The 563,671-nt window shown below is 40.7% G+C and overlaps 61 protein-coding genes, 11 long non-coding RNA genes and 1 other non-coding gene across 105 annotated transcripts; 34 read left to right on the top strand and 39 right to left on the bottom strand.

The window, feature by feature from the left end:
• The first annotated feature begins 1,569 nt into the window (after window positions 1-1,569).
• LOC135428860 (uncharacterized) lies at window positions 1,570-2,203 on the top strand. The gene is made up of 2 exons (XR_010436333.1): window positions 1,570-1,803; window positions 1,855-2,203. It is a non-coding gene; the product is annotated as an uncharacterized LOC135428860 (long non-coding RNA).
• An 830-nt stretch (window positions 2,204-3,033) lies between these two features.
• On the top strand, window positions 3,034-3,705 carry LOC135428889 (uncharacterized). Its single transcript, XR_010436338.1, has 2 exons — window positions 3,034-3,277; window positions 3,333-3,705. It is a non-coding gene; the product is annotated as an uncharacterized LOC135428889 (long non-coding RNA).
• Window positions 3,706-6,236: 2,531 nt separating this feature from the next.
• On the bottom strand, window positions 6,237-41,522 carry brat (brain tumor). 5 transcript variants are annotated; one of them, XM_064683001.1, is made up of 4 exons: window positions 40,980-41,522; window positions 18,834-19,086; window positions 13,817-17,056; window positions 6,237-6,597 (listed from the first exon to the last, which is right to left on the bottom strand). In XM_064683001.1, exons 3-4 carry the CDS (start codon window positions 16,962-16,964, stop codon window positions 6,515-6,517), a joined length of 3,231 nt encoding a protein of 1,076 aa, XP_064539071.1. In that variant the 5' UTR covers window positions 16,965-17,056; window positions 18,834-19,086; window positions 40,980-41,522; the 3' UTR covers window positions 6,237-6,514. The 5 variants fall into 5 exon arrangements, with proteins under 5 accessions (XP_064539071.1, XP_064539073.1, XP_064539074.1 ...); XM_064683003.1 differs by lacking the exon at window positions 40,980-41,522 and adding an exon at window positions 25,464-25,598; XM_064683004.1 differs by lacking the exon at window positions 40,980-41,522 and adding an exon at window positions 25,427-25,594.
• Window positions 41,523-41,541: 19 nt separating this feature from the next.
• l(2)37Cg (RNA polymerases I and III subunit AC2 l(2)37Cg) lies at window positions 41,542-42,092 on the top strand. Its single transcript, XM_064683014.1, has 2 exons — window positions 41,542-41,697; window positions 41,753-42,092. Exons 1-2 carry the CDS (start codon window positions 41,680-41,682, stop codon window positions 42,053-42,055), a joined length of 321 nt encoding a protein of 106 aa, XP_064539084.1. The 5' UTR covers window positions 41,542-41,679; the 3' UTR covers window positions 42,056-42,092.
• DCTN6-p27 (dynactin subunit 6) lies at window positions 42,005-42,856 on the bottom strand. Its single transcript, XM_064683013.1, has 2 exons — window positions 42,689-42,856; window positions 42,005-42,625 (listed from the first exon to the last, which is right to left on the bottom strand). Exons 1-2 carry the CDS (start codon window positions 42,703-42,705, stop codon window positions 42,085-42,087), a joined length of 558 nt encoding a protein of 185 aa, XP_064539083.1. The 5' UTR covers window positions 42,706-42,856; the 3' UTR covers window positions 42,005-42,084.
• Window positions 42,857-43,030: 174 nt separating this feature from the next.
• Window positions 43,031-45,129, top strand: AsnRS (asparagine--tRNA ligase). Of its 2 annotated transcripts, none has more exons than XM_064683009.1 (2): window positions 43,031-43,187; window positions 43,342-45,129. In XM_064683009.1, exons 1-2 carry the CDS (start codon window positions 43,154-43,156, stop codon window positions 44,982-44,984), a joined length of 1,677 nt encoding a protein of 558 aa, XP_064539079.1. In that variant the 5' UTR covers window positions 43,031-43,153; the 3' UTR covers window positions 44,985-45,129. The 2 variants fall into 2 exon arrangements, with proteins under 2 accessions (XP_064539079.1, XP_064539078.1); XM_064683008.1 differs by lacking the exon at window positions 43,031-43,187 and adding an exon at window positions 43,215-43,290.
• Window positions 45,130-45,672: 543 nt separating this feature from the next.
• Window positions 45,673-46,423, bottom strand: LOC135428881 (uncharacterized). The gene is made up of 2 exons (XM_064683012.1): window positions 45,909-46,423; window positions 45,673-45,836 (listed from the first exon to the last, which is right to left on the bottom strand). The coding sequence occupies exons 1-2, from the start codon at window positions 46,401-46,403 to the stop codon at window positions 45,774-45,776; spliced, it is 558 nt and encodes a 185-aa protein (XP_064539082.1). The 5' UTR covers window positions 46,404-46,423; the 3' UTR covers window positions 45,673-45,773.
• A 550-nt stretch (window positions 46,424-46,973) lies between these two features.
• l(2)37Cd (general transcription factor IIIC subunit l(2)37Cd) lies at window positions 46,974-48,664 on the bottom strand. Its single transcript, XM_064683010.1, has 4 exons — window positions 48,503-48,664; window positions 48,244-48,445; window positions 48,056-48,185; window positions 46,974-48,002 (listed from the first exon to the last, which is right to left on the bottom strand). Exons 1-4 carry the CDS (start codon window positions 48,620-48,622, stop codon window positions 47,015-47,017), a joined length of 1,440 nt encoding a protein of 479 aa, XP_064539080.1. The 5' UTR covers window positions 48,623-48,664; the 3' UTR covers window positions 46,974-47,014.
• A 320-nt stretch (window positions 48,665-48,984) lies between these two features.
• On the top strand, window positions 48,985-51,956 carry l(2)37Cb (lethal (2) 37Cb). Its single transcript, XM_064683007.1, has 4 exons — window positions 48,985-49,425; window positions 49,481-49,617; window positions 49,678-51,244; window positions 51,307-51,956. Exons 1-4 carry the CDS (start codon window positions 49,073-49,075, stop codon window positions 51,932-51,934), a joined length of 2,685 nt encoding a protein of 894 aa, XP_064539077.1. The 5' UTR covers window positions 48,985-49,072; the 3' UTR covers window positions 51,935-51,956.
• A 380-nt stretch (window positions 51,957-52,336) lies between these two features.
• l(2)37Cc (prohibitin l(2)37Cc) lies at window positions 52,337-53,660 on the top strand. The gene is made up of 2 exons (XM_064683011.1): window positions 52,337-52,856; window positions 52,925-53,660. Exons 1-2 carry the CDS (start codon window positions 52,425-52,427, stop codon window positions 53,321-53,323), a joined length of 831 nt encoding a protein of 276 aa, XP_064539081.1. The 5' UTR covers window positions 52,337-52,424; the 3' UTR covers window positions 53,324-53,660.
• Window positions 53,661-55,812: 2,152 nt separating this feature from the next.
• Ddc (aromatic-L-amino-acid decarboxylase) lies at window positions 55,813-60,245 on the top strand. Of its 3 annotated transcripts, none has more exons than XM_064683086.1 (3): window positions 55,813-55,963; window positions 57,066-57,151; window positions 58,627-60,245. In XM_064683086.1, the coding sequence occupies exons 2-3, from the start codon at window positions 57,072-57,074 to the stop codon at window positions 59,990-59,992; spliced, it is 1,446 nt and encodes a 481-aa protein (XP_064539156.1). In that variant the 5' UTR covers window positions 55,813-55,963; window positions 57,066-57,071; the 3' UTR covers window positions 59,993-60,245. The 3 variants fall into 3 exon arrangements, with proteins under 3 accessions (XP_064539156.1, XP_064539153.1, XP_064539154.1); XM_064683083.1 differs by lacking the exon at window positions 55,813-55,963 and adding an exon at window positions 56,905-56,982; XM_064683084.1 differs by lacking the exon at window positions 55,813-55,963 and adding an exon at window positions 56,946-56,972 and having other exon boundaries at window positions 57,065-57,151.
• On the bottom strand, window positions 60,185-62,224 carry LOC135428943 (protein anon-37Cs). Its single transcript, XM_064683078.1, has 2 exons — window positions 61,959-62,224; window positions 60,185-61,879 (listed from the first exon to the last, which is right to left on the bottom strand). The coding sequence occupies exons 1-2, from the start codon at window positions 62,074-62,076 to the stop codon at window positions 60,315-60,317; spliced, it is 1,683 nt and encodes a 560-aa protein (XP_064539148.1). The 5' UTR covers window positions 62,077-62,224; the 3' UTR covers window positions 60,185-60,314.
• A 482-nt stretch (window positions 62,225-62,706) lies between these two features.
• Window positions 62,707-67,205, bottom strand: amd (alpha methyl dopa-resistant). 3 transcript variants are annotated; one of them, XM_064683056.1, is made up of 3 exons: window positions 66,980-67,205; window positions 66,669-66,903; window positions 62,707-64,016 (listed from the first exon to the last, which is right to left on the bottom strand). In XM_064683056.1, the coding sequence occupies exons 1-3, from the start codon at window positions 67,057-67,059 to the stop codon at window positions 62,808-62,810; spliced, it is 1,524 nt and encodes a 507-aa protein (XP_064539126.1). In that variant the 5' UTR covers window positions 67,060-67,205; the 3' UTR covers window positions 62,707-62,807. The 3 variants fall into 3 exon arrangements, with proteins under 3 accessions (XP_064539126.1, XP_064539127.1, XP_064539128.1); XM_064683057.1 differs by lacking the exons at window positions 66,669-66,903; window positions 66,980-67,205 and adding exons at window positions 64,280-64,991; window positions 65,063-65,217; XM_064683058.1 differs by lacking the exons at window positions 66,669-66,903; window positions 66,980-67,205 and adding exons at window positions 64,280-64,983; window positions 65,063-65,210.
• Window positions 67,206-71,237: 4,032 nt separating this feature from the next.
• Lim3 lies at window positions 71,238-101,842 on the top strand. Of its 4 annotated transcripts, XM_064683080.1 has the most exons (8): window positions 71,238-71,648; window positions 71,708-72,125; window positions 99,863-100,037; window positions 100,158-100,360; window positions 100,425-100,617; window positions 100,684-100,835; window positions 100,907-101,101; window positions 101,171-101,842. In XM_064683080.1, the coding sequence occupies exons 2-8, from the start codon at window positions 71,741-71,743 to the stop codon at window positions 101,494-101,496; spliced, it is 1,629 nt and encodes a 542-aa protein (XP_064539150.1). In that variant the 5' UTR covers window positions 71,238-71,648; window positions 71,708-71,740; the 3' UTR covers window positions 101,497-101,842. The 4 variants fall into 4 exon arrangements, with proteins under 4 accessions (XP_064539150.1, XP_064539149.1, XP_064539151.1 ...); XM_064683079.1 differs by having other exon boundaries at window positions 71,238-72,125; XM_064683081.1 differs by lacking the exons at window positions 71,238-71,648; window positions 71,708-72,125 and adding an exon at window positions 98,359-98,756 and having other exon boundaries at window positions 101,171-101,839.
• LOC135428858 (uncharacterized) lies at window positions 74,400-75,084 on the bottom strand. The gene has a single exon (XM_064682979.1). The coding sequence runs from the start codon at window positions 75,082-75,084 to the stop codon at window positions 74,452-74,454; it is 633 nt and encodes a 210-aa protein (XP_064539049.1). The 3' UTR covers window positions 74,400-74,451.
• On the bottom strand, window positions 75,068-75,587 carry LOC135428859 (uncharacterized). Its single transcript, XM_064682980.1, has 2 exons — window positions 75,454-75,587; window positions 75,068-75,274 (listed from the first exon to the last, which is right to left on the bottom strand). Exon 2 carries the CDS (start codon window positions 75,272-75,274, stop codon window positions 75,068-75,070), a length of 207 nt encoding a protein of 68 aa, XP_064539050.1. The 5' UTR covers window positions 75,454-75,587.
• Window positions 101,843-102,985: 1,143 nt separating the features above from the next.
• LOC135428841 (uncharacterized) lies at window positions 102,986-103,562 on the bottom strand. Its single transcript, XR_010436332.1, has 3 exons — window positions 103,272-103,562; window positions 103,087-103,195; window positions 102,986-103,002 (listed from the first exon to the last, which is right to left on the bottom strand). It is a non-coding gene; the product is annotated as an uncharacterized LOC135428841 (long non-coding RNA).
• On the top strand, window positions 103,560-105,441 carry grk (gurken). Its single transcript, XM_064682953.1, has 4 exons — window positions 103,560-103,708; window positions 103,881-104,213; window positions 104,348-104,995; window positions 105,077-105,441. Exons 2-4 carry the CDS (start codon window positions 104,147-104,149, stop codon window positions 105,277-105,279), a joined length of 918 nt encoding a protein of 305 aa, XP_064539023.1. The 5' UTR covers window positions 103,560-103,708; window positions 103,881-104,146; the 3' UTR covers window positions 105,280-105,441.
• A 1,103-nt stretch (window positions 105,442-106,544) lies between these two features.
• Window positions 106,545-120,482, bottom strand: Akap200 (A kinase anchor protein 200). Its single transcript, XM_064682954.1, has 5 exons — window positions 120,322-120,482; window positions 109,981-110,230; window positions 109,489-109,914; window positions 107,663-109,423; window positions 106,545-106,702 (listed from the first exon to the last, which is right to left on the bottom strand). The coding sequence occupies exons 2-5, from the start codon at window positions 110,185-110,187 to the stop codon at window positions 106,625-106,627; spliced, it is 2,472 nt and encodes an 823-aa protein (XP_064539024.1). The 5' UTR covers window positions 110,188-110,230; window positions 120,322-120,482; the 3' UTR covers window positions 106,545-106,624.
• A 449-nt stretch (window positions 120,483-120,931) lies between these two features.
• On the top strand, window positions 120,932-121,861 carry ms(3)K81 (male sterile (3) K81). The gene is made up of 2 exons (XM_064682976.1): window positions 120,932-121,016; window positions 121,072-121,861. The coding sequence occupies exon 2, from the start codon at window positions 121,072-121,074 to the stop codon at window positions 121,663-121,665; it is 594 nt and encodes a 197-aa protein (XP_064539046.1). The 5' UTR covers window positions 120,932-121,016; the 3' UTR covers window positions 121,666-121,861.
• Window positions 121,862-122,406: 545 nt separating this feature from the next.
• LOC135428942 (uncharacterized) lies at window positions 122,407-124,894 on the top strand. The gene is made up of 2 exons (XM_064683077.1): window positions 122,407-122,678; window positions 122,736-124,894. The coding sequence occupies exon 2, from the start codon at window positions 122,742-122,744 to the stop codon at window positions 124,161-124,163; it is 1,422 nt and encodes a 473-aa protein (XP_064539147.1). The 5' UTR covers window positions 122,407-122,678; window positions 122,736-122,741; the 3' UTR covers window positions 124,164-124,894.
• Window positions 124,895-125,906: 1,012 nt separating this feature from the next.
• Naglu (N-acetyl-alpha-glucosaminidase) lies at window positions 125,907-128,765 on the top strand. The gene is made up of 2 exons (XM_064683070.1): window positions 125,907-126,222; window positions 126,433-128,765. The coding sequence occupies exons 1-2, from the start codon at window positions 125,992-125,994 to the stop codon at window positions 128,530-128,532; spliced, it is 2,331 nt and encodes a 776-aa protein (XP_064539140.1). The 5' UTR covers window positions 125,907-125,991; the 3' UTR covers window positions 128,533-128,765.
• emb (exportin-1 emb) lies at window positions 128,654-135,636 on the bottom strand. Of its 4 annotated transcripts, XM_064683068.1 has the most exons (8): window positions 135,369-135,636; window positions 134,936-134,992; window positions 133,067-134,739; window positions 132,074-132,444; window positions 131,529-132,008; window positions 130,534-130,866; window positions 130,106-130,471; window positions 128,654-130,028 (listed from the first exon to the last, which is right to left on the bottom strand). In XM_064683068.1, the coding sequence occupies exons 3-8, from the start codon at window positions 134,553-134,555 to the stop codon at window positions 129,879-129,881; spliced, it is 3,189 nt and encodes a 1,062-aa protein (XP_064539138.1). In that variant the 5' UTR covers window positions 134,556-134,739; window positions 134,936-134,992; window positions 135,369-135,636; the 3' UTR covers window positions 128,654-129,878. The 4 variants fall into 4 exon arrangements, with proteins under 4 accessions (XP_064539138.1, XP_064539139.1, XP_064539137.1 ...); XM_064683069.1 differs by lacking the exon at window positions 134,936-134,992 and having other exon boundaries at window positions 133,067-134,661; XM_064683067.1 differs by lacking the exon at window positions 134,936-134,992.
• Window positions 135,637-136,149: 513 nt separating this feature from the next.
• Window positions 136,150-137,859, top strand: fy (fuzzy planar cell polarity protein-like protein). Its single transcript, XM_064683071.1, has 3 exons — window positions 136,150-136,308; window positions 136,390-137,477; window positions 137,537-137,859. Exons 1-3 carry the CDS (start codon window positions 136,231-136,233, stop codon window positions 137,592-137,594), a joined length of 1,224 nt encoding a protein of 407 aa, XP_064539141.1. The 5' UTR covers window positions 136,150-136,230; the 3' UTR covers window positions 137,595-137,859.
• Window positions 137,860-138,376: 517 nt separating this feature from the next.
• On the top strand, window positions 138,377-139,994 carry LOC135428940 (alpha-tocopherol transfer protein). Its single transcript, XM_064683075.1, has 4 exons — window positions 138,377-138,974; window positions 139,045-139,420; window positions 139,479-139,653; window positions 139,707-139,994. Exons 1-4 carry the CDS (start codon window positions 138,896-138,898, stop codon window positions 139,881-139,883), a joined length of 807 nt encoding a protein of 268 aa, XP_064539145.1. The 5' UTR covers window positions 138,377-138,895; the 3' UTR covers window positions 139,884-139,994.
• Window positions 139,995-140,344: 350 nt separating this feature from the next.
• On the top strand, window positions 140,345-142,847 carry Ku80. Its single transcript, XM_064683072.1, has 5 exons — window positions 140,345-140,495; window positions 140,555-140,650; window positions 140,709-140,950; window positions 141,006-141,128; window positions 141,202-142,847. The coding sequence occupies exons 1-5, from the start codon at window positions 140,481-140,483 to the stop codon at window positions 142,826-142,828; spliced, it is 2,103 nt and encodes a 700-aa protein (XP_064539142.1). The 5' UTR covers window positions 140,345-140,480; the 3' UTR covers window positions 142,829-142,847.
• A 192-nt stretch (window positions 142,848-143,039) lies between these two features.
• Window positions 143,040-145,411, bottom strand: LOC135428939 (leucine carboxyl methyltransferase 1). Its single transcript, XM_064683074.1, has 4 exons — window positions 144,973-145,411; window positions 143,884-144,309; window positions 143,520-143,824; window positions 143,040-143,437 (listed from the first exon to the last, which is right to left on the bottom strand). Exons 1-4 carry the CDS (start codon window positions 145,225-145,227, stop codon window positions 143,401-143,403), a joined length of 1,023 nt encoding a protein of 340 aa, XP_064539144.1. The 5' UTR covers window positions 145,228-145,411; the 3' UTR covers window positions 143,040-143,400.
• Window positions 145,412-146,993: 1,582 nt separating this feature from the next.
• Gli (carboxyl ester lipase-like protein Gli) lies at window positions 146,994-167,197 on the top strand. The gene is made up of 8 exons (XM_064682945.1): window positions 146,994-147,283; window positions 150,586-150,746; window positions 150,824-150,956; window positions 151,260-151,688; window positions 163,472-164,691; window positions 165,555-165,866; window positions 165,920-166,616; window positions 166,673-167,197. Exons 2-7 carry the CDS (start codon window positions 150,592-150,594, stop codon window positions 166,521-166,523), a joined length of 2,853 nt encoding a protein of 950 aa, XP_064539015.1. The 5' UTR covers window positions 146,994-147,283; window positions 150,586-150,591; the 3' UTR covers window positions 166,524-166,616; window positions 166,673-167,197.
• A 490-nt stretch (window positions 167,198-167,687) lies between these two features.
• Mtr4 (exosome RNA helicase Mtr4) lies at window positions 167,688-171,173 on the bottom strand. The gene is made up of 2 exons (XM_064682944.1): window positions 169,890-171,173; window positions 167,688-169,829 (listed from the first exon to the last, which is right to left on the bottom strand). The coding sequence occupies exons 1-2, from the start codon at window positions 171,034-171,036 to the stop codon at window positions 167,758-167,760; spliced, it is 3,219 nt and encodes a 1,072-aa protein (XP_064539014.1). The 5' UTR covers window positions 171,037-171,173; the 3' UTR covers window positions 167,688-167,757.
• A 396-nt stretch (window positions 171,174-171,569) lies between these two features.
• On the bottom strand, window positions 171,570-172,037 carry LOC135428891 (uncharacterized). Its single transcript, XR_010436339.1, has 2 exons — window positions 171,873-172,037; window positions 171,570-171,821 (listed from the first exon to the last, which is right to left on the bottom strand). It is a non-coding gene; the product is annotated as an uncharacterized LOC135428891 (long non-coding RNA).
• Window positions 171,608-173,174, top strand: Hakai (hakai). Of its 2 annotated transcripts, XM_064683018.1 has the most exons (3): window positions 171,608-171,974; window positions 172,031-172,518; window positions 172,575-173,174. In XM_064683018.1, exons 1-3 carry the CDS (start codon window positions 171,608-171,610, stop codon window positions 173,088-173,090), a joined length of 1,371 nt encoding a protein of 456 aa, XP_064539088.1. In that variant the 3' UTR covers window positions 173,091-173,174. The 2 variants fall into 2 exon arrangements, with proteins under 2 accessions (XP_064539088.1, XP_064539089.1); XM_064683019.1 differs by lacking the exon at window positions 172,575-173,174 and having other exon boundaries at window positions 172,031-172,542.
• A 239-nt stretch (window positions 173,175-173,413) lies between these two features.
• On the top strand, window positions 173,414-174,352 carry Pmvk (Phosphomevalonate kinase). Its single transcript, XM_064683028.1, has 2 exons — window positions 173,414-173,730; window positions 173,785-174,352. The coding sequence occupies exons 1-2, from the start codon at window positions 173,657-173,659 to the stop codon at window positions 174,269-174,271; spliced, it is 561 nt and encodes a 186-aa protein (XP_064539098.1). The 5' UTR covers window positions 173,414-173,656; the 3' UTR covers window positions 174,272-174,352.
• Window positions 174,308-175,715, bottom strand: msb1l. The gene is made up of 2 exons (XM_064683021.1): window positions 175,457-175,715; window positions 174,308-175,395 (listed from the first exon to the last, which is right to left on the bottom strand). Exons 1-2 carry the CDS (start codon window positions 175,637-175,639, stop codon window positions 174,433-174,435), a joined length of 1,146 nt encoding a protein of 381 aa, XP_064539091.1. The 5' UTR covers window positions 175,640-175,715; the 3' UTR covers window positions 174,308-174,432.
• A 103-nt stretch (window positions 175,716-175,818) lies between these two features.
• LOC135428897 (protein ref(2)P-like) lies at window positions 175,819-204,547 on the top strand. Of its 3 annotated transcripts, none has more exons than XR_010436340.1 (2): window positions 175,819-176,045; window positions 182,474-182,644. XR_010436340.1 is itself a non-coding variant. In XM_064683025.1 (2 exons), the coding sequence occupies exons 1-2, from the start codon at window positions 176,024-176,026 to the stop codon at window positions 204,462-204,464; spliced, it is 465 nt and encodes a 154-aa protein (XP_064539095.1). In that variant the 5' UTR covers window positions 175,853-176,023; the 3' UTR covers window positions 204,465-204,547. The 3 variants fall into 3 exon arrangements, 2 of the variants coding, with proteins under 2 accessions (XP_064539095.1, XP_064539094.1); XM_064683025.1 differs by lacking the exon at window positions 182,474-182,644 and adding an exon at window positions 204,022-204,547 and having other exon boundaries at window positions 175,853-176,045; XM_064683024.1 differs by lacking the exons at window positions 175,819-176,045; window positions 182,474-182,644 and adding exons at window positions 203,124-203,358; window positions 204,022-204,547.
• spi (spitz) lies at window positions 182,666-183,725 on the top strand. The gene has a single exon (XM_064683023.1). It carries the CDS (start codon window positions 182,746-182,748, stop codon window positions 183,496-183,498), a length of 753 nt encoding a protein of 250 aa, XP_064539093.1. The 5' UTR covers window positions 182,666-182,745; the 3' UTR covers window positions 183,499-183,725.
• Window positions 185,473-187,705, bottom strand: LOC135428863 (transmembrane reductase CYB561D2). 2 transcript variants are annotated; one of them, XM_064682983.1, is made up of 4 exons: window positions 187,438-187,705; window positions 186,543-186,925; window positions 186,281-186,473; window positions 185,473-186,221 (listed from the first exon to the last, which is right to left on the bottom strand). In XM_064682983.1, exons 2-4 carry the CDS (start codon window positions 186,885-186,887, stop codon window positions 185,911-185,913), a joined length of 849 nt encoding a protein of 282 aa, XP_064539053.1. In that variant the 5' UTR covers window positions 186,888-186,925; window positions 187,438-187,705; the 3' UTR covers window positions 185,473-185,910. The 2 variants fall into 2 exon arrangements, with proteins under 2 accessions (XP_064539053.1, XP_064539052.1); XM_064682982.1 differs by having other exon boundaries at window positions 185,474-186,221; window positions 186,543-186,936.
• On the bottom strand, window positions 189,920-190,928 carry LOC135428901 (uncharacterized). The gene has a single exon (XM_064683031.1). It carries the CDS (start codon window positions 190,796-190,798, stop codon window positions 190,124-190,126), a length of 675 nt encoding a protein of 224 aa, XP_064539101.1. The 5' UTR covers window positions 190,799-190,928; the 3' UTR covers window positions 189,920-190,123.
• Window positions 194,666-200,598, bottom strand: Tep4 (Thioester-containing protein 4). Its single transcript, XM_064683029.1, has 7 exons — window positions 200,388-200,598; window positions 198,714-199,379; window positions 198,223-198,649; window positions 197,844-198,163; window positions 197,232-197,785; window positions 195,045-197,170; window positions 194,666-194,977 (listed from the first exon to the last, which is right to left on the bottom strand). Exons 1-7 carry the CDS (start codon window positions 200,474-200,476, stop codon window positions 194,738-194,740), a joined length of 4,422 nt encoding a protein of 1,473 aa, XP_064539099.1. The 5' UTR covers window positions 200,477-200,598; the 3' UTR covers window positions 194,666-194,737.
• Window positions 204,548-205,000: 453 nt separating the features above from the next.
• On the top strand, window positions 205,001-210,007 carry LOC135428894 (uncharacterized). The gene is made up of 4 exons (XM_064683022.1): window positions 205,001-205,323; window positions 206,863-208,652; window positions 208,710-208,932; window positions 209,011-210,007. Exons 2-4 carry the CDS (start codon window positions 208,356-208,358, stop codon window positions 209,307-209,309), a joined length of 819 nt encoding a protein of 272 aa, XP_064539092.1. The 5' UTR covers window positions 205,001-205,323; window positions 206,863-208,355; the 3' UTR covers window positions 209,310-210,007.
• Window positions 209,380-212,729, bottom strand: ref(2)P (refractory to sigma P). The gene is made up of 3 exons (XM_064683020.1): window positions 212,228-212,729; window positions 209,841-211,463; window positions 209,380-209,776 (listed from the first exon to the last, which is right to left on the bottom strand). The coding sequence occupies exons 1-3, from the start codon at window positions 212,403-212,405 to the stop codon at window positions 209,628-209,630; spliced, it is 1,950 nt and encodes a 649-aa protein (XP_064539090.1). The 5' UTR covers window positions 212,406-212,729; the 3' UTR covers window positions 209,380-209,627.
• A 943-nt stretch (window positions 212,730-213,672) lies between these two features.
• LOC135428961 (uncharacterized) lies at window positions 213,673-215,256 on the bottom strand. Its single transcript, XM_064683103.1, has 3 exons — window positions 214,231-215,256; window positions 214,000-214,171; window positions 213,673-213,934 (listed from the first exon to the last, which is right to left on the bottom strand). Exons 1-3 carry the CDS (start codon window positions 214,505-214,507, stop codon window positions 213,880-213,882), a joined length of 504 nt encoding a protein of 167 aa, XP_064539173.1. The 5' UTR covers window positions 214,508-215,256; the 3' UTR covers window positions 213,673-213,879.
• A 97-nt stretch (window positions 215,257-215,353) lies between these two features.
• LOC135428959 (uncharacterized) lies at window positions 215,354-216,924 on the bottom strand. Its single transcript, XM_064683102.1, has one exon. The coding sequence runs from the start codon at window positions 216,673-216,675 to the stop codon at window positions 215,497-215,499; it is 1,179 nt and encodes a 392-aa protein (XP_064539172.1). The 5' UTR covers window positions 216,676-216,924; the 3' UTR covers window positions 215,354-215,496.
• A 638-nt stretch (window positions 216,925-217,562) lies between these two features.
• Window positions 217,563-223,721, bottom strand: LOC135428964 (ethanolaminephosphotransferase 1). Its single transcript, XM_064683110.1, has 5 exons — window positions 223,294-223,721; window positions 223,132-223,200; window positions 222,431-223,053; window positions 222,193-222,373; window positions 217,563-218,725 (listed from the first exon to the last, which is right to left on the bottom strand). The coding sequence occupies exons 1-5, from the start codon at window positions 223,372-223,374 to the stop codon at window positions 218,414-218,416; spliced, it is 1,266 nt and encodes a 421-aa protein (XP_064539180.1). The 5' UTR covers window positions 223,375-223,721; the 3' UTR covers window positions 217,563-218,413.
• Window positions 218,918-219,614, bottom strand: LOC135428967 (uncharacterized). Its single transcript, XM_064683113.1, has one exon. The coding sequence runs from the start codon at window positions 219,512-219,514 to the stop codon at window positions 219,092-219,094; it is 423 nt and encodes a 140-aa protein (XP_064539183.1). The 5' UTR covers window positions 219,515-219,614; the 3' UTR covers window positions 218,918-219,091.
• A 374-nt stretch (window positions 223,722-224,095) lies between the features above and the next one.
• On the bottom strand, window positions 224,096-229,763 carry LOC135428963 (centrosomal protein of 104 kDa). 4 transcript variants are annotated; one of them, XM_064683106.1, is made up of 9 exons: window positions 229,544-229,763; window positions 227,492-227,659; window positions 226,395-227,433; window positions 226,024-226,162; window positions 224,964-225,961; window positions 224,762-224,907; window positions 224,592-224,693; window positions 224,377-224,535; window positions 224,096-224,335 (listed from the first exon to the last, which is right to left on the bottom strand). In XM_064683106.1, exons 1-8 carry the CDS (start codon window positions 229,581-229,583, stop codon window positions 224,393-224,395), a joined length of 2,775 nt encoding a protein of 924 aa, XP_064539176.1. In that variant the 5' UTR covers window positions 229,584-229,763; the 3' UTR covers window positions 224,096-224,335; window positions 224,377-224,392. The 4 variants fall into 4 exon arrangements, with proteins under 4 accessions (XP_064539176.1, XP_064539179.1, XP_064539178.1 ...); XM_064683109.1 differs by adding an exon at window positions 229,293-229,433 and having other exon boundaries at window positions 224,096-224,535; XM_064683108.1 differs by having other exon boundaries at window positions 224,096-224,535; window positions 226,024-226,138.
• On the top strand, window positions 227,815-229,138 carry LOC135428966 (transmembrane reductase CYB561D2). The gene is made up of 3 exons (XM_064683112.1): window positions 227,815-228,175; window positions 228,321-228,513; window positions 228,573-229,138. Exons 1-3 carry the CDS (start codon window positions 228,002-228,004, stop codon window positions 228,908-228,910), a joined length of 705 nt encoding a protein of 234 aa, XP_064539182.1. The 5' UTR covers window positions 227,815-228,001; the 3' UTR covers window positions 228,911-229,138.
• A 145-nt stretch (window positions 229,764-229,908) lies between the features above and the next one.
• Dpm1 (Dolichyl-phosphate mannosyltransferase subunit 1) lies at window positions 229,909-230,881 on the top strand. Its single transcript, XM_064683111.1, has 3 exons — window positions 229,909-230,072; window positions 230,127-230,337; window positions 230,410-230,881. The coding sequence occupies exons 1-3, from the start codon at window positions 229,969-229,971 to the stop codon at window positions 230,818-230,820; spliced, it is 726 nt and encodes a 241-aa protein (XP_064539181.1). The 5' UTR covers window positions 229,909-229,968; the 3' UTR covers window positions 230,821-230,881.
• Window positions 230,864-237,656, bottom strand: LOC135428962 (uncharacterized). Its single transcript, XM_064683104.1, has 10 exons — window positions 237,399-237,656; window positions 235,982-236,115; window positions 235,709-235,911; window positions 234,347-235,640; window positions 233,848-233,953; window positions 232,988-233,787; window positions 232,190-232,928; window positions 231,932-232,122; window positions 231,397-231,872; window positions 230,864-231,336 (listed from the first exon to the last, which is right to left on the bottom strand). The coding sequence occupies exons 2-10, from the start codon at window positions 236,050-236,052 to the stop codon at window positions 231,113-231,115; spliced, it is 4,104 nt and encodes a 1,367-aa protein (XP_064539174.1). The 5' UTR covers window positions 236,053-236,115; window positions 237,399-237,656; the 3' UTR covers window positions 230,864-231,112.
• A 575-nt stretch (window positions 237,657-238,231) lies between these two features.
• Window positions 238,232-245,722, top strand: Hasp (Hig-anchoring scaffold protein). Of its 2 annotated transcripts, XM_064683041.1 has the most exons (16): window positions 238,232-238,433; window positions 238,815-239,117; window positions 239,183-239,362; window positions 239,445-239,636; window positions 240,335-240,511; window positions 240,949-241,131; window positions 241,186-241,976; window positions 242,036-242,243; window positions 242,297-243,222; window positions 243,276-243,383; window positions 243,443-243,759; window positions 243,822-243,967; window positions 244,026-244,140; window positions 244,196-244,314; window positions 244,371-244,530; window positions 244,604-245,722. In XM_064683041.1, exons 1-16 carry the CDS (start codon window positions 238,382-238,384, stop codon window positions 245,532-245,534), a joined length of 4,908 nt encoding a protein of 1,635 aa, XP_064539111.1. In that variant the 5' UTR covers window positions 238,232-238,381; the 3' UTR covers window positions 245,535-245,722. The 2 variants fall into 2 exon arrangements, with proteins under 2 accessions (XP_064539111.1, XP_064539110.1); XM_064683040.1 differs by lacking the exons at window positions 240,949-241,131; window positions 241,186-241,976; window positions 242,036-242,243; ... (6 more) ...; window positions 244,371-244,530; window positions 244,604-245,722 and adding an exon at window positions 240,581-240,824.
• Window positions 245,723-246,320: 598 nt separating this feature from the next.
• On the top strand, window positions 246,321-255,347 carry hrm (hermes). The gene is made up of 5 exons (XM_064683042.1): window positions 246,321-246,686; window positions 251,101-251,209; window positions 252,990-253,217; window positions 253,285-253,411; window positions 253,481-255,347. Exons 2-5 carry the CDS (start codon window positions 251,104-251,106, stop codon window positions 255,003-255,005), a joined length of 1,986 nt encoding a protein of 661 aa, XP_064539112.1. The 5' UTR covers window positions 246,321-246,686; window positions 251,101-251,103; the 3' UTR covers window positions 255,006-255,347.
• A 620-nt stretch (window positions 255,348-255,967) lies between these two features.
• LOC135428919 (uncharacterized) lies at window positions 255,968-257,744 on the bottom strand. 2 transcript variants are annotated; one of them, XM_064683047.1, is made up of 4 exons: window positions 257,584-257,744; window positions 256,839-257,318; window positions 256,467-256,698; window positions 255,968-256,339 (listed from the first exon to the last, which is right to left on the bottom strand). In XM_064683047.1, the coding sequence occupies exons 1-4, from the start codon at window positions 257,663-257,665 to the stop codon at window positions 256,126-256,128; spliced, it is 1,008 nt and encodes a 335-aa protein (XP_064539117.1). In that variant the 5' UTR covers window positions 257,666-257,744; the 3' UTR covers window positions 255,968-256,125. The 2 variants fall into 2 exon arrangements, with proteins under 2 accessions (XP_064539117.1, XP_064539118.1); XM_064683048.1 differs by lacking the exon at window positions 256,467-256,698 and having other exon boundaries at window positions 256,196-256,339.
• Window positions 257,745-257,875: 131 nt separating this feature from the next.
• On the top strand, window positions 257,876-261,264 carry cta (Guanine nucleotide-binding protein subunit alpha cta). The gene is made up of 6 exons (XM_064683045.1): window positions 257,876-258,747; window positions 259,178-259,316; window positions 259,380-259,585; window positions 260,199-260,330; window positions 260,399-260,538; window positions 260,605-261,264. The coding sequence occupies exons 1-6, from the start codon at window positions 258,373-258,375 to the stop codon at window positions 260,963-260,965; spliced, it is 1,353 nt and encodes a 450-aa protein (XP_064539115.1). The 5' UTR covers window positions 257,876-258,372; the 3' UTR covers window positions 260,966-261,264.
• Window positions 261,265-261,797: 533 nt separating this feature from the next.
• Window positions 261,798-263,478, bottom strand: Rab30. Its single transcript, XM_064683049.1, has 2 exons — window positions 263,159-263,478; window positions 261,798-262,985 (listed from the first exon to the last, which is right to left on the bottom strand). Exon 2 carries the CDS (start codon window positions 262,967-262,969, stop codon window positions 262,292-262,294), a length of 678 nt encoding a protein of 225 aa, XP_064539119.1. The 5' UTR covers window positions 262,970-262,985; window positions 263,159-263,478; the 3' UTR covers window positions 261,798-262,291.
• Window positions 263,479-263,675: 197 nt separating this feature from the next.
• On the top strand, window positions 263,676-268,749 carry Caper (RNA-binding protein 39-like protein Caper). Of its 2 annotated transcripts, XM_064683044.1 has the most exons (6): window positions 263,676-263,818; window positions 263,884-263,979; window positions 266,332-266,480; window positions 266,546-266,941; window positions 267,044-267,611; window positions 267,682-268,749. In XM_064683044.1, exons 2-6 carry the CDS (start codon window positions 263,926-263,928, stop codon window positions 268,318-268,320), a joined length of 1,806 nt encoding a protein of 601 aa, XP_064539114.1. In that variant the 5' UTR covers window positions 263,676-263,818; window positions 263,884-263,925; the 3' UTR covers window positions 268,321-268,749. The 2 variants fall into 2 exon arrangements, with proteins under 2 accessions (XP_064539114.1, XP_064539113.1); XM_064683043.1 differs by having other exon boundaries at window positions 263,712-263,979.
• Window positions 268,750-269,288: 539 nt separating this feature from the next.
• milt (trafficking kinesin-binding protein milt) lies at window positions 269,289-285,218 on the top strand. 3 transcript variants are annotated; one of them, XM_064683089.1, is made up of 6 exons: window positions 269,289-269,530; window positions 271,581-271,830; window positions 271,907-272,116; window positions 282,027-282,305; window positions 282,374-283,958; window positions 284,023-285,218. In XM_064683089.1, exons 2-6 carry the CDS (start codon window positions 271,671-271,673, stop codon window positions 285,125-285,127), a joined length of 3,339 nt encoding a protein of 1,112 aa, XP_064539159.1. In that variant the 5' UTR covers window positions 269,289-269,530; window positions 271,581-271,670; the 3' UTR covers window positions 285,128-285,218. The 3 variants fall into 3 exon arrangements, with proteins under 3 accessions (XP_064539159.1, XP_064539158.1, XP_064539160.1); XM_064683088.1 differs by lacking the exons at window positions 269,289-269,530; window positions 271,581-271,830; window positions 271,907-272,116 and adding an exon at window positions 276,952-277,978; XM_064683090.1 differs by lacking the exons at window positions 269,289-269,530; window positions 271,581-271,830; window positions 271,907-272,116 and adding an exon at window positions 280,021-280,540.
• Window positions 272,836-274,137, bottom strand: LOC135428953 (uncharacterized). Of its 2 annotated transcripts, XR_010436353.1 has the most exons (3): window positions 273,927-274,126; window positions 273,645-273,816; window positions 272,836-273,148 (listed from the first exon to the last, which is right to left on the bottom strand). It is a non-coding gene; the product is annotated as an uncharacterized LOC135428953 (long non-coding RNA). The 2 variants fall into 2 exon arrangements; XR_010436352.1 differs by having other exon boundaries at window positions 273,645-274,137.
• A 2,560-nt stretch (window positions 285,219-287,778) lies between the features above and the next one.
• On the bottom strand, window positions 287,779-290,684 carry PRL-1 (PRL-1 phosphatase). The gene is made up of 4 exons (XM_064683093.1): window positions 290,419-290,684; window positions 290,182-290,348; window positions 288,432-288,563; window positions 287,779-288,366 (listed from the first exon to the last, which is right to left on the bottom strand). The coding sequence occupies exons 1-4, from the start codon at window positions 290,524-290,526 to the stop codon at window positions 288,255-288,257; spliced, it is 519 nt and encodes a 172-aa protein (XP_064539163.1). The 5' UTR covers window positions 290,527-290,684; the 3' UTR covers window positions 287,779-288,254.
• Window positions 290,685-290,930: 246 nt separating this feature from the next.
• Window positions 290,931-293,164, bottom strand: LOC135428952 (uncharacterized). Its single transcript, XM_064683094.1, has 3 exons — window positions 292,966-293,164; window positions 291,924-292,001; window positions 290,931-291,246 (listed from the first exon to the last, which is right to left on the bottom strand). Exon 1 carries the CDS (start codon window positions 293,156-293,158, stop codon window positions 293,036-293,038), a length of 123 nt encoding a protein of 40 aa, XP_064539164.1. The 5' UTR covers window positions 293,159-293,164; the 3' UTR covers window positions 290,931-291,246; window positions 291,924-292,001; window positions 292,966-293,035.
• A 2,010-nt stretch (window positions 293,165-295,174) lies between these two features.
• LOC135428903 (uncharacterized) lies at window positions 295,175-295,943 on the top strand. Its single transcript, XR_010436342.1, has 2 exons — window positions 295,175-295,701; window positions 295,758-295,943. It is a non-coding gene; the product is annotated as an uncharacterized LOC135428903 (long non-coding RNA).
• Window positions 295,944-300,783: 4,840 nt separating this feature from the next.
• On the top strand, window positions 300,784-302,176 carry EndoGI (Endonuclease G inhibitor). Of its 2 annotated transcripts, none has more exons than XM_064683091.1 (2): window positions 300,784-300,946; window positions 301,000-302,176. In XM_064683091.1, the coding sequence occupies exons 1-2, from the start codon at window positions 300,860-300,862 to the stop codon at window positions 301,999-302,001; spliced, it is 1,089 nt and encodes a 362-aa protein (XP_064539161.1). In that variant the 5' UTR covers window positions 300,784-300,859; the 3' UTR covers window positions 302,002-302,176. The 2 variants fall into 2 exon arrangements, with proteins under 2 accessions (XP_064539161.1, XP_064539162.1); XM_064683092.1 differs by having other exon boundaries at window positions 300,805-300,946; window positions 301,006-302,176.
• Window positions 302,177-303,493: 1,317 nt separating this feature from the next.
• twe (twine) lies at window positions 303,494-305,492 on the bottom strand. Its single transcript, XM_064683039.1, has one exon. The coding sequence runs from the start codon at window positions 305,021-305,023 to the stop codon at window positions 303,707-303,709; it is 1,317 nt and encodes a 438-aa protein (XP_064539109.1). The 5' UTR covers window positions 305,024-305,492; the 3' UTR covers window positions 303,494-303,706.
• A 38,596-nt stretch (window positions 305,493-344,088) lies between these two features.
• Window positions 344,089-363,952, bottom strand: elB (elbow B). Its single transcript, XM_064683059.1, has 3 exons — window positions 362,737-363,952; window positions 345,940-346,696; window positions 344,089-344,904 (listed from the first exon to the last, which is right to left on the bottom strand). Exons 1-3 carry the CDS (start codon window positions 362,803-362,805, stop codon window positions 344,159-344,161), a joined length of 1,572 nt encoding a protein of 523 aa, XP_064539129.1. The 5' UTR covers window positions 362,806-363,952; the 3' UTR covers window positions 344,089-344,158.
• Window positions 363,953-375,879: 11,927 nt separating this feature from the next.
• Window positions 375,880-376,452, bottom strand: Pburs (Partner of Bursicon). Its single transcript, XM_064683030.1, has 2 exons — window positions 376,107-376,452; window positions 375,880-376,050 (listed from the first exon to the last, which is right to left on the bottom strand). The coding sequence occupies exons 1-2, from the start codon at window positions 376,359-376,361 to the stop codon at window positions 375,880-375,882; spliced, it is 426 nt and encodes a 141-aa protein (XP_064539100.1). The 5' UTR covers window positions 376,362-376,452.
• Window positions 376,453-386,709: 10,257 nt separating this feature from the next.
• On the bottom strand, window positions 386,710-387,339 carry Cpr35B (Cuticular protein 35B; the record flags this gene model as incomplete). The annotated part of the gene is made up of 1 exon (XM_064683087.1): window positions 386,710-387,339. A coding segment is annotated over one exon (630 nt), but the record flags the coding sequence as incomplete, so codon positions are not given.
• A 24,113-nt stretch (window positions 387,340-411,452) lies between these two features.
• On the top strand, window positions 411,453-439,120 carry LOC135428912 (uncharacterized). Of its 2 annotated transcripts, none has more exons than XR_010436346.1 (3): window positions 411,453-411,507; window positions 438,681-438,927; window positions 439,002-439,120. It is a non-coding gene; the product is annotated as an uncharacterized LOC135428912 (long non-coding RNA). The 2 variants fall into 2 exon arrangements; XR_010436345.1 differs by lacking the exon at window positions 411,453-411,507 and adding an exon at window positions 425,157-425,289.
• Window positions 412,398-412,973, top strand: LOC135428887 (uncharacterized). Its single transcript, XR_010436337.1, has 2 exons — window positions 412,398-412,440; window positions 412,536-412,973. It is a non-coding gene; the product is annotated as an uncharacterized LOC135428887 (long non-coding RNA).
• LOC135428910 (succinate dehydrogenase assembly factor 4, mitochondrial) lies at window positions 417,291-418,027 on the bottom strand. Of its 2 annotated transcripts, none has more exons than XM_064683038.1 (2): window positions 417,589-418,027; window positions 417,291-417,507 (listed from the first exon to the last, which is right to left on the bottom strand). In XM_064683038.1, exon 1 carries the CDS (start codon window positions 417,953-417,955, stop codon window positions 417,593-417,595), a length of 363 nt encoding a protein of 120 aa, XP_064539108.1. In that variant the 5' UTR covers window positions 417,956-418,027; the 3' UTR covers window positions 417,291-417,507; window positions 417,589-417,592. The 2 variants fall into 2 exon arrangements, with proteins under 2 accessions (XP_064539108.1, XP_064539107.1); XM_064683037.1 differs by having other exon boundaries at window positions 417,291-417,480; window positions 417,589-418,024.
• Window positions 423,873-425,137, bottom strand: LOC135428911 (uncharacterized). Its single transcript, XR_010436344.1, has 2 exons — window positions 424,904-425,137; window positions 423,873-424,114 (listed from the first exon to the last, which is right to left on the bottom strand). It is a non-coding gene; the product is annotated as an uncharacterized LOC135428911 (long non-coding RNA).
• LOC135428908 (uncharacterized) lies at window positions 436,289-437,490 on the bottom strand. The gene is made up of 2 exons (XR_010436343.1): window positions 436,694-437,490; window positions 436,289-436,497 (listed from the first exon to the last, which is right to left on the bottom strand). It is a non-coding gene; the product is annotated as an uncharacterized LOC135428908 (long non-coding RNA).
• Window positions 439,121-470,085: 30,965 nt separating the features above from the next.
• noc (no ocelli) lies at window positions 470,086-473,538 on the top strand. Its single transcript, XM_064683015.1, has 2 exons — window positions 470,086-470,606; window positions 471,078-473,538. Exons 1-2 carry the CDS (start codon window positions 470,517-470,519, stop codon window positions 472,560-472,562), a joined length of 1,575 nt encoding a protein of 524 aa, XP_064539085.1. The 5' UTR covers window positions 470,086-470,516; the 3' UTR covers window positions 472,563-473,538.
• A 1,181-nt stretch (window positions 473,539-474,719) lies between these two features.
• LOC135428865 (uncharacterized) lies at window positions 474,720-477,194 on the bottom strand. The gene is made up of 2 exons (XR_010436334.1): window positions 477,072-477,194; window positions 474,720-475,172 (listed from the first exon to the last, which is right to left on the bottom strand). It is a non-coding gene; the product is annotated as an uncharacterized LOC135428865 (long non-coding RNA).
• Window positions 476,333-476,404, top strand: TRNAP-AGG (transfer RNA proline (anticodon AGG)). The gene has a single exon. It is a non-coding gene; the product is annotated as a tRNA-Pro (tRNA).
• Window positions 477,195-536,222: 59,028 nt separating the features above from the next.
• LOC135428933 (uncharacterized) lies at window positions 536,223-537,428 on the bottom strand. Of its 2 annotated transcripts, none has more exons than XM_064683064.1 (2): window positions 536,691-537,425; window positions 536,223-536,602 (listed from the first exon to the last, which is right to left on the bottom strand). In XM_064683064.1, the coding sequence occupies exons 1-2, from the start codon at window positions 537,304-537,306 to the stop codon at window positions 536,418-536,420; spliced, it is 801 nt and encodes a 266-aa protein (XP_064539134.1). In that variant the 5' UTR covers window positions 537,307-537,425; the 3' UTR covers window positions 536,223-536,417. The 2 variants fall into 2 exon arrangements, with proteins under 2 accessions (XP_064539134.1, XP_064539135.1); XM_064683065.1 differs by lacking the exon at window positions 536,223-536,602 and having other exon boundaries at window positions 536,691-536,831; window positions 536,901-537,428.
• Between the last annotated feature and the right edge of the window lie 26,243 nt (window positions 537,429-563,671).

Consider the following 563,671-nt stretch of genomic DNA (forward strand, 5'->3'; position numbering starts at 1 on the left):
TACAAACGAATCGGTTTTTGGTCAACCACTTTTTTTAACCAATCGATTGTTAAAATGTTTGAATGCCAATTGATAGTAGGGATCCCTACGAATTCAAAAAGGTATAACATTTCAAAATCTGACAGTATTTACCCAAGATATTCAATAAAAATCATCAAAAAAGTTTAGATTTTCGAACCGACCCCGAATTTGAGAAAAAACGTGATGTAACCCCTTGCCATTTTGTTGATTTTGGTCAAAATTTAGATTTTCATTTTTTTGATGTCAATCGATAGTACTGATACTTATGAGTACAAAATGGTATAAAATTCCCAAATCGGACATTATTTGGCCGAGATATTCAAAAAATCATCAAAAAAGGTTGACTTTACAAACAATCGGTTTTTGGTCAACCACTTTTTTAACCCATCGATTTTTAAAATGTTTGAATGCCAATTGATAGTAGGGATCCCTACGAATTCAAAAAGGTATAACATTTCAAAATCTGACAGTATTTACCCAAGATATTCAATAAAAATCATCAAAAAAGTTTAGATTTTCCAACCGACCCCGAATTTGAGAAAAAACGTGATGTAACCCCTTGCCATTTTGTTGATTTTGGTCAAAATTTAGATTTTCATTTTTGTGATGTCAATGATAGTACTGATACTATGAGTACAAAATGGTATAAAATTCCCAAATCGGACATTATTTGGCCGAGATATTCCAAAAAATCATCAAAAAAGGTTGACTTTACAAACGAATCGGTTTTTGGTCAACCACTTTTTTTAATCCATCGATTTTTAAAATGTTTGAATGCCAATTGATAGTAGGGATCCCTACGAATTCAAAAAGGTATAACATTTCAAAATCTGACAGTATTTACCCAAGATATTCAATAAAAATCATCAAAAAAGTTTTGATTTTCCAACCGACCCCGAATTTGAGATTTTGTTGATTTTGGTCAAAATTTAGATTTTCATTTTTTTGATGCCAATCGATAGTACTGATCCTTACGAGTCTAAAATAGTATAAAATTCCCAAATCGGACATTATTTGGCCGAGATATTCCAAAAAATCATCAAAAAAGGTTGACTTTACAAACGAATCGGTTTTAGGTCAACCACTTTTTTTAACCCATCGATTTTTAATTTGTTTGAATGCCAATAGATAGTAGGGATCCGTACGAATTCAAACAGGAACAACATTTCAAATCAGACGTTATTTAGCTGAGATATTCAAAAATATGATCAAAAAAGTTTTGCATTATGACGGAACCTTTTTTTTGAAAATTTTTATACAGCCTCCCAATTTTTGAATTAAATGATTTGCCATTCAGTAGTGGGGTTCCATACGAATAAAAAAGGTATAATTTCTATAAATCTGATGATAATGAGCACCGTCATCACATTAGGTAACTAGAGTGAAAATTTCAGCTTCCTAGCTCTTACGATTTGGGCAGTGCGTTGATCACCAATCAATCAATCAATCAATCAGTCAGTCAGTCAGTCGATCAGTTCGTCAAATACACAAATATTTATTTTAAACCCAGGCCAATGTCCTACTTTAACAGGGACGGAAACCGAAATAGTAGGCCTGGAAGAACAAACAAAAACCTTTTTGACTGAGCTAAAACTGATTATATTAGGGTTTTCATTATTAGTTCAAAATTCGTGTAGTTAACACATAAAAATTGTGTAAAATTTTACATTTTTATTTTGTTAGGTGTCCTCCAAAGCTCGTTCGGCAAATTACAAGCTTTTCAAACTCGACGAAATATATTTACGGCTTTCGCCCAAAAACTCCTAGCTACCTATATAAATCGTATGTATGGAAATTAAGCATGGAAAGCTGAGATAAACAATTTCCTCTTAGAATATGTGCTGTGGTCCGGCAGGTTGGTGTTCATTCTGTGGACCTCCATGTGGCGGACCCTGCCGTCAAGCTTGTTGTGTTGAGATGTGTTTTTCGCCCTGCACCCCGGCGTATTTGCAATGTTCTTTCTGCTGTGGATGTTAAGCGATGGCAGACCCGACGGGCCTTGGCGAGGACTACTGGCGGCTGAGGAGCCCATGGACCATAGCGCCCCAGTCTGTGATGGCCCCGAAGGATAAGATCTAAGTCGTAGCAAAATAACAATGTAAAGAAAAAAAAAAATTGGAAATAACATACCATTTCGTGTACAGTGTTACCGTTAACAATAAACACAACCGAATGAATTAAATGGCAAAATATTATTCGGGCTTTATGAAGACTCACCCGATTGGCTGTTCGGAATTGTTATCCATTCGAAAGCCTGGGATTAGTCGGTTTTAGTTGTCTGGTATGCATTCCTTAGGCAATCCCATGATTTCCTTGGTGGAATGTAGACTTCGCAGCAATGCGAATGTTCAGAACAGAAGCGCAAGACCGTGACACGATCAGATGTAATATGATCGGAGACTTAGCGGACCATGCATCCCAGAGGCGAATGCCCAAAAGTACATAGCTGCACGCGCACTAATACTTTCATGTTAACATACATGCATGATTACGCTCTCCCTCTCAGAACATGTTAGCTGTTAACATAATTATGTTATGTTAGAATTGGTGCGTTTAAATTGTACTTGGCACCCGGCAATAATTGTGGTGCGTCCTACAGCGCACGAAAATGTTTTATATAAAATATATATGTTGTGGTAGATCCTTTTAATTATTTTTTTTTTAGGTTTACGATTAAGAGTTTTACAGAAGCCACTGTTATTCAATATTGCTGTCTTAACTCTATATATAAAACTTTCCCGATTGACTTACTGAATGACTGAATGACTGACTGACTGACTGGTGATCAATGCACAACCCAAACCGAAAGAGCTACGAAGCTGAAATTTTTACTGTAGTTACCTTATGTGCTGAAGGTGCACGCTATGACGACATTTTGGGAAATTCTACCCGCAAGTATGGAAAAATCTCAAAAGTTTGTATGAAAGCCATTTGCTTACCATCCGGTCGGCCTCAAACTCCTTTTCAAAGATCTTTGTTTGAATTTCTTTGAGGCGTGCTTCACACCTTTTGGTAAATCCATTCCTCCTCATTTTGAAATCTCTTTATGAAAATTCAGTTGAGACGTGTAAATACGAATGAGAAAATGACTGCAAAACGAAACTTTCAATACGTAAAATGTGTTTCAATAGGCGTTGCTTTATATTTACCCTCCCAACTTTTGTAGAATGCTTCAGTTTCCGGACAAAACTCAAGCTGAGAGTAGGCTCTAGGAGAACAGAATTCTCCAGAAATAAAAAAAGCTTAAATTCTTCGGGTAAGTAGATAGAAAAAACATTTTCAGAATGAATGCACGAATTACAAGTTCCTAGATCACCATGTGCTGCGGAAGTCGCTACTACCGGGAGACACCCTGTGTCCAGTGCTGCCTAGTCGACTGCAGCTATAGCTGCTACCGCACCAGCTGCGCCGGACCCTGCGGCCCGTGTGCTACCGCGGCACCGTGCTGCTGCGGAGCTGTCGGCGATTTGAACTACAAATATTCGTTCTTCGGACTGCATTTGCTGTGATGAATAATGATAAATGATGATGAATGATAATGAATGGTCTAATGTCTGCAGCGATAAAGGAATAATCTAGCAGCACCTGGTGCATTGTCCTTAACACCTGAATGAAGGTCAATAGAGCCTACAGACCAGACCAAATTAAATTTATTTGTTAATTAAATAAATTTGTTAATTTAAAGAGTTATTTTTTTAATTTTCCCAAACAAGCGCTGTTGATAAGAGAAGACTTTGCGGGATATTGATAAAATTAGCAGTACATATTAACAATTTAGATATACATACTTTTTAAAAAAAGTGTTCGACGTTTAGACTCTATTAAATAGCTATTAACAGAACTTTATTCAAGCGCATACTAAATAATGAAACCTGATATAAGTAGGTTTACCGTTAAAAATGTATTATCTGTACTATATTGTTAATAGCGTTAGTTCGCATTAGCTTCTTAGCTGGCTGATGGAATTGCAAAATCGACTGCAAAAAGAAAAACATAAAAATATATGGCTTATTTCCAGAGAAGAAATAGACCCTTCTTGACTTTGCGATATCCAAAAAAGATGTTAATGTACTCACTTTCTTTTAAATTAAACGAAATATAGATTTATTAAAAACAAAATTATTTATTTTTAATTTTTTTTTTTTTTTTTTGGTGATTGAAATAGAAATTCTTACAGTACAATTGTTGTTGCTGTTTGTCTTTTATTATTACTGTTACACAACATTTTTTAAATGTTAATTAATACAATATATAATAATAATAATAATAATAATAATTTCATTTTTAATTATGTACTTCGAAAATTGTGGCCCCTAAGCATTAAAAAGACTTTTACTTTGCTTCAAGTTTTGGTTGGTTGTAGTTGGTTTTTCATATTTTTTTCGTTTTTCTTTTAGTTTTTTATTTTTTTTTTTTTTTTTTTGTTTTTGTTTTTGTTTTTCTTGCTGGTATTCGAGTACAATATTAATCAAATTCATACAAATAAGTTTTTTTTTGCTTACTTTCCATTCGCGCGAATTGCTAATGTTTCATTTTTTTTTCATATTGGTGTATAAAAATATTTGTATATATTTTACCATTTTAGCGTGTTACCGTTATTCCGTTATTCTCCTCATCTTCCCACTTACACATTAGAATAATGAGTGTCGTTCATCGTTTCTTCATTGTTTTGCATAGTACTATTTACGCATACAATTATAATCGTAATAATAATAGTTTAATGAGTTAATAACATTCACATTTATTACATTGGTATTCGAATACGCTTACGTTATCTTTACGTTATGCATATATATGTATATGTATATATATTTATATTTATATATATATAGGTAGGTATTAAATTTGGTTTTTTCTTGTTGTTGCTTTCAAGTACATAATAATAAAAATATGAATACATAAAAATATACTCCATTAAATGCCTTTCATATGCGTTTAGTTCTTGAGAATTGCCGTTTTGCTGTGCTTTATTGTGGGCTTTTGGTAAGTACTTAATGGTGTAAGTATTTATGGTATATGGGTATAAGTTACATATGCAGGGTGTTCACTGTACTACTGAGAGCGAATAGAGAAGTTGGCAGTTAAGTAGTTAGTCAGTTAAACCGTTGAAATATCAAATAAAACGTAATACTGAGTGAAATAAATGATTTCTATTTTTGTATCTGTGTTCATTCAAGATGTAAAAAGATTCTTTGTCGTTATCTTCAATATGCATTATATAAGAAACAGTGTGCATATAGTATGCATTGGTGGGTGTGTGTGTGTTTTTCTTCTCTTTTCATATCGCTTTCTTCTTCGTGTTTTGTTTTGTTTTTGTTTTTTCATTTCTTAACTCATTAACATAAATTTAACAATTTCCCGAAACAGCCAAGAATGCGGGCTATACTCAAAGTTTTTTGTTTTTTGTTTTTCTTTCGTTTTTTTTTTTGCAATGTTAACCCATCATCTCTACCATTGATATACTATTTACCTTTCAGTCCATTAGTCCATATATATTTTTTTGTGTTTTTTTTTCTTTCCTTTGCTTTAACAAACATTCATTCACGTTAATAAATAAATTTGAGCGAAATATGCATTAACTAAGAGATGTGTGTGAAACAATTTGTTTAGAAATATAACCATATAGAAAACAAGTATGCTTAGTAAAAATGATGTACATATATAGTGTATATATATAGTGTGTGTGTGTGTGTGTGTGTGTGTGTGTGTGTGTGTGTGTAAAGCCATTAGCAACACCCTGTATACTATGTTTGTTTAAAATTCAACGTGGTATCATCTTTTATTTTGCATCTATTTAGCAGAGAGTTCAATGGTCAAATCAATGTGTAAAATGTTAAATATGTTTTATAGTAAAATGCTTAAAACGTTTGCTAAAACTTATCAACTTAATTGTAACGACATTTAACATTAAATTGGTGTTTCTTTTTTTTTTTTTTGTTTTTTTAATTGTTATAAAAATACTTATGTATGTTGACATATAATTAATTGTAAAATGACTAGATGATGATTCCATGATCTGCACTATGTTTTGGATGTAAGTATGTAAGTAATGTATTTTAATATATATACTAGATGCAAATGCGTGAATATCAATGTATTTTATAAACTAACAAATTCGCATATTTCAATTAGAATTCTTAGCAAAATTTCTCATGAATGTGTGGCTGTGTGTGTGTGCGGTTCGACCGTAGAGACTCATTACACTAGATATAGTAATTTTTATTACTTCCATTCATATTTCATTCAATAGTTCTTCTTTTGAGTCCCGAAATTGATTTAAATTATGTATGTATGTAATTATGTAATTGCGAAATGCAAACGTCCAATAAGCATTAGGTAATCATGATGAAAACAATTTTAACGCAAATGTAAAAATAGTGTTGAATAATGGAATGAATAAAAAAAGTACTAATAACTGCATCAGACCTAACCTAAATGTTTAATAAATATATCCATAGATATATGCATATATATATTTTATAAATATGTTCTCTTAATTCACTTGTAAATTCAAAAAGAAATTCATGTTTTCTGGCTGGATTCGGTCTGCCAAGCTGTTGTGCATTTTACGTGAAACTGTAAATGAAAAAGTGCAAATGAAATCAAATAAATGAATGAAACAACGTACATCTTTGTTTTTTTTTTTTTTGGTTTTTTTTTTAGAAAACAACTCAAGTAACTTTAATTTTAATTGAAATAAACAACGAACAAAAAGTATAATAGCAAAGACATACAAGTGTATAAATTTAATACCATATGTAAATAAATTCTAGAATTTGATGGAAACTCAAACAATAAATGAAATAAAATAAGATCTTAATTAATATAGAGAATTTCAACTTATTGCAAATTTAATAACAATCCATTAAATATTTACTATATTTAATTATTATTATTTATGTTTTTGTTTTTGTTTTTGTTTTTTGATTTGTCATGCTGTGTCTGACTTGAGTTACATACATAAATGTAGGATCTATGTATAAGCAAAGTACATGGTATAAATATTTCTTACTTTTAAATGCTCGAAGATGTGTATAAATACTTTTAAATACAAATACAAACTACAAATGCTTGGATATGAATGTGTTGGTAGTCTTCAATAGGAAGTATAAGCAGCTAACAACAAACAGTTATCTATACGCACTCTATAATATCTATTACAAGCTACCATATATATATATGTATATACTATAAATCATTTTTATTCCTTCCTCTTTACAAATAGAAAATATACTTAATTTCGTTCCTCTTGCGCGCAAAGTAAAAGTTAGGTTTAGTTTAAAGATGGAGTGAAAGTGAAGCATATAAATTTCCCATTTAAAACAAGTGCTTTGGTACTATGAGAATTGGAAATGAGTCAACGAAAGAGCTCGAGAAAATTCCCTAAACGAGTCGCAATCCTTTTATCAATTTCACAAAGTATTTATTATAATTTTGGGTTATTTTTTGTTGTTTTTCCTTCTTTTTGTTTTGTTTTTGTTTCACGTTTACGTTTTCGAAGCAGTCTAAGATTTTGTTGTTCTTTGTTAAATGTCATAAAAAATGTGTTTTAGGTTAGGTTCACTACTAATTCCGTAAAGACACAAACACACATGTAATTAGCTAAGTACATGTGTATGTGTATGTAGTTGTAAGTATGTATGCATATATGTATTTATGTAGATATATATTTATGTATATATATAAATATCGTATAGTAGCAACAGTATATATATGTATATGTAAAGATGTATGTATATAGTAGTATAATATGTATATTTATGTGTAAATGTTCTCGTGTAAAAATCAGTCATAGTTAATTGTTTATCAATTACATATGTTCGCATGCAAATGCATACTAACACGTGTGTATGTGTGTAAGTGTGTTTGTGTGTTTCGTCCGCGTCATACTCATTGGCGGAAACAACGGCAGAGAAAGCATTGCGTCTAAGAGAGAAAAGCTCTTTGTGCACCAAAAGCTCTGCAGCATAACGTTTAAATCTTAAAGAGCAACGCGTTAAGAATATTTGCACAAACAAACGCACACACATGCACATGCACATGCACATGCTCACGCACATGGACATGCACATGTGCATGCACGCATGCATTTTGCATTACTATGTACTTATTTATGTAAGTATGCATGGTTCGCACAGTGTGACCATATGCATTGAAGAGTAATGCATATGCGAGCTATTATGCGTGTTGAATTGAACTTGTGTTTTGAATTATTTTCAATTATTCTTATGCATGTAGAATCGTAATCTTAGATTAAGAAAACTATTGACAACAACAGCAATGAAAAAATAGTACATACATATGTGTGTACGATTGCATGTACTGTACTTATCAGACAAACAGACAGACACTACGCAAGCAAGCTTTTCAAATTGATGTACTCTAGTTTACAAAGAAAAATAAACATACATTTATTGGCATGTATGGATGTTAATTTATATGTAGTTATACATATAAACGTTATATACTTATTGGGTTCTCTAACATTGAATTAACATTTTCGTTTCGTGTCTTGGGACTTATCTATAATGAATATGCATTTATGTTATTATTACAAATAGTCTACGAGTATTTCCATTTTCTATGCTGACGGATAATAGAACTTTAGCTGTCTACTTAAAAAAAAAAGAGAATCAAAGAAAAGATAAAAAAAAATTCAAATTCTTGTACATTACTTATATATATGTATGTATTCAATTCTTTTTGAATTTCATTAGATGTCGCTTTAGTTTTCACTATTTTTTCATTATATAGTCTAATAATACTTAAAAACACTTCTACGAAGCCAGTTTGAATTTTGTTTATTAGTTCGCTGCTGCCACTTGACAAAGTCGATTTTATTATCGATATTGTTATCGATTTCTTTTTTAATTATGCATGTACAAATTCTAAATTGCGTACAAAATGCTCAACAATGCGTCGGATACGCGTTTTTAGGGTTTTTTTGCTTTTTGTTTGCGTATGCTTTTGCTTATCATTTTGCTTTGATTTTGGGTTCGTTTTGCTTAATAACATTTATCAAAAATATAAACTACATTAAAAATTATTTCTGCATATCCATTCGTCCACGGGCCCATCTAGATCAATTTAACTCGTGCCGACAGTCTCAACCTCAACCTCAACCTCAAACTCAACTCAACTCCAACCAACCCAACTGCACCAAACTAAACCATTGCCCTATTTTTGTTTTTTTTCTTTTATGTGTATGTAACCAGACTTGGACTGCTGAAGTTAAGATAGTTTTTGGATTTAATATTAGTGTAACATTCATAGCCTAACAATGAAAACGTGTTGCTACATCAGCACTTTATACTTATTGCTACATATGCCAGTGATCGCTTGTTTTTGATTTCCTTTCTGCTTTTTATTTAATTTAAATTTTGGTGGTAGTGGTGAAAACGATTGATTTCTAAACGAGGCGGCGCCCAAAACTAATCACAATTGCCGGCACACGCATACCAACTACATATAGTTTATGATTTTAACATACATATACATTTATATCAATAAATAGATGGGGGGGGTATGTCTTAAAATTCACTTAGCCTCAGCCCGAGCTTCATAGTTATCGTTTATCGTTAATCGTTTATCGATAATTGGCTCAGGCCGAGGCGTTGTTTATATTTTTTTGATGCTTATATATAATATATGCATGTATGTATATATTAAGAGAGCACAGTTAATTGGCGGTATAAAAAGTTTACATATTAGTTGAATTTTCCGTTTCTTTTCTTTGTTTGAAAAAAATACATATGCTTAAAATGTTCAATATATGTATGTGTGTATGTATGCAGTTTTTTTGTTTTGCTTTGTTTTGTTTTGTTTATTTTTTATAGATAGCGCACAGTGTGTTATAGTTGCACGATTTAGCTTACATAAATATGTTTTGGGCATTAGTTCTTTAAATATATATACCAATACAAATATATATATTTAAAAAATTGTTACATATTCATTTTGCACAGTCTATTAGATTCTCAATTCATCAAAATTGTTATCAACATACATTTATATCATATATATATATATAGATATATTTATATAGATATCTATTAGTTTAATTAAATTTCATATTCTTCCATATGCACATAATGCAACCGAAATGCATCTCTTGAATGTTATGTATGGGCAAAAGAGCGGGAAAGAGGAAGCGCAAGCAAGCAAGGGAATGTCCCATGCAACTGCACCGTTCTGCATGGCTCTTTAATGTTAGTTAACAGCGGCTTGCGTTAACATATGTTAGGGCGCCAACAAAATGTAAACCAAAAGTGAACGGTAAATAAAAACACAAAGCAATACACTTGTTTTCTTCTTTCTTTTGTCGGAATTAATAAAAAAAATCATTTAATTATGTACTTTTGTTACTTTTCTTTTTTGTGTGGCGGTTTTGCGTGTTTGTGTATTAAATGTTTTAATTTTACAACAATTCGTATTATGCATGTAAAAAGGTGTTGCTTGCATTCTATGTTAATGTTAATATTAAAGATATTTGTGTCCCTTTTTGTGTAACATTTAAAAAAGTAATAATAAAATTTAATAGTAAACATAAAAAACAAATAAGCACAAGTCAATTAGTCGGCTTTCCGGTTTCCTTCTTTCCTATTTTTTTTTTATCATTTTTGATTTTTTCATTGCGTATTTTTTTTTTAATTATTAGTTGTTGTTGTTGTCGTTTCTGTTGTTGTGCAAATGTTAATACGCTAATGTAATTAATAATAATAATAATAAATACAATTAAATAGTATTATGTATATATATATATATATGTTTTTAGGCCATTATAAATACCATCAATTAGCAGTTTCGCTTCGTGTATGATTAACAATTTTTAAGTATATAAAAAATTTTCAACAGTTTCAGTTTTGGTGTCAAGTAAAAAGTTCTCACAAGAAATATACAATACTTTGTTTTACCGTTCCTTTAGAGCTACACACACAATTACAATTACAATTACATATTACATATTACAGTACTTTAAATTACATTACACGAATTTAATTAGTTCATAGTTTACAACAAGCATTAAGTTTAAGAATCGCCTTGGCAATGCGAAGCGCATACATACATACATAGCTATATAAATATACACACACATACATGCTTATGTAGTACGCATGTATGTCTGTGTGTATGTCTGCTTTGTTTATCGTCTACAATTTAATAATCTCACTTAAGTGAAAACGAACGAACGTCAAATTCAAAAATGCAAGTTACAAAATATTATTATTTCAAGCGTTTTTCAAAAACAAATCATAGGAATTCAAAATAATAATGATGATAAAAATGAAACAACACAAAAGCAAATATCGTATAACTCAAAATTATAATAATTCTAATACTTATGCGCGAAATTTTGGGCCCAAGCACACAAAAAAAAAAAATAAACAACAAATATATTATTTAATATATATGTATACTGAAGTAATTCAGCTTTTGTAAATTATAAATAAACATTTTTTAAATGCTGTTCCTGTTACTGTTGCGTTTGTAGTCTCAAAAGTTCATACAGTTGCTTTCTAATTTAAATGTTATTCATGTTATTATTATTATCATTATTTTTGTTTCAACTTTTTACAACCCGATTCTGAACCGTGCTGTTAATTATTTTGCATATAAGCGAAAACGAGAAGTCTTTAATAATAATTGGAACACATAAAAAGCGCTTAAACTAATTGCAAAATTAACTCAACAACGGCACAAATATTGAATACAAGTTTTCAAGAACTTCAATCAAGATCTGATTCTGATTCCGATTCTGATTTCGAGTTGACGGTTGCGAAAAGATGAATTTCGATTAATTGAGATTTTGATTTATATACTTAAGTTTCATGTTTATATTATGAATATATATATATATATATAAAACATACGTATATATATATCTATATATACATGTATTTGTTAATTGTAATTGTTTATAATAATAAATTGTTTAAGTCTTCTGCGCTGATTGCCAACCATTTTTACTGTTATTCCTCATTTAATTATATATTTAAATTGTAGTTTCATGTTTTCTCGTTTGCCACCAGCAGGAAAAACATCTACTAATTGTATTCATATTTTATTTTCTGTTTTTTTCTTCCTCTGTTTTCTTGTTATTAAATTGAAAAAGTTCAATTCAATTTGATGCGTACTACACTACCAACAAATAATTTAATTTTAATTGTAAGTTTTTTTTTTCTTTAATTTCAATTTTTCAAAGTTTAACAACAATTAGACAATTTTCTTGACAAAACCTAAAAACAAAAAAAATATACAAAAAAAATAATAATATGAAATTAAATAAATAAACACATTTGATGCCTGACACACTCCCATACATATATATATATATATATATAGTAATATATATGGATATAGATAAATGCATATGTATGCGTGTGTGTGTGTGTGTGTGTGTGTGTGTGTTGAACAACAATTAAGAACAATAATTTCAGCTATTTTCAGTGCGTTTAGTTTGTGTTTACAAATTAAGAAGCGGCAATGTCTGTTTTTTAAGTATTAATTATTATTTCATGTACTAATCATATTAATAATAATCATAATAATAATAATAATAATAATCATAATAAAACAATGAAACATAAAAACTAAGCGAGTATAAAAAAGTTGTGTGTTGTTGGTTTTGTTTTGTTTTGTTTTGTTTTGTGTTTTGTTGGTAAAAAAGTAGCAAAAATTTCATAATAGTAATAATAATAATAATAATAATAAGCATATATCGTAATAATATTAATAATAAAAATACATGTATGAATATAAATAATCATTAATCAGTAATCAATAAGTTTACAATCAAAAAATAATTTATAAACATAAAAAACAGTTCAATATATATATATATCAAAATTTCTCATTCTTTTCTTTTCTTTTCTTTTCTTTTCGTTTTGTTTTCTTTTTTCATTTCTTTTCTTTTTGTTGTTGTTTCTAGGCAATCAAAAATAATAACAAACAATTGCGCATTACTTAAAATTACAATCAATAAAGTATTTGTTTATGCTCGATCTACTTGTGTGTAAATTCAATTGTTGAAGCAATTATTTTAAATTATCTTTTGTTTTGTTTTTCTTTTTTTATATATTTTTATGTTATTTTGTTTTTTTAAAAATGTTTAATTTATAATTATTTGTTTTTATGTAAGTTTTTTGTTTGACGAGCGAACATAAAAAGTGGAGGGATTTGCTTTCTGGTATATATTTTGTGTATTATTTTTTTTTTTTTTAAAAAGAAAATGTCACTGAAGAGACTTGCAACTGCCAAGGGGGCGTGGCGTGGCGGGGGGCGCCATTCGAGTTTTTGTGAACGAATTAAACAAAAATGGTAATACACAAAAATAAAATATAATAAAATATAAAATAAAAAAAAAAAACACGTTTAGTCTTAACACAGTGTAAAAAACAAAATTCAACAATAATTTAAAAAGGTAATAATAAAAATATAGTAAGTATATAATATATATAAGAGAGAGTTCTTGCTATGCTATGCTATGCTATGAGAGACAGACAGAGACAGAGACAGAGTCAAAGACAGAGACAGAGACAGAGACAGAAATAGAGAGATAGAGCGACAGAGCGACAGAGAGAGAGAGAGCGATAGACTTGAGAGAACCGCGCGCGCAAGTCAGAACTGCCAACTTGTTTTAATTTGTTTTTTTTTTTTAAATTTAAATTTAAATTTAGAATTCAAAATTCAGAATTCCGAATTTCTGGCGTCTGTTTTTTGTATATTTCTGCAATGTTTTTTTTTCTTTTCGTTTTTTTTTTTCTATATGTTTTGTCAAGGCTCTCTGCTTACATACCCACGGGCGCCAGTTGCACATAGCGATAGATATATAGTCGGTAGTCCTTGCTGGCGAGCACCACGCTGCCATCATCCATGAGCGCCACATCGAAGCACTGGGCATGCTTCACTTTGGACTCCAGCGCCGAGATCAGCTGTCCGTCCTGGGTGAAAATGGTGAGATTGAAGTTATTGTGATTGTCCGCAATGAGAATCTCTCCGTTCGAATTGATTCCAACGCCGATGGGATAATTGGTGATGCCCTCGCCGCCAATTTGGCGCAGATATTGTCCCTCATAGTTAAAGACCTTGACGCAGTGCGCCCGATTGTCGCTAATGAAGATCTCCTGCTTGTCGTTGACCACAACGCCATTGGGAAACTCCAGATGCTTCGAGCAGCCGAACTTGTGCAGCACATTGCCATTCTGATCGAAGATGATGACGCGCATCACTTTGCACTCCACGACAATAATGCGTCCCTTGTTGTCGACGGTAACGCCGCGCGGATGCTGCAATATGGTCGCACCGAACTTTCGCACAAACTGACCATATTGATTGTAGATCTGGATCTGGTGTGTGGGCGAACGCTCGGTGACAATAATATCGCCGGAGTTGCGAACGACGGCGACACGATTCGGATAGAGCAGCTGGGAGTCGCGTTTGCCGCACTCGCCAAACTGGAACTTGAAGCGTCCCTCCTTGTCAAAGATCTGGATGCGATGATTGTTCGTATCGGCGACAATGATGTCATTCTGGGCATTCACTGCCACGCCGCTGGGCTCCGTGAACTGGCCCTCCATGACGCCGAATTCGCCGAATTTGCAATGGTAAATCATCTTTTGGCGCTTGATTTGCGACTTGGGTGGATATATTGAGGCCGAGAGCAGCTTGTTGGTCAGATCGAGCAGAGATTCGTTGCTAACGGCGCTATTGTTGCTGCTCCCATTCAGATTTACCGACGACAGGCTGGCGAAGGCATCAACCACAGCCGAGCTGCTGTTGCCGTTGCCGCCAATTGTTGCCGCCGCTGTCGTTGTGTTAAACAAATTGTCGCTGCCGCCGTTGCTCCACTTCTCGTAGGGATTGTAGTGCGACATGCTTGTGGCACGCTTTGGCAACAGTTCGCCAAAGTGCTGCAGATCGTTCAGGTTCGTGCGCTCACGTCCGCCCAGCAAGAGGCAGCCGGCGCCATTTGTGTAGACGCTGCCGTTGCTGTTGCTGCCATTGCTGCTGTTGTCCAGCAGACTGCCCAGACCGAGGCCCGGCAGCAACTGTTGCTGCTGCAGCTGGAGATGTTGCTGCTGCTGCTGTTGCTGCTGCTGCTGCTGCTGATGATGGTGATGGCTGCCCGCGCTGCTCGCGCTGCTGTTGCTTGCACTCTGCGTGGGCCGCGCAATGGGCGGCTGTTTGCCGTGACCGTGGCTCTGCGTGTGGCTGATGTGACTGTGGGCGAGACTGAGGCTCGATTCGGAGCAGGTGCCACTGCCAGAGCTGTTGCCGCCGACACCGTTGCTGGCGCGTATATAGCCAAAGGTGTTGCGGACGCCGGCCTGTATCGACTGATAGTTGGACATGAACTCGAGTTCAAAGGGTATCTGCATGTCCTGGACGCCCGTCTGCAGCTGCTGCTCCAGACTCTTGCGCAGCAGCATCGCCTCGGGCAACAGCGGCGATTGGACGCCAGTTGTTAGCGAGCGCTCGACGGCATCACAGGCCGCCAGGCCCTTGTCGGTGATATCCTTGGATCGCTGCAGCCACATCACATTGCTGTTGACCTTGGCCGTGTAGACCGTCTCGAGCTCCTTGAGCAGCTCCGTCTTGCGCTCGTCCAGCATCGAGCTAAAGAACTGATGCGTCTCGTTCAGCTCGTTGTGCGCCTTCTGGTACTGCAGCTTGACCTTGGTCACGCTCTGCTCGGCGCTGTTGGCAACCGCCACAATCTCCCCAATCTTGCCGCGCATATCTGCGAGCAGCGTTTGCAGCGCCGCCTCGTTCTGGCTGTTGCCGGCGGCGTTCGCCACGGCTGCCGGCGACTGCACACTCTCCAGCTCGTGCAGACCCGTCGAGTGCTCCAGAACGATGCACTCCTTGCACACGAGCGTGCAGCAAGTGCGGCAGCTAAACTTCAACAGCTCATGCTTGTGGCGTGCACAGAAAAGCTGTCGCTGTTGTTGTTGTTGCTGTTGCTGTTGCAAGTGCGGTGTGTACAGTGTCTCGTGTTGCTGCTGCTGCTGCTGCTCCTGCGAGTTGTTGGCTGCTGCTGCTGCTGCCAGCACAATCTTCGACAGCTGTGACATGGGCTGCTGCGGCTGTGTGTCTGTCATTTGTGCCTGTTGCTGCTGCTGCTGTTGTTGCTGTTGCTGCTGTTGCTGGAGCATCATTGTGAGCGAGCTGGCGTACTTGAAGTCGCTGGAGGCCGGATTGTTGCAGCTGTTGGGCGTGTTGCTGCTGCTGCTGCTGCCGTTGCTGGTCGCCTCGAAGCCCTTGATCAGGCAGACATTGTGACCGTTGAAGCAGTGCATAAACTCGTGCGCTGTCACACAGTTGGCGCACAAATAGCTCTGGCAATCGAAGCATTTGGCCACCGCGTCGCTGCACTTGCTCTTGCAGGCGGTGCACCGTGCGGCTGCGAGGCTGTTGCTGTTGTTATTGGCGCTGCTGCCGTTGTTGCTGTTGCCGTTGCTGTTGCTGCTGCTGTTGTTGCTGTTGCCTTTGCCGGCGCCGACAACCAGGCTGCTGATGCTGTTGCTGCTGTTGCTGGGCAAATTGCTGCCTATGACGCCCGGGCCATTGCTGGGGACATTTGAGCTGCTGATGACGCTGCTGCTGGTGCTGCCGCAGCCGCTGAGACCGCTGGTCGATGAGCTGGACGATGACGAGGACGACGATGACGAGGAGGAGCAGGAAGATGAGCTGGCCGACGAGCTGGACGACACCGAGGCCGAAATCGGATGATGCCCATTGATGACAGTCACATCCTGGCGCACCTTGACACTGACCTGGCTGCCAGCAATGTACTCATCGCTGCAGATCGCCGAATCGCTGACCGGTGGCGAGGAGCCGCTCAGCGTCAGCGGCGAGTCGGACAGATAGCCGGCATGCTCGTAAGATTCAATCGAGTTGGCGCCACGCATGGAGTCCAGCGATGGAGTCGGCGAAGACGCCATCGTTCTGTGTGTATGTGTGGGTGTCTTTAATTTTTTCTTCTTCTTTCTCCAATTATGCACTCTGCCCTGATCTCTAGCTGTCGTTCAAACACCTGAAAACAGAGTAAATTAGAGAGAAGCTGCATGAGTAAAAAACAAATCACACGAATTACCAATAATCAATTAAGTTAAACGCATTGAGAGCTTAACTAAAACACAATATTAGAAGAAGAAGAAAATGCCAACATATCAATAAATCGGGTATTTTGTTATAGCATTTTTTTTATCAGCCAAATTTGAAGTAAATGCTTGGGAATTAATTTGTCACGTATCCTATTATGATTATGGTTAAAAAACCATATCATTATTAAAGATTATGTACAAAATATTACATTTTTATTACAGAACATATAACTATTTGTAAGTTATCTCTTTGAAGCACACTTCCGACGGATACCTCCTCTTAAAATAGAGCAAATAAAATGAACTAACGTGCTGCCAAAAAGACAACTAGTCGATAACTAAATTTTAATCTGCTTCCGTTCTAAGTTAACCACAAACGATAATGTTAATAGATTAAGCTCTTCGAAAAATGATTGATAAATATATTTAAAAAATCAAAAAGTCCGACGGGAGAAATATGGAATTTTGTAATTTGTATATTTGATATACAATTGGGAATAAACACAGGAAATTATATGCTCAATTTCATATACGGATCCAAGTTTTTTTACATAAACAACTAGCTGAACCAAGGAACAAGGAAATGAAAAGTGTATTAAATTGCTTGCTACTCTGATATCTGCTCTAATATCATACGATAATAAGGATATGAATAATTAAGAGTCCCAACAGATAGTAACACAATTTAAATAAGGCTTCATATTAAAATCCCACATACCAAAATTCAGCATCTTAGCTTTAATAGAAATAAGTTAAATAAATTAAGCACTCATCATAGAGATTGACATAAGTTACCAAATATTTATTTTACTGGCATTTTTATAGCCAAAGCAATTCATTTGATTAACTTTCCATATTCGGCAAGTACATAAAAGTAGACAAGAAATGTTATTGTTATTTGTTATTCAGTGCCTTGACCCAACTACAAATCGGTGAGAAGTTCACCCTCAGCCATCTTTCTTTGTTTCAAAGCACCCCTTTTGTGACTCAGCAAAGTTTTTTCTGGTTTTTGACTCTTTTCCAAATTGTGATTCACCTTTTCGTAACATAATTTGTACTTAATTGTCCCCCTATAATCCCCTACACCGGCTGCCACGCACACAGGTGACCCCTTTCTTTTTGGCCAAATAGAAACAAAGTGCTTTTTAACGCACTTCGAGGCTGTACCCTCTTGTCATTTGTAGTCCTGGCAACTGCCCCAACTCCGAGGCCCAACTTACACTTCAACCGTCAACAGGAAATGCAATAAGCACACGCATAAGGGGGCCCCGTCAAGCAAGATGCTTGAACTATTTGCCGCCGGCGAGGAGGAGGGCGTGCAACCCCTCGCGGCAAAAATAAAAGTAAACAAGCGGCGGCAAACGGACAAGGAACTTTTCTAGATTTCCATTTTCAGCAACACACACACACACACAAACACAAAACATCCGTCAACAAAAGACTCACTCGAAGAAGTCGGGAAGTGAAAGCCAAACCGAAACGAAATGGAACGAAAATCAACCCTCGAATAAAGCGCCCAGTGAAGCGGCAAGGCAACAAAGCGCGCTCCCCAAATGGGGGTTGAGTGTGCGGGGGTTAGAGGTTAGGTGGGTGCAACTGTCTAGACTGAATGTATGTGCACACACAAACACTCACACACACAGAGAGAGAGAGAGAGAGAGAGAGAGAGAGAGAGAGAGAGAGAGCCTGTACGAGGCAATGACTTACCTCTTTAGTTGTATTTTTCGTCTGCTTTTTATAAATTATATTTTATTTTCTGGTTTCGGGGTTTGTTTTTGTTTTTGTTGTTGTTTTTTTGCATTCGCTTTCAATGCAGTCAAAAAATGCTGCCAATTTGGCGTAATGTGGTCCGTTTACCGTTGTTGTGCTGCCATTTAGTTCTACCTCTCAATGTTGTTGTTGTTTTTGTTTCATACTTTTTGGGTGCTGCCAATTTCAATTGCGTTGCGCGCACAAAATGCTGCAATAGAAATACGAACAGAAACGCGATTAATATTTTAATATTATTTAATTATTATTTAATAAAACAAACAATATTCAATTCAATTTAAATTTTTTTTGCACCATGCACTTTTCACTCTGACTCCGTAGGACACCAACACAGAGCCGTGGTAAATGATAACGCGACGCGCTTGCGACGCAGCTCCCTGCAAAACTAACTTTGCGCATTATTCAGCGACCCGGGTAAAGCTGCCAACAGCAGCAGCAGCAGCACCGACGAGGGTGACGTCGACAGCGACAGCGCTGCTCATGCTCCTGCAGAGAGTGTGTCTGCGTGTCCTTTGGACGGGCAGAGCAGCAGCATCAGCAAATGCAACGCTGCACGTTGCAGTGGTGCGGACGAAGATACAAAGGCAGCATAAAACAAAATTATTGCCAATTACCAGCCGCACAGCAGAGGCGGCAGCCGAAACAACACACACACACGCACACAATTTGGGAAAAATCAATATTAATATTTACAGTACACACGGAAAAGACAGTCAAACAGGCAACAAGGCACACGGCAACAGCGCAAAAAGAGAGTTAATGTGTGAGGGAGAGAGGGAGACGGAGTATAAATGCCGAACTGTTGAATGCCGGCCCAACCGGTACAAACTGAATTGTACAGCCCCCTTATAGCGAACGGCCCACGGACAAACAGTGCAACCCTTAAAACAATATGGCGTCGGCCAGTCACCCACTCAAACCAACTAAAAGCAACAATTTTCCATGGCCGACGACGTCGCCGCAGCGCTACAGGTTGCGCGCTCAGAGAACGAAATGTAACAGGAAGCAACAGCGAACGATAAACCGATAACACGGCATCTCTTTGCTCTCGCTCTCGCTACCTCTCTCGCTTTGTAGGCTGCGCATGATTTCCAATTTTGGGCAATCACAACAACAAGAGCAATAACAAGCTGCGCTGCTCTCAGTTACAGCTCTTGGTTCTTCTTCTTCTAATGTTGAGTGGGTGAGCATACTTTTTCGCCTATGTTGCCGGCAGCGTCACCAGAACTTTCGCGTCGAATTCGAGCTGCTGCTCGCTTTGCCGCACCGGTGCAGTCTAGCTGCAAACAGAGAAGTTCTTCTGCCCTTTTGCATGTTGTTTGTTCTTTCTGTTGTCACACAACATGGAAAATGCTAGCAATGACGCGCAGACAGCAGATACCAGAGGCAATGCACACAGCATACAAGCAAACATATGTATGTATGTATATGCGTGTGTATGTATTTAAATGCATATATATGCATATGTAAGTATGTGTATGCTCAAGCAAATGCAAAGCAAAATTTCTCTACATGTAGACGAAATAGCCAGACGTGCATACATACATACATACATGTGTATAGAATAATTACATTTGCACGCATACTTACACAAGTGCATACATGAATTTATGTACACGTCGAATCTTCTTGACAGTGTTGATAACTGTTGCAAAAAAAGTCGAGCTCAGTTTAATTGAACGAATAATTTAATAAGAAACTAATAATTTGAGGCTTTTGTCGATTTATAAATAATCAGTTTATCATTTTCATTATCATAAAAATACCAAGATTATGTTTAAATGGAAACAAATGTTTTAAATAATCAAAACGGAACAAAACAAATACAAAAAATAAACTCATCAGTTTACTTAAACTTGTTCTAAATAAATAAATTGATAAAAAAAAATTGTTTATTTATCAGACTCTAAAAAAGTGGAAATACTAGCTAATGCCATCGATCGCGCATACATATAAATACTGTTCTGACTCAATATAGATTCTTAATTTGCCAACAATTTCAACAGGTTGCTTAATAATATACTTATTGCGTGACACTCTTCACTACCAAAACCATAACAAGCTAACAGTAGTTGCTATTTAGACGCCTATGACAGCAACATATCCAAAAATAAAAAATAAATACAACTGAATAAAAGCGCACATACTAAATTACCAATTGATAGTGCCAGCCGGGCAACCGACCTGACGGATGGGTGATTAGATTAGCAAATAGGGTATGTACGGGTTGGACGATAAGGTCGTGTCATATCTGTCTGTACATATGTATGTCAATATGGACTAGCACAAACAGTTGGATTGTATATTATCATGACAAGATAAATATCAGAAGAAGAGAGAGAGAGAGGGAGATAGAGAGAGAGGAGCTTTATGGCCATGCCATATGTTGCCTCTTTGAGCGGTTGATGGAAAACATGTACAACAAATTCCAGAGGGCCTGTAAAAGTATTTAAAAATAGGAGCTAATAATAATAATAATCAGGCTGTAATGCTGATGGGCTGGCACTGGAGGGGGGTTGGACTGCACTGAGGGCGTGCGTCCGGGTCATTAAGTTCAAATATGCGCAGCGGAGTAAAATTGTGGGGGCGATGGTCTGCGCAGTGTAAGACGAAACAAATGGAAACAAACTGCGCAGCCATTACTAATGCAAAACAATTTGTAAAAGATTATTAATTTCATGGCTGAAAACTGTTCACAGAAACAGACGGAAGCAAAGTACAAATAGAAGAGCTGGACGAAGAAAAAGAACAAGAGGAGAAAAAGAACAGCAGCCAACCAACCACATCATCAGCAACAAAAATAATATCAAGTTCAGGGCGGGTAGGCGTCAGCCAATAACAACAAATCTGCAGGGGGGAGGAAGGGGGGTCAGGCGGGGGCAGGGAGCCAATTGCAAACTACGGTGGAATGCGAGACACCAGAAACTGCATACAGTGTAAAGCATAACAGACAAAGCGAACCCAAAAAAAAAAAACAAAAAAAAAATGCAAAATACTAAAATGCATTTAGAGTTCGTTTGTTTCATTTTCGCATGCACACAGAAACAAATGGGCTGGTGAACAAACAAACGTTTCAATTCATGGCATTCCCTTCTGTCCATTTGGGGTTGCAGCAGCAGCAGCAGCAGAGTTCAATGGTACCCAGCGGCAACAACCACAACAAAGCCAAAAGAGCATGACACAGACGCGCAAAAAATAGAAGCCCAGCACAAAACGCAACTTGTAAAACAGAACAAAGCATGCGAAATTTGCGACGACGACGAAACCGTTTACCTGCGCCATCGTTTCTAAACGGGCTGCAGCTGCAGATACATACACACTTACACACACACACACACACACACACACACATACCAAAGAACTTTATATATGTATCTATGTATGTATGGCTGTATGTTCCTAGAGTCATGGACGCGACCATCGACAAAAGGTACCGCCTGCCAGCAGCGTGCCTGGATGGACGGTAAGGCAGGCGTGCACGACCCGCGTCTGATGCAAATTATTATTTGCCATTTTCTGTCGAAGCAAAACCAATTCGCTGAATTCGAAGACGTTGTCTGAGCCTCTGTTCCACCCCTTCTCCAACGCAACAGATGTCGCGGGCTATGCGTCAGCAGCATGTGACCCCCAAAGCAGCAGCTGCCGTTGCCGCCAATGCTGCTGTGGCTGCTGAATGAAATTCATTCGACGACGGCGCATTTTATTGAACAAGAAGACAATGGCAAACGACCCCCACCCCCTCCCCTCTACACACACACACACACACACATAAGGGAGTTGTTTTTTTTTTCGTGTTGTCGTAGGAGCCGACGGCGACGAAGGCAGACAGAAAGAACGAAACAACAACAACTGCATCCAATTTAGCAGACAACAACACAACCTCACAGTCGCAGACACTTCATGAACTGCTTCTTCTTCTTTCATCGCCTGTTCTCACTATCTTCTCTCGCTATCTCACTATCTCCCTCCTTGCTGCTCCGTTTCTCTCTCTCTCTCTCCCTCTCTGGCTGGTCCAGCAGGTCAACGCCGTGTCATCAGTGCTTTTCTTATACCCTGTACTTTGCGTCCTGTACAATAGTGGGGGGCATAAGCACGTTATTTAATACACACAAGTATATTTATATTTAAAACTCGTATATGTATACACACATACCCATTTTTAGAAGGCATCTCACGGGTCGAGCAATCTTTCATAGGTTGCAATTCTTATTTGTTTTGCGTTAAGTTTTCTTTCTTACTGTCCGTGGGCTGTCGTGAGCTTCGCTGTTGGCTGTAACTTTCCTGTTAATGTTAATGGAGTTAAATGACTGTTGTCCTACCATTTACAGTGGCATGCCTAAACATTGTGCCTGCTCAATAGAGTTGCACACGCACACAGTGCAGCACATAACAGTGCACACAGCTTATTGATGTAACCGAAAAATCATGTTTCGTATCTGTATCTCAGTTGAATTGAACCCAGCTATGGCTGCTAGTTTTGTTGCAGCCAATGCACCCAATCAAATGGTACGTGTCTGTTGGGTCTTTTGCGTGTAAACTTTTGATAAATATTTACTATCTACTTTAACATTTTCAATTAGAGTTGTACCAATTTTCGTTTTGTGTACACTGAATACAGTACAGTGTGTATATACATAAACTATGTATCTTTCTTTATCTGTTACGTGGAACTCGACACAAGCTCCCTACCCAGTCATGCAGCCGAGCAACTAAACAAGCGCAACTTTTTGATAATGAAAATATAAAAAATTGGTACACTAAGATTGGAACTGGCGGCAACAAGAACGGAAAGTGTTGCAAAGTTCTAGAAAATATCCAGCTTTAGCATATGACGAAAGAATATGTACGTATGTACGCATGCATAATTAGAAGATTCTTCCCAATATTCATGATTATATCGAGAATATTAAATTAAGCATTATTTACTGCAATGAACACAACTGTATGGATGCGAGTGAGATGCTAGTGTTACAGTCTTAGGGCGATACTTTTTTTGACAAATTACGATATGGAGCGTAAAACAATCCACATGGAAAACAATACCTAAATAAACAAGTGTGTAAACATTTTAAACACGTTTTTCGATTTTTTGCTTTACGTGAAAAAAGAACACACACACACTCACGCAATCGCAATCTTTTTCTGAAAGTCCGTTGTATTTTAATGACTTGAAAACCAGCGTGGCTCACACGTCGTCAGTCTGTCCGGTCGACGGACGGTCCGTCGCGGGGTGTGAGTAAAATTAAAGAGCATTGCCGTAATAATTTGATTTTAAAATATGTGCACAAAGAAAAGGAAAAAGATACGAAGAGAGAACAAAAACAACACATTTTATTCTTCCGCATGAGCACAACAACAGTAGCGGCAATAACCAATAGCAGTTAAAATCTTAATCATTGTTTATACAGTTGCTGCCAAACAAATAGGCACAGCGCAAGGTCGCGCCCCCGAAAAGGTTGTCGCACCTTTCGCTATCCGACATCTGATTATTCGATTTTTAAGTGGTGCAAGGTGAAAATTATTTAAGTATACTTTTCCCACTTAATCGCAATTATTGTAGAAATTATTCTTGAACCTTGATATGGTACACCGGTAGCGATAAACTGAACCAAACAAGGAAAAAATGATTAATTTAAATCCATAATCAACTTCACATGAAACAATAATATTGTTGACGTTTCGTTTTTGATTTAATCTTTGAATATAACCTAATTTAGTTGCGGTGTATAATATGAAAGCGATTGAGTGATCGTAGATACACAGTGCTATGCATAATTTTTGTTTTGTTTGTCGTTCAACTTTTAACCTTTAATGCCTCTATCATCGTACAATATATAAGTATTAAAACATTGTCACTGCCAAAACTTGTTTATCACTGGGCCTTAATTTACAGATGCGACTGTAGACAGGCCGCCAAGCAGGGGTATTAAAGATACAAGACAACAATAAGAAATGAGATAATAATAACAAAAAATGTGTAAACGGTAATACAAACAACACAAAACGCGCGGAAAAAGAACAAACACGAAGCAAAGCAAAACCTAAAAGCAAGACGTTTAAATATTGTTGCTGCCGTTGTTGTTGTTCTTCTTGTTGTTGTTGTTGACTGCATTGCGCCGTATCCGTATTCCAACAAACAAATACATGCATAGCGCGAGCAAGTGAAGCGGCACTCGTAGACAAATGAAACGTAAAAGGCGAGCAGGAAAAAGGCAACAGCACACAAAACATATACATATCCATATACACATACATATACATGCACACAAGCAAACGAGACAGCCACGCACTCACGTACCACGTACTCAGCGCGCCGATTCTAAACAAGTTGATGAACTCTGCGACGCAGACGTTGCTGCTGCTGCTGCTGTTGCTGCTGCTGCTGCTGCTGCTATGCTGTTAATGCTTGTGTTGGCGTCGGTCGGCGTGTGTAGAGGAACAGGAAAAACTGTTTTTATACGTTTGTATGTATGTATTTACAGACAAGCGTGCGCTGCACTTTTATTTATTTATTACACTATTATTAATACTTTTTATTGCTGTTTTGCTTTGCAAACTCACACATACATTGAAATGTGCAACAACCGTTGGTAGAAACGTACGAAACAGCGCGACGGTTGATGATGGACGAGACGACAACGGACCCAACGAGGACGACGACGTTAGCGTGTACACGTTGTTTATGCGGCGAGCGCAAAGAACTGAATGAGAATGAGTAAACATAGAAGAATTTTACAAGATACGAGCGGCAGCATGAAACAGTCGTCGACATGAAATGAAATGAAATGAAACGAAACGGAACGAACCAACGCCAAGTCAAAAACTCACACAACCAGTTCGGCGCGCATAAAACAGAGACAAAGAACGCAGCGCCGTTGCGCGGCATGGTAGCAAAATCTAGTTTGGGGGTCCCACAACACAACAAAAAATGCTCAATGCGCAACGAAATGGCATATGGAACGTATGTACATGTGGAATGTATTGTACATAGGCCAGCAAAGACGACTGCGCTGCTAGCGATGAGACTGACCTCTGACAACCTCCTACACACATACACACACACACACAGTACAATGACAGAAGTACAAGAGTGAGAAGCAGCCAGAACAAGGAGAGCAGTGCACTCCATTGCGGCAGGAAGTCTGTGTGTGAATGTAATGGAGTAAGAGTGTGGATGGAGCGAGTAAACGAGTTGCAACGGCATTAAAAAGAAAACAAAAATTCGGAAAAAGACTTGGACTTTATTAATTTAAAGCATATGTGTGATTGATTGTATTGGCAGTGCTACCACCCTAGCTCATCAGCAGCATGAAGAGAGAGACCCAGCAGATATTTCATATGCGAATTAAAAACAAAAGAAAGAGAAGACAGGTAAAAGATGATTTGCGGCCTGCTGTTCAGTTAAATGTGCTATTTTTGTACATACACACAACTTTTTATGGTTAAGGCTACAACAGAAACAACAACAAGAAATAAAACGATCAGGTATGTACATACATACATATGTATGTATGTCTGTATGTGTGCGTGATAGACGCTACGCGCTGATGCAATAGGAAAAATGTAAAAGTCTGCGCAGCAGCGGACGACGCTTGCGTCATGTGCGTTAAGCAAGCTTAAGAATAGCGCGCAGCCGCAGCGGCAGCGACAGCGCCAGTAGCAGCAGCGCACAATAAACCAGTCTAGAAACGAGCGCGCTTGGCTTCAATACACACACACACACATGTACACACAAATTGTATATAATTATGCTGCGTATGTGTGTGTATTTGTTGGCAACTAAAAGGGCCTTAAACTTTGTTAAAAGTCAAGGTCAGTGATTTCTTGTGCGCTTTGGCCAACGTTGCCAACTTTGATTGAGTCCGCCTGCTTACATACATATCCAGATACATACATATATGCAACTGTGTGTTGCATGCGTGCGTGTGTGTGTGTGTCTCTGCTGGCCGATGTGTGACTCACGCAGGAGGTGGCAACACCGTCGTTGTTGTCAGACAGGGGCGAAGAGCTGTAGCATAAGAAGGCGGCGTGCTGCGCGTCTGCTTTATTTGCTCTGCTCTCCGTCTGTCTCCCTGTTCGGATTCTGAGAATTATGGGTTCAAGTGTTATATATGTATGTGTGTATGTATGTGTGCGGCACAGGAAACAAGTGGAAAATGGCACACGGCATCTCAACGTCTTATTTCATTTTCGAGCTTAAGCTTCTGTGATCGATCTGCCTGCGCTTGCCTGCTCCGGCTGTCCTTGCAAGCGGTTCATGAACCCCCAATGACGAACGAGACGTCGAACGTGCCAAAGAAGCAAACAACAACGGAAAAAAAGAGGCGGGACGAGCCAATGACGGCCGCAGCATTAAAGTAGGCAGCATCATGGAAAAAACAACGTTTAAATATTTTTACTATTGACAAATACACAATTACAAAAGAAAAAACTAAAGTCTGGCTATATAATAACGGCATGATAAGCCAAACTGATGCTGCGTTCTTTGAATTAGTCAGCCCTAACCTCAAAACAGTTTTATTGCCATATTGACAGACAATTCAATCGAGCGCGCGCTCATTAAACACAGCCAGCCAGCCAATTAAATGCCGGCTCGGCTGGGTTCGGTTCGTTTCAAGCAAAGAGCGAGAGAGCATGATGGATGCAGTCCCTAGGCTCAGGCCCTGTTAGCAGCTGTCATTGTCACAAGCAGCCAGATGTCTGCTGGCAGCGGCGTCGTTCAACGTAACCCAACCCAAAAACCATAAAAACAACAAGAATGCAGGCCATTTACACATACACACATAAAGGTACATGCATATGTGTTTGTTATGGCTTTTTCAATCATATTGGAGGAAAAAGTGACACTTGAAACCGGAAATTAGGCAGCTTGTACCCGAAAAATTAATGCAGCTGTCGAGCGTTGGTTCTGCCGCTCTCGCTCGCACTCTCTCTCTCTCTCTCTCTGTTCCTTTTGCTCTCATGAGGGAGAGAAGTGAATCCGAGTGCAAGGCTTGCCTGCCAGGCCATTTGCAGAGAGCAAACGCGCTCTTGAATGCCGGAAGTTTAAAAAAAAAAAAGAGCTCAAGGGAGCCACACCACGACGCGTAGCCAGGGGGAGCTTGAAATCAATTGTTTAATTTTTTTAACAGTATTGTGCGATTATGAGAGCGTGAGGCTTGTTGTTAATCGTTTTTCGCCTGATTGCGTAATAATACAGTAATAAATTTGAGTTTTTATGCATGTTCTTAGCTACAGCTGCTAACCGCGACAGAGGAATCACAACCCCTTTGAATTTGACAGTTGGAGTTGTATGTGTGTGTGTATGTAGTTCCTAGTTGACTTACTCTCTAAAATCTTACTAGATCAGGTCGCTCGTTTGCGCTCTCTTCGAAACATTGGAGTGTTGCATTGCAAAATGTGTTTACCTGTAATAAAAGACAAAAAAGAAAGATTATGAAATTGATATTTCGGTTGATTGTTTGGAAATTTTAAGAAATGAATTCGTTATTTTATACCCTTGTATTGTACACATGCCAAAAATGAAGACCGAAATCGATATCATCTTGGTTCTCAACACCCACGATATCCCCTTACATTATCGCTAATTGGGGCAATTGTTTTTTTTTTTTTTTTGAGATCCCTAGCCCGCACAAAGTTGCTACCCTTCGCTTTTTCTTGTCTCTCCGGCCTCGCACTGACCTCATATTTCGCGTTAAACTCATGTCTGAGACTGGGCAGGAAATTTCGATCAGCCTCCCCACACATGTTGAAACCTAAACTGCTGCGGGTCTCTTAATCTGAGTCGCCGACTAGTGCTCAGTTTGAACTTAGTTTTGGCGTTCCCAGAAACAGTTGCGAAAATTGTTTAAGGCCTCGGAAAGCACAAAGACAACAGATCGAGCCGTAGGTATAGAACAACAATAATAGAGCACAAAGCAGAACAGAAACCAGTGTTCAAATGACATTAGTTGGGGACAGGCACACAAACACTTGTACATAAAATACAAATAAATACGTTAACAAAACAAAAGTCAACGAACGGCTAAAAATTCACGAACTTGAAAAAAAAGTGGCAACAGCGACGCAGACGCCGACGTCCACGTCGACGCCGGCAGCGATGTCAATAAACCAACTAACCGTCGACCCGCGTCGTTTTTGTCGCTGTTGTTGTTGTTGTTTTAAGTGCGTGTGGAGCGCTTAGAGCGGGTCGCCCATGAATAGCCAAACGACAACAACAACAACAAGAACGCAGCAACTATGAAAAGCCCAAAAGCAGTTAAATTTATAAACTTGTTGGTCTCGCACAATAATACAATAAGAACAAGATAAAAATATTATACCAAAAAAAAATTAAATTGGGCATAAACGATTGCGTTTTAAAATCATATTTTGTACCAGATGTGTTAGAATACATTTAAATTATCTTCCCAACAGCAAATATATGAATACACATATGAATACCCTTTTCTATAATTTGATATCAGTTTTAGTACATTTTTACCACATGCGGCAGCTTAGCGAACGGTATTGTCGTCTTGTGGTGATTATCGTCCCGTGGTGAAATACGCTCTGCTCAAGTCGGAAGTCGCGCTTTCTCGTTCACGTTCTCGTCTCCTTCTTCTACTTGCTTGTTCTCAGAGACGGGCACCCGCATAGCATACAAATTTACGTTTGTACGTGAGATATGATGGATGCGTCTGCTTCTTCTTCTATCCGCTACACTCACCGTCGAGTGATTTGGCAGATATTGAATTTCTAGGTTGAAGGACAGAGGACGGTCTGAAGATTTATGGCTGTTGCCGGCAAAAGATACATACATACATATATGCATACATGTATGCAAGTATGCGTGTACTGTAGCCTGCAAAGCTCTTAAGTACACGCATTAATTTTAACAAGTCACAAAATGAAAACAGGCACCAAAATGCAGTCCCCAAAACACCCACCACGACCTGATGTTAATTACATGTCTCTTTTAAGACAAAAAAACAAAACACAATAGTAATCACCTTCGGGTAGCCGAATATTGAATACCCTGGTTGACATTAAAGTAAATTATAAAAACATTTTCAAGCGATTATTCCTATTACAGCTGTATATAATAGTAGTCAGATGTTGATAAATCTAACAAGAGGTTCTAGTCGGGAGCTCCCGACTAGGGGATACCCTGAACCCTCCTCTTCTAACAGGCGATAGGTATAAAATAAAAGATACTGGTTATATATATACTATATATATATTCTTTACAATATGTCATATCCTTCAGTGCGTTACATATTGATTTGAAAAATTAAAATGCCTTCACAACGCCATATAAAGCAGAAAGTGTACTGTGGAGGCTTAGTAGAATGACGTCTAAAGCTTCGTCTACGCTGCGTTATGTGGATGAGGGTGGTGTTGGGTGGTGGAAGTGTGGGCGGTGGTCGTGCAAGGTGTGTAATTGATGAATACCGTTAATTAAAGGCGGCTCTAACTGTCACTTTAGGTTAATTTAGCAGCTAAGCAAAGCCAATTTAAAGAATGAGAGTCCCCTGCAAACGTTTATGATAGATGGTGAAATTATTAAAAATAGTTGGATTTTTAAATGATCAGCATACTATAAGTATTAACATATACTATGGTCCTGAACTCTCGACTAGAGCCTCTTACTTGATACCGATTAACAATTAAAAAGGCATTTGAAGACAAGTCTGACCACATGAAGTTTATATATTCTTGACAACGAGCTGAATCGATTTAGCTTTATTTAAGTAATTGTATTTGCAGAAGCTTTCAAACCTAACTTGATTATCAGTCAAGCCCAAGAATTTCAGGCAAAATAATTAAGATCGTGCCTTATAATTTTTCCATATTAGTCAATTTTCCGCCCATCCTTAGCATTGAGACTTCTACACAGATCTCTCAGTTCAATGCCACAATTATTGCCCCCTCCTTCCACGACGCACAAGTTTCAGTTCCAGTTCCAGTTACCATTTCGTTCCTCTGGCAGAACACCATCGCGTATTGTTTTGCTCTTGCTTCTGTTGTTCTCGTGATCTACACGCGGTCGAAACAGCGAGGGCGGGTGGCGTTGCTTGGAGTGGAAAGGTGGTGAGGGGGGAGGGGGTGCTCTCTGTTAAGCGTCTGTTCTTTTGTTTCAAACCCGTTTATTGGCTCTAGCGCTGCGCTGCGCTGCTCTGCTGTGCTGTGCTGCTGCTGTTGCCGATGCCCTGAGATTCTGCCTAGGCAGCATTTCAACTTTCAAAAAGACAAAGTCAGCGCCAGGTTATACACAATACATACACACACAAATGTCTGTATGCATGTATGGATCTTTGTGTGCGTGTGCCTTGTCACCCCCCTTTGTCTCCTGTTAGAGCCGTGTTAGCTGCTGTTGTCTCTGGGTGAGCTTTGCTCTTGGCCAAAATGTGTGTGTTTGCCTTTTGGTTATTTATTTGCTTTTGAAAACTTTTTGTTATTCTTCTTCTTCTTCGTAGACTATTTGGCGCAATCTTCTCTTGCTTTTCGGCTCAGCGCATTTATTTACCTTACACTGTCCGCCCCCTACCGACCGCTGCGGCCCGCACAGTTGTCATTAGGTTCTCTTCTGTTCTGTTCTGTTACTCTTTCACCTTTACATCCGTGGCGCAGTGGAAAATTTGGCAAAAAGGTCAACGTTCATAATTGTTGGAGCACTTTTCAGCTGCCAACGTGAAAGAACCCAGCGAACCGCGGCCATACTCCATATCTATAACACACACATACACATACACAAATACAAATTGATATATATGCATATTTGTTTCGACAGATTATTTTCATCGGAAATGGCGCTTTTGGGTGCCGCTCGGTTGATATGCTATAAATTTCTATGGAGTCGTCCACACCTCCGAAGCTTGCTTCGATGGTTTTGGGTTTTCCCGTGAAGTAGCTGCTTCTGAAAAACTTTGCTTTGTGTATTTTGCTTATGCATCTGTTCTCGTCGGACCGCCAAGTAGTTCTTTGAACCTAGTTCTCCCCCCATGGGAGCCAAGCAGCAGCCCTTATACATTTTTGGGATTGGGGACAATCAGCTCTTAAAATTAAGCTCTACTATTCAAAGAAATACTCTTTCAGTAATTTTCAAACATAACTATTTTTAAATAACGTTTAAGTCATTGCAAGATATTAATTAAATTAATTTTTATGGGAAAAGTTTTTCAAAGACCTATTTACTTTTATAAGTCTTTAAGTTGGTCGCCTGAAATTTAGAATAGCTCGAAATCAAAGAATGCGAAGAATTCCAAAATCCCAAAGATATGATTTTTATAAACCGATTTCGTTAGCTGTTTTTCTCGTACATCTGTTAACCAATCTAAAAAATTCTTCAATTCAATGGTTTGTAAAAAGCAGCTTTTAAAAATCTTGTCTTAAATATGGCGATGCCTTTTTCTTGAAGTTCTGTGTTCAAGATATTTCTATTGTTATAAGGGGAAAATGATTTAATGTTCCCTATATACTTTGCGTTAAATTTAAAAAGTTTACCAGAATACATCGACATGTTCTTAATCAAGTAAACTGAATAATGTATCCATTATAAAACGATTTTTTTTGGCGGGTGTAAATGGTTCTTGTCTTTCTCCCAATTTTGCTCTAGAAAATTGGAGGTCAAAGGTTTTGGTTCAACAACGTTGGATGCTCACTGATTACCCCCGAAAACGGAAACCTCCAGCTCAAGCAGAATATCTCGAGTGCCAGACCAAATTGAAACAATTAAATTATGTTATACATAATTATATTCGAGTCTGACCGCGAGAGAGAGAGAGAGAGGCACGCCTGCAGCACAATAAGCATGAAAAACCATTAGCAAAGCTCTGTTTTGGGCTCGGCTCTGGGCTTTGACTCTTGCTTGTACGCTGATGAACCCGCGACTTGCGACTTACGAGTTACAAGTTGTGCGCCGATCCGCCAACAGTTCACTATCACAGCAACAAGCACAGCAAAAGCAACAACCACAGCAATAGTAACAACAATAACAAGACCAAAAGCGTCAAGCGCCCAGGCCCGAGCTAAACGAAGCGAAGCAGCGGAAAAGAACGTCGGCGGCGGCGTCCAACGCACGAACATTGACCTTCATTAAAGAAGAAGCACAGTTTTAAAGCTCTCTCATTCTCACACTAATTGCTCACTGTATGTACTCAGTGCGTAAACTCTCAGATGGGGTATGATAAAAAAATGACTGCACAGGCTTGAGCACAGTTGCCCAATAAACAATCCAACCAATAATAATTAGGGAATTGAATTATTTCATTCAAATTTTGAAAATATTTCACAAACCAAACTTTGTACCAAAACCGAACGAGTTACACGAGAGTTGCTCCTGTATGTGGCACAAAAATGGCTAAGGTGACACTGTTAACGGTATCTATTTTTTATTAAATGCCAAAAGCCTAATTAGAATACACAATTCTCTAATATTTTGGTCTTCCGGCCAGCTATGCCCCCTTTTGACAGCTAATTTGTCAGTGTAGAGCCTACAGCTAAGAAGGAAGGTGTTAGAGGTGTAGAGAAAATAGTGTTCTTAAGTAAAAATTAAAAATAACCTTAATTTACTATATTATTTAAGAAAATACAATAAATAGGAAAAAAGTAAGAATATAGTTATTAATAAAGTAAAGAAATGTATACTAGATATATAGAGTGTTAAGACTAGGATAAAGAGATAGTGATGGGAAATCACCGACACAGTGGGGGAAATTAATAGCCTGTCCGGCAAGCTCTGCTATATAATATATAATATATATAATATATTCCAAACGGAAGTCTATTAATTATGCCTTTTAAGTTCGTAAACCTTGGTTTTATTTAATTTTCTTGCTGCTGCCTTTATCAGCCAACAACATCTTGCATTACAGGGCATCTCACGTTCGCTCATCTCGATCAAAGTATGTTCCTACATGTATTCGTCTGTTCATCAATCACAGGCACACGCACGCACACACATACACACACACACACACACACTACGCAACGATAGATCAGCAGACAGACAAACAGACGCTGTGCTTTGAGGGGCCGCGACTTCCTTTTATTGCTATCCTCTTTAAACTGTCTTCTGACTGTCTTCTGTCTGTCTGTCTGTCTCCTTCGCACCTATTGCAAATTAGTTTAGTGATTTGCATAGAACAATAAAATGAACGTAATACTATTATTGCCGGTGAACAGCGTGACATTTTACAGCTTAGCTGGCCGAAAATGCTTTGGCTCAGTTTGGGGTACATTCACTTTGTTGGCCGCTGAATCACCCAGCCACAAGTTGTTGTTGTTCTTGTGGTTAATATGTTCTGTGGCAGCAGCAAAAGAATAAATAATAAGCAAGCATCGGGCCAGGCAACAAGAATATCTAATATAAAATCAGCAAAGGCTGTAAAAAAAAAAAACGTGTTTCTTTCTGTGCTGCGGATTCATTTATTGTTTTTCGAGCCGAACACCGAGAACTGAGCCTGAGAGAGAACGTTGGCTCGGTCGGGGGCCCGGTCGGGGCGAGGGGAGTTAGACACGTTGTGTCGAGCTGTGTGTGATGCCAGCCAAAGCGAATTGTGAAATCATTTCTATTTCTAAACAACAACAAGCGGAAGCAAAAACAGCACAACACAAGCCAAAAAGCTCTTTCGAAAGAAAACTATACCCACACATATACGAATATAATTTAATATAATATTATATTATATTATATTATATGCATGGGGCGCTCTGGGCCTTTGCTTCGTTTTATCACCGCAACAAATTTCAAGCAAACTAAACACAAGCTCTGATAACATTTCTATATATGTATTTGCTTTCGCGTTCGGATTGTTTCAATATGGCAATCGCATTTATTTTATTTTATTTATTTTTTGTTCTGCTGCAGCAAACAAACCCCCCGCCCAACAATGTTATTGTTTGATTTGCATTAACAGCTGTCTAGTCTGGCCAAGACCACAACAACCAGAACAACGACAACAACAACAAGGAGAACAACAACAACAACAACATCCACATGACAGACAACAGCAGCGTGTGAACTTTTTGTGAGCTTGGAGCAAAGAAACAGAGCTCCAATCGCAAGCAACAAGAAAAGAATAAACATCAGAGCAAGACTGACAGATGGATGTACATAGACATATATGTTTGTGTATCTGTATCTGTATCTGTATCTGTATCTGTATCTGTATCTTTATCTGTATCTGCATCTGCATCGCAGACTGAAGATGAGAAGCCTCGAAACACATGATGCGGCTCTTTCGAGAAAAACAACTAAGAATATTGCAATCGTCTTCAAGCGACTGCGTAATTCTCGTTCACAGCTTAAACCAGGCTATCCGACAACATTTATTTAGATACTTATATACATAGATAGATATAGATATATATGTACATGAACGCATTTTCCATTTATAATTATTATTTTACTTGATCACTCCAGCTCTAAAACTGTTCAAGCTATAGTTTTGCTCGCATAATCGTAGCACTTAATCGGAGTATATATTCTTTATTTAAAGTCTGAACAGCAAGTTGGAACATAGCAAAAAGCTAACAAGTCTAACACCAATATACAAGAACACTAAAAAAATACTCTGAAGTGAAGCCCAATCCAAATATTCTTGCAAAATAGGTTTGTTTAAAAATTGCGGGAAAGAAACTCAGTCTTAAGGCATAAATATCTTGGGCCATATTTGACGGAAATATTCTTAATCTGTAAAAACTATACGATAACCTACACACCAAATTTTGGTGCATCAAGATCTTTTATTTTAATGAAAATGGAAAGAGATTCCAAAGAAATGATATGAAGGAACAAAAATCTTGATATATTAAATCCAAAGTCTGTAAACTTGGCAAATGCAGTTCTATAATTTGTATAGAACTTAAAGAAAGGCGAACTGAGAACACAAAACAGTAATCAATTCTCAAACTAGTTAGATAAATCGACAGATATATATCAATAAAAACCTACCAGGCACGAGCCCCTTTGCTTGAGCTGTGATTCAAGTCTGGCTGCTTCCGGTTAGAACGTAGCTCAGCACTTGGAAAGACTACGGATCCGGTTACGGGAAATAGCGCGGAGATTTTTTTTATGACTTGAAAACCTGTATTGTTTTGATCCAAACGCGTTGTCAATTCATTATTATTATTATTAAAGAATATTTAGACATTGGCAAAGAATATATTTTGCAAACGCAAATGATTCAATAGGCCATCATCCATCAAATTCCTCACACCTGCTGAAGATCACCTTTTTGAGACAAGTCTGATTTGAGCCGATAAAAATAGATCTTCTATTTGTTATTTTTGGAGTTGATTGGTTAAAGTGACACAGATCGCCGTCCTAATTCATATTTTAATATAACTTAATTTTGATAAATGAAAGAAAGTGAAGTTCACTTAACTTTTTTTATGATTATCATAATAATCAGTTTTTATAACTTCACGCTGAACTAAAACTAGTTATAATCTGTAACAACCATACGCAAAATTGTCTCTCAGATCCGATCACAATATCATACCCCAGCCATAGATATACATATATAGATACAAATTAGGTTCTCTGAAGAACCTTTTTATGTAACAAAATATTTTTAGAGAATTCCGTTCCCTTTGTATGGAAAGTATTGTTACATGTATACCAGGTTATTAATTTTCGGAGTGCCGTTCCCTCCTTGTTTTCCTTCTTTTATTTGAAAGCTTGCTAAAACTTTGTTATGATTTTCTTTTCGCTATACACCACACTAGAATTCGTCTCAAATAGCCGGCTCGAGCAACAGCAACCTGTTCGAACCCCTTCCGTGTTGTTCTTCTTCTCCCTACCCCTACGGCAATTTTCAACACATTTGAATTTCCCACGAACCCTTACATACACACACACTCACACACACTGTGAAGCCTGAAGATCTATTTACAAGTCAGCCGCCCTGTAATGCTCTGTCTGGCACTTTCTCGGACATTCCCATTAACATATTGGACAAAAACGTGGAAAGAAAAGCGTGAAATTTAGCATACATGTATTCATGAGCTGTCGCCTCCTGCAGTTTCCCAAGGAATTCAAAACTGTAAACTACCCTTAAATTCTCCCTACCAAATGACCCTTAATGATGATGTTCTGATTGCCGGCATTGTCTTCCTTGTCGCAAAGTTAGGCAAATTACATGGCAAATCGTTCCAAGTGAAGTTGAATACCATTTGCTGCCAAGACAAAACAGGAAGTGTCCGATCGTCCGTCCGTCTAGTCGCGACTTTACAAAATCTAACCACACCCGTGACGGGCCATTAAGCCAAGTAGCCATAAAACTGTTTTATGCATAAATATACACATATGTTTGGCTCACTCTGCCGCGTACGTACACAGTAAATGTGTCCCACTGTGCAATTAAAGCCGTCTTCAGTTTATGACATCATAAAGGTGTAATCGAAGGTGCATACATATCTTATTTTATAGCCGTATTTTGGGGACGCATGTCCGCATATATGAAAACATAAAAGCCGAAACAAGCGAAATTCATAAGGATTAGGACACTGCTCCTGCCGCCTGCCTCTGCCTCCTGCTCTACGTCCACACCTCACCTGCTCGGACCCCCCACTCAGACATATGAAAATCAAATCAACAAGGGTTGCCATTGTGTGTGCGTGTGGACAGGGGAGGTGGGGGCGGTGCGGTGCCTGGGGTCAATGCACAAAAATGCGTAGAACGTGCGCCACGCGAAACGACCCACCGATGACGAGTCGCATCGCATCGTCGAGGGTGACTAGAGAAAGGAAACCGTTGCCTGGTCCCTGATCCCTGGTTCCCAGTTCTCAGTTCCCAGTTTTCAGTTCCCGGGTTTTTTGGTTCGTTTCGGCTTGGAATGGTCCATCGCATTTTCATTGCTCTCTGCCACATGCCGTACAAGTTGGTGGCGCGAAAGTTTATTGACCCCACGCAGACACGCACAGACTTGCGATATATTTTGGGGGAGGCTGCAATTGGTTCTTCTTCTGCTTGTGTTTCTTCTTCTTGTCGTTGTCGTTGCCGGGCAAACAGCAAACAGCGCCCCAGAGGGTTGATTAGCAACGCTGCCGCCCCCAAAACGTAAACTTTGCACCACCTTCCTTCCATTTGGGCTGGCATTAATATTATGGCTGACATGACTATTTATTTATTTGCAAGACACTTCCCCCCTCACGTTCAATTCGGGGAGGTGGTCGTGGTCGTGGTGGTGGTGGTGGCCAGACAGACGTCTGAACCAACGGCAAAAATAATAAAAGCAAGCCCAAAAGGATCAAAGCCAGACGTACGAATGTTATAAATTTTTGTTTTGTGCGACGGCTGCGACGAAGCGTTGAGCTGTATTCCACCCTTGCTACAAACACAAAAGCAGCAGCAACAACAACAACAACAGCAACAACAACAAAGCAGCACCAGGAAGAACGAACGAGAGGGCAAAAATGCAAGTTGAAAAAGAGGCAGCTGTAAAAGTAAAACAATAAAAGAAGCAAGCAGAAACAGAATCAGGCGATGGGCAAAAAGTGAAACGAAAACGAAATGAAACTGCACAAACACACGCACACACAGGACATTGCAGCCGGGGTAGCACACGTTACATATACATACATACATGCAGCATATACACAGCAAGCTAAGTAGTTAAACGTCACATATATATACACATTTACGTTTTGCAGCATTTACTTAACAGCAGTTCGATAGAAAATTTCCCTGCACGCTGTTTTCGATAACATTGCGATCAAATGTGACCAGCCTAAGGTGATTCCTTCTAGAGCTTCAATCTGGCAACATCATTTGCGCAAATTTCGTTTACTTTTTCTGCAGACGGTTCACGCGGATCACTTGCACAGCAAAAACAAGTCGAGACATGACAGTGTTGCCAGACCTTTCCTAGCTCTGTCCCTGTGCGGAATGTCGTAGTTGTTGTTTTTATTCATGCTGTCTGTTCTCGACAGTTGCTTTTTATACCCTTGCAGTGGGTATTATAACTTAGTCATGAATTGTGTAACGCATAGGAGATATCTCCGACCCTATAATGTATTTATATAATTTAAATCAGCATCAACAGCCGATTTGATATAGCCATGTTCCAAGCTCGGCACTTATAAGCACTATGCACCCTTTTTATTTGCAATCTAATCAACATCGGATAACTATATCATATAGGTGCCATAAGAACGATCCGTCGAAAAGTTTGTTCTGATATGGCAACCTTTTTTAATGTAAAGACAACTTGACCGAACTCCGGATTTACTCGTTCCAATATGAACCTCATGTATGTGCAAAATCTTATTAACATCGGACCAATATATCACATTATAGGAAAGATCGGTGAAATAGTAGGATATTATAAGGCAAAATATTCAGATTATAAATATTTCAACAAACTCAGCATTTTCGAGCAGCACTGTTCTTACATGTCAGCAAAAGGGAAATGAGTACAAGGGTATTAAATCTTCGGCGTGCCGAAGATATCCTTACTTTCTCGTTTATTATTTTTTTTTTTGGGAATTCTAAAAATGCTGCCTCCTGTCTGCAGCTCTTGGATTAACGATGGATGAACGGCGTTCAATGTCCTCTTGCTGGCTTTTCGCTATAGGTATCTACATACACATACACACACACACACGCACAAGTACACCAATACTTATATATGTATTTATATCTATGTCGAAGCCGTGTCGGATGCAGGCTGCTGGGCAGTCTGGCAAATCGTAACTTGCAAGCGGGAAGGGAACGCCAGGAGCAGATGACAGGTTTTTTCTTCTCTTTTGCTTTATGTGTATTTTTTGTTCGTGGCTGCTGTACAGGATGTTGCCGTGGTCTGAGCCTTGTCTGTGTTGACGTCCAACAGGGTTTTTAGTTTTCATGGTCTGCCGCGGTCGGCGTTGTTCCCTTGACGGCCAGCCGCCGACGCTGCCAGAAAGCCTGATAGCCGGCCAGACACAAATATGTTAATGTTAAATTAATACCCTTCGCTTAGTTGCGAAATCAAATATTTGAATTATTATTATAATTATGTTTTATAAATCCTTCGCCTAGCCTTAAAATTGTTTGGCACCTGGAAATGCTGAGATCCTTTCACTATCAATTAAGTTGGATAAATTTTCCTATGATCTAAACATGTGCCTTTGTACAGGAATATGTCAGCTGTAGTATTAGACATACACAGGCAATCTTACGTCAATATGCACATGTATGTATGTATGTAATATATGAATGCAAATGCACTTCGAAAAATGCAAAAGGGTGAACAACATAATGGGGGGAACGAATAGAAAACGAAACGTAGACTAGACCAAATTGCAAATATGTAAGGGGAACGCATAGCATTGAGTGAAACATGAAACGGCGCCAAACGCCATAAAAGCAGCCAATGACACATACAAGCACACATACTCTCATTAAAAACTCTGCTATTACAACACACGCTTAAAATGTGTGGGTGTGGATCTGGATTGGACACCGGGACGTGAGAAACGTTTTGAGATAACGGAACACGGTTTTGCGTTAGTCACCACCACCAAAGAGACTGGCGGCGGGCGGGCAGCCAGAGACAGGCTGCTTTAACAAACAACAGATGTGAGCGACGATGACGACGCCGCTTCCACCACCAAACAAATGAGCCGCAAGGCAACGTTTTCTGGCAGAACATGTAAAAATAAAAAATTTACGCAAAGGCAGGGTAGGGTGAAGAACAAGCGGCCTAGCAACTACTAACGTAATAATGTATATGTATATATATATATATATACACATATGCATTTACATATGTACATTGATACGTACATATGTATTGAAATAACAGCAAATAAAAAGAATAACAGAGCTGAGCGCTGGCAGCGAACTGGTCTTCTAGCATACGCTTCCGCCTTTGCGCACGCCTGGCGTCGGCAGCGCAACTGCTGCATGAATTTGCATAATTTGATATAGTGTGTGTATGTACACATATATACAAAGCGTTACTTACACATAAGCGGGGAGGCGTGGTAGTCACAACAAAAAGAAATTCATAAAAAATGACACCTTTATGGTTTATAAATTACCAATAAAATATATTAAAGTACATACTATGTACAATAAGCTGATTTGGTTTTTTTTTTTGCTGCTTTTGCACAAACCTGTATTTCATTTGCCGTTTCTGTTTCTGTGTTGTTTTTGTTGGATCGTTGCAGATTATTTTCGCCGTTTCTTTCTTTATTCCTGTCTGCATTGACGCACAAAACGAAATGCTGCAAAAAGTTTTGTGCTCATTCGTAATGTCAGTGATTTTTTTTGAGCAACAAGACGATGCCGACGTTCACGTTAAATGCATTGCACAAATAATTATGTTTGTAGTTGCAATTTTTTTTGCCGCCTTGCTTTGCATATCATGTGCAGTGTTATTTTTGTTGTTTCTTTTGCCGCCTTTTCTGCTGTATAAGACTTTTTTCGGTTCCAAACACACGCACACAACACATACACAATCGCGGCACTTTACTTATTGCAATATGCTTATGCTGTTGCTGTTTGATTTGGTAACTTTTGTGAAAAGCGTTGAATTACACTAGAAATTGACTATCGTATTGTTGTTGCGCTCTAAATAACGATTGCACTAATTATAAATTAACAACAATACTACGTTTATAAATTCGCACTAATTCAGTTTCAAGCGTGTTCTCGCTGGGTGTGCAAGAACACGAGTGTTGCAAGACATCGCAAATAACAAATTATCGAAAATTCGATAACATAGGGTTGCAAAGCAACCGATAAGCGCTCTGCACGTTTTTGATAAAAACAATAGTTACATTTGTTTTGGGTAATTATTCAATTTTCAGCACAATGGGCGCATTGGCAGAGGTAAAAAATGATTACACCAAAAACTTTTGGACAATAAATAAAGTGTGTGCCTTAGCTTGCAGGCGATGAAAAAAATGGAGACGGTTCGCGCACATTCGTTTTCATAAACGAGGGACACACGCTTGGAAATGCGTTAAAAACAATTATAGCTCGCTACCCGGAGGTCGACTTTTGCGGTTATACGATACCACATCCTACGGAGCAAAAGCTGCATTTCCGCATACAGTCACATCGCGAGCGCGCTATTGACTTGCTAAAGCGGGGACTTGAGGACCTGGAGGCGCTGTGCGATCATACAATAGAAACGTTTGAGAAAGAGATGAATGGCTTTAATGCCTCAGCTTTAGAAATTAACTAATACACTAGCCTATACAATACATTTTAAATCTATACAACGCTGCGTGCCTTCTTTGGATCGTAGTTGGGCTTGCGCAGGTGATGATAATTGGGCAAAACCTTCCGTAAAAAGTCGATCTGTAGGGTTTGCGAGCCCTGCTTCTCAATGGCCTCGCGCTGCAGGGCTTGCTGCCCATACACAATGGTATTTTCTGGAAGTACTTGGGCAGTGTACATTCGAATGCCAGCTCCAATTACACAGCCGCTGGACACGGTCACTCCTTTGCCAACAAAACATTTACTCTCGAACACATTTTTGTCGCCAATTCGTGAAGCCTCCACGGTGCAGCCAACTTCAAAGACGTTGTGGCTTCCAATGCTAAGAATATTGTTGGCATCCCAGCTGGCGCCGTCTGGTAGTCGATGTGCTATGGTTGCATACTCCTCTACTATGCAATTTTCGCCAATTATAATGGGTCCAGCCTCGGCAATGACTGTTGCACTGGGATGCACGACGCAGCCAGCGGAAAAGGTGATGTCACCACGTAGAGTGCTCTCCTCGCACACCACCGACTTGGGAAAAATCTTGATGCTTGTTGGAAAATGTTCCGTAAATGATACTACTCTGCGAAGACTTCAAATTATTAAGCCTTACTTGTTTTCCGTGGGCATTGCAAATATTGTAATTACTCTGATGTGTTTACCTCTTCTCAGTAAAAAATTTATTCATCGATAGATCTTAATATATCGATATATTCAAATGAGCGATACAGGGCTGTCCAGGAGTGATTTGCCGCTGTTAATACGATTTTACATTGCTGCATTTGGTGGTTATTTTAATTAAGTAAATTAAATTATCCATCAATTTATTATTTATTTGATATTTTCTGCTTGGCTTGCTGTTTTTCTTGAAACGTGATTTATGCGCGCGGTGAATAACAGCCCATGCGAACATTAGGGAAAATTTTATGCCTCGCTGTTAAAAATAAATTCCCAGTAATCGAATATTTCCCTTTCTTCTTTTCCGTCTTAAGCTGATGCAATTTGTTTGCATTTGTTAATCAGGCAGGCCGAGAAGTTAAAAGCAGTTGCATTAAAATATATTAGTTAATTTGAGAAAATGCCTACAAAGCAGCTTTCCGAGCTAACAATGAGTAAGTTATCATTCATACATACTTTACGATTAATATTCAGCAATGCGGCATCTGTGGCTGTCCACGTTGCCATTATATGTGTATGTGGAAGTTACTTGTCGAAGTGAGTGTTAATTTTTGTGTAAATGGATAATTTGACGCTCAATTTTCGCAGGTGCGCTTTTCACATCGGAAAAGCGTGGAAGCGACGATTCGGGCGATGGCAGCGAAACCAAGCCATATAAAACCATTTTGCAGGCGATGCGTCATGCCGGCAAAGAGCCTTTCCCCACCATCTATGTGGACAGCAAGGACCCGAACGCCAGCGAAGTCTTCGAGCCGGCAGCCAAATCGCAGCTAAAGAAAATCCAAAAGCTCTTCGTACGCGAGGGCCACAAGAATGCGGATAAGGAGCAGCGCGAGGCCGGGGATGCGGAGAAGCGGCAACAGAATCTGGAAGATGCTCGCAAAGTGAAGATCAGCGAGGATCCCAGCTTGCCAGTTGCGAAGAGAATTCGCATCGTCGAGGGCACCGAGCAGCGCAACAATCGTGTCAAAATCTACGGCTGGGTTCATCGTTTGCGCCGACAGGGCAAATCCTTGATGTTTATCACCTTGCGCGACGGCACCGGATTTTTACAATGCGTCCTCAACGATCTGCTGTGCCAGACGTACGAGGCGCTGATGCTCAGCACGGAGAGCACTGTGCTGCTCTATGGCACTCTGCGGCTGGTGCCTGAGGGCAAAACAGCGCCGGGCGGACACGAGCTGAATGTAGATTATTGGGAGCTAATTGGCTTGGCGCCACCGGGCGGCGCGGATGCAATACTCAACGAGGAGGCGCATCCCGACGTGCAGTTGGACAACAGGCACATCATGATACGCGGCGAGAACACGTCCAAGGTGCTCAAGATGCGCTCCGTTGTGATGCAGGCATTCCGTGCCCATTACTTTGAGCGCGGCTACAACGAGGTGACGCCGCCAACGCTAGTGCAGACTCAGGTTGAGGGCGGCTCCACGCTGTTCAAGATGCAGTACTTTGGCGAAGAGGCCTACCTCACGCAGAGCTCTCAGCTCTATCTGGAGACATGCCTGCCGGCTCTGGGCGATGTGTTTGCCATTGCACAAAGCTACCGGGCTGAGCAGAGCCGCACACGTCGCCATTTGGCGGAGTACACTCACATTGAGGCCGAGTCTCCGTTCATCACATTTGAGGATTTGTTGGACCGCCTCGAGGACTTGGTCTGTGATGTGGTTGATCGCGTTTTGAAGTCGCCTTGGGGTTACCTCGTCAAGGAGCTCAATCCTGATTTTAAGCCACCGAAGAAGCCATTTAGGCGCATGCCATACGCAGACGCCATCAAATGGCTCAAGGAGAACAACGTACCCAAGGAAGACGGCACATTCTATGAATTCGGCGAGGATATACCGGAGGCGCCCGAGCGCAAAATGACTGACACGATCAATGAGCCGATTATGTTGATTAAATTTCCGGCCGAAATCAAATCGTTTTACATGTCGCGCTGCAAGGACGATCAGCGCCTTACCGAGAGCGTTGATGTGCTGCTGCCGACTGTGGGTGAAATCGTTGGCGGTTCCATGAGGATCTACGACAGCGCCGAGCTGATGAAGGGCTACGAGCGCGAGGGCATCGACCCCAAGCCCTACTACTGGTACACAGATCAGCGCGTCTACGGCACAATGCCCCACGGCGGCTACGGCCTGGGTCTGGAACGCTTCCTCTGCTGGTTGCTCAACCGCTATCACATCCGCGACGTCTGTCTTTATCCACGCTTCCTCGACAGATGCAAGCCCTAAGTCGCTGCACTGCGTCTGCAAACACAGCATTTACAAATCTAAACAGTTTCCGCTTCAAGCTTATATATAATCCGCACTTGTCTTACGTTTAGCTCACGTACAAAAATAAAATATCTTCTGAGATGCGCGGCATCTGCAACAATAATAGATGCATAATTATTGCCAGCTCTCGCTTGAGCGGAGCTTTATTTACCAATTCTCAATGCCAATAAAAGAGCAACAACAAAATACACCAACTGTTGCCTTTGAATCTTAAAATGGAATAGATTGCAATTAAATTGAAGTTCAGTATGTGAGAGACAAAAACAGGCATCTACAATTATATAAAGTATATATTTAAAGCCACATCTTAGGCATATATCCTAAAAGACGCATCACACTACAAGCCGAGTCTTGCTATGGAGGTATTCTGATCTAACCACACGAGCAGGATTCATGCGAATATTTAAAATGTAAGAATGATTGTATTTAAATTGATAAGCTACAGACGGGGTAAATGCAGCTTTTAGGAGAAACTCCAATTAAAATTATTGTTGAAATCAATTTGTCTCAAACAATCAACCTCTTAATTCTGGAATGTCGGATGTAATCTTTGCTATTTCCGCAACTTACTCGAATTAAAGAAACTGTGATTTATGCTGAAGGGCATTTCCAGGTCGAATGCATTATAAAAGATATATTAAATGGATACTGGGTGCATTGCATTATTGTATTTATGATTCTAAACGAGAAGCAAATGAAATGAGAACTCGAAAATGCAGCTCACAGATTGGTTCCTTCCAGAGATAGTTATCCATTCGTATTGCGGGCACATAGCCTTTGGTGGCGCTGACTGGCACTGACCTGGCAGGCCTATTGAAAGAGAGAGAGAGAGAGATTCGGTTATTAGCAAGGTGCGAAGGCATGATAGGCATGGAGCCCTACCTGGCGACGATAGCGCAGTTTCTTGTTATCGCTCAGACACCTCCATTCATAGGCAGCCAGAATAACCAGCTGCTTGGGCATCAGGCCGCAGTATCTGCGTCGAACGGTGCGAAGGAAATTCAAATATGCGTTGTTCGTGATCGGACCCGGTTTCACCCACTTTTTGCGCTTGACACTGAAGCACCTCTTTCGTTTGCGAGGCTGGCAGATGTTGTGCTTGGTCCTGCGTGTCGTGCACCTTGACTTCAGACTACTCGAGCAGGAAGGCTTTTCCGGACAACATGGGCCAAAAATTGTATCGTCGGCATCATCTTCTTCGGAAACCTGCATAGAACCGACTGATTTATTGCAACTGTTCATATTGCGATACTTTTCCTTTTCCTCAAAATTCATTCGGTTCCAAACTGTCGCACAATGTATTAAGTCCCTTAAAGCGACATTCTTTGCCTTGGAGCCAACTTTTACCGCACTCTTAGTCCCTTCAACTACTTCCATTTTGTCTCTTGATTACCAAGGGAGTGGGGAAAAGAAATCAAATGTTAACGCCGATTTTCGGTAAGATTCTTGAAATATATACTAACAGAAATTTCTGAAAATTATTAATTGAAAAACCTTCTTTTTTTTGCAATAGTTACATTTACGAATAAATTTATTAAAAGCTGACGCTGACAATACAAAAATATTAATATGCTGGAAAATTTCAATCAATTAAATAGAAAAATCAAATCGGCTCGCCTACTATGTTTTCATATATTGCAAAAAGGACGTAGCCTGCCCATGGACTCAATCTTCTCAATAATATATACACATTTACCCAAAGGAAGATCCGAGTCTAAGCTGCATTATAACCTTGTGCGTATTATTTGAAGATTGATAGGAACACCCACTGGCAAAGAAATTGTCTTTGATGATTGACAAGAGTTTTAATCAGTTCCCTAGTTTGTGAAGATAGTCCACTTTAAAATATGTTCTATAGATCAGCTTGTGGCACAGTTAACTTGTTAACTTTTGCAATTCCAAAACTATTCAAAAATCTTATAAAAGAGTGATCACAGCTAAAACGAATTTAGTTTCGCTTATTATAAGAGATCGTGCATTTAATCGGATTAGCTTGTGATATTGTTGAGCAACTGTTCAATGTTTTTATCGACGAGGTTTTCGCTGGCCGGCGTTTCATCCAGGTCCATGTCCTCCTCTTGAGTCTCCTCGTCTTCGATGTAATATTCCTCCTCCTCTGCGTCTGCGTCACCTTCGGTCTGGGGCACAGCCTCCACCTCTGCGGTCAGATGTTCTTTGCGATAATGGTTACGCAGCAGATCGCTAATGGTGGCGCAGACGATTTGACGCACCTGTGCGTCAAAGCTGGGTGGCAACCAGCCGGTGCGTTCATTGCAAACAGCGCCAGTCAGTGGTGTGGGAATCTTTTCCAGCATTTCCTGTATCTTTGGCAGGCGCACATCGCAATAGCGCAGCATGCATTGCCTGGAACGTGGCAGCTTGTGTTCATCAAAATAGGGATAATCGATGTTTTGCACCAATTCACTTTTCATCTCCTCGCTGGCCGCCGAGGATGATCTCTTCTGTTTAGCAGACTTCCGCGAGTAGACAAACTCGGACACGCCCGAGCCGAACCGTAGGCGAAAGTCAAATGTTTGATAGTGTCGACTTTTAAAGTCCTTGCGGGGATCGTAGCCATAGCGCACGTACAATGTTCGCCAGGGTCCATTGCTAAAGTAAAAGGCCAGCGATGGTATGATGCATTTAAGCTTCTCATTGGTTACGCCCGATTCGTACAGCAACGCAATGCGTGTCCAGATGGGAATATCATCGAACAGCTTCTTGACCCGGGCGAATTGGTCGTCCGAGACGTATTTCACCCTGAGGCGCTTGAGTATTTGCGCATCTGGCTGGGTGGGAAATGTGTCCTGCATATTGAATGAGACGACATCGTGATTGTCATAGGTGGACTTGGCCGATACGCCCAGCACCTCATGCTGACCATCTCCAGTTCCATCGATTCGATAGTGTCCCCCGTGCACAATGTCAACACGTGCGAACAGCTCCGGCAGGCAAAGCAACTGCGCCTGTGGGCGTCTGCAGAGCAAAGGCATTGCAACATTTTCTAAATGATATAGCAAATTACTCACTTGAAATAGTCCAAGTCGGTCACATCGCGTGGCTGCACTTGATCCAAGGCATATATTAGCTCTGCTGCGGCGGTGGCATCATCACTTTTGGGCATATGCCAAAGGGGCAGATACTGAAAGTCACAAAGCGCTGTAAGCAGCAGATTCTGGTTATCGCTCCAATCAAGAACCCTTTATCCACATCTTACATTCAAATGAGAAGCTGCGGCTGCAATGGCCCAGTACCCGGACAAAATGCTGCGGCGGGCGCGACTTGTCGCGTTTATGTCGTCGCACGGTCACCGACAGCAGAATCCCCGATTTGTCCGTGCAGTCACCAAAGGTGGGCTTGTTGTATGGATTATCCGGATGAAAACGCAGCTCCAATCGTTTCTTCTCATCCCCCAGAACCTGCATTGTGGATAGTCAGCGTTGTTTCTTTTTTGTATAATTTCTTAAGTTTGTTACCTTTGATATGTTGACAATGCCGCCCAGAGTAGACAACATGCGGTCCGTGTTGACCACTCGGCCAGGGTATTCAATGAGTTCATATTCTTGCTGAGGACAAAAGCTTAATTGGCGCGACATGCTCTAAATATGATTTGTGTACCAAAAAGCAAACGTTTAATTATAAGTTGCGATTTTGAGAACTAGGGCTGCTAGCGGCGGGCAAAATGTAATCGATTTGTAAGTTATAGTGAAAATATCGATGTATATCGATAGCAAATGTCGGATAACGATTAATAATCTCTACTAATTACTAACAGCGCTATAAAAATGATTAACATTTTGTTAAAATTTAATAAAGTTTAAATTGGCTTTAGATTATTTTGCTGTATACCATTCTGGATAGATAAGAATTGATATAACAGATAAAATGCTTCATTATTTAAATGGCTGTGAGCTCCGTATAGCTAGCAAAACAAGCAGCGATAACAGACTTGTTTACATATTGAAGCATTGTGAGCAGCGTACTAGCTTCAGGCAACCGGCGAGCTCTATTGTTGTTCTGCCTTGTAATTTAATAATTTCGGAAACATGTCGAGTAAAAGTCGTAAACGGACGGCCAGCAGCAGCAGTAGCAGCGCGGAGGAGCCAGACAGCGAAGAGGAGTCGCGTATTAAGGATCTACGAGAGCGAGATGAGTTTGCCACTCGCCTAAAGCAGCGTGATGAGGAACGAACCCGCAAGGTGGTTGAGGCAAGTGGCGGACGCAAAGCGATTGAAGAGGCCACCAAACGCCTAAAGCTGGAACATGAGGATCGGGACAAGATTGTGCCTCATCTGCGCGTCCAATCACGCCGACAGTACTTGGAAAAGCGCAAGGAGGACAAAGTGGCCGAGCTGGAGGCAGACATACTGGACGACGAATATCTCTTCGAAGAGAGCGTGTAAGTGTTTGCTTTCTTGCTGCTATAATAGCTAACTTGCTCCTTCTCCCATAAGTTTAACCAAGCGCGAGCGGGAGGAGCGCCAGTACAAGAAACAGCTGTTGAACATAGCCAAGGAGCATGAGAAGGCGCGTGAGCTGGAGCGTATACAGCGATATCACATGCCGCAGGATCTTAAGAAGGGCGAGCGATGTAAATATTTAGATTACATTTGATATATTTAAAACTGACTGGTAAAATTATGCGTTGCAGCGGAGTACGTGGAGGTGGATGAATTTGAGAAGCAGCCCAACTCGGAGCAAAAGAAATGGGAGGCTGAGCAACTGGCCTCAGCACGCTTCCAGTTTGGTGCCAAGGACGCTAAGGCTGAGGAGGAATATGAGTTGCTGCTGGATGATCAAATTGATTTCATACAGGCCCTCACGCTTGACGGGACCCGAGAGAAGACCGCCAAACAAGCTGAACTTACTGAAAAGGAACGGAAGCGTCTAACGCTGGATGAGACGCGCAAATCGTTGCCTGTTTACCCCTTTAAGGAGGATCTTATTGCAGCCGTAAAGGAGCATCAGGTGCTGATCATTGAAGGAGAGACTGGTTCTGGCAAGACCACACAGGTGCCGCAGTACTTGGTTGACGCTGGTTTTACGAAGGATAAAAAAATGATTGGCTGCACACAGCCGCGCCGCGTGGCTGCCATGTCCGTGGCAGCTCGAGTGGCCGAAGAAATGGGTGTTAAGCTGGGCAATGAGGTGGGTTACAGCATTCGCTTCGAGGACTGCACATCGGATCGCACCATACTCAAGTACATGACAGATGGCACGCTGCACCGTGAGTTCCTCTCTGAACCGGATTTGGGCTCATACAGCGTCATGATCATTGATGAGGCACACGAGCGTACGCTGCATACGGATATTCTGTTTGGCCTTGTGAAGGATATAGCACGATTTCGGCCCGAGCTGAAGCTGCTCATTTCCAGCGCTACGCTTGACGCAGAGAAATTCTCCGCCTTCTTTGACGATGCTCCCATTTTTCGCATACCCGGCAGGCGGTATCCGGTAGATATATTCTATACGAAAGCGCCCGAGGCGGACTATATTGACGCGTGCTGCGTGTCGGTGCTGCAGATACACGCTACGCAGCCGCTGGGCGATATTTTAGTCTTTCTCACGGGCCAGGACGAGATCGAGACGTGTCAGGAGGTGCTGCAGGATCGCGTCAAGCGTTTGGGCTCCAAAATACGCGAGCTCATTGTCGTTCCAGTCTATGCCAATTTACCCAGCGACATGCAGGCCAAAATTTTTGAGCAGACGCCGCCTAATGCACGCAAGGTGATCCTTGCCACGAACATTGCGGAAACGTCGCTGACTATAGACAACATCATTTATGTCATCGATCCGGGCTTTGCCAAGCAAAACAACTTTAACTCTCGCACCGGCATGGAATCCCTCATGGTGGTGCCAATTTCAAAGGCATCGGCAAATCAACGAGCTGGACGTGCTGGCCGTACAGCTCCAGGCAAATGCTTCCGGCTGTACACCGCCTGGGCATACAAGCACGAGCTGGAGGAGAACACAGTGCCCGAAATCTGCCGCATTAACCTCGGCAATGCGGTACTCATGCTCAAGGCTTTGGGCATTAACGATCTAATACACTTTGACTTTCTCGATCCGCCACCGCACGAGACGCTAGTGTTGGCACTGGAGCAGCTTTACGCGTTGGGTGCGCTCAATCATCACGGCGAATTGACCAAGCTGGGCCGTCGCATGGCGGAGTTTCCCGTGGACCCAATGATGGGAAAGATGCTGCTGGCCAGCGAAAAGTTTGTGGCATATAGTTTCTGTTTTTCATCACAAATGGTTAATAGGCTTACTTTAATTGCAGATACAAGTGCTCCGAGGAAATGGTCACCATAGCGGCCATGCTATCAGTCAATAGCGCCATATTCTATCGGCCCAAGGACAAGATTATACACGCTGATACCGCTCGCAAGAACTTCAATCACATGCACGGTGACCATCTCAGTCTGCTTCAGGTCTACAACCAGTGGGCCGAGACGGATTACAGCACCCAGTGGTGCTATGAGAACTTTATACAGTATAGATCCATGAAGCGGGCCCGCGATGTGCGCGAGCAGCTGGTCGGTCTGATGCAGCGCGTCGAAATAGACATGGTCAGCTGTCTGCCAGAAACGATCAACGTGCGCAAGGCGGCCACGGCTGGCTACTTCTATCATGTGGCACGTCTGTCTAAGGGCGGCCACTACAAGACAATTAAGCACAATCAAACTGTAATGATACATCCCAACTCGTCGTTGTTTGAGGAGTTGCCGCGGTGGGTGCTATATCATGAGCTGGTGTTCACCTCCAAAGAGTACATGCGTCAGGTTATTGAAATTGAAAGCAAATGGCTGCTGGAGGTGGCACCTCATTACTACAAATCAAAGGAACTGGAGGATTCTACTAATAAAAAGATGCCCAAAACGGCAGGACGCGCAGAGATGACCCAATAAATGTTTTTTAAAACATTTTTAACTCCATTGTTTGAATTTTATGTTAATATTTAAAATTCCGGGCTCTGATTGGAATAGTTTACTATCGGTATATCGATAACATTAACATTACTCACCACTATAAATCTCACATTGCCGCTAATGGTGGCTTACAACACTGTCAGCTGTCGTTTCACTGCGTGCGGTTTTAATAAAGCAAAGCGATTTTGTACAATTTTAACGTAATTCAACATTTAAGTAAGCGCACAAATAAATAAAAAGTTAGTAAAAGGAGTTCGCCGTAGACATGGCTACGAAAAAAGTACATTGTGCACTTTAATAAGAGTACATGCTGTGCACTTTGCGACTTTACATGACGTCCTAACCTAAAAATCTGACGAAATACACAACTCAGTCGGCATTCGGTTCATTTACATAAACACACAATATACACATTGAATTTATAACTTCTCTAAAACTAAATAATTTTTTATTGTTATTCTTAAGAAAAATGGCTGCTCAGTTCTTTAATCGTATTGGCCAAATGGGCCTCGGCGTTGCACTGCTGGGCGGTGTCGTGAACTCCGCATTATATAATGTTGAAGGTGGCCATCGAGCGGTGATTTTTGATCGCTTTACCGGCATCAAGGAGCACGTTGTCGGCGAGGGTACACACTTCTTCATTCCCTGGGTGCAGCGTCCTATTATCTTTGACATTCGTTCTCAGCCCCGGAACGTGCCCGTGATTACCGGCAGCAAAGATTTACAGAATGTCAATATCACATTGCGTATCTTGTACCGTCCCATACCGGATGAGCTGCCAAAGATCTACACGATTCTTGGTCAGGATTATGATGAGCGTGTGTTGCCTTCTATCGCGCCTGAGGTGCTAAAGGCTGTTGTCGCCCAATTCGATGCCGGAGAGCTGATTACACAGCGTGAGGTCAGCAACAAATTAGAGTTGTGCCTAAATGTATGTCAAAAGCTTAACCTCTCTTTTATTATCTGCAGATGGTCTCTCAGCGCGTGTCTCAGGAGCTCACTCTACGCGCAAAGCAATTCGGTTTCATTTTGGATGATATCTCGCTGACACACTTGACCTTTGGCCGAGAATTCACACTGGCTGTCGAAATGAAACAGGTTGCCCAGCAGGAGGCAGAGAAGGCGCGCTTCGTTGTGGAGAAGGCCGAGCAACAAAAGTTGGCTTCCATTATTTCAGCTGAGGGTGATGCCGAAGCTGCCGGTCTACTGGCCAAGTCGTTTGGTGAGGCAGGCGATGGTCTGGTGGAGCTGCGTCGTATTGAAGCTGCCGAGGACATTGCCTACCAGCTATCGAGGTCACGTGGAGTTGCCTATTTGCCCAGTGGACAGAGCACGCTGCTCAGTCTGCCCTCGAACATGGGGCAGTAACACGTGCCTAGTCGAATAAGTTGTAACTACCTGTAGCATTTATTAAGTACTTTCGATTTTGTTTCTAAACCAAACTGTGCACCTTGTAACGGGTCGCCTTCTGCAGACTTCTGCTTAATTGTCCAATATTTTTATCACTTTTGGGTTTAATTATGTGCGCGTGCTAGAGGTTCAACTTTGTTGTTGCCAAATGGACTCTCGTGCGCGCATCTGAGATAATCGTTGAAATTTTTAACTCAGACGGAAGAGCGGAAAGTTACATGTTTCAGGACTCTGAAAAATTTGTTACGTGAACAAAAGAATCAATACAATAAATACATATTAAATATGAATCCTACTCTTGACTGTTTCTATTCTATTTATAGTTGGGTTAATTTGTTTTGCGTGATCTGGGACATACTTATCTCGCTATACAAACTATTTTACGCGGAGTTTTATGTTTACATTATACATATCCTAAAAGATTGATGCTGTATTAATAGCCATAGAAGTTTTGGTTCATTTAACAGAAACCATTAATCCAAAAATAAAGCAATAGTACCTTGGCTAATAATGCCTATTATAATACTATATATTTTATACATACACATAGTAGACTATGTTACTATTGCTTTAAATAAAAATATTTGTAGATAAAAGCTGCGGATCTAAAATTATCGTGTTCAATTCACGGAATCAATGCCCAGATTTAAGCTTCCATATCCATCAGCCCAGATATCGGCTCAAATCTTCGTTCATATAAATAAAAAATGGTTTCTGCTTTGAATCAGCCTTTAAATTAATATCTTAGTCCGAGGTCCAAGTTTTTTGCTGCCTCTCCAATGAATTTGAAAAGTTATCATTGAAAGCAAGAGCAGTCGTTTTTATGGAAAGCAAAAGTATTTAATATAACTGTTTTCCCCGATTTTTCCCCTCATCATCTACAAAGATAACTTCAACAAAAAATTTCAGCTTTCCAGCTGAGTTTTTGATCACAAGTCTGTCAGTCTGTAAAACATGGCCAAGAGTTTTATTTAAACACAGACTATTGACAATATATATATACGTAGGTTTTATTCAAAATAAGACTACGATTTGAAAGAGGAGAATTAATAAAATAAATCAGGTTTGCTAACAAGATTTTACCTATAGTTTGTTCGGTTTCAGAATAAGAGCTTTAATTTACTTGCAATGGGATTTTACTCTAAAAACCAACGTGAATTGAATTTGATTAAGGTTAAAGTTAGGCGTTCTAAGAGTTGTGAACGCCAAATTGTCAAATTTATCGCCTCACACAGCAGAATACATTTGATGGTCGTCCGCTCGATTATGCAATCCCCACTTCTAGGCGCCATCATATGCTACCCTCACCTCAAATGTCCAGGCTCTTCAACTCAAGTCAGCCATAAATCAAATAGAAGTACTTCAACATTAAGTAGAAAAGCAGAAGCAGGCAGCACAGCATCCTCCCCCTCCCCCAACCTCAATCCCCCTCTCCAAACCCCCAACCCCATTCATTAAAGCAGAGCGCAGATATACGGACGCACGTTGGGGTTGGTTGGAAATGGAAATGGGCTGAGGATGGATGCTGGTGGCAGCACAATGAAAGGGAAGTTGACGTTGCCGTTGCCGTTGGCATGGCAAAAATCTGTTGATTCAGTCAAGTGATTTTCCAAAGTGGCTTCGTTGAAATGCCAGGCACACGCACGCACGCACAGCCTCAGCAACAGTTGGGTGACTTCTTCCTCTTTTCCACTCTATTACATCGCCTCTTAACTGTTATGCCACCCAATAGAGTAGCTTTTGACGTCATCAAACGTTGATGGAGTCTCGTGCTCGTGCCCGAGTATCTACTAGATACAGATACACACACGTCCACACGTACCCCTGGTGCATATGGCATATAGAGCTCGACGAATTGGCTAAATCTATCGCTCAGATATATGAATTAAAGCTGTTTTGTTTTATTTTAAATTATTGTGTTTATATGTTTTTTTCATTATGAATTCATTTTTGTATCTCTGTTAACTTGTATCTCTGGTCTTGCATCTCATTATTGTATCTCTTTTAACTTGTATCTCTTGTCGTTTGAGGAAACCCCACGCAGCGCGTGAGTCATGAGCTCCGGGGGAATTCTTGTCGATCCAACTTAATAGTTAGGAGATTTGATTTGATTGTTGATTCTTCATATTAGCGCAGGTTGATTGCACTTTGTGTGAAATGGAAACGACGCGTGCAAAATATCAAACAACATTGGGTTTGTCAACAAATACAAATTAAAATATATAAATTCACATACACCTGCAAGTGTTTATTTATTACAAATTAATTTCTACAGTTTCAGTCCGGAGATGGCGATGTCATGAGCACGAGCCGAGGGAAGCAAGTGAACCGGTCCTGCGGCTGCTCTCGCAGTTCGCAGCTCGCAGCTCCAACGAGGCGATGCTTTAAAAGCCCTGCCCGAACGGCGACCAGCACTCAGTTGGCTAACGGATGCCGGAGCGGGCACAGCTTGACTAAATCAACTACACTAAGAACTAATAAAGCAGCAGCCGCAAACAAAACGAAACAAAGCGGAACGAAACAAAACGGAACGTAACTAAGCGACATTCACGGCGAAAAGTGCAAATAATTAAAAGTAGTCAGCTTAAGTGCACAACGGTGAGTGTGTGTGTGTGTGTCTGTGTGTGTGTGTGTGTGTGTGTGTCGAGATGCGTGTGCCTCTTGGGCATATTTAAACAATTAATGTGCTTTGAAACGCTGGGCGTATACGTAATATTGCCAAGTGACCTTTACTAATTTTCGGAGTTTCAACATTCCATTAAAATCTTATCAATTTATCTGGTTCTGGTCTCGTTTCTACAACTTGTCTTTTTTTTTATTTATTTATTTTTTTTTGAGTATAAGTTGCAGCCTCAATGCCAAACAACTTTGTCGACTTGTTTTCATCACAGACGTTTTTTTTAAAGTGCCTTTGATATACTTTAAGCTCGATTTGTTGTTGCCCAGAAATTAGCCAAATTAAACGAACTTTTCATTTTACACACAGTTTAAACTCAACTTTATGCGCTAAGCAAACAAATTTGCAAAAAACAACCAATTACTTAAAAAAGAGCTTTTTAGTACACTCAAAAAAAAAAAACAAGTACAGTAAATTGTTGCTAAATTTAGAAAGTTCTAAATCTAAATCGAAATGCTATTAAAAATAGCTCAATTAGAAAACAGAAGTTACTAAAAAAAAATGGATAATCACCTGAAAGAAATCAATTTTCTTTGATTTATAATTTCGATATTTTAGTGCATATTCTTAGTTAGATTTAGATTTAATTTGTTTAGTGCATTTAATTTATTAGTGCTTAATCGTAGTGTGTGGGTCTCATTAAGCACCTCACACGCTGATTAGCATTATCTGCCCTTGTTGTGTACAGTGAACACACGTAAAAGTGTCTCGACACAACCTAACGGCGCTTGTGTAAATAACATTAGCTATTCATATTAACATTTTTAAACTTGTACTATTTTAAATTCGACTCAATAATAACTAACACAGCATTCCACGCAATACTCATTATTCATTGATCATGAGCAAAGCTAACACTAACACTAACATGCCCCATTCGAGTGAGGGTAAATCAAAAGCTAACCCTGTGGTGACAGATAAACTGGATTCCGGGGCTTCGGTGAGTTGCGGTTTCTTATTTTAGAATGTGTAGATTTAATTAGTTTATGGCCCTAATTAATGTGAATGCCTTAACACTTACAGATCGATATGGAGGCGCCCGAGTTCAAAGATTTTGCCAAATCGATGGTCGATTATATAGCCGATTACCTGGAAAACATACGAGACAGGTGCGTGTGTGTCATATATTAATAAAAATTTAATTCAATTTGAGACCTGAATTGCCCAAGTACATACTACAGACATATACGGACAGTTGGAGTATCTGTATCTGTATCTGATATTTATTAACATGGACTGACCTCAGAGTAACACGAATTCAATTTGTTGAAAGTTCGTTCTGATTGACCCACAGTTAGGCACGCGCTCTCTTCCGAGTTCCGCCTGAGTATAACTTTTCGATATTGTATCTGAATATTGAGGCATGGGAAAGTCTCGGCCAGATTCATTTGCCAATTCGGCCTTCCAGCTGTTGAGGCCTTTCACAAGTTATTTTTTTTTTTCGCCAGTGCAGCTTATTAATTACAACATTATAAGGTTTTTAACTGTTAGCTGGCGTGTCAAGGTCGACATTATTATTATTATTTACCTTCGGCTACAGAGCTGAGCTGCACATTGTTCTTGAAACAATTCAAATTGTATTGCCTTGGAACTATAAGAGCTCCAGTCGTAAAAATACAATTTTGTTGTTAAAAAATCTTTAGAAATCAAGCTAATAATAATACTAATACTAATACTAATCTAATCTAATACACTACACTTGTTTTAATTGCTGCGAGTTATTTGTGCTCTAAACGCGTCCAAATCAAAAATCATAATTCATAGGAAATTATTGCAATATTTAGGTTAAAATTAGTCTTAAGTTTCTTAGTATATCTTTAAAAAGTTAATTATTTTCTTATATACATTTTAACGAAAAGAGATATATTTTGTATTGAGATACAAATAAATTTAATTTTATTTTATTATGAATTGAACAAATAAAATTGTTAGTTAAATTTATATACTCCCAGTTCGATGGCTTTATAGTATATATATAAAGCTGTTTTCTGAAAAATGTATATCAAAGGTTAATTAATTTCTTTTGTTAACCAAATAATATCCAGCCGAATATGAGTTATAAGGGTAAGCACTTTCATAAGTAATCAAGAGTGCTCTACTGTCGATTGAACGACTGGGAGATATCCTGTACACAGCGAAGCTGCAAACGCATTAACTTATTTTTATATATAGACAAACCTGATGCAATTCCATAAACCAGATTAAGATCTGGATATACCTTCTGAAAATTTAATTTTTTAGTTTTGTTTTTAATGAGAACAGTAGTTAATCATCCAATTCGGCAGTCAGCGCAAGCATATTAGGTAATAATAATGCAGGTATAACATATATAGATTGATATTTGGATGTGTCGTGAATGTATTCCTTTAGCATGGCAGGTTACGCGTATACGGCTGCGTCGTATTTCCCCCCCGCAAATATTGATTTTCAATTCACGGGCAACAAGTTGCGCCTGTGGAGCAGTGGGCGATGTTTGCTGGGGTTGGGCCAAGACTGGAATCTAATTTGCAGCGCGCTTTGTGAAGTTTTTAAATGGTTACTAATAAGATTTCTAATGCAATTACTGTTGATTTTGTGCTTGCAGGCGAGTTTTGCCGGAGGTGAAGCCTGGCTATTTGCAGCCATTGATACCGGATGCGGCGCCAGAGAAGCCAGAGGATTGGCAGGATGTTATGAAGGACATTGAGCGGGTCATTATGCCTGGCGTGACACACTGGCACAGCCCCAAGTTTCATGCCTATTTTCCGACGGCCAACTCCTATCCGGCGATTGTGGCAGATATGCTGAGCGGAGCGATTGCATGCATTGGATTTACCTGGATAGCTAGTCCAGCCTGCACTGAACTGGAGGTGGTCATGCTGGATTGGCTGGGCAAGATGATCGACTTGCCCTCGGAGTTTTTGGCCTGTTCGGGCGGCAAAGGCGGCGGCGTCATACAAGGAACGGCCAGCGAGTCGACCTTGGTGGCGCTGCTTGGGGCAAAGGCCAAGAAGCTGCAGGAGGTGAAGGCTAAGCATCCCGAGTGGGATGATCACACGATAATAGGCAAGCTGGTGGGCTATGCCTCTATCCAGTCACATTCCTCCGTGGAGCGGGCTGGTCTCTTGGGTGGCATCAAGTTGCGTTCAGTTCCGGCGGATGAGCACAATCGTCTACGCGGCGATGCTTTGGAGAAGGCTATTGAACAAGATTTGGCCGACGGCCTGATTCCCTTCTACGCGGTCGTCACATTGGGCACGACAAACTCGTGCGCCTTCGATCGCTTGGACGAGTGCGGTCCTGTGGCCAATAAGCACAATGTGTGGCTGCATGTCGATGCGGCTTATGCCGGCTCCGCTTTCATATGTCCGGAGTATCGTCATCACATGAAGGGCATGGATAAGGCGGACTCGTTTAACTTCAATCCACACAAATGGATGCTGGTCAACTTTGACTGCTCCGCCATGTGGCTAAAAGATCCCAGCTGGGTGGTCAACGCATTTAACGTGGATCCGCTCTACCTGAAGCACGACATGCAGGGCTCAGCGCCTGACTATCGTCACTGGCAAATTCCACTGGGTCGCCGATTCCGCGCCCTTAAGCTCTGGTTTGTGTTGCGTCTGTACGGCGTCGAGAACCTCCAGGCGCACATCAGACGCCACTGCGGCTTTGCCAAGCAGTTCGGGGATCTGTGCGTGCAGGACGAGCGCTTTGAGCTGGCCGCCGAGGTGAACATGGGCCTAGTCTGCTTCCGTCTGAAGGGCAGCAATGAGCGCAACGAAGCGCTGCTGAAGCGCATCAATGGACGTGGCAATATACACATGGTGCCTGCCAAGATACGCGACGTCTACTTCTTGCGCATGGCTGTCTGCTCGCGTTTCACACAGTCCGAGGACATGGAGTACTCCTGGAAGGAAGTTAGCGCTGCAGCCGATGAGATGAAGCTCAGCGAGGCGGCTGACAAGAAGTGAACAGCTGCATGTTGATCAGAAGTGACATGTTTAGGGAATTTTAACATTGAATACTCACCTCCTTCTCCCAATTCCAATTCCAATCATAAAGACCCGTACTCGATTACACTTTCGACCTGTTATCTTAATATATCGAATGGACCAAATGCAAGCGAAAGTGAAATGCCGAACGGGCTTAATAATCAAAAATCGTTATTGTTGTTTTTACATGCTACTCGTATTTAATAAATGTGCTTAATTAATTACTATTTAACCAATACTTTTGTAACTATGAATTTTGACTAGGTTCTTTTCTAAAGAGCATTCAACTACGAGTGTGAGATTATACGCCATGCTTCTTATGATAAAAGTCTATTATGCGCTGCGCCTCGCGTATTCCACTGGAGCGCGCTCCATCTATGGTGCCGAAGCCATGCAGTGTGGTCGCATCTCCAGCAAAGAGCAGTGTTGGCTCAGCATCGCCTAGAGGCGCCGCTAAGCATTGCACGTCCCGAGCGCTGCTGTTGACGGAGAAGTAGGGCCGGCCGCCCAGAAAGCACGCGGAGCTGTTCCAGTCGGAGCGTAACATGGCCTGCGGATAGGGAACTCGCTCGTTGCTGAGGCACCGGCGCAACAGCATTGTTATTTGCTCAAGCAGCGTCGCATCGGGCAGTTTCTCAATCTCATCGTAGTAGCCGCCACCAACTCGAATTTCTAGAACGTGTTGGCTACTGGGCAGTTGAGATATTTCCACAACCTGTCGAGTCCAGCTGCGCTTCGGATTCAAGTCAATCACTTCACAGATTGCGGCTGGATTTGGTTGCGGCAGTGGAGTCAAGGGCCGAAGATTGGACTTGAGCCAGCGACTAATGGGACGCTTGTAGGAGAGATAGATTTTGACTGGGTTGCCAAAGCCCAGATTATGTATGGCCTGTAGTTTATCTAGTGGGAGCATCGGCTTAAACAGAATTCCGGAAAAGTTCTTGAGCACGCCCAAGGGCAGCGTACTAATAATGTGATCTGCGTGATACAGACTGCCATCCAAGCAGCCCACAAATTGAGCATCTGTTGGCGTCTTCCATTGAATCGTGCCGACAGGTTTACCCATCTGCAGCTGATGCTTTTCCAAGTCGTGAGTGAGTGCATTTACGACGTTGTCCAGGCCCGTGGGCACGTATATGGGATTTGTTTCCTGCTCCAGCGGGCAGGTAGTAATGTGCTGGATATTAACATACTCTAGACAGCAGCCCAAAATGCTACTGAAATCCTTGAAGAGCGATTGAAAAATCTCCCGTGCCATTGCCTGCTCGTCGGGATGCTTAAACGATGTGTCTATCAGCTTTTCGCTCTCCGACTGAAAGTAGCTCATAACGTTGTCCAACGAGTGCAGATCGCCGCCACTTTTAACCTTGTCGCGTACCTTGAAACCGCGACACAAGTCTCGAAAAAGCTGGTCTATCAATTCAACCATGCCAGAGGGCACCTTACTCTGTTCTCCTTGACCCGCTGCGTGTACATATCGAACGGGCGTCGGCTGCTTTAGCTGTTTGGTCAGGCCTTCAGCATTGCGTAACAGCTCGTACATGGAGTCGTGAGAGCCGTTGATGTTGACCCATTTTGCGCCCAGCTCGCAGAATGTGTCCCCGAAGCGCTTTGAGTTAATGCGACCGCCATAACGCTCCGTAGCCTCCAGCACGAGAGTGCTATGGAATCCATTTGAAAGTAGATGCTTTGCCGCTGACAAGCCCGCTAGTCCACCGCCAATGATCACAATCTGTGCATTCCGCTTGGCCGACTCTAAGTTGTGGTTGAAATCAAAGTGCCCTCCATGATGCTGCAACCCGGTGAGCTCTGCTTTAAGTGCCGCTGCGTTGTATAAGCTGCGCCTGATGGCTAGTTTATACATAACTAATCGGGCGCCATAGCAAGGAGATGGAGGCAATTCTTAAGGATTTATTTCTACGATAGCAACAACATTTCCACTTACCATTGCATGTCAAAGTCTCAACAGGCTTGATCAGTTTTTGTTTGTTTTGCAGAAACTGTGTAATTTCGTTTTGTATGCGTAAGTTCAATGTTTTGTGTTGACAGCAAAAATGTCCCATTTAGGCATGTTTTCTAATACCCTTGTCGATATTATTATAAATATGTGTCAACGAGTTTTTTTATCACCAAAATTATTATGCACAACTAGCTTATAAATTTATATGCACACAAATTATATCGGCGAATGTCTTCAAAATGCATACGTTTACAGGAAATATATTTATTTTCAATAAGCAGTGTATTTTGTGTTCACTATTTAATTTTCATGACTTGGGGTAAACTGAAGCAGCTGTTTATGACCGCACGTCTGGCAGCATTGGTTGCGATTGTTACCTAGTATCGCATCCACATACCGATAACATATATCGATATTAGCTGGACTTTCGCACACTGTTTAAATGGCGGTAAAATTGAAATAGTGCTGGTTAGAATTTTGTAAACGTCAATTTTTGCAAATTGGTCAATTTTTATAAGTTCTTCTTTCCTGTGGATGATTAGTATTTTTTATCTACTTGTTATGAATTTATTAATTGCAATATTACTGAATATTCGACTAGCGCTGCAGCGTTTAATTTGTTAGATCAATATCAATATTAGCTGGACTTTTGAGCACTGTTTGATTGGCGGTAAAATTCAAAAAGGGCTGGCTAGAAATTTGTAAACGTAAATTGGTAACTTTTTATAAGCACTTCTTTCATTTGTATGATGTATTTATTATTTCTTATCTACTTGTTACATGCCATTAATATCGATTATGCATTTTTTAATTGCAATATTACTGAATATTCGACTAGCGCTGCAGCGTTTCATTTGTTAGCTGTAGCCCACTTAAATGATGCGTTAGCTCTGACAGTTCTCCAGCTTTGCGCGCATTTACCTGTTGCTCAGCACATAGTGATGTCAGCTGTGTCTCAATCTCCGACCAGGCAAATTGAATGTCCGATGGCTTAGGATCCATGCCGCATATAACAAATCGCAAAAACAGCTGCCCACGATGCTCTGCCTTGACCATGTAAATCTTTTTACGCTCCATCAAACGTTGTAGCAACTGTGACGTTACTTCATTGTCACCCTTTGCCCGGAAGCAAACCAGTCCCAGGGCGCGTGGAGCAACCAACTCAAAACGTTCATCGGCCTTCACCAGATTTTCGAATTGGATGGCCAAATCAATGTGTTTGCGCATGTGTGCGCGGAGACCCTGAGCGCCCAGAGTGCGGAATGTTATCCACACCTTAAGCGCACGGAAGCGGCGACCCAGCGGAATCTGCCAATGGCGAAAATCCGGAATCTGCGTCTGACCCTCATGCTTGTGCTTCAGGTAGATGCGATCCACATTGAAGCTGTCGATTACCTTGTTGGCGTCGCGCAGCCACATCGCCGAGCAGTCAAAGTTGACAAGCATAAATTTATGTAAATTAAAGTTTAGAGAGTCCACGCGATCCAGTCCGCGACGCAGTTCAGCGCACTCGTCCAGGGCGAATGCGCCACCAGCGTATGCCGCATCCACATGCAGCCACACCTGATGCTGCTCGCAGATGCTGGCCAGCGATTCGATATCATCGTAGGCGCACGTGCCCGTCGTTCCCAGCGTGGCTACGCAGATGACGGGTATGAGACCGGCGGCCACATCTCGTTCAATGGCCTCCTTCAGTGCGGCGCCGCGCAGCACCAGATCTTCGCCGGCCGGCAGCAATTTGATCGGCATGGCCGCCAGCACGCCCGCCTTCTCAATGCAACTGTTGCTCTGATCTGACGAATAGGCAATTAGCTTGCCGCGTATCTCGCTCTCGCTCTGCTCCGGATGGCACTCGCGCTCCCTGCGCACGGCCTGTTCGCGCGCCGCCAGAACGGCCACCAGCACAGCCTCGCTGGCGGAACCCTGAATGACGCCGCCGCCGGGACCCTCGGACTCGTGCAGAAAATGGCTGGGCAGCTTTAGGAACTTGGCCAGCCAGTCCATGACGACCACTTCGAGCTCCGTGCAGGCCGGGCTGCATATCTGTCAAAAAAGAAATATGTTCGTTTTTTATTGGAAATCGTATAAACAATAAATTTGATGAGCAAAGACAATTCCATAAGGCTTGACCCAGTCCCTGCGATAATACAAGTGTCTCTCTTTGATTCGCCTCGTTGGCACGTTAACAACCTGTTTGTCAAGTTCTTTGAGAGGCGTCGCTTTCACTTGCCCAGACCGAAGACAAAGGGCTTACATTCAGCTCGATTGGACAATGGACCCGTGTCTGAGATTTCACCTGCACGTACCCAACTGAAGCCAATGATGCCAAAACCGTTGGCCATGATGTCGCCCACAATCGATGGATAGGACACGCTGGTGGGATAGTAGGCGTGCATGTTTGGCGACTGCCAATGGGTGATGCCGGGCCTGATCACGCGATCGACGTCTGATAGAATTTCTCGCCATGCCTCGGGTGCTTCGGGCATCTGCTTGGGCAGCAGCTGCAGCAGGTAGCCCGGATCGACCGCGGGCAGTACATCATGCTCCCGTATATTCTCCAGATAGTCGGCCACATAGTCAACGGCAGCTTTGCCAAACTCACGAAACTCTTTGGCATCCATTTTGCGAATGCGTTCTCGTTTTCGATACGGGTTCAATCTCCGATTTAGTCGCTGTTTTTAAAGCGTTTCTATTTGTACTTTTCACGTATTGTTTGTCTTCTGTTTGTTTACAAAGCTCCAAACAGCTGAACCCCGTTGTTGTCCACCTGTTGTTGTCGGTCTGTTCGATGTGTTGTTGCTCTCGCGCCGTTGGCTTTGACTCTGATTTCGCGCGACGCGATCGCGCCGCCTTTTATACCCCCCGATCACAGCTGGAGGTGAGCCCAGGCAAGAGCCAGAAGCAGAGCCAGAAGCAGAGCCCAATCTCCGGTCAGTCTCCGTTGTTGCGACTCTTAAACGCCGCTTACCTAATGCCATAAACTGCATCTGGGTTGGGTCCAGTATTACGTCTAATTGTCTTATAAAATAATTGTTAATAGTAATTAGGGAGTAATCTCCATTCTAATTATACAGAATTAAAATGTATACCTATCACAAATTTGCTACCCGTAATTTAAATGTAGGTAAATTCATAACATCAATATCCATTTGAATAAACTATAATTCAGAAAACAATTCGATATAAAATATGTTTTTATATTTAAAACCGAACTGTTCCCAACTGTTTTGAACTTTTGTTAAATCCAACAATTTCTACTCGCTTCGGCTTTCGTATTTAAAAGTAAGCAAACACATAAATTAATCAACGCCTTCTTTATTCTATATAATATTGTGTGTGATGTATCTAAATAATAGATCAAAATTATGCATAAAACCAATTTAAAACAACTTTTTTAATAACAACTGTTCGCTAATGTTTTCAAAAGGTTTCTCTTGTAAATAAATATATAATATCATTAAAGGTTTCCATATAATACTCGTCAGGCTTTCTATTTGTATTGCTCGAAATTTGCAGGAATCAACCTAAAGAATTCGGGTTTCTACTAAAAACTGCTAGTTTATTTCCGTTTAAATTTGAGAACAGTATTTCACAGCTTTTTAAAGCTGTTCCCAACAGTACCCAACAGATTTCTCTTGCATTTGCTCTTAAAGCGTTGCTCTCATCACATTCTCTTCTCTTCATTGCCGCGTTTGAAAAATAGATAATATATCGCATTAAATTACAAATATGAATCTAAAGTTTCATGCAAACTTTTATCGTCAATTAACAGTTGATACCTTATTTGTTTCGCACTTTAATACTCTTCTTCCTTAAGGTAAGGCAAAAAGAGTGTAGATATAGAATATCATCAACTATTGGAGCTATACATATATCTCTATATGTAAACTTATTTGCCCTGACTGACAAACTGTAAGATCTAAGAAGCTGAAGCTACTGAAGCGTCCTTTTGTGATGAAAGATCGCCTAAAGGCGGCTTCTGGGAAATTCCATCCGAAAATATGTATGAAAAAAATATGGTGAAAGGTCATATGCAACTTTTCTGTTGTTAAACCCAGGCAAGACGGGTAATACCTGATACTCTTTATCTAAAATATAGGTATATCCCATATAATTTAAATTTCGGTCTTAAGTTATAGTTAAAAGAAAAAAAACATACCTATTTCATTTTATATTACTTAAAGGCACATTATAAAATTATATAGCTACCTTATTGGCAATAATACAAAAGGAGTGCAAGATTGTTAGGCCAAAGGCAATCTTACATTGAGAACAAGGGGTATAAGAGCTAGACACAGAGTTTGGGTATACACGTTATCCTATGCCCTTTAAAATAAACAAAAATACAATATTTTTCACTAAAGAAGTTGATTAAATGATTTAATTATTAATTCAATCTCAGATTATTTAATTAATTTTTGAAAATTTAAATAAGTTTGCGTAGCTAGTGTATCTATTATTTTGACCATGGGTGTATATATACGAAAACAGGCAAATGAAGATTTGAGAACTTTTTATAATACTAAGCCCCGCACTCCTGAAAAAACAATTCTTTCCTATAAAAGATATTTTCATAATTCAGATTTATCCCATTTTATTTCGTCGTAAATAGTTCCCAATTTATCTTGCATTGAGCTGAAAATCTGCAGAAAATCTGCCGCTGGAGCTCATCTGAATTTATAGATTAATGCTTACCCAACTGAATCCCAAGACTCCGATTCCCGCAATGAGAAGCTCGCCTATTATGGAACCAGCCGATGTCGACGACGGATAAAAGGCATTGAAGTACGGTGATTGCCAATGGGTCAATCCAGGCAAAATAATGTGCTCCAAGTCGTCGAGAACTTGCCGCCAGTGCTCCGGTTGCTCTGGTATCTGCCTGGGCAGTTGGTTGATGACCTCGTGGGGCACCACACTGGATAGCACATTTCTGTGGAGGCAGCGAGTGATATTGGTTTGAAAATTACTAACAACACACACACACACACACACAAATATACACACACCTTTCACGTATGTTGCTCAAGTAGTTGATAATAAACTCTATTGAGGCGTGTCCAAAGTCGCGAAACTCGTCAAAGTCCATTTTAATCAAGAGAACACTGTGAACGATATATATATATACTTATATATATCCTGATTTGGAGATCTGTCGTGGTCCGTTGCGTCGTCTGACTTTTGCACTTGTTCACCGCTGACATTCGGATCTACAAATGAACTGGCTGCGACATGTCAAAGCCTCGATAAGCGCTTTAAGTCGAACGATTCGTGAGCTGTTTTAGGCAGTAAAAACTTTCAAACAATACTTGAAGGGCCGAAACAGACTTAACCCCACAGACCTACATGCGGAATGTGTAAAAATATGTGCACAGCCAGCAAGTTTTGGATACCATTGCCGAGATTTATGTAACTCTGACGACGCTCAGAAACGACATTAAGCGTAAACATGAGCGCAATATAAAAAAAAAAATCAAAAATAAGATAAAAAATAAAAGCATGAAAATCGTCGAAGAAATTTTAATGAAATGCGTTTAATTGTCTAATAAAGCGACTACACTGAACGAAATCTGTGGGTCTCTATGCAAATCAGACGGGGAAAATTATTGAATAATATTGAGTTTTAGGCCTCGAATTAATTATATGACTTTAATTTTAATAAAACAAAAAAGTGATATAAATAATAAATAAATGTGGCAATTGCTTATTTAAAAAAGCTCAGATATTTGTAGTTCCTTCGCATGGTTCAGATATGCGTGATGTTAATTTTCTTAATCTGGCATTTCTCTCAATGCAGCTAATGGATGATCCATTGTTGTCACAATCCGGTTTATAATAACTATTACCTTGGCTTGCCCGTTGTCACTTGGCAAAAATCCCTCCAAATGGCTTGAGATGCATAACATTTTCCAGCTTTATTAGTTACCTGCTGTCCGCCTGTTCCGCCCAGTCATGCGACCGTGCACGAAATTTGAAAGTCACAGTCATGTCTATCGACTGGATTTATCTATTTTGTAAGCGCAGCTCGAGCTGGGAGTGCATCATCAACATCAGCAACATCATCATCATCATCAACATCATCATCATCATCGGACTGGCCGTGTGCCCGTGCAGCGGACCGGTCACTGCATTTCACAATTCTGCGTTGATGCTGTCTGCCTTACAAATTTCAGGGTCACGCTCCAATTTGGTTCCGTCGTTAACGAAACTTTTGTGTTCAATCATTTTATAGGAAGCTCTGACTATGAGCTGCGAGTTCATTAAATAGCTGACCTTGCACTTATGAACAAGAAACGCGAAATTCTGATGATTTCTTTTATTTTAATAACTTTGCTTGGGGGTATTATAATTTCGTCACATTTGAGTATTTGAGTAAATTCTTGATTAGCATCAATAGCCGAGTCGATATAGATGTGTCCCTCTACCCTAGTTCTTCAGTTCTTCATTCAAGAATGAAGTTCTTGTATGACAAACTTGTTTATTTTTAGGCTCATCTTGACCTATCTTGTCCGTCTACGAGGGTATTTAATGTTCGGCATATCAAATATAGGCGTTTAGTCACGTTTTTTAAATTTTGGATTTAATATTCTTGAATTATATACCATGCACGGGAATCTTTGGTCAACAATCAATAGGTAATTTCAATACAGTTATATGCCTTATATTAAAGTGTGCCAAATAAGCTAAAGCTTCGTGTAATAATTGTAAGTATTGAGTAGCCCTCGTTTTAATAGCTTCATAATATCCATATATTGAACGGCGTTCTCTTGCTTGGATACTCGGCCATGATATGGCCACCAGCTGTTGTCCTCCACTAAAAGTCCATAATTGTGGTTTGGGGAGTTAGTCCTGTAAGGTTCAAAGCGCTTGCCGTTCTCTAAGCGGCTCATAAATAAATGCGAAAACAAAATGCCAAGCAGACATATCCACAAGGAAGCTCCCAGTTTTGTAAAACTACACAGACGCATGCGAAAACAAAATAAGATAGCCCAACTGCCAGATACCCTATACTAAATTAGTTTGCCATAATTAAAAAGAGTATCTGATAAAGCTAAATGAATTGTTTACTAATTTTAAACAAGAAAAGATAGTTAGCTCGGCGGCTTATTTTTCCATAACTTTTAGTTTGCAATTTCACACAAAAATACACTATTCAAAGCTGTGAGCACGAACAGGGTATTTACACCAATGCCGCACAGGGTGACTCTAGCTAGCGAAAATGATTGACTGCCTTGCCTCTCTGCGCGCATGCTGCACTGCGCAGCCGCTGGAATGGCTTTAACCCTTGAACAGACACCCTGCTCACCCCGCCCATTCAGCCGTTCCAGTTTAATGGCGTCGCAGGCGATAAGATAACGGATTCTCGCGCATGTCTAAAATGCGAACTCCGGCGGGGCATTTACTGTTCGTTGTTGTTGTTTTTATTGTTATCAACGATTTCCAATGTTTTCAATATAAAGGGGCGGCGCTTGCTTCGCCCTGGAAGCCAAGCAAACTTCTCTCGCAGTTGTTGTTGTTCTTCGCTTTCGTTTTGGTATTTTTTTTTTTGTTCTGTTGACCGCGCGTATTGACTTGGACTTTTGAGTTAAGTTTCTCATATTTGTGCTATGCCATTGCCGTCGCTGACTTTTAAGTGCTGTTGACTGTTGTTTTGGGGCCACAGCGAAGGTGTCGCCAGGCGTTGGCTCATTTCTGCTCTTGTTGTTGCTGTTGTTGTTGGTGTTTGTGTTGTTGTTATTGCTATTGCTGCTGCTGCTGCTCCTGCTGCCACTGCGCTGCCGACATCGCAGTGCTTTTTGCAGTTATTACTCGAAATTCTTGAGAGAAAAACTTTTGCTAAACTTTTAGGTTTCACAAAATATTGTAATGCCGCCGCCTAGCGAACAAGCACATGAACGGAAACGGAACGGGATAGGTATAGAATTGGGTATGGGAAAGGAAATGCTAACTGTCAGGGCAGGGGCGGCAGAGTTAAGCATAACATTGCGCATACTAAAAACAGTATAAAAATGTCGACGACGTCGCTGTCGCTGTTACCGTCGCCGTCGCCGTCGCCATTGTTGTGTTGCTTTCTAGCCTGGCAGCCTGCATTTTACCATATCATTTGTGTCACATTAAGATCAATTGGTAAACACACACACACAAGCACACACACACACACACGCTAGCTAGAGTGTGGACACAAAAAGGCAAACGGCATAAAAAGTATCGTAAAAGTCAAATAAAAAAGCTCACACAACAACAAGAGCTGCAACAATAACGCGCGTCGCAGATGCAGGAGCAGCGACAACGGCAACAAAAGCGTCAAAAAGTGCGCAAAAAATGCAGCCCGAGTGCCACAAATAGCAGCAGCAAAAAAAAAACCTGACAAACAACGCAGCAGGCGGCCGTCAGCTTTCGCCAGTGTTGCCAAGCCATGCCATGCACTGTCATGCCGTCTCGTGTCGTGCCTGCCGTGTCCGTTTAGCCGCCGTCGCTGCCGCCGCCGCCATTTTGTCGGAGCTTGCCGTCGCATTGCCAATTGCCGTCGCAAAATGGCGTTCGAGTGAATATTGAAATGTATTGAAGTGAAATGCAAACAGCCTACAAAGAAATTATAAATTTGAATATAACAAAATTCGCATAACCAAAAGCGTATAAAAAATAAAAAATATTGTGAAATTCTTATAAAAATTCAAAAGTGTTGAATAGGGTATTTTTTTCAGTTTTTAAGAATAAGTTAATATTTATTAAACATGACTGAGAAATTCGTTTGTATTAAACGTAGTATGGCTAAAAATGCTTGTTGTATCTTTTAATTTTTGGAAATTTCAAGATCTTGTTACTTTGTTACAATTTCGGTAGCTAGATTCTTGCGTATTGATGCATATAATTATGTAACAAACAGATAGGCATTGCTCGTATTGTGTACTCAGCTCTTAAAAACATGCACCCTACATTATAGAGCAACAAGCCATAGATACTCGGTATGCACGTTTTTTATATATATATATTAAAATTGTTATTGTATATTGCAGAGTAGACACTTGAAGGTAGAACCTTGCTTGAGTCGAAATTGATATAGAAGGGCAACGAGTATAGTCTAATGCACAACGTCGCGAAGAACACAGGCACACACTCGTACACTCGCGCAATCGAACCGAAGTACCGAAACCAAAGAAACCGCCGCGGGTCTCGCTTGCCTGATAAGAAACCGAGTCGAGGCGAGGCGAGGCGAGCGACGGCGGCGGCGCTTTACACGGTGCCAGTTCTGAAACAGTCAACCTACCAACCACCCAATAACCAGCCAAGCGACCAAACAGCCAACCAGCGATCCAATCTTGCTCTATCTATAGGCAGTGCCGTCTGCCTTACAAGTAGAAAATAGAAGTCTGCGCCGCGTGATTAAACATTTCCGCCTTTTTGGCAGGCCGGGGCACCAAAAGGTTGGATCGCTAGGGAAAACCTCGCGCGTGTGACTACAAAAAATATGTTTAATAGTTAGTATTGATATATTATATGTTATTGTGAAATATATTTCTCAAATGCAGGCATGCTGATCCAGCTGATCTGCCGTTTATAAATTTGATAAAAATTGTGCGCCAATTTGACGGGAAAGTGCTTGCTAGCAAGTGCCATATTAACTGCAATTAATGCGCATACGACACGTGTGACGATCCGCCCATTCAACATACCCGAGTAACAAAAAAAAAAAATAATAAGAAAGAAAGAAAGATATAAAATCCGACAATTATTAGCTGCCGTTGTTGTTGTTGTTGTTGTGAGCGTGCATGCAACTGGCCTTAGAGATGATGCAAACGCTGAAACCGCCACCGCCACTGCATCAACATCAGCATCCGCATCATCACCAGCACCAGCACCAGCACCAGGCGCAGGCACAGGCACAGCCTCAGTCACAACAACTGCAGCAGCATCTGTCAGTCATGGATAATCACCAGCAGCAGCACATTCATCAGCAGCAGCCGCAACAATTGCCACCCACGCCGCAGGCATCGCACCTGCTCGCTGGTCAGCACAATCATCATCAGCATCCTCCACTTGGAGTCAGTGCTGGAGTCGGTGTCGGTGCTGGAGTCGGCGTGTTGCCTGTCGACCATGATGACCCAAATCCAGAGTTTGTGCTTGCTTTAATTTCAAGGAATCGAGCGCTCGAGGGTGAGTACAAAGGGTCTCGGTTCACAGGTCCCAGGACCAACGGCCAGGCCAAGTCGCAATCCTCTTCGCCTGTGGCACTGCGGCTGTCCTCCTTGATTTCCGTTTCATCCCGTGTGCTCGTCTAATATTTTTTAGCTGCTCTCTGCAACTAGCTGTCGGTTATTTATTTATGCCTTTAATTATGCAAAGTTTTTCGCTGTTGTTTTCTGATTTCACTCGCCGTGGATGGGTGTCTGTCTGTGTCTGAGTGGGCCTATCTGCCCATATTTGGGTGTGGTTAAGGTGTTGTTTTGATTGAGCGCCGTTGAAAGCAGATCATGTGCATGAATGTGTGCAGGCCAGCACCTGTGGCAGGTGCGAAATGCGGTTGGCCCGACTTAAGGCTCAACCTTTCCATTTGAAACGTAAGTGTTTTTCAATTAGCGACAACTTCTTACCCTTGCCACATTATCTCACGAGTGTGGCAACTAAAATTAATCATATAATGGCAGAAATTAAAACAAGGGCTTAGTCTTTAATTAATATATGCTGTACCCACTGAAAAGCGAAGGTACAAAGAAAAGTGTACTAGCAAATCACGATTATTTAAGTTAGTCGAAAGTTCAGCCCATTCTGGTCCTTAAGCACATCCATATTAGTTGGAGACGATCAACTCATAAGCAAATCAAGCATATTAAATATTAAATTAAATACGGAATGCATTTAAGATTGATTTTTTTTAGACCAGGCCTGGTAATACCTGGTAGCTAGTCGGGCGACCTTGTCAAGCAAATTGATAATTCAGTTTTTACTCGCTAAACCTATGCATGAAGTTTCATACTATTTCATGGCTGTTTTTTTGGGCTAGGCAAATCCCAGTTGGAAGACTTACGTGCTTTTTTTCTGCCAATCCCGTCACAATTTTGATTTCGACATGTTTCGCGCGATCCCACGCAAATCAATTGACATGCTAAGGCCGCAGCTAAAAGCCAGCCCAAAATGTTGACAACTGACACAATGGCAGACGGGACGAAGGACACGCGCCGTCGTCGTCGTCGTCATCGTCGGGGATATGTGCAGACAAGACAATGCCGAAGTCGAAGCCCAAATTGTTCAAATTGTTGACAATGTCCAAATGGCTTCGACTTGGCTCAGCGCTATTGTCGCTAATGCGCAAGGAATAACCAAAGCTCCTCTCGCCCAGTCGAGTCCCAATCCCAGCCCATTTCGTGCACGTGGCGCAGCATTGAAAAGAGCATAGCCAGGCTGCAGCAAGAACAACAACAACAACAATTGTTGATGGAACTGGGCGCGTTTTCAAGTACGCCGGGATTTTGTTTAGTACACGCGTAATTACAAACAAATAAATAACAGGGCAGTGCTAAAACCGCATATGCCCCGTCGCAGAGGCCACGTGTCCTTAATATGCAGCTCCGGTGCCGGCATCGGGAAACTGCTTGGTAAAACCAGACCAAAACCAGCTAGATACGACACATCCCAGCGGAGTTGAGCGGCGTTCGACGAGCGTCGTGCAAAACGAGCAGAAAAATTGAATTATGCGCCTGCGGTGCTTCCCCCCTCCCCCCTTTGCCACACACGCATGCCCCGCATACCCTGCCTGCCCCGCCGCTGAGCAATTCAGGAACCGGCAATCGACAAATATTTTGTTATTTGCACATAAACATATTTATCGAGTTTGGGTTGCTGTTTGTTGTGCGTAAGGGGCCGGGGAGGGTGGGTAGGTAGGTAGGCAGGTCTGAGGGAAGCTCGCTGCACCCACGGGTGTTCGGTTTCACCCGTTCGCAACTTCTTGGCGCTGCCAGCGGAAAGTGAAGTACTTGGTTTGGGCCTGTCAAAAATTGTGTAAATATGTTTGTCATTTCCACTTGCCTATGGCCGTGCACTTAGCACTGGGCAAACAAACCCACTCCTCGGAGACCAGCGCAAGTCTCTCAACCCCCGGCCCCGGGACAACCCTCAACTGTGGGCTGGCTCGCGCACTTGTCGCTCACTCGACCGACCGACCGAGCGACCCGCCGCCTGCCGCGTGCCGTTCGTTAGCCGTTCTTGTGTGGCTTTCCTATTAACGTTGAGGGTACCCGGCACCCTCCGTGTTAGCCGGCACCCTACGATGCTTAATGCTTAAGCGTATCGCTTTGGCTTGTTCTTTCCTTCCGACATCCTTCCGGGGGTGGCTTTTGTTGCCTTTTGCGCACGTAATTTGTCATAATGTCAACAAGCGAATGATGCGCAGCCCAGCCCATCAGGATCGGGAGTGAGCAAGTACAGCAAGTGTTTAAGCGAGACTAGAAATTTAGGAATTGTATTTGAAAAACAATCGCACTCCCTACATGTACTGATAGGCAATTAGATATATGGCTTGCCTCATCCCGCCGGATGCCTCGTGGATGAGCGCAACCTCGTTGCAGAGCAGGTTGCGCAGGTCATTCCGTATAGCCTCGACGTGTACATCCGTTGCGTTGGCTTCCACGGCCACATGGATTTCGTGCAGATAGTTGCCCGGATAGGGCCGCTGCTGGCTTACGTAGGAGGTGCTGCTCAGGCTGTAGTTGCTGCCCGCCGTGGCCGTCTGGTAGCTGCTCTCCGTGGTATAGCCCGAGGACTGCGAGTCGGTTACCATCAGCTCGGCGCTTCCAATCGTGCAGGCACTGCTATTGCATCTTGCCGCCATCACGCAACCTACTGCCGTCGGGGTACTCGAACACGTTGCTGGCAGCGTAAGATCGGGGTCTGGAGGACTTCTCGCTAATTGCTTCGCTGGATTCAACAGGGAGGTGTGACTGTGCTCGAAGCTGCTGTCGGACTGGGTTTTGCGCGGCAGCTCGTGTTTTTCGCGTGCGTCCAGTAGAATGGTGATCGACTTCTTGGACTCGATGGGCAAAGCCTGCTGGTGAGCCGACGAAGAGCTTTGTGGCAATGGATCTGTGGCTCCAATCTCTTGATTATTCACCTTTTCCATGGTTAGCCGGAGCGGGGGCCAAGTTCTTGCAGGGCACGGGTCCGCCCAGGAATTTGCAGCCCAGCGAAAGCTCAGTTATCGTGCCAACCTCCTCGGTGAACTCCGTTTGAGTGCAGGAGCTGAAAGTCCTATGCACTTTTGCCAGATCGCAGCGAAAAGCGTTGTAGGCAGCCCAATTGACATCGGACATCTGCGTATTATTGTGTGTATGATCATTATTTGTTGTACGAACTTACGTTCCTATCGATTGATATAGCTAATTACTAACGTCTAGTGTTGAGCTCCCTTTCTGTAGCTTCTCATTTGAGGCCGAGGCCGAATTTCTATCCTTACCCGAATTCATAACTAATTGTTGTTTAGTCAACTCACCCCTAACGAGCTTCTAAATTTTGGGCCGAAACTCTACTCGAGCACATAACTACTTCCATATGCCTAGCACATCAGTTCAAAGACAGCACAAGCAAGGCATTTTGATAATAGATCCATTTGATAAGTTTGGGCACAGAGTATACATTCGTCCCATTGGTATACGGGATAAGGCTTGAATAGATCAAAGATTTAATGACCGAAGGTTTACTTTGGGCTTCAAGACTGTCCCACAAGACTGACTTTGACGGAAAGTATATATTCCAACGTTTGGTTATTTATTCGATGTACCTTAAACATATTTTCAAAGAAATTGCAAGAAAGTACATTTTTTAGAGGGTGAAAAAGTAACACTTAAAATTTCAAGCATTAAACTTACCACGGGCAAAGCGGGGAATACCAAAAGTATTTCGTCGTTTCTTTAAATCTTCCATTTTTATTGAAATCCACTCATTTTTTAATAGAAATGTTGTATTATGTTTGGTTCAAGGTAAACAATATTAATGAGAATTCCGGGCTTGCATCGGCACCGTTCAATCTCGGTTTGCAGTCTTGCAGCTTTGATCCATACGAGTTTCTTTATTGGTACACCTTAAAAAATATAAAATAGAGTGATTTATTTCTGATCTGTGTATTAGTCAACGAAAATAAATATTTTTATTTCAACCTAAAAGATTTGAACAGGTTTGCAAATAACGACCTAGCTTAATACATTGAGATATTTATATTATTTTAGCGAGTGCGTACTGTGATCAGAACTTTCTATCTGCATTACTTGGTGTAGGATTGGTTGATTTTGGGAAGGACGTTATTTGTAGTGTTTTTTTAGTGCATTTTTTAAATAAATAGATATCTGGTACGTTAATTCTTGCTGAATTTGGTGTGAGTTATTTTTAAAATTCCAAGGATATGCTAAAAAGCTGTTAAAATGTATCACTGAATAAATCTTTAGATTTCGATTTCGCCAGATTATCTCAGCTGTTTATCCCAATCAAGAGTATATAAACTTTTTGGGACTACAGATAACTCCCTCCTTCGACTCATCACAGTGCTTATTGATTTGATGCGAGGAACTCCCCTTCGAAATAAGCTTGATTTAGGTATGATAGACAAGGTCGCACAGATTTATTAGTCACTCCAACAGTTTCTTGGAGCTTAACGCCATTATGATCATACTTATATAATCATACTAGTCATATTAGTATGGCTAAATCTGCACGATTGGAGGTGCATATGAGGTGATCGATATGACGGGGCTGACTGATCAGATAAGGCAGGGAATTCTTAGTTTTGATAATAATAGTAAACCAGATCTCAGATCCCGAATCATTGCCGCCCTCCTCTGGCCAGATGCCTTTTTGGAGCGAATCGCGCATTTTTCATTGCTAGGCCAAACAACAAATGAAAATATTTATAAAAAAAAAAAAGAGAGAGGTAAGGGAGCTTACGGGCTTGGAGCCAAGTTGAGAAATCAGTTGATGTTGTTATTGTTATTTTTGCTGTTGGTTGTTCGTTTCGTCGTTTCGTCGTTTTTTGTTTTTCCTTGTTTTTCATGGCGTCCACATAAATCATTTTTTGTTCGCCATTGCCCGGACTGCCTGCTGCATATTTCATGGCGGTTTGTTTACTCTACTCATGAAGTGGGGGCGGCGGGGTGGCGGGGAGGTAGACAATGGGGGCTGCAGCGATGAGACGGGGAGGCAACTTGCGCTTAGCATCGACGACAGCTCTTTGACTAGGCTGCTTTGCTGGCAGGTAAGGTTAGCCAAGCAGCCGCCTTCCGCCCTCCGCCTTCCCCTCACTTTTGCTCCACTTTGCAAGCATTTCTGTTTGTTTCTTTTTGGTTTTATTATTTCATTTTTTTTTTGCCAACATGTACTCCGACTTACCCCAGCCCAGACAGTCACGGCCCCAAAAGAAGCAATTCGTGCGAAGGGGAGGAAGCAGGCGAATGTTTAACTTACGTTAAGTAAATAATGGGGCGTTCATATGACATCGCAAGGGGGAGTGTGAGGGGCGTAGGCCTACCTAACTAGAGAGAGGGAGTATATTTATATGTGTATGTGAGTGTGTGTGTATATAAGTGTGTTTGCAGTCCCTGTTTACTTCCACATTTCCTTTTTGCTTAATAAAATAAAATATGAAAGTTGCTTGCTAAAAAATCACAAACACAAAGTCTTGTGCAGCCAAGGGTCGCCAGAGCCATCTGTGTAGCTGGGTGCAGGCATAACCTCCTATAGCAGTTCAGAGCTTTAAAACTTATTTTGTTGAACCTGGTTGTCCTTGGCCAATCAATTAATTCTACGCCAGACAGGACAAATAACATTCAGATAAAGGTTGCGAACCGATTTTGATCGGAACTGGTTTGAAATGCAACTGAAACTATCTTATTTCTTTAGTTGTCTGCAAATAATATAAGTTTTAGTATCATAAATTAAATATAAACAAGTAAGAGGGCTCTAGTAGCAGAGATCCGAATGGGATCCGGAACCCAGCCTCGAGCTGCCTGCTAACTGTTCGGTGTGCATCGGTGCTTACAGTCCGATCCTTTTGTAATGTTTATAGCCTAAATATAAAACCCCACAAATCGCCTAACTCTACCTTCGAAAATCGGTTTTTTTTTTTGTCAATTTTTGGTGGCATGAGAGAAGGTATCCCAAAAAGTGAAATATTCTTAATCTGTGTATACTTCGCGAGAACTTCTAAGCCAAGTTGGGTGTATCTACGCCATATTATCTTCTAGTTATGCCTAACAAACCATATCTCAAAATTAATATTTTCCGATATTTTTAAATTGGGGATAGATAAAGAAAATATTAAAAGCCCGTTCTGCGTCGGTCAAATTTTAGTCCTCTAGCTGATTTAGTTTTCGAGACAGACGCGTTCACATAGACGAAGAGATAAACTGACTTAGCCCGACATCCAGATCAAGAATATGTATACTTTTATATACATTTTCCAATTTATATTCTGGAATAAAAGTAAGGAAAACAGAAAACACTCTAGTCTTGTAGACAAGGGGATCAGGTTTTCTACAAAAGCTTATTTTCGACCAGTTCTTCCTATAGAAGCTAAAATAATAAAGCAATTCTTGTGATTTGCCCTCTGTGGATTAAACTCATAGTGTTCGTTAGTTTCCCCTATTTATATAATCGTATAATTAGTTAGCGTTAACTGTTTAGTTGATAGTCTTGGTTTATATTGGGTTGCATGGTCGGAAAGTGGAATAGTGTGCTCTGCATCATGATTCAGACGAAATAGTTTTTAGTTTTGATGTCTTAGGTTTTCTGAAAAGGGAGGAAATCGATTGCTTCTGGAAAATTGATTTATTTTGTAAAGAAAACGTGAAGGAGCGGTCATAGCATAAACTAAATCACAAAACTGTATTTTATTTCATTATTTGAAGTCTGTGCTATACATGGGTTTTAATTAAAAACCTTTAAAGTGAGATTAAATAATTTGATAGAAGTAAATTTTGTCAATAAATTAATTTAAATTGTAAGAGTTTAGAGAGTGTAGAAGATAGCTTTAGAGTTTGGCATGAATCATCTTCCAGTTTGATACACGCTCATCAGGGCCATTTAGATTTGTTCGAATGCATATACGAATGCGCCCACTGTGCGACAATAAAAATAAAAATTAAAAATTACAAAAAAAAAAACAAGACAAAACAATACAAACACAAGCCAAAAACAAACACAGAGGCAAATTCTATGATGTTGGCTTCCACTCCTGCCTCTGCAGCGTGCTTTATGGCGAGGGCAAGGGCAAGGCGGGCGGGCAGGGGAACACGTAGCAGCTGGCTGGCTTAGCACGCTGTAAAGTGCCAAAAGGAGAAGAAATGGGGTACGCAAAACAAGCTGGATTCGTACGAGTACTAGATATGTAGATACTTCTGCGCGAACAATATCCCGCTGCGAACTTTATTAAATTACACGATTTTGACAGTTAAGCAGTTACCCTGCACCACCCCGCCCCCTCATCATGCCCATTCTCGTTGTTGTTGTATGCTTGAGTGTTGCCAAGTGAAAATCATAATTTTTTCTTATACTTTATGTTATGCTCCTCAAGCAGACCCCGCTATCCAACTCCCTCCCATCCTCGTCGCTAAGCCGCCATTTCGCCATTTCCCTCCTCGAATCTTTCTCCCCCGCCCACACGCATTTGCGTTGTCTGGCAACGCTGAGGACTTTTCGAGTATTCCTTGGGGGCCGGTTTAGGCAAATAGGAACGTAGGCACATAGGAACGGGAATTGCCTAAGTCGAAATCTTGGCAATTGCGCGATTCACTTGTGGCCGGGAGCGGTTACCAACTTTTATCATTCCGCAATTAGCTGGGCCATGTCTGCAGCGCTTATCGTTTGTAGTCGGTAGTCGGGTGCGGGTCAAAAACTTGCCAGATACTCCTCTAACAAGCCGCTGCTGCCGCTGCCAACGGTAAATATTTGTACAGCGTTTCAGTCGATACCTTGAAAAACGGGACAACAACAGCAGCAGCGATAACGTCTACACTGTGCACCATACAACAGTGTGTACGTCTGTGTGCGTATGGAGGTATATGTTCCTATAAATACGCAACGTGTGCATTCTTTACTAGCAAAAGTAGGGGTACTCGGGTACTGGGGAGTGCCCGACGAGGAGATACGCTGTACCCAAATATTCGAAGTTATCTTGATATAACTGTACAAAACACAGCCACAAGGGTGGCCTTCGTCGGGAGTGCCCGACGAGGAGATACGCTGTACCCAAATAATCGAAGTTATCTTGATATAACTGTACAAAACGTCCCTTAGGCCTTATGGGTAGTGCATTCTTGAACATCTTGGGTTTTTATTGTTAATCTTTATAAAAGTTTTCTTAATATGGCGCCAAATTTTACCAGATCAAAGAATTTATGCAGCTGCGACCCAACTCGTCAACGATGTCTTCTCCTGCGTACATTTTCACATAACCAATATACTCTTTTTCCAATCATTTTCACTAGGAAGATAGTTAAAAATAGAGAACTGTTTAAGAACTCCGAACCAGGTATCTATCTGTACCAGTCTCGTCTCTGTCTGGGGGCATGTTCGACGGTTATCTATGGTACTTAAACGGCGTGGTACAAGATTTGCCCATTGAGACGAGACATAGGTATATGCTTACATTTTCACCGGCTACATGACCTCATACATAAATGTTCCGATAAGAAAACATGCCTAGCTGCACGCCGATTCTTAACTGTTTTCCCGAAAACTACAAGACGATTTTCCGTTTGGAAGATATTGGAAAAAAAGTACACGCAAAAAAAAAAGAAAGAAAGAAACTCCTCCAGCCTGAATTTACCAGTTCGTAGTGTTAAATGAGGCCTATTAACATGCATGTTGTCGGTAATGCGAATTCTTTTCATGTGCAACCCTCTGACTGGTCCGTCTCTCTCTCTCCCTCTCTCTCTCTCTCTGTCTTTGTGTCTCGCCCTCTCTCTGAGTTTGACTCTGATTATGCCATGGCAACCTTATGCACAGAGAGTGCGCCTTTTATTCCTTTATGTTATCTGTGATTATTTTCCACATCGCTATGCCCATTGTCTGCCAGTCAGCGAGCTTTTGTCCGAGCGTATCTAAACAGGTGGTCCCAGCATGTGGCCAGGGCGGGCTACTGAGCCATTTCTTATTGTCTGATCCTGAGCCAGTGCACCCTCACCCTCGCCCTTTTGTTTTGCTGGTGCTACCCATTTGTATATTTACCTTTCAATCAAGAATGATATTATATATATGTATTTAAACAAATATGCATACACAGAAGCCAGACAGTCTGCGTTTTGATTTCTGGGCCTCAAGTCAACCGCAAATTATATTCGGGTAATATTTTTTAAACAGGTGCGCTAATTGTAGATTGCATTTTTGAATATTAGGCCCATTTAAGGGTTATAGGACAGGGCTGCTCTTTTAAACAATAGTCACAAACGCGGCTATATTTAGAGCTTTGTCATTATAAAACAATCGAATTTTCGTTATGTCAATAGCTGACAATAATCGCCGTGATTACTTAACTTATCTACCACCCGAAGGTGGAGTGATTCGAGCTCATGCCTAACGCTCATGAGAGGCACATGAAGTGGGCTTTTCAGCAGTAAAATACTACAAAGACCTATTTGTTATTTTGGATCACATAGTCCGAGTGGTCGAAAAGCAAACGTCGTTGGCAATGAGTGTAGAAATCCGAATGATTACGGGGCACAAAGTAAAAAGTCAGATCATTTAAGTGGCATACCCAACTATCATATACCCGCACTTTAGGCTTTAGAATGAACAGTCGTTTTCATATATATATATATATATTTATATCTCTATATATTAAACTGTTTGTCCTGACTGACTAATGGGTGATCAACGCACAGCCCAAACCGTATGAGCTAGGAAGCTGTAGTTACCTTATGTGATCTTGGAGAGAATTGATTTTAAAGGTGCCACGGGCATGGCCTGGCAACATTATTCTTGGTGAAAATTCATGTGAAAATATATATATACACACATACACACATACATACATACATACATACAAACATACATACATACATACATACATACATACATACATACATAAATACATACATACATACATACATGCATGCATGCATACATACATACATACATACATACATACATACATACATACATACATACATACATAAATACATACATACATACATACATACATACATACATACATACATACATACATACATACACACATACACACATACACACATACACACATACACACATACACACCTACACACCTACACACCTACACACCTACACACCTACATATGTACCTACATACCTACATACCTACATGCCTCCTACTCCGCCCCCTTGGTGCTCCGCCGGCTCCTCAGCTTCCAGCGTTGAAGCCGCCTGGGTCTAATTTATAGGGGAAGCCTGCAAGCCTTACTTACATTTTTGAGAATCGAGGAGGAGGGCATCTTTAAAAAATACATTTTCTTATTTAAAGTTGCCGCGCAGCAAGACAAGTTGATCTGCTACTGGTATAGAAGACAATTTATATGCATACATACATACATATGTTCGCACATACATACATACACACACGCAGACACATACACACACACAATAATACACACATACATACATACACACATTTCAATTCAATCAATTTGGCATCTAAATCTGGCAACATTATTCTTCGTCAAAGTTCATGTACGATTTTTACCCTCAATGACAAGCCTTACTTACATTTTTGAGAATCGAGGAGGAGGGCAGCTTTAATAAATACGTTTTCTTATTTAAAGTTGCCGCGCAGCAAGACAATTTATATGCATACATTCATACATATATTCGCACATACATATGTACATAAACACACGCAGACACATGCACACACACAATATACACACATACATACACACATTTCAATTCATACATACATACATACATACATACATAGATACATACATACATACATACATACATACATACATACATACATACATACATACATACATACATACATACATACATACACACATACACACATACATACCTACATACCTACATACATATGTATGTATGTATGTATGTATGTATCTATGTATGTATGTATGTATGTATGTATGTATGTATGTATGTATGTATGTATATATGTATGTATGAATGTATGTATGTATGTATGTATGTATGTATGTATGTATATATGTATGTAGGTATGTATGTATGTATGTATGTATGTATGTATGTATGTATGTATCTATCTATCTATTTTTTTCCACACTTGCGGGACCCCGTCTTACGGTAATTACAGTGAAAATGTCAGCTTCCTAGCTCTTACGATTTGGGCTGCGCGTTGATTACCAATCAGTCAGTTAGTCAGTTAGTCAGTCAGTTAGTCAGTCAGGACAAACAGTTTTATATATAGAGATTAAATAATGTTAGCTGGGTATTCCAGTTATATGATCTTTTTTTTTTAAATTTTGCAAATCAAATATATATTTAATGCATATCTTTGATTCTTCACAATCCATTCCACGGATTATACTATAAAACTAAACTTTTTTTTTCAAATCGTGAGAAAAATGTCATTGAATCAAGTTATGGAAAATTATAGACGACCTTAGGGTGAGTAATGGAATGTGATAATAATAATAATAGTAGTTTATAGTGAACTACTTGGATTGATTGTCAGTAAAAAAATCACGTTTTTCCCACCTTGAATTGAATGATGAATAGAAATAAGTACTTGACACTTATGCGTAAAATCTTGGCTCACGATATGGTCACGACTTGCAGATCAGCTCATTGTATTGATTTGATGAAGCAGTTGAGCACTTCTGTCCGCTTATCAGGATTGGGGGCGATAAGTTAACGCTAACGTTAAAGTGCTTGCATTTCACACTCAACGTTAGCCAAATAGATAAGTGTCACTCTTGGCACACGAATTCAAAAACAACACCAGATCTGGGGGCACTCGTAACTCCAGCTAGACAGTTTCGATTGTTGTGCAACGAACCCGCAACCCGTCCGACTTCTAAGCGGTGCCGCCGGGTCTGTTTGCCGGCGATTTATGTTGCGCTTCTAGCGCTATTTACTCTATATGTTGAACTACTTTCCTTCTATTGCTGGCAACCCTACTTCGAGCGACCACTCGAAAGTGTCAAACAAGGTTTTATAACTGGAAGCCGTATCTATCCGTGAAGTGCCAGGTCTCCAGTGGGGGCTTACCTACTACTCCAGGTGGGTTAGTCCACTGAAGTGCCATAAATGTGGCAGTGATTGCGTCTGGAGTAGCTGTATTGCCTGCTACTTGGATTAAAGTCAACTATAATCGTTTATTAAATCTAAAGTAAAGTTATTTAAGCACTTTGATGTTACCGCTCGCCGACAACCGCGACAACCCTCTCTTGATAGCGCAACATTTTCCAGTGGCACCCGCAGTTGACCTAGTAAGGGAAGTAGGGGAAGGGCACGGTTAGATAAAGAGGATCAACACGATAAGGCAGCATATATTTTGCACCACAAAATCACACAAGCCCACAAATCAAAAGACTCCAAATGTTTTCTTAAACAAGCTTGAAAAAAATATGCTGTACATTTTACAAGGTTGGAGTTTCGCGGTGTCATCTATTAAACATTTTGGGATCTGTCTATGTTAAGAATATGCAGTAGATTTTGGATTTTTTTATTTTTAAGAACGTTGACATCTCCCGAGCATTTCGCATTTCACTGAAATAAGGGGTTCTTAAATAAGGTGTTCTTGAAAGAAGGTTGACGGGTTTAATTTGGGATAAGTCTTCGCACCATAACTTATATAAGAAAACCATAGTTTATATTCCATAGTATATATACTCTTCGATCGGTTTAAAACTCATTTTCCTATATTTTTAAGAGAATTTATTTTAAACGTGCCACGGGCAAGGCCGGAGTATGCCCGCTATTATCCTATATAAGACATAGGTCTAAATTTCCCACCTCCATAAGTCGGTCAAATCTCAACCGATTTTCAGGAGGTTTGGCTTTTTGTTCATGGTTTGGTCTCTAGGTTAATTTGGCATCTTAATCTGGCAACATTATTCTTTTTTTTAATCGATGGGATTCACATTCATTTTCAAAGATCTTTGAGAGAATTTGTTTTATACGTACCACGGGCAAGGCCGGGATATACCCGCTCGTATAATAAAAATGAATATGACAAGGTGAGGTGATCCAATAGTCATCAGTAGTCCACCCATCGGACTAGACTTGAGCGCTCGGACACATAACGTACCCTTTATTATTTTAAGACTAGAGTGGAAACCGTCCAGTGTGTTGTCCTTATCAAACTATCAATCGAGCTCCATAAATCCTGGGTAAAATCAAGAGCTGTTAAACAGATAAATGGTTTTATTTACAAAATGCATGACACCATGTCCAGCCAGGCGAAACCGAGTCTGAGTCCGGAGTCGGAGCAGGACTTCGCTCTGGCGACCTGGTCCTGGCCGGGACTGACTTGAGCGTATGTCGCAAATTATGCGACGCTCAGTGAAAGCGTTCAATGAACAAAATGATTTTATTGCATGCGGACTGCTAAGCCCGAAAACCACTCGAGCCATTTGGCCATATGTTGCCATTTGTGCTAAAACTGCACCAGACACAACACGCAGGATGAACAGGTCGGGTGGGTTGGGTAGACAGACAGACAGACAGACGGACAGACAGTCGGACAGACGGGGAGAGGGAAGAAGATGCTGTTGTCGTTTGTTGTCGTTAATGCCCAATGGGTGGCAAATTGTTTTTTATTATCGGTCGGGCTGAGGAAGATGCGACCCCTCGATGGGCTGGGCTTGGGTTCGCTTAGTTGGTGTGACAACGGGCCAAAGGAGTTAACGTAAGCTCGCCCAGGCTGTTGCCCCAGGCCATTGTCGATTGCGTGAATAAAACTTTAATGGAACGACACAAATCCCATCGCCGATGTTGTTGTTGTTGTTGTTGTTCCTAATGCCAACTAATTGAGTGCGAAAATGCCGTCAGTTTGTCAGAAGTTTTCTTCTGCTTGGTTTTTGTATCACATTTTATGCGAACATATTCCAAGAGCAAAAAATGACGCACAAAGTGCACTCAAAATGCACCCAACTGGGGGGCGGCCGGGAGAGCCCGGAGAGAGTGGGCGTGACTGTTGCCCACATTTGGGAATTGCGCTTAAAAAACGGCTGCAAATGGCTGTCAAGAGTACGTGGGCGACAGCAGATCAAAAGTGTTTATACATATATATATATGTATGCACATGTGCACATATTTATGTGGAAGAAGGAATGGATGCTGGTCACGCTTTGGACTAGACCGAGGAGAATGGCAACTGTCACAGGGAACTCGCCTAAATAGTTGATGGCGGGGGCCATTGCACGTCTCGATTTCAGTTGAATCTCGACTGTAAACTTGCAGCTAAGTAAAATTTATGGCCTGCTTCGAGGCGCTGTGCACGTGACCATGCAGCAAAGATTATGAAACCGGGCTTCAATTGGGCTGAGATTGAGCTGCATCGGGATAGACAGCACGTGAAAGTCAGCACCATTTCAGCTCATGGTAAAGAATAGAGTTTATCTATGGTTTTTTTTCCTTTTAATTAAATATGACACATATATATCATATATCAGTGCCTTCTGATCTCTACCAAGCGAAATAAGTGAAGAATGTATAGTTACAATTATGTATTTTATATGATATTTACAATAATGGATTAGGGGAAGGAGATATTTGAAGAATTCGCCTCTTAGGTAGGTCGTCGCCTTTAGAGGCGCCTCTCTCTGATGGGATTAGCCAGGACCCTTATGTGAGCCCCGACCGTCTGTCCGTCTGTCTGGCTATCTGTCTGTCTGTTTCTATGCGAACTAGTCTCCCAGTTTTAAAGCTATCTTTATGAAACTTTGCAGAAGTCCCTCTTTCTGTTGCACGCAGTACATATGTCGAAACCAGATGGATCGGACCACTATATCATAGAGCTGCCATAGAAACGATCGATCGCAAATTAATTAGTATGAAATTTTTTTTGTTTTTCAAGATGTCTTAACGATACTCGGCATTAACTATTTTCCCTGTGCTTCTTAGATACGGACAAAGCACTATGAGCATTATGAAAAGGTTGTGCCTGCAAGGGTATTAAATCTTTGGCTTGCTTATCTTATTTGATATTTACAATAATGGGTTAAGAGAAGGAGATATTTGAATAATACGCCTCTTAGGTAGGTCGTCGGGGTGTAGCCTTTGGAGGCGTCTCTCTCTGATGGGGTCAGCCAGGACCCTTATGTGAGCTCCAACCTTTGTTGGGCGGAGATTGCGTTGTCTCTGCTTCACGAATAAATAATTTGAAGTACAACTTGTTTTTTATTTAAAGTTGCTTTTGGTCTAATCAAAACAAGTTTAATTTTAAATCGGGTTTCGTATAATTTATAGCAATTATTGCCGGAAATTTGTATAAAGTATTGCCCCAACTATGGGTACTCGTCTCCGGCCGCGGCAGCTGCCCCCCATTCAAAGGCCAGGCAACCCCAACTGCAACCCTTAGGCAAGTGTCTTCTGTCCCTTTCACGCACACTCTATCAATCTTTCACCCTCTATAAATACGCCGACGTCCATTTTTGTGGCTGATATTTTAACAACAGCAGCAGGAGCAGCAGCAGGAGCAGCAGCAGCAGCAGCAGCAGCAGCAGCAACAGTAAACGGGGCTAAGGCAAGGCCCTGGTTGGGGCCCCATTTACCCGACTCGGCGCCATCTTGGCTTCATCAAACGCACACAAAAGCCCATAAGGGCAAAGCCAAGATAATGGTAGCCTGGCAGCCAAGAACTGAGAGCAGCTCAGCCTGGTTCAGCGCATCAGCTCGGGGGGGCAGGGGGCCGGGGGCAGGCGGCAGGCAAATAAAATGGGCACCAAGCAAAGTCGTTAGACCAACCGCCTGCCCTAACCACCCCCACTTACTTAGCCACCCCACTCGCCGCCCGCCCCCGCATCGACCCCGCCCACCTGCACCTAGGAGGTTTTTGTGTGCGCGCTTCAAAAGAAAATCACCCCAAGTGTGTATTTTTATAGAGACCGCAATAAACCTTTTTCTTTTCTGCCTCGTTGCCGAGTCGTGCCGTGCCGTGCCTTGCCGCGCTGCGCTTCGATGAATGTGAAAAGGTTGCTCCCCGAATCCGTAGCCCGGTCTTTGCCGGCTTGATGAAGTTCCATTTCAGACACAATACAGTTGGCAAGTAACAAAAAAAGAAGAAAATAAAATGATGCAGGCATTGCCCATTTTTCTTGGCCAGGCATAACCATAAAGGCGGCCCGGCGATGTGGCCCGATTGATGGTCGCAGCATTCAAAATTGGAAACGGGTAACGACCATGTGCTCCATACATGAACCAGCCATGTCATCCTCGTCGTCGTCCTCCTCGTCGCATGTTCTTTGGGGCTTTTGCTTGTTGTTCTCTCTGCTTTATAGCCCGGTCAAGGGTGCTGCTGGTCAGCTCGCGCTGCTCGTCGTCGCCGGCTTGACGCTTGAGTGGCTGCCAACGAGAGCGCGCCTTTTGTTTGGCCAACAGCGCAAAAAAGCGAGCAAAAAATAAATAGAAAGCGAACTACACACAAAAAAAAAAAAGAAAATGCGAACAAAATGCTTTTTGCAAAGTAACCAAAAGCGAGCGTAAAAATAGGAAAATTGAAAATAGAGAATGTGTGGCGCTTCCATTGTTTAATGGACGTCAGCTGGAATGTGCGCCACAAATTGAAAAGTTATTGTGCTGCACGTCCACTAACCAGCCACAGCCACAGCCGCCGCCACAGCCGCCGCCACAGCCGCGGGAAATGGCAATGGTGGATGCGGGCAGGGGCAGGGGCAGGGTACAGAGATGGGGATTGGGTGCGGGAATGCGGCGGATGTGGCCATCGCATTGTCGTGACAAGCTGCTACTTGGACGCCACTCGTACGTTTTTTGTGTCCAACTAAAATATTTGACAGTTCATTTTTGGTGTGGCCGCGGCCTTTTTATTTACCGAACAACTTTTGTCAAGTTGTGGAAATTTACATTATAGTTTTTCTTTGGATGCCGTAGCATTAAGCTAATGCGAGCAAAAACGCAGTCTTGCAAAAGCTGTTGCACCTGTTCACACCTCGTTCGACCGCAATTAAGAAATTAGAATGCCGCTAGAAAAAGCGCAGTTAAGTACGCACAAAAGCGAACAGAAGGGCAACAACAAGTGGGAGCCCAGGAATCACATGCATAAAGTAAATTATAATGGGCATAATAAAAACCAGGCGACATTCACTTTACATGTCTGTGTGTGTGTGTGTGTGCGGTAAGGCCGTGAGTGCTTTGTACGGAATTAAAAGCAAACGCATTAAAAGGTGTCCAAAAAGAAATTCACCTTGGCAAAGGCGCAAACGACAAGGCAGAGCAACAAAATGGCGCAGCTGCAGATGGCGACAGATTCTCGTTCGCCGGAAGGGAACACATAAACACAGACACGCGCACACCTGTAACTGTATATGTGTGTGGGTGTGTGTGTGTGTGTGTGCGGAGAGAAGCGGCAACATTTTTAATTATGAAACACTAAAAGTGGCAAAGCCAAAGTGCAACGTGTACAAGAAGAGGGCGATGGGCGTCGAGTGTTGTGCTTGGGGTCGCTTTGGCCAAGCTATTAACTTAAACGCCTTTTGCCGGTTAATGGAAATGAACCTCGTCGTGGCAATGGGCAGTTATCTGGTTAAGACAACGATGGGGAGCTGCCGGCTGCCGTTGTCGACACGCGCAGGTGTTTAGTCCGACCCTCTTAACCGTTAACGGTTAACGGTTAACGGTTATGAGCAGCAGCGTGCACAGTTCGTGTTAACATGGCCTAATTGTGGCCCACACGCTGTACTCCTGTTCGTTCTCCTTCAGCTACAAATACAAAACTTAAGGGCGTGCTGGCGGCGCATATTGAATTACTGCATTTGCTTTAATTGCAGGCACGTGTGTGCGCGCGGCACAGGTGAAACCGGTTTTCAAGCGAAGGTGCGATGCTCGCGCCTCTTCTAGGGCCTCCGCGCAGAGTTTCAGCCTGCTAATTGTATGGAAACTTAAGAAGCGCCTAAGCCGATCGTCGTGACGTCGTCCAACCCGCCGCCTCCCCCCTGTCGCTTTCCCAAGCCAAACGCAGCAAAAATTTCCACGCAGCTACAATTTCTACGCCAATAATTGATATCCGTCCATACACAGGGGGGCAGGCAGCACAGTGCGTGCCGCTCGTCCCGGCGCGTGCTGCCAGGAGGAGAGCTCACATCCCTGTTTGAAGGATACGCGGCCCTGGGCTTGGCTCGTCTCTAGTTTCATGGCGCTGGATGCGTTAGTTTTTATTGCGGCGTTTACTTTACTCGGCCATCAGCCGCAGAAACAATTTGAGTACCAATCGAAGTGGATATCCATATCCTCACACACACACACACACACACACACACACACATGCACACATGCACACAGCCCAGCCATTAATATAAACAAAGTTAAGTGCCGTCCATGGGCTGTGCAACAGTTTGGCTAAGCCGAACCGTTGAAAACAGTTCTCAAAGTCGCGCAGCTTTCCCTGCCATGGAATGGTGGAGGAGGGGGGGAGGGGGGCAGGGTCTGCGTTCAGGGGTTGTTGCTCAAAATTGATTAAGGTCATTATGCAGCCGGGTTGAGCGTCGAGCTGTTAACTGTGAGCTGTGTGCAACGAGCTCGGAACTCGGAGCACCGACTCACTGACACTTAATCCCAGCGGCATAATCAGCAACATATTGTAGCAAAAACCTTCTTCACACTGCCATAAAAAGTAGCAGTTTTGTATATTCGAAATTTTACACCCCGTACGCAGACTTGAAAATTGGGGTTGTAGGAGAAAGGAGAGGGAAAACGAGACACGGGGCCAGAGGTTAAATGCCAGGGCTCGACTCTCAGAGCGAGCCTCAGCCTGAAGTTTATGGCTTACCCATTTCTGTTTAACTATAAACCTTGCCCGGCTGTCTGCACTCGTAGAGGAGTGCCACATCTTCGCTCTATGTGCTGGCTTTTTGGGTGCGGCTCGCATTATTCATGAGGTCAGTGGTTGAGCTTAAGCCCTTGCCAATGCCTTGCTTTGCCTTGCCTTGCCTTGCCTTGCCTGGAAGTTAAATTGGCACAGCTGCCGCCGCCAGGTAATCAGCGAAGGCTTCTGTCTAAGATCCTACTTCAAAGGAAGCGAGAACAAAGTGATATGCACGACATGAGCCACAAGCCCACTCAAAGCAACAAGTGAATTAACCCGAAACCTGTGCTCTAAAAAGCACCACTTAACCAACCCCCACCCCCAACCCCAGCCCAACATCCACTATCCACTTCCCATACCCTTACCCATATCCACTGGCCACAATGAAGGTGTCTCCTGCTTGGTAAACGCCCCTAAACGTTTCAAATGTTTTTATTACATTAAAAGCATTAACGGCATGTAGAGCAAAATACCAGCGAGTCGACAGGCAGCACAATAAAAATATTGAGTACAGACCCTGTCGCAAGGATGCAGGCAGCCAGGCAGGCAGCCAGGCAGGCACAAGCCGCAGGACAGCTCGCCAATATGTCATCAATGCCAGCGAGTAAACTCTAAAGCTAACCCTCCTTGAGGGTTGTGTCCTCGAAAAACCGAAAACAGAACGCAATGGGGGTTTTTTTTCTAAACAAACAGCGGGATTTCGTCATAACTGATACGCTCGTCTGTCGGATATGCTTACGTGTTTATATGTCCGGACTCCGGAGTGCACAATTGGCAGTATTTATGTGCATAAAGCCGAAAATCAGATTGTGAATTGGCATGGTTGAACAGAAAACGAACACAAACTTAACCTAAACAAATCTACAAATTTTCAAATAATCGAAAGAACTATTGGGATGCGTAATCTATTAAAAATATTTCAGGATTAATTGTCAGCAAGGCCTAGTTATTCAAATAAAATAACTTATATTTTACGCTTTATAGTTAATTAAATTTATAATACTGCTGCTCTTCTCTGTGATTCTCATTTTGAAATGTTCACATATTTACTTTGGTTGGCCCACTGTGCATATTGGTTGATGTAAATAATATAACTTAAATTGTACGCTTTAAAGTTAATTAAATTTATAATATTGCAGCTCTTCTCTGTGATTCTCATATTGAAATTGTGCACATATTTACGTTGGTTGGCCCACTGTGCATATGTTGGGCTGGTGTAACCAGGCCGGAACTTGACTTTATCAGAGCGTCGGATATTATCCTGCCGAGTGTATTGGCAGTACCACCCCAGTGCCTTTTGTTTGACTTTGTTGAATTGATTTCGTTAGGGAAATAACAACAACGGCGACTGAATACACTCGGCAGCACCCTTGAACGCGCACTCTCCATTCAATTGTTCGTCCCCTCTCCCTTCCTTCGCTTTCTATCCAGCTTTTGGCGAGGTTATCGTTGCCCGCGCCAGGCTCTGATGTTTCCATTTGCACAAAATAGAGCACTTAACGGGGAAACTGCAAACAAATTATTGCACTTGCTGTCACCAGAGCGAGTCATGTCCCGCCTCTCTGTCGCAGTCGCCGTCGCTGCCACTGCCACTGCATACACTTAAAGGATTACAAGCGGATCTGTCGCTTGTTTGCCGCTAAATGGACGCATTTACTCGCCCGGCATACACAGGGAGCGCGAGGCGGAGCGGGGACTTGGTTGGTAACTGGTAACTGGTTGATGGGTGGGTTGGCCCACAATGGCCGGGCGGCTGCCTTGCGCGCTTTTTATGGCCAATGAATAGATGAATGAATGCATGACAAACTGACTAACTGACTGACGGACGGACTGACTGCTTGAGTGGGCGGGCGGTTGGTCGGTCGGTCGGTGGGTCGGATGAGTGCCCATGGAGTTACTTAATGGATTTGGTTAAGTGCTGCATTGACATTTTGATAAATGCTTTGGAACAGATGCGTTGACTGGCGCTGCGTTAAATGGGCGTTGCCATTCGTATTTTGCTCCCTGCCCTGCCCTGCCCTGCCCTACATCCTATATAGATCTCCATATTCTGGCCGCACTCTCTTATGATAAATAGTTTATGCGCGGCTCGGCGCAAAAGACCCAAAAAGCAGTCAAACATTTGTCACAAGCCGCGAAAGTGTTTCCAAATTAATTATCCAGCAAATTGCCCGAAGCCGAAACACATATCCTGACGGGTCGTCGGCTGTTTCCATCCATCTCCCATCCATGATGACCTTATTAATGCATCGATGTTGAATCCCTTCGAAACCTGGAGACCAATAAAACAGTCACCAAATACTAGCCAGGCATATAAGCTACAAAAATAAATTGCACAGCCATTTCCTTGCCTTCGCCTATCTCCTCCCATCAGTTTTTAATGTGGGCAATATTTCAATATATCAACCTATCATATTTCTTATATCTTATTTTTTATTAGATAGCTGCCTATTTTAAATCGGTCAAAACATCGGATCAGAATATTAAATAGGATCCTGTATTAAAAATGCGACATCCAAAGATTTTTAGTTACTATAGTCTAGCAACTTTTGGCTTAGTTTAGATATTTATTTATGGTATGTTTTTATTTTGTTTGGACTAGATTATTTGTTTAGCCTGCACACCATGCTACACTAGAGGCGTCGATGAACTAGCTCTAAGGGGTAGGTCCATTTAAGCCTCCTTCCTATGCGCCTCCTCTATAGGTTGCTTGCCATGCAGTTCGGCATCCCAAGATAATATTAATAATTCTTAATTCCTTATTTTTTTGTTGTTGTTTTGGCCAGATAATTATTCAGTTATCTGAACACATTGCTCTTAACTTTATACATTCTTAAACCGCCAAATGGTGCACAGCCCAATAAAGGAAGTAAACACATTAAGCAGATTCTCCACTCAGCCCTCCAAGAGATGACGATGGACTAGGTCCTGACCATAACCCAGTGTCAGTTGTTGTTCCTTTGTTTTTTATTGGAACAAAAGACACTTATTTAGCTGCCCTCAAATGGCAAAACTTTTTGTAATGTTTTGAAGTGCCTCTAATTAGATAATAAGCGTGGCTCGGGTCGGAGCGAGTCGTGCAGATGACGCCGCGTTTTCCTATGCAAAGTGACTGCGCGTGCAATAGGGCCAACCCCTCGCCGGCACGGCACATCCTCGCTGGCCTGAAATGAAAAGCCACAGCCAAAGCCAAAGCCAAAAAGCCAAGCGCATAAAAAGACGGCCGCAATTTGAATCCTAATGGATGCGTGTGGCGCGACCAAACGACTGGCGGACACGCGATGAGGCAACCATCGACCTGGAGCACAGCTGGCCAAGGTGTAAAGTTCACGTGTGTCCACTTACCAACCCTGCAGCCCACCCAACGACCCACCGACCCGCCCACTCCGGCCCCCTTGCTCCCCCTCTCCTGCCCAGCCTGGTGACGTTTTATTAATGCTTTTGGAGTGCTTTCAATGTTTTATCGCGCATTCGGCTCTATGCCGCGGACTCCGGCAAGATGTCTATCGGCCCGGCTTACCCCTTTCGGAGTGCATCGGTTGTTGCGTAATAACTTTTAGTTGGTCACTCTGCCCGAATACATCCTGCATACTGGAATATGCTCTATAAATAGCCGACCACTTCTATTATGATTATGAATTTGAGCTGCGACCACTTCTGACTTTTATCTAAATGGGTCTTTTGTTTGGTTTCCGACTAATGGAATAGGCGTAGCCATACCCGCTCGCCACTATTTAATATCTATTCTCCCGTCGATTACAGACATTCGTAGCTGGACTCTGCCGTAGTCAAATTAGTGGGGCGACTCGAAGGGTTGCTGTCTAATCAAGTTGTCACTCTAATAACTACAAACGTCGAACATATGCCATATACATACATACATAATTATTCATTCCACTTATACATAACGTAACTTGTAACAAGCATGTATCTTAAATATCGAGAATTTTAACTACAATTATAACAAACCCAAATAACCTCCAGCCCAAAAATTGGAACCTCTTCCATGTAAAACATAATTGGAACTCCCTTCAAACCTAACATTGGGCTATTGATAATACTAATCAGTTTTATTTATGGGTCTGGTTATTGGTCATTGGTAACATATACAAAAATATTATTGGCAATGCCAATTAGTTATATCATTATCAAGCTAAGTCCTTAATTTAAAGCAGCGAAAGCAATATGATCAATTGCGAGATAGAGAGAGACACAGATAGATATTTAGATATTATTAGATAGTTAATAAAATTCTTGAAAATCAACGCTAGAATTCGTGAGAATCGCATTTTAGGGCGATATTATTTTGTTCTTTTTCATTTGCAGCGCAACAGGAGAAGTTTTCAAAGAGGTGAAATAAAATTTTACTTTTCGCCCATTCGGAAAAATTTTAAAAATCGAAATGTCCTGTTGACGGGTTAGCTTTTATTTTAGTCAGCAAACTCTACGCCTTCAGACATAATCTCTTCAAGACGACACACAGATATATATATTTGAAAGATCGCATTGATCCTCTTTGTGAACCTAAAGCAACGAGTTCTAGGAAAATTAGCAGGGATTGTTTAAGGAAAATTTACGTTTTCGCAGCCGCCCCTACAACAACCCCCTCCCCACAACAAGGGGCCCTTCCCCCAAAAAAAACTACAGATCCTATTGTTCCATTGCAGCTATCGACCCTGGAAGTATGCAGTAGATAATGTCCAAACTAGTTTAAAGATATAGTGGTTCATTTACTTACCTAGCTTTATTCATCTTAAATCCTTTAAAATAACTTATTAACTTGTTTCAAATCCAAAGGATAGATAGCTTGAACTTTTTATGGTCGTGAAAGTGAGGGGAGGTACAACATATTTTTCCTTTACCTAACTTATCGTAACAGGATACATTTAAAAACCAAAATAGGAGGCATCAGCTATAAAGTGGAGAAAATATAGGCATTGGTAAAACCGAGGTTGGAAAGTCGGAAACTCTGGGTAAAACGAATCACATCCTTAATTGCATATAAATGACATATCTATATTCCAGCCTTTCAGCCTACAACATTGTTGTTTAGAGCTGGTTTTTCAGGGAGTACAATTTATTTAAAATATGCATACATACATGAACATATGAATAAATACATGATTTGAACTCTGCTCAATTACCTAAGCTGACATCTGCTGTGGATGGCAAATCCTTGTTAATATCTTTGATAAATGATTTTAAATGCATATGTAAAAACATAAATTAGCAACAAACTCGTGAAGATTCATATATATATGTATTTACGAAACGAGTCCCTTTAAAGCATTTGACCAGCTGCCGGCGACGGCGGCAAAGCCAAGCAAATAAGCAGGAGCTTAAAAGCAGCAACAGAACGTGGCGCATTCAAGTTTTAACGCCAGCTACAAGACAGGCTAAAGCCCAAGTGAATTTGGCAGGACGCAGAACATGAACATGAGGCAATACACACAGCAATGGCTACGGCTCAAATGCCAGCCATTTTGTTGGCCCGCCTGCTCTTTCCTGCCCGCCTGCTACACGCTCATCCCCAGTATTATCACAGTTGTTATTTGTGTTGTGCAAAGTGTGTGGGTGTTGTTGTGCGGCTGCTGACTGGAACCGTACCGCCCCGTACCGCCCCGCTCCGCCCCGTCCGCTCTTGCTGTGCTCTTGTCTTTGGCATGCTGCGATTATGCAACAAGCTGGCAGCGTGTCCAGTTCTAAATGCCATTTTTTGGGCAATATGCATTTTTGAACAGCAGTCGCAACAATCCCAAGTGGACAGCGAGAGAGAGAGAGAGAGAAAGGGCAAAAGCTCCTAAGCCATGCGTACGCTCAGATACACGCACATACATATGTGCAGATGCAAAAAAAAAAAACCCGAAGAAGAGACAGCTCCGGCCCTGGGGCTCCAGAAAAAGTAATCCCTGCTTTGGCGCACATTTCACGACTTTCTACCTTTTAGGTTTCTACCATATTTAAGCCCCCATTTATCCAGCAGCCAGGCCCGAACCAAATGCTGGTCCTCTTAGTTTCCCTGAACCTAAGCTTTCGTACAAATGTGCGTGTGTAGTGTGTGTGTGTGTGTGTGTAAGCTTTCTCTGTCCGTCTGCAGCTCACACAATTCCAACATAATTTTAGACGCCTTCGATTGCGGCCTTTTTGCTGCTGAGCCAACTTTAAATTTCTTGTATTGCTCCTTAAAGTATGCCTCAATATCGAAAATATGAATGCAGACACAAATGTAGTTTAGTATCAAGAATGCAAAACGTAATGTGATTGATTGATTAGTTGCAAAATACAATAAGCAAATAAACAGTGAGGTTAGGTCGCGTATATTTTTGGTATTTGTGACAATGCGAATGTCAATAAAACTCCGATACCGTTAGCCGGAGTGCGGCCTGTGGCGGGAGACATTGAAATCAATTTGGACGCGCAGCCGTTTACCGTTAGTATACATCAGTCGATCCACATGGCGGCCAGACGAAAATTTAACAGCTTTAAGGTCACTTTACAGTTAAACAATGACACAACAGTACATATCATAACAACAACAATAACGCACTGGCAGCCAAGTGGTGTGCTTGTATGTGTGTGTGTTTGTGTGTCTGTGTGCACGAACAAATTTATGTATATTTTTAATATACGTACAAATTCGCAACACTGGACGCAGACAATATAGACGAGAGAGAGAGAGAGAGAGAGAGAGAGACACACAGAGAGAAAGAACGAAAGAGAGGGATATTATTAGATAGCAAGCGAGTGAGCAGAAAAAGCTGAAAAAGCTTTGAGACCACTCCCCGAAAAGTTCAGGCGACGGCGCAACGTCGACGAACACAAAACAACCAATCCCAGGCATAAATATACAAAAAAACAAAACACACACACAAACACATGGACAAAACGAAAAACTGAATCGCACACACACACACACACACACTTACAGCGACAGATAGAGGCTAAAGCAATGTGTTACAATGCAATTTCCCCGCCAAAGCGGCTGTTGTTGTTACTGTTGCCGTTGCTGTTGGGAGACCAACCCAAACTCAATTGTTCGGGCCAAAAGACAAAAAGGCAAGCTTGGAAAACTGGCACAGCCAAAATATGAGCAACAACAAAAACAACAATAACATATACACATAACTAAAAGCACAGGGTGCAGCAGCAGTTTCCAATTGGAAGTGCAGTTTGATTTCTAAGGGTTGGGCTGTTGGCGTGATTATGTCAGCAGCAATACGTGTGTGTGTGTCTGTGTGTGTGTGAGTGTGATTTTGAGTGCGCCACCTTCACCCACCACCATTGAGAACAGATGACTGCAAAGCAAAGCAGCGGTTCGTCAGTTGCTTTCCAAGCGCCGACGCCGCCGCACTTGCTCTACGAGCGCTCGGTCGTCATTCGTGCGTCGCATTTCAAACTGAAAACTTTGGTAACGGTAAAAACGTTGTCGTTACTTCGCGTTGCGTCGCCGTCGTCGTCGTCGTCGTCGTCGCCGTTGTCGTCGCCGTCGGCCAATGGCCATGCGCCAGTGCAAAAACACATAATGCCAAAAATGTGACCATTGTGAATGCTGTTGAATGTTAAACGGTGAACGTGTAGGCAATTCCTTAAGCAAAAGCGGCCACTCCGAGAGGGTCCCCCATTTATGTTCACACGTACACACACATGTGTATATGTAAGCCTGATCTTAGCCAGCACCTAGCCCATCCCACATCGCGCAGGCATGGAACTTTTGAAGCTAATGATGTTCAAAAGTGACTTTCTGTCCAATGGAAAATGTGACGATCGCGTACCGCCCATTAATCTAAGTCAATTGCCAGATTTTCTGTTGTGTAAGTTTCCGAAAAGCTAATCTCGTAAAATTCCTTAACAGTCAATATATAACATTTCCTTAGGAGAAAATAAAAATATCCCAGTTCCAGATTAGAGTATCGAGAATAAGATATCTTCTGTTTTCATACCTACAGAACCTCATAGAAATTGACTAATACATCGGAAGCCCCGTTATAGTAAAGTTGTCTAAGGACCGTACAGTTAAAAGTAGCTTACAAAGAGATTTTTCTTCCTTTAGAGATGTTACGATTTGAACAACAGATAATTCCAATTATATAGATAAAGATATGGAAATTTAATTCGGAGAGTTTAGAAGCCAGACAGTTACGACCATAGATTTATAAATATAAATAAAAGCCTCAGATACAAAACAGGTTAAAAACAAAATTAATAAGTTATTGAATATAATCCAAATGTAAAATAAATAATATTGGAGAGATTTCAGAGAGATTTTGGAGACATTTCTGTAAAAAAGAATCACCTTGCACAAAATCAGATATGTTTAATTTTGAGCAAAAGACAAAATAGAATTTTGGTGACGTTATTGTTTTTATACGATTTCCCAGATTTCTTGGGCTTTAATTAAAATCTCAAGAATCGACATCGAGGATAAATATACATAATACAGATGACACCTTTATACAGGTCAACAATCCATTAAAAGAAAAAAAAAAAATAAATTAAATTCAAGTTTATAATTTCCGTAGACGAAACTCAAGAAAAGAAACATTTGAGAATGGTTCTTAGAGATTGCGGGGAGGAGGAACACGCCAGGCAAATAGACTTTTGTAAATTTCAAAACAGGCCTGAATATCCCATTTACATTTTTCATAATGACAGTTTTTAAATAGACGACAAACCAGATTCAAATTACAAACAAATAGCTCAATTAAAATTCATTTTGAATTGATTTACGAGAAAACGAGCCGAGAAATTAATAGAGAAAAAATCGAAGAAAAAAATGCAAATGGGTAAATCGCAATGGAGCAGAGTAGTCGCTAGCACGAGCAGAGTTGCCACCACAATTAGAATTCGATTGCGAGCAGTTTTAGCGAAAATGTAATGGTAATTAATAATATATGAACTGTTCATGTTTGACCCACAGCGACGATACCAAAGTGTGGCGGCTGCCACGAGCTGATCCTGGATCGCTTCATATTGAAGGTGCTGGAACGGACATGGCACGCCAAGTGCCTGCAGTGCAGCGAGTGCCACGCCCAGCTGAACGACAAGTGTTTCGCCCGGAACGGGCAGCTCTTCTGCAAGGAGGACTTCTTCAAGTAAGTAAATTTCTCTAACGGCTGACACCCAGGCCGATCCTGAGTGCCGAGTCGCACATTTGCTGTTGCCGGCTTAATAAAAATCTCCCGCTGCCCGTTGCCAATGTTCGGGTCGAACAGACGTTATGGTACGAAGTGTTCCGCTTGTGATATGGGCATACCGCCAACGCAGGTGGTGCGTCGCGCCCAGGACAATGTCTATCATCTGCAGTGCTTCCTGTGCGCCATGTGCTCGCGCACCCTCAACACGGGCGATGAGTTCTATCTGATGGAGGATCGCAAGCTCATCTGCAAGCGCGACTACGAGGAGGCCAAGGCGAAGGGTATGTCTGCCGACTCCGGCACAATATAAACGGCAGGCACCTCATTCGCCGCTGCCCATTGCAGGTCTCTACTTGGATGGCTCGCTGGACGGAGATCAGCCCAATAAACGGCCCCGGACCACAATTACGGCCAAGCAGCTGGAGACACTGAAAACCGCATACAATAACAGCCCGAAACCCGCCCGACATGTACGCGAACAACTGTCGCAGGACACGGGCCTGGATATGCGGGTGGTGCAAGTGTGGTTCCAGAACAGGTGAGCCAGCCAACCGGCCAACTGATTGACTAATGAAAGATAAACTGACGCCCAACTATGCTTTAGACGCGCCAAGGAGAAGCGACTGAAAAAGGATGCAGGCCGCACGCGCTGGAGCCAGTACTTCCGCTCCATGAAGGGTAACTGCTCGCCCCGCACTGACAAATTCCTCGACAAGGATGAGCTGAAGGTGGACTACGACAGTTTCAGTCATCACGGTAGGTCCCCCCCGCAGTCCAGTCAACTCCTCCAAAAAACTCCTCCTGCTCACGTTCATTCTCGTGTCCAGATCTTAGCAACGACAGCTACAGCACCGTCAATTTGGGCCTGGACGAGGGCGCCTCGCCGCATAGCATACGCGGCTCCTACATGCATGGAAGCTCCAGTCCGTCGCAGTATCCGCCGAGCAGTCGCTCGCCGCCTGCTCCGGGCCAGAGCCATACGTTCGGCTCCTATCCGGACAACATTGTGTACACAAATATAGGTAGGGATTCGCTTGAGCTGCAATAAGCGTCAGATAATACGGATTTGTGCCCGTTTTGCCCATTTTTAGATCATGCTGTTGGCTCCAATTTACTGGCCAGTAAATCGCATCATCGCCTGCACAGTAGCAACAATGTTTCGGATCTGAGCAACGATTCTAGTCCCGATCAGGGATACCCTGACTTTCCGCCTAGTCCCGACTCCTGGCTCGGCGACTCCGGCAGCACCAACAATACCAGCAACAACAACAACAACAACAGCGCGAATAGCAACAACAACAACAACAATAACCACAGCAGCGGAGGCGGCAGTGGGGCGGCATCGAATGCAAATGCTACCACCAATCCAAATCCAAATCCCAATCCCAATCCAGCAACTCCCGGCGTACATTACTGATACTCAAAAATACTTTTGCGTTATTTTGAGATGCAGTCGCGCAATTTGCTGCTCGCAGCTGCCAACCATCAACAGAAGCAGCGGCAGCAGCGACAGCACTAGCGACGCCATTTTGAAAGCTTTCAAGCGTCTTAACAGCGCTGAACCAATGAAATAACAGAAAAGCTTAACAGTTAACAGCGCCGCTGGCGTCGAGAGCTTTCTTCGACTGCATTTCGGTACATGCACCAATTTTTATTACGTTTACTAATGTAACACAATTTGCTCAAGTTTCAGTAATTTTTTTATATTTGATTTATACTCGATAGAATGATTAAAAAATGAGTAACTTGACATGTACATAATGAGTACACACATACAAACAAACATACACACGCGCACACATCACACGCACACACACACACACGGACACACACGCACACACATTCAAAGATATGTATGTGCCCATGCTTTAAAACAAACTGGCTTAAATAATAATGTTTAATGATTTTTTACTACATCAATTCCTGAACCACTTTTGTTTGTAGTTTTAACCTTGATATTTTAGTGTAATGTAAATATTGTATATTTGTGTATAGTAAAAAGAAAGAACTACATTTTAAATTAAATTAAGTCTGTATAGGAACATACAAACGTGGGGGACAGTGCACAACAATTTATTATGCTGAAAAACCCCCCAAAAAAAGAAGTTATTTATTGCTTTATATAGGAATACATGAATTGCATAGGAGAAATATCAATTACGAAAACGTGATGTCGTATATACATACATATATCTAAAGTAATACCAAAAAAAAAAAAAATAAAGATTTCAAGCAAATAGAAATTTCAGCAAAATGCAAACTACGTAAAACAAATGATAACGAATTTTTAAATTTATTGTGTATTACAATAAGTTTAATTAATTCAAATAAATGCGATACAATTAATTACTATTTGACATGTAAGAATAAATGATACAATTGTTAAAAATCACGACTTTCGCACTCTCTTCAGATTACAATTATCAGTTTTAATTATGATTAATTACATTTCTTGTTCGTATGAATTTTAAGTTTCCCTTAATCTAGATCTGAAAATACTTAAGTTAATAATAATGATCGGCGTGGGAAGCACGAGGAATGGCTACGTCAAAGATGGGATAATATTGGATAGCATCCCTTTCATGGACAAACGAAACAGTTATTCGAAAGACAGTTATTCCCAGAACCCAAAAGCTGAAGCAGTTGATCAGTTGCAAAAACGTGAAAAAAGCTCTTTAAAAAAGTGTAGTATGTTTTTTTGGTTTCGTGGAGAGTCGTGCCGGGCTTTACACGAGCAGGGCTTACGCTCATTTAGTAATAAAGAGACAGAGCTGAAGGCTTGCTCCGAGCTTTTTTTACCGTTTTGAAAATCATGAGAGGTAGGTCGGGATGGTCCGCAAACGCAAAATCCAACTCAAAAATAAAGCTCATTTACTATAGGAAGCTCTCTCTCTTTATTACTCAATGGCTTACGCTCAAGATGCTACAATATTATTAAAAATATATGAGAATGTATGTGGGAAAATCTGAAATATTAGATATTTACAAATGTGTATTAAACATGTACCTTAGCAACAAGTACTTATTGCTTAACCGCAGGAATGTCCAACACGAATATGCATGATCATGAGAGTTGGATTTAATCTCAACACTTACTAGACAAATACACGTAAGTCCTTTAATAAAGTATTATTAAAAGTTATATGAAATGTTAGCAAATCATTAAAATATTGACCAAAAGAAGCGCCTTACAAAGTCAGCTTGTCTATTAACAAATATCCATTTGTATTTCAAAGTCTTTAGATTTGCCGAAAGAAATTGAGTAGTAATTAGTCTATTACTCAAAAGCCGAGAGAGTTGAGTTGAGTCGAATGGAATCAGAGTTCTTTGCATTTCTCTCAATGCAACGCTCTCCCAATCTCTCTATCGTACGCTCCTTCTACTATTTCATTCATACTGAGCGCGCTGAGCGCTGTTGGTACATCTGTTCGCTCGGATGTTCTAGCCTGTTGTCTCCTATTTGCTTAGTCTCTTTTCCAACGTTCGCGCAACGACATCGAGTGCTGAGGGAGCTTTTGATGCGCAAGGCGCCTAGATTTACTAATTAGTTGCTTACAATTATATAAAATGATTAAATAATGTTTTATCAAGTTAAATTTGCAGTAATTGAAAGGCCCCTCATTTCTACGGTGCGTGCAAGAGTTCAATTTCTATAAAAAGCTGCCAGGCAATCTTTCCAATTCAATTTTTGTTTTTGTTGTCCGTGTGTGCGTGTGCGTGTGCGTGTATGTGACAGAAAATGTGCTGCCAAATCGAAATCGAAATACAAATGTCGTAAAATGTTCTATTTTTATTTTGCAGTAAAATACACCAAGCGCAGCTACAGCAATCTATTGTTGTTGTCGTTGTTCTGCTGTGTGTGAGATGCAAATGTGTAATATGTTTTTGTTTCTGTTGCGACGCCAAATTGCATTTGCGGCCGATACGCCGCTCGATCCTTAAATTGACGCATCGGATACATCAGCCACAGTTAACAGTCCAAAGAACTTTCTCACTGATTTTTTTCAAGTCTTAACAAAGCGACCAACTCCCAATAAAAACGCGTCCGCTCCGTGCGTTTTCCAATAATGCAAATTCAATGTATGCCAATATTGAAAGTAATTTTCGTGCTCTCAACAATTGTCGCAGTCACAGGTAACACGCACTCGAATAATTATAGCACGGCATCAGAGTTGCCAGATCAGCATGCGAATGCAGCTGTTTACTGTTGTTTTTGTCTCATTCCTCTCTTCTTTTCTTGGCACTCTTTGTGGTCGGTCCTTCGCCAGATTGTTGCGCGAGCCGGATTTTACTGTTGCGCCAGCAAACGCTGCAGATTGAGGAGCATGTAGTCCAGCTGGTCAGCCAAATGGAGCTACAGCAGCAACTCAATCTCGATGGACAGCTCTCTGAACCGGATACATTGGGCGACACGGCACAAATGCCGCAAGAGTCGCGGAGTCTGGACATCAACGGCGAATTGGCATCAATTGCGACAACGGAGCACGACACGAGCACAGAGCCCTGGTCCAATGAAGTAGAAACGACGACTACGACAAAGTCAACCGCAACAGGAACAAGAACAACACAAACAATTGCAACATCGACAATTAAAACGGCAACTGGGGAACCGCCGCCCAATGACAGCACAGTGCAACTGGCAACAGACGCCGCCATTTCTGAACTAAATGAAGCTCTAAAAACAACGACGACGACCTCGACGACGACGACGTCGACGTCGATGACAACAACAAGCACTAGCAACCGAACGTTATCGAAAGAGTATAACTTTAGGTATCCCTGCAGCGAAGAATATTTCAAGTATTTCTGCCTGAATGGCGGGTACTGCTTTCGCACGGAAGATGCCAACGGATTTAGTTACTGCGAATGCGCCAATGGCTACGGGGGCGAACGGTGCGATTCAAAGACTGAAACCGGTAAGCAGTGTCCGGCTATATCTATTATATATATATATATATTATATATATGTGTGTGTGTATTTTTGATTGCCTTTGCAGGAGTTTATGTACCGTTTCGGCCCAGGACGCCGGCGCCACTGCTAAAGACGGCGCACGTTGTCTTCTCCTTCCCCATGCTTGTTCTGCTCTCGACTATCTACGTTCTGTTCGGCGCCGTGTTTATGCTGCGCAATGTCTCTGCGCACCGGCGCAAGCAACAACAGTTGCACTTGCACAAGCAGCGCTTTTTTGTTAGCTGTTAATTAACATAGATCGGGATCGGGGCTGCCAGATTGCTTTTCCCCTCTATCTTTCATTTTTGATTTTGGTTGAGATAACCAATTAACGCTATTTTCTTTTTGATTTGGAAACGTATTTTTGTTTCATGATTTGTTATAAATGCCAATTTAAGCATTTTTTTCTAAGATTCTTTCTTTCTTTACGTTGCGCAACGCTTTAATTTATTTAATTACATATAATTTGTTTTGTAAATTCTTTGTATTTAGTTGCAAAATAAGAGCGCTCTTTGCTTTAGAAGCTTCGTTTTAAGCTTAGTAGATTTGTTTTGTAGTAACATTTTGTTACGCTATTTAGTATGTATTTAATATTTAAACTTTAGCGTTTATCACTGATATTATTATTTTTGTAACACTTTGTTACGCAACAAAATCAAACAAATATTGTAATTAATTCTTGTATTTATGAACAAATACCTTTTGTAATGCATTAAAATCGGGACTCAAAAGTTTATAAAACTTAAAATGTTGCATGCGTTTTTGCTTATGTTTTTTTTATATATTTATTAGATATATAAATATATATGTGTGTTTTATTTTTCTTGTGGAAGGCAGTTGTTGCTCTTCGAACCATTCCAATATCAAAGCTCAAGTTCAGTTTTTAGTGGAGCACACTTGCGTTTTATATTTTATAATATATATTTATCCAATATTTCGTCCAAAAATTCTTTACAAATTTCTTAGAACTTACAGTTAAATGTATAGTAGAAATTATTCAAAAAATTCTTAATTTCATCATTTCATGGATGATTTTTGTTTTATATCATGATCATCAATATGACAATGGTATGTATGCGTGTGTGTGTGAGTGTGTATTTGTATGTGTATGTGTGTGATATCTTATAAATGCGTGTTGATGGATTATTAGACGAAGTTATGTGTGAACGACGAGACGTGTGCCGAGATTGCAAAAATGCCAGCATCAAAATTCAGTTGCACCAACACTTGAAAACCGGTTTCCTCGACTATTGGTGGGCGATGGGTGTAGCTGGAGGTGGAGGTGGAGTTGGTGTTGGTGGTGACCGATGTGTGTGTGTTAGTGTGTGTCATATATTCTGTATTTTCGTGCTCTTGAATATATGCTCATGTAATCTTGGATTAGGGATATGAAATTCGTACAAAAATGATTAAAATATGTAAATGTTAAAAATGTATTTTGCTTTTTTTTGCTCTCTTGTTTATCATTTAATTGTTGGTTTTACGTTGCGTTGTTTTCTTATTTGCTTTTATCATTTTTTTCTTGTTTTTGTTTTTTTTTTTTATTTTTTGTTGTTTTTTTAATAATATGTAATATATATAATAATTATTAGTATTATTCGCATGTCACGGGCAGGTCCTGTGTTGTAACATCTGCCGCGGCATTCTTCTCCTTTAGATCCTTGGCGATATCCTAAAAGAACATGCGAAAGAAATTATATTAACATTTATTGTTATTTAAAATCACATTTAATCATATCAAATTAAAGGAGCATGAACACAGAGCGAAAGGAAAAGCAACTTAAAGCACAACAACAACAATTAAAAGATAAAATGGCAATGACCTATGCCGACGTTACAATTAAACAACGAAAATAATGATACCAAAACTTATGAATGGGAATTAAAATCAATTTAAACGGCAGTTTCTCTGTTTTTTAATAAAGTACTGTTGTAAAGTCTGCGTTAAGATGCGTTACTGCGGCCGAACAGAGTTGTTAGATCGGGGAACTGGAGTAAGGTGTGTGTGCGTGTGCATGTGTGTGCGTGTATGTGCGTTTGTGTGCATGTTTGTGTATGTGGAGCTTAAGGATTAGGATGGGTAGGAGGTAATAAGGCGTCAGTTTGCGTTTGTGTTTTGTTAATATTAAAGTACTTGGATAATCAACGAGCACAATTACATTACAATTAAAACTTGCGCGCAGTTTGTTTTAGTAACATTCCATTTCACATTTCATTCACATTCACATCGTAAGATCATGCAGTTAGTTACCAGCAAGAGCGACCTCAAGAGGACCACCTATTAACATAACCATTAACTTAACAGACAACTGCAGAACGGACTGCTGCAGTTTTACAGGAGAAACCATTTACAATAACATTTACAAATAACAGAGCTAACTGCTTGGCTGGGCAAGCGCGCAAAACAACAAAAGAGCTGATGCAATTCGAGAAGCACAGAAAGAGCAGAGAGCAGTGAGCGGGGAAAACAGTGATAGAGGGGAGCCCAACGCAGGATATGATACCGGAATTAATTTTATGATGCATCTGATTGCTGCGGTGAGCGACGACTGTTAAGACTCAATACGAATATGTCAATGGGGAAGTGTGGTGAGGTAGAGTTGAGTTTTGATTGAGTTCGGTTTTTATTCACCTCAAGATGAGCAGCATCTTTAATGTCCACCACAAATGCATCCAGCTTTGTTAGGCTGCTGCTGTTATCGCTGCTGATCATTTTATCGTTATCGTTATCGTCATCGCTATCTCTTTGCATATCCTCCAGCTCCGGCACATTTTCAAATGTCACCTTGCTATCGTTCCCCCGCAAGCTGAAGTCATCTGCAACAGCGATGATTTTCTCGCTAATATCATCCGGCTGTTCCCCTTCCTTGATGCCATCCTCAGCCACATCATCATTCACTTTGTCATCGCATATTATCTCTGGCTGTTCCACCAGCTCTTCATCCTTGCTAACCTGCTCTGTTTTTTTCAGTTGCTCCTCCTCCTCAATGTCATCGTTATCGTCGGCATCAACATCGGTAACAATCTTTACGGCAGAACTCATTAGCTCTTCACTGATGTTCTCTAAAGTTACGTCCTCGATCATCAGTGGCTTCTGCTTGTCCTGTTCCGTTACAATATCTGCCGCCTGCTCGGTTATTTCCTCAACAAATGCATGCGCCTGGTGCTCAATATCGGCCAACAGTGGACCATCCTCCGCTGTGGGTGCTGGTGTATCAATGTCCTCTTGCTTTGCCTCCTCGTTCACGAAGCTGTCATCGTCGTTGTCGGGCGTTTCATCGTCTGTGGTCAATGCAAATGCCGAAACACGGGAGGGCGGCGGAGACTTGGGCAGTGGTGGTGGCTGACTGAACTCAACTGTAACCACATTAGCCTCGGCGCTATCAGCAACAGAAACTAAAACATCAGCATCGGGATTGGGCTCTGGGACGAATTTTGGAGCGTCGGATTCAAGTTCTAGATTGGGCAGCACAGGGGAAACACAAACCACAGCCGTTTCTTGTTCGGGCTCAGCTTGAAGTTCAGCCTGGGCCAGGTCGGTTTCAGCGGGAGGTGCAATAAAAACAAAACCCTCGGAATCGGAAGGCTCACTAACAGCCGCTATAATAGCAGCAACCACTTGTTCTTCCTCGGCGGCGTCGGCGGCTTGCACTTCGTCCTGCGCTTGGGAAGTGGGAAGATAAACGGAATTGTCGGTGGTGTTGGTGGTGATGTTAGGTATTGTGTTATTTTGGGTGTTGGTTGGTTGGGTCTGAACTAACTCTGCGGCGGCAATGGTCTCTGTCTCAGTGATTGTGATTGTGGAGTTGTTCTCAGTGCCTGTGGTTGTTGTTCTTGTTGTTGTTGTTGTTGTGATACTCGTATTTACAGTGTTGTTTGTGGTGTCTAGTTGTTGTTGTTTTACCTCGATTTGCGACTTGTTCTTAATTTGATCGGCCTCGGACTCGGTCTCGGCGACAGGTGTTGGCGGTGGCGTGGCAGTGTCATTGTTCTCACCAACTCCATTTGTGCCGTTCTGATGATGCGGCTCCTCGCCAGCACTGTTGACGGGTGCTGCCTCCGGCTCGGTCGGGGATTCAGCCAACCCGTTCTTGTCGCCATTGGTCAACACTAGCTCGACTACGCCATGACCATTGGTAACAGCTTCGGTGGTATCGTTGCTACTGACGGGCTCCGGAACAGCGCTCTGCTCGACAGCCTCAACCTTCGACTCGGTGGTGGGTGTAGTTTCCGACTTAACCGCCTCCTCGCTTACTGTTGGCGCGGATGTCTTGTCATCTCCGTTCGCCTGTGGCTCCTGCGGCTGCTTTTCCTGTTCGCTGGCTGCACCATTTTCGGTGGGTTTCGGTTCAACCTTGGTCGCCGCATCTGCAGGTGCTGCGTCCGCGCTTTGCTGTAAAAACAAAATATATTCGTTACTTGCAGGTATGCAAATAATCGCTGGATTTTCGGGTTTACCTCTTCTTTGTCTGCGGCAGCTGCTGCTGCTGGTGCTCCCTCTGCTTCTGCTGGTCGCTGCTCCGCCTCGCCATTCGTTGGCGCGGACTCGGAGCTGGCTGCCGCTACTGCAGTTGGGGATGCAGGCTCCTCTGTCTTGGCTGGCTTCTGTTTGTCCTTTTTGCCAAACGATATGCTTCGGAATGACCATTTCTTTTTCACCTTATCCTTCTTGGACTTGGACTTGATGCTCTCATCAGCCAGAGGTGAGATTTCCTCGGCGCCACTGCCCTCTTTCGGCGAGCCAGAGGCTGCGACTGCCTCATCTTTTGCAGATTCAGCAGACGCATCACCGGAGGCGCCATCAGATTTCGGTGCCGAATCTGCAGTTTTTTTCTCGGTGGTTAAATCTTTGTCGTTCTCAGAGTTCTCTTCGGTCTCCTTTTTCTACAATTGCAGCAAATTAAAATTCGTTTAGACAGGGGCTCCGGATTCTGTCCGACTATGCCTTACCTCTGCAGCGCCCGCTGCGCCCGCTGCATCCTCGCTGCCGGGACTCTTTTCCTTTGTCGTTGCCGCATCGCCATTTAATGCGGGCGGCGCCGACGCCTGATCGACATCTTCAATTTTCTCGACTTTGCCAGCGACTTCGTCGCCCTCGCCAACCTTTTTCGGATCGGTGGTGATATCAATTGAACGCTTGCTCTGAGCTTTACCCATTTTTGCTGGTCCTCTTTAATCGCTAATTGGTTATATGTCTGTTCTGTAAATACGGGTGGGGTGTGCAACGAGAATTTAGAAAATAACATCAAATTAGTTGCCTTCTTCTATTTTATATATATATAATATATTTTTTTTTGTTTATTTTTTTTTGTTCAACGTCTTCTGTTGTTATTTATGTATTTAAGTAATTATATAGATATGTATATATTTAATTGTATTTCTTTAGGCGTATGTATTTTTTGGTAGCTCTTCGCAAGTGTCGAGTGTCGAGTATCGAGAAATGGCAGCGCACACTTTAAATTGAACTTGCCATTTTATTTATACATTTGACATTTTAATGCACGCCAACTTCTGCTGCAGGCAGCCAACGACAACGGCTAGAAATATGCGTCTGATCTGATAAGCCACGATATAAAAACAAAGAAAAATAAACAGTTTGAGTGTCTGCTCTTTTTTTTTTTTGTGTGTACCTTGCCTTATCAGAACAGCGAAAAGACGCAATACGCACGTTTCCGAAAACAGTGAAAAATTCATGGAAAATAACGGGGTTTATCCAGGGAATATAATGAACTGTGACATTTCACAGAGAAAGCTGTAGACCATTGCGATCCGGTGCAAAACGAACAATTCTTTATATACTCTTTTAACTCAACAAATCATTTTGCATAATCATCGATTGAATGTTTAATAATTTAGTACTTGTGTTTCGGAATAATTTAAAGAAATATTCTTGTAAAATTGGGTGTGTATAAACACAGAGTTTCTGACCGAAAAATAATTTAACTTTTTAAAAACGCAGATTTGGACTTCCAGAGCTATGGCAAGTATTCACAGTATGTATTCATGTATCACAGTTATTTGTCGCTCAAAACTGTTCAGCTAGACGTAGGTACAAAAAGACAAAACAACAACAACAACAACAAAAAGCATTAAAGACAAATGAATAATGCTAAAGAAGACAGCAATCGAAAAAATGTTTTGCCCGGCAAATGAATCATCCAATCCAGGAAATATTTATGAAGCAACACATGACGACGACGACGACAGAGGCTGACACATACAGGGCAAAAGAGAGGCAGAGCGCAAGAGAGAGAGAGCGAGAGAGAGAGTGAAAGCGGGCGCGGCATAAACCCCCTTTTTTGCTGTTCTTGATACTGGCGTAGTACTATGCGTCACTTTGGAAATCGAATTACACGCCTCGACTGGGTAAATGAAACAGAAACCCAGCCACACAAAATTTAAACGAAGCGAGAGGCGGGCGAAAGTCCAAAGTCGTCCGGCTGAACGCCGGGCGAGGGGATATATTCAAGCACAAATATTAAAAAGTGAAGTTTCTTCGTTTTTAGGGGTTGTACAAAAAACAAAACCCGTGCGTACATGTCGCATGTAGGAGCGGCGCTGCCGGGAACCTAGGCTCGAAGCTGTCTTTGTTCGCGTTCAAGTTACCTTTGGATGTATTGATTCGCGGTCAGGCCAGAACAGCTGCGGTACCAGCTGCTCCTAGAGTTCCTGCCGATAAAAATATCATTAAGATACTTTTTATTTAAGCGAATAAGCAAAGTACAAATTCAATATTATGGACAAAACGAATACCATAAGTTAAGATCAATACGAATTGAAACTATTCAATTTGTTACTAACTTTATTGAATACTTTTGGTTTGATTTACGTACAGTTCATTGCATCGGGGTATTGACTGTATTGACTGTGAATTGTGCTTTTGAATAAAAACAAACGAAACCGAAACGAAACGAAACATTTTAGAAGTAATCATCACATTTCATCGAATCGTTCAATGAACCCAATTAAATTCACTGAACACCTCGAAGACGAGCGAACGCCACCTTTGCTTCAAATGTTTTGGATCCACCTGAAGATTAATATAAGTGAATCTGAAGCAAATTTGACGCTAGGCAAAAAACAAAACAACAACAAGTTGAGGCAGCAATTAATTTGATCGTATAATTTCAAATTAAATATCCGAGCGGTTCGAACAGAATACATGCAAAAATGTTGATGAGTAATCGCAAGAATATGCCGACACATACACGCACACACAAACACACACGCAAGTAAACACAGGTGTAGCCGTAACTCAACCCTTACCAAAATAGACTGCACAATAACCAACTGTGCGCGTACTAAGCCAAAGCTGGCAACAACAATATAATAAAAGCGCAAGTAAAATTGCGGCATGACGCATCAGCAGCAGCAAGTCGAAAAGGACAAGGGAACAAGGATAAAACGAGCTTGTGCGCAGAGGGTTGCCGGCCGGCGTTTCAATTCTACTACCACTACTACTGCTGCACACTTAGCCATCAAATACTACTACACTTACGCAACGTACAGCAACAACGTCGACGGTCATTGCCCGTCGTTGCCATGGCAACGGCTCGGGGCTCGGCGAAGCTAACGCTGACGCTCGCGTCGACGCTACGTCACAACAGCCCAGCGGCAAATGGGGGGCGTGTGAAAGTACTTGGGCGGCGGCGCCGCAGCCCACATAAAACAACAGGCACCAAAAATGTGACAGCGTTGCCAGACTGACGGCGCACGTCATGACATGCAGAAAATGCGAGGCTAAGCGCTTACAAGATTAGCATAGCAAGAGTCAGATATATGTACATACGTAACTAGTGATTGACAGCCTAAAATTGGTTGTTCCATTAAAATTACCCAATTGCGGCTGCGTCCGCATTATTAAGAAGCTGTGTGCCAGACATTTCGTGTAAATTTCTTTTTTAGTTAATTTTATTTAAACTTGACCTTTTACTTGTCGAACTCACATGCAATAATAGAAATGCCGCTGGCCTCTCACACCTCCTACTTTTAAGTCGCGCCTTTGTGTTGTATTCAGTAAAAGAAAATGTATAAACGAAGGGACAAAGGAAAGCAGAGAGCACACACACACAAACACATACAGAGAGACACAACGCAAGGCAAGCTCGGGAACAGAGTGCTGTCGTCTATAAATAAAAGCGCATTTATCAACAATGAAGCATGTTTGAAATGCAACAACAGCTACACAAAGAGCCATGTATATATGTATACATGTATACATACACATACGTTTCTTTTGTGTGTGTGTGGATGTGTTCAATTGTCTGCTCTCTATCAATTTTGACACTTTAAGCTGTTGTATTGCTGCTGCGGCTGCGCTTTCAATTTGACGCCTGCTACCCCACGCCTCCCCTCCATCAGCTCCTGCTCCACGCCTGGCACCGCTACTAGAAGATCGCAGCCATCGCATGAGACCAGACCAAACGTAAATTAAATTGATTGTGCAGGAATGCGTACGCTAGTGTCGGGGACCGGCCAACTGGACAAACATTAATTTCAAGTCATGCCATATACAAGCTCAGATAAATATGTCTGCATGTATGAGCATACAATCCAGATTCAAGTTGGTTGCATTGTCGGGCATTTATAACATTTATAGCGCTGAGAGCTTGGTAAGTGCGCGCGCACTTAAAACCGCAAGGCAGACGTAATTGAACTTTTATAAGCTAATCAAACGAACGCCCACATTCTCAGGCATACTTTAAGCCACCCTCCCTTTTCGTGCCTCTACACACACACACACAATCGTGCACATACTTGCATAGGACTGCATCATCTCGGCTCTTTCCTTCCAATTTCATCAATCAGCCGCCAGCCGGCGACAGTCGCATGTGCAAATACACACATACAAACGTATGTACATATGTATAAGTATTGTAATAAGAAAAGGAGCGAAGTGCAAGTAGACTCAACAATTAAATAGAAACGCAGATACGCACACACACTGTAACATATGTTCACAGACACAAATGCAAGCATTGCATATTTGTTACTTGGCTATTTGAGACACATCCATTTGTATTGCTCCTACTGATAAGCCACGCCTAAATATAGCTCAAAACAAAATAACAAATCGAAGACATATGTATGTGTACATACACCAATAAACGTATATACCTAAATATATATAGAAAATGCACTTAAATACAATAAATGCACATAACACACAAATTGTCAAGAGGAAATATATGTAGCAATAACAACAAAAACATATTTGTGGCCCACGCAGCAAAAGGCGTCAGCAGTCCAGAAATTGAGGGGGAAGCGCACTGTGAAAAATTTGTGCGAAAAGCAGACAACGGCAACGGCAACAAGAAAACGAAGAGGAAGAACAAGAACAATAACAGTCGCTTCAAATGAGCGCGTCTCGGAGAATGTCTCAAATAACCGGATATAATTGGTTAGCGCAGTGTTGGTGTTGTTGTTGTTGTTGTTTCGGTAGTTGTAGTTTTCGTATGCGCTGCGACAATATGAAAAGGATACATAAAATAAGTGCCATAATTAGTTACAAACTGAAAATTCATATACCACATACAAGCCGCAATACAATACAAATGACAAAACGAAGAAAACATTTTTCAATTATCATTTCCGGTCAGCTTTTGACGGACGATGATCCGGCATTGTGGTGAAGTATGTATATCTGAGCGAAGCGGACTGAATTCTTCACAATTATTGATATGTATTGTATTGTACTCAACGAGCATAGCCCAAATATAAACATATACACATATGCATATGCATTGCCATAACGGTAGTCTTAGATACTTTGCTATCTAAGAGAACCCCCCCAACGAATGATAAAACGAAATATATATAAATACATTTATAAAAAGAAAGTACAGTAATAGAGAGGAAGTGTCTCTAGAAGGCAATAATAACAACAACAAACCAACCCAAGGCAAGCAGCGCACACTCAATTGATAAACGAATAAAAACTGAGGCACAAAGAAACTCCCTATCAATTGCATTGCATGTGGTAATTGTGTGTGATTCACAGTCGGCGCCCAACAATAGAAATGACGGTTTAACTTCTTAACATTCTTCACTGGAATCCAATCTAGTATATAACACAGAGTGGGAGCTACGTGATCCCATATACAAAATCCACATATACTAAAACAAACACATTTTTTACGTACATTTATGTAAATACATAACTGCGTTTCAGCCCAGATATCTGCTACTTACTGACAGTAGCATATCAAATGATAAGCTGAAAAAAAATTGATCTTGGCAAACAATATGCATACGTAGACTTATCATCATTTCGCGGGCGTGTGCTTGTTGCGATAACACAAAACGTAGTAGTAGATAAAAAAATCAGATTTAAGCAAATCTTCAAGATTCAGAACTTGTTATCTGGAAAATTCGATGTCTGTTTTAACATTATATAAGCCAAAAGTATCAACTAGGCAATTATAAAAAAATTTAAATTAAATAATTTTTAGGGATTTTAAGAATGTTCAATCGTTTTTATCTTTTTATCCATATTCGCTTTAGTCAAGTCAGATAAAATGATTTTGTATGAAACTGGATTGAAGCTTGGCCTGAAGACAATCATTTGGCGAGACTGAATCAATCTGTATGTTTACTTTGGGGCACAGTTTTCCAATAAGCCAGCCAAAGAGCAGTGTTGCCCTCTTTAGCTTTATTATAGCCAGATTTGGCGGAAACTAGGAAACATAATAGACAACAATCTGACTATTTTCTAGTTCTGAAATATTAAAAATTCGTTTCACTGGATATTGTTTCACAAATATAATTAGTTTAAAGATCAGAAATTAAAGTTGCAATTCATTAAAATAGTTTAACGCAAATCGTTTGTGCAAAGCTCTTTAAAATTCTGGCAACACTGAATGTCAGTTTTACAACTGTAGCCAAAAACTTGAAACACGCACACAGTCAACTCGCAATATTGGCGAAGGATGCGGATGCAAGTAGAAAGCGTAGCTAGCAAAAAAAAAAAAAAAAAAGTGGGCTGCGGCTGCTGGTGGAACCGGTTGGCTGTGCCATTCTTGTTCTCTTCCCCAGTTTCAGTCTTTGGAATTTGCGGCTAATTAAGGAGTGTGATTGTGTGTGTGTGTGTGTATGTGCAAGTAGTTTAATAAAAAGAAGTTGTTATAAAAGTAGTAGAAACAAAGGCGAATATCAATTAGTCACCCGTGTTGGTGGTGGGCCGTTTGGGTGCTTGATTTTACTTAGAATGAGTGAGTTGTCACAAGTGGCGCGCGCTGCCAGTATTCTGATTAGAAATTCAACGCGCTGCACGCTCTGTCCGGACCACTTTGGTATTGTAAACGGCATTTTAATACAACCATAAATAATTCATAAGACAAAGCGACGAATGGCGAAAATCGACGCCCGCTGCTTCTGCTTACATACTTCCGGTACTTACTCTTTGTCGTGTGTCGCGTCAGCTGCGCGGGTGGCCACTGAATTGTGAGTAGAGAAGAAGAGCTATTTCTTGCAATTGTTTGGCACAATGAGTAGAAGAGCTTTTAATTAAACAGTTAATAACGGGTGAAGCACTTTCGTGAACACACACACACACAGAATGCACTGCCAGAGGAATTGCCCGATTCGTAATGTTCAGAAAAAGCCGACGCACAAGAACCGAACACTAAACCGTTCAGCTTAAATAACAAACAACGACTGCTGCTGCCAGACTCGCGATCAGCGACGAAACAGAAGCAACAGAAAGCAAAAAGAAACTTCTTCTTCAGGCGCTTGCAGTGTAAGCAGAGCTACTGACGGCAGAGCCAGAAACAGAAGTAGACAAAGAGAGAAAGGCCGGAAACGTCGGGAGAGGCGTAAACAGCTGAAATGCGGGCTCCAGAGGCAACAATATTGCATTAAGTGACCATCAGCAGCTATCGATAAAAGCGATAGTGATATTTTTTGTTGTTTCTTTTTGTTGTTGTTCTTCTGCTGCTGTTGCTGCTGTATGCGTGCAACGCGTAAGGAGTCAATAACAAAACTAATGAGCCTTGACGGCGGCATCGACACACACACACACACACACACACACATGCAGGCATCCACACACACATGCACACTTTATTGCTTTATTTTGCCATTCATACTTCACACAATGACCCCACATGGCAGCAAGCGGGCGCTGTTGCAGTACGAGCTTTAAATAAACAATAGCACTGCAATAAAAGAGAGGGAGAGTCGTAAACCGTAAGAATTCAGTGCTTTTCTTTCCCTCTGTGATATACTTGGTAACTTTTGTGTTGAATAGTATCTGTTAATTTGCTGAAATTTAAGCTGATTATCGAAACGTTTATCATTTAATTGAAACGAATTCGAATTCGGCGACTGTTATTGATAACTGCATTAGACTGCACGCTTATAAAACAATAAATATTTTTAGGTTCCCAATGCCAAAGTGTTGACATGCCTTGTCAGTGCCCCCACCAACACACACACACACATTTACCCACGCACTTATAATCAACATGTGCGTAAAAGATGTTCTTGAGCAGCGCGCAGTCACTCTATTTTCTCCTGAACAGCCGCCATTGCCATTTTCTCTTTTATTTATACACATACATATGTATGTGTGTATTTATGTATATGTGGGTGTATGTTGCGGTTTGTTACTTTCAATATTCTTGTATTTTTTCATCAACCCAGCAAATTTTTACCGTTTCCTCTCAACCCCAACCGGTACAAAACCCAACCATACCACTTGAAAAACTATTGCCAAGTAGTTTTTCCTACATGCATAAAGTATGTACCTATTTACAGTTATGTATACATGTGCCCAAGTGTTTTGTTTATTTATAGTGATCGGTGGCGCGCAATTTAAATTGTTATAAATGCCAATTCAACAAAAACAAAAAACAAACAACAGCAGCAGCCTTTTATATGAAAAATAAATATGTATGCCATATTCAAAAATATTCGTAGGCAAAGCAAAAAATCAATCCGCCGCAATAACAACAAACAAAGCAATAAGATGAGCAGCACACGAAACAAGAGACGGCGGCGCAGCCGACAGCCAGGTCGGGCCGGCCGGCTGGTCGCAGATAAGCGGCCACGGCTTTGAAGCAATGCTGCCGGATCGGCACAAATTGCGTTGTTTGAGAAAGGCAGGCACTTTTCTTGTTATTGTACGAAAGCCCTGTACTTGAGTGAAAATGTGGTCGCCGTTACGATAGATAGTGCAAACTAACTGATTGAAATATCATAAGTCACTTTTCTAGACACATTGAATCTTAATTTCATCATTTTTTATGTATGTATTTATAGTTCGTAGAGCAAATTCCAAATATGTTGTAAGTATATTTTCTTAAGTGCCTATTAAATAAAAAGCAAAACACCAGCTGTCAGACAGGGATTTTAACGACTTCTGACTTGACTAACAAAGATTATACTTCTTTCTGGCTATAATATTAAGTTTTGGATCAAGATACTCGAGATTGCCCAATGGTATACAATTCACCTCGCCCAACCGCAAGTTGCACTTGGCAGAGAGTACGTAACGGTATTGCAAATATAAGCCACAAAATTGTTTGGTTTTATGGCAACCACAGTCGGCAACAGCGTTCAGATCCCTGAATAACAAAAACAATATAAAGCGAGTGACAATCACTACACCCCCAACCCCTCCCCATTCCCCGCCCCCTACAACACTTCAACCAAACGTATGTAATTTGAAGCGACTTCAATCCAGCCCCGAGCTAAGCAATATTACGACTTAGAATGCCAGACCAACACAAAGGACGGATATACATACTGTGAAAACTTTTATAACGAATACTATTTAACTGTTAAATTAAATAAACATAAAACCCATGCTCAAATTATAAATATTAAATATTTTATTATCAATCTAGTAAAATTATATTGGTAATATCGGCAAATGCAGTCTGGCACAAGTTTTCAATGTGATGAGTGCATATACATGCACACACACACACACGCAGACACACGCGCAAAAACACACAGACACAACATAAGCAGCAACGCCAGTTAGGGCGGTGGCTGGCTGCTGCCTGGCAGCAGGCTAACTACTCTCATGTATTTTGTTGCTTCACTGACTGCAAACTTGCGTCGCAATATTTTTATAACAGAGGTAGGTGTTTTTCGTATCTCTCTCTCCATCTCTCTCTCGCTCTCTCTGCTTCCCACTATTTCATTTAGAATTGAAACGATCCTCGGCTTAAGCGACTACTGATAAAATTGGACGAAAGTAAAAGCCATTTAAAATAACAAACTGAGATCATTAGGCAAGGATATTTTTAACGTGCAAGTCCAAGTGCAAAAGTGCTGGCAAGTGTAATCAGGCGTAGAATGCTTAAACAAAGACAAGACAACGACAATGAAAAATAAGTCAAGTCAGGCAACTTGAACGAACAAGGCAACAGCCGCAGACAACACACACACGCATTCGTACTCTTACTCACACAATAAACATGCATGTGCATGCATATACACGCATTTACAAAAGAAAGAAGCGACAAGAAGCAAGGAGTGTACGAGTGACAGCACAAAGCGTAAAAAAGGATAAATGAAGCACGCAAGGGAAAGAATGTTGATAAGCAACGAAGAGCAGCGGGCAGGGAATAGAGAGCGAGAGAGATAGACATACAAAAAGAAAGAGAGGGAGAGTCAGAGAGAGAGAGAGAGCCAAACGGATACAAAGCCACCGGCAGCGACGCCGACAGCGGCGACATAGTGGCAACGCCGACGCAACTGCAGGCGGCACACCCAAAATTGAGAAAAAGGCTGCAAACAACGCCAAAAACTATTAACAGCGAGGAGTAGATTTAGGGGGTGCGATGAAGCTTTATTGCAATAAATAGCCGGCCAAATATATATGCATTTTTACCGCATTATTCGTGAAATTTGCACATTTATTTAGCGAATTTCCTGTCAACGCGCCCAGCCCACGTACACGCATACACAGGCAAGAGCGTGGCGTCCTTTTTGAATTATGTATGCGTAGGCTGTATGCGGCACTTATACCAATAATATATGAAGCATTTTTAAAAGATACAAGGATCTTAGCACTCGGTATATATGAATTATAATAACGCATACATTTGTCAACAATTAAAAGTCATAATTCACAAAGTCTCGTCCTACACTCGCATTCACACACTATTAAAACTCCAAACGTACATATACAAAGCGTTATACAGAATTTCAACTACAAGCACTTACACACACAAAGGCACTCAGACAGCTTGGCTTGGTTTTTCAAATTTCGTGATTGCCATTTTTTTTGCGCTTTTCGAACTCTTTATGAATGAAATGAATATTGTAATTTGCATTTACCTGGCTCGTTACTTATATTACGCACACGCACTTTATTCTTATATTCTGATTTTTCAAATATAAACCGTACTTCTTTCTTTCTTAACTACTTTCTGTCTCTCGTATATCTGTCAAACAAACCGAATGCGTTGAAGCAGAGTATGTGTGTGAACGATTGGGCACATTTTTTTTCATTTTCATTCCCTTAAAGTAGCTAAGTGCTGATACTTATCGATAGTTTGACAGTTTCTAGTAAAAGATGGGATAGGACCGTTTGACCGCTGTAGAATTCAAATTAGAGACATAATCGCAGATATTGCAAACCTTTGAAATAGAGAAAAAGTTTATAATAATACATGAAACGATTGTATATTATTACGTTGCAAGGAAAACAAATAAACGGCATTTTATGAAATAAACCTGCTGACTTCCTTTCCTAATATTCGCATTTATAAGAAATATCGATGTATGAATATTGTCAATAGCTTAAGGATATTGTTCAATATATCGATGGAGTCGCTTCCTTCACTTGCGGCGGCGTCCTGTGATTTATACAACGGCATCCTGACACGTCTATTTCGGTATTTTCGGTATATTTTCGGTATTTTTATGGAATTTTCAGATATTTTCGCTTTGTCTGTAAAAGGTCGCACATAATAAAACAAGCTGTCACAGCTTCGGCGGGAAATAGCATCGTAGCAAGCACTGGGATAAAAGTAATTTAAATGTGTCTAAAACACAACATATAAGACTTATATTTGATACTTGAAGATGCCGCCAACACCAAAATCAACATCGCCTACGTCACGCAAACGCTACTGCGGCCTAGGCAACCATCACCTCCGTACACCTCACAAGTCGATCAGTGACGAGAAAATTCTTAGCTTCGCCAAGCATATTAACCCAGAATTGCGGAGCACAACTCTCCTCTGTGGAAGTTGCTATGATACGCTGGTGAAAATCTACCGTGTTAAGCTGCGACATGCCATACAACTACAGAGGGGCAAAAAACGTGCAGCAGGCAACACAAACTCCATTTCCGATGTGAGTTCTAGTCAGCAGGTGCATTCACAGAGCTCGAGTGCGGTATCTGCGTATTCCACAACTTCCGAGAATTCAAGCAAATCGACAATAAGCGACAACCAGCCCACCTCAAGCACCACTTCCAAGCGAAAGCGTGTGGTGCAGCGGCCGCCGGACAATGACGACGACGTCATCGACGATGACGAGGAGCCACTATTAAGTCTGAATGCTGTGAATGGGACGCGGCTACCAAACATTCAACCCATACCCAAGCGTCGCCAATTCGTGCACTTAAACAAGGACGTAATGGATATATATCTGAGTGGAACCACGGGGGGCTGAATTGGTTATATATATATAAGTTATTTCGATATGTATTGTTGTGTTGCTTAAGTTCTTAGACTAATTCCACGTTCACGAGGTGAAGATATAGATGATCGCATTAGCCTTATTATGCATTTCCATGTTAATTATGTTTCGTAAATTGTGAAATTGTATTGTTTGGATTACCACAATAAAAACGACTAGAATAATCAAATTGCGAAGTGCATCTTAGCCGTGCTTTACTTGAGAGTGTCCGACTTTAATGCTGTGCACAGCTCTGGAATGAAATAAATGAAATATGGGCAAAGAACTGTTAATCCGAAAAACCCCAAATTAATCTTGAATGTCTGTAATTTTAAAAAACTAACAGCTAAAATTTTATAAAGTGCGTAAACAATAAAATAAAAACGTTGTTTATTCAGATATACGCCACTCAATGATAATATCAATATGAAAAATATAAAAAATATATATATTGTATATCAAAAACCTAAATCTTTTTCGCATTTAAATTTATGAATTTCGATAGATTTTTTGAGGCAGCTGAATCTGTTATGCAGCTGTTATAGCTCAAAATCGCTGCCAGTTAGGCGCTGTTAAGTTTTAAATATGCACCTCAATTGCATTTTTGCCTTATTTTGCTAATGCTTGACTTCGATTAGAAGAACTTTTGCGAATAGCTAATTATTGTCACAACAAATAGAAGTTTGCAATCGAGATAACAGAATAAAATTCGTGCTCACTGTTAATAACATGTTATTCGAATGTAAAGTTAACAGACGGGCATAGAAACAGCATCAGCAATAAAAAACAAAAATAAAAAAAAAAACACAAAAGTATTGCCAAAAGAGGAATTTAGTTAATAATAGGCTAAGATCCAGTTAATTGTTATGGAGTAAACGCGACAACACGTGAAGGCCTTGTCGTAAATGGAGGGCGGCCACATTTGCCAGTGGCTGTGACGACTTTTATTCCCATACGCCGTTTCCATGCTATAGATAACAGTTTTGCCTCCATAGGCAAGCAAAAAAGTATGTGGCAAGTGATTACCTGAGATTCTGTTAAATGAATACAATTTGTTGTTGCAGCACACCATGGGCTGCATCACTAGCACTAATAAACTAAGTGAACTGCGGCAGGAGAACGTATTTCGGGTGCGCGTGGCCCATTTGCAGCCAAGCGGACCGGAGGCGCCCATCGTACGCAGCGGCTACTTGGAATTGACGCCACGCGAGTTGATTTTCATGACGCCTGGCTGTGAGCCGATTGTGTGGGCTCTGCAGCACCTGCGTCGCTATGGACTCAATGGGGATTTGTTCTCCTTCGAGGCGGGACGCCGCTGCATGTCTGGCCCGGGCATCTACACGTTCCGCATACACAATGCGGAGCAGCTCTATCCGATGTTCCAGCGCTATATAAATGCCGTGAACACCGACGCCTTTGCCCAAGTGGAGCGGGAACGCGAACTCGTCAACTCCACAAATTCAGTGTCGGTGCTGTTGGGTCGCAGCGATGTTCAGCCGCATAGCAACAATTATCTGGAGCCGGCTCCGATGCTGGCACGTACTGCGCTGCAGGTGCAGCAGCTGCCGAACAATGTGATTGCGTTGACGTCCGATTCACCCGACTCCTTGCCAAATCTGCAGCTCGTCGGCGCCGAGCAGGGCGCTCTGCAGTCTCCAATCACACCCGGCGCCTACATCAATACCAATGGCAACGTTTACTTCGATCAACCAATGCAGCGCATGCTGCAGGAGCAGAATCGCTGCAGTTCACCACTAGAGACCACGCCGACATCCACAAATAGCGCATTCAGCACAATGCGCCGGCAGCAGCATTTGGGTGACATTCCGCCGCAAGATCCCGCTCCGGCGCTCAACGAATCGCTGCGATTGTATGCCAATGTGGAGACATCGCGGGAGCGTCTTCTGTTCGATATGCCGCTTGCCTCTGCTGGCTGCAACGATCGTTGCTATGAGAACGTAAGTCGCTTGGACCTGCCCCCACTGCCACGCGACTGCTCGCAGCATTCAGTGATATCCGCGTCGCAACAGCAGCAGCAGCAGCCGGCGCCGCCGGTAACGCCGACCAGCCCACCTGGTGTCAACTACATAGTGCTCGACTTGGATCAGCCGCGTAGTCCCGCACAGTGCTCGCCCAAGACGATGACAAATGGTTTTGGCAGCGGCCTGTCCCTGACAAATACTATGCCACAAACTCCGGAAGGGAAAAAAGCGTCCGATGCTGCGGCATTAGCACAGAACAGAAACTCGCATGCTGGCGCATCGACAGCAGCCGGTTCTGCATCATCTGCCGAAATTGTGGGCACCCAAGGCTACTCGACGATTGATTTTATACGGACCTACGCTTTGAACAAATCGTCAACAGTGCCTGCCCACGATGCCGAGCCGCCTTCAGGCTGCCAGCACCACCAGGACCATGCACACGAGGATGGCGAACTACGCATCTCGCGGCACAGCAAATGTGTGCGCAAGGCCTACTCCATTAGCGAGTAGAAGAAACGAAGGAGTCTAGGAGCGAGAGTCGAATGTGAGCAGCCAGCACAACGAATTTACCAAGGACGGGCTTTAGTTGCAGCCCATCAAATATATACATAAATATAACTTATTCGTTAGGGTTGGCCTGGGCAATTATTTGCCTCGAGCCTAATCACACACAAAGCCAGACACAAATCGCAATCAGGTTGTTTCAATTTATGTACTTAAATATATTTATATTTAATTGTGCACGTGCATATACATATATTATATATATATTAGGTATTTTTACACACACAGGGCTGTTTAGTGCTAGTCGTTTTTAAAATGTTGTGCAAATTAAGGTTTTGTTTTTTTGTGAAAATGCAACATGAAAGGCTTTTAAATTGTAAAAAATTACTCGTTAGTTGTTAAGCGAACATTTAGTATGTATTTGAATGAACATCATTTTGTTGTTCGTATTTTGCGGAACGAAGGCCCAGTGCTTTTTTATTTAATTTGTTGCCAACTTTAATATAACCGCCCGCTGTAATTCTAATTTTTATATTGCTTTATTGTTATCCAAATTCTTGGAAATTGAAACAAACACAAGTTGTACATGATGTATGCATCAAAAATCCATGTATCTTTATTTATACATACATATGTACAAAGTTGAAACGCAGAATATTGCAATAATATTTGTATTTGTTGTTAGTATTTAAGTCTAAGTTGTGCAATAAAAATGGAAACAACATTTTAGCCTCTAATCACATTGTTAATTGTTAATTATTTAAGCTCGTTGGAATATTCACCCCTTAACTTATATTCTAATTTGTCTCTATATTAAACTTGCAGGGAAAAACTGACTGGCTAATCCATAAGAAATAGGAAGTTAAAGCAAGACGTGCTTTAAAGAAACTTCTATGAAACGATATTGATGAACATTTAAGATGTCTCCGATTTTTTGGAAAAGATGCATTAACGATTTAGTGGGTGATGTATGATACACACGGATTTTAATTAATTAATAAATTTGTTTTATTATGCGCTCGAATCGATCAGTATCTTTCGATCCCTACCTGGCGAAAGACTGTGAAATCAGTTTAAAATATTAGTTACCTTCTCCGAAACCCTATCAGATCTATCGACTAAAAATCCACTCAAGTCTGTCCAGTGTGCACACACCCCGCGATAAATGTACAACAGTGTGTGTTGTGTTTACCGGTTTAAACTCAAATGCGCAGATGATTGGTGAAAATTGAGAACGAGCAAAGTGCCTTGATGAATCGTTTGACTTTAATTGAAGCTCGATAAATTGCCTGAAACAATTAGTTGATGCAGTAATTTACTTTATTATGCACTCGAATCGATCAATACCTTTTGATCCCTACCTGGCGAAAGACTTAAAATATTGGCTAAGTTCTCCGAACCACGATTTGATCTGTCGACTAAAAATCCACTCAAGTTTGTCCAGTGTGCACACACCCCGCGATAAAAATACGATAGTGTGTGTTGTGTTTACCGTTTTAAACTCAAATGCACAGACGATTGGTGAAAATTGAGAACGAGCAAAGTGCCTTGATGAATCTTCAGATTTTACGGACATGCACAATTAAATTTGTGTGCTTGTGTTTGGCCCACCTGAACACACGAATGGACCGCATTTGCTGATAAGAAACAAACTTTATTTAAGTACAGCGGCAGCTTGCATTAAGTCATTGAGAGAGCAGGAAAGAGGCTCTATTTTCCACGCTCACAATATTAATTAACGATCTGCCTCCGAAGCGTGCCTACGTTTATTATCAACGATTGAGAGGCGGACAGCCCGCGTCCAGTGCGACTTGAGCTGTTGATATTGAGCGTCATGGTCGGGCGTGTCAGTGTTTTCTTGGTCTTGACCTTGGCCTTCGTCCACAAATTGAGCTTGGGTCATTGCCAGCTCGGGCCGGAGCTGGTGGCACGTTTGACACCTGAAACCACGCCTGATGTACAGGAAGAAGCCGTACGGCAGCTCATGCAACGTGTGGTCGGTGTCCGAGCGTCCAACTTATTTCACGTGGAAGTGAACAAGCTCCTCGAACCAAGCAGCTATGAGGTGAGTTGAACCAAGAGACAAATTTAAGTTGGACGCTTTGTTGGTAAAAATTTAACAAATTTCGCAGGGCAATAGTTAATGTAAATACTTATTGTGTGGTTTTAATTAATTTTTATTATAAAATATACGTATACTCCTAGTAAATATATAACATTATATCATCAGATTAAAAGTTTGTTATCATTTAATTAAAGTTGTCTAAAATTACAGATCAGCCAAATGGATAATGGAAAAGTGCTGATAGCCGGCTGGGATGGCGTCTCTGTATGCAAGGGCTTTCATTACTATCTAAAATATGTGCTGAATCAGGATTTGGACTGGTCCAAGACACGCATCGAGCTCTCCGACAATTTGGAACTGCCGAATGTGACACTTTGCTCGAAGTCGGCCAGTTCCATTATCTACTACCAAAATGTGTGCACATGGAGCTACAGCTTCGTGTGGTGGAGCTTTGAGGAGTGGCGCGCGCACATCGATTGGATGGCGATGATGGGCATTAATCTTTTGATAGCACCCAACCAGGAAGCCATCTGGCAGAGTGTGTACACAGAGCTGGGCCTCAGCGAGGACGAAATAAACGCACACCTTGCCGGCCCGGCATTCCAGGCCTGGCAGCGCATGGGCAACATTCGTGGCTGGGGTGGTCCACTGCCGCCCGCACACAGGCGGCTCCAGCAGCTGCTGCAACAGCGCATTGTCCGTGCCCAACGCGAGCTGGGCATGAGCGTCGCTCTGCCGGCATTTGGTGGACATGTGCCAACGGCAATGCGAAGAGTCTTTCCCAACGCCAACTATACGCCTGCCGAGCGTTGGAATAACTTTCCCGATCAATATTGTTGTGACCTCTTTGTCGAGCCGCACGATCCGCTTTTTCAGCAGGTGGGCGCCTTGTTTCTGCGGCGTGTCATCCAAGTCTATGGCTCCAATCACATCTACTTTAGCGATCCTTTTAACGAGATGCAGCCACCCCTAGCTGAGCCGGGATATATGGGTTCGACAGCCAAAGCAATTTATAACTCGATGCGAGCGGTGGACGCGAATGCCGTGTGGTTGCTGCAGGGTTGGATGTTTCTGAAGGATATCTTCTGGACAAATGAACTTATAGAGGCCTTCCTGACTGCCGTGCCGCGTGGTCGCATCTTAGTGCTCGACCTGCAGAGCGAACAGTTTCCGCAATACCAGCGCACGCACTCCTACTACGGCCAACCATTTGTGTGGTGCATGCTGAACAATTTCGGTGGCACGCTGGGCCTCTTTGGGTCCGCACAGCTCATCAGAAGTGGAATTGCATCGGCACGCATTATGCCCAATAGCAGCATGGTAGGCGTGGGCATCACACCCGAGGGCATTGGCCAGAACTACGCCATATTCGCTCTCACGCTTGAGCAGGGCTGGAGCGCGTCTAAGCTTCAGCTGAGCGACTGGTTCGATCACTTCGCTCTGACCCGCTATGGTGTTAATGATACACGTTTGGCCCAGGCTTGGCAGCTTTTGCGCGACGGTGTTTACTCCTTCCATGGCCTGCAACGTATGCGAGGCAAATATGCCTTGAACAAAAGGCCAGGACTAAACTTGAATCCGTGGACCTGGTACAATGGGTCCAGTGTTACCGACGCCTGGCACCTGATGCTGGCGTCCAGGGAAATGGTGCCTCTAAAGGATGACAGGTATGCCATCTATGAGCACGACCTTGTGGACATAACGCGCCAGTTCCTGCAACAGAGCTTCGATCAGATATACGTCAACCTAAGGTCAGCGTATCGCAAAGAGCAGCTAAGTCGTCTCGAGTATTTGGCCGGTAAGCTTCTGGAGCTACTCGACGATATGGAGCGTATACTGGCAAGTGGCGCACGTTATTTATTGGGCACTTGGTTAGAGGCCGCCAAGAAATTGGCGCCCAGCGACAAACAGCGTCCCCTCTACGAGTTTAATGCGCGCAATCAGCTCACGTCGTGGGGTCCCAACGGTCAGATTCTCGATTATGCAACGAAACAATGGTCGGGCTTGATGTGCGATTATTACAAGCCACGTTGGGCAATGTTTCTTGACGCTGTGACGCGGGCAATGCAATCCCACAGGCCGTTCAACAGCACCGACTTTAAGCAGCGGGTTGCCGACGAGATCGAGCTGCCGTTCAGCAACCTCACAAAGGTGTACCCCACAAAGCCGATGGGCAACACGTGGCTCATCTCGAATGACATATACGTCAGATGGAACTCATATGCGAAAGAAACACAATTTCTGCACAATTGTCGGTTACCGGTGAGGCTCCTGCTAGGCAACGGAACGGAAGACATAGAGCTGCAATAGTTTAGCATAATGGGACCAAATAAATAAACCCTGTTCTCCTTACATAGTTAGCAGAGACCATAATGATAGACCGAGAAGCAATGTTTGAGAGAACTCTTGATATATATAGAACAATAAAATATAAGCTTCAGTTTTGCATTTTATTTATAAAAATAATTATAATTTTTGAGTTATAAATATAAAAAAATTAATCTTTACTTTTTTTAGTTAAAATAAAAAACAATTTTAGTCACGTTGTTTAATATATTATTTTGGAGCTTTTAACTATGTATAAATGTGAAAAAGAACTAAACAAATAAGATACGTGCTCTATTCAAATTCAATTGCAAAATGCTCTGATCTTGTTTTAGTCAAATATCTGCTTTTAATAATCATTCTCTCCGGTCCCCGCTAAACACACACACATTCGTACATAGAGATATGACCTTTGTGTTTTTAATTGATTTTTATTTAAATTATTGTACAAACTAATTTAAATGTAAAAATTTAAACATCTTCATCAATCAATCATACGCATACAAATTTCTATGGAGTTGGTTTTTTTTTGTTGTTTTTGTTTATATTTTTTTTTGTTTTTATATTTTTGCAAGTGAGTGTGTTTGTTGTGTGTATGTTTTCGTGTTGAAAGTTTATTTAACGCACATTACATACATGTACATAATTATTTGATTGGGTTTATGCAAGTGTATACATAGAATCAATTACTCATTTATCATTTTCTTGATGTGTTGTGGGCGAACTACAATTAACTTTACTTTAATATTACTTGTTCCTTTCGTTTGAATGTGGAAAGGAGTATGGGGCATGTGTTCGCTCGTTTTCATTCACACACAATATTTCTACAATTATACTCATTTAAAAATTTCAAACAAACATTATTATTATTATTATATGTATTTAGTAGTTATGTATGTATAAAGTTTTCATCTTTCGTTTGCTTTTTAATGTAGACGACGATGTTTTACAGCTAAGTTTTGGGGGTAGGGAGTGGTGCGTGGTTTTGTTGTCGGTTTGCTGGCGGCAAGTACGCAAAAATATGTTAATCATATTAAGGTATGCAATTGCGCACATCAACCGCTTAATTTGCTCGTATCATTTAACTTTATTCAACAGAAACCCAACTGTCAGCATGTAGATGCGTATGTGTGTGCGGGTGTGTGTGTGTGTGTGGTGTGTGTTTGTATATATATATAACGTTTATACTCATATGCATTCAATCAAACAAACATTTATACTTTTTCTCCAAACGAGAAAACACTCATACATCATTTTCAATCATCAATCATCATCATTATCATCAGCATTCTCAAGCTTCAACTAACACGCAAGCAGCTACTCGGCATATTCTATTCATCCTGCATATCCTCTGGCAATTCGTGCGGATTTAACATGCCCGGAATATTACGTTGCATTTGACGCTTATTTGACTGCTCCTCAGCCAATGCTGCTTCACGTTCCTCCAGATACAAATCCGAATCATCCTCGCCGGTCGCCTCCTGAAAATCGTATATTAATATAATTGATATAGGATATTTGCAGTGATGTATCTTTTGCCCTTGGCTAATTTACTCACGCGAATTTGTATTAGAAAGTCTCTCAAGTGCTCCTTAAATGCTTGTACATTCTCGTCCAAATTGAAAAGGCCAGTAACAAAGACTTTGATCTGATTATCTGATAAATGATTAAATGCCGACTTTAGCAATGAGGCCACATATTCCTGTATGAATATCATATTGTCCGGTATGGGACCCAAATCAACCGTTATTTTTCTATTTTCCACCAACGAAAACATATAAGCCAATATTATAGCATGGTTAGGCAGGCCCGCTGTATGGGAAGTGTCAGTGACTACTGAGAAGATTTGCATCAGAATATCCGTAAAGTAGGTCTGATAGAAACTCTGCGCCGCATTTGGATGTTGTTCAAGGTTCTGCAGCATCTGTTATATAACAATATTATAATTAACCCGCGAATATCATCAGTGTAAAATCTTTCACTTACCTTGTATAGTATATTCAAGCCCATGTCGGCCACATTGCGCATTGTGTGCTTGAAGGCCCATACCACAGAGTCGAAAACCAATTTAAACTGGGCCGGCGGTATGTTGAGGAACGCCTTGAAGCAGTGCGCATTAACCGCTTGCAGCAGCTCATAGAAACTGAACCGATGCTGCGGAAAATCTTCGAAATTCTTATTGATCATGTCCAGCGTGCATTCAAATACAGCATCAAAGATTTTTGGTACTTCATTCGTGATATGCTGGCGCAGTTTGTTTACAATCGTCGCCATCGCGTTCAGAACTTTTGGTTCGCGCGCGGACGGAACTTTACACCGCTACAAATTTAAAAAATTGGTATTTTAATCAAACAGATTATAAATTCTTAGAAACTGGCCTAAAAAAGGTGCCAACAATCTTAAGTATAAATACAACAAGAATTATGGATGATAAGCAATCTTAAAAATATAAAATAGGTACACATTTAAATAAATTTAGGGAATCTGGTGAAAAGGCATATTAAAAATGTAAATAGATCTTTTTATGTTTGTACATGAATCTAAATTACAAAATATATATCTTTGGGTCTTACAGGGTTTCAAAATGAATCAAATATATTCTGTTCATTCGAGGTTAAGAGTCATAATTTTTCCACCTAGTTAAAGATCTTCTAAATTCCTTATTATGTGAATGCATGAATTGTTTTAAATATCAAGATTTAGCAGTCATTTGACCGAATCAACTATTATCTGATGCCTTACCGGTTTTTGTTTAAAAAGGGTTTATATTAAACTATAATCGTTTCTTATAGCAGCAACATACTAAAGTGATTCAATTTGGTCAATTTGCCATATTAATTTAATACATGTAAACGGATCTAGACCAAGTGTCGTAAGGATATTTTTAAAACTGAGCGAGCGCATTCTATTCAAATCAGTTAAACTCTTTAATAATAAACTGATAAATCCTGAACAGTTTGAAATGAAAAAGAACAACGTACCTGGTAATCCATCAAGATAGCATCCAGTAAGGGCGGTATAAAGTTATCCATAACTAACTGATTGTCATTGGAGCGCGACACCCATTCAGCTATCAAATTGAGCGTCTCCTTCTTCACAACGTGCATTGATTTGATCAGCGGCTGATTGTTCACATTGACGCCATTCACTTCGATGGCCTGTATGATGTTTTCCGATGTGATCTTGTACACATTTAGCATGTCCAGATATATGCGACCCAGTTGAATGACATAGGCGTGGCCCAGTGCCTTGCATGCGGCCACATTTGTCTTCAATATGCTGCCTAGCTGCTTAACTGCTGTCATATTTTTCAGAAAGTCTACATTTTTTGATGCCCGTGATATAATATCGTCCCAGACCTGATTTGGCAGCAGCATATAACGTTCGATAAGCGCATCCTGCTGCACCTGATCTACTTGTGCCGATATCATATAACCAACCGCCTCATAGAATGTATGCACCTTGATTAAAACGTAGAGAGAGACGATTTAGGAATATAGAAAAACCAATAGTTTTTATCACTTACCTGTTGTGGCTGTAGATCACATATAATGCTGCTCATAGTGCTCAGTATCTCGTCAATGAAGGTACATGCCTCATTTGGCTGTATTGTGACAAAATAGCGACGACACTTGATTGCTATCTTGATGAACGTGTCACAAGCCATGTCCTGCACTCCGTCGTGCGTTTCATGCATAAATTCAAATAGTTTGTTCACCACCGTCTTTAGGAATTTCCAGTGAGCGCGCAGAAAACGAGGATACTGTCCGACCACATACATAATATTGGAGGCAATGATCGCCTTATTGTCCTTGCCCTTTTTCTGCTCACAGAGCCCAAGTAGATCCTTAATGACAGTAACCAAAAATCGCTTTTCATCCTCCTCGCAGAAGGCACCTAGAGAATAATAATTATAAATTATAATTTTAGAATATATTTAATTTCAATCCTTTAACTTCTTTTCGCTGTCTGAAGATATATTATATATGTATATCTTAATTGTCAGAACAGAAATGGACATTGTAAAAAAAGAAAATCAAAGAGTGCTTTAATTGGGAGTGTCAGACAAGAAGATATCCTAATCCCAGCGCAGCGGTGGTCTATTTAGCCCTATTCTATGCGAACTGCATTATTGTTTGTTCCTTATATATAAGATTAGAGATAAAACCAGGATCAGAATTTATCTGGATCGATTTCATGGGAACATGGAAAGTTACCTAAACATACTCGTACTGCTGGAGCCATAGGAAAATCTACTTCTAGCTCCAATAGGGTCTAAGATCGACGCGATTATACATCGGGACGGACGGACGGACAGATTTAATCGACCTGACTATTGAATCTGATCAAGAATATATACATATGCAAAAAAACAAAATATAGCCTTTTTGGCACTCAGATGGACAGTTAGAGAAAGGTTATGGGAACGACATAAAACCTATAGTATAAGCAAACACGAAATCTGTGTCAAAATATGCACATAGAAAGTAGAAATATGTGTCATACACTTAAAACTCACCCGATATTGAGCCAATGGCCCAGCAAAGAGTGTTGAGATTTTTCCAGGAGAATTCAGTGCCATTGACTTGGTTTAATAATTTGAGGGTCATGATGCGATCAGTATCCGCACAATCCAAATGAGTGAGGAATACTAAAGTCTCTCTCATATTTTTGTACAAATTAATCGAATTGGTATCCTTCATGAATTCACGAACCACTTCACCATTCTCGTTCTCGACAACTAGAACTTCTTCTGGCTTAGCCATGCGTGAAATCATGATGAAGCGAACCTTGGATAATATGGTGGCGTAGAATCGACGACGGGGATAAACCTGCTGTCGCTTTGAAGACTCGAGCGTGGGATGAAAGAATTCGGTGTTGTACAAATTCTCAACAAGGCTATTCCAGTATTCCAGACAAATCTTAAATACTTCAACGTCGTCGACCTCACTGATCATAACTAAATACATAAGCGCCTGATTCAGATAATCCACATACTTGGCATCCTCGACTAGCTTTCCATGTTCTTTGAGGAACGTACAGAGGAACATGGCCAGATTAAGCACAAGCTCCTGTTCCGTATCGGTGCCGCACTGGAACACATGATTCATATTCATATTCTGGCCAATTATCTGGTCCAACTGCACCATTGTGTCCTTGAATAGCGTCGCAAAGTTATCGTTGTAATTGGCTGCCGTTAGGCCGGCAATTTCGGACAGGCACTTCAGGGTCACATTGCGAAACATTGGAACGCTGAGAAACTTAAAGATCAAAGTCTCTATAAGCGTCGTCTCGAATATGTAGCCCAATGGTATCCAGTTGAGAAAACGCAGCAGCGTCTCCAGCGTGACCTGTATCAGTGCTGCATTCATCGAATTCTCCAGGACAAACGAACAGAGGGTAAAAATCTGCGAAAACTCCGAGCACATCGTATCCTTTAAATGCTTGGCCTTCGTTTGCGTTATCTGCCCCAGCGAGAAATCAAAGACCTCTTCGCTAAGATTCTTCAGAATAACCATATTGTTCATGCACAGGCTTTCGTTTGTTTTGGAAGCGCCCACAATATCGCTAATAAACGTCTCCCAGTTGCGTGGCCATTCTCGCTTCAGTATCTGCACCAGAATCATGTTCAGCTTATTCAAATATACTTTGTTCTGCTCCATGATGACCGGATCTGAGGATGTTTTTATGATTAGGCTGACCACATACTTTTTGATACCCTCGCACTGATTTCGCGGCAGCACCTTCCAGCGTGTCTTGATCACCTCTTCGAGTATTTGAAGCGCATAGAACTTGGTTTGCTGATTCTGTGAATATTCGAGTATGCTGTCGACACGCGTCCAGGCCTCGGGATGCTCCTTCAGTGTGGTAAGTATGTCCTGCGCCAGTCGCAGCTGCTCACCCTGCGATGAATAGAGCGCCTCAACAATCTTATCGAGCAGATTAATGTCCAGCTTTTGGTTGAAGTCGAGCAGCTTGCTCGCCTCATCGGAGCTCAACATCGCCATCGCTTTGTAGTAAAAGCAGCGTTCGCGTCTGCGTCGCTCAGCAGCAGCAGCACCAGCAGAAGCTGTGTCCGCGTTAATTTTGATTGATTTTAGCTTGCTCCTCCGGCTAAAACGAGGGGGGAAGGCGCGTCAGTGATGAAATCTGTGGTAGCTGGCAGCTGCTGGTTGGTTGGTTGGATTGACTCTATAGAAGAATCGAAAATATCGAAATTACATTTATCGGCATAAAGGCAACCATATTTCTTTTATACATACATTTACGTATGTTTTCTTATTTTCTACACACAAACACCAATGCACAATTGCTTGTGGCGCGCGCTTACTTTTTTTTCGCACATACGCACACACACACACAGTAGAGATGAGCGATATTTGCGTACCTGTTACTCATCCCAAGCATCTCATAGTAGGAAGTCACTTGCATTTGTGTTAAGTGACTGGAAGAAAAAACGCGCCTTCAATAAAAATCTTTCACTTAAATATATAAATATATATAACGTGTGATATGTGTAAACGCCTTCCACTATTTCAAATGTGCGTATCTGAAGGTAAATGTCGCCATCTGCTTTCTTGCTGCTCGTCACCGTCGGTCAGGCACCGCTCATCTCTAGCACACACAAATACACACGCACACACATGCCGCTTACACATGCAAAATACAATCAAAGCAGCGCAACGCATCTCGAGACTGCGACGGCATTTCACAAATCTAAATTGTACGCACGGCTTAGGGTTGTTGTACAACACATTTGTTGTTAAATTAAACCGACTTTTATGCACATTTACTTATTTTTAGGTTTCTCACGCACTTACCTAGTTTTAGAAAAGCGTTGCAACCTACGATTCCCAAGAAGCAGCGTGGAAAACGACAAGCGCAAAACGAGTAAAAAGACTACAACGTTTTTGTCCAGACAGGGAAAAAATGTATTTCAATTTGCGAGGCACACAAGTCAATTTTATTCCTTTTGTAGCAAAATACATGCACGCTGAGCGATTATTTGCAATTTGGCTAACAACGGTTGACGTTGTGACCAATTTGTATGTTTGAAACAAACTTTTTCGCAGTACTTTTCTTCTCCTTCTGTAATGAAAACCAGGGATGGATCACAAGCGTCATGCGCGGTGCCGGAATCGAGTAGAGTTTATATAAATGGAAGTAACTAATAGAGAGCAGTAAGGAAATATACAAATCTCATTTATTTACGTTTGCAACTTTTATTAACAAAGAAGTTCGTCCGCATTCAACAAATATCTACCGGCACAATATACAAAACACAGTGTTCCCATATTAAACAAATATTCAGCCCTGACCTAAAATAGGTTTGCTTTTGCAAATATCGTTAATCGTGCCAATGTTGCTTTTTTATTATCGATATTGGAGCTTAGCGTGCATATGCAGAATCAAAATATGCACGCACGAACTTCCAAGCAATTTCGAGAATCCAGGGCTAATAATATGAAATAGACAGATGTGAATTATTTAACCATGTTCACAGATTTGAATAACTATGTTTGAATTACTCAATTTTTTTTCTGTGGTATTTGAAAAAGCAAACTTTGTCCGTGACCAGGCTCAATAAATTCCACACTTGCTCATCTCTAGTTTATTCCGTATTGACCACAGACACCAAACATCAACAACATCCGATATACATAATTGTATTTTTAAGACTCGATGTCGATTTATTTGCATTGTCTAACAACAAATGGCGGCTTACCCATATTTACCCGTAAAAAGGGCGAATGCGATAATGTAAGCACTTAAGGATAATATACACACAATAGTTAGAACTAATTTTTGATATTTTGATATCTGTCGGGGTTTTCGATTTAGCTGCCCTTTTCGACTGTAGCTTCTCTGAATGGATTTCACATGTTCTTCAAATCACTCGGCATACAACTGCAAACCACACATACAGAAGAATGGACTTATATTTGGCGTGACTTTCACAATGCAATCACTTTCATTGTGTGTGGCCGTGGTATGGGCGAACTTCAACTTCAGGCCCTAGCGGAACTTGCTTTCGGAGGAATAGCGCTTTTTATCAGTCGCGATGAGTTAGGCCATCCCGCTCTCCTGGAACGCCTAAAGAAGGATGCCAAAAAGTATGTGCCAGTTGTGGATGCTGCTCTGGAAGCGTCTAGCTCTGGTACAACTCTTTTGGGCTATACGGACTGTCTACTGGCAACAGAAAATTCGCATCTATTCAACCGTTTAAATGAGTTCAGTGCCAATTGTGGGTCATTGTTCTGCTGCCTTGTTGTGGGCCAGCGTATTGCTGTAGCCACTGAAGGTTGGTGGGATTTGGAAACACTGGACAGGGAGCTTTTGCTCTTTCTGCTCAACTCTTCCAGTACTCTGCAGCTCGACGTTCCCGTGTACCTGCCAAGCAAAAGTCCAAATATTGCCTTTCGTTTCGTCACCGTGCCCGTGTCGGCTAACAGTGCGATCTGCGTGCTTTGTGGCGCTGAATCTGCGTACCGAGAGCTGCATCTAAATGCCATGAATGCATTTCGCAATGAGAACAATCTGTTAGCCAACGTCGAGCGCTGCGTTCCACGTAGTCTGCCGGAGCAGCTGGAAATTGATGCACATGTCTTGGCAATTATTCTGATTAATACTGAAACGCGCAAAAGTGTCTTTACCCGCAATCTCCACCAATCGTCGAATGCTAAGCGCATTGTCGTCGGCGACTTGCAGCGTTTGGACATGCTGAAGAAATTCTTTGATCACACCTTGGAGAATATGCATGAATTGAAAGTGGCTAAAGACGATTGCAACGATGCAGTAACAAGAAATTCCTCGATTATGTTGGATCAATACAGTTGCTCTGACTATCACAAGTGTTATGCGCAGGCGGATGACCAAAATAATGTTATTTTCCTGCTTTTCGTTGCCGCGGTGCCAACACATGCGATGAGGTAAGTGCATGTTCTTTCGACTGTACAAAAGTATCATAGCTTCACTTGTTATTTGTCAGATTTCTTGCGAAACAAGTCTACGCTAGCCTATTGCAAGATAAGGCCGTCTGTTGGTGACCTTCTTGGTGAGCTTATTATCACCGAGCTTATAAGACTGATGATTGGAATCCCTAAAATGGGCCTAGAATATTTTATATATATTTTATAAGAGTAGTTTTCTACATCGTTTGTATTTATATTTAGGTAAGAAAGGTCTATTCAGATATTCTGTTCAAGGACACATGAAGGATACTTTTAATCTGGGTACAGGGTATTTTCTAGTGCTTAATCTCGGCTAGAGATTGCATTTATTTGGTGATGGAATAAATATATCTCTTAAGAAGGTAAAATATGACTATTTTGCTTAAAATAAATTGATTGATAAATTGCTTCTAACTATTTAAAATCTTTTCGAGACTTGGTTTATATACATACATACATACTAGGTTTGGCCTATTTTGGATACCTCCTCCGAAATGGAGAAGCCTTTTTAAAACTAGAGCCTTGTGATTTGGTATGTACTCATATTTAAAAAAAAACTTGACTAGCGTTCTTACATGCCTTTTTCTCGGTCGAGGATCTAAGCTTTTTGAGTTATAATCAAATCATATATAAGCGACCTACTTAAAGGACTGGAAAGTTTCTAATTTGCGATTCGGAACGCACCAGACCAAATATCGACAATCTCAGTGCATGCTCTTAAGGACTTATTTGTTTATATATTATGGATTAACATATTCCAAAAATTGGCCCTAGTAGGCATACAATAATAGTATATTTTAGATTTGTAAGCAACTGGCGAACTGTTATTCAAAGCTATAAAAATAATTAAAAATTTTTGATTCAAATAGTTATGTCAATTTCAATGCTAATTCGAACATTTCCATCAGAGTCACGTCTCTGGGCAATGCTCTTAGCTTAGCCCAAATACGTAGTTCCTTCGTAAACAGAGCAATTGCTTACAACTAATCCAACTCTCCGCCATGCAGAGAAGAGTCCCAGTCCAACTGGTATGCAGACGGGAGCCGTCGCGCAGTCTATAGATTCAGAATCATTTCCATATATGTAGTACAAACCCAAGCAGTCATCTATTGATTACAGTACGTTCCATTTAAACTGAAGCTAACCAGTCGAAAACACATTAAGTGCGCCATTAATATGTTCAATGCGTTCGGGTTATAAAACTAACAAATTATAACGCCAAATTAAATTTCAATATTATTTTTAACAAGCAGTGCGCATTCAGCGCGCGGCGAGTGCTGTTCGCTGTCGGAACATTAAAAATTTTACTGAAATTTAAAAAGTCGGTGTACATTTTGGAAAGTCAAACAAATTCAAGGCCAAGGATCTACATATCAATTGTATACACACGCTATAAAATGCTGTTTCTACGGAGTCACGAGGAGCACACAGCCGAGGAGCTGTTCAAAATACAACAACTACGTCAGCTGGTGGAGAGTAAGAAAGGATTATTCTGTTCCGGCTCTGTTTTTTTACGGGTATTTCCAATTTCCCATACCATTTATAGAGTCCGATGAGCTGCAGGTGGGAACGGATGAGATATTTTTGACGAAATTCCTTCACTACACAAACTGGGACACAATAAGGGCCTATCAAGCCATACATGCCTACTACGATTTTAAGCAAAAGCATCCCACCTGGGTGGCCCTGCATCCCATACAGTATTATGCCAAGCTTTTCTATGCTACGCACTGTCGCTTCGTGATGCCGCAAACGGATAAGAATGGCCGCGTCCTGGTGATCTTTAAGACGGTGGATGCGTTTCAACAATTTCCCGACTACCTGCAGCATTTAATCGAAATGGATGATCTCATCTTCGAGTCGATGTTAATGTTGCCGCGCGTACAGCGGAACGGCATAACCGTCATTTGCGATCTTCAGGGGTTCGTAGTGGGTTAGGATATATTACTTGCTTGATGTTTGACCGAACTTTTTCTCTAGCACAACCCGGAATTTTCTGCGTCAGTTCTCTCCCATGTTTATGAAGATCGTTAACGAAAAGAATACGGTTCTGCCTTTCAAACAGCGGATGGTGCATATTATTCAACGCGGATTTCTCATGCACGTTACCTCGTCATTGTTTCTGCCGTTTATGAACAAAGATTTCAAAGAGCGCGTAAGTAATATCATATCATCATTTTTCCACACGTATCCTTTTATTGATTGCAGATTTTCACTCATGATGGTCGGCATTTGAGTAAACTACGCGACATGGTTGGGATTGATTGTTTGCCTGCGGAATATGGCGGCCCGGCGACTAATGTACTAGATACAAATTTGATTTTCAATCACTTAAGTCAAAATGCGGATTACTTGGAACAATTACAGCGATATAAAAAGCGTTAAGTATGATTCATAAGAAGAGATTTTAAAATTCCTAGAAGTTTGAAAAGTTCCAAAAATAAACCATTCATAAAAGATATAAAAAATGTAAATAAACAGACGGCGCAACACTCAGGTCTATTTGGATTTATCTAATTGTGGACGGGAGAAGGCGTGGCCCACACTCAATTTTATTTTTTAACCAAACAAAGATGAGATTCTAGCTCTAACAGATTGAGTAAATTAACAAACCAGTATGTGTATATATTGGCAGACTGCTTGCACGTCCGTGGTCGTAGATACCAGTATACAAAAAGGAAAGGTCTTATTTTCCTATATATGTATATCCCCAAGCGTGGAGCGCATTTAAACATAAAAAAAAAATTGGGGTCTTACATTAAATATCCACAGGGTGTCTCTTTTGAAATTATCGTTAAGCAGCTAAACTGTTAACAGGAACTGTTCTGTAACCTCGATTCATTTAACATCGATAGTCGAAAGTGCAAGCTTGGCGCCAAGACAATGCTTCGGCCTATCGATAGTCATATCTTATTTCGATAGCTTTCGCTGTGTTGTGAAATTACGCCGGTATCCTAAACAACTTTTATGAATACCATCTAAATGGCATCTAATAAGGTACAATGGCAAAGTTTTTCATCTTTTTCCATAAATAAGGTCTTGGAAATATTTTGTAGGAGTGTCTAATTATTGTATTAGACGTGCGAAGCTGCGCCTCCGAGGAGTTAAAATTAAAGTCGGTGAAGTGCGTTGCAGAAATACTAAAAGATAAGGTAGATTACATTAACGTACCTGAGACATTATAGTCTTCACCAGTTTGTTAATTTTCAGATTGTCAGCGACAAGAAAGACTATGTGTCGTTTGTTTTAGTGGGTTGTAAAAACAGCAAAAATGAGTTGAATAAGTCTAGTAATATGTGCCAGAATGTGGTTCAATATAATGAGGATCCACAGCTTTGTAACTGGCAGCTATTGCTCGAATTCTTTAAGTTTGTCAACGAGCCGCCCTGCGATGGGGGCGAGTGGCTGGACGGTCTGAATGTAGCCGTGGCTATGCAAAAGGCGGCCAGCATGTAAGTTTCTGACAGTCTCATTAAATATTTTCGCTTACTTTTTAATCTGTTGTAGCTTAAAGTGCGCTAGGCAGCGTATTTTGCTCCTTTATGATTTCAACTACATGCCACAGAGGTACGATGAGTACGACCGGATCAATAGCGAGTTGCTCAAGGAAGGAATCGAGTTGATTGTGGGGTGAGCTTCAAAAGGCAGAAGGGTTCGCTCCTACTTTTTACTAATCTTATTTTTCACTGTCCCCGCCTCGCAGCTCGAACAATATCTCCTATATTGACAATGCTAAGAGCAACCTGCCGCAGGCCATCTTTCAGGTCTCGCGCAAGGCTAACATCTATGAGCAGGCGAACCAAAAATATGCGATGCAGTTGGTCAGCAACTGCAATGCTACCTTATGCAACTTTAAGGAGGCGCTGGCCTCTGTGTTTAACGTGTCGACTAGACGCCCTTGGGTGTGGAATGCCAAGCTTCACATTGGCAGTGTGATCGCGATCAACTTGCAGGGCATCATTGCAATGAAGAACGAGAGTCACATTAAGCTAAAGAAGGTCTGGGCCGAGAAGGAGGAGACGGTAGAGCGTGAGGAACGCTATTTTATTAAAGGTACAGAGGTCACGCCGTTGCCCGAAGATCTAATCGATGGCTATATGCTTGGCGGCACCCCGGTGCCTTATGATGAAACGCTCGTTGAGCTGCCGCCAGCACATTCGCCGGGCTTGCACTTTGTGGGCTTTGTGAAGCGCAGCAGTATACCAGACGCGTATTTTTCGGGTAACTCTCTTTATATGTTGGTACATCAGAAGGGAAACGTTATATCCGCTCAAAAATTGGACGCTTTGGTTAGGGCATTAATATTGCAGAAGTGCGCTATACTCTGCTGGAAAATTTTTAGTGCTAAATTTAATACTCCGCGCATTGTGGTACTAGTGCCGCAAGAGTCCACAGTGGATCGCCCGGCCACGTTATACATGCTGGAGTTGTCTTATCATGCCCAACACCAATTCTGGGATTTTCCTGCCCTTCGCACGGCGAAGACCGAGTGCAACGCGGATCAACTGCAGGCAGTCGATATGCTAATCGATAGCATGGATCTGGAATGCACTCTGCAGGACACACAGCAGCCTAGACAGCAGCGGCAGAACGATTTGCTGCCATTCGATGGACTGCCCAGCATCTTCGAACAGAATGTAATGGATGTGTTGGAACGCAAGGTTATCAACTCAGCAAAGAGCGATCCACAGTTTAAGGAAATGCTTGACGACAAGAACTTCGTCGATATATTTTGGCGGGTACCTGAACCCATCGAACAAAAATCCAAACAGGCAGCGAAGGCGCTCAAAAAATTATTTCCTTTGGAGCACAGTCATGCATGGCTACAGAAGCTCAAAGCCAAGGAAGAAGAACAGAACGCGCCGCCAACCGTCAAGCAAGAACGAGAAGATCCACAAACGTCCATCAGTATTGACAGTGTGGGCTTAATGACGCCCGCCGAGGACTACAAACAGCTGTTGCAAAAGGTGCGCTCAGAATTAAATACTACTCAACGGGATGTCCAATTTCAAACGCTAGCGGCTCAAATGCGAGTGGTTATTATCACGCTTCTTGAGCGCAACAAATTAGACCTCAATCAATTGCACGAAGTGCTAACTCTGTATCGGGACAGTTGTCTTGAGTTCAACAGCTTTGCGGAGTACAATCAATTTGCAGCACTGATAAAAACCAAAGCATCCAAAAGGAATCTAAAAGAGTTTTGGGACAGTATTGTGGTGGAGAAAAATCTTGGCCCGTTGGTACTGTGCGAGCCAACTCTGGAAGACGAGCTGCGCTTGAAAGCGTATTATACGAAACCAGAATTTGAGGACGAGGGTGAGGATATTTAGCAGCATATATAAAGAATTCCATCTTTTTTAGATTTATAAATAATTTATCGCTTTATTTTAATAAAAATAAAGAGTTCCCGTCTCTGGCTTAATCAGCGCAAAGATGCCAATTGCTTCGTTAATAAATACTTCAATTATTTGTAATTTTTTGTTTTTAATGAATTTCATAATACATTTACAGCGCCCACAGGACAATGAATTAAACAGTCAATTGAATCATTTCATTTGATTAAGTAGTTTTCGCTGGTGCATTACATATTAATTGCAAATATAAATTATGTAGCCAAAAAAGAGAGGAAAACTAAGCTTAGCAATGAAAAGCTTTAAGGAACGAACAATTTTAAATGTTTGCCAATCTTAATTAAAGTACACTTAAGAATTTACAAATGGGGCATAAGCAATGCCAATTATCTACATTGCCTGTAGGTGTTTCTCTGTGAATTACTAACATTAAATACATTATAATTTTTTAACACAATCTGCGTAACGATTGCAAGCGGCAAGTGCATACAAAAAATAAATGTTTAAGTTGTTTTGCAGTGCAGCCAAGAAATCTTTCAACGAGACATCCATTAGTCAATGTTCAGTGATGACATAAGTTCCTCCACACTGTCAGGAATAGAGTAAAAAGTTAAGTCACATCAATTATGAATATTGCAACATAAAAATTGTGTTTTATACTTGCACGCACGTTATATCTAGGTCCTGAAAGGCAACCCCCAACCAAGCAACAACTAGGCAATAGTGCTGGAAAAGTTGCAGCAGTAATTCGCCCTCGTCCAACATCTCAAGACGCTCGATACGTTGGCGCTCCGATGAGGAAATGCTGTCGTACACCTGCACCATGTCCCAGGCACGTGCCCCGCTCCAGCCGCAGTCCTTAAAGCGATTGGTTTGAGTCTCAAGCGACAGACAAGATTCCACGCCGGCTAAACTGCAGCCCCGGCTTCGTAGATTATTAAGCATAACATCGCCAAAGCGATCGTTCATGTTGACCTATGAAACACAATCGAATTGTTTAGTGTATTCATAATTATGATCGTGATGATCCTTACCTGTTCATAGTTGACAAAGACGGCGGCTTGAAACTTCTGTGCTATCCATTTGAGCAAGTTTCGGCAGTTCTGGGCCTCGATATAAACGAGAACGCATTCCGCTAAAAATATGGTGGGCAGAGTGAAGTCTACTTCGGCTTGCTGCAACTTATTGTCCACCTCATCCAGATTTCGTAGGTCAACGCCCATCAGATGATAGTTGGGCCCATGCAGGTCCGTCGGACTGAGCCGCACCTCTCCATCTTCGTCGTTTATTTTGCCCAGGAGCGCCTTGTTGCGTTTGATTGTATAGCATTTGCGTGCCGTCACTGTGGGGAAATCTAGCTCAATGAAGTTCTTCACCTTGTGTACGCTGTCCCGCAACCGAAAGTAGAGCGTATCAAAGCCGCAGCCAAGGTTTATGATTTGGCAGTTTCCAGAGGTTTTCTGCAATGGTCATGGCCAGTTAGTTAACAAAGTAAAGTGCAAGGTCACAATTGAGGCGTGACGCGCAAGTGCAACACATGCGCAGCAGCAGCATCAGCATCATTCGGCATGCAACAGGATTCCGATTCCAATTACAATTTCAATGCCACAGTACCGACAGGCACTTGACCTTAACCTGCGTATCGGCCAGACAATTGCATGCAGGCAGAAATGAGCCTAACATATTGCAACTAGATATGCTTATAGGAACAACTCAAAAGAATTATCCGTAAGAAATTATATTAAAAATAGGCGAAGGTTTTACTTATGTAACAAACTATGCTTTTCAAATTACCGGCTAGGCAATAAATTAATCGACGAAACGGTGTTTGATTAAAATTCTAACGATAATTAACAAATGATCGAGCTGCAAGGACATATTGCGGTTATATATAAGTATTAAATAAAGCTAAAATTAATTCAAAGGTGTATAAAAATACTTCAAAACGAGAAAACTCAACTTGTATATAATATTGCAAAAGAAGCCTTTCAATTAAAGTTTTTTAGTTTAGTTATATCTGGTAGTTTTGTCACGTGCGTATCTCCGAAACGAAAGATTTGAAGACCGTTGAGACCGTGATGCGCATGACACATTATTTACAGTTGTTGCTTGCTGCAACTAACCTTCAGAAACTTCTCCACACACATCTCAACGCCCTTGACGCGTGCAAAGTAGCCACGATTTATCTCAGGGGCTTTTCTCTCCTGATTGCGCACAAAGAACCCAATATAATCGTCCTTCCAGTAGCCAAGGCGCACAGCACCCCGCTTGCAGTCACTGGCATCGTCATTGGTGGCTATGACCGCTTCGTCGCAGGGATGAAACTTGTGTGTGCTATTATTATGTGCAACTCCTCCGCCCGTTGACGGAGGCTCCATGGCGAGGCTGATTGGCTGCTCTTGTCCTGCAATCTCTTGTTGCACGCTTTCTATGAGAAAAACAAACAATCGCTCACTTTGGATCGCTCTGGTTCGACAACTTTATAGCACTACTGAATTGTTATTCTTTTTTTGGTTGTTTTTCTTTTTGCAACTGATTTTTCCAAGCAAGTAGTGTGAATACAAATGAGTATGAAAAACAGCCCGTAAACAGCTGAGAGTATCGATTACATCCGCAAGTGTTGGTAAATTTTTAATAAGTGCTGCTTGTGCTATCGACTTGAAATATATCGATAGACAGAAGCACCGCCAAACCAGTGGACACTTTTCCCATTTTTAAAAGTTTTCAAAATTTCTTGTTGTCTTAAGCGCTCACCCACATAATATTTAATGCTGTTAGGCATTTAAGCAATTTATTAATAAGCAACGAGCACAGAATAAGCTTGTAAATTTGTAACGCGTGCCACATTGAGCCTAAGTTAACTCCATCATCTAAGTGCCCTAATTGTTTCCCGCATCTTTGACATCGGAAGCGACGGCAGCTATAATTAAAATTGTCAGCTACGCCCAAGCCACACTGAGTCTTCAACTCAATATGAAGGGGTCAAAAAGTGAACAGGCTTTAATTGTTATTTCGCTTTGCGTTTGCAATTACGGTGAATGAATCACAACCCCCACCACCACCCCCACTCTTCAAACAAGCCACACTCACACACATACTATAAACGAAAACGAATTACTTTCTTGATAATGGTAGAATAGGAAATTATGCAAAGCGCGACTTATTGTCATACAGTGCACTAGCTGTAGCAAACTGAGTCATTTACTGACCACCGACGTTTTAATGTCCAACATTTTTAAGCTTAAGTTCGGAGATCTTTATAGGGCAGCCGTTATTAATTGAAGACTTTTTGAACTCCGTCAGAGTGGGGTGATAGGTTGGGTTGATATGCTTTAACATCAAGTCAAGGGCGTCAAATGTGTTATTGTTTTTGAAAATTTAAAATACGTTTTTCAAAGTTTGGGGCGAGCATATTTTGAAAGCCTGATTCAACATATTTCTAGAATAGAAAATTAGATAGAATAGAAAATATGTGCAACAAATCAATATGCAACTGGTACTCTTATTAGAAATTTTGCTCAATTAATATAAAATTGCTAGAATTAATAAATTTATACTCGAATGCTTAATTCGTCACTGGAAAGCTTCCGGTATGATTTAATATTTGATAACTAACCAAAAACATATTATTAAATATAAAATTGTCAATATGCGTTCGGTCTTATATGAATCCCTGTTAAATCAATCGACTACCTTGGACAGATCTTTGTGGCTCTCTTTTCTCTCCGCGTTACCGTTTCTCTCTCTGTCTCTCCCGTTCTCTATCTGCTTCTTGCACCCACACTCGCTCATTGAGTGGCAGGTTAGTGGAGAATGCTAGAGTCACTTGCCGCGTCAGTTTGATTGTAACGTTCGTGAGCGTCGGTTGTGCGAGCTAAAAGCTGCGCGCGTCTCGAACAAAATTTACTCAGCTCTCTGAGTTAAAGCAACTGTTGGTAACAAGTAAGCCTCTTTACATGTGTGTGTGTGCTGTGCATGTTAGTGTGTGTTAACAAAGCCAAAAACCACCTTCAGTGTGCTGCGTGTGCGTGTAACTGCATTGGTATTGTGCGTGTGCATGTATTAGTGTACCCCTAGTTACTGCTGCTCCGGGCCCGACTCGCATTTTGACGTTTGACTGGCTCTGGTTCTCTACCTGAGCCCTGGCTTAAAACCAAAAACGGTCATTTCATTACGTTTACGTTATTCTTCACCGTTTTCGTAAACCGTGTTTGTTTTATTTCGGGGCGTTGGCGCGTACACAAAGAAAGTTAATAATTTTGTGGCTCTTAGTCGAAAATTAATCATTAACAAACGCATAACTCAAATTGAGTGCAAATGTTGTTGGGCCACATAGAAGGGCTAAGATTAGATAGTGCGCAAAGGCCAAAATAAAAAAAAAACAACAACTAGTGCGGCAGCGACGTCATCATTTGGAGCATAACTGTAAAATAAGTGAGATTAAGAAGAAGCAGCAACAACAATATTACTGCCGCCGCGCAGTGGGCCAACAACACTAACACATACACGTACATAGACACAACACACACACACGCGAAACACTCACACATAACAACGGCACCTGCAAACGCTTCACTTTCAACATTATCGTTGCGTTTTATTTTTTTGTTTGCTTTGTGATTGCGAAAATAAAAACTAACCAATGGCCCGGGCAGTAAATGTGATTCACTAAAACAAAAAACACACAAAAACGTGTAATTTGATATAAAAATTCCCGCAAGCATTTTTTTTTTGTGTTTTTGGCATTCCCGTTGGCAAATAATTTGCAAAATTTACAGCACTCCACATTTTGTGCAGGCGTTGCATTTCCGCACTTTTAAGAATAAGCAGTACCTAAAAACAAAATACTAGAAGAAGAAGAAGACCCAACACGCCGAGGTTAACGCCGTAACCTGAGTCGACAGCGCGGCGGCAGGTTAATGCACTTTTCATTTAACATGCAGCAACAACAACTTGTGCCTGAGTGCTTGTGAGTCCTTGTGCCAGTTTTCGTGACGTTGATGTCGCTGGCCGCGTTTGAAGCTTTGGAATAAAATTTCCAAAGTGGAGCTCATATTTGTTTGTTGTTGCTACTGTTCGATAGGGGGAGCTGCAATTGTTACACATGTGCGCTATCTGGGTGAAAAAAAACTTTTAGATTAAACTCTTAAAGATGTAGCCATAATAGAAGGCTTTTGTCTGAAGAAATTTTCTTTTGATTATAAGTTGATTGTTTACCTTTCTCGAAATGTAGGCTTTCAATTATTATTAGAAAAGTAGGGTTTTTCTTGTTGCCTCAGCAAACATACCCATGATCCTTACAATCCATAAATGTTGTACAAATCGTGAAATCAATGACGTACCTTTGGCCTGGTCTTTTTTCCTAAATCTTCCTTGATTTTCGTTAGTTGCTTCTTTTTTTTATTGGATCTGCATATATCTACCTAAAGGTACAAAGATACATGCAAAACATATTCTTGTGTACATATATTAGAAATGAATTTACTGAGTAATTTATTCCGTGCTCTAAGATCTGTCGAAATAATGTTTTTAAAATATTAGCAAACTAAAACACATCACATTACATTACGGAAAATAGATGACGGTTCCATATCCATCTACTAAAACTTAAGTTAGTCCAAAGCTTTTTCCAGTTTCTGAGTGCAATTTATTCATATAAGTTCTGAAAGAATTTGATTTTAAACTTTTGTTTATTGTATACAGTTTTTATGTGATGAATATTACATTAAAGTATGTGTTAAATTTGATTCATATTAGTCGGAAGTGCACTAAAAGGCGATGAAAAAGTAAAACATATCCTTTCATACGAACATAAATATTCAAAATTTGCTGATTTTAGCTCTCTTATAAACGCAGGGAAATATGAAAAAAAATCTAGTTCTAAATTAAACTTAACATAGACATTTGAAAATGAGTTTGAAGTCTATCAAATTAATAAATATGAACATTGCAGGCGAAGAAATTTCATCCATTCAACATTTGATATTATTTTTGCGAAATCCATAAAACGCGTTTCAAATAAACGTCCACAAAAAACTTAAAAAATGAGTTAGTAGTCTTTCATTTAAGCGCCATGTGGAACTTTCAAAACAATATTTCAAACGAATATTGCAAAAAGTATGAAAGACCTCCCTAAAAAAAAATTAGCTGTAGACCGATCTATGGTATGCAACAAAAGCTGAACGCAACCTTTTTTCACAGTTTTCCCACACTTGTGCCCGACTTAGCACGCACCTTTATCACATAAGGTAACTTCAGTAAAAAATTCAGGTTTCTAGCTTTTATAGATAAGCATTTGTATATGTAGAAATTTATTTGAGTCAATTATTTATCAAGCTAAATTTGATTGTTCAGTTATTTTTGCATATTTTTGTTTCAAGTGTGAACATATGGAATACAACCTTGTTGCTGCTGCTCTAGACCCTGTAATTAAACAATTTTATCACTTTTCACAATTAGCTAATTAGCCGCGATGACAGGCATCTACAAGAAATGGAGATAATCGCAATTCCATTGAAGCAACTCCTAACATTTTAAATTACATACAAAGTCGCAAAGCGCATTTTATGCTGTAACTTATTTTTAGCGTATCTTTTTCATTAATATGTGGCAGTATAAACAGGTTTTATGTGTCTCTTGCTTCTAACGCATGCCTAACACTTAGCCATAGCACATACAAATGCTACAACGTATTTGTACGTATATATATGTAACACAGCTAACGTAATTTAAAAACCAGTTCGGTCACTCTTACTCAGCTCTGAGATTGGTTGATCCAAACAAAAGAAAACTGTGATGATTAAATTATTGTCGGAAATATGCTTCAGAGTCCTTATTTTTTCAAACAATCAATTAAAAATGTTTATTTTTTAACTTAACTATCTTCATCTCTAATCTATATCTACATCTACATCTACATCTACATCTACATCTACATCTACATCTACATCTACATCTACATCTACATCTACATCTACATCTACATCTACATCTACATCTACATCTACATCTACATCTACATCTACATCTACATCTACATCTACATCTACATCTACATCTACATCTACATCTACATCTACATCTACATCTACATCTACATCTACATCTACATCTACATCTACATCTACATCTACATCTACATCTACATCTACATCTACATCTACATCTACATCTACATCTACATCTACATCTACATCTACATCTACGTCTACATCTACATCTACATCTACATCTACATCTACATCTACATCTACATCAACATCTACATCTATATCTACATCTAATGAACACAAGGATCTCAGAACCTACAAAATCTAGAGATATATTTTGAACGTACGTCGTCCTAGTACGAGTTTCTTTCCAATAATCGATAACTTGCCCCGTTTCTAAGCAATCGATAATAATCGATATCGAAACTCGTTTTTTTTTTTGGAAAATCTCTTAGATTTCAAGAGCTAGAGTCATTACTTGACAACTTGACATGCATAACGATCATCACCGATTATATTATTTTTTTAAATTATAATTTTTCGTTTTTGTACAAGAGAATAAATTGTTTTTATGTCTGTCGATCAGAGGCGATGGCATGTAGTTCGGTTGGTTACGGGTTCGAGACCTTGTTTATTTAAATTTATTTATTTGTATTTATTATTATGTTCTTGGTGTTGATAGAAGAGGGTTCAGTGTATTTATCTAGCCGAATAGAGACTCATACTTGTTTTTATCGGCTCTTGCAGATTAAAATGGCACAGAAATTTAAGTATCGCGACAAATTGAAAGGCTTATTGGTCATGCTTATGGCACTTCAGTCCATCGATGCACAAACTCGGGATCCGCGATTTTATTCACGTGTCGGTGTAGACTATCAATGGCCGAATCCCGGCGATCCGGATTACAGGTGAGCAAACGAAAGTCCTGATACTTGAAATATAGTGTACCAAAAAATAAATAAATAAATAAAACCTTAACTTTTAGAACATACACATTCAACGATCGTCGTTACGGTCACTATCAGCCGAATGGCTATGGCGCCAATTATCCCGGCAGGAATCCACCCGGCCAGTATCCACAGGGTATGCCCAACGAGGATCGTTTTCGCTTCGATCCGGTGAGTGAGAATTTGACATTGCGCCAACCGATCAATCAAGCCTAATCAATTAAGTTCATGACACAAGAGTTGACCCCAAGCTGACTAAGAAATTAAGAACGCACCATATATGAACAATGAGCAGCCATTGAGCAAAGCTTTGAGTGATCCGCACTCATCTCCGTAATATCGAGGCAATAATCTTAATTAGGTTTACATGCGTTCGGAAGGCGCCGAATGCGACATAATCAATTACACATGTTTCCCACCCCCGCTCACAAAATAACCAAAAGCATTATAATCTTTATCCAAACTCAATTACAGAACGATCCCAATGCTCGAACGCAGTTTCCGGGCGTCTTGGCCGGCTGGCGAGAGGATTTGCAGGGGAAACAGCGACGCGATTCGTTGACATTGGAACGTGATGTGTTCGTCACAACCAACTATGGACAAGTGCAGGGCTTCAAGGTCTATATGTACGACAATCCCGATCCCAAATCATTCTACAGACCCTATCACTCCACCGTGGACCGCGTAATGGGCGAGTGTTCCGTATTCTTGGGCATTCCCTACGCCCTGCCGCCCACATTTGAGGGACGATTCAAGCCGCCGCGCCTGCATCGTGGCTGGCAGCTGCTGCAGGCCGTGGACTTCGGCCCAGCATGTCCCCAGCCGGTGCGTTACACAGGTGCCACCAAAGGTGTTATGGATATGGACGAAGATTGCCTATATCTGAACGTATATTCGCCGAAGGTGAGTTAAAAAAAATATTTTATAACATTTTTATTTCCTCTTCACTGAGATTAACGAGGATAAAACTTTTTGGAAAGTACTATTAGATAGATTACTTTTGAATACCCTTGTAGAGGGTATCATATTATATATATTTTGTAATAATATGTGTAGATCAACATAAACAGGCGAATTGATATAGCCATGTCTGTCTATTTCTATTGCTATGCAAACTTGCCTCTCTGTTTTAAAGATACCTGTTGAAGGCAGTACATATGTCGGAACCAGCCGGATCGGCCTACTTATCATATAAAAATCCTATTAACATCGGAACAGTTTATCATATAGCAATAAAAGGAACGATCATAGATATCATAGAGCTACCAAAGGACCAATCGGTCAAAAACGAAGTTCTTGTATAAACAACTTTTTTGTTATCAAGATATCTTGACCAAACCTGTTGTTTCCTAGTTAAACCAAGCTGTATATATGTTATATGAGCCAATGCTTATCAAGATCGCAGCACAACAATCTATTAAGCTATAAAAATAGGTCGAAAATAAAAATATAAAAAAATTTTTAACACATAGACAGTTTTAAGATGTTTTCCTCAAGTTCAGCATTTTTGTTTTCTAATGTGTACTAATGTGAACTGTAACCTTATATATAGGACTTGAAAATATTTTTGTCAAAATATTTTATATTCCCGCCGATGTAACCCCTTGAATTATTTTCAATTTTGGTCAAAGTTTAGATTTTTGTTTGCTGAATGCCAATGCCAATCGATAGTACTGATCCTTACAAGTACAAAAAGGCATATCATTCCAGATTCGGACAATATTTGGCTGAGATATTTCAAAAAATCATCAAAATAGGGTAGCACCATGACCGAATCGTTTTTTGTTGAACATTTTTATGCAACCCCCCGATTGTTAATTTAATCATTTGCTATTCGATAGTAAAATTTCGTACGTATTCAAATAAGTATAAATTTTAAAAATCGGACGTTTTTTACCCGAGATATTAAAAAAAAATTATCAAAAAATATTTGATTTTCGAACCGACCACGTTTTTGGGAAAAAACGTGATGACCCTTGCAATTTGGCCGTGATGTAACCCCTTGCCATTTTGCCGATTTTGGCCAAAATTTACATTTTTATTTTTTGATGCCAATCGAAAGTACTGATCCTTACGAGTCCAAAATGGTATAAAATTCCCAAATCGGACATTATTTGGCCGAGATATTTCAAAAAATCATCAAAACAGGTTGACTTCACAAACGAATCGGTTTTTGGTCAACCACTTTTTTTAACCCAACGATTTTTAAAATGTTTGAATGCCAATTGATAGTAGGGATCCCTACGAATTCAAAAAGTTATAACATTTCAAAATCTGACAGTATTTACCCGAGATATTCAATCAAAATCATCAACAAGGTTGATTTTCGAACCGACCCCGAATTTGAGATAAAACGTGATGTAACCCCTTGCCATTTTGCCGATTTTGGCCAAAATTTAGATTTTTATTTTTTTTGATGCCAATCGAAACTACTGATCCTTACGAGTCCAAAATGGTATAAAATTCCCAAATCGGACATTATTTGGCCGAGATATTTCAAAAAATCATCAAAACAGGTTGACTTTACAAACGAATCGGTTTTTGTCAACCACTTTTTTTAACCCAACGATTTTTAAAATGTTCGAATGCCAATTTATAGTAGGGATCCCTACGAATTCATAAAGGTATAACATTTTAAAATCTGACAGTATTTACCAGAGATATTCAATCAAAATCATCAACAAATGGTTGATTTTCGAACCGACTCCGTTTTTGGGAAAAACGTGATGTAACCCCTTGCCATTTTGCCGATTTTGGCCAAAATTTAGATTTTTATTTTTTTGATGCCAATCGAAACTACTGATCCTTACGAGTCCAAAATGGTATAAAATTCCCAAATCGGACATTATTTGGCCGAGATATTTCAAAAAATCATCAAAACAGGTTGACTTCACAAAAGAATCGGTTTTTGGTCAACCACTTTTTTTAACCCAACGATTTTTAAAATGTTTGAATGCCAATTGATAGTAGGGATCCCTACGAATTCAAAAAGTTATAACATTTCAAAATCTGACAGTATTTACCCGAGATATTCAATCAAAATCATCAACAAGGTTGATTTTCGAACCGACCCCGAATTTGAGATAAAACGTGATGTAACCCCTTGCCATTTTGCCGATTTTGGCCAAAATTTAGATTTTTATTTTTTTGATGCCAATCGAAACTACTGATCCTTACGAGTCCAAAATGGTATAAAATTCCCAAATCGGACGATTTTTAAAATGTTTGAATGCCAATTGATAGTAGGGATCCCTACGAATTCAAAAAGTTATAACATTTCAAAATCTGACAGTATTTACCCGAGATATTCAATCAAAATCATCAACAAGGTTGATTTTCGAACCGACCCCGAATTTGAGATAAAACGTGATGTAACCCCTTGCCATTTTGCCAATTTTGGCCAAAATTTAGATTTTTATTTTTTTGATGCCAATCGAAAGTACTGATCCTTACGAGTCCAAAATGGTATAAAATTCCCAAATCGGACATTATTTGGCCGAGATATTCAAAAAATCATCAACAAATGGTTGATTTTCGAACCGACCCCGAATTTGAGATAAAACGTGATGTAACCCCTTGCCATTTTGCCGATTTTGGCCAAAATTTAGATTTTTATTTTTTTGATGCCAATCGAAACTACTGATCCTTACGAGTCCAAAATGGTATAAAATTCCCAAATCGGACGATTTTTAAAATGTTTGAATGCCAATTGATAGTAGGGATCCCTACGAATTCAAAAAGTTATAACATTTCAAAATCTGACAGTATTTACCCGAGATATCCCAGACGGACATTATTTCCAAATCAAAAAATCATCAACAAGGTTGATTTTCGAACCGACCCCGAATTTGAGATAAAACGTGATGTAACCCCTTGCCATTTTGCCGATTTTGGCCAAAATTTAGATTTTTATTTTTTTGATGCCAATCGAAAGTACTGATCCTTACGAGTCCAAAATGGTATAAAATTCCCAAATCGGACATTATTTGGCCGAGATATTCAAAAAATCATCAACAAATGGTTGATTTTCGAACCGACCCCGAATTTGAGATAAAACGTGATGTAACCCCTTGCCATTTTGCCGATTTTGGCCAAAATTTAGATTTTTATTTTTTTGATGCCAATCGAAACTACTGATCCTTACGAGTCCAAAATAGTATAAAATTCCCAAATCGGACATTTTGGCCAATATTTAATCCAATTGAAACTCGGGTCCCACGTTAAAAGTTAAAATTTCAAAATTGAAGTAGTTCCGAATTCATAAAATCATTTAAAACGAAGTTTTGGAATTACAATCATCAACAAAAGTTCATTTTCGAACCGACTCCGTTGATTTGAGAAAAAACGTGATGTAACCCCTTGCAATTTTGCCGATTTTGGCCAAAATGTTTGATGCCAATCGAAACTACTGATCCTTACGAGTCCAAAATGGTATAAAATTCCCAAATCGGACATTATTTGGCCGAGATATTCAATCAAAATCATCAACAACATGGTTGATTTTCGAACCGACCCCGAATTTGAGATAAAACGTGATGTAACCCCTTGCCATTTTGCCGATTTTGGCCAAAATTTAGATTTTTATTTTTTTGATGCCAATCGAAACTACTGATCCTTACGAGTCCAAAATGGTATAAAATTCCCAAATCGGACATTATTTGGCCGAGATATTTCAAAAAATCATCAAAACAGGTTGACTTCACAAACGAATCGGTTTTGGTCAACCACTTTTTTTAACCCAACGATTTTTAAAATGTTTGAATGCCAATTGATAGTAGGGATCCCTACGAATTCAAAAAGTTATAACATTTCAAAATCTGACAGTATTTACCCGAGATATTCAATCAAAATCATCAACAAGGTTGATTTTCGAACCGACCCCGAATTTGAGATAAAACGTGATGTAACCCCTTGCCATTTTGCCGATTTTGGCCAAAATTTAGATTTTTATTTTTTTGATGCCAATCGAAACTACTGATCCTTACGATCCAAATGGTATAAATTCCAAATCGAATTATTTGGCCGAGATATTTAAAAAATCATCAAAACGGTTACTTACAAAAATCGGTTTTGGTCAACCACTTTTTTAACCCAACGATTTTTAAAATGTTTGAATGCCAATTGATAGTAGGGATCCCTACGAATTCAAAAAGTTATAACATTTCAAAATCTGACAGTATTTACCCGAGATATTCAATCAAAATCATCAACAAGGTTGATTTTCGAACCGACCCCGAATTTGAGATAAAACGTGATGTAACCCCTTGCCATTTTGCCGATTTTGGCCAAAATTTAGATTTTTATTTTTTTGATGCCAATCGAAACTACTGATCCTTACGAGTCCAAAATGGTATAAAATTCCCAAATCGGACATTATTTGGCCAGATATTTAGAATAGTCACAAATTTGAAATTTCGAACGATTTTTAAAATGTTTGAATGCCAATTGATAGTAGGGATCCCTACGAATTCAAAAAGTTATAACATTTCAAAATCTGACAGTATTTACCCGAGATATTCAATCAAAATCATCAACAAGGTTGATTTTCGAACCGACCCCGAATTTGAGATAAAACGTGATGTAACCCCTTGCCATTTTGCCGATTTTGGCCAAAATTTAGATTTTTATTTTTTTGATGCCAATCGAAACTACTGATCCTTACGAGTCCAAAATGGTATAAAATTCCCAAATCGGACATTATTTGGCCGAGATATTTCAAAAAATCATCAAAACAGGTTGACTTTACGAAACGAATCGGTATTTGGTCAAAACGTGATGTAACCCAACGATTTTCAAAATGTTTGAATGCCAATTGATAGTAGGGATCCCTACGAATTCAAAAAGTATAAAATTTAAATCTGACATATTTCCGAGATATTCAATCAAAATCATAACAATGGTTGATTTTCGAACCGACTCCGAATTTGAGATAAAACGTGATGTAACCCTTGCCATTTTGCCGATTTTGGCCAAAATTTAGATTTTTATTTTTTTGATGCCAATCGAAACTACTGATCCTTACGAGTCCAAAATAGTATAAAATTCCCAAATCGGACATTATTTGGCCGAGATATTTCAAAAAATCATCAAAACAGGTTGACTTCACAAACGAATCGGTTTTTGGTCAACCACTTTTTTTAACCCAACGATTTTGAAAATGTTCGAATGCCAATTTATAGTAGGGATCCCTCCGAATTCAAAAAGGTATAACATTTTAAAATCTGACAGTATTTACCCGAGATATTCAATCAAAATCATCAACAAATGGTTGATTTTCGAACCGACTCCGTTTTTGGAAAAAACGTGATGTAACCCCTTGCCATTTTGCCGATTTTGGCCAAAATTTAGATTTTTATTTTTTTGATGCCAATCGAAACTACTGATCCTTACGAGTCCAAAATGGTATAAAATTCCCAAATCGGACATTATTTGGCCGAGATATTTAAAAAAATCATCAAAACAGGTTGACTTTACAAACGAATCGGTTTTGGTCAACCACTTTTTTTAACCCAACGATTTTTAAAATGTTTGAATGCCAATTGATAGTAGGGATCCCTACGAATTCAAAAAGTTATAACATTTCAAAATCTGACAGTATTTACCCGAGATATTCAATCAAAATCATCAACAAGGTTGATTTTCGAACCGACCCCGAATTTGAGATAAAACGTGATGTAACCCCTTGCCATTTTGCCGATTTTGGCCAAAATTTAGATTTTTATTTTTTTGATGCCAATCGAAACTACTGATCCTTACGAGTCCAAAATGGTATAAAATTCCCAAATCGGACGATTTTTAAAATGTTTGAATGCCAATTGATAGTAGGGATCCCTACGAATTCAAAAAGTTATAACATTTCAAAATCTGACAGTATTTACCCGAGATATTCAATCAAAATCATCAACAAGGTTGATTTTCGAACCGACCCCGAATTTGAGATAAAACGTGATGTAACCCCTTGCCATTTTGCCGATTTTGGCCAAAATTTAGATTTTTATTTTTTTGATGCCAATCGAAACTACTGATCCTTACGAGTCCAAAATGGTATATAAAATTCCCAAATCGGACATTATTTGGCCGAGATATTTCAAAAAATCATCAAAACAGGTTGACTTTACAAACGAATCGGTTTTTGGTCAACCACATTTTTTAACCCAACGATTTTTAAAATGTTTGAATGCCAATTGATAGTAGGGATCCCTACGAATTCAAAAAGTTATAACATTTCAAAATCTGACAGTATTTACCCGAGATATTCAATCAAAATCATCAACAAGGTTGATTTTCGAACCGACCCCGAATTTGAGATAAAACGTGATGTAACCCCTTGCCATTTTGCCGATTTTGGCCAAAATTTAGATTTTTATTTTTTTGATGCCAATCGAAACTACTGATCCTTACGAGTCCAAAATGGTATAAAATTCCCAAATCGGACATTATTTGGCCGAGATATTTCAAAAAATCATCAAAACAGGTCGACTTTACAAACGAATCGGTTTTTGGTTAACCCAACGATTTTTAAAATGTTCGAATGCCAATTTATAGTAGGGATCCTACGATCAAAAGGTAACGAATTCAAAAAGGTATAAAATTTTAAAATCTGACAGTATTTACCCGAGATATTCAATAAAAATCATCAACAAATGGTTGATTTTCGAACCGACTCCGTTTTTGGGAAAAACGTGATGTAACTCCTTGCCATTTTGCCGATTTTGGCCAAAATTTAGATTTTTATTTTTTTGATGCCAATCGAAACTACTGATCCTTACGAGTCCAAAATAGTATAAAATTCCCAAATCGGACATTATTTGGCCGAGATATTTCAAAAAATCATCAAAACAGGTTGACTTCACAAACGAATCGGTTTTTGGTCAACCACTTTTTTTAACCCAACGATTTTTAAAATGTTTGAATGCCAATTGATAGTAGGGATCCCTACGAATTCAAAAAGTTATAACATTTCAAAATCTGACAGTATTTACCCGAGATATTCAATCAAAATCATCAACAAGGTTGATTTTCGAACCGACCCCGAATTTGAGATAAAACGTGATGTAACCCCTTGCCATTTGCCGATTTTGGCCGAATTTTGGCCAAAATTTAGATTTTTATTTTTTTGATGCCAATCGAAACTACTGATCCTTACGAGTCCAAAATGGTATAAAATTCCCAAATCGGACATTATTTGGCCGAGATATTTCAAAAAATCATCAAAACAGGTTGACTTTACAAACGAATCGGTTTTGGTCAACCACTTTTTTTAACCCAACGATTTTTAAAATGTTTGAATGCCAATTGATAGTAGGGATCCCTACGAGTTCAAAAAGGTATAACATTTTAAAATCTGACAGTATTTACCCGAGATATTCAATCAAAATCATCAACAAATGGTTGATTTTCGAACCGACTCCGTTTTTGGGAAAAACGTGATGTAACCCCTTGCCATTTTGCCGATTTTGGCCAAAATTTAGATTTTTATTTTTTTGATGCCAATCGAAACTACTGATCCTTACGAGTCCAAAATGGTATAAAATTCCCAAATCGGACGATTTTTAAAATGTTTGAATGCCAATTGATAGTAGGGATCCCTACGAATTCAAAAAGTTATAACATTTCAAAATCTGACAGTATTTACCCGAGATATTCAATCAAAATCATCAACAAGGTTGATTTTCGAACCGACCCCGAATTTGAGATAAAACGTGATGTAACCCCTTGCCATTTTGCCGATTTTGGCCAAAATTTAGATTTTTATTTTTTTGATGCCAATCGAAACTACTGATCCTTACGAGTCCAAAATGGTATAAAATTCCCAAATCGGACGATTTTTAAAATGTTTGAATGCCAATTGATAGTAGGGATCCCTACGAATTCAAAAAGTTATAACATTTCAAAATCTGACAGTATTTACCCGAGATATTCAATCAAAATCATCAACAAGGTTGATTTTCGAACCGACCCCGAATTTGAGATAAAACGTGATGTAACCCCTTGCCATTTTGCCGATTTTGGCCAAAATTTAGATTTTTATTTTTTTGATGCCAATCGAAACTACTGATCCTTACGAGTCCAAAATGGTATAAAATTCCCAAATCGGACATTATTTGGCCGAGATATTTCAAAAAATCATCAAAACAGGTTGACTTTACAAACGAATCGGTTTTTGGTCAACCACATTTTTTAACCCAACGATTTTTAAAATGTTTGAATGCCAATTGATAGTAGGGATCCCTACGAATTCAAAAAGTTATAACATTTCAAAATCTGACAGTATTTACCCGAGATATTCAATCAAAATCATCAACAAGGTTGATTTTCGAACCGACCCCGAATTTGAGATAAAACGTGATGTAACCCCTTGCCATTTTGCCGATTTTGGCCAAAATTTAGATTTTTATTTTTTTGATGCCAATCGAAACTACTGATCCTTACGAGTCCAAAATAGTATAAAATTCCCAAATCGGACATTATTTGGCCGAGATATTTCAAAAAATCATCAAAACAGGTTGACTTCACAAACAAATCGGTTTTTGGTCAACCACTTTTTTTAACCCAACGATTTTGAAAATGTTCGAATGCCAATTTATAGTAGGGATCCCTCCGAATTCATAAAGGTATAACATTTTAAAATCTGACAGTATTTACCCGAGATATTCAATCAAAATCATCAACAAATGGTTGATTTTCGAACCGACTCCGTTTTTGGAAAAAACGTGATGTAACCCCTTGCAATTTTGCCGATTTTGGCCAAAATTTGATGCCAATCGAAACTACTGATCCTTACGAGTCCAAAATGGTATAAAATTCCCAAATCGGACATTATTTGGCCGAGATATTTAAAAAAATCATCAAAACAGGTTGACTTTACAAACGAATCGGTTTTGGTCAACCACTTTTTTTAACCCAACGATTTTTAAAATGTTTGAATGCCAATTGATAGTAGGGATCCCTACGAATTCAAAAAGTTATAACATTTCAAAATCTGACAGTATTTACCCGAGATATTCAATCAAAATCATCAACAAGGTTGATTTTCGAACCGACCCCGAATTTGAGATAAAACGTGATGTAACCCCTTGCCATTTTGCCGATTTTGGCCAAAATTTAGATTTTTATTTTTTTGATGCCAATCGAAACTACTGATCCTTACGAGTCCAAAATGGTATAAAATTCCCAAATCGGACGATTTTTAAAATGTTTGAATGCCAATTGATAGTAGGGATCCCTACGAATTCAAAAAGTTATAACATTTCAAAATCTGACAGTATTTACCCGAGATATTCAATCAAAATCATCAACAAGGTTGATTTTCGAACCGACCCCGAATTTGAGATAAAACGTGATGTAACCCCTTGCCATTTTGCCGATTTTGGCCAAAATTTAGATTTTTATTTTTTTGATGCCAATCGAAACTACTGATCCTTACGAGTCCAAAATGGTATAAAATTCCCAAATCGGACATTATTTGGCCGAGATATTTCAAAAAATCATCAAAACAGGTTGACTTTACAAACGAATCGGTTTTTGGTCAACCACATTTTTTAACCCAACGATTTTTAAAATGTTTGAATGCCAATTGATAGTAGGGATCCCTACGAATTCAAAAAGTTATAACATTTCAAAATCTGACAGTATTTACCCGAGATATTCAATCAAAATCATCAACAAGGTTGATTTTCGAACCGACCCCGAATTTGAGATAAAACGTGATGTAACCCCTTGCCATTTTGCCGATTTTGGCCAAAATTTAGATTTTTATTTTTTTGATGCCAATCGAAACTACTGATCCTTACGAGTCCAAAATGGTATAAAATTCCCAAATCGGACATTATTTGGCCGAGATATTTCAAAAAATCATCAAAACAGGTCGACTTTACAAACGAATCGGTTTTTGGTTAACCCAACGATTTTTAAAATGTTCGAATGCCAATTTATAGTAGGGATCCCTACGAATTCAAAAAGGTATAAAATTTTAAAATCTGACAGTATTTACCCGAGATATTCAATAAAAAGCATCAACAAATGGTTGATTTTCGAACCGACTCCGTTTTTGGGAAAAACGTGATGTAACTCCTTGCCATTTTGCCGATTTTGGCCAAAATTTAGATTTTTATTTTTTTGATGCCAATCGAAACTACTGATCCTTACGAGTCCAAAATAGTATAAAATTCCCAAATCGGACATTATTTGGCCGAGATATTTCAAAAAATCATCAAAACAGGTTGACTTCACAAACGAATCGGTTTTTGGTCAACCACTTTTTTTAACCCAACGATTTTTAAAATGTTTGAATGCCAATTGATAGTAGGGATCCCTACGAATTCAAAAAGTTATAACATTTCAAAATCTGACAGTATTTACCCGAGATATTCAATCAAAATCATCAACAAGGTTGATTTTCGAACCGACCCCGAATTTGAGATAAAACGTGATGTAACCCCTTGCCTATTTGCCGATTTTGGCCAAAATTTAGATTTTTATTTTTTTGATGCCAATCGAAACTACTGATCCTTACGAGTCCAAAATGGTATAAAATTCCCAAATCGGACATTATTTGGCCGAGATATTTCAAAAAATCATCAAAACAGGTTGACTTTACAAACGAATCGGTTTTGGTCAACCACTTTTTTTAACCCAACGATTTTTAAAATGTTTGAATGCCAATTGATAGTAGGGATCCCTACGAGTTCAAAAAGGTATAACATTTTAAAATCTGACAGTATTTACCCGAGATATTCAATCAAAATCATCAACAAATGGTTGATTTTCGAACCGACTCCGTTTTTGGGAAAAACGTGATGTAACCCCTTGCCATTTTGCCGATTTTGGCCAAAATTTAGATTTTTATTTTGTTGATGCCACTCGAAACTACTGATCCTTACGAGTCCAAAATGGTATAAAATTCCCAAATCGGACATTATTTGGCCGAGATATTTCAAAAAATCTTCAAAACAGGTTGACTTTACAAACGATTCGGTTTTTGGTCAACCACTTTTTTTAACCCAACGATTTTTAAAATGTTCGAATGCCAATTTATAGTAGGGATCCCTACGAATTCATAAAGGTATAACATTTTAAAATCTGACAGTATTTACCAGAGATATTCAATCAAAATCATCAACGAATGGTTGATTTTCGAACCGACTCCGTTTTTGGGAAAAAAAATTCCCAAATCGGACATTATTTGGCCGAGATATTTAAAAAAATCATCAAAACAGGTTGACTTTACAAACGAATCGGTTTTTGGTCAACCACTTTTTTTAACCCAACGATTTTTAAAATGTTTGAATGCCAATTGATAGTAGGGATCCCTAAGAATTCAAAAAGGTATAACATTTCAAAATCTGACAGTATTTACCCGAGATATTCAATAAAAATCATCAACAAATGGTTGATTTTCGAACCGACCCCGTTTTTGGGAAAAATCGTGATGTATCCCCTTGCATTTTTTTCAATTTTGATCAAAATTTTGATTTTTGTTTTTTTAATGCCAATCGATAGTGCTGATCCTTTCGAGTCCAAAATGGTATATCACTACATAATCGTGCAATATTTGACTGAGATATTCCAAAAAATTATCAACTAAGGTTAGCCTCGTTACCGAATCGTATAATTAATATTATATAATTTAATAAATATAAATATATTGATCTATTTTATCTTTTTATCCGTCATATCTGTTACAGACTGGTGCTGGCGTCGCCCAGAAATATCCGGTTATGGTTTATATACACGGCGGCGAGTTCGTGCGCGGCGCTTCAAACTTGTTCCAGGGCCATGTGTTGGCTTCATTTTATGATGTGGTCGTGGTGACCCTGAACTACCGGCTGGGCGCTTTGGGTTTCCTTTCCACGGGCGATGAGAATTCGCCAGGCAACTATGGCATCCTGGATCAGTCAATGGCACTTAAATGGGTGCACGACAATATTGAGTTCTTTAATGGGGACCGCGACTCGATTACATTGTTTGGACCGGGAGCTGGTGGCGCCTCCGCCGGCCTTTTGATGGTGGCACCACAAACACGCAACATTGTGAAGCGCGTTATTGCACAGTCGGGCTCGGCGCTGGCTGATTGGGCACTCATCCAGGACAAGTACCGGGCGCAGAATACGAGCCGTGTGCTGGGACAAGTGCTGGGCTGTTCAATAGATTCGTCCTGGAAGCTAGTCAACTGTCTGCGCACCGGACGCAGCTTCTACGAGCTGGGCAATGCGGAGTTCCCACCCCAGGTCGGCAGTTTCCCCTGGGGTCCGGTCCTGGATCACAATTTCACGCTGCCCGGCGATGACTGGTACGAGGGCTGGCGGGAGAAGGACTGGCGCTTTCTCACCCAAACACCCGAAACCTTGATACGCAGTGGCCGATTCAATCGCAACATACAGTACATGACGGGCGTAACCACTCAGGAAGCGGCCTTCTTTGTGGCACAGAACGAATCTCTGGCGCCATATTATGAGCTGGACAATCGCTTCTTTGAGCAGAAGGTGAGGGAGCATGTCTTCCGCTATAACTACACCCTGAATCCGAATGGTGTCTACGAGGCCATCAAGTACATGTACACCTACTGGCCGGATCCGAACAACAACACCATCATACGCGATCAGTACATCAACATGCTGAGCGATCTCTACTATCGTGCGCCAGTTGATCAAATGGTCAAGTTGCTGCTCGAGCAGAAGATTCCCGTCTTTATGTACGTGCTAAACACCACTGTCGAGGCCCTGAATCTGCCCCAATGGCGCAAGTACCCACACGACACGGAGCACTACTTCCTGACTGGTGCCCCCTTCATGGACACAGAGTTCTTTCCCAAGAAGGAACACCTGCAGCGCAACATGTGGACGGACAACGATCGCAATATGAGTCACTTTTTCATGCAGACTTATTCTAACTTTGCGAGATACGGGTAAGTGTAGAGAATAAGCCAAACTGACTGACTGACTGACTGACAGACTGACTGACTGATTGACTGACTTACTGATTGACTGACTGACTGACTGATTAACTGACTGATTAACTGACTGAATAACTGACTGACGACTGATTGACTAACGACTGATTGACTGACTGACTTACCGACTGACTGAGTGACTATCTGATTGACTGACTGATTGATTGATTAATTTATTGATTGATTGATTGACTGACTGACTGACTGATTAACTGACTGACGACTGATTGACTGACTGACTGACTGACTGACTTACTGACTGACTGACTTACTGATTGACTAACTGACTGATTGATTGATTGATTGTCTGACTGATTGACTGACTGAATAACTAACTGACGACTGATTGACTGACGACTGATTGACTGATTGACTGACGACTGATTGACTGACTGACTTACCGACTGACTGACTGACTGACTGACTGACTGACTGACTGACTGACTTACTGATTGACTGACTGACTGACTGAGTGACTATCTGATTGACTGACTTAGTGACTGACTGACTGACTGACTTACTGACTGACTGACTGACTGACTTACTGATTGACTGACTGACTGATTGATTGATTGATTGTCTGACTGATTGACTGACTGAATAACTAACTGATGACTGATTGACTGACTGACTTACCAAATGACTGAGTGACTATCTGATTGACTGACTGATCAATGCACGTGCAAACCAAAGCTTATATTTTTAACCTTTATGATGTGAGAGCAAGACTAAGACGGGGCTCTATAAAATTCCAACTATCTATCAATATCAATTCTAAATTAAATATTTTACTAATCCTTCTAAAACTTGCCGTGTAGCAACCCAACGCCACAACAGGTGCTGGGGATGCACTTTCAGCGCGCATATCAAGGGGAGATTCGTTACCTGAACATTAACACCACCTACAACTCCTCGATCCTGCTCAATTATCGGCAAACGGAGTGCGCATTCTGGACACAGTATTTGCCGACGGTAATTGGAGTCTTGGTGCCGACATATCCGCCAACCACGGAGTATTGGTGGGAGCCGAAGGAGCCATTGCAGATTGCCTTCTGGAGCATGTCGGTTGCCTGTTTCTTCCTGATCGTACTGGTCGTCATCTGCTGCATTATGTGGCGCAATGCCAAGCGGTAAGTTGAGTAGTTTTTTGTTTAAGGAAAAATCTGACACATCCAATCCGCAGACAATCCGATCGCTTCTATGACGAAGACGTCTTCATTAATGGCGAGGGCATGGAGCCAGAGCCGGATGCACGTGGCGTGGACAATGCCCACATGGTAACCAATCATCATGCGCTGCGCTCACGGGACAACATATACGAGTACAGAGATTCGCCATCGACCAAAACGCTGGCCAGCAAGGCCCAGACGGATACCACCTCGCTGCGGTCGCCAAGCTCCTTGGCCATGACCCAAAAGTCCGGCAGCCAGGCTTCACTCAAGTCGGGCATTTCGCTAAAGGAGACGAATGGCAGTCTGGTCAAGTCGGAGCGCGCAGCCACTCCCCGCTCGCACACAAATGGAACATCGGCAAAAGCGGCCCCCATCGAGGAAAAGCGCCTGCTGCAGCCCCTCTCAAGCACGCCTGTGACGCAGCTTCAGGCGGAGCCAACGAAGCGAGTGCCAGCCGCATCCACAGCAGCCAGCGTTGCCAGCAGCAGTCGGAGCACCACGCCCGTGCCCTCGGCGCGCACCACGACGACAACAGCAACGTTGACAGCGCAGCAGCCAGCGGTGCAGCAGCGTCGAACGCAGCTGGTGGAGGGCGTGCCCCAGACATCTGTCTAAGTAACCGCTCTCTAAGCGCGGGATGCGCTTAGAGAGAATCCACATAGCCCTTTCAATGAACAATCAACCAAATCTGACAAATTTGACATTAGGGTAAGTTCTGAAGCAGCATTTCGATCGAATGCATTTTAATGGATTCCCGTCAACAGCTTTCTTTTAGTGGAGGAACCCTGGATTAAGAGTAGCTTAGATTGTAGCTTTTGTTTTATTCCATAGTTTTATGTTATTTATACTTTATCGACTACACAGATCTAAAAGATCTCTTGAGCCCATAAGTGCAGCTATAATAATTTGTATTTGTAATTTAATATTTGACAATTGTTTTTCTTTTATTTCCCTATATTTTGTAAGTTCGATAACCCAACGAATACGAATCCATATCAATGACATTCCGTAGAATAGTTTTGGCCCTTTTGCCAGCGACCTCCTGTGAGGCGGGGCCTTGAAATGTACATACATATATATACGACAACATCTAGACTAAGTTCATTATGTTAAGCTCTAATGCTGTCACCTTAAAATCCGAGAGGTCTGTAAAAAGTATTTGTGAGAAATTTGAAATTTATTAATAAGCATTAGTCTAGGGGCAGCTTTAGTAGACGCCATCAAAATACAATTATCTAATACAAATTGTACAATACTTACGCATAATAAAACTGAACCGCCCAATCGAAGTTTCTTCAAATTGTTGGATAATAATTTACATGTTACTGTGTTGTCCATATACCCATAAATGTCCATATTATCATACCGTATAACAAAATTGCAAAGAACAAGTGCCTTGCTCTAAATGGATCTAGCTTAGTGTTAAGTATGTGTACTCATATTTCGTATTAGTGCTATAAGTATAAACTGGCAGTTATATATTTTATATGTATGTTTTATGTGTCACATATATAGAAATCAACGACCATACAAATCAGTGTGAACCGTCCAATATATTTTATGTTTTCATGTTAAGCATGTTTTAATAAGTATGTATGTAGTATAATTAGTGAGCTATTGATTACATGTGCGAAAACATAAGAAATACATTTACTTTTATAATCATTGTAGTACATAATATTTGTGTGTATTTTTCCCATATCATCCATCAAATAAAATGATAATTTATCTTTTGTAAAATGTCCTGTATGTGTCCTACATTTTGCGTTTCATGAAAAATACATTTTAAAAAGAAAAACCATGTATTTTGCTTAATACTAATAAGCTTTTCAAATTTGGGAAAACTAATCTATAGATACAGCGAAGCGGCAAACACAATGTCTCGCTTGAGCAGACGAATGCCTTCGGAGAATTTGTTCTCCAGATCCGTGTTGCCAATAGTTTTGGATGCCTGGCACAGCTGACGCAGCAGCTCCTCCAAACGTCTCATACAGCGAATGATGGAGCCTTCGAAAATATCGGTCATTTTGCAGACGCTTAGAAAACTGGAGCCCTTGCACCAGGCCAGCACGACGTCCATCAGGAAGGGCTTGAACTTTTCCACGTAGTTCTCCTCATCCATACTTAGTTTGCATTCTGTGGATACCTTGGCAATGCGCCGCGCCAGGCTTTGCAAAGCGCGCAACGGCCCGGACAGCTCTGTGGCGCTCTTGGGCGCCTCACTGGACTTCTCGTCGCAGACGAAACAGGAGAGCAATGCGACCGCCTGCGGGGCTGAGAGCTCGTTGAACACGCCGTTGAATATCATTTCGGTTATGAGCAACTCATCCGCAGAGCTTAGCTCGCAGGCAACGCGACCCTTAAACTCGATGACATCGCCCGGCTTGCAGTAGCCCATGCGCCGGAGTACACGCTTGCGATACTTAAGCTCGTCCATCTGCAGCAGGCTGCGGGCAGCCTTCAGCTCCGCCTTCAGGCCGTTGAGCTCGGATTGTAACTTTAGCTTTTCGATATAGCGCTTGTGAACACGCTCCAGCTCTGGCGATTTGTGCAGCGGATGCTCCTCCAGTAACGCCTCAAACTGTGCAATGGTATCGACAATCTGGCGAAATTCGGGATCCTTGATATTCATGTCGTCTATGGGATGAAGTACCGGTGGACCAAGTGGAAATCGTTTCTTAGCCTCCTGAATAGTCTTCAGCACGGCACGGCGATTGTCCGCAGTGCGCAGATCGTTGGGAAAGTAGACGCGTATAGAACTGATTTGGGTGATAAGTGTATTGGCAACTGGAACGACCTCCATGCAGCCACGTTCATTGGGCTTACAGGGCTCGGTGTCGCCAGTTTTCGCTGCCTCCTCGCTCACATGCAGTAGCATATCAATAACAACTCCCGCTTCACTTTTCAATGGGTTCTTGCGATTCTGGTCCTGCTTCTTGAAGTTCAATACAAGACCCCAGTCATACTCCTGCTTTCCAGCTGACACCTTTACCAGCCGGCCTGGCTGTAAAAAGGGCACCAGATATTGCGGCTTGGTCAGCCACTCGCGGAACCTATTCCCATTTAACTCTAGCTGTTCGCGGATGTGATGATAGGACGCAATGTTATGCTCATCCTTAACGGTTAGCTTTTCGAGCTGTTGTGTCTTCTGCTGCACTTGATCATGTAGACCGGGAAGTGCGGCCTGATTTTGAAACTGATAGAAACTCCGCTCCAGCATGTACTCCGGGTTTATTTCCTCTACGCGCAGTAGATTCAGTACCATGTTGTAGGTCAAATGGAAGGCCGAGTTTAGTGTATCTGCCTTGCCCTGCACTATTTCACGGCCCACCACAGGTGACACCTTCTCATCAATCATCAGTATAACAATGCCCTTGTCGTCCAAGCCGCGACGGCCAGCACGCCCAGCCATTTGTATGTACTCGCCCGAGCTGATCCACCGAAAGTCCTTGCCATCAAATTTGCGCGGCGCTGTAAACAATACTGTGCGCGCAGGCATGTTCAGGCCCATGGCAAAGGTCTCCGTGGCGAAGAGAGCCTTGATCAGTCCCTCTCCAAATAGAATCTCAATGGTTTCCTTTAGTATGGGCAGCAGTCCACCGTGATGTATGCCAATGCCACGTCGCAGCAATGGCAGCACATTTTCCACCTGTGGCAGTCTGCGATCCTCCTCTGAAAGAACGTCCATGGCGTTGTTAAAAACCTCATCGACCAGCTTTTTCTCATCGATTGTGTTAAAGTCCAGCTTGGCCATTTGCATGGCATAGACCTCACAGTCCTTTTTACTGAACGAAAAAATGATGACGGGTGCAAAGTGTCGCTCCATAATCATCTTGACAATCTTAAAGATGTTCGTCTGACCCGAATTGTGACCCTTAACGCCTCCCTTGCGGCCTTTCTGGTCGCCCTTGGCCGCTTCGCCTACAATGAAAGGGCTTGTTAATTAAACAAATATAGTTATTTGCATATGCCGTATAATACCTGCATTAGCCAGCACCGCCATGGCCGTCGTAAAGTTGTCCTCCTTGAACTGACCCTTCTCGTCGACAATCAAATGAATGCCATCGCCGCCGGCCGGAAAGATGTAATGCTGCAGCGGCGTTGGCCGGTAATCCGTGTAAACAACATGACAGGGCTGCTTGTGCAGATGGCATACCCACTCGGCAAACTGGCGGGCATTGGGTATGGTGGCCGAGAGAAAGACATAGCGCACATTGTCCGGCAACAGGATGAGTGTCTCTTCCCATACCACGCCGCGCTCCTTGTCACGCATGTAGTGAATCTCATCGAATACTACCCAGCCCACCTCGCGCATAATCTCGCTGCCGCGGTACAGCATGTTACGCAGAATTTCCGTTGTCATAATCAGGCAGGAGGCCGATGGATTAATGGTTACATCGCCAGTAACCAGGCCAACGTCCTGGAATTCATCTGTGAATTCGCGAAACTTTTGATTGGACAGCGCTTTAATAGGCGTCGTATAAATAACGCGTTGCTTGGCCGCCAGAGACTTGGCTATCGCGTATTCCGCCACCACAGTCTTTCCGGCGGAGGTGTGCGCCGATACTAGCACGCTCTGTGAGTTGTCTATGCACAAAATGGCCTGTTTCTGGAAAGGATCCAGCACGAATGGATATTCCTTGGCGGGAACGCCGGCAAATGGCTGCAGAGGAATGTATTCCTGGTCGGGATGGGCGGCCACCTCGTGTGTGCAGGACTCCGGCGATACTAGCTGGTGTGTGACGATGCGCACCCGCAGCGCCTCCAAATCACAATCGTCCAGTTCCTTAACTCCGTCATCTTTTTCATCTTTAACTTCTTCTGTTTCATCGTCAGTAATCTTTGATGTCTCCTGGTTTATGTCCGTGCTGCCGTCGACCTTTGCCTTATCAACACGTTGTCGCTTTGTATGCTCTTCCTCCCGTCCATCCTCTGCGGGCTCCTCGGTGCTGAGATCTACAGTATTTGCATCACGTTTGTTGGCCTTCCTAGCGCTTTTATTGGCGCTATCCGGGTTTTTTGTTTCAGACTCGATTAGTTTTGCTTTCCTTGTGGGATAGGGTACCGGCACTTGCAGACTTTCGGGCGGCACCTCGTTGAAGCAATCGAATAGCTCGTCTATGTCCATTACGTTTTTTAAGGAGCTATGGCTTGTTTGTTTCTGCGTTTTATTCAGACCGCGTTGAAAAAAACATGTGTTTTGACGAATTCCACATTTGTCTGTTAACGTAACATAACGCTAAACTGTTATTAACAGCAGGCAGTCCCTGGAAAAATATTTTACGTTTTGTTTAATTCAGTGTAGTATACTGTAATTAACAGCTTAAGAAATCGAATATGGCGAAATTTGCGAATATGTATTCATCAACATATTAATTTAAACAATGCTCCACATAAGTTGACGAATGATTCATTTACATAGCCTTAACGGTTAGCAGAAATATTCCAGAGCATGATTCGTTAAGTGAACAAGCTTACTGAACCACAAGTTAACAGAGTTCTTAAATGCATGTTAATTTATAACGGATAGATGTTTTGTTGTCGATATATAAATACAGCCCTACAACGGCTATTGCATTTTTATCGAAAATACACAAAGAAAAATAATCGGCTAATCGTTCAAAGACCAGCAACAGCGGCAGCAGCAGCAGCACAGAAAAGAAAAAACGAAAATATTTTAATATTTGTTTAAGTATAAAATGGACACTGATGAAGTAAAACGCGGTCGGGGCCGTGGTCGTGGTTCACGTGCACGTGGCCGAGGACGTGGTCGTGGGCGAGGCCGCGGTAAGAAAGTTGATGAGAGTGGCAGTGCGCTGGAGATATATGAAAGTGGAGTTGGCGTTGTTGCTCTTGCGTCAAGCAACGGGGCAGTGGAGGACAGTCCAACCAGTATGGACCATGTAGAAGATGCTGTAATGCAAGATTTAGACAAAGAAATCGAAATAGAGGTAGCAACAGTACCCGAGGAGCAAGCAACTCCCATTGAGGACAGGACGCCGCCACAATCACTGCCGCCGCCTCAGCAGCAACAGCAGGTGGCGCCACAGGTGTTGCCACAAACAAGTAAGCTTTTATATTTTTTGATTAACTGGAAATGCACTTAGTTTACGGTTTTTTAGTTGATATGGAAGCAGATATATCACAGCTGGAGGCGCCCACGTTTACGACATTGTCGCGGGGTCCCCCAGAGCCAATGCTGCGCCTTAAGTGGAACCACAAAGTAAGCCTCATTGGCGAGAAGGTGCTTAACCCGATGATACACTGCTGCGACCAGTGCGACAAGCCAATACTCGTCTATGGCCGCATGATACCCTGCAAGCATGTGTTCTGCCTAAAATGCGCCCGGGCCGAGCCCATCAAGAGCTGTCCACGCTGCAATGATAAGGTACTGCGCGTGGAGCAATCTGGCTTGGGTACTGTGTTTATGTGCACGCACGGTGGCAGTCGGTACGGCAGCACCGGGTGTCGTCGCACGTATTTATCACAGCGCGATCTGCAGGCACACATCAATCACAGGCACGTGGCACAGCTGCCGCTGACTACATCCTCGGGCGTTGAGCCAAAGCTGACGGAAATGAGCGGCCTGGAGTTGCATAAGCAGCGCAAGGCGAGTAGTTGCTATGGCTCCTAACTATGCTCTCTGTCTAATGCTTGCCCTTGCAGCTATCCGAACCCTCTGCCGCCGCCTCCTCCGCTGCTGGTGCCCACATGCAGCAACGCTCAACGGCGCGCGGTTCGGTCGGCAGCATTGGCTCAATACCTCCACCGGGATCGTCTGACCGAACCGCCGTCCACACGCACTCGACCCTTACGCAGGCTAATTTAGCGCGCATCAACAATGCGAACGCCCAGGACTGTCATCAGGGCAAAGCCTCACTGCATCAGACCCTTAAGAAGGGCACACATCAGTCCGAGTCCGTGGCAGATGCTTCCTACTACAGCAGCGTGTTAGCCACATTCGGTAGTGCTGGTGGTACACCGGGCGCTACTGCAGGCAGCACGGTAGTTGGCTCAAATTGTGCAGCGGGCGGTGGTAGTGCATCTGGTGTCGGAACAGCTGCAGGAACAGGCAGCAACATGAATATAGGCAATCCCACCCAGTTGTCAAGCGGCTACGAGATCGGCAATACGGCGAGCAGCACAAGCAGCAACTGGCAGCAAGCGCAATACTATAGATAAAAATAAAATGGACCGAATCTACACTTTTGCATGAAATTAATATTTAATTATTGTACAAATAAACAGTTGTATATGGAACCCAAATTGTAGTTTTTTTAAATTTTGGTTTTTTATCTGCCTGCTTATGGATTTTTAACAGCGTACTTGGCTTGGGCCCCTAACTATACAATATATTTTGTATGTATTTTTGTTGTATGGTTAGTGCTTGGGCGCGGCTTTTAAACTGGTCCTGGCTGACAATTATAGTTATCGAAATGGATTCGGTTTCTGCTTGACTTTTAGCAGCGTACCTGACTTGGGCGCAGATTTCAAACTGGTCCGCAGCCAACTATCGTTATCGACAGATTGTGGCGTAACGATAAGTTTCGTCGTCAGCTGCAGCAGCCAAAAATCAATTGTAAACAATTTAAATTTAATCAGGCCGAGTTCAAAATTAACATAAGTACAATGGAATAATCAACTAATAATGACTTTGGCCCTACGTCACACGTAAATAAGCAGCCAGCTCTGTTGGGCACCAAGTGATTTGTCAGCGCAGCGGAAAGAGAAAGTTGTTAATTGAGATTATGCAAAAAATATTACTTATTAGTGGAAAACGCAAATGCGGCAAGGATTTCATTTCAGAGAGGTTACAAAAACGGTGAGTATTTGAGAAGAAAGCGGAAAATTATAGGATTTATAACGCTTCAAACAGGTTAGCAGACCGGGCCCTGATCGTACGCATCTCAGAGCCCATCAAGAAGGAATGGGCCCGCAAGCTTCAGCTAGATATTAACGCTATGCTCAGCGATGGGCCTTACAAGGAGCAATATAGACGCGACATGATCATTTGGAGTGATGAGGTGCGCAGGCGCGATTATGGCTTCTTCTGTCGTGCGGCCATGCAGCAAGCGGCCGTCCAAAATGTCGACTACGTCATTGTCAGCGATATCCGCCGTAAGAACGATATACGCTGGTTTCGCGAGACCTACGGCCCCGAAATGGTTGAGACGCTGCGCCTGACATCGCTGCCGGAAACGCGTAAGGCGAGAGGCTGGAAGTTTACTGCTGGCGTCGACGATGAACCCTCCGAATGTGATTTAGATGATAGCACCTTTGACTTTGTCCTGGCAAACGATAGGGACGAGGAGAGCGGAGAGCATATAATCGATCAACTGATGGCAATGCTCAAGCTTAGCTAATTCTGTGGCCTTAACATTGAACGAACATGTCAGATATTTTATATAGCAATCTTTTTATAATATATTTTTATGCACTTAAAATTGAGTAGTTGATTGGTGGGCTGTGTAAATGACAATGAAGGCAATTAATTTACTAAAGATGATTAGTAATTGATGTGGCACTAGCCCTCGTAGTTGCCAGACATGAGCAGGCGTAGACTGGGCACATTAAGCCGCTCGCTGGGATTGAGCTGATCATCAAAGCTTTGCAGCGACAGCTGCAGCTGCGGCTTGCGTATATCCTTCTCCACCGAACGTGAACGCAAATGGACGCGGTTCTTGTTAACACAGCTCAGGGGAGTGCGTTGTGTGCGCTGTGCTGAATCGGGCGTACTCTTCGGTGTGCTCGTCAGACCCTCAGGCGCATCCTCATAAATTTTCGGCTTGCTGGCACGAGCCGGCTTGCGTGGCGCAACGCGTCGCTTGTTACCTAAACGCACACGTTCCAAATGTTTGTTGGCCGGCTGTAGTCGAGGCTGTAGTTGGGGCTGTTCCTGTGCCTGTGGCTGCGGTTCATCTAGCGGCATCTCTGCAGAGGCACTTACAAACGAGGCCATGCTGCTCTCGTTGCTGAGATTAAGCGTCAGCGTTTCTAGGATCTCCTCAAGCATTTGCGTTTCGCGCGCCTCAGTCTCATCATCGTCGCAGAAAATGATCGGTGTGCGCTCAACACCGACGCTGGGGGATCGCGGATCGTGGCTCTGCAAAGGCGGTGTTTTCTGCAACATCATTTCGCAGGGCATTGTTTCCTCTTCATCGTATGGCAGCGACACTATCTCCAGTGAGCTGTTGTTGTGGCTTTCACTGCACAGATTCGGTTGCTCAGAAGCTGGCACAACTGGAGCAGTAGCTGGCGCCCGCGTCTCAACAAACAGATCGGAAAAGGTGTCATCCATGTTAAGCGTCCGATCAATAGCCGCATCGAGCATAAGAGGAGTGCGATTTAGCTGTGGTGAGCGTGGATCCGACAACGAAAAGCCTTTAAGCAAGCGTTTGCGCAGCTGCGTAAAAGTATTTTCGGTGCCAACGCCAGAAGATACCACCTGGAGGGGTATCTGACTTACGGGAGGTTGAGCCGGCAATATCTATGGCAAAGTTATGCCCGATTTATTATCAGGAAAGTAGAATATTATATAGTTTACTTACATTCAGAGGCGTGCGGCAGATATTTGGTGAGCGTGGATCAAGCAGCGCATTGTTGTCACGGCCAGGAGAAGTCGACATCTTGTTTGATGGTTGCTGGACAGCAGCACCTGCAATGCGCAATCTGTTTAGTGTTGGTGTGTCTGGCAAGTAGCTGCCCTCCATTTTAGTAGCTTTTGTGCCCATAGCAAATTGATTTAATTTTCTACGAAATTTGAAGTATTTAGTTATGCGCTGTTGTATTTGAAATGAAAAATGCGGGAGACGTTGCTAGCGTCGATATACGCATTTATCGATTTTTTTAAATATGTGACTTTATTTTTATGTTTGCGCTGGTAATACCTTACAATCTATGGTTATCGGCGTTTACATTGGTGATGAGCAAAAGAAAAACGATATATTTTTCGATTGAACAAACTACACGGATGGATTAAAAAAAAAAACGAGAAGAGTGTCTTTCATTATTTCGAACTACGAGAGAAACTCGAATATTAAACAGTATTAGTAAAACAAAATGTGCGCGTGTGTGCAAAGTATGTAAGAAGTATTTTTTAAGCGGCGGGAGCTTAAATGGCTATTGCAAACACCAAATGTAAGTTTATTGAAATTGGCAAAGTTCGTGTAAAAAGTAATTGTTAAAGAAAAATGCTTGGTTTGTGACAATTGGCCGTCAAGGAAAATGTTTCGGCCATTTTTACGCAGTACGCAAAATACGATTGCCTCTTAATGTGTGCGTGTGCTGTGTATGTGTATAGCCCCTGCATAAGGCACCGCAAGCAGCAGTAAATTTTGTTTCGTATGTACATACACACGTATGCGTCGGGTTTTTTTTCAATAGCTATCTCCTTTACACACAGACACACTGCACTCACCATGCGTCGCTCAACGCGGAGACTTCCGAAGCAGCGCGTAAAATAAAACTAGTTTGTGGCGTTGCCAACTACTTCGCCTATGCAGCCACATTTTGTCTTACATTAATGTAGGTTAGTGCGCGGCAACGGCCGTCACCTCCATTTATTGTAGTAATTGTTTTATTTATTAATTATTTTTTTGTTTTGCATATTTTTGTGTTTTGGCTCCTTATAATTAAACCACTTTGTGTTCGTAGCCGGCAAGCGAAAAGTAAACAATTTGTCTGCGCAGTTGGCAACGCGTTCGCTGTCTCGACGTTTTGTAGACTTTCTCTCTTGCTCCAAATATACACATACATGTATCTGTGTGTGTGTTGTGTGAGACTGTATTAACAGAAAACAACGAAATTTCATTCATTGCTCTTTTTCGAGTAAAACCTACACGCACAAGTAGTACGTTTTCCATCTACAATTACGATGCCATTGCGCACAAATGCTTGAATTATATGTACACTTTAATGCGATTAAGCATTTTGTTAAAGTACTCAACGGTTCTAATTGTGCAACATGTAATAATTGCAAACGTGCGTCCAAAGAATGGTAGGGTCAGTATGAAGACAGTCGCTATCGTTTTTGGGTACAGGGTGTGCCTCCGCCTGCGCGTATCAGGTGCAAAGACGTTAACGCGTCGGCAACGTAAAAGTCTCCACGCGACCAGAAGATACTTGGACATTCCAGAATTTAACATAGTATAGGCGGCAGCGAACGTCGTTTGATTGCCGTTGCCGTCATTGGCCGCGTTTTTTCACACATTCCTCGCGCTGTCAGGCATACATACATACAAACACTTGTACGGTGACTATTGATTTCAATCAACTTTGTCCGTTCTCTCCATCTCTCTCAGGCTCAGCCACTCTCTCTTGTGCCCATTTGTCAATTAAGCAGCACGTCCGCTTGTACGCTCATCAACAATTTGCCGCTGTGCGTGTGTGTGGGTTTATATGTGTGTGTAAATTCCATTTCCTGTTTATAGTAGGTATGCTGCACACACCCGTCCGCCGTCAGCTTCGGCCCCATGCTCAGGTCGTCTTAGCTTGCCACCACCACCACCATAGCGTCGGTCGTTGTCGTCTGTATTTTTTTTCTCACTCCATAGTTTGATCCCTTGTCGGTAGCAGCCGCAGCAGCAGGCAGCGGCGGAGCGCTATGTACAGTACGTGCCACTTCCTTTACATTCAGAAAAATAAAAATTGTTCACACACACACACACACATACATGCATACATACATACATGTATATACACACACAGTGAGACGGGCGGGCTAAAACGACCGACAACCAGACGGACAGTTCAACGGGGAGCGTTCGTTTGGCGTCTGCGCGGTATGTTTTGTTGTTGTAGTTTGTTTTGTTCTTGTACAGTTGCAAAGACAGGCAAGAGTACGGACAAAAACGAGTTTTCTGTCTCGACCGATGTGGCAACGCCGGCATCCTCCCGGCTCCCCTTTGTTTGCTTATTAGAAAGAAGCAAAGTGCCGCTGCGCGTTTTGTTGTTTTTGCTGTCTTTACGTAAGAAGGCCGTCGAACTCTACATAGAGAGCAGCATGCAAATAAAGCGAGAGAGCGCGAGTGTAGTGAATGCCTGCGTCTGTGTGTGCTCGTCTAATGATTACCGTTACAATTTGCATTGGCTGTCTAGTCAAACAACCGTCTCGCGACCCAGACTGGACGACCCAGCCCCAATCTCAAATTGGCAACTTTTTCACATGACCTTTTACCGTCAATGCCAAAACTACGCTGAGCTTGATTGTCTGTGTGCGTGGCGCTCAATGCTTGCAGCATAGTTTTATTGATTTTTTGTCGTCAGGTAAAATTAATGTTGTACTCAGCTGCGTTGCGTGCATTCATTTAGCTCAGGTTCAATGCACACAACAAGTGCAATAACTACTAGTTCTCTTGTAAAGCTATCAGGCAGGTATCAGAAATGTACAAAATAATATTTCTCGGTCGTAAGATTTCGGTGGAATGCTTCTAACGATAAAACAATTTGGCAATCTTTAAATGAAGGCATTATTTGGAAACAATAATTGCAACTATCTGGCAACATCGACATCCTCGGCGCGCGTAAACGGCCTCGTTTCGTTTTGGCGCGTACAAATTAAAAAAACTCAGACCCAATGCAATGCCCTGAAGAATGTTGTTTACGTGCGCGCCTGCGCATCGACCAGATTTCTACGAATTGACCAAAACAAGCTCCAAGTGGCTGCAGAAAATGTTGTCGTCGGAGTCTGGCTATCATCCTGTTCGTCCCGTTTGTCTACCTGCTATTTACCTCCGCTCTGCGTCGCTTCTTGTTTGTGTGTTTTTACTCCTCCAAACATGTCTGTGGCGGCGCGTCAACATGTTGATCCTACTATAGCGTGCGAAACGTTCTGGCAACACCAAAACAAAAACAACAGACCCCAACTCGCATGTTGTTGTTATTTATGCTATTTTGCCGCATTTGTGCTGTGTGTGTACGAGCCGCCGACAATAAACACATACAGATACGGAGAGAAAAAGAAAACAGCGTTGGCGTCTACTTTGGTCTCTCATTTAAGCAGTCTGGCCACGCTCTGCTTTGGCTCTTTGCTTTCGTTAGCTACGTTTTGTGCAGTTGTCTTTCACAGCGTTTGCGATGCGGTCGTGTTTTCTGGGCTGCTGTTGGCGGCGTCGGTTCGGCTTTATGCCAAGTGATTTTGTTTTTAAAATTTTCTCTCATAGATTTATTTTTTGGTAATCAATGAAAATAAAAATATGTTTATGAAAGTTTAGTTAATAAAAGTGATATAAAAATGTTCTTAAAAACTCTAAATACCTATAATCGTGTCACATGTATTGCGTTTACTTGTTTATAATTAAAAGTATACTTTATAGGCTCGTTTAATTCGACAAAAGCGTTTCTAAATATTGAAGTATTCATAGTGTCAATTATTTGTCATACTTTATACTCGTGCTATTGCCCGCTCCCCGATTGTTTGAGCCAAATTCTTAGAATTCTTGACAACATTCCCGCGCGCATACATATACACACACACAAGCGAGTAGCTAAAAAGAAAAAAATATGTGTATATATACTCTCCCTACACGGCGAAGTGTAGACATAAACACACACACAGACGCATGCACTTGAACTCTCACGCACACACACGAATACACACAAACATACGCCCAATCCAACACACCTCGAAATTGGTTGTTGTCGCAACTAAGTGGAGACATTGCTGTCTCTTTTGCACACATTCAACAACAGAAACTAGTAGGACTTGTTTTTTGCGCGTTGTTTTTACGCAAAAAAAAAAGAAGAAAAAAACCGGTAAGATTTTAGAAACGGCAGCAGCAAAACACAAATGTGATTCTGTGGTTAGGTGTGGTGTGTGTGTGTGTGTGTGTTGCCTGTTGATGTCTCGTTGCGGTAGAATTCCGCGTTAATCATAGTTTTCACACACTCCGCTTTTCTTACAGTTTTGTAAACACGCACACGCACACACATGCTCGCATACAACGAGCAACGAACTCGTGCAGCAGCGACGCCCAGAATGAAACAGCATAAAGCAACATGAAAACTACAGCAACAACAAAAAACACAGCAGCATAAAAACATAGAGAAAGCGAAAGACAGAGAGAGAGGGAGAGAAAGAGAGAAGCAGTTAAACGGCAACGACCCGAGCCGCAGACGCTGCAGCTACAGATATATTAGCGGGTGTCATTGTTGTTGATGTTCTTTTGTGCTGTGCCTGTGCCCGGTCCGTCCTGTATGTATGTATGCACACTATTTTTGTTGTTGTTATTGTTTAGGTTGTTTGGTGTTGTTGCGGTTTATGTCCTGCAAGTAGATAAATAAAAGATTTCTATTAGCAACATTTATTACTCGTTGCCCCAAACCTGGTAATGGCCACAATCATCAAACTAGTTTTGATGCTTATTGTTATTGTTGTTAGCATTATTAGTAATAGTCAAGAAGCAAAACACAAAAAATGCAGACGATCTTGACCTACGCGCGCTCAATTTCAATCGCAATTCTGATGGTTATTCAAATTGTACTTTGTGCGGCTTTCGTTTACTTCCTCTCGCAATACTAAATACACCAGCAAGCATGCAGATTTTAAATTGTTCAAACGGAAATTTTAATGATCGCAAAGTGGTGGAAGAACGACGAACGCCGCGACGCTGTCAATCAAGAAGCACAGACAACAATATCTCAAATTTGTGCTTTTAATTGCGTTTACTTTTCTTTGTTTTGTTGATGTTTAAGTATTCAATTTCTTAATGTCCATTTATTAACATTGAGCTTGTCGTTATCACAAAATTGGCGACAAATTGACGTGTTTGGTGTCGGCGCCACAATTAAAGTAAATATTGTATATGCATACATACATATATGCTTATACGGTTGTCATTCTAATAAAGTACAAAGATTGAGAGAATTCGTAAAACAGATTTACATTGCATTTGTTACAACCAGATCGAAAAGTTACCGTTTTGTCAGCATAATGTCCAATGTACCGCTGCAATCTATAAGTACCAGTTTTGGTACTTTTTTGTACGACATGTGGCAACATTGACTGTCGAGTGTTATGCGCGCGCCAAGTGATGTTTTTTTTTTGATAGGCTGTGCTTATGTGTTTAAGCGTATGTGTGAATGTGACATACACATGTGCAACGATTGATTATTTTTAATGGCGGCGTCCAGCGTACATTGATCGTATTATATTATCATATTTATTGTTTACTCTAAATGTTGTCGTTTGTAAATGTATTATTATCGCCAAATAAATAGCGTATGCTTAATTTGCTTTCATTCATTTTGCACAATTCACAACGTTCGACGACTCCATTCAGATTTGTGTACTACAGCTAAAATCAACGTCGTTCCCCATCATCGCGTCGTCAACAAAACTAACAGTAACATGTTGGCTCGACTTCTGTTATTATTATTATTATTACTATTTTTTGAATACGCGGGGCGACAAAGCGAAAGCCGGTGGTAAGACATAAAGCGGAACAACAAAGTAAGAGTACCAATTGAGCAGTAGCAGCAGCAGAATGTGTGAAGGAGCGAGAGATAGAGCGTGTGTGCGCATGTGCATTGCACAGCGCTGAGCGAGGAAGAGAGAGAGAGAGAATTGTGTCATTCTTCAAAGTGGTTGTGAAATGTTTGCCTTTTTATGCCTACTCATATCACAGCCAGCTTTGAGGAGCGACACGATGCTCAGCACAAAAACAAAAACATTCATTAAAAAAAATACAAAATAAATAAATAAATTAAAAATAATTACATGTACATACATCGACATAATCGATCAATTATAAGCAATAGTTTTCGGCTGCAATCTTCATTACATTTATCATTGAACAAAATTAACACACCAACCAACCCCTCTGTTGATCCCTCTATAAATGTCTATCTATCTGTCCACCTTCCACACACATACATATGCATCCAGTCTACTTCTTACCATAAGATTGGCACATTCATGCTGCGCTCTCAAAGTGGTTGTGAAATGCATTTTAAAGCTTTGCGCGCATATCACAGCCAGCTTTGATGAGCTTAGCGTAATGTAACGTACATCAATCGATCGATCAATCAATCAATCAATCAATCAATCAATCAATCAATAAAATCAATTCAATTCAATCATAACGTACCTTGCACCTACATCAAGTCCAGTTAGAACTGGTAACGCCTGGGATGGAATTGGAATCATCATTTGGGCATCAAAACAACAAGTGGCAATTATTATTATATTCGTACATCACGACGAACTCTAAAATAGAAAAAGTAACAAAAAAACGACTGCATCAAATCAATTTTGATGTTGCTTATCTAAGCCTCATCAAGTGGTTGTGATATGGATACCCGACGCATATCACAGCCAGCTTTGATGAGCTAGGATAATCAACGGAAAACAACACGAAAAACAATTAAATCTATTTGAACAAAATTACAGTGAATTCGTGTCTGAAATGTTGTGAATAAATTGTCCTTATATACAAGTATTATTTAGCACTGATTTTCTTTCAAATATATATCCTTAGACATCTATTTTTTAATTATTTATAAATATGGGCTTAAGTACACTTTAATATTCTGTCGTGTTTATTAATGTGTTTGTATCTTTTCCACAGATACGCTGTTCCAAACACTCGCACACACAACACACAACAGATACAGATACTGATGCATATGTAGATGCAGATGCAGATACTGTATGCGAAAAGAATTCCAAAGATCCTTTGACGACGCTTTGCTGTGCATAACGATTTAATAATACTTTGTGATAGTCTTGTTTTATTCTTCTTCTTTTTTTTACGTATATACATACTGTAGTAGTATTTTAAGATTTTAAGAGAAACCAAACAAAGTTGCAAACCAAATAGAATCAAGCTACATTCTGCAAATGCATTCCACAAGCAGCACAAAAACCACAACTATTCGACTATTCGACAAGTTCAAAATGGGCCTTGCGCTGCTGCTGCTGCTGGTTAGCTGCTTGGGCTGTCCGGCCATAATTGAGGCATGCTCCAGCCGCACCGTGCCCAAGCCGCGTCCATCGATCTCGTCGTCCATGTCCGGCATTGCGCTGCCGCCAACACAGGCGCCGCCGCCAACAACGAGCACAACAACAATGCGCACAACCACAACAACGACGACGCCGAGGCCGAACATTACATTCCCGACATACAAGTGCCCGGAGAACTTTGATGCCTGGTACTGTCTGAACGATGCCCACTGCTTCGCCGTGAAGATTGCCGAGCTGCCCGTCTACAGCTGCGAGTGCGCCATCGGATTTATGGGCCAGCGCTGCGAGTACAAGGAAATCGACGGATCCTATTTGCCCAAGCGACCGCGTCCCATGCTCGAGAAGGCCAGCATCGCCAGCGGTGCCATGTGCGCCCTCGTCTTTATGTTGTTCGTCTGTTTCGTTTTCTATTTGCGTTTCGAGCAGCGTGCAGCCAAGAAGGCCTTCGAGCTGGAGCGCGAGCTGCAGCAGGACGAGGAGGGCAGCGATCAGGAGCAATGCGAGTGCTGTCGGGCGCAGTGCTGCGCTTCCGGAGATGAGCCGCTCGTTGTGGACCGCAAGCTGCCCTATCATATGCGGCTGGAGCACGCCCTGATGTCGTTCGCCATCAGGCGCAGCACAAAGCTTTAAATCGAAACTGAAATACTCAATATTTATATAGACAAGTATAATATCTGTGTAACAACCAATCGATTTGCCTTGCCCATGTTATGCATGTTATGTCAAAGTTTAAAATGCGTATTACGAATTTCAATGTGCTTTAGTCGTAGTCAAATATCGTCCTATTAACTAAATGTTAAGTGTAACCTTTGTATTCCAAGCCACAATCCAATCCCAAGTGTGTGGTGCTTATATCGAGATTTCTATCTATCTATCGCTAACGTGAATCGAATATGTATTTTTTTACCTTACGCTAGAGTTATATTTATTTTATTCTTAACCGATACACTTATGCACAAAAACACATCCACAACGATCGAAAGAACAAAAACACGCCAAGTATTATTTATCGCACCTAGATACGTACGACATATATTGAGAGTTTTTACAATAAAAATGAGCTGCACTCGCATATTAATTATGCTAAAGGAGCACATCCGAAATGCTGGTGTTTTTTTAAGGGCGGAGAATTGGCGGATCGATCCCGCATCTTTTCAGAGAAAATATAGCCTATTGCATCACTAAGATGTAACTAAAGGAGTATTGGAGCATTACAAGTTTTGTAACGAAACTATTTGAACAATAAATTCAAAAATTGTGGTATGCTTTGAGGCTGTCATCGAAATTGATGCGGATTGAAAATAAATGAAATCTATATTGCGGCTGCAAACCGAATCAGATTTAACATGGAATTTCAATTCAGGCTAAAAATTAAAAGAAACGCGCCGTTTTTTCAAACCCAACGAGGTTTTAAACGGTAAATTCACCACACCGCCGTCAATTCGTCGCAGTGTGTACACACTTGAGTGGGTTTTTGGTCGATAATCGGTTATCGAATAACGTAACCGTTCTTAGAATTTTTGTTATCGTTGCTTGAAGCTTTCCGTTCAAAATGTTAACCGTTTCCGCGGACTTAATTGTTGTTTATAGTATTTTCAAATTATTATATGTATTATATTTGCAAACGTGCTTAGGTTGATTTTTGAAGTATTGGTATTGCCTAGTTCTTACATTTTTTTTTGATTTAGCGGGTAAAGCTAATAATTTTTAGGTATTGTGACCAGGGTCACAGCTTGCGTAAGGATAACAAAATCGTTTCCTTGACCAGTTCCAGCAGATCCAAATCATGACGAATCCAATGCACAGCTGGTTGAGCACATTGAGACCAGCTTCGATGTGCTGCAGAGCAGTCGCTGATTTAGTTCCCTTTCCTTCAGCTTTCATAGCATACTAAAACGATTTGAGTTCTGGATATATGCGTGGATCGCTATTGGATGACTTAGTATCTTATCAAGTAGTACAATGTACACTTTCAACAAGTAAAAATATTGGATTTAATTAAAAATACCTACTGTCATTTTCGATTAGCGATCGTTTACCTGAGGTAATCTTATGGGTAGGGTGTTCTGAGATAAGCCCAACATGAGTTGACGAAACTGTATTTACAGTTGGGAAACATATCATCATCATTAAATTAATTCAAATTGATATGTAACACATGTTTTCATAAGTATAAAAAGAATTTCGTCAACTCAAATTATTTCGATATTCTGCAAAAACGTAAGACATATATCTTTCTTCCAAATATTTCTTTTTGAATAAGTCTGGGATTAATTAATTGAATTATTTAGTTGAGGGACAGATGCGAAAAAACTTAAGACTCTATTTCCCTATTTAGGCTTATTAATTTTGGTAATTGAAACATCTTTCAAGTAACTACTTAAAATAGAACAAATATTGTTATTTTTTATTTCCAATTTTTATCAGACCGAAGCAAAGGCCGTATTAACAGCTTTTGCTCACATTTGGAATACAAATTATAGAGTATATTGATAATGCAAAAAAAAAATGGTAATTAAATCGCATTTGGTAAATATCTCGAGAACAATTAAGTATTTTAATTTTTTGGAAATATATAAAAATATTTTGAATAAAGAAATTTAATTTTTTTTTAGTTTTTTTTTCCAATTATTACATTTTGTTTCGACAAGTCTCAGTTTTATTTCATACGTCATTTTTGATGTGTTGCAATCAAAATTCCAAATGATTCACAGCGAATCGTATCAAAATAGGTTCTTAATTATCTAAAGATCTGACTGCTAGTGTCAAAATAAATCCGTAAGTTTTAGTACAATTTACGTGCCCAGCCCGAGGCACGAGGCACCGAGAACCTTATCTCGAATTTCGACTCGGACAATGCGAAAAGCATATTTTGATGAGGGGGAATTCCGGGTGCTTTGCTTGCGCCGGCATTTAGGTACAAATGTGTCTTGTTGGGGATTTCACTAAATTATTGGAATTTCTTCCAAGTTGTAAACATAACAATCGAGGGTCGAGCCAATTGGCACAATTATTTGCGTACGTAATTAAAGGTCTTCCTGATTAGAATTGGCCCGATATGGCCTTAAATTTATGATAGAGTCCCTTGATGGGGCCATAGCTGGAGAGGACCAGCGACACGAGCGTCAGACACTTCATCAGGATTTGGAAGTCCGTTTCGACGCGATTCTTAAAGTAGCCCGTCTGATAGCCGTAATACTGGGCGACCAAGGCGATGACAAAGCACGCGAAGCCCACGAAATTGTGGAAGGCCTTATTCAGCAGCGGCGTGATCAGCTTCTTGATCCTCGTCGAGCAGAGAGCTGCCAGTCCCGAGCTCATGGCCAGCAGGCACAGTACAAAGGCCGTTATGCCTAAGGGAATACCAGATGATTCAGAGTAAGTCCGGCCAATATTCTCGCCTTTCACTTACCCAATCGGCCGTGCGTGGTCTGCAGCATGAATCCCTTTTGTATCATCTTGATCAAGGCGCCGGCGGCGCCACAGCCCCCGCCCAAGGTCAGCAGGACCCAGTGTATTGTGGTCTGAGTGCTCCGCTTGTAGCTGTTGGTCAGGACATTGCCTCCGTAGTGGACCATGACGCCCTCGGCCATGAAGAAGGAGAACTGCAGTACACAGAAAGATGGGGAACTGTTAAGCTGCATTTTCTTGCGTGTGCCGGGCACAAAACCTACGCCAATCGTAACCAGCCAGGCGTGCAGCGGAGTGGTTCCCGGGTTAGTTCGCAGCGTGATATACGACATGAAGATCGTGACAAATCCGATGCACATCTGATTGAGCACATTCAGAAAGTATTCCAGCCGCTCGAGCGGCTGCTGGGCTGATTCACCCTTCGGCGTATTGTGCGGCATTCTCGAATAACGTTGAACGGACCGAGATTCGCTGACTAGCACAAAGGGCGGCAATCGCTGGGCACGTGGATGCGGATCCGGACTGGGGCTGGCTTGCGACGCGTTCGTGCTGCCGTAGTCGACGACTCTCTGCGGGCTACTGATGATCGCCGGCAGATGCTCCGTCATTGTGGCCCCAAAAACACCGAGCAGAGTTTATTCCTCAACTGCGTATACCCTGTACACAGGAGCGGGTGAAGGGGAAGTATGATATTGTGGAAATGTGTATATCAAGGAGAGATATATATAAATATAGCAATAGTTGATTTTCTCAGTCTGTTTAATTTGGAATAAGGGTCTTCCTTTCATAATTAAAAGCTCATCCGATCGATATTAATCGATACGAGCTCAAACGAGCTAGAAACTCCAAATTTAGCATGATCTTTCTCTTTTTGCATCTATCTTAATATGTATATATTATATATATTTCGGATCTGTATTCCAAATGTAGTATGTGGGTTCTCTTTTAGAATACACAGATCCAAAGATCTTCCCCTTTTTGGATCTATCCCAATACTCCCAAATTTTGTAAGCTAAAGCTTTATATCTTAATATATGCATCAATATTTTGTAACTGTATTAAATTTGTATAAATCGGACTATGAACACAGTAAAGTATTTTCCACACAAGAGTAAAAAATTACAGGCTATCTGCTAGTCGGCTACTCCCGACTCTTACCTGTTGAGCTTGTACGCTGCGCTTATCAGTTGGGAGCAATAATGTTATTTTCGTGTTAAATTTATTAGTGGCAACAAAAAAACTCGCCGACTGATAATTGCGTCCAACAACTATTTTACGAGTCTCGCATATTTTGTACACATTCAAATTGGCGCAATTTTCGAAGCGTGTTTCCGAATTATTGTAGGTCCAACAAATAAATTCAATTCCAATCAATAATTTTAATTGCGCGAGTCATAAATACGCCCATTGACTGCTTCGCTGGCCGTAAATTATTCGACTAATCTCATTTTTGTACAAGCTCGAGTGAATACATCCCATATACATATGTATGTGTGTGAGTACAAATGAGTACATATAAACCACAAGCCGCAATAACCAATACTTACATATAACTACATATGTGTGCGTGTGCGTGTGTGTGTGTGTGTGTGTGCGTGCATTTGTTAATGCGAATATTGTTGATTGCATATTAATTTCCTCTGGGGAAGCTGTTTAAAGTGTTGTCTAGTCTGGCGTGCCGACGGGGAGATACCCTGTATCCAACTATTACAATTCGAATTTTCTATACACGATATTTCTCACCTTTCCTCCTCTTTAATTCTCGGGAATTACAAACGAATGTGTGCAAGCCTTCGAATATGCAGGGTATACGCTTGCACCACTTAAAAGTGGGTCGAACAGGGTATATCAGCTTTGTGCAAATGAGCGTAACAGGCAGAGGGGGTGGGGGGGGCATATTCGACCCCGCAAGTAACATATATATATTCTTGATCAAAACGACGGCTGAGTCGATTTAGAGCTAGAGGCTTGGAGTATATATACCCTATACCCTATATACAATATACTATATACCGTAACGAGTTTATCAATCAATTTCTCGCTCTTATTTTAAACATCGCTTAAAATTAATTTTGAGACTTTGGTTTTAAAGCTTTTTCTGTTTAAGTTTTTGTGTTTAGGCTCTCGTATATTACACACATTTTAAGAATATTCCCCCAACATTTGTAAAGCTAGAGCTTTGTTATTTGGTATATACACATTTAAATGCCCTGCAAATATCATGAAGATCAACAACATTAATTACATACACATATATAGAGATACTTCACAATTCTGAATAGTGCAGGGTATTTTGTGGTCGAGCTAACCCGACTGCCTGCTCTCACCAGTTTATTTTGTTACAAAAAGGGGAGGTATACAAAATAATAGATTCTAAATATACATGTATAATATATCAAAATGAATCTGAAGATCGTAAAAACCGTGATATTTATGTGCACAAAGATAAACTACATTCTATAGAAATTTCTAAGCTGAGCTGTTGATGTTGACCGAGAATACTTGTACATGGAAAAATACATACTATATATGCACGGTGATTTCCCAGCCTATCCTTTCCTATCTTATCCCATCTACTTTACACTCTATATATCTAGTATAAATTTCCGTACTTATGAATAAATTATAGAGACATCTCCGACCCCATAAAGTATATATATTCATGATCAGTATCAACAGCCGAGTCGATATAGCCATGTCCGTCTGTCCGGCTGTCCGTCTGTCTGTTTCTATGCGAACTTGTCTCTCAGTTTTTAAGCTATCTTTATGAAACTTTGCTGAAGTGCCTCTTTATGTTGCACGCAGTACATATGTCGGAACCGGCTGGATCGGACCACTATATCATATGGCTACCATAGGAACTATCGTTCGAAATTAAGTTGTTGTATGGAAAACTTTTTTGTTTTTCAAGATATCTTGACCAAACTAACCATTTATAAGTTTCACTATGTTTCCTACATTTAAGCAAAATCTTATTTACATCGGACTTCTATATCATATAGCTGCCATAGGAACGATCGGTCGAAAAGTAGTTTCTTGTATAAAAAACTTTTTTGTTTATTAAGATACCAAACTTGACCAAACTGGGCATTTATTAGTTTTACTATGCTCCTCATATATTTGCAAAATCCTATTAAGATCGGACCACTATATCATATAGCACTATACCACTATATCGGACCACTATATCATATAGGAACGATCGTTCGAAATTAAGTTGTTGTATGGAAAACTTGATTGTTTTTCGAGTCATCTTAACCATAGTCGGCATTAACTATTTTCCCTGTGCTTCTTAGATACGGGCAAAGTACTATGAACATTATGAAAAGGTTGGGTCTCGCTTCTATTTATTGTATTTTCTTAAATAATATAGTAAATTAAGATAACTTTTTACTTTTACTTTAGAGCCGGAACTCGACTAACTCCTGCCTTCTTAGCTGGGAAGAGGGGCATAGCTGGCCGGAAGGGCAAATAAAACAGCTCCATCGAAAATTGTTTATTCCAATTAGGCATTTAGTTTTCACAATTTAATGTATTAAATAATCGACCATTAATAAATAAATAAAAAATATATAACAAAAATATCACAAGAACTTCTCAAAGTGAAATTTTAAATTTATATATTCTCCTTCTCTCCTCATGACAGCTTGGAGCTGCTTTTAAGGTAAATTATTAATGTATAATTTATAAATGTCATCTAACAATTTATTAATGTGTAACGAGGGATCTACGGATCAGCCAAAGGCCACCTTGTTATTACGTAAGTTACATTAGCTTAAACATTATTCATAGCCTAAACTTATAATAAATACTTAGTACCAACTAAAACTATATACAATGCGCCTTAGCTGGCAAAGCTAACACATTTCTGATACAGAGACTTGAGCGGGGCGATGCAGGTTAAGACCATTGCGACGAGGGTCACGACTTGCATGAGGATCACGAAATCGTTTCCTTGACCCTTGAAGATGCCCGTCTGCGTATAGCCGTAGAACTGTGCCAGCATGGCAATCACAAACGTGGCCAGGCTGAGCAGGACGTGGAACGTCTTGTTGGCCAGCGGAGACACAATCCTCGACAGGCTGCGGGCCAGCACAGCGATTATGCCGCTCAGCAGCGAGATCAGGCTCAGCACAAAGGCAGCAAAGCCCAGCCGGGAATGGATGGTGGGTCCAAAGTTCCAGTCGTCGCGGATCAGCTGCACCAGGCAGCCGGCCACCCCCATGCCGCCGCCGAGTATCTGGAGCACCACATGGACCGCCGTCTTGTGCTTTCGCGTGTAGCGCAGGGTCAGCCAGTTGCCGTCGTAGAAGCACATCATGGCCTCGGCCATCAGGAACACATAGCCGAACGACGCCAGCCAGACGTGCAGCCGAATCCCAGCCAGACCAGTGCGCAAACAGTTCCAGCAGATCCAAATCGTGACGAATCCAATGCACAGCTGGTTGAGCACATTGAGTCCAGCTTCGATGTGCTGCAGGACAGTCGCTGAATTGGGTCTCTTGCCTTCAGCTGTCATTTTGGTTGTGAGTGTATATAAAATCCGTAGAGGACCCGCAGGATCGTTATTAAATTTTATTTTAGATTGAGCAGCTCTTTGGCTTGGACCCAAAAAAGTTCGCCGTCGGAGTTTTATGCAATTTTTTGAGCACAAAACTATTTGTAAATTAGCTTAAAACTATTCCATTAACTTTCGTTCAATCAATAGAAAGATTTCACTTTTCCACAGGATATTAAATCCTGCAGCACCTGTTAATTGAATTGAATTGAATTGAATTGAATTTAAATTTATCACATTGCTGACTGCATTCACGAATAAGGAACAGTCAACTAATTTGAACTCTCTTTATGCATAGCGAAACCTTTTTATACCTTGTACCCATTGTTAAATTTTAAAAAGGGTATATACCACACAGACTTAGGTACGACCTATATATATTGTTTATAAGCTCCAAAGTTCGCTTCAGTTTAGATTCTACGAATCTCCCTTCAATATGTGATTTACCAGTTTTAGCATTAGCTGCAACTCGATCAAATCGATGCCTGAAAGTTATAATAACTTGATTCCTTGGACAGGTGCATTATTTACTCTCCCTTTTTGCAAATCGTAATTAAATTTGGATGCCCAACTCTGAAGATATTCATTTAATTTCATATAAATTTAAAATAAAAATATAAAATAAATTTCATATACATTCCCAGACCTGTTTAGAGAGTATTTCCTAGTCAAGCTAAAATAAAAAATAAAAAAAAATGTCATATATATTCCCAGACCTGTCTACAGGGTATTTCCCAGTCGAGCACTCTCCCAGCCACTTTCTCACTTGTCATTGACAACAATTACTTCGATAGTTGGCGTATCAGTAAATGCATAGAATTTAAAGGATTATAATATATATAATTTAACGCCCTCACGTTCGCATTGGACAACATCCACACATTCAGTTATCGCAAACGTTTTCAATACGTTTGAGGGTCACTTTTGGGTCTTTATCAACAGGTAGCATCTTTATCGGTCACCAAATGCATCAGCTTCAGCTTTTTGAAGATAATTATTTCTATACTTCAGATAGTTAATTCCTGTTCTGTGCTCAGGCGCACGTTACCCATTATGGATTAAGAGCATACTTGCTATACCCTGTAACTATTAAAAACAGGTATGATGGTTTCGTGTGAGGGGCACCCAATCCCATAGAGTACGGAGAAGCCCAGTCACACCTTCCCAATACTAATTACTTGATAAATTGTTTGTAGCAGAAGAGAATAACAAAGAGAAGATTCCGTAGAGAATACCCTGGAATGTTTGTTTTCATTATCACAGATAAAGATCTATAACTATTTTGTGACTAATTTGTGACTTAATACAACACTCAGCTTAACGATTATTTAAATAATAAATATAGATATTCAGGAGTCTATGGGAATATGGAACCAGGATTCTGTCTTTATGAATGGAGTATTGTCTGATCTTGTACCGCCATGAGCCGAACCCAAGGCCAAATAGGTCTGACTAGGGATTATTAAGGGGCTCCTCATTTATTAATGATCGACAAAACGAGTTTCAACCTATTTAAATACATAGGAATAACAAAATTATAAGCTGAAAACCTCATCAAACCTATTTTATATGACGGTCCGGTAAGCAATGCCCCATTTCACAGGTAATTTTGCCAGTTTCGAGACTATAGCTAAGAAGAAAGGAGTTACCTGAGTAAATATTAAAAACAATCTTAATTAGACATATTCTTTTAGAATATATATGAACTAAGAGAAAAGAAGAAGAGTTTATTAGAATGGTTCAAGGAAATTGGCAATAGAATATTAAGTATACTCGGTAAAGATATTGAAGGAGGGAGATTTTCATAATTAATTTAATTCAAATTGTGTAACTCCTCAAGCCATCGCTTGACCTAACCCAGAATACTCCTGACCCCATTGTCCATTGTCATAAAATGAGAGTCTAATTTTATTTTATGATCAAGAATTACATTTAGATCATATTGCATTAGAGCTGAAAACCTTTCATTTGGAACAGTTTTGATTTTACAGGTTATCCTAATAGGAGGACCGAAGGAGGACTAAGGTCGCCTCGTAATAGATTAGAGGAAGCCATATAAGGATATGCAAGGCAAATCTTTAGAGGCACGTGAGATTCAGACAAGGTTATTGATGAAAACGGAAACGAGTAGCGGAAGGAACCTTTGAGAAATCTCAAGAATCAAACAAATAAATTTATAACATGAATTTCTGGCTAGAACGTTTTGGGTTCTGCTTTTCAGTTAACCTGAAATCTAGTTGAGAAAGTTAACTGGAAGGCATCAATATTGATGAAGTTAGTCTGCATTCTTTTTTATCTTATTTGACCCTCTCAGAGGAAATTTGAAGGTAGGTTCTCCGTATATATAGATACAGATCAAGCATGCTCCACTCTTGCTCCCACTGTATATAGTATCAAAAGCAAGTTAGGGTATCTGCCAGTCGATCACTGCTAGACTAGAGCCTGGCCTCTCAGTTGCTTAGAGGGTAGTTGTGGTCCCAATGTACCACGGTCATCATCAATTTTAGCCACTTATAAAATGTCTAGCACTTATTTGTTGAATTAATGATATAATACTATTTCTATTTCGATCGCAGCCTTCGGTGTTAAGACCTTATCGTATTGCAAAATCGCACGTACTATGATAATGAGTAGACCGGGTAAAACAAACATTCTATATACACACATATCGACAGATAAGGCTGGAGTATGATCAATGGAATCATGGCTTGCACTTTTTTTTTGCGGCGACATGAATTTACAATTTTCGGAAATAGTCTATAACGTGATTTGGCCAAAGTGCGACTAAATGTTTATAAATGGTTTATACGGATTTTTGCATAAGTTCTTATTGATCGAATCTCGGATAAGGTGGCGACTGATGCGATACGGTCTTAGCGGAAAAATCTTTATTGATGTGAAAGTTAAAATATACATTTAAATCGCCTTGCTGTTTGTAGCTTATAGCGGGTATTGCCCGGCCTTGCCCGTGGCACGTAGAAAATAGATTTTCTCAAAAAGCTTTAAAAATGAACAAAAAACTTTCATACAAACGTTTTCCGCCCATTTACCACTGTGGCGGGTGGAATTTCGCAAATCGCTGAAAGACGTATTTATTAAGTTCTTATGTAGAGCTCTGAAAATAAGTTCGCAGCTAATCGGAAAAAAATCTTGAATCGCATTTCTACCGAAGAAGTTTGGATTCTGGGAAAAGTGTAAAACACGTCTCAAATGATTTTTCACATAGATCCTGGAAATTGAATTTATGCGCGAAACGTCACCCACCAAATCTTTGATCCCCATTTCCATCAAGTTGGAATAGATTTTCCGAAAATTGCGAAACACCCCTCAAATGAATTTAAGCAAAGATCTTTGAAATTGAGTTTGAGGCCAATCGGATGGTTAACAAAAAAGTTTCAAGCAAAGGTTTTTCGTGATTTTTCCACACTTGCGGGTGGAATTTCCCGAAACCCCGTCTTAACGTGCACCTTCATCACATAAGGTAATAACAGTAAAAAATTTCAGCTTCCTAGCTCTTACGGTCAGTCAGTCAGTCAGTCAGGACAAACAGTTGTATATATAGCGATATAAGAGCGTGCGAAGTGGGAAAAGCCAGATGAGTAGCCAGGCTAGAAATTTTTTTTCCGCTTCTTATCAACATCGCATAACTATATAGTGTAGCTGCCAGAGGCTAGATCGGTTGAGAGTCAAATTCTTTTATACAAATATAAAGCATACCTTGCCTTACCTTACCTCTATATATGAAGAATATGTCGAAAAATGAGTTTAGAATGAAAAGTTTGGTCGATAAACGATCCTTGCTTGAGTTCAAATCAGTCGACCTTCCTATATTATAATCACAACAGTTTGTTCTTTATTCGTTCGTATGCATTTATAGATCCATTAATGATATGTTTGCGTTCAACACTTGGCCGAGCACTCGTCGCCCTCACAAATATCGCAGAGCTTCGATTCGATCTGGTAATATTCCGTGGCCTTCTTGTTCGTGTCGTAGTAATCGTAGAGGACAATCGGGGCGGGCTTCTGGTTGGCGACGGCATGCGTCTTGAATGCCTCGATGGGCAGGCATTTGAGCTCGCCTCTGGGCAGGCTCTCAAAGTAGATGACGACCACGGAGTCGTCATTCTTGGTCTCCACCAGCTGTAAGGGTTTAAGATAAGAATAGTTTATTAAAAGGTCTGTAGAGTGGTTATTGGTTGAGACCTACCCGAACGCGCTCGATTTCCTGAATATCCTTGAAGCTCTCCTCGTCGGCCGTGTAGCCGGACGGCAGCGAGACCTCCAGTATGGCCATATTGGATGCCTTGGCCTTGCCCTCCTCCACATACTCAACGCACACGCTCAGCTCAAGCTTGGCCGGCGGGGATTCGGGTTTGATGATCGCCTGAATCTTAAAGCTGGGCTTCGGTTCCTTCTCGACCACGTTGTACTGGTAGCTGATTTGGAGGAGGGCTGCGCCCGTGCCCTTGGCCTCGTAGGACAGCGACTTGGTGCCTTGGGGGAACTCGACCGTTTGCAGCAGCAAATCGTTGTCCTCCGTCAGGCTGAGCTTCTCGGTCTTTTCACGCTGGCCGTGATTGGAGACGCTAACGTCCCACCTGGCTGGCTCGTAGCCGGACTTTTTGGCGAACTGAATCAGCGCCTGCAGCCCGGCGACGGTGTCCTGGGAGGAGGCAAAGCCACCAAAGCTGTTGCGCTGCGCGACGAGCCAGCGAATCGAATCGAGCAGCGTGTTGGGCGTCTCCTGCTCGGATTCCAGCAGCGAGAGCAGCGCATAGGAGGTGATTTCGATGTCGTGGCTCCAGATCCAGCACCACCAGCGACCGCATTTGCCGCCACGCAGCTTTTGGTCATCCTCCGTCCACCAGGTGCGATCCTCCTCGTGCTTGGCAAGCGCTTTCAGTGCAGCCAAGTGCTTGGCTGCATTAGCAGACTTGGCTTTCTGCAAGGCATAAGTTGCCAGAGCCCGGGGCAAGAGCTCCTCGGTATCCTTCTCATTGGATTGGGCATCCAAATAGGCGACAGCCTTGTCGATGGCCGTCTGGTTGGGTTTCTGCTGCTCCAGCAGAGCGAGCAGCGCGTTGGCCGTCATCGTTAGGGCCGAACGTTGTGACCCGTAGAAGAACTCGCCCTGCTCCGAGAAGCTGCCGTTTTCGGCCTGGCGGCTGAGCAGAAAGTCATAGCCCGTCTCCAGCTGTTTTTCGTCCAGTTTAATGAGATTCCTTATCTGGCTGAAGGAGCGCAGGACATAGGCCGTCAGCCAGGTGGAGCCGTTGCGCTCCGGATCCTCGTCGCGCCACTTGCCAGGCCCAAAGGAGCTGTAGCTGCCGTCGTCGTGGCGATAGTGGAACATATGCTGGTAGCCCTGCTCCAGATTGCGCTTGATGCGGCTGTCCAATTCGGGTGTTAGCTTCTTCATGCTCTTCAGGTAGTCGTGCACCAGGTAGTTGGGCACGAGCTTGGACATGGTCTGCTCGCCGCAGCCGCTGGGCAAGTGCAGCAGCTGTTCCAGGTTCTTGATGACCGGACCGAGCAGATCTCCGACAAAGCCAAATTCAACGTGCTGCGAGTCGGGTACCAGCTCCTCGGGCAGATCCAGCTCGAAGCTGTCCTTGTACTCGTGCACATCCTTCAGGTTGACAAAGAAGGCGCGATTCTTATACTGGGTCACGCCCTCGGGCACCACCTTCAGGGTCTTGTGCACTGCGTCGCCGGCCAGGGGCGAAATGGCCGTGAACTTGAGCAGAATGCTGCCAATGATTTTGGGACGCAGCAGGAAGGATGCACCCGCCGCCGAGTTGGGAGCGACGCGCACCGTCTGGGTGCGCTTCTGTTCGCCAAGCACCTCGTTGGACACATCCACAAAATCGTACTCGTTGTCCTCGTTGTCCAGCGTCACCTCGACGTCCAGCTGCTTCGGCAGATAGTTGAACACCAGGGCGGGCACATTGATCACCTCGCCACGTTTCACGGAGTACGGCAGACGTACGGACACAAAGAACGGCTGGAATGTCTTGATCTTCAGCTGTTCATCGGTCACGCCCAGGCCCTTCTCCGGATGCAGTGCGAACGCCGTCAGCACCCAGCTCGTAATCGTATCCGGTATTGTTCTGACCCACTTAAATATCTCCGACTGCGTGCTTTCGATGTCCTCAAACAGCCACGTTTCCACGAAATTCTTGCGCACTGTGGGTGCAGCTTGAGGCGCTGCTCCGCCGACTCCTGCCGCAGCCAAAGCCATTTCCGGCACCGCGCCCATTGGGGCTGTGGTGCTGAAGGCTGCATCGTTGGAGACGAGCGCTGTCTTCCGCATGGCACCGCCTCCGAAGGCTTCTGCAAATTGAAAATGTGCAAAATTAATTGACACGACTTATTTAGTCACATTTGAACTTACGTGCGTGATATTTGGGCGGCGTGCGATCGTAGAAAAAGTTGGCATTGGTCATTGTGACGACGCCGCTGCGTTCGCCGGGATAGTAGGAGTAGCCGCCCTGCCAGGGTGTGTGGGTCTCGAAGCGGCCAAGACGCCAGCCGAACGAGTCCTTGTTTATGTCGTTGTTGCTGCCCAGCAACAGGACGCTCTGATCGACGGCCATGAGGCCAACGAATGACTGCGGCGCCGTCTTGATCTCCAGCTCAACATCCGCGCCGGGCTTGACCTCTTCGGGGGCCGTGATTTGTATTTGATTCTGCAGCTCCACGTCCACATGGAAAGTGTCCTCGGCATAACGGAACTCGCCATCTTCATCCACGTAGTAGACGTAGATGCGGCCGTAGGGCGTGGTGAGGAACGTGGGCGTCAGAGTGATATTGTAGACCTTCTGTGGCTCAGCAAGGACGACACGTTCCGTCTTCAGGACATTGCCGCGCCCGATGATGTTGTACACAAAGTAGTTGAGCGGGCGGCTGGAGTTGAGACTAACTTGGTACTCCGTTCCGATCTTGAGACTGCAATGTGTGGCACATAGTTTAGGATTTGCTGGGTGGAAGGTTAATCCATACGAACCTCCACTTGTCCTTGGGTCGCTGAACTTCAGCCCTAAACCATTCCTTTTCCTTCTCGTCTTCAGTCGGCGGGTCAATTTTCTTTGGCTCCCTGTAGGGATAGGTCGTATACAGCTCTCGCTCCTCCCCATCGAACTGCAGCTCGATGCTGTAGTAGCGCGTCAGGTTCTCCATGTCCGGCAAATCGGGCAGCGTGACCTTGAAAACGGCCAAGCTGGACTCGTTGAGGTGGCTCTCGAACTCCAGGGACTTCTTCTCAATTTTCGGCAACTCGGACTCGTCGCCGTATCTGGTATGGCGGATGCCCTCCGTGAACTTGGCCTGGGATTAGTTGATTAGTTGAGGTCATTTTAGGTCATTTGAAATATATGCTTGCTTACCTTGACTGGCGTCTTGGTGTCCTTTAGCAGCGTGCCATCGACGAGCGTAATCTTGAAGATGATCTCGTGCTCTTTGTCCGCCACAAACGAGAAGCAGGAGCTGTAGTCCGTGCAGGACATTTCGTAGCGATACGGATAGAGCTGAACGCCGCCCGTTTCGTTGAGCTGCACGCCGGTGAAGTCCTCCTCCACGGTGGCCAAGATCTGTGCATACCACGACGAGGTCTTGTACGGCAAGTAGCTGGCAAACTCCTTAACATTTATATCGAATTTCGCCTTGCCGTTGACCATGTCAGCGGTCCGGATCAGAGCGTGCCCGGGCGTATCCTTGCGCTCGGACTTGCCATCGACGTTGCTCCACGAACTCGACTCGTCCGTGTGCACATTGAGCAGGACTTTGCCATTGACCGGCTTGCCGTAGGTGTAACTGGGATGGGAAAGAGAAGAGAATTGTATTCCTTCGAGGATACAATAGACGAATAGCTACTCACTTGGCTTTGACCACCACCTGCATGTCGCCATCCTTGACGGACACATGCTGGGTCGCGTCCATTTTGACGGTGTACTTGGGAAGCACATACTTCTCCACTTCGAAGTAGACGCGCTCGTTCGCGTAGGCTCCGCCGTGCTGCACCGACAGCGTCCATGAGCCCAGCGTGGCAAACTCCGATAACTCGAATTTCCCCGTGTATACTCCAGTACGGGTCTTGATGTGCTTAAGTTCTTTGATGCGATTCCGTTTGGAGTCCTCGAACCATGCGACGACATCATCGTCAGCCTCACTCGGCTTTAGATTCTCGTCCAGGAAGATGACACGGTAGTTGATGGTATCGCCGGGCTTGTACTTGCCCTTATCGGTTTGCAGCTTTATGTAGGGCTTAAATTCCACCCAGCTGAGCTGCGTGGAGTTCTTGAAGTCCAGCCCGGCTACGCCCTCTGCGGTTAGGTTATAATCGCCCGATTTCAGAGGAGGCAGCTTGAAGGTGAGCTGCTTGAACTCATCCGGTTTGGTAAGCTCCACCGTTTGGGTCTCGTTGTGCGAGGGTCCGGTAATACCAATCTTCAAGGTAACCGGCTCCTTGGTGTGATGCACTGCGACAGCCACATTGTAATCCCGATGCGAGTGTATGGTTCCCGGTCCAACGATCGTGTATTGCCTGAGCCAAACAAGATTATTTTTATTAATTATAATCAGAATAGGTCAACAGCAATTTCTTAATGTCAAAATACTGGGTCCACCATTAGCTTGGGTTTTTTAATTGATTTTGTTTATTTTAGTTATGCTTGCCCAATCGCATTTTAGATTACAAAATTTATGAATTCAGTTTAATCTACATACATAATTTTTAAATTTGTGTTTATTTTTATTTTTGTTTATTTTGCGTTAACCTCTTGTTTCCAAGAAAGACTTTAAGCTTTTATATTTAAATACGAATTCGCACAAGCCTAATGGTAAATATTCCCAGAACCTGATCCGTAGAAACCGGCTCTGAGCGCCGGTTATGTAAGAAAAAGTAAACATGCAGGGAGAAATTTTCGATTTATGAGTACAAGGCGATAGAAGCTTCTTTATAAGAAACAAATATGTTTTTACGTTTGTTAACACTGTCAATTAATACTTATACAACGCGTAGCACTTTATTAGCTGTGTAACTAATTAGCATTGGCAATGAAAAACGTATTAATCAGCCAAGATCAACTAGAAATATAAACAAATAATAAACTGGTTTTCGGTGTATACTCAAAAGTCATCTTACATATTGATAAACATGCAAAAGTACTTAAAAAACTTTTCGAATGACAATGAGGCAACTTTTTACGACTGAACACAATATATTTTTTAAGAAACAATGTTAATTGAAAAATCAACTGCCAATGAACAGTATAAATATGCTTAGCATTAGTCACAAAGTGCTAATAATTAAGTTAACTGTTTGAACTGTTGTCCATATATGTATATAGCTGAATATATGTTATAGAAGAACACAAAGCATAATATAAAACAATTATTCACGCATGATGTCCATTGCAATTGCACTGAATAATAAACATACATATGTAAATGTAAAAAACCAATTTGCCTAAAATCACAATAATCTAGTTTTCCCTTGAGCCCAATAATTGTATATGTATGTATGTATGTATATGTAGTTAACAGGACTTACCCCTCCCCCTCGCTCTTGACTGGTTCCGCCATTTGTAGGAGCACGAGAGCCACGCAGGCGATGACAGCAAAAGCGTCTGCGCGACGCATTTTGTTAGTTTAAGTGAAACAAAAATAAAACGAAAAAACTTATATAAACTTTGGTTACAATAAATTTAAAATAAATTCAAGTTGGGCTGCCAAGCGATGCCACAACCGACCAGGCTCAAAGCTTAGCTGCGACTGGTTGAGCCGGCGATATACGTGATTTGTTATATGTATGCCCATAGCTATGTATGTATGTATGTATGTATGTATGTATGTATGCATGTGTGTGAGTGTGTTAGTGTGCGGCATCGAAAATCTGGCCTAGCGTCGGCGTCGACGCTGACCGCAGCGTAAGCTGTACAACAACATTAAAAAAATAATATAAAATGCTCACTGATAATTATAATTAACAAGAAGACTATACACAGAGACATATGTACATATATACATACTATGCATATGTATGTGTATGCATAACATATACGAATGTCAACTATAGGTAAAGTCTAATAGATTAATGGACAAACGAAATTAAAAAAAAATAAATAAAATAAAAATAAATAAAAATACTGTTGGCCGGAGGAATACGAAATAAATATAATAATAAATATGTATATAGAATTTAATAATAAAATGGTAGACTGCAACAAAAAAATAATCTTTAAGTAAAATTCAAACTAACTTTTGTATAGTACAAGTATTTAAATATCTGGATAATTTATTACCTTTTAGCAAAGCTATTTTTTTAAATATATTTATAGCAATTATTTAAATAATTTAAATCAGTTAGGAGTTTTAAGAACTGCCAGCAGAGCTAAACAATTTCACAAGTATTTGTAAACAAAAGAACTGACAATGTGAGACTTATCTTTTTGTTTTTTTCTTTTTATTCCTTTTATCATGAAATAAAAGTAAAAATCGTATCTAAAGTATTTAAGTGTGTATATTCCTGATCAACAGATTAGTCAATATAGCCAGTTTCGTTAAAAATTAACCTTTCAAATATAAAACTTTGCAACGGGCCGGATCGGCACTATATACATATTATATAGCTGCTATTAAAATGACCCTACAGGAATTTAGTTTTTCGATGGTTTTTTTTTTTTTGATAGCCAAGATATCTTAACTGTTGCGATTACGAGTTTTTCCATGCCTTATGAACAACTGACTTTATCGTATAGCTTTTTATAGGAAAAGCTCACATATCTGAAAACCCGTAAGCCATAATTCTACATGAATATATAATTTTCAGCGTGCCGTGGATATTCTATATATACACTGTTATTTAGAAAACTAATCTGTAATAGATTCATACCCACGGCTCAGCAGTAATAACAAAAATATTATTCATTTTGTTTATTGTATGCAATATCATGCAAATGGTTAATTAAATTCTTAAATTCGATGCGGTTGTTTTTGTTGATAGATTTAATTTCTGCTTTGTAATTAACACTTTAATTGTCATATGTTTAGCGTTCATTAAAGATTTAGTTTTAATCGCATGCACAAACCTATTCACGGGGTTTTTCCCGTTTCACTAGACTAACTCTATGACACATGTACACAAAAACGGTTTATATGTAAAATATTTAAATATATGTACACTGAACACAAATAGTAATAATGAATGCTGTACTTCTGGTTACTGGGGGATTCCTTATCTGAGAAATGCAAAATGTTTGCTGTTGCTGTTACAAATATTTTTTTACGATTTACAAAATATCTTTGTTGACTTATTGGGCGTTTATTTTCGCAAGTCAAAAGAGAACTTGTTTTATTTATGAAACACTTAGCACACTAATGGACGTTTCGAACGGGAGTGCCAACGGAACTGGCGGACAATCAGCTGTTAACTGAACGATTTTCGCTTCTCTCTTAGTGCTTGTTGTGTTGCGCTGCTTCGTGTGGGGACTTTTTTCTGAAGTGACGTCATACAGTTTTATCTATTTCACATTGCCACGTAAAACAATCAGCTGTTAACTGAACGATTCTCGCTTTTCTCTTTTGGCTTGTTGTGTTGTGCTGCTTCGTGTGGGGACTTTTCTTGTGAAATGACGTCATACAGTTTTATCTATTTCACATTACCACGTACAACAAGTAAACGGGCGCTAGTCGGGAGTGGCCGACTTGGGAATACCCTAAACCCCTTATTATGCCTCTCAATGGCATTAAAATTGTGGTTTAAATTAGTGGGTAGCACCGATTGATCTACAAAAATATCTTATATCAACGGGAATGTTGAAGGGTGTGGTGACTGGCGAGAGACATAAAATGAAAGATACTTGATCGATTCCTTAGAAACGGGGCAATCTCTGGCTCGCGACAAACGCCGCGAGGAGCTATGCAGGGAGAATGAGATGAGCAATGAGTGAGAGCGAGTGCGAGACACACTCTGCACATTCGTACACACATATATTACAAATATGTATTATGAAAAAGCATCAGCCGCATGGACGTTGTGCTCCGAGCGAGATGCGGCCTCATACTGATCGTTCGGCTTTCGAGGCCGGCGTTCGGCTGCCACTCTCAGAAGTTTTACTCTCTCTGGGCATAACAAAATGGTCTTAAGCACCCTTGGGGTTTCCTGGTAGTGGCTTATCATGCTTCGATAGGGGGACACAGAGTGATTTGATAAAGCCGGTATAAAAGCAGAACCTGATGCCGTGCGATGGTATTTGCAAGGAACGAGTGCGACGCAATAGACGACATAGACAAAAATACATTTTTCAACTCACAAATAAAATATTAAAAAAAAAAAGCTTTCAATATGGCTGACGGATTGCTAAAAATCACCTACCACTATGCATCTGCTGGTGCATTCAAGAAGCTGAATGCATTTTTGCAAATGCCATCAAATAATTTGGATGATTTGCGTCGTGACATTGAGAGGTACCTGTTCCAGGAGCGCGAACTGCCTGCTTGCAATTTCAGGACATATTGGATTGGTAAATATTAACATGCATACTAATAAATGTATCAAAAGCCATATACATACATACATACATACATGCAATTCACATATGTATGTACATGCATTTCACATGCCCATGTTGTTTATTACCAGCGCACGCACACACATTCACACATATGTATGTATGTATGCATATCGGTGACTCCTTCCGCCCAGCGTGATTAACGGTAGATTGGTTTCAGAAAAAACCGCGTTAAAAAAAGATATTGATTCTATGCAAAAATAGGTAATTGGTTCCTTATCCCTAAAATCTTTTAAAATTAGTGAAAAACTAGGATTTCTTACGAACAAGCATGCATTATTTAATGTTAGTGTTATTTATTTAGAATTAAGTGTATAATGATATCAGTATCAATTGATTCGATAGCAAAACTAATAATCAGAGTCAGCTAGTCGGGAGTGCTCATCTTGGAGATACCCTGGTTACAGGGCTGTGAATTGAGGTAGGCTGCATTGAAATTGATTTAAATATTTGTGAATGTTAACGAAATCATGCATAATAAATTTGATTTCTTAAGCTCCCTTTCGAGCCGATCACATGTCATGAAAATAAAACAATCTGTTAGTCTTTTGCTTAACACAACACTATTAAAATATAAAAAGGGAAATATTTGAACTTTTTATCTCTCTCGTTTAGATTCGGATTCTGATGAAATTGAGGTCATCAATCAAAATGACTATGGAATTTTCTTGGCCAAATGCGAGAAGAATATGCATTTGCATATGGCTGCCTGTGGCATCTATGATGATCCCACAAATTTCATTATTCATAAGGGAATAGAGTGCGATTCGTGCAAGGTCGTCCCACTGGTCGGTTTTCGCTACAAGTGCGGTCAGTGTCCCAACTATGACCTGTGCCAGGCCTGCGAGTCAGCACACAAGCACCCGGATCACTTTATGGTGCGCATACCCACTATCGAACGACTAAAAATTATTGATGCCTGGATAGCAACAGAGCCTGGCTCAAGCTGTCGTCTCCGTGATGAATCTTCAATTGAACCGGAAACAACTAATAAGGAAGAAGAACCCGTTTCCGCACTTGTCGCTAATTTGCACATTGATAAGGATGCAGACGCATGATAGCCATTCTGACCGTTAACTGGCTGTAATAAAACCCTTTAACCCAACATTTTTACAATCTCAATAAATTCATAAAAAGATCACTTGCATTTTTCCATTTCAAAGTGCAAACGACGGACAAGTACGTTTCACCTGTTTTCACTGACTGTTCACACATTTGTGCCTTTTGCAGCCGCAAGCCTACCGCAGGCATGCCCAAATTTACGCACCCATTGAAGAAAATATGTTTTTGGGATGTAAGGAATGAAAACTAACACACATATATTATGAAAAGGCATCAGCCGCAGCGACGTTGAGCGCCGAACGAGATGCGGCTTCATACTGATCTCCGGCTTTCGAGGCCGGCGTTCGGCTGCCACTCTCAACAGTCTTACTCTCTCTGGGCATAACAAAATGGCCGCAAGCACCCTTGGTTTTTCCTGGTAGTGGCTTATCGTGTTTCGAGTATCGTATCTATACAATGTGTGATTAGTGATATCACCCAGCGAGTGCTTTGACATAGCCGATATAAAAGCAGAACCTGATGCCGTGCGATGGTATTTGCAAGGAACGAGTGCGACGCAATAGACTACAGAGACAAAAATTGCAAAACAATTAATAGCAAGTAAAATGATTTAAAAGTCACAGTTGCTGTCACATTTTCAAACTTACAAATAAAATATTTCAAAAAGTGAGTTCAATATGGCTGAGGAAATGCTTAAAATCACCTACTACCATGTATCTGATAGTGCAACGAAGAAGCTGAATGCATTTTTGCGAATGCCATCCAATAAATTGGATGATTTGCGTCTTGACATTAAGAGGTACCTGTTCCAGGAGCGCGAACTGCCTGTTTGCAATTTCAGGACATATTGGATTGGTAAATGTTAACATACATATGTACATATAAATGCGAAATAAATTAAATGCATTGTGTGCTTGTATAAGCCCATGTGTTAGCTGTATAGTATATACATACATATGTATGTGTGTACATCTGTATCAGAAGCCATATATGTACATTGAACATACCTACATGCAATTCATATACATACATATGTACATGCATTTCACAAGTCCATGTTGCGACCCATTTGAGTTTTGTGTGTACCTATACAAATTTTTACCAGTGCAAGCACACACATTCACACATATGTATGTATGTATGCATATTGGTGCCTCCTAATTCTGTTTTTACACTGTAGATTGGTTTCAAAAAAAACTTGTTAACAACCGTGTACGAAATTGATCGTATGCAAAAATAAATATTAATGTTTACTTTTTTAAATCACATATATAATGAATATTTACACAAGCATTGTTATTAAGGAAAAAATAAATATGCACTCTTATCTTGAAAGTAATGTAAATTAAATGTATGACAAGAACAGGAACTAAAAACAATTATGTAAAACAGCTATGTTGTTAACAAAAAGAATAGGTAATTCAATTTTTAGGGTACAAAAAAATTGGAAAAAATATAAATAACTGAATGAATATAAAATATTTTTGGATGACCTTTTATCTTAGTACGCTCAAATTACCATTAAATGTAATTTGATTAAAAAACAAATTAGCCCACAAAAAATTTCTTCACCAAACACGTCTGATTGCATTTTTACTTTGCTTGAATGCACAAAAAAGGGAATTATATATTATATATATTTCACAAAAATTAAATTTGAAGTTTAAAATTGATTTAAATATTTGTGAATGTTAATGTCTTTAGCTCTCTCTTAATTTCGATATATTATAAAACAAGTAAGAGGTTCTAGTCGGGAGCTCCCGACTAGGGGATACCCTGAATTCTCTTCTTCCAACACCAAATGCAGCTCGCGCTACGCGCACGTTTGCTGTAGAAGTAAGAAAGAAAAATGAAAAAAAAAAAAATATTGTTCCCTTGGCAGGGTTCGAACTCGCAACTAACCGCACCAGTTGCCGCCGCCTCTACTCAAGACACTGCTACTACTACACCAATAATTGAGTTTTAATGAGGAGGCGATAGGTATAAAATGAAAGATACTTGATATATATATATACTATTCTAGAAGCTACATGTCAAGTTTGGTGACTCTAGCTCATATTATTTTCCAAAATTGCCAAAAAAAACAGAATTGCGACAAACAGACGGACATGGCTAGATCGACTCGGCTATTGATGCTGGTCAAGAATATATATACTTTATGGGGTCGGAGATGCTTCCTTCTACCTGTTACATACATTTGTACAAAAACATTATACTCTTTTTACCCATTTTCAATGGGTTGAGGGTATAAAAACAAAAAATTCATTAAAGCACTTACATCCGAGCCGATCACATGTCATGAAAATAAAACAATCTGTTAGTCTTTTGCTTAACACAGCACCATTTAAATTTAAAAAGGGAAAAATTTGAACTTTTTATCTCTCTCTCGTTTAGATTCGGATTCTGATGAAATTGAGGTCAGCAATCAAAATGACTATGGAATTTTCTTGGCTAAATGCGAGAAAAATATGCATTTGCATATTGCTGCCTGTCTCATCGATGATGATCCTACCAATTTCATTATTCATGAGGGAATAGCGTGCGATTCATGCAAGGCCCTCCCACTGATCGGTTTCCGCTACAAGTGCATGGTTTGTCCCAACTTTGATCTGTGCCAGGCCTGCGAGTCAGCACACAAGCACCCGGAGCACTTTATGGTGCGAATGCCCACTAACAACGGACCGAAATATATTGATACCTGGATAACTGGTGAACATTACTTTAGCCGTAGCCTCCGTGATGAATCTCCATTTAAAGCGGAAAAAACTAATGAAGAAAAAGAACCCGTTACCGCACTTGTCTTTAATTTGCACTTTGATAGGGATGCAGACGCAGACGCCATTTTCAGAAGTCTTACACTCTCTGGGTCGCAAGCACCCTTGGGGTTTCTTCGTAGTGGCTTATCATGTTTCGATTATTTGGTTGTTTGACGTATCTATTCATTGTATGATTAGTGCTATCACTTAATAATCGGGTAGGTGGCCAGAGAGTAATTTGACAAAGCCAGTATAAAAGCAGAACCTGCTGCCGTGCGATTGTATACACAAAGAACGAGTGCGACGCAATAGACGATATGGACAAAATTTGGGAAACAAGTAATAGCAACTAAAATGATTTAAAACGCACAGTCGCTGTCTACATTTTCTGACTTACAAATAAAATATTAAAAAAAAAAAAGAGTTCAATATGGCTGCGGAATTTCTTAAATTCACCTACTACTATGTACATACATACATATGCAGTTCTAATAACATTCTGTTTTGATAATGTTAAACAAAAATGTTAAGCTTAATTATAACGGTTAACAGTAAAAGAGCTCAGCTAAATTGGCGTACCTTTTGCTTATGGTTTGCGGTTTCTCGTTTATCACCCATTTGCTTTTGGTTAGAGTTTCATAATATTGACTGATATGAATCATACGAACCGTTTTAGAGTGGACCCAAATAACTGTGCTCGGTTTTCGTGCTTACTCATTTGTCAGCTGGAGTCCGACGGCAAATTGCACGACTTATTATACAAACCGGTTTACAATGCGCCGAAAATAACATGATACAATTTATGTATGTACTTTTGCACAAGCCAATCAGCAGCACCCGGGGGTTGGGAGTGTGGCTGCTGCCGCCTTTTACGCGCCAAGGTGAAGCACGTGCAAGCAACGGCATTCAGCTGAGTCATGCTCCATTTGATTTGAAAGTTTTTGCACACAAAGTTTACCAGAGATCGGAGCCACTCAGCTGTTTGCTGTCTGCGTTCTTTCAAACGTTGTCTGGCATTCAAAGCGCGCGGTCGCCCGGAGATCCCCACTAAAAAACTAATCTACACAACGTGAGCAGCGCACGTAGATAGATAAAAGTTGTTAGACAATAAAAATTGAACATAATAGGAATATGGAAAGTAAAGTTATGCAAGGCTGTAGTGCGTCGGGACTGCGGGACGTTTGCGAGAGCACAAATCTGCTGGACTATGTCGGAACAGTTGTGGATCAGATCGAGAATAATGCTACAATTGACGACGCAGCGTTTACGCTTAACAAATTGGACGCACCCTCGGCGAGATTCTATTTTGGCTTCTGTGCCTTCATCTCACACATACTGCTCGCGGGTATTACGTTGGTCGTGGTGCAAAAATGTGTGTCCCTAAAAATGGTGCATACCGCCGGACATGCCTTCTACTGCACAGTTGCTGTAAGTAATATTTATTTACATACCTCTGAAAAATTGTGTATTTATTTGGCCCGTCAGTTTGTATTCCTACTGGGCGAAGCTCTGCTTGTGCGCCACAGCAGAGTCTTGGAAATGTGGCTGGGCATATTCAATGTGGATCTGCTGCACAGCGCTCTCGGCCTGCTGGCCTTTGGCATCGGTGTCGTCGGCGTCGGCATCAAGACTTGGCAAAAGCGCGAGCGCAAGCGGGAAGATCCAAGCGCCACAGTAAAGCACTTCCGCAGTAATCACGGATTCTTTGGTAGGTACACGCGAACTCGCAGCTGATATACATATTCATTCTCTCTCTCCTCTCTCTCTCTCTTCCTCTCATTCGCAGGCATTGTCGGATGTGTTCTACTTCTCGGCTGCGTTCTCAGCGGCCTGCCGCTCTATTTCTATACGAATAAATCGCTGCAGATCATTCATCGCTTTTGTGCTCTCAGCAGTTTTGCAACACTAATGATTTCCCAGATGTTCAGCTACAACACTGGCTTTGCGCGTCGCCAATGGAAAGCACACCACATCCGGCTCTTTAAGCTGTTCACATTTATTGTTACTATTACGACAATTAACTACGAATTCAGAAGATTTGTGCGCGAAATTTTAACGATTATCTTGGAAAATCTCGGTTATTGATTTATGTTGAAAATTATGTTTGGGGAATGTTGTCATCAAATCCATTTTCATTGTTAAGTACATATATATATATAGTTATAATTTTTATTTTGTTTAATATACGATACCATTGAATAACATAGTTTTGATTAGTTGCCACATACACATATACACATATATAGATTACATAGATTATATATTCGCGTATCTTTCGTTTGGTATAATAAATGAAGACAATTCACCAGAAATAAACCAAAAACTGACGGAAATTATGCCCGAAACAAATATAACTTGTCGAATATTAAAATGGATAATTTGTTTAATGTGCCACAAACGGAATTAATTGCGACCACTTTGCGATGTATGCATAATGTCCAATGCGGCAGGTATGTTACCCTCCACCGACTCCAGCAACTGCGTCAACCAAGCTCCTTCATTACTAAAACCCATGGCCATCATGGCGTGTACTGCGGCATTGATGCGTTCATCTGTGGCATAGATCGATATTTGAATTAATTTTGATTTCATTCCAAGTCGGAAATGGTTACTCACCGGTATGGTATATGGGCACCTGGCGCTTCTCCTCGGGTGCTGGTGGATTACCAGCTGTCGATGTCGAGGTGCTGTTGGTGGACACACCTGTAGTTGAAGTCGAGGTGCTCACCGTATTCACCTGCGATGTTTGAGTGTGTGCAGTTGTCTGTTCGCGTTGTTGCTCCTCGTTTACGTGCTGGCGCAGCATTTCACCCAGTTGCACAAAGTCGCGAGCTGGTGAAACTGAAGCATTTGTTGGGACAGCGTTAGTCGAGGTCAAGTTAATCAATGCATCCGAGTTAGAAACGTTAGCCATCGGCGAAGCACTGTTGTCAATCATTTGCCAGTCCTGGTCTAAGCTCTCGGAACTGCGCCGTGCCTCTGCCTCTGCATTTGTGGTTGGCTTCGGATCAGGCACAGCCTGTGGTTCTGGGGCGGCAGAAGCAGCAGTTGCTTTTGGAACAGTTGGTTCGCTGGCCAATGTCTGGGATTCACGACGGTCAGGAGACTCGGCTGCAGATGTTGGTGGTGTTGCCTGTTTGCTTGGGTTCTGTGCGGTCTCTGCGCCAACTTCGGACTTTTCAGAAGCTGTCGAGCCCCTGGAAGCCATCGAGGTATCTGCACAGCCAAAAGCAGCCGCCTCACTGGGGTCAATCATTCTAGCAAATATTTCGCTAAAGTTGTTCAAGATTTCAATGCCAGCACGCATATATTCCGGATTAACAATCTGCGCAAAGCTCTCCAGATTGATTACAGGGGTTGTTGGTGTGCTGCTTCCAGCTGGAATTTCCTGCGCTTTGGGTTGCTCCTTGGGGCTGCGAGGAGCAGCAACAGGTTCTTCTACATTAGCTGTTTCCGGTTCAACTGATGCCTTTATTGGGATCTCATTCGACTCAGTTGATTTCTCAGCATTTTGAGCCCCTTCTTTCATAGCGGTTGCCACAGTTGGCTCCTCTCTTGGTAATGCGGTCTCCTTCTTATCGTTGGCCTCGGGAGGTGTGGCGGCGGCAGCCGGCGTGGCACCCATAGTAGGCACTACGTTGCCCTCAGGCAAATTCATCATCATTTCCATGATGTTCGAAAATACGCCACCATGACGACGAGCATGACGTCGTTCGCGACGGCTCTCTTTGGGCGAATTCGGAGCAGTAGCGCCAGTCGGAGCAGCCTTTGCCGACATTGAATCGGCAGGGGGCATAGCCCAAGCCCATGGATTCATCATCGTGGGATCATCACGGCAGCGACGGCTTGTGCGGCGATGAATGCGCGTGCTGCCACCGGGACCAGTTATCCAGGCATCAACAAGTCTCGGTCCGTTGTTAGTGGGCATTCGCGCCATTAAATGCTCCGGGTGCTTGTGTGCTGACTCGCAGGCCTGGCACAGATCAAAGTTGGGACACTGCATGCACTTGTAGCGAAAACCGACCAGTGGGAGGGCCTTGCATGAATCGCACTCTATTCCCTCATGGATAATGAAATTGGTGGGATCATCTTCAGCTGGACCCGAGGCTGGCGCCTGCTTAGCATCTGCCTGCTCGATGCGGCAGGCAGCAATCTGCAAATGCATATTCTTCTCGCATTTGGCCAAAAATATTTCATAGTCATTTTGATTGATGACCTCAATTTCATCAGAATCCGAATCTAAACAGAGATATAAGAAGTTCAAATATTTCACCCTTTACAACAAATTGCGAAATTCATAGAAATATGTGACGTGAATTTAAATGGTGTGTTAAGCAAAAGACTAACAGATTGTTTTATATTTATAACCGGTCATCGGCTCGGATGTTAGTGCTTAAATGCATTTTTTGTTTTTTATAAAACATCGAAATAAAGAGGGAGCTAAAGAAATTAAATTTTATTTATTTATTTTTATATAATTTAAATGTCAGCTACGGCAGTTCGCAGTTCTTCAAGCTGAGCACTCCCGACTAGGGGACTCTGATTATATTTACATACAAAGCTAGTTTATGTGCAGAAACAAAAAAAATTCTTAACCAAAATGAATCATTCGATTTTGGTAGTTTTTCTTTTCGCCATCGAATCTATTGATACTGATATCATTATATATATTCACAATAGTGAATCACACTGGGTGGAAGGAGGCACCGATATGCATATATGTATATGTGTGTATGCGTGTGCGTGCACTGGTAAAAACTTGTGTAGGTACACACAAAAGTCAAATGGGTTGCAACATGGGCTTGTGAAATGCATGTATGTGAATTGCTTGTATGTATGCATATGGCTTTTGATACAGATGTATACACATAGCACACATACATATATACGATACAGCTGACACACACACTTGTGCTTATACAAGAACACATTGCACTTAATTTATTTCGCATTTTGACTTGTCTATTATATCATCGGCTCTATGTATGCGTGTTAATATTTACCAATCCAATATGTCCTGAAATTGCAAACAGGCAGTTCGCGCTCCTGGAACAGGTACATCTCAATTTCTCGACGCAAAACAGCAAAAGTATTGGATGGCATTCGCAAATATGCATTCAGCTTCTTCGTTGCACTAGCAGGTGCATCGTGGTAGGTGATTTTTAGCAATCTCTCAGGCATATTGAAATCTTTTTTTTTTATTTATTTTATTTGTAAGTTAGAAAATGTAGACAGCGACTGTGCGTTTTAAATAATTTTAGTTACTATTACTTGTTTTGCAATTTTTGTCTATGTCGTCTATTGCGTCGCACTCGTTCTTTGTGTATACAATCGCACGGCAGCAGGTTCGGCTTTTATACTGGTTTTGTCAGTCGTGTGCTGGACACGAAGGTTCTTGAATATTCTTTGCTGCATAAAAATATTGCAAATCACTCTCTGGCCACCTATTTGTCTATAAAGTGGTACGTAAAAACGAATAGTAATGCCAAGCTGGTCTTAAGTAAAACGATTTTTGGAAATCGGTGTATGCTTTTCGTGCTGCCAACAGTGTTGGTTAATTTAAAAAAAATACTGTCCGCTGGGTGCATCGGATCAACCCTGATGTTTGTATTACGTGAGTTGTTGGCGCACTTCTTAAAAAGTAGCTTTACTTATTTTTAATTTATGTATTGTACTAGGAGATAATCTATGTGCAGTTAGGAGTTTCTTTTAAATTTATTCTTATTTATATTTAAACTAACCGGTCCAGGTTACTTGATTCAAATTATGGACATCAACTTTCTACGTATAAGCCGTCCGTGTTATCTTAAGCGTATTAAAATATATATTATCTAGATATTTGAAAATTCGTTTGAAGACTATCAAATTAAGAACCAGATGTTCAAATCTGCGTTTTCTGCCAATTTTACTTCCGTGGTGCAAGTCTTGTAGCTGAGAAATGATGAATCTTCACAAAGATGAATGAATATGACCCACAGTTTTGATTTTGAAGCCGATCGGATGAAGATGAAGATGCTTTGATGTGAAGCAAGTTTCAAAAAATTTTTCGTAAAGATCTTTGGAAATGAATTTTAACACGAAAGTTCTCTCACAAAATCTTTGAACCCATTTATACCAAGGAGGAATGGAATTTCCTGATAAGTGTAAAACACGATTCATTTTATACAATAGAATTAAATTTTCTTAACAGCAGAATCTTACAAAATATGTAACATATAATAAGTTACAACAACGTCTGAGCGGGAGATCAAAAGTAACTGGCAGTCCATTAGCAGCTTAAAGCTGACCGGCATTGATACGTGTACTCTGCATTATAGTTAAAACAACATAATTTTAATAAAGAAGAGTTAAATACGTTTATTACCGATACAACTTATCATTTGACATCTGTTTTAAAACGATAATAAAGAATACCGCCATGTTGAACTTAAGGTGACCCTTTTTTCGAAAATATATATTTAGAACGATTCACAGTATTGGGTAACTGCATAAAACATTGTCCTGTGAGCAGGTCGGAAATCAACCCTGGTAGTAATCAGTTCAATGGCGGTATTTTCAAAATTGATTTTAGTTTACTTTAAAATTCAGTAAATTACAATAAAAATAATAAAACGCAATTGTTTTAAACGTTATAAGTATTATATCTTTTAGCGCTTTAGATCTGAGTCCGTCGAAACATTTGCAGAAGCTGCAGCATGTGTGCCTTTGTACTAAAAAAAAAAGACAGGATAAGCGCTTCATTTTATTAATGAAGGATTCAATTATTCATACAAACCGGGGTGAGCTGGGCATATCATCATTGGCGTGTTGTCGGCTTTCGATCTCCTTTTTTGACGCAGGCATATTTACCACTGGAGCAGTCGTTGCATCCGTTATATTTTTTTCAGCCACAGTCTGAAAAATTAGTCCAGATTCTGGAGATGCTGGCTTTTTGGGCAGCGCGTTACCTAAGAGGAGACACATTTAGCTTGAATCTTTTCATTCTGTGTTCACTGTGTTCGCTCACTTAAATACTCTTCAGCAAGTAGATCCAGCCAGGATGAATCATCACGAGCTGGCAATCCAATTAGGAAGCCATCTAGGCGCACTTTAAAATTTTCTTCGCCCTTCTGTCGTTGATCGTAGTTAACCTCCTCCAACTGATAGCCATAATCGCCATAATCATTGTACAAAAGCTCAATTAAATCGCTGGCACTGTTGCGCGTCTTCAGAGGCTTGGCCACGGCCAAGCCAATAAATTGCAACAAGACCAAGACAAATAATCGATGGGTGAATTTGCACATTTTGTTTGGTAGCTTCGATTCGCGTGCAGGACCGTCGGCGTCCGACAGCGGGCGATGAATGAGCCACAGCTCTGGACTTAAACAGAAGAGGAGCCTTTGCCTGATGCTAACAAAAACCCGATTGTGTTCAGTTCAATGGCCCAAAGACTTCCGCATTGTAGTGGGAATGTGAGAACCTTCATTAGAGCGCAGCTTTTGACCGCAGCCTGAACAATTCAATGCACATAAACAACGCGGAATTTTACAATTGTGCCTTCGTTTATAATTGATAGATGATGCTTAATTATATGTACAAACAACTCTAGCCTAATAACCTAAATTTCAAGAAAAGCGCGAGTCATTGTTCAACGTTCTAATTACTTGTAATAGACCAAAGGCTGCGGTTTGTTTATTGTACATATTAACGGTTAATTTTGTCTGCCATGTTTGTGCTGTGTGCTGTGCTTAGCCTTGGTCATTGACCCTGCTCGGCGGTCACTACAGAATGCACCTCTATTCCTCTAGCCAATTCTCACAGGAAGATGCTGGTATCACAAACTTGAAATTGCATTTTTTTTCTTCTTTTTTTCTGTTCTTTTTTTTGTGTGTGCAATGAAAACAGGTTTTTTTGAAATGAACATTGCAACGTTGCAAATTATGGTTCTGGCCTTAGCGAATGCAATGGCTGTTTTTGTTGTTATTGTTGGCCCCTTGATGTCATCTAACCTAGCATTCAACTGGGTTTATCCTTCAGCGCAACGCATTACCGTTACACTCACATTTAGCGCTCTCTCACACTGGCTTCCGGCTACATGCACCCAATGTTAACAATAACATTAGCAATTAACATGATCGCTTGGCGCTAAATTTGAATTTCAAGTTTGTTTTTTTTATTAATTTTGTATATGTTTGGAGCTTAAAACTAATGCTTTGTAAAAAATCGCATTTATCGTTATGTTTAGCCTAATATATTCGCTTTTTCGCTTAGCAGTCTGGAAAGTATCTCAGTCTCAGTAGCCCTCGACCTGGCGACAGGCGCCGTAGCTATCACGCCGTTGTCCCGGCGCACAAAGTGCCTGGCCGTCGCGCAAGAGCGTCTTGGAGTTGGCCAGAGCATCGCCAAGCAACTGGAAGCTTAGCACATCCGCCTCAACCAAGTGCTTGGGCAGTATGGGTGTGGGCTCGTCGTCCAGCTGCCAGTTCCGCGGATGTGCCTCGTTCACAATGTAGGCGGGCACATCGATGGGTGGATACAAGACATTGGCATTGTTTGCTTGGGTCTGGCTGTGGGCGACATCGGTGCGATACAGTGGAACACTGATGGAGCGTGCATTGGTCCTGGCGACAGGCTCGGGCGCCAAGCGATTGGTGTCCAAAAAGCTGTCACCACGCAGGGAGCGTGAATGGCGATAGTACTGAGAGCCCGCCTGGTTAAACCCCTCCAGAAGATTGTTGCCAGCGCTGCTGGCACTGGCGGGAACAGGCGGCAATGCCTGGATGAGCTCGGGTTCCGCCTCAAGATGATACGGCTTGATCAACTGCGGCATTGGAATCAGCTGCGGCGGCAAAACATCTACCTGCTGTCGATGCAAGCGCGGCTGCTGCTGCTGCTGCAGCTCTTCATTGGCACCAGAGATGTCCACATGGTAGGGCGTGCGTCCCTCAATAAACTCGGGCAGGGCCACGCCCAATGCTGCCTGGGGAATCTGCTGCTGTTGCTGCAGCAGTTGCTGTCGCTGATAGAAGGACTTCAGGGCAGAGGCATCCGCATGTTTGCGTTTGCTTTTGCTCTTTGTGGCGCCACGCAAGGAGGATTTGGTCAGCAGGTCCAACAGGCTCAAACCCTCCTGAGGTCCCGGCGGTATCAGCACGATCATAAAATTCTCCAGATCGGCTCTTATGTTGTACTGTCCCTCCTGTCGTTGGTCGTAGGTGACGAGACGCCGACGCAGTCCATCCTCAGCTGCCGGTGGTGGCTGCAGTGAACCCACCTGTGCTTCAATCAAAGCTGCCTCCGCTGCCTGAGGCGGCGCCACAGCCGGAAAATGTTCCTCCTGAATAGAAGCCGGGCTCGGACTCTGGCTGCTGCTTGACAGCGACTCGGTTGTGCTGTCTCGCAAATAGGGCGCCTGCGACGCTAACGCCGTTGCGCCGAGCAGCAGCAACAGCGAGAAAGTCTTTGAAAACATATTTGAAACAATTTTCTAGAGAATGGCGAAATGTGTTTAACAGCCGCTTGACGTGCTGCTCTTCGTTCTTAACTCTCGCGCTTCTGCCTCGCAACTGATTTCAAGCTGGCGTCGCGAGCTTTAACGTCGACGTCGACGTTGGCGCATGCGCAACTTTCATATTCTGCAGCAGCAGCGCATAGCAGCGACGTCGATGTCGCTGCTTTGTTGCTTTCTTTTGCATCTGCCTCTTCTCCTTCTCCTTCTCGTTCTCGTTCTGGTTTTCTGTCACCGTTTTTGTTGATTGTTTTGCTTTTATTTATTCGTGTGTAGTTGTGATTTTTTGTTGTTGTCGTACCCATTTCGTATGCGTGACTCGTGCACGTTGACGTCGACGTCGCTGCTCGCTTACACCCGCGCTGCTGCTGCTGCCGCGGCGTAATGTTTGCTTCTCCGTTATTGATAGCCATAGCTATAGTGCGGTTGAGGGGGAAGGTTTGGAGTGGGGGGCAGCTCTTAGGTTCTCAAAGCGCGCGCACAGTGGGCCGTGAATTAGATTTTCACACCAATTAGGCAATGAGGAAGTATTTTGATGTCCAGCTAATCGCCTGAGCACGTACTCAAATTGATCGCTGGATTGTTGACAGCTGCGCAAACCTGATTGGCAGTCGTGTGGACTCGATTAGGTGCATTTTGTGCGCATTAACAATTGAATCGAAGAAGATATGTTTATTTACGCTATTAACATTTGAATGGAAAAGAACGGTGATAATTTGGGAAGGTTCTGCGGGTTTATTCCTTCTCTTCGAAGTGACTAAAGGGTATCCGCCAGTCGATCTCACTTGCCTGTTATCATCTACATAAAATAACCTTTTTTTTAATTAAATTTTCAATGTCCCATCTGTAAATCGCGTTTTCTAAAATATAATTTATTATTTTTAAAAGTTGTCTTGTCTTTTGCACAGTTTCAAGGAGGGGGAAGCGACATTTACAGTTAAACATAATTAATCCATAAATTGTGGCGATACAGCGACCACATAATAAGTAAGTAGTATACATAATTATGTGTTTAAATAATAATTACATAGTATGCATTTAAATAATTAGAGGTCTTGGCGGTTGTCTTAATTAAACATGTCATGTTCAGCATTCAGCTAGAATTTTTGTAATCTTTTTGCGTGGGCACAATATAAACTATAACAATTAAAAAATAATACAAATAAATTAAGCACATTTAAGGTATGCCATTATACTAGAATTTGAAAGTGATATGACAATGAATATAAAACACTGGCATAAAAAATAATTTAATAATTAGAATGTTTACAGGGAACACGATGCGAGCGTATTTTTTTCGACCGAATCTGGCCTTTAAAAATGTGTCTAATCTTAAATACAATTTGAATGTAAGATGAGTGTTGATTAACGATTAAATGATTCGGATAGTTCTCTTAGTTGAAAGCCAAAACCTGATTTTATTCCAAGGAGTGCATAAATGTTGATATCGGTTACACATTTAACACTGAATACTTTGGGATAAGCGAGTTTCAGTTTTCCAATAAAAACATTAATAAAAGGAATATCTAAGTCAATTTACAAGTATATCAGATAGTGTAACTCAAGGTCCGTGCTACCTGAGCATTTGCTTGAGAAAGCGTTAACTAGAACAAATAATTACGTAGAATCTCACATCGCACACACGGTTCGAGCCTCCGGAATAATCGTAGCACATTCATAAATTTGACGGAATGTGCGTAGCCTAATCCTGTTTGAGTGCTGTCGTCGGACCCTCCTTGCGCTCCTGCAATGTTTGCTCCGGATTCGTGGTCTGATATTCCACTCGTTTGTGCACCGTGAAGCAAACGCGATTGAAGTGCTCGCACATCTGATTCACCACGCTGGCGCCGTAGTGCCAATGCGACAAGGTGGTCACAAGGAGCAGCGTGTAGAGCAGCGGCCGCTCCAGCACCGGAAGCCACAGGCTGACCAGCACGGAAAGCACAAACATGGGCGTCTGCCAGTGCCAGGCCTCGGCTCGTGTGACAGACATTTGGGACACAATCAGGCGGCACTGTAAGACGTATAATTGAAATGGATACAATTAATATTCGTTTAAAGTTACACCTGGCGAATAAGTCCTTATATGACAAATGTCTCCTCCTAGCCCAAGTAATAGACAGTGTTAAATAGAGAACCTTTTATTTGAAATGGTTTTCCCGGTTTAAAAATCAATTTTTTGCCGAATTAATATAGAAATATTTGCTTGAGGTATTCCGAATAAATTAAATGTCAGTTTTCCTCGATTTGTAATATGATTTGAAAGGGAATATATAAAATCTGACAATGAATTTCGCGAATTGACCAAATGTCATATGCATATGAGGGAAAAGGATGTCTTGTCGGCCAAAGTTTTGGAGCTCCTTTCCCCACGTTGTGTTTAGCGGGACATTTTGTTGGCAGCTTGAATTATCTTTATCAACGCATCACCTTCGCGCGGAAATACGAAGATGCCACGATCCTTTTTCAAGTAGCGGAAGGCGCGATGGTGATACCAGCCATAAATTTGATTCTCTGTCAGTGGCTGGCCCGTGGCATGCTTCGGCACGTACTCTGTTTCGGCGGTGTCCTTTGGCTTGTCTTTGCTTCCGGCACTCAGATTATCCTGATCGAACTTTTCACGCATCCGACGAATCTCCTCATCGGTGCAGTTGAAGTACGGCCAATCGTGCCGCGCATAGAACTTGAGGGTCAGCGGACGCTCAGCCTCTGTTGCACTTATCGGCGACTTGGTGTGGACATTATTCTCCCCGCTAAGCTTATCCTTGGCACAGCGCCGACCTCCACAGCAGAATGGTGGCATCTTTTCAAAATTTTCCTTTTGTGTGTGTTATTCTCAGTGTCTCAGTCGATACAAAACGAGATTATGACAGTACATTTCCAGGTCTAAACGATCAAACGTAACTTTTGCTAATCATGTAAAAGGAAGCATCTTCGCCCCATAAAGAATATTCATTCTTGGTCAGTCGAGGTATCAACGCGTCGAACTCAAAACCAATAAGAGCTACAAATTTTGAAGGAAGATCCTCCTAGTCACCAAAGTTGACTAATAGCTTCTAGTATAGTGTATATATAATCATTTATATTTGATTCTTTGCGTAACCCATCTCCGATGTCTCAAAAATCAAATATAAAAAACTCCAAAACGAATCCTCTATGGCACAATACGATCTTCTCCACAAAATTTCAAAAACTTCGGTTTTGAATTACAGCAGTTATTAAAGTAATCAAAGCTCAAGAAGGGAGGGAAGTATTTATTTTATTTATTTTTTAATAATGCCTTTAAGCCATTTAAAAGTTTCTTTGAAAAATGTTAGGCATAAGCTGCAATTGGTATGGGTGGAAGGTGCAGGGTATCCAAAAGTCGGTCACTCATGACTAGACATGTCTATATCGTATTAAATCAAAATTCACATTCCGCATCTACAGTCGAAAAAGGTCTGTCCTCCCAGTTGGACCCATATATTATAATGGCTATGACAACCTATAAGTCGCAAGTCGAGCTCTTGCATTTCACTTTTTTTTTCTAATCTCAGTATATATTTTGCAATATACTCAAATATCAAAATGGGTACGTATAAAATGTGGTCGAAATTAAATAAAAAATGCTTAGAAATTCATATCGAAAAACCCTTGCTTGTAGTCCCCATGGTAAACTGTTTGGTTAACCAGCCCTTAAATTCGACTCCAGGATCAGCTTGATGAGCGGATCACCTTCGCGCGGAAAAATGAAAATGCCGCGATCCTGCTTCTGGTAGCGATAGGCGCGATGGTGATACCAGCCATAAATTTGATTCTCTGTCAAGGGCTGCGCTGTGGCATGCTTCGGCTCGTACTTTGTCGGCTTCTCTGTTGGCTGGGCACCGGCTTCAAAGTCTGTTCCTTTTGGATTGAACTTTTCACGTATTCGACGCAGCTGCTCATCGGTGCAGTTGAAGTACGGCTGATCGTGACGGGCATAGAACTTGAGGGTCATCGGATGCTCCCCTTCCGTGACTGTTATCGGGGACTCTGCCTGCTCGTCATCCTCTAATTTATTTGTGGCACAGCGCCGTCCACCACAGCAAAATGGTGGCATATTTGCAAGTCTTTCGTTTAAGTGTTTGTCGTTTTCGAGGTGTTTTTGAGAGAATGTGTCTCTGTATTCAGTTAGCCTAAACTGACGTCTGAAACTGGCTATGAAATTGTCACGAATTTCTATACACTTGTCAAAGCCAATTCAATTGGTAAAGAATCGGTATAATAGTTACATACTTAATATATGTATATAGCCGCTCAATAAGGCACAAATATGGATCAGGTTATTGCCTTTCTGATAGCTTTAACATCAATAAATATCAATTATCAAATATTGGGTAAAGACTTTATGACTTTATCAGTTTGGCTAAATTTGATCGCAATCTAATCTTGTTTTTTCCATAACTCCGATAGCTTAAAACTTGAAATTTTAATAGTATACGCGTTTATCTTTACAAATACAAATAAAGTCGTCACAATTCGAATTATCAATTTTCACAATGTTTTCCACTTTTAAGACAAGTAAACATGTGGGGTTATACAATTTTCACAAAGGTGGAACTAATTTGAAAAACGGGTTGGATAAAACAATTTAAATTTTTCATCCCATCTATATTCAAAATTCTTTAGCGACATTCTACGAGCCAAAGTGGTATAATGTATGTAACAGGCAGAAGGAAGCATCTCCGACCCCATAAAGTATATATATTCTTGATCAGCATCAATAGCCGCGTCGACCTAGCCATGTCCGTCTGTCTGTCTATCCGTATGTATTAACGCAAGGATCTCAGATCCTATAGGAGTTAGAGACTTGAAATTATAGCTGTAGGTCCTCCTAGTGCCCGCGCAGATCGAGTTTGTTTCCGATATTCGATAACATTTAACAAATTTAACAAATTAATCGATTAAAATCTAGATCGAAATCCTGTTTTTTGAGCAATTTCGGTAAATAATATGAACTAGACTCACCAAACTTGACATGAAGCTTCTAGAATAGGTTATATATATCAAGTATTTTTCATTTTATACCTAGCGCCTTTCGGAACAAGAGAGTTCAGGGTATCCCCTAGTCGGGAGCTCCCGACTAGAACCTCTTACTTGTTTATATTCTGTTGCTTTATTTTTTTTTTGTTTCATTGGTGCCTATCGCCGAGTTTTAGGTTTACCTTATCAAAACTAGTTGAAAATATGTATTGGTTAGTCTAACAAGTCGGACGGACACCAAACAAATAAAATAAAATTATTCATATTCTCGTAATTTTCAATTTTAGCAACATTGTGCTTTTTTTTAGTTGAAAAAAACCCCTAAATGACGAACAGACCAGCCCACCTCATATCTTACATGAGTCAATAATTATAGTCGATAGCAAGATCGTTAATGACCCACATTGTGCTTGCCTCAAACCAAGAAGTTTGAAATACAACATTCTAAATTATACGCATGTGATAAGGCAACAGACTTACGCTGACGTTGGAGAAAATTGTGCCGCTTAGCATGAACATGGCGCGCGGATCCCTTTCCATAATATCATTGGGCGACAAAAAGGGCCAGAGCAACAGCAGGACAAAGTAGGTTATAAATGGCCACATCGGACGCAGCGCCTCCCATGGCGACAATAATCGGCCGGTGCGCTGAGCATATGAGCTGTAAATAACCGAAGGAATATATTGTGGAGCACGGCATAAACGATTTGACACTCACTTGTAGACGTTGAGAATTACGAGAGGCAGATTGGCCATGGCACTGACATGCAGTACTGCCTCCATGACATTGCCCAGAGGAAGGGTTCCGAGGGCGCCCAACGATATCTCAAATTTCCAACGCTCGAAGCCCATCCAATACGTGAACAGGTACATGGCCGTGCTGCCCCACATGCTGAGATCATAGCCCCACGGTAGATACAATATGCCCGTATTGTATTTCTCCCAGTGCGACACAAAGAAGTTAAAATAGACCGTTAAGCAGACGTAATACATGCGCATCGGACGCACTGAGTAGACTCTGCTCCGGCCAAATATGCTGTATAGGCATGTTGGTATAATCATGGCCGTGTACGAGTCTAGGCCATGATCAAACAGCTCGCCCAGCGGCCCGGACAGCCCAATGCGACGCGCCTGCTTGCCATCGATGCCGTCCAGGGTGTACGCAACAAATATGTTGATGGCGGCGCACAGCCAAACCCATGTTGGAATGGGCGTTGTGCCCTCCTCACCCGAACTGGCCTCGAAATTCCAATCGTAGTAGGAGAGTAGCACCAGGTTCATCACACTAAACAGGAAGCCCAGGAACGTCATCAGATTGGGCGCAAACCAGCGCGGGAAGAACTGAGGGTAAAGCGTCATTCATTATTTGAAATATTGATTTTTTTCTGTTGTATGAATATGAACATGCGAACTACTCACCTTGACCAGCCAATCCCAAAAGGGGTGCATTACATATTGGCTAAGCGGCGATGTGTCTATGGCGCTGTACTGTATCCAGTAATAAAAGAAAGGCGTTTGCCATTATGGATATCGTTTTGTATGCACTCCCCCCCTCCTCCCCCTCGCCATCCCTTCGTTTACCTTGTAATTGTCAAAGCCATCGATTTGCTCCCGCGTCAGGTATCTCCAGTCAATCAATTGCTGCCGTACACCCTGCATCATTATATTCAAGTTGTTGGCGTGGGTAACGCACGTGCTCTGTTGGTTTATTGTACGTGCAGCTTCTTATGTGTACATACGCATTAACTGAATATATCTAAGCGGGGAAAAACACGACGGCGGCAAGTCCGAGCCACTATCGCAGTTGTTGTTGCGACAATCGACTGTGGCTTTTACGTTAATTGTCGATGCTCAGCGCATCATGAACTGGTTTGCACAGGAGAACTGCTTTCACAGGCAAACACGAATCAAATGACCAATTTAAGAGCGTGCACAACTCGCTATTTTTTCAAATATAAATACAACAAAAAAAATTACTTGCCGGCTGTCTTTTCACGCTTTAGGCACACCACACACACACACACACACACTTACACGTATGTATGCACGCTATAATACTGACGCACACATACACTGATACACTCAGCTGGCTTGGGGGTTATTTTGCAACACACACTTTGACGCAATCACCTATTTAGAGATGGTATTTATGTCTATTAACTTAAATATTTTTTACATATTAAAATTATTATTAAATATTTGTCTATTAATATTTTTTATTGATGGTTGTGCTTGTTAAGAGCCAATTAATTGCCTCGCGGTAAGCTTGCTCTTAATGACACAGTGCTGCCAGATCGGTCAAAAATCGATGTTAACAGTGCTCGAAAACACCAAGGGCTCAAATATATCGAATAATTAGCGGACTGTAAATTCATATTTAAAATTACTGTTGATTGGCTTTATTATTCTAGGACGTTTGGATATTCGTGTTATGTAAAGTTAACAAATCACATTGCGTAGAAAACATATATACTTGAATAAAGTGTAACAAAATATAAAGCATAAGTAATGTTGGCGTTAACTAGGTCTCATAACAAAATTCGCTCTAAATGGAATGTATGGAATAAAAATTGATTTAAATTACGCTAATGGCCGTTGGCTTGTGATAAACTCGCATTAAGTTGTCAATTTTCACTTATGAGTGGATGGTTATTGATGAATTTAGTCCAAGGGTATTTGTTTAGTTTGCTTTCTTTAAATTCCGTTTACGTATATTGCCTGGACAGCCGCCTGCGCTTAGAAGGTGCAATTTCCAACCGCCATCCAAGGGTAGATGTACATCATCATGGCAAAGTGGACAGCGAGCGGCTCCCGTTTGTAACTCTAAAATAAATCAAGTAAATACCCAGCTATAGATGACCGCTCGGTAAGATACATACCGCGGCAAAAGTCCTCCATCTGATGCAGTTCATAAAGCTGTTTATGCACCGACTCTGTGCAGCGAGTGCACACCACATAACTCTCCTTGGCTTCGCATTCCGCTGTAGTTCGAGTTGGGGAGGCGGCAATTTTAGAATGTGCGTATACTTTGAATCGCAATAAGACTCACTTGTCAAATGGTAGTTGAGCGCAGCTACCTCCAGCACCTGACTGCATTGTGGGCACTTGGTGAGAAATGGACAAGCTTTCCAATAATGTCGATCCAGTTGGCTTGCATCGCTGCCAGAGCAGCACCAGCCGCAGAACGGGCAATTGCTATAATGAATGTTTGGGCATATATTGAATATAATTACGTCTCAGGCTGCACTCACGTTTTCGGCGTTGCCTCCTCAGTAGACTCGGAGTTAGTGGCTGATCCCTTGCGCGAGTTCGATGCCGACTGCATAGAGCGCTTAAGTTGCTCGTTGTACTGCTGCTTGCCGTTGCAGCTTACATAGCCATTGTCGGTGGCACCAGCCCCACCGTTCATGCTTTTCAGTATGCGAGATGCATCGGTGCTGGTCGAGGGTTGCATGAAATCGGCGCCATTGCTTGGATTGTAGCCGTCCACGTATTTACTGCCTTCCAGTAGCTCCTGCTTGCGTTCCAAGTCCAGTTTATCGAACTCTGTGAAGAGCTGACGATAGAGCAGGTTGCGTCTGGTGATGTCGTCGTCTGGTGGTAGCTGCTTACGCACAAGTCGCGGATTCACTTTGTAGACAAGCAGCAAAATGCGTTCGGCCACCTTGCGTACCGGCTCCGCGGGATGATGTATGCCGGAGCAACCGCAGTCGGACAAGGCGCGACAGGTTAATCCGCTGTGCTTATCAGAGCTAATGCCTTGTGTATGCACCAACTGTTCCAGCATTTGCAATCGGCTCATGGCCAAACGCTGATGCGTTCCAGAGCCAACGCTGCGCGAAAGCGCTGGCGCCACCAGATGTTGCTCGGCCACTTGCGGACAGGCGGCAATGCTGAGTATTGTGTGCTGCGCCAGCGTGTGCAAACGGGCCGAGGGATCACCCGACTTGGCCAGGAGCTCGGGCAGCAGGCGATCCACGCACCGCGCCACCTCGTTGGGTGACACACGGCCCGGTACATATTCAAGGAACAACACACGAACTGTTTCGGTTGCCTGGCTAAAAACAGAGTACACGGCATCTCGAACGGCGCGGTGCAGTAGAAGCGCAGCACTGCGTGCCACCTTGTTTGGACTGGCCGCATGCTCATTGCCTTCCGCTTCGACTTTTTCACGCTCTTTGAGAAAGTTTCGCAGGCGCAGGAGACCATCCTCCCGATCCTGAAACTGGCGAGAGTAGAACTGCTCAACCTGAAAAATACAGATCGATACAGATTATTATTATGAATGTACGGCGAAAGGACAAAGCTTACCAGTTCACTGCCAAATACGAGAATGGGCAACGCAGCCTGGCGACGCTCGCGATCGTTGAGACGCGAGCGACTGCGATTTGGGTCCGCTTCGAGCAGCGCATTGCCCTGGCACTCCCTTAAAAATTCATTAGTATTTGAGCTAAATAGTTAGGGTAACGGAACGACAACGTTTACGGGGAAAAAGAGAAACGAAACGAAACGAAAGCACCAAAAACATCGATGACGGTTACTCTTACGGTCTTTTAAATGGCGGGTCTATAAGTGTTATGGATTATGTTGTTCGTTTACCGTGTCATGCCGAATCATGCAACATTCTCGCTATTCCTTACCACAACAACAACAACACTAGCTACAGATTGTTTAAAACTTACTGCCTCAGGGTGGGAATAGCTCGCTCCTCGTAATCCTCGTAGGAGTTGCGCGGAGCACTTTTATTGCGCCTTCTCAGCGATCCCTGTCGACTGGACATGGGTGAGCTGTGCCGCGATGCCATTGGCAGCCGGGGCGATTGGGGCAACTCATCGTGCGACTTAGCTAGCAGATGCAGTGCAGCAGCCGGCGCGACAACTGCGCTCACGACATCATTGCTGGAGACGTCGATTGGTGATTTATCGCGCTGGGCACTGGCGCGTTTCGGACTGATGGCAGCCTCGGCCAGAGCATGTGCCACATCCTGTAGACTAGGTGCGGGCGGCAGACTCGGTTTGCCGCCCGCATAGATTTCACAGCTCTGATCGTTTTGGCTAAGTGCACCGTCCGTCTCGAGCAGCTGATGCACTTGCAGCTCCTTTAGTACGCACGTGCGATACATTTCAATCTGCTCCTTGCGCAGCTTGGCTGCGCTGAAGTCTTCCTGTTGCACCGCCTGGCGCTTGGCCAGCGCATATCGGCCCAGGCGCTCTCCGGCCGTTCGCAGAGCCGTCATACAAAGCTTCAGCTTGCGGGCATATTCGAATCGCTCAGAGCTGACCGCCTTCAGCTTGCACTGCTCCAGCTCGCGTATGTGCTGCACAATTGACTCTTCCACGTACATTGAAAATAACAGGTCATCACACACGGAGGCGAGAGCCAGTTCACCGGTGGCGGTGTCTATAGGCGGCGTCTCGCTGGCCAGATGCTCGTCGCCATCGTTTATGGCAGCCGATTCCAGATCCTCACCGAGCACATTGACCGCCATTAGGGCAATCTGTTGACTAGCGTTGAACTCATTGCAATGAGCCCCAATCAGCCGCAGCTTCAGATGTGTGCCCCGTCTCGGATTCACAGTAACGCTCTGCAGCTCACGGGATTTGTAGTTGGTGTTCGCATTGTCGGCGAGCGCGACAAATCCAAGAAAATCAAAATACTGCGAGGACGGAGTGCTGGGTATTGACTTTGGAGAGTAGTGTAGCCACAGCTCCACCTTTTCGGCTGCAATGAGAAACAATATTTTTTTGGTATCCAGCATTTTTGGTGGGCTTCAACTCACGTATCAAGTACTGATGAGCCAAAAGCTGAATGCGATAAATCTTGGCAGGCTGGTGGAAACGGAGAATGATGTCGTGCGTGCTAGCTCCGCTGTCCACGGCACTGCGCCAGCCGTGCACCGTGGGGCCATGTGTGTTTAGTTCGCTGGCCGGGAAGCTGGCGTCCTCATCTGGAAAACAAAACAGTGTCAGCAATTTATTTGGATAAATAGTGTTGGTAAACAACGTCTACTGTAAGCAGCTCCACAACAAATGTTAACTGTTATCAGCTTAAGCAGATGTTAAACTAAGCCGCAACACACAACAAAAAAAAAACATTAGAATGACGCTATCATTCAGGTACACACATCCATACGTGGCTGTGACGACGCGTCGACGCTCCGTCTTATCATCTGCCGCTCTTTTATACACGCAGCCGAAGTAGATTTGCGCTAGTCGCGTCTGTAGCCTGGGCCGCAGCACATCGAAATTTGGTTAATTGAATTTGTAATTGCTTCTTGGGTTCTTCAAATATGTCGCAAACTACAAAATTATCTGCGATGTCATCCGCATGGCTGCAAATTCAAAGCACATTGAACAGCATAAATCATATGCTGATCTTTCTAGTGGCTGCCTTCTTCTTTACGCTGGCCCGCAGTCTGGACTTTAAGGACACGGCCATGCACATGTTCATGACGGGCATTGGTGTGAGTAAAAACTGTGAAAACTTTATCAAAAGCAAGCCTTATTAATGCCCATTAAGTGGCCTAAAATGACAGTGTCATTGTTAGCAACTTATCAATTATAACAACTTATCATTGATTTTGTAACCTTTATACCCTTATTTTGTAGTTTCATGTGCTAATTGCGCAGGCACTGATGTCACACTACAAGGTAAATCCGATAACCCGCTGGATATCGCACAAGAACAAGTCCCGTTTCCATGGCCTGCTGCAGCTAGTCGGCGGCTCGATGGTGTTGCTGGGTGCCTTGGGCAAGTTCTCCCAGAAGGAGGTGCACTTGAATACCTGGCATGGCAGATTCGGTGCGTGTACGCATAAATTTAACGGTTGAGTGAAGGACTAATGTTAATTGACATTTTAGGAGTGGCCGCTGCCTTCGGCTGCGCCGCCAGCGTTGTTGGCGGCCTGGTTAACTTTTTTCAGCCCAAAATTGTTTTGCAAGTAATGCCACCCTCCGAACTGCGCTTTCGTCATAATCTGTTTGGACTGCTCACCTTTACGCTGGGCATGACAGCGATTTACCTCGGCTACTACTCAGAATTCTTTACACGCTATGTGGATCATCAGTTTATACCTGCCATGATGTTGGCCACCGCACTAGTCTATCTCCTGACCATAATTGGACCCCTGGGTTCGCTGCTAACAAAGCTTAAATACAGGCGGCAAAGAAATCATCAGCTGAAGCAAGAGTCTACGTAAAAAGGGGTTTCGCAATGGTGGAGGCTATGAGGCTAAAATGGCATGTCCCGGAGTATGAGTAAAATAAATAAGGCAAACTTTGTAAAGCTCAATGAAACTGTCAATTCGGTGCGCTTGGCCGGCTGCCAAAATTCTTTGGCTGCATATTAAATTATATATGTTGGTACAGACGCCAGACATATTATGACAATCCGCAATCGGACATTATAACGATATATGCTGACAAAACTGCGTTTAAAATGCATTATTACACATAGAAAGTAGTTTGTTATGGATCTGTTTGCACCGCTTCAAGTTATCTTCATACCAAGCATCATTTACATAAGATAAGATACATATGTTCTATGTCTACATAAATGAATAAAATAAAAAATGTTGTTACCATGCATTTACAGTTTTATTGAACTTTTGAATGTTGTTTAATTAGGCGTTGCACTAGGCGTATGCGTGTTTTATCGATTTCTCAAGTGAGCCCTAATGGCGCGCGATGCTCAGCACTGGACTAGCCCAGCGGCAAATATAACTGGAAACAAATTTAAAATTAAACTAAAACAAAATGAAAAACAATCGTTAAATAAAGTTATATAAATAAAAAGCACAATTCTACAGAGCTTATGTTTTGGACTTGTTTACCTGAGGCAAATACCACATTAAATGGTATTTTCTTGGCCATTATGTAGAAAGAAAAACACTATACAACTTCACGTGCACACATTTACTTAAATGCAGTCAGTATGTTGCACGTTGCCGTGAGCAGCGTCAAATGTTTGACGCACAAACTAAGCGTAAATTAAAGAGCGGTTCATGCCGAATCTGCGGTCAAACAGCGTTTGCACAGTTGCGCTGCTCTTGTAGCTTATTGCTAACGGATGTCGATAAATATCAGCTGCTTGAAAAATGGTGTTTACCAATACTACTATTTTTATCGGTTTTAATTTGTGTCGTTCATTTGAGTTCCATTGGAGGCTTAGCGAACTAAATGAACGACAATTTTATACCCGGTTCGCTCTTCGACCGAACGAATCTGTTTAGCATGTTATTTGTATAAGCAAAACAAAATGCCAACAAATGGCCATAAATACAGCATTTTGCTGCCAACATACAATGAAAAAGACAATTTGCCAATTATTATATGGCTTATTGTGAAATATATGAAAGCTAGGTGAGTACATGACATATTATTAAGCTGGCAACTCGACTAAAGTTGTCTTTCCAGCGGCTACGAGTATGAGGTAATTGTTATTGACGATGGCAGTCCGGATGGCACATTGGACGTGGCTAAGGATTTGCAGAAGATCTATGGCGAGGAAAGAATTGTTTTACGTCCGCGCGCTGGCAAGCTCGGCCTAGGCACAGCCTACGTTCACGGAATTAAACATGCCACCGGCGACTTTATTATTATCATCGATGCCGATTTGAGTCATCATGTGAGCATAGATTATAGCCATGACGTGTGCCATGGATAAGGTACAAATATTTGCTTGCTTATTTTGTTGCAGCCCAAGTTCATACCCGAGTTCATAAAGCTGCAAGAGTCGGGCGACTATGACATCGTTTCTGGCACACGATATGCCGGCAACGGCGGCGTTTACGGCTGGGATTTTAAGCGCAAGCTCATCTCGCGCGGTGCCAATTATTTGTCCCAAGTGCTGTTGCGTCCAAATGCTAGCGATTTGACGGGCTCATTTCGGCTGTACAAGAAACCGGTACTGGAGAAGTGCATTGCCAGTTGCGTATCGAAGGGCTACGTCTTCCAAATGGAAATGTTGGTCCGCGCTCGCCAGCATAACTTCAGCATAGCCGAGGTGCCGATATCCTTCGTGGATCGCATTTACGGCACTTCGAAACTGGGTGGCACGGAGATCATTCAGTTCGCTAAGAATCTGCTGTATTTATTTGTTACAACCTGAGAAGAAGTTGCAACAGACGAGAACAACAATAAAGCTACATATATAGAGATGACTTAATGAATTTTGTATTTGTTATTTTTTGGTTATTTGTTTAGCCTTTTGTACATCTGGTAAGTTTTTAAGAATTTTACATACAACTAATGAACTATGCATGAGAAGATTCTTTTTGTGATATTTATATCGTTCGGAATTGTAATTTCTTTTCATTTGTTTTTGTGTGTCATTTTCATATATGTATGCTTTAATTTGAATAATGATATCTAATGTTAATTGATCCAGGTATCTGACCCCATTAATTACTTAAGTTGAAAACTTTGTGCTGGTTGTCGGGATTGCCATATAAGGTGCCACAGTCATCCTCCAGGGCGTTGGCAGTGTTGCTGCCACCATAATTCTTCAGCGCCAGCGTTAGTAGATCGTTGCGATCTCTGAGAGCCAATACTACGAACGCACCATTTGGCAAAATCTCGCAGGTGCTGATCTGTGCGGGTGGCTTAAAAACAGCCAGCGACTTGGCTGGGAACAAGAGCGAAAAAGTAACGCAACAGTGACTTGGAACTTGACCAGTTTTCTCACCTGAGCTCAACTCCCACATGCGTATTGCGCTGTCGCGGCCCTCCTTGTCGAACGACAACAGCACTTTGCCCAATGGATCCAGTTTCAAGTATGTTACAGGCGCATTGTGTCCAATTAGCGTACACTTGCAGTTGCCCGTAACCAGATCCCATATTAATATTTTGGCATCCTCCAGGCCGGCAATGACGCAAGCATTCAGTTGGGATATGGCCAGGGAAACTGTATTACAGCTGGGCTTCCATTTCTTGAACAAGGTACCGCTTTGCAGATCATAGACCACAATGAAATTTGGCGTTGTTGGCTCGTTGAGTTCCTTGGCTACCACACACACATAAGATCCTTCATGCGTGATCGCTGATAGCGAGGTGACAAAGTCATGATGCGGAATTCGCAGATCGTAGAGCAATTTACGTTGCGATAAATGCCAAACGAGCAGAGGAAATGGCTTCTGCGTCTCGTCGCCGCAAACCAAAATCCTGAAAAAATAATGCGAATTTTACGGCAAAGTTCATGTGGTCAACAAATAATTGCTCACCGTCCGTCGCCGGAGACTAGCAGCGAGTTCAGGAAGCGATCCTCGCCCGCCTTAAAGGTGGTCACACAATCGCCTGACTCCAGATTCATTAGATTCACATACATGCGGTTGCGCGAGAGACAAACCAGGTGATTCTGATCGTGCAGGCCAAAGTAGGGCATCTTCTGGTTCATCACGCCCTTTAATGTGACCTGCCAAATAGTAAAATTGGATAGCATCAACAAAGTCTCCACATGTTCTCTCAATATAAAAGCATACCTTAAACTTTCCCTCGTCCAGGTTGATGACTCGAATCTCGCGACGACACAGCACAGCTGCTTCGTAATTACCAACTGGACACATGGCCGTCGGTTGCTGTATGCCCTGGAGTTCGCGTATGCGACAGCAGTTCTTTACATCCCAGATGCAAATCTCGGCACGCTCTGTGCACAAGGACGCCACATAGCAGCCAGGTTGCGGCAGATTCATGAGCACATCGTAGCCCCGAACAGAGGCTGAAGCGTCGGGGCTGGAATTGTCGCCTTCGACTGGTCCCTTATCATTATCATTGTCATTGTCATTGGCATCAAGATCGGCGTTGAGTATCTCGAGAAAGGCAAACTCCAGCTCATTGGTATACTCCCACCAGGAGCGTATTTTCTCGTCGTCCTTCAGCGTAGACGACTCCTTGAAGCGCGTCTTCAGATAATATTTCATAAGCGTATAGAATTGCTGGCCGTCATAGCTAAGCTCGTGGAGGTATCGCACCAGGAACTGCTTTAGAAAGCTGATATGCACATAGCCCTTGGATCCCTCCTGGCCAGCCAGCCACTCGGCATGCAGAATGTCATGCATTAGATGCGCCGGACCCGTTGCATGCACCTTATTGGCTATCCACTGCAGGTCCGTAAAGTAGAAGCAATTGTAGAGTATATCGATTTTGTGCGGCGCCGGCTTATCCTCGATTACCGCACAGAAGTGATGATAAGGCAGTTTTAAGTACTTCTGATAGTTGTAGCTGAAAATTGAACAGATTGAATTTAAAGTGGCCATCAATTTGGAGGAGTGTTGTCTTACGTTCGCACGCCCGCGCTGGCCTTGAACTCGCTGTCCTGACGGTCGAAGTAGTCCCGTAGCGCTTCATGTACCAGCCACTGCTTCTGGGCATACCTCGCCAGGACGGCGCGCCCGAAGCTCCTGTCCGCTATTCTTATATTCTTAAGACCTAAAAGCATTGGTCCCATCAGCCAACAGAACTTGGACCATATTTTGAAGACGACCTGCGCCTCCAGCTGTGTGATCTTTTGAAAAACGCCCAAGCAATCGCTCTCTCGTATGCCCCAAGGCGACAGACGCACGATCAGTAGCAACAGTTCCACCTGGTCTGCGGCAAACTTGCTCTCCAGCACCTGCAGGATCTTGCTGGATATGTCGCCGATTTCGCTAATTGGCTGCGACACATGGCCCAGCCAGGCCAGCCACCAGAGCGACTTCGCATGGTATGGCGTCTTGCCGTGGAGCGATTTCCAATCGTCGGGCAGTTTGAGTGCCCCGTTCGCCGCGTAGAAGTCGCCGCCGCCGGAGCTGAGTATATCGTGCCACTGGCGCTCCGTGAACTGGCGCAGACGAAGAAAACAGCGCTGTGGAATGCCCAGCTGCGCCAGCGCGGCGAGCATATCAAACGAATCACCGCTGGTATCTTCGTCCTCCCTCTCGCTGACAGTCAATATCAGCTTGCCGCAGCTGCCCAGCTGCATTGGCAGCCAATCCAGTGCCACATCGCACTCCAGTTCATCCAGACCATCAATGATCAGCACAAAAAACCGCTGCTGTCGTCCCAAAATCTCCCTTATGACTCCTGCATAGGCTTCCAGTGTCTGTGGATGGAGTGTACAAATTGGAACTTTGGGCTTTTTGCTGATCTCCGGCATACTTACATGTGGCACCTGACACTGTTGGCCCGTCTCGAGCACCGACATCTGATTGGCTATGGACCCGAACAGCGAGCTGATGTCCGAGGAGCGTGCGCTCAAATTCGCATATCTAAGGCAGAAAAACATCATCATTTAGTAAGGATTAGGATTAGGAATGCATATCAGGGAGCTGTCTTTAACGGGACGCTGACAATTTTATACTCTTTTAGTCTGGGGACATTCTAAGAAAGTTGAGCTGATATTAATGAGAAGATTCACTCTGAGTGGGAAATGCGATCAAGGGTTCTATCTTCCTCCGATCGGAGGATCCATTCAGCGGGCGGGTCAATTTCAAGATCTTCTTTAAATATCTATTTAGGATATTTATTTGCATACTTGTTGAAAAAATTGTAATGCTCTCTGAGACGGTAAACCAATAAGTCATCTCTTGGTGGACATCGCATTGGGTTTGCCTTTCTTTAGATTTAGATGTAGATTGAACCGCAAATCGCATTCGACTCACCTCAGTACCAGCTGTGCCTCCGGCTTCCAACGATGCACATTCTCCATAATCTTGGACACGAGCACACTTTTGCCGCTCCCTCGGGCGCCCGAAATGACCAGCGGCTGTGCGGTTCCATCGCGTATGTAACGCTTAACATCATTCATGATGTCGAAATTGGCCGAGTTCTGGGCGAGCAGCTTCGAGTAGTGGCCAATCAGCTGAATCTCGTCGAGCAGCACGCGGTCCACGCCCAGCGTGTTGTGGGGTATGCTCTTTTGCTGATGCTCCTCAAAGATGCTCGCCAGCGATTTGTCCAGCAGGTTTTCAATTACCGCAGACAGTTCGTCGTCGAGGATGGTCATGGTGGGCAACAGCCGAATGAGATTCTTCTCGCACAGCTGACTCTTGAGCTCCGCATAGATGCGTGTTATGCGCCGCAGCACCTCGAGCTCCAGCTGGGTGGCGTTCTCCGGGGCGCGTGAGTAGTGGGCACCTGTCTGTATCCAAATGCAGCGTTTCGCCAACTCCTGACTCATCAGCACCGTGTTGTTGATCTCCTGCTCGACGACAGTCGTGAGATACGAATCCTTGACGTCGTCCGAAAAGAGACGCAGCAGCACGGCGAGCAGCTCGTTCAGCTCAGCATTGACCTGCGTGGAGTAGGGATCGATCTGCTGCGTGTACAGCCGATGGCACATTGGCTGATACGAGTTGTCAATGGTATACCACTTTTCCAGCAGCAGTTTCTCCGAATCGCTGGCGGCACTCAGCACCGAGGTAAAGTCCTGGCTCTCGATTGTGAGCGGCAGCATGGGTGTGCCCAGTGTGGAGCCCAGGAAGAGCACGGGTATGATGTAGGCTCCTGTCGCATGGCGGGTTATCTCGCACAGGCAATTGGCTGCTTCCTCGTGGCCGCCCTGTGCCTCCAGCGGCGTTTGCGTCCAGCGCTTAACCTCCAGCAGCCTTGAAAAGTCCTTCTTGGGATTGCCATTCGCCTGCTCCAGCGACGCCCCCGTCGCTGCCGCATCCTTTGCCGTCGACTCGCTGTCGTGCACATCGGCAATAATAAAGTCGAATCCCTTACTTTGGCACTTGCTTTTAAAATGTTTGTACAGGCTGTAGATGACACGCTTGTGCTTCTTGTACTCGGTGCTGTTGTCGGCCAGTATATAGATGACAATCTTCTTGTCGCGCTCGATTTTGCGGCCGGGCGGCGGCTTGCCCTGCAGCATGCTCAGATTGCTCATGCCCGGACTAACATTGGCCACATCGCTAGGCGCCTGCGCCCCCTGCGGTGTGGTGATGTTGGAGTCTGCAATTTTTGGAGAAGGTCATGTCGAATGGAACACAAATACTATTTGCTGCTAGTCAAGAGCTCACCCTTCTCTGATGCAATGGGCTTCGGCTGAGGCAACGGATGTGGGTGCTGCTGCTGCTGATTGCCATATGTGTCATTGATCTGCGTCGCCTCCGGCAGGGCCTCCACATCGGCCAGCGGCGCTCTCCTCACATTGATGTCGTTCGCATCGTGACTTAGCAGCGCGTCCTTTTTATCCGCGCCGGCTTCCTCGTACGGGGGCGAGCTGAAGAACAATCAACATTTATACATTGGTCATAAGGATACTTTGGGAATTAATTGCGCAATAAACCTACTCATCTGATTTCTCGGATGAGCTGTCCTTGTCCTTCTTCTTCTTTTGCCCGGAGCTGCACACGTTGCCCATGGTTAGTGAAAGGGTTGCGCTCTTCTTTTAACCTTTATTAAGTTAAAATTAACTATTTATGTCCTGCAATTAATATGAAGCGGTAGTCAAATTAAACAACTGGACAAAAATATAACAAACATAAATAAATAACAAATTGTTGCCAAGTAAATATGTTAACTGCACATGCATTTTTGAGTTTATTTCAAACACGGGTCTAAGATTCTCAAGATTCGATTTACAAAAACTCTTAGCTCCGCTTTTTTGTTTACTAATTATAAGCATTTGTTATTTATATGCAAAGTAGCTAGGGTTCCTGGAGTGTCCCCATATCGATTTACATTAAAGCCTAGGCTTTAATTTTACGCCAGGTACACACTGGTAAAACATTGGAGTGGGAAAGCAATTACGCACAGGCGGCCGTTTCTGTTTATATCAGCGGAAAATTCAGAATAATTTGTATATCAAATTGTCGTACGTTGAATACGTTAAAGATTTCCTTTTGTTTCAGCGCAATTCGCATATATTTATCAAATATTTTGAGTCTTTCACTACCACAACAGGTCAATGACAAAAACAAAAAAAAAAAAAGAGTGTACTTTGCGTCCTGTGCGAAGAGAGACCAAGAGCGCAAGAGGGCGAAAGAGAGTAGCAAAGAGAGAAAGCTCACCGAACGCATGCTCTCTGCTTAACTTTTATAGAGATTTTCTGCGCTCAAATTGGCATTGGCGTTAATCAAGTGGCCGCCTTGGTGGGTGGGTGGGTTGGCTGGCTGGTTCGTTGCTCTGATGGTCTGGCCTGGCCTGGTCTGGTCTGGTCTTGGTCTCGTTGCAGGTCTCGCTTTTTGGTCTGGATTTTTGTGTACACGCTTGAAAATTGTTGACGCGCAAACGGCTGACCCCTTGCGGATTCAATGTCTACTGCGCTGCTTGGCAGCAATATAAATATTTTTGGTTAAATATTTATTGGATATCAAAATATTTTCAATCGTGCCACCTTTTTTATTCAGTTGCTCTATAAATAAACTTGTTTCAAATACACACAGCAGTAAATATGTATGAACCGACATACATACATGGGCACATATGTATTTAGAACATTTTGTTTTTTATTTGCCTTTTGGCTTCGACATTTTGTCGCGCATTAGTCGCACTTTTTTAAATTTCTCAATAGCAATTAATTTGTCCAAGCATTCCTTTAATAATAATAATGATATTTTTTGCGCATATGTCACTTACACTGCTCGCATATGTGTGCGCTTTTGTGTGCTCATGTGTGTGTGAGAGAGGGGGTGGGGGTGTGCTTGTGTGTATGCATCGCTTAGTTGGTTTTTTGATTTATTTTAATACACAAATTCTGGCACTTACTTTTCTTTACGCGCTTTCCGCACGCGCCCCTCACTCCCCGCCGTACCAGAAACCGAAACCAAAACCCGAAGCCCAAACCCGAACCCTAACCCGAACCCAAAGCGAACAAATTTAAAACATTTCCACCCACTGCACTTGCACTTGCCGTTATTTGTTTTTGTTTCACTTTTTTATAACACAGCACTCTCAATTAATTGCTTAATAAAAACGTTCGCCGCACATTTACACTAAGACATTTTCGACCAAAAAAAAAAAAATATTGTTTTTTTTTTTTGCTCTGCGCCTTTTTTTCCCACTTCTTTCGCTTTCGCGCTTTAGATAGTAATTTTCCCGTTTTGTGCGTTATGCTCCGTGCCGTGCGTCGTTCTGCCTGTGAGCGTTGGAAAATTTCTCGACGAAGAAACGTGTGGCGAAAGCTTTTCAAGCGAAAGCTCTCACGCTCTCCCAAGTTCTTAGCGAGGGCTGCAATTAGTGAGGAAAAGTGTAGCAGCAACTGGAAAAGGGTAGCAAACAATTATTCGAATCTGACCGTTGAAGATGGTGGAATATAAAATGTGAGCTATAAGTAAACAAAACCTCAAGCACAAATAATAGAAGGTCTTCAATTAGATACGTTTGGATAAAAGACGCCAAAGAGAATGCACCATTTGTTAATATTCTATTCTAATTAGACATTGGCATTCGTAGATTTCGGAGTGCTTAGCAAGGTTTCAAACCATCAACATATCCGAACGCATCCTATGCCCGTCAAAACGGATGCTGCTCTCGCCTCGTGCCACAGGCTGAGAGCAAAATGTCCAAAATTCCAGCAGCTGAGCTGCATTTCGCGTTGTTTCGCCAAAGTGTGCAGACTGCAGTTTTGTAAACTCCGCTCATAAATCGCATTAAATTGTTATAACTTATTAATAGAGTATATTAAATTTGACAGATGTAAACCGCATTGAGAAAAACACACAGAAACGAGTTAAAATACGGTTTTCAAAATGAATCGTCTGCTGCTACAATGTCTGGTGACCACGATTCTGGTCTACAAAGGTGAAAACTAATCTCTTACAGATGCAATTAGTTGCAACAATATCGTTAAATACTTGAATCGATTTTTAAACGGTTAATAATAATAAGCTAAAAGGTAGCTGACGGGCAAAACTGAAAAATGTATATGCTGCTGGTTATATAAGCAGGTGGCCAATGCGCAGGCTCCTAATGCTGCCTGGACGGGCCGACCAACTGACTGACTGACTGACATCCACCTAAATGGGTCAATGTTGTCGAGGGCAGCTCAGCCTTTGGCTGGGAGAGGCAGCCGAGCAAAACAGAGAGAAAAGAAACGAGAATCAAAACAAAGGGGCAAACAATGGGGCTGCGTTCAGTGACATCTGTTTAGAGTCCAGAATGTTTATTGTACGCTCTTTGCAGTCATTTCGGTGCCCACCGGCCAGACGACAGTGGTGAGCGGACAGACCACCACGGAGATACCGCAGCAGGATGATGACGATGACGACTGGGACGAGGGCGATGATTCGCTGGAGTCCGATGATGATGGGCGCGTCTATAAGAATCCGCGCAATTCGCCCTCGACGGAGTGTCCGCGGGATGAGGAGCAGGCCACGCTGCTGGGCCAGAAATGTTTGCGCAAGTGCTCCTCGGATGAGGATTGCAAGAGCAAGAAAAAGAAATGCCTATGCGATGGCGTCTGCGGCAATTCCTGCATCAAGCCGGGTGAGTCCTGAAAATATTCAAAGATAAACACATTTTCTGACTAATATTTTGTTTACATGCCATAGATCGTGAATGTCCGGAGCTAGCGCAACCCAGTCTGGGACAGGTTACCGTGGCGGGTCGTCACTTCGGTGCTCGCGCTTCCTATTCCTGTCCACATGGCTACCACGTGGTGGGCCTGCAGAGCCGCCTCTGCCAGGCCGACGGCAACTGGGCCGGCGCCGAGCCAGCCTGCAAGCAAAACAGTAAGCGCAGCCAAGCACTCCCATCACCACTCAACGAGCTAATCCTTATTGTTGTCCTCAATTGGCATCTACTCCACTCCAGTCTACTGCCTAAAGCCGCCGCAGATTGAGCACGCACGCAACTCGGCGCTGCCGGAGCAGGAGACCTTCGACCTGGACTCAACGGTTCAATACCATTGCTATACGGGCTATGTGACCAACGGGTTTCCACGTGCCAAGTGCCTGGCCATCGACAATCTGGCCAGCTGGTACGGACCGGACATTCAGTGCGAACGTAAGTGCTCCAAGTGTGCTCTAAGGAATTATTAAAATAAAAATTAATATGATAAGTGCAATTTTTATTTAATTTTTGACATGACGAATTTTAAATTTATTTTTAAAACTCCTCTGTAAAAAAAAAAAACAAACATGAGTTTGCCTTAAGAACAGCACAAATTATATATATATTATATATATTATTAAATATATTATATATTATTATATATATTATATATTATCAGTAATTAAATTCAGTAATATATCAGTAATTATATTTTTTTGCCTCTCACTGAATAATGACATTTATAAATTTAAATATATTTTTAAAATTCTTCTGTAACAAAAACCAACATGAGATTGCATTAAGAACAGTAGAGATGCTATTATATATATATTATAAATTATTATTATTATTTATTTATTTATTTATTCATTTATATTAATTTATATTATATTATTGTGCCTCTCACTGAATAATGACATTTATAGTTCATTTCCCTTATCTGAAAAAAAAATGCAATCATTTCCTTACTATAAAGTTGAAAGTCTGATCCTTCAGCTGGAGCAATTTCATCCTGCTTATAGCTTCTGTGTCCATAGTCTGAATCCTCTCCAATTTAGAGCCTTATTAATCTGTAGATGTCCAGATTGTATATAAACTCTATAAAATGTTAAATGATTTGAATTCAACCCGCTTTACTTGCCTGATTTCAGCTCGTTCCTGTGGTCAACCGCCAGATCCGGCCTATGGCTGGCACGCCGGGGAATGCTATACGTACGGCTGCAAGATAACCTATAACTGCGGCACGGGCTACGAGCTGGTGGGCAAGCACGAGCGCTACTGTCAGTCGGATGGCTCGTGGACGCCCAAGGAGCTGCCGACCTGTGTCTGTGAGTATTATTTCGAATTTATAAGCCATTATTTTTCTTATGTCTTTATAATTTACCAACCCACCAAAGCGGATAACATTTACGTAAATCTAACCACGACCCAAGCAACGTTGTCTTAACCAGGCCCAAAGTTAGTTTTGGCAATTTGTTCCGAGCTAAAGCTTTTCGTTGCTCCTAGCCAAAATTGTTAATATTTATCGTTCTTCATTCAATAATAGCGTTAAAAAAAGAATTGTTCAAATTTTATGCAAAAAAAAGTTGTTGTTGGAATTAATAAAAGTTACCACAAATCTTAAGAAAAACTTGAACCAAACCCGAAGTTGTTTTATTTGATTTGGCGGTTTCCTGCGAGCGGTTCTCTAAGATTTGTGATAGCTTTTAATGCCAGCTATGCCCAGCTCCGCTTTTAATTAGCCCTCATCCTCTAATCTTCGCAGTGGTCACTTCTGTGGTCTGTCCCACTCCGGAGAATCCCAAAAACGGCAAGGCCACGTACACAACGTTGGCCTACAACTCGGTTGTCAGCTACGAGTGCCGCTATGGCTACACCTTGGTGGGCGAGAGCTCCAGCCGCTGTGGAGCCAGCGCCAAGTGGAGTGGTACCGTGCCCAGCTGCAAGGGTACGTAATTGGAGCGCTTGTATAGGGACATGTGTGCTATACAAATTCTTGCAGAGATCAACTGCGGACATCCGGGTGTGCTGTACAATGGCTGGATCGAGAATATCGAGGCGGGCACCGGCCTGGGCGCCAGCATCATCTTTCGCTGCCAGCCGGAAATGCTGATCAACGGATTGGGCTCGAGTGTCTGTCAGATCGATGGACGCTGGCGCAACGCCTTGCCCGAGTGCCTGGCGCCTTGTGTGGTGCCCACCATATCGCAGGGCTTCGTCATACCCATTGAGATAACAACCGATGAGAATGGGACTACGATAGTCGCCGCCACGACGACCACAACGCAATCGCCCACCCAGATTGTGGGCGGCGTGGAGAAGGTCAGGCACGGCACAGCGCTGGAGGTCAAGTGCGATGAGAACTATGAGTTTCCCGTATCGCTGCTGAGTCCGCCAACCTGCAACAATGGCACCTGGAGCATCATACCACGTTGTGTGCCGGCACGCTGCAAGAGCATGCCCAAGCCGCCGAAGCATGGCATGGTGATGGCTCCGAAGACGGAGCACGGCATGAAGGCGAGGTTCAAGTGCAAGGATGGCTTCAAGCTGGTCAGTCCCGAGGGCAGGGACATCACCGATCCGCACGACTATGTGCTAACGTGCTCCTTCGGCAACTGGACCGGCGAGACGCCCAAATGCGATGAGGTCTTCTGCTCGTTTCCGGGCTACATACCCAATGGCAAGGTGCTGCTCGTCGGCAATATGGGACTCTACGACTATCGTCCGTATGTCAAGAAGATTGTCAACAACAAGCAGATCATGTACGACTGCGACAAGGGCTACGTCCTGGAGGTAACCTAACTCGCATTCCTTTCAATTCCCAATTTCGGTTTCATGTCCACTTTTTCCAGGTGGGACCGCCCGGCGCCACCTGTGTCGGCGGCAAATGGCGTCCGTTAGATCTGCCGCAGTGTCTACTTGGCCAGCATCCGCGTTTGCGCTGGAATCGTCGCCGCCGGCGCTCCTTGCAGCTGCGCCAGCTACGCTCCGTCTATCTGCTGCGGCGTCAGCGCCAGCTCCAACGCCAACTGGACGAGCACAAGGAAATCGCACGGGCGGGTGAGTTCGGAGCTGCTCTCATATGAATTCCATCAACGGATATTTTCCTGCAGCTGGGACGTCGGGTGAGCGCGTTAAGCGCAGCGCCTATCCCAATCCCAATCCGAATCCGTCGGACATTGATGTGGCCTACTCGAAGTACTATCAGAAGATCAAGGAGCGCTACCTGCGCTATGTGCGCAAGATTCTGGGCCACAATCGCCTGTACAAGCCGGTGCACGTTCAGGACGGACGCTGGTATAACCAGTACAACAATCCGGAGCTGGTCATGATGCGCAAGGCCACCCACAAGTGGCGCAATGCAGCCGACGGCGATGACTACGGCGACTTGAACGAGTATCGTGGCGGTGTCCTCACCTTGCCCAACATAAATCAGAGCTCGCGTTACCGCTCGTCGCACAGCTCCAATGAGGCACCCGCGCCCGCAGCCGGACGCCAGTTGTCCAGGAATACGACACGCGCCCTAATCGAACAGCTTAAATCTCAGATTGTGCGTCGTCGCCGCAAGCGCAGCAGCTCCACGGCGTCCTCATCCGCCACGCTGCCCGACGCCGACCTGGATACGAGTGATGGCGGCGAGGCGAGCAGGGCTGCCGGCGGCAAGCGGCTGCGTGGTCCTTGCGAGGATCTCGACTGGGATTCGTTTGCCAATATAACCACGGTGCGGCCGGGTAAGGCGCCGGGCAGAAACTCGGTAGGGATTATGCTGCATCTGGAATGCAATGCGGGCTTCAAGCTGAACATCAAAGGCGAGAATGCGACGGCGCGTTGCATCCGCGGCATCTGGAAGCCGGATACGCCCAAGTGCATGTCGGCCCCGTGCCTGGTGCCGGCCGTGGAGCACGGCAAGTACTACAAAGTGGAGCCGCACACCAAGGAGCTGAGCGATACGCCCTCCCTGACGCTACTCTCCACCTACGAGGAGATCCAGTCCAATGAGTTTATAACTCTCGAATGCGAGGAGGGATTCAACATTCAGGTTTGTCTTTGATTCATTCAGCTAGCTATCCTTATGCCATCGCTGACTTTCAGGGATCCGCCCAGTTGCGTTGCGCCCATGGCTCCTGGTCTGTCAACGCCTTCTCGGAATGCACCTCCCTGCCGTGCACGCTGCCCAACATACCCGGCGTCATCTACGAGGCAAGTTAGCCACCTTCCAATTCAGATGCCACGTTTGCTTTAAACACATTTCTGCACAGGGCGGCTATCGCGCTGGCCTCACCATTGGCCACGGCAGCACGGTCAGCGTTCGCTGTGAACTGTCCACCAATGCCAATCCCATCGAGATGTCTTGTCTGAAGGGCGTCCTCACGCCGCCCAGTATACCCTGCGAGTCGGGCCTACGCAAATCACGTGAGGAGCTCGAACATGCCACGCCCACTTCCACAACGCACACTAAAATCGAGCACGAGCTGGATGAGCTGCAACATCTGCACGATAACAACACCGATGACCACGGAGATGAGCTGAAAATGTGCGGCCATCCCAGCTTGACGGACGGCGCCCTCGTCTACAAGTAAGTCGCAACGGCTCCGGCTCCGGCTCCGGTCGAGACGCAAGTAACCACTTTCTCTCCAGAAACGCCGACCATGCGGAGATTGATCCCGCCTACGAGAGCGGCACAGAGATCTACTTCAATTGCATACCCAATGCTGCCGGCGATCGTCAGACCTGGCGCATCATATGCGACAACGGGCAGTGGGTGGGACGCTCCTACAACTGCGGTACGTTCCGTTCACCTTTGATCCATGAGCCTTGAAATTTAAAGTATCCATTAAACAGAGAACGGCACGTGCTTGTTTAAGAACAACGAAGCGAATGTGGTCAGCTTTTACAATGATCTGGAAATTAGAGAGGACGTCGTCGAGTTTCCCCCAGGTGCTACTATTATATCCAGGTACGTCCAATTGACCAAGCTGGACGTCGCTAACTCTATGCAATCCATTTTTTAGATGCGTGGATATTGGCAAGTTCTCGATGACGGGCAGCCACGACCGGACCTGCATACACTCGGAGTGGACCAACACGAAGCCCGTGTGCTCGGGCCTCAATCAGGAAAATGATTATGCCAGTACGTAGAATATTTCAGAAAATTTGTTCCTGGTCTTAAAACCAATCCGACCACAGTGGAGAAGGCGCCCACCATACTGTTTCGCCATCAGAACGGACCCATCGCCCAGAGCAACGATGGCAAGCTCATTGTCTATCCGGGCACCACGCTACACATGGAATGCCTGTGGATGCGCCGCTTTGGTAATCCCAAGTGGAATGTCAGTCATGTCTACAAGTGGGTATCAGCTGGATTTTCGCCAACACAAACCGACTGACATTTAATATCACATTGTATCACGATATTCCAGAAACTATACGGAGGGCTGGGTGACGGAGGCGGATGAGGGACGAGATTCAACGCTGGAATATCGCCTGAGCATATTCGATGCGGTGGCCGAGGACTCTGGCACCTACGCCTGCATGACACCCGCCCGACATGAGCACGCCGTTGAGGTGGTCGTCAAGGAAATTAATTGCCCAGAGATACCCATACGGCGCGGTTTGATAGTCAATACGAACGATACGAAATTGAGCACACGCGTGCTGTTGTCCTGTTCCAATGGCAACTCGTTGATTGGCGCATCGGAGCTGTTTTGTTTACCCAGTGGCAATTGGAGCGCGCTGTTGCCGGTTTGCGAGAGCGTGGAGTGCGGCGATATACCGCTGATGCCGAATAATGTTAGCTCACCGCGCGTTTCCGTGCTGTCGCGTGAGGTGGGCGGACGGGCGGCATTCTCCTGCGCCACGGGTTACGGATTGCGCGGCCCATCTGAGGCCATCTGTTTGCCTACGGGCGAATGGGCGACACCGTTTCCAACCTGTGTCGAAGTGCAATGCGATAATCCTGGTGCGCCGCAAAACGGTTACGCCCAGGGCTCGGCACCATATCGTGCCGGCGATGTGGTCCAATTCAATTGCAACCCGGAATACATGATGCAAGGTCAGCCAATAATTGCCTGTCAGGATAACGGACGCTGGTCGGGCGGTTTGCCCAAATGTGTGCAGGCCTGCTCGTATCCGGGCACCGCCATCAGTGGTCGCATGTCCTCGGTCAAGTTCTACTATGCCATTGGCGAGAGCATTACCTTTACCTGCGATGCAGGCCTCGAGCTGCGCGGCTCAAAGGTTCTCAAGTGCATGAAGAATGGAAAATGGTCGAGCGCTATACCGACTTGTGTGGCAAATGATGGGCCCGCCGGCGCCGTCGGTACTAATAAGCATTTGGCAACCATGGGTTAAGCGGAGTTTGAATTGAGTTTAAAATCAAAGTGATACTAATACATATGTACTTACTAATGCACATTCAAAAAAACAGACACGTGTATACTAATTGTGACATGTACTTGCAATTCAACAATAATTGTATTTGTAATTGTCTTGCGTCGTCATTTTACTATCAATAAATGTTCAGTCAAATATAATACAAATATAAGCCAAGTTGGCGCCAAAAATCTGCTTGTTGCCTATCGATGCTCGATAAATGTTTGGTTCACAGTTCATCTGATCACAACATCGTGACGAGCGAATTTCAGTACAGTTAATTCGACTGTGACGTTAACATTAACATTAACAGTGTTAGGCGTTAAAAGATTTTTAAAATTAAGAGAATTTTATATTCCAATATTGTGAATTATTCGTAATCCTATGCTAACAATTTAAAAACTCATTTGAAAGTTGACGATTTTAAAATACTTTTATCGCACTCAAAAAATTCGAATATTTTAATAATCATGGTAGATGGTAGAACAAAACCTTTTTTTTTAAATAACTATAATATTTTTAAGATACTATTAAAGCGCACTTTGTTAGTTGCAATTTTTTAATAGGAATCCTCATCATCGAAAACAGACTGCTAACAATTTAAATGGCGTATATAAATAGATTTTAAATTTTATTTTTATTTAACAAATTGAAAGCAAGCTCCGTTTCGTTCAACATTTCGCTATTTAGCAGCGGTTCCGGGTAACTAGTTCGTTCACTAACGGAACTGCGCTCTGCTAAGAAACGCGAGCGGACGTGCGTTCATTTGTTTTTCCACGTCCGAGAGTGTGGCACGTCGTGTGGGTGGTGTGCGCGTGAACGACGACGGGAACCTTTCGTTTTTCGCGTTTTGTTTTTGTATATATTTCAAACAAAATACGTCTATAATTGTGTACATAGTGTAGTTAATTTACATAAATTAATTAATTTCAAAAATCGCAACAAAACTGACCCGATGTCATGTAACAGCCAAAATCCAATAACAAACACAAACAACTTATTCATTATAAAACGTGCAAAAAACGTGCGTTAGTGTGTGTGTATGTATGTGAAGGTGTATGAGCAAGTGTGTTTTTGTATGTGACCCGCCTGCTCAGGACGAATTTATATAGATAAACAATTAAATTTAAGGTAAGTTAAAGCAGAGATTGAAATGTAAGACGAACAGCTGACGCATACACACATACAAAACCAACAACAAGCACAATAACCTGTGATGACAGGCAGCAGCAGCAGCTGCAAATAAAAAAAAAAAACATTACCTTGCCTGAGCCCCAACCCCTTACACAGGCCCCGGCCCCTTTTGGCAGCAGCAGCCAGCGATTCAAGGGCGATGAACTACAACAACAAATATATTAAGAAGCAGAACAAAAAGCAAACTCACAAGAGTATGACAAAAGCTTTTGAACTGTTTTGTGATTTGCTTTGAATTTGCGCTGTTGTTTTTGCTGCATTTGCTTTGCACTGTTTTTGACTTTGTGGGCGTCAAACGACGTGATAACAACGGTACCGATACCGTGTTAATAATGCAAAGAAAATAGTATGATAGTCATACCCTCCTTGATGCTGTTGTTGTTATTGTCAATGTCAGCCAGCCACCGCCACCACTCATACCGTTTTTCTGCCGCTGCTCTTACTACTCTGTTACTGCATGTCTCAAGCACGCAGGCCCCGACACGCGCGCAACAGTAGCGTTCGCGTTGGTGTTGTCGTTGACGTCGACGCGTCGTCATTGGCATAAACAGCATAAATGTCAGTGTGTTAGTGGGGGCCGTTTTGCCTTTGTTGTTTCTTTTGCTGGTGTTCTTTTTACTCGCCTGCTACGTATGTATGTATGTGTATATATTCACGTACAGAAATACATACATACGTATCTCAATACTTGTTTGCTCTTATTTCGTGCGCCTTAAAGTGAGTAGTGAGTAAATTGGGTCAATGTTGCCATCTGACCCTATGCCTTCCAACCCAATTGGTTGTTAGTGTCAGTCGCAGCAGACAGAATAGGAGATGAAAATGAGACATTCAGACGAAATTCCGGAAGAGTTGACTGTTTATTAAGATTTTGTGGAGTTGTTTTCGCCCTATGCAACATACAACGACGTATATATTATTGCCGCCCAGACTATATCTCAGTTATTTGTTAATAAACAATACAACTATGACGCATTGGCACGTACAAAAGTCATTAACATGTAGGCCACACTCTAATATATTTTTGCTACTAGTGATTAATATTTACTTGGGGCGCGGTCAGGCCGGCCGAGCATTGCTTATGCAAACATCTGGAACCCGGTAAATACACATTGTTTGCTGCTTTGTTCAGATTGAAAATATGATTTTCTTTAAACCATTGAAGTAATAAATTTGAGTATTAGTTATATGATGTTGTTTACGCACAAAGATAACGGATTTAAGAAATCAAAATATGTTATCGATAACAATTGATCACATAACCGTTACGCTTGCAGTGGTGGCCTGAGTGAGAGAGGCAGATAGAAGAAGTATAAATCATTAATCTCAGGGCGCATTGACTGCATTTCTCCTCTTTTAGTAAGTCACATCTTTTGTTCTTGTTCTTCTTCGGTTTCTGCTTTGTTTATTGTTCTGCATATGGGCAGCTGGTCTGGGGCCATTGCACTGTTCAACAACTGTATGTAAACATAATTGTGTTTGACAGGCGTTGCTGTTTTTTGTTGTTAATTGACTGCGCTGTTATCGATAAAAGCTGCATGCAGTGCGCATTTCCTTTTCTCTCCCACGCACTTTTTTTTATTTAATTTGACTTACAATGTAGACAAAAGGCAGTGCCGACTCATTGTCGTCGCCATGTCTGCGTCTTTGTCCAACAATCGCGCTACCTGCATTTAACCTGAAACACAGCTATCACTAATGACCTGTCTCAACAGTGTTAAACCCCCCGACGCCTTGATGCCTCCTCTGTAAGCAGCATTTAATGAACATTCTCGGAATTTGTATGACAACTCAGAAACGGGAAGACAAATACTGTATCTACGTTTGGCCATAAATGCGGTTATCTTGTACTGCGTGCATCGGTAGGGTAGACAGCTGGTCAGCTTATCTGCTTTTCATTATTTTGACGCGCTCCGAATGGTTTGCGATGCTCTCTGTACTGACTGCGTAGCAAAAGTGCTGCCAATGAACACGTCATAAAGTGTGTAAACAATTTATAAATGTATATGTGAGTAGGGCAACAATATAGCAAACAGATTTTTTATCAGCAATTAGCAACAAGTGATTGAAGCGTAACGCTTTCGCTCTTCATCTCAACCGAAACGCAATATGCCGGAAACAATTGAATAAAGCATAATAAAAACATTTCTCATTGCCAATGCTTTGGACCAAGGTCAACTTTCTGAAAAACGATGTGAAAGTTTCGAACTTGTCTCTAATTCTCGACTGGTTAAATAATTCATAAATGTGCGCCCTCGTATTTGACATGAGTCCACAGCACAGCTGTTTTGTGTCTCACAAGTTTAATTTATTACTACATAAATTATGGCCGGTTACCGATTCGCTCAAATTACAAGGCGGACACGTAAAAAGCAGTGTGTACCTAATAAATATTTAAGTGACAGCTGTAAACGCAAAACTATTATCGATTGCCGAAGGCCGAATGAGAAAATAATCGAAAATCAAAGCCAGGCTTAAAAGTTACATTTTCAGTAACAATAAAAACGAAAATATGTCCAATATGTGGTAATAGTAAACGACGTTGAACTATACATTTTGTCGCTATTAACTGTAAGTCTGTTAAATTGCTGTTTATTTTTTCAACAGTTATGTAGAACAACAATCCAAGTTGTTTAAACAATACATATAAATTGAGCACAGATAAATGATCAGCATGGTGACCAATGGGCGTGACGCCGCCCATCGCTGGCACAATCGACAAACTGGCATAACAACAACGCAGTCCACGTCCACAAACACATAGAGACCTCGTGTTCGTTTCCATAGAATATATACGAATGTACATACATATGTACATACATACGAATATGAACGTAATTGTTGCCAATACGTTTCAATTTGAAGCGCCAATTGAATTTAAATGTGTAACATTGTTTTGAGGCAAATTCTGTTTAATAAGTGCCCAGGAAACGACCTTCAATCTTGGGGGCAATAAACGCGCTGATTGCGTTGTTCTCAATTCCAAGCAGAGGTTCCATTATACTTAATATAAAGTGTATTCACAAAAAAATAAACAAATACCGTTTTGCTCATATACATAAACAATAAGATAACTATTATCTAGACCCTAAAACTATGACACAATTTAATTAAAGAGATTCTTGTCTTCCTACTTCCATTAAGAGATCCTAGGTATGTGCAGCGCATAAAAAATCCCCATAACTGTGAAATTTGCCTTATTTGTTTTGTTTTTAATTCTGAGAAATCGTATTTCTATCAACAATGACGTCATGATCCCCAGCTGAAAAAGCCTCATCATTAACGACAAATAACGACGCAAAAAAAACACAAAATATTTACACACAAATAAATTTCCACAAGCATACATGCACACATACATATGTATGTACATATATAACAGAAGTGGGAAAAATTATGTTAAATGCGTCTCGTATGATCCTCGACACAATTGGATGAATCATCCGCCCGATGAGGAAATCAACGAGATGAAGAGAACTCTACGCTCTGCTCTTGCATCCAAAGGGATGAGATCGGGCCTTCCCAGCCGAAATGAAAGCGAGGCCTCGGGCCCACGACCCACATAATAGTCGAATTGGATTTTGTTCCCTTGCAATTATCAGTAGTTTTGGGGACGTGGTACGGGCGTCGGCGTCAGATTCCCAATTCCGTCTGGAATTATTAATGACGGAACATGTTATGCCATTTAGCGTGCTATTACTTCGGGAGAGCTATAAACCGAGATTAGAGGCTATAAACAAAACGTTCGGCTCAGCTAGCCACAAGTTTGTGCCAGGCTACAAATTGCATACATATGTATAAATTTGTGTATAAATAAATGCTTGGTCCCAAATGTAGAAATCAATCATATAACATATGCTCTTGTGTGAAAGTTGGGCGCGTGTTCAATTTTCTTCCGTGACACGAATTTTTGGCAATTAAACCCAATTTCACGAAAACTTATGAATTATATTAAAGCATTGGGATAAGATAATTAAATTTGCTTGAAGTGATAATTTTGTAATTCATAAAAGAATATATTAAATAAAAATATCGTGTGGAAAAAAACGGACACGCGCTCATCTCTAATTTATGTGTATTTCATGTTTAAAAATGTGTTCTCGATTTGTAAATCTCATCCCTTTCTCTCTATTCTTAGCATGCCCATCTCTCTCTCTCTCTCTCTCTCTCTCTCTCTCTCTATTACATATGAAACATAAATATTCTCACACAGTAAAATATTAAATCGTAAATAATTCAGTAAGAACAAAAAGTTAATGTTTAATTCGAAATAGAAATGATTTTTCCTGCCCTTGAACAAGAACAATAACAACAAAACTATTTTTCCTTCACACTCTTTCTCTTCTACTTACAGACCATGCATAAGGAAAAAGTTATAAGTACACAAAATGCAAATGCAAATAAAGCAAACAACAAAGAGCATAAGATAAATGGAGCAACAAAAGAAAAGAGTGAGAAAACAGGTCAGTAATCTATGAATCATGATCAACAAACAAAAACAAACAATTATTAAATGATATAATAGACAATAGACGATTGCAAGTAGAATTTTTAATTTTTGATTGATTGAGAACAATTTAATGGACACATAACCTCAATCGATCACGTCAACAACTTGTCGGGGCGCTATCAACTATTATAATAAGCCCTTTGGATTATATACCAGTAGTTGTTCAATATTATTGTATTTCTAGAATGATATATTGCAATCTATGACGCATTAGCAATATGTAAATATTATATTGAGCCCAAATAGACTGCATTTAGCGCAACTGGTACAGTCACGTCTGTACCTGACTAATTAGCAAAAATAAATCGAATGCTTGATTAGGTAAACCCCACGAAGCTGTACCCAGGTCTAGTCCATATCTGATACAAACTAACCACATAACTAAATGAATTACGCACCACCCACCGCGATCGATCCACATCGACTGCTCCCATTTAGATTGTCCGTATCTGAGTTAATAATTTGCCGGACGCTGACAACCCAAATCGCTACACAAATAGCAAATAACATCAGGCCCCGAATTCGTATTCTATCATATCGTTGACCCATTGGTAGTTGTGGCACGTTTCGCCGGCTTCGGCCTTATAAATGTGGCGCTATCAGCTATTCGCATTCGCGTCCAGACACCTAATGGAGTTCTGGCCGCCCGGCCAAAGTGTGAAAGTGTTCGGGCTAAAGATAAGATATGCCTTATTTTGGCTTTAAATTTAAAGACCCAAAGCGCCGGACACTTGAAAGATGTTTGCAACAGGCTTATAATAATTTAGTATGACACCAAAGGTTTTCGGTATCTTCACGATATTGTCTCAAAGAAAAATTAATATGATTTTGGATTGAGTTTATTTTGAAGATTGTAAGAGATCCCAAGCGTGGTAAGATTTTTGAATTCCCGCCCTTCTCTCAAAATGTAGATAAAATTAGGAAAGAACTTTATTATTTGTGGGAAATAGGGGAAGGTACGAAATATTCCTTATCTGTAATATACGATAGCCTACATACGAAATGTTGTGTATCTAGCTCTTCATTTTTTTATTATTGCCTCTATTTGCCAAGCCCCAAAACCTAATTTTAACGAAAAAAAAAAAGTAACTTGCTTTGATTGTGGTAAATGAATATATAAATATATTTATTATTTAAAGTCTGTACCTCTTGTGGTTTCTGAGACCGTCCTGATCAATAATATATACACTTTATACATTTACACAAAACTATAATACCCTTTTCATTGGGTACAGGGTATAAACACGCACTTTCACCTTGATTTTGGATTTATGAAAGTCTTGCCCTGTGTGTTATATATAAGAGTCCGACAAAAAAAACACAGAACTTATTCCAAAACTAATTTGTCAATTTTGAATGTCTCTTGCAAGGCATCTTCCAGTCAGACATTTCCCAGTCGAACACTGTCAATAGATAAGAACTATTCCCATTAATCGATCGATTAAATAAAAGTAATATATAAATATAAATATAGTATATATTATATATTATACATAGATAAAAACATAGAGTTGTGGTCTTTGGTTTCGGTATTTACAAATATCTGGATGCGGCATTAATGCTCTAAAAATTTTCACTAAGATCGGAGAATAAACAACGGAGTAAATTAGGAAAGTGTGGGGCTAAGGGAAGAAGCGTGTGTCCAAGGAAGCGCCTACGTTATTTCTGGCTGAATATCGTGTTTCTCACTTATCACAATATTTTGTTTCGTTCTATGTATTTGTGAACCTCAGTTAGCCTGCTGAGCAAGAAGGATGACAGCGGCGAATATGACCTCGTGCCGCCCGATGGAGGTTGGGGTTGGTTAGTTCTATTTGGCGCATGCCTGACGAACATACTCATCCCCGGCACCATCAAGAGTTTCGGTGTGCTATTCATCGAGTTCTTGCAGGCGTTCGAAACTACACAAACGCAGGCCTCCTGGATACCGGCATTATGCTACTTCCTTTACAGTTCACTAGGTAAGTGCGGAGTTAATATGTTTGTCAATCTCCAGATTGTTTTTAATACGTCTCTTTGCTTTTGCAGGTCCTATTTCGAGTATTCTCTCAGTTAAGTATTCCTACCGCACGGTGACTATGATTGGTGCGATCTCCGCATCTCTGGGCATGATACTTTCCTATTGGGCATCATCCGTTGGCTATTTGTATATCAGGTAAGTCATCCGCATAAAGTGCAGATAATGTATATATATTAAATATACTCTATTTACTCTCTGTTCCAGCTATGGCGTCCTCGTGGGTATTGGCGCTGGCCTCTCCTTTCCGCCCACTGTGTACATTGTCACATCGTATTTTGTTAAGCTGCGCGGACTGGCCAACGGCCTCTGCATCTCGGGCAGTGCTATTGGATCGATTATATTGCCGCCCGTGCTGCGTTGGTTGCTGGAGACTTATGGCTACCGCGGTTCCTGTTTGATCATGGGTGGCGTCACGCTCAACGTATTGGTCGGTGCCTTGTTCTATGAGCCTGTGGAGCAGCATATGGTGCGTGTGCCGCGCGCCCGTCAGGCGCTGGACGATATACCCGAAGAGGAGGACATTGGCATTGTGATGAAATTCGAGAATGTGGACGAGACGGCACCCAATCAGGAGCCGATGGCCGAAAAGCAGCTATTGCCCTACAACTCGCCGCCATCGCCTCTTTATCTGCCGGACGATGACGACGACAAGCAGCAGTTCGTGCGCAGCGCTTCGGCCGCTGTGGTTCAGAGCTATGCCAAGCCCGGTGATGAGTTCCAACCACGTGCCAGAAAGATCAGCACGCCAGTGCGACTGCCACAACGCAATCAGACATTCACGCCTGGCCAACTGAACTCGCAGTCATCTTTGTATGCCGTGCCAGAGGGTCGTTCCAGTTCGAACAAGCTGGCCATGAGGAACAGCTCGCGTAATCGCCTGTCCAAGCGATCGCCGTCCACTAGCAGCTTCCTGTATATTAGCACGCCATATCACGGCAGCACGCTGTCCTTTCAGCCCAAGGAGTTCTCATCGCATTTATCGCTGCGTTCGGCTGGCAGCGGTGCTGTGACTGGCGAGTCGACACCCCAGGATGCCGGTGGCACCAATGAGACGGAAGGCAAAACGCAGCAGAGCCAGCGCAGCAAATTTTTCGACCTAAGTCTGCTAAAGGATCCAATGTATTTGGTCATACTTATCTCGAACTCGACGAACGCCATCAGCTACACGAATTTCATCATCCTTCTGCCAGCCTTCGGCCTGGCTAGACAATTTGACAAGTCCCTATCTGCGTATCTGCTGTCGGTGGTGTCTACAACGGATCTGATCGGCCGTATTGGCGGCTCAGCGCTTTCCGACATGGGCTTCATACCCAAGACGTGGTACTTTGTGGGCGGCTTGTCCGTATCGGGCATTTCTCTGGCACTGCTGCCATTCGCCTACAGCTATGGTGGCGTGTGCTTCTGGTGTGCCCTCTTCGGACTCGCATCGGGCATTTATGTGGGTATCACAGCTGTCATCATGGCCGATATGCTGGGAACGGAACGTCTGACTTCGTCCTACGGCATCAGCCTGTTTGTCAATGGTATTCTACAGTTGATAGGACCACCGCTGTGCAATTACTGGACCGAGGCGGTCCAGGACTATAATCCGCTCTTCCACGCGCTCGGCGTGACACTGCTCGCCGGCTCTGCCCTGTGGGCCTTTATGCCTTGGATACAGCGCCGCAAAGCCAAAGAGGAGGAGAAGTTGGAAGCCCAACTCGACGAGGAAGCCGTCGATGGCTACTAAGCCGGCTTTCACACCACGTACAATTACAATTAGTTGTTAGGCTTTAAATGCGTACAAAGAGAAGAGTAGTAGAAAATAGAAAGTAAAAGAATTGCAGTAGGATGGGGGAATCTATCAAAGGAGTTGATGGAGTGAACGGATTATAAGTTGGCAGACGTATAAAAGGGCATTGGAAATTTTGGAAATTGTTAATTTGTTTCTTCCATTAGCTTTTTTGTCTAACTGTTAAGTCTTAATTATTAAATTGTATAATTATTACAATTATTGTTTACTTAAAATCAATTCATAGCTTAAGCCAATAACAAATGAAAAATGTCTAGCAATGAAAACTTAAGAAATGAAAATATTTTTTCTATAAATATGCTAAAGAAAAAAACTCAAAAAAATCAGTAAAACCAACTGAAATATAAAAAAAAAAACACTGGAATGTTTTTATTTAAGATAATGCTGAGAATTTGAATACCAACATCGTAAAAGCTAAAAAACCAATACTCAATGTACGACGCAGAGCATCATCGACCAGCTTTGCTGAAGGCAGGCTGGCAACTCTGGCATTCGTTCGTCTGGCTTTTGGAGAGCGAAAAGCCACTGGCGCGTCGTTTGAAGAGCGAAAGGCCAGTCCACTGGCGCGTCGTTTGAAGAGCGAAAAGCCAGGCTGGAAATTCCGCGACCCATTCAAATGAGCGGACGTTACTCATCTTGGTGTTTATATTGTCTTGGGCGTGTTATCTACACATATTTTAATGCCGTAATGAGCAAGCGGCAGCTCGACGCTGGGTTCAGGAAACCTCCTATTGGGACAGTCCCGTCTAGAGCACTCTTAGTTGTTTTTAATTAATCGTACATTGCCAGCAAGATTATTTAATATTTGGCACCCTGAACTTTTTCTTGCATAAAGCCGAGACACTTGTGTATTACATGTGACGATGCGAAAATATGAATAATTAATACATTTTGAATAGAACTCGTAAAATTTATATTTGATTATAGGGCAAATAACTTTCGAATCTTTGTAAATACATTGTATTGGCATGCACAGCTAAGCTTTAAACGTATAAGTGTCTGTGTGATATATGCGATTATAGTGGTATATAAAATAGATATGCTTTTTGATTTGGCACTAGGTGCTTTTGGTTTTTGCTTTCAGGAATCCCTTGGAGCGCAAAAAGCGCACAATGAATGGTGTGGCGCCCAGCGTGATGCTTATCCGAAGTGGAGCGAACACTTTGTGAACAGCATACGCTGTAACAAAGGTGCTGCCTACAGCTATTTTTTCCGCAATTGCAGAGGACTCAATTCCAAGGAATTCTAGAACCGGCATCATGTTTATTCCGCTAGAAAATTAAAAGAAAATAGGGACCTCCAATTAGTTGGGCAAGTTATCAATGATGATGAAATGCTTTAGATATTTCTGTTGTGAACGGTTACGTGTGGATGAGCGCAGTTGATTAGTTGTCCTACCTGGAGACGAGCACGTAGAAGCCACCCAGGGATAGCAACGAGATACCCACGTGGAATGCCACAATGGTTGCGCCGTATTCCTTAAAGGCTTTTTTCAATTGCTCCTTCTTGCTCAACTTCTCAGGCTGTAGCTCGGCGTCTACAGGTGGCTTTACAGGTTCGGGTGCCGCTGGTGGCACCAAGGGTGGCTCTGGTGATGGTTTTGCTTGTGTGCTGTAGCATCGCCGGAAGCCTACGGAATTCGAGCAATGCATATGATATGGACATGCGTATGCGTGTTAGCTAGAGCGCATGCGCCCGACATGCAACAGGTTTGGTTTGATTACCAAGTGCAACAAGTGCCAGCATAAGTCAGCAGATGCCTTATCTCACCTTGGCTGCTGCCGGCGACCGTAGCATTCTGATCGTAGGTCACCCAATCAGCCCGTGTGCTGTCGCGCAGTGCCCGATAATGCGAGCTGTGCATGTTCTGCGAGGTGAACTTGTACTCTTGAGACCACTGGCCCCCGGGCATGTTCAGGTGCGAGAACTTGTGCATGCCGCCAAACGGAGTTGGCACGTTGCTCTGCATAACACTATTTAGGCTAACGGCTCCAAAGCAATCATAGGATTGAATATGTGGATCCTGCGCATACGAAGCGTCCTGCGACACACTCAAGCTGTTATCAGTGGTTATATCAATCATGGAGATGGGTGCATGGGACATGACCATTATATTGTCCGAAATGTCCCTTGTGCGTTGCGGGGAAAAGCGTGTTGTCTCCGCGGCGTCTACATTATTTGGCAGCGGCAGCGCGGGGGCTGGCGCCGCGCAGTTCAGCGCCTTTGCACTTGTGTGAAAGGGTTGAATAGCTATATGAAAGAAAGCACATTATTTATACATACATTTATAATACACAATATGCAAAAGTATTGCGCAGTTTGGCAGACGACCAGGGTCCAAAATCCAACCGAGCCTTGTGTATATATGCTGCGAGTTAATTGAATTAAATCTACTTTGGCGTATGTTTGCCTATTATCTGCAGACCAATCGCCTCAGTGAACTTGCCCCGCAAAGCGATTTTAATCAATTTAAACTTGCTGACCTCTAGGAATATAAATGTTTGAGGGAGCTTACCTGTGTACTTTTTTAGGTACTGAATACCGCCTGGTAGACGTGAGGCACACAGCAAAGATGCTTTGCTTGTATTAATAATCATAGTTAACAAATAAATTTCACCTTGGACTGAAAAGCACTAAACGACAACTTCACCGCGACTAAGCAAAATACAATAAACAGCTGCACGATAGTATGACAGTGTGTGCACACAAACAGCTGCCGATAGCAACAGGGTTGCTCAAGACCTGTCACATCGCATGCAAACTATCGCCATAGATATCGATAGGCATTACGAATATCGATGGTGTGATATCGTGAATACAACCCTATTCAGTCTTTTGGGAGTGAAAATGCGAATTTATTTACAAAATTTGCCAATACGAGAAAAAGAAGGCAACGCGTAATTAATAAATTCATCACTTTGTCATCGACGCGAATACCAGATGTTGTAGTGCCAGCGGAGTGCGAAAGTGTGTGTGTGCAATGCCCGCGGAGAGAAAGACACAGAGGAAGAGCGCGGCGCTGATGTTGTGGTCAAGATATGATTTGGCTGCAACTACGACGTCCAAACATCGACCAAAACAATAAACCCCGCGACCAGGCTAATTTTAGCGTGCGTGCAACAAGAACAATAACAGTACCATACAAGCGCGAGGCAATCAAAAAACACACCAACAATAATATCAACAACTGAACGTACGGCGCGCGCGTCTGTGTGCGTGCTGTGTGTGTTAGTGCGTGAGCGTGTGTGTGTGCCTGTGTAGAAAGTGCGCACGTCAGGCGTTGGCTGTCGTCGCAGTCGCAACCATGTCCAGAATAACGTTGACCACGTTAACACATAACAGCAGCGTCGGCGGCGGCATTACAAGCAGCAGCAACAACAACAGCAACAACGATACACGCACCGGGACGCTGACGCACCTTATGGAGGAGCACCAGCAGACGGCTAGCGGAAGAGGGACATCTGCTGGCCCCGGCGGACTGATATCAGATGGGGCGGAACGGCTGCGACGCCAGGGCAGCCGCCTGCAAACATCACAATTCGCCTGTATGCGTTGCTGCGGCAACTTTCTCACCTATCTGGTGCGGCTGCGCAGCACGCCCGAAGAGCTAGAGCAACGCTACAAATCCAAAGAGATTGATCGGTTTTTGGAGAAAGAGAAGCACACGTTTCGGCGGCAGGTAAGACAGTTTTTGGAGCTATAAAGCTTCTACATTCCGTTTAATTAAGTAATTACTATTAATTTGCTTGGACCGGACCCACACGCACAAATACAAGCACACAAGCACACACATACTTCATTCATCCGGTTGTGTCGCCCGCATGGGCCGCCCAGGCAAACAAATGAAACGACAGACGAATTTTCACTTTTCGTTGTTGTTGTTATTGGGCTGGGCTCTGGGTTTTTATTGTTGCATCATTTAAGCAATCATTACAAAAAGTCTTATTCACACAAAAGGCATTCAATTAACAACTTCTTTGTGCTGCCGCTGCTGACTGTTGTTTCTTGTGCGTGTTTTTTATCGGTCAAGGTTTCAATTTCGCACGTACCATTGTATTAGAGTAAGCAGTCAGATAAATCGATTTACTAACCGTGACTCAAACATTTAGGTAAAGCTGCTGCTCCTGGGCGCTGGCGAGTCTGGCAAATCCACCTTCCTCAAACAGATGCGCATCATACACGGCGTCAACTTTGAACCTGAGCTACTGTGCGAATACCAACATGTGATATACCAAAATGTTATACGAGGTATTGGCTGAAACAATTCTTGTTTATTTTGTCTAAATTTCAATGAATCCATTTCTTATGCAGGTATGCAAGTCCTTCTCGATGCGCGCGAAAAGCTGGACATATCTTGGGGCAGTGATGGACGCGAGCAGGATGCCCACGCCGCAAAATTAATGGAATGCAATGCAATAGAGGCAGCTAGATTCGTAGAATGCGCACCGCTTATAAGGCGCCTATGGCAGGATCGTGGTATAAGGCGCGCCTACGAACGACGACGCGAGTTCCAAATTGTAAGCGGTCCAATAAACCCATAATTATCTTAGTTTCATAAGCAATGCACCGATGTTCCCACTAGAAAGGGTCGTATAAAGTCGTTGCAAATTTCTGTAGCAGAAAGGAAGAGGAATTTGTATACACTCGCGCATAAACACCCGAGCTGGGGTAGATGTGGCGTCTTTCCGGCTCCGTCGATCTTAGACTATTAAATACTGAAACAGAAGTTTGAAAGCTCTCATTTACTTTTCGTAAATAAAGTGTATTAATTTAGTCCCACGCCATGTTGACATGGATATTTTTGGTTGTCTTACACAGATTTTTTTCGTTGCTCCAAAGTTAATTAATAAATAATAACAAAATTCATTTAAATGTTTGATGAAATGAAAATAAACAACATCTTTTAGCGTTTCCCCTTACAAATAACTCGGTCAGCTATTTTGTGAATTGATAGAAATATGTATAAAGAGCATTACATTATATATACAAATTAATGTATATGTGTACATTGAATTCTTTCGATTATTTTAACAATCTGTGCATTCATTGTTAAAGCTTATACCCTCAGTTAATCAAACGTTTATTGACACAGAAAACAAACATTGTTATTGTTATTTTTATACCTCGCAGAGCGATTCGGTCAGCTATTTTCTAGACGAAATCGAGCGGCTAGCGAAACCGGATTATGTGCCCACCCACAAAGATATACTGCACTGTCGCAAAGCAACCAAAGGTGTTTACGAGTTTTGTGTCAAAGTACAGGTAAGCTGCATAGAGTATGCTCTTGTCTCAGCGATTTAGTATTAACAACAAATGCATTTTTATTGCAGAACATTCCATTTGTGTTTGTCGATGTGGGCGGTCAGCGCACGCAACGTCAAAAGTGGACGAGATGCTTTGATACCTCTGTCACTTCTATTATATTCCTAGTGTCCAGTTCGGAATTCGATCAGGTGCTTGCCGAAGACAGGTGAGTTCCTTAATGAGATAAACAATAAAGAGAGAGAGGTTTTATATGTACTTTGATTATTTTTAGGAAAACCAATCGTTTGGAAGAATCCAAAAATATTTTCGATACGATCGTGAACAACAACACGTTCAAAGGCATTTCAATAATATTGTTTCTAAACAAAACTGATTTGCTTGAGCAAAAAGTACGCAATCCAGAGACTGATATACGCTGGTATTATCCACAGTTTAATGGCAATCCGCATTCGCTTCTGGACGTCCAGAACTTTATGCTGCAAATGTTCATGAGTGTGCGCCGAAGCAGTAGCACCAGTCGGATCTATCATCATTTTACCACTGCCATAGACACACGCAACATCAATGTAGTGTTTAATTCAGTGAAGGATACGATACTGCAGCGCAATCTGAACGCTCTGATGCTGCAGTAAGAACACTCGCGGACATCCTGATCACAATCACGAATCTCACGCCAGCTCTGACAACACCGTGTCTACCATATATCAAATCATATAAATATTTATATATTTAAATATATACCATATACAAAAAACGAAAGTGCCAGGCTGTCAGGAATGTACAATTTTGTGAAAGGGCCGACCCAAATTGTTGTTTACTTTTTAAAATGGTTTAATTATTCATACATTTTGTATTAAATGAAATTATTATACTAATTTTTAGCATTTACATGTATTATGTATTTTATTTATGCATAAATGTATATAATTTATTGTGTATGTGTTTATTTGTGGCCTGCTAACAGACTCTAATGCTAGCTGAAAACTAACCTGGAAACTGCAGCTACAGTTTTACAAATAATTATACTATTATTATTATGATAATTATATTATTTTTTTTTTTTTGATACTTCTGTATAACTTTGCCTTTTTGCTCCGATGACATTATACAAGTAAATTTACAATATAAAGCCAATACATGCACATACATATCTATATTTATATATATATATATATATATACCTTTATATTTTTAGAGTTGAATGTCGAATATACACATATACATATTGTAGTTTATACAAAAGAGAGAGCTTAAACTAAGCATGCATTTTTCTCCTAGAGAAAAGTCAGCCAACGACAAATGTACCAATTAAAAATATAAATATTTAATAAATGAGAAAACAATTATATATTCAAAGACTACATTGTGTTGTTTATTTCATATGCTGCTTGAATGTTTTATATACAATAAAATTTTAGTCAGGCCCTGTATCTCCCCGTCCGCTCGTGTAATTCATAATTAAAATTCACTATTAAAACTGTATTAAGGTTTATTTAATTACATGGTGAGTTATTCCTTTTGACGTTTTCGGTATGTATTTCATATAGAACTATTTTAGTATTTGGAATGTCATAAAATCATCTTAACAACTATTACAAGTACGCGTGTACACCATGTAAATTGCATACACTTAAATAATTGATAAAAAAGAGTTTAACAAATACGCGTTTGCATAAACATATAAAGAATATTTTAAATACACCAGTAATACTCTAGAAATAAAAACAAAATGTGCATTGCATTGTTGATATTATCAATAGACATTAAATTAAAGCACTAACTGTGATGCTTACAATCCAGACTCAGACCCAGATCTGTTGTAACAAATAATACTAAGTAGAAAATCAGGCTTACTAAGACTACACATCCAAAGGAGTTTAACACAAATATTTAGCATCCATAGTCATTGAGTTGATTTTTAGCTGATAGCTGCCGACTGTCATTGCCGTTGTCCTTGCTCAGCCGCCTTGACTAGAGTTGTTGCCGGTTCCAGAGCTGTGTGAGCCTCCACAGCAGTTGCTCTGCGCCGCCTTGGCACTCAAGCTGCCCAGTCCAATGGAACCCCCACCATCGGTGTGGCGCTGTGCAGCCGCAGCAGCAGCACTGTTGCCGTCCTTACTGCGAGCTTGACCGATAAGCTCGGCGGCGATTTCATAGAACAGGCGCTCAACGTTTTCCGCCTCTTTGGCTGATGTTTCCAGGAAGTACATGTCATGTTGTTTAGCAAACTCCTCACCTATTTGGGTGGGAATTTCGCGATCGTCGCGATCCGTCTTGTTGCCCACCAGTATTTTTAGCACCTTTGAGTTCGCATATTCTTGTATCTCTCTTAGCCAGTCGGGCAAACAGTCAAATGTGGGCTGGCAGCTAATGTCATAGACAAGGATCAGTGCGTGCGCCGATCTGTAGTAACTTTGTGTGATGGAACGAAAACGCTCCTGTCCGGCCGTATCCCAAATTTGTAGCTTAATCTTTTCACCCTCGACCTCAACGGTTTTAATCATAAAATCTACGCCAATGGTGGCACCCTGGCCGGGTGGGAAAAGACCCTGAGTAAATCGTCGGACCAGACATGTCTTTCCAACTCCTGCATTGCCGACGAGCACAATTTTGAATAGGAATTTGTAGTCCTCCATTTGAAGTTTAATTCAGCTGCAATTTAAAGACATGCAAAATATTAGTATACACAGTTTCCTCTATTTTAGACACACCTAGTCAGCGACGCGTAACGCTTGTGTAAAAGTGAGTTAGTATTGGGGGATGGTTTAGTTGTTGATTGGGTTGGAGTTTCAAACGCAGATGCAACTTACGCAACTGCCTCTCACCTGTAGCTTTATTAGTTGCGCTCCACGCACGCAATCTACGTATACAGTCTAACGGTCACCCTTGCCTCCAAGGCTTCTGCTGCTTTTTGGCTTGTGTTATTAATTTGGACGCTGATGACTCAACAATTACCACTGCCAGCAGGGTAAGCTTTTGTAGATGTTGTTTTTTAAACTGCGTTGCGCCATTCAATTAAGTTGGCACCTACGGGATACGCCTGATATTTGTTTAACACCCTCAATTCTAAAGGCGCTAAATGCATGTAACGACATTAATTTTGCAGAGTTAAAAATTCGCTGCGTATATGTAAATATAAACAAATCGATTAATATGGTAACGATATGGCAACGCCATTAGCAGTAAGACTAACAAATTTCGACTAGTCTTTTATTAATTGAAATTCTAGAATAATCATTCGCGAATGAGTGGGTATTTTACTTTTATTATAATTAATATTTATTATTATCCATACTCAATTTTCAATACATTTATCGAGTTGATTTTCAATATTTAGGCACAGAAGTATCGATAACGCTGTGGGTATCGATTTGTATTTATTATCAACCCTGCAGCAACACAACATAGCCAGCCACGCTGTAGAAAAAATATTAAGATTAAAGGAAAATTTGGTTTAATTTACAAAATAACAAAAACGCAAGTTTGTAAGTGAGTCTTCGAGTTGCCCTGTGTAAACCATCAACAATTTTGGTTTTTTCAAACGTGCCAGACAACAACTTAGGGCGTTTTTCCCCGTCCCGAAAAATTCAACATGGCCGAAGACTTTGACGTTGAAGCAATGCTGGAAGCACCCTACCAAAAAAACGTAAGTACACTAATTGACTATAATGTTAAACGCATCATATTAATTAAGAAACGGTTTGTACAAAATATTTAATTCTTGCGAGAGTGGTATATTTTATGAATATTTGTATACTTTTCTAAATAGACACCATCAAGCGCGCCGTATGTGCACGTATTGTGTGCGTTCGCATTTATGTATGTATACACATACATATGTATTCGAGTCGTCTGACACTCACACACGCAAAGTTTGCTTAACACCTTTGTGGATGCGCTTGTGCTTTTACGTAGGAATATGTGTGTGTGTGGACACTGCATCGAAGTGGCTGTCGTAAATCGATTTATAACCTGAATTCTTGAAATGCAATCGAAAATCGACAGGCGTAGGGCACTGCATCGATTTGCTACAGTCGGCGTTATCGCCTCTCTGTTAACTTCTTATATTTTAAAGCCGACTTACCTTGACGCCTAATTAAACACCCACGTGCTCCAGTGTATGTGTGTGTGCCTTGCCTGCTTTAGTAGTAGCTTGCACGTTATATACAAAATCGTAATCGAATCCGACGTCACCTACAGTTTTGTGTGTTTGGGCTACTGAACTTTTATTATGCTGGTTCTTTATAGTCATTTTAATTTCTTATCTTTTAGTGTTTTAGGGTGTTTCTAGATGCGAATCATAGATATGGAGATATGTTGAGAATCCTGATAAGCCTTTATCAAAAGTGTTTAATTCATATATGTATTATATTTCTGTTGTATAGTGTGGTATTCCAGATATAAGGAACCTAATTAACTTTACTCGATTTAACGTTATTAACATGCAATGGCAGTCGTCTTACAATCTAGATTATATTTTAAATATTTATTATATAGAATATCCAAAATGAAATTGATAAGTTGTGTATATAAACAAATATTATATATGATTTGATGGTAACATCAAATTTCCAAGTATGTTCTCAAAAGTAGTTCCATTTGGAATTATGTCTGAATTTATCATCTGAGTGGTTGCTCTACTTTCTGTCTATCTCTTTAAAACAAAAGCAATGTGCAAAAAAAAAATATCACACTACCAAAAAACGAAAATAATTAAAAACAAAAAGCGAGAATAATTCTTAAGGGTGAAATGTCTTTGCAGAAATCGTTTAAGCTCAATATTGTTGCTAGTGATTGTTTTGGTCATTCTAAACACAAAAAGCTGGAGACCATTTGGTAAGTTTTGAATGTGCCAGAAACTGCGAAAAAAGAAAATAAAAACCAAAACATATCTAGGCATTTGTTTTCTGTATGATTTGTTTCTGTTTTTTTTTTTTTATATGAATTTGTTTTAAACTGCTAAAAATCAATGAAAACTGAACGTGCACTAAATTTCAGATAAACTCTACCTATTGTCTGGGGCAGCAGGCAGCACTACTACTACTCTCACTCACAGACAGACAAGAATGAAAGAATCACAAGTCCACTTCACTGCTCTTTCAGGAGTCGAGTCTGAAATGCCCAAAATAAAAATACCAAATCATATAAACCACTGAAAAAAAAAAAGAAAAAAAAAACATAAACACCAATATCAAAAGCCTATCAATTGAAAAACGTAATAAGCAAACTTAAATTATTTCACTACACATATCTTATAACTTATATCTATGTATATGTATGTCCATATATAGACGAGAGCGCCTGCGATGTGGTGGCCAGAGTCTTTAGTCAAATAAGAGCCAAAGCAACCAGTCAACAAACCAACCCAACCACTAGCCAGCGCTAATACCCAAATATCGAATCGAATCGAATTGCATATGTGTGGAGACATTTCGCCGAGGTCTACTTATCTGTGTGTGTATTGCTCTGCCTACCTATCAGTATAGATATATACGTGATATATGTATATCATAGGTATATCCTTCTACAATTGAAATCGAGCGCAAGCTGTCGTCTGTACCATATTTTATTTTTATTAATCGCATATGTATTACTACTCTTACTACTGCTCTATTGCTGTAAATTGGCAATGATCTTTAAAGCGATCATTGTTGACTTAAGCATTTCTATTTTATGTACTTGCAGATACCAAAAATTTAACTAATTTACTTTGATTTGCTTTCTCTTATTCAACTAAAAAAAAAAAAAAATACAAAAAAAAAACAAAAACCTCAAAAAAAAATTATAATGACTACAACAACCACAACCAACAACAACAACAACAACGTAACGTGCGATCAACAACGAACTAAACGTTATGTGTGTTTGTGTCAAATGTCCCCCACAAAACATGAACAAATGAAAATATCCAATTCTATGTATGTACATTATTGCTTGCGACTTCCACCTCCCATGTCCACCAAACCAACCAAATACCAAACCAAAACCCTATCTGTAGAACGTCAGTGCGGGCAGCGCTGGACGAGGACGCGGGCGCAGCAGCGGCAGCGACAGTGCCGGCCACGATGACAACGAGGAGGATGAGCGTTACACTGAAAACGGAACGCGCTCCTCGAATGGCAACAAAAAGCGCAGCCACCGCTCGCGGTAAGTTCAAATGTCATTTCTCTACAAAACGGGCCAGCCTCATAGCCAAGTTTAATGCATTGCAGTAGTCGCAGTGGGTCGCGTCACAAGCGCTCCAAGGATCAGGAACGTGAAAAGGAGCGTGGCACTGAACGTAGTAGCAATCGTGACAAGGATAGAGACAGAGAGCGGGATCGAGAGCAGCGGGATCATCGTTATCGCGATGCCAAGCCGAGCAGTCGCTCACGCGATGAGCGCCCCGGCGATGACAGACGTGGCGGCGGCAGTGGACGCAACGATCAACGTGATCATCGTTCTCGCGATCGCCGAGGCGGCAGCAAAACTATGCAGCGCGATGCCGAGCGCAAGCGCAGTCGCTCTCGCGACAGGCGCCATCGCAGTCGCTCCCGTGATCAGCAACGTAAACGCATGAGTCCCATACGAGAACGTCGGCGAAGTCAGTCGCGCTCCAAAGACACAAAGTAGGTGGAGGTGCAATATTTACACAATAATCTGTGTTGCACAGAATGCAAACTTTGCAATATACGTATATTTTATTTGTATTTTCTTTTATTCTGTTGCAGTCGCCGTCGGACCAGCTACTCACCACGACCATATGGTGGACGCGGACGTGGTGGTGGCGGCAGATCGCCACCGAATGGCGTCGGGGATCGCACACCACCCACCGAGCTCAGTCCTGAGGAGCGCGATGCACGCACCGTTTTCTGCATTCAGCTATCGCAGCGAGTGCGCGCACGCGACTTGGAGGAGTTCTTCTCCAGCGTGGGCAAGGTGCGCGATGTGCGGCTGATTACGTGCAACAAGACCAAACGTTTCAAGGGCATTGCGTACATTGAGTTCGAGGATCCCGAATCGGTGGCGCTCGCGCTAGGTTTGTCGGGCCAACGGCTGCTGGGCGTCCCCATAATGGTGCAGCATACGCAGGCCGAAAAAAATAGACTGCAGAATGCTCCGCCACCGTTCCAGCCCAAAGCTCACACAGGACCCATGCGACTTTATGTTGGGTCGCTGCACTTCAACATCACCGAGGACATGCTTCGTGGTATATTCGAGCCATTTGGCAAAATTGATGTTATTCAGCTGATTATGGACACTGAGACGGGTCGTTCCAAAGGCTACGGCTTTATTACGGTATGAAAGACTTGCTTTCCATCTTAGTTTTGCAATAATGTTAATATATTAATTTATATTTTCTGTGCAGTATCACAACGCTGACGATGCCAAAAAGGCTTTGGAGCAACTGAACGGGTTCGAACTGGCGGGCCGTCCCATGAAAGTGGGCAATGTTACGGAGCGGCTAGACATGAATACTAGTTCACTGGACACTGATGAAATGGATCGCAGCGGCATAGATCTTGGCGCCACAGGACGACTGCAGCTCATGTTTAAGCTGGCGGAGGGCGCCGGGTTGGCCGTGCCACAGGCAGCGGCCAATGCGCTACTTGCCACAGCGCCGCAGCCTGCACCGTTACAGCAGCAACAGCAGACGCCATCCATAGCTACACAGTGCTTTATACTGTCGAACATGTTTGATCCGCGCACCGAGACAAATCCCACATGGGACACTGATGTACGTGAAGATGTTCTAGACGAATGTGCCAAGCACGGTGGTGTGCTACATATACATGTGGACACGGTTTCACCCACAGGCACCGTCTATGTCAAATGTCCGAGCACAACCACAGCGGTGCTGGCTGTAAATGCGCTGCACGGACGCTGGTTTGCGGGGCGTGTTATTACCGCGGCGTACGTGCCGGTAATCAACTATCACTCCATGTTCCCCGATGCTATCAGCGCAGTCGACTTGATTGCACCGACCCGCAAAAATGCTGACGATTGATGGGCCAAGCGATAGATTTGCAGCATCAGATGCAACTATATAATATATATTGTTATTATTCGTTAAACAAAAATTTTGTAATAATTTTAACAATTTTTTGAAAGACTCCGAATTTGGGTAATGGCCCTCAGTTAGCTAAAAACAAAAAAAAAAACAAAAAACGGGCAAATCAAATTACAATTACATAATTAAATATTTATATATTTAATGTATGCAACATAAAATTAGGCATTCCTAACACGCCAAAAAATTGATTTGGATTTTAATTCTAAACATTTTGCGACATCCCTTTACTTTTCAATTTATATTTTACCCCCTTTCAAAGCATAATTTAGACAGCGCTACATAATATGAAATGCTATGTAAACAACAAACAAAAAATATTTTGTAGACTAAAATATAAAAGAGAAATAAAAATTCGATTCGGTATTTTTTGTGTTTCAGAGCTATATGTCTTTGTTTATCAAACTATTTTTCCCGATTGACTGATTGGTGGGCAACGCAAAAGCCTAAATTCCACTTGCCGATGTGGAAAACCCGAAAATAAAAGTTTCTATGAAACTTTGTTGTTTACCATCCGATCGGCCTCAAACTCATTTTCAGAGATCTTTGTTTAAATTAATATAAATGGGGGTCAAAGACGGCTGGTGAACTATCGCGTTGAAATTAATCTCCAACTTTCTTTATGAAAAATCATTTGAGAACTGTTTTGACACTTTTCGCGGAACCAAGCTTCCTATGAAAACTTATTTTCGAGGCCCGAAATAAAATCCGCTTCAAAAATTAGATCTTTGTATAAATTTATTAGTTTTTTTTCGCAAAATTCAATTCACAATTTAAAAACGCAGTTATCGGAAACGAATGAAATCACGAGAATCTGCCTTTAAGAATCATCGATACAAGAAGCTATCAAAATTATCGAGACATGTGCCATCTTTAGTATGCGCAAGAAATTGGCTGCAGCTGCAGAAAAAAAACCAATTTTGTTAGACCAGAAATTATTTAATTTAGTTAAAATCTGATGTGACTATACGAACATAGACACATATTGTATATTTTATTAGCCGAACGTGTTTTATATGTTTTAATTTCAACAATTGACGCGCGCTTGTGCAGAGAAAAGTGGCATGTGGTTTTCGTTTTTAGTGTGAAACCAGCCACAACACATCGAAAAAATAAAATGGCAAACACATGCACAACTACAACAAATGTAGGTATTATCCAGCTACAACATTGTGCTGGACATGAAAATTCAATAATTCGTGTATTGTGCTATCTAGTTTAAGGTTACATTTTCATAAAAAAAAAATATCCAACTAAAATGATGAAATATTAGTAACATTCACACTTATGAATGAGTGCGCGAGTGCTGAGCAAATGATGACAGTGTTTTATAATCGCGCATTTATAGTGGGCGCGCTCCTCGAACAAACATAAAAACACACACACAGACACGCGCAGGCATACGCATAACACATTCCTGCACCCACGCAGCCCATTTTTGACCTCCCCTACGGAGCAGCAGCATCCCCCATTCCAAGCTCTTAGCCAGCTGATTCACAATCAGGCCTTTTGCAGTGCATGCGGAACTCTTAAAATAAATTCGTTTCACAAATTACAACGGTGTCGTCTAATGACCCTGCCCCACTGACGGCGGCGACGACGTTGTCAGCTAGCAGCGCTGCTTATATAAGTGTACGACAACTGTTTGTGTGTGTGTGAGTGCGTATGCCAAAAAAAAAATGGGTATACCGTAAAAGCAGCCCGAAAGAAGCGAGAAAAAAAAAAACAAATCGCAAACAATTTAAGCACCACAATTAGAAGCCAACAAAAGGAAACAAAACTTTAACCAAATTGTTTTTGTGGTTTTATTTTTTGGCAAGCATCCCCAACGCTGCAACCATTGACGCCGCGCACGCCTTTGGCTTTCAAATTTATTTTAGAGCATTATGCCATCCATCCATTTAGTTTCGCTAACAGCAGGGGCTGGTAACGCGCGCTTAACAGTGGACAGTGCAAAACGTAACGAAGCTAAAAAAAAAAATTAAACAAAAAATGTTTCGAGCAGGAGAAGCGAGAACACAAAGCAACAACAACGGCAACCAATAGCAATTTGCTATTTTTTTTCAATTCCGTTTCATTTGCTTCGCTGTTGGCTTCGCCGGCTTCCATTCACATTCACGAATTTGTTGCTGTTAAGAGTCTTTGTCATATGTGTCTAAATGTAAATTTTTGCTCTCTTATTACGCAATGCAGTTGCAGTCGATAGCGAAAAGCAATCGCCAAATTCGCGTGCTGTTATCGCAATTATCGCGAAACCGTTGTGTGCTTGATCAAATGACCACGGTCAGGGAATCCCTTGGCTCTGGTCCTTAGTGGTTGCTTATCATTCTGCAGGCGTCGTCGTCTCTGTCGGCGTCGCCGTCACATGCTTCCATTAAACGGCCTTTGTGCGTCACAGCGCCGTCGACTTGCTGTACTGAGCGGCTAAAGTGCAATAATTTCGCCGCAGCTTTGCTTCCTGCGGCGACATTTTTGACTTCGATTGTTTGCTTTTGATGTTTTGTTTACAGTTTAATTACTTGTTGTCGCCTCCGCCTTCGCCCCGTTGCGTATTATCGCTTCGCTTGTGAGACGTAGAGGTTGCCGTGATACGTATACGCCGCGATTGGCACGTAGTCTGTCTGTCTGCTTTTGGCCATCTCTTTGACTCGCAGCTCTTAAAGTGAAGGCAAAGTTACCAATTGAGCTCGAGTTCTCTTCGCGCTGAAGACCAAGACAAAAATCGAGTGGGTGAAGAAAAATCAGTTAACAGTTGATAATGGTAAATGGTGCACGGTAAATCGTGAGAAGAAGCTAAATTGAATATTTTGAAAAGGCAGCCTCTAACTTTAGTTAAAAAAAAAAATTCATCAAAAAATATAATAACTGTTAAACACCAAAATGTTTAACTTGGTTTCACGTGTTATCATTTGTAATGATATCCGATATGGAATCTGCCCGACTCCGGCCTGTAAAAATATGTGATAAATTAACGCGAAAATCCTTTGACGTGCACTAATATTTATAGTATTAATAATCATCGCGTTGACGTTGACTTTATCGGCGGAGACTTGAATGGAAGATAAGCGCTCCATAATGAAAACGAGCACAAAGCGCGCCCAGTTAGGTGCTAGGTGCTAGGTGCTAGGTGTTAGCTAGCTGGTTAGTTGGATGTGAGTGCCAGTTAATTAAGAAGCCAGTTTACATATTATTTGCAGCAGATTAACTGACTGGATACTGACGAGCCGAACGGTTATCAAGCCACATTTATAATTACAAGCTAGGCAAAATAAGAAGGTGCAACATTTATGCTATCCGCAACATTTGGGGCCAATGGCGGCCCAATGCCGCTCAGTCCCTCGGCGCAGGCGACGCTCAGCAAACATTTGCCCAAGCTCCAGACAAAGCGTCTCATGCAACAGGCGACAACCAACAAACCACAGACCGCCGATGCCAGCTGCTTAACGGGTGAGTTGTGTAATTATTTGCTAATTGTTAAGCTAATGTGCTAATGTATCACTTATTTACACGCACACACACACAGATTTGTGCAGCAGCGAGAACTTGCCGGAGGTGGAAATATTTTCGTTGCTGGAGGAACAAATACCCAAATATAAAGTACGAAGTGATTTCCTCACCGACTTCTCGGGCTATGCGAATGAGGATTGGTTTGTGCCAGCGCCAGCGCTGACAATCCCAGTCGAGGGTCTCGGCTTGACCAAGGAGCAGACTAGAGAGTGCCTCAACTATTTTCGTGAGTACCTTCTTATCAATACTATTACACATTAAGATAATCAAACAAGTGTCTACGCTATAAATAGCTACAGCGTCATTTTAAATATTTATCAGCGCTTGGTGAAATGCCTATTGTTCAATTCGCAATAGCCCCTATATATATATATGTATATCCCCTTTTCTTCTAGCCCAATTGCTATGGTTATACAATAGCACTTGGGTACACATCAGAAAGAACAAATGGAAATATGTCTGTGCCATCAGTTTCTTTTAAAATCGTCTTTGTGTGATTTGTTTTTAAGTTTTATTCATTTTTAAATATCTAAAAAAATTGTTTATCTGTTTCGCTTGAGTCAAAACGCAATTTTCTTTTATCTACTCGACGCAAATCGGTTAAAAATAAATTCTATATGTATTCCTTAGCTCTTATTGACGCCGAAAAACTTGTGACAAAGTATTATTTATGTGTCTTGGCAGAGTCTGCAAAAAATTCGACATATACATACTTTTTTGTCAATTATACCATGAAAATGAAAGTAGTATTTATCATAGTACAATATTTGTGTTTTAGTTTTAGATTATGTTCACTGCAACATTATATAAAACTAATTTTTAATATTGTATGCGATAATTATTTAAAAAGCGCGCCAAGTGCCGCGTCTTAACACAACACTTGTTCTCAGTGTTGGCAAAAACTCCATGTTATTGCTATTGGCAATTTAAAAAAAAAAGTTATCGTTTAGTTTCTAAAATGTTTTCTTTAATGTGGTCTGTGTTAATATGAAACCTAAACAATTGATTGTTATTCAAGATGAATATGATTTAATATAATTTACCCAATAAATGTCAGCTCAAATATGTCCATTTTAGTGTGAACGTCGCTGGTCACACTGATTTTGCCATTCGCCTCAACGTTTGACATTCACACAGCGCACAGCTGTTTTTGGAGCATTCGCCAGTAGTTGGGGCAATTGTCCGCTTTTGTCATTCCGCGTGCGTCGTCGATGTGTGTGCATTTCAAAAGAGTTTGCCAACCAACGGCGACGCGCCGCTAGAAATGAAAAGTGCCAAAAGAAATTCGTAAGCGTCGTACGCGTTTTCTTGTATATGTAATTTAAAAATATACACACGTTGACATTGGGCCAAAAATTATGTTGCCCTGCTAAAAATGATTCGGCGTGTGGCAGTGAAACTGTGTGCGTGCCCCAAAAATTGTAATTGCCAAAAATAAAATAATTAAACCAAAAGTGAGGCACCGAGCCAGCATAAACAACTGAAAATCATAAATACAGCACTTGCTATATTTGTGTTATTTATTTGTGCAAAAACACAAGCTAAACGAAACATTCGGTATTTCTCCAAGTGCTCCGACTGCCGACTGGCGTCATGCAACTGAATTTATTTTTAGGACAACTATACGCACACAGCAACAATAACTGAGAGCTTTGTGAATTATGAAGAGGCGAATTTGTTGCTTGTGTGTGTAACAAATTCAATGAATGGGGTCGAAATTCTCTGTGAGTCAGTGTAGAAGTTGTAATTCATACCAGGGCATGGGCAGGGCTTTCGTCTGTTAGCTCAATTCGCTTCGAGTTGTACTTCTGGATGCCATTCAACGTTTCCATTGGCCTGCTGTCGTTTACATAATCGTTTTTCCATGTGCCGCTATTCTGTCTCCGTCTACAGCTGATAAGCTGAAGCGCTCAACGAAATCGTTGTCTATCGGAATTTACCGTATGTCCGTCAAAAGACGAGCACAGCTGTTTGGTTCGCTCGTTCATTTGTTTGTCCATCGCGTCTTGCGTGGCTTTTGTAATTTTGCTATTTACCGTTGCGCACTTGAAATGCCGCTTATCCAGTTCCAGATCTTGCGGCCGGCCTGCCGGCCCGTCCGGTCGCTTCTGGCTAGCTGATTAATAATTATCAGCAATATTGCTGCACTGCTCTTCCGTGTATCGCATCAATCAGACGCTCTTGTCACCTGTTCGTGTGCGTTTATCTTTGCGTTAAACTGCAAAAACGCGTTCCGTTGGTTACTCATCAAGAGAATATAAACCGCAATGCAAGTCGTTGTTGTTAGCTATTAGGCACGTTAAATTGCCGATCATTTCCCCCAGACCTAGATTGTCGGCTATTTTATTGGTGTTAAGCTGCCGGCGGACAACGGCAAACAATGCGCAAAGTGGCAAAAATTTGTGTCAGGTGTGTGTGTGTGTTTATGCTTGGGGTGTATAATACGGATTATGTCCGTGGCAGCCGCGAACACCTCTTTGTCAAACACAAATAAATGACGGGTAACGAAGTGACACACTTTAATTACGTCATTTCACAACACTAAGAGTCAAGCGAATGTCCGGAGAGCCAACGGTCTGCTATGTTGTTTGTGCTCTAGTCTGTGTCACTGGCCTATTGATTAGGACATTCACATAGCGGGCCGCAATTGGTCGCAATTTAGCCACGTAGTGGATCATGGATAGGAGCATAAATTGTTGCATATGTTATTAGTCAACACATATGTACATATGTATGTACTTATCCCCCACTGAACTTCCTTATTGGTGTTGGGTAGCGCTTGTCGATGCAGTGCTCCTTTTGCCGATTGCATTCGGCTTTGCTACAGTTTGACCATAAGTAGAAGTATTTAATTGCGGCTAACTTTTGCAAATAATTAATTACCTACAACTTTTTGTGAAAGTTGATGTGAACCAAAAACATCAAAATTACAACGTTTGTCTTATTTAGCTGCTGCTTATTGCCGATTTCATTTCATTTTCGCGTGTGAGCGATTGATTGGCATTTTTTATTTTTTTCTTTTATTTTGATATTTGCTTTTTTTTATTAGCGTATATTGTGTGTGTTTTTTGTTATTTATTCAGCTGTCTTTACATAATTGCAGCGCCGCCGGGCGTATAGTTTGTCAATCAGCCAATTAGCCCATCAACCTAGCCGATTCTTAAGCCTCTTGAAAATGTTGCTTTATGCTTTATTATCAATGCGATAACGAAACTTACATTTACCCACTAATGTCCCCTCCGTATGACTGCGTGTGTGCCCCTTAATAGTCGAGGCTTACCTTTAAAGTCTGATTCATAAAGTTGTACACATATATAAATTTCATTCGAGGGCTGTACGCCTTTAGCATGTCGATGAACCTTATGCAAGCTTCTCCGCAATTTGTGATGCTTTTCGATATACTCTTCTTTCGGTATGCTCTCTCAGTATCTGTTGGTAGTGTTGTACAATGTTAAATTCTAAAAAATAGTTTTTGTTTTCTATCAATTCAAATATCATTCCTAGCATTAATTTTTTCTTAAGCATATGTAGCTTACATATTTGTTTTCTACATTTCATTTTGTAATTTGTAGGGTATTCAAAGAGTTAAAAGCAGCTCTTGCTTGTGCGTTGATTCATTTGAGTTTTAAGTGTCTCGTGATTGCCTTACAAATTTTAATATTAATGTATGTGACGTTCCGAGACTATTGACGAGGTACTTAAACATAGCTAATTAAATTCTTTCGCTTAAGTTTTTGTTCATCTTTTTATTATATTTAATTGAGGTGAGTAGGTTTTGGATAGAAGTATTTTTTTAAAGTAGGCAAAAAAAACGAATATTGTGTTTTTGGGTTAAATACAGTCAGTTTATTGTTACATTAGAATTGAAACTTTGATGACGTTCCTAAAATGTTGAAAATGTTGTAGCCCAAATTGCTCGAAACAAAAATATTGGTCTTACATACCTTTTTCTTTATAAAGACAAAAAATGGAAGTTCATGTAGGATGTTACATACCTTTTCCCTTTAAAGACAAACTACTTCTCATTTTAATAGTTGGCGTTACGAAGAGTTAGCCGTGGACTGTGATTTGTTTAGCTTGAATTTTTCATTTGTGCTGGTCATCTCTCACCTGAGCAGTTTATTTGGCACAAGCTAACGGCTGTTTGTTTCTAGCTCAGCTCAATTTTCTTTCACTCGCCAGACCATAAATTATGATCTGATAGTTATTAGGCGCAGCTTCAGCCTTCAGCACTTGCTCTCAACTTAATGTTGCATCATTTCCCCTTAGCTGCGGACATGCTACATTCCAATGTCCAAACCCACGTTCACCTGGTCATTATTACATCCTCTGCTCTGCTTAGATCTGTTCTACGCCGCAGCCCACACAGGAGGAAAGTGCTGGGCAACGTGTTCGCTGACATGTGGCCATGGCAAGGGGAAAGGCGCTTCTTTTATGCTGGCTAATTTGTAAACTTGTTTTGTTGCTCGACATTTTCCTAGTCGCCAACTCTAACCATTTCCCAGGGCCGGACTGCATTCCATTTAGTTAGTCAGTCGGTCCACTCTTGTGTGTGAAGTTGAGTTTTTCATTATTTCGGTTAGGGTTTTGAAATATTTTCCACGCGCATTGTATGTTAATGTGGCAAACTGAAGTGGCAAGAAGGTTGTGTTATGTATATGAAATTCGTAATATAATGATAGACATTGCAAAAAAAAAAAATGCATATTCGACTTCGCAGAAAGTGTTTAGATAAACAAAAATAGACCATCGATAAGTGTGGTGTCCGGTGAGACAATAAAGATAACGTGCTTTTGATTAGTGAGTCAACTTGACATAATGCGAGACTATAACTAAATGCGCATTAATTATTGGTAGGCGGAAGGAGACGGACTGCGTTTACCAACACTGGCTGCGGCGCAGCCAGGACTCAGACACAACTCTTTTGCATTCAAGTTGTGTGCGAAACACTGACATTTGGGTAGGGTCATATGCGTTTGCCAACACTGGCTGCGGCGCAGTGCTGCCACCGTGCCAGGCTCTTTTGTCGATTTTGACAAACGTGACAACTCACACACAACTCTTTGACAGGCCAAAATAAATAGCTGCATTCAAATTCTCGGTGAATTGTTAATTGTGTGCAAAAATAAAAGCTAACCAATGAGCAAATCTTGTGTTAAACATAAACCAAACAATGCGCTTGCTCCCTAAACCAACGCCAATCAGAACAATAAAATGTCACTACTCAACAACAACAACAACAACAACGCTCTAAAGAGCAAGAATCTAGACAAAAAACAAGACAAAGAACAACCACATTATGTGAAGCTGGCAGCAATGGCTCCAGTGCTGCCCATCATCAACGAAATGGTGCTGGAACCGGAAGACCCTGATGACTATCAGCAGAACTTCGCCGCTGGGCTCGAACCGGAGCTGGACTTGCTGAACAGCACTTCGCATTTGGCAAACAGCGCCAGCAGCGGCTCCCTGTCCTCGTTGATGTCCAACTGCAGCTCCAGCAGCTCCATGTGGACGACAACGTCGACGTCGGCGGAGTCGGTCGAGACAATCAGCAAGCAGCCGTCCAATGCGAGCAAACACTTTGAGAACACATACAAGCTGCTCGGCAAGCAGCTGGAGAGCAATTGCCAGCGCACCGCGGACAAGCTGCAGCAGCTGGACAAACAGCTCGACAGCCTGGACAGTCTGAGCGGCTCCTGTGCCTCGATGTCCGCCATTGTCAATGGCACAGAGCCGGCGCCCACGCGCCTCGAGCTTGAACTGGAGGCCGTCGAGCGTATGCGCGTCATTGTCCAGCAAATGAAGAGCACGCCCAAGGAGGCGACAGCGAACGCCTCCGCTCCGCTGCTGGCGCTGCTGCACGACTTTGCGGCCAAGGGCCAGCCTCAGTCCAAGGACGTCAGCAGCACACCCTGCACCCCACTTCCCAGTCCCATAACGGGCGCCCTGCCTGCGGATGGGCCCAACTTTGAGCTGCCCGCCGAGCTGCTGCAAACGGCCAGCTCCTGGGAGCTCATGTACTACGCCTCCAAGAATGTCGATGGCCAGAATTGTCTCAAAGTTGTGCGCAGTCTGTTGACTAACAAAGGTAAGATTTAACTAATCCTTCCCATGCCACAACATTTTTTTTGGCTTAAACTAAGTCGCAAACCTGGTTTTTACGTCCATGAAAGATGAGAAATATATTTAATTAGTATTCAATTATTTGACTACTGCGCTAATTTTAATTAATTAATTTAATTTTCTCTAACTAAATTTGGCATCTACGAAATATGGGGCCCAAATTTGTATGTTAAACCAAACCAAAAAGTTGTTTTTGCTTTGTTTCATAGTAAAAACTAAATGACTAACTAGCTAAGTCCTACCGCTTAAAATTGTGGACACTTGGCTTAGATCGACCTTTAAGAAAAAACTTGGTTATCAGGTGAAGTGCAGCGGAGCCCGCGTCCCGCTGCAGTTGCCTGTGCAAAAGCCCCTCGAGTTAACTTATCTTATCGCTTCTTTCTTTATTTGCTGATCGATTAATGTTTTCTGCATTTAATTTTAGTTTTTTACGATTTTATTTGTTCTTGCTTTGTGTTGTGGTCGACGTGTGAACAAGCACGACAGCAGTTTTTCGCATTTCTTTTTTATCTCTAATTCCCATTTGTTTGCAAAACTTCAGACTTTGTGTTTGTTTTTGTTCTGCTTCATTCAATAAATCCCGCCGAAGGCTTGTTGATATTTGCACAAATCGTTATCGATTTGTATATATATATATATATATGTAAATAACAGCTTTTAGCAAGTTAATTTGAAAAACTATTAATGCTCCGACCAAATCCCCGTTGCAAAGCACATGATCTCATCCTATTAATCGCACTCTAAGCTTTTTGCTGCGTTTTTTTCAACTTTTTGCCCTTATCATGACTTGCTGATTATCTCGGCTAATGTTCAAGCCAAGCTGCAGATTGTTTAAAGTTTGTTTTTTTTTATCTATAAGCAACGCCACAAAGCCCTTAGTTTGACATTTGCAATGGACAACAAATTCAAGACTAAAGTCATTAAATGAATAGTTTAATGACCGATTGTAATTAACGGAATATTACCTGTCATTTTATTTGCCGTAAAACGTTTTTCTAGTTATGTTAAGAAAAAAACGAGTGTGTAGCACATTTGAAAAATGATGTGAGGAACTGTTCCCATGACAATTATTTTGGGGCTAGTCTGCACTCGCCAGGTCCGAAGAATATTATTCAAACTCTTCTATAAAAACATAGACGAAAACTAATTGTGTTTTCACGTTTTATTTTCGTATCCACGGCACGTGTTTAAAAGTATTTGGCAGATTAGCTGAACTCGGAACTTGTGGGCAAACCCAACAATTCTAAAAACTCGCACATTTTGGGCTCAATTTCTAAAACTTACCTGCATCTCGTTGGGCTTGTGTGCCTAGTTTTCCAGGGAACTTTATTATCCTAATACACGGAAATTTACCCGCGACGAGTTCCTAAATCTATTTATGAATGGGATTAGGTTTAGGTAGACCGATGCCGGGTTTTTCAATAAAAATAGGATATGAAAAATGATATATGACAAATAAATAAATAATTGCAGCTTATTGTTATTTTAATGCAGTTTCAAATATCCTGAATTCAGGTCTGTTTTTTAAAGCTCAAATCTTATTACCAAATAAAAAGCATTGTAATAAAATAGATTTTCATAGAACTTAATTTACGACCGATAGTTCAGACGGACATGTCTATATTAATCTCGACGGTTAATGCTTATTTAAAACCAAATTACTTAATGGGGACGTAGAAGTCTCCCTATATCCGTTAAACATTTCATAAAAAATACCCTCTTAAAGGGTATGTAATAGTTCATATTAGTTCTAATACCTCTCCAAGGGTATGTGAGCGATAGATTTGTTTACGCTGGCAATGCTATCAGGTTTCTCTCACTCTCTGTCTGGTGGATGACAACTTAACAGAATAGCCGCAGTTTGTACATAACAGAGCAATAACAGCGCATTGGTTGCCTCTCTTTCGGTGTGGATGTCATCTTTGGTGGTGGATTCCAATGCAGCAACAAGACCCACAGAAAATAAAATTCACTCTGAGCGTTCGTCGTGTATCTGCTAATCCGCAAATTACACAATTCGTGCCAATTGTAATGCTTAAAAGACTAGAAAGTATTGTCAAAATGTGAACGATAATTTCAATCAGTGCTCTGTTATATTTTCATAAATAAAAATCAAACAAGAGAAGCGCGCTGTTTCGATAAAAATTGCGAAGAAAAAACGTAACCCTCCTCTGGGCCGTCTAAAAACAAGAACAACAACATTTATACTCAAATTGCGTGCTTGTGTATTGCGAAGCGTCTGTCTCTGTGTGTGTGTGTGTGTGTGCGTCAATCTGTTCGACTACGTTGCTCCGTCACGAGTTTGGAGCGCCGTTTGCCCGTCTGGCGTTTTTTTTTTGTATACTTTAGAATTCAGTTGGAAGTTTTAGCATTCGTTAATGTCTCACAACCTTTGGACTGGCCACAGCCTTGTGGCTATTGTGATTACCAACTGTGTTGTTGTTGCTGCTGCCCAGTGAAGTGAAACCCTCGTGAAGTTCGCTGCCGAAAGTAGCTAAAAACCAATCTGTGTGGATATTTTTAACACGTGAGTTTTGGCCATCAGCGTATATTTATTACTTGTATTTCCCGTAGAACCGGCAGCTGTTGTTGCATTAATTTTCACAAAACATTCATGCTGCTCTTCCTTTCACTCGCGCTGTCTTAGGGAAAACGCCTTTTACTTCCAAGCTGAGCGTTGCAGCCTGCAGTTGCCTGCTGCGCTGCCGCTGCTCTGCCACTGCTCGTTCCTCTCTCTTATTCCGCTCTGCTGTTAGTTTATGTGTGTACGTCGCGTTTGCAAGAAGTGGCTTTGAAGTTGAGAGTTTTCAAGTTGCGCTCATGGCTATAAATATACATAAGTAATTCATAAATCTGGTTTAAAGTTCAAGCTAGGTTTTCATATTGAAACCGTTGCGCAAAAACGATATTTTGCGCACATTCAACGTGCGCTGAGTGGGTGGCAGAGAGGCCAAAGAGCGAGAGAGCGCGCGTGAGCGAAAGCAATTCTCATGACAGACTCAGTTTCTCTGGTGACTTCAGACAATTCACATTAATTTAGTAATTCATTTAAGTGTTTCGTCTGTTATTGACAATGCGGTTGCAGCTCAAACTATAAAGAAAGAAAAAAATTATAAAAATAAAAAACTCATGTGACATATGGAGGGACAAACGAATGCAACCCCAAAATGCCGCTTAACTTCTAGACTCACAAAACAGGCAACAACAAGAATAACATCAACCACCAGCAGAAAAACCAAGTGCCTTGGCAGCAAAATTTAAAATGAGACTGTTTATTACATAATACGAAACAGAAGCAAAGCTAAAAAAGAACGCAACAGATTTAAATATTTTCAAACAGAAATTCGGATAATGTTAAAGCTGCATCGTAATTAAAAGTATTAATAAGAATATCAATAAAGACTAATTTCGGCCATGACACACGTAAACAATGGCGAAGGAGCCGCAACGACAGACACGGCGATAGGGTGGGAATTGCGGTCTGCTGTCAATGTGGCGCCTGCTGCCGGCGACAGTGTGCATCGATTTTTAGCCACTGAGAGCAACAACAGCACTCATGTGGATGCTGTTGATGCAACAGCAAAGAACTGCCTAGAGGAATGCTCGTTTGTTGCGTGCCAAACGAGAGCGGCGAGCGATTGGCACGATAACTTTTGCATCACTGAAGATGAACTTGAGTACGAGGATGAACTCGAGCTCTCAGCAGGTGGTAGTGCAACAACAGCATCGACGTCAGCAGCGACGCCAGCGCATGAGTATGGTCTGCTGGGCTTTGGGTTGGGAGAGCGAGAGCAGCAGAATGAACAATTGCTCATGGAAGGTATTCTTGCTTTGGTATTTTTTTAAATTACATAACGATCCTGCAGCCCTATCAGTTATTGATTTTGCATCCCTGGTAATTGATGCACAGATTAAATGTTAATTCAATGACCATTGTTAAAGTATTTAATCATAAATTTAACTTATTTTTATTGCGACTCAAATGTTATCTAATAAGTTTAATTGCTTCGCAGTTCTATGTGGTAACCGTGTTAGCCAGATGACTCGTGCCTACGATGACATTGAAGCCGTGACGCGTCTGTTAGAAGAGAAGGAGAAGGATTTGGAGCTGACGGTGCAAATTGGAAAGGAGCTGCTCACGCAAAATAATGCATTAGAAGCGCGTGTTAGTGATCTGGAGACAGATCTAAAGTCGTCCAACGATGACCGCGCCCAGCTGCTCCACGAGCTGCACAAGAAGAATGAACTAATTTCGGTGCTAACCAACGACGCGGACGATGGAACTGATGCGGGCAAGTAGCTTAGCTGACAAGTTGATAAGTCATATAAATAAAGACTGAACTTTTTTGGTAACATATAGACACGCCTACCATGTCCAAATCAATAACCCTGGACCTGCTGCAGAAGAAGGTGAACTCATTGCTGGATGAGAATAAGTCACTTAAAAGCGAGGCCACGCAGCTGGCCCACCAGACGGATGAGGTGGAGGAGCACGAGCGGCGGCTGATGGCGGATATAAGTGCCCAGCTGAACGATGCCAATTCGCAGTATGACAATATCAGTTTGGAGCTGGAGCGACAGCGCGAGGAGAACCGATTGCAGCACGAACAGATTGTCAGCCTGACGGCTCGCTTGGCGGAGGCCGAGATGCGTCTGCATCAGTTGACGCAGGACAACGACGAGCATCTGTCGCTGCTGCATGTTACCAAGGAGAATCAAAATGCGCTCGCCCTCGAGCTGGTGGAGTTCAAGCAGCGCTATGAAGAGGTGCTCGCCCTGCTGCACTCTGCCCAGGATCAGCTGAAGCAGCAACGCAAGCGTTCGCAGCCGCAGGCCCGCAGCTCGTTCTTGGGCGGCCTGGGCACGAACGGTGCAGCTGCTGCTGTCGCCGTCGAGTCGCTGCAGTCGGAACTGATGGAGTCTTCGCTGTACTCGGAGAACAGCCTGGACTCCGGCATTTCGGGTGATAGCCAGCGCTGTGCGGACCGCATTAGTCGCATGATGTCGCAGCTGCCGGCTGGCATGGCGGCCAGTCTTGGCTCCAGCAGCATATACGGGCCGCCGCCATACCAGCGGGTCTTCGACACGGTGCGTTGCGCCACCAAGAGCGGCAACTACATGGACAGTGGCAATGTGTCCATGACTCAGCTGGGCGCCATGTCCATGAGCAGTGCCTCCGGGCCGCGCATGGCCTCAACGGCCTACCCGGCGGGCTCCTATTATCGCGGTGCCAGCGGCGGCAGCAGCAACTCGCTGGGCCTGAAGACGCTCTCAAGTGAAAGCCTTAACTCGCAGTCGGACGACGGATATCCGGCGCAGCCATCAGGTGTGCCTGGCGCCCCCGGTGCCAAGGAGCTGGAGGCGGCTCTCAAGCGTCTCACGCCCGCCGAGGTGTTGGCTCGTCGTGCTATGCTCTCGTATGCGCCTGTCGGGACCTACAATTACGACGAGCCCACGCACGGACGAAGCGGCGTTGCGGCGGGCGGACAAGCTGCTGGCCTAACGTTGCCCATGGGTGTGCGCACGCCGGACAGCATCATGTCCACGGGATCGGGCTCGTCTGGCCTAACGACGCACCAGTGGCGTCTTCCAGAGAAACTGCAGATTGTGAAACCCATGGAGGGCTCGCAGACGTTGCATCACTGGTCGCGTCTGGCCACGCCCACGCTCAGCGGTCTGCTGGAGGAGCGTCCGGGCGTGACCATACGCGGCGGGCGTGGCCTCGACGATCTGGGCATGCAGGTGTACACGCTGTCCGACGTGGAGGAGGACGTCAGCGATGAGCTGGGCCTGGGCAAGCAGTTCGAGGCGCCTGGCTGCACCTACACCTACACGAACAGCATGGTCATGCATCCGGATGATGGTTTCGTCAACGACTTGTCCTTCCTCTCCCAGTCGCAGATGTCCTCTCGCATGGCCTCCACATCGACATCCAGACAGCCAAGGTAGGACTTCTGATATTTATATTTTTGCATATGGTTAATTGGATTTCTGTTCGTCCTGAAATAGTTGTCCGGCCACGCCTCGCGCCGGAATGTCGCGCAAGAATTCCTGCTCCACGTTTTCGGTCAACTTGGGCCTGGCTGGCATGTTGAATGAACGCGGCATCAAGGCGGTCACGCCCAGCGCACTTAATACGCCCGCCGGGCCTAACTTCTCGCCGACAGTGACACCCTGCAACAGTCCGGAGGGATCGCCGCCGCGTGCCCAGTCGCCGGAGCCGTTGTTTGGACTCTTGTCCTCGGGCGCCGATTTGATCAAACGCAAATTGGTGGGTCCCAGTGATCTGCAGCGACAGCGCAGTCTGAGCAAGCAGCAGCACCAGCAGAAGGTGATGCTGTCGCACCTGGAGCGACGGGCTCTGCGCTCGCTCAATCTGATCGAGAAGGTGGAGAGCATCGGCCTGGAGAACATTATCAGCGCACAACGCGGCCTTGGCACGGGCATCGCCAATCGCAGCAGTTCCCCGCTTTCGCAAATCAGCGGCAGCAGCGGCGGCGGCGACAGCCTCCAGAGTTTGCACACCAGCAGCAACAGCATCGTGGACGACATACACTTTGATCGCGCACAAATCAAGGGCGTGCTGCATCGCGGCCTGAAATCGCCGACGCCAGCAGCTACATCGACGGCGGCCACAAGCATGGCCGCCAGCAGTGCCAGCACCAGCAGCGCCTACAACAGCGAGGACAGCGATGACCAGGGTATTGTGCTGCAGCGGAAGCCTAATCTAAGCTCGGCGGCCGCGGCGCCAACTGCAAAAATGGCAAATCCCGCAGCAGCGGCAGGGGATGCCTCGGCGTCGGCCAGCGAAACACGCCTCAAGCAGATGCAGCGCCAAAAGTCGCGACGAAACCTTAAGAACGGCATGGCCGTGCAGCGACCCGATCTGGGCACCATTGCGGGTAGCGGGTCCTCCTCCGGAGGCGGTGTCAGGCGTGTAAGATCAGATCTTGGCAAGGTCTCCGACAGCAGCAGCAGCGGAGCAGGTGCACCCACAACTGACGCCAAGAGCAGCGACAGTGAGTCGAAGACGACGGCTTCACAGAGCATCACGCAGGCCTTTGTGGGTTCGGTTAGTTCCTTGTTGTTTGGCCGCAAGGGAGGCTGGCTGTAAACACACACACAGATACACACACAAACACACACACAGATACACATTTACACATACTACATATACGTATGCAAGAAAGCTCTTTAAAGATAAACGCGCCTGACTATGATTTGATTAGGCAAGCGAAATAATTCTAATTCGCAGCAAAGCTACGCAAAAAGGGTTCTTAGTTAGTCGCCGCTGCCGCCGCCGCTGCCGCCGCCGCTGCCGCCATTTTGTTGATGACTGTCATCGTCGATGTCGATGTTATGCAACACTGGCCACGCCCGCTGTCCTTAGTGTTTGTAGCTGTGATTTGTAAATACTTGTAGTAAAATGTTTAAATTTAGTAGTTTATTATTAATTAATTAAACAGAAACCCAGCATATCTTAGTACGGTCAGCAAGATTAACTATATATATATATATTATTTTTTGCCAATTTTGTATTTATTTTCATATATGTGTTTACTTACGATGCATAGAATATTAATATTTTATTTTCTCGATAATTCACTTGTTTCGCTTGTGCAACGGCGGTCAATTTGAAACTAAGTGCAACTGCAACGGCAACAGAAACCCAGCATATCTTAGTACGGTCAGCAAGATTAACTATATATATATATATTATTTTTTGCCAATTTTGTATTTATTTTCATATATGTGTTTACTTACGATGCATAGAATATTAATATTTTATTTTCTCGATAATTATCTGTATAAACTGAAGAACGTGCGAAAAGCAAATGTACATAAGAAAATTCATTGAAAGTGGATTCGCAAAAAGGTATATATATTTTTTTACACATGTATATATATAGTTTACGTTTTTGCTTTCCACTTGCCGACTCTTACGTACATATATCACAAAATTGAACACTGTCTTTTTACTTTTAACATATTCGGTGCTTTTTGTGCAGCCATACAAAAAAAAAAAGGATGTCCCAAAACAATTTGTTTCTAGTCTTTTTTACTTACGACTCTGTTCTCTCGTTTGGCTATGCTCTTACATTTTTCTCGATGCATAGCTTCTAAATGCAGTGCTTTAAACAGGGTGTAATATAAACATTTACTTACTTTAATATTCTAGTTTTACTTTTGAACAACAAAGAAAACAAAGACTTTATTTTGTTTTGCGCCGTTAGCTAATTAAGCACATTCGGAGAACACATGTTACTAGATCACCTTTGGCTAACTGCGCTTGCGTTCTGTTAATGGATTTTCTATTACAAATTTGGAATATTTTTTGTATTATTTGGATACTTTGATTTTGGAGACATGCATATATCACGAATGAAATTATAATCAAGAGCAACATATATTGACGAAATTGTACGCGCTTTGAAAATTTAGTTTTATAGTTATAAGAAATTATGTACACAAAAAAAAACAAAAACAATAACAAAAACGGCATCAGAGCTAAATCTGATGTGCTCGCAAAAAACCAATGTAAAAGTTTTTAGTTTTAATTATTATCAAAATATTTATTTACTTATGCAAAAATAAAGAGAACATCGTTAAATAATAATTGATTATGGTTTAACTCTTTCTCCGAGTCCCTTCCACTCTAAATATCTCGTCAAAAGGCTTTGACTGCCAAACTTATCCTAATTACCAGGGACCTGGGGACACTAGATACTCCAGATCTCCAGAGAAACTCGTCCAGTGTCTTCATTAAAGCGGGCGAAGACTAAAATGGTTAATACAGATATTCATGAGTATATGTACCAAGTTTCAAGTTTCTCATTGCAGTATGCAAACAAAATCAATTGAATTCTATAGAATATGTTAATTTTTTATATATCGTTTTTATTCCATTGTAATGACTAACATTTTAAAAAATTACAATTCAATATTGGATAAATTAATTGTAAGCATATAATTTTATAATTTCTGCTTTATCCTGACTATAATTTGTTAAATTTGTTATAAGGTTGTTTCATTATCTTTCATGTTCATTTTCTCAATTTTCTTCAAAGTGTTTTTTTTTATATTTTGCATTTTGCGTTTTGCTGTGTTGTTTTGTGTATTTGTATTGCAACTGCTGCATATGTATATCGTTTAAATGTATGTAGTCATTAATGTAAAAATTGTATGTACTGCAGCTTTTGAATAATGCATATTGTATTTGATTTAATAATATAAATATAGTTAGCCAGCGGAGCTTAGTATGTTACAGAGAGAGAGTAAAGGAAAAGCGTATAGGACCATAACCATTCCATTAAGCACATCAAAAAAAGAGTTCGCAATATAAAAATCCGAGTACGTAAATAGTTTACAGCAATAAAAGATAAAACTTTGATCGACTTAATTTAATTCTAGGCTATGTATTCTTCTTTAGATTCACTTTCGATTCTAACTCTCAGGCAGATTTTAGAATATTTTAGTTCTCACTATATGATGAGTCGGATGGGCGCAACTAAACTAACCATGCGATTAAGTACATCATTTGCAGATCGGTTAGCTGTAAGCAGATCCTGCGAAGTTTCAACTTGCATTATCTTAAACTCCATATCCATATCTGTCTGTTTATATATATGTATATCTGTCTACGCCGAGTCGTGTTGCTAAACGTGTTGTAGAACTTGTATTTTCTTTAATTTTAATTTATTGTTGTATTTGCTTTTGGCTATATTGCAATAAAATATTTATTATTATTGCCTATGGTGCCTGACCTTTGATAGTTTGTTCATTTTATTTGGATTTGCTTTTGTTTTTTTGCTTTTTTGCTTTTTTGTTTTTTGTTGGATGGGTACATAATCTACTATTACAGATATTAATAATGTTACTTTTACTATATTGCCCGGCTACAACCATTGAATGGGTATTATATGGGCGTGTTGTTTTCTTGTGGGTTTGTGAAATTAAGCAAAAATAAATTACATTAATTAATACATACAGTAAATACAATTTGATGCCAATACAAGAATTTGTTTATAATTACTGGGCTGCGATCAATATTTGTTGCGATTAATTCTCATTTATAAACGGGTTGATGAATTTGCAACTAAACAGTTTTACAGTTGGTTGGTTTTTTTTTTTAGCTTGGGTTGCCTTTTGTTTTTCATATTTATTATTACTTGTTTGTTTTTTTTTTTTTGAAAAAATGAACACTTTTTATCTGGTGGGAATATACATATGGTTTTGGAAATCTATTGCACAGAACATGAATTTTTGTGGCCATTTTTGTGCTTTAGCCGCGCTTTCGGCTTGTATCTTTCCAAAAATGACAGTTGCTTGGCATTGATGGCGCCGCGTCGCTTACTATTAAAAATAACAATTGGTTCAAATGTGAATAAGATCGTGTTCAATATATATTGATTACTCACTCTCTAATCATTTCAACAGCCGCTTCATATTTCAAGCCTAATTCGATGAGTGCAAGTGCAACCAAAACGGGGGCACGTCCCAGACCAGCCACACAGTGCACGGCAACGCAAGCCTCGGGATTCTGCTGGTATCTGCGATAAGAAAGAAGATAAGTATTTGGATAAGATACAAGATAACACAACATAATACTTGAGGTTGTAGTACAAATTTGTCACATTTATTGTGATAAAAACAGAAAATGCTTGCCTTAATTGTTACAAAGCAACGAGAGGCTACGCTTACCGACAAGTTTCATTATCAACGAATGCAGTATTATTAAAAATTGCTGCTGCTTCGCTTGTATCTGTTTCATTTGCAGTTAGGGGCATTGTATCTGTATCTGTAGCTGTGCCTGTAGCTGTTGTTGCTGCTGCCGAGAGACTGGCTCGGGTTGTGGCTGCTGTCATTGGAGCTGTTTTTGGTATGTGTCTGAGCGAGAAACGCTTATGTTTGTAGTAGGATAGTGTGGCGCTTGAGGACTTTCTAAAGCTAGCCAGTGGATAATAGCACACAAACCAAGAAACGAAACGGAGTACATACATTTATATATATATATACAAGTATATATATATATATATAGAGGATTTAAATTGAATTAAATGGATTATCGAGAGTGAGGGGAGGAAACAAAAGGCGTCTAGAGAAAGCTAAATATCGTAATAGTTTACAAATAATATATACATATGTTTGTATACAACTAAAAAGAAAGGATAAAAGTATGTCATATGATGGATATACAAAGATATATCAGCGACGACTACGGGCTAATTGGTTATGGTGCAAATATCATTTTATATACATTATGTTTATGTACATTTTGCTTTTTTTTTCGGGAGTTGTTTTTTGTATGAGGTTGAAGGCGCGCAGCTCTTGAAATGTTGTTAGCAGCTCAGTTTTGAAGGCTCTTCAATGATTTTAGCAATCGCATTTATGTTCAGCTCATTTTGTCAGTGTACAAAGCAACAAATAATAATAATACTGAATTGAATTGATAAAAATCAACTTTGGTAACGCTTCGCATGTGAATAATTATTTTTTTGCAAATGAGTCCTAATTACGAATTTGAATTTGACGAGCTCACAGTATCTAACCAAACCATTTATATGACTCCCAATTCTTTTTACGAAAGACCCAAACTAATTTAAGTATTCAAAAAGAAAATTGTAAGCAAGTTGATAGCCTTTCATGTACATATTTTCTTCAAGTACTGAAATCTGTCCTATGTTAGCTATATAATATACAAGTCCCATTCGGCCTGTTCCGATATATATACATCCTACAAAAGAACAACGAACCTATGTAAAGTTTCAAGACGAAAGCTTTCAAATTAAGGGATGAGTTCTCATAGAAAAACGCAGACGGACATGGCTATATCAAATCGGATCTAGAATATATATACTTTATTGGGTCGGGAAGATGTCTGCTTCTATTCAATTGACAAACTATAATACTCTATACAAGCGTATATAAAATGCGCTTCGGTTTATGAGAATGACAAATTTGAAGATCATATAAAGTGCTTGGTTCGATACCTCTCGCTTTTCATATTGCCAGCATATTGAAAACTGCAAACAGTATGTGAAATAAACGTGTGTGTATAATTCAAAAATATGATTTCGGCTTATTTGACAAATGACAGTCGAGATTTCAAATAGAGATTGAGCTTACATATAGGGGGGGGGGGGGGGGGCCAATATGGGCATTACTTACTTGTCCTTCAAAACCTCAAACCATTCGTCAACGACCTGCTGCGGCGGAAAGGTGCCGTCGTCAAAGGCCAGATCCTTGACGGTTATGCCTTGGGCCTCCAGCTCATCCGTATTGTAGCTGGGCTCGCACACACGCACCACAGTGTTAACATTGTTCTTTTTAAGCTCCTGCAGGGCAAAAAAAAAAACAGAACGTTTAGTTATTTTCGACAATCGATGGGGTGTATTTGGGACTCACCATTATATAGTGATTAATTGTTATGTCTGATGGTCGATCGGTGATTAGGAACTTCATGCCCTTATACTCAATAAGAGCAGGCGCGGGGCGCAGATCTTTTTGACGCATTGTGATGCTTAACTTAATTAGCTTTACGAATCAGATATACTTATAGCTTGTATAATTACAAAATTGTTGAATTTCTCCTTAAATAATATATTAATCGCTCCTAAATTGTTTTCTTTGTTTATTGTTGGGACTTTGTTACAATATGAATAATAATGATGTATTTGGTTTTTGAATTTTCTGCGCAAAATATATTTTTTGATTCGACTTTGGGAAGTTACTCGATTTTATTTTGTTTTGAAAATTCAGCGAAGTGCTTTAGATGCTTGAAACTTGTTGTAAAAAAATATATATAAATATAATAAGATTTTCTTGTAGGCTTTCAAATTCTACACTAAGCACACAGAACAAGACAATTGTTTAAGTATAAATAAATAGCTCAGTAATTAAGTACAATTTTGGATTGCTACAATTTTGCGTGTGTCCCAACCCAAAGACGCCTATTAAAAATCCCTGTTAATTTCGCAACTGAAGCGATTCTATCTCAAACTTATTTATTTCGAGTGCAGTTTCTGCGCCTCTCCAATTAATTTTCGTTGTGGCCGCCCTACTACTTTTCGATTATTCTCCTCGTGATATGAACTTCGTTCAGAGACTCTCTCTATCCACAATCTGTCACTATCGCAGCTGTCCACGTTTCGAATCTGATTTGGGGTCCGTCGACTTCCGGGCAGGTGACAGCGTTGTCTCCGGCTATCACGGCCTTCTTTGCGTTTTGGTAACCTGCACGAAAAAACAACCATAGGTGAATAAGCAATTAAAACAAATATCGATAGCGATTGATTAGAAGCTGCCCCCACGGCAACAAGTCACAGTCATTAGTTGTTCGAAATGTCAAATGTATTATTTAATTTTTAAATCCGAATTCTTGTTTATTCTCCGAGACAGTTCTTGGTTTAACTTACATAGAATTGAATTTGTTTTCATATTTTTATTCCATTCAATTGGGAAAGAACTTAGACGACAAAAAAAATCAAATCCATGCCATGTTTTAGTTTCAGACAGTCGCACAAAGAATGAAAAGTGTGTGTCCAGAATAATGAAGAAATATTTGGATTTAACAATTCGTAAAACTAGTTCGATCCGGTTTTAAATTAAAAGCAATTGGTTTCCCAATTGCGAGTAAGTTGCTATTGAGTGGTCAATTAGCTTGATTAATTCCTAAATTTATGGTTGGCCTTAATTCATAGTTTTTTATTTCGACAACTTTTTCTAAATTGCTGAAAATTGCCATGGACAAGAAACGCGAATTCGGGCAAAGTACACGCAAATAAGGACATTTAGTAGTTCTTAATTCATTGGCGCGGCAAAAGGTTAGCGCAGTTCATTCGACCCAATTCCAATGACCTTTGACACGTTCAATTAGCATTAAGTTTGAGTTTCTTGGGCTTGCGACTTACTTTTTATTTGTGCTGTGCTTGGCAGTATTCTGCACTGTCTAGATGAAACTCCATAGATGTGGGAACAGGTCTAACCAACTGGAAGCAGAGAATTTGAGCAAATATAATAATTAGTACAGTTTCATTTTGGGCTCAAACTAGGTAATATATCATATTTTTAATTGTGTACAAATAAATAAACAACCAATTTATGGCTGTTAATACGCCTTGTTATGGGTTGGGACAAAAGATATAATGTAAATACGAATAATTTCCAAGTGTACATATTTTCAAAATGCTTTGTCTCAGTCCCAGAATGTTTCTTTTTGAAGAAACACATATATCACGCCGTCAAATATAGATACAACAAAATAATATTGTATTATATATATGTACACTTGCGCATACATACGCTATATATGTACACATATATATGTGGCATATCTGTTCTACATATATATTTCTAGATACATATACATATGTATATGTGTCCAATGCATAGATAATATCTTTGGCAAATATTTGGCTTTTATTCAGGTTTTAAATAAAAGCACACAAACGATTCTTGTGAAACTTGGCATAACATTGATAATAATGGAAAAATGCTATATATGTATGTATATAAATAAATGTGTATATAATGTTTTACTCTGTCGAAAAACGTCTGGAAGCGTGGAACTAATTAACAAACTGTTGGAAATTATATAGCTTTTTATTTGTACTTGCATTCGCATATATGTGTCTGTGCATATATTTTGTGTGAATTGTTTAGTCATTCTGCGCACATGATTTTTATTTTCGCACATAAGGAAACTTTCACTTGTTTCTGCCTTTGGCGCAATGGGAGCACAGAATCACGCGAAACGAGCAAGAGAACGGAATATCAGCTGTTTACTTGACGATTTTTTCTAATTTTTACTTGACTTATGCAATGTATTTTGTTTTGCGTCTTTGCACAAATGACGAGCACACACACACATATACACACACAGGGAAAAACAAATATGCAAAAGAAAAACAATATAGTATGTGTGGGTGTAGATGTATGTATGTATTTACGTACATATATTTGTATTTGCACTAGTTACAGTTACAGTTCGAGTTTGGCAGAATGTGGCTACCAAAATCGAATCTTAATCGCCTGTAATGCGGCGCGATAAAATCTCGATTAGATATCGACAGGTGTCAATTCTAAGACGCTGATCGATTACAACACTGAGCAGACACCAAATGCTGCGCGATGAGCACTCTTTCATCTTTTGCTATCGACTGAACACTGCCAGCCAAAACGAATCCCACCGTCACTTACTGTGAGAGCCATTTGCGGCCGACACACAGAGAGAGAGAGTAAGAGTAAGAGAGAGAGAGAGAGCGAGCGAGCAAAGATGACGCACAACTCGACTGAACGAACATTTGCTTCATTTGTTTTGTTTGCGCTCATCCTCGATTAAGTGTTTGCCAGCTGTCGAGTACTGCGCTCACCGCTCACCCTCTCCCTTTGACGCACAGTTTTACTCTCGCTTTGCTATGGAATGAATATCTACGTACGTATGTACTGGATGTATGTACATACTTTGTATATGCACGTACGTACGTACGTACATTGCTCCCGTCTCGGAGCCACATTTTTAAATTCTGGCGCAATTTAAAGGCTTTTAAAGCATCTGTCAAACTAACCGAAATGCATATTATAAAATTCATTTAGTTTGTGTCGTCTAATATTGTTAAAGCTGCGTAAAATACACGAAAGATTTTTGTAAAATTGGAAACATTTTACTTTCAACAGTATGTACAAGAGTCGGCTTCGTGTCGTGATATTTGTCGTGGCAACATGACTCAACACGTCGTGTTTGTTTTAGGAGCACGTAAGCACGACTTAACAGAAATTTAAGAAATGTTTGCTTGTTATATGTACATCGTCTCTATATATATAAAGCTGATTGCCCTGACTGTCAGACTGATTGGTGAAAAAAACTCCCAAGCCGTAAGAGCTGGGAAGCAAAAGCTTCTCACCTTTTTTTTGTTTAACCATTCGATCGACCTCAAAATCATTTTTAAAGATCTTTATTCAAATTCGTTAGAGAGGTGTTTCACAATTTTTGGAAAACCCATCGCTCCTTGCTGGAAAAGGGGATCAAAGAATTGGCGGATAAAAATTCGAGCTTAAATTTTTCACGAGTGGGAACTAAAAAACTTATGTCTAAGATTTTAAACACAAAACCTGCCACGGGCAAGGCCGGGGAATACCCAATAGCAGTATACATATTTATATATGTGCTATAAGATCGAAGATGCGTATTTTAAAAAAAGGTGAACCCAAAACATATATCAAGATTGAGAGCATAGAGACCGGCCTACTAAAATGTATTTATTTTTGGATAAATAGATTAAATTATTGTGTAATTTTTTTGGTTTTATCGAACAAACTACAAAGTAATAACACAACAAGAAAGTTTTGAATAAAAAATAAAAAACACGCTATTCATTTGCCGTTTAGTTTGAAGCGGTATCGAAGTATCTCACAACAACTTTCGAGACAAGGTCAATGTTATTAAAGAAAAACAATAAACCGACTTGCGGCAGTTATAATATATACAATTATCTGAGGCGTGCGACAATAAACAGTCAAGGTCAAACCATGAAACTGTTGCAAATGTATCTATCCAATTGAAACCAGTTTAAACATATAATACGGTAGGAAATAAGCACTTGATAGGTCTTAGGCAACAGGTATTACACCCATTGCTAGTGTAAATTGTAATTTATTACGTTCAACCTACCCTGCGATCTGTTCATTCGTTCTATCCCCTAAAACAAGGCCCATCCCACGCTTCAGTGCACACAGATCTACTGTTGTATCAATGGGAGGCATTATATGTAGAATATATGTAGAATATATGTATATAATATGTATGTATATAATATCATATCGTATGTACACACATCATGAGAAATGTACACATATGCTATAAGGTTGTCTGCTTAAATTCGAAGAACACTTTGATCGATAACCATGTAAATCAACATAAAGCAGGGGGAAAGATATAAAGGGGATCAATTGCGTTTAAATAACAATATAGATATATTTACTGAGAGTGCAAAATGTTCTTTTGTCTAACAATTGTCAAAGAAAATTTGATTTATGTACTGCTTTAGTATTCTGTTAACTAAACTTGTTTTCTATTACATCAGAAACCTATTCCCATAGTTTTAAAAGGCTGCGACTAAAAAATACCTAAAAGTATTAAATACTTTTTAGACCCACACTTGAAAATGTCAGTTTAATCTGCTTTGGCAACGTGACGACATAACGGAAAAAGTGTCTCCTCTTTTTCTTGGTACTTCATATATTTCAGATATGAGGTACTCTTCGCTTACTAATCTAATCTGTGTTTATAAATATGCACACACATTGATATGAAAATTCCAATCGAATTTAGTTAAAAGGCGAAAACTTGAAATTTATATAAACGAAAATCATTGAACGAACTTGAATAAAATTTGAGACAACCGCAAGACGGAAAAAAAAAACTTTAATAATTGAAGTGAACGAGATAAAGAGTAAACGGGAATGCCAAGATATGAGAGAGACAGAGAGAGGGAGACGCATGGCTGGAAGCTTTTGCTGGTAGTCTCAGAAATCGAGGATAAAGTGAGAAGAGCAGAGAGTTGACTGCACTCCGGCCAGACAAGTCAATGCCATTGTGAAGCATGTCGCTGATAGACAAACATACAACAACAACAACAACAACAACAATGGCACAAAGGAAACAGCAGGAACCCAAGATATGTCGACGAGGTAATGTCTACATAAAAGAAAACAAAAAGAGAGGATGTACATACATGTATACACAGCGAATTCAATCCCTGGATGTTAAATGTGGCAAATGATGATAGTCTGGTTTAAGGTAAACTCTGGTCTGAAAAATACTGGGATGAAATGTCGAAATTCGCAGACGGAACCTGTCTAATACTTGTTTATTATATTTAAAAAAAAAGAAAAAAAACGCATTGTAAACAAATTAAAAATGGCTTTTAAGAAATTTGATTCGCCTGTCATTTAATATGTCGAAACGTGCCCTCTTTAATATGGGATAAGACTTTACTTAAGCAAGCCCAGACATCGAATGATGTGTTAACTGATTTAAGTCTGCGGACGAGAAAGTCCAAAGGTCAAACAACAGTACATTTTTTTTTAAACCAGAATAGCTTTTACTACCAGATATTCCCAGGAAGTATTTTTCCTAAAATCTGATAGCCTCAAGGGTTTCCTTTTATGTATGTGAAGCATGTACCAACTTATTTCTTGCATTTACAAACTTAACTTATATAATAGATTTACAATTTTATTTGCTTCTTCAATTTTTTTTTTTACATTGTGTAAGAGAAAACCTTTTTAAGACAACAGATTGTTTGTATAACTCAATTTTTTCATTGAAACAAAATGGAACAGCTTTCTTTTATGTCGTTTTTTGGTCAATATAATAAACAAGAAATTAATTTTCGACCGATCCTTTGGCAGTTGTATGATATAGTAGTCTGATTTTGATAAGATTTGGCTTATATGAAAGGTGCATAGTGAAATTATTAATAACAATAATAAACAAAAAGTTGTTCATACAAACAACTCCGTTTCTACCAATTATTTTCATATAACTTATGTGATGAATTAGTCTGGACTTATATGTCTTATGTCTAAATTGACTCGATTTTTAGGGATATGTACATAGGTATGTACGCCTTAAATATTGAAAACAAACATACAAGTTTTATGTCAAGATATTTTACATTCCTTAAAACTCTTTTAATTAGCTAATCCAAAATATTCTTAAACGGCTTTTCTTAAGTCTTAGACTTGGACAATATAAACAATTCTGTATATATGTACATAATCAAAGAACTAAATAAATTGAGCACACATAACCAAAACTGGGACACTAAAAGTTAACGAGTCTGTTCCGAATTATTGATTTTGCGACTAGTTTACACAGTTGTTTGAGCAGAAAGCTATTATTGCCGAAGGTGGGGCATATCCAGGGTAAGCACAAATGTCTAGTCTGGCTTTTAACATAATGGGAGGTATCGTTAGTCAGGACGTTGCCAACTTTTATCGTGTGAAGCTCATATACGAGGGTAGCTTCATACGAACTTCAAGATTATAAGGATTGAGTTAGCTTATGATTATGCCAAAAAGCAATGTGAAAGTACCTACAACAAATAAATTTTTTTTGAGTTAACTAGGGGCAAAATTGATTACGAAACTTTTAAATCATTTAGAGTCTGATGCCTACAAAGCAATAGAATGTACCAAGTTTCTACTCTCTCTCTCTCTCTCTCTCTCTCTTTTACCCCAATTAATTCGATATTTCCAGGACATTTTATATTTTATTGTAAGTTTTTGGTAGTTGAAAAACTCGATGTTTGGGGACATTATATACATTTCTACCGGTAGCTTATCTAAATTCAACCACAAAAAAACTACTCAACCGAAATGGATTTTCTTATCGCTCTTTATGACCTTTTCTAACGTTCTAAATCATGCATCGTTTTCTCTATGCCAACAGGGTTTATACCCTGAAAACGATGCATGATTTCATTTTTTTTGCCGGTCTTTGATGTATTACATTTTGGACACTTCCACCAGGGCATCTAGATCTGCCACAGCTTAAGCTTTAAATGGCCTGAACCCAATAATAATTGGTTAAAAGTGTAGTTTTTCTCTAAGAATCTTCGATTGAATCATTTCAATCTGCATTAAGATGTAAAGACTTGCAATTTTTAATTTGTCCCATTATCAAGTTTTTCCTTTTTTCAACCATATCTCGCTAGAGACAACAACTTTGGTATGTGAAGTTAACAGAGAGACATATGAACTTTTATTTTTCATTTTAACTATTTTATTTTAACTAACCAAGTACCCTTGAGACTGTTATACAGTTGGCTAATCTTCTGTTGCTGTTGCGGACGACGAACAGAACAATTTTTTTGGTGACGTCTTGAGTCGACAAATGCGTCAGCTTTTATCGCATTCGCCTCAATGCATGAGCAAAGACGCGTACGTGTGTGTGTGTGTGTGTGTAAATTTATTATGATTTGTTTGTTTCGAAGAAAATACTCAACGAACAAGTTGCGGTTCGAGTGCTCTGTTAATATATCTACGTGGCATTCACGAGCCCGAACCCTTTACAAGGTTATCCAGTGGAAATTTGTCGCCGCTTTAGCTGGGAGCCAGCCGCAACATTTGCCCAACTATATTTAGACTTTGCTGGTGGTTTCAGTGTCATATTATTCTAGCTCTGTCTCAGTCCCACGTCCCCCTCCCTCCCTCACCTTTGGCAAGCACATAACGGCAACTGACGTTGTAAGTATTGCATGTTTTAGTCGCCTTTCGTTTCTTCCTTTTCTATATTTAGATATGACATGCACACACTAACGAAATTCGCACGCCTTCCGTAAACGTGACAATAATAACAATAAAAATATATACGTATATACATACATTGAGTACTTCTTGCAGTTGTCAGAAGCATATTTACTTAATGAATATTTTACAGAAATAAAATAAACAATATCAATTAATATCATTCTTAATCTTATCAAGGCATGATCACACACGGACTTAACTGAATTCTCAGCCATAAAAAATTAAATTAAATATTTTATTAAAATTTATTTTATTTTATTTATTTACTATATGTATGTAGTCACACTGTGAACAAAAATACATACATACATACATTGATGTCCAATTTCAAACTGACATAAAGCGCGCAAAGAAAGAAAGAAAGAAAGAAAGACAAAGGCAACAAAATAAAAGTGTTTGATTGGGTCCGTCGGATCACATCCCCCCCTTTAATTTGATGTCAAGAATAAATAATACAACAAAATCAACAATTGAAGCTGTACGACGCTGTCCATATCATTGAACTTGCTCAAGGAGAAAACAGATGCAGAAAATGTACAGAACGGAAACTGAAATCAAGCATGCACCGAGTAAAGTTAATTCAGTATATTCTATTCATTTCGGTTAACGGTTATTTGAATTACAATCAGCTGTTGCTCTCCCTCTCTCTGGTTTGGCAAAGATGTGAATGTATGTAAATATGTACATTTATGCCTTTACTGCCGTGCACCTGTTAATGTGCTAGTTGTATGAATGTTTGCATTGACGCAATTGAAAAGAGAATTTTTATGTAAGAGTTGTTTGTATGTGTGATGGAGACAAGACAAAAACAAACGGGAAATGATATCCGTTTCTCTGCACATGTATGTATATAGCAAATATAGGCTAAAAAATACTTTAAATTTAGTATTTTGCGCATTGCACATACCAACAAGTAATGCTCGAAGAATAAAAACTGATAATGAAGTGTGTTTGTAAAATTAAGTATGAAAACTTTGCGGACAAAATACGTAACGCGTCCTTAATTGTTCAGAACAAAATCCAACTGATTCGATTCCGATTTTTTTATCTTTAGCCCAACTCAGATTTAAGTGAATCTTTTTGCGTCGCGATTTTGTTCGGTGACTGTTTTTTTTTTCAGTTGGCGTTGATACGATAAATTTGTTTAAGCATTTAACAGATTAGATATTAGTGAACGTTCTGACGTACATACCTACATACATATAGAACATGTGCATATCTGGCTTGTCTGTTGCTTTTGCTAGTCGTGTCCCAGTTTTACAGTTGAACTACATTTCACCATAACTGTAACCGGGTCAATCCAGTGCAGACATATACTTTAAACTGTCCACATAAATACGTACGTACGTTTACGGGTAATTGGGTCACTACCTCACAGGCAAAGTGCCCAAAGTATCATTAAAATATAAACTAATCAAACACAGGAGTCATTTTAGAAAAAATCGGATGTCTTTTGACTCATCCCATGCCTGTATTGGTCAGGCACAGGCTAAAGTGCATGTGAACAAATGATACACACACACACTTGCACTTACAGGATGGTCAGAGAGTGAGTGGGAGAGAGCGAGTGAGAGTAAAGGTCGATTGCATTGGTTAAAACAATCACTCCATAAAAACAAAAGGGCTCCAGTATTCAAAACAAATGTATATATGTAAATAGTTAAGATAATTCTGTATATTATCCAGACGTTGACATAAGATTTTTATTTTATATATATATATAAATACATATACATAAAATTATGCTCCTATGTCTGTACAGTTTTTAGTTTATTTTACGGCCTAAATAATTTGACTTTGGACTATTTTTGACTATTGACTTTTTGCTTATGTACTTACCACAATTGCCATACACATTTGAGTATAACTTTAAGACTTTTTCGTTAGCTTTCGGGTACGATAAATGGAATTTCACGCACACACAAACACTCTTACACAGAGACGAACGCAATTGATTTTGTGTCTTTAGTTTGACTACAGTTTTGGTTCGCTGCTGCACTCTGATTAGAAATGTTTTATTTTTAATATAAGTGCAAATTTATAGCTTGCAGGAGGCATTAACGCGACGTTTGGCTTATTGCTGCCGTGGTCAAATGTTGTAACCTCAAATTTTTTCACGAGATGTGACTGGGACACAGACGAAACTCGGGCGGTGAGTAGCACTTGGTTTAAGACGCACTCACTATGAAATGTAGTTGTGTGTATCTGTATAATTAACTATTACGCAACTAATTTTAAATTGAATTAGTTGATTATAATTGGGGACAACCGTAAAACCCTTAAGCACGAATATTTTTTGTTAATAGAAATCAGTGTTACCAAAAGTGTGTGATGAGAAAATACAAGCCAGAGAAAAAATACTAAAAGTACTGAATCCGGATAAATGTGGAGCATTTCTGTTAAAAGGAGGAGTATTCATTGACTTAGATTTGATGTTTATTTTTAGTGCTATTTGGTGGCTTTGTGGTGAAATACCAGTGACAGAAAACTAAAAAGATAAATATATACATACATACATTTTAAATAATCTGTAATGTTAAAACGCAAAGCTGAAACTTCAGAAGCAGCCAACGAAATGGCAGCGACAGCACCAAAAACAACTCCCACAACTACCGTGCAGGTAGGTTGGAAGTTAGCTTTTTATCAACGATTTTGAAAGATAATTTTATATAGTCAAAGGGGGATTTTATCATTGGCAAGGAAGAGCCACTTAAGGACTACATCAAGCTGATCGAGACGCGCGTAACAGTAGATCAAATAGTCGACGATAAGGTTACCAAGGAGAACTTTGAGCAAATCTCAAGTGCGGCACGTGACGTCATCTGGCAATTATTGTTCAGTGACGAGTTAGGCGACGCTGAGTCACAGAAAAAAGCTGGCGAGTTGCTCGAAGAACTGAAAAGTGACGTCAGCTTCTATGGACCCTGGGCCTACAACGAGTGGATAGTTACGCTGCGCGACGAGCTCTTGAAAAGAAAACTTCTCGACTTCTGGCGGGACACTATTGTGCGCAAGCAGTTGGGTCCCTGCTGGTCCCGCGACTCGGATCTGTTTGACTGCGACGATGTGCCACCGCTGGAGTTCTATGCGCATGCCGGCTGCGTGGCGCCCTTTGCAGCCAGCTTAAAGGTGCGAGCTGCAGAGAAAGCGGCAACAAGCGGCGACGAGGAAGCCAGCAATCAGATCGAGCGTAGCTCTAACAATGCGACAGCTTTAACGGGCGACTTTGAGGCGAACATAAGCAAGACGGAGCCACTCATCGACTACCGCGACCTGATGAAACGCTATGTGCTGACCACCGTCATTGTGCCGGATGAGGTGCACAAGAAGAATGTCGAAAAGATTGGCCAGGCAGCGCGCAATGCCGTATGGCAGCTGCTCTTCGAGGGCACGCCCACCGAGGTTGAGTACCAGAAGGCCGCCGAGCTGCTGCAGGAGTACAAAAGCGATGCTGGCTTCTATGGCCCATGGGAATACAACGATTGGATTGTCAAGGTCCGGGATGAGCTGCTCAAGCGCGACATGCTTACCTTCTGGTCTGATATGATTGTCAAGAAGGAGCTTGGTCCGTGCTGCTCCCGCGATTCAGATTTCTTTGATGCCGACGATTCAGTGCCCCTGGACTTTTACAACAAGGCCGGTTGCAAGGCGCCCTTCAACATGCCGCAAAAGTAATGCGAATATGCAATCTCTATTGAGCACATTTAATTTAAGAAAACATTTCCAAATTGTATTTATTATTTGGCTGAGCAAATTCTTATGGATTAATGGTAGCTAAAGCATAGCTGCATTTTATAAATTGTTAAGTTTCCGATTGGAATAAACCAACAATTGGTATTTTAATGTTAAACGGATCGTTTCGTCCCGGCTAATCAATTGTCATAGATAAAGCCTTTCAGGATTTATAGACAGCTTGTTGTCGGTCAACAGATTTATCCAATATTCATTTGAATGCCGCCCACCCATTAATATATTCAATATGTCTCTTTCTCCTCGCTGTCGGGTGAAAGTTGGCACATTCTGTTGTTGTTGTTGTTGCTGCTGCTGCTGCTCTTGTGTAATATTCGTAATATTCCTCTGCTGGCAATAAATAACATGTATTTTTTTTAAAAAATATGTGTGTGCTATCCGATTTTCATGGCGCTGGCAATACGATAGAGCGCGCTCCGGAGAGCTCTTGCCCCGAACACACACTCGGGCAATATTTCATTTTTATTATCTCCCTGCAGAGGCCTCTGCAGCAGCCGCAGTCGCGCGCCAAAGGCGTGGCAAGCGAAAGTATTGCATGCCTGTTGCCGGGAAACTCCAAGGTGTCTATATGCACACATATTTACCTTTATATGCGCCATAAACTTATGTTTCGATTATTTTTAAGCTAAAACAAAGGCCATTTGTGTTCGGTTATGGGATATTTCCGGTTCTAGTCTATTTCGGATCGCCGAAGATTAAGCATCCGTATAGACATATGGCATAGATGTAGAAGTAAAGTTACAGAAAATCTTTATTTTCGACCGATTGTTCCTATAGGATTAATATCATGTTGTATGCCAATTTGGAGCTAGAAGGGATAAAAAGTCCGGTGACAAGTCTTTGTTCCAGTCTGAGCATGGTTTAGTTTAGTCGAAAATATTAAAAAACAAAAGTTTTTTACATTTCGACCAATCATTTCTCTAGCAGTGCTCCGATCCTTCCGTTCCCGACACATATATGTATGTCCACCTACAAAAAAACGAGCCTAAACTCCGTTAGGATCTTTAAGGACCGAGTGGATCGCATAGTTGGATAGTTGGATCGTCTCTTGATTAGAAAATTCTTGTGTATAGATTATAGAGTTAAATCAATGTATAATTTATGGTAAGTATATTTTCGACTTGAAATTATTTTTGTTTGAAATAAGCTCTATATAATTCCGAAAATATTTTTTCTGAATTTTTTTTTTTTTTTTTGTATACAAATAAGTTTGCTTAACGATTATTTAATGCATATGTATATATATATATATTTATACCTTAAGCGAGTTGGTCCGATTTAGAAACTGTTTTTTCATTTTCCGTTTACAGTCTTGAATCGAATAATTTTATTATATCAATATAATTAAATATAAGGAAAATTTGAGAACTAAACTAAGTGAAACGCCAAAAACACAAAAGCAAAAAAAAAAGAAAATTAATTAATTAAATAAGAATTTTGTTGCACTGACTAGAGGACATTTTGAAAACATTTTAGAACCGTCAACAATAGAACCAGAAATGTAAAACCAAAATAAACAAATACAAGAATTCCACTTAACACATTGGACAACGCAACTAAACGGAACTTAAAATTTGCGTCCTTTGGTTAAATTTGACACCTATTCACATATACCTATATATTCGGGGGATCACTCGGCGTAGAGCAGCCGGGAGCGCGACTTGCGCAAGGTGCGTGAACGTGTCGATGAGGAGGAGCTGCTGCCGCCGCCGCCGCCGCCGCCTTCAGCTCCGCCAATGCCGCTGTCGCCACCGTCGCTATCGCCGCACTGCCAGGACTTGGTTTTGGCGCGAAACAGACGATATTCCTCGTTGTGTGCCGGCGCCAGCATGGGCACATAGTTGCAGGGCTCGCACAGATCCATGTAGCTGGTGAAGAACTCCTTGTAGCCATTGTGCAACAGGTACAGCTCCGGATAGTCCAGCGAGGGATAAATGTGGGTGTGCACATTGCGATCGTTGTTGCGCAGATAGCGAAGCAGCTTTGGGCCGCGCTCCGACGAGAATTCGCAGTGGAACACGTAAATACGGCGTTGTCCGGCGGACTGGTCTGCAGCCGCAGCTGTCTCCGTTGGAAAAGCATCCTTGATTTGGGCGCGTGTGTAAAGGTTCAGTGCGCCACGTATGTGACCGCCATTGAACTCGTACGGATAGCGACAATCGATAATCTGGTAATGGCCCGACAGATCGGCGAATTCGCCGCGCATCAGACGGGCCAGAGTTTCGCATGATATTGTCTTGAGGTCCCGGTGCCGCACGCCGGAGAGCAGCACGGGCAGGGCGCACGGCTTGCTCAGATCGCCGATCAGCGCCGGCTCCTCGGCCAGGGCATTGAGTATGTCGGCATCGTTCATGGACGCGGCTTTGCGCATGTGGTTCGTAGCGGGCGGGTTGTGCTGCAGTTGTGAATCATTTACGGCTTCGCCGTGCTCCGGGGGCGACACATCCAGCGAATCCTGCTGGGACATGCTCAGGCAGCGCCGTACGGAACGATTCTTATGCGTTGCCTCGTGCTCGCCCGTTTTCAGCTGGCCGCTGATCAAAACATCCAAATCGCCTGGGAGCTTGGCCAGCGGCAGCTGCTCCAACGTCTCCAGCTCAAACATGGCCATGTATTCGTCATCCAGCGAGTTGCTGGAGTCGTAGCTGGACGAGACGCTGTTGTAGCTGCGCAGCGTGCTCGATTTGGGCGTGCCGCCGCCATCGAGCAGCGTGTCACGCATGTTCTGCGACAGCTCGGTGATCGGCGAAAGGATGCTCGAGTTGCCGGAAGTCTGGCGCAGCAGCATGCGCTGCAATGGCGACTCGCAGCTCAATTTGCCATTCGCCTTGTGGCGCTTCGCCGAGCTTGGCCTTGTGTTCTCCAGATTGTCGCGATCTGTCGCCAGCAGCTGTTCGTCCTCGTGCCCGCTTTCCTCCAGCATCAGGCTAAGCCGCTTCCCCGCCATGCCGATTCAGATTCACCTTCGGATGTAGATTTCGATTTCGTTCAACAGCAATTTATTTATTTAGAAATGTTTTTTGCGAAAAGACTCCCGATCGCGATCTCTAGCTTTTTTTCTGATCTTTTGGCAATTGGATATTTAATATTGAATGGATATTCTATATTAATGGCCTCGATTGGTGGCGTTTCTTTCGGTTGCTGCTTCTCTCTGATTTTCGCGCTCTCTTTGCCCGAATGTCACTTATCGTTGGCGCCGTTTTCATCTTTCTCTAGCTCATCCCACACACATACACAGGCACACGTACACGCAGCCGCGCACAGGCACACGCACACGCGCGCACTTGCAGAATGGTAAACAGAGCGCGTTAGAGGTGGGCGATAGTTTGATCTTGAACTTTCATTGTTTCAGTGTCAGCTGGTTTTCAAATTCACCACATTGAATTGATTTGTGCTTTGTGAAATAGTATAAACATCAAATTTGAAGGAAATCTTTTAGCTGATATTATTTTAAATGATTTCAAGCTATCACTTGTCTAGACTGTTAGCCCAGTACAAGCGCGGCATTCAGATAGTGAGTAAATAAGTTCTTGTTCATAAAGGAGCGGGTGCAACTCTTCGATCTCTTTGGTCTTGTACTTAATACATACATACATATGTACATACATACATACATACATACATATTTAAAAAGCATTTTTTCCCCATTTCAGATTAACTATGTCTGTGCATGTCTCAACCATTAGGAAGATCTCAAAAATCCTCTACATGTTCAAAAATCGAATCGGTGTCCCTGATTACAGGTAAGTAATTCTTAACAATTCACATTAATTACATAAGAGACGTGCACCTTGAAGGTTGCTGGCGTGCCTATGGGCGTGTATATACATATATAGGTTATATATACATATATAGGTTATATATTATATAGGGCGCAGTGGGTCCTAATTTGCTTTTCGACCCAGGGGATCTTCAGATCTCTGTGAAGAACGCTGTTGCGTACGAAATATGGAGCTGCTTTGAAGAGATTCAACTCTTTTTCGTTTAGATGGAGCAGCCAAGCCCCAGATCTGTATGGCATATCGCCAGATGGGTGCCACAGGGAAAGTTTGCTGCTTGGTTTGAAGAGCCATTATAGCTTGGTCAGGTTCCCCTGATGTGGCTGGCGAGCTCACTCAGACTTCCAAAGGAACTTCAGTTGCTGGCTATAGGAAAACTATTTTAATTACTAAAAACGATCCGTTTTTGTCTGTAATATGGTATAATGATCTAATCCCGAAGAGTCTCATTTGCGATTGATCAACGTGCACATAGATATCGACGTCCGATTAAGGGGTATACCTATATTTCTATATATTTTATACATTTTGTCTTCTTCGAAGAGCACGTTGTGTCATTTGGCCAAGTCTTGCTGCAGAGGCGAGCCCGAACACTTATTTACTAGCTGGCTGTCAATTTAATCGGCCACGTTTTAACCTCAGCTGTCAGCCCGGTTAAAGCGCCGCTTTTGTCGCCGTTTCCATCGCCTTCGATCTGTGGCTGGATGTCATTACCAAATTCAAGCAAAGTGCTGTCAAAAGATAATTACCGTTTTAGCTTTTGCGCAGACAACCAAATGACGCCAACGCAACAACAACAACTACAACAACTCTTAAGACGTTGAAACCAGTTTGTGTTGTCGTCGTGTTTGGTACATTTCAATAAAACCACTAAAATTGTTGATTAATTCGCAAGCTTTTGATACAGAAGTTGATTTTGTTTGCTTGCGCTAAACAAGCAGCCGACTGTCAGATACTCTGTGTTTTTCTGCAATTAATCTTTATTGGTTTTTAAGTAAAATACATTGCTTCGGATTGGGACGGGACATACTTCTTATAACTTGAATACTCCTGCGGAGTATATATAGCCAAGTCCAGTTTCTTATTTATCTATAAATACAACTGCATTATACTGTTTTGTAGATTCTAGAAACTTTGACACAAAAATTCAACTCCAGGCACAAACATTTTAAAGCATAAATAATTTCAGTTTACCTAGCGCTGACTTAATAATAGTTAGCAAAAAAATTAAGTACTTTTTAACTGTTGTTTTTTGTATGAGTAATATAGAGTATAACAATGAATATGTGTGTATGATTATGTTAAGCTTGGCGCCAGATTCTGATTGTCATCTCGATTCTTATTGGATAACAATTAGGACGAAATGCGAATTGGAGAAATTTCGGTTGTCACATACATCCTGCTAGTTGTGACATGTGCGGATACGTTAAATATCAGTACACATTTCTGTAACAAAAACATAATATCGTTTTCGAGAATATTTATTTATATAAGCGAGTTTTTTCTGACCAATGCAAAGCTTAATCCGAGGGAGAGGAGAAATTGAACATTTTACTGCAACTTCCTTTGGGTCGAAAGTAAGCACTGAGATTGAGTTGTAAAAAATTCGACCCAAAGCGCAGGCATACGATGGTTAAAGCTAGTATTTAGTATTTTCAAAGTAATTTATCCATATATTATATTATTGTAAAGAACCTTTATTGGCCTGTATGACTTAGAGTTCCAAGCACTGTAAAAAAGAGCAAGAAGTCGCCCGTTGAAACTCGGCAGCAATTAACAATTAATATATATATATTTTTTTTTATTTATACCCTGAACCCACCGAAAATATGTGAAAGGGGTATTATGTTTTTGTGCAAACGAATCTAACAGGCAGAAGGAAGCATCTCCTACCACACAAAGTACATATATTCTTCATCGATATCAATAGCCGGGTCGATCTAGCCATGTCCGTCTGTCTGTCTGTCTGTCCATCCGTTCGTATGTAGGAACGCAAGGATCTCAGAACCTCTAAGATCTAGAGGGTTGAAATTTTGAACGAAGGTCAACATAGTCCCCCGCAGTACGAGTCCGATAATCAATAATATGCCTGGTTCGATTAAAATCGATTTCGATATCCTGTTTCTTTAACAAATCTCTTAGGCTTAAAATATAAAGTCACCAAAAGTTGACATGTAACTAATATAGTAGATACAGGTTAAGTATCTTTCATTTTATAGCTATTGCCAGATATATATAATCAGATATTAATATATCAATTGGAACTGCTCACCAGTTTTAGCCACAATTTTAGTTCAATTGCTTTTTTGAGATTATACGAATGTTCAACTTATGTTTTAAAGCACAATGAGATCAAGATCTTCATCAAGATCGGTTAGGAAAGACTTTGTGTAGCCTTACTTAGGACAGAACTTTTCTTTGCCGAGATTATGGCTAAATTAAGAACTGACAACATTGACTAGTTTCTTCTGGTATTTGACTTTCAAAAGTGTCTGCTGGGAATCTTGTTGAGTAGATTATGAAATCGAAACTCCAACTACAACACCAAGTTGACAGGCTACTGGAAAAATCGAAACACACACACACACACACACACATACATACGTTTATTGTGGATGGGGCCAGTTCATGCTTGTCTGCCACGATTAGTGGCAACAACTGGCAGCTCCTAAAAGCAACTTTATTGGCAAATGGGGCGAAGACGTGCATCATTTTATTATAGCATTTTTTCAGCACACGCTTGTACATACATGTATATACTATACATGGTTAGGTATATATTATTTTATTTTATTTTTTTTTGTTATTTTTTTTTGCGCTCATGTGCGCGGCGCGTACAATTATTAATTTGATACGATATAATTGACATGTTGGCGATGCCAAAAGGAAGCACTAACATGAAGCCGGAGCTCTGGCAACGAGCTAAGCCAGAGCGACGCATATTAACGCCACACGTCTGTGGCCAAAGACCGGGCCACGACCGGGACGAACGGGACGAACGGACGGACACTGGATCTTGTCCACGTACCGTCCACATTCACGTCTTCGTCGGCTGGCAGGCAGGCGTGTAAATTGTTTTTACTTAATCGTTGCAGACACAAACGCACATGTTGCTTGCAACAGCGATTGCCGCTGTTGTTGCCTCTTGGCTCTTGGCTCTTAGCTGTTGGTAGTTGGCAGTTGGCAGTTGGCAGTTGGTGGTTGGCAGTTGCCGCTTGGCCGATCTCCTCTGATATCTCTGTGGCTCGCTTTTGGTAATTGCAGCTGGGCCTGTGCTTCTGTGTTACCTGCATAACCACCGCCAATCGGCGGACGTTCGTAGAAAATTGTTATTGCTAGCTAACTTGTTGTTGTTGTTGTTGTTTTGTTAGCCAACTTAGTCGGTCAGACATGCAAATTTGTGTGCGTGTGTGTGTGTGTTGTCTAATGTTAGTTGTTTGTTATTTTTTATGCAAATTTTCGTGTTACTTTTCTTGTTTTCCTTTTGACAAATTGTCTGTTAGACTTAATGATGGAGCGTACGAGTAGTTTGGAACGTTTATGCGCATAATTGTGCGCTTATGGAACCTGTGCATCTGCCATCTGCCAGACAACTGACAATATGCTACATATGTTATATGCAGCTATTCTTATGGAAAGCCAATTGAAGGAGTTGTTAAATGCAAATTTTATGGAGTATGCATTTGTATCTTATTTGTTTGCCGGCTATTAAATGTAATGCCTCCTTGACTTGTCAAGTTCAACTCGTTTAAATGTCTTCCTTTTTTTAGGCTGCAGCTAATTTGTATAATTTTGTAATTTTCTTTGAATGATCAAGTCGCCTGTCCAGAACACGTTCCCTTTGCTCGCTTTCCTTTTGACCGGACTCAAATTGAAAACAAGTACAGCGAGCGGAGCTGCCCACTGATTAAAAGCGATCGCTTTAAGTATAATGTGGCCGAGGAGCAGCGAGTGGTGCGATCTGTGAGTGAAATAAATGGCTTCATAAAATTTTGTAACCATAATTTGGTTGAGCACACGAAACAGATGAGCAGAGTAAATTGTTTTATCAGTCGATAGTTTGTTGCCTGGCCTTGTTGTTGCTTGATTTGGTTACGCCCCTTGCCCCTGCCTGACTGCCTGCCTGCCCCTCTACTGCCTCCCCATCGACATGCACGGCTAATAATCAGGCAGACGGAAATGTGTCTGTAGGCACAAAGTGTGGCCATTAAGCGATACATTATAATTAACTGAACAAGCCAAGGCGAAACGCGAGGAGTGAAAGGGATTGATGTGGATATGATGGAGTCGGGCCAAGTCCAGTTCCGAGCGGAATGCAGCTGCCAACGGAAATTGTTGATAAGAGTCGTCGTATATGATAACATCATCAATAGTCTTGCCCGGGGTCTATGCAATTATATAAATTATATGCAGCAGTTGAGTTCGTTTAAAATTAAATTAGTATAATGCCATTCTCTGCTGCTGCTCTCCCCGTTGTTGGGTTACACCTAAAGTCTATAATCTGCCGGGTATACCAACTTGTACATAATTGCCAGTTTTTCACCGTCCTAGTCACACCATATCGCATGCTTTGTCGGCTTCTGCTCATCGCCTCTCATATATGTGTATGTCCACTAATTATATAGTTCGCCTCGCTGGCGCATCTGCCAGTTAAACATTATGCCACGGGGCATAAGATTTTCATGACGCTACTTTTCTGCCACACAACTTCAAATGATAGTTGATTCAATATAAATGATCCATCATTTGGCAAGTCAAGAGTCAAGCTGCTGTTCGCACTACATCCTATCGAAGGCCTTTTCATTTTTAAGCATGTATAGTATATCAATAGGGTTCTCAATAGAAAATGAGCTTTGTTTAGGTATCAAAACTTATAATTGTTATTTTTTTGATCAAATACTGTTACATGATAGTTATCCGAAATTGATGAGGTGTTGCTCAACTATTATAAACATAGCGAACTTCTTAATCACCTTGTTTGTGTAATATATCTAGAAAAACAAAAATAAAGGGGACTCCGACTAGAAGATACTCTGAACCTAGCGTCAAGCTGCTGTTATTAGTTTCTAGCTTCCTCTTATAGATATATACACAAAGTAAGGCAAAACTTGCAGTTTACGCTGCGACTGCGCTGCTTCTTGCCTTGGGTCCACTCTATGGATAATACTATCGTGATTTACCTCGGGGCTTTTTGACCGTTCCTTATCAATTTGCCATTCAAATGTTTTGTAAATAAAAAAGACCAAGTTTTTTGGCCCCTCCGGCTTGAGAACGTATCCAAATAGCGAAGTATTAAAAGTCCCGAGATATGCCGGGAAACTAGTATTACAAACTTATTCCACGAACAGAAGAAAAATCACGTTTAAAATTTGAAATCTCTACATTTAATGAACCTGAGATCATACTGCCGGATTAATAGGAAGACAGACAGACGGACATGGTTAGATCACCATGGATTTAAATGCTAAGCTCGATTAAGTTAACTTGATGGGGAACCCATTGTCAACTTTTGACCTAATGTTCTTAAGGCAGCTATATAAAAAGGAAAACGAAGAAGCAAAGTAGCTGGACGTCATCCTAGATAAGCGTCTGACTTATAGCCCGCACATCCAGACCCGCACATCTCGACTTAACTGGATATTGTGCAATAGATCCAAATTCCTCCTGATGTGCGGTATTCAGAGATTTGCTCAAAAAACATAATTTCGACATCGATTTTTATCGATTGTTCGGAAGCGGAACAAATTATCGTTCATCGGGAAGAAATTCAGGCTACGAGGCAATAGGAGGGTCTTCGTTTATATCATTTATTATTTCGGGTAACTAGCTCTACTAGTCCAAGATGTTATCGTTAGATTCAAATTTGCCATGGGTGCAATTATCTATAATTAAAGTCGGGTAATACGCGCTTACTATACAAATTAAGCCCGTTTCATGCTAACAAAATATTTGTTGGAGCCAAAGCTTATTCATTTTCCGAATAGGAAAAAAGGAGTTATTTTCTAAATAATAATACAAATTTTAGGCAATGGACTGAAAGGAATGTGTCGAGGAACACATACAAAAATATTGCATAGAAAATTTATAAAATAGGTTGTCAAATATTTCCCCCTGTATCAAAGTTAAAAGGCAATAATTATGAACGTGATGAAAGTTTATATCTTGGTTAATATCTTGTATGCTTTTTATTTTATTATTTTGATCAGCGCATTGAGATCTTATATAATATTTTATAATAATATTCGCCGGGTCTTAGGTGCCATTATCTGAGATTGTGTAAGAGCTTAATTAATTAGTTTTTACTAGTGAATTTTCCTGCTTAGTAAGTCGGCGGTCCGTCTTTTTTTAAGTCTTCTGGTGGATGCTTATATTATATGAATATGCCTATCTTCATTTGGAACTCAGGGCAATAATGATGTACTATTTGAATCTTCTTAGTTTTGGGCTTTAATTGATCTTTGTGACAGGCTAATTTTCAGCTTTTTTTCCAACTCTGGCTTATCAAAATCATTAGCAGCAAGAAAAATGACTGAAACAAAAGGTAAAGTGTGTAATTTTTATGGCCACACACCACACACACACCAACACCAACAGCAACAACAGCTATGCTTATACACACACACACACACACGCGCGCAGAGGTAACACAATTTAACACCGCCGCCAATGTAGCCATCAGGCGGCATGCAATGTTCGGCTAACGAGCAAAAACAACTACAACAACAACGACAACAACAACGGCAACAACAACAAGGAGAAGAACAAGCATTACTGCCCCTGCCGCCGTTGTGGTAATCAATTTTAAAATTTATGACAAAATTTGCAGCTTTAAATTATGCCATTAAGCACGGCATGTAACTCATATCGTCAGGCGGCGTCGCGTTGGCTTGAAACAAGAAAAAGCTGAAGGAGAAACATGTTAACTGCTTTCTTGCAACTGTGTGTGTGTGTGTGTGTGTGTGTTGATGTGTAGGTGTATGTGTGTGTGTGTGTGTGTGTGTGTGCCTGTGCATGCAATGGCGTTTGCATTATACGCTCGTATTTCGCCACATTCAACAACGCTGCAGACTTGACGGGTGCCATAACTCATGCCCCGATGCCGGAGCCAGTTGAGAGTCCGAGTCCGAGTCCGACTCGGAGTCCGATGGAGACGGAGCAGCAGTTGTTGCAATTACAACTGGACACCACATGCTACAGCTGCCATGTGCTTATGTCTGCTATGTGTGTGCGTGTGTGTGTGTGTGTGTGCGCGTGTGTGCGCGTGTGAGTGTGTCGGCGTGTGTGTTAAATATTGCAATTTATCACGCAAATGCGTTTTTCAATTTTAACATGCCGCCAGGCATCATAAAAACGTTACAAACCTACAATATGAGCCAACACACACACACACACAAACACACACATAGATGACAGCAACAACAATAATACTAGGACGGGGGAGGGTGGGGGGAGAGAGGGGGTTCCGTTGTAAACCCCACAAAAGGGAAGTGGCCAGTCCCATAGATCTAAAGCACCACACGCTGCCCACGTTGATGACGGCTCACGTATCGTTTATACACAATATGTGGAAAAAGAGGGGAAATATGAAATGAATGGGCAGACACACAGCTGGGGAGCTAACTTGGAAGCCAAGGTGTACTACGGCCGTCTGATGATGAGAGATGGTTGATGGAACACGAAAAGTGCATTCGCGCATCTTGCAGCAGCTTAACTTAAAATAGTCAAAAATATATTAACACGTTAGCCAAGAGGACGCTTCAGATGACGTCCATGAGTTAGCCACGAATCAGACACGCAATCACCTATCTATGGAGACGTTAAGGCAAACCATAAAGTTTAAAAACCCCGTTGGGTTTTATTATATAGAGTCCTAAATTGATGGTATTAACACTATTTCTACCAATGGTGTCAAAAGACACATTTTCAATTTTTAACTTGAAATTATTTTTCAAGTTAAATAGTTTTTTCGAAATTTCCTTTTTGATAATTCATTAATTGATTGTTAAATTGATTTTGTGGTAGCATAATCCTCGATAAAAAGAAAACAAAAAGAGTATAATTTTAAAAACCTTTTCCTCTCTTATTAGCTAAGGTGTCAAAAGACACCTTTTGGTTAAGGTAAACACAAAACCTTGGTAAAAATAGTGTTAAAAAAAGCAAGCCCGACCCATAATTTAATCACACAATGTGCAATATTTCGATGAGTCACATCCGACTCCATAGACTATATATAGTAAGATTAATGTGTTGTTTTATATGAAACTTGGCTTAATTAATAGGCTTGTTACCTTTTAATATATTAATGTTTATTTATGTGACTCTACGAGCGACTGTTGCGCTCAATTTTGTAAGAGAATTTGCACTTTTTGAATTACTTGGGCAAAACATTTTTTTAATCGATCTTTAGAGGAGCAGCTCATTAATCTTCACTGATATAGAATTTTCACTATCTGCCGAGCATTTGTTTAAAGTTTTAAGTCGAGAAATCGTCATAATACTCTGTAAAAGACAACTATAGGTTTATCAGCATGAAACGTGGCTATCGCTAAATTAAATGCTCTGATAGTTGCGAATTGCTACTGCAAAAAATTTCGGCACTAGCTTGAGTTAAATCTAGAGAGAACAATTATAAATTTTAAAGTTGGCTGTCAGTATGACACGCGCGTAATATATACGACACTTGATGCCGCTGTCTATGCGTTACACAATTCGTGACAAAATTAAAATACACTCTGCGAGGGTATAAACATGCAGTTAATGCTATTGCCCGCAAAAGGTGCACTCAATTAATAGTTGATTTGCTTTACAAGGCCCAATTAGCTATGCACAGTTCGGTTCGGCATCAATGTCCATCACACTCTTTTCCCCTTTTGGCATTTGAAAATGTTAATAACAGCCATGGATATGGACAGAGGACACGCCAGTATGGTAACGATGTTGTTAACGTGGCCGGGTCCATGCGTTAGCCGGGGCACTTGTCATCTGGTTGTTCAACTGTCGATTGGCCAGAGACATTCGATGCAGATAGCGGTCTAAATAACTGGCCATGTTGAGGCTGGTTGGCGCTGCCATTTAATCTTGCGCTCAGCAGCGCCCGGGGCCCGAGTGTGTGGCGTCCATTAGGCTATTCGCAATTTGCAAATCAAATCAACGACATTCGTTTAAAATGCGATTCATTTCATTGGTCTTTCGATAAAGACCCAATCGACTCTGATTTTGAGTGCCTGTATGCGATCTTGGAGATTAATAAATAATAAGAGTTAAGAAAACTGTTCATCTGCTGGTTGATTTTATTCAGCTTACTTTGGAGTTGGATTTGTGCCGGCTATTCAGAAATCTGATCTCATGATTTCAAAACAACGGGTGTGGCAATGATGACTAAATACTTTGCTATCGCAGAGACAGCTCATTTTAAAATATATATATTATATATTTTGTTTTATAAGTCGAGATCAGTTATCGTCTAAACGAAAACAAAATAAGCATAAACCTACAAATTGTGTATGTATGTATGCATGTATGTACATTGATACATCAGGGGCGTCACTAATGAAGTTTGTTATAAAATTTTACGACGCTCTTAAAATATTGTATTTTAATGATTGGCTAAAACAGCCCGAGGCGTCAGTTAATGTATTCGCACTAAATGTAAAGTGGGCGACCAATTTGCATTCAAATATCATTAATAAACATCTTAAATAATTATACATATTAATACATACATAATACATAAAAGTTTGGTTACGTTTTCGAATTGCTAACAAAAATATTGGCATATTTTCAAACATCTCAAATTTTGCTCTAAAATAATCAGGCAAAAATACGCGTGGATTTTACGAAAAGTGTGAAACATCTCAAATGAATTTTTGAGCAATGATTGATAAACAATTTTGAAAGACTAACAAAATCTTCGATGCGTGCCTTAGATAATTATTAATTTCTGCTAGCTTATTGATAAATTTAAATATTAAATTGGCGCAATATTTAATGTCAACAAATTTCGCAAAAGTCGTAAAGTTTCATAAGGAATTTTTATGCGCAACAATGAACTACGTGTTTTGTTATTTCGTTTCAATATATTGTTCGATATTTATTTATAAGAAGCGGCATTATTTTGGACAAATTGAAATGTGTTAATATGAAGCGCTATGCATAATTTATTATTTTTTAGCAAGAACTAATGAAAAAAGATAAATAGAATAAGGCAATAGGTTACGACATGCTTGCTTGCTTGTTTTTTTTTTTGTTTTATTTAATCTAACATCCATGATCCAACTGTCAAGAGTCATTTGAATTTAGCTTAAATATCACAGCTGTTTTTAAAATTTATGTTAATTTATAGCGAATTGTAAATAAGCGGCAAGGCTCACGATTTTGCTTTGCCAGCGGCAAACAATAGATTTAATATTTAATGAACTTAAGTTTATTGTGGATTCGAATTCTTTGTCGTGCCTTTGACTTGATCACATTTAGTTCAATGCAAGCGTCATTCGGCTTTGTTGCCTTTTGTGATTGAATACGTTTTATTGCTTTGTATTCAATCAAATTAGATAACAATGAATATGATTTGTATTGCTTTAGATGTGTACAATCAAAATTAATCAGGAAGCTTACACAATGCATTTTATGCCGGCTACGGCTTCAGTACTAACAAATAATATACGAATTCAAGTATTATTTAAATTGATTTACATGCTAATAGGCTTTTACCTGATGTTATTATACCCTGAACCCATTAAAAATGGGTAAACGAGGTATGTTGTATTTGTGCAAATGTATGTAACAGGCAGAAGGAAGCATCTCCGACCCCATAAAGTGTATATATTCTTGATCAGCATCAATAGTCGAGTCGATTTAGCCAAGTCCGTCTGTCTGTCCGTCCGTATGTATGAACGCAAGGATCTCAGAACCTATAAGAGCTAGAGATTTTGGCTGTAGGTCCTCCTAGTGCCCGCACAATTCGAGTTTGTTTCCTATATTCGATAATTTGCCCCGTTTCCAAGTAATCGATAAAAATCGGCATCAAAATCCTGTTTTTTGAGCAATTTCGGCAAATAATATGAGCTAGAGTCACCAAACTTGACATGTAGCTTCTAGAATAGTATATATGTAACAAGTATCTTTCATTTTATACCTATCGCCTGTTGGAAGAAGAGGGTTCAGGGTATCCCCTAGTCGGGAGCTCCCGACTAGAACCTCTTACTTGTTTTTTTTTATCATTAGTATTAAAATAAGATGCTACTCGTTCTCAACATACTCTATTTAAATTCCCCTGTATAGGGAATTATAATTTTGTCATGAAGGAAAACTCAAAAAATATATATGATTTTCCTTGATCGGTTTAAAAAGCCTAGTCGATGCCATAGTAATGATCAGTCGAAAACTTTTTGTCAAGATATATTGACCATCCCCATTTATTAGTTTCACTATGCTCCTTACATATTGGGAAGATCTTATCAATTTCCGAGTACATACTAGCTCAATAGGAAGAATGAATTTCTGTATGGCAAAATTTAGGTTTTCAAAAGTATCTTCACCAAACTTAGCAATCACGAGCTTCGCCATTCTCTTTACATACCTGCGTATCTAGGAATCTAGGACTTTAGGAAGCATCCACTTTTGCAATTTTTATACTGACATTTGGCGGATATTCCTAGTATTCTATTTGCAGAATGTTTGACCTTAGCGTTTTCAAATTTAGATTTTCAACTGTTAAGTGTTTTTGACACTCCAGCGAAGAGAAGAACAATAATTTGGTCACGATATGTGAACTCATTGTATTTTGGAAGGTGACGATAGCCTGAGCTTATAAGCCCGTGTCCAAAAGTCGTTTGGTTTGATGAGAACTAACGATCGGTCGTAAAACGAGTTTCTTAATGACTATTAATTTTTGTGAAAACAAACAAATACCCTAACTTAATTTATGGATTATGGTGCTTAGCCAACATAAGATTTGATTTCGGTGATTCTGGTTTTAAAGATATATGTTTCAGTTTTTTGTTTGTAAATTGGGGTGTAGTTGCTATTTATACTCTTTTAGAAGGTAGCTTAGGCCGAGCAAGAGTACCAGGACGTCTTTTTATTCCAGTCTGAGTAGGTAGAATCGGATGATTATCTTATTTAGATGCCAAACAAAGTTTTTGTGCAGAATACTTATTCCACAGATAGGTCCCGCAAATTTTCTATATGTCTGCAAGGGCATTTAATCTTCTAAACTGACAACTTTGCATTCCAACTGTCCAGCTGTCATTAAACACATCAAAGAATATTCTTTGATTGGAATGAAAAATATTATTTTAATTGTTATGTTATTTTTGAAGAAGAACTAAGATATATCTTCGAATTACTGCTTAATGTGTTATTGGAGGTTAATTTGAATTTTTGCATATAAGAAAATATCGGGTATACCCCGGCAAAACTGATCAAGTGGTCAAACCATGATCAAAACGCCCAACCTTGTGAAAATCGGTTGAGTTTTGACCGAGTTATGGGGGTGGAGAATTTTGACCTATGTCTACATAGGATACTTGAGGGTAGCATTTCCACATGAATTTTGACTAAAAATAATGTTGCCAGATTTAGATGCCCAACTGATCTAGAGGTCAAACCATGATCAAAAAGCAAAACTTCTTGAAAATCAGATGAGGTTTGACCGAGTTATGGGTGTGGGAAATTTTGACCTATGTCTACATAGGATTTTGGAGGGTAGCATTGCCACATGAATTTTGACTAAAAAAAATGTTGGCAGATTTAGATGCCCAATTGATCTAGAGGTCAAACCATGAACAAAAAGCAAATCTTCATGAAAATCAGATGAGGTTTCACCAAGTTATGGGTGTGGGGAATTTTGACCTATGTCTACATAGGATATTTGAGGGTAGCATTTCCACATGAATTTTGACTAAAATTAATGTTGCCAGATTTAGATGCGCAATTGATCTACAGGTCAAACCATGATAAAAAAGCAAAACTTCATGAAAATCGGTTGAGGTTTGACCGAGTTATGGGTGTGGGAAATTTTGACCTATGTTTCCATAGGATATTTGAGGGTAGCATTTCCACATGAATTTTGACTAAAAATAATGTTGCCAGATTTAGATGCCCAATTATTCTAGAGGTCAAACCATGAACAAAAAGCAAAACTTCATGGAAATCGGTTGAGTTTTGACCGAGTTATGGGTGTGGACAATTTTGACCTATGTCTACATAGGATATATGAGGGTAGCATTTCCACATGAATTTTGACTAAAATTAATGTTGACAGATTTAGATGCCCAATTGATCTACAGGTCAAACCATGATAAAAAAGCAAAACTTTATGAAAATCGGTTGAGGTTTGACCGAGTTATGGGTGTGGGAAATTTTGACCTATGTCTATATAGGATATTTGAGGGTAGCATTTCCACATGAATTTTGACTAAAATTAATGTTGCCAGATTTAGATGCCCAATTGATCTACAGGTCAAACCATGATAAAAAAGCAAAACTTAATGAAAATCGGTTGAGGTTTGACCGAGTTATGGGTGTGGGAAATTTTGACCTATGTCTACATAGGATATTTGAGGGTAGCATTTCCACATGAATTTTGACTAAAAATATTGTTGCCAGATTTAGATGCCCAATTGATCTAGAGGTCAAACCATGAACAAAAAGCAAAACTTCATGAAAATCAGATGAGGTTTGACCGAGTTATGGGTGTGGGAAATTTTGACCTATGTCTACATAGGATAGCATTTCCACATGAATTTTGACTAAAAATAATGTTGCCAGATTTAGATGCCCAATTGATCTAGAGGTCAAACCATGAACAAAAAGCAAAACTTCATGAAAATCAGATGAGGTTTCACCAAGTTATGGGTGTGGGGAATTTTGACCTATGTCTACATAGGATATTTGAGGGTAGCATTTCCACAAGAATTTTGACTAAAAATAATGTTGCCAGATTTAGATGCCCAACTGATCTAGAGGTCAAATCATGATCAAAAAGCCCAACCTTGTGAAAATCTGTTGAGTTTTGACCGAGTTATGGGTGTGGACAATTTTGACATATGTCTACATAGGATATTTGAGGGTAGCATTTCCACATGAATTTTGACTAAAATTAATGTTGACAGATTTAGATGCCCAATTGATCTACAGGTCAAACCATGATAAAAAAAGCAAAACTTCATGAAAATCGGTTGAGGTTTGACCGAGTTATGGGTGTGGGAAATTTTGATATATGTGTACATAGGATATTTGAGGGTAGCATTTCCACATGAATTTTGACTAAAAATAATGTTGCCAGATTTAGCTGCCCAACTGATCTAGAGGTCAAACCATGAACAAAAAGCAAAACATCTTGAAAATCGATTGAGTTTTGACCGAGTTATGGGTGTGGGAAATTTTAAACTATGTCTACATAGGATATTTGAGGGTAGCATTTCCACATGAATTTTGACTAAAATTAATGTTGCCAGATTTAGATGCCCAATTGATCTTCAGGTCAAACCATGATAAAAAAGCAAAACTTAATGAAAATCGGTTGAGGTTGGACCGAGTTATGGGTGTGGGAAATTTTGACCTATGTCTACATAGGATAGTTGAGGGTAGCATTTCCACATGAATTTTGACTAAAAATAATGTTGCCAGATTTAGATGCCCAATTATTCTAGAGGTCAAACCATGAACAAAAAGCAAAACTTCATGGAAATCGGTTGAGTTTTGACCGAGTTATGGGTGTGGACAATTTTGACCTATGTCTACATAGGATATTTGAGGGTACCATTTCCACATGAATTTTGACTAAAATTAATGTTGCCAGATTTAGATGCCCAATTGATCTACAGGTCAAACGATGATAAAAAAGCAAAACTTAATGAAAATCAGATGGGGTTTGACCGAGTTATGGGTGTGGGAAATTTTGACCTATGTCTACATAGGATATTTGAGGGTAGCATTTCCACATGAATTTTGACTAAAAATAATGTTGCCAGATTTAGATGCCCAACTGATCTAGAGGTCAAACCATGATAAAAAAGCTAAACTTCATTAAAATCGGTTGAGGTTTGACCGAGTTATGGGTGTGGGAAATTTTGACCTATGTCTACATAGGATATTTGAGGGTAGCATTTCCACATGAATTTTGACTAAAAATATTGTTGCCAGATTTAGATGCCCAATTGATCTAGAGGTCAAACCATGAACAAAAAGCAAAACTTCATGAAAATCAGATGAGGTTTGACCGAGTTATGGGTGTGGGAAATTTTGACCTATGTCTACATAGGATAGCATTTCCACATGAATTTTGACTAAAAATAATGTTGCCAGATTTAGATGCCCAATTGATCTAGAGGTCAAACCATGAACAAAAAGCAAAACTTCATGAAAATCAGATGAGGTTTCACCAAGTTATGGGTGTGGGGAATTTTGACCTATGTCTACATAGGATATTTGAGGGTAGCATTTCCACAAGAATTTTGACTAAAAATAATGTTGCCAGATTTAGATGCCCAACTGATCTAGAGGTCAAACCATGATCAAAAAGCCCAACCTTGTGAAAATCTGTTGAGTTTTACCGAGTTATGGGTGTGGGAAATTTTGACCTATGTCTACATAGGATTTTGGAGGGTAGCATTGCCACATGAATTCTGACTAAAAAAAATGTTGCCAGATTTAGATGCCCAATTGATCTAGAGGTCAAACCATGAACAAAAAGCAAAACTTCATGAAAATCAGATAAGGTTTAACCAAGTTATGGGTGTGGGGAATTTTGACCAATGTCTACATAGGATATTTGAGGGTAGCATTTCCACATGAATTTTGACTAAAAATAATGTTGCCAGATTTAGATGCCCAACTGATCTAGAGGTCAAATCATGATCAAAAAGCCCAACCTTGTGAAAATCTGTTGAGTTTTGACCAAGTTATGGGTGTGGACAATTTTGACATATGTCTACATAGGATATTTGAGGGTAGCATTTCCACATGAATTTTGACTAAAATTAATGTTGACAGATTTAGATGCCCAATTGATCTACAGGTCAAACCATGATAAAAAAGCAAAACTTAATGATAATCGGTTGAGGTTTGACCGAGTTATGGGTGTGGGAAATTTTGACCTATGTCTACATAGGATATTTGAGGGTAGCATTTCCACATGAATTTTGACTAAAAATAATGTTGCCAGATTTAGATGCCCAATTGATCTACAGGTCAAACCATGAACAAAAAGCAAAACTTCATGAAAATCAGATGAGGTTTGACCGAGTTATGGGTGTGGGAAATTTTGACCTATGTCTACATAGGATATTTGAGGATAGCATTTCCACATGAATTTTGACTAAAAATAATGTTGCCAGATTTAGATGCCCAACTGATCTAGAGGTCAAACCATGGTCAAAGAGCCCAGCCTTGTGAAAATCTGTTGAGTTTTGACCGAGCTATGGGTGTGGGAAATTTTGCCCTATGTCTACATAGGATATTTGAGGGTAGCATTTCCACATGAATTTTGACTAAAAATAATGTTGCCAGATTTAGATGCCCAATTGATCTAGAGGTCAAACCATGAACAATTAGCCAAACTTCATTCAAATCAGATGAGAGTTGACCGATTTATAGGGGTGTGAAACAGACAACTTTCATACAACCGTTTTCCGCCTATTTACAACTGTTGCGGGCGAAATTTCCTAAATCGCTGGAACACTTATTCATTAGGTTCTTATGTAGAGCTTCGAAAATAAGTTTGAAGCAAATCGTGCAAAACTTAAAACTTCACCAAAAATTCTTAGAATCGCGCTTTCCACCGAGGATGTTTTGATTTTACCACCAAAACTTTCACCCCGATTTCCAACAAGGAGGAATGCATTTTTCGAAAAGTGAGAAACACCCCTCAAATGAATTTGAACAAAAAAGTTTCATACAAACGTTATTCGCGATTTTTCCATACATGCGGGTGGAATTTCCTAGCTCTCATGGTATGGGCTGTGCGTTGATCACCAATCAGTCAGTCAATCAGTCAGTCAGTCAGTAGAGGTCAAACCATGAACAAAAAGCAAAACTTCATGGAAATCGGTTGAGTTTTGACCGAGTTATGGGTGTGGACAATTTTGACCTATGTCTACATAGGATATTTGAGGGTACCATTTCCACATGAATTTTGACTAAAATTAATGTTGCCAGATTTAGATGCCCAATTGATCTACAGGTCAAACGATGATAAAAAAGCAAAACTTAATGAAAATCAGATGGGGTTTGACCGAGTTATGGGTGTGGGAAATTTTGACCTATGTCTACATAGGATATTTGAGGGTAGCATTTCCACATGAATTTTGACTAAAAATAATGTTGCCAGATTTAGATGCCCAACTGATCTAGAGGTCAAACCATGATAAAAAAGCTAAACTTCATTAAAATCGGTTGAGGTTTGACCGAGTTATGGGTGTGGGAAATTTTGACCTATGTCTACATAGGATATTTGAGGGTAGCATTTCCACATGAATTTTGACTAAAAATATTGTTGCCAGATTTAGATGCCCAATTGATCTAGAGGTCAAACCATGAACAAAAAGCAAAACTTCATGAAAATCAGATGAGGTTTGACCGAGTTATGGGTGTGGGAAATTTTGACCTATGTCTACATAGGATAGCATTTCCACATGAATTTTGACTAAAAATAATGTTGCCAGATTTAGATGCCCAATTGATCTAGAGGTCAAACCATGAACAAAAAGCAAAACTTCATGAAAATCAGATGAGGTTTCACCAAGTTATGGGTGTGGGGAATTTTGACCTATGTCTACATAGGATATTTGAGGGTAGCATTTCCACAAGAATTTTGACTAAAAATAATGTTGCCAGATTTAGATGCCCAACTGATCTAGAGGTCAAACCATGATCAAAAAGCCCAACCTTGTGAAAATCTGTTGAGTTTTACCGAGTTATGGGTGTGGGAAATTTTGACCTATGTCTACATAGGATTTTGGAGGGTAGCATTGCCACATGAATTCTGACTAAAAAAAATGTTGCCAGATTTAGATGCCCAATTGATCTAGAGGTCAAACCATGAACAAAAAGCAAAACTTCATGAAAATCAGATAAGGTTTAACCAAGTTATGGGTGTGGGGAATTTTGACCAATGTCTACATAGGATATTTGAGGGTAGCATTTCCACATGAATTTTGACTAAAAATAATGTTGCCAGATTTAGATGCCCAACTGATCTAGAGGTCAAATCATGATCAAAAAGCCCAACCTTGTGAAAATCTGTTGAGTTTTGACCAAGTTATGGGTGTGGACAATTTTGACATATGTCTACATAGGATATTTGAGGGTAGCATTTCCACATGAATTTTGACTAAAATTAATGTTGACAGATTTAGATGCCCAATTGATCTACAGGTCAAACCATGATAAAAAAGCAAAACTTAATGATAATCGGTTGAGGTTTGACCGAGTTATGGGTGTGGGAAATTTTGACCTATGTCTACATAGGATATTTGAGGGTAGCATTTCCACATGAATTTTGACTAAAAATAATGTTGCCAGATTTAGATGCCCAATTGATCTACAGGTCAAACCATGAACAAAAAGCAAAACTTCATGAAAATCAGATGAGGTTTGACCGAGTTATGGGTGTGGGAAATTTTGACCTATGTCTACATAGGATATTTGAGGATAGCATTTCCACATGAATTTTGACTAAAAATAATGTTGCCAGATTTAGATGCCCAACTGATCTAGAGGTCAAACCATGGTCAAAGAGCCCAGCCTTGTGAAAATCTGTTGAGTTTTGACCGAGCTATGGGTGTGGGAAATTTTGCCCTATGTCTACATAGGATATTTGAGGGTAGCATTTCCACATGAATTTTGACTAAAAATAATGTTGCCAGATTTAGATGCCCAATTGATCTAGAGGTCAAACCATGAACAATTAGCCAAACTTCATTCAAATCAGATGAGAGTTGACCGATTTATAGGGGTGTGAAACAGACAACTTTCATACAACCGTTTTCCGCCTATTTACAACTGTTGCGGGCGAAATTTCCTAAATCGCTGGAACACTTATTCATTAGGTTCTTATGTAGAGCTTCGAAAATAAGTTTGAAGCAAATCGTGCAAAACTTAAAACTTCACCAAAAATTCTTAGAATCGCGCTTTCCACCGAGGATGTTTTGATTTTACCACCAAAACTTTCACCCCGATTTCCAACAAGGAGGAATGCATTTTTCGAAAAGTGAGAAACACCCCTCAAATGAATTTGAACAAAAAAGTTTCATACAAACGTTATTCGCGATTTTTCCATACATGCGGGTGGAATTTCCTAGCTCTCATGGTATGGGCTGTGCGTTGATCACCAATCAGTCAGTCAATCAGTCAGTCAGTCAGTCAGGACAAACAGTTTTATATATAGACATGGACAGATAAGTAAAATTAAAAACAACAAAAAAAAATAAGTTTTCACTTTGTATCGTCGTTAGTCTTTCACCTGTATTGAGGATATTTAATCGACACTCCTTTCCACTGATGAATGTTTAAGTGGTTTTATGCTAATTACTTAGATGTTGCGGATTGCATGAGCCATTTAATTTATTTTATAGTTTTGATGATGGCATGTTGGGTATTTGATTTGTTTTATCCGTGCTGACCATCATCGTATTTTAGTTGATTGCTTTGCATAATTTTCAATGCGGTCAAATTAATTAGCGTGGGCTGTTGCAGCTCTTGTTACTAGTGCATTAGTTGTTGTTGGTGTTAACAATTTATTTATGTAAAGTTAATTCGGTGCCAATGCAAGAGTTGTGGCTTATAAATGTAGCTGTCAGTTGTCATAATTTATAGAATAACTGTCAGTGCTGAAACACCTCCGAACACGATTTCCATTGCTGCTGCTGCCGTTGCCTTGGTCCAAAAGAGGCCCGAAATGTATCGTAATCATAGCGTCAACATTTTTGATTTATGCACACAGTTTATTTCTCAAACAAATTTTTTCTTTTTGGGCACGCTCTCAAGCTCATGGGAGCCCCAGAGTAGACGGCGGGCTGCGCTCAATGGCAATAACAGTTAACAGAGGCCCGGAGTGGAGCCAAGTTGGGTAGCTAGTTTGGTGGATAGGTGAGGCCCAAATGGCTGTGCTGGTAACTTCCAGTTACGCGACAGTTGATTATGATTAAGTGCCAAGCCAAAAGCCATAGCTGAATATCATATTCCAATGTTTTGTCATAAATAATATTAATACACTTGCAAAACAAGCATACGTCGACTAGTAAATGCATCTACCTAAAAGATGTATTTGATGCAAAATAGTCTTTTTGAGAAGCGCTCAAAAAATATGTCCAAAGTTGTCTGTTTTAATGATAAAACTACCTTTATTTGACTCGCAATAAAAAAACTCAAAATTGGAATCTAAAAATTATATATATGTATACATGTTTAATAATCGAGCAATGAGTTAAATGTGTATTATGATAACATTCCCATTCCCATTAAAAATGGGTAAAAAGTGTAAAACATTTTCGTGCAAATGTTTGTTACATGCATAAATTATATATATTCATCATCAGGACGACGAGCTGAATTAATCTAGCACTGTTTGTCGGTGTCTCCGTCCGGATGAACACGTCGACCTCAGAGGTGTTAAGAGCTAGATAAAGTTTCTATGAAATATTTTATATTTTATTTCTTGAGAATATCTCGGAGCTTATAGAGACACCATATTTGGTATGTGGACTTTTCCTATGGTAGACACATTTTCAGAACATTTTTTCACTTTTTAAAATACCCTTTTGTTGGTATTGTTTGAAATCTCATTATGATCGGACAATATTTACCGATCATTCAAGAAAACATTTCGCATATTTAAGCAGCGTGTTTTCTTTTTATGTATGTATGTGTTTTTATGTTTATGTTTGAAGAGAACGCACGAGAATGTTTTTGTAGGGTATCTCTTAGTTGGTCACACACGAAAAGAGCACTCTTGTCTAATTCCTTTTCTATTTTGATTACTTTTAGAGTATTTACAATTCTTTATGCAACAGCCAGCATCCCCATTTCTTATTTATTATACAATGCACAAATTGTTGTTTAGTCCTAAAACAGCTTTGTTGCTACGGAAGTAGACAAACCGGAAGTTGTATGCAAATGCTTGTGCAATTGTCACATCTCCCTTTATCTCTCATCCAAAGCTTTTTCTATCATATTTTGGAAATTTCTGTGCAGCCAATCGCCGTACAGTCGTATATGGTTTTGTGCAAACACAAATCAATGCTAAATGGCATACATAAATCAATCAATTGTATTACTGACAGACAGTCAGAGTGCGGCAAACTGATGGACGAGCGTTGTCTTGGAAACCTTGCAAAAATGATGAAAACGAAGTATTTGAAAAACATTTCCATACGCTAAACCTGTCAAACAAAAGTTGTGTTAGAATCATTTTTGGGACTGCAACATTCAAGATAAATCTAATTTTATTTGTTTTATTAAGTCTAAAGTGCGTTAAAATTTGTAAGATTATATTTCATGAGTTCTCTGCTATTGTAAAGTGTTTGTTATATATTATCGCACATTTTTCAATGTAAGCACTTTCTTGTATATTTTAATTTTTTTGTAATGTATAGGGTATTCTAATCTGGAAACCTTAACGTTTATTATATTTATTAACGCCAGCAGCTGGCTGTCAAACTGATTTATGCACAATGCTTGACATATATTTATAAACTAGCGGGTATTCCCCGTTCTTGACCTTAGTAAGTTTTGTAATTCAAATTTCAGATATAACTTTTTCACACATTTCCCACCCGTAGACTAAAATTATATTTTACACTAGTTGGCATTTCCCGGTATTGCCCGGTCCAATTATTGGCATCAATATTTAAACAAGATTTCGCCCATTATAGTCTCGTGGAGAGAATCTTGAAGATACAAAATAAACATTTGCTTATGCCACATAAAATGTATTTATTTGTCAGGATGGGTTTTCATAAATTCCATGACTTTGATTATTTGTTATTATAATTTATATTTGACATATATACTTTAATTTTTTTCTTTCTTTCAATGAGTTTTTGAGTTTTTCTCTGCTCAAGATCACAGACTATCAGACTATCGATAATTCCTTATAACTAGTAATCAACATGTGTCTTATACTTCTTATCTTATACTTCTTATCTTATACTACTCTCCATCTGTCTTTTGAAACTTAAAATTAGTTCAAACAATACCAAGTAACACAGTCGAAGTAACATATTACTTAAACTAACTGTCGGAAAGAACTACCCTATTGAAAAATTCTTCGATTAATTTGTGCCCCTATTAACTAGTTCACTTAAGAATCGGCCACTCTTTGTCATTTGTTTCCACTCAACAGATTTCTTAGTTAATGGCCACTCTCGTCAAGTCGTTCAATTCACGGCCTGCCCACACCTCAATTTGTGTGCTCATTGAGCAATCAAGAAAAATTTTAATTTCAAAATTCCTCAACGGACACATTTTCCGTTTCCCACCACCCACAACAATATTCACGCTCGATTAATAAATTAAATTGAAAGACACACGAATAGAAATTCGGATTCTAGAGTCAAATGTGTAAATAGTGGCCAAATTATTTTCTACGAAAAATGTCGCGACATGCTAATAAAAATACACATATATATACATATGTATATATATATATAAATAGATTATTTTACTGTTGACTTGATTTATGCTCGCTCTAAAGACATGATCTAGAGGTTTGTGTGTGTATTTTCGGTTTTGTGTATTAGCCGCCCGCTAATAAAAATTAATTTGAAAATACTTTTACTCATGGTATGAGGAACAACGGCGATGGCGTTGCCGTTGTTGAAAAGCTTAAGATTCTTATTTATTTGTTTTTCGAATATGTGTTTTTGTACACATTACTTCACTCTGCCTAAATTTAAACATAAATGCTAAGTATGAAATGCGCCTTATTTATGAGCTAAGCGACTAGAATTTCCCTATCTATTCTTAACAAAAAACAAAACAAAATCAAAATTAGCTTCAATGCATTCACATATTTAACCCTGCGGATTATTAGTTGATGAAATACAAAGTATTTAGTGCTCTTGATTTATGAATATTGCGGCATTATTTTCTTAAGATATGAGCTCATGTCAAGTCCAAATACTTTTGAAGTCCTCAAAACATTTAATGGGTACAGAAACTGGCATTCCATTAAATCTATTTATGAAATATTTAACTGACTTTTTGTGCTAATCGAAATCCTGCCAAAGTTACAATTAGTCTGCCTAATTAAAAATTTGATTTGGCAATATTTTATTGCCAAATAATATGTTGCGGATTATGGGAATTATTTACGATTCCCTTGGGAACTATATTAAGGAAGAATTATTCATGTTAAATATTTAAGTTTTTTTTAAATCTTAAGAAATATTTTGCAATTTATGAAATGATTTTCGTAATGTGCCTACGCCATAGACATATACATATATATATTCTTTTATATGTATACGCCTGCGTCTTTGAGGGGGGAGAGATCAGGTTGGAATTTCTATTGCCACACACAAAAGCCATAAACAACTTAAGTGAAACCGTTGGGGGCCATTAAGTAAAATCCGCCTGCTTATTTGAAACACAAACAGCTGTGCCAACAATTTGTCAGCTATGAATTTATATACATAGAGAGACACGCATATGACAAAATTCTCTGATCCGTTTATATTAACAACAAATGAAAATCTCTATATATATGACTACAGAAATGCTAGCACATCATAATGTCTGGAAAAGACGTTTTCATTATTTTTTACTCAAATAAATTGGGAGGTCCACAGACATAAAGAGTCTTAACCTCCGCACAATAAAATCATTTTCTGAGTGATGTTTTGATGGCTAAATATTTGTGTCACATAAATTTTGGTTACCCCTTTTTGACAGCGCAAAAAATAAGAAAAGGCCACACGTCGCAGCAGATCAAAGAAACTGGGGAACCATTTTGATTGTGTTGCGCTATAAATAATGTTGAAATGTTATGTTTTATGATTTGTTACTAGTGACATATGCAATTAATTTTGACATTTGTGCTAACAGTTTATAATAAAGCGTTTAAGAAATACATTAGTTTGATTTCAAGTACCACAAGATTTGGTTTGCTTGAAAAACAAATATCAAAGTTTTTAAAAAATCATTGAAACATTTTTCATTGTCACAATAACTTTTGAAAGTTGAAAAATCTTCAATATGCCCTTGTAGGAGATATTACAGTTTTGTGATAAAGTTTTGAAAGTGTCGAAGGAGATATCGCCGGTCTCATTGAGTCTCTATGTTTCTGTTGAAGGTATGAAAAGGTTTCGTTTCGTATTTTTTAATATTTTGAGTAATCTTTCCAATTTAATTCTCCTTCTTACATGCGAGCAAAATCTTATCATCAAACGGCAATTATATTATATTGCTCTAAAGGAAGAATTCGTAGGATTCTGACCAAAATCAGCCTTGCCACACCGATCTGAAAATCATAAGCCATATGTCCAAAAGGGTATTTAATTGTCGGCGTGCAAACGTAATTTGTTCATTCGGATTTTAGAAATTGCATATGCCAGTGAAATAACTTGATGCATTCGTAAAAAAAAAGAAAATATTTTTCAATTTGAATGCCTTAAATTATTTAGCATTTTCCTCACAGGTCAACAATTTTTCACCATGGCTACAGTAAATTATTCAAATGGAATTGCTAAAATATGCGGAGTGTGTGCAGGTTTTTTGGAAAAATTCGCAAATTTATTTGTAGTTCCATCGAATGCATACAAAAATTATAAATGCTGACAGACAATTGAGTTTTGTTTGTGGACAGGTTTTAGTTTCATCTGTGCAAAAATGATTTGAATTTCAATAATTTATGTATTCGCAAAATACTCAAGGGCTGATAGATACAACAAAGAGCATATCGGTGCAACTTTCAATTTGTTGCAAAGATACGTGACAAATGTTCAATATGAAGGTTGCACTAGGTATTTTGTTTTAATATTGGAATTGTAGTCACAGATTAATGAAAGCTCGACTAATCGCAGGAAATCTCTGTTAAACATATAAACAAGTTCGCTTGGCTTGGATGTTTTTTATCTGTAGAAGCCTAATGACGCTTAACCATCTAAAGATTATGACGCCCCAGCTCAGTGTTGTTATTTGCAGTGCAATTCCTAAGGCCATTATACTTACGATTGACCAGATATAGAAATCTTGCCGGCTTGAAAGTGTAAGCTCCGATTTTGCAGTCGTTTTTGCTGATTTCTGTGGCGGTCGACGGCAGCGTAAGACAAACAATAAAATTAAATAATTACAAGTCGTGAGTGAATTTCACGCGAAACCAAATACTGATGCACACAAGTTGATAATGCCAAAGCCCAGAGACACAGAACCAGACACCAGGCCCAGAAGCAGGCACAGACAGACCGACCACAGCTTCGGACCGTTGTAGGAGAAAAGAGCTGGCATGGACTATTCGAAATATGCGCAACGGATGCCAATGCCGATGCCGATGCCGATGCCTTGACCAGTGCGCAAACAAAGCCAGTTTTATATCGATGACAATGTCGCCAAATAAGTGCCAACAACAGAGCCAGAGTCCTGGGACACTAAAATCAGACCGAACCGTCCGAAGAGCAGACAATATCAAACCACGCACTAACGCAGAAACAGTGGATGGCGATGTGACCACCGCACTGGAGCGCATTGCCGGCATAAAAGGAGCCCACTAAATTCCAGGAACATGTTAAACGATGTCGAGCATTTAGAAAGAGTAATGTACATGGCATGTCGTGCGGCCCAGCCTCTTTCGCCCTTTTATTAGCATCATATCAATGCATATTCGAATATACATATATTCGATATATAAGATTGATGATAAACCTGCTACAGAACTTGTTTCAAAGTGCAGTATTGGGCCTTAAGGAACATGTAACTAATATTCTAGGTCCCTATTCTAGTTTTGGAAAATTAACTAATGTCATTTGTATAGTGTAGATATATTCTTATTATACCCTGAACCCATTGAAAATGGGTAAAAGAGGTATTATGCATTTGTCCAAATGTATGTAACAGGCAGAAGGAAGCATCTCCGAACCCATAAAGTATATATATTCTTTTAGCTGTAGGTCCTCCTAGTTCATGCGCAGATCGAGTTTGTTTCCGATATTCGATAACTTGACCCGTTTCCAAGTAATCAAAATCCTGTTTTTTGAGCAATTTTGGTAAATAATATGAGCTAGAGTCACCAAACTTGACATGTAGCTTCTAGAATAATATAGATATCAAGTATCTTTCATCTTATAACTATCGCCTGTTAGGAGAAGAGGGTTCAGGGTATCCCCTAGTCGGGAGCTCCAAGCTAGAACCTCTTACTTGTTTTTTATTCCAATTGATTGTCTTGAAATTAGAATGTGTGTATATAGATCAGGAATTACCAAAATTACCATTTTATAGCGATTATTTATAGTTACAAATTGTGCCTTAGTTGAGATCTCAATCAATCGATATCTAGTCTAATGTCTGTGTTATTATAAAGAAAAGTAATTGCAAAAACTTTGCAGGCATATTCTGAAAGTGTAATTGACTGTTGTGTTAGACAATCCTGAGTATTAGTTGAATATCAAGAACTTGACTCCAGCCTTGCAATAAAATGCAATTACCAACACATGCTATCTGCAATGCTTGTTGGTGCGTAACTCGCTTAATTGATTACAAATTAATAATGCATTTAATTAGCACGCTCGTTGCATTTTATTTGCTCTAATTAAATGATAGCAATGCTTTAGCAATGCAAACATTGAAATAAATTAAATTGAATATAATGCTGTATAAATAAACACACGTGAAGTCAGCTCCAAGCTCAGTCAACCTGATTTATGTTAGCTGGCCAGCTGAAATAAATGGCTGGACTCATATTCGGATACAATAGATCTGGACTCATTTAATATAATTCTCAGCTCGAGATTCGAGAAACATCAATTCACTTTTCATGCCAACATGTTATAAGAGCATTGACAACCTCTCCTGCCATTCATTTCGAGGCACAGCTCTTCACAGTCCGATGGATGAGTTTTCCTTGAGGCCAGCATTTTGTGGGATGTTCTCTGCCGCCCCCCTGGTCACCTACAGCACGTTTGTTGGCTAATAAATTATGGGTCGAAGCCAAAGCTGACTGCAGCTGCTGATGAGTAACCTTCCGCCTGCTTCTTCCACTGACTCTACTGTAATAAATCAAAAGCAGTTCGTCTGCAACTGTCTGGCGTTCTGTCAGACTCTTAAGCCTGCCAGTCTGCCCGTCTGCCAGTCTGCCAGTCTAGAAGTCCTTCCTGATGGCTACTCACCTGAGTGCAGTTGCAGCCTGCACTTGTGGGCAATGTGAATTTATGCATGGTTTCACATTTCTTCGAGTTATCATTTGTTACCTAAATTATGCATGTTGAGTGGCAGTTTTTGCTGGGGAATTACTTCAGACGATTAGCCCTGGGTAAAGTGGTCAGCATTCAGTATTCGCCATTCGGCATTGGTCGCAACAGTCCCTCCTCCATGTACAACATGTACAAAAGTACATAACATATATATGTATGTGCTCGAGCATATTGTGTTCGCTGTCGGTTACCTATTATGGACTTGTGTACACTTTAGAGATGGACGCGTGACGGATTTTTCAGTCACGACATGTCAAAAGCATGAACTGCAGATTTTTAAATAATAGTTTTTACACATAAGTTCATTTTTTTTACAATTAATGTGTGTATTTTGCGGCTATATCCGGTTATATATATATTTTTCACCTGTTAAATCACCCGCGTCTCAAATGACATTATATATATCTATATATTCAAATATCAGTCAGATCGAAAAAAATTTAAAAATTTGCAATAAATTGCCGCTTTTTCTTTGCCAATACGACTTTCCAAAAAATGTATGATTTTGGTGATGATGATGGTGCACAAAAGATTCACACAACCATTTCCAGCAGTTGGCGGTGGATTAACTACTACTTAAAAACTACTTTTTGCTATAGAAATATTATTTAATATTCGAAATGAAGACCAAGGCATCTTACCTTGCCCTAATGCTAACTCTCGCCTATATTTTGTTTTTCATGGACGTCATAATTTTTGAGTCGAATACAGGTAATGTCACGATCGAGCTGGCCACGCGCCCTTCTCTAATTTACAGGCAATGTAGTTTAGAAATGAATTGGAGGTATCTGTATGTACGAAGAGGTAATCAGTTATGTTTTGTGTGGGATTAAAGTCGCACATACGCATTTCAATTATGTAAATTGCCAAAATATCATGACAATCAAGAAATAATCTCACTGATAGATTACCCGTATAAAGCTATATTATTATGCAGCTCCTGACTAATTTGTAAATTGTAATTTCAATATTAGAGCATCGCATGGACATGCAAAATGACCGCAAATTGTTTACAAATTTTGCCATTTATTTTAAATCATTTTACCAGATTAGTTTGCGACGCTTTCGCATTTGCCATAGAACTTGTTTGGGGTATATAATTCAAATTATAAATCTGAACATGCAATTGCGAATTTTCGCTTGTACATGCAAAATTAGATGCATTTTTTTTATGTATGTGAAACGACAGACATTTGTCGCAGGTGTCGATCATAAATTGTGAATACACAATTGTTAATTTAGTTACTTATACTCGACATTTGTAAAGCACTTTATTCAATTAATAGCTTGTTTAACATTTATGTATAGAACATTCTGGAGAATATATTATGTGAATGCAGTGTTGATTATACATTGGATGGGATATTGAATAGCAAGCAGCTTTGATCGGTTTTTTAAATGCATAGTTTTGATAGGCTGAACATTATAAGAGTAACAAGTAAGGGTCCCCTAGTGGGAAGTGATCGACTAGATGATAACTACTTCTACCATAATCAGCCTTAGCCAGAAGTTCATTTTCTACCTACTTAATAGGTAATGAGTTCGACTTCAAGCTTACTTTTATTTTTTGTGAGCAACGTTGGGAGCCTATCCAAAAAATAAAATACTCCCAAACTGTATATACTGTACAAGACCCTACATACTAAATTTGGTCTATCTAGATCCAATAGGTTTTGAATTATGCAAAATATACTAAGTCTTAAAATGGATTATTATCCATATTTTATTAAGGGGACGAGACAAGAACAAAAATTAATAAATCCGTTGTGCGGATGGTCAACAAATATATATTTGAAAAACTTTCATATAGACGGACAGACGGAAATGGCTAAATCGACTCAGTTCGTCGCCCTATTCAAGAATATATATACTTTATGGAATAGAATATGGACATGCCTCCTGCTTTCTACATACATATGCACAAGCCATTATACTTCTTTTTAACCATTTGTAATATCTGTCTTAGTTCTGTCAAAACACTTTCTTTAATAACTTCTTTGATACTCAACCGATCTTGATGAAAATTTGCGGGAGAAGTATCCAAATAAAATAAATATACTTGATTATATAAACTAAAAGGGAAGCAACATGCCAAAATTAGTGACTTTTAACCTACGATAATTCTATGATGTGATATCGATTTTTATCGATTAACTACAATCGAAATCTCATGTCTCTATCTCTTTTAGGTTCTGAGATGGATTAATGATTCCTTCTCCCTAATACATTGCACACAACCAATATTTTCAATGGGTAAGTCTAATATCTATATGTACTTATACTTGATTTTATTGTGTGTTTATATATAGAGTTTAATCTATTTTTATTGTTATTAAAAATATAGTAAATAGTTGCAAAATTTCAACTTATGTATTAGTTATTTGGTATCTTTAGTTTTTTATGAAACGAGTTTTAATTGTATTGGATTTTAGAATTTAAGATTTTATCTTAAAATCTTAAGTAAATTAGGCATGTTCAAAATTAATGGCATACGACAGAAACGAACAGAACACGATAATTAAACGGCTGAGTAGGCAGCAATATATATATATATACACATATAAACATATATATATATATGCTATATAAATGTATACATATTGTTTATATAAACAAGCAGCTAACTCAAACGCCTGTGTCAACGATATTTATCATGCTCTTACATTGTCATTAATAATGCCGCTGACTTGAGCAAACTACGGACTACGGAGTAGGCGGGAGAGAGGGAGGAGAGAAAGCAAGGGGCGAGATAGAAAAATGTTGGCGGAGCGAGGCTGTAGGAGGTAGGGAACAGCTGAGCTGGGGAACTGCGAGTGAAGTGTACAAATTGCAATATCTATGCAAATTTATAACAAATAATTACTGACAGCAATATTTCATTAATAATTGCAAGTACTGCGCGCACCACACAACATTTTCTAGATAAAATTGCGAAAAGCGGCCCATAACCGACTATGTATGTACATACATATGTAGTATGTTGGACAGGCACAGGCCGCGGCACAGTGAGGCAATTAAGCTGATGACGTTGATAAAAATCAACAGCAGCCGAGCTGCTGCCACAGCCTGTTGCTATAATTTATAGCGACCGCGTTGCGGGCACCGAGCAACTTATCTCCATACAATGCCACATACGAGCCCAGAAATACGGCGACACATTATTAAAAGTGTTATACCCGTCTCTGTAGAGCATGTCTCGTATCGTATCGTATCGTATGTAGATGATTTACGATAGCCAACTAGCCAAGTGACACCAAGTTTGTCACAATGTATTCATAATTGCACCAGCTTGCTATAAGTATAAATAATTGTTACATTTCACATATGTAACTGACCTTGTGCCCTGATCTACTGTTCACCTGGAGTCTATAAATCAGTCTGTGCAAAATAAACATCTTTTCTTTTCTTTCTTAAATGAAATGAAAATATCATTAAAATAAAATTCACGCCTCACTGTCGTCAGTCTGAAAAAAACATCAGATCAAATAATTAGGAACTGTAGAGATAATTGGATTAAGGAAAAAGAAACAGTATTTAATGCCAGGAATATCGGATAACATATATAATCCGTCGGCTTTGAATAATATGGCATTGATTCAATTGAATCAAAAATTTATAAAATATGCGAAGCTTCCGACTCATTATAGCTTTGCCTCTGCAATATGCTTAGGGACCACGCCTTTTTTTGCTCAGTTACTGCAACAGATCACAAGTACATCTCGCAATCTCCTTTGGCATTCTAATCCCTTCAAGAGACGATTGGAATCCAAGGTTCAGGTTCGGTTCTTCAGCAAAAATTGTTAGGAAACTCGGACTAAACTCTATCTGGTCTGGTCTGTCTTCCAGTAAATAAACATTTGCAGGGAAGCAGCAAAGCTAGAATTATATTAAAAGTATTATAAGGAGACAATTTGAATGTCTCGGCTTTTATAAGTTTCACTATGCTCCTAACATGTAATTTTTCTGTATAAACCAGTTAATTTCCTACAAAAATCAGTTAAAGTTTTGCAACCAGAACATAAGAGTATTTTTATTAAATTGTCACACATAATTATAAAATTTAAAAGGATTATTGAATCTGCTAAACGCTTTCTGCTTCTAGTTTAATTTACACTATTTTGTAAGGCTCAATTACCAAATTTTGTTGTTTATTAAATACATATTAAAAGTTAATATGCGTGTAAACGTCTTATATGATTAAGTATACCTGATTGACCCTGCCCTCTCACCTATCTTAAGGGTTGTAAAATATAGAGACATTAAAAGTAGTTTTTAAGTTCCTTTAAACCAAATGTTCATCAAGTGTTACTTAAACTTGGTCCTGCATATGTTCAGACATCTGTCTTTATATGGGAAAGGCATAAAAATATGTTGAATTTATAGTTGAATACGTTCTAATTACATTTGATGCCATCAGCTCACCGTTGTAGACAAATTTTGGTGCTGTTCTAATGATTTCGTATCATTGAATCTTTTTAAGCAGCAGTCAATTAATGTCACATTATGATAGATTTATAGTTAGCCCGAGCGCTAATTGAATTGATCCGAACGCGCTAGAGCAACTGTCCTGTCCTGTTCTGTCCTGTTGGGCCACAGGCCAATTCCCGTAATGTTCATACACAATGAGAGGACAATGCCCAAATCGCTGACAGGCGCGCGTGCTACGTGGAACCCATAAAATCGTGGCATATATTGTCGTACCTGAAATTTAAAGGCTACACGACAGCGCACAACCGATGACAGGCGCGCGGGGTACAGTGAGGCAGTAGGTACAGTGAGGCAGAGCATTGGGTGTCAAGCTGCCAGCTAAATTCTTGACAGCGTTGCAGGCAGAGATATATAGAGAAAGAGAGAGGGAGGGAGAGAAAAGAGAGATTCTCATATTTAAAATGCACAACGCCGTTGACCAAAGCAGAGAGGCAATTGGCATGAGCCAAGACTGAACTGAGGTGAGGTAGGGGCTTGGTTTCTTTCCGTGCGTACTCTATGCCAGTGCGTCCCTCTGGGGGCCTGTCAGATGTCTCTTCACGGCGGTCGGCTGTGCGGCGATTGCGTGCAGTCCGGTCCGGTCGGGTCCGGTCCGGTCCGGTGGGGCCAGGTCGTGTGAGCAGCCTCGACACCTTCGAGCGGGCATCATCATTACCATCATCATCGATAAATGCATTTCTGCCAGTTCTGCACACAAACTGTTACTAAATTTATTTATATGTAATGTCCTCTCATGCATATTTAATGTCCACGCATTTCGTTCCGCCAGAAACGAAACAAGCAAACAACAAGCACAACAAAGATAAAAAGCATTTGCCAGCAACTCAGACCCCAGGCCCCAGGTCCGACCTCAGACACGGTCGTCGTGGCCATAAGTGCCTGCTCATAAGTAGCCCCAACTTCTGCTGCAAACATATCTGCTTCTGGTTTTCTCTTTTCTCTGGTAGCCAGCAGCAAGTAAGTAGCTGTGTCTGTGGCTTGTTTTTTGGCTTGTAGCTGCGATTGCCCGACGTCGCCCGGATCGTGTGCTCTTGGGACACTTTGGGTGTCGGGTTGGCCGCCGTTTCTGCTCTTCTGCTCCTCCTGAGTTGCTGCAGTCTTCGGGGTCAGCCAATCGCAGTATTTGTGGAAATGTGCTTTTTACTGTTGCTTATTTCCCTAGACTCTGTTTTGTTATCATTCAATCATTACATCGTAATAAAAATGTATTAATAATATTACAAAAGGTGTCACACTCTGTACCTCAAATGAGGTTAACAATCTTCGGGCTTGGGGTGTCAGTCATATGTCTGTCACTCAGTTCTTTTCATACTTACAACGACTCGTTCCTTCAACATCTCAATGGGCACAGACACCTCTTACTCATTTCCCATTGCCATACCCCTTGCCCATTATCTATACGCATTGCACGAGAACAGAGCTGTAAGAAGAGGCTCATAAATCAAAATGACATGACCAACCAACTCTGGGCATTAATATTTCAACACCATAAATGCGGCGTCAATTCGCACATGGCTGCAAGACGCCGAATGGATGAGGACAGGAGAACACACTGATGATTGCAAACTGTGCATAATAAATAAATATGTATTCCGGTGTGTGTGTGTGTGTGTGTGTGTGTGTGTGTGTGTGTGCGATGCAACGACGGACAACTTCAAGCTCTCCTCTCCAGTCACCAGTCTCCGGTATCCAGATCCAGATTCAGTATCCACTTTGAGCATCAAATCGAATCAAGGCGAGCGTTCAAACATGCAACCAAGAAAGACAAGCCGAGACACGCTCGACTAATTATGGAAATGTCATCAGACGTTTCTGGGTTGGGATGCTGTTTTATGTGGAGACCCCACAAAGTGGGGCTACATATACGGACAACATACATATATGTCAGTAAATGTATGCGCGCGCATAATTTGCTAGCAATGCATCAACACATGCGACAATTTCAGCGGCACTTGCATGGTAATTTATAAAACAGATTTTGTTTTATTTTGTTCCCCCCCGTTTGGCGAGAAATTAAAAGAGAGAGGAACGGACGGAATTTACAGGCAGGCATCGCTTAAGACAGCCAGCGACGCCTTCTAAGTGACAAAAGTTCAGCTCGTGGGTGGCAAAGCCAGACAAAAAACGCCCGGGCCCCCTTGCACAATGATATATGGTTTTGTCGGCTGTCATTTGGCTTTGGAAATTATTGTTGTGGCTTGCACTCTGTGTTTGCCTGGCCTGGCATGTACTATTATACCCTCTCCGCCGTGGCCGTGTTCAACTAGTGAAACGGCCAGAGACGCATTCAATAGAGTTCACAAAATATAATTCATGCCCAGTTTCGTGGAGAAATGTGAATCGGAAATGTCAATAATGAAATTTTGTGACATATACGACTTCATCCGAGCTTATGTGTAAGATCATGACATATATATGGTACATAATAACTAATCAGACTAATCAGGAGTTGAAAAAAATAAATAAATTAATTATATTATTATATATGATTAGAAAATGATTTAAGTATAGAAATGTGAATAATGTTATTTTATCACATATAAGACTTCATCCGAGCTTATGTGTAAGACCATGACATATATATGGTACATAATAACTAATCAGATGGAGTTGAAAAAAATATATAAATTAATTATATTATTATATATGATTAGAAAATGATTTAGGTATATATTTAAATTTATTGTAATATAGAAATGTGAATAATGTTATTTTGTCTCATATAAGACTTCAGCTGAGCTTATGTGTAAGATCATGACATATATATGGTACATAATAACTAATCAGATGAAATTGAAAAAAATATAAATTAATTATATTATTAAATATGATTAGAAAATGATTTAAGTATATATTTAAATTTATTGTAATATAGAAATGTGAATAATGTAAGTATGCTGGGGTTGCATCATATATAAATTAGTTATATTATTATGTAAGATAAGAATATCATTTAAGTGTATATTTAAATATATAGTAAAATAGAACTAAGTTACTTTTTTTTTTAAGATTTACCTCAATGTAAGTGTATGACAAGTTGTGAATATTTGAAAGGCTCGTCTGTATTTGCAATCGCTTTCTTGTTGCTGCAATCGTAAATTTCAATGAATTACGATCTTACCTGGTGCACTGTGTCTGCATTTTAAATATGCAGTCAACACTTATCATGGGACAAGTCGGCGCTTCTAATAGCTATAAGGTAGTCGAGCTGCTCTTTGTCTCACCATTATTTACCTTTGGGGTATGCGGGAAATCTTTTGTTACTTTGGATTGGCTGCTTTAATAGCTACTTGAGGCCATTGTTGAAACATAATTTATTTTTTTTACGACTTTCGCATTGTAATGTTCTTTTTTTTTTATCTGCGCCGATTTTTCATCTCCATTATATTTTGCAGCGAGCAGGAAAAATAAATTTGCAAACGGTAGAAGAAATATTTTCACAAAATTCCCAACCGATAAATTCTTGCCATCGCTTTTTATACAGCAACTCGCTACTTCTCCGCTTCTTCCCCCTCCTCTATATATTGGAGGCTACCTGACAAGTCCAGCTCTGGTATATGGAGATTTTTGGTGGGGTGCGGGGCTTCTCTCTTCAATGATAAATGGACGCGACCAGCGAGAACTATAATGGCCACCGCGGACGCTTTCACCTGCGCTACTAAAAATTAAAAAACAAGTCTTGCGTCGGTGAAATGCTCGACTAACACATACCCTATAGCCGGACTTGGGTGGTCCTGTTGTCATAGTTAAGACAAGAGTTGATTATACCCCTTTTATCAAGGCAGAAAGAGAGCTTGTCAGAAGCATTGAACGTGAACATCGCTTATGTGTAACCCCTCGATTGTGGGACACACGGAGTCGCCGCTCTGCGATTCTCGACTATATGTGGCGAAATGGACATTTATGAAAGAATTATTGATGGCAACGCCAACGCCATGCGGGCGGGTGTGTGTAGCTGGCAAAGTTTATGGCATATTTTTTATGACTCCGCCAACCTCCCCGCCGCCCCCTCCTTTTGCCCAGCAGCGAGCACATGTTAGTCACCCGGAGAGGTCATTCCCAATGTGGGTAGCCAAATGCCAAACCGTATAATACAATAAATTGTCAGGTAGTCACTGGGCGGCTAGCTGTCAAAATGCAAGGGCATGGCTGAAATATAGCTCTCTACTCCTACTCCTGCTCCTGCTCCTGTTTCAAATCTCTCTCTTTTCCGCCACCAGCGCGCAGCGAAAATTTTAATTTATCGACGCCATATGTGGGCAGTGAGCAGAGTAACTATTGGGCCTCAGCCGCCAGCCCTTAAGTTGCCCGTTCGCAGTGCCAACTTCTTTTTGGGGAAATATAAAATTTGATTTACTGCCTTGGACCGTGGTGTTGTTGTCGGTAGCTTCCAACCCCTCAGCTGTGGTGCCCAGCTTTACCGGGCATAATTCAGCGGCAAACCTAGCTGAATGTTATGATTTGTGAGTCTCTGGTTTATTGGCTGCCACTGGACCTGACTCTGTGCCCAGCTTATTTATTTCGTTTCCAGTTAAGGTCCTTCAGATATGCTGGCATAGTACGTATTTGTAATGTTCGACTGAAACCTGGCATTATAAATGCAAATCGAGCAAAATCAATTAGAACAAGAATCAGTGCGAAATTAAAGCATTCGATTAGGTCGTGATCGAAGGAAGCACCAACAACTTTCGTTCTAGATTTTTCAACTCCTTCTCGTCCCTCTTCCCAATTCAATTTTGACTGAGACAACATTGGGTTAAGTTTTTTTCATTTATTGATTTGTTGTAGTGACTTAAATGAACTTTAAAATAGTGTTCATAATTACATTTACATACACATACATAAACATATATATATAGTATATTTATTAATACAATGTACAATGGTTTTACAACTTTTAGTTTTTGGACAATCTTTTTATACCCTTGCAGAGGGTATTATAATTTTGTCGTGAAATGTGTAACGCATAGAAGGAGACATCTCCGACCCCATAAAGTATATATATTCTTGATCAGTATCAACAGCCGAGTTGATATAGCCATGTCCGTCTGTCCGTCTGTCCGTCTGTCCGTCTGTCTGTTTCTATGCGAACTAGTCTCTCAGTTTTAAAGCTATCTTTATGAAACTTTGCAGAATTCCCTCTTTCTGTTGCACGCAGCTCATATGTCAAAACCAGCTGGATCGGACCACTATATCATATAGCTGCCAAAGGAACGATCGGTCGAAAAGTAGGTTCTTGTATGAAAAACATTTTTGTTTATAAAGTTATCTTGACTAAACTTTGTATTTATTAGTTTTACTACGCTCCCCATATATATATGCAAAATCCTATTAAGATCGGGCAACTATATCATATAGCTGCCATAGGAACGATCGGTCGAAAATTAAGTTTTTGTATGGAACATTTTTATGTTTTTCAAGATATCTTGACCAAACTCGGTATTTATTAGTTTTACTAGGCTCCCCATATATATGCGAAATCCTATTAAGATCGGACCACTATATCATATAGCTGCCATAGGAAAGATCGGTCGAAAATTAAGTTTTTGTATAGAAAATTTTTATGTGTTTCAAGATATCTTAACCAAACTCAGTATTTATTAGTTTTACAACGGTCCCCATATATATGCAAAATTCTATTAAGATCGGACAACTATATCATATAGCTGCCATAGGAACGATCAGTCGAAAATTATGCTGTTGTATGGAATTTTTTTGTTTTTCAAGATATCTTGACCAAACTCGGCATTTATTAGTTTTACTATGCTCCCTCCACTTATGCAAAATCTTATTCACATCGGGCAACTATATCATATAGCTGCCATAGGAACGATCGGTCGAAAATTAAGTTGTTGTATGGAAACCTGTTTTGTTTTTCAAGATATCTTAACCATACTCGGCATTAACTATTTTCCCTGTGCTTCTTAGATACGGGCAAAGCACTATGAGCATTTTGAAAAGGTTGGGTCTGCAAGGGTATTAAATCTTCGGTGTGCCGAAGATAGCACTTCTTTCTCGTTTCATTTCAAATTGGTTTTCATATGCATATAACATACAAACATATGTACATGTGTATATATATGTATATATATATATATAGATATTGTTTTGTTTTGTTTGTCAATTAATAAATAATATTAAAATTACCATAAGCATTAAATGGGACACACGGAGAGACACGCTGATGAACAAATTGATGTGTTGTGGCATATCCTTGAATAGAACTTTTCAACTTGCTTGTTTAGCGCCTAAAGCTAAATATTTAAACATTTGTATGTAACTATAGTACATTAGATCACTAGCTTTTCGTTTCACGAGTGAGTTGACCCGCCCCCCCGCCCCGGACGAACTCAAGCAAAATGATTTGACTGAATGTTGACCAACCGGCTCGAACAGCTGCTGCGCCTACTACGGATGCGATGAGCCCATGCGCGGTCCGTATAACGAGTAGGGCGCAAAGTATTGGGCCAGTGCGGCATGCGGCGGCAGGCCGGGCATCCCGGGCGGTGCCAAGGATGGCGGCATCATTGATGGCTTCCCGTACGGATGGTATCGTGCTGCCGCAGACAGCGGGCTCAGCGGCGGGGTGGGATAGGTGCGCTGGAATAGCGGATGATTCGGTGGTATGCCGCCGGCTGCCGCTGCGCTGAGCACCGCATCCGGCACGGAGGCCGTATGTGTGCGCAAATGCTGGAACAGATCGTCGGAGGTTCCGAAGCGCTTGCCGCAATACGCCGCATCGCTGCCAATCCAGGAGCATACGTACGGCATCTGCGAGGCGGCCGCCAGGGCAGCCAGCTGGGCGTGGTAGGAGGATGCAGCCGCTGCCGCCGCAGCTGCCGCACTGGAGCCCCCGGCGCCTGCAGAGCTGCCACCGGATTTTCCCGATCCACCGGCCTCGCACTGCGGACACCCGGCGGGACAGGGCTGCCCGGCTGCTTTGTTAATGTAATGAGGACTGGCCGGACAGCCCGTGCAGTACGGATCACGGCAGATATTTGGTGCTGCTTGCATCATGGCCGACGGGTCCGTCAATCCTTTGAGCCGGGCATAGTTCAAATACGGATTCATAGCCGACGCCTTGAACATGGCATGATGTGGCGACATTAGCGAGCTCGCTGTCATCAAGTCCATTGGATAGGGACTGCCGTAGCCTGCAGATGAGAAATCCACGAATCGATTACAATTATTGTGACAAACCAAACTAGAAACTTCCAGCTCTTATAAGCTCCGATTAGGATATCTTCGACACGCCGAAGATCTAATACCCTTCTAGGCATTTGCCTTACGGGCTTGCAGATTTGTGAAGCTTGTAAATGTTGATGAAAATATCTTGGAGAACAGAATAAAACAAGAAACTACGTTTCGACCGATCGTTCCAATTTCAGCTATATGATATGGTTGTTTGATTCGGCAACAGAAAGAAGGATATATGAGATATAAAACAGACAGACGGTCGGACGAACAGACATGGCTAAATCAACTTGGCTTACTTTATTGGAATGGAGATGCGTTACATATTTCACGACTTATTTATAATACTCTCTGCAAGAGTATAACTACAGGATTTGTTGTCGATTTCTGTCGTGAATACGTCATAAGCTTACGATGTTTAATACGATTAACAAAACAACAGTAGCTACATTCAAATTCTCTAGACTCTAGCTCTTATAGTCTCTTAAATCGACGCGTTTATTTATACGGACAGACGAACGAGGAGTCGGACGGACAAACCAATATAACCTTGGCGGTTTTATATATACTTTACGGGGCCCGAGATGCTTCCTGCTGCATGTTACATACATTCGCACAAAATAATTATGTGTTTTTTATGCATTTTGATTCTTAAGTAAAATTGTGTTCCTCACATAAGAGCAATCCTCTTATCGTAGAGCATCTATTGGCCGAGAATTTTAGACACTATATATCTCCAAGGAAATACCTTTTATTCATTATTATTCAAATATTATTATTCTGCTTTCATTTAAAATATTTTAAATGAACTGAATATTAAAAATTGAATGAGGAAGTCAGCAGAGTTATTCTCGCTATTTTGATCGAAAGGAAGCTAAACATTTTTAGTTTTATTCTTAATGTAGGATTTAGATTATTATTAAATAGGACTAGCTACTATCTATCTGTCTGATCCGAGGTCGGGCTTGGATTTAGTGGAAACGTGTAATTCTCACCTGCAGGATAATAGGAGCCCGCCGAGGAGTTCGCCTGCTGGCTGGCCGCATGCAGAGCCTTCACATAGCTGGCCTCCTTGGCCGCCGCGTAGGCCGCCTCCTGCAGTCGGCTGGAGCTGGCTGCACTCGGGCTGTGCATCATCGCTGCTGACTCTTTGGAATTGCTGCGCACCGGCGCGGAAACCTGCACCGGACTGCCGTTGAGCTGGTTGCCAGTTGTGTTGGGCGTGCGCCTGAGCGCGGCGCCGCCCATGGAGGCGGTCGTATTTGGCGACTCGCGATGGGAGCTGCTGGCACTTTGGTTCGAATCGCAGCGCTGCTGTCCGTTGGTGGATGCCCCGCTCGCCTTGGGCGTCTTTACGCGCTGGTTGCTGCCGTTGCCACTGTTGCTGTTGCCACTGCCGCTGTTGCTGTTGCTACTGGTGAGATTTGTGGCGCCGCAGTCGTTGTTGTTCGTCTCGTAGGGCTTGAAGGTGCTGGGGGTCTTGCTGTGCGCCGGCGGCAGCTGTTGCTGCTCCACGGAGCCGGTGCTAACGCTGGATGAATGACTGCTAACCGGTGAGGATTTATCGCGTGTGTTATCCGCCAGTCCCAAGCCGTTGCCGTTGCCATTGCCGATGCCGCTGCCGCCGCCTTTGGGCTGTTGCTTTGTGGACTTTTCAATATTCGCCGCCAGCAGCTTGGGATTTGTGGTGTCCGCGCCGATAGCGCTGCATGTTTGCGCCAATAGCGCCAACGGGCTGCTCTTATTGTCCAGCTGCAAGTGCATAAGAAGAGTCAGAGTAAAGAATTATTAGCCACTGCCCATATGCATAGCCACAGAGAGAGGGAGGGAAAAAGGGAAGGGCTGGCCAGTTCCTCGATATCGTGCCAGCGACATCAGATAAGAGCCAAACAATCGCAGTGTCGCCTTTTTGGCATTGTCTTACTTTAATGCCCCAAACACTTCCTTGACGGTCGCCAGCATAAAGCACGATATGTGATCTTAATCTTGGGCCAACACTCGCGCGATCATGAAATATCAAAACGGTTCGGCTTGAGTTGGGTTGGGTTGGGTTCGACCCGGCCACAACTGAAGCCCTGGGCTGCTGCCCTTGTTGCGCTCGTGGCTATCATAAATAAGGGCTGATAACCATAAATATGCCCGAGGCGGCCGAATAAATGGAATTATGAGGCTATTAAAACGCTCGCAAATAAAAGATATAAAAAGTACATTAAATATAAAAATTACGACGCAAATGTAGTGTGAAAGCATTTGGGCACAAGCCCATTCTCGGCCAAAGTTATTGCCATGGGGCGCTAAAAATATGATAAAGCTTGTTGCGAAAAACAAATAAGCAACGCCATCGACAGACCGGAAGTCTTTAAATTCTACGGCCTTACGATACGATACTGAAATACATAACTTATATTTTATAATATCATTTAATTTAATATCATCAAAGTATAACTAAGATTGAATCCCAGTTTTATATCATAAATCGAATCTTGAACCACACAAATTGCCCAAAGTTCAACCCGATAAAAACCACATTTTCTGTGCAGGTTTCTCAATTGAAGCTATCCCCATTAAAACAGACATATTGAAGTTGCACGATATAATAGCTGAAGATTTACGTAACTGATGCGTTTGTTAAGATATCTGGGAAAAAGTACTACTTTATACAGAACTTGTGAAGAACCAAACTTCGAACCAAATTTGACCATGATTATAATGTAGCCCGTAAATTGGTATTTTATTCAAGTCTCAGACTTTACGTCTATTGGCCACATTTATTCAAATTAGAATGCATTAGCCCTATACTATATATTACTCTCTCTAACTGAAATTCATTTCTTTTTATGGTATATTTCGGGCTGTTCCTGAAACTAGGAATTATTTTTGCTTATGCAAACGATTTTCAGTTACGATTGGGAGATGACGCATTGTACTCTTGCTAAAAATATAACATTGATTAAAATGTATTTTCATCAGCTTCATTATCGTGATCAATTTGTCAGTGTAATAATTTCTGAATTCGTGCAATTCATTTACCAAAATTGCTGGCCATAAAATGGCCATAAAATATGACAACGTAATATTTGCAGCGATTAGGTGAAGGTTGAAAGACCCTGGGTTAAACATTGGCTATTAATCATAGCCAATAACTAATCATGTTTTAGTGCTACTTTTCAGACTAAAAAGTGAAAATTAGCGATTTTTGCCGAGTCCGAGAAATGCCGACGCAAGGCACAAAGCAAAGTGCATATAAATGAAATGAATATTACCCACTTACAGTTGTGCCATAAACTCGAACACGGCTTTTGCAATAAAATCCATTTCGCCGCATGCCATAAATTATGAACCAGCAGGGCACGCGAGAGAGTGACAGAGAGGGAGAGACAGGGAGAGAGAGAGAGTGTGTGTAGCGAACAGAGCAGAAAACCTAAACTGAACAAACGAGTTGAGAGCCATAATTCATGGCAACTAACAAAGACCCAGCGCACATTGGAAATAATGATGTACCGCTTATGTATTTAGTGTGTGTGTGTGTGTGTGAGCGTTTGTGTGCGTGTGTGTGTGTGTGTGTGTAATTACGCCCAAGCCCAACTGGCGCAAGTCATAAACTACAAAATATTGAAGCTTTTATAACACTCAATGGGCAGCCATAAATTATTATGATACCATTGTAAAAATGGCAAATTTCTTATCGGTACTTAAGCTCTTACACACACACAAACACAAACACACATTTGCCCTAATGGGGATGGGACTTGAGCATATTTTGTTATACGATAAGGACCGCAATTGAGAAAAATTATTTACAGTTAGCTAAATATCGAATGCTACCCTGAAAACTAAATATATAAACATATATTTTTTTTTTGTTATTTGTTAGTTTTTGTCAAAGAACAAAATTGTGGTTGTCTCTGTGGAAATTCCATTCTAGAATTAAGTGCGTCACGTGTTTTCTCACAAATACTCACGACTCAACACGACGTGTTCAAGTCCTCTTCGTGTTCGATTCACGCTTTTTCCACCTGATGTTCAATTTGAATATTTTTTTGATTCATCAAATGTGCATATTTTGGGCCCTGCGATGTGATGTTATCCATAGAAAATGATGATATTTGACATTCAATCGAACAACAACTATGGTTGTTGAACTCAGTCTTTGGGGTAGTCCTCGCGAGCCGGAACTCACTTATTTTTCGGAATTGTGTCAACACTTTATCAATTATAGCAACAACGCGGCGGCCCAGCCAGTCTCGTTCTAAGCACAATTAGCCATAATTTATAATGGACACTGATAAACATTCTTGTATTGATTTTTGGTATTACGCGTATTCGTGTCGCGCATTTGGTGTTGTTTGTGATTTAGTTTATAAATTTAGCGTGTGCAGCCACAATGTATGTACACACACACGCACACACACACACACTCGTGCAGGCTCGACTAATATTTATATTATTTATACTCGCTTAGAGATAGGCAACTCCATATGGGGCTTGTTCAATTTATGATTGAACAATAGTTGTTATTAGGGCTTATGTATATTCGTTCGCGTTGCTGGTGTCAAATATTGGTCAGGTCTAAATAGTCGATTGACTGAGCAGGCCCGAAAAATATCCCAACTATTTACTTGGCTGATATTAGTGTAGAAAAGGTAGTTATAGCACTTAATTAGCACTCGTTGTGCCCGTTGAACATAGTAGACATTTTGAAACGAACAAAATAGGAGGAAAATAAAACATATTCTGTGCTCTTGCATCCGTTAACAAATTATGAACGTTGTGTTAATTAAAATGTTACACCTCGTGAAAAATATGTACAAACAACAACAACAACAACAACAACAGTTAAATGGCAGGCAAATATGAACAGCAACAACCACAATTATAACATGAGCAAATATACAATGATCGAAAAGGTTTCATTCCGTATGGGCACATGTATTTAGTCATGCCTTTTGCACAATCAAGTCACAGTCGCTTGTTAAATGCGGATAATTTAATTAGATACTTCAAACTAAACAGAGAGCCGCATTCCCTGGCATGACTTACTGCAAATACAACTGCATTTGGCATAGCCTGTTAATTAAGCTATAAAGGTGTGTGCGTGTGTGTGTGAGTGTGCCAAAAAAGCACTTGCGCTTGCCTTGACGTTAAAAATACGTATACGCACTGTATTAACTTCCCTATTGGCATAATTAATAAACAAAAGTCCAAGAGTCAAGTTTTGGATTAGGTCTAGCCTAGACTCGAGACCAATTTGCTACTTTTCATATAATAAATTGCTTTTTATAATTCCTAAAGTTAAATAATTTTTTTTTGTTTTTTATTTGTAAAGTGTCCTATATCAAGCGCCAAGCTGTTGCCCTTGTTCCAATCTATGGATAAAATGCGTTCTTTAATAACTTCGGACTCTAGAGTCCGATCATTATGAAAATTGCTGTACTTATATATGCCAGCCAACTGTGTGCATAGGCATATATATATGCCCTGCCTTTACGATTCTTGGAGAACTTCTTCTTCGCCATGTTTTCATATTTCATTTCATTCATAGTCCGATCTGCTGTTTCTTGTTTGACTCAGTCAACTCAATTGCTATTTGGCAGTATCTACTGTACTTTCTTTCTACTGAGAAACCTTTCTAGATAAACGCATGAGCTGTCAAAGAATATGATTCGAAAAAACACACGAAACTACTAAATGTGTCACGTTTTACGCAGCGGCATTTTAATAATGCCCTAAGCCATATTATTTTATGGCTCAAACACTTAGCACTGGGGAAATATGACACATCGACACACTTTAGACGGCAAATATACACTTGAAGCAATATTAAGCATCTGCAGCACGAATAAAAACAATATCTCGAGTGCTGAAGGGGGAGCGAAGCAGAAGAAGTCGGCGCCGATCAACTGGGTGTACTTGAAGCCACTCAAAAAATCATACTTTATGTTAATATGACAAACAAAATGTTGAAACTTTGGAAACAATGACAATGCCAGCCCCCTCAAACCGTGAAATCTGAACAGGCCTCAAGATGTGAGTTCAATTGAAAACTCGTCGAATGCTCGATTGCTCAAAATTGCCAGACAGCCAACAGGCAGCCACAAAAGATGCGCAGATCGAATTGTTGTTTCGTGTTTGTTCGAATTGAAACTTGATGTCTGCTTTACAGGCCTTTGAAGTTTTGCCGAATACAAATATAGATCTAATTTGTTTGATACATACCTTACTATAATATAATGTCTATTTGTTTATGTGCAAATAGAGTGTATTACTAGAAATATTAACGCGGTTGTAATCCCGTAGTTGTAGTTGAAAATAGTTCACGGAACGAACCATTTTCTTGCCATTTGGTTCAATTCGTGAACTTGGGTTTTCTTAGCCAAACTTATCTCAGACTTTATTACAAGACTTGGTACATTTTTAATTTATAACTGAAAATAATGAAAATGGCTATAGAATATATATGCCTCGCTTCTGGATTTGTTAAAGAGTTTGGTTCACAATAAAAACAGATTGGGCTTTAAGCCGTACAGGTTATTATTATAGTCAGAAGAGTTCTATCAAGGCGATTTCTGGCGGATTTGCTTTTACTTTTTAATAACTGCGTAATCAACATTACAGAGAAACAATGTGTACATACATTTTTTCAGAAAGAATCGCATTCTTTTAACCCTAACCAGCAGCTGGAAGAGTCTTAGTCTAAGTCTACGTTGCTTTGTACTCAATGTCTGGTATTGGGTAATAAAGTAGGGGGAACTCTGGCAATTGCTTGTATTCCGAAGACTTGTATTATTTAAATTATTTTTAAATGGGGATGCCCTGGCAACCGCAATAAAACTTATCTACATTGATAATGCAATTCAGCAACTCCGGCTCCGGCTACGGCTGCGGCTGCGGCTACGGCTCCTGGCTATATTTTCCTTAAAATGCAATTTTCTACGATGCTGCGGCTCATGGTGCTGCTTCCTGCCGGCGCCTTGTGCCACAAAAACAGCCGCTATAAATATGAATTACAGGATAAGCATAAAAAGCGGAAATTGTGCGACGCCGTCGTCGACGTCGGCGTCGCTGTCGCTTTGCATAAGCCCCCAGCGAGGACGTTGAGACGCTTTGCAGTTTTGTTGCGAATTATAAAATAAGCGATAAAAATTGTATAAAACTTAATGCAGACGTTGTGTGTGCGCGTGTGTGTGTGTGTGTTTGTGTGTGTGTGTGTGTGTGTGTGTGTGTGTGTGTGTGTGTGTGTGTGTGTGTGTGTGTGCTTGGGTGTGTGGGGGCTCTGCGGTCTGGCAATGACTGGGTTGTGCACATACTTAACGCTTATGTGGATTTTATCCATTATCTGTTAACACCTTTTTGTGTTTTCGTGCTGCTAATAAATTTGCTGTGCTCCGAGCCCGCAAAAATTTACATAAATGCTCTCGAAACTTTTATTCAGTCGCACAAAGATATTTTACCCCTCCCTGCTGTCGTGTGGCTTTGTGAAAAATGTACTTAATTATTATTCAAAAAGCAACAACGTTTACTAAAGGTGCCCAATTATATCTGCACTAAGAGAACGGCAATGACAACGAAATTGTCAAAAAGCCAAAAGAAACGGCTACTTCGGCGCGTCGAAGAATTAATCTTTACTTTTTAATACGCTGAACGCCCATTAAATTGGTGAAAAAAGTCGAAGATTAAGCAAAGCGTAGAAGAAGGTTCAGGGTATCCCCTGGTCGGACAGGTTTACTTTTCTTTTTAATAGTACATATATTTTTTTGACGTTTTTTTTTTTACTCAAAATTTGGCTGTACCAAATTCATAATGGAATGTCTGGAAATAACTATTTATTGAATGCAGAGAAACTAAGCTAAACTAAACTAAACTAACTAACTAACTAAATAAACTTGATCGGCAATTTTAGATGCTTGTTTGCTGTCCCTAGTTAATATGTTATTTTAGTTCGATGCGTTCATAAGAACGGATATGAGGAAATTGTCGCATCGACTGTTAACTTACATAAATGCACAAATGTTAATGTAACATAAATGCGATTCTGTTAAGTTCATCTTGCGAATACAATACTTGCAGTGCCACAAAGTGCGCTAGTTTGCAAATGCAACACACAGAGCGTAAAGTGTGTGCAACATGTCAAAGGCTGCGCTGTCTACAGCCGAATGCCAAATTGCGAGTACTCGTTCGAGTCCAAATGCGCAATCCAATATGCCTGTAGTTTATTTAGCCGGCGCACAGGCACTGTCACATTAACTGTCAACTGCTGCAAAAGTGACACTTGTCATATTGACAACTGACAGCGTCATTTGACTGTCAAACTCGGCTCGAGTAAATATGGTCGAGAGTTGGCAGCACTGGAAAAAAAAGACTCGATGGGCATGTCGCAAGTAGGTTGAGGGGGGGCGAGTGGGGGTTTGGTTGTGTGGCAATGCTCTTATGGCGTTGCCACTTAATTTGACGACGCACACACATGCATTGTACTGTACTGCACTTGGCGTTAGACAATGTTGCAATTTTAGCCGCTGCTTTGGCCCCAGCAACAACAACTGTCAGCCATATCATTGCAATTGTCGCAGTTGCAACAACAACAACAACAACAGTTGCTGCTGCTGCTGCTGTGTACGTTTTGAGTGACACATTAATGCCATTTTCATGTGTCACTCTTTCTTTCATTTGAGGGGTCTGCGGGGCCTTGTTCCCCTCTGTTAGATTTCATGCCAGACTTTTGTCAACATTATGTGTCCATTTAGTTGTCAGTTAACAAATGTTGTTGTTGTTTTTGTTGTTATTGTTGCTGCGGATACGCTTGTCTTTCTCCTTTAGTTTTGTTTGTGGTGCTTGTTTATTGTATTTTAACACTTATGTTTTGGCGTTTCATTTCGCACATCGTAGTTGTCTTTTTGTCAGGTGCACGCTAATGGGAAAATGTCCAGGCTTCTATTGCCGTATAACCTGTCCTTAATGACGTACTATACGCCATATAATTAACCTTGTGCGAGCTCGGCCAAATTAATTGCCTCGAGACAAATGTTCGTACGCAGCTCTTTCGGAATCTCACACATACTTATTGGCTCTTGTCGACGCCCATTTGCCATATTCCATTAGGGGGCTCATCACTCATTGCGCGGAATAAAAGCAAATGCTGAATACGGCGGCCAACAACAGCCGCTGTCTGCGAGCTATTAGCTTTTACTTGGGCCAACAGCTCAAGGTTCTTTGGACCAGCAGCTGCCTGTTGTTGTTTTCTCGTTCATTTCTATGTAATTTAGACAACGTGTTTATCAATCATACGCAATATGAACCTGTCGTGCTAACGTGGGCGTGCCTCTCTTTATGCACAGTATAAATATATTTGTCGAATTTATTACAACACTTAACATCATGTTCTTATAATCAATACAATTCATATATATCTATAGATATATATAATTGTTTGTTCCGATTGACGGACTGCTCAACTCGAGAAACATAGGTTTGGTTATATTCTTAATCAGCATCAACAGGCGAGTCGATCTAGCCATGTCAGTCTGTCCGTCCGTCTGTCCGTCTGTCCGTATGTATGAACGCAAGGATCTCAGAACCTACAAGAGCTAGAGACTTGAAATTTTGGCTGTAGGTCCTCCTAGTGCCCGCACAATTCGAGTTTGTTTCCGATATTCGATAACTTGCCCCGTTTCCAAGTAATCGATTAAAATCGATATCGAAATCCGGTTTTTTGAGCAATTTTGGTAAATTTTGGCGCAGTAATGAGATCTCAGCCGGCATCTACTTATTCTTGATTGGGCCACAAACATTTAAAAAAAAATGATTGCAATTTTTGGTTTTGGTTCGTGGATTACAATTGAAATAGATATGCAAAGCATAAAGAATATATTGCTTGCTAATTAATTTGGCCACCGAATCGCCAAGTCAATAAAATTAGAAAATGTATGTGAATGTCTTTTTTTTATGGGATACCCGATTCGGATTTTGGCATCGCACCGAAAAAAGCGCTGCGGCAGCTGCTGCAATTTGCATAAACCGAAACGGACTGTCTGTCAGTGTGTCATTCTGTCAACTGATTGACTGCCTGCGCCTACGTACGGCATTCATTAATTCTCACATTTGTATAATAATGCGGAGCTGGTCTCGCTCTGCATATAAATTCCCACTGACAGACTTGTGCTCATTTTTATTTTATTTTATTTATTTTTATATTCTTTGTTAATGCAAAATCAAAACAGTCTATACTTGTATTTAAGCTGACAGCTGACTAAATTAATTTGACAATAATTAGCATTTCAAGTTGTCAGCGTTAATGAATTCCGCGGCGAGTGTTGCTCATTTTTTCAATTTTTTGAATATGCAAAGGTATTCTTGATCTCGCGACGCATCTTGACGCCTCGCTGGCACACGTTGCATGCAACATGCTGCATGTCGCCCGTTGCAAATGCAATGACCCTTTTTTAAGTTTAGTGGCCAATGCACAGTGCGACTTGTCAGCCTGTCGCTGTCATCTGTTGCCTTGGGCGCTGTCAAAATGCCAACGGGCTACGCGTGAACCCGAGAAAAAGCCTCACCGACGACAAAGACGGGGGCAGAGAGAGAGAGACAGAGAGTGAGAGAGAGGGAGAGGGAGAGGGAGACGGTGTGAGAGTAAATTAGATGAGCTGAGGTGTCATTCGCATTTGCGGCGCGTTAATTACGTGTTATTTATAATTATGCGCTTTACACATGCGTTGACAACACTTGTCAGCAATACTAACAACTGGCGAATCGAATCGTGTCGGGACCGGGACCGGGACCGGGACCGGGACAGATTCCGGGTCTTGTGTTATACCGGGTCTCCCTTGGCAGCCGATACATATGTACTCCCCGGTAGCTGCATTTCATATTCACGATTCATTTTCCTGATTTTATTTATTTCGTTGTGCGCGGTATTCGTTTTCTTTGGTTGCGTGTTTTTAACATTTGCCCGAATTGAGTTTGCAATGCTTATGAGTTAATTAACTTTCTAAAAATTCGTGTGTTATTTCCTCATACAACTTTCTGTTGCCTAATGCGATGATTCGCAGTTCTAGCAAAGGTTTGTTTTGGGGTTTTGTGTAGAGATTAAATAAAATTAAAATAAATTATATATATATTTTATTATAGGAAAAGTATTATAAGTAGTTCAGATATTGTTTAGGTCCAATTGGCTTGCACTCTGTGATTTGACTTCCGTTTCCGCTTTTCAATGACATTTAGCTCCGACTGTGTGACAGCTACCAGTGTTGCGAGACACTCGCCCGTTTTGGGCCGGAAAGCAAACTAACAGTTTAGTGTTGCACAACAGTTTTGTTGTTGTTTAATTTGTATTACGAACACAATATGTGTATAAAATGTAACTAAATGAAAAACAGAATAAGAAAAAAAAGAAATTGTACTTGGCTGTGTGAGAAGAAGCGACTGACTGAGTGACAGGCCGACACCCTTTATACTGCCGCCTCAGACTGTCAGTCTGTCTGTCTGTCAGTCTGTCTTTCAGTCTGTTTGGCTGCCCCCGTCCATCACTTTGGATAATCAAATGCGAAAATATGCGAGTTGAGCCAAATACTCCGACACACACACACACACACACACACACACACACACACACACACACACACACATGACACCCCCTGTCATAGAATATAAAGAGATATAGCTTCGAGCTCAGTCATTGCATTTGTTTTTTCAATATCCTGTACCCTTGCAACAGATAAGGGTTGTATACTTTTCCTTGAGCTGAATGTACAATTGTTGGGCTCTCTGGAATATATAGAATACATAGATTCTGATACTTATTGATACTTTTTAAAATAGTATTAAAAATGCTGAAAAATCGGATGTAATGGGTATCTTTTAGTCTATTATTCACTTTCGCGTAGTTTGCATTGAAACTAGTTTTTGTGAGTTTCCGTTTTGCTGCGCAACGCCCTTCGGTTGATTTTCTGCACTGCGATAAGCAAATTTCGCGAAAGTACGCCAAAATAAGAGTCGGACGGAGAGGCGGGCAGACAAAACAGACAAACAGCTGTATAAATGAATTGCAGATGGTAGATTTTTCGCTTTAGTCGAAGCTAATTTAAATATGCCAGCGTTGGGAAGCGCGAAAAGACCCTTTGTGCGCCGATCTCCAACACGTGATAAGCGTCAGCTGGGAAAGCTGCACTCACTATAAGTCGCGTCCGGGGATGTGAAGGCGTGAGATGCTTGTCGTCTTGTCGTGGGCTAAGAAAAATGCATTTTCACTTTCCACAGCGGCAGCTGACGGCAAGACAAGATTCACACAATGCCAATTGGATGTTTAGGTTAACATAAGTATATTTTTTAGAGGCATGCGAATTGCATTTTCTGTCAGGAGCAGGTCCTGCTTGCTTGGCTTTTGACATAGTTTGTTTTATTTTTAGTTTATTGCTTTTTAATAAGTATTTGCCTTATTTGATGCCTTGTGTTCTGTCAACCTTGGGACGCTCGCCTTGAAGTGTCAGCAGGCAAATCTACTCGGGTTCAAAGAGTGTCAACGGCAAAAAGATGGAAAGATGGCAAGCAAACAGAAAAATTTGAGAAAACGTGTCAGTTTGACACATGTCGTTTTCTATTTAAATGAACTGGCTGTCAACTTTATGGTGTACATTTCATAGCTTTCAATTGAGGCCCCCGTTGTAAATGTAAAATGAATGGGCCTGGTTCTGCTGAGGCCAAGCGACAGCTGTTGTTTTCAGCTTGACACGGGCATTAAATAAATTATTTACTTTGTTCAGCTTTCGACAGTCATATTATTCGTTTTCATTTCGTTTGGGCTATTTTGAAACACAAGGTGAATAAATCTACAAAACAGACAAGTCATATTTTTTTTAGATAATATCTGCAATTGTTTTCTTTGGAGATTCGTTGAAAGTTCGCTGGCGACTTTCACTTTTCCAAAGTGCGAACTGGGGTCGCATGTTGCTTGCAACACACGAAACTAATTTGAACCGCTTTCAAATGACTGCTTACAAATTAATCCCAATCAGACACACACACAGATACACACACAGATAGAGATACATTTACAGATACAGATACAAGTGGCGCCAATTAAAATGATTAACATTTCTAGAAGAGTGTTGGATTAAAAGTGTCGCCTTTTCGGCATAAAATAAACAACAATAATAAGGAAAACTATTTCAAATAAATAATACACACACAGAAGCACACTTGTGTGCGTGATAAGACAAGTGGACAGACAGCTGAGAAGGTTTTTAACGCATAATTGATGTGATTGAGATTGATTGCTTATTTGTTTTTTATTTCTTGTCTCTCCTGCTTGGCTTGCTTTGATTGAAAGCCAAAGCCAACTACAAAAAATGAATAGAAACAAAAAGCCGGCGCCAGAAATTTGTGCCCATTGGCATTCGGCATTCGGTTGGGAATGCGTGAGCGAGTGCCGACCGCTTTCGGCTTATCAATATTACATTTCAGTTTCAGTTTTTATGATTAGACGATTTGTTTGGACAATGGCCACACATTGCCACATAAATACATACAAACACACACACACACACACACACACACAGATACTGGACAGCTTTTCGGGGGGCTTCAAAAGCAATTTGTGTGTTTAGTGTCAAATTTTATGGTAAGTCTTTCGTTCTTTGTGCGCGACCCGGTGCTTTGTATTTCTATCATTTAACGGGCAATCACTCATACGACCCGTTGTACCCGGCGACTTAACGATTGCCACCGTCCGAAAAGCATTTAAGTTGGCCGAGATTAGAGCACGTTTAAAGGCATCGGAAATGGTCAGCAAATGCCAGCTAAGTGCCCGACTTTTGGTTGGCTTTAAAACACATTTGGAACAGGACAAATGTCTGCCAAATGAATTAATTAAGCAAACTAACATTTGCCTATCATGTCTGCCAGTTGCCAGCAGAAATTCTCATTTCATTCAGCAACCATATGAACTAATCATAAATTAACAACTCTATGTTAGTTTAGCTCTTTTTTCCCCCCCTGACAGTTATCAGCGTTCATATTAATATGATTATTTCTTTATTAATTTATTGGTTAATTTGTTGCCGCATTTTACGATTATTGCAGTTGGTGTCTCTCGGCTCCCCCGTTCGATAATCGCAGTCCATAATTTGTATATTTTTTTTTTTTTTGTTTCGTCTCCCCACTGAAAACGGGTTATTATTTTGCATTTAAGCAGTCGTTTCACAATTCATTACCATAGTTACTGCCTCGCGTGCATTTAAATGGATTCATTGAGACCCGCTCATTCAATTTGTACGTACGTAAGCATTTAGCATGGAATCGGCGTTGGAATGGGGTTTACTTAGGCGTCAATAGCTCGATTGACGCTCCGACAATTTTATTGATAAATGCCTCTTAGCAGTCGCTTCAAAAGAAAAACAAACAACAAAGCAACAAACCAAATTGCCAATAACAATAAAAGATGGTCATATTTTAATTATTATTTTTTTCTGACTGTTCTTAGTTATTTTTTCGCCGCATGGCTTTTATTTATAGTTAGCTTATTAACGAAATTGATCGTTAAAAAATTACGAGTGCCATAAAAATGCCATACAATTCGAGTATTCCCTCCTAATCAAAAATGCTAAATACTGTATACTCATTCATTATTGATAATGCGCCTAATCGGGTTTTTATCTCAACAATTTCGAGTGCCATACACTCGGAAATTTGCGGAATCTGTATTATAATATTAACCAGATACATTTGCTTGGATTAGGTCTAACCTTTAACTTTTGACTGGAACTGAAAAAGGGTTGGATTTTTACCAATTTACTGCTAAAGTTAGCTGAACAGAAAGATCTATGCATCAGTCATAAAGTTGCAAGACAATTGTTGTTTCATTTAAATTGCGATCCACTGTGCACCTATCTGTTACCTGTCGTTGTTTCTTTAAACGCACCCACACATACAGAAATACACACACACATATACACACTTGTATTATTCCGAGAATTAATTAACACTTTAGGCGAAAAGTATTATGCAGTATGCACGAAAAATTAACATGACAGCTCTAGACATGGCAATTTATCACTAACATGCTGGCCTCTGCTATTCATTGTTGTTGTTGTTGTTGTTTCTGTCTTTGTTTTTGCCGTTGCCGTTGCTGTTGTTGTTGTGTTGTAGTTGTGCTCTGCTGTTGATGACACTTTAATTAGAGCCACACGCAAACACACAAAGCTGAGCCACTATTACTACAACCACCACGACAGCCAAAACTCGAACCGAACTTCACCAAAAAGGAGGCCACAAACCCAACTCAGCTGAACTGAGCCGAGTTGAGCGTAGCTGAGCTCTCTCTCTCTCTCTCTTGGAGCGAGAGCGGGAGTTGTGTCAAGCGCACACTTTAGCTGCCAGAGTTGCCAGCTCAGCTGTGAGCAGACTCTTAACTGGCAACTGTAAACTGCTGACTGTTGACTGCTCAAACGTTTTTATAGTGGGGGGGGGGCTTTTGACTCTGATGGCAGCATGTGGTTAACTGAAATGAATGTCTGACTGCATAAATGGCTGCTTGACTGACACATTTAATTATATTAATGATGTTTGCGGTCAGCTGACATTTGCACTTTATTTACTTTTTACAAGCCGCTCAGTTCAGTTCAGTTCAGCTCAGCTCAGCTCGGCTCAAGTTAGCTTGTCGCCTGTCACTTTAGCTGACTGGAGTCTGAACAGAACTGACTTTCACGTAGCTGTTACTCATGTTTTGAGTTATTACCCAACACGGGGCATATTAGTTTCCATTTTGTGGCAGTTGCCAGCGCTTCATAATTTTTCAAATGTGACAGCAAATTATCAACAGTAATTTTGTGGCAAGTCAGCCATAATTTTAGTCGTTTCTTATTGTTCGGGCGCCACAAAAACAAACGATGACACTGACAGCTGTCAGGCTTAGTTTATTTGATTTTATTATAATTAATAGCGGGCAGCTATCATTAATCATTGAATAATTTATAGACATTCGCGCGCAGTATTTACATATGTATATAAATGCATTAAGTGTATGCCAAAATACAGCCAAAAGGGTTACTCAGTCGACTTGGAAGTAAATAAATTTACTTTAAGTGACAGGCTTATAAATTTTAAATCGTGAATAATTAATATGAATAATGACATTAAACGCTTCAAAAGTTGTTTCCATTTGTTTTATACACCTGCAAAGATTGCATACCTACATACATATTTACTAGATCATTTAATAACAACTTAAAATGCGAAAATGTTCCACTGAAAAGCGTTTTTTTTATTTAAATTGGAATTGGAACAAATATATCATTTACAATATTCTGTTGTTGAAACCATAAATAATATTTGTTTCATTATATTTGCTTCTACTAATGTAATAAATTGAGTGCTTAGTTGCATTTGAATGAATACACTCATGAATGCGAAACTTGCTTCCGTTCTTGTGCGAATATTTACTCAGAAATGAAAATGAAAATTTATGTGCTTTAGGACTTTTGGGAAGCGGAGAGTCTTTGACTCTGATTAACTGCCATAGTTGCTCGCTTTTAGTTTTGTGTGTTTGTGCGCTGCATTTGCGAAATTGCATTTGTTTTCTGTCATTATAAATTCAGATTTGGTGCGCCATAAATTTGAATACAGTTTACAGAGGTGCCTCGCATCTAACTCTACTCAACTCGGCTAAACTCAACTCACTTTAACTTCACCCCACTCCATTCCACTCGACTCGACTCGGGAGAGCCGTACACACATATTTACATAGTTTAATATGCACAAACATAAATAAGTTTTATGTGCAGATATTGGGAAATTTATTGTGCTACGATTGCGAATTTTATACACATACAAATGTATTTGTTGCTTTCTCGCAGCTGCTCTCAGTAGTTGCCGATTTAAGCACAGAAGCAGAGAGTCTGACAATCTGACAGTCTGGCAATCTGGCAATCTGACAGTCCGGCAACCACTTTGAAAGGCGACATGTGGAGGAGTTGTTGATTGTTGTTGTGTCGCACAATAAATTCGCTTGCGGCGAGTGCCGTAATTGCTTTTCTGTCGACATTTCTATTATTTATGAAATATCATACGTTAATAAATAATGGCAACTAATTTTATTTAAACGCTAGCAGATACCTGGACAATATAAGCTGCCCATATCAGCTGGATTGTGATATATTGCGTGCAAGATAAACACAAGAATCTATTATTCAACAGAAAAACAAACAAGTCTCGCCTCAATTCGATATAAATTGTGACGTGCAAGTGCGAGTTAAATCAACATTTCAGCATAATTAATTGATAAAATACTATCAAAGTAAATACCAGCAAATACAAACTATATATGGAATGAATCTAGCTTGACAAATCTGAAATCTTTGTCAAAATATATTTGTTATTATTATACGATATATAAAGAAGAAGATCATACATCTAAATGCAGTAATATCTTATACTTAACAAATAAATAAAGGCTATTTATCTAATTGAATTTCAAATAAAAACTTATATTGTGAACAATATATAGATATATTTGTCTCAAATTTCTGCTAAAATTCTCAAATTAGCATGTTATCTTCGAAAAAGCAGAGAAAAAGACAGACATCTGCTTATAGATAGATCGAATAGTTAGAATATAGATAGTTTATGGGTTTCGGAATGCCTCCGTGACATAATTCCTGATTGGGTAGGATAGGGCCTAAAACGGATTATGTGCTAAGATCGGAGGAACTATAATTGGTAGCACAGTATTGGAGGAAAACATTATCAAAATCTTCAACCAATTAGCATTAAAGTTTCTTTTTGCGACCCTGTCTAAAACTTACCGCTGTCGGGGCTGGCGCCGTTGTCATATAATCCGGCCTGAGATAGTGATGATTGCTGGACTGCAGCATTTTGTTATAGTTGGTTAAATCCACTTTGACGGCTGTTCTTTGGTTTGAGGAGGAGCTGTTTCGGTTGAGAGCCAAGCACGGGGACAGTGCTGCCAGCTGCTGCGGGTCTCCTTCGGAAGACGTTGGCCCTGCCGTCGAGCGTGGAGCGAGGTGCTGCCAACTCGTGCTAAAAGCGGCGCCTGCGCTGCCTTCGATTAAGCCGTTAACCGTTAACCGTTAACCGTTGTGGCTCGTGATTTTTGAATTGCGGTAATTGTTGTTGTAGTTGTTGTTGTTGTTGTCGGGTATATTATTATTGTATTGTTGTTTATTTATAATTTATATCATTAATAATTCAATTGGGGTTTTTTGTTTTGCCGAGTTGTGACTTTCACGCCAGCGGCATATTAATTTTTATTATTATTTGCAGTTGCTGTTGTTGCTGTTGTTGTTGCTGGTGCCAGCTTAATTGTGTAATAAATTCATTAAACAGTATAATTGCAGCTGGTGAACATTTATTTTATGCTTTTATTTGTGCACGTTATAATTTCATATTTTGCGTTACGCGCCAAAAGCTGCGAAAATGCATTCATGAATACGCTCAACGCGTCGTTGAAGAAGAAAACAACAAGAATTAATTTTTCAGCTATTAAATTACTTTCTTTCTTTCTTTCTTTGGTTTTGGTTTTTGCGGTTTCGCCTGAATGCCTCGTTTAGGGCGTGTTTATGGCGAGGCACGTACGTGTGATTTTGACATATGCAGCATGTATGACAGGCGGCGGGGTGGCAGAGGGAGGGAGGAGGGAAAGACTGCGAGGAATCGACCTCTTTGAAAGTGTATCGAAGCGTAAATCACAAATGTTTCCTTTTTTTATTTTGATTTGTTGCAACTTGTATTTTTTTCGTGTGTATTTTTTTTCTTTTTTTTCGAAATAATACACTTTTCTAAGACTAAATGCGGGTCAGTCTAAGAATAAAGCACCTTGGAAAACATCACACAGAATATTAAAGAAATATTTGCACGTCAGTATGTGTGTACATATGTGTATGTAAGTAATTTGTTACGTATTTTTCTTGACACGCGGCACACGTTAAACAATTTCACACACTCCGTTCGCAATCCGTTCGCAGTGCACGTACGTACTTTAACGTGAAATAACAGAATTCGACTAAAAATCTATAAACAACATTCATACTCATTCATTTTTCGCTCCGCTCTCGCCATTGTAGTGGCTCGACCGAGTCTCAGTAGTTGCCGTTTTGCCTCTCGAGTCTCGTGTCTCGAGAGTGTAAAATAAGCGAAACGCTCGGGTACAGCACAACTTGTTCGGAAACCAGTTCAGTTTCAAGCATTTAATGTGTGTGCTTGCTCTCTTTGTTGTGGTCGTTTTCATTTTCAACAAGTGTGCTTTTGTTGTTGTTTGAGCGACAACAAAATACCATGCGCAGTGGAGAGAGAGGAGAGCATCGATGTGAGCGAGCGCACATTTTGTGGGGCTGGCGCTCTTTGCTGAGAGCGCATGCCTACTGCTGAGACAGAAGAGGCCTCACATCAAAAAGTACTCAATTGCATTTAGTAGTAGACAGATTCGCAGCATGCTGTCATAATAAACATGAAAGCGGAACAGCGGAAAGTAGTTTTACACGAAATACTTACACTGTGCTCACGTTATGTTATTTTTTAAAAGAAAATATAATTTATTAAAAAAACCGCAGTTGATTCTTATTAACCAAGAAAAATGTAAATACTTTTTTTTTCATTTTTATATTGAATAGTTCCAAAAGTAAATAATAAGACTAACATATATTCGATATTTGTTTTTTTTTTCACACACATTGTTTGCTGCCTCCATGCATAAATTCACACACACACACGCACACCAGTGTTGAAAAGCCGTCGCTTATTGGACGATCGACGCTTCTGTGAAGCCATTTTGGGATTTTTTGTTGCTCTTGTTGTTGTTGAGGTTGCGGTTGTGCTGGGTAATATTGAGCACAACGGCGTCGGCCATAATTGTTTACAAGTTGTGGTGAGCAGGTGGGCGTTGGAAAAATATGTGGTCAGATAAAACATTAGGTGCCACAAAGAGGCAGAGCGCGAGCATTGAGAGACGGCTTCGAGAGAGCCGTTTTGTAAGTTGGCGAGAGACTAATAAAAAGGCTGTCCGACACCAATTGGGAGAATCTTGTGTACGAGCTGTAAACAGAAAACAGCTGCTTGTTAATGTGTTCATTTTTTCACGGAATGGGGAAAATAGCGTAAAATACGTAATACATACATATATATTAGTTAATTGCTTAAATAAGCTGGAACCGTTTGCATTATTCAACAGGGTTTCGAGTAAAAAATCTACTAGAGTAAATATCTCTCCCTTTTCTGATTGGGAAAATAAATACATCGAATTATCCGTTACTACTAAAAATGCTTAAATACATATGTAGATAATTTTTAAGAAATGGCTTTTCAAATGAACTCTTACTGAGAGTTAATGTGAATCAGCAATCTGCATATTAAATGAATTTCAGAAAAAAAGCATTTAGCAACATGGCTTCAGCATTTTATTACAGTTCTTATGTTTTAATCCATGGCCAAACGGCAACTGGCGAAATCAAGGGACCATACAAATGCTAATGCCGGTGTCATAAACCGAACACCTACCTTTCAAAATCAACAGTAATAACCCAAAAGACAATACATTTGCCCAAAGCTGGGCATCGTAAAAATATCGTAAAGTTTTGGCTTTTAAATATACCGAAATAGGCGTTTATCATCTGATGCTGGCGCTTCTAATCAACGCCAAACATTTACATATTTACCTGGTCCATAGCCAAGTTTGGCCATTGTCCAAAACGCTTCTCAATTATTTATTCTTTAAATTAGTGCTATTATAAAACTCTTGTCTTCATCAGCACAAATTAAATGTGGCCATTAGAAAGCTTTTTCTTCGCTGACTAGGAAAATTAAGTAATAGTGCTCGATATTGATATGATATCATAGATGAATAAGAAGAAGTTCTTGATGAAATATTTGCATTCCTATTCTTTTGCTGAATTGATAATTAGTTGGACTTAACTAACACTCTTTAATTAAATATTATTAACTTAATTATTTTATTAAAAAACAAGTAAGAGGTTCTAGTCGGGAGCTCCCGACTAGGGGATACTCTGAAACCTCTTCTTTTAACAGCTGATAGGTATAAAATGAAAGATACTTAATATATATATACACTATTCTAGCAGCAACATGTCAAGTTTGTTGACTCTAGCTCATATTATTTACCAAAATTGCTAAAAAAAAACAGGATTTCGATATCGATTTTTATCGATTACTTGGAAACGGGGCCAGTTATCGAATAGCGCGGGCACTAGGAGGACCTACAGCCAAAATTTCAAGTCCCTAGCTCTTATAGGTGCTGAGATCCTTGCGTTCATACATACGGACAGACGGACGGATGGACAGACAGACGGACTCAGAGATGCTTCCTTTTGCCTATTACATACATTTGCACAAATACATTATACATTATACCCTCTTTGCCCATTTTCAATGGCTTCAGAGTATAACAAGGTTATCAAATTTGTGAATACTTGTAAATGATTAATCGCGCATTTCGCATAGATTAAATTAAATTTCTATATTACCAGCCAGAAAAGCAGCGACAAAACAATTGAGCTTTCAATTAAGTGCCGCATGTGCGTGTGTGCGTGTAGATTTCTGTGTGTTTGCCGACCACAAAATTAAGTGGCTAACTGAATTTGCGGCCACACACATGTGGGCAGCAAAAAAGGATTTGCAGTTGTCCTTTTGTTTTTGTGGCCGAAAAATCCCAAAAGACAAATAAGGGACTGGAGCCGGAAAACATTCTGGTTGTGTTTTTGTTAGCATTTTAGCAGTTCATTTATGCGGGCCCAAAAATCTCCAAGCACATAATTGACCGGAAAGGGCTCTTTAGGCACAAAACACAAATGCCCATCTAAGTGGATTATTGTATATTCTGTGCCGAACAGGCTACATAAAGATTCAAGTCCTTCACGTTAATTGTTTTGTTGCGATAGTGGATTTGCCATGCGTTCTTTTTACTAAGATCCTCCTTCTGTGCTCATAAATGACTTGAAGGCTTTTTCCGTGCAAGACTTGAGCTTATAATTGTAGACATTTGTTTTTTACCCAGTTCTCGCTCGTATAAAATTTAAATCTACCCGTACTATCTTGAACTCTGCGTCTATTTGAAAATATTTTTATATCGAATAAGGAACCAAAAGTTGGAATTTACGATTTGCTTCCTTTTTAGTCATTCGGCGAGAATCCAAAAGGCGAAAAATAAACTTTCGCCCATTAAACCATTGTCCCGCATTTTCCACCCAAATGTGATGGATTTTGCGAAAAAACGATCAAATAAATTTACACAAATTTCTTTAAAAATGACGCGTATTCATTATAGTCGAATGTAAATAAAATAAATAAAATCAAATAATTAATTAATCTGAGAAAACTTAAAACTTGGCCCAAAAAATCTTCGAATCATATTTTCCTCAGAGAAAGTTTAAGTTCTTGGATTCTTTCCAGCAAGCAGAAATGGATTTTCTGGAAATTAGTTAGCTAGTTAATTAATATCAGAGATTAGCTTCGATTTTTAGTAAAAAAAAACTGACTGATTAGTAAACAATTAGAGTATTTGAAATTTTTTGATTTTGGGGAACTTTTCTGTTCCTTATCCGGAAAGTCTATTCACCTTGGCGGCAAGGATATTTAATATATATAATAAAATACAAATATACATAATATAACTTTTTTTTTTTTTAAATTTCACCCAGAAGTGTGAAATTGCTGGAATACAATTTGTACGTGCTTCATTTGACAGATATATCGGGTACTAAGCTAGACAGAATTTGTAAAAAATTTGTAGAAAATGAGCGTGCCCGAGTTTATTCATTTAGTTAATACACTTGGCCTCATGTTTATTGTAAGGTATTACATCGTAGCTAAACTGGAGCTAACGTTTTCTTAAGTTTTCTTTTCTGTGCTCATGTCTCAGCGCTCGCAACGCTCGTTTACTTTTGCCCTCTTTGCACCCAAGCACATTTGGCCTTTTTTATGCCGAGATCTTTCCCCTTTGCCTGCCATTTCGCCGTGTTTGTTTGCCCACTTTCATGTTGTATGAATTATATGCGCTGCACACTTTTTAACCCTTGGCATATTTTACAAGCTGCCTTGCTGCCACATACTCTCTAATAAACACACAAACGCACTTATTGTTAGTGTAGTCTGTGTGTTTTTTATTTTTTTCTTCCAGCCTTTATGTCGTCGACTCAAGTGTACGGGCGAGTTCATAAATTTGCCCACTGGGGCGTATGAGTAATGTGCACGAAGTGTAACTTTCAGTCTGTATGTGATCAAAAAGGAAAAAGCTGTAGCCATAGGCCAGCAGGCCAGCACGCAACATATGTAAGCTACAATTTAATGCTTTTTTACTTAATACATTTTATTCTTAACTGTCATTTAACTATTCGTGCTTTCGTGCTTTAAAAGCTATGTTAGCTAAACAAAGTCGTGTAGTATCAGATGTAGCTGTAGGCAATCAACAATTTGTCAAATTTCATTTTCCAAATGGCCAAACCTCTTATTCATACTCGGACGTTTGTCCTGACTAACTGTAGTTAGTTTACGTTAACTCCGGGTTATGTGGGAAATCCTTTAAGCAAGTTAGGATCAATTCCAAAAACGGATTTATGTAACTTTGTGTAACTCTCTGTAACCACCCAAGTCCTCAAATTCATTTCCAAAGATCTTTGTTCAAACTCAATTGAGAGGTGCTGTCGCTCCATTCGCAAAATCTCTCCCTTCGTAAGTGGAAAAGGGATCAAAGATTTGGTGCGTGAAAGTTTCAGCTTCAGACTCATTTGCAACGATTTTTATTTTCATGCTGGATTTGGCGACCTTTCCATGTTATAATTTTTTTTTTTTTGGTTAGCTCGAGGTCCGGGATTTTTATTCGAGACAAAAATGAATTTTCGCAACATCCACCCCAGCATAAAAATACTGCTCAAAAGTTAAATGAACGAAATATTATGTTTTGGCTCAAGTTTCACCCCATGGTTATTTCAATTCTTGGCGGTTATCGGACCTAGAGCTTTTCCATTTCCCAGACTCTGGATCCACTTGGATCCATCGATTTGGTCGATTTGGGTCAAACTTCTAAAATCGGACATTATTTGGCCGAGATATTCAAAAAAATCATCAAAAAAGGTTGACTTTACAAATGAATCGTTTTTTGGTCAACCACTTTTTGTAACCCATGGATTTTTAATTTGTTTGAATGCAGATTGATGGTAGGGATCCCTACGAATTCAAAAAGGTATAACATTTCATAATCAGACAGTATTTACCCGAGATATTACAAGAAAATTACCAATAAGTTTTGATTTTCGCGCCGACCCCGAATTTGAGAAAAAACGTGATGTAACCCCTTGCCATTTTGTTGATTTGGGTCAAAATTTAGATTTTCATTTTTTTTTATGCCAATCGACAGTACTGATCCTTGCGAGTCCAAAATGGTATAAAACTCCAAAATCTGACATTATTTGGCCGAGATTCTGCAGGATTTCTTTCTCCTTAAATCTTTTATGGCTGTCTATTCTGTAAATCTTCTTCTGTGGTTGTAGACATTTTTCTCTTAAAATTCGACTCCTAAACCCTCTCTGTGTCGGCTTTTGATTTGATCGTTGTTGATTCCGGAGTTTCATGCTGTCATGTGTAAGCTTCTCAAGCTTCTAATAATTAGCAAAATTTTAAAATAATTACATTTAAAATATTAATAGCAATGACATTCAACATGTAGCTATCTCTGATTAGAGGTGCTTGGCACATCCGAAGAATTCTTCTCGCTTCGACTATTTATTTTAATTGATAACTAACATCCAGAACACAGTTTTGTGCTAATGGTATTTGCCCGACCCTTCTAGCATCCCTTCATTCTGTTGCATCGCAATCACAATAAGTTATAATTGTAGTCGGTATAAAAAGGCGCTCCCCATCAACATAATGGCTATCATTTTATTCAAAGTCATTTAGCGGGTTAGTTAGTTGCTCATTTCCGGTCAACTGTTGCCGGTTATCATGACGGCAGTTCATTTGCATGCAGCAGGCAGGCAGGCGAGAGAAAGAGCGCAGTTGACAGGGAAGGAAGGAAAATAGATGGCATGGCATGTAGGAAAAAATCAGCTCACTTTTTATTTCTGTGCCCCAGCTCTTCCTGCTGCTGCTGCTGCTGTTGCTGCTGCTGTTGCTGTCACCGCCTCTCAAGCGGCAACAGCAACTGTCGCCGTTGCAGTCACTTCATGTCGCAACGCATTAGAATATGTTGCAAGTGCCCCGTCTGACCCCGCTCCCCATAAAAGCCTGAACAGTTGCAGTTGAATATGCAAAATGCAGGCGCGCGCGAATTTCATCTTATGACAGCTGCTGCTGCTGCTGCTGCTGCAGTTGCTTTAGCTGCTGGTTGAAAAATATGCTGCTGTCGTTGTTTTCGCTGCTGTTGCTGTCACACTCATATGTTCGCTACGTGCTCTGCTCTGTCACTCTACGCACATGCTGCAGGGCATAACTCACACACACTCACACACACACACACACACAGAGTGTGAGTACTCGTATTTGTGTGCGTACTCGCATTCGGTCTCGCAGCGGCGCCCCAAACAAATGTCAGCTGTAAAAATCATAAATTTAATGCAAAATGCAAAAACGTTGCGCTTCGTTGCGCTTTTACACTTGACAGGTGACCCTGCTCGTCCCTCCTCGTCCCCCGAAAAACCCCTTCACATCCATTCACAATCATTCCAGTCTCTTGTTGCACTCTAAGCGCAAAGCTCAAACTAAAAAAACTAAAATATAACAATGAACAACGAAGTTTTAAATACTCTTAGTTTATTATTTTCTTGTATTTGTTCATCTATAGAAATGGATAAAAGAAATAACCAAGATTATCACAAAATGTATTTATTTGCCAGGATGGTTTTTCTTACATTCCTTGACTTTGTTTATTTATTATTTATTATAATTTATCTTTGATATACATATGCTTTAACTTGATTCTTTCTGTCAATGAGTTCTTGAGTCCGCGGTTTTCTCCATGTCCGCTCTGCTCAACATCACAATGTCTTATAATTCTATGTGTCTTATACTTCCATCTTATACTACTCTCCATCTGTCTTTTGACAAGATCAAGCAACATAAGGACACATAGTTAAATGGAGTTAATCTTGTCGATTTAAGATCCTTTTTGGTTGCTATATAAAGACTTGCCTTGTTTCTGCTGCGTTTACTAATATATGTCAAAAAAAGTGCAAACTTTGTCGTTTCTTCTGAAATCCCATTGAATTTATTGAAGCCAATTAATTATTTAGAATTTCAGTATCAGTAAATTTAAGCGAAACCAGAAAGTTAAACTAAGAATAATATCGATCAATATCTTCTGATCTCCACAAAGCGAAGGACTGCAATATAAAGTATGGTAACAATGTTTGTTAGCTTGAATGGTTTTTACATTGTTTGTGTTTAATCCTTGGAGGCGTCTCTCTGTGAAGGGGTCAGCTAGGATCCTGGTGATCGCAGCAGCTAATCGGCGTAGCGGCTGCTGAAAAAGTTGATCTGATCTCCGACCGGGAGATCTCTGCTCTGAAGCCTTTGACACCCGAGAAGGTTCGTCCTGCCAGCGAAAAGAACTCACGATTCTAAAGTATGGTGCAGAGAGTAGGGCTTTGAGCTTGTAAAGAAGGTCCTCATGCCAGACCTTGCCTGTTTTACGTCGAGAAACACTCCAACGTAGTATTCAAATGGTTGACTACCCGGTGGAGCTGATCCGGGTAGCCGTATGAATTTCTAAGGCCAAGCTGGTGGTTCTGTACCAGACGCGTGACCTGGTCAAGCTCCAGAAGTCTGCCTAATAGAAGGCGCTCAAAGACTTTTGACGATTTCACGTTTTTTCAGTGCCAAGCATGAGCTTGGAGTTGAAGATTAGCGTCAGCGCCAAGATGTCCTTGACTGTGCCAAGTGAAAGGTCTTGAAGGTCGCATCCAGTTGGTCAGCAAATGCATTCGCCTTCTCCACGTCCGAGGGAAGCCAGAGGAGAGCTAGGAATGTGAATGTGAATCCTTGTGAATTCCCACACAGACAAGGTGCTTTTGCCGTCATGTCCAGCTCTTTCTAGGCTGCTGTCTAGATTTTCCCTGCTGACCTTGTCCGCCTAGGCAGAGGGAAAGCTGTTGCCTAATCAGACGCCTTTTTTGTCCGCAAGGAGACGACTGGCTTCTGGATCTCTGTATACTCTAAGATAACCTGATACATCCAACATTTTGTGTCTCGCTCGACTCGAATCTTTATGCTGACAAAGGATGTACACACTATATGGGGTTATAGATACTTCCTTCTCCTTTCATACATTCGCTATTAACTAAAAAAAATGTGGCAAATATATATAAAAAACATTTAAAACAAGTTCGCAGCTTTGATCTGTGAAGAGTACAGGGTATCTTATAGTTGCGTTCAATAGATTTTGATGTTGGTTTTTGCCTTTTGGTTTCAATTATATTGAATAGGCGAAATCAACTGGCTGAGCTAAATGCATAAATTCCGAAAATGCCTGATGTCATTTTCAAAAAGTGGTTAATAGCATTAGTCTAAACTAAAGTCATAACATAAACATAAACACAACATAAATTCCAATCAATGTGAAACTAATGTGCTAATGACAAGGCAAAAGAGTTGCCAAGCTCAATAAATTTCGCGGCCCGAGACATTCCCATTCAAGTGCCGATATAATCGAGAGATCCATAAATGATGTCATGCCATCTAAGCTCTCGTTAATGTGGGCGCCCTCTTCTTCTTCTTCTGCTTCTTCTTGTTGTTGTTTTTGTTGTTGTTGCCATATCTTACACTAACAGCTTTTTTCATCACTAAATTTGATTTGCCGCTGCTTTTGTTAATTGTTTACATTCCGCCTTGGGCATTCAATAAAAAAAAACACACAGCAAAATATATCGCAAGTGACAAACACACACTAATACACACACAGAGAGAGAGAGAGAGATATAGACTGAGATGGCAGATTTGATATTAATTGCAAAATCATGCAAATCAGCAAACAAATTATATGTGCTTGAAAACGAACAGAGACCAAGATGGAAATTAATTGCCAATATCAACGCATTTGAACACAAAAAGTATGTTCGATTTCTTTAAGTATAGTAGCTGCAAATGCTTATAGATGTGGCCGATTGTTGTTGGTTTTTGTTGTTTCCTTCAGATTTGTTATTAATTAACAGTCATTTATTAAAAAAACGCAGAGTCGGAAGAAATCGAATAATGCGAATTCATAGACACTGCGGCTGCTTTGTTGCCCCCTTTTATTGATATCTAATTAATATGCATCAATTTTTCAAATCGAAATAACCATTGGAAATCGAGACAATGGCAACCAGAAAATATAACTAAATTTATGGGCGCATTTAGTGTACAATACTAGACAGATTACACTATATAATATATCTCTATAGTCTTTGCCGATTTTCAAACGGAGCAAAAAACAAAACAAAAAAACTAAGTATGATTGTCTTGATCGTAATGTGAGCTCTTAAGAATACACGCAAGTGTTTTTTCATTGATAGAACTATAGATCCAAGCTAGAATATCTGTCAAGTAAATTTCCGATCTATAAATATGATTGTCTGGATCATAATGAAAGTTATTAAGTATACACGAAAAGTTTTTACAAATATATAATATATAAAATGATAGACCCATTGATTGAAGCTAGAAAATGTTTGTCAAGTGTTTTTACCTATTTACTTTTTTTTTTATAAATGTTTATTGTATTGGATCAAAAAAGCATACATAAAAACCTGGTAAATTTCCGATCCATAAGTATGATTATCTTGAACATAATGTAAGCTCATGAACATGTTTTTTCATATATAGTATATTTTTATTGGTAGGAAGAATCTTACTATATGATAGACCTATTGATTGAAGCTAGAAAATATTTGTCAAAAAGTTTTTACCTATTTACTTTTTTTCTTTTATAAATGTTTATTGTATTGGATCAAATATAGCATACATTTTCGCCAAGCCTGGTTGGGTCCTCAGTCTTTTCTTATTTACAATGTAGCTAATATGTTTTACTATCTCTGTCTATAATTGTCAGCCCAGCGAAGGGTTTCCGCTATTAGTCTTGTATAGGATGTTTTTAAATGATTTTAATTGCAAATTAACTCATTAGGCAGCCAACACGATGGCTACTTACAATGTAGCTTCAACTTTGTATCTCCCCCTGTGCAGAGCGCTGCTGTCGATGCTCACCCACCCGGAAACAGGTCTCGAAAACATAATAATCAAGTATAAACTGCACTTAGGCCGAAGACAGCTTGCAGGCTGTTATTTTGTTGTTGCCGAGATATTCCCTCAGCTCGAATACTCCTCTATAAGTGTGCATATAGTGTAGTGTATAGTTATGTATGCCTTTCGGTTGATTAAAAAGTAAGTGCACGAGGCGCATGCATCGGTTAATTGTAAATTGGGGCGCATTTTGCAGCGCTTGCTGCAGTTGCGGGCTAAATTATAATTCCATGTTCACAAGCACATTTGCACGCACTGTAATTTACTTAAGCATTCTGCCGCTATCCGTATAATCACCAGCTGCCTGCCCGTCCGTCTGTCCGTCTGTCCGTGTGTGCGAAACTCATAATTTAGCTGGCACGCCTATTAACAACAGCCCAAGTTGCTGCAACAGCCTCATCAGCCATCGTCCATCGTCCATCAGCCATCAGCTTTCGGCCGTGGAGTGCGAGGCATTGTTGGGTGGCATCGCGTCAGTTGCTCCATCAACAGCAGCGCAACGTGCCGACACAATATAAATTATATTTAACATGCATTAGCGCATCTTCGGCTTGGACTCTCCTTCGGAGGAGGAGCAGAGAGAGAGAGAGGTGCACCAGCTCCGATCGAGTCACGCACCTTTCGATGTTAAGTATCTCTGCGTGTAGCCATAGGGAAGCTCTTATTACAAGATATGCTTGCGAAAAATAGTTAGGAGCGATTTCTGGCTACAGCATTTGAAAAGGTATCTTGAAAATGTAAGAAAACGAACAGTTCCAAAATCTTTCAATCCAGAGCTTTAAAGGATTGGTGCACTTTAACACTCAGGGGTGGAGTCTTTCCGTAAAGGGGCTTAAATAAGTTTCTAAAAAGATCCTTAAACAATTATTTTGACTCTCATTAGACTATGCAACAGCATATAATCGAGCTTAAGTTGATTTTTTTTTAATATTAAAATTTTGAACATTTTGAAGAATTTTAATAGGCATAAGAGGCCCCTTTTTTTATAAAAAACACTCGGTTGTATTAAAACGTGGAACAAGTTATGAAAAACAAATTTTTTTAAACACAAAATCTCTTAAACTATTAACTACCCTTATCAAATGCAACTTTCAACTATCTTTTCTTTGCATTCAGGCAAATTAGAGCAAAATAAATTAACCAAATGTCAAATAATAAAAAATGAAAAAGTGTAAATCTACACACAATATTTCCTCTTTTCGAGCCGCAAATTTATTAAATAAGTTCGGGAACTGTCTTACCGTAGTTAGTTATACACTTGGCCATTGTGGCATTATTTGAGATCCGACCAATTGATCGAAAGTTTTCGAGCATCTTCGTAACTTTAAATAAACTGAATTGCATAGCTACATCCGGAAGGGATTTGTACAGAATACACTTCTGTGTCAACAACTAAAGCTTTGGTTCGGCATTCGCGATGCGGAAATATTCCAATGTTGTGCATATTCAGCCTCTGGCGAGTTGGGCAAATATTTTATAAATGATATGGAACTGGTAAATCAACACGAACATCATCAACAATTGAGCTGGCAAATGTGCCTGGCAGCCATATCAACTGGATTTCAATCAGCAAATCAAACATACAGCTGTTTTTCTGCATCCCCAGGGACTAGAATGTCAGATGGTAAAAACAACAACAAATGGTTGAATTTGGGCAAAAGCTCGTGAGAGGGGAACTTTATTTCGGTTTAGAGCTGTGATTGGGATTAGCGCGTAAAATCGCCGCACTTGAAGCATTTACAATCTGTGGGCTCCCTCAGGCGGATATCCATGGTGGCCATCTCTGGCGAGTTGAGGCGCGTGCCGTCCGGGTCGTAGCAGTGGGTCAGGGTAATGACCTTTTCCTTGAGGAAGCTTTCGCGACAGCAGTAGCACTCCTGGCAAGAGTATAGAGCGTAGATTAGAGCCGGATTTGGAGTTATTTCATACTCACTTTCAGAAACCCCGTCGGAGTTATGACAGACGGTTGCACCTGACTGTTGCAGAGGCCCTCGCATTTATTGACTATGACGTCCGCATTGCAGGTGCGCTGCATGCGACCCAGCTCATCGAACTCCTCCTTGATCAGATGAATCTCGGACTTGAGAGTCTCGCAGTTCTCGTCGCCGGTGCCCTGGCTATAGCGAAGCGCCCTCAAGCCCTGCGGCAGCACCACAGCCACGACCAATAACAGTTCCTGTAGGTGCATCTTGAGGTCTCAGCACTTTACTGTTGACCCTTGCACTAACTGTTTGGGCTTTTATAGAACTCGAGCAGGCTGGCTCGGTGATGCAATTCCATTTGATGGGCTCTCTGATGAAATATATGTGACTTTCTGATGGAATGTTTGTGTTGTTCGCAGCGGTTGGTCCCAGTGGAAAGTCGGTTATGTTGCGGTAGGACTCCGAAATGTAATCATGTGTTGATGTTCTCTTGTTAATTGGTGCTTAAATCGAATGACTCTGTTACAAGTTGTAAATGGGCCGCAATTCTGCGGCAGAGTGAAACACACAAATAACGCGTACAGAGTACCAAGAGTTCATTTCAGTCAACTCTTCGGTTTACTGGGCTTTGACATTCGGAAGGAGTCGCTTCTTTGATATGTACTTAAATTAACTTGTAATCTGTGTATATAAAAGTCTTTGACTGATTGATTGGCATATTGGTGATCAACGCACATCCCTAACTCTAAGAGCTAGGAACTCCTTTGCTGTCATTCCCTTATGTGATGGAGATTCACGCCATGACGCGGTTTTGGTAAATTTCACCCGCAAGAGTGAAATAAAAATCGCGAAAAACGATTGTATGCAATATATATATATATACAAACGATTGTATGAATTATATTCATTACAGAGATATTTCTATCACTTTGGTAAGTGAAATGAAAATTAATTTGAGACGTGTTTCACACTTTTCGCAGCATCCATGCTTTCTCGCTGGAAAATGCGGATTTTTGGGCCAAGTTTTACATTTCGTGCGATCGGCCTTTAACTTATTTTGCAAGAAGGAAAAGAAAGTGAATATGTGTTTTATAATTCCACCTGCAACTGTGGTAAATGTTGAATGAATCTGTAGAGTCCCAATAGGGGTTAAGGAATCAACTGGGCTATCCAATGGCAACCATCAAATTGACGATATTTGTATATGTTAATACGAATAAATCATGTCATTTGTTATGAGGCCGCAGTCAGCTGAAATATTTCAGCTTTAATCAGGAACCGTATGTACTTGATTTGATTTAGCTGGCTTTTCATCGTCTATACAATATGCAAAACTTCCATCTGCGCCCGGGAGGCATGCGAAAGAACGCCCCGAAAAACGCTCCACTCCCCGCACACGTAAACCAATTGTCTCGGTGGAAGTCGAAGTCTGCTTGGCAGTTATCGTCCAGCCCTCTGCCATCTTTGCCTCGCCCGATTTCTGCTAGCCCGGCCCGGCCCGGCCCGAACCGACCCGACCCGGTCTGGCCCGGACCGGGCCGGGCCGTGGAATATGGCTGCGCTTTAGAATTATCGACGCAAACGCAAAAGTCTCAATGGCGCAGTAAATTATGTTTTATTATGCAATAAAGTCAACCATAAAAATGCAGCAATAAATTAAATTAACTACTAAAAATGCTGATTTTATTTTTACCCCGCTCCCTGCAAAAATGGCACGGTTTGTCCTGGGCCAAAAAACATTATGCTTCTGATTCAGACTCGGCTCAGTTCTGTTTTATTCGGTGTATGTCAAAATAGTCTATCTGCTGCGTTTTGTTATCCGCTGTCCTTTGGCATTTAGTATTCTAGCTGAATATTATCCTCTGGGAGATGTCTTGTCTATTTTTCGACGCATGACGAATTAAGAAAAAGTTTGAACTAATCACGCCTACATTTGCTGTGCCCTAAAGTGAAAAAGTTAATTTTGCATACGAATGACAATCACAACAAGAATAGATATCCTACCCATTGAAATGGATAAAAAGGGTATGTTGGTTTATGAAATTAATATGAATATATACCCTACCCATTGGAAATTGGTAAAAATGGTATAATAGTTTTAATGCAATTATATGTAAAAGACAGAAGGCCATATAAAACATGTATTCTTGGTCAGCATCAATAGCCTAGTCGATCTATCCATGTCCGTCTGTACGTATGTATGAACTTCGATCTTATATATATAAATTTTTATATAATTTTTTTCGATAACAATCTATATTGATATTTTTTAAGCATGTATCGGAATTTATAAGAGCTAGAAGTTCAAAATTTGGTATGTAGATTAGATGCAGAATATTTTACTTTTTGGCTACCTCTCCCAGTTCCCACCTAGTCCAAATTGGAAAAATATCCGCACATTTTCAGGTACAGTCTTGGGCTGTGGTATTTAAACACATTTTAGCGCAATATTTATGCCCTAAAAATTACATAAAGATAGAAAAATAATCACTGAAGCAAATCACGAACGTGAGAGTGAGTGAGAGAGAGAGATGGAAAACCCGATCTAAAAGTAAATTGATCTGCAAATGATATTAAAATCAGAACTTAAATTTGCGAAGATAAACGGAACGGATTCTATTATCGAGGTTTTTGATATTGCCAGGATCTAAATATCATTGGTTTCTCAACATTTATGCATCAAATATAAATAGGAATTGTATACTATAAATAATATACCTAAGTAAAAGGATTTTTGTAATCCATCTGAATAATGCTCTTGTTATCTGTATAACTTAAGAGCCACACAGTTCATAAAAAACTCGACAGTATCTAAACTTCAAAGGATAATATGATATACAAAAAAAAATAGATGTCTTACAATAAATGGCTTCCAGGCTTTTCAGCCTGCAGTGGAAGCGGATGCACATGACTGATAAAAGGAACAACAAATGTGCAAAAAAAAAAACACAAAAGCGCAATGTTTTAAATAAATAAATAAATATGACACATAAATACAAAGCGCCTGGCAAAAACAATGGCTTGGCAGCCAGTTTTTCAAATTGTGAGCGAAACAGGGTAACAATAATAAAGGGAACAGAAATTGAAAGCCAGAGCTACAAAGCCAACCGACCGAGCGACAGGCCCGACAGTTAATTCCGCGAAAGAGGAAATTACAATTCATGCCCTTTGGCGGGACTCCATGATTATCGGATCGAATTAGTGTCTGCCCGGACCGGAGACTGGGCCTGGGCCTCAGCCTGGGATCTGGGATCTGGGCCTTGGCCTTTTGTGCTGCTCGCGTATGGCATGAGTGCATTCGTGAGCGTGTGTTAGACTATCTGTGAACTGTCCTGGGGGCACATGTGTACACATTTTTTATTGCCGGCCTTTTCAGCTTGCCCCATTTGAATGAACTTAGCATTTCCATTTGTTCCTGCCTGCTCTTTTGTTTCATTATTTCGCCCTGTTTTTGTTTTTATTGTTTTATTTTCTGCGTGTGGCTTACTCTCTTTGCCGTTAAAAAAATAAACTCTTCTGCTGCTGTCAGGTCCAGAGTTGGCCTTTTCGTATCGCTTTCGCTTTAACTGGTTAAAATAGCAAATGTACGGCTGATTTGTGCATATTCATAAATAATAACACTCACGAATATGTTTACAAACTTGTATCATATTCTTGGTAATGTACACATATTTTCAATCGGAAATTTTACATATTTTTAGACATCTAAATCTGGCTATAATCTATAATATATATTGGCGTAATCTTTTTATAGTAAAGACCTATAAGAACATGTATATTTTGATTGTTAGTTTTCGACAAAATTTGAATATAATGACCACCAAAGCTTGTCACAAAATGTATTTGTTTTATTTATTCCATGACGTTGATTATTTATTATTATAATTCATATTTGATACTTCAACTTTATTCTTTATTTCAATGAGTTCTTGAGTCCGCGGTTTTCTACATGTCCGCTCTGCTCCACATCAGAAATCAGACTATCGATAATCCCTTATTACTAGTAATCAATGTGTCTTATACTTCTTATAGTTCTATCTTATACTACTCTCCTTCTGTCTTTTGATAAGTTGCGCAAAAAGGTTTTAGGCAGGAATTTCGACAACCTTTGATTGAATGATAGCATTAATCTGGTATAATATGTAAATCGAAGGAATAAAATAATATATTTAACATTTTCAAAACAGTCGTTTCACAAAAGGTGACATTTAAGATACAATAAATTTGATTTATATTTTTGTACTTGAAATAATCATATTTAGTATGATGAGATCAAGTTTTAAAATATTACTTTACTAGCTATAAATTGATTGAATTTACTTGAATAAGCCGAAATATTAGTTTCTTTTTCGAAAATAAGAAGCTTAAATTATGAAGCGCATTAATTATTAGTGTGTATTAGCTTGTTTTACCGCCTTCGGCTGGCAGCTGACACGGCTTGACTCATTACGGGGAAGACATGTGTTAATTTATGTAACTTTCCCGAAATGCCATTGTGACGCTCATAAATCATTTCAGTGTGTGTTTCTTGGCCCCGTCTGGGTCAGTGCCTACTCTTTTATGTTATTTTTAGTTAATTGTTTGCGCTGTAAAATGTTTATGCGTTTTGCCAGCAACAACAAAACTCATAACAATAACGACTGCCTGCTTTTGGCCTCTTTGACTAATGTCTGCCGTGTGCACGTTTATTTTCGGGTGATTTATTATGCGCTACGTTTTTGAAAGGGTTTTTCGCTTACTGCTCAATCCATATCAATCATATTGAAATTAATTAAGATTACATAACAAACATAAAAAATATATTTAATTGCGAAAAACTAGTTTTATTACCCTTGTATTGCATAATACTAAAACATTAAATCTAAAATAGGTCGAATAACAATTGCTATACAACTGCAAATATTTATTTTGTTATTTTTTATGGTGGCATTTGGTGAATAAATTTGTTTTTATGAAGTATGCTAAACTTTTGATATGAAATAACTCTCCATCCTCGATTACGTACTTAGATTCGAATAATTAATATTAAATCTTTTGGAAAGTATTTTTCGAGTTTTTACACTTAATTATGAATTTTAGTTAAGATCGAGCTTGGAATATTCAACCATTAAATATGAAAGTCTGTTCAAAAATGAAAGGAGTAAGATCTTTGAGGAAGACATTAAATTGAGAAGTTATTGTCCGTTCTTGGCGAATGACATATTTAATGTAATGTCTCCCTGCAAATGGCTTTTATCTCGTCAGGCCATCATTATGCATTATCCATACATTATTTATGATTTCTTTAACAGCTTTGGCATTGCGAAAGTTATAGACTAGCCAGTTCACAAGATAATTACAGTGCGTAAAGCGGCAAAAACATTCACTGGCAATGTGGAAGCAACCCGTAATCAACATTAAGACGAGCCTATTATTAAGTTGATTGCAATTTGGGATAATGCAAGGCCAAAGTGGGCTTTGGCCATATGTGGTTAACACCCCAAGTCCCCGGGCAGTAAAATTTGGCACGACTTTCGATGGGGGGGGGGACCTTGGGCGAAATTTGGCATATGAAATGTTAGCCAAGACATTGACGATGGCTTAATGGAAGCTACCAAACGTGATGCATAACTGACAGCTGAGGCGTAACACAGTTCTTGTTTTGAATACGGCATATTTCGCATACACAGACATGACTATATGTTATTTTAGTGAACAGCAACCCAATTTTGTGATCATTAATCATGAAATCCACTCACTTGGCAGCGAGCAGCGAGCAGCGACTGTAGCAATGACCCATTGAGGCGGCGATTGCGCATGAGCGCGTAAACAAGCATAAATTAATACGGCAACTAATTTAATTAGCCATAAATCAACGAGTTTATTAAACAGTAGCCCCAATCATGCCAAATGTATACAGCAATAAACTGCCGCAAATTGGCTAATGCAAACGGCGACCCCAAAGTAATGCCCCATGTGATTATTTATCTTATACTGCGTGCCGCCCACAAACCTCGTCATTTCCCGATCTGCCCGGCCCCGCTCGTCTGTGCATGCACATTAAAAATCAGTTAAATTCAAATACGCCACAGACGCCCAAACATACACACATACGAAACGCTCATAAACAATTTTCATGCATTTAGTCGGTCAGTTGGCACAGTCCAGGGACCATGGACCAGGGACCAGAGACCAGATACCCGAGGCCAGGGACCAGAGACTGTAGAGGAGGGATCTGTGGTCTGGGGACTGGAGACTTCATGCTGCGACTGTGTGGCCGCCGAATTGGCAGAGTCTGTCCAGTCCGTCGACTCTGTGCTGCGACCAAAGGCATTTGACACATGAATTTCAAACATTTATGGTTATTATAAAGCATTTAAGATTATTATGATGCCATGGGCCATCTGTTACAATCGAATGTATTAGTATTTGCTATTTGTTGGCTGCTGTCGGGTTTTAGCTATTCAGACACTTAGTCTTTGAGTTACAAGTTTTCCCAAAAGAGTGCTTGGATCTCACATTAGTGTAATTAATATAATTCATATAAACCAGTATACGCTTCTTATTGATATTGATATTGCATGATATTCGATTTTCATGGAACCTTCAGCTTAGATACCTAGACTTATTTATGCTTTATTTAAGAAAAACAATTCATACATTAACACGAAGAGAGGTATAAAATGAAAGATACTTGATATATATATATATACTATTCTAGAAGCTTCATGTTAAGTTTGTTGACTCTAGCTCATATTATTTGCCGAAATTGCTCAAAAAACAGGATTTCGATATCGATTTTTATCGATTACTTGGAAACGGGGCAAGTTATCGAATATCAGAAACAAACTGCGCGGGCACTGGGAGGACCTACAGCTAAAATTTCAAGTCTCTAGCTCTTATTCTTCATGGGGTCGGAGATGCTTCCTTCTGCCTGTTGCATACATTTGCATTGATCAACTGTCTATGAACTCATTATAGGAATTTTAGGAAATATTTACATTTATTGGATCAATCGGCCTGAACATATTCGTTTGTATTTATTCGGTATCTTAATAGAAAATTTTAGTTGCTTCTATGGAAAACAAAAAGTGAATTGACTAATTAGTAAAACCGTCAGTAATATGTTTTGTCAGCACGATCTGAATGTTAGTAATATATTATGAATTTCCAGTTTTCCCATTGCCGAAAACGAAACGGAATTCAAAGTCTTGGCTTGACTTGACAAATAAGTTACGCTTAATTTTGTGGCAAAGCGTTTATAAACCGAAACACGCAACACATTTAGACAGCGCAGCACCTAAAGCGAAACCATTAAAAACGCCACTCTGATAAAAAATTCAAAGACCGACCAGACCAAAACCAAAACCAAAAGCAAAACCAAACCGAAACCAAACGAAATCCGAACCCTGGCAAACTGAGTGAGTGCCATAAACTTTGAATTTTACGACGCTGTGTGGTCTCATTTGACATATTGTGGGCTTTACGATTCCAAAATTAATGACACCAAATCAGGTAACGGGCGCTTCGATTTGGGGGCGCCCTGGCAGTCGGCTCTGTCGCTTTTTGGCGGCTTCACTGGCCCCACTTGGCTGGCTATATATTGGGCTTGGTTGGCTGGTGCCATACCGGTTTTGTGTATTTTAAACGACATTCTCATCAGTTAATAAGACACATACCCATTTTATGGCATTAAACGACGACAAGTGAAACATAAAATATATATTTACTTCATTTTTATGCGCTTGCGAGGCAACCAGGCAACGAGGCAATTTGCAATGCAAATGATCAACGCGTTTGCTTAGTTCGGCTTTCAAATTCTGGCAATATTTGAGAGGCAGGCAGTCGTCTACTTAAAAACAAATTCATTGAAGCGTCGCAAAACTTTTAGGTTTCGCCAGTTAAAATAAATCGCAATCAGCTTTATTTACGATCCGAGCAACTTAACGTTCTTTGGAGCTTTAATAAAATAATTTACATTTTAGTTGAGCACATAAATTAACTGGAAAGTGTCCAACAATGAATTTATGATAAAACCGCATTTAACGCCATGCACATTTTCGGACTAGCTAATTTAATGTCACACTCAAACCGATCGCAATTATTCGATAAGCCGGCAACAAGTGCTAATTGCGTTTGAGTTAATATTTATTGATTTTTAATAAAAGCAAGCGATTTACTTTCGAATTCATTAATATTGTCAAATTATATGCCTATATTATATTTGTGTATTTATATGTTTTCTTTTGTGCATATGCATATAAAATCATATAAAATTCAATAGATTTATATTTCCTGCCAAATTTACGCAATGCATAAAATTGGCTTTTAAATGCCTTTGCGTTGATTTATGACTTAATAACTTTATTGAACTCATTTGAAAATTTCGAGATACAAATAGCATTATAAAATTATATAAAATAAGATCAGTAAAAATACTCTGTCTCGACTAGAAGATACACTATGGTCAGCTCTACACTCTCAAAAAATATTTATAAAATATTTATATTCAATGTAGAGATTGAAAATTAAGTTTTACGCTGGCCAGAAAAAGCTTTAATTTTTCACATTTTCCTTTCTCATAAAGCAGGATATTAAGCAATGAAATCATATAAGTGTTTCCCACAGTTTCTGGTGAGATGTTTTTAAAACCTCACTTAATTGTTCTTATAACTACATTAAACTGTTGAACATACTTATATCTCTTTATGGAAAACGATTAACTCATATTCGTGGTTACTTCGTGCAAAACAATTGTATGAAACATATTTGTGGAATTGGGAGTAAAATATTTGGTGGCTGAGGTTTCAAGTTCAATTCCTTATCCAAGTAGATTCAAGTTGCGTCCAATTGGCTTTAAGTATATTTTCAAATAAGACATACATAAGATCTTAATGATCATGTGTCTTCGCGAGTTTGTTAATTCCAACCGCAAGCGAAAAAAATTGGCTGATAACAATTGTATGCAACTTATCTGTTTACCATATGATCGGTGTCTAACGCATTTTTAAATCTTTCTGAACGTCATTTGAGACGTGTTTCAAATTTTTCAGAAACTTTATTTCTCCTGGCTGCAAGCTTTAGATAATTGGACTTCAAAGACAAATGTTGTTCCAAGTTCTTCAAACTCATTTTAAAATATCTATTTTAAATTTAAACTGTGATAGTACAAGTAAATTTAAATTTTCCTCAGGCCGAATAAAACTCTATAATTATGCAATTAAACAAATTGAATCACAGAGTTGTGGAAAATGTGAACAATATGCGGCTCGAAAATAAAGCATCGTTGCAAGCTCAACAATTGAATTGGATTTTATTTATTACTGCAACTATGAGGCGTATGCTTCCTTTACTGTCGAGCTTTTCATTTGAAGTTCTAAAGATGATTTGATTTGCTGTGGGACATTTTCGGACTACTCGTCTGATATCCATAAATCAGGGCTTATTTCTCTTGTGTTTACGTGTGGGTATTGTGTCTGTGTGTGTGTGTGTGTGTGTGTGTTTCTGGGTGTGAGTATTTGCTATTTCTACCCCTATAGCCTACAATTTGTTCAGCGGACAGGCTGCATCCTTGCGTTATCCTGTTGCCCCGTTCTCCTTGTTGCTATATTACAAATGACTGTGGAATATTTATAAGCATCATAAATTTAATTTATGTCGCCACTGCGCCCGCCGCGTTTATTGTGCGCATAATAAACGCTCTTCTCCATTTCGCACAGCCTCCCCTCCCCGCCCCGCTCCTTCCCTTCCCTTCCCTTCCCTTCCTGCTCCTCACAGTTATCCGGCTATTGAAGTAATTTATTATTTTTATACGTTTCGTGTTTGTGCGTGTGTTTGTATGTATATATTTGTGTGGCACGCATTTTATACATTATACATAAAATATAGTGCGAAAATTGCAGTTGCTATTATTTTTATTTATTATGGCATTTTTTTGCTTCGCGCAATGTGAATTTGTGTGGTAAGTGATAAAAATGTTTTTTTTTTTTGTTTTGTTTTATAGTTCACTGTTGCTAATAGGGGTTGTTTTCTGGGTTTGGGGAGCAGTAAATTATGTTGGAATTAGTAGAATTCTTGATTTCTGTATCTCGTTCAACTTTCAGAAATTCATTTGGTAATCATATGAACTAAATGGGGTTATGGCATTTATTAAAAACTTAATATTCGTGTTTGCAAATATTACTAAATTATATTGAAGTGCCAAATATTTTCAATATCCACGTGAAAGAGCGCGGGCGTGGAAAACAATGTTTGTTTTTTTAAATTGTTAAAGTAATTGTTTAATTTTATTTAATTTGTGATATTTCTAACGAAATTGCGTTATTCAGTTTTGTCTTGAATACAAGCAAATAATTATAATATTATTAAAGATATTTTGAAAATCAGGACAATTTCACCATTCCCATTCTTCAAGCTATATGATATACCAGTTCAATTTTGATTAGAACAAATAAGAGCTAGAGATTTGAAATTTTGAACGTAGTTCTTCCTTACCCCGTTTCCAAGCAATAGTAAAATGCCAGATATTCACTTTGGAAAAAGATTGCAGTATTTATTGGGGGATAACAATAATATTTGGTACTATATTCAAGATGAGATCACAGCGATCCATCGAGTTTTGTTTTGTTTTGTTATTTAATGATAGCTGTGCTCGTGTCCACCATAAGAATGTTCATATCCTGCATCGTATCCAGCATCGTGTCCACCATCGTGTCCGTGTCCGTGACCGTGCTCTTGCTTCAAGGTAAAGCCGTGAGAGCTAGAGCCATGGTGACCGCCTTCATGGCCGTGAGAATGGAAATCCTCATGACCATGGCCGGAGTAGCCAGAATGGCCGGAATCGGAGTGTTCCTCGAAGTCAACCTTTCCGCCAGTATAGCCGCTGTGTCCATGTGCCTGGTGTGCTGGCACGAAATGATGCAGCTTCTCGCGGTGGACCTGGGCCTCGAAGCCCTTGTGCTTGTCAGCCGTGTAGTGGACAGTACGCTTGTGACCATCGGCATCGATCAACTCATAGTGTCCAGTCACCTTGTGGCCATCACGAATTTCGCTGTGCTCTTTGACATCGCCCGTCTTGTGATCCTTGACTCCATAGTTGAAATTGTATTCGGCATGGGAGTCATGGTGATCGTCCTGGTGCTCGTGATGGTGGTGGCCTCCTCCCTCATGGTGGTCGTCGTGGGACACCAAGTGCACCGAAGCGTGACTGGTGGCTCCACCATGATGAGGAGCGGCTCGGACGACCACACAGGCCAGCAAGGCACATGCTGCGAAAATCTACAAAAAGGATCAATTAGTTGAAAGATTTGCGCAGCTCGCAATTTTGGCTTACCTTAAGGGCCATGGTGCTGCTGCAGATTAATGAGTTGATCTTGCTAGGCGTTGTTTGAACTCTAAACCCAAGCGAACTGTGTTTGAACTTAGCTCAAGCGTTCGTATTTATAGTCAGAGATTAGCGCGTTTTGAACTTACTTTCGAATTTAGATTTGGTCACGCCCATTTCGGTTCAAGTTCGTAAATGTTGCAGAGCGTTTACTTTCGCTCCGACAATTACCGGCGCGTTTGGCAAGGCTTTTTATTAATTTAAATTAAATCCACGGATAGTAATTCATTCGAAAATTTATTGTCTCATCGATAGCCAATTTAAAATGACATTGTTTATGGCCGCCCGTACCCGTCGTCGCCATCGTCGTCGTCGTCGTCGTCGGCATAATCCCTGAAAGCTGAGCCTGATACGAAGAAGAGGCAACAAACGAGCTTCAAGATTTATGTGCCAGCCTTTCGTCGAGTCGTTGACGTCAATCAGCCTGACAAAAAGTCATCAGAATAGCTGTGTGGACCCTGTCTCCCCAATGATCGAACCCCGTCGCCGCTCTGCCAGATCTCGCTGGCTGCCTCAGTAGCTGCTGGCTGTCAGAAGTCAATCGGCTGCCGTCTGTCAATGTCGTGTCGCCTTCATCAAAGGCGAAACTCGTCGAGCGTCGAGTTGGCAATGGAATTGAATGTGTACGTAATCCAAAGACTCGCCACATTGAGGGAGCTGTCATCCCCCATACAATTTGCATTTGATGCCAAAATTGGCTGCCAATGTACAATTCTCTTACAATACATTTCACTTCTAACGTCGATGCTACCTACGGAATATTGCCAAAATATCTGCTTTAATTTAAAAACAGGGTGTAACCGACTGCTCAATAATCTTTTCTCAGCGCTTAGCCAGCTTAAAACATGGGAGAAACATTCGAAATGTTCCATATTCCATGTCTAGTGGGCGTGCCAAAATAACTTTGGTCTATCTTTTGAAATGGCCATCAACCTGCAAGCTTTCACTTTGTGTATCTCAAGTTAGTATTTCTAGTTAAGTATATAACAAGGGTACTCCCCAAATAACTTATTGGGAAAAAAACAAAATTAGAATTAGAATTAAGAGAAGCAAAAAGAACCAATTAATAATGGGTGAAAAGGGTATAATAGTTTTGTGCCAATGTATGTAACAGACAGAAGGAAGCGTCTCTGACGCCATAAACTATATATATTCTTGATCAACAGCCGAGTCGATCATTCCATTTCCTTCTGTTCGTCTGACCTCTAAGAGCTAGAGACATGCAATATTAGGTCTTCCCAATGCCCACGCCGGACGAGCTGCTTTCCGATAATCAAATAACGTTTCCCGCTTTCAGGCATTCGATAACAATTGATATCGAAATCCTGTAGTCGCCAAATTTGACATGTAGGTTTAGACTAGCATAGAGCAGGCTTTTATAGCTACTTGTTTTGATAGCTTGAAAGGAAGTTTACTGATAGCAAAATACAGGATATTCCCAGTTGTGCCGTCTATTTTATAATGTTGTTGATGTTAGCTTGATTCTGCTTGGATTGGTTGTTGTTATATGGCCTAGATTATTTGATAATGCAACAAGATTATTAAATGATTTGCAAATTCTATTTGCAATTGCGTAAGGTTTATTCTTGATGTTAGCTCGGGAAGCTCTACTGTCGTAATCTGAAGCTAACCTTCAATTGGTCCCTTGCTGTGGCCATCATCGCAGTCCCAGTCCGGCCAGTCCAATGTTGGTTGTTGCTGTTGCCTTTGCTGTTTCGCTGGTCGGTAAGTTGGTAGGTAGCTTGGCTTGGTAGTTTGCCGTCAGTGTCATTCTGGCTGCGTTTTGTGGGCACATTTCGGCTGCTTGATTACTCATGTCAATCAGGATTCCAAACAGCGACGACATGCTGTCAATCCTTGTGTCATGGCCGCTGAAGTTGTTGCCATTGGAGTTGGACAGCAAGTACGCTTTATAGTGCGGCCCAAAACGGAGGAAATCGAGACGAAACGAAGCGAATTGAAATGAAATGAAAGGAAAAATGCTGATGCCACAAAGGTGCGCAGTGCCTGTGCTGTGGCAGTGCCAGTACCTTATGTTGTTGTTGCTACAGCTGCTGCTGCTGCTGCTGTTGTTGTTATTGTTATTGTTGCAGTTGGATTGATGTGCATTGTATGTAAATTGGGCGGTCGTTTTCGCATTTGATGCCCTGTCAAGGGATAATCAACAGCAGAAGCAGTAGCATCAGCCCAACTGACAGGACAGGCAGGACATCAACATCCACGAATGCAACAAAGCCAACAACGGCAACAACGGCAACAACGGCAACAACTGCAACAACGGCAACAACTGCAACTCATTATGCAGACGCATAAAAATGTTGCGTTCCCCTTGCGATGATTCGCTGTTTCGATTGATGGAAGGTCGGTTGTCTGGTTGATTGCTGGTACTTCTATAACGAGCGTTAAGAAATACTGCGCCAATGTACGATAATTTGCAACGAGAATTTCTGTGACAGCCCCCGCACTTTAATCGGCTCCTATCCGCAGTCGAGTCACATAAATTTTTCCCTCCTGACATTTTGCGAACGTTTCAGAATTGAAAACGATGTTCAACTTGTTGACAGATATTCGTTTGACAGACCGTCAACTGTCATTGCGAGCGGCGTAAACGTTAACTGAAAACCACCGCAAAGGGCCAACCGGCAATTCTCTTCATCCTGTGTTTCACAATTTTCCTTCGCATCATCATTATCATTGTGAGGGGCTCTGTTTTTGGACATCCTTAATTTAATTTACTGCATTACTTTGGCTTGCATTTTCAGCTTGCATAGATCCTCTGATCATCCAGTCCAGTATATCTCGGGTAATGTAGGATTTTAATATTTTCAAGTGACGTTCTTTTTTGAAAGATCTCTTCAAGAAATACAAACGCAACGTTTAAAATTAAAACCTCTCTAATAGTGCGATGCGGTGAGGTATTGTCGTTACCTTTGTTATTTACGGGCAGGTGGCCTTTTTTTTTTATTTTCTCTCTTTATTAGCTAATTTATTGATACTATACATGAGCATCTTAACCTAGCTTGACTATAATGGGATAGACATACTTAATATTACCTATTAAGTTTTATAATTATTCAATTTATCTTATATTTTAGTATGATTATTATTATTTTTATTTATTTTTTTTTTTTTTTTTTTTTCAAATGATTACCTGGTTTGGGAGGTCGATGGGGTGGATTCTGCGAAGTCTCCGTCGCTTTCTTCTGAAAAGTCTTCTAGCCAATATATTGGGGTGGGCAGAAAGACGGGCCATGTAGCTGGTGGACTGCTGACGTAGAAGGTCGCCCACCAAGGGGACCTTTAGGTCTCTTGCTAGGGCCCGGTTGCGGATGTACCAGGGAGCCCCAGCACTCAGTCTGAGTACCTTCGCTTGGAAGACACTTATTTTCCTCAAGTGGGATTTTGCTGCCGTGCCGAAAATTTGGCTTGCATAGCGCCAGACTGGGGCCAGGAGGGTTTTATAAAGCAGCACCTTATTGCTCAGAGAAAGCTTGCTGCTTGCCTTAAGGAGCCAAAACCATACTTTTTAGTTTTTGACGTACGCTGTGGCATGTTGTTGCGATGTGTTTGCTCCAAGTGAGCCTGCGATCAAGGTAGAAGGCAGGTGGCCAAATTACTATCCCAAGATATTGGAGTTTATAAGAGGTATTCAAGAAAGCGTGCGTACGTATCTTTTAAAGATAGCCTGTCCTATGCTCGGTATTTGCTAGTCGTGCGCGCCCGTCTTGAGCACCTTTCGTTGTTTTATTATGCCATAATCGAAATAACTTAATTAAAGTGAAAATTTTATGGTTCCTGAGATAAAGTTACAAAGCATGGAATTTTATTGAAGTCGTTCACCTAATGCACTATTCATCTATGCAAGCTAGAGCTGAGTTCACATTTTTTAGGAGTCGAATGGAACAGTTAGGACAATAAATTATCACCATGCGCGACAGGTAAAAAATGCTGTAAGAAATTGCAGCCATTGCAATTGAACAACAAGAGTAAAGGAACAAGTTGGAGTGCTCTCGTTGAGTTTGCTCAACAAGAAGATACCCTGTAATCTGGCGAGCATAATAATAATTTCCATACACAAAATGAACAAAATCGTTGCTGTATGCCTATTTGTTATCAGAGAAAGTTTCGAAGTTTCAAGTTACCATCTCTTAATAAGGAATCTATATATTTTGGTATTGAATAGCTTTTAAGCTGCACAGTTCGTTAACTGCCTCTTGTCGGCTTTGAATGGACACAGGGTATAAAAACGAGTCTCCCATTAAGTTTGCTGTAATCGGTAATTGAGAGAAATAAAGTAAGTGGCTCGAGAGAGAGCCACAGAGCTGGGCTCTAAGGTACCAGTGCCAGCAAGGTGTTTTAGTGTTGTGTGCCATGGGGGTCTCTCCGGACGGAGGGTATCCAGCTGCCCGCCCGATGCCCAAGTGTTGACAATCCTCGTCAATTACGTTGTAATGCGTCTGTGGCAGAGACTGCAGCATCGTCGCAGCGTTCCACAGTTGGCATTGACGCATTGCTTGACACATTATGATGCTTGATTTGTTGTCATGGCAATTTTGCCACCATTCGTAGTCGCATTTGCGCGTCCTCAAATGGCATCGCTTCCAATCTCGACCGACGTGCAATGTGCATTTTTCACTATGGACAAATGAGTTTGTCGCGGCCTTTTTGCGTTATAATTAGAGTTTTTTGCTCGGACTGTGCAAATACTTTACAACATTGCTGGCCTTTCCAGTTATTAATGGCCAGCCTTGCACATGTTAGTATTTAACGTGTTTATCGCAATCGCAAATTGTTGCATTTTGCTGACATTTTTGCCATCTCTTAAAAGGGAACTTCAAGGAGCTCACTAAAGATTTGAAATACTACAAAAATATTGAAACATTAAGGCTTCTTTTTTTTTTTAATTTTCAATTAAACAGGAAACATTTAATCTACTTCGGTATTCATCAATTAACAGTGTCCCAAATTTGATTATATAATGCATATGTATTTGTGGTGTTGTTATACCCTGTTCAAAGTGATAAAAAGCGTATTGGTTTGTTGGAATATCTCTTTCAACTTTGAAGCTGAAGACACGAAATATATAGTATAAGTTTACGTGAACGCGCATCAGCTGAAGTATTAGTTGTTTTTGTCTAACTACAAATAATGAAAATCCATAATTTATTTTGCTGTGATAAAAGATATAAAAGATATTCCGAATGTATCAATAGGCCACATACATTCTGACTTGCCTAATTTGTGTATTACCAGGCGACCTGTGTGTTTAATTAGATTCTGACTTTTAAAAGTAAAGTCAATGCATCTTGGTAAAAATAAAAATATTAATTTTTGTTTTTCACTATAGTCCCATTAACAGTCCATTCACAATGGTCAGCCAATCTAGACTCGAAATTCCAATAGTTTCTACGCTAATAGATCGATCAAATGTGGAACACGGGTAGCTGGCAGATGTAATCAGACGTGCTCTTGAATGCCCCTCAGGCATTACAATTATTTTTCAAAAAACAGAAAAAATCGACATGCAGGGGGCATATTTATGTGCCGGTGCCTTGCTGCCAATGAAAAAAAAAAAACACCAGTTACTTTAATGAAATACATCTGTTCGAAGTTCGGTGGTTTGTCGGCATTTCACACAAAAGCCAACGGGCAGCACACAATTTATGATTAATCACAAGATCGATGAGAAAATTATGCTTATGACAATGGCAAAAGAGGCAAATAGGTTGACGGGTAGGCGGGCAGGCGGGTAGGCGGGCATGCACAAAGCCAGGCATTAATCTGCATTTTCTAGGCCCCTGTGAAATGACAAAGCGCTTCTGGCGCATATAATTATTGGTTGCCGACAAAGATCAGTTGGAAAAGAAGTCGCCAGTGGCAGGAAATGCCACTTAATTTGTTTTTCTTCTCTCATTCGCCCAAATGTCTTAAGTATTGGCCAGCCAAATTGTCATTAATGGCAATTGCTTATAATGACTCTACGTCTTTGTGAACAGCCTTTCAGTCAGCATGCATAATGTGCTCTCAAGCTCAATAAATGCCTGACTTCTCAGACTTAGTTGCTGATTATATTCTCTCTCGCCTGAACAATTTTTTCTTTAATAGATGTTCAGCCACATCGCGGTTCACTTCAAATGTGGTTATATAATTAATTAACATTTAGAGGTTGCGTTTTGATCCCGTATGTTAATTGATAAGTATAAAGACCTTGTTAAAAGTCTTGTTAATAAATTAACTCGAAAGTATTTAGTGGTATTTTTACACCATATAGGAGTAGCATCACATAAGGATCTCGTATATATATTTATTCTTACTCAGCAGCAACAGCTGCTCTTCTGCCTGCCTGTCACATTCATTTGCACACCTTTTTTACCCATTTTTAATGAGCTTATGGTATAATAAATAAAACCATTGGAACTACCCACCAGTTTAACCCATAGTTTTAAAAGTGTTCGCTATCACATAATAAGAACTACTGTTCAAAATTTTATCGAGATCGTTTAAGAAAGTTAAGAAGGAAAGGTTAGTTACGAGTTCGATCCGGCAAGAGAGAGAGGGAGAAAGGATTTAATCCGTTTTTTACACTCTGAATCAATTGACAATATGTAAAAAGGGTTTAAGGGTCTCGTGCACATGTATGTAACAGGCAGAAAGAAGCATCTCCGACCCCATAAAGTATATATATTCTTGATCAGCAACAGTAGCCGATGCGATCTTCCCATGTCTGTCTTCCGATTTGTCCGTACGTGTGTATGAACGCGTCGATCTGATCTGATCTATTAGAGTTAGAGACTGGAACTGTTGAACCTGGTTCCTACGTAGTACGAGTTTGTTTTCGATAATCTACAAATTGTTTCGATTCCAAGCATTCGACAAAAATTGATATCTAAATTCTGTTTTTGAGTAATCGTCTTTTATAACATATCAAACGAAGGAGGGGTAGAGGGTTTAGGTTTATTAATTTAATTTAAATATTCGTACTTGCTTTTTATGTAAAGGCTTAAAAATCAATTTGAATCTGAATGGTTTCCTCTAAGTGACAAAACATTCATCAATTAGCTCAAACCTAAGTAGGAGAAAAGCGGAAAAAAGACTCATTATTTATTTGAAGTAAAAAGAATGATTGTCCAATCAGTGGTTGGGTTTGGAAATGTGCAAAATGATCCAAAATACAGAACAAAGACAAGGCGTACAATGCGATATATATCGGGTTACGAGTGGGTAATCGGTAGTGTGCAACATCGAATTTCACAATTGTTCGGCCGTGAAAACGTAAACCTACCGATTTCGCCTGAGATTAGAGAGAAGAGAAATACGTCGGCTACCCATTGTCGTGGTGCCGGGCTACTGAACTACTGGATTTGTGCGATGTTTATCTTAATTCGTTTGTTTTCATCAAATTACAAAATTGCGTGTGATAACAATCAGAAGCTGAGTCAGTCCCTACAGCTAATCCCTGACATGTGACAGTCCTGTCCATCATGGAATTAGATATGATCATAAATGTGCAAAAGGAAATACGAGCAATAGCCAGAGCCAGAGCTCTTAAAATCTACCCTCTAGGCAGCATTAAGTACCATTGTATAGCTGTCAGCATGCTAAGCGCCCCTTTTTCTCACTTGTTGGTTTTCCGACAATTGTTCTATCTGCGACTATTTTGTCAGTTGTCTGTCTGTCCTCTGCACTCCGGCCGGCTTATTTAATGCATAAACAATTATTTCCATCAGGATTTCACAAAAAGTCGACAAAGGCAAACAATCCCGAATGCAATTCAAGTGAAACTCTGACAACAGCTGCCCCTTCACTTTTCCAAACAGGATTTACGTACATACATACATATGTATGTATATGTGCCCAGTGATTAGCAAAGGGACTATGGAGTGCAATCAGCCGGTTTATTTCAACAGACTTATGAAAAATAGAAACCGCAAATATTTTTAGGGTTCTAACGTATGCTGGATTGTGTCTTTGCTTTGTGCACTGCTAATTACTTAAAAATATCGTTTCGAAGCGAAACAAAAGTCAAACACGGGTATTAAGTAAATAAGCCTTGCTCGCCTGCCTGCCTGCCTGCCGGCTAGTGTGAGATTTCCTGTTTCGAGCCAGGCTCAAACGCGGCTCGACCAGCAGCAGTTCCTATTTGTGTCGGATTACCTGAAGCGCGCTTTTGCTACATTTGGCAAATCACTGAAGCTCCTCACCGACCAGGCACCTAATTAGCTCCTGGCCAGTGGACAGGCTATCAATTTACCACAGGACGCATCGGATAGCACATTTGACCGAGTATGTATATCAGCCAAAGGCGGTCGAGGCTGTGTGTTGTCCTGGCACCTTTTGCCCATCGTATGGGGCGCTAATCTCTGCCGTACAGATTAACGTACAGCAACCAATTTTGTGTGTCGCTTTGGCCAAATGACAGCCGCCATAAGGCTCAAATTTACGGCTTTCTGGGTAATTTGACACTCTGGTCAGTTCAAACCGGCTTGTAGGGCCTTTATTGCGTCAGTATGCGAAGAGCTAAGAGGGGTACGATGTGGTCGAGCTTATGCTCGGGCTCGGGGGTCAAACTTGTGGTTACTGTCAATTGATCACAGACGTCTGCAGTTGTCATTTAATTTTCTACCCCTACCAACGACATTATTGAGTGTAGGCTGTTTAACATGGCGTAGCTTTTCTAGCAAATGTGGTTGACAGGAGCTGATTGATTCGAAAATTTAGTGGTCAGGAAGTAGGACTCACAAATCCCCTATATGAATTGGAATATCAAAAAACATAATATGTCTTAACACCACAATCTGAGGGATTTCAATGCGATCTCTTTCTTTTATACACTTCTTCGAAGTATCCTACTTTTAAAGTTAGCTGATTGAAACTTGGAATCTAGCTCCTATTACACTATTTTATATGATATAAGCTCAACAACCGATTCAGTTATCTAAAGAACAACAATACGGGTTTGCAGGTATGTGTGAATAATAGCGAATTTGAGCTGGTTCAAAAACGTTAAAATCTGATGAGTTTTTCATACAGAAACTCTTTTTTGACAGATTTTCCCATAGAGTTATAGTATATAGTATTCCGATGTTAATTCAATTTATCGTATACATAAGAGGCATGGAAAAAATATTGTATGTTTAACTAGTGGGAATTTCTTGGCTTCCAATTATATATAAACTCGTAAATGACATTGAAGCCGATCGGATGGTTATCAAAAATCAATCATACAACGGTTTCCGCCAATTTACCAGAGTTTCGGATGGAATTTCGGAAATTGCTGAAATACGTATTCATTAAGTTTTTCTATATTTGCGCCCAAGCTAACTTTGTTGAAATTTCAGCTCCTTGCTCTTACGATTTGGGCTGTGCGTTGATCACCAATCAGTCAGTCAGACAGTCGGGACAAACAGTTTTGGATATAAAGGTAAGTGGGAAGTTGATAAATATAATCAAAATAAGACTCCATTGTAATCAGTCCTCATGTGGGCATGTCAAAAATACAATTTCATGTGTTTTTCTACTGTTAAATAGTTCGTACATAAATTTTTCATTGATATGCAGTGACTTATGCATGCCCATGTCCAGGACAAATAACAACAACAATTGAAAATTGGAATCGTGTGTGGCAGAAAAAACAGAACGAAGCATAAAACCATCCGTCATTCAGGCATGCATGCATTCATATTCAATCATGTATTCAATGCAATGCGCACTGCATACTGGCCGGCATGCCGGGATTACGAGTGTGTATATTTAAATAAAAGTCCAATGTTTACGGAATGCTCTGTTCAGCTCTGCAGCTCGTTAGCTTAAGATATTGCGTATTGGTTATGTCGAAAAAAAGTTGTTAAATATTTGCATTTCTCGGGATGGTAATGGTCGCAAGGGATAGGGCTGCGGATGCGGACGGATGCGGACGGATGCAACGCATTGTGCGTCCGTCAATGTATGTAACTGTTGGCTCTTCAATCAATAAAATGTCAGAAATGCATTGCAGACAACATGCCGGGCCACAGTCAGAAGAGAACAGTACGAAAAGAGACACTGAATGACGGACGTACTGACTGCCGGGCCGACTCGATTGGTTGTTTGATTTCTAGCCATGTCTGATATATGTGTATTGACACGGACACAGTTCTTGACTTTTATTTTGTTGCCCCAACATTGCTTTCTGCACAGTGCAAACGCCAAACGACCAGTCAACCAGTCGAACAGTCAAACAGTCGAACAGTCAAACAGTCGAACAGTCAAACAGTCGAGCAACCAACAACCGACATCCAACATCATATGTCAATATGTCAGTCAGTCAGTCCAACTGTCAGCCAATGTTTGCATAAGTCTGTACGGCTTTCGATCTCTCGCGACTGCTGCTGCGGCTGCTGGTTTTCTTTGATCGCCTTGATTTACATAACTTTCCGACAAAGGCCCCAACTCAATTTGGGTTTGGGTTTGTGCTGTTGTATCCCCAATTCCCAATTGGTTTGTAAATTGCTGGCGCCGTCTGAATTTTGATTTGTTTGAAATGTTCACGCAAATATGAAAATAAATAAAAGCCAAGTACAAATAACATTTTTTTTTAGACGAGCTTCTTGGCGCACCCAGCCCGAAGCAACTCAATATCGAAGAAGCGCTGACCAAAAGACGCATAAGTCGGGCTCCTTAGTTTTCAGCTCACATATAGCTTGCAAAATCCTATAAAATTCATATTAAATTTCTACCAGTTGTGACACCATCTGATAAAGCCGCATAGCCATCGCCCATAAATTAACCTTATTGAGATGCACGATTACAAGCAATTTACTGTTTACGCATGCCATATAATATCTGAATCGGACTTTGGGTTTTCGGTTTACGGCTTACGGTCTACGGTCTACGGTTTACGGTTTTATGTATGTGCCCAAAAGCCCGGCATTTAATTACCCATAACGTCCAAGTCGTGTTTTGCATTCCCAATTCCGCCTCAAAAATGAATTCCTATCGTCTCATTTCGATTGATTCCTTCATAATGTGTGACATGCACATACGAATGATATCTCGGCTCGTTGCTGGCCACTTGACAAACTGGTCAAAGTAGAAAACGATGTGCTTCAATTTAACGACAGTCATAAAAACTTTTATATTCAACTAATTGATCCGGTGAATACATCCGGCCAATAAAAAGTGTTAACACAGCTGCGATATTCCAAACAAGACAAAAGAGCTAGCTTCCTATCAGAGCTACCATAGAGAATATTAAACCAAATACAAGTATATTAAAGTTTTCTAAGACAACGGATTAATGTCTGTAAACAATATTTATTGAAAAAATAAAAATGCCTTAAAACAGTTTTTAGGATTTAGGGTTCAATGTCTAAAAGTTTTACCTTAATTTGGTTAAATTGTATATTTGGTAAATCGGACCATATTTTTAACATGCTTTTCAAACTCTATTAAATTTTTTATATAATGTTGATAACATTGAGGCACAACTTTAATTGAGCAAACAACATTTTAAAGTATTAGTTTATCAAAACCCAAATAATCCAAATTTTAATATGGTTCAAAATGCAGTGAATTCCCAAAATTGGTTTAAAACGTGTCAAATTGTCAAATATTATATAACAGAATAGATCGGCCAGATTTTCTTTATGTTTTTATTATTATTTTGATTAGCGTATTGAGATCTTCAATAATATTTTGTACTAATTTTAGGTGCTATTGTCTAAGATTGAAATCGATCAGAAAAAATTAGTTTTAATATGAAAAATATATTTACTTAACTGTTTTCCAATATATTTTCATTAAACTCGTTTAACTCTCGTTTAAGCTTAGAACTCGTTTTATCTCTATCTTAAATATAAAGCTCAAAAGCTTTGCGTAAATAGAAGGAAATCAAATGATCCTGACCGTACAATGGCAATTGAATGTCCGTTTTTGTTTATCCTTCTCCTTCTCTTATGCTTTCTATGGGAATTACGATAGTGGACAAGTGGAACAAAGTTTGTTGAAATGATTGTTATAAGAAATGAACAAAACTCTAGTCGCTGGCATCCAGTCTTTTATCTGTCGTCACTTCTGTCACAGCTAATCGATTCAGTATCCCAGTAGCTGACACATGGCGGGTCTCACATAAATTTAACCTCCATGAGGGTTTAATTGGCTGTCTGCCATAATACGCTTCAACATATCATCGTGCTGAACTCGTTTGCCTTTCTGATGAGCACCATTTTGTGGTGCTCGAGCCCTTAACGTGTGGCATTTTAGGTTTCATTTTTTTTTAAATATTTATTTTGAGTTTGGAATTTGTTGTGTTTTCATTACTGGGCTGCTGTCTGGCTGCTTGCAATGCCTCTCATCCTAAGAAAATAAAGAGCTGCTACAACCCCTGGACCGGAACAGAAACGTACTTTTGTTGCTATAAACAACAAGCTGCAGTTGTCATTCCTGTTTCGGTTCGGTTCTTGTTGTTGTTGCTGCTGCTGTTGCATTTAAGTACTTTGTGAAATTTTTGTCATTGTTTATTTGTTCAAGTGGCTCTGTGCACCGTGACTATCCATCCATCTATTTATGTTTATCCTGATCCTTCTGCTGGTCGTACACACATATGTCCGCATTTTGTGGCCTTGTTGTCACAGTTCTTGGGCTGCTTTTTCTCAGATTCTTTCCATTCATATTTTCATTATAACCCAGGAGTGGTTACATTTTTTTTTTTTTGTTTATTTATTTCAGTAGTCTTAGAGTGTGGTCCACACTGCTTTCGTCACATAAAACGAACCAGCTCCAGCGGAAGCTATAAATTCAGAACAGGTTCTTAACTGCTTGAAGCGCAGTCGCAACATATTTTAACTACTTGACTGTCTAGACTTTTATGCGTTTTTCCATCACACTTCCACGAACTTCTGACACTATTTTCCATCAACTCTCAGCGTTAGTCTACAAATTCATTCATAAATGCCCAAGCTAAATTATAACTCTTTTTCATTTTGATAATTGCTTCTTGGTACTCGTAAAACGTGCAACATTAGTTTTATCAAATAAATACGCTATGCACGTAGATATTTACTAGAAGACTCTTTTCTACCTCGTTGATTCGCCGAAATTTCTAATTTTTGGGAAGACATTTTTTCTACGAGTAGTACTATTAATAATCTAGTAAGTAATCGCTGGCACGTTCCCATTTTAGTTTATAAGGAATCACAATGTTTGTCAAATTTAACCAGCAAGCATACACGAATCCAATCTCTTGTTGTAGACGTTGAAACTGGCTTGAAGAGGGTGTTGTGGGTACTCAGACAGAAGAAAAGCGAGCTAATTACAAGAATTTTTGTACTTGTACCCTCTACCAAATGGCAATTTCTATAAAAAGATACTAGCCCTTAAAACCTAAGAGATTTTCTCAAAAAACAGGATTTCGATATCGATTTTTATCGATTGCGTGGGAACGGGGAAAGGTATAGATTGTCGGAAACATACTCGTATTGCGCGGGCACTAGGAGGACCTACATTTAATATTTCAAGTCTCTAGCTATTATAGGTTCTGAGATCGACGCGTTCATATATACGGAAAGAAGGACAGACGTACGGACAGACAGATGGACTTGGCAAGGCCGACTCCATACTCATCAAGAATATATACTTAACTAGCGGGCATTACCCGGCCTTGCCCGTATAAAATTAATTCTCTCAAAGATATTTGAAACTGAGTTTTGAGCCGATCGGACGGTAAACAAAAAACTTTCACACAACCGTTTTCCGTCAATTTCGCACTTTTGCGGGCGAAATTTCCCAAATCGCTGAAACACGCATTCAATTAGTTCTTATGTAGAGCTTTGAAAATAAATTTCAAGCAAATCGGAATAAAATGAAAACTTCGCCAAAAGAGTACTCAAAGTTCGAAGTAAGATAAATAATGATTTGTAGTTTTAAATTTAAGAGACAGTAATTATGGCAGAAGCACACACATTCAATTTTCAAGTATACTAAAAATTTAAAAAAAATATTATATTTTCATTGGTCGGACGTTATTCTCTGAAGTTATTATTTTAGAATTAATTTTCTTTGTTTGGGTATAACAATAAAGCTCAGGCACGTTTTTATGTACTCAGCGTTCAAAATGCGTATTTGTGTTTTAATATGTGTGTAGAAATAAGAATGTATGTAACCAAAGTTGGGTACGGTAGAGAGGAGTTCTCTTACATGAATGTGGATAAGTACAAAAGAAATATATATGGTCCCATTGTATATGTGTGTATATATATTTGCATTTTTTATTTCATATGCATTTCTTTTTGAAGTGACATCTGCTACTGTTGCCACAGAAATCACGGTTGACGCTTTCTAGACGGTCGACCTGGCTGCATCAGCAGCTGATCATTCACGTTATCCGACGGATACAATCGGCCACAAACTTATAAGTCCAGAGGGTCCTTTACTGTTGCATAAACTACTTGAGACTGCGTTTCAGAGTGTTGAGTTATTTTCAATTACTTGCGGGTTTGGGTTTTTACGACCTTCGCAACGCGAGCATCGCGCAGCATATCAGATAGATTGCCCGGCAGACACTAATGCAAACGGGGAGAGAGAAAAAGGGACTTGGTGTTACACTTGAAATTTATGACATCCTCTGTCTCTTATGTATTGTCTTAATGATTAGCCTTTGTCTTCTACCCTGCTGAGCTCTAGTTTCCCCTAACACACTCACGTACTTACACTGCAAGATATCTATCTGTGTCTCTAGCTGTAGATGTGTCTGTATGGCTCTCTCCTGCCATTGAAAGTGTTAATTGAACCATAAGCGTAACCATAAATGGATTTTATTTCCAGCTAAGGCAAAACAAAAACCCGAAACCAAAATTTATGTGCCGTCGTCTTCCTTGACACAGGCTGCTACACAATTGTTTTATGGCTGGGTATGTTCTTTGTCCTTTTGTTTGCTCCTTTGTTTCCGATGGGATTTTTCTTCTTGGCCGTCCGGGGTGTAGCTGTCATTTGGGTGGGCATGTCCTTGCCAAAAATCTTCGACGCTTATGCAATTTGTTGCAGTTTCCGCCAACATATTCCCAAAACCTCACCTTGTGTTGTTTGTCTAGCACAATGGGCGCGCTTCTTTTAAATGTTATAGGTACCAGTTGTCGAGAATTAGATACAGGGGCTGATCCTGGTGATATACTCACAAAGAGTTAAACCCTGTTGAGGTGCGATAGTTCTTGATGTAGCTTGAAGTTAAGCTCCAGTGTTTGGTAGTAATATTGCAGTCGGTTCACGGTGCTAATTCATTCCGGGAAACCGTTGCTGCCATCGGTTTATGGCGTTTAACTTAGCTAAAAGCATAATCACCGAGCACAGATTGCGGATGGTGCCCTTGAGAGACGCGCCTCTCCGTTGCATGGAAGGAAGCCCGAAGGCACGGCGATGGGGAGCGCCCTCTACTCACGACACAAATGCCGTATAATCACTTGTCGAACACTGCTCAATAATTAAAGGCAGGGGTGAGCTCACTTCGCATGCAACTAGCTATTAAGGCGCTGATTTCGCTGAAACCTATCAAAATACATAACAATCAGGCAGCGCCGCCGACGCCGACGCCGCATCCCACGGGCCGATGATGATGATTTCAGACAGGGCCGACAGCTACGAGTAGGCTTGCTGCGTAATTATATCGAGCAAACATTAAAGAAGCGCTGCGCTCAAGAACCCAGCCCGAAGGAAGTCAGCAGCAGCAGCAGCAGCAGACGCAGACGCAGACGTAGACCCAAACTCAGACCCAAGCCTGGACTTTGCATCGAGACAGCTTCGAGCCCGGATTCACTGAGGCGTTACCACAACGCATAACAATGAAAACGTTTAAGCCGACTAACGAGCGGTGAGCTGTAATCTTTTATGGTGGTGCAACATGAATTCTGTCGGCGGTTGTGGGAGGCGACTGCTTGAAGTATAACAAATTAATATTAAATTACGTGCCAAATTGGCAGATGAGCCAAACCAGGCAGTCAGCCGACACTTTCCAGCTCCGACTCTCCACTTCAAAGGATGCCCCTGAAATTCTATGCAAACAAATTTCATGGACCCCAAGAATTAATGATACCAGGCTCAGACATCAATTTGTCTTGCAGCGGAAGTTCAAATAAACCAGTCGATCTCTTAGATCAGCTCCGTTTGGTTCAGTTTTCTGATATATGTATGTTTGAGTTAACTGGCCCATTGGCGCCTCTGAGTCAGTCTGCGAGTAAACGCTTTAACCTGGCCGGCTCCGTTGTTCGCCTTTCACTATTCGCTTTTTAATGGCATCCTTTTTGGGATATTGTGGTCAGCATTTAGGGCTACTTAAATAACGGGTTTGGGCATGGAATTGATTAAAGTGAAAGGCACCAGACTAATAACAGGATACTTAGGGCGCTTTCCAATTAACTGCCATCCATCAAATGACCTGACAGCGGCTACAATAACATAGAAGACTGCCAATTAAAGGAATGGGGGGGATATTTATTTAAAAAAAGATTTCTTAATAAAATGTATCATATGTTAGATATTGACAGATCTTTTTCTATTGATTTCACTATTTTATAAAATAAAATGAAACATTCCCTTTTAAGCAGATCCAGATCTGCGGAATTCTTAAACTTGTTTCCTCAAATTTACAGCCGTTCTTTCGTTCTCTGAATGGCTGCGAACAAGTGACTCCCGAGGAAGTTGAGCCATTATATTTCCATTCATTGATGGTTATGATTCCAGAAATTACCACTATTTATTGTCATAAAAAACATACATAAGGTACATTAGCATTTATGCAACCAGCCGTAGAAGCGTGCCCATTGTGTTTCGAGCATTGCACGTGTGCATTCCCCCCTTTCATAACTAAAGAGCATTTTATAATTCTACTGTTGAGGGTATCATCATTTTGTTACACAATATGTAACGCCTTAGACAAAGATATATATTCACGATCAGTATCGATATTCACTATCGGTATAATTGACGACTTATTGTCACAAATATTTGGCAAAGATCTGTCTCTTCTTTTATGCTGGCAGTACATATACTATATATATTCACCATAGTACAGATTAGAGCAGAACAAAGTATAAATATAAATACAATATTTTTGTAATTCTTGAATTACCAAACTTATCATTTATATAATTATACTATAATGAAGCTCATTATTCTTTGAACCTCAAATAGGCCCCGAAAATGGGATTTATGGGATTAAGTAAGAATCATATAGCAAATCTGCCAAATATGTCGCAAGGGTATTAAGACTTCGGCGAGTCGTTTTTTCAATTATGCCACGTAGTGTTGGAGGGGCCGTTGCTTGTTCTGAATTTCCACGAAAATTTTCTGTAATTATAATGCCTTGGTTCGGTTCACCTCGGTTCGTTTAAGTTTGGTCTTTCAGCGCCGCTTAATGCAGAAAACGTGTTTGGAGCATAATTTTTAATGCCACTTGTGAAGGGCGTTGGAAACCTATAGACGACTCTGGCGCCGGCCACTTTGCTAGTACCTTTGCATCTGAACCGGTCGCAACTACGAAGCTACCAAGTGTGAAGCAGCGCGCGTGCACTCACTTTATATGTAGATGAAGAGTTTCCGATAGTGCACGTGATAAACAAACCACGTAGGAAAAAAACCCTTCCCATTTATATACCCATCCATACCTATACTACATTGTCTATAGGATCGTTAGACGTCGTGCGACACTCCCGGGTACGTGTGGACCTTGTTGCATGAAAATCATATTTTTATGACTTCGTAGAAAAGCGCAGAGCTCATAAAAATATTTAAACAAAACACAAATTTGTATGTAATTATAATAAAAACCTATAAAATTCATCGTAAAATTAAACATGTTGGTTCTTTTTGTGGCTTGGACTCGGACTTTATTGTTATGACACAATTTTTATGGTTTTTCATGGGTGCGGGCGGACTGACAAATTGATGAGTTGAGTTTTATGTATTTTGATTAGTTTATGAGACAAAAGGAACAGCGCGTGTAGCGCCAGATTTCCGCCCATATATTTCAATAATTTTGGACATTTTTCCTATGATCCAAGTAAGCACGCGTTACTCATATGAATGTACATAAAATGGTGTTCTGAAGATGAAGAATTTGTGAAAATGAAGGGCCAATGGTTGGCCGAAACGCCAAAGAGGTTAATATATTCTTGGAAATTTCGTAGGCCTGCAATCTGCATATGCTTTGGCAGAATTCACAAAATTCGAGAGTATTCACCAATGCAAGCATAATTAAAATTACCTAATCGCATATCCAATCCATAATTAGGTTTTAGAAACCAATAAGCGTATAACAGCGACACAAATGCATAATCAATATGTTAACATGCCCGAAACCGAATGAAAACAATCGCAGACACACACACACACACTTAGCATATTCTGTATGAAGTACAAATATGTATATTGGCTTAATTATCATCAATTTCGAGCAATTAAAATGTCTGCAGGGGCTCTGCAAGGAGGAGAGGCAGAGGAGCTGGCCCAGGCCTAAGTCAAGAACTTGTAAAACAAGTCACAGCAACTACCACGGCGAAGACGTCCCCGATGATAGCAGGGAAGATAACAACGTAGACAACGACAGGAAGGCAGCCCCAGCGACGCTTAATTAATATAAATGCAAATGGAAGGGCGCCGAGAGAGAGAGGGGGAGGAAGAAGCGGCAAACTACGATGACAATTACTTATAGGATTTTGGAATGCCGTGTAGTACACAAGTATGTTGAGGGGTTATAATCGAGACAGCGCCCCCGGCGCCAATAAAAGGAAAATTTCCATGCGGTCACACAAACGGAATGAACAATTTCATAAGTAGCAGCCAGCCAGAGCCAGAGAAGAGACCGACAGACAGACGGACAGACGTACGGACGGACAGATAGACAGGCAGCCAGACAGTCAATACACAAGTTGGTTGGGGCTTTTGGGTTTCTCTCCGGGCTCCTCGGGCCGCATATTATAATAAGCGGCAAGGCTGGGGTAAAATTAACGTGCATAATTACAAACCCCAAACAACCATTTTGTGGCAAGCATATTAGATTTTATTAACTGTTGTTGTATCAGAGAGAGTCCCAGCACCATTTCCAATCCTTCGGTTGGACCCATGTGTAAATGGAAATGATTTGAGCGTGTGGGGAAAATAGTATGCATTAAAAATGTCAGGGAAACCGCTTGATGAGCAGGTGATGCGCTTTTTGAATTTAAACGTGAACTAGTTGAATTTTAGCTTCAGATATAAATAAACCAAGCAAGTACTTTAGTCGAGAGTGTCTAAATAGAGGAAGCCCGGTAACAAGCGCCAAGCTTTACATTGAAACTGAGTTTTTTTTTGTTAACTATTGTGGGGAATGAGTGGGGTATCAAGGAAATTATTGTAATTCTCTAATGCGTACGTTTTTAGATATGCGACAAAAACATAATCTGAAAATCGATATCGAGTCTCGTCCAGAACATGTGAATGTCCTTCAAATGATAGGAAATGCCTTCATTTGTACGTTTATTAAAGTTCGCATACAGTGTATACATCCTTTAGTTAATATTCTAAGTGAAAGCGACTTTTTGATGACATATTTGGGCTTACATATATTTATTTCAGTTAAAGTGACAATTATTTCAGCATTTGTTCAACCCTTAAGAGGCCATCTGAATCAACAGCTACCCCGGCCAAGAGGTTGTTGCATTTGGCTGCCTAAGCTCACCTTTCAGAGTCGGATAATTACAAAATCCGCTTAACCTCAAACGTTGTGTAATTCAGCGTACCTGCACATAACTGTAGCATGTCTCTAATTGTGGCTAGAGTGAACCTAAATATGTCGACTGCAGAGCAAGAAAAGTACTTAATAAAATACGTAGCCCGCTGCCACAACACATAAAGAAGCAAAGTGCATGAAAGAGAACTAAGCCGGGAACAAGGTGTAAGTAGTGTGATATGGAACGGGTCTAGCCTAATGCGTTCATTAGCGGAAAAGCTACCTCAAAGTGTATCCGCTGTTGTGGAAAAATGTTAGGCAAGCGGCTCGACTCGACTCGGCTTTGCTGCGATGCAAATGCCAAATCGGCAGGGTGAGTCTCCGCAGCAGCGATTAACGAGCGCGAATGCCCTTAGGCCCTGGGCAATGCGATACTTGCACCGTCTGCAGAGTGTGTTGAGTGCTTAAATACTTAATGCGGTTGACTGAATTTTAGCGCGTATACTTATTCACTTACGAGTACTTGGCATACAGGCTCGAAAAGACTGCGTACATGCGCATACAAGCCCCCGCATAGCATGTACTTAACAGTTCTTTAAGCTGACAACCGCACCAGCAAAAGAAAAAGCAACAGAGCCTGCACCAGCAGAAGTCGATAGACCTTTGACGGCGCTCGCCTTACTCCACAACATATCCTGTGGCACCTCACCACAGCTCATCCTTCTTGTCAGCAGAACCTGCCAGGTGAGAGATCTGTCATGTCAGAGTCATGACCCATGGGTCGCTCTCGGATCACACCCACCCAAGCTAGTTTTCAACGCTTCCAAATGGCAGCTCTATTTCAATTTAATTTGCATTTTTAATTATCATTATCATCAGCTGGCCCGTCCTCTTTTTAAGAATTTTTTACTATAGCTGTCATTAAAAAAAAAATTCTATCTAGATCCAAAACCATATATAAAGCTTTCTTCAACAAATTTTTGTTTTGGTATGTGTATTAAAAAAAAAACAGTACAAGACACTCAAAATAGTTTGTTAATTTTGTATTACACATCGTAAATTTTGTAGTGTAGGGTATACAAACATCGACTACCCTTCGAAAAAGTATTCAGGTTTGTTAGCATTTTTTGTTTGACTGCAAGGTGCGAAACCATTTGTTCGTTTTATTTTTATTGTGGGTCAGTTTGTATATTTAAATGCATGTCGAGGGCTGGCCAAACTTGGCACTCATCATGTCTAACCAAAAATTAGCAATGTGTGGTTCTCGTCAGCTGCCTTAAATTGCTGCAGACCAGCCCAGATCCTTTCTCGGCCTTAGCCTAATTGACATATAATTGCGGGTCTATTTTGTTAGACTAGGGAACCAGATAAAGGTGATAAATGAAAACCATACAGAGTGCAAATTATACAGAGTGCCCCTCAAATTATAGACTCTTCAAATGTTACACATGTTAGTCTTGCACTCCCAGCGCTCCCGGCGCCGATGCCACAATGCAGCTCAGGCCAACACACTAAGCCGCATGAGCTGCTTAGCTAAGAATTGAACTCAATACACGAATGATGTGTAATTAGCGGCAAAACCTTACAAGTACTGTGACTGAGCCGTGAATCAACGTGCTATTACCCAGCGACTGTGATCAAAGACGCGAATAATGCGCACAATTGCAATCGCCCAAAGTAGCTCATGGGCTTGAGATTTGAAAACAGAAGACGCTTAGATCATTTCAAAATGAATTGCCAACACGGGCTCTTTCAATCATTTTATCATTTGATTATACCAGTATTCAATTCTGTTAAAATATTTTTTAAAATCAACATCAGTTTTGTGTTGTATACTTATGTTTGTTAAAAAGCCTCAAAGGTCGTAACATAAATATTCCGATCACAGCCACATTCGAAAATACTAAATTGCCAAATCCAGCTCTCTTAGATGCAATATGTGGGTCTTAAGCTATATGACTGAAAGTCATCTTTTCGTTGCACTAAAGGAACGTAAGGGGAAAATAAAAACGATTTTCAAAGGTTTGTTTTAGGTTCACTCAACGGGAATAAAATAGGTGGCAAACTTTGACTTATGTTTTATGTTTTTTCGATCGAAAGAAACCCCTTTTCAATGGGTTTAAAAGTGGCGTCTAAAATTTGAAGGACAAATTTATCCCGGGCAAGACTGAGTAACATCCCTTAGTTAATATTACTTTTTAAAATAATAAATGAATGGGGTATGTGGGAGCAACATAATTATAAACAATTATAACAACCTTCATGTCTGTAACTCTTAAAAGCGGGCACGAATAATTTGCATTTGAATTATTCATTTAGCACGGATCAAATCTGGTGTTACCAGCTAGTTACATACCTATTTATTACTTGTAAAATATCTGTCTTAGCTAGTTAGCTAGTATTTTGATAACTTTGTGATTTCACCAACAAAATATTACATTTATTATATTTTAATTTTATTGCCATGTAACATTCTTACCCAGTAAAGATTTCAAGAGTTTTGTTTTTCAGGCCATGTAAAACGTTTTATTATCTTAGGCTTTTCTATACAAATTTCTCCCATACATTAATTTTTCAATTGACTACGTCAAATTGGGTATTTGATTTGTGAGAGCAAATATATTGCGGGCATTTCTGGTCATGCTCAGCAGGACATTCGCCCTCCGCTCCGCTTAGTGGACAACTCAGCTATTGCTGAGGTCAGGCAAATACATCTGCTGACTGCCTTGGCAACGACTGCTGCTGACAAACTGGAAACCATATGAAAACAATAATATGGTTCCATGGCCGATCCTTGGCTCGGTTTCTTTACGGTCAACTGCAACAAATGGATGGCAATAAATTAAAAATTCGTTTGACTTCTGCCTCCTGCCTGCTGCCTCCTGCCCGGGGCAATAGGACCAAATCGGCCCTTGTTTCTAGCGCTCCCTGTGCCGCTCTCAGCAGTTATCCTTGACCGCCCTCGCATTGTAAAATGCTGTGTGTCCGTCTCCTGGCACCTACATATCAATTGTGCGTGTGTTTGCCCAGCCATAATTCAGCTTGACAAGCCAAAAACCATTAGTAAAGGCAATAAAAATGACAATAGAGCCAAATTTCCATATTGAAGCAGTGTGTGCCGGTTTTCGTTTTAGGTTTCAGTGCCTTTTAGCTTTGGCAGTTGTCAAGGCATACGCCAAGGCATATCGTGTTCCCATCTACTTGAATATAATCCAATTACCGATCATGTTGTACAGAAATCGAGTACAGTTCGCCACTGCAGTCCCGGCATATTAAATGTGGCACATAAATCATTTGCCGAGTGCGGCGATAATATTCGTAGTTATTACGAAAAGAGCTGGCCATCAACAACTGAGCATATCAGAAACCCACATTTCCGCTCCGGCAACTGCCAGCATTTAGATAAACAATTACACAATGCCAACTTCCGGTTTGAAAAATGGTTGCCCTGCCAGCAAAAAGAATAAAGACGCTGGCATGAAAAACGAGACCCATTCAAATGTTGGCAGCAGCACAAAATGGTCAAAGCAATAATTTACAATCAGGCGACAAATCAATGTACCAGGGGGTCGACGTTTGGGCAAGAATTTCGGTTCGGATCGCTTCAATTTGGCCTGCACAAAACATATTGCAAATTGTAACAAAATGATTGTGTTAAATACATTTTCGACAGCAATCGAAAAGAAAGGCGAGAACGGCAATGGAAATAAATCGAATTTGATAAAGTGCCTGTGCAGTATGTATAATGAAATACGGAACATAGCACAAACTTGGATTGTACAGTTTAAGATGACATTCGAAAGTATTTAAATAATGTATTTTATACTTTTGCTATTAAATGTCATTCTAGATATATGATTTTTATATGTCGAGGGCTCCATTTATTTACTTTATATCTGTACTATCGGGAATTTTCCGCCCTTGACTGTCAGCTTCAAATTTTAGATAAAACTTCCCCTATCCACACCATTTCCTGGCCGTAGATAATAACAATCTTCCTTTAATATCTTGAACTTAACGTTTAAAGGCTTATTTCATATATATATTTATTTGAAAATATTTTTAAGGTCCGTCGAATTAAGAACCATATGCTGAAACGTTTTATTGCGTTGAGAGTCTGGAAGCCAAAAACAGGAACTTTCATCTAACCTTTGACCTGCAATTCTGTCCTAGAGCGCTGAAAAATGAATCAAAGATCTTTGCGAATGATTTTAAAGAAGATCGGATGGTTAAAATTTGCCGATAAGTGTGAGACACCCCTCGAATGAATTTGAAAATTAGTCTGATGCCGATCGGATAGTAATAAAATAAGGTTGCACTTGGTTTTAGGATGGGATTTCCCAGAAGCCCGTCTTAGCGAGCACCTCCATCACATAAGGTAAGTACATTAATTATTTCAGTTTCTTAGCTCCGTTTGGGGTGTGCCTTGATGTTCAATAAGCCAGTTAGTCGGGACAAACAGTTTAATATATAGAAAAATTTATAAATGATGGCAAGTATACTACTTGAAGTTTCACCCATAAAGCGTTAGAAACAACAGATTCTTAGATATAGGAAATATGTGTTGAGTGGTATGTAATTTAAAATATATTAAATCGGCTGCACCAATATGTATTGAATCATAAAGAACATAGAGGTTTAGCGGCTTATTTATATAGTTCTTTAATTTTGTATTTTTACATGGCTGCTGCTGATTAATTAGCTTTCGACATTCACTTAAGCTGCCGCAACTAGTTGACCTAACTAATTTATGTATTTAATTTTCACACTAAACGCCACAATTTATTTGAGCGGCATTTGCAATGGCTCATCCTCGCCGCAGTGCACACACGTTATAATTCTGTTCGCTTTGAGTGTGGCGACGCCTCATAAACAATAATAAATCCCCCTCTGGCAGCCATTGCGAGAATATTTATGTGGAATCAAAGTACAATCTGCCAGGCATGCCATAAAAGAAAGCCCCAAGATGCCACGCCAGACAGCATATTGCCCAAATGCCATATAACGTTGGCTACGCCTGCCGTGAGCCGAGGCCTCTGGCCCACCAACGCCTCCTCAATTCTAAATGTTCCATGACGTGTCGCTATTTTCGTCAAAGAGAATATAAACTCTTTCGAATGGAATTCACAATGCACATAATACTCACATGCAATGCGTACTAAGCCAAACAAAACTAAATCCAACTGTCTGCACTCGACAACAACATGACACAGAACATTTAAAATTATGACAGTTTTTATTTTCAACGGAATTCACTTTATTTTTAGTCAGTCAGTCGTTCCGGCTTGGCTACGTTTGTCTTTGAAAATATGTAAGTATATTGTATTGTGATCTTTTGCCCAAATGTATATGATCATGAGGGATCAGTTTTACAGTCTAGATACATTTAACTATTTATTTTATTAGGCAAATTTAAAAATGTTGCAATTTAGACTGCATACCCTTAGACAGATTTCATAATACACGTGCTTCTCCAGCATTGGGAACGAAGTCAGAGTTAAGTGCTGGAAAGCACGTTAATAAAATCGTCATGATGGAGCGTTCGAACAGCTGGATATATTTGGGCAGGCCAGGACCTAGACCCGAGAGGTCAAACCTGGGTCGCAACCTGTGACACGCATACACAATGAGAGAGATAGTCAGAAAGTGTGAGTAATGGACAGGGAGATACGGACACAGATACACATTTAAAGGAGAAATTGAAACGGATTCTGGATTCTATGTGATGCCATCGAAAATCTGTGGAAGTCGTTTTGCAGCCGGCTAGGAAGATGGCCATAAATTACCGGCGACTATTCAGTATCGGTCAATAATAGGCGACAATAAAAATTTATTACAGTTTGACCACCATGAAATTATCGTTAGGCACTTTCGAAGGCACCTACACGCCTATGCAATAAAGGCGAAGGACCTCACCTTTCAGCTGCCAAAAGAGAGGTCAATGAAAAATGACACATACTCTCACAACAGGGGAGACAGACTCTGGCAGGAAACTTGACTCTAAGACGTCTGAACGCCTGTCTGCCTGCCTGCCTCTTAACCTGACCGTCGTCCCGCCTGTCCGCCTGCAACTTACAAGGCTGTCAAAGACCGCACTGCTCGTTTGTCACATTTAACAGATTTGTTATCCTGTCGAGTTAATGTCGGGCACACAACAAGCATAGTCGGGCACCCAGGCAGCACATGTCCTGGCCGTTCATAAGAAATGCTCAAGGGGGACTTGAAGGGAAACGAGTACTCCGGTCGAGTTTGATGTCGCTGCCGCTGCCAATGCCGCTGCTTGGCAATAAAAACAAAAGATTGATGGCATTGGGCACACGTTCGATTTGTTTTCCTGTTGCTATTGCCATGTCCTTGCCTTTAGTGCTTTGTAATGTCTTAACATTTGACACATCACTCGGATTTTCCGACCCACATCGATATTGACGCTGCTACGCAGCCAGAACTACAACTGCCACTACCACGATTACCTACCCCCGGCAAGGATATGCTCGTTAGTTAGGGTTTCTAATAAATTTGTGCAACACATTTCTTCTGTTTGGCCCTCGTTCTCATTCCTGTCGACGCTTGTAACATTTTTATTTGATAACATATTGCATTTGGCCGCCGCCGCCGCCTTCGTGCGCTCGAATCTTTCGGGCGAGTTACTAAAATATTGGATGTTTCGGACTCTGCACATGGTGCTCAACGCTGCCACATCCACATCCACATCCGTGTCCATGTCCGTCTACGGCTCAACTGGCCAGTGATTTATGGCGTCTGTGTTGGCCATTCAACTGCATTTGATTTAGGTTGTAAATTGTTGTATATTGTGGCCATGTCTGCGTTTCCTGTTCGCTTCAGTTTGTTTGCTCGTTCTTGTTTGTTGCTTTGGTTTCGCTTTTTATTTTCATCTCTATTTTGAAATTTACGCTAATGAATTTATTGCACTTCCGCTGCTCTTTGCAAAGTTGGAAATAGTTAATAACGGAGTGATTTAAATTGTTATTAATTAGACTGTGTATAACATTTGTATGCTCCAGTCGAGGCTCAGAGAATAATTGAGATGCCCGATTGTCATTTGAAAGAATTGCTAATATTTTACCTGTCTGAGATAATATAACCAACTACTTGAACTGCAGGCTTTCATTTACATGAGTAGCTAGATCTGACTCACAGCTCTCGTTTCGTACCTAACTCATAAACCATCCGAACAAAGTGCCAGTGGGAAGAGAACAATCGAATGCACATTGTGTCATGTCATTGCCAAATAATATTTCACACGTAAAGCTACCCAAGCAGTTCGAACGGCGAGGGCCGAAAACCCACAGAAATGCGGAAAAATAAGAAATATTACGCGCTTGCCTCACCACAGCACAGACTCTGCAGGAGGCAGGAGGGTGAAGAGAGGAAATGCTCGTTGTATGTGGCAATGGGCAGACGGAAAATCTACAATATATTGCCAACTATTATGTTATTGTGTGAACGTGCACTGATTTCGCCAGCAAGGCTTTGTCCACGTGCAATATTTTTCAGATTCTGGCAAGGGATTGGATTGGTCTGAGTCTGGTTACGGGTGCTAATGCCGGGTGCGGATGGTTCTGCTGTTGCTCAGCGTCTTATCGAGGCGTATAACATATATCATTGACACTTTGACATTGGCGAGCGACTGGGGAGTCAAAGTGTGGGCCATGACCAACCGGATTTTAGTACTTTTCAAAATGGCACTTAATCATGGCAGCCGCCTGGCACAGGAAAATGCGGAAACTGGCACACACACCACGCGTAATCGCATGTGTTCACGCTTGAAAGGATAAGGACGACGACGACGACGACGACGACGGAGACGGAGGACTGCACGGACTGGCCTCCTGCCGTCGAGCGACCAAAACGAAATAAGATTAATGACTTGGCAGCGTACTACATAGCCATGCAGAGAGACGCAGGCGAAGGCGCGCAAAAAGGACATGCTGCCTGGTATTGGATAAATTGTTTGCTACTTGGACTGTCATTAGTCGAAAAGTTTGTTTGTTATTGTGTTAAGTGTTATTTGTGCGCATATCCAAGTGTCAGCCTGCCAAGCTGCCATTTGGCTAGCCATCCCGGCAACCCGCCACCCCGCACCCATTCCTCATGCTCCCTTCTAGCTTTAGTTACTCAGTGTATCGTTTATCACTTTCGTTTTGGACACATCCCAAAAATTCGCATGTCATGTTTGGCGTGCGCTTTATATGCGTCTATGATGATGGCTGAAACCAACGCAAGCCAAACAAAAAATTACCAATGACCACAAAATTTGTGAAATTAACGGACAATGACCGGAACGGAAAGAGGATGGCGAGGATAACAGGGAAGGGTCCCTGAGATGTGCATACGTTTCGTGTCCTGAATATGTGCATCTAATGGGCGCTGCGTGACTTTGGAATTTAATAGATTTACTGTCTCAAATCAACGTAAGGAACAGACACGGATGTGGTGTTTGTTAAGCCCATTAGAAATGCAGAAGAATACGGGATTAAGCGGAAATAAGCCTCATTAATCTACAGCAATTGGAAAATAGATTCGTTATGTTCCATTTCTTAAGGATTATTATTAGTTATTTGCTGTATTTGACTTTTTACCCCTTTCTCTGGGTATTGTCTTCTCTCGATTTCAGGTGAGCTAATGCATAACAAACATTCTCGCATCTCGCAAACAAACATCTGTTGAATCTATTTACTGCTCGATCAAAGATCAATCACTATCAAACAGATTTAGCTCAACAAGAAAATTCCGCATTACTTCCAGGAAATCGACAATACGCTGTATATAAACCCGAAAATAAATGTTACTCTCGACATCGAATTTGAGATCTTACTCAACTATGCATACTACCTGCGAGAATTCTTTCTATACATGTATGTATGTATGTATTGGTTCAACTAGCTCACAAAGTCATCCGTCAAATGCGATTTCAGATGCTGGCAACAATTATTTCGTCTATTTTATTTTTAAACGAAATTAACGTGCTGTTTCTCTGGACCTGTTGTTATTGTTGTTGTTGTTAATGTGTTTTTATTACGTGAAAATTAAATGAAAAGAACGCGCATACCAATTCTCAAGATCATTTTATGAGGCTCCCGAACCCGAATCCTAACCCTATCTCTGACAGGCTCATGCTGCGCCGCGTCGCAAAGTACTAGGCGCTGATTGATAGAACAAAGTAAAAATCAAATAAAAAACAAAACATTCAACTATGCACGGCCTCTGCCATATTGCGGTGCGAGATCAAAGACCGCCCCGAGATCTGTAATGACAGCTTTGATCATTGTTTTGCCTTTGATTTTTTCCGGTTCGCTGCCCGATGTGGAGCGCCCCAGGCAGAACCATCCATTGGTTCCTCAGCCTGCATTCACATCTAGTTCTCGCATTTGTATCATTTTACGAGCAATTTCGCGCCTACTTAAGATATCTCTCTGCGCAGCTCATTACACTTTTTTTCTTTTTGAGAGCGTTTTATACTACCTTATTATATAACAGTGTCATTTTGTTAGAAGGCCAACGAGGACGCGACAAAATGTGTACAGCTTTACAAATTAATAATCAATTTACCGAGCAGTAATATAGCCTGCAACTGTTAACTATCTTATATTATAGATATGTAACTTGTATAGGACGAATCAGTCGGAAATAGACTTTTGAGACTACTTATGACCTCTTTTCAAGATTGACCTAAAAGTACTGCCACCATCGTATCCTATAAACCATGAAAGTTTTCGAAAGTTTGAAATTACTGTTTCGATGTTACAGTTTTCTGCTTAATCGGTTGTTTTCTTTTTTTTTTTGTGATACGTTTGTTTGTGGGGAATTTCTATTTGTGTAAGCAACTAATCAGTGCAAACACCACAAAAATGTCAAAGGGACTGAGCAGACAAACAGCTGCGAATATCCCAAATTTCTATGCTCGCCACAAAATTTTTCCAGACTGTCCCAAACAATTTACGACATTTTAAAACGCCTTTCGACTTCTAGCAAAGTACGAGGGCCGGCTACAAAATTAGAAAAGACAACACTTTTCAAATAAATATCACGTAAACTGTCGCCTCGATTTCAAATGAATCGACTCGTGCACACTCGAAATATTTCGACTTAGGCACGATTCTCTGCCCCTGAACCATAATAAATAATGGGAGCTGCATCGTGTACTCTATTCCGAGAACCCTTTCTCTTGGAGAGCATCCAATAGACGGCTATCAATTTATATTTTATTGTTGGTGCAACATAAATTCTGGAAACCACAAGACTGAAATTTATGTAATGCCTTCGCAGAACAGCAAACAACAATGATAAAGGTTGAATGAGCTCCCAGCTACCGTTCCGTAAGATCTTTTACCTAGAGTGTAAAAAATAGCGAGTGCTTCTGTTGTTAACAGGGTCAATAAATCAAAGTTCGTGGGCCCCCCCTCAGGTGGGCTAGAAGAGACATTTCTGGTAGTCTTACATTTTTAGAAATCTGTACACCGGCCCTTGCTTTCCCAGTCGCCATAGCGTGTGGGCTCCGGTCCGCGCTGTCCACCAATTTCACCTGTATACGGATTGGTATTGTTTGGCCACGGCTTCAGTGGCTCCTTTTCGTGAGCCGGATGTGGCATTCCCTTTGGTACGGACAAAACGGGTGCACTCGATCGCATTTTCTCCTTGAATTTCAAATAGCGTTCACTAGGCTTGGAGCCGTCTTTTATTTTGGTATCCTTCTTTTGCTCCGTGGAGATCTGTGTTTCATTAGATTCCGTATTGGTAGCTGCTGCTCCACAAAATCGAACTAAAGCTTTTGAAAACCAATTTTGGCGGCCAAAACACCGAATCATTTTTAAGAATAAAGCGGTAATTAACTGCTCAGCTAATTTTCAACGATATTAGTTTTTTGGCTATGGGAATATTTGTATATACTCAATGAATTTGAAAAGTGTTGGTTTTATATTAAATGTAACAGACAGACAGTTAATGTTTGCCTACTATAAATGACGATATTTTGGGTATACATTTTACAAAGGATGTAGGTTTATCAAATTATAATTCAAAATTTTTGACTGTGACAATGATTTTGAAGAACTTATGGAAAATCAAGTACAGTTTAATGTTGAATGCAAAATGTTCCAGCCCGTCAACCCATGAAAATAAACTCTAGCATAAGCAAGGGAAAACAAAATTCTAAAATTTCAATAGGAGAACCGAAATATAAGCTGATACTATGAGCTACACATTAATTCACTGTAATAACAGACCTCAGATGCGATTCTAGAGTAACCTAACCTACCAAAAACATTTAAGAGTTGTCATTATTATTCACTTTCTATTGTTACATTCGTTATGCGTTGCATATTGCCAACAAATTTACTTGGACGCGTTTCGGTTGCTATTGCATTGCATTTGTTTGACATTATGTACTCGAACAGCTTGTCCAAACAGTTTGACGTGAGTCTAGTTGACAGCAGAGATCAAATGTCTGCCTTTAAAGCTCGACTATCTGCGGCTGGCTTGGCAGTCACAGACTTGACTGACAGAGTGACAGAGTCTAATGACTTTGCAGCAGCAGCAGCAGCAGCAACAGCAACACAGCTGCGATAAAGATAAGCAACGAATATTTTAACTTCCGGAAATGAGTAGCTGGTTGGCAGTTAGCTAAACAGCTAGTCGGGCAGTCAAGTTGTCAGGCGGCAGTCAGCTGTCAGGCGGCCGTTAGCTGATTCATTCATTGATGGCAGCAATTAAAACCGGACATGTGTTACTGCAGTCGGGCCCGGAGATAGCGAGCCTGCCTGCTCTGATCGTGTCAAACGGACAACCATTCAACATAAGTCGTTTCGCGCCCGTCTCTAAGGCGACGCCTTGCAGTTTGACTAGAGTTCCAGTTCCAGTTGCAGTTGCAGTTGGAGCTGGAGCTGGAGGCGGTGGAACTTCAAAGCATTTTAAATATGGCTTGTGTGCATTCCGGCGGCCTGAGGAGAGCGCAAGTGTCTGTCACGCTGGCGCAAAATCACAGCGACATTGCAAAATTTGTTCTGCCATCAAACAGCCCACTCGGAATCGGAGGAGCTGAGCTCCCTGCCTGCCTGCCAGCCTGCCGTCGGCGTGGCATCTTTTATTATGTGCTCTGGGCTTGGCCTCTGCTTTTTGTTTGCTGCTGCTTTCTTGGGGCAACATTAAAAGTTGCCGGCTGTCAAGATTCGCATGCGTTTGCATCGTTCTCCTTGTTGACTGCAACTTTCTTTCTTTTCAAGCCCCCGCCACGGAATTGGACTTGGAGCTGGAGTTGGAGTTGGAGTTGGAAGTTGAGATTGAGGTTGTTAATTCGCTCCTGTCTCTGGCAGTGTGTCAGCTGGCACAGCGGGTTGTGGTTATTGTTGTTGTCACTTTTTGCTTCAGCGGCAAAATTGAAATTGTTGCTTTAACGTTGGCATGACAATAATCTCGCAAATCTGTTTAAATTAAGCGAGACAAATGTTTCTTTTTTCTGCGCGCACTCTTGTGGCAGGCCAATCAGACAACCGACCGGACAACCAAACATCCGCACAGCTTGTTATTGTCCTCCACGCTTTAACAGCCATGTCCATACGTGTGATAGTATTTATGTTAAGCATTTGATCCCGGCCTGGCATTTTCATTTCACAAAATTCAAGAAAACTTTGCTTTATTACAGTCTTTACAGCCGACAATAGCCGAACAGATTTGTTAGATGAACATAGCTGAACAGATTTGTTAACTTATATTGTGCATTTCAAAATTAAAGATATAAATATGGCTTTCAAATGTGTGTCTACATACCAAATCGTTAGGTCTAGCTTTAAGATAGATTTGATTTCAATATGGGGGAAAATAAAATACAATTGATTCTGCGTGAAAAGAGAAGTCCGAGTTTTCATAAATATCCTCACCAAATCTTTGCCACTATTTATACCAAGGTGGAATGAATTATCCGAAAAGTCGGGAACTTCCGACTAGAGCTTCTTTCTTGTTTTTTTACCCATTTGCAATGGGCACAGGGTATAGAAATATTCGATTTGAAAATATCGATGTTAAAAATCTGCGAAAACATTTTGAAAAACTTACTGATTAATGAATTAAATCGTATAAAATACGCAAACTGAAAGTTCCTGTAGCTTTGATCAGCCGTCAGGTGGTTTGATCGATTCCCAACAATAAAAATTCACCGACAACTTGTTCATAATGAAGATCTGTTGTTGCTTCCACCTTATTGGCGATATAGTCGGTCGATCTTATTGTTTTGGTGCGCACGGGGCATCAATCACCCGAGACACCCGACTCATTGCCATTTCTATGGACATGGCTGTTGGCATTGATGTTAGTCTCAGCATCGGCATCGGCATCGGCATCGGCATTGGCATCGGCATCGGCGTGGTTGGGGCCGATTGCCTGGTTGCCGGACTGCCCACCCGTAAACTTGTTTGATCCTTTTTTATTTTACGGAACAATCGAGCATTTTCACACCGTAATAAAAACCTCAAACATGTTTGTAAAGTTGTTAATGCTGCTGAGCATGGGCTGGGCATGTGTAGGTGGGAGCAACGCATAAATTAACATTTTGACTGCCAACTGGCGCGGCAAATGATCAAAGACACTTTGTGCCGTCATCGTTGCGTTGATCATCGTCATCGTCAGCAGTCGGAGGCGGCATCGCGAACATCATTTCACGTTTACGATCCATCAACACGAGCCATCAAATTGTATACAAACAAACGCAACAAAGATCAAAAGCCGTGTACCTACACACACAAAAATACCGGAGCATGCTCATTTCGATTTTCAAATTCATTTGAATAAAATCTGGGACCGGGTCCCGCCATTTGAGAGTTGCCTTTCAACAGCTACCGCTGCCGAAAAGACACTGACACTGCAGCATGAAAATGGAAATAAATTGGAAATGCCTCTTCAGTTGCCAGTCTGAATGCACATTCACTTTAGCTCCACTCCTCACATTTTTAGCTAATTACTTATGTGTCGACGACTGGGTCCAAGTGTAATGCATTTTTCATGTGTTCACATGTGAGGATTGTGTTAATCCCGAGTATGTGTGGATTATAATGTGTCCCCTATATGGGGTGTACAAACGCATCACAGAGTGTGCATATACTTAATGCTTAATCAGTATTTATAACCTGTGTATCGTTTATCTGAGAAAGGTTGGGCCAAGAGAGGTTCGAAAGTAATTATTAATAAATTAGACAACTCGAGTTTTGAATCCCATCTATCTTCGTGAATAGCTCTTTATAAGTTGGACTAATAGTTGGAATTTACTCGCAATAAATAAAATAGAACCTAAAAGCTGCACTTCAATATCCTCTGGAAATATGAGAACCAGTGGCATAGCCTTATCAAATGACATCATCGTCAAAAAGCTGACAATTTATATGTTTTCCGTTTGGCGGACTATAAAAATGTTCTGATTTAATGCCAATGAGCGGCATGTCAAATTCAATTTGAACCCTAAGATTGATACGGGCACACCACCGAGAGATGACGGCTTATGCGAAAGACCCCAATAAAGCGCAATTAGCTAGATTTATGATTATCCCTGTTATGCACAAATAATTTTTGGACAATTTTAGATATGTCTACGACGGGCGACGTACGTTCTGGGCGAAAAGCCAACGCATAATTTATAACACCAAACGTAAACAACAAAGAAGACAAATCGCTTTATTCACGGCAGTCATTCCGCAGCCGCCACAAAAACACCCCCAGCTGTGCGGAACATGGGCAGGACTATGCCGGGAGGAGGGCCGAGGGCTGGCCAAACACCCCTTTGTTTGTGATCTTCTGGTTGAGAAATATGGGCTGACAGCATTATGCCCATAACATGCCGGAGTCCATGTCGTCACCGGAGGCACATCAAATCAAATTGAAATCTGCTCGCAATTCGATATGCCTGTGCCCATTATCTTTAAAATATGATGTGTGTGGGTTTCTTTTTTCTTTTTTTTCAGATGTAGTTACCTTTATTATGGGTTTGGTAGCGCCTTTCCACAATTCTCTATGCAGCTGCCGTATGCGGGGCTTGTTTTCTACGTGTTGATTATATTTATTTGTATTATTCTTTTTTTAACAACACTAACGACATCAAATGTTGTTGCTGCATTCCTTGTGCAGTAGCAATTTCTTACCATTGCAGCACACTATGCACGGGAAATGCATTACTCTGAGGTTTGCAGGCCAATCTTTATACCAAAGCGCAAAGTTCTATTTTAAAAAATTAAAACTTGCTTTTGAAGCTTGACCCGAAATCTTTAGAGAAAGTTCCCCTGTTTTCCTCGAAGGTTACTAAATATAATTGTTAATGCTAAAGCCTTCTGCTTAGGCTTATGCACACATTTTCAAGCTGTATTTAAAAAGAATCAAGAATTCCGTCTCCATACTGTGTGGCAAAGGCAAGAAGAAGCAGAGCTGCTTGGCAAGGTGTGTATGTATATATGAAAATAAGCTAAAATGTTTGTAGCGACAATTTGGCGTTTGTTTTGGGTATCTCCTAGACGGACACTCCTGACTTTAGCTACTTTTTCAGTATTGAAATAAACTTAGTTATTTTTATTTGCAAAGGCACACAAAAACCACACAACATATGTGAACATTTCCCGTGCCCAGCAAATGGCAATGTATGGGCTACTTGCAAACTCCTTCGTCCATCATCTATGCTCGGCTTTTCACTACGATAAGTGCTCTGGTTCAGCTGTTGTGTGTATATGTGATTAATTATACGTAAGGCCGACTCTTTTGCCGGTACGGGCTCAGAGTTCCGAAAGGATCGAAAGTAATGTCAATGTCATGGGGGTGAATAGGCGGCAGGATGAATGTTTGTCTGAATGCGCAAAGGGAGTGAAAACATTGCCAAGGGCAACGTCTGAGGGCGGGCGCTGTCAAATCTTACAAATGTTGACAAATGCATCGAAAATAATATTTGGGTAGACGAACCAGTTGGTTGGGAAATTACTATTATTTGAGCTCATTTGTGCGAACAACCTGAGGCACTACATTTTGCACAGTTACGATAATTGACGGAGGTTTTTCTTGTATGTTAGTTCATGCTGCCTCTTTTAGTTTATTTCAATATTTCGCATAACCATAACGTATGGATTTATCCATTGGATCTATCATGTCGTGTCAAACTGCGCTCTGCCGCGTTGTCCTGTCAAATCAATCATTGTTTTTTCGGGCTCCGGTTTCTTTGCCTGCCTTTTGTTATTGACGTAAGGCCGGGCCATAATTTTTCATTGCGTTGCACTCGCATGACATTAATTTTGTTGACATATTTCTTTTATTTTTCGTGTTTTTCCCTCTTTTGAACTTGCTTCCCCACTGCTGTCAGCACGAATTTACATGTGTCACAAGCTCTGAGAACGATTTTGCGCTCCGGTGCCTTCGGCGTTACGTAAGTGAGTATTTTGTGGTCGGTCCTTTTGGACGCTTTTTAAATTGATTGCATGTCCATTTGTATGAATACCCAGCAGAGTTTTCACGTTCTCAATAATTCCAATACATTTTTTTTTTAAAATTTTTATTAGCATAATTACAGAGCATAGAAAACGGCTTACATTATTATTATTACAAATATTTTTATTTTAATAATTATATAATAATTTAAAAATCAATGCATTATTAGAAAACCAATAACACATCACCCTGTGATAACCTTGGAATTACATTTATTGACATTTTTCAAAATGAACGCAATGCTTATTTATCCTGGATAATCTAAAGAAAACAATTAACTTGGATTTTCTTTTGATTATTTATTTATTGCTCCGTAGCCAGCAATTTTGGCTGTAACATGACAGGTTGGGTATATATAGAGAGCACGCTTTATCACATGAGCAAAGTTTAAATGTAATAAAATAAAAATAGTCAAGATGGGCTCCGGGGAATAATGAATTACACGACATCCGACATGCATAATTTACAAGACTAATGATATGAAAATTGATTTTAATGTCACTATAAAAGACGAATACAAACTGAGACATATAAAAAGTTTTGGTTAATTTATTGCCAGGGTGTGTGAGGAAATGGAATACCACTTAAGTCATTTAAATTTTATAGTTAACAAATTTTTATGGGATTTCAAAATCAGGCATTAATAGAAATAAGTGTTCGACCCGATAGAGCAACACAAGTAAAACCTCTAATGACTCATTTGTTGCCCTGGCCATGGAGTTAAAGTAGTGGCCCCTTCGATTGCATGGACAACTTCTTTGCCCTGGTATTTACGACTCTTCTATGTGCCAACTGTCCCCAGTAATTGTCACATTTTGTCAGCTTCCCATATTTGATTTGGGTCGCCCCGCACAGCGAAAGACAGCAATGACAACCACAGTATCCCCGGCCTTGTCAGCCTGCCCCTCTCCCTTTACCCAACTGCTCGCTCTGTATTTTTATGACAATTTTAATGCAATTTTCTAAAATAAAACGTATTTTTTATGGCTCTTTTCAAGAGTGCGCACCCTTGGGAAAGAACCTGAAAGCAGTTTCGACCTGCCAGCCTTTACGATTGGCTTTCATTTGTGTCGTCTATTATTGCTGTGTTCTCTTTTATCTCCGGTCTGATTTTATTTTATATCGTTTATTTGCTCTTCCCGCTCGCGTGTGTGTGTGTCGAAGTTTATATTTTTATTTGTTTCGACAGTTAACTTGATGTGTTTATGACACGTCTTGACACTAAGTAGCTGCTGCGGACTTGGCTACTGTCAGTGCGTGTTGACCTTTTTTATGCGTCTCGTCGTTTATCAGAGAAAGCGCCCACTTACCATCTGACATTTGTGTTCTCCAAATGGTACAATCCGTAACCCTGATTGAATAACTGAGTGGTCTTTATTAATAATTCGATAAAACTGTAATGGCTGACTGGTAAAAAGGATAGTAAAACTCCGCTTAAAGACTTTTGTAACTGAAGGGTTCTGGTAAGAGAAGCTAAATAACTTTCAGATTTTTACGAATATTTTACTCTGGCCTATTTAAAATTGAATATATGAGGACTTGACGGCGACGTCAAAACGAAATGCGGTATAACATTTCAGTTTGTTTCCGGCATTCCCGATAGCACACAAGCCAAATCAATATAAAAGTGATGGGCATGTCAAAACCGTCAAGTCAAAAATAATACTAAAACCCTAACAGGCAGACAAAGACTGAGGTAAGTTGGCTTCTGCACAGAAGTCTCTTCAAGTTAACTTTTTAGCCGTGCAAAAAAAAACAGATGTAGAGTAGGAAGAAGACTAAAAGAAAAACCGCAAAATTGAAAATACATCAAAGTTGTCTGCGGCAAGGCAACGAAAACAACAACAACAACAGCAGCAGCAGCAGCAGCAAGAACAGGAGCTGAGAAATCATAAAGAAATATGCTTTGAGTCCGGAGGACGAACAGAACAACAAGCGAACATATTCAATAACGAGAGATGTCAAAAAGCCATCATAAACAGATGACATTTCCCATATTGAGTGGCGAAAGTAAAATTTAATAATAATACGGAATACACCGACGGCGACAGCAACGAGTCAAAGTCGGGCCTGTTATACGAGACGGCTGGCACAACTACGAGGCGGATCGGCGGACTGGCGGACAGGCGAACGGGCGGACAGGCGGACGGGCGGACGGATAGGCGGGGCAGGCAACACGTCAACAACGAAAATTGACACGCCGACATAAACACTCACACATGTTTGGGCTACGACGGCCCCTGTCTCTGTCTGCGACTTGGGAGCCGGGGCTCCCTGCCGAGCGGAATGTATAGCAAAAATGTCAATATGTTGCTGGGGTTGTCAGGCCTGTCATGTCACACTGGCGCTTGGCAGCCCCCGCTCCAGACGCGGCCAAAAGCCGAAAGCCATAATGCTAAACGTGCCTTAGTTTCATGCATGAATGTTTGTGGCACATAATTGAAAGCTAGCTAAATTAATTTCAATGTGAGGCGCCAAAAACGACATCCAACAAACGAACCTAGCCAGCTTATAGCAACCGGTCGCTCGGTCTGTCGGTCGGTCAGTCGGTCGGTCCGGCTGGCTGGCCGTCTCCTTGCCCCATTCTCTTTGAGTCGCAACTAACTTTTCACACATGACTGCTGCGTGTTTGCGGTGGGCAGGGGTCGCAAAGGGCAGCTCGTTAACAGGAGCTTCACAGCTAGTTAGAAGTCACCTCATCATCGTCGACGTCGTCGTCATCGTCAGCGTCAGCGTTTGCGTTTGTACATTTTCCATGACATTTTTGACAGCTTTCGTCTAACACGCAACAAACCCACAAAACAGTTTGTAAACGCCCCGCCCTGCCCTTCACACACCTAACGCCAATTTAACATACGGAGTTTATCAATGACATTTTGGTCAACTGGGGTAATGGCAAATGGCATTGATTTAAATGAGTTTTGGCCTTGTGGCTTTCACCTGAGCACTATGTTACACGACTATATGTCTGTACAGCTAACGACTATTTTTGACTGGAATCGAACTAATAAGTGCTATCGTCGGCGCTATTTCCGGTGTGTTATCATACAAATATCAATTATTATTATTGCTTAGACGTACATTATCTACCCTATCTTGAACTGCTCCTCTCACGTTACGTTTAATTTAAATATTTTAAAATAAGTTTGAAGTTCAGCGAGTTAACAGCCAAAAAAATGTCGAACACTTGGCGTCATTTGTCTATTTACTGTTGAGATTTTGCTTCAATTATCATCCGTAACCCCCTGTGAGATCATTTAAGGTTCTGCCGGTTTCTTTATCTTTGCACTCTTCGCAACTCATAAACTAAGATCCCAACTAAGGCCTTAGAGTCATGAGGGATGGCTCCCCCTGTTCGTCCATCAGCGACTAAAGGCGAGGCTATATTAAAAGTGTGTGTATTAGTGTATTTGATGGCGTACGTGTGAAACATTTGAGGAGGCAATGGTGGTGCTGATGTCGTATGTCCTTGTCGAAAGTCTGGGTGAGCTTACTTCTGGCGATGGTCGTAAAAAACAAAAGGTCCTCATTCAGTCGTTGTCTCTAAGGGGGATTGGAGATATAAATGCCGTAGCCACCCATGGCTTAGCCACATCGCTTTTGCTAAATGTTCGATAATTTTGGCCGCAATTGCACTTTTATGACATTTCATGGTTCATATATGCCCTGTCCTGGCCACAACATAAATTGTAACAAGCCCTGCTCCACTATGGCCCTTTACTGCCATAAACTCTGACTGCCATAGTTGCCAGCTGTCGTCGAGGATGTCGTCTTCAAGGCTTTTAATAACTATTTCTATCATACTTGGCACTCCCAGCACGCACCGACATAAATGTAATATAAAATACTTGGCAACGTTTTGTACTTATCTTCGTGTCCATTCAGAGAATTTTACGACAAGGGCTCAGATAGAGCAGCATCATAAAATACACAGATAGAAGTCAGCTGCGTAAATTATTAACTTATGTTAATGCCAAAAGCCCTAAAATCTCGGCGATCAACGAAAAACTGTAATGCAGAACCTTTTTGTCTTAAAGCCGATCGACTTTAAGCTGCATAATAACAAGTGCTTGACCGAATTAGATAAATACACATCTGCGTACGGAAAAGACAGAGATAACTAATAAATTTGACTATTATATTTTACATCCAATTGAATTATTTAAACTTATAAGTCTCATAAATGATAAGCCCACATTCGCCCCCTAAGATTTAGTAATCTTACTTTTCTTTAGTAGGTGCCTTGTGTGATTGGGTTTTGGTGAATACCACTAGCCCGTATTTTGCAAACTTTGTGGAAAACTTAGTGCCTAGGTGGGAAAAGAGGCGAAGTTTACTCTACGTAATAATATATAATAATAAGTAGTATTTCATAGTGCTTCCCTGATTTCGAATATCCATGCGCGTGTAAAGATACCCTGTCTTGCTCGAGCTTTATATGTGAACTTAAATACTGTTTTGATATATACATTCAATTTTATAGTTTATTTGTGTGATTATGCATTTATCAATAATTAATAGATAATGAAAATTGACAAAAGGTTCAAGGTGGAATATGTTTAGGCCTAATGTTTGCGTAGGTATTTATACAGATTTGGGCATTTGAAATACTAAAGTCTGGCACTCGTTCATACTTGTTTCCTAATTGAAAATTATTTGCGGCGGGGCTCCTTATAAATCAACGAACGCATAATCCATTTCGTAGAGCCCCGTTCGCCCCGTTCGGGCATATTCTCCATAGTCTCCTAACTCAAGCAGCGAGGCACACAAAGAGCTTGACTCATGTCACTTGAGGATTTATTTCTTCCTTTCTTTTGGATCTCGAGCGCGAAACTTGGTAGAACGACGCCCCGATGATGGCGGCCTTTCGGTGGCTCTCTGTGCGCATGTGCGGCCCCCTTTGATGTGCTAACATTATTAAAAAGCCAATAAAACATTTAAAAACAGCTTGAAATTTTTCATTGTTGGCGTTTTTTGGCAATTGAAAGCGAACGCACCGAACCGCAACCGAAAGACTCGGCTTATTAATGCGACAACGAACAACGCCAGACAATTTAATATCTTCAATATCCCTTTGACTGCCGCACCGCACCACGGCGAACCACTGCGAACCACCGCGACCCACAGCGTGCCACTGTGCACCAAGGTGAACCGAGCCTGAACGGTAGCACAAAATGTCAACAATCAACGAACAATCACATTTTGTTTGCTGTCAATGTGACAGCCACCAATATTTATTTTAAATCACCGACAACGCTGCGTGTTTTATAAGAAGTGGCATCCCAAGCCGCTTCGACCGGACCCCTTGCCTGCCCCTCTCCATTCCCATCTATTGCTGCTTGATTGGTCCCCGTTTACTTAGGAAGCAGCTACAGTGTTTGTTTTTGGCTTCCAATTCGTTTGAATCAGCTTCGTCTTCGTCTCCGGCTTCGAATGCGGCTCAGGCTCAGCGACAGTCAGTCAGCCACATGCCAACATCAAAATAAAATACAAATATCTTTGACAGCTACTGTGGAGTGGGCAAGCAAGAGAGCGCTATATATAAACATATAAACATATATAGAGAAAGAGTGAGAGAGAGAGAGAGAGCGAGAGAGAGGGAGAGAGGTCCATATTCAGTCCGACTTTGAAGTCCAAGTCGACGACGTGCTCATCATTCGTTCCTCTTCTGCGCTTTTGTCATGTCAACGGAGCAGCGGTTCCTCGAGTCGTGGCCAGCTTAAATCTCATCCAGTCAGACAGGCAGCCAGTCAGACAGGCAGTCAGGCAGCTAGTCACCCAGTCACATATAGTCGGTAGTTTAGGAAGGCAGTCATTTCCTTTTTGGTTATTTTTTCAGCCATTCAACTTGATTATGCGTGTGTGCGTGTGGGTGACACACATTCCTTTTTGAGCCAGAGCCAGGGCCGTACATTGCAGTACGGCATTACTTCAAAGGATATGTTTGCAATCTGCGTTTTTCTTAGCGCAGTCCAAATGTCAGAATCACAAAACGAGCTCAATGCTTGCTCATATTGTTCCGATCCTAAGACAATAGAAAAAAGGTAACAATGTCGTCCTGGACCTGGAGTTTTTGCGAATCCAACCACATATGTCATACTTCTTAAAACACAATTAAAACGCGGTCTGCTTATAATTTATTATTTCTAAGTAGAGTATTTTGCTTCCGCTTGTGTAGCATCAATCGACTCCTCAGGTTCGGTAATAAATCTATTTTAGTGTACAGTTTATCACAAAATCTTGCCTAGAAATCGATAATACCACATGTCTCCACGTGAAAGCCTTGCGGTTACATTTTTGTATTTCCAACCCAAAACCGATAATGAAATTAAATGTTATAAAAAGTATCTCCTAATGAAAAATATTCGCTAGTCCTGTCTATAGGAACTAAAAAGTTGGTATTTTATATATGTTATAAGTAAATTCTCGAATAATATGTATAGAACAAATGTTCGAGTTCCTTAATATCGATATATGTATATTGACTAAAGAAGAGTGTGCTATAGAGGTTTGTGTAAATATACACAGGTCGAGACTTTATTATCCAATTCCCTAAAAATTAAACTTAAAACTCTCTTCCTAAGGTACTGTGCTTATGTTTATGTACATATGTTAGCACATTATTTATTATGGCAGATTGGGGCTGGGTCGCTGGTGTCTTCCCTTTCAATTTGTTCCATAATGTTGGGACATTACGAAGAATAATGAAGTACAATGAAATACAACTCATAAATGGATGTCCGAAAAACATAAAAAGTTGTACAGCAACACACACACACACACACACAGACACCTGAGTTGGGCACACCCAAGTGGCAATTAAATATCACACATACGCCACATGAATTATGCATACAATTTAAAGGAAAACAAAATGAGCGAAATGCAAATGCCCATTAAATTATACAATTACAAAATATTAAAACAGAATTATGGCTAATCATTATGAACGCGTATAAAGCAAATGCCGTATACTTATATTTATTTACATTTATATGCAAAATGTAAACACACATTTAAACGAGCCAAAGCGACGTCCCATCAAAGTTAACAGCCCAAACGAACCAAAAACGATACCAGAGCCAAAACGAAAGTCCCAAAAGGAAAGCAAAATGTGCCGACAAAGTGGTCTGTCTGTGTCTGTCTGTCTGGCTCTGATAATTTTCATATATCAAATAACCATATACAAGGGGCACGTTTCCCAAACGAAATTCATTCATTTCTATGCAGAGAGCGGACCGGCCCATAAAGACTCCAACAAATTCATAGTTCGACGTTCGTTGGTTGGCTCATTCACTGACGTTGTTTATGATTATTGCAGCGAATCTAAAGAGACCTGGCAGCGATTACTGAAATGCTCTTTGAACTTTTACCGCCCCCTATTATTATGCATTTTTAATTAGTGATATAGTGTGAGAGGGGCAACGTGTTGATAATCATTGAATTTATCACCTGTGAACGCAACGCTACCGACTCAACCTGAGTCCCTTTCTTGAGTCAATCAATTAGAGCAGCCGCCGACTATTGATCTACCTGCTAACTACGTGTACAACAAATAACAAGTGCCTCTGGCATGTCTAGTCGATCAAATGCTGAAATCGAATCTGCAGTGAAAACCCGCGCAACCTGTCTAGGCACGCCGCTCCTTATTTGTAATGCGTTAACGAATAAGTAATGCGACGATTTCGAGTGGCAGTTCAAGTTTGAGTTTCAGTTCGAGTACTTTTATTTTTGTGGCATTCATTAGACGGTCGCATCATCAGCACATCGTACATTGTTGCTGCTCAAAGTTGTTGTCAAACTGTCTGTGTGCTTGTCATATAAAGTTGTGTGTCAGCCTGTCATTTAATGTCACGTCAATCACGACAGTTCAAAACACGTCACAAGCTTTCCATGCATCAACATCATTTGGTGGTTGGTAGTTTTGGCCTAAAATGGCTTGGGTCACATGCATACACATATGTATACACTTATAGGTATAGTAAGAGGCTATTTTGACACCTCTACTGCATGGATTGTTCTAGTCCAGGTTCGGATTAAGTCAAGAAGGCTTCAGTTTCAATACGAAACTTAAAATAACTTACAGTCAACTAAGCCATAGTTAAAGTCAACAATTTTCATTCTTTCTTGATAAAGTCCATTGTGAAAAACGGGAGGTGCAATATATTTATAAATATTATGTATTTTGTTTTGTATATCATTTGTCATTAGTAATCAATATTATTGATAAAGTTTGGTGGAGACTCTTAACTCATCTGAAAAGAAACATATACAAAACAAACAGACAACAAAAAATAACGAGAATATATGAAACGCATTGTGAATCTAGTAAGTGCTGAGCTCTGTAAAGTAGTTCATGCAAAAACTTAATTTTTCACCGATCTTTAATTGCGGATATACGTTCGATATCGATACAATTACGTACATATGTAAGGAGCATATCGCAACTAACAAATTCTGGGTTAAGTCAAAATATGTTTCATTGAAATTTTTTCATATTGGAACTAAGTATATCAATCACCGGCTTGATCTGAAAGACGGACCCATGCAAAGTTTTGTGACGAAAGCATTAACACTAAGAAACTAGTTTTTATTATATATATTAATATATTTATATATATACCTTATACCTTATAGAGTCGGAGGACTTCTTCGCTTATGTGTTACATATTGCATAACAATATTTTAGTACTCTTTACAAGGACATAATAGATGTACAATATGGCCAAGCGAGAGACATATTTTTTTTTCAAAGGCAACTACCATAAATTGTAAATTAGATTTGAAGAAAGAAACTGCAAACTGTTTACATTTCTGCGGAAGCAGTTGAAAGCCGCACACGAACGGTATTTAAAATGTACGTGACATCTTCGACAATGGGTATGTCAACCATTATTTTTAAGGCATTATTAGTTTATTTGACAACTTGTATTGTCATTATCCCTTGTTAGCGACACAGGACCTAAAGACCTGATGATGCTGCTGCTAATTTGTGTCACGCTGGCAAAAGAAACACAGAAGAAGTGCCGCAAAAATTATGAGGAAATTTTGTGACCAAAAATATTTGCAGATTCTGTGCCCGACCCATGAATGAAGCCGAGAACTTTGTTTGCAGTTCTTTTGGTAGGTAGGCGGTTCGCATACTTTGAAGCTGTGTTCCTTAGGTCGAATTCGATGGAATCATGCTGTGTGCCTTCTCTTTTCACCTTGTTGACACTGTTGGACTGTTGGACGCTCAAGGTCTGATCCTAACTATTGTTTCCAATGTGCCATTTATAAAACCGTGCGCCCTATGCATATTTCTAGGAAGCTTTCTTGATCTCGGCCGATGCGGAAGTGCCATTAGCCTTACGACAAAGCCGATTTTGAACTAAGTCTGAAACAGCGCGTGGGAAATTATCGGGTGAAGCGGGTGGCAAACTTGTCTCTCTTTCTCTTGACTACTAATCCGAACGGGCCGTGTCCCAATACGAATTAAATGGCGAGATTAGAATAACATCCAGGCTATATTGATAAAGGGTGAATGTATATTTAAAAAAAAAGAAAAGATATGGCAACATGTCATTAAAAGGGAGAAAAGCACATCTGCTGCTGGTCGGTCGGGCTGCTGTTAGGGGCTCGGCTTCGGGGTTGCTGATAAATGCGCAGATAATGCGACACTTGAAATACCTTGGGGACAACCAGTCAGCTGAGGCATTAAGGCATTGTTAAGGGATTTATGACATCAAACATGGAACTCAAGAGCGCGGATTTTTGCGCAAGGCAACTACTTTGTGTCCAGAGTTTAATTGTTTTCACAGTTGCAACTCAAATGCTGAAATTGAATCATTGCCAAGGAAACTCAGGGAAGGTTGTCAGTCACTTCAGTACTTGAAAACCGCGCTTAAGTGCCATCATTGTGTTGCGTTTCTTTGTTTTTTTTTTTCTTCTGTAACCCCTATCATGGGAATGTTTTTGATTTGATTGCAAGTATGCATTTAAAAGGGTTGAGTTTTGGATGGATTTCAATGGGTTTGCCTCGACTGCTTTCTTTGCGAATTTAAAGCCTTGCCAACTTGACACAATGTTGCCTCGAAAGACGTTCAACAGTCAATGTGGTTGGGGGTAACGCGGCTCTGTTGTCGCGGATGTATGAAACCCTCTTTAAAGTCCCCAGCATGTGCCTGATATTGCCCCTGAAGTGAGTATATATCATTAACTCGAGAGCTGGCGGCACTCGCGATTTGATTGCGTTTGCTTCTGCTTCTTTCTCGAGTGCTATAAAGAGTGCGGAAATTGCTTGAAAGCAAAAATGCGTTTTACTTAAACAATATATATTTTTTATTTAATAGAAGTGTTTTATGTAAGCAAACGCATTTTGCTCTTTGATATTGTTAGCCTCTCGAACATGTCACCCGTCCTTCTATTCACGTTGAACAACTGTAAAAGTGCTTTGGCAACTGAAACAAATTACAAATATTTCTTTGATCCTTTTTTGAAGACCGATATGCTATAAGGGACAGTCATACATTTTATTTCTACTCAACAATCACCGAGAAACATAATAAAATAATACAACTGGAATCAATAAGCAAGTTCTGACCGCTTTCTATGTTCAATTTTTTGCTCGTTTAAAGATATACAAATATCTGTCAAAAGTAAAAAACTGAAATGATTATAAATACAAAAAAAAAAAACAAATCAACTAAGAATCTGCTGACGATACAAAAATGAAAACTCTCTTCTAAACATAGATAGAATAATGCATTCTTGATTTACCTTAATGAGTACCATATATTAATTTAAGGCTAACAAGGCTATTACTCTGAATAAAGATATTTTTGTAGTTTTCCCAATCTGCATCAAATTTGTATAAAGGTTTTTATTACAGTTTTTATTTTTAATTTTTTAATAACCAATTATCTAATTGATTAACTTATATTCAATACTAAGAAATTTCTTCTCTCTATATACAAATGTTTGTTCTGACTGACAATGCCAGCTTGTTTTATATATATTTTGACTTACTGGTGGAATACAAGAGATGTGACATTAAAGTATAAAATAAAGTAAATATTTGGTGAAAAGGATTTTCCAACCATACGCAGCGGCCATTATTAATTAAGTGGGTTTAATTAAGCTCTTTCGATAAGCGTATTAACCTTTCGACGGTGTAGATATGAACGAATTCACAGATTCCTCAATGGCACCTGTAATTAACCACACCCTGTCCGATTGGGCCCGACGCAAAGGCGGACATGTTTGCCACGTACACAAACTGGGTGCAATCTTGGCCATGCAATGGGCAGCGGCAATAAATTACACATCTGCTGATGGATGTCACTTGGCGACATAATCACTGTCAGTGCAATGAGACCCCCACCGAAAGATAGACAGACAGCAAAAAAGGGAGTGAGAGAGAGAGAGAGAGAGAGAGAGAGAGATAGTGGTCTAGTGTGGCTGGGTAAGGGGATTGTCTGAAAGTACAAATACACACTGTGTGCTGGCGCAATGAAGCAGACAAGCAACTAACAAGCCTCGGCCCGGGCATTGTTTATAATTCATAAAGCAATTTTGCATGCCGGGGCCCACAGAATGCAAGCCATATGCAAATGCAGCTGGCAGACTGCTCTGCTGGGATGCCCTCTCTTGGCCAGTTGACCAGTTGGCTGGTTGGCTGACTGGCGAGTTGGCGAGTTGGTCAGTGGCCAGGCAACTTATCACGCGGTTGGCCTCCACTCTACACGTTTGTGTTTGGTCATCATTGAACATATTGCGTGCGTGGAGTAGCCTCTGAGTCCGAGTCGGAGTCCGAGTCTGACTCAGACTCAGTCGAGTTCGAGTTGGAGTCTGTGCCACCCGGTCCACATGCCTGCCATGTCATTCATTCATTTTGCAGGCTGGCTTTCAGGCATCCATCACTTGACGTTGCTGCTGATGCTTCTGCTGATGCTGCTGTTGTTCTTGCTGCTGGTGGTTGCCAGTATGTCAGTCAGTCAGTTACTGCTGCTGATGCTGTTTCTCTTTCGCCAACCACACTGCGAAACAAAACCAACAAAGCCTTGATTACAATATATCCTCCTGGCCAGTGCGTACCTAGCCGACGCAGTTCTTTCTCTTTCCCTCTCTCTCTCTTGCTTGCTCTCTTTTCCACTCACTTTGCTGTCTCTCTGATGTTTTGAAATGCACGCGAGATTAACTCTTGCTTCTGACATTAACGAATGAGAGCCAACAGCATCTGACAGTCAAATGTCAGTTAGCTGCTGTTCTCTGACTCGGGCCGCAGCTCTACTCCTGCCTTAGCTCTGGCTCTGGCTCTGGCTCTAGCTGGAGCACTCAGCGGCGGACAGCCTTAGGTAGCCCCATCTACATCCATACCCAAATCCACATCAACATCTATCTGCTGTAGCTGTGGCTGCAGCTGCAACTCTGGCCATGTCCACTGGGATTGTTGCAGTTTGTTGCGAATGCAGTTGGCAGTTGACGTCTTTGCTCATAATTTACAAATCGGCCAGCAAAACTGTCGGTACTTCCAATTTCAATTGCAACAAGCACTCATAGAAATGTTACACAAGGGAAACTGACTTACGAAATACTCTTTAATAGGTTTTTACATTTTTATCAACTTTTCGGATAGATGAAAATTCTTAGATATAATAAATCAAATGAAAGTATATTATTTTGATAAGCGGAATTGAATTATGCAACATTAAGAATTGTTTGTAATAGGCAGTTTTGTGGTTCGATATTTATTTCGAGTAATTGATTAAACTACTTGGCACAAAAGGGAGCAACAACATCAGCTGGCGATGGCATTTTGACTTGTTTAAGCTTAACAGATTTGACCAGCGGCCTGACTTTGGCACGACTTTGACTTTGGCCCATTGACGGGTTGACGCTGACTGACTGACATATCAGCTGCAGGCTAAAGCCAAGCCGAAAAGCAAGACAAACCAAGACCGAGACCAAGACCAGATACAGCCAGAGTCAGGACGAGTACCGATGCAAACACCAAGTCCAAGACCAAGACCAAGACATAGTGGCAGCGTAATTTGAAATGAAAATTAATGACATGCAATCAATTTTGCTAGTCGTCGTTATTTGTTATTTTGATGACTTGCCTTGTACACACTCGCTCACTTCTCCACCGCGTCAGGGCAGAGCCAGCAGGCTGTCTCTATCTGGAGCGTTCTCTGTCTGGCTCACTCATTTGTCAAAAGCAAAACAATTGGGAGCATGAAAATGAAATATGGCTGACAGAGAGTAGCTGCCGGTAGAAGGCAACTGGCGAGTGGCGAGTGCACGGAGAGTGCAGCGGGAATTCGCACCGTGTGTTAGAGGGTTACACGGGCTGCTCCTAACCGCAATATGCTTAAGTTGTGGTTATTTATTGTCTAGCATTTATAGTTCAGCTCCAGGCCCGGCTAGAGAGCTGAGCTCTTCGACCTGGCAAGCGAGTTTTTCATATTTTCCAACCATTTCTTCCATTCATTATTGCTGGGGTAATGTGAAAATGAGTCGAGCTTTCGCTTGATTCGTATCGACATATTTCGCCCGCATTTTGTATTCCGGCTGTCAACGCCAAAAGTTCAACTCTCTCTACCCAACTTCATCCTTCTCTTGCGTTCTCCTGTCTCCTCGTCCATCTTTACCCCTCCAACTCGCTGGTTGAAGGACTGTCTGGCTGAGTGACGTGAGCTTACGTTTCCACCCCAGGCTGATTGATGTGAGCCAGCAAAAAAGTTGGCACTTGCTTTACTGTTGTCGATTACACAGCGAGTTCTGAAAAAGTTTTGCCGTTTTTCTTGCTGTTCTGGCTGCGAAAAACACTACCCGAAATAAGTCATCGCGTGCAGCGCAGACATCAAGTCAAACTTAAGATTGATTAGTTATTGAAAACATTGAAACGATAGCTGCATGTCCAACGCAGCCGAAATACTTGTGCACAGATACCCTGTAAACTTACCTTTGTGTCGTTTTACTGCTAAAAATCCAGTCAAAAGTTGTCAGGCTTACAACCTGGGCCTGATGTCAATAGGTATACTATATATGTAAATACTTTTCCAAATCATTTGATTTTATTTTCAGCCAACAATTTTTTGTAGTGTAATCTTGCGCCACATTTCTTTATCCACACAACCCAAATAAGTCATAATGATTTTTGATCGATGTGTCAAGTCCAAGACGTCATCGAATCATTAACAAAAAACCCACCCACCCACAAGTCCCACCACTCGTTACAGAACCTTCGCAGAGTCCCCTTGCATAATCATTTTCAATAAATAATTTTTTCCCCAGCTTTAAGCGATTATTTATTTTTTTTTTGTTTGTCATAATGACAGCATGACAGGATAAATTACTGCCAAATGAATGAGGCGAAATAAGTCTTAAGCGGCACAGCGAGAGAGAGAGAGCGAGAGAGAGAGAGAGAGAGAGGGGGGGGGGGGGAGAGTGATGGAGAGGGAGACAGGCACGCCCATTTGGCGCTGGCAAAAGCCAAACATAATTTTTTGTTGTGTAATTTACCACCAACACACAGAACTGGATAAAGGGGCGACGCCCGCATGGGTAAAATTAATAGGCATAATAATTTTTTGACAGCACACCCAAGGATAACACACTGCAGCAGGCAAGTCATCGGAGTCCGCAGTCCGCAGTCCGCAGTCCTTAGTCCTTAGTCCTGTGCTTGCCTCCGTCCCTTCCTTCGATGGGGGAGGACGGTAATTTTTTGTACCGAGTGACTTGACTGACAGGCAGGTTGATGATAAATGATGTCGCTGATGTTGATGCCGGGGCAGAGAGCTGCCACGTCATGGAGGCAATCATTTGGACTCGTCGCTGCTGCTCTCTCACTTTAGCTGACAGTCGCTCGTCAGAGTCCCAGGATGATTACTTTGATGACGTTGCCACATACAAACAAACAACAAATAAACAGACATATTCATATTTTGCCATATTCTCATATTTTGTGCAATCTCATTGGCTGGTTGCGCTTATGCGAGTATATTCTTTTGTATTTCATCCTAAACTTGTTTAATTAATTGATGAAATGTGCGTGCGTGCAAGTCGCCTTGACAATGACCGATTGGTTTCCATTTCTATTTTCAGTTTCAGCTCTCTAGCAGATCCCTAGTCGAAGTTCTCTATGTCTACTTTGGTCATTGTATTGGTGAGCTAAAAGAAGAAAACAACAAGTAATATCGTGAGTTTGGCTGAGTACAGGAGTACTTATGTTTAGTCATCAGGATCTAATTTATCAGACTTTTTGGGCTCATTTTCTCGCTGTGATGTGTCAATTTAAAGTGTGAGAAAATTGCCTGGGCTTGTCTAGAATGATGAATGATGATGAGACCAAGTAAGTAAAGAGTGTGCTTCTTGCAATAAATTGAAATTATATTTTCTTAAATGCGGCTCTTCTTCGTTTTTCAGAAACAGGAATAGCTTTTGGTGAATGTCGAAAAGCAAGAAAAAACCAACTACAGGAAACTAATTTCAATTTTTAAATAAATTATATGATTTAATTCTGGTCTGTAAAAAAAACAAGCAAACGAGAAATAAATACCACTGGGATGCTTGATCAAAGTATTATTATTTTTAAATATTCTCGAAACCCCGCTCTGAAAAGATTTTCTCTAATTTTTGATGCCTCGGCAAATTTATGCATTTGTGTAACTTTATCACACTGAATTTATAACCAGATATAAATTTATAATTTATGTTTTGTATAGTGATTAAAATATTTTTATGTGATAGTTGTCTATTTGCAAAGAATGTGCCTGCTAAATTATAATATTTATATTTATATGATTTTTTATGTACTTTTAAGATATTCGTGGCATTTCCTTTTTTAATCTAACGTATTTGTAACCCATTCCGTAAATATTTGCTGAGCTAGAATCTCGTAAAATAATTCTCTACACAGTTGGGACCAAACAAATAAACTTCAATTGTTAGCTTGCGACCCCGGAGCGAAGTTCACTTCCCTAAACTGGTTGCCACAAAGGCGGTCGGAACAATGCGCAATGCAAGCTCATAAATAAAACAATTGACTAAAAACATAAATCAAACACTTAATACAATAGTTTCCGCTTTTATTATTATGTGGTCGGATTTGAGAGCCGAGCAACTTCAGCATTGCTGCGCACTCGCATAAAATTGCCATAAATTAAAATAACAGTTAAATAAAGCATTCAGCCAGTGTGAGTGTGAGTGTGAGTGCGAGTGTGAGTGCGAGTGTGAATACGGGTACTCGCAAATTAGCATACAAACTGTCTGCAGAATAGGCCATTGAAAGCCCAGGTGAAGTCGCACGATAATGTTAATATGTAGCGCAGTTAATCATAAATGCCTGGCGACATGCAATGGGCGACATATGAAGCAGCCCCGGGTCCAACTATGATGATGATGATGTACGACTTGTGACTCCTAACTGGCAACTACATAGTTTGCCAAAGCGCAACCATTTGGCTTTGCATGTTGCTAACTAGTTAATAATACGAGCCCAACTACAACTACCAAAGTGGGCACCTTCATGACGCATTGCATGCCATGCATCGCTGTCGGATCTGCAATTGGACTCAAACTCATGGTCGTAGTCAGAGGCGGGAAGTTGACCAAACGCAAGACCTACTGCAAAACTGTAAACTCGGCCCAAACTGGTAACCAACTGAACGGCAGAGACAGACACGGACCAAACTAAACCAAACCACACTAACCCAAACCGAATTGAATCGAACCCAACCGAACCAAACCGATCCGACCTCCAGGCTCTGACCCAATGTAAAAAACCCCTTTGGCAGACATTTTTCATTTCATTATATAATTTATGACCAGCGCTTTTCGAGCACTTCGAGCCCCCGGCAGCAGCAGCAATCAGCCAAGCGTTAATCGTCGTTTGACTCGTTCGGTGTAGGTCCAACAATGGCATAACTCTGAACACGCTCGCAACCGGGTCGGGTCGGGTCGGGACTGGAACTGAGACTACCACTTTGTCGCATTGTCGTGTGGCTGCTACTGTTTCATTATTATTGTTATTATTATTGTAATTTGGCGACTACCAACTGCCAACTGCCAACTGCCAACTACCAACTCAGCAACTTGGCCAGCAGTAGGCCCAACCACGTTGACAGCGTGTCATTTCGTATCGTTTTGTTTAGTCATAGTTATACAGAGCTCTCGGCCCGGTCCCAGCCCCGGTCTTAGCCCCGTCCCCATTCCCATTCCTGTTCCCGTTCCCGATCCCGGACTGCAGTGCACAGTTTGTAGTGCCCATTTATTTACCCCCTCAACCTCTTGCTTGTTGCTTGCATGGCTTAGTTTTCTTTTTTGCTCACTCTTTTTCTTTATGGTTATTTTTTATATGGCATATTTCATAATTAATTGTGAAATTATACACAGTCATATGCAAAAATGGTCGACAGTCATAATTTTTCTGCGCTTGTCATTTTCCATGCACTTTCTGCGCAAGGGTACTCTGAACTGTACATGAAAATTGTTACCATCTAAGCACTATCTTAGGTCCGTTCCTTATATCATAATTAGGAATTGTTATAAAAGACTGCAAAGATGTTTCTTTCATTGAAAGCCGAAGAAATAAATAACAATATTTCTTTGTTGACCACAAAATGTTTACAATGCTTAAATGTTAAAGATCCAGGGTCAAATCCATTCTTACAGAAATCTTTATTATTATGTATTGTGTTTAGTGAATAATGGGCTTAGCATAAGATTCTGAATGTAAGTAACGCATAATTTAATATATATAGATTTATTTTATTTATTTGTATATATAGTAGATATATTATGTACATAGTTGACAGAGTATCTAAGCTTCGAGAACTTTGGTAACTCAATTTTCAGTCTTATTTATTCAGCGCGGTGTCGGCATTGCCTTTCATTTATTTTCGCGCTTATTTGAATACGAGTTTACTGCCATGCTGCATAACTAATCAGTTCAGAATAATGTAGAGCTCTCACAATTCATACAAATTAATTGGTTTCGGTGCCATTCAATGTGTCGTGTCTGGGGCCAATGACAACAGCAGTGCTAGCACCAACAGCAATGGTGGCAGCCACGGTACTTGCAACAACAACAACAGCAACAGCAAGAACAACAGCAGAAACAACGGCAACGGCAACGGCAACTAATGGAAACGGAAGGAACTACTTGCGGACAACGTCGTTCGACAAGTTGAGTTTAGAGCACGGGTATACATAAGTGAAAATCATGGCAATGCAAGTCGGAAGCACTCTCAACACCTGCTAAAAACTTGGGGAATGCATGACGTCAGTTACTTAACTTAACTTAAATTGAGCGGAAGGAGAACTCTTGAAGCAGGGAGTGAATGTTATAGTCTACATAGGGCGGTAACGTGTCAGCTGTCAATTTGTGTTTGATATTCTGCATGGCCCCCACAAATCACAACAAATAAATGGCAATTGACAGTAACAAGTGCACGGCACAGAAATGTTCCCGCTCCACTTCCATTCCCCCACTTTGGGGTCGTGCCCTGCAATTGAACTGTGTGTGGCCGAATCAATTGAGGAGGCATTGAAGTATTTTCGATTCTCAGTGCTGTGCTAAACTTCCGTGGCAAGACACTTTATTTGTCTTACTTATTTATGGTTATGTTGTCCCAATGTCCGCCCCCTCGGCACGCATTCCCAAATTAGGCACACGTCCGCCTGGGAGAGGCTTCCTCTAGCGCTCCCGCATTCATTTGCCGCACAGCTGTGCCTAATTTATTTCACTGGACGTGCCCCCGTTTTGCTCATGCGCCATCCTCGACCCAACATCAGCCTCTCAATTTACAGTCGGAGATTTATTTCATTCTGAAGCACATTAAAATTTTACAAATTGCTTAAATCAAATAAATGGCTGCGTTTATGGTGATAAATTGGCTAAGACATCGATGTGAAAGTTTTAATTCAAGTGCGGTCTCACAAGAGCTTTTTAGTCCAATTCTTTGTCGTATTGTAGATGAAATCATTAAATTTCATAGAAGGATCAATCGATCTATTATATGTGTGGGAGTCCCGAAAAGCTTTAGAAACGAACTTTCATAAAGATCTTTGAAATTATGTTAAGTGGTTCGATCGGATAAAAATCAACTAATTTCCATATGATGATTTTTTGTAATATCTCGGCCAAATAATGTCCGATTTTATACCATTTTTTACTCATAAGGATCAGTGCTATCGATTGGCATCAAAAAATAAAAATCTATATTTTGAACAAAATCAACAAAATAGCAAGGGGTTACATCACGTTTTTTCTCAAATTCGAGGTCGGCTCGAAAATCAAAACTTTTTTGATGATTTTTACTGAATATCTCGGGTAAATACTGTCTGCTTTTCAAAAGTTATACCTTTTTGAATTCGTAGGGATCCCTACCATCAATCTGCATTCAAACATTTTAAAAATCGATTGTTAAAAAAAAAAGGTTGACCAAAAACCGATTTGTTTCTACAGTCAACCTTGCTTGATGATTTTTTGTAATACCTCGGCCAAATAATGTCCGATTTGGGAATTTTATACCATTTTGGACTCGTAAGGATCAGTGCTATCGATTGGCATTAAAAAAATAAAAATCTAAATTTTGACCAAAATCAACAAAATGGCAAGGGGTTACATCACGTTTTTTTCTTAAATTCGGGGTCGGCTCGAAATTCAAAACTTTTTTGATGACTTTCATTGAATATCTCGGGTAAATACTGTCTGATTTTCAAAAGTTATCCCTTTTTGAAATCTAAATTTTGACCAAAATCAACAAAATGGCAAGGGGTTACATCACGTTTTTTTCTCAAATTCGAGGTCGGCTCGAAAATGAAAACTTTTTTGATGACTTTCATTGAATATCTCGGGTAAATACTGTCTGATTTTCAAAAGTTATACCTTTTTGAATTCGTAGGGATCCCTACCATCAATCTGCATTCAAACATTTTAAAATCGATTGTTAAAAAAAAGAGGTAGACCAAAAACCGATTTGTTTCTACAGTCAACCTTGCTTGATGATTTTTTGTAATATCTCGGCCAAATAATGTCCGATTTGGGAATTTTATACCATTTTGGACTCATAAGGATCAGTGCTATCGATTGGCATCAGAAAAATAAAAATCTAAATTTTGACCAAAATCAACAAAATAGCAAGGGGTTACATCACGTTTTTTTCTTAAATTCGGGGTCGGCTCGAAATTCAAAACTTTTTTGATGACTTTCATTGAATATCTCGGGTAAATACTGTCTGATTTTCAAAAGTTATACCTTTTTGAATTCGTAAGGATCCCTACCATCAATCTGCATTCAAACATTTTAAAAATCGATTGGTAAAAAAATGTGGTAGACCAAAAACAGATTTGTTTGTAAAGTCAACCTTTTTTGTTGATTTTTTGTAAAATCTCGGCCAAATAATGTCCGATTTGGGAATTTTATACCATTTTGGACTCGTGAGGATCAGTGCTATCGATTGGCATCAAAAAAATAAAAATCTATATTTTGAACAAAATCAACAAAATAGCAAGGGGTTACATCACGTTTTTTCTCAAATTCGAGGTCGGCTCGAAAATCAAAACTTTTTTGATGACTTTCATTGAATATCTCGGGTAAATACTGTCTGATTTTGAAATGTTATACCTTTTTGAATTCGTAGGGATCCCTACCATAAATCTGCATTCAAACATTTTAAAAATCGATTGGTTCAAAAAAGTGGTTGTCCAAAAACCGATTTGTTTCTACAGTCAACCTTGCTTGATGATTTTTTGTAATATCTCGGCCAAATAATGTCCGATTTGGGAATTTTATACCATTTTGGACTCATAAGGATCAGTGCTATCGATTGGCATCAGAAAAATAAAAATCTAAATTTTGACCAAAATCAACAAAATAGCAAGGGGTTACATCACGTTTTTTTCTTAAATTCGGGGTCGGCTCGAAATTCAAAACTTTTTTGATGACTTTCATTGAATATCTCGGGTAAATACTGTCTGATTTTCAAAAGTTATCCCTTTTTGAAATCTAAATTTTGACCAAAATCAACAAAATAGCAAGGGGTTACATCACGTTTTTTTCTTAAATTCGGGGTCGGCTCGAAATTCAAAACTTTTTTGATGACTTTCATTGAATATCTCGGGTAAATACTGTCTGATTTTCAAAGGTTATCCCTTTTTGAATTCGTAGGGATCCCTACCATCAATCTGCATTCAAACATTTTAAAATCGATTGTTAAAAAAAAAGAGGTAGACCAAAAACCGATTTGTTTCTACAGTCAACCTTGCTTGATGATTTTTTGTAATATCTCGGCCAAATAATGTCCGATTTGGGAATTTTATACCATTTTGGACTCATAAGGATCAGTGCTATCGATTGGCATCAAAAAAATAAAAATCTATATTTTGAACAAAATCAACAAAATAGCAAGGGGTTACATCACGTTTTTTTCTTAAATTCGGGGTCGGCTCGAAATTCAAAACTTTTTTGATGACTTTCATTGAATATCTCGGGTAAATACTGTCTGATTTTCAAAAGTTATACCTTTTTGAATTCGTAAGGATCCCTACCGACAATCTGCATTCAAACATTTTAAAAATCGATTGGTAAAAAAATGTGGTAGACCAAAAACAGATTTGTTTGTAAAGTCAACCTTTTTTGATGATTTTTTGTAAAATCTCGGCCAAATAATGTCCGATTTGGGAATTTTATACCATTTTGGACTCGTAAGGATCAGTGCTATCGATTGGCATCAAAAAAATAAAAATCTATATTTTGAACAAAATCAACAAAATAGCAAGGGGTTACATCACGTTTTTTCTCAAACTCGAGGTCGGCTCGAAAATCAAAACTTTTTTGATGATTTTTACTGAATATCTCGGGTAAATACTGTCTGATTTTCAAAAGTTATACCTTTTTGATTTCGTAGGGATCCCTACCATCAATCTGCATTCAAACATTTTAAAAATCGATTGTTAAAAAAAAGAGGTTGACCAAAAACCGATTTGTTTCTACAGTCAACCTTGCTTGATGATTTTTTGTAATATCTCGGCCAAATAATGTCCGATTTGGGAATTTTATACCATTTTGGACTCATAAGGATCAGTGCTATCGATTGGCATAAAAAAAATAAAAATCTATATTTTGAACAAAATCAACAAAATAGCAAGGGGTTACATCACGTTTTTTCTCAAACTCGAGGTCGGCTCGAAAATCAAAACTTTTTTGATGACTTTCATTGAGTATCTCGGGTAAATACTGTCTGATTTTGAAATGTTATACCTTTTTGAATTCGTAGGGATCCCTACCATAAATCTGCATTCAAACATTTTAAAAATCGATTGGTTCAAAAAAGTGGTTGTCCAAAAACCGATTTGTTTGTAAAGTCAACCTTGCTTGATGATTTTTTGTAATATCTCGGCCAAATAATGTCCGATTTGGGAATTTTATACCATTTTGGACTCGTAAGGATCAGTGCTATCGATTGGCATCAAAAAACTAAAAATCTATATTTTGAACAAAATCAACAAAATAGCAAGGGGTTACATCACGTTTTTTCTCAAATTCGAGGTCGGCTCGAAAATGAAAACTTTTTTGATGACTTTCATTGAATATCTCGGGTAAATACTGTCTGATTTTGAAATGTTATACCTTTTTGAATTCGTAGGGACCCCTACCATAAATCTGCATTCAAACATTTTAAAAATCGATTGGTTCAAAAAAGTGGTTGTCCAAAAACCGATTTGTTTGTAAAGTCAACCTTTCTTGATGATTTTTTGTAATATCTCGGCCAAATAATGTCCGATTTGGGAATTTTATACCATTTTGGACTCGTAAGGATCAGTGCTATCGATTGGCATCAAAAAAATAAAAATCTATATTTTGAACAAAATCAACAAAATAGCAAGGGGTTACATCACGTTTTTTCTCAAATTCGAGGTCGGCTCGAAAATCAAAACTTTTTTGATGATTTTTACTGAATATCTCGGGTAAATACTGTCTGATTTTCAAAAGTTATACCTTTTTGATTTCGTAGGGATCCCTACCATCAATCTGCATTCAAACATTTTAAAAATCGATTGTTAAAAAAAAGAGGTTGACCAAAACCGATTTGTTTCTACAGTCAACCTTGCTTGATGATTTTTTGTAATACCTCGGCCAAATAATGTCCGATTTGGGAATTTTATACCATTTTGGACTCGTAAGGATCAGTGCTATCGATTGGCATTAAAAAAATAAAAATCTAAATTTTGACCAAAATCAACAAAATGGCAAGGGGTTACATCACGTTTTTTTCTCAAATTCGAGGTCGGCTCGAAAATCAAAACTTTTTTGATGACTTTCATTGAATATCTCGGGTAAATACTGTCTGATTTTCAAAAGTTATACCTTTTTGAATTCGTAAGGATCCCTACCATCAATCTGCATTCAAACATTTGAAAAATCGATTGGTAAAAAAATGTGGTAGACCAAAAACAGATTTGTTTGTAAAGTCAGCCTTTTTTGATGATTTTTTGTAAAATCTCGGCCAAATAATGTCCGATTTGGGAATTTTATACCATTTTGGACTCATAAGGATCAGTGCTATCGATGCTTGATGATTTTTTGTAATATCTCGGCCAAATAATGTCCGATTTGGGAATTTTATACCATTTTGGACTCATAAGGATCAGTGCTATCGATTGGCATCAAAAAAATAAAAATCTATATTTTGAACAAAATCAACAAAATAGCAAGGGGTTACATCACGTTTTTTCTCAAATTCGAGGTCGGCTCGAAAATCAAAACTTTTTTGATGACTTTCATTGAATATCTCGGGTAAATACTGTCTGATTTTGAAATGTTATACCTTTTTGAATTCGTAGGGACCCCTACCATAAATCTGCATTCAAACATTTTAAAAATCGATTGGTTCAAAAAAGTGGTTGTCCAAAAACCGATTTGTTTGTAAAGTCAACCTTTCTTGATGATTTTTTGTAATATCTCGGCCAAATAATGTCCGATTTGGGAATTTTATACCATTTTGGACTCGTAAGGATCAGTGCTATCGATTGGCATCAAAAAAATAAAAATCTATATTTTGAACAAAATCAACAAAATAGCAAGGGGTTACATCACGTTTTTTCTCAAATTCGAGGTCGGCTCGAAAATCAAAACTTTTTTGATGATTTTTACTGAATATCTCGGGTAAATACTGTCTGATTTTCAAAAGTTATACCTTTTTGATTTCGTAGGGATCCCTACCATCAATCTGCATTCAAACATTTTAAAAATCGATTGTTAAAAAAAAGAGGTTGACCAAAACCGATTTGTTTCTACAGTCAACCTTGCTTGATGATTTTTTGTAATATGTCGGCCAAATAATGTCCGATTTGGGAATTTTATACCATTTTGGACTCATAAGGATCAGTGCTATCGATTGGCATCAAAAAAATAAAAATCTATATTTTGAACAAAATCAACAAAATAGCAAGGGGTTACATCACGTTTTTTCTCAAATTCGAGGTCGGCTCGAAAATCAAAACTTTTTGATGACTTTCATTGAATATCTCGGGTAAATACTGTCTGATTTTGAAATGTTATACCTTTTTGAATTCGTAGGGATCCCTACCATAAATCTGCATTCAAACATTTTAAAAATCGATTGGTTCAAAAAAGTGGTTGTCCAAAAACCGATTTGTTTGTAAAGTCAACCTTTCTTGATGATTTTTTGTAATACCTCGGCCAAATAATGTCCGATTTGGGAATTTTATACCATTTTGGACTCGTAAGGATCAGTGCTATCGATTGGCATTAAAAAAATAAAAATCTAAATTTTGACCAAAATCAACAAAATGGCAAGGGGTTACATCACGTTTTTTTCTCAAATTCGAGGTCGGCTCGAAAATGAAAACTTTTTTGATGACTTTCATTGAATATCTCGGGTAAATACTGTCTGATTTTCAAAAGTTATACCTTTTTGAATTCGTAAGGATCCCTACCATCAATCTGCATTCAAACATTTGAAAAATCGATTGGTAAAAAAATGTGGTAGACCAAAAACAGATTTGTTTGTAAAGTCAGCCTTTTTTGATGATTTTTTGTAAAATCTCGGCCAAATAATGTCCGATTTGGGAATTTTATACCATTTTGGACTCATAAGGATCAGTGCTATCGATTGGCATCAAAAAAATAAAAATCTATATTTTGAACAAAATCAACAAAATGGCAAGGGGTTACATCACGTTTTTTTCTCAAATTCGAGGTCGGCTCGAAATTCAAAACTTTTTTGATGACTTTCATTGAATATCTCGGGTAAATACTGTCTGATTTTCAAAAGTTATATCTTTTTGAATTCGTAGGGATCCCTACCATCAATCTGCATTCAAAAATTTTAAAATCGATTGTTAAAAAAAAGAGGTAGACCAAAAACCGATTTGTTTCTACAGTCAACCTTGCTTGATGATTTTTTGTAATATCTCGGCCAAATAATGTCCGATTTGGGAATTTTATACCATTTTGGACTCATAAGGATCAGTGCTATCGATTGGCATCAAAAAAATAAAAATCTATATTTTGAACAAAATCAACAAAATAGCAAGGGGTTACATCACGTTTTTTCTCAAATTCGAGGTCGGCTCGAAAATCAAAACTTTTTTGATGACTTTCATTTAATATCTCGGGTAAATACTGTCTGATTTTGAAATGTTATACCTTTTTGAATTCGTAGGGACCCCTACCATAAATCTGCATTCAAACATTTTAAAAATCGATTGGTTCAAAAAAGTGGTTGTCCAAAAACCGATTTGTTTGTAAAGTCAACCTTTCTTGATGATTTTTTGTAATATCTCGGCCAAATAATGTCCGATTTGGGAATTTTATACCATTTTGGACTCGTAAGGATCAGTGCTATCGATTGGCATCAAAAAAATAAAAATCTATATTTTGAACAAAATCAACAAAATAGCAAGGGGTTACATCACGTTTTTTCTCAAATTCGAGGTCGGCTCGAAAATCAAAACTTTTTTGATGATTTTTACTGAATATCTCGGGTAAATACTGTCTGATTTTCAAAAGTTATACCTTTTTGATTTCGTAGGGATCCCTACCATCAATCTGCATTCAAACATTTTAAAAATCGATTGTTAAAAAAAAGAGGTTGACCAAAAACCGATTTGTTTCTACAGTCAACCTTGCTTGATGATTTTTTGTAATATGTCGGCCAAATAATGTCCGATTTGGGAATTTTATACCATTTTGGACTCATAAGGATCAGTGCTATCGATTGGCATCAGAAAAATAAAAATCTATATTTTGAACAAAATCAACAAAATAGCAAGGGGTTACATCACGTTTTTTCTCAAATTCGAGGTCGGCTCGAAAATCAAAACTTTTTTGATGATTTTTATTGAATATCTCGGGTAAATACTATCTGATTTTCAAAAGTTATACCTTTTTGAATTCGTAAGGATCCCTACCATCAATCTGCATTCAAACATTTTAAAAATCGATTGGTAAAAAAAAGTGGTAGACCAAAAACAGATTTGTTTGTAAAGTCAACCTTTTTTGATGATTTTTTGTAAAATCTCGGCCAAATAATGTCCGATTTGGGAATTTTATACCATTTTGGACTCGTAAGGATCAGTGCTATCGATTGGCATCAAAAAAATAAAAATCTATATTTTGAACAAAATCAACAAAATAGCAAGGGGTTACATCACGTTTGTTTCTCAAATTCGGGGTCGGCTCGAAATTCAAAACTTTTTTGATGATTTTTATTGAATATCTCGGGTAAATACTGTCTGATTTTCAAAAGGTATATCTTTTTGAATTCGTAGGGATCCCTACCATCAATCTGCATTCAAACATTTTAAAAATCGATTGGTAAAAAAAAGAGGTTGACCAAAAACCGATTTGTTTCTACAGTCAACCTTGCTTGATGATTTTTTGTAATATCTCGGCCAAATAATGTCCGATTTGGGAATTTTATACCATTTTGGACTCATAGGGATCAGTGCTATCGATTGGCATCAAAAAAATAAAAATCTATATTTTGAACAAAATCAACAAAATAGCAAGGGGTTACATCACGTTTTTTCTCAAATTCGAGGTCGGCTCGAAAATCAAAACTTTTTTGATGACTTTCATTGAATATCTCGGGTAAATACTATCTGATTTTCAAAAGTTATACCTTTTTGAATTCGTAAGGATCCCTACCATCAATCTGCATTCAAACATTTTAAAAATCGATTGGTAAAAAAAAGTGGTAGACCAAAAACAGATTTGTTTGTAAAGTCAACCTTTTTTGATGATTTTTTGTAAAATCTCGGCCAAATAATGTCCGATTTGGGAATTTTATACCATTTTGGACTCGTAAGGATCAGTGCTATCGATTGGCATCAAAAAAATAAAAATCTATATTTTCAACAAAATCAACAAAATGGCAATGGGTTACATCACGTTTTTTCTCAAATTCGAGGTCGGCTCGAAAATCAAAACTTTTTTGATGTTTTTTACTGAATATCTCGGGTAAATACTGTCTGATTTTCAAAAGTTATACCTTTTTGAATTCGTAGGGATCCCTACCATAAATCTGCATTCTGCAAGGGGTTACATCACGTTTTTTCTCAAATTCGAGGTCGGCTCGAAAATCAAAACTTTTTTGATGACTTTCATTGAATATCTCGGGTAAATACTGTCTGATTTTGAAATGTTATACCTTTTTGAATTCGTAGGGACCCCTACCATAAATCTGCATTCAAACATTTTAAAAATCGATTGGTTCAAAAAAGTGGTTGTCCAAAAACCGATTTGTTTGTAAAGTCAACCTTTCTTGATGATTTTTTGTAATATCTCGGCCAAATAATGTCCGATTTGGGAATTTTATACCATTTTGGACTCGTAAGGATCAGTGCTATCGATTGGCATCAAAAAAATAAAAATCTATATTTTCAACAAAATCAACAAAATGGCAATGGGTTACATCACGTTTTTTCTCAAATTCGAGGTCGGCTCGAAAATCAAAACTTTTTTGATGTTTTTTACTGAATATCTCGGGTAAATACTGTCTGATTTTCAAAAGTTATACCTTTTTGAATTCGTAGGGATCCCTACCATAAATCTGCATTCTGCAAGGGGTTACATCACGTTTTTTCTCAAATTCGAGGTCGGCTCGAAATTCAAAACTTTTTTGATGATTTTTATTGAATATCTCGGGTAAATACTATCTGATTTTCAAATGTTACACCTTTTTGAATTTGTAGGGATCCCTACCATCAATCCGCATTCAAACATTTTAAAAATCGATTGGTAAAAAAGAGGTTGACCAAAAACCGATTTGTTTGTAAAGTCAACCTTTCTTGATGATTTTTTGTAAAATCTCGGCCAAATAATGTCCGATTTGGGAATTTTATACCATTTTGGACTCATAAGGATCTAAAGTCAACCTTTCTTGATGATTTTTTGTAATATCTCGGCCAAATAATGTCCGATTTGGGAATTTTATACCATTTTGGACTCATAAGGATCAGTGCTAACGATTGGCATCAAAAAAATAAAAATCTATATTTTCAACAAAATCAACAAAATGGCAAGGGGTTACATCGCGTTTTTTCTCAAATTCGGGGTCGGCTCGAAACTTTTTTGATGACTTTTATTGAATATCTCGGGTAAATACTGTCTGATTTTGAAATGTTATACCATTTTGAATTCGTAGGGATCCCTACCTACAATCTGCATTCAAACATTTAAAAAATCGATTGGTTAAAAAAAGTGGTTGACCAAATACCGATTTGTTTCTAAAGTCAACCTTTCTTGATGATTTTTTGTAATATCTCGGCCAAATAATGTCCGATTTGGGAATTTTATACCATTTTGGACTCGTAAGGATCAGTGCTATCGATTGGCATTAAAAAAATAAATATCTAAATTTTTTTTCCAAAATCAACAAAATGGCAAGGGTTACATCACGTTTTTTCTCAAATTCGGGGTCAGCTCGAAAATCAAAACTTTTTTGATGATTTTTACTGAATATCTCGGGTAAATACTGTCTGATTTTCAAAAGTTATACCTTTTTGAATTCGTAGGGATCCCTACCATCAATCTGCATTCAAACATTTTAAAAATCGATTGTTAAAAAAAAGAGGTTGACCAAAAACCGATTTGTTTGTAAAGTCAACCTTTCTTGATGATTTTTTGTAATATCTCGGCCAAATAATGTCCGATTTGGGAATTTTATACCATTTTGGACTCATAAGGATCAGTGCTATCGATTGGCATCAAAAAAATAAAAATCTATATTTTCAACAAAATCAACAAAATGGCAAGGGGTTACATCACGTTTTTTTCTCAAATTCGGGGTCGGCTCGAAAATCAAAACTTTTTTGATGACTTTTATTGAATATCTCGGGTAAATACTGTCTGATTTTGAAATGTTATACCTTTTTGAATTCGTAGGGATCCCTACCATCAATCTGCATTCAAACATTTTAAAAATCGATTGGTTAAAAAAAGTGGTAGACCAAAAACCGATTTGTTTGTAAAGTCAACCTTTCTTGATGATTTTTTGTAATATCTCGGCCAAATAATGTCCGATTTGGGAATTTTATACCATTTTGGACTCATAAGGATCAGTGCTATCGATTGGCATCAAAAATATAAAAATCTATATTTTGAACAAAATCAACAAAATGGCAAGGGGTTACATCACGTTTTTTCTCAAATTCGAGGTCGGCTCGAAAATCAAAACTTTTTTGATGATTTTTACTGAATATCTCGGGCAAACACTGTCTGATTTTAAAATGTTATACCTTTTTGAATTCGTAAGGATCCCTACCATCAATCTGCATTCAAACATTTAAAAAATCGGTTGGTTAAAAAAAGAGGTTGACCAAAAACCGATTTGTTTCTACAGTCAACCTTGCTTGATGATTTATTGTAATATCTCGGCCAAATAATGTCCGATTTGGGAATTTTATACCATTTTGGACTCGTAAGGATCAGTGCTATCGATTGGCATCAAAAAAATAAAAATCTATATTTTCAACAAAATCAACAAAATAGCAAGGGGTAACATCACGTTTTTTCTCAAATTCGGGGTCAGCTCGAAAATCAAAACTTTTTTGATGATTTTTACTGAATATCTCGGGTAAATACTGTCTGATTTTGAAATGTTATACCTTTTTGAACTCGTAGGGATCCCTACCTACCTACCGTTTTCGATCAACCAAAGTTTAACGTGCACTTACCTAACACAAGGTAACTACGGTCAAAATGTCAGGTTCTAAGCTATTAGTCAATCAATTGGGACATACTTATTACTGTTTTGATAGGTCTTCCATATAAGGTTAATAAACATAACCAATAATTATAGGCAAACGTACCTTGGGCCCAAATATGCTTTTGTGAACGTAACTACTAGTTAAAAATCGGTTAAATCTGCCATACAAATAATGTAATGAAACCAATTTCACTGTCCATTTCAGACATATTCAAGTATTCAATGCTAAATGATGGTGTTTCATTTGCCAACTTACTCCTTGATTACAATATATGAAAGGTAAAAGATGAAAAATTAATTCTTGAACAGCCGTTCAGTTGCACATGACCCATCTTCAAGCCTTTTCTTAGTCCTGCATACTGGTTGGGTAAACGACAATAATTGTTATTTTAATATTTATGACAGCAAATAAATTCTGCGTCTGTCAGATGTGAAAAGCGGCTAAATAATTCCAAAGGGTAGACTTTTTCTGTACCCAAATTTCATAGTTCATTATCAAATTTGTTGCGTACGGTTTGGGTACTTATCAGAGAGTGCTCGAACAACCCCTGTGAGGTGCAAGTTTAAGTGCGGGCCAATTCTCAGTTGCCGGTTGCCAGTTGCCGGTTGCCGGTTGCCGTTTACCAGTTGTCAGTTCCCATGATGTTGATATGTGGAGTTGCGCTGACTTATTTATAAGCCTTTTATTGGAGTGGGTTCTTTTATGTTTTCGTTGCATTCTTTACGTACATCAGCGTCTGCTTTGCCTCAACCGAAAACCACATTCAACTCTTTTTATCTGCTTTTTGTCTCTCCTCTCCCCCCTCGGTCGGGGCATAATTAATGCTGTCATCTTGTGCATATTTAACTCAATTACTTCCGCGCTTGCAGTGGAAGTGGACGTATCAGTGATAGGGGCCCATCATGTCGGGGCCTTATTCATTTTGTTACTTTATGTGATAGTTAAGGTCTCGCGGCTGCTTCTTGAGTGCTCGTGGCTCATTAAAAGAAATTGTTTTATTTGCGAAATTTACATACAAAGTATTATGGTGGCCATGTTTCCAGATGTAGGGTCATTAGGCTTCCCCGTTCATTATTCAAAAGAAGTCAGTTGTGTGGCTCCGAAGCTTTGGAGAGCCTCCATCATCACTTTACAATGGTAGATTCTTATCGTACGTGTAAATTAAAACAACAAAATGTCTGGAAACGGGTTCGAGCATGGAAAAACGGATAGGCTATAATGCATTACCATTTAAGATTGTAGATCGAACTAGTAAGTACTATATCTCTTAATACAACATATGTATGTTGTTTTACACCTGGTAGATCTAAGAATGAGAATAGAACAAGTACACGTTAGTATTTGAGTATGAAGCCAAGCTTATAAACCCTTGATAGTCTATCAGTCTATCTGTTCCAATGAATTTTATCATAATTAATACAGATTAAATTATAGCTTTTATTTCAGCCTAGAGCTACTGTATAAACTGATAATAGTAACAGGAAGGGGTGCTTGGACGCGATACACAGAATATTATTGAGTGCAGTCTTTTGAATGTGTGAATTTATATTCTTTTTGTGACATCTGAGTAATCTACAATATTGCCGCAAATGTCAAATGTCTCTGGGTAAGAGACTACGAAAACAATGCGCACATTAATGAAAAATCAAGATAGCAATTTTTAAAAATGTGACAAAAAAAAAACCGTCAGCAACAGCAGCAGCAACAGCAGCAAGCAATACCACCACCGGCAAAATAATAGAGCGGGGAATCAAAAGAATAAACCAAGAAACAACAGCAGTTGACAACTGTCAGTGTCAGGGAGCTGCCAGTGCCACTGTCACTGTTGCTTCTTGCTGTCTTTTGTTTCCACATTTCTCTCTCCTTCCTATTGTGCCCTGAGAACCGAAGGGTATGTCAGATAATCTGTGCGGCTTGTCTTATCGGGAGAATACTATATTAAATAACCATATGACTATAATATTTATGTCTATATTATTTAGTAAATATACTGCCTAATACTTTATTCTAAAACTGGCTGAGAAATGACTCAATAATATCTGATAATTACTACAGAAGCTAAAATAATGGTAACTATATGGTACATAAAACACTGTACTCAGAAGATTATATCATATACCAGTCTTTGAGAATGCAAAAGCTAAGGCCCATATTTACTGGCGAATCAAAGGATTTCGTAGAGCATTTAAAGTTCGTCAAGAGCTCAACTGAATTTGCACTCTGGTGTTTTGTACAGTTTTCAGTGTTTGCTGTTGACATTAGCAGAAGCTTAGTCCTTGCTGTCTGTGCTGTCAAAAGTGTCCTGTCAGTTGCTGCGTCACTTGCAACTGTTCAGTGCCACAAAAGACTAGTAAAAGTCGTTTCGCCAGTTTTGCGTAGGGGCTGAGCCCCGCTCCGAACAGCTGAACCTGTGGCATGACATTTTATGATTGCATTTGCTCGATGCGAAATAACCAATGGGTGGCTGGCTGGCTGGCTGGCTTGTTGTTCGGTGGGTCAGTTTAAAAATGTAAATGACGAGTGCCCATAAATAAAATTAACCCAAATTAAACACAGGCAATTAATTACAGCTGCTGGGCAGCCAGATTTAACAGCAAATTAACACCACAGAATGTGATGGACGACGGCTGGACTGACGGCTGCCGTTCGGTTCCGTCGGTTCCTACGTTTCCGTCGGAAACACCACCAAAAAGCGAACATTAGACGAGCCTGACAGTTTAACTGACCATTCATTTGCATTTTAATGCTACGACAAGGAATCATGCGACAAATTCTTAGACCTTAAGAGATGTTTTCCCAGCAGCGCCAACAACAAGACTATCTCACACACCATGTGGCAGGGCAAAAAGTATTTGGGCTGCATTTGCATATTTTTGACATATTTTCTACAAATTTCGGGGCAGCTTGACCATTGGGCTTGGGTCTTGTCTCGGGCTGGGAGGGTACCAATTTTAACTTTATGCCACACAATTTTCACATTTGATTTATATATATGTACATGGTTACGTCGTGTATGTGTGTGTTGTTTTGCTTTGTGGGCCAGCCTAAATAATGCATATACGGATATGAAAATGTTTCTTTTCATGTTTTATCGCACATTTTTCTTCATTTTGTGGGTCTTTGCCGTTTACAGCACATTAAAATTTACTTGAACGCTCGTAAATTTCGCAATTTTCCTGGCTAAAATAAAAGTAATAATCGTAAAAATCATGATGAAACAGATTTTGACCAGCTTTCTCTTGCGCATTCTTTGATTGCGTTTTTATAATGCACAAACAGTATTTAGTCTTGTAAATGCAGAACATATTTTTTGCCTTAGCAATTTTTAGTAATATATAAAATTATACGTTAAAAAGTAATAGTTTATTTATGATTAAATGCATCAAAAGTAAGATTACTAAAAGCAACTGACTGACTGATTTTTAATCCGACTATATCTTATCATTCAGTAAACACATCGACTTCAGAACCTGACAAAGCTTGAGTAGCGCTTAAAATTACCAAGTTTAGATATATTGTATCCGACGCAACCTTGTCTAAATGCATTTCTGTTAGGCATTTCCACACATCTATATCAATTTGTTCACTAGACAAAGTAATTATAAAACACAAACAAAAGCTCCATGTTCGCCGGACTCATATGAATAAAGTAAAAAGTTAAATGGGTACGGGTACTAAAACAATCAAAACAAATCAAAAACAAAAAGATAGATATTTGTTGTCTGACATCAGTTTTCGAATTGTTTGTTGTCTTTTATATTTACGTCTTGTGCTGTAAGTTGTTTAATTTTAAAAATAATGTTTATAGTCCTAAACCATATTATATATACGAATATAATAACAATGTCCAAAGCATTTTTAAAGATCACAGAAATATTTAATATTTATCAATTGGCTTAAGTCTGATTTATCTATTTATGTACATATTTTAAATATTTTGGAGCAAATAAATTTCGTCCTATCTCAGTAGATTTCGTTTCACATTTTACGGTACTTATCCCAATGGAACATAAGTTCCAGCGGACCCCAATGCATCTGGTTTGCAACATCATAAAGTTCATCCCTGCAGCTCTCGCTAGGACATCACTCCCCCAGAAAGACACATAAATTGCGCTTTTAATAGCATCCGCCTGTCATTGCAATCTAAATAAATTGTTATATTTATTTACGACAAAATGTCCACACAGCGTTGACTGTTCTCTGAAGAGGGGAGCACGGGGCGTGTGTGGCTAGAAAATATGAAAATTAACTGCCGACTAAAGCCAAATCCCGCCACATATATCCCACACACACACCACACACACACATCCACACGCACATATCCCCTCGCTATCCAGGCAAAACAATTGCGCCACATTTCCCACATGTGTGTTTGTGTGCGTGTATGTGTAATTTTCACTTCATGTTCGGCCACAAAAGCGCAGAAACTGCCATAAAATGCACACAGCGCTCACAGCCAACGACGAGTCCTGGCCAGAGGAGCAGCCAGGCGACGCCGGCGACGACCCCGAACAATAAGGTGAACGGGGGCACTAAATGCCACTAAATGAATTTATTTGCCAGAGTAGCCCCAACAACAACAACAACAACAGCAATAGCAATCTGAACGGGAACATTTTGAGAGTAAATAAAGCCCAAATGAGATTTATGCAACATGACCGACAACGACCAAGTGCTGAAGTTGCCCCAAGCCACATGCCACATGCCGAACCGCCCCGTTCCCGGCCCATCTCCATACTCCATGCGCAGGTTAGTTTGTTAGTTTTAGTGGGCACACGCTTTGTGGGCATTGCGGAGTGGATGGCAATCACCGGACCGGCTCCCAGATACTACTTTTTGGACCGTGTGCGTGCCTTTTAACCCAACTAATTTTTAGGAAACAAAAAGAAGAAACCAAACAACGTTCGGACACTCACAAAAACAACGTCCTTCTTCGTGGTGATCCTGGTTTTGGGTGCAGGGTTTGGTTCTGGTTCTGGTTCTACTTCCGTGTGTCCGGCCATTTATTCTGCACAAAATTGTCACATAAATTTCACAGCGTCCGAGACATGTCGTGCGTTCTTCATTTTGTATTTTATGATATTTTTCCTAACTGGTTAAAGGGAAATTTATGGTTCAGAAGCCAAGCAAACGCAGACAGCTTATCTATTTTTTTTATGCCCCAGCCATATGGCTGGCTATGAATCGTGTTTATTTAGACAAGAAAACAAATCGATTTTTAAATTAGTAATCGGAGCACATCAATTTATTAAGAGCCCAATTTATTTTTAGTAAGAGTTTTTCAGCGAAGCTGTGTATAGTTAGTCAACCCAGGCAAACTATTTAATATATATATAGGTAGATAATGGAAACTCTTTACTATAGCTTATAATCGAAATACCATGAACAGGAGAAAACCTGCCTACTTTATATAAGAAATGTATTTATGGCATCAGTTCTTGTAGTATTTCGAAAGCGAAAAGCTTTTAAATGAAATGTAAGAATATGCCTTTAACAAATTTTGACTAACCTGTTACTAAGGGTTGCCACGCGGTAAACAAGTTTCTTACACAGAACGACATTTAGCTGTAGGGAGCATTATTTTTCAACTGGGAGCAACACGATAACAGGAAGTCCGACCCCTTTGCTGTGTTGTTTTGTTTGAAATTGACTGATTAGACACAAAACAGCCGAATATTCGAAATTTGTACGTAATTCGAGACATTAATAAGTTTCTTGTGGTGAATGCGCTATTCTCCCTCGTCGAGCCCGAAAATTAACCCTTTTCCAACAAATTGTGACAGACGGGGTTTCCCTTTTCAAATGTGTAACATTTGCTAATTAACTAGTGATATTTTTTTGGGTTATGAAGAAGTGTGAGAAAAATGAGACCAAATAACGCCTAGTCTAGTATGGGGTGCTGGGTTTCTAACTATTCCGTTTACATTAGTTTTATACACAGTACACTTAAGGTTTTCGAAGATATGTTTTAGTCGAGATGTGAGATGTGCATTTGAACCAGCAACTTCACCCACCGAATCCTTGACCGCAATTTCCACCAAGGTAGAGTTGTTTTTTCGACAAGTGTGAAACATATCTTAAATGAATTTGAACATGGATCATTGAAAATGAATTTGAGCCCAATCGGATAAACAACACATTTAATATTAAGAAAAAGAAAAAAGTTGCATACAAACGTTTTTCGCGTTTTTTCCAAATCCATGTCTGAGCGAGCACCTCCATTACATCAGATAACTACAGTAAACATTTCAGGCTGCTAGCTCTACGGCCTGGGCTGTGGGTTGATCACCAATCAGTAAGTTGGTCAGGACAAGTATTTTTATACGTAAACCTCTTAACTGTTTTTCTAAGATCTAGTCTAAGGACACTTGCCAAAATCAATAGTCAGTCCCCTAAGCAAGTTATCACATTAGCCTCACCTCACAGACTTATACGGTACACAAAACGCTGCCCTTAAAACCTGTTCATGTAGTTCAGTGACATTACTTCTGCTTAGTTTAGCAAAATGACGCCCCGCTCCAAAGGTCGCTTCTTGCCGGAGTGAAAGCATCGCTTTCATTTCATTTAAAATGCTGTCAGCACGTAACCCTGGGCCAAGACTCACGGGGCTCTCTCCCTCTCCCTGTCCCTCTCTCTCTCTATCTCTCAATGTCTTCATGTCCTTTTTTTATGGCAATTTCAACGCGTCATTGAGTGTGCCGCGGCGCGTAGTCATCAGCCCGTAGAAGGGAATGGAATATAGTAGAGTGGAGTAAAGTAGAGTGGAGTAAAGTAGTGTGGAGTGGAGTAAAGTGGAATGGAGTGGAAGTGCTGCCAACCATTCAGGCTGAAAATGAAGACGCGTAGAAGAGAAAGACGGCGACGCGGTAGTCTTGAGTGTGAGGTGTGCGTTTATAATCAAATTAGAAGCGAAGCGTGAGATCAAAGAGACGACGGCGGCAGAGAGGAGAGGAGGAGCACGGCGACAGCGACGTCGTTCATTTAACCCGGCGTGAGCAAATGGTGAAAAATAGGCGCGACATAATGCCAGAAATGTCGAAAACACAAGCTGCCACAAATTTCGAATATGACGAGGGGCTGTATAGCTTGACAACTTGAAGTGGAAATGACTGCGCGGCCTGAAGAAGACGTCTCATTAATGACAACAAGGAGCCTGCGCCCGAGTCCAGGTCCAAGACCGCGTCCACGAACACGACCACGTCGTAAAAGAAAAGGTGTATTAAACACTCAGCTCAACTCAAACCTCGAGCTCTGGCTGGGGCTGCGGCTGGTGCTGCGGCTGTCAATTCAAGTTTTTGTTGAATTGTTTTGCTCAAGTGGTTACTGCTTGCTGGTTGTCGACTCTCTAACCACTTCCTCGAAGGATCATAGCGCGCTGCCATATAATTGAAAACGAGAAGAAGGTACCACAAAATTGCTCTCGACGTTGCCTGACATTTAAAGTTGATTATGAGTGCCGCCCAACGTTGGGCCAGGGGGCAAAGGGGCAAGGGGCATGCTGATGCTGATGATGATGCTGGAATGATTTTCGTGCTGATGTTGCTGACGACAGGTTAAATGTTTTCATTATGAATCGCTGAGCTGAGCTGCCGGCAGTTATTCTATAATTGGAGCTGCATTCAAGTGTCCTCCAGTGTTGTTCCAGCCGTTCTTCTTGTTGTTGCAGAAAACTAAATTGAGTTCTAGGTAGTCAGCGAAGTCAGCAAAGTTTCCACTCACAGGCACGAGATCTCAAGTGATGGCCTTTGGGTCGACTGTCAGTTTTTCAAATTCATACAAGAAGGACAACAATATTTGGGAGCTTCCTTTAACGCTCGCACTAAGTCAACCACTTGAATCATTTGTAAACCAGCAAATGTTTAACAATAGCCGTTATATAAATATAAACCCCAAAATCCAATTCTTTATTATTGTTAACGAATCTTTATCCGAACCAGATGTTTGGGAAAGCACCGAGAAAAATGAATTGGTTTCAATAATAACATTTGGGAGCTCAGCACCAAAGCATAAATTATAATCATTGCAGTTCTTGATAAATTGTATTAATTTTATAAAATGGCAATTATTAAATTAAAATTAAATCAAAATTAAAACTTTTAAAATATATGTCAAGGCAAGGCTTAAACGTAAAAGCAGGAAGTTTGACCACCGGTAACTTTTTTTTGGCGTAGACCCCTTAACAAGATTATATTCAGAAGAGATCTGTTGATTTATTAATTTATTAACTGATTATTTTTCTGGAACATGTACAATCAATATAAAGCTCAAACAAAACCTTAATAAAGATTATGGCAAATATAATATTTATAATAATTTCAAGCGAATAAAAGCCAGTTTTCCTCCTCAACTAAACCATTTATCTGTTTGAATAGGCGATGATCCGCAAAGCTGCGAGGTGCGTCTACAAAAACCATTTAATTTAGTTAGTTGTAAAAACGACTAGGGTATTAAAACTCCAGCTGTGATTTATGAAACATCAAAGGGAGCCGGCTCTAAACGTTGCCTGGGACTAAGGCAAATACGTTCTTCGTCCACGTGACGATAAGCGGCACATCAATAAATTAACACAAAAAGCGACTGAGCACTGAACGGGAGAGTTGAGAGTAGAGTGCAGGTTTCAGTAGAGTCGTAAAGGACCCTTTAAAAAACAAACATGCCATGCATAACTGATGAGTCCTCCTCGTATTTATATTTACTCGCATGCGTACTTATCCATACTATCCAAACTACTCGGACAGCCCGTGCAGCGCACATCAAAAACAGCAAAAACCCTAACAACGTGCAATAAAAACTAAATTATATCCTTTCACGTTCAAGTGGTTGAGTCGACGGCGACGGCGACGGCGGCGTGCTTGAGAACCGAATCAACAATGCCGCCGAGCAGGAGGCAGCAACATGTTGTCCAGGAACTGACACAGCAGCAGACAGACACAGACACAGAGACAGACAGACAGACGGAGAGACAGAAACCGACAGAGAGATCCCGGACAGACCGACCCACGCACTATTTAATTTAGTACAAAATTATTATGCGCAACATTAGCACTCGCCCGGCTTGGACTGGGATCTTGAATGCGTCTGGAATCGGGATGCGAGGCGTGAGGTGCCTCAAATGAAGTGTGAATTCTGCTGTCAGCCTGTCATTTCAACGGAGCGCACAAGAACTGAGCCAAAAGTGCCGCCTTGCTTCGGGTTCATGTTTTCCTCGGGCTCCTTCCATATTACGTTTTTCTTTTTCTTTTTTTCAAATAAGTACCAGAAGGTTGTTATGGCTCGGAAGTTTGTTCTTTTGACTTTGGTTCACATATGTATTAAGAATCTGTATCCGACGTAAGACCAAAACCGCTGTAAAATAACCTGAATTCAATATCGATTTTCGCTTTGCTCCATTTTCAATGGCAACTCCAAATTCCATTTGATGTTAATGTTAATTAATTAATTTAATGTTAAGCTATTTAATACGATTTGTACTATTCTTATACACGATCATAAATGCAATATAGATAATAAATATGTAATAAAAAACACTTTGAAACACAGTACTTGCAATTTACACAGGGTATCTAATATACCCGTAACAAAGCTAATGAGCTGAGAATTGAAATTTTCAACGCTCGGGGAAAACGGGGCAGTTTTTCAAAAAGGATTTTGATATCGATTTATATCGATGATGTAGAAAAGGCTCGTTCGGTACAAGAAATTGAAAGATCTACGTTTCAATTCTCTAGATTCTGACCTCAGGCAGACGGTGGGACATGGGTGGATCGACCCGAATATTGAAGAATATATATATATATTCCTTCTGTCTGTTACATACATTTGCACAAAGCCAGTTTACCCTTTTGTACCCATTTTCAATGGGTAAACAATATTCTATCGTAACTATTATATTCATTATTTTATTGGTGATTGCCAAAGATTGCAACTTTTTGTAACATTTTAAGTAAATACGTTTTAATTTTTCGTTCAATTTTGCCTGCCTACAACTATTTGCCGAACAAATTCGAGAAACCCAAAATCGACACAGCCGCCCGTGGAAATCGCAATCAACAACTGTCACGGCAAAACAGGCAAATAAATGACGCGTGACAAGGCCAGGACGAGGCGGTGAGTGCGAGAGGAGCGAGGCAAATGACGTGGACATACGACAAGAAGGGTAATTGCAGACTGAGAGAGAGAGAGGGAGAGTGAGAGAGAGGGAGAGGGAGAGCGTGTTGCCTCAAGAGACTTTGATAAATGCGTCATAAAATGAGCAATTATCACGTGCGACGATGAGGCAGCTGAGCTGAGCTGAACTGAACTTGGAGGACAATTAAAAAGCAAACACAGACCGTCAATAAAATTATTTGTCAAAATGTCAGTGTGTGTGTCAGCTAGAAGGGGAGTGAACCGAAGATGCAGCACAGGGACATACGCAGAAGTGTCAACTCTGGTGGCAGCGAAATTAATGAGGACCATAAATCAAGGACAATGCCGCCTGCCCGCCTCTGTCTCAGCCTGCCTGCCTGCCTGCCGGGCAGCCGGGTAGCCTGGCAGGCTTGTAGTCCTTGATTGACCGCAGTTGTTGTTTCGCCAGTTGTTGTTTCTGCACAATGCCATCAAGAGTGACAAAGTATTTTAGAATCCTTTGTGGCAAGAATTAGCGACGCCGTCAAGCAAATCAATAAACATGCGACTATCCGGATTCCGGGCCATAAAATTGTTAGGCCCAAACAGGGCAAGGCTATGCCTAGCATCGATAGATATTCATGATGTATAGAGCATAATTTATGTGCTCCTTGCCGACACAAGTCACACAGGCATCACCATGGGAGACCATCGAGGGACCCGGCTATTCCTTGCGGATGACTGATATAGTCGCTGTGCGTAGGAAGCGCCAGTATCGAAAGTCCGAGTTGACGCTGACGTTGCCTTTGGTTGCACCGGGGACCTGCTCCGGTTGTTCAATTTTGAAGGTCGTAAACATTTTTATGTTTGCCCATAAATATTTACGCAGCTGAATGCGATTCTTGGACAAAAGGAATATGCAATTGTTGCTTCAGGACTTTGTTGTTTCCACAGATTTTAATGTTAAACTCGAAATTCAGTTGTATTTGATTTTGTTGTCATTCATAAAATTATTTTGGCTCTGTAAATTTCTCACTGCTAAGACTTTCTCTCACGTGTAAACTCTTAATGCTAAGCTCTACAGTTAATAATTAAAATCCAATATTTCGATTGATCCTTTTCTTGCTATAGGGTAGTTCCATTGTAAGTAAGTTACACCCTGTATCCAAATAAATAGGGTATGGGAGTTGTATGTAACAGGCAGAAGGAAGCATATCTAAGTCCGTAAAGAGTATACATATATACATAACATTGATCAGCATTATTAGCCGAGTCGATCTAGCCAGTTCCGTTTTTTCAGAGCCTATGCAAGCTAGACTCTTACATTTTCACTCCATCTGGTTTTGGTAGAAGAAGGCCCAGGATATCCCATAGTCGGGAACTCCCGAACACCTAAACTGGGTAACAGCGCACAGCTCAAGGCGTAAGAAGCTGAAATTTGTACTAAAGCTACCTTTTAAGTCGGAAGTGAGCACCGCGATGGGGTTCTTGATTATTCGACCCGCATGTGCTGCTAAAAGTTTGTTTGAAAAACACAAAAACAAACAACAAAAAACCTCCATTTAAGTGTGCTTTGTAATCGTGACGTCATGGGATTTCTTATCGGACCGACAATTTTAAAAATTGTTATATTTTTTGCTTATTTAATTTGTTATAATTTACAAAGGAAAATCAATTATAATAAATCAAAATGCAACAACAGAGAAATACACCATTAAATTTGTTTAATTTGATATCGGAATATCGGAAATATGTATAAATGTGGTTAATGAGTAGACCTCAAAAAAAAAATGTATATATATATAACAAATTTTTGTTCAGAATAACGAGCTGATCTCTGCAACTATAAGAGCTGGAAACTTGAAATTGAAGTTTTTTCGCCATAATTTCAATTATAATATCAATTCAATATAATGGACACCAAATAGCCAAAAATTTAATCCGTATTTAGCTGTGCGTAAAGTTCTGGAGGTGATTCATGTTGAAAAGAAAGATAATCAAAATTTGTTGGCTTGGCACTAGAAACCTTTTCTTGCCCATGCTGCGTTATTTTGCCATCAATTAATACCCAATGCCATTGGCAATAAAAAGTATATATTGTCAATTTGTCTCTGCGATTCGTGCACGTGTCACATTTTTTGTAGCCCACAAATTGCATTGTTTTTTGTTCATTCATTCATTCAGCAACAATTTATCCATTAATTTGCTTTATTAATCTACCCAGATTTGGCATTTCCAGGGGATCGAGCACAGGGGTTGGGAATGCGAATAGAAAAGTGTGGCCGCTTTTTGTTATTTTCGAATAATATTCCAAAGAACCTTGCCGCGCATTACCGTACAATTTCAATGTCACCAATGCCAGGGGCAATTTCTCTTCGGTAACGTTCTGTGTTTTTTTTTTCTTCTGCTCGTTACTATTACGAGATAAATTGTTGTCGATAAATTATCGAGAGTCGGTCTTTCGGTAGCTCTGCTGCCCTCCCTCAGCCGACCAGGGGGCATGCCGGATGTGTATCCCTTTTTAAGAACATTTTTTATGTGAGTTATTGATTGTGTGCGTGTGTGTGAGTGTATGAATGTGTGTGCGTTGTCGAGCCGAATATGCGCTATGCTGAATTTATTGCAGTTTGTTTTTCAATTTTTTAAATGGCTGGGATTTTGGGCTCTCCACAAGTGAGTTATTGTATTGCTGGCAACATCAAACGAAAGCAATAATCGTACTATGAATGATCTAATCCGAATCAGCGGATAAAACTGATATCGATATTTGAATCTTTTGCAGATAACTGCGAATCTGACTACCCCTAAAAGTTTACTCTGGCTAGGCGCCTTCTAAAGCGGCGTAGAATTGGAGGAGTCCGAATGAGGAGGTCTCATCCAAACGATCTCCCAGTTCGATTCATATAATCAACCTATCCTTGTAAATTTTCATGCTAGACTTAACTGTAGATTGAGTAGTTTTGTAAATACTCATATAAGATTAACTAAAGTTGAAATAAAGCATAAGTTAAATTAAAAAAGAAAAGAGTATTTTACCAATTCATTTTTGTAATGTTGTAGCATCCTCTTTGGAGAGAGAGAGAGAGGGAGAGAGAGAGAGAGGGAGAGGAGCCGCTAGCCCCGAACTACTCGCACTTGACAAGTATTGGGTCGTAGCTTTTGATAGGTATATACCTTCATATTGCCGGAGATAATGTCAAATTTATTGCATTCTTTTGCGCAGCGTGTTTTGCAGTTGTTATTCTTGGTGGTGTTGGCAACATGCGAGTCCGCTCACCCACCCCCCTCGCCAACATTTCCCCCCCTTGCTGTTGTTGTTGCTGTGCATAAATCAAAAGGTAAATGGCTGCATTTTTATGACTGCCTTTTGCGCCATTGCCATCTCCGTCGCCATCGTCGTCGTCGTCGTCGTCGTCGTCGTCCATCGTTCATCGTTCGCCTTTTGCGCTGCTTCGCTTTTATCACACAAACATTTCTGTGATAATAAATGCCATAAAAATGAAGAAATATGTGGTTAATTTTATGTGCTCTGCTGCCGCTGCTGCCGCTGCTGCTGCGGCTGCCTCCTTTTTATATTCTCTTCATATATATACATAAATGTTTTCGCGGCTACAAATTTTTCGCTTCTGCTCAGCGTTTTTACATCCCTGCGTGTAATTTATAATATTTTGTGTTATTTATATGCCAGCCCCACCCGCCCGTCCGCCCGTCCGTCCGCCCGCTCTGCCTCCCCCCCGTCCGCCCGCACAAACCATTTGCGGGCAGAAGCATCTCGTTTGCCGTTTGCCCGTTCGCATTGCTAGTAAATAATTCACATGCCCCGGAAAATTTATGACGCTGACAAAGTAGCCGTAAAAATATGAATTACTTACGCTCGTACGTACTCGCTCCGACATACCTACAGTATGTAGCTCCCCCCCCCCCCGCACTTACTTACTTACTTATGTGCTGAGCACAATGCATATTTATTTTGGCATTTAACGCAAATGAGCCAAACTGAAAACCGGCAATTGCCAGCACCTTGTCCGCCTTGATGGCCAGCGCAAAAGCCGCAAATTACGTTTAAGCCGTATCGTGAGGTAACACGCTTTTACCTAATAAATCCATCATTTGCTGCGAAGGTTGTTCGGCCTACCCAACCCTACCCTGGCCTGGCCTGGCCTGGCCTTGGCCAAGTGCCTAGCGCCTAGAGCCTAGAGCCTAGAGCCTGTGACATAGTTCTACCTGCAAGCCGCCCCTCGCTTCGGCTTATCCCAGTCCGAGTCCCTGTAGCCAAGAATCTGCATTACGTAAATACCAATAATCAGCTCTAAGCTAAAGGTAAAATCCACTTAAATGCTTATCTCAAATATTAACACATATCTTCGTTTGCTTCAAATGCAATGAGCATCAATTTTCAGAATACTGCAGATTAAATATCCTTGCAGCTGTTGTATATAATTATATGCAAATGATGTTTTTCTGAAAAGCTCAATTGATCATATAAATTTCAATACGATTTTACTTTGGAACATAGTACAGAATTTGAAAGCAATTCCATTTTTGAAAATGTATCTCTAATAATTTACTTAGTTGTAAGACTTAACAGTAGAATAAATAGTTTTGTAAGTATTCATATACGTTTAATTAAAGGTGTTTCCATGATAACAGTAAAGTTTAAATAACGCAAACAAAATGTAAAAAAAAATATGAATGAAATTTATATAATTTGGTATTCCGATGTTATTAATGAGAAAGAAGTAATGTTCGTAATATACGAGGTATACTTGATCTTATCAGATATTGAATGAATACGTAGACTAATTTTTATTTTGGTCAATGCATTTTAAAAGAACTCAATTTCCAACTGATAGTTCAAATAGAAGATACTTAGTATAAGGTTGGATGATCCCACGAATACTTGTTGTGCAAAGAAATAGTTATTTTGTATTATTTTGTGGCTTGGTTCAGAATGAGACGCAGCTATTTTTATGCAAATGTTTTGCAGTCAATGAATAAAAATTGAATTTAGGGCTTGATCAGCATGAATAATTAAAAATGAATTATTAAAAATGAATGAACTCAAGCAACCATTAAACTATTAAAAAAAATTAAAAAAGTCTAAAGTGCATCATGTGGCGCCGCCAACACATGTGGAACTGAGATCTCTCTCGCATTGCAATTGGCCGAAGCTTAATTAAGCCGCACACATGCACACATTTCTAGCCACGCACACATACACATATATGTACATATATGATACGATTACTAGAGGACAAAACATGTGAAAAATTGTTTGGAACAACTTTGACACAACGACAAAACAACGATTTCCACTTAAACAACAAACAGAAGCTCTTGTGGAAAACAAACCGCAGAACAGAGCCCAGAAGTTAATCGAAAAACGCTAAACAATGCCCGAGTCAGAGTTATTGTCGGTTCGTTGGGCGAAGAGGCAGAGAGGTAGAGAGCCAGTCGCAGTGGATGTGGAGGAAGAGCGATGGAGAGCGGCAAACAAATTAATTTTTATATGACATTAAAACGAGCGAGCCGAGTCGATGGCATAAAAAGAAGAGTGGTTAAGTGTTGAGTGACTGAGAAACAAATCTCAGCGAAGGAAATGCGACTGAGCGTAGTAGAATGGCCTGGTGTTGACAGCCGACTGAGAGGGAGCGGGAGAGCGAGAGCGTGGTTGGAGTGGGAGAGCATGATTGAGTGTGAGCTCCAGATGCGCGTGACATATGTGTGAAGATAAAATTAATGTGCGCGTCAAAGGCAAACTTCCGCGAACAGCGCCAATCAGGCAAAGAAAAAAGAGCACTGCTCTCACGCTCAACTGTTGCTCTCGCATTGAGTGTTGCCGTGTTACAAAGAGGCGCTGAGCCAGAAATGTCCATGCAGCTGACTGAAAAAAACCTGCTTGGTCACTTAACGGCTTCCATTGCATGGCGCATGCGATTTGATTGGACAAAAAGTACGCCATATTTGAAAATTACACACAGTGCAGCTCACTCGCACAACACATGCCTCTCTCTTTTTTCCAACACTCTGAAACGGTGTGCAGCGCTGCTACCGGTTTTGAGCGCAAGAGAGCCAGAGAGTCGTGCCGCGAGCGCACACAGCTGAGCGTGATTTCGCTTCACTCTATCGCAAGTCTCTGAATGCCAGTTTTGTTGAATTCAGTTCGAGTTTAGCCTTCGATGCGTTCAGACGTGTTCGGAAAAACTGAAATAGAAAAAGTAAACTCTACATAAAAAACCAACCACATACAACAGCATTTGTGTATCTGTCAGAACGTTCGCCAGCAACAACGCCGAGTGTAAAGTGCTTGAACAGCCAAAACAAAAGTGAAAGATACGCCAGCTCAGTTGGCCACTTGTCAAATCAGTGAACGCAAGCAATTTCTTAAATAAATAAGAAATTCAAAGTGTGCATTTTAAGAAATATTTACAAAAACCCCGCAAATAATTTTCAAATCAAATTTTGCCGTCGCATTCCCTTTGGATTACTCTACCACAACAACCAGCAGCTGCAATTTCTTGTATAGCTGCTCGGGAATAACCCGTCGCATTCTCTGTGGATTACCCGACAAACAAACGCCAAAGCAGCTCCAAAATGGTTGTCCTGGAAGGTGGCGGTGGTGTTGTTACCATCGGCAACAACCAGTACTTGCAGCCGGATTACTTGGCACCATTGCCCACAACGGTTAGTATCCAAAAAAAAAAAAATTGAAAAAAAAAACATAAAAATGGCACAACAGAGTTAAAAAAAAAATTGAAAATCTACCAACTACAAAAAAACATAAAAATACGGAATAGGTAAAAATTCAGACAGCAAAAGTTTATTTTTGCTGCCTAAAATATTTTAATTTTTTTTCTTGTTATATGCAAAAAGTGCTTAAGTTAAAATGACTTTGAGATAATTTGGGGAATTGCAATTTACGGCGGCCGAACCATAAACATTTCATTTAAATAATGAACTGAAACTAAGCTACGTTTGAATACAAATCTACATAATACTTAAAAATTGTTATTGGTAGGCAGCATAGAAAAAATTGTATGTTGCTTTTTTGACGAATCATAGAAAGGGATAGTTTTTTTGAAATGGTCTTACAAATTATTAAATAAATTGAAAACTAATCGCAACTTTACCTTGCTTCCACTCGTCAATTAACAGATGGATGCCAAAAAGAGTCCACTCGCCTTGTTGGCCCAGACATGCTCACAGATTGGCGCTGATTCGTCGGCCGTGAAGCCGCTGCTGGCCGTGGATAAGAACAAAAAGTCCGGCACATGCTCCTCGTCGTCGAACTCGTCGAGCTCCTCGAGCAGCGCGGAAATCTCGGCGGCCAAGTCGCCCAGCCAGGCCAAGTCGCCCAAGTCCAGCACGCCCATTACCACGACCATTGGCAGCGAGATGAAGCTGGCCTTCAAGCCGTACGAGACGAATGTGCTCAGCCAGCAGAATCAGAACAGCTTCAAGAGCAGCGCCAGCCTGGCCAGCGATGAGCCAGCCCGGCCCAGCTCCAAGAGCTCCACGCAGGAGCGCGTGCCCTCGCGCAACAAGTCAAACGCCACGCCCACCGATGCGGCACAGTCAAAGCCGGAGGGCATGGCCACAACGCCACATGACGGCAACCGGAAGACAGTCTCGCCCGCCGGCTCCTCGCAGCGCGGCGCCAGTCCCATTGTGCGCTCCGGCATGGAGGTGCTGAACAATGCCAACGGCACCGCACAGCATCCCAAGGAGATGAGCAGCATGGCAGCGGCAGCGGCCGCCGCGGCGGCGGCCTACAAGGCAGCCGGCCCGTATGGAATGAATCCGCTGTCGGCGCTGTGCTGTCCGCCCGGCATGGAGCAGCACGCGAATCCCGCGTTTCGTCCGCCGTTCGGCGGCGGCTTTACACATCATCATGCGGCCATGCTGGCCGCGGCGGCCAGCAGCGGCTATCCTGGCGCCGGAGCTGGCCCCGCCGGACAGCCGAATCCGTATATAACCTACCAGCGCATCAAGACACCAGCCGGCGGCGAGGCGATTGTGCCCGTCTGCAAGGATCCGTACTGCCCCGGCTGCCCCTACTCCGCACACACGCAACAGATGCTGATGGGCGCACCCTGCCCCGCCGGCTGCACGCAGTGCGAGCACCAGAAGTACGGCATGGCCATGGCCAGCGCCGGCCTGCCTCCAGGCCATCCCTACTCGCAGGCGGCGGCAGCTGCGGCCGCCAATGCAGCCGCCGCTCGGTCTGCGCCCTACGTCTGCAGCTGGGTGGTGGGCGACGCCTATTGCGGCAAGCGCTTCCAGACCTCCGACGAACTCTTCACCCATCTGCGCACGCACACCGGCAACCTGTCGGATCCGGCTGCCGCCGCGGCGGCCCTGGCCCAGTCGCAGGCTCAGTCGCTGCTCGGCACGCTCTTTCCGCCATCGGCCCTGCGCGCCGGCTACCCGACGCCGCCCCTGAGTCCCATGTCCGCGGCTGCCGCCGCGGCGCGCTACCACCCATATGGCAAGCCGCCGGGCGCCATGGCGGGCGCTCCTTCGCCTTTTGGCGCCGGAGGCGCCTTCAATCCGGCGGCGGCGGCTGCGGCTGCTGCCCTGGGTCCCTACTACTCGCCGTACGCCATGTACGGACAGCGCATGGGCGCGGCGCACCAGTAAGAGGCGCGACTTGGATACCAAATAACGAAGCGAGCAGGCAGGTAGTGTTGTGCAACGGTCTAAGCAACATATAGATATAGTGTTGTACAGCAAACACAACAACAAGTTACAACAGCTCTGTTTTATTATATAACCATTGAGATGATTTCGAAAATAAGAAGCAAAAGATTATTAGCGAACTGTCGTTCGGCGTTCGCCGTTCTGTGATACTAAACTGTAGATTTGTCGAGCGCTAGTTACGTTTAAGTTTCAGATACCACAAATACTACAACAAAGAATCCAAAAGCAAAAAGCAAAATATTATCCATTCAAATACTTCAAGTCGTAGTTGCAGTTGTAGAAAAGAATTTTCTCAGTTTTTGTTTGCACTTCAATTTCAATCAAACTTAGCGACATTGTTTTTGAGCATTATTTTGTAAGACGCGTTTGTTCTCAAAGTTCAACCAAAGTTTTCTATGACTTCCAATTTCTCCCGCAACCTACATATATACATACGCATATGCAAATCGTATAATTATCAGGTTTTGTTTACACATTTAACCGATGTTTAAGCTTTGTTTAATTTTAATTTGTCTAGGCTAAGCTTAGTTCTTAACTATTATATTATATACACGTACGGATAATAATATGATTACAAATTCATTAATGTTTTAAGTCACCTACATATATGTCAAGTACTGCGTATAATAAAACTGTAATAACAAAAAACAAAGAAAAAAACAAAACAGAGAAAAAAATGTAAAAAAAATATACAAAAAGAATTCATGTATAATTATTTACTGTGTATTAACTCAATGCATATAAATTAAAAACTCGCGATACTTCTCAATGTATGCCACATCAAATACGACAAGCTACAAAGGCATCAACAATATATTCAAAAGTGCGCAGTAAATAAATAAGTACACGCAAACAATTCATATGGACAACAAATATACAACAGAAAAAAAAAGAAACATTTTTTAAAAATACAAAATCCATTTGTCTTCATTATTTAATTTGTTCCCCACTCTGCAGGCGCAAAGTTTGATGATTTGCCATAAACGATGTTGACCTGGACATCAACACGGACAATCCATCAAGTCGGTGTCTTATATTGTGTTCATTTATTCTCATCAAAGTTCGGGCAGCTTTTTCTCTTTTTTCGGAAACCTATTTGGGCAATATATACAAAGAACACAAGCGACAAGTCATATTTACTTGGATACTTTTAACTATTATATACTATGTGTATATAAAGGAACGATTCGATCAGTTTTTAAATTGTTTCACAATTTGCTGCTATTGAAACGATTATTCGAGTATTGTTAATTTAGAAGAACTACACTGTGGATTAAGATCTGCAATTTATATCAGATATCGAGTAGATATAGTAATATTGCGTTCAAACCAGAGCAAAAAACCTATATAAATGTCTCTTCTGTAGCGTGCCAAATAAAAGTGGTTAAGCCAGTTGGATTGGAAGTAGGACTCCAATATATTACCCGATTTACATCAACTATAATACCCATACCAGGCATAGTGTATCATTTCATCGTCTCAGACAACTTTATCGGAATATGATTCATAGAACCTACCAGAGGTAGGCACAAGCATGTATAGATAGCACATCTTTAGGCATACTTAATGGACTACCTGTAGCTGCCTTATCACTTTCAATTCAAACTTTATCGGGTTTGTTTCTACAATAAATTTTAGAATATTCGTTTAAGTTGTGACTTAAATTTAATTTATAGCAATGGGATGTTGGTCGGGCGAGGGGGCTGGCGATAGTTATCTTAAACTTAAGTAACTTGATCCATGAATATAATTCTAGAAGCTGCATGTCAAATTTGATGAATCGAACTCTTAAAACTTAATAGAATTTTTATATCGATTTGGAGGATATTATCGGTAATCGGATATAGAAGAGCCTAAGTTTAATAGCTCAAGTGCCTAGCTTTTGTTGCTTCTGAGATCCGCGCATTCATACTTACAGACAGACGGACAGACTGATGGACATGACTAGATCGACTCGACTATTGATGTTGTCCAAGAATTTATATACTTTAAGGGAATGGGAGATGCTTCCTTTTGTCCCTTACATACATACATTTGCACATACCAATTTTAAATGGGATCAGGGTAAAAAATTATTTATTATTTTAAACAAAAGTGTTTAACATAATAATATTTTTGAATAATTTTGAATAGCTGCATAATGTTTTCAAGGGTATTTAGTCGCAGGCATCGCATAGATAGCTATTATTTCTAATAAAGCAACCTTCTGCAAAATGATTCCAAATTAACGCGTTTCCATTCCGACGAACTGATCTGTAATTATTGTTACCTTTTTAGTTACTATTCTAAAATAAGGCTTACCTGGCTCTCCACTTCAAAAAAAAAAAAACGATCGGCTTTCATTTAAAAGTCAAATCGCAATCAGAAGTCGATGCTGCATTCCGGATTTCGTATGCCAGATGCATAAATTGTGTGCGGCGTTTCGATTTGAGCCCAAAATGAATTTGAATTTGAATTTCATGAGCGACACGTGGGGCGGTGGACAGAGGTGGGCGCGGCATTTGCGCAAGCGTTAACAAACTCTCGGCGACAGCTATAAAACAGGCAGCGCTGAAATTAAAAATCAATAAAAGAATACATTAAATCAATTGACATTCAACGAGCAGCGCTCAGAAAATCCCACTTTGTTACAGGGCGCTGACAATTATTATTCCCATACAATATGACACGAGCGCGCACATACATATCTTTTAAGCAAATTAATTGTGACAATATTCAATTGATTTGATTTAAAATTATCGCCATCAGCTGTCAAACGTCCAGCGACTGTGATTTGTTCAATTGTTTCTACAGTTTTTTTTCCCTCGATTAGTCGCGAACCCAGGCCCAACCCCTATATAATAATTAGAGAACTGCTCGCCCAGAGTTCTAAACACTCTCCTGATTGATTTCCTCATTCAGTTTCTAATTAAAAGAGGCTGTCGTAATTAATTTTCTGGTACATTTCCCATATTTCCCATATATGCATACCTTTGTAAAATGTAAATATGGTTGCTTATAAAATATGTATTAATGTTAGGAATAATTTCTTTAAATGCAGGCTTACCTCTCTTTCTATAGAAGTTACCCTTTTATTTTTGGAATTTTATGAATAACCTCGCGATCAGATTTACAAAAGTAACCCAAGTTTATATTTGTCGCTTAGGAAAGAGCATGTCATATTCGACTACACAAAAATCCGTTTGCTTGATTCGTTTTTTCTTGTTCTGATTAACAATAACAATTTTTTTGATTGTCCAATTTCTGTTGAAAGATCTGAGATCGTGTTTTTATTGCTGTCACATGTTGTTTTTTTTTGTTGGCGCTTGATTGCCATGTCTTCCATTTTTATTTTGTGTTCCAAATTGAATTTATTTACATGCATCATATTTCTTTTGTATTGCTGTGTTGTCCATGTTAAACAATTTGTTTTGATGTCAACACTCGCGAGCAGCAACAACAGCAGCAACAACAGCAGCAACCACTAGACAAACTACATGGCAACTTTTTGTTATAAATAGACTCGCTCTGCTCTGTTATTGTCTATCCAGCGGGAGAGGAGAGCGGGTCTCGTCTCGCCGCGCCTCGCCGCGCTCGCTCAGACGCTGACGCTCCAACTTGGGCCTCTCTTGCACTTCTTTTGGATTCGTTTTCATTTGGCTTTCTTGTCTGCGATCTTTCGACGCGCTTTTTCTGTCTTTTGTGCTTTGCTTTGTCGACGTTGTTCAACTGGCTCGTTGGTCTAGGGGTATGATTTCCGCTTAGGGTGCGGGAGGTCCCGGGTTCAAATCCCGGACGAGCCCAAGTTGATTTCGATATTTTTACATTATAAAAATTATTTTACATTTTATTTAACGCATATATAATAACTCTGCTAATCAGGAAAATAAATGCTTATGATCTAAAAGACACTTTTTATGTCTAGAGTAAGCATTTCTTCGATTTATTAGAGTACGCAGTAATCTATTGCTGGAACAAAATCGCTGAAAATGTGACTCAATTTATGGGCGATTTAAAATAGTCTTGTGACTCAACTATATCTTATAGAAATCGAAATTCCCGAAGTGCTTTATGGGCCCCGTGAAATTAACCATAATCGATGGCTGTGATTTGAAAAGATTTTCTTAACTGTATGTCTGGGCGTGCGGGACATTATTTATGGCAGCTCCATACTAACAAGTCATATATGCGTTTAAGTTATGGCTATATGGCTATAAAAAGCATTTTATTAGCTCGCTAGCATATAGATGTTATGATTAAACCACGCCAAGAGCTGACCATAATTTACTAATATTTCCAATTGTTATCTTACAAACTGACCGAATTTCGGATGCCCTATAGAAGATATTGCTTATGTAATCGGTTCCCAAAGGGATATTTATGCCAGGGAATTCTGATACACACTTCGAAATTCTACTCTTTGTACACCTGTTAACTTTTAACAGGTGCTAATTTTAATGGGAAGAGTACCCAATGTGTTTAATCGAGCATTTGATTCGCGCTATTGCGATCAAATAAATCGCAGCGACGATTGTATAAAACTCGATTGTTGACAACGCGCTGCTGTGATTTCGCTTCAGCCAAATTGATATAGAGCCACGGCGACAAGTTGACATTTGAGATCTGATGATTTACTCGCGGACTGCCCGCTGATTTATGAGGTGTCGTTTTAGATTAGCGGGTGACTCCTCGGGTTAACATTCTTGCTTATGTAAGTGATAAGCCCTCTTTGGCAATTTAAAATATAATTAAAAGCGTGCTGTGTTTATTCCCTGCAGAGGGTGCCATAATTTTTGTCACGAAATATATATACATATGTCTGACGGAGTCGGCCGGACCGGACGACAATATTATATGGCAATCACGAACGTCAGTATGTGATCTAAGTCGTCTGATTAACATTGGCTTAACAGAAAATGTAGCACCTAAAGGTTCAAAATAACGTACGTGTTTGTGTAAACAACTTTTGTTTTTTTTTTCACAAAGCCGAATAACATTTCGAATTTATACGCATGCATACAATTGCATGAACATGGAAATATGATATGTACATAATGCATGTTTTTAAAAGGAAAGCTTCACACTCCAAACTCTAGCATGGAGTTGACATTATCTAGCTTATATATATATATATATGTGTGTAATATTCAACATTCACACAAACCACATTTCTTTATTTAAAAGTTAACAAAATATTATTTTCTTCTTTTACGAATCATTTAACACAAACCTCAATAAATATGACCACAAATATTTGTACATATCAAGAAAAATGGTTTGCTTTCGACAAGCTTAAGGCCATAGTTGGTAATAAATTATTGTAAGAGCGTGCAAATCTTTCAACTAAATAAAAATAAACGAGCAACTTTCTTGTTTTCGAGATATTCTAAACGAGCTACTCTTATTAAACGAGGATCTTTAAATGTTGAGTATTGTATTCTGAGGGTGATTGGATTTGTTGAGCCATAGAATCAATATCTATTAAAAACCTTTTCTGCTGACTGAACATCCAAAAACTGTAGCCAAGGATAATTTTTGTGTGCTTGCAGCAGCAGCTGCCCCTTTACGATCTATGCCCGTGTTAGCATTAATTATGGAGCCAGATGATGAGTGATGTCAGCGTAGTCGTTGCAGCTAATTAACAGCTATGTTATAAATTACAGCAAAGTCATTAAAATTGTCGTGTCTGGCCTCCTGGAGGAGCGTCAATCATGCGTGGGCTGACACACACACACACAGTAGATGTGACATCCAGGGGCGTTATGTGAGCGAGCCAGCTAATCGAGTAGCGGATACATTTGTATCTTTTAGTTGCTCAAGTGCTTGTTGCCCGCTGTCAGCTCCTCGATAATTTTTCAGCGTAATTTTTCTCTGGTCGCCAGACACCCCCGCGGTGCTTCTTGCCACCGAAGCTGATGTTGTGACATTGTTGCTGCTGCTGGCTGTTTTGTTTTAATATTTATGGCTTCCTCGTGTCATTTTTATAATGTTGCGTTTGACACTTTCCCTTTGGCTCCACTTCACTCGCAGCCCAGTATCTGACATTATATGGGCGGTCGCGGTGTCTTTCGTTCTCGTTCTCGTTCGCATTCTCGTTCGATGTTTTATGCTGTTGTTAATATTAATTTCTGACTTTTTCCTTTAGTTCTTAAAATGACATTTGTAGCTGACACGACAACAGCGGCGACTGTCAACAGTCACTTGGTAGGCATTTATTTACATTTTTTCTATATATACAGTCGAACGCTGCCAGAGGAGACCAAAATTTAATTTAATGGCTGGTACCTAGAAAATATGGGCTTCTTTTCTTGCGCATTTCTTTTGCAATATCTATGTCTGACGATCATAATTCTGGCGATTAGGCGACTGCACCTAATGTCACGTAACCCAATCGCATCAAATTGACGGCAAGGAAACAAGAAATAAAATACGATATGCAATGCGCAATATAAATTTGGTATACATCAAAAAACACACGCGGGAAAATTTAAGGCCCTGCAAGGCCTTCAGCTTCAGCTGCGACATAAATACTTCAGCTGCTGTGATTATTATTATGGCACCCACCTTCCCACCTTTCCACCTTTCCACCTGCCCCAAATGGCCCGACTGTGTGCACAATGGAGCGAAAAATACGTTGGCCAAGTTGTCGGCTCAGTTGACGGCTCATGTTGACACTTCAAAGCGACCGCTGACTTTTTGGGAGCGCGTTTCGTTGGCTCTAATATATTATTGATAGCTACATACTTATAAAAGTATCTGGACGGGCGGACGTATCGCTGGTCAGTGGCTAAATTGTTTTGCTTTGTCTGCCTGTCCACACATTTGGCCATCATAAATTATATGGTAACCGGGCCAATACGGTTCCTTTAGGGCCTTAGATTCCATAAGCGCACTTTGCATTAAATGACTTTGCCCCGTTCATGAAGCTTTTGTAAATCAGGTCAGCGCAAACTGTCATCAGGCTCAACAGCCTATGAAATTGTTTTTAAGCTGTCATATATTTAACTTTACAATTACTTTTCCGTTTATACCTATTCTTGGGTATTTTGTGTTAGCACAAGAAAGTATCTCCGAGCCCGTTTAGTGTATATATTCCTATGTCGCATTTAGGTTATGTCAATCTAGCGGGATCTCGGAAGCCATAGGAGCTTGAGACCAGGTCCCGAAAGTAGACTCTCTTATAGTTTACACAGATCCAGAGTAGTATTTGGGTGCCATATTTATGACTTATGAGGATCGGACAATAAACAACGAAGAAAATCAGGCCAAATATGTGGGTAGAATTTTTGCGCTGGCAGCTCGGCGAGGGATTCAGAGAATCTTCTGTTGGACATGAGAGGTATTACTTGTTTTTAATTAATATTAATTGTCAAAACTGAGAAATAAATTATAACAACGTCGGGTTAATGCTCTATGTTTTTGAAAGACATGTTATAAATCTACCCATGATAGCATTTATCAATGAAATAATGAAAATTCTAATGAAAAAAATAAATGCAATAAGAGTAAGAGATTAATCTTGACAAGGTAATTTGAGTATCAAGTTTGAGAAAAATACAAAAAATAAGGACACACAACTAAAACGCAAGGAAAAGCGACGCAGTCGGATGTATCCGACTGCGCGATACTCTGCTGAGAAACATAGCTTGAGCCGCAATTACGTTTTTTAATGTTGTGAACAGAGTTGAAGGTTGAAAACAAATGCGCAGCTGATGTGTAATGAGCGCTGTTGAATACCTTCTTGCTGCTGCCTCGTAATATGGCCCAAATAATCTAAAGAGCATAAATATTTCATGCACTGTCAAGATAGCCGATAGCTGAGGACGCCTGTTAAGTGTTATATCGCCAGAAGTTGCTAAATATGTGCTTGACCTGCTGCTGCTGCCGCTGCTGCTGCCGATGTCCGCTGCCTGTTGTTGGCCACATTATTAAGCCAATTCAGCAGCAGCAGATAAATAAATAAAATTTGAAACATCGCCGCAACAATAAAAGGCGACAGTACACGATTTATTAAACGGCGGCTGATTTCGTTGTTGTTGCTGTTGCTGTTGCTGTTGCGGACCAAATGAAGAGGCAGACATAACAAGCAGCTGCTGCTGCCACCGTTGTTGCTCACATTACTCTTTTTGGCGTGGCAAAGACAACAACAACAACAGCAGCAACAACAAGCAAACAACAGACTCAGATATATTGCTATATAGAAAACATACAATACTTTAGGTTGAGGCCAAAATGACTAATGACCAGCGATTATCAAGCGATAAAAGGCAAGAGACCACAACAACAACTACAACAACAACAACAACAACAACAGCAGCAGCAGTAGCAACAGCAACAGCAAAGACGATAATTTATTATTGTTTTAAACATTTGTGTTTTGCGCTCAAACGAGATACATTTGTCTCATCTAGAGACCGTCGCCTTTATTCATTAAGACAATAAAGAAAAAAAAAGGGTCTCCGAAATATTTACGTATAAATGCAAATACAACATACCTAATGTAAATATAAATATGCAACATACATATTCAAATATATTCTTGCTTTTAGCATATGTATGATGATGGCTGCAACTTGTAATTAGTTGGCCTTTTATAACCCGCTTATTTACTACTGTCTGGGTGTTAAATTTGCTGCTACCAGAAGCGGCAACAGCAGCAACAGCACAAAACAGGCAACAATAATAAACTTGAAGATTCATGAAAGCGGCAAAGAAAAATAAACAGCCAAAGAGACGTAAATCTTGGTCTTTCAGTATTTCATTTCTTTTGTGGCCCCAGCACCAAACAACCTGAACTGAACTATCTCAAGCCACGAAATAAAGATTTCATCGAATAGCCACGAAGCCTGAATGCTCTTGCCAAGCTAAGTGTATCTCTGGCTATTCATTATTATTATTATTACTATATTGATATAATTATTATATTTAATATTAATATTATTAGGATTAACATTACTTTTATTATTGTTGTTGTTAAACACAGTTTAAATGTAGTTAATTAAAATATAAGTATATTTATGTATTGATAAAATGAAATTGTATTAATAAAATGCTAATGAGCTTGGTTAATGAAAGGAGTTAATTATTGTGATTAGGTTATCAGAAGTTGGGTTGCATTGATTAATTTAAAATAATTTGTCTGTCAAAATCACAGCAAATTGAGATATACTTCAGTTTTCTGCTGCTTTCGTAATCTGTAGCAAACATCATGGGTTGACTGGAGTGCCTGCGAGGTAGGGTATTCAAATGTGGGCTAAGCGCGCTTGAGCAATGATGTTTGCGCGGCTCGTTGTAAATGTGAATTGGGCGAAATTAAAAATAAATTTATGACTTAAGTGGCTATAAATTATATTTCTTGTTAAAATTCTATTGTTTCTGTGTTGGATTTGTTAATTTTGTTTTGTATCTTTTGTGCTCGACTTTCTTTTCATTTATTTATTTTTTCTAAATTTTAAATTATTCACCATGTGCCCGGGCACATAAATTTCTGGCATTGCCTTTTCTGACATTATTTACGACCTGCTAATGAAGTTGAGTAGTTTCCCGATGATTTGCACAAAAGATATTTCATTAATTATGAACATGAATAAAACAACGTCTAGCTGTACTCGTACTTTATGATTCCGATTCCACATGCAAGATTGCTCGTTCACAATTGCTTGCAATTAATTGTAAATCTGTACCGGAATACCCACTGATAAGACGTCCCACTTCAGCGCATGAAGCCACTTGAAAACAGATCAAGTCACATAAATTTCAGCCGCCATTGCAGACCTTTGTTTATTACTGAAATACTTGAGGTCTGTTCGATTGTGTACGCTGTTGCTAGTGTCTGAGGTCTTTTGGGTGATTTGTTATTTATTAAACACTTCGACATGATTTTTTGTGTCCCGAGATTTCGTATACCCTCTGCTCTGTACGGCAGCACAGCTCTTTGATTCATTTTGTAACGCCAGAAGATGACGCTAGAATACTTGAGTGCATACACTGGAAAGATAAATGGACTAAGCCAGCAATATTTTCTACCATTTGCGTAGAAGGGCATTTGCTCTTCGGTAATCTATAGTCTTCCTCCGGGGTAGCTCCTTGGCTGTTTGGCCTGATAGACAGCAATGGAGCATTTTTTTGGGGGGGATTCATGTGGGCGCCGCATTTGAGAATAGAATATAATGGTATAGGTTTTAATAAAGAGGCGACACAATTGATGCGTCCATTAAACAGTTCCTAATCTAAATACAAGGCAATTAAAATTGAAATTTATGGCGCTAATGTGCCACATACTCGGAGGGTTTAAGATCTGGCCCCGCTAAAGACACGCCTGTCGTCTGCCAGCTTAAGCCATTATATTTTATAGAATTTTATGGTTTCGTTTTTTTTTCGGGTGTAAGATTCAAGTGATAATTTGTGTGGGCAATTAAAAATTTGTTTGACTGCCGATTCGGGCGCTCAACTTATAAGCTAGCCCACCAACAAATTTGTAATACTCACCGCTAAGTAAAGAGCTATCTTTTATAAATAGCTTCGGCATAGCTTTTGTGGTATTTTCAAGATAAACACAGAGCGACGACAACGACGACGTCGACGCATTGCAAAAGCCCCTGACAAGTGTCAACTGTGTGTGGAGTGAGCTCATTCGCATCAGTCTGGATGTGTTTTCTTTTAAAACATTTGGAAACACGACAAGCGCTATAGTAAATTTAAGTAATATACTATCAACATTTTGCGGCTACTTAGCTGCTTAGTTGCTTAGCTGCTTAGTTGCTCAGCTGCTTAGTCAAGGGGCAGAGATAATAAACAGCTTTACATCTGCATGGAATTGTGGAAGAAAACATTGCCGTGAGGTCTCGGACTTGCTTGGAGCTAGTGAGTCTCGTGAACGTGCTGCCGTGACAGCTGCTTTCTGCCGGAGACTGGCAAATGTCTAAATTTAGTAGCTCATACACATTTGGTTAGTTTGCTTTGGACCAGAACTGCCATTTAGATAACTCGGTCGGGAGATTGTGATCTTGAGATTTGCAAGATCTGTTTGTTGTCTTGCTCTCGTTGACGTTGATTGTTGGCTGGCACACGATTATCACTGCAGCATTCTATTTAATCTGCTTGATTGTTGTTTAAAGATCTCGGCAGTTTATCATACACTTTATGGCATACTCAACCAATTACCCGGCCATCCTATACTAAACCCTCTAATTTATGGCATAGGTCGGCATTAACAGCTTAACATCAACTTTTATTAGGCCCCATCTCAAGGGAAACATGTCATAAGTATGTCAAAGCAGGGATCAACATTTTTTCGTTCAGTTATATAACAGATACAAATGTTGCTTTACAATCTCTGCAATCTCTCTCTCTCTCTCTCTCTCTCTCTCTCTCTCTAAGCATATTGATATCACCCGATTATCGTTTGAATAATGGATTTGCTAATTCATGATAATCTCAGGGATTTATACTTATTTTATTACTTCGTTTATTTTAATTTTGAAATTGGCAGCTATTTTTTGCACTCCGTACCTCTCGCAAAGGTGTGAAAAGCATTTTTTAAAATTGTGTTAATCTAAAAAGTCAATAAAACTTCCCCATAACCAACACAAAACTAAAAAGTAACTCTACAACAAGATAGAAAATCTTTTATAACAAAGATCTATTTCTTCTTGAGCGATATCAACTAGTAATACGTGACTTTATTGCTGTGCTAATTTTGATAATAATTTATACAAATATTGGTAGATTATATACTTTGATGGTATCGTTCCGAACCCAACTTGTCTGGCTATCAATGCCTTCAACTACTAACCAGAGCGTAGGCTCAACAAGCTCTCAAAAAGTGTTCTCTGCACATTTTTGTTGTTGTTGTTGTTGCTGTCAACGTGGCCGCCCTCGGCAACATCGCGAGGTTGGTTGGCATCAAGCTGTCAAACATTTAAGCCGCCCACCGTCGCATCGAGCATCTGTCTGACAGTGGCACTCTTCTGGTCATTTAATCACAGTATTAACTCTTTCGCTGAGCCGCTGTCAGTCTTGTCTCATTTTTGCCGATCGGGCGACGCCGACGTTATAAATACTACTGTCTTCCAACTGTCAAGTTGGTATAAGTTTTGAGCGCAAAATACAAAATACAAAGCCGACTTGACAGCTGGCTCTGGCTCTGGCTGTGGCTCTGGTCATTGCTCGTCAGTCCCCATGCTCCAGGTGCCCCCCCTTTGGCCCTCATCAGATGCTGATGATTATTATGTATTTTGTATTTTGTTGTTTCTTAACTTGCACACACACACAAGCAGACGCACACGCACATATGAGAGATACTCATGTGTCTCTGCATTCGTTTAGGCTTTTAAACGCTTAGGCCGACTTAAGTTGGACTTAACGCGACTGGCGAGCAAAAGCCAACAGTTGGACAGCTAAAGACGCCTCAACTCGACGTTGGCGACGTCGGCGGCAAAACTTGAAATGAATTTCGACGCGCTTCGGATAATGAAAACGAAACGTGGCGCGCGCTTCATGCTGAAGACAAAAAGAAACAGCAACAGAAACGGAAAGAGACAAACACACAGAAAAAAGCCCCAACCGAGACATGAAAAGAAACAAAACCGTCAAAAGTGATTTTGTGCTTTGGTCAGCAGCAAAGTAAAATCAAAAAGTGCCGCCGACGTCGCCATCAGCACCTCCAGCGAGAGGCCCTACCCGTTTCTCGTTGTCCCTCCATCCGTCCGTCCGTCCGTCCGTGGCCCATTCCCAGCCCCGGCTACTGTCCACCCTTAACTGTTTTGTGGAAGCTGACAAGCTTTTGGCCGCACTGGGGAATTTTGACATATGATTTCTTTTTGACTTTTTCTGCCCTGCTTTTTTAGATTTGGTCATCTGACACGTACTTTTCGATGCCACAACGTCCCTAGTATGAGGCAGGCGCAGCATCATGTCTCCAAGTAAAAATTGTTGAAAATTTAGAAAATTAATAATTACGTGCTTCTGTTCTATAAGCCTATAAGCTCATCATGATAACTTCCTGCTCCACAAACTTTGGGCTCACAAAACACAAAAGCAAAGCAACTTTTAATTTTAATAGATTCATTTCTTCGAATTTTGAAATGTGTATATATATTCTTTATGAAAAACTACAAAAATAAATGAACAAATGTAAAATAAAAAAAGGGAATTTTACTGATTGAATTAAATTTTTTTGATTATCTTCCGATCGATATTCGATAAGACGATTACACTTATCGATCAAATTTAATTTACAGAAATATAATACAAATTACTTTCACACAAACGTAATGAGAGTCATAAGTTTCAAATAGACCTCATCTGAATATTGCCTAGGGCATCGGCTACCGATCCATGCTATATTGTTTTCACCCTTTTTATATTTAATACGCAAAAAAGTATGTGTAATCGAAATTATCGTATATTTATTGATGAATGATTTATGTGCTTAATTTCAATCAGTGCTCATTAAAATGGGTTAAGGCTCCCATTTATTTTAATGCCAGCATCGAGCAGGGCGAAAATGCACGCACGTTTTAATTTATATTTTTGTGCGCCGTGCAACGCGAAATTGTTTATAAATTATTGATTAAATGACAATGCGCTGTCTGAATTTGATTTATGGCCTGGGGAGCGGACGACTTCGTTGGAGGCACGCAAGCAAATTGTGTGGGCACAAAAATACATTGAAAATTTGTTAAGCAAACAATAAACAATAAACAATAAAAGATGGCCGCCAACGCCGACAACGATGACGGCGACGGCGACGGCGACGTTCTCCACGATTTATGACAGCAAATTATACGTGAAGGGGTCTCCACAAACGAAAAACCCAACACTCTGGAGCCGAAGCCGAAGCCAGAGCTGGGACGCGGTCTGGGGCTAGAGAATAAACAAAGTCGTCTGTTTTTATTAATTTATCATTGGACAACAGCAGCAGCAGAGTGGCGGCGAAAAAAGTGACATTAAGTCAGTCATCAATCAAAATTACGAAACAAAAAATAAAAACGCTGCAATAAATAAACGATAAAAGGTCCATTTCGTACTCGGCGCTGAACGCCGAAAGTTGGTTCACTTTCAATGGGTTTTCAATTAACGTTGGGAGCTATGTCCATATTCCCCCTATTTGGACTGGGACTTGGAATGATATAACGAGCATCCGGCACCCTTTGGAGTTGAAGCTAACTGCTGTAGGGGAGGATCTTTATATATATATATATTCCATTTGATGCCACGTCCGTGATATGTGTCTTCATCCTTAATGTTCGGATCATATGGTTTTTGGCATAATTAGTTAACTATAACAATTATTTCATAACTGAATAAAGGTTTTTTTAACTGATTCTCTCAAAAACTGAAGTGCAATGATTTTTCAATAATATTTTGATTATATTATTTTGATCAGCGTATTGAGATCTTACATAATATTTTGTCTAAAATGGTATAAGAGCTTAATTATTTTTATACCCATTGAAAATGGGTAAAAAGGGTATTATGTATTTGTGCAAATGTATGTATGTAACAGGCAGAAGGAAGCATCTCCGACCCCATAAAGTATATATATATTCTTGATCAGCATCAATAGCCGAGTCGAACTGTTCGTCTGTCTGTCCGTCCGTCCGTCCGTCTGTCCGTATGTATGAACGCCAGGATCTCAGAACCTATAAGAGCTAGAGACTTGAAATTTTAGCTGTTGGTCTTCCTAGTGCCCGCGCAGATCGATAACTTGCACAGTTTCCAAGTAATCGATAAAAATCGATATCAAAATCTTGTTTTTTGGGCAATTTTGGTAAATAATAAGAGCTAGAGCCACCAAACTTGACATGTAGCTTCTAGAATAGTATATATATATCAAGTATCTTTCAGAGTTCAGGGTATCCCCTAGTCGGGAGCTCCCGACTAGAACCTCTTACTTGTTTAATTTGTGTTAGTGAATTTTCCTTCTTGGTAACCTCTGGCAGAGAGAGGAGACAGACGGACAGGGTTCAATTGAGCTCAAGCCATTAGGTTAACAGCCCGCAGCACATATCATCTGGCAGGCACAAGAGGTGTAAATACCCCAGATTATGCTAGGTACAAATGCTACTGGTTCTGGGCAAACAAAATGTGCTCAGCCACTTTTAAAATGTACTTTTCTTCTTATTTATATTTAATTTTTTTCTTCCAACTAACCCAACTGCGCAAATATTTGCCGGGCATTTAGAGCCAGCCAGCCAGCCAACGGGTATGTTGAGAGCACTATTCCATTCCATTCCATATCGCCAGTGTTTACCAAGTGTAACACGCTGTTTGTTTGTTTGTTTTCCAACACTCAAAAGTTGATTGCGGACGCCAGTTGACTGGTTAATTTGATCGTTTCCCGCATGTAACCGTTTCTATTTGACTTTTGAAACATAATACCAGCCAGGCCGAGCAGACAGATTTATAGGCGCTCGCTGCAGATGCAGCTTGTAACCGTAATACCAGTTTTCACTTTTGCACACAAGCCTGGCCAATGGGCAATGGCCAATGGCAGCGTGCGATCCTGATACTTGTTCAAATAAATGGAAATAAATCTGCACGTCAGGCGATGTCGTCTGGCTTTGATTTACATCATATAATGCGCATTTTTCTCGTGTTAAACAGACTTAATGTCTGTTTATAAGCTCAAGCAGCGAACAACTTGCGATGACATCAGGAATTTCAGAGTGGTCGTGCTTGGGTGTCTCGCTATAAAATATATATGTACATACATATATATAAAACAATCTGATTTATTGCATTTTGATAACCTCTTAGCTTCATCTCTCACACTCTCGCTTGCCCCCCCTCTCTCCATCTAGTCGGCCAGTGGAGCGGAACAGCTCAGAAGGTTGTGCAAAATGCTGGCGATATTTGCGACGATAATTTATGGTCCGTTCTTGATAGTTCAGATTTATAGATGCGTGCTTCTATATACGCCTGCAAATGCATGTGCATGATGGGAGGACTTTACCATTTTGTTTGCAAAAGCGTAATTGGAAGATTAAATGAGGTGGAAAAAATTACAACGCTTTCTTTACAACCAGTATATATATTATTTTTGCATTTGCCTCCTAGGAATGTAAGCCAGTTGAGCTCTGTCTACGTTTTAGTTGTATATTATTATTCTATTTGAAAAGATTAAACTATATTCTCTGTTTGCTTGGGAGTTTCCTAGAATGGGAGCTCCCTAGAATTCTAGACATTTTAAAAGCAGCCGTCGAAACTCGGGTTAAAGCACTTTAAGTATATTAAATCATATTTTGAAGTGCGTAGATGGAATCTTCTTTACAATTATAAATTTATAGTTAACTGAGAGATTTCGTCTAATTATTTGCTTATCTACCTTAACATTCACATATGTTATATGTAGAATTATTATACCTTGTTCAAGCTAGTATTAAACTTTGTCCCACGTGTGGGAACTTTGCAGATTGCGTTGTGCAAATATTTAAAAATGACAAAACAATAAATCAACACGCGTTTCGTGAGACAAAGAAAAATTTAGATAAGGAAGAAAGGTATTGTATTAAATTGTTTTTATTTACATAAGTAGAGCTTCCGCATATTTAAATGAGTTTCTGAGAAGTTTAACTATTATGTGATAAAAGAATACTGTAATATCAAATTTAAAGAGAAATTGGGTAAAAGTTAATAAAACTACTTTACCTGGCGCATGTAAAGATATCAAGGAAACATATCACTTATCTGAATGGAATAGAAATAAATAAGACTAAAAGTACTCGATAACGATTTATAAACGGAAATATCATAATGTATTAAGTGAAATGCAAGCGGATTGTTTTGGTTTAGCATAAGCCAAATATTTGGTGTATCTATTAACATGTCAGAAAGTTCTTGGCGAGTGAGCTTAAAAATAATTTGCCCAGCTAATTAACACACACACGCGAAAGTTCATTAAAGCACTCAAGCAGGCAGCCGTCCATTCATGCAACAAGGCGACGTCCCACTTGAGATGGTCATGTCAAATTTGAAGAGGAAAATTATTTTGACATACCCGCCGCAGCAGGGGTGGGGAGGGGGGGGGGGGGAATAGCGAAGAGGCCAGATACAGCCGACAAGCAGCGAGGCGACAACCGCAATGACGTGACTTTGGCAAAGCAAAGCAAAGCAAATTGTGATAATCAACACGAGGGCAATCCACAATGCTATTGCATGGCTGTCAATCAAAGAGGGGGTTGGGCCACGGTCTACGGCGTGAACCATGAACCGTAGTCTCGCAGAGCGGCTGCTCTGCCCGAATCGCTGGGCAAGGCGGGCTGACAAATAGTTAACGCTAAGCGGGGGTTAAATTGGCGTTGATAATGACAGCTGAATAATTTTTATGCGGCGCGACATGGAACATCATCAAAACAATTTCACGCTACACTTCAAGTTAAGAGAACTGCAGAGATACTTCTGTGCTCGCAGATACAGATACGCACACAGATAAAGATACAGATACAAATTTATGGAGCGTGTGTGGGGCTGGCGTCGCATAAATTAAATGTAATGTGACATTTTTACAAAATGCGCTCATTTCTCAACATATCCGGCTGAAAGGAAAACTGAGACAGCAAACAGTAAGCATAAGAAATAAGAATTAAAGTACCGAAGATTAAATACCCTAGAATTTTAATTTCCCTAATAGTCTTATGATAAATTATGATAGTCCATTCTCAAGGATATCTTGAAAAACAAAAATGTTTCCCTTCACAACAAGACGATCTACAATATGTATGTAAAGCCGAGAGACAGCTGATCATCCTGAGAATTAACCTATATTAATTATGATCTTTATATTGTACTTAACGAAATTCATCCAAATAGAATAATACCCTTTGAGCGTGTAAAAATATATGTTAAAGAAGAGCAAACGTGAAGAGATGCGACAAAATGAGACGCATAAATTCTCATATATGCCAAGCGAAATATTTCGCCTTAAATTAGCCTCAATTAAATGTTAATGCATTTTGACATTTCTGCTGTCGCCCCCCGCTCCCAGTAAATGCCCCTCGCCACACGCCCCCCTCGCCCAGCCAGATTAAATATACACAAAAATAAATATACTTATGAATAAGATGGAGGCCTCTCAGACTACGCGTCGTGGGTTTGTCACATTCACTTCACAAGTCGGCTCGGCATTCATGAAAAATGAATTATGATTTGACGTAGCAAGGCGAGTATCTTTCGGATGCGCTCCACACAGTATCTCATCGGCTGTGCGTGTATCTCTGAGATGCAAAGAGCAATTAGCGTTGATGTAGCCGCAGCAGCTGCATCTTCATTTATCATCTGCTGCTGCTGCTGCCACTTGCTTTGCTTTATATTTCATGGCTGACATTCTGTTGGCAAATATGTATATAAATTACTTAATGGCTTAAATCAACACTCAGCATTGTGCTCATCAAATCTGTGAGCGACTAAAGCCAGTTTCTATACGTCTTGAAAGTCTTGCATCCTACTGGTTTTTGTAGTTTCATTTTACATTCTGAAAGAGGTAGTAGTAATATGTTCTGACACAATAATTCAATTGACTTTATATATGAAAAACTATTTACGAGAAATATATATTCAACTTCGGAATACTATGTCAAATAGCTTGTACGCGGACTAACATTAAATTTTACGTATAAGAAAATATTAAAAAATATGACTATCAACATAACTTAAATATTAAGCTAAATAACGGTCTTTTAACGGCAGGTCGAAGATTGTGAGGAGACCAAAATCTCAAAAAACCAGAAACTCAATTTTTGAATCGGTCAACAAGAGCAATATGCTATGTCATTGCTGATATGGTAGGATATGATATAATAAATGTGAAGTTTAGTTAATGTGCTTTGAGATATATTCTACCGTCTACAAGGGTATCACTATGTAACTTATTACATTCTAAACTGATCTTGTCAGATTCTAAAACGTGAACTATCTAAAGCAAGCCAAATATTTGCTTTTGATGTCATCAAAAATAGTCGCTGAGCAACTAGCTTTTCCAAAATATATATGTGTTTCCAGTCCCCGCATTTATTTAAGTATAAAAACCAAATTCCAAACCTATTCCATATGCAGCTTAAGTTTGCATAACTCAAATGTTAATTTAACGCATAGAAGTCATAGTTGTAGCAAAATGATCTAATATTATAATTAACAGGCTAAATATAGGGCTGGAGACCGAGAACTGAACAGAACTGAGCGGGTTCAAAGAAAAACAAGTCTCGATGGGTTAAATATAAAATATATTGCATCATTTTGGTAAACCTCAAAGAAATTTGGAAGAGAGCACGCCCTGTGCTTGACACTCCAGACCTTAACATCTGCTATTTGCATCTGTGTGTCAATTTACCTGCAATTTTCAAAGAATTTGCGCAGTCCCCCCTTCTCTGGGCTCACCTTGTGGTTGTCCTTTTTACCGTTTGCCCATCGTCGAGCAGCCGTTCGGCCGCTCGGCCGCATGTCATCGTTAGTGTCTGCTTTCGGCAGGGATTTGTAATATTATGCTGTCAAGTCAAACATGCCCACTGACAGTTACCAACTGTCTGACGGGCGGACGCTTGACTTGAGTATGTAAGCCGACGTCGGGTTACAGCCCTCTTCTGCAATCGCAATCGCTATCGGAACGACAATGCCTGGGGGAAAGGGTATGGGTTAGGGCGTGGAAATGGGAATGGGAATGGGAATGGGTATGGGAAACGGAGAGTGGCATTCGGGGATGTGCGGGCTGGCAATTACAGTTTTGACGCCAGGCCAACGTGTGCAGTGGCAGGGGCGTCAGCAGTGTCCTCGTGGTCCTTGGCTGTCGCAATCGTCGTCGCAGTAGGTTTCGGTTTGATCCTAACAAATAATGACATGGCAATTTGCGGATTTCACAGCATGTCCAAAGCTCTGGATACACGTAAATAGTCGCATATTCCACTCGAACATTGCCAGTCAAGTCGCGTTAACAAAGTCAATTCAAAGCGCTGGCTACAAGTTTGTTTAGTTCTCGCTCGGCTTGGGATCGGCAACTGGAAGTGGAACTGGAACTGCCCTGCTATCAGTGTCAATTCGAGGTGGTTGCAGCTGATCCCCCGCCGAGGACCGCCTGCCAATGTCAGTTAGTTGAAAGTCCTGGCCTAGTCCCCGCTGCTTGTCAGCCTGTGTCTGTGTCTCTGTCTGTGTCTGTGTCTGCCCGCTGCGTTTCGTGTGCGCAGCGCCCCACAGAAATTCAATTGCGAGCATGGGTTAAAAGCTTGCCAAACTGACAGCAGCTCGACCCGAATCCGCACCCGGACGGGACGGGCTCTCGCCTGCCCACAGCTGCGTTGCGTTCGGGTGAAGACCTCCTACGTGTCCGCTGTCAAATTTTCCTGTCTCCTGTCTCCTGTCTGCACAGGCCAGTATTCCAGACCCTCGGTGTTTGTGTTTCTGTGGTATTGGTTGAATTTGAGTAAAGCCTGACCGAATTTCTTTCTTCCTGCCCGACATGTGCAGCTGTCATGTGATTAAGTCATTAACTTGCAGATTGAAGACTTTACATTTATTTTCGATATTATTTATTGCTTTTTGGCTCTCTCGCTGTCTGTCTATATATATCATGTAAATCTCAGAGACGTGCTCTTACAGCCCCTCACATTTGGCTGCAAGTTGTCTATTTGTAAAACATTTCACCCATTACAAATGGAGAGAAGAGGGTATTCTCTAAATATCAAATTGGTACTCCTGACTGATTGGTGATCAACACACAGGGAAACCCATAAGAGAACCTATGTGATGAAAGTGCACGCTTCCAGTCGAATTTTCGCCCATTCAACCTTTGACCTGCGTTTATCATCCAAGAAGAATGGATTTTGCGAAAAGTGCAAGACACGTTTCAGTTGAATTTTCGCAAAGTTCATTGATAATGATTTTGAAGCCGATCCGATGGAAAACAATCATTCATACAACCTTCACAGTTGCGGGTAGAATTTGTCAAAATCGCTAAAACAAGTATTCATTAAGTTCTTTTGTAGAACTTAGAAAATAAGTTTCAATCCAATCGGACAAAGCTTACAACTTCGTCCCAGAAATCTTTGAATCGCACTTCCACCAAAAATTTTTGGATTCTGGAAAAAGTGATTATTGGAAATTAATTTAGACCCAAAGCATCCCCCACTAAATCTTGATCCCCATGGATATCGAGGAGTAATGGATTCGAAAAGTTTGAAACTTTCGCGATTTTTCCACAGTTCCGAATGGAATTTTCCAAAACCCGCACCTCCATCACAAATCAGTCCGTCAGTCAGGGCAAACAGTTTTAAAAATAGAAATGGAGGCGAAACTACAACAAAATGGATAAACCCAAAATGTCTCCAATACATGCGGAAAATCATATCAGTATCCCGTTGACAAAATTATAGGAAACTCATTGAAAATGGGTAAAAGGGGTATAATTTATTTCGGCAAATCAATATAGCAGGCAGAATAAATATAGCCGAGTCAATCTAGCCATTCGTCTGTCTGTCCGTCCGTATGTATGAACGTATGGATCTCAGAATCTATAAGATGGCGATGGATTTATAAGATGGAGTTCAGTGTATCCCCTAGTCGGGAACTCCCGACCAGAGCCGCTTATTCATGGTTTCTGCACAAAACTTAAAAATTTCAATCAAAATAAATAAGTTCAGAGGACTTATGCATATAAGGAAAGGTATATGTATAACAGAGCTATGGATTTATCAGAACCATTGCAAAAAAGGATAAAAACTTCGAAGAAACTTAATTTTTTTTACTGTACGTCGTTTTCGCCTTAAAAAGAAAGTATTTGAATCGTAATGGGTTACTTAAACTAAAAAGACCTGGATGTCCTTTAGTTTCTTCCGGACATCGCCCATTCGAAATAGATAATAATTTATTGGACAGCTCTTACTTGTTGTCTTTGGCACATGCATCGAGAGTTTTATTGGTTGCATCTATTGCGTTTATCGAAATTGACTAGCAGCTGTTTTTAGCCAGCTGCCAACTCACATTAGCTGTTTCCAAGGCCATAAAAATGCATTAAGATTAGGCATTTGATGACTGTCACCTGTTGCATTGTTTGTGGAGCTTGCAATCAATTAACTTGTATGGAAATCACATAAATTCGTGTAACATTAAACGAGTGGCAGCTGTGCCGGCTTCAGGCTGGAGCTGGCCATGGTCAACATTTCTCAAATTTTACGAGCCGCTCTTCAAATTGATAGAAACATTAACTGAGCTTCAGAGTCGGGCCAGGCGCACAGAAACCAGTTCTCCAAAGAGTTTTGCCGACTGCTGATTGCTGTGTCCCTTGGTCCGGGATTTCCAACAGTTTGGCGACCAAACCGCCGTCATGTCTATAAATTTATGGCATTTCCTTTTGCACATAATTTTCAAATTAAGTGTTGCTTCATGTAAATTAATACATTTTCCGCAACGTTTAGAACCTGCTCTTGCCACTCGCAGAACAGAATTTCACTCCACAATTTGTCAGATATTTAACTGAGGTTTTTTTTGAATACTCTTTTTAATTGAATATTGGTAAAATGCTTTAATCGTTGCTTGGAAATGAGGCATTTCCAGCCACGTTAGGTATATTTGCTATCAGTCAAAAAAATTGCGATCCATAGTAAATGCGCCCTTCTACATCTCTAATGCAAGCATACGCAAAGATCTAAAGATTCCTTATGTAAAAGAAGAAATAGACTTCACAACCATCAAAATAACCTAGCCATAAATCTAGCAGATAATAGTCTAGCAGTAAGAAGACTTAGAAGAGTGCATATTCTCAATCTCACGGATAAATTAATTAAATAAGTTCAACTTCAATTTAACATACAAAATAAATAAAATAAAATATTAGGTTTCACTGGAAACTTTCTATTCCTGCTGATTTTAATTATAGCTAACTTAATTTACTTATTGCCTTAAGACAGAGTGTAAATAAATAAAATGTAAAAAAAAATAGGTATATTTATATTTGCTCTACCATCTATTTGTCCGTTTCTCCGTCCGTCTATAAGAGCTGAAGACAGTCGAAAATTTGTGAAAATTCAAGCAAAATTGTCTTTCTTTTATGTCTTGAATAAAAAAAATCATATTTTATTAACTTGATTCATTAGGCGATCCGCCTTTTGACTATATCTCTCAGATTATAGAAGTTGCCATTCCAAATCCATCCAGCTCACAGCCTCGAATATCGTCTATTATATATATGTTATATATGTCAAGTATTAACAATCTTCAAAGAAGAGTTTTAAGCACCAAGAGCAACGTTGCTGTTTTGGGAATTGATTTTCGTATTAATTTTCAAAGAACCAATCCTTGGATTTTCTGCAACTTTATCTTGGTTTCTGCTACTTTTCCTCGTGAAGTTTTCTTTTTTTTTTTTTGGCAAGTAGGTTTTTGGAGCTGTTGCTTGGCTCCTCCTGTTCGCCTGACAGCCACTTCCTGCCTGTGCTTCGCATCCGTCAGCCAGGACAGCGTCTGCCCCCCTTGCCCACCTTTTGTGCCTTTTGGCTATCTGCCTATCGATTCGCTGCTCGTCTCTGCGCTGACGGCTCATTAGCATGTGTGCGTAGTCCTCCGAGTCCCTCTCCCTCTCGCTGTTAGCCTGTCAGCCGCTGTGCCATTAATTCTGCCAGCCATGGAGCTGCAGAGCCTCGCCTCGAGCTCAAAAACTAACCTAACCTGCAGTGTAATGCGTTGTATTGTTCACGCAAAATTTATTTCCGCTGCGTCATGAACATCCTGCTGTCGTCGCTGATGTGCGGCCATGTTGCACTTGTTGTTGTTGCTGTTGTTGCTGTTGTTAATTTACGTAATAAATACGCTTGAAAATTTTGCACGCACATGCAAAATGAATTACGTTGCCTGACGTTGGCGCAACAGCAGCAACAACAACAGCAGCAACAACAACGACAGCAACAACAACGACAGCAACTTAACTGTCACTTGTCACAGGAACGTTTCGTGGGGGCCCTTGGCAGCATGTCCTGGCAGATCCGGCGACGGCGACGGCGACGTCCTCGTCGTCTCTCACATGTCAACGCGCGTCGCTTTGCTTGGCATTTTTGTGATGTGAAATGAAGCAACGAGGTGACAGCCAAGGGGAGGAGTTGCTGCTGCTGCTGCTGCTGCTGTTGTTGTTGTTGTTGCTGTTGCTGGTTGCAGCAGCAAACGGCAGCAACACAAAATGAATTACTCGCGTGAACAACAAAAACTGTCAGAGGGCTGTCAGCTATGCTGGCGCAGGGGGCGTATTGCTGCCTTAATGCTGTTGTTGTCATTGTTGCATGTGCCTCACACTCCCTGTGTGTGTGTGTGTGTGTGAGTGTTTGAGGTGTCAGCGCATCTCATTTGAAATGCTCACACAGAAAACAGTTAACAACCAACAGGCAGTCAGTCAGTCAGTCAGTCAGTCAGCAGCAACAACAACAACAGAAACGTCGACTGCCACACGCCGGCAACATGGGCAGCTGCAACATGCTGCCAGCTCCATGGGTTGCTCTTGTGGCACCTTCCTGGAGTGATTATCTTACCTAAATTGCTTGTAGCAATCCACAAAATTTGATGTCTACGCGTCTTACGTTGCGTTGCGTTGCGTTGCGTTTTTTTGCGCTGCTGTCGCAATATTCATTTTCGCACTCCATTATAAAGTAATTTTTTTACATTACTTATGCCTGTCAACGTCTGCTTTGACTGCTTTTCCTGTTTCCGCAGCAACGACGCCTCGTCCTGGCCCCGTCCTTCGTATCCTTCTTGTTGGCAAAGATTAATATGTTGCCGCCGCTCTGCCATTTCCTGGCCACACTTTGTTTGTTCGCCCCAGCCCCAGCCCCCAAGCTCCATTCCCCGCCCCAGCACAAGCTTAAAACTCCGGCTGAGCTGCGGCGTGTGTGACAGTTTGCAAATGTGATTGACAACTGACACTTCCATATAAATTCAAAGCTTTCACACACAGCACAGCACAGCAACGCGTTGACAGTCTACACAACACATTGCAACTGAAGCGCAGGCCGCCTCTGAGCTGAGCCATGACAAGCTGGCAAAAACGACTGAATGACTGAGTGACTGACGGCCTGACTGATGGGCGGTACGACTCCGACCGACGACGGCTGATGGACAGCCTGCCAGCAGTTGGGCGTGTTGGGCCATCAGGCAAGCAGCTCAGCTGGAAACAAGAATGGGTTCCAATTACAGCAGCCAGCTCCTAATGGAGACGTGCATTGGGCGATCAACCGCGAAGTATATTATACCCGAAATTAAAAACAAGTCAAAGGCGATATATACATAAAAGCTAAAACAATTCCTTCTCTAAAACCGAAAAGTGTGAAGCTTGTCAGATATGTTTCGAGACTTGCGGGCGGCACTTTTTAAATCTTGTCGAAAAAAACATATATACAGAATGAAAATTGCTGCTGGATTGTATCAATCTATTTTAAAATATGTCCTTTTTGATACAAGTTAGAGACATCAAATTTAATACTTAAAATAAAATAAAAATTCTAAAAATGAAATTCAAGCAGTTTTCATTTGGTACACATACAAATTTTAATCTTATTTATTATATAAAGACTATAAAGATCGAACTATAAACATGGCTACTTTGGAATTATATTTATATATCTTTGAGACTCAGCGAAGAAAAGCTCAGCTTTGTTCTTGGGCTAAGTAACAGTCGATTGCTCGACTCATTTTCAGGCATGTTCGCCTCGCTATTTCCTGTCCCTTTCAATTATTCCCCCATTCGGGGCTTATACAATATTCCAATTACCATGACTACTTCCTCTATTGAGGTCTAAGGCAAACCCAAATTACGGGCTAATTGCTATTTAGGGTTTCGCTCTTACCGAGCTATGGAGCAATGTCCCATTATTCAAACATCAGCCGTAACAGCTGACACGGCCGAACTGGTAATAGACTCATCATGCATCGAGCACCTAGCACTGGGCAGCACCATCATCATCATCAACATCAACATCATCGTCGTCATCGTCAGGGGCACAGCAGGTAGCTGGCATCGAATGGCAGGTGGGAGCCCATTCGGTGGAAGCTGTCGCTCGTGCTGACGACAAATGTCTCGGGCAGCAAACGGAAGTGACATGACAGAAATCTCTGACAGCCTCTGAAAAAAACTTGATTATAAATGTTGAAGCCGTGCAGAAAATAAAACTAATAAATTGATGTTGATCAGATGCTGCTGCTGCTGCTACCGACCCGACCCGGCAATGACAATGACAAAATCAGCCGAGCTGACAATGATGAAAGTGACAAAGACAATGGCGCCGAATGACAGCCAGGCAACTGGGGCTGGGCATGGACACATGACCAGACACAGCGATAGGGCTATGGCCGGGGAAATTGCTGCTGGTATTGGAAATGCAATTGGGAAGCCAACAGCCAGCTGCTGCTCTCGAGCAACCCAACCCAACGACCTCGACGTGACTTGTCAGCACTTTGACTGGAATGGTGAAGATGTGGCTTGTCCTTGTTTATCTAAACTTCAATTAGCGATTCACTACAATATGGAAATAATTCATTGAATAATTACCAGTTGAACATTTTTTCAATGAAACCTATTCTGCTTAAAAATTCCATCACTTGATTTGAATTATAAATTACGTTCTTGTATTTGGTTGGTCTATTCAAATAGTTCGTTTATTCGTTTTGTTTTGTTTCACACTCGAACTACATTTATCTCATTGGTCTATCATCGTATGACCTTCATTGTCCATCAATCAGTCAATCAGTCATTCACTCATTGCGACTGTTGTCACTCACTCAGTCTCGAGTTGCATGTGGCAGGCTCCATGTTGCACGTTTCATGCTACGCTACAATGACAACAAACTGATATTTGCCTGACATTTCAGATTGATTGTCATCCATCAAGAGAGCTGCCTCCCCACAACCTCCCTCCGCCCTCGGCCATCGTCTGCGCGAGTGATTGAAGGGCTGGGATGCGCTCTTTGCATTTCGCATTTACATGCCCCTCTTGTTCCCTAGGAGGGCACTTCAAAGCATTTGGACATTGGCCTGAATATATATTTAATTACAAAGGTTCCTCAGCCAGTTCCTGTTTCATCTTGAGGTGACCACAAAAGTCGTTGGTCTGATGAACAGCTTGTGAGTTACTCCACAGCAGCTGTCTGGCATAATAATCAAGGTGATTGCCAGACTGGAGATCATATTTGGGCTTGACATGTGCTGACCAGACAACCGCAGAAGCTGGGCGCAACTGAGACTGAAAGCAAAACATTTATGGTACGATCCTTCTTGCAAAATTAAGATACCTTTATATTCTTTTCAGCCTAAGAACCTGCACACAGTTGATGCACATTCAATGCCTGAAATGGAAATGCGCCCAGAGGAAGACCGCATAAATATTTCTCAGGTGCCGCCATGGTGCGTTGACATTCACAGATCGACCAAGTAGCACATAAAGAAATTGAATTCATTAAACATTAGCTTCCTGACACGATTGCCGGTAGAACTCGGTCAGTGGAGGCCTTTAAACATTTAGTGTCGCAATATGCAAATACATAAATTTTGTGGCCAGTCGCCAGTCGCCAGTCGCCAGTCTCCTCCTGCCAGTTGCCAGTTGCCAGTTGCCAGTCGCCGTGTCGGGGAACAGAAGACATACACACGCGATAAAGAAATTCGATTAGGCATCAATTTTAAATGAGACGCATTTCCCTCCTGGAGCTGCCCGAGCTGCACGGGCTGCCCGAGCTGGCGGGCCGCCTGCTGCGGATGCAGCACGTAACCTGATATGGTGACACTCGTCGACATCGTCGACATCGTCGCTGTTCGCCGCGGCTGCAATCTAATTTATGACTTAATTATCGGGCCATATTTAATGTGTCCAATAAACTAGTCTACAAAATTATACCAACACATCGTTGTTTAGGCTTGTTGCCAGTCGATTCCTCGCCCCTCCCCCTTGTCGCTTATTAGGCATTTGCTTTATGCGTCGACGGGCAGAACTTGAATTCGCCACTCGACGGCGGCGGCGGCCGTGTTTCGATGGTGGCCTCCTTTAGTTTTGCGGCCATCAATTTGCTTTTAAATGCAACAATTTGGTTTCCATTGCGCCGGATCCACAGACGCATTTGCAGTCCGCCGTCTCCAGTCTGCAGTCCACGTCATCGTCACCGCATGCAGTCAACGTTTTTGGGCTGGTCCCCGGCTCGCAGAGTCTTTGGCTCCAACTCCGCGGCCTGGGCAATAAAAATTTCGTGAAGTGGCAATAAAATTCCATTTAAAATGGCAGCGATTATGTCTCAACAGACCATTAAAGTCACTCAAATGACAACTACTACTTAGGCACACACTCGCACACTCTCCGACCGACGCACGGCCGCCTTTTTTGTTTTTTTTCGTTTTGGTTTTTTCTTTATTTTTTGGATCGTCGATCGCGACATCTGTCGGTGCCGGTCTCCGCACAGTGGGTCCCATTTAACGGCTCAAGTTTATGATCATGGGGCGAATAGCCGGAGAGTGCGATTCGTTTTGAGGCATTGAGTCGCCGAGAGTTACAAGTGCAATCGGCCTGTCTAACTATTATTATCCAACTATTATTATTCAACACAATTTGCTTCCGTTTTTCAATGTGGATAATAATGCCCTGCTAAGAATGTTTTGTTCTCTTCTGATTGGATTCAGGGTAGATCACAGTTTCTCTTGTCCGATCTGACAAATGAAAGCATTAATGCGAAAACCATTTAAATTTACTTTTTTCATACACATTCATATCCAATACGATTAATAAACAAGTATATTTTCAGTTGAAAATGAACGAGGAATTCGCAAAAAAAGGTTTGGATTAGCTTAACTATGTTGCTTACATATATGCAAAATCATATAATTACCATAGGAACGATGGGTCGAAAATTGGCTTCTTGCATAAAAAAATGTTTGTTGATCAAGACCGCACTACTATATTATATAACTTATAGAAAGATTATCGCATGAATGTGTGTGTACATGTAAACAGAAATATTTGCAATTTGCGCTAGATAGGAAGTCGACTTCGAGCCATTATTACATATTCTAGGCTAGCATACTATAGACTTGACTTTGTTATCTTATATCTGTCAGAAAATGGAAGTATGTCCTGTAACTTAATGGATTATTCTACAAATCACAAAAGTTGTAATCCCATTTTATCTAAGAGCGTGCCAGCTGACCAATAAGATCGAGATCGCTTTAGCTTAAAGCTGTCTGATCCTGAGAGTTTCCCTCTACGAAAATCATGTGCGAACAGTCCTTAGCTGAGGTTAGGTAGTTAGTATGACTCACTTTACTTTGTTGGCATAAGTTATATTGCGTTCCTGGTCCTTGCACTGGAATACTGCGAATACCTATTTCCTGCTGACTAAACGTTTTTTATTTAATGGCAATCGGGTTGCCTCGCTTCGCAGACAAGTACGCAAATGATTATGGGTCGGCTTCCTGGCCATTTTCCAGCGCCTTTACGGCGTATGCTGAAAACCCGTTTAGATAAGAGTTTCCATCCGCAGCAAGAGCTGCAACGACTCCGCCCTCATGGTTACGAGTATAACACAGAGTATACATACTTCCTTATTGGGGCTGTGAGCTTTGCGTGTTTGGCATCACCTTTCAAGTGGTTTTTGAAAATCGCCCATGGATTTCTGGGCATGGCCAAGCAAATGGAAATTTAATACAATCGGTTGAGAGGGCAGACAATGGAAATCCAATGCCATAATTTGGCTTTCAAGTGGCTGAAAAAACAACAACAACAACAACGCGAAGGCAGCTCGTGTGACGGGCGAAGTTGATCCTCATTAGTGGTCACATGTCAGACCGGGTCGCATTTGCAGCATAATTTTGTCATTCATCATTTTTCGCCCATTTCATTTTATGCTGCATGCCAAAGGACTCGTATTTCACGTTCTCCCTCTTACTCCGGAATCTTTCAACTCCTGTGACATGTGACAACAATGTGGCCCGCTGTCATTGTCATTGTCATTGTTGTTTTTGTTGCTTTTGTTGTTGTCGTTGTTGGTAGCTGTTGCTGTGACACATTTGTTTTCCTGCTGACTGCGACTCCGTGTGGGAGCGAGGTGTGATTTTCAACAAGTTCGTTTTTGGATCATGTGTTGCGAGTACCTTTTTTTTATTTTGATGACGATGTTTTCTGTGTTTTGGCTGCTTTTCCTACGCATTCTTTCAAGCGTAAGCCGTGTGATATATCACGCCCCGGCGACACTGAGTGATGACTGGCGGAATGATGAGTACCCCTAATGACAGAACGAGCTGGTCAGCTTCTGTCAGCAAGTAGAGGCAATAGATACACTCAGTATAGTAAGTGTGCTCAGAGCTGGCACAATCAAAGGCATGGGTTAACTCGAGGTTAAAGTTAGCCTTCCATCATACAAACTAAGACCGAATAAATATGTTCTCTAAGTAATGTATATGTTGGCCATTGCGCATTTTTTTTACAGATCCAATAACACAATTAGCCATTCGTCAAAAGTATAATATATTCTTAAATGCAAAAGTTAAGCAAGAGATAAGCCTGCAACATTATTATTCCTATTATTAAATATTTTTATAATTTTTTCAAGTATTTTAAGACAAGGATTTTATGGGCGTAGCATGGAGTTTCGTCCGATCAAACTTATCTTCAAAGTCAGACATAAAAACTTAATCAGAACCTGTTTGTGAACTCCGCCTGAAAACAGTTGAATGTAACTTTCATCTTTCTTTTTCACTCCTTTCGGATGGAAAAAGCGGGGAAAAGGTTTTATGTGAGAAGGATTATTTTTCGGCTGCAACTTTCTCTCCGGGAGACTAAAATGTACGGAACGAGCTAATACGCTGGACTTCAAACTCAAAATATAACCTAAGACTTGGACAAAATAGTACGGGAAGATTACAATTTTCTACGGGTGGGGAATGAATAGAAAGTGGATGCTTAAGATTCGATAGGGAAAGGCTGAGAAGCACCAGATAAAATAATATATAAATGAATCTATCAATAGAAAGTGGTTGAACACATAAATAATTATTGCATTCTGTCAACTTATTCCGGGAATCATCAATAATCATCAATATGTTAAATAGTCAGTCAGCTAGTCAGATTCCCTCTTCTCTTGGGCAATAGACTGATTATCTTTTGGATTTAATCGTTTACAATTTATTTAAACGCCTTAATTAAATTGTTTCAATTGTGGAGCTACATAGATGTAGTCAACGCAGAATATAAAGGTTATTATTCCCTTATTATCTGCGTAGTTGGAGGACCTTTCCAAGGCCCTTCAACTGTTGAGTTTCCCAGAGCGTCAGCTAAGTTGTCAACGCCTGCTGCGCGATGTCGTTGGCAGTGTGTCGAGCTCTCTCACTGGGATCCCAGTGACAGATAGACAATCTTCGGGCCGGCAGCCCGGCAGGAAAGGAAATGCCAGAGACAATGGGCAGGAGACGGCGATGCGTAAGACGAGCAGCAGAACAAAAGTTTGTCCGCATTCGCAGCCTTTTGTTGGGCCATTTTTTTTTTTTATGGGCCTCGGCTTGATCGTAATTGTGAGTGACAACGTCTTGATGCCTGATTATGATAAATGAATTGTTAAATTGAATTAGGTGTTGCCGCGCTGCTGTCACTCAAAGCCCTCCTCGCCGCTCTCCTCTGACCCCTTCACTTTATTATTTATTTTTGCTTTGAGTTCCTCAGCCTCTCCAAAATTAAATTGCATGAAATTTGATATTTTTCGGGGTTGTCAGCGCAGGCAGCTAACCAAAGGGTTGCCAGCCAGCCTGAATAGTCTGGCTGTGCGACAGGATGGGATTCCCCCCAACAATTGCTGGTCCCGCGCATTTTCCTACGTGACAATTAGCTCAGGTTACCTAAATGATGGGCCCTTGATGGCACTTTGTTCGCTTTCGAATAGCTCTGAGCTCTCCGATTGCGAGTTCAGACTAGTTAATAGATTAACGACAAGGTTAATATCACTATGGTCCCATTCCGCTATTTAATATTATTAATGGGCACGGGTGCCAAAATTTAACAGGGTTAGTTATACGATTGAGGTGTAAGATGTATTCCAAAAGTTAAATAGTCTTAAAATATGTTTAATATCCGAAAACATTCGTAATAAAAGTGGTTAAGAAGAGCAAACTGTCCAGATTTAAATCAAGTACAAATGATTTTTGTGAATTGTTTTTGTCGACCATTTAGTAAATATATAAAAATATATAAATTAATGTAAATTAAATTGTTCAAGATATTTGGAAATCTTCCTTGATCCGCCTGCAACCATAAAATGAGGAAAGGGAGCTTTTTAAATAGATATGAAGAGGATATGCTCACTTAATTAGGTAAAAACCTTAATAATTGTTGAAAATTGATCTTAGATCAGTCACGTAAATGATTAGTTAATTATTGTTTAAATTAATAAATAACTAAGAGATAAAAATAACACAACTTTTGATCCCGAGTAATCGATTGGTTTTTTTTTTGATATTATAAATCGGCCAAGACAAAATTAGAATGATAAAATGCAGTTGCATTTGCAACACCATTTGTATCTGCAAGTGTGTGGGGTAGGGTTGCCGCTTTGGTAGGGTTGCTAAGCTGTTGTTACAAAGCGATATATTAGATAGACAGATGAGAAACTCACACACACACACACACTCGCACACAAGTAGAGATGAGAGCCAACAGCAGGCAGATGCATACGTCAGAGCCAAAAGAGCAGGCGACGCCCCGACGAGTAAAACAGAGTTGACACCAACAACTGAAACCGAAATTCAAAGTGCAAGCACATGAACACACACACGCATGAGCTTCACTGCATACATGGACATGTATGTATGTGTATGGGTGAGTTCGTATATTTGTTATATGCATTTCTGCTCAGCTGCCACTAGCCATTAATTTTCGACCAGCAGAAACAGCAACTGCAACAGCAACTGCAACAACTGAAGGCTACACCCATGCGTTGCCCTTACGTTGCGTTACGTTACGTTGCTGTTGTGAGCTTCTGTCGCTGTCAGCGCTGCTGTTGCTGCTCTTTCATTCTCTCTCCACACTCCACACTCTCCACTCGGCGCTCCCGCGCTGTCAGCCAACAATGCTTTCACTGTCAGAAACAGAAACAGAAACAGAGACAGGGACGTAGACGGAGACGGAAACGGGACGCAGACAAAGACAGGAACAGAGCTATGGCAGTGGCTGTTGTTGTTGCAGTGCAATTTGTTATGTGTCGCATTGTTGTTGCTGTAGATTTTTATATAAATTTTTGCCATATTACAGCTCGGGAGAGTACGACACATGTCAACAGCAACGATGCATTCTGACAGCCCAATGACATTTTCTACATTTTCGTAAATTGCTTCGATTTGTTGTTGCTGCTGCTGCTGCTGCTGCTGCTGCTGTTGCTGCTGTTGCTGTTGCTGCTGTTGCCCTTGTGCTCTGTGGAGGAGGCGTGTTATGTGACCAAATTGGAAGGTGCACTGCGAATGGGGCCTGTTATGCAATGCCAAATAAATAACAAATATAAACATAAATACATAGCACACAAATAAAGTTGAAATATATTAATTTTATTTAGTTAAGTTTACAAATTTTTGCATTCTTAAGAGAGTTCTATGTTAACCTTGTTAAGAGTAACATATGCACTCTATCAAACTAGACGTTAATTATTTCCCTAAACTTGACAGAAAATATCCCTCTCGATCCCAATAAATTGTCAAGCTCGCTGTTTTTTTTTTATATGACCAAATCGGAAGGAGCACTATTTAGTGAAGGTTGCATATTCTTCTTGGCAATTGTCGCACTCTTAAGAAAACTCTATGTTAACCATACTGAAAGTAAAATATGCATTCTATTAATCGTGATAGATACTGGTTACAACAATAACTGTCAGAATGCTCAGTAGAAGTGGATTATTTCCCTAAATCGGGCAGAAACTTTCCCCTTTCGATCCCAATAAATTGTTCAGCTCGCCTCTCACCTCTCAGCATTATATCTTGATGACTTTTTGTTTAGATGCTTCTATTAATGTTACGAATATCAATGTTAAAAAACATTGCTGCTGTCATCGGATACCGATAAAAAATTAAAAGTATACCTTTAAGCTTTTGTCAGTTGGTGGCTTTTGCCACCTGCCACCTGTCACACCTGCAACTCGATCCAGAAAAATGCCCTGCAGCGGCAGCTTAAGTATTTGACCTCTTCAGTTGCCTTTGCGCAATATTTATTGCGCCCCGTCAGCTTGGTGAGCCGAAATATCTGCTTGTTAGCCGGCTTGCAACATGACCGCTAAATGATAAGAAAATTACGGGCTACACTTATTAGACAGCAACGTGTCAGAGATAACAACAGACGAGCCGGGCAAACAAAGGCTTGCTGGGGCGGCGCCGCGCTGCCCCCCCCGTGTCCTCGGCGATGCCATGGAAATCAGAAAGTGTAATAAATTTTAAACAATGCGGAAAATTTACGGTGATTTTTGCTGACATGCCCACTTCTGTGCATTTGGCAGACATCAGAGAGGGGCCCGAAGTGTTGGTAGCATGTCTAGAGAGTCGCGTCGCCTCCAGGCGGTATATCAAAGAGCCCGAACGCCTCCGCCCCCAACACCGACGCGTCGGGCGAGGATAAATGTGTAGCGTCGACGACGACGACGACGACGACGACGACGTCACAAACTGTTGAAAGCCCAAAGTGAAAGATATATGACTTCAAGTAGGTGTAATCACACTCGCACACACACACTCGCACACACACACTCGCACACACACACTCGCACACACACACTTGCACACACACTCGCACATGCATGTGAGCTTAAAAAATTGCACTAAGTGTTTTTCAAGGGAAGCCTCGTCGACTCGTTGACTGTTCCACGCTGAGAAATTACTTGTCTGGCTCTGGCTTGTTATTGTTGTTGTTATTGTTGTTGTTGTTGTCTATCTGAAACTGAAACTCGACCTATGCATAAATTGTCTTGGTCTTGGCTGTTCACTGGAAGGCATTTAAGGGGTTCCTTTGCTCTGTTTTCAGTCTCAGTCTCTCTCTCTCGCTCTCGCTCTCGCTCTCTCTCTCTCTCTCTTTCTCGCCCTCTGTCTTTATTATTTTGGCCCCGGATTTTCGCAAAGTATGCGTGAAATACGATTTATTGTTTTCGTTAAAAAGATTTATTATACGAGCTGCTCGCTCGCCTCTCTCTTAACCAGCACCAAGTTCCAACTGCGGTTGAACTTTATTTGAAAAGTTTGCAGCAAGCATTTGCACTTGGCGGAGTCAAGTTCCACAGCGTCGGCATTCCACACAAAAGGTTTATTCTATTTTTCGAGGCGTGGCCTGACAGGCCATCCGTTCATTTTGACAATCATATTTGGACTAAGACATCATGTCACACTATTTTGCAGAGCTCAAATCAAATATTGAATGATATTAAAATATAGAGATGGAAACTAAACAATTGGGGACCCGATGGGATGCCATTTCTATTCATTTGTGTGTCACCGAAAAACTCTTTCTTTTTGCCCATTACAAAATCATTAAATAGTACGACAATTACCCACTAGAAACTAAAGAAATGGAAGCGTAATAAATGCATCTGCCTGACTGCATCAACACTCAGCACATCCATCAGATTGTGTGTGTCGCCGCCGCCAATAACAAATACACGCCCCCGCAATCGAATCTTTGAACCCTGTGGTGCAGCTGCTGACCCCGACTTCGGCTAGTCCGTGGGGTTAGAGTCGTCTTTGAGTGGGTCTGTCTGTGCGGCGACACAAATTGCAAGCGCAAGACATTTATACACTTGCCACACCGCCCCCAGGCCAAATGCACCATGCCCCTTTGCCCCGACCCGCGCGGTGCCGCGCGGTGCCTCAGCTGGCGCTCAGCCGCACAGACGTCAGAGCATATTATTGTAAATTGAACTCAATTACCAGTGACAGCAGACAAATTGAAGTGGAAATTGAGATCTTCTTTGAGGGCGCACCGAGCAGGGCCAGCAGCGAGAAGCGGGAGGCGAGAAGCGAGCAGAGAAAAACTTAATAAAAATGAGAAATATTCGTATTCCTGTTGGGTCAGAAAATACAGAATAACAACAACAGCAACTAATTCACTTAAAAACACTTTGCTCGGCCCAGTCTCGAAAATGTTGTAGCGCAGAAAATGTGTCTGGCAGTCTGTGAAATGTCATTTGTCAAATGCACTTTGTGTCAGTCTCTGTCCGCCTGTCTGTCTGTGCGCCTGTCCGCCTGTCTGTTTGTCGCGTTACCCTCTCCCTTGTCACCTCAACGCTTTTGATGTGCAACTGTCACAGACATGCGGGTGAGTTTGTCTAAATTCCCAGCAAACATATTGAAATAGAGCAGGACTAATAGCGAGAGAGAGAGAGTGAGAGCGAGAGAGAGATATGGAGATGGAGTGAGACAGAGGCAGCTGTGTTTGGCTAATTTATGAGTCAATTAGTCTGCGCTCTAGCCATGCATAAATAAATATAGTACTACATCTAAATATCATTATTATAAAATATAAATGATATATGTATATATGTATGTATATTTATGTATGGCATGCCATCCAACAAGGTGACAGCCGCCGCATCCCCGCGCGTCGATTTAATTGTCTTTTTGGTTTATGACTCGTTGCATTTGGCACATGCCTCACCCACTCAAGCACTTGCCACACTGTTGCACAATTCCAACATTGTTGCGCTACTCTGGGTGGCAAACGCGTCGCTGCAAGTTAAGTGCCCTGTTTGATGCTGTTGCAGCCAAGATTATATGGGTTAATGTTCGGGGCGTGTGCGCATACATATAACTTAGTAGCTCAGAGCTTCTCATCTGAATACGCTCCGATGCAATCTGCAATCTAAAAATCAAATGAAAAATAAGAAGCACACAAAATGGATGAATGCGCAACGAAACTAAATTAGCGGAATATGGGCATTCCCCTTGAGTGAAATTAAATCACATTTGTTAAATACGTTTTACACAAGTTTCACATTTTGTAACAAAACATTTATTCAATACTAGCGAGTATTACATACATTTTACGGGGACTTCGTCGAGAATTAAAAGACGAAAACTTGCAATCAAAGATCTATGCCCATGCCATCCCCTGGGTGGACTTCAAAAGTAGTTGTTCATTTTTCTACTCTTAAGGCTAAAAATAAACTTTCGATTATATCTTTAAAAAGATTTTCACAAAGATTAAAAATATTAAAAAATTAATTTGAGGTCGATTGGATCATCCAATCCAAACATCATTCACTCACGTTTTTCGCCAATTTTCCACTCCAGCGGGTGGAATTCGCAAGTTAAACGGGTCTGACTTGTGCTGTCGTATGTGGTAACAAAAATTAGATATGTCTAGTCTAAGTAGCATATATTTAAATCAGAGGACCTAGATTGCATGAAAGTAAACCCGTCACAGATATCTCAATTTCGTTTTGAAACAATATCATAATGCTCTGCAAGGATTGAAAAAGCGACAACAATTCGACTTGAGCAAATTACACTCAATATTTATAAACGTGATTTGTTGATGTTTTAATGAATATTACTTATATAATTATTTTGTGTATGTTTTAAATATTTAAATAATTTTGCTGGTAACACAATTTCTATAAACACCATAGTCTGAATATATTGACTATAAAATCGGCTGCATAATTAAAACTTTTACGCAAATTCAAAATACTAATAAAGTGAACTGCTGCAACAAAAAGAACAACAATAATTGCAGTAATAATATTTACAACAACAGCAACAACAACAACAAACAATGGCAACTAAACATCCGGCGGAGGTCAGAAAAGTACGAAAAGCTCATAAATAAAAGGCAGCTGACACGCTGCAGGCGAAAAACAACTAAAAGCCAACATTTGCAATCCCACGAACCGAAATAAATATTATTTTTGGTGCGCTGTGGCTGTGGGGAAAATCTCTGTGTCATAACAATACCCGTTACATCAATAATAACTTATAAATTTGTAAATATTTTATAAATGGCACATAAATTAACACAACTAATGCCACACAGCCCAGCAGCACAAGAGCAACAAAAACGACGACTATTTCCATGATTTGTTGCACGATAATAGCCGCAGTTGCAGCTGCAACCAAAAAGAGTCACAGTTGACATTATGCTCGCTTTATCTAAATGCACTAAATAAAGCACACATGCACAGATACACACAGAGATACGGATAGATATTCCGTGCATAGCCAGACATTTGGTCTGGTCTCGGCTTATCGGGCGGGCCGGGCCGGGCCGGGGAATTGGGGAAAAACTGCATAAATATTATAATATGATTTACAAGCGGATGCTGCCAGAGCGCCGAAACTCTAACGGGCGATAAATACATAATATTTTTTGATACCCATTTTACAAAACAGGATGTTTACCACGAAGTTGGGAAACTGTTTTCGGGGAACACAATATGCAATTGGCGACCAGTTCATAGGATGAGCTATTTTGGGCAATATATTCTAACTAAATGCATATTAAAAAGTTTTTTTTTAGAATTTTATGCTAGAAATCGTTGAGTCTTTTTCCATTCCTCATGTTCTAATGGATCCAGGTCAATTTTGGCTATTCTTACCAACAAACAACAAGCTGTAAGGATTAAAGAGTTAGCAGGTTGTCTCAAGAAAATCTATTCGGGGACTATCCCAGAGTCGATCGCAAAGTCTGCTGATGATGGAATATAAGTATCCCCAATGGATTATATAAGTATCCCAAAAATTATCGTCGAGAGGCCTTAACAGTTATTTTCTGGAAGAATTTTGACCAATACTTTTTATGAATACAACGTTCTCAACAGGAAAATGGGGTCTGGGCCAAAGCCAGGTATTGTCAAAAGATCGAGTATCAATTTATGATAAAGTTTAGCTCATTTATAACATGTATAAATAAGTATTGAAATTATTACTAACTATTTGAAGATGTTGAAGATATTGAGAAGATTTTTTGGATTTTTAAGTTATATATTATTATGTTAAATTAAGTTATATATTTTACCTTCACGGCGGTAATAATGAATGAGTATATGCAGTTTGTAAATGTATTTAACAACTAGACGACCAGTGCATATAAGTATTTGTTTAGCTTGTTAATTAATAAGCTAGTGATTGATTTGGCAAAAGACGCTCTCCAAGTGAGTAGAATCCTAGCTTGCAATTAGCCGCTGGAAATATCTGAATGCATTTAGCTGCACATTTCAGACTCATGTTGCAGAGATTCAACTGAACGAGGAGGCAACAATAACAACCTTCGTCTGGTAACCGACTGGGAGCTGGACTGCAGGTCTTGAGGGGGCCATGCTCGAGTTGTGTAAATGTTTATGTTATTGATTAATTACATTTACAACAATCAAAGTTCATTGATTGATACCAATCAAAACAAGGCAAAGACAACAATAACAACTGCGAACAGCGAAATGCAACACGCTGCAATGAATCTTCCAGTTGAAGTGGAAATGACTGACTCAATGAGCCAGCGGGAGGCTGACTGACTGACTGACTGACTGAACGAGTCAGTGAGTGAGTGAGTGAGTGACTAAAAGAATGGAGAACATACATATCTAATGCTCGCGCTGGCTGTGCCCCTCACTGCGCCCCTGGTTGCGTGTTCGGCTCTTGTCGGTGCTTGTACGGCATTTGTCTGTTTGTTCGCGCTGCTTTGATCTTGTTTTTTGATCTTCACTCGCTTTGATTGATCAATTAAAATCATTTGTAAACAAGTTCTGCTGCTGCCGACGACGATGACGAGCCGCAAGACCAAGTGAAAGACGTCGACCGGCCTCTGAGATTTATTTGGATTCTATTTTGGAAGGCCACAACAAACAGTCCGCTGTGACTTGTTCCCAACATGTGACAACAATGCGATGAGCAGCACTTTCCGTTCCCGTTACCAGTTACCAGTTAGCAGCACTCGCATCTGCCCTTGCCAAAGCTCGCATTGTGCATTTTTATAGTTGTCAGTGCGCTGCCTGTCAAGTGTCAGAAACATTTGCAGCCCGCCCGACTTCCAAACGCAAATGCACTTACGAACGACAGACGCGACGAAGCGACAGAGCGACAGACGCGACCAACTGACAATTCACAGTTCACAATTTGCAAGTTGCGACTCGCAACGCTCTGACGATGACAGGCAAACAGAAAAATATGTACGATGAGCAATTCGCATTGTTCGCCAGATATTACACGACTCAGTCACAATTCTCGTTCGTGTTGTTGTTATTGTTGATGTTGTTGTTGAATGCAAAGTTTGTTGTTGGGGGCCTGCTCTGACATGGCTGACGCCTTGATTAAACTGTCATTTAGCTTCATTTATTTTGACATAAAACTGACAAGAGGCCCCCATTCTAAGTGGCAACTTGAAATGCATTTTCAATTTAATGCAACAGTCGACATCATTTTGACTGACCTCATACAGCAAGTACAAATACGTATAGGCTTTTTTTATTACATCTATTCAAAAGGGAATCACCCTTTGAATATATTTAATTTCATTGCTAATGTGAAAGCTGAGAATTGTCTGAGGCATAAGAAATTTCACAATCAATTTTATGTTCTAATTAGATTTGCTTAATCTGTTTTCAAACTTAGCCAGCAATCAAGTAATAAGTCAATGTTTAAAAACCCAGATTGAGTCATAGTACATTTTATCCCTTTAGGGTCCTTACCTCTCTCACGTATGCACACTCGAGTTTTCTTTGGGCCCGAACGTAAGCTCTGATTGCCGCAAGTCATTCGAGGAGCACTCATTTATGCAAAATAACAAGTGATTAAAACTCGTATTCGCCGATATAAAGCTGTCACTGAACATAAATTACAATATGTCAGTTTCAAGAACCTTTGACTTTTATTAATGTAAACATGAAAAGCAACACGCATGCTGAACAACTAACTGAAAAGCCGAGATAAACTCGAGACCAAGACCCAGCCCCAGACCCAGCCCCAGACCCAGACCAAGACCCAGAGCCGGTCCTCAACGACGCCTGGGAGCGCTGACAGCCTGTGTTGTTGGTATGTGACTGAGTTTAAGTCTGTGGATCAGCCATAAAAAATATATGCAAGACGATGCGAGAAAGAGAGAGAGAGAGAGAGAGAGGGAGAGGGAGAGGGAGAATAGATTGAAGCGTAAAGGAATCTCGAGTGAAGTGTTTGCTGATTTGTTGCTACTCGAAGAAGATGCAACACTTGGGGCTTGCTTTTGATTATGCTATATTTGTGTATGAATCTCATACTCATACTCACTCGCACTCACACTCACACTCACACTCATACTCGTAGTTGATTTTGTATCTATGCAGTGCTTGAGCTCACTTAGCGATCATATCATTTTGACATGCTCGTGTGTTTAAGCTGTCAAATTGCCTGCCGTCTGCGGCTGCTGACGATGCTCTCTAGCTGTCCCGTCGCGTCCCATTCCATTTCATTCCGTCCCGTTCCGTTCAGTGCTCCTCCTTGCCACTTCTGGCTGCATTCGACTATCTTTTCACATTGGCCGACTTTACTATGCTCCACTCTAGTCCAATCCCTCCCGACTCTCTGCTGGCCTGGCCTAGGCCCGGGCTGTCTATTTGTATCTAGACAGGCACTCGGCCTTATGCCTCCTTAAGTTGACGTGTTACGCTGTCAGCGTGGAGAAAACCTCAATTTCAAGCTGTCAGTTTGTATGTCAGCCCCAACTGACAGTTCTCCACAATGTCGTTGTCGTACTCGTTGTCGTTGTTGTTGTTGTTGTTGCTCTTGTTGTATCTCTTTCTGCTCATGTCTTGCTCTGGCTCTTGCTTTTGCACAGCAACAGATACAGATACAGATACACTTACAGATACTTAGATGGACATTTGAATAATGCGCGCACAGCAAGTCCAACAAGGCTTCAACGAACCTTTGTTATGGAATGGACGCACGTTTTATGGGTAAGTTGTTATTGGCCACTTAAAAAAGTAAACGACAACTTATTTACCGAGTGGGGAAAATAGTTAAACGGACTGGTTAATATGGAAAACTGAGCGGGGAATAAATGGTAGCGAATAATTGAATGTATGATTATTAAATATTTCTTTGGCTAAATCGATGCAAGCTGTTGATGCCCAACTGTCTCTATTTTCAATGGGAACTAGTCTTTCAATTCAAACATATTCTTATGCATAGGTAAGAGTAGCTAGCTGTGTTAAGTATCATAACTACGGGGTTAGATAATGACTTGGCCAAAAGTAGACTGAAGTTGAGTCGTTAATGCGGCAGCATCCGTTTTATAGTCGTCGTCTTTGGCATGTAATGTTCTCGAGCGATAAATTAAGCTGTGAACATTTGCTCGATTTGTAGTGAGGTATACTCGCAATCCTTTATAAGTGCCGCTGCCCCAGCTGCCCCAAGTGCCTGAGCTGCCACAACTGCTGGCCCAACTGGCTGGCCGGCAGCTGCCATGTCGTTGCACTGCGTCGGACACAAAAGATTTACGATTATGGCGCGACTATTAAAAAGTTTCGCCTCTCGCACACCTCTCGGCAACAACTGAGCCGAGCCGAGCCGAGCCAAGTGAACCAACTCACTCAAGCCCACATTCAAAGTCAAAACAAAATATTGTAAAAAGCACAAACAGCGTGACGACTTTGCAGCCGGCTACGGCTACGGCATCGGCATCGGCATCGGCATCGGCATCGGCATCGGCATCGGCATTGGCATCGATTAATTATGTGTGGAATTTGGTTTATTGAGTACGAACCGCCTTTAAATTGTCTAAAAGACCAGAGAGCCAGAGCTGTCAGGGCCCCAGCGATCGCATCTGAACACCAGCAAGAACAGCGACGGCAACGGCAACGGCAACGGGTTTCAGCGGCTGACTATGCTGGTAATTTATGAGTTTAACTATAATTTTTAACATTTACGCTGCGCCTGCGTGCGCTTGCAATATGACAATTTCACAAACTTAAACTGGAATCCGGCAAGGGCGGGGAGCCACTGGCGACTGTATTTGGACTTTATGTAGACAGCTGCTGGTCAATTGAGTTGGCGTTACCCACCGACAAGTCGACCGACCGACCGACAGACCGTCAGACCGACCGGCCGACCGACCGACTCCAACTCGCAGACAGGGTCTCTTTCACAGCGGCAACCATTTTGTTGGTTTCGATTAGACTGTTAAGTTGTCAACCTGAAATTGATTTGTAGCCGGCCCAATCGTTTTTGCTCCAATGTGTCTCTGGCAGGGAATTGCTCGCAGCCGACTGAAATTAATGTCACAGAAAAGTGCAGTTTAAAGGTGTTGTTCGCTTTAGCTGCCAACTGATCATAAATCTATCGTTTGACTGGAACCCACGAATACAAGGATACATTTCCCAATTATTTGTATTTCACAAATTTTAGTCCGTTTGTCCCTCGGCTATACATCGAATTCAAATTTAATGGGCAAAAAGAGACATGCAGCTTCTAATTTAATACATATACAGAACAAGTATCTTTCATTTTATAGCTAACGCCAGCCCCGCCTCCGCCACCTAGTTAAGAATCAAAATAATAAATCGATTGGAACTACCCACCAATTTTGAGCCACAGTTTTAATTATATTATCCTTTTGACAAAATTAAAAATATTCTACAGCACAATGAAATCGACTGCTCTAAATTTCATCAAGATCGGTTAGGAAAAACAGAAATTATTAAAGAAAACGTGTCTTGGCAAGCCACGTGTTTGCAGCATCTAGCGCAAAGCTTAAGAATATCCGAACACATGCATACACCAAGTGATTTTATTGCTTATGCTGCTATCTTAGCTCAGTTTTTTTGCAACGAAACAAATATTTTCGATGTGCCTCTGAGATATGAGGCAGTAGGAAGGTTGGTTGAAGTTGCGAGTTCGAGTCCGCGTCGGTTAAAAAAGTTAGAAGATAATTAAAAAAGAAAAACTAGAACAAAATGGTCTAAATTAGAGCAGTATCAGCTAAGCCATAAAAGTGCGCATGATCGGAAAATTATACATATCTCCAACAGAAATAAATATTATATGACACTAATAGGAGCACACACTGATGCCCGGCTGGGATTTGCGTGGCTCGGATTTCGTGGCGCGATAAGTTCAACTAAATGTTTGATGTGCTCTAAAGCCGTACTAAATGCCAAATTAGGTGTCATTGCTGTTTTTCGTCTTATCAGAATATTTGGCATTACGTGAATTGGACTTCGATTGACGATTGACTAATCATCTTTCAAAATTCATTGCGATTACGCTTAATGCACGCTCGAATCCACTCGCATTTCCAGCTCACTGAGCTGGAGATTGTGACTTTCCGAGTACTCCGCAGGCCTGTCTATTTGTATCTCTGTCTGCGTCTGTGTGTCTGTTAGAGCGAGTGTGCGAGTACGTAAAAAGCTCTTTGAAATGGTTGTCAGTTTCGGTTTCTGTAGCTGCAGCTGTATCTGTATCTGTATCTGTATGTGTTCTGTATCTGTATCTGTATGACTGCGCTCGTGTTTATGAGTTGGCGTTCGCTTCAAAGGAGTGTGCGACGTCTTTGACGGCAACGGATTTACTCGCTCCCCTCGGTACTGCACACAAGCCTGTGTACCGACTATAATCTGACATTTAATTAATAATAAAGTTGACAGTTTGTTTTGAGTGACTGTGACAGTTTTAATTGAGATTTGTTTCCACAATGCGCTACACGGGCGAGTGTGCGGCTTATAGATCTATTCAGCTCTTGTTGTCATTCAATGCTACCGTAATACTTTCCTACAATGCTCCATTCAGATTTTATTGGCGATAATACGTATACGAAGCGCAATCAATGCTTTAGATAACAATTGCTTTGATTGTATTCAACACAGTTGTAAAACGTAAAAATATGCTAAGCAGATTTTGATAATGTTCTTTTAGTTCTTTTTCATAATAAGTAAGCTGCAAAGCGGGTTTGAACCGAATAGGTTTGAGCCTGGTAGTACAATTTCTTTACCATTAACCGTAGGAGTAGCCTTCGAAGCAACCGAATCTAACCCGGAACTAAATTATATACAAATTTTTTTCATGGTACATATAAATTTTAAAATTGAAAAAATAAGTCGAACTAAGCTTGGAAAAATAACATGAGTCCACGAACAGGTTCATGAAAATTAGATAGCTCGGCATTTGCAGCCTGAACCGAACCACTAACTATTTTTTTTTATATTTTTAAGAAGAGTAAATATGTACTTACCAGCACTGGTGCTTCATATTCCTTGAGCGAACTGTTATAAAATGCATATGAATGTAAAAATCTGCAAATGCTTCTGGATCCCCTCAGTGGCTATCTGGTGACCGCTACCGCTTTGATCTTTAAGAGCACCTCTCGCTGTAAATTCAGCCGACACTTCACTCACTCCCCTGGCCCGCGGGCTGCAGGGCATACAAATCACTTGAAAAGCCGAGCACCTACAACAACATTGCTGCCACTCAAAAGTCCCGTAGCACTTAAGTGCTGAGCGTGGGGCCTTTCGGAGTATGTGTGTGTGTGTGTGTGGGTGTGGGTGTGTGTAGTCAACTCGATTTAGAGGCGATTAGCGCACAAAACACAAGTGGCATGTTTTGATGATGATCATCAAGCGCGTCTGATTGCCGGCAATCAAATGATGACGTATATGTTGGTGGGCGGGGGTGTGTTGTTGTTAACGGTAAGGGAGGGCGGGGGCTGTAAGACAGACACGCGTAAAAACGCTTTCAAATTGAGTTGTTCAGCGTCCTGCTACACCGCCCATTCAGCTGAACTCTTCCACCATGGAGCACAGAGCGATAATTGAGTTTTATGATTGACACGACAACTTTGCTTTTTAAATTGACATAAATTTCAATATGTCGCGTTGCGAACGGGCGAACAAAACAAACCGAAAGAGAGAAACGTGCACTTCAGCAACATGCGAACTGAACGAACAAACGAAGAGAACAAAGCGAACGAAGCAAACGAAGCGAAAAAAATACATTAAAATCCGTCGAGCTGCGATCTCTGCCCATGGTTGACTCTCTATCACAACGATAAATTGTGCAATAAATTTCAATTACTGTTATTCCGCCAGCATACACGAAATACATACATACATACACACATGCCTAAATAAGGAAAAAAAATGAAATAAAAGGGACGTTGCTGCCGACTGCGAAATACTCTTTTTACAGCGTGAAAGTTCCTAAATAATGGGTGGGTGGTTAATGGTGGACGGCTGAACTGTGCATAAAACTAAAGTATTCTTTTTCACTGTGAACTGGGTATATATATTATTATTCCCTTTTTGTCATATACATAGCAGATTTAATTTAGATATAACAATCTGCCGATTGTTGTTTTGAATTTATGGAGGTCGCAAATCAAAATTCGTAATGCAATTACATTTTTATCTATAATTCTTCTTGATCCTACATCATATAGTTCATGATGATAGCTTTAAAACTGACACATATTTGTTTCAAAAGAAACTGACAACGAAAAAGCTATATACATACATATATTCACTAGGCGGTCGTTTGTTTATTGTGGTCTTGCAATGTGTTACAAATTTTATGATGAAATTACTATACTTTCGGGGAAAGGGTGTAAAACTTGTAGGCATGGCATATAAACTGCTAAAGTGGCGGGGCAAGCCCCAGAGAAACATGTGCACCCAAATTGTGATAAATTTTATGTTAAAGTGCATGAAATTATATGGCGACACATTTGGGCACTCATAAATTGTATTTAAACAATTTACAATTGTCATTCCACAATTGCTGTTCACTGCTTTCCCGCCTTCTCACTCAACACACACTCTCAGTCTCCCTCTCTTTCTCTCTCTCCCTCTCTCTCTCTCCTTCTATGAACCTTTGGGACTTTGAATTGCGCATTTTAAGTTGATGTGTGGATAAAACTAGAGGGTATTGACATTTACATATGTATGTATGTACATATATATATGTATATATATATATATAGGGGCTTACATATGTATACATAACTGTTGGCATAGTGGAGTGTGAATTGCTTAACGCATAAACTGCTCGACTTACGCATTGCTTTTCTTATCTTTTATTGATTCTATGATTTGCTTGGCTCTTAATGATAAATATATTGTCGAAATTAAATAAGAAATCTTGGAAAACAAAAAAATATATATATATATGAAAAGTCCAATAATGGAGTTATATAATATATGTATGTATGTACATAGTTGTCAGACGTTATGAAGATTCGCTCATTTTACCATGGGCAAAGCAGGTGTATACCCTCAAAATTTCCCACTTAGTTAAATCTTATCCGATTTTCACGAGGTTTGTGTCTTTGCTCGTGGTTTGGCCTCTAGATCAATTTTGGCATTTAACTCTCTTTAATTTAGGTTTCGTCCGTAATGAATACGTGTTTCCGCGATAAAATTGGAGGATAACGGTTGTATGAAAGTTTATAGTTTACCGTCCGATCGGCTTAAAACTTATTTTCTTAGATCTTTCAGAGAATCTTCGGTACTCCTTAAAGACAAAAAAGCTGCAGCTATTCAATCAAAAGTTGATTTCCAATGCAATAAACAATAAACAATTTAGTTAGTTGTTTCAGTTGTAAATTCATTTTTCTTTAATACATATTTAAAGACACCCCAAGGGCAATTGAATTCTGTAGCGAGCAGATGCTCTAGTCCTTGAACAGAGCTGTCTGTGTAGCTGCCGAAATCAAAACTCAATCAAATAACATCAAAGCAAATGTCGCCAGATCCTCGCAAGTGGTGGGCAGTGGCAAGTAGTGCAACGGGGCAACGAGCTCAAACGAGTCAACCATCCAACCCAGCTCGACTCGAAGTACTCGTTTGGTTGTATGCCAGCAGCAGACGCCATCGTCAGGGTCGTGTCGTGGTCTCGATTCTGTTTCTGTTTCTGTCTGACAACTTACTTTGGCATTTGGCTGTCAACATGCTGTCAGACATTTAAACAATAAATGACCAAACACTTTTCATTATGTTGCTCTTTGCGGTGGCTGCTGCCAGAGACAGCAGGCCAGGACCGAAGGCCGAAAACTGAATTGCCGAATTCCCAGTTCCGCATCCCGAATACCCAAACCCAAACACGAACGAACAGAGAATCCCAGAAGCGAGAACTGAAAGAGAGGAGAGATTTGTCGACTGGCAAGCAAAGTGAGCAAGCAAAATTTGCTTTGATGCCCACCGACAAACAATGCGAAAAATCAACCAAACAATATGTTAGAGTAGTTCGATGCCCGGCCGGAGCGGGGGCTCGAGTTCTCGACATGCCTATGCATGATTTGGGCTCTGATGTGGGTCAAAGAGGCAACCACTGGCCCCCGCCCCGTCATGTGAACTCAACAGACAGAGGTCAAAGTTTTACTGCTGTTGCTGTCATAAAAATGTTGCCAAAATGTTGCTCTCCAACACATTTTTTATTTTGTCGGTGGCGCTGTCCGGAGTCCTTTGTCTGATACATATGCGAACCCATTTCAAAAATGTTGACACTCAACATAGGGCAATTAAATTCATTTTTCATTCATTCCCGCTCCATGAGTGTGCGTGTGTGAGTGTGTGAATTGGACTGTGCTCTGCTGGTCTGGACACAGTTGGCAGCCTTGTTGAAACTAACTGACATATTGCGTTGCAAATTTGAAAGGTTTTCCATGCCCACGATTTTATTGCTACGAAAATTTGTTAAAATAATTTCCAATTTTCAAGAGGGTGAATTCATATTGCAAAATATTTCACTTGTTATTTTATGCTGAACAGCATTTTTTGGTTACCCTGAATTATTGCCGGAGCTTAACATTTTCAACATTTTTAACGGTGGGAGCGATAAAAAAGCTGTAACTGTAAACTGTACAGAAATTCCATATGTAAACTTTACTATCCTATCTCTATTAGAGGGTATGAACCTATGTTTGTAAGGAAGGATTTCCAGTCCTTCTGGGTAGATACGTCAGTGTAAGCCGGACCAATAATTTTATAAAATATATATAAATTTAGTCTTTTTTCTCAAAATTAAGACATTACTTTTGCACGCAATAATATTATTAAACAAAAGTTAGGGAAACACGAATTCATTCTTTATGGAACAACATTTTTCTTGCAAGTGTCGTGCATTTTGTGATGAACTTTGAATTTATACTTATATTTAGATTTATATTTTTAATAGACGGGAACTGAGTGAAAAAGTAATTTATAAAATTTTAAGCACTAAACCTGCCACGGGCAAGGCCGGGGAATGCTCCCCCGCCCATTTCGCAGGCCACAAATCCTCCAGCATACTTATAAATACCTGAACGTTTGCTCAAACTTGGAGAATGTCAGCGGCGTTTTAATGCCTTTGGCTAGAGCCGCATTAATGGACCTTAAACACGTTGTTGGAATTTTTTCGGTCGCAGTGCTGGCCATCAGTACAAATTGCTTAATGTGTGATAAAGAAATTTCCCATTTCGTCGTGGCCGCCCTCGGTTTTGCCCCGCAACTGGCTTGGTTGCGCCCACGTCAGGCAGGATCTGGAGCTGTCGGGGCTCGTTTAGGCGGCAGCAGCAGCGACCATAAATTTTGTTTTATTTATGAGCATTTAATTTTTGTAACATTAATTTAAACATAACTGCCAAAACATAAATTAGCTTCCGTTTCAAACTAATTATGCCGCCTGCTTCAGTCACAGGCCGACCCCTGCCCCCGCCCCTGCCCCTGCCCCTGCCCTGTTCGTGGCGTATCCCCTCAGGCCGCCGCTGCTCGTTGTGGCAATCGCTCAAGCATGAAAATCGTTGACTGCACAAAAGGCAGCCTACAACCCACACACGCACTCACACTCATACACACACACATGCATACACTAAAACCCTGGCAGAGTACAGGCTGAGAGACAAACTCCGAAAGACGCCCCCAGCGCATATATTTGAATATATGTACGTATGTATGTGTGTTTGTTTGTTCATCTCTCTCTCTTCCTTCTCTGCATATCCGATGTTTTCTCTGTCTAACTCATTCTCACAGTGAGCGCCACGCTGCGTTTTATCTTTTTGGCGGGCTCGTTGATGGGTCGGGGGAAGCTCCCTAAGTGCCGTTACACATGCACCGCTTCGCATGAATATAAATTTTATCTGTTTGCCGCTCTGCTCTTTTGAAATGCCATCAAATTAGTTGTTCATCCAAGCAATTAACCCGCAGTGCCGCGACGAAAGGGACTCCAAGATCAGGGCTGCAAAGCAGACAAAGCGCTTCGTATGGCGATCTGTCAGATAATGGAAGATTACGAATTGAAAGCTCCTGCAAACACTTTCCGATATTAAAACACTCGTATATTATTAATACAACATTCCCTCAGCCAGTTCGTCTGGCTCTATAGTGCTCCCCCTGCCCTCCCCAGGTCTGCGGCAGGCGCTATGCTTTGATTCGCTTGGGCGATACGGCAGCCCTGCCGAAAAGAGCCAAAAGCACGCCAACATAATAATCATAAATATATCAGACAGCCAACTTTTGGTTGGCATAATAAAATCCAATTAAAAACCAAAGAAAACAATGTTTACGACCTGCCAGCGCCCTCCGGAAGGGTGGGGGAGGGGGGGGGGGGGTGCTGCTCTGCGCCAAAGGGCTGACTCGGCGATTGCGTTGAGTTATGTTAATGGCACTGTCTGCGCCCACAAAGTGCCACCGATGTTGTTATGTATTTCTATGGAGCGCTTTAATGTCTGCATCCTCCGAAATGCATGCTACATGCCACAGCTGTTGTTTGCAACCATGGAGCAGGGGAGAGCGGGTAGGAGCGGGTAGGAGCGGGTAGGAGTGGGCAGGAGGCGACTCATTATGGGGTACCGGTAGTCAAAAACAGCAAAAACTCCAACTATAATATTTCAGCTCAGACCATATAGCTCACAGACTGGGAACGTTTATCGTTCGCTTCTTCTACTCTTGCCCCTTCTCTTCCCCCTGCCAAACCCCTTCGACACCCACATAACTCTTAGCCCGTGCCAAGCTGTATCAAGTGTCAGCGTAAATCTTAAAATCCACGGAGCAGAAAGTGTTGCCCGTGTGGAAATTGACTTGGCCAACAGCAGTTGGTCGGCTGCCGGAGGTTTCCAAGCTGCCCGCAGACCCGGTTCGGATAGATACTCGTATTGTGACTAGTATTTGCTGTAGAGGGTGCCATACTATACCATACATACGGACCCTGGGAGTGTGGGTGTCCCAGTCAGGGGCTTGCACTTTATTATTTATGGCTGTCGGGTTGAGTACGGATTCATTTTGTATACCCTGTAGCATTGCCAATAGAATGTGAGGGGTATGCTGGTAAACGATTAGACTATGCGGTAGAGTTCACAGAGAATATTTGACGTACCCAAAAGTTAAGAGGTATTGCCCTGATATATGTTTGTGGTTACAACAGTCCGGCGCTGGTTACAGGGTATCTCCTAGTCGCTCACTCTCGACCAGGACACTTCTGTTTTATTTATGAAGCAAGTCAGCCAAGCGACCAACAAAATATCCAAACAGCTAAAACAACCAAACGACCAACTGTGGCCGTTCTCTGACTTAGCCACAGATATTTTAAAATTTGTTTTCCTCAAAAAGCGCGAGAACACAAGAAGAAGGAGAAGAAGCAACGATGACGGGCATTCAGTGACTTCTGCGATCCATAATACAGTGGGTATATATTGACAATTATTGAAGGGACTGGAGTTAAGACTATATTTCTTGCCGACAAAAGATTATTTGTACATAAGATTATTTGTTGTGACTGGAGCTGTATTTTTACTGTATTTACCGCAAAGTTCCATCCATGACCGTGGAAAATTGGTGGAAAACGGTTAGCTAAACTTTTTTGCAGTTGAGTGCCAATGGAGCCCCAATGGAAGGACAACGATTTGAATAGTTTTAAAATCGAAATGTAGGGAACGTATAATCCCTGTTTGACTTTAACTACTCCAAAATGCACATATTGGAGTATGATTCTCTGCCTTGACAAGTTGTATATGTGTACATGTATATATATATAAGCTGTTTGTCCTGACTGTTACCTTAGTTACCTTATGTGATGGAAGTGCTTGCTTAAACGGCGTTTTTCCACCCGCAACTGTGGAAAAAACGCGAAAACCGCTGTAAGTTTTGCTTGGCGGCGATTTAAATTTTGTCCAATTTGCTTAAGCTTTTTTCAAAGACCTACATGAGAAATAAATGTACAAGTGTTTAAGCGATTTGTCAAATTCCACCCGCAGCAGTGGTAAATTGGCGGAAAACAGTTGTGGGAAAGTTGTTTGCTTACAAATCCGATGGGCTTGAAAATTAATCTGATTCAAAATTTTAGTTCCTTATTCGATGGACTTAAGACATATTTGCAAATAGTGGAGATCAAGTTAGTACGGGCAGATTAAAATTTTTACCGGTAATTGACTGAAAAAATTGTGTTTAAAATTTTAAGCAAAAATCCTGCACGGGCAAAGCCAGGGAATACTTCAGACATTGAATTGCGTATAGTTTTAAATTGTCTGAGGGCGGTAAATGGTTGGAAAGGTTATTTTTATTATTAGAACCACAAAACTTGCCACGGGCAAGGCCGGAAAATACCCAATAGTTACGAAAGCATAGAAAAGAGGAAATCCTGAGCCTGTAATTTGTCATAGTTCAGTCTGACAATGCAGGGCACCAGGTCAATTGCCATTCGACAAGAATATTCCTATTTATCCCATTGTCCTCCGGGCTTGCCTGTGCGCTGCGAAATACGTAATGCGATGCCGTAGCCTCCGACAGTTACCCTATGACTCCGAGGCTCTTTGGTCCTGCTAGTTGCGTACGTAGCAATTTTCGTGTCGTCTAATTAGCTTTGGGTGTATTGTTTATAAATTTATGACGCATGTTAAATGGGTTTAATTAATTTATGGCACTTTGAGCCGGTCACAGAACGGGGCCAAGTCCGGGTTCCAGGCGGGTGGCCAGACCTTAAGCTTTGCCCAATTGAAATTTCTACCGTGAATTATGTTTATGAGTTGTGGTCATTAAGAGTGTACTACATGTTAATTGGGTTCTGTTTCGTGACAGACCCCCAATAAGAAAACGCCCCAACGAACCAATTAAAACTTAAAACTGTGGTCACATTATCGTCTCCAGGATCAGCCACCCGTTGCCATGGACCCCCCCGTGCGCCAGCCAGACAGCTCTATTAGAAATATGTACGTATGAGCAGCGGCGAATCAACCCCCAATGAGATAATTATACTCGTAAATGATTGTGCTATTCAAATGTGCATTCCTCCATTCCATTTTATGCGGTGCTCAACTGCTCAATTGAAATTGGCTAGCCCCTAACGTGGGGTACATTCGTTTGGGGGTACATGTTGCCTTGCAACATGCTTATTTCTGTTTGAAAATTTATAAATTTAAAAGATGACATTTTTTAATTTAGATCATTTTTGTAAAATATTCCAAGTTTGCTTTCGTGTTTGCATGTATGTATAAATTAACAAGTAGACTAGGGGATACCCTGAATCTATCTATCTTCCAACAGGAGATAGGTATAAAATGAAAGATACTTGATATATATATATACTATTCTAGAATCTTCATGTCAAGTTAAAACAGGATTTCGATATCGATTTTTATCGATTACTTGGAAACGGGGCAAGTTATCGGAAACAAGCTCGATCTGCGCGGGCACTAGGAGGACCTACAGCTAAGATTTCAAGTCGCTAGCTCTCACAGGCTCTGAGATCCTTGTGTTCATACATACGGCCGGACGGACAGACGGGCGGACGGACAGACGGACAGACGGACGGACGGACAAACAGACAGACATGGCTAGATCGACTCGGCTGTTGATGCTGATCAAAAATATATATACTTTATGGGGTCGGAGATGCTTTCTTCTGCCTGTTACATACATTTGCACAAATACATAATACCCTCTTTACCCATTTTCAATGGGTTCAGGGTATAAAAAAAATAAGACATTAGTTAATATAGATGATATATTTTTTTCAGACACATTTATTTTACGGAAAGCGCATTTGGAATTCGTCTTGAGTTGTGTTTATATGCCCTTTATTGTTGTCGTCATCGTCGTCGTTGTCACACCCAGGCGCCAGGCCCGAAATGATCAATGGGCGCTAATTAGTGTGTCATCTCTTTTGGAAAGTTTACACATGCTTCCTGCAGCCCAGGGGCCACGCTCTGTGGTCGGCGGGGTATTCTGTTACAAGTGTCGTCTGGGTCTCAGCTGGGTTCCCTGGTGTGGCCGCAGGTCATTTATTATATCTGCGGGGCTGTTGTTGCTGCTGCTGCTGCTGCTGCCGCTGCTGCTGCTGATGGCGGGGCTTGAATTTCAATCATTTTGTAGCTGCGTCGATTAGAAATAGCGATAATGTCCAATGGCGACAAAGTTTTCAGGGCGCCTCCTCCATTCCGCTGTCCATTCCGACTCCGACTCCGACTCGGGCTTGACTCGCCTGTCTGCAGTTTGTCAATAAGGCGGCAGAGCCAGAAGGCTTATCTGCCCTCGGCCGCCAGTAAATTATGTTTTGTCTGCATCTGCGGGTCAGGCCGAGTGCGGCCGAGCTCGGCTTCGGCCTGCCTTCCATGTGGCTATATACAAAAGTTGTATTTGGACAATGGGAAGCTTCGAGCCGACGTCGCTGTTGCGGCCACTTTGATTAATGAGCCTCGAGCGCTAATGAGCAGCAATTAATAAAGTCATGGACTTTGTTGACCGCAACAACGCTTGATGTGGTCAACTGCCAAATGAGCAGGTTGACGAGGAGGGAGGGGCAACGGATAAAGGGCGAGAGGGCGGGAGGGCGAGAGGGCTGAGCAGTCGGTGTTTGGCGGTATGGAATTTGACTCCAAGTATTTGAAATATTCATAATTTATTTTTCACAAGGCTATTCAAACCATTTGCTCCACCAACTTTTGGATTATTAGAAAAATAATTTCACTATTTGACATTCGTTCGAATGATAGAACATATTCAAGTATAACAAAGTATATTGGCAAAAATGTGATTAGCCGAGGCTCCTGGAGGAGAGAGGGGTTTTTATTGTTGAGAGAAATATGAAGAAAGGAAAAAACCAGAGCCAAGTGCAGGATATTAAAATTAAAATCAGAAAAAATGGGTATAATCCGTGGTAATTAAAAAATAATAGGATAGTTGAAATTAAAAATAAAAAAATAGATAAATGTTTATATATATATTTTTCTTTTTAATGAAGAAAAAGGTGCCCCTTATCGTCAGGGATCGCACAGGATATCAAACAAGATGGTATCCACCCTATTATTATTAAATGTATATCTTACACTAATTTAATTAATATAATTCTAATTTGTTATTAATTATTGGCAGCTGCTATTATTAATTGGTAGCGACCACGCACATGAGGCAATGACGTAAACTAATTAATTTTCAAGATTTATTATTTAAGATAGAATTATATTTATTTGTCCCCTGCATCAGTGTATGAATAATGACATAAAATTGTTAAAAATGATAAGTGTTAATTTATATTTTGAACATGTTCGAGTAGGAAGTTAATGGTGGGCGAGATAAGGGATAAGTAATAATGACAGAGAGGTTAGAGAGATTATTTTGCTGACCGACTCTCCACGCCTTGTTCATCTATGTCTGGACGGCAAATAGTCGAATCATAATAGGTAACCAGCCGATCTTTAAGGGAAGTCGTTGGTTCGAACCGTGTAAGTGGTATTTACCCGCTTCGCATACGAACATGGAGTCAGTTCTACAAAACGATATCTAATGTTGGGCTATTGTAAACTGCCAAGGCAAATATTCCTGGGAATTCATCAACGTTTGTTTATAGGAATCAGACCCATAAAGAAAGTGGCAGGGGCAGTGTGTGGGCGTGAGAGTTGCTGCCCCTTTGAAGTGCCGCTGACAGGCAACTGACGCTCCATGGCAACCGTGTGCTCACCTAATTATCAGATTACTTGAGGCATCATAAACTAGCCATGGAGTCGGAGAGGAGAGGAGTTCAGAGCCGTGTGTGGCTGAAAACAAAAATAATGCCAGCGATATGTCTTCGCCATAAAACCTGAAAACGGGCGAAATAAATAAATAGTCGAAAAAAAGGAAACGAGCAAACTGCAATGTAAATGAAATGCATCAAACATTGCCCTGCAAGCCTCACAATTCTGTACAATTCCATTCAGCTCGTTATGTCGTTTTTATGGGGCGTATCATAAAGTCATAAAAGTGTGAAAACCGCGGCGAGATCAAAAGACCGAAAAGTCGGCACGAGGCCGCATTAGAGAGCAAAGATATTTACACAAAGTACTATAGGCTGCAATAGTTTTTTTTTTTTTGAAATACTCGTTAGGTCAATCAATGGGTCATTGTCAAAAATATTTTGAGTTGAATAACAGAAATTATTCACAGCGCGTAATAAACTTTCATTTCTCATTAGTGTTGATTTAAAACAACGTCGATATATCGACTTATCGATGTACAGCAAAACCGATTTTAAATGTTTCGATAAACATAGATCAATTTTTGAGCAAACGTCGGATGTGTTAGTCTTATGGTAAGAATCTTGAAAGCGAAAAAGAAATTTCCAACGGATGGCTTAGCGAAAGTCGTACCAAAGAAATTATTACAAAGATCTTTTAAAAGAAATTTTAAGCCAATCCCAAAAAAAAAAGTTGTTAAACAAAAAGTTGCAAAAGTGGCAGACGGAATTTGAAAAATCGCTGAAACACGTATTAATTAAGTTCTTAAGTAGGGCTTTGAAAACAAAGTCCACAGCAAATCGGACAAAATGTAAGACATAGGGATTTAGATTTCGCGATCTGCTGACATCCTGCCGAAAGAAAGTGTGAAAACTATTTTTCTTAGCCTTCATAATAATAGCTTGCGAACAAATGTTAGCTGAAATTTTAATGTTGTCAGCTCGTTTTCTATATCCATCGTCTTTATGAATTCAACAAATAATTGAATGCTGAAAAAATAGAAGAAATACAACAAAATGTAAACTAACACCAAGTGTGACCGCGTAGCTTTTTTTCAAAGAGAACGGTCACACTCACATAAGCAAGCATTACGGGATCAAAAACAACAGCTTTTAGTTTGACTTTCATATCCTTATTGCTTTGATAGACGAAACCTAAATCAAATCTTGATCAGGAGTTCCACTAATAATATTGGAAAATTTGTAGGATCACTATATCGATAACGAATATTCCGATAAATCGAAGGAGTGATACTCGTTATTGCAGCTATTATCGAATGTAAAATCAACTTTCGTTTCGGACTTAAATCGGACAGATCTGCATAGCATGTATGGATTATACGAGTCTTCCAGTTAGAACAATTCTCGGACTTAACTATTTGTGGAGTACCATCAATTTATGCAATAGCCGCCAAATTAGTAGCCAGTCACTTCCGCTTCGGGGCGTCAGTTTTGCAACTAAAATCTTTTCCGAGTCCGGCAATTGGAAGTTACACACACACACACACAGATGCAGTTGCAGTTGCACATGCAAGCTAATAAATTTCATTGATGTGTCTATTTTCGGCTGGCCTGTTTGGCCCCCCCTCCCCCTCGCAACTCCCAGCGGAGCCTTAAAGTGCCTGCAACGGAAGCAATTTGTAGCTACAAGCTGTAATTTCTATGCGGCTCCGCCCTGACCCCGCCCGCCCCGCCCGGGTTGCGGTGCCGTGCCGCAATGCCGCCTAAAAGACGTCGATAATTCTTAAGCAACGGCGCGAAAATCGGGAAAATAAGAGCGTGCAAATTTTGTCTGTCAGTGGTTCGCCCGGGTCCGGATCCGGGGGCATGTTAGTGGAGGAGTGGTTGGCCTTACAGCAATTGCTGCACATTTTATTTAACCCTTTTTATGGCCTCATTATAGCCGGGGTAGGTCGCAAACGACGCGCACACATAGACAATATATTTTCGTGAGGGGGGGGGGGGGGTGGCAAAGTGGGCGGAGTGGCCAGGAGGGACGCCAACACGCGGAAATGAGGCTAGGAATCAAGCAAATAAATGTTTTATAAAATGTTCGCAGCACACAAAGTAAGTAGCGAAATTTCCCGCACTTCTCGAGCCATTAAAATGAAATTTATTGTTCGCAATGTTTTATGGTTATACCAAAATTTCGTGCAGCGAGCGACTCCGTAATTTGCTGGAAAATCAGCAGTCACGATGTGAAGTAGTGCCAACTTATTGGTGCTTTGTCTTTTAAGGTCCAAATGATACGCATATATTAATACTAATAAGCCGTTACAACTAATTTAAGAGGTGTATTTTAAATATTTGTGGGAATTATCATTTTTGCAAATCAATTTCTATTGCATTCAAAAAGTTAAAGCACCCTTAAAACTCTCTTAGTTAAGGATCAATATCAGAAACTGGAAGATGATTAAATGAACTCCATTTGGAAACCAGACGCCGCCTCGGATGTGAAAATCATGCATTGCAATTCATATTCAGCGCGAAAGGGAAAGTTCGCTCGTTGAGAGGTAAAGAGAAATTAATAGCGACTAAGACTTTCAGACTGGGTCCCAGCTAGTGTATGGCAATAAGCCCTCCCCACTCCCTCCACCCGGCCACGGCACTTACTGTTGCTTCAGAGGCCGGCAGCCGCTTCCTTTGCAGGCGCAAGTTGGGGCCATAAATTTGCGGAGCGCAACGCGAAATAACCGAAAAATGCAAGACAAGCTCTGCAGCAGCCTCTTTAGTGCCGAGAATGGCAGCGTTTCGAGGGGATGGAGGGAGATCGAGGGGGGGCTGTGTGATATCTAGCGCACATTCAGCGCGACGATAAATTTCCAGGGCAAAATGTGTAAATTATAAATACGAGCAATTATTTTAACTCTACTTAACAAATTACCATGCCATAGCATATGGGGCAAAAGGTATAAATTACCGTCTTTTACGACTTGCGGAAATTGTATGGCGACGACGATGGCAGGTTGTATGTGCGTGTGTTCGTGTGTGTGTCTGTGTGTGTGTGTGTGAAAGTCGGTTTAATTGTGTGTGTGTGTGCTTAATTGTGTGTTTGTCAGAGGCGTCGACGTCGGCGGTCGGTTCAAGAAGCAGGACCCGTTGCTGCTTCCTGTGTAGGCACACCCCACATTTTTCGAAAATGTTGAAGCTCCATTTAAATTAATTTGACCAAAGATCTTTGACAATGAGTTTGAGTCCGATCGCATGCTCAACAAAAAAGTTCCATACAAACATTTTTCCCGATTCTTCCACTCATGCGGGTGGAATTTTTCGAAACCCCGTCTTAACTTGCACCTCCATCACATTAGGTAACTACAGTAAAAGCTTCTTTCTAGGTCTTACGATTTGGGGTGATTTTTTAGTCACTCAGCCAGGAGATAGATAAGGGCAGCAATCATCTAATCATTAGATCATTAGTTTAAGTTGTAAGAAAGAACCCGAAAGTGAAATTTGTAATAAACAGCCCTGTTCATGATTCATGATAATTACACATGAATAATTTACACGTCTACGCGCTTTTCCAAAGCAATTCATTATAAAACATTTCGAGTCGACTCACTCTGCTCATCCTGAACGCCCCGTTTCCAAAAGCTGTAATGAGTTGTGGACTACGACAGCTGCATTCATTGCCAAAACTGAACGTTGTATTACCAAAATGCGCTTTGGATTTTCCTTCTGCACTGCCTTTGATGTCTTTAGACTGCGCAAAAATGTTTGGCGCAGCAGTTGGAAGGCAAAGGCGCGCGTGCAAATATAATTTATGGAGACCATCAACAACCCTTAGAGCTGGAGCTCGGATGATAGATGGCGTGCCAGAATGTCTGCCATGCCCTGGCAACCATGGCAGCCAAGCGGAGGCGAAGCAAGTTAACCCAAAACCCAAAATATGCTGCGGGCGATATATTTCTCGCACTCACTGTCATCGCGGCCATGTCGAGAGTGCAAGTGAGAACGACAGAGAGAGAGAGAGAGAGAGAGAGGGAGTGTAGTAAAGTGCCGAGCACTTTCAAATTGAAATGTCGTTTCGGCTGGCGCTAGAATTTTTCATTGCCAATTTCTTGAAGAGCAGTCGCCAGGGGCTGTCAGAAGCTGCCAGGGCTGCCAAGGGCTGCCATATTTCTGCCATATTTCTCGAGAGCCAACACAAATGTCACATCAATCTTGTGACCAGTGTTGCGTAAGAAGTAAAGAAAATATTCATTTTGCTTTGGCCCCCCAAAAATAAATCAAGTTTTGCGACGCTGCCGCATGCGTAAATGATTAATGACCTGGCCATTTGGCGCGAATTTCAAATGAAGTACTACACCAGCTAGTTTATATATGTACCTACGTGTGTACAGATATTCGGAATAACTAGTTTTAAGTTAACTTTTATAAATAAATTGCAAATCGAATCTGAATGAAATACATTGTTTGCCTGATTTTTAATCGTAAGAAGGTAGGAATCGCAGTTTGCATAGCATTCGACTCCGTGAATCTAAAATTCTTATTTTGGATAGTAAGAATATATCGATAAAATCGATATCATAAAGTATATATGTATATTTATTTTTGATCAGTCAGTGGGTTTCGAACTAGTCCCTCAGTTTGTAAGCTATCTACATTTGTCGGAACCAGCTGGATCGGACCGCTATATCATATAGCTGCCATAGGAACGATCATTCCAAAAGTAGCTTCTTTTATGAACAACTTTTTTGTTTATCAAGATATCTTGACCAAACTTGGCATTTATAGGTTTTACTATGTTCCCCACATTTATGCAAAATCTTATTTACATCGTAGCAATATATCTTATAGCTGCCATAGGAACGATCGGTCAAAAATTAAGTTTTTGTCCGGCAAACTTTTTTATTTTCATACTCGGCATTTTATATTTACCCTGCAAAGCAATATTAGCATAATGAAAAGGTTCGTACTGCAAGGGTATTAAATCTTCGGCGTGCCGAAGATAGACATTCGTTTCACCCTTTGTCCATTAAAAGGGTAAAGAAAGTGAAAACCTACCTGTTGGTAGAGGAAGGTTAAGGGTATTCCCGACTAGAGCACTCTTACTTTCTGTATTTTCTTATTACATATGAGGAAAGCTGGACGCTGCGTACAGGGTAGCTCCTAGTTGGGTTGAGGTTGTAGGGCCCAGGTTTTGGGAACTCTTTTATCTATGTGTAAGTACATTGTACGACAGATATATGACAACTGACCTATATAGGTCAAGCTTTTCTGCCTTCAATTACTTTAATTACCAATGTATCTCAGCATTTACGTCTTAGCTAAACTAAAAGTATATTAAAAATCATAATCATCCAAAGTAAATAGTTGGATACGAAAACTTTAGATAACTCGTTAATGTAAAACAAAATAGATTTTACACCAAGCAGATGCTTAATTTTGGTCAAACCAATAGGTCAACGGCATGTCATTTAAATAATGCTCGCATGTGGCGATGCTATAACCGATGTCGCATTGCCACATTGCCATCTTTGGTAGGTTTTCACCTGCTGACTTGGCCACGCTTCAGCCCCAGAGACTAGCATGATGTCTGATAATTTTTAAAAATTTTGCGGGTCAAAACGATTGGGCGCCTACAGAGGAGGCAAATGCGGCGTCGAAGACAAGCGGGGTGCGACCAAATGGACAGCTGCTTGAATACCCTGTACGCCGTACCAGAGGCACGTCTCAATGCAACAATAAATGATGTTTTAGCTCTGGTGAGTACGAATATGACAGCAAGATCGTTTAAAAGAGGAGTGTTTTATCGTCCATCAGCCTCGGCTGCACAGCTCCTACTGCCAGGCGCTGTGGCACCGACAACGGCAACAGATGTTGCTGTGGCAGTCTTCTTGCTGCATGTGGCGACTCATGTCGCTGATTAGCATCGCCTTTGCCACTCGTGTCAGCGCGATAAGCTCTCAAGCCGCATGCCTCATGAGCCGTGCTTCGATGCGAGCAGATGCCGATGCCACATTTCATTGCCAAACATGCTTTTTATCATGCGGCTTCAAGCTTGTGCAGCCAAATAAGCTGACGAAGAGTGCTTGCTTAGGTAACTCGAGGAATTATATTTACCCACTTTAAATCGTTATATTTCAATTTCCAGTTAACACTTGTTTCCCAGTATGTTAGAACATATTGCTTTCCATATTTACAGCATTTACTCAAACAAGTTATTTTCGCGATTTTACGAGAATTTACACTTGGACAGTGGGCGGAGCCGTATTTACTGAAGAAGGAGAATCGGGAATGTAAATATAACAAGTAAGAGGTTCTAATCGGGAGCTCCCGACTAGGGGATACCCTGAAACCGCTTGATTTATCGATTACTTGGAAACGGGGCAAGCTATCGAATATCGGAAACAAACTCGATCTGCGCGGGCACTAGGAGGACCTACAGCTAAAATTTCTCTAGCTCTTATAGGTTCTGAGATCCTTGCGTTCATACATACGGACATTTGGACGGACGGACAGATGGACGGACGGACAAACAGACGGACATGGCTAGATCGACTCGGCTGTTGATGCTGATCAAGAATATATGGGGTCGGAGATGCTTCCTTCTGCCTGTTACATACATTTGCACAAATACATAATACCCTTTTACCCATTTTCAATGGGTTCAGGGTATAAAAATATTTTAGGACTGTGTGTGAAATCCGAGGTATGCTTAAGAACTTATGTTTCAAAATTAATTTGAATGAAATATATCGAAAATAAAGATAAATTTTTTTAGTACATAGATTTGAGCTTTTAAAGTTTTTGAAAAGATTGTAGCAACTCGGGGTTCGGATATAGTATTTCTTATCTGTGACATGCACTACGAATTTCAAATGTCCTCTTTTACACATTTACAATGGGCATACCCTCGAAAAAATAGAACATTCAACTTAGGTGCAAATGCGCAATATTGCCTAAGCCTGAGTACCTCTCAGGTTGGGAACTTTCAATCTGTGATTTGATGACCATCAAAGGTTCAACTAGCTTAGTTAAAACCGATGAAGCTCCGTTTTGTCGTATACTTATTTCAATTTGAAAGTTTAACAAACAGTTTATCAGCAGATAGAAAATATTAGTATTTGTGCTAAGCTCAGGAAACTTGGCTCTTCCATCGATTTTTTCCATCTTTCCGAGATTTGTATAAAGTGTATGCATTCATCCATAGCTATGAGTGTGCATATATCAATTTGAAAGTGGCAACCTAACAAGAAACCTTCCCGCTGAGAACTCGCATGCTGTTTTCCCCCATTCACTGACCCGGCTCCCTCCTCCACATGTTTGGGTGCAACTTCTCTTGCTTCGGCAGAGTCTCATTAGCTGCTGCATTCGATGACGCCAAACAAGCCACTTAATTTAAATTTAAATGTTTACTTCTCGCTTTGCGTGTGGGGCAAAGTATTTGGTTTTCGTTCCCTTCCCCCCCCCCCCCTCAACCGCCTACCGTTCCTTTCATCTGTCTTTCGCTGTCACGACATGCCAAGATTTATTTTTGGTATTCCACGAGCGACTAAAATGCGCTGTCAGCGCAGCAGTTGCTGCCATACGTCGACCCATCGTTCCGTCCTCTTGTGTAGCGACAGCTACATTAGCGTCTGATGGTGGTCCTCTGCCTGGTCGGCTCCGCCCCGCACCTTCCCCCCCGCCGTCCGCCTCGCAGCGTCCGCAGGGACGGACCAACTTTGAGTTCCCTCTCATTGCACTTGACACCCGAAATTGATGCGCCTTGCGCCCAACCCACATTAATTAGGCAAAATATTGACACGTTGATGTGTGGTGTGGATATTGATTTATGCGTTGGTTGCGAGTTCAGTTTAATCAACTATTTTCAGGTTGGAATTTTCGGAAAACAAAAAATTCTATTAAAATATTATACCATAAGTTCTATTTGACGGAGGATTTGCCGTTGCCCTGTCAGCTGCTCCTGTTCATCTTGTCGGCGGCGCTTGATCACCTGGTATCACCTGTTAAACGGATTTATGCGAACTACCTTTTGAGGTAGCTTCCCTATGCACTGGATGTCGGCGTTGCCAAGCACATGGCAGCCTAGTAGCCGCGTTTGCAATGGTTTTACGCTTGGAACACCTATTGAACGGATTTATGCGAAGCACCAATTGGAGAAAAGCCCCCAGGCGCTGCTTGTTGGCCTTGCCTAGAGTTTTGTGGATTATGTGTTATGAAAAGGTACGAAATCAGCGGCTTTGCTTGAGAATGGCTTTATCTACCAGTTAATAGCTTACCATAGTCCTGGTTGGCCCAGTTTGATCTGTTGTTATACGCCTGTTGGGCTGACGAGTCGATACCGAAACTGGGGTCTTGAAGTGAGATGGATGATTTGATGATACTAGGAAGAACTTTCTGCTGTCGCCCGGCTGTGTGCTCTGCGAAAGAAGAGGGTTTTGAGCTCGTCTTGTTCAAGTGTGGATCATCTCTGTTGCCCTGACGCGCACAACTTTCCGTAGTTTTCTTCAGCAGGAGCCACGACTTCTGCAGAATGTTACCCTCCACAATCAGCCTCTCATAGCCCTTAAGCAGCTTTCTCACATCAACGCCGACCAGCTCCTCGGGCATGGGCTGGTCGCTGAACTGCCTGGATGTCTGACGCAGATCCTCGAAACGCTGAATCAACTGTTTGATATTACCAACGCACTCCTGCTCGTCAACCTTGTCATCTACCTCCAGGGGGGCCAATGGCGGGGCTGCCATTAATGGATCTGGCCGATCAGTGCTGATGTTCCGCAATATCTGGGCAGTCTCCTCCATAAATGTCTCTTGGCGCTTACGGAGCTCCTGGAGGCGCATCTTCAGCTCGTCCAGGTACGCCAGTTGTTGGGAGGTCGGCTGCTTGCAGGCCATCCTGACAGTCACATAAATTTAGCAACGATATAAGTATTACAGAAACATTGAGACTTGTTTTCCAAGCCCTTTTTGTGTAAATGGTTTGTGTTTAATATTTGAAAGAGTTCAACTCCTGTGTCGACTGTAGGCGCCCGGTTGACTATGTCGCAAACCGATTCAATTGAAGTTTAGGTCACTTTATTTCAGATTGTGATACGTTTCGTGCTCCAAATGACCCAAATAAAAAGTAAATTCAAGCCGAAGCGTTAATGGAATACACAACAAAATATACACGGTCTTTTTCTTGTCTTGGTCTTTTCCTCTTATATAGAATGGATTTTTGGCAATGTCTCAAAAAGCGTAGTACCCCAGCCAGAAGTACACACTGACATCTTCATCAATATCTCCCTTAAGAAGTCATTGAGTAATCTGTGGCCAGTGGAGATGTGGGACCTCCGACGGAATAACAACACACCTTTAATTGAGAGAGTACACAGCGATCGACTTGCCAGGCTCAGTTTGGTCTTCGCTGTTATCCTATTGCCTTTTATGAGTCTCCAAATTGAGATATCGCATGCAATTCGAATTGTCGAGTAAGTTGTAACCTACTGTCTGCGGCGAATCGCGAATCGCGGGAACAATGGCGATTTTAGTCGGCGCTTTGCAGATACACCTATATATCTTTCGTTAAGCTGGATGCCGTGTGGCTCTGTGCTGGGTGGGTGGGGGAGTTAGGAATTTCACGAAGCCGTTGCCAAGAAAACGTGCCGCTGCCGACGGCTGCCGCCTACCAAAAGTCCGGACCGACCGCTGCTGCTGTTGATTTCACCTGGGGGGAGTCCCCGCCCTCCCTACCCCCTCCCCCTTAGCAATAGTTGCTGCGGTTCGGTTCGGTTCGTTTGTGCCTGCAATTGTTGTTTCATATTTTAATGCCTGTGAGTTGGTAGGCGTGCTACGACACGATTCTCTTCGCCGATAAGCTGTTATTTTTATGTGCCGCCAGATCGGTGTTGGGTCTCTCAAAGTAAGTACTCGAGCCCCTCTCTGCTTGGCCTCTTCCCCAGGTTGGCTGGTTGGAGTGTGGGCTGGCCTGCGACTTAAAGAAGTTCAAATTATTACAGGGCAATTGTCTTGATCGTTGATTTATGTGCGCTTTTGTTGTCCGCCAGCCTCGGCTCCGCTGATATTTATTAGGCGGGCCACAACATGGCATCAGTGCTATGCAATATGGGAAGTTTATTATGGCCGCCAGTAGCCGCTATTTTGATGCATAAGGCACAGCTGAAAGGGATTCCTTTAAAGAGTCGCCTACAACTGCCTAAATTGGATGAATAATATATTTTTAATTATCTGGCATAATTTTTGCAGATTTCTTTTCTTTCAATTTGACTATTTAGTGTTTGGTCTGGAACAGATTCCATTAGATTAAAGACATTGCAACCCGGTTAATTTCATAACACGCCCCCAAACTCATCTACAGCCCTTTCAACATTATTTCGCCGTTCTCTGCACGACTGGCCAATTCGTTGGTCGAAGTTGCAGTCGCAGTTGCGAGGGCAGCCTCCAGATTGCCTCAAACTTAATGATTTCATCTTTCATTGAATTCAAATTTGTTGGCCGTGGGGCATGCAACACAACTGTGTGGACGGCGTACAGGAATGACTTCAACGTGGGCGTGCCCTCATCATACGCCCCTCGGTTCGAGTTGATATTGTTGTTGCTGTGGCTATTGCCATTGCCTTTGCAGTTGCTGTTGCTGTTGCTGTTGCTGTTGCCGTTGCTGTTGACTGTTGAAAGCCGCTGCTGTCGGCCAATATAACGAATTTATTATTTATTTCACCTGACAGCCCAAGCAACAGACTCTATAAATTTCCCTAGCCACTCGACGGCCGACGGACAACGGACAACGGCCTGGACTCGTGTCGTGGACTCGTATTTATGGCCTATCGCTGGGATGCTCGTATGGAAAAATTATTGATAAGGTTGTTGGCTATTTGGGGTTTCGGTTTCGGTTTCGGCTCTGAGCTGATTGAAATGCCGTTGCCTCCAACAGCTTTATTTACCTGGCCGCGAACAGAGAACAGAAATCAGCTGTGGCGGCATCAAACTTTATGGGCAAGCGAAAACAACTTTAACCCAATATCCTGCTTGTAGTCATAACTTGAATGCTGATTTAAGTCCGGAGCAGAGGATGCAGAAATACCCAAATGGCCGACCGCCTGGGCGCAGATTATTGGAGTCCAAGACCCAAACCATATCTACCCGAGCTCGTCCGTAGATCAGCTCTGGCCCCACGATGCGACTTGGCGCGTATTTCATTATGAATTGCTCTTAACGATGTTTCATTTTTCATCTGCGCATTCATAAAGCTTTCGCCCATTTTTCGCTGCTGTAGACTCCAAGCGGATTGTTTGCATGCCGCGAGGACGGCAAGCGGCTCCGGCTTCAGCCACAGAGACCTCGTTCGCGCAAGTGAGTGAATAATTGCAACATGGTGTTGCAAGCCAAACCCGCCGCAGAGTGGATTCGCTTCAATTATAGGCTTCCCCTAAGGAGCACTTGGCGAGTGTAGTTGCCTAAGAGAGTTATCTCTTCAATGGAATAAATAGAACTCCAGCTTGATGCGGTACTTCTTACCTCGCAACCTAATACATAGTGATAGAGATATTCAAAAGAAATGTTAGACATCGCACTAAAACAATTCACAATTCACATTATAGCAATGTTTCTCTAGAATGTAACTCAACAAAGTAAATTTTTTTTCAAGATTACATTATTTGAATATACATTTTATTTAGTCTAGATAAAACAAGAGTTTTTTTCAAAATTCAATTCAATTCTATCAAAATAGCTTGAGGTACCTTGTTAAAAGCGTGAGTTGTTAAAATTACTATAAAATATATTCGAGAGAAATTATTTTAATATATTTTGGAAAACTTTGTTAAGCTTTTTCAAAAAATTATTGTTAATAAATGGATTCTATTTCGAAAAAGCCTTCATAATTTTATAAATATTAATTCATAAAATATACAGTTATTATTATTTATTCTCGAATAGGGCGATAAAAAAGTGAGTATTTTTGAGATTAATTAATTTTTAGATTATTTTATTTTAATATTAATTTTTTTGTTATAACTTCTACAAAGAGTTTAAATATCAGTAAAAAAAATTGATGCAAAAAAAAAATTTTAAATATCACCCAAATTTCTTCATATTTTCCCTTAATTTTTATTGAAATGTCCATAAAAACTCTCTTGTTAAAGTATTAATCGTATGGGAAATATTACATGAAGTAATCCCGATTAAATTTAATTTTTCATTTGTAAGTTATAGTCGTGTAACTGAAAGCTCTGTTAAACTTTTAAGTGTTTAACTTCTGGTAGAGGTAATTTGTCTAACAATACTTCAGTTACCTTTGTGAGCCCAAATCCAATTCCCTACGCCAGTTTCACTTCCCAGCTGTGATAGAGAGAGAGAGAGGGGAAGGGTATCGCGTGCAGCTTCGCTTTCGGTGTGGCTGTCAAAGGCGCAGCGGGCAGTAAAATCGCGGCAAACACAATTGAAAAACGGGCAGATCGCAGCCGGCAGAAGGAACTGTGCCCGGTCGTGAGCGAAGGAGTGCGGCAGCAAACACTCCACACTTGTCAACAGCGGCTCTACTGATTGTCTGGGTGAACCAAGAGCTCGCCGTTTCAAATACAGACACCGGGCACACAGCCGGCCCCGGCACCGGCACCGACCAGGTACTGGCAACGGGGTCGAGGCTGTGGCTGCGGCTGTGGCTACGGCTGTGGCTGTGGCTGCTGCTGGGCTGACGGAGGCTGAAACGAGGCTCATGCTTATGCTCACAAATCATAAATTGCCGCCTTAAAATTTATCTTCAATTTTCGAGACCCCATGTGGTGCTTAGCGAATGGTGTTTTGAAATTTATTGCTGCATTTGCAATAAATATTGTCAGTTGAGTTCAGCTCGCTAGCAAGAGAGAGAGGGAACCACTAGCCCGAGAGGGAGAGAGAGATAGCTTCTTTGGCGGCAGCGTTTGCTCTGCTGCTTTATATATGTGTGATTGCTGCTGTAACGCCTCTCACACCAAATCCTCCCGCTGCCGCTCCCGTTGCCCTGCCCTGTTCCCCTGCATTGTTTATGGTCTTCGTGCATATTAATGTGCGTTGATTGCGAGCCGAGGGACTCGTGCGGGGGCTATAAGCCGCCAGTCGCGCCCCACCCTGCCGGGCCGGCAGGGCAGTTAGCAGTTAGCAGCTGCCATTGTCCCAGGTCCCAGTCAGATGGTTAATTTACAGCGCGAGAAATTGATTGCCAGTTGCGAGAGCGAACAATGAGTGGGGTGTTTCCCCAAATTTTGTTGGTTAATTGTGGCTTATTCGACATCAGGTTAGTTGGCATTTGCAACAATCGTTTATTGGCTGGCCGGCGATATTTGCCAACTTAATTGCAGTCAAGGTGTTTATACGTGTTATCGAGTCATCAGCGAACAGAAAATAATAGTCTTTAACCAGTTATTAATAAGGACTCGAACCAGTTGTGAAACTTGTCTTCGGCTAATGTTTTCAGCAATAACTGCATTCTGATAATTAAAAAAAACCCTATCATACACAAGACTTTAGATATACTATGGCATTTAACCCATACAGGATCTTGAAGGATTGTATGCGCTTAGAGTGCACCTTCATCACATAAGGTACCTACAGTGAAATTTTCAGACATACATACATACATACATACATACATACATACATACATACATACATACATACATACATACATACATACATACATACATACGTACATACATACATACATACAAACATACATACATACATACATACATATGTATATACATTTATACAAAATATCAAAAATAATAAAAAACAACAACAAAAAACACAACAAAAAAAAACACAACAACAAAAACACAACAAAAAATCACTAGACTAGCTAAGCATGAAAACCCGCAGAGCCTCCTTAAATTCTTGAGAATCGAGGAGTAGAGCACTTGGCAGAAATTCGCTTTATTTAAATTTGCATCACAGCGACAAATTGCTATTACAAAACAAATTGGAATGTGTACATATATTCATAAATGCATACATACATGCCTGCATACACTAACACACACACTCATACATACATACATGTATAATACGTATATGCCTTCGTTCAAAGTACTTGTACTATTATATACTTTGTTCCATAATAGCTCACTATTATTAGATTTGTGAAGAATCTATACTTTATTTAATGCTGGTATACCATACGAACATCGATAAATGTGTGCTTCGATGTTCGACCCTCAACCCATCAAAAATGGGTAAAAAGGGTAAAATGCTTTTGTGCCAAAATGTTTATTAAAATATCACTTTTAATCAGCTTACTCAGCTTTTTTACATTATTTATTTAAAATATATATTTCTTTATATTTTCAGTCAAATTTCTGCATTTGCTATCAGTAGCTTGTTATTGTTTTTTCTTTTTTTGTTGCAGCTGTTGCTGTTGCTGTCTTTTATTGTGGAATTCGTTTAAGAATTTAACCATAGCAGTTTTAGAAAATGAATTACCAAATAGCCTATTGTTGTTAGTTCATTTTGTTTTTGTCAAGTTTTTAAATATACTTAATTGTTCTTGTATCAAATATAAGGTTTCTCGTTCTTATGGGTCAACGATTTTGTACAGCCGGAAGAACTGTAAGACGGATACTTCTTGATCGACTGAGTTCGTTGTTCTGACTCTCAGACTCTAGAGTTGCAAGAAAATGATTATGGTTATTTTTTTTTAACTATTTGCAATGTGGTTTAAAAATTACAATCAATTACAATTACATTTTACGCTATTCAAGAATATATTTTTCCCTAACGGGTAGTAGTTTAGATTAACTTGTGTCCTGGCCAGAGGTTACGACCATGGTCGTGTTTGTAATTTAGGCTGGGCTGGGCTCGCTGTCAGTCGGAGAAGAAGAATTCAATATTGGGCTCACCTAGGTGAATGTCAGGCAACATTGCCATAGCTATCAATCAATTCAGACACCAGAAATGTAATCCTCGTAGCTCAACCGCCATGCGGCACAAAGCTTCTGTCCCGCCCTCACTCTCCGTTTTGTAGTCCCTTGTATTTGTGCACACTTCCTGTCGCCACAATTTGTTTGCGCCGCTGTCAAGATGTGAAAGCGACGTCCAACTTCCCCCGACTTCCGCCTGCTACCCTGCATCCCCGCTGCAGAAGCGATTCCAGTGCCAAGCTGCAGACATCCATTCGATCCATTCAAGCATGTGACAGGCAGCGGGCAGAGCTCATCAATCTCGTGTCGGGGCTAAACAAAATATGCAATGTGTTCACATTGCGGCAAAAAGCGAGCATCGATAAACCAAAAACCCATAGAAAAGCAGCAAACCAAAAATGGAAGTCACAGCCAGAGCCAGAGCCAGAGCCAGAACCCAGCCCATATCCAAACACAAACACAAACACAAGCCAAATACGGCACCCGAACCCTTTGCGGCCTAACCGCACACACAGTAAATATTTTAGCTACATGCATATCTACATATAGAGAAGTTCAAAAAAAAAAAAATTAGAAAATATGTGTTGACAGCAGTCATCAATCAAGCGACACAACTTTTGACATGTCAAATAAACGAGCCGGCGCATAAATTACAACACAACAGCAACAACAACAACAACAACAAGAACAACAAGAACAACTGCATATGGAAACCGATTCGGAACTGAGGAGAGAGATACGGAAAAGCAAAATGCCTTGCGTGCCAGTAGCCAGCAAACTTGTCAAACGGCAGCAATTGGAAAATCAATTTCATCAGCGGGCTGGCAGGAGAGGAGCGCTCGGGCTCGGGCTGGGTCTGGGGAGTCTTTATGCGGCATGTTAAATGTCATTACATTACTGATAAGATTGATAACGAGTAAACGTTTTTTGTGTGTTGTTTACGTGACTCAAGTGAGTCATGCGGCCCATTCGCTATTGACAGCAGCGCAATCACTCGAAATACTCATTCGCTCACTCAATCACTCAGTCAGTTCATCAATCAGTCAAATCAACACGTTGACTGACATTTCCACTTAGAACAAAGACTGCGCACTTTTATCGAGCTCTTTCGCCTAAATTCTTGATTACATGTGTGTGATATTTTTAATTGGACCATAGTATGAATAAGCCTCAGTTTGTACACTAAAAAGTAGTAATTTTTATTGTTCGCTGGGGATCAAGTCAATTAATACGTTATAAAATTAACAATCAGCAACATTTAAAACAATTTTAGTAGAATTCAGCTAATTTAAAAAGACTGTAGTGATGCATGAAGTGAAAGAACATCTTTTTTGTTTATGTAAATACATAAAATATATATGAATATATGAAACTCTCTATTTTGTTCACTAGTACGGTTGAAGAAAACAAAAACGAACATTGTATTTGCAGATAGCGCCACCTATAAGTCAAGATTAGCGGTGCAAGTTAGGAAAAAGTGGAAATGGAGAGAGTGGTATTCATATTATGTTAAGAAATTGAAAATGGCGAATGTTCCACTATCCCATGTTAATTTAAAATCATTAAATTCGCCTAAGATGCTTGCGAGCCCCCGATCAGATGTTCCCGCTGGAGATTAATTAACTTGAATTCGCCGTAAAGTGCAGCTTCAGGGAGAGACTATTGTCGCCGCATTATCGCTAAATCAGTACTACTCCGCAGCTTAGCAGCAAACGTCGGCGGTGAAGCTGCATACATGTGTTTCGGAATTTCATCTTATGTGTGATAATTCTTTTGGCTGAGTCATAAAAATAATATGAGTAATAATATACGCTTAGGCGCATCACGCCAAAAACTTTTAAAAGTGTCTTAAATTCAACAATTTTACTATCTCCAAATGCAATTTTTCAATCGGTCCATTCTTTTTCAAGTTTTTTCTTCTCCTGTTTTCTTTTTTTCTCCTCTCCGTTGCGATGATCGCCATGTTGGTCAAGAGAGCAACTTCTTGAAGAGTGCAAAAAAAATAAATATTTATTTTTTTAAGAGAGTAACTAGAGCGAGAGTAAAGATAGCTCAACCACATAAGATCAGTGCTTTTTTTTTTATTTTTCTTTTGGTGCCCTTTTGTGTAATTTTTTTATTACAGCAAGTCGTCGTATCATCAACGAAAGCGCTTTTGGAGATGGATGGTATGTACGTAAGTGATATCATTATTTATTCTAAATTAATGAAGACAAATCGACTGCAGAAATTTTAATCAGTATCGGTTAAGGAACAATGCATTTTTTTTAAGAAAACATGTTGATATGTTGCCTACCCCCTGTAACAGCTAGCGCGCATGAGTTTGTGAGCATCTATCTGGTGTTTATATTTAAACCAAAGTATTATCTTGACTGAAGGAAGCAGGGAATTTTTTAGTCGAGCATACTCGGCTACAGCGTTCTTACTCTCTTATACTTGGTCTTGCATTTAGTGAACACAGTGACAAATCTCACTTATTTCTTCCTTGTGCACTACCCATTAAACAGGTAGAATGGATATGCTGCAGCTGTCCAAATGTATGTGACAGGCAGAAGGCAGCATCTAAAAGCCCATAAGTATATATTCTTGACCAGCAACAACAGTCGAGTTAGCCCCATGAACTTAACTCAATAAAGCAAATTTTCAATTGGATTTACAGAAAATCATTGAAAGTCGTGGTTTTCGAGTTGGTGGCCGAATACATGAATTTGACATAATAGAATCTGTTGAATCTGTTTGAATAATTTTCCAGTTTTATCTGCAGATCCGTGCCCCCAACTTGGTCACATTTGCTTTTATATTTAGATATTGCATACTCCTGATTGTAGAGAAAAACCTAGATGCAGGGTATCTTGTAGTCAAGTACTCTTCACAAGAGAGCTTTCTGCTTTTTTGTTGGCGGTGGGAGTGACAAATCCTTAACCGTTATTTGCGTATGTTGACACTTTGACAGGCGGCGACACATGTGAGTCTCTCACGTACACAAGAGCCCCTATCATGTTACTTGCTGTTGGAGCTTACTTTGTAGTTGGCCTGCGGCGAAGCTTTTAATATTTTTGAGCGCGTTGCCAACGCGCCTCGCAACACATTTCATTCAATTTTCATTTTCCATCTACAAAGAGAATTTCCGTGCTTTTGTTGCGATTTTTTGCACTCACTCGCTTTACAAATTCGTTTCCGGCTCAAATGACTTCGCGCGTGACAGCTGTCAGTTGAGCTCTGCCAAAATACTGACCATTATAATGCGTCATATGGAAATCAGCTCGACAGGCAGCAGGAACAAACGTTCTTACATAGTTGGAGCTTTGTAAAGGTTGTTGTTGGTTTTACAGACCGTGAGACATTTATCAACGAATATCCCTTACAATTAAGAACTGTCAACAAGTCTTTTGTACACACAACATTTTTCGAATTGCTGACGAATTCCCCAGCAGACAGTTGATTTACTGTGCTAAATGTAATTTGGCGCTAACTTCTCATTCCTCCGATATCCCATTTGTTCAGTCTTTCTCGCCGCCGCCTTGACTGTTGCCTGTTTGTTGGCTCTCTGACAACTTGGCATCTCTTTGTAATTGATTAGTCTGGGGGTAAGCATTTCGAATTCAATTTTAAGACGTGTTGGGAAGTGAGAAAGTGTGCGAGCCATGAAGATCACTTAAGTTCACCGATAAAAACAAACTGCTACCCAGTCGCATGTGTTGTGATTGTGTAGGAAGGAGACTTCATTTGATTGATCACTTAATTAAAAATATCACCAGCCCCACTCTTATGTACAAGTGCTTAAGGGCTTTATTCTACCATATATTCATTGCCAGATCTAAAAAAAATGATTTATCCAATTGTTATAGCCATCTTCATAAGCTATATTAACAGCCGATTAAATTTCGTGAACTAATAAGTAAATACTAGTGTAAAATAACCTCACTTTTGGGTATTTTATTTTTTTTAGTATAATCAATAGCTTTAATTACAAATTGCATTAACTCACCTTTGATTTACCTTTCGACTTTGGTAAATTATAAATATATTAAAATTGTTCATTATTCTTGTACAAACTTTTAAAAATGAAGAAATATTTTTTTTGTTATTTTGGAGGACTGCTTTGCTATATCCTCATTGTGAATCTTGGAAACAAAAATAATAATAATAATAATAATTTAAGCATTTCAATTAAGCATACTTTTAACCATTCACAATTTCCGTTGGCTCTCATCAACATCATTTGAGATTTATTAAAGTAATTACAAAATCATTATCGTATGGGAAAAAAGATACATATTAGAATTTGTTAAAAAAAAAACTTGCAAAGAAACACTTACGAATTTACAATTACAAATATAATTTTTTAGGGAAATACATTTACCACTTTCTAGATTGAAACCAAATATTTTAAATGTCATTGGAAATAGTCGTCAGATGAAAAAAAATATAATGGTAGTCATCTTTATGTTCTAAAAAGTGTAAGACTAATCATTAAATCCACTAAGATTTCTAAGAATGCAGTTGATTTAAACAACTAAACAATTTGCATAGAAACTAACAACTAATAAAAGTGATTAACAATACATAAAGTATATACTTTATAGGGAGAGATCTCTCCTTAAATGCATAACACACATGCAATAAGTGCTTAAAACTATAGACTTTTCTCTGTAGACTTGACTGCAATTGTTAGTTTAGTTTTATGTCATCGTTTGTTTATTTTAGTTGTGGCATGCTCAAAATGAGTATGATCAATAACCCGGTCATAAAGCTGTCCGGATGTAATTCCAGTAGGCGCCAGCGCAAACATCAGCATGGAGGGTCGCATATCAAAGCATTATTAATGTTGATTTTGTGGGGCTAGATAAACCACTTGTATATATATATACATATGTATATGTTTGCTGAGTTCAGACCTGCCACTAGTTCAAGATATACGATTTGTAGGGTTTACTTCTGGACGGGCTACTGTGAATAAGATGTTGATCGACAATAAAGCCGGATATGATCGTGGCCATTAATTTTTGATCGCGATGGAAATATTCGCCGCTTATCGCGAACTCAATTTATAATACAAAATGGCAGACGAAAGCCGACCCACCGGCAACATATTTAATGTTTAAGAGCCCCTCCTGACAGCACGTTCACAAAATCCTCATCCCAATCGCCGTCCTGTTGCTTCATCAGCGATTCCAATCAGATAACATTAGCACGTCACATCACACAGCGTGCAAAAATTATTATTCATTGAATTTGTGATAAATGTGACAGGGCCCAACAGGCAGCCAGCCAGACAGCCAGCCAGCCAAGCAACCCGTCCATGCGAGTCCGAATGAGTCCAGGTCCACATCGGGTTCCAGTTGCAGACCAGCATTGCGATGCACACGACATACGAGGACGGCCGCATCGAAGCTGTCAAAAATTTGTTGCAAAAGATATTATCTTGGTCGAGTGGGGCACATCGACTGCAGGCAGCTGACTGACGACTGCTTTTCACTGTAGCTCATCAATAATGATGACAAGGACAATGGCGAGGGCGAGGGCGAAGGCTGGGGAAGTGGATGGGATGATGATGATGACCATGATCGATGATTGGCCTTTTTTTGTGGCAGACGCTGACGCTGAGTGACGATTGCTGAGCAACGGACCAGGGCCATAAACTATGTGCAGGCAACTGTGACCACACCCATTGACAGGCAGACAGTCGAACAGTCGAACAGACAGACAGTCGAACAGACGAACAGACGCGCGGACGGAGTTGTGCAATGTGCAACGATGGCAACAATTATTTGCGGAGAATCACAACACCACACAAATGTATCCATGGAATGGCCACTTGATTGATGGGCCCAATAAATTGCACCACGAGCACATTGCGAGTGTCGTTGATGTTGTTTTTAGTGCTGCCATCACTATTGTTGTTGTTGTTGTTGTTGCTGTTGTTGTTTCTACTGTGTGTCTGTCACATATTCGCCGCAGAGCTTGAGATAAGAAAGGTGACAGCCAAGAATGGGACAGCTTTCGACGCAATTGGATCATACGAGCAAAACATAAATGGATAGAGCAACCGTATCTAGATCTGCAGTACCAAGCAAATGCTCAGGGGCTTAAGCATTTTTATCGGGGAAGGAGGATGAATCATCTGTGCCAATGTGGCTTATTGATCTAAAATGATCTAAGCTAAAGAGATCAAGTACAGTCACAAAGTTAACTAGAGTTTATTAGTTCTTGCGATATATGAAACTAGCTGGTACTTGCCTAAGTTTTTTTTACTTGGTCTAAGATTTTTGCTTTAAATCTTAGATATCACTCTTCCACCCATTTTCCGACAATTCTTTTCGTTATTTTGGAAACAGTCTATTTATCTGACCATAAAATCTTGGAACTTGAACGTAGATCTACTTTGTTTCCAATCAAACGATAAAAATCGATATCGAAACCCTCTTCTGTGGCCGTTTCGCGATCTACATCTGAAGTTTGTCGAAGAAGATCCAGGATATCACATAGTCGGGCATCCTGTTATTGAGCTCTAAATAAGTATTTGGTATTAGGTAGGCTGCACCCGAAATTTTTACTTATTTGTTAATAATAAATAATGGCCTTCAGCTCAGACAATACTACATCAATACACTACTGTGGGACTCGAGCCTGCATCCGCGCTGAAAAGAATATACATATATATTCATGAGGCCGCGAATATATTTTAAATATTTACCGAAAATTACGATTACTTTGCTCTAATTTATCCAAAGCAGTTTTTAAGACAAATGAAATGAAAATCTTTACAACAACAGGCCACTAATTTCTTGTTAGTTCGGCGTAAAGCATTTTATTTATAATTTCGTTTCTCATGGCTCACAGTCTTGCTGTCAGGTGATTTTTGTGATTAATGCGCGGTGAGAGACTTTCGTTTCCATAGTACATATTCTTTCCGCTTCAACTGTCTGTTTGTTTCTAAAACGAAATTATGTGTTAATCTCATTTGATTTGTCATTTTCACATGATGTGATTTTGTGGCCTTCCCTTAATAAAATTATCTTGCGCCGTGATGTATGGCAAACAAATGTTTTCTTGACACATTTATTTGTTTAATGAGACGTTGAATAATTAGTTGGATACACAAGCCAAATGACTCAAATAAACTCGTGCATCTACATATACATATATTGTTTATAAATTCGATTCTACGTATCTATGCATGCGCCTTCACAAGACTGTGCCCCGGGTACATCGGTTGGCACAACAATTTCTAAATTATGATTGACGATTCCTCGCTGATTGTGTGACCCTCCTCCATGGGCTCCCCATGGTTCATGCATGATATTTTTCTGTATTTTGTGCGGCGCTTTTTGCTCTGCTCCGGTCATTATGGCTGACAGCGCGCCTTCATAATGAAGAGTTTAGATTGATGGCCACACATCACTCAACGAGGTGGAGGTAAAAAGAAAAAACAAATTCAGAATTCAACTGGGCCACACTGAAATTTGGGTACCCTTAACGAAATTCTGGTTATCCTTGATGAACATTAATGTACATAAGTATAAGCCAAATGTAAAATTTAATTTAAATAAAGAATTTTGAAGATGTGCAGTTTTAACCAGATTGTTGCACTTTGTCACGAAATGTGTATCTCAATAAAAAAGTTAATTATTAATTACTTAATAATTAATTACTATTTTTCGATTACTATTTTCTGAATGTGCTGCAAGTGATGTGGACATTTTAAAACACCCCGGAGAGTAGAAAAAAATATACTTCTCAGCCACACAGCCAAACATGATTGCAGATTTTGGTTGGTTGTTTGTCTGCTGGCCTGTTGACATGTCACTAATTTCAAGTTTTCTAAGCGGTTTTTCTCTTGTTGGCTGCGAAAATGGTTTTTTCCTAGCGCTGGCTGGCCCGGGAACGATGATTGATGCGTTCGCCGCACGAAAAACCCTTTCTGCTTTCGAAACATATTTTATGTAGAAATGTCATTTAAGTTTGGCAAAATATTAATCATTGTGGATCGGGCCTTAGTCGCTGTCAAGTGATAAATGAAGTTGGAGATGAGGTGGATTGGGACTGTGTTTTGTGATGGCCTGGGGTAATTAGTGCGCTGGTCGGGCGAGCTCAGCATAATATAATGTATGCCCCATAATGATGTGCAACAATTTGAGGCACACAAGCCAGAAAGCACAGGGCACTGTAAATGCAGGAGAGAGAAATTAAATATGATAAAAGACCCACACACTGTCTGTCGGCATAATTAAGTATGACATGCAAAAGTATGAATTATCACTGAGATGTCAAAATGTCACAGCTGGCGAAGACAGAGACGCAGATAAAGACAGAGGCGAAACGAGCGGAAGGCATAAATAAGATACAAGACAAGGCAAGGCATGGCATGGCGAGGAGAGGCGAGGAGAGGCGAGGAGAGGCGTGGCCAGAGAAGAGAAGAGAGCAGTGCGAAGTAAAGCTGACAAACGAACGCTGCGTGTGGGATTAACTGACTCGAAAATTTATGATATGAAGAATTACTTGTTACTCGACAGGCAAACACACTCACAAGCAGAGAGAGGGGGAGAGGGAGAGGGAGAATAAGAACGCTTTGTATATATATATTTTTTTGTTTATCGTATACATTGACATCGAAAAATTTGTTGCTCCAATTTTTTCTCTAAATTCTGTGCTGAAAAATTAATGTGCCCAACTGTCATTGCAATGACAGAGATGAACCGGAATGGAATGGAATGGAATGGGATTGAAACGAAATGGATGTTCAGCGGGGCGTGAGGCACGCTGTTGTGAAAGCTTATGATAAATGATTCTGAAATGTGACAAAATGCTTACGAGTCGGATTAACAAGACGATGTCAACGACGGCGACGGAGCCTGGCAGAGGAAGTTTTCTGGATGATGATGGGAATGGGAGTGAAAGAGTTGTTTGCCTTATTAGGGGACCCGCAATCTCGAAAGGAATAAGGTTGATTACTGTAATGAAGTTGTTGCTTAAGCAAAAATCTCTATAAATATTAAAATTTGTTTGTACAATCTCAGCAAGGTTCTTTCAAAAGAGATTAATCGATGTTTGTCTTCACGAAAGTGGGGACTTGCCTTATTCAAAGTTTTATTAATTAATCGGTCTGTCAAAACATCTGGAGGCGTTTCGAAGCGACAACAATGTCAGGAAGCGGCTCCACTTAAATCCATTTTGGTCTGCGTATGGCGATCAAGCCGATCACAAGACCCCCATCGCGCCATCAATCTTGTTAGTTTTGACGCAGTTTTAGGTAGCAGTCACAAAGCGAAAGCCGAAATGCAGCGCCAGTTGGCAGCTTGGAGTTGTCCGGTGCCAGTCCGGGACGCCGATCGATCGATCGTTCAGGTGATCTGGTAGGGCTAAGACGTCATCAGTCAAATGGCGCGATACCGTCCGTCGGTCGGGTCAATTAAGCTTGGCAGCTGCTTGATTTGACGACGGCGGCCACTTCAGCGACCCTCTAGATATGCTAGCTACAATCCATCATATAATTAAATATATATCGACAAAGTTATTACAATGTCCATAAAATGGCACTTAGACGCTTGATAAGCACCTTAAGTGGACGCACCCCAGCTTGGCGACGTTGGCCGGGTGTGAGGCACAAGTCTCTTCGGGGGGGAGACTGAGATGTTGTATAATACACTCGAGCGGCATTTGACAAGATGGTAAACAGTGATTATTTTGCGTGCGACGCCACTTTCCTAATTGAACGTATAGATTTTGAACTCCCGCGCCAATTGACCAGGGAGAGGGAGAGGGAGAGGGAGAGGTGGCAGGCGGAAAAGCGCCACACCTCTGTCCACTTTCGTTTGTCCATATAAATCAATTAATTTAAACTGTCGGGCAGCTGTCAAATTGTTGCTACCGGGAGCGTTTTCTCGTTTTCGGCTCGGACGCGGTTGCGGGTGCTGGTTGCGGGTTCGGTTCCCGCTTCAGATGTGAGCACTGAGACGGCGACTGGCAGGCAACGGCGACATGTCGAGATTTACTGAGTGATTGACGACTTTATGTGTCATTAAATACCGTTAGCAGCGGCTGGCGTTGGCGGGCTGTCAGTTGGCCACGTTGGCTGTTGTTGTTGTTGTTGTTGTGCCCGCTGCATCTGAGTCATTTTTCATGCCGCGCTGCTTAGTGAAAGTTTTTTTGGTATTGGAAGTTGCGTGTTGTGTGATTAGCGGCAATTAAACATCACCTGGGCGAGCGACATAACCAGCAAACGATGCTTATCTGGGGTACAAGTATATCGGAGACTTGCCAATTGCCAGAATTGGTAGACCAAAGCCAGGGGAGGAGGGCATGGATACACAGGATGGTTAACCATACCCCTAAGACTCACGACGTCAAAGACTACTTTTGACTTTGTTGACGTTAGGCAGGCCTTTGAATGCCTCAGAAGATCTAGATGGTTCCCCATGTCCCCTTTTCCTCCTGCTCACTTATCTTTTAAAGCGAAAGTTTGAAGGCAAAGTTAGGGCAGCGATCTCTCTCTCCCTCCCTGTCTCTCTCTCTGCCTCTCCTCTCTCTCGTGAAATGCTAGAATGCCCCGAAGAGCCAGGCGGTCAACTTTACCCTGAGGCGTGGCGAGGCGCCTGCAGTCTGGATAGATGGCAACCTGCCTTCTTTCTGGTAGATAAGCCAAGTACCTGGAAATTGTGCGGTAGACGAGAGGCTTTGGTCTCGAGTGTACATCGATGCCCTCATGAAGCACTGCTGACTTTAGATAGCTAAGGTCAACGGGCGACGGGATTAGGTAGCCCAAGTATATTGACACTGCGCTAAAAACTAGCTGTGTGCAACTTCTTGATTGCGAGTCCAACTTGGAGATATGGTCTCCAGGTCTGGGACATTGCGTATCCACTCCAAAATATTGCTTTGCTCTGTTGTCCACGATCCTCTAAACTTTGGCTTGTATCCTCTTGTAGAGAATTTTAGAGCACTTTAAGAGTTAATTTTATCAGGCCATCTAACAAACTAATATTTACTTGCGTGAAATAAATGAACTTCGCGAAGCCGCAGCCTTTAGAAGTGAATTTTATTTTATAACGTTTTATCACCAGGTCAAGCCTTAGGTAGTTTGTGTATTTGTTAATGCAGAGAGTATGTAGAAACCAATTTAATTATTTCAAATAAGGTTTATTTGCAGATCTCCCTTTTACACAGCCATTATGTTGAATTGGCATACCCGTTATGATAGAATCCTGCTAACTGGCAGAACTTAACTAAATGTTCGGGAGCCGCTTCATGTGGCAAAACAGCAGCAAAATCCTGGAGTGGCGCCGTCAACTCGTAAGTGTTGCACTCAACTAGCAGCTTATTAGCAAACTTTTTCATTGGATTATATAGTTGAATATTATAATAATCGAGTTAGATTTTCGTTGCCGTGTTGTATGTTGGGCGGAATCGGTTGGAAGGGAATCGAGGGGACAAATTGCATGCACAATTTCCGTTTCATGGTCGGGCACGGCCACGAAATAAGCCCACGGTTTACGAGTGTGGCAACGAGGCGGGGGGACGGGGATTGGGGAGGATGGGGGGCGTCGTGTAAGTTTAGCAAAAAGTGGCCAACTTTTTAGGGCGGCGAGGAAATACTTTCCTAAATTGCCTGGGCAGCGCCCCGCACTGAACACGGCCACCTAATCCTCAAATCAAGCCAATAACAAAGTCACACATAGTCCGGACTTACATGCATAGATATTCCAGAGTGTGCGAGCGTGTGTACGAGCGTGTGTGTGTGTGTGTGTGTGTGCGGGGAGAACGCAACTTTTACAAATCGTTAGCATTTCACACGATTATTGAGTTGTTTTTGTATGTAAATTGGTTGCATAACTTGCCATTCGTTGTTGTTGCTGCTGTTTTTGTGGTTGGAATGGGATTTTGATATGGAAAGTGTCGAGTGGCAGTGGCCGTAGTGTCCAAAGTTGCCTTTTGCGGCATATCCCTTTGCTATACACCGGATTATTGTCTGTAGATGTTCAGATATACTGCACTGGCTCTCTGTGAGTGTGTTTGTTTGAGTGTGTCTATAAAGTTTGATTCCTTTGGAACGCGCCAACGCATTCTAAAAAGTTGCTGCCATTTAGCTTTGCCGTCTGAGCCTTGGTCTGGCCCTGGGCTTGTGTCTGGCTCGGGTCGGGCACTCTGCAAGTCTGCGGTTGCTGCTTTTCGTGCCGGCATATTTGTCGTTTGTGGTCTCAACTGCAAATATTATAGCAAATTGAACTGTAAATAGTTTTATTGCCCCTAAGCCACAAGACGAGAATACGGGAATACTACTACTTGGCAAGTTTAAGTACACACATAACTCTGATTCTATCATTGTTTTTACTCTTGACCCGCCTCAATTCGGAGCTGTTGGCATCTGCCTTTGCGTTCGGCAAAAACCACAAAATTAAGTTGTTGAAATTCTCACAGATTTACTCCAAGGAATGTCGTCGGCCTCGATGCACAAGTCAGCTGGGCCAACTGCTAAATCAAATTGTAAGCTACCTTCCATGAAAAGTCTGTTTAAAGGACAAACTTTCGGACAGACACACTAACGGACATGGCTAGATCGACACCATTATTGACGCTGATCACTTCATTATTTGATCAATGACGAATGGTTAAATTGAGTGACCACGTATTTGAGCGCAAATGGAAAATCCACACAATATCGCACTTTACAGATAATTAAGGACTAAGTCTGTATTACCAAAACCTAAGTTTTTCTCTTAAATTTAAACTCTCAAATTAATATCAGGGAAAGACGGGGAGAGATGTGAAATAATAAAGAGTAATGTGGGAGTGAGAAATGTGAAAAAGGATATATTAATAAATTGTTTGATGAGATCAACTAAATGACTTGTTCTTACGGAAACATACCTTACCCAGGACAATATGTTTTAAACTAAATTAATAATAGAAGTATATATTTTTCTGTAATAAGTAAAGTAAGTAGATTTTAATAGAATACGTATGTTCTATTATGCACAGATTGCTCAATTATCTTTGCCAGTCCGTTTTAGTTGGGCCCAACAGCTTTTCCCTTTTATGAATTCAAATCATGCTTATGTGTTTTGTATGCATACGGCGGAACCTAGTATATTTTAGCTGCGACTCCTACTCAAAAGCTGAATACGGTCTATCAAGAGCCCACGCCGTAGCGATGGAAATGATAAATGATTGGCAAATTAATATAAAATTCATCAGACTCTGAATGCCGTTGTCGTTCGTACAACATGAAACTAATAATTTTTGCCCGTAATTTGCATAGATATATCATTATTAATATTATTATTTCTTTCCTTTTTTTTTCTCTCTTTGAAACACGCCTCGAATTTTCATCAATCAATTGCGGGGAGTGCGCAGCGCCTGACATGAAAAATATGTCTGCGCGCGGCACCGATGGAAAATGATAATTTATAAAAATTTAAGAGCACTGCAACGTGGCACTCGACATCAATCAAAAAATCTCATCACACTGAGCCACTGACAGACTGACAGACTGACGGACTGGCGGACTGACAGACGTCTCAAATACAACGCGCTGGCCCGCTCTGTCCAGTCGAAAATGTTATTTATAAATGAGGCGAGTGCCGAGCCGGGACCTGGCGATGTTATGATGTTATGGGCCTGTTGTCGTTTCTGCTTTGTCTGTCAGTGGATGGAAAATGTGAAAATTGTGAAAAGCTTCACAAGAATCCATATCCGTATCACACAGGAAATAGCTGGAGCAGCTTATTAGATTTGTTTCACACTACAAACTGATGCTGCTGGTCTCGTCAATTTGTTTGCCCTGAGACGAGACTAATGATGCCGCTCGCTTGCAATGTGATAAGGGAATATCATAATGGTTAATGTAACACAGTTTCCCGCATTGAAGGCTGTTAATTAATGATGATAGGACAGCAAAAAATGTTTTGAAATCGTAACTGGCTCGTATACAACCTTTTGGCAAGAAATTGTGCACAGCCCCTTGACAGCTGTGCCGCACGATTTAAGCAGATTGAGTGAATGATTCAAGAAATGTGAAATAATAAAGAGTAATGTGGGAGTGTGCCGTAATAAGATTAACGATCATATTATGTACTCTCGCAATTTTCCTTTGCACAACAGATGCAAGTCAAAATTGCTTCATGGCACTTCATTTTTCATTTTGAAATGTGGCTTCGAACTATAAACGAATTTAACTAAGGGAAGGTGTGCGCGTAAACATCATTTATTTGATCGAGCTGAAAATGTTATCACGTCGAAAGGATTTTAAGATAATAAGTAAACTATGGACTGTATTTTTCGAATAGCTGATACACTTTAAATATATAAGTTAAAGTGTAAAGGGTGCTGGTCGATCTTTTTTTGAGTATAATTTACTTTTACTGAAGCCAGCGTCGCCAATTTGCAGCTATGCGTGTTTTATGAAGTCTTAAAGCTAAAGTAAGCGAATTTAGCTGGTGCCTTAATCAATATATTAAGTTGTCATTAGGAAATAAAAACCAAATGTATAAAGGTACCCTAGGTCCAAGCATCGCTTGTGATATTTCTCCTATCGACCTATACGAATCGCTGCCAGGGGCTAGACGAATTAAAATCTTGCTCTATTTAACTGGAACATTTCCAACATTCACAGTTGGGTAATGCCGATGTCTAAGGGGGAAGGGGTGCAGGTAATTGCCGCGGTGTTGATAGGCTGTCAACATGTCATATGATTAATGTTTTCCCAATGCAGTTGCAGTTTTGTGTGAGTGAATAATTGATAAATTGGGTGGGAAAACATTTGTCGTGAACCAACCAACTTTAACCCGACCAAATCTCTTTGCCCCATCGACCAATCCCAGCTGAGTCCACCAATTAAATCGCCTTCTGCCACATTGTATTGGTTGGTTTTTTTTTTCGGGATACGTCAACGCTCTGTATGCCCCATTTCCGCTTCCTGTTGTTATTCCATGTGTGTGTGTGTGTGAAACACGCCCGTTAACCTTTTGGTGTGGACTGTTGTGAGTGCCAAGTCCGTTGGCAGTGGCTTGTTTGATTGATTAAAAGTGCACTCGCCACTTGGCTGTCTTTGAAGGTGGCGAATTGCTGGGTCAAGCTCGAGCAGCTTAGTAATGCGGGCAATTATCGTAATTATCGATGATCTTTGCTTTTTGTTAAATATTTACAGTATAATATCGAACTTAAATAATATAACATGTAAACGAACTAATTTAATATGTGAATCGAAAAAGATGCAAACCTAATTAAATGGGTTTATGCATATTCGATACATAACTAACTCATTTATTAAGAGATGTTAACTTTTAATAAACGTAGTAGTAGTTTAATCGCAACTTGGCAAGTTTGTCATCGTTCCCAAACTCCTATAAAGTGTTAGAAAATTCCACGTGAAAGTGGGGGAAATAGTGTTTAAGGTTTAACTATGATAACCTTCAAAAACAACACAGCATATAATTTTGGCTTGCAAAGCCAACGTCTTGAGCCTGTGTGGCTTAGGTGTCTGAGCAGTTATTCAAAAAAGCTGCATTTAACACTTTTCCGCTAAATTTCCACAGTTGCGGATGGAATTTCCAAAATCACTGAAAAACGATTCCATTTAATGTTCATAATAGTGCTTCGAAAAGGCCGATCGGATGAAACTTTATACCTCATCTTAAAACTTATCATCCACAAAGGGGGATTTTGAATTAAATGATGAAACATGTCTTAAAGGAATTTGAACATATATCTTTGAAAGTCTGTCAAGTTAGTTAGGAAAAACTGTTTTATATAAAGAGAGTTTTGAAGTTGGTGGGAATAACACAAAGAACCGCTTGCGTTTTCATGCTGAGACGGGAGAGACATTATCTAAACGCTCGCGGGTAAACCAATTTTGGAAAATACTAGTTTTTACTTATACTATTATAATGTTATTAGTTATTTAGCTGTCAATAAACTTACTGAACTAGCGGTATCTTATATCCTAACATCAACAGTAACAAACGAACTATTCAATTGATTGGAGAATAGACTTCGCTGACATTGTGTGCATCCGCATGACTTTAATTTTGTGCGAATTTTAGCCATTTGGAAAACATAGGTAGGTGATTGGGCCACCTCCTGTTGAGTGGTAACGGGCTTAATAAAGCTGTCTATAAGCATGCACTTGACGATGGAGAAGTGTTCAATTCACTTCTGAGAGCGACAACTGCAAATCAACTCATCATCTGCGGCCCATCTATGGCCATGGCTACCCACTTGCTGCCAGTTGATTTCCTGTGCGGTTTCAAATTCAAAACTAATAACAGGCAGCGCTTAGTAGTTCGACTCAACGGCAGACTGGGCTCGACTCCGCTCGGCTGGCAAACATTATAAATGCATCCATAAATACGTCATTAACACAGACTGCCTGGGAGAGGACGGGACTTCGCAATATATGGCCACAGGCTGCAGCGGCAACAACATAATAAATTAATTATATGCAACATCAACAACCCGAGCCCCAAGTAACGTTCCGATTGCTGTTGCCACTGCCCCATGTGGCATGCCCCTCCGACTGATGTGCGGCATGTCGTGAGCGTGAGCCTGAGCGTGAGCGTGAGCGTCTATTAGCAGTCAACGTTGACGATATACCAGAGAGACCCGACAACGATCTGCCTTCCCTGCTGATCGCGCCATGCCGCTCCCAGTGGCTGCCACTCTTGACAAGACACACACGAGCACGAACAAACAAGGGGCGTGGATATGGGGGCGCAGGTTGGCAGCGGAGCAAATAGTTTAGCATGTGTGGCATCGCGAAAGGCGAGCTGAGCCGATGCGAGGCGGCGCGAGGCGGGGCGAGGCGAGGAGAGAAGATTTAAGTCCGAGGCGAGGCTACGGGCCAGCCAGTCAAACAGGCAATCCATCCATCAGCCGCTGGCAGACAGCAATTGCAGGTTGCTAGTTGCAAGCTGAATTTAATACGCTAACAAATTGGGGTCCATATGATTTCAACCTCGTTTGCCCATGTTTAAATAAAACATTTTCTGCTAAAACTATCACACCGAGATCATTTTATAAAATTAATTAAACTATTTTTTAAAATCGAATAATTCAAATATATAAAAAAGGTTACCATCAGTTGGTATAAAAATAAGTCGGATAATAATAAAAACTATAATAATAATAATAATATTTATAGCAAAAATAATTATAATATAAATAACAATAATAATTAATATCATTAAAAATATAGGGAACAAAAAAGAAGAGTATTTAGAATATCAATAGTGAGAAAAATCATAAAATATAATTTGTTTGGCCTTTTCGCCGCCTTTAGAGTATAAAATATTCGGTGGAAAATAGTTAGCTAGCATTGCAGGTTTAAATATTTGTGTTGTTGTTACATGGATAAAGACTGTGGCACAAATGTTGCTGACGTCGCCCGGGCCCGGGTCTTGGAGCGTTCTGATTGGAAAATCAAGTGTGCGCATGTTTGCCTGCTTTTAATGGGCGACTGATGGCTGCAACATCGCTAATTGCGAATGCTTGACGCATGTTGCAGGCACTTGGCTCAGACACGGACAGCAACAGCAACAGCAACAGAACAGCGACTGGCAGCAGGCAGGCAACGGCAGGCAAAGTCGCTTAGACAGTTCAGCCAAGTCATCCAGTCAGCTAGTAATCAAGAATGAGGAGAACCATGGTGGCCGGAGGAAGTAAGAGGGGGAGGGGGGGATTGGAGGCACGAACTCTTTAGCTGTACAGTTTGGCGCGTTGCGTGATTTTTAATTAGTTTTCTTAGAAATTAAATTGTTAATTTGATCGACGCATTTTCTGCGCCGCTCCGCTGCTAAGTGGCCACTCTTGTTCTTCTTCCATATATTGTTGTTTTTGTTGTTGTTGTGCCTGCTTGGCTCTTTGTCTACTCATTAATGCCAATTCTGGCGCGCCAGTGTTGACGCCTGCCGAGACACGACAGCTCCAGCCATCCCAGCATTAGGCACGGCTATCACCCAACAGCATACTTTTATGGATCTTGTGAGTGGAGACCGTGACGTTTGCGGGCATGGAATCCCTGGGAGATCATAAAATATACATAAACGAATATAAGTTGATGATCTGAACGCAGATAATCAGGCCCACTGAGTGCAGCGATTGAGAACATGGCTTACATGCCCCCGATAACGAGTTAATATGAAACAAGCAAGATAAGTCGTTGGGGTCCGATTCAACCGACTTCATAATACTCTGTCCCACAGTCCGAATGTCGAACGAATCTGTGAAGATAGGTTTTCCTGGTTGTCTAAATGGTGACCTGCAAATTGTTGATATCGATTGAAATATCGATTTTTTAAAATATAAATCGAGCTTTAAGGCTCTAAATACAATTGTGGTAAGAAAAAGGTACCTTCATACGGACAGACTTCGCACCATACAATCATTTTTTATTTGTGTACATGTACATATGCTTTGATACCATATTTGTGTGCTGTGTATTTTAGGGAAGAAAGGTCGAGGGTTTTACGGCATCTTGGACCAAGGTAGCCTCAGACACTTTGGACTTAATATTTAAAGGCTAGTACGCACCTCACTTACCAATATATTGGTTATTCCATTAGGCGGGAATTTATTTAGAGCAGTGTACTCGGCACGTCCTGGAAAAATTGAAGCCATTGGGATGATCGTCTGAGTTTGTGCGGGGTTTAGCCACCCCAATGCAGAACCGCTTTTAATGTTGAGCACTCCATTCGGAAGCCCATCTAAATTGGCCCAGTCAACCAACTTTCGCCTGCAATCAATCAACAAACTGTCAGCCCCAGCTCCGCTTTGGCAATGGCTCCAGCCTCGTGGTTGGTGGTTGCATGTCGATGATGTTATCGCATTTTGTAGTGTGGTTGGGTGTGACGTGCTGCATGTGCATGTGTCACTCGCTAGGCAATTAAGCCCGAAAATGCCAATTAACCTTTGAATGCCATGCACGGCCACGTAGCCCTTGCAGCATTGTGTGCAGAGTACGCTGCACACTGAACAAAAATGGAGCACAGTGCACATGGGCCGAAAGATAAAATAATTAACCAGGCGCATAACTCGAAAGTAAAATATAAATTTAATTTATGCATGCACAGAGTGTACAAGGCAGCACCATACGTGAGAGAGACAGCGAGAGAGTGAGAGAGAGAGAGAGAGAGAGAGAGTGCAATTTATCTCACGCGGATTTTTGTCCGAAAGGCTAACAGAAATTGAACATCTTCCCTTTTGTTTTTCCCCTCATCCAGCAGCAATTTCCTCCCTCTCACCCTCTCGCAAGCTTTAAGCCCTAAATATGAAATAATTTATGACGCGACATTTTCATCAGCAATTCGTTAAAATTCATGCATATATGCATTTTAAGGCAGTACCGCTTTTCCTCCCCCTCCCCCTCCCCCTCCTCACCTTTCCTCTTCCGCTGTGCAGCCCTCCTTGGCGCTATTTTATAAATTTATTAAGCCGCATGTCGAGGGGGATCACTGTCTGGGTCTGGGCCTGGGCCTGGGCGTGTGTGTCGGGCCCAATGAGTGGCAGACAAAGCCAGGCGACGACAACACGAATTGCATGCAAAATTCTTATTTTAATCGATGCAAATATGCAACAACAACAACAACAACAACGACGACGACGACGTTACGCAGCCGGTGGTGCATGCAACAACGGCAGCTACTCGAATGTGGTATGACGGACTGGCAGGCGGCAAGGAGCGGCGATGGCAGTAACCCCCGTGTGTGTAACTGTGTGTGTGGGGCAGGACAGAAACAGAAACCCGACCATCGCGATAATAAATCAATTTTCACAATAAACAGTTGCCCCCACCACGCTTGCTCCACGGTGCATAGTGGGTATCGACTATGAAATGTAATCCGGATACAAAGTCAAGTACAAAGCAATCGCAAAAACAAATATAACAACAATTTAATTCAATTCGCCTACTATGTATTTCCCCCTTTTTTACGATAACGTATTCGTAATTGATATTTTCAAAAAATTGTTTAGTTTTTAATATGGTTAATCCCACTGTGCAACTTTGCTCTTTGCAAAATGGCGAAGCGAATCTGGGAGAAGAATGTGTATCTCGCACCATTTCTTGCCTTGGCAGCGACATAATAAATAAACTGGCCCGCAATTATTGCCACATTTTCGCAAAGTGAATAAAAATTATGTGGAAAGCCTGCAGGAAACGTTGCGAAAACACGAAAGTGTCGTTTCTGAGCACCATAAGTACGGGTCCCGAAAGTGAGAGCTTATCCAAGGGATTAGCTGGGTGCCACAGGCGACTGACCCCTGACACTCTACCTTGAGCGGAGGCCAAAACGAAACCTTCCCAAACCCATTTGCAATGCAATCCAACCATTTGTTTGTGCTGCAGTTAATCAAAATATCAAATTAACTGTCGTGTC

This window comes from Drosophila montana, unplaced genomic scaffold (genome assembly GCF_035044405.1).
Source record: "Drosophila montana isolate Dmon_TW-CO22-7 unplaced genomic scaffold, ASM3504440v1 contig_2581_1, whole genome shotgun sequence".
NCBI lineage: Eukaryota > Metazoa > Arthropoda > Insecta > Diptera > Drosophilidae > Drosophila > Drosophila montana.

Coding starts and splice junctions, on each gene's coding strand:
- Akap200 (XM_064682954.1), bottom strand. CDS start 110,187: ATGGGTAAAGCTCAGAGCAAGCGTTCAATTGATATCACCACCGATCCG. Junction 109,424..109,488: donor CTGCCGCAGACAAAGAAGAG/GTAAACCCGAAA, acceptor TTGTTTTTACAG/CAAAGCGCGGACGCAGCACC. Junction 106,703..107,662: donor AAGATGCTGCTCATCTTGAG/GTGAATAAAAAC, acceptor ATGTTCTTTTAG/GATATCGCCAAGGATCTAAA.
- LOC135428966 (XM_064683112.1), top strand. CDS start 228,002: ATGTCGCAAACTACAAAATTATCTGCGATGTCATCCGCATGGCTGCAA. Junction 228,176..228,320: donor TGTTCATGACGGGCATTGGT/GTGAGTAAAAAC, acceptor CTTATTTTGTAG/TTTCATGTGCTAATTGCGCA. Junction 228,514..228,572: donor TACCTGGCATGGCAGATTCG/GTGCGTGTACGC, acceptor TTGACATTTTAG/GAGTGGCCGCTGCCTTCGGC.
- Naglu (XM_064683070.1), top strand. CDS start 125,992: ATGGTCGGGCGTGTCAGTGTTTTCTTGGTCTTGACCTTGGCCTTCGTC. Junction 126,223..126,432: donor TCGAACCAAGCAGCTATGAG/GTGAGTTGAACC, acceptor CTAAAATTACAG/ATCAGCCAAATGGATAATGG.
- Pburs (XM_064683030.1), bottom strand. CDS start 376,361: ATGCACCTACAGGAACTGTTATTGGTCGTGGCTGTGGTGCTGCCGCAG. Junction 376,051..376,106: donor CTCCGACGGGGTTTCTGAAA/GTGAGTATGAAA, acceptor TACTCTTGCCAG/GAGTGCTACTGCTGTCGCGA.
- amd (XM_064683056.1), bottom strand. CDS start 67,059: ATGGACTTTGACGAGTTTCGCGACTTTGGACACGCCTCAATAGAGTTT. Junction 66,904..66,979: donor TTGAGCAACATACGTGAAAG/GTGTGTGTATAT, acceptor CTGCCTCCACAG/AAATGTGCTATCCAGTGTGG. Junction 64,017..66,668: donor GAGTCTTGGGATTCAGTTGG/GTAAGCATTAAT, acceptor CTTTTTTGACAG/ATATGCAGCCCGGCCTGCAC.
- PRL-1 (XM_064683093.1), bottom strand. CDS start 290,526: ATGCGTCAAAAAGATCTGCGCCCCGCGCCTGCTCTTATTGAGTATAAG. Junction 288,564..290,181: donor TTTGAGGTTTTGAAGGACAA/GTAAGTAATGCC, acceptor TTCTTATCGCAG/ATACCAGCAGAATCCCGAGG. Junction 288,367..288,431: donor GCTGTTGAAATGATTAGAGA/GTGAGTAATCAA, acceptor TATTTTTAATAG/TAAGCGACGCGGCGCCATCA.
- spi (XM_064683023.1), top strand. CDS start 182,746: ATGCATTCCACAAGCAGCACAAAAACCACAACTATTCGACTATTCGAC.
- EndoGI (XM_064683091.1), top strand. CDS start 300,860: ATGTTAAAACGCAAAGCTGAAACTTCAGAAGCAGCCAACGAAATGGCA. Junction 300,947..300,999: donor CTCCCACAACTACCGTGCAG/GTAGGTTGGAAG, acceptor AATTTTATATAG/TCAAAGGGGGATTTTATCAT.
- fy (XM_064683071.1), top strand. CDS start 136,231: ATGTCGATTTATTTGCATTGTCTAACAACAAATGGCGGCTTACCCATA. Junction 136,309..136,389: donor AAAAGGGCGAATGCGATAAT/GTAAGCACTTAA, acceptor TTTTCGATTTAG/CTGCCCTTTTCGACTGTAGC. Junction 137,478..137,536: donor GTGCCAACACATGCGATGAG/GTAAGTGCATGT, acceptor GTTATTTGTCAG/ATTTCTTGCGAAACAAGTCT.
- LOC135428919 (XM_064683047.1), bottom strand. CDS start 257,665: ATGATTATTAATACAAGCAAAGCATCTTTGCTGTGTGCCTCACGTCTA. Junction 256,699..256,838: donor GGTCGCCGGCAGCAGCCAAG/GTGAGATAAGGC, acceptor CGAATTCCGTAG/GCTTCCGGCGATGCTACAGC. Junction 256,340..256,466: donor TTCTACGTGCTCGTCTCCAG/GTAGGACAACTA, acceptor TTAATTTTCTAG/CGGAATAAACATGATGCCGG.
- LOC135428964 (XM_064683110.1), bottom strand. CDS start 223,374: ATGATGCAGGGTGTACGGCAGCAATTGATTGACTGGAGATACCTGACG. Junction 223,201..223,293: donor ATGGCTTTGACAATTACAAG/GTAAACGAAGGG, acceptor TACTGGATACAG/TACAGCGCCATAGACACATC. Junction 223,054..223,131: donor TTTGGGATTGGCTGGTCAAG/GTGAGTAGTTCG, acceptor CTTTACCCTCAG/TTCTTCCCGCGCTGGTTTGC.
- AsnRS (XM_064683008.1), top strand. CDS start 43,230: ATGCGGCATCTGTGGCTGTCCACGTTGCCATTATATGTGTATGTGGAA. Junction 43,291..43,341: donor TGTGGAAGTTACTTGTCGAA/GTGAGTGTTAAT, acceptor CAATTTTCGCAG/GTGCGCTTTTCACATCGGAA.
- Tep4 (XM_064683029.1), bottom strand. CDS start 200,476: ATGCGTCGCGCAGACGCTTTTGCTGTCATCGCCTGCGTGGCTCTCGTG. Junction 199,380..200,387: donor GTCAAGAGCGAGGGGGAGGG/GTAAGTCCTGTT, acceptor TGTTTGGCTCAG/GCAATACACGATCGTTGGAC. Junction 198,650..198,713: donor CAGGTGGTGGTCAAAGCCAA/GTGAGTAGCTAT, acceptor TTCCCATCCCAG/TTACACCTACGGCAAGCCGG.
- msb1l (XM_064683021.1), bottom strand. CDS start 175,639: ATGGGCACAAAAGCTACTAAAATGGAGGGCAGCTACTTGCCAGACACA. Junction 175,396..175,456: donor TCTGCCGCACGCCTCTGAAT/GTAAGTAAACTA, acceptor ACTTTGCCATAG/ATATTGCCGGCTCAACCTCC.
- Caper (XM_064683044.1), top strand. CDS start 263,926: ATGGCCGAAGACTTTGACGTTGAAGCAATGCTGGAAGCACCCTACCAA. Junction 266,481..266,545: donor AAGCGCAGCCACCGCTCGCG/GTAAGTTCAAAT, acceptor AATGCATTGCAG/TAGTCGCAGTGGGTCGCGTC. Junction 266,942..267,043: donor TCGCGCTCCAAAGACACAAA/GTAGGTGGAGGT, acceptor ATTCTGTTGCAG/TCGCCGTCGGACCAGCTACT.
- emb (XM_064683066.1), bottom strand. CDS start 134,979: ATGCAAGTGACTTCCTACTATGAGATGCTTGGGATGAGTAACAG. Junction 134,662..134,935: donor ATGCTTGGGATGAGTAACAG/GTACGCAAATAT, acceptor CCCTCGTTTTAG/CCGGAGGAGCAAGCTAAAAT. Junction 132,009..132,073: donor GTGATCTACAGCCACAACAG/GTAAGTGATAAA, acceptor GTTTTAATCAAG/GTGCATACATTCTATGAGGC.
- LOC135428962 (XM_064683104.1), bottom strand. CDS start 236,052: ATGGGCAACGTGTGCAGCTCCGGGCAAAAGAAGAAGAAGGACAAGGAC. Junction 235,912..235,981: donor TCATCCGAGAAATCAGATGA/GTAGGTTTATTG, acceptor ATTGTTCTTCAG/CTCGCCCCCGTACGAGGAAG. Junction 232,929..232,987: donor GCCAGCGCGGGCGTGCGAAC/GTAAGACAACAC, acceptor TTCAATTTTCAG/CTACAACTATCAGAAGTACT.
- elB (XM_064683059.1), bottom strand. CDS start 362,805: ATGCTGCAGTCCAGCAATCATCACTATCTCAGGCCGGATTATATGACA. Junction 346,697..362,736: donor CGGCGCCAGCCCCGACAGCG/GTAAGTTTTAGA, acceptor ATGCACTTGCAG/CTGGACAATAAGAGCAGCCC. Junction 344,905..345,939: donor GGGCTCCTATTATCCTGCAG/GTGAGAATTACA, acceptor TCTCATCTGCAG/GCTACGGCAGTCCCTATCCA.
- Pmvk (XM_064683028.1), top strand. CDS start 173,657: ATGCAAAAAATATTACTTATTAGTGGAAAACGCAAATGCGGCAAGGAT. Junction 173,731..173,784: donor TCAGAGAGGTTACAAAAACG/GTGAGTATTTGA, acceptor CGCTTCAAACAG/GTTAGCAGACCGGGCCCTGA.
- LOC135428939 (XM_064683074.1), bottom strand. CDS start 145,227: ATGGAGCCTCCGTCAACGGGCGGAGGAGTTGCACATAATAATAGCACA. Junction 143,825..143,883: donor TCTTTGTCAACTATGAACAG/GTAAGGATCATC, acceptor TGTGTTTCATAG/GTCAACATGAACGATCGCTT. Junction 143,438..143,519: donor TTTCAGGACCTAGATATAAC/GTGCGTGCAAGT, acceptor TATTCCTGACAG/TGTGGAGGAACTTATGTCAT.
- noc (XM_064683015.1), top strand. CDS start 470,517: ATGGTTGTCCTGGAAGGTGGCGGTGGTGTTGTTACCATCGGCAACAAC. Junction 470,607..471,077: donor TGGCACCATTGCCCACAACG/GTTAGTATCCAA, acceptor GTCAATTAACAG/ATGGATGCCAAAAAGAGTCC.
- LOC135428940 (XM_064683075.1), top strand. CDS start 138,896: ATGCTGTTTCTACGGAGTCACGAGGAGCACACAGCCGAGGAGCTGTTC. Junction 138,975..139,044: donor ACTACGTCAGCTGGTGGAGA/GTAAGAAAGGAT, acceptor TACCATTTATAG/AGTCCGATGAGCTGCAGGTG. Junction 139,421..139,478: donor GTCATTTGCGATCTTCAGGG/GTTCGTAGTGGG, acceptor CTTTTTCTCTAG/CACAACCCGGAATTTTCTGC.
- Lim3 (XM_064683079.1), top strand. CDS start 71,741: ATGCAACTGGCCTTAGAGATGATGCAAACGCTGAAACCGCCACCGCCA. Junction 100,038..100,157: donor TGCAAGGAGGACTTCTTCAA/GTAAGTAAATTT, acceptor CGGGTCGAACAG/ACGTTATGGTACGAAGTGTT. Junction 101,102..101,170: donor CATTGTGTACACAAATATAG/GTAGGGATTCGC, acceptor GCCCATTTTTAG/ATCATGCTGTTGGCTCCAAT.
- brat (XM_064683005.1), bottom strand. CDS start 16,964: ATGGCGTCTTCGCCGACTCCATCGCTGGACTCCATGCGTGGCGCCAAC. Junction 6,598..13,816: donor TGTGCAACTGGCGCCCGTGG/GTATGTAAGCAG, acceptor TTTCATTTACAG/TTTCACGTAAAATGCACAAC.
- LOC135428881 (XM_064683012.1), bottom strand. CDS start 46,403: ATGGAAGTAGTTGAAGGGACTAAGAGTGCGGTAAAAGTTGGCTCCAAG. Junction 45,837..45,908: donor AACTGCGCTATCGTCGCCAG/GTAGGGCTCCAT, acceptor CTCTTTCAATAG/GCCTGCCAGGTCAGTGCCAG.
- cta (XM_064683045.1), top strand. CDS start 258,373: ATGTCCAGAATAACGTTGACCACGTTAACACATAACAGCAGCGTCGGC. Junction 258,748..259,177: donor AGCACACGTTTCGGCGGCAG/GTAAGACAGTTT, acceptor TCAAACATTTAG/GTAAAGCTGCTGCTCCTGGG. Junction 259,586..260,198: donor GACGACGCGAGTTCCAAATT/GTAAGCGGTCCA, acceptor TATACCTCGCAG/AGCGATTCGGTCAGCTATTT.
- LOC135428943 (XM_064683078.1), bottom strand. CDS start 62,076: ATGGGACATTTTTGCTGTCAACACAAAACATTGAACTTACGCATACAA. Junction 61,880..61,958: donor TGAGACTTTGACATGCAATG/GTAAGTGGAAAT, acceptor GCGCCCGATTAG/TTATGTATAAACTAGCCATC.
- LOC135428858 (XM_064682979.1), bottom strand. CDS start 75,084: ATGGAAAAGGTGAATAATCAAGAGATTGGAGCCACAGATCCATTGCCA.
- LOC135428959 (XM_064683102.1), bottom strand. CDS start 216,675: ATGTTTTCAAAGACTTTCTCGCTGTTGCTGCTGCTCGGCGCAACGGCG.
- Ku80 (XM_064683072.1), top strand. Junction 140,951..141,005: donor ATGCAAAAGGCGGCCAGCAT/GTAAGTTTCTGA, acceptor AATCTGTTGTAG/CTTAAAGTGCGCTAGGCAGC. Junction 141,129..141,201: donor GGAATCGAGTTGATTGTGGG/GTGAGCTTCAAA, acceptor CCCGCCTCGCAG/CTCGAACAATATCTCCTATA.
- Dpm1 (XM_064683111.1), top strand. CDS start 229,969: ATGCCAACAAATGGCCATAAATACAGCATTTTGCTGCCAACATACAAT. Junction 230,073..230,126: donor GTGAAATATATGAAAGCTAG/GTGAGTACATGA, acceptor TTGTCTTTCCAG/CGGCTACGAGTATGAGGTAA. Junction 230,338..230,409: donor ATGCCGATTTGAGTCATCAT/GTGAGCATAGAT, acceptor ATTTTGTTGCAG/CCCAAGTTCATACCCGAGTT.
- LOC135428952 (XM_064683094.1), bottom strand. CDS start 293,158: ATGAAAGAGTGCTCATCGCGCAGCATTTGGTGTCTGCTCAGTGTTGTA.
- Hasp (XM_064683041.1), top strand. CDS start 238,382: ATGAATCGTCTGCTGCTACAATGTCTGGTGACCACGATTCTGGTCTAC. Junction 240,512..240,948: donor GGAGCTGCCGACCTGTGTCT/GTGAGTATTATT, acceptor TAATCTTCGCAG/TGGTCACTTCTGTGGTCTGT. Junction 242,244..242,296: donor CAAGGAAATCGCACGGGCGG/GTGAGTTCGGAG, acceptor ATTTTCCTGCAG/CTGGGACGTCGGGTGAGCGC.
- Gli (XM_064682945.1), top strand. CDS start 150,592: ATGGCACAGAAATTTAAGTATCGCGACAAATTGAAAGGCTTATTGGTC. Junction 150,747..150,823: donor CCCGGCGATCCGGATTACAG/GTGAGCAAACGA, acceptor CTTAACTTTTAG/AACATACACATTCAACGATC. Junction 150,957..151,259: donor ATCGTTTTCGCTTCGATCCG/GTGAGTGAGAAT, acceptor ACTCAATTACAG/AACGATCCCAATGCTCGAAC.
- LOC135428897 (XM_064683024.1), top strand. CDS start 203,181: ATGGCTGACGGATTGCTAAAAATCACCTACCACTATGCATCTGCTGGT. Junction 203,359..204,021: donor TTTCAGGACATATTGGATTG/GTAAATATTAAC, acceptor TCTCTCGTTTAG/ATTCGGATTCTGATGAAATT.
- Mtr4 (XM_064682944.1), bottom strand. CDS start 171,036: ATGGACATAGACGAGCTATTCGATTGCTTCAACGAGGTGCCGCCCGAA. Junction 169,830..169,889: donor GGCGGTGCTGGCTAATGCAG/GTATTATACGGC, acceptor CTTTCATTGTAG/GCGAAGCGGCCAAGGGCGAC.
- Hakai (XM_064683018.1), top strand. CDS start 171,608: ATGGACACTGATGAAGTAAAACGCGGTCGGGGCCGTGGTCGTGGTTCA. Junction 171,975..172,030: donor ACAGGTGTTGCCACAAACAA/GTAAGCTTTTAT, acceptor ACGGTTTTTTAG/TTGATATGGAAGCAGATATA. Junction 172,519..172,574: donor AGTTGCATAAGCAGCGCAAG/GCGAGTAGTTGC, acceptor TTGCCCTTGCAG/CTATCCGAACCCTCTGCCGC.
- LOC135428863 (XM_064682983.1), bottom strand. CDS start 186,887: ATGACGGAGCATCTGCCGGCGATCATCAGTAGCCCGCAGAGAGTCGTC. Junction 186,474..186,542: donor CCTGGCTGGTTACGATTGGC/GTAGGTTTTGTG, acceptor TGTGTACTGCAG/TTCTCCTTCTTCATGGCCGA. Junction 186,222..186,280: donor GACCACGCACGGCCGATTGG/GTAAGTGAAAGG, acceptor GTATTCCCTTAG/GCATAACGGCCTTTGTACTG.
- LOC135428942 (XM_064683077.1), top strand. CDS start 122,742: ATGGGCTGCATCACTAGCACTAATAAACTAAGTGAACTGCGGCAGGAG.
- LOC135428910 (XM_064683038.1), bottom strand. CDS start 417,955: ATGATTCGGTGTTTTGGCCGCCAAAATTGGTTTTCAAAAGCTTTAGTT.
- LOC135428963 (XM_064683106.1), bottom strand. CDS start 229,583: ATGGCCAAGAAAATACCATTTAATGTGGTATTTGCCTCAG. Junction 224,694..224,761: donor GCTCAACTACCATTTGACAA/GTGAGTCTTATT, acceptor CTCGAACTACAG/CGGAATGCGAAGCCAAGGAG. Junction 224,536..224,591: donor GATGGAGGACTTTTGCCGCG/GTATGTATCTTA, acceptor GATTTATTTTAG/AGTTACAAACGGGAGCCGCT.
- milt (XM_064683088.1), top strand. CDS start 277,105: ATGTCACTACTCAACAACAACAACAACAACAACGCTCTAAAGAGCAAG. Junction 277,979..282,026: donor CAGTCTGTTGACTAACAAAG/GTAAGATTTAAC, acceptor ATTGCTTCGCAG/TTCTATGTGGTAACCGTGTT. Junction 282,306..282,373: donor GGACGATGGAACTGATGCGG/GCAAGTAGCTTA, acceptor GGTAACATATAG/ACACGCCTACCATGTCCAAA.
- grk (XM_064682953.1), top strand. CDS start 104,147: ATGCAAATTCAATGTATGCCAATATTGAAAGTAATTTTCGTGCTCTCA. Junction 104,214..104,347: donor AACAATTGTCGCAGTCACAG/GTAACACGCACT, acceptor GTCCTTCGCCAG/ATTGTTGCGCGAGCCGGATT. Junction 104,996..105,076: donor CGATTCAAAGACTGAAACCG/GTAAGCAGTGTC, acceptor TTGCCTTTGCAG/GAGTTTATGTACCGTTTCGG.
- LOC135428967 (XM_064683113.1), bottom strand. CDS start 219,514: ATGCCACCATTCTGCTGTGGAGGTCGGCGCTGTGCCAAGGATAAGCTT.
- LOC135428859 (XM_064682980.1), bottom strand. CDS start 75,274: ATGTCCGATGTCAATTGGGCTGCCTACAACGCTTTTCGCTGCGATCTG.
- LOC135428961 (XM_064683103.1), bottom strand. CDS start 214,507: ATGTGCAAATTCACCCATCGATTATTTGTCTTGGTCTTGTTGCAATTT. Junction 214,172..214,230: donor ACTTGCTGAAGAGTATTTAA/GTGAGCGAACAC, acceptor GTCTCCTCTTAG/GTAACGCGCTGCCCAAAAAG. Junction 213,935..213,999: donor GATATGCCCAGCTCACCCCG/GTTTGTATGAAT, acceptor TTTTTTTTTTAG/TACAAAGGCACACATGCTGC.
- LOC135428894 (XM_064683022.1), top strand. CDS start 208,356: ATGGAAAGTAAAGTTATGCAAGGCTGTAGTGCGTCGGGACTGCGGGAC. Junction 208,653..208,709: donor CCTTCTACTGCACAGTTGCT/GTAAGTAATATT, acceptor TTGGCCCGTCAG/TTTGTATTCCTACTGGGCGA. Junction 208,933..209,010: donor CAGTAATCACGGATTCTTTG/GTAGGTACACGC, acceptor TCTCATTCGCAG/GCATTGTCGGATGTGTTCTA.
- hrm (XM_064683042.1), top strand. CDS start 251,104: ATGCATAAGGAAAAAGTTATAAGTACACAAAATGCAAATGCAAATAAA. Junction 253,218..253,284: donor CTTCCTTTACAGTTCACTAG/GTAAGTGCGGAG, acceptor TTGCTTTTGCAG/GTCCTATTTCGAGTATTCTC. Junction 253,412..253,480: donor GTTGGCTATTTGTATATCAG/GTAAGTCATCCG, acceptor TCTCTGTTCCAG/CTATGGCGTCCTCGTGGGTA.
- twe (XM_064683039.1), bottom strand. CDS start 305,023: ATGGCGGGGAAGCGGCTTAGCCTGATGCTGGAGGAAAGCGGGCACGAG.
- LOC135428901 (XM_064683031.1), bottom strand. CDS start 190,798: ATGACAGCTGAAGGCAAGAGACCCAATTCAGCGACTGTCCTGCAGCAC.
- LOC135428933 (XM_064683064.1), bottom strand. CDS start 537,306: ATGGCCTGCAAGCAGCCGACCTCCCAACAACTGGCGTACCTGGACGAG. Junction 536,603..536,690: donor CTGGGCCAACCAGGACTATG/GTAAGCTATTAA, acceptor ACAAAACTCTAG/GCAAGGCCAACAAGCAGCGC.
- Rab30 (XM_064683049.1), bottom strand. CDS start 262,969: ATGGAGGACTACAAATTCCTATTCAAAATTGTGCTCGTCGGCAATGCA.
- Ddc (XM_064683083.1), top strand. CDS start 56,911: ATGCCCCATTCGAGTGAGGGTAAATCAAAAGCTAACCCTGTGGTGACA. Junction 56,983..57,065: donor AACTGGATTCCGGGGCTTCG/GTGAGTTGCGGT, acceptor TAACACTTACAG/ATCGATATGGAGGCGCCCGA. Junction 57,152..58,626: donor CTGGAAAACATACGAGACAG/GTGCGTGTGTGT, acceptor TTGTGCTTGCAG/GCGAGTTTTGCCGGAGGTGA.